At 41.5% G+C, this 487,587-nt stretch overlaps 1 protein-coding gene, 1 non-coding gene and 1 pseudogene across 12 annotated transcripts; 1 reads left to right on the forward strand and 2 right to left on the reverse strand.

The window, feature by feature from the left end:
- The first annotated feature begins 171,059 nt into the window (after positions 1-171,059).
- Positions 171,060-462,693, forward strand: RFX3 (regulatory factor X3). 11 transcript variants are annotated; one of them, XM_053907756.1, is made up of 19 exons: positions 171,060-171,324; positions 223,276-223,349; positions 300,819-300,943; positions 339,211-339,308; positions 347,861-347,899; positions 356,815-357,073; positions 375,130-375,204; positions 384,368-384,549; positions 388,004-388,123; positions 400,069-400,190; positions 401,962-402,074; positions 405,872-405,987; positions 406,425-406,579; positions 410,486-410,583; positions 413,649-413,798; positions 422,036-422,244; positions 433,048-433,201; positions 452,461-452,503; positions 455,586-462,693. In XM_053907756.1, the coding sequence occupies exons 2-19, from the start codon at positions 223,316-223,318 to the stop codon at positions 455,822-455,824; spliced, it is 2,331 nt and encodes a 776-aa protein (XP_053763731.1). In that variant the 5' UTR covers positions 171,060-171,324; positions 223,276-223,315; the 3' UTR covers positions 455,825-462,693. The 11 variants fall into 11 exon arrangements, with proteins under 11 accessions (XP_053763731.1, XP_053763741.1, XP_053763739.1 ...); XM_053907762.1 differs by lacking the exons at positions 171,060-171,324; positions 223,276-223,349 and adding exons at positions 171,603-171,706; positions 298,963-299,114; XM_053907757.1 differs by lacking the exon at positions 171,060-171,324 and adding an exon at positions 209,125-210,143.
- On the reverse strand, positions 362,164-362,248 carry TRNAP-UGG (transfer RNA proline (anticodon UGG)). The gene has a single exon. It is a non-coding gene; the product is annotated as a tRNA-Pro (tRNA).
- Positions 462,694-475,722: 13,029 nt separating the features above from the next.
- On the reverse strand, positions 475,723-476,442 carry LOC109275570 (succinate dehydrogenase cytochrome b560 subunit, mitochondrial-like; annotated as a pseudogene).
- Positions 476,443-487,587: the final 11,145 nt, after the last annotated feature.

Genomic DNA, 487,587 nt, shown 5'->3' on the forward strand with positions numbered 1-487,587 from the left:
CAGATTTTCAGAGTGATTTTAGGGCTTCTGTCTCACTAAGATGAGATAATGGGGACACAAACCATTACACCCCCTCCCCCAGCCCCTATTTAAGAGGTGAAAAAAAAAAGTTCTAGAACTTCTACGGATATTATTGGTTTGGGGACCTTCTGGCATTCCAATCCCTTTTCCTTTAATACTCTAGTGTAGGGGCGGGGCCCACGCTGTAACCCAGATCTTCCCTGTCCCTGCCCTGGCACCTCACCAGGCACGTGGCAGAGGAGACCCAATAGGACGCTCTGTTCTGGGACTTTGTATCTTGACTGTGACCCAGAGACAAGGAGACGAGAGAGATCTAGCTAATCCTGTTCATCCCTAATTCCTGTTCTCCCATTCTCTTTCTCTCTCCTTCTCCCTGGGTTTCTTTCATTTACCTTTTTTTTAAAAAAAATTATTTATTATGAAATTTAATTGGCGTGCAGGGCAGTGCGATATTCAAAGTTGAACCGAGTGTTTTTATTTATTTTATTGTTTATTTATTTATTTTTGAGAGAGAAAGCAAGCATGAGTGGGGGAGGGGCAGAGAGAGAGAGGGAGAGAGAGAGAATCCCAAGCAGGCTCCCCACTGTCAGCGCAGAGGCCACTGTGGGGCTCGAACCCACAAACTGTGGGATCATGACCTGAGCTGAGTCGAATGCTCCACCGACTGAGCCACCCAGGCGCGCCTAGCCAAGCATTTTTTAAATGAACACATATAACCACCATCCAAGTCAAGATGTAGCCCTTTGCCAGCAACTCAGGAGTTCCTGGTATACTCCCTCCCGACTGCAGTTGTCCCCTTCCTCAGGGTAACCATTTGCCTGACGTCGAAAGCAATTACTCTCTTGCTCATCTTTTAGTTTATCACCCAAAGATGAACAGTACAGGTTAGTTTTGCCGGGTTTTGAATTTGACCTAAATGAAATCCCACAGTATGGATTTATTTGTAACTGGCTCCTTTCGCTCAGCGTTTCACCCGTGTGGTTGGGTGAGACGGGGGGTCATGTATTTTTGTTGCAATGTCGCAGTTCGTTGCTCAGTTCATTCGTGGAACTGCCGAAGGCTGTCGGCGACGTTTGGGTTATCACAAACAGTGCAGCCCTGAACGGTCTTGTGTATTTTATCCCGATGCCCGTGAGCACAGATGTGTGTATGGTATCAGTGGCCGACAGTGAAATAGAAGGATCCTGAAGTGTATTCGTCTTCATCCGTACTGCGTGATGCCAAAGAATCTTCCAAGATGGTGGTTCCAACCCTACTACCTCCAGTAGCGAATGATGTTCCCATCATGGTTGTCCTCACCAGCGCTTGGGCGCATCAGGTTTTTAAAAAGGAACTTATCAAATGATTTTCACCGTTTGGGCTTCAATAAAAGAGAGCCAGGATATTTTCCTCAAAGTCTCCCGAGGGGCCGGGTAGTCGAGCGGTAGGAGTGCGGACTTTGGATTTCATCTGGGTTCAAGTCTCAGCTCCCAGCTTAGCTGTGTGACCATGTGAAAGTGACTTAACCTTTCTGCGGTTCATTCTTCACACCTACCGTTTGGGTGGTAAGAACGCTCAACCTCATCTCACATCATCGTGACGATTAAGTGACTTAATAGACATAAAGCATTCAGAGCAGTACGTGGCACATAATGAGTACTGTGTGTTTGTCACTGATATTAGGATAAAAGCAAAGACTCTCTGGGATCAGGAGTTGCGAAAGATTGGAATGCTTAGACCCATAAATACAGAGCACAAACTGGGGTTGCGGGAGGGAAGGAGGAAGGGGCAGGGGAGAGGGAGATCCAGGCTTCCCGTTAGGGAATGAATAACCCACCGGGATGAAAGGCACAGCATAGGGAATAGAGTCAGTGACCCTGTACGGTGACAGATGGCAGCCACACTTGCAGAGAGGCTCCACTTCTGGCGGACCCCCACCTGCTGCTGCTTGGGTTGGGGGCTCAGCCAGGTTTTCCACAGACCTCGCGTCCCTCTTCTTATGAAATTACAACCCTTTGGAGATTACGTACGGAAAGAAGAGAGGCCCTAGGGCGTATTCAGAACAGGTATCTTACATCGTTCAAGCTAAAGAAAAAGAACATATTACTCACTTGCGAAGGAGCTAAGACCTTCTGCCCGGAGATTTTGTAGTTTACACGGACAACAAGGAAAGGGCTCTGATCTCTGACCATCCTGACGTGCAGGTGAACAACACAGTAATTCAACGTTTGTACACGTTGTGAGGTGATCACCGTGACAAATGTAGGTCCCATCTGTCACCATACGAACTTGCTACGGATTACTAACCCTATTCCTTATGCTGTATATCGTGTCCCCAGATGAGTTACTGCTTGTGAGATACTTAGAACAGACAGACTGACCATTTTTGAATTCAATAAATGTAATCATTTATTACTATTGAATATATATATATGCTTAAAACTACTAAAAATAGAGTCCAGTCATCTAGAAATGTATGCACCTGTTACCTTAAAGTATTCTTACGGCAACAAAGACAGATGAAAACCCTCACTTATTTCTTGGTCGCTCACTATTGTCCAGACAGACGAAATTGTGCCTGTAGATTTGATATACCAACTAAAACTTTGGTGCTGGGAACTGGGAGCATATGGCTAGATTGTCAGCTATCATAATGGCATTATTTTTGTCTATAAAATGCGATGAAATGACACTGAGAAAAACTTAAATGCTTTCCCTTACTATCTGTTAAGATTAAAGTAATCTGTAAAGCTATTACCTGGCTTTTATCATCAGTGTCTTTCACAAAGGCCATTTCTCCACAAAGAAACAAAGTGTTAGCAATCACTTTAGACAAGGTACTGTGTGAAATAAAACTCTCCAGATTACTCTGTGTTAGAACTCTGGGGTACCTTGTAAACGCATTAGCAAGTCTCTTAACTAACGTCCCCAATTAATTAATACCCTCGGGTTCATCTGAAACTGTATTGACTGTCCAAGGCTCACTGAGCTGCGGCTAGGAGGCTCTCTAACAAGCTCTGTGTATTTTTTTCTCCCCCTAGTTAAGTTTTTTTGCTTATAGTTTGTGTATTTTCAAAACTGTGGCATTTGCACCTTTACTGTAATCATGCAGTTTAATTAGATGTCTTATAAACTTATGAAAAAGGATTTGTTTTTGCTTTTCAAAGTATACACTGGAGGCTTTAGAAAGATTTACTAAAAGCGAAGTTACTTTAGGGGCTCCTGGGCGGCTCCGTTGGTGAAGCCTCTAACTCTTGACTTTGGCTCAGTTCACGATCCCAGGATTGTGAGATCGAGCCCCTCATCAGGCTCTGCGCTGGACATAGAGCCTGTTTGAGATTCTCTCTCTCTTTCTCTCTCTCCCCCTACCCCTAGGCGCTCATGCTCGCTCGCGCTCTCAAAATAAATACATAAAATACATCTTAAAACCAGGAGACATGGTTTCTCCCCTCGATTTAAGGGAAAAGGTGGGTACCTGAACCAGGAACACCAGACACAACATGGGAGCTGCTATGATGGCTGATACACACACAGAGGAGGAAACTATTAGTTAGACCTGAGAAGGACAAGTTGGAGCTAAGCAGGCTCGGTGTTGGGTAGAAGCAGTTGAGATGGGCTTCACAGCCTGAGTAGGAGTTCGGCAAATAGAAATGTGGGACAAAGGACATTCCAGAAAGAGGTACAAGCCCCAGGAGAAAATGACAGAAGTGTGAGAGTCAAGAGGCCATTTGAAGGACTTAAGGTGGTGGAAGATACTGAGAATATTTTTTAAGGAAATTAAAAAGTGGCAGAAAATCAGATCACGGTCAGATTGCCAAGGGCCTTTAGGTAACGCTAAAATGTGTAGACTGTATTCTTCAGCTGACAGGGAGTCACTCTAGGCTTTGGCCAGAGGAGTGGCTGGAAATTTGTGATAGAGTCACAATAGGCTGTCCAGTAGGGATCAGCTGGGAAGGGGAAGAGGAAAACGCAGTATACAAGTCTGTTTCAGCCTCACCGGAGGACTGGGACTCAGTATCCCTTCTGGGGGCCGGTCCCACGTCAGACGAGGCTCTCCTGTGGTGGTGCGAAGGCCCATGGTTCTAGATGACCCATGCTCTTGTCTTCAAATCCTTGGAATTCCTCTCTCCCCACAGCTAAGCTGCTACTGGGGAAAGAAAAGAAAAGAAAAGAGGACAGACGACGGGTGGCACAAATTACCCATTTACAACGGGGCAGATCATCTAGGGGGCGGTCGGTCAGACCAGAAGTTGCAGAATAATCAAATGGAAAGAAAGGGATGGCTAGGAAGTGTGGTCGGGTTGGACAGCTGATGTGTCTTGCGGGGGATGAGGAGGGAGACAGGGGAGGCAGCTGGGATGATTTGGAAAGCGGGGAGGGGCTGAACATCTGGGAGGATGGTGATGTCCTTTACGGGATGAGAAACGCAGATGGAGGAACAGGTTTGGGGGCAGATGCGTTTTGTTGGGGACCCGTGGAGCTCGCAGTCCTGGCGATCTCTCTGTGAGGAAAGGTTGACCAGGCAGGTGGATGAGCTGGTCCGTGGGAGGCACAGTACCCTGCGCACAGCTTCCCCATAAATGTTTATTAAATACGAAATAAACAAAGCTGAAACCAGTTTCCATGTTAGCATTCCCACAGTGATACTTACTGGTTGGGTCCTTGCCGAAGGGAGGTTTGAGTGTATCCGACTTAAAAATAATTGCTTACCACTTCGAGCTCTCCCATATGTTTCTCCTTCCCGTTACTAGTACAATTAAAAAAATAAGAATAATTAAGATTTGGGGGGAGGGGCACCTGAGTGGCTCAGTCGCTTAAGCATCCCTCCGACTTCAGCTCAGGTCACGATCTCACGGTTCGTGCGTTCAAGCCCCGCACGCGTTGGGCTCCGTGCTGACAGCTCAGAGCCTGGAGCCTGCTTCGGATTCTGTGTCTCCCTCTCTCTGCCTCTCACCCACTCGTGCTCTATCTCCATCTCTCAAAAATAAATTAAAAACATTAAAAAAAATTTGTTTTCAAGATTTGGAGAAGAAAGCACCATCCAAACACGCTGTCATCCTTGCCCTAATAGCATTAATTATTAGAGAGCTAGGATTTATAAAAAGCATTTTCCAACTGTAGGCAGGAACACTCAGAGTGGCAAGGCTCCTGAACTTGGCTTTGAGGTGAACACTTGTTTCTGCCTCATTGTGCTGTGGCCACGTTAACCCTTGGTCTTATACTCAGTTCAGGCTGCTAAAAACAATAAATAAGTAAACAAAAAAAGGGACCATAGACTGGGTGGCCTATAAACAACAGAAACTTACTTCTCGCAGTTCTGGAGCCTGAAAGTTCTAGATCTGGGCACCAGTATGAGCCGGTTCTGGTGAGAACCCTCTTCTGAGCTGCAGACAGCTGGCTGACTTACTGTACCTTCACATGGCAGGAAGAGAGAGCCAGCTCTCTGGTCTTTTCTTATAAGGGCACGCGGTCCCAATTTCTGTGGGCTCCACCCTCCTGACTCCATTACCTCCCAAAGGCCCCACCTCCCAATACCATCCCACTGGGATTAAAGTTTCCACATATGGATTTGGGGAGGGGGGACATAAACATTCAGTCCTCGACACACACTTCAAAGATTCTGTCTTGTCAGAACGTGTTAGGTCACAGCGTCCCACTTTGGGCTCCAGAAATTACGGTAGAGGTGTGGCCGTCCAAAGACAAGAAGGGAGGTAGCCTGGGTTCCTTTCTCTGGCCCTCGAGTCACATTCCCGGGGTGGGATTTAAAAAGCATCCCCAACAAGGGCAGTGGGAGGCACAGACTTCCAGTTGCGGAGTGGGGAAGTCCTGGAATGAAAGGCCCAGCACAGGGAACTTAGCCGCTGGGATGGCAGTCGCATTGCGTGGTGACAGATGGCGATGAGCACAGCACGATGTACGGACTCGTCGAATCACTGTGTTGTACACCTGACACTGACATGACATCCTGGGTCAACTGTACTTCGGTTAGAAAAAGAAAAACACCTCCAGTGGAAAATCGCTCGCTTCGGTTTGGGAGCAATACAGGCTGGCAAGTGCCGTTCCCAAACAGGGTTCCACCAATCCGTGCCCCCTCCCGCACCCCCTCATTCCCTTCTTGCATTGCCGGTGTGCCGGTCCCTTCTGCGGAAGCCTCAGGGCCTCACAAGGCTGTCTGAGCTTGGCTCATCTGGGGCTCCCTCGCCCCGACTGAGTGCTTTGCACATGGTAGTGGCATTCCAAACACTTGTGGAATATGCTGGTAAAAACGACTCTTTATCTAGTGGGACCTGCGATGAGGTCATCACATCGAATGCTTATCTCGCGTCTGTTTGTCTCGTGTGGTGGGCCAGTGGCTTTGTCCAGACCAGTTAGAAGCCGAGGGGATTTACGGGATAGCGGAAAACAACATGATGCATTTTTCCAGAGTAATAGAACCGAAGTCTGGCTACGAATTGCTTTTTCTCAGTCGGACTCTGTTTGGAAGATTCTCTGCTAGCATTTCCTTTTACGTCGGTTAAGAGTTTCTCTTTCACCCCTAACCCTACTCAGCCCAGCCAGGTGCCCAGAACACCACCACGGGGGAATCTCTGACTCACCCTCGCAAAAGTGAAGCTGTATAATAGGATACGTTCTTCGCTGACTAATTTCTTCTCAACACATGTTGACTCATTAGAAACTGGGAGAAGAAATGTAGCAAAAGTCATTGGATTTTATAGCTTCCTTTGCAAAGATTTTTTTTCTTTATGACAAATTAATTGCATGCTCGGTACCGTATAATTCCACACCCGTTTCGAGAGTACCTACTTGAAAAAAAGGCACTGGAAAGTGCTTCCTTTGGAAGTCGTAAAAATTAAGAAACTAACGAGGGGGGAAAAATCTTCTTAGCGTGTTTTTATGGCTGCAAATAAAGTAACTTAGTAAGGCCGAGGGGGAATCTTTGAAGAGAAATACAGGACATATCTCAACACAGAGGAAGGCTTAAAAATGAACATGGAACCGGGGTGTGAAGGGTGGCAAGTGTTTCCCTCAACATATGTAGGGAATAAGGTCTTACCCCTCACTGGTCTCCTTCAGATTGATGCAGAAGGGAGGCATTCTTCATCTCAGAGGCAAAAGCTCTGGTCATTTCAGCCCTTTTCATGTACCTTTCCCTAACTTGTCATTCGTTGTGTTTTGTTTCCAAGATAGGACAGGTGCTCCGGGGGGGTCTGGGTGTATAGAAAGGTTCCCCTGAGGGTCTGCTCCTCCCTGCGAGGTTCAACCCAAATTCTACTTTGGTGAGCCCTTCTCGGAATCTCCCTGCAGTCTCTCCTGCTCTGCAAGTGTTCTGTGGTGTTTCTGTCTCTGATGCCTTTTTCTATAGAATGGACTGTCCCCAAAATGGTGGTTGAAAGCAAAACCTTTTCATTGCTCGTTATTCTGTCAGTCTGGACCTTTAGCAGGGCTCAGCAGGGACAGCTCATGTCTGCTGTGTGTGCTCTTCGATGGGGAGAGCCCGGAAGCTTCGTCCCATGTCTGGTACCATAGCTGGAGTGGCTGGGATATCTGGAGGACGGCCAAGTCTCACTTTCCAGAAGGGTAGTTGAACCTCTTTTCAGAGTAGCTCGGGGCTCCAAAGGAGGGAAAATGGAAGCTGCCAAGTGCCTGGAAACCTAGGGACTGAACTGACACAGTGGCACCTCCCCTGTATGCTCTCGGCCAAAACAAACCACAAGGGTGGCCTAGACTGAAGGGGAGGGGAGACGTACTTCCGTTCTTGGTGGAAGGGGAAGCATGAATTGATGGCAGCCATCTTTACAGAGAGCCAGCTACCGCCTTCTGCCATAAAGTACAGGGCTCAGAGATGAGTTGGATAAACACATGGATTGGGGAAGGCCAGGGACAGAGAGTAAGGAAATACCTTGGAAAGACCCATGTCAGCTTCGAAATCAGATGATGTGGGCTTGATTCCCAAATCTTGTCCTCATCGATGATCCCTAAATGTGCCCTTTCTTCCTTATTTCTATTTCCTCGAGCGTAAATGGAGGTGATAGTCCAGGGTCCGCAGAGTGGGCAAGCGTGAACAAGGTGTTGTTTGTGGAAGTGCCTCAGCCCACGGGCTGGAGCTGGGAAATGAGTCTCCTTCTTGACCTTTGTCAAGCAAAGTCTTCTTTGCTCTCCTCAAACATCTGGACACGTTTTGACACCCCTACTGACACATGTGAGGGGAGAAGTTTTCTCAGTAAGGAGTTCGAAGTAGAATCACATTTAAAACACAGCCCAGGATATAAGTGCGTTAGAATAAATGCCATAATTGGCACTTAGCCGGGCCGCCGACAAAGACACTCTGGCATTCTCGTTAAGCCCCCAGGCACAAATGCACACGTGGGTACCAAATTCAGGGTCCAGCTGTGCCAGCAGCCGTTCTTCGTGGGATCACCTCCCACCCCCACAGCTGACTTCTCTTTCAGGAAACTGTCTGTGGTCTGCCCAGAGATGACTCTAGCAAGCCATAGCTAATGGACACACAGTAGAGGACCCACGAAGCAAGCAGGGAGACGTCTAATATAACGGCCTTGACGTCACAGAGATCAGAGAACCATCTATCCCCAGCTCATCCTACTTCAGTCTGTCTCTTGCGCAAAACCGAGGACAAATAGCAATCATCCACAACTCTTGGTGTAGTGGCCCTCAACCCACTCGGTCCTGGCTCTGTCCTTATAAAGCACGTACTTTGCGTTGCCTTTTCACTATTCTGAAATTAAGTCCGTGGGTAAAAGAGCTTACCTACAAGCACTATTTCAAAGACATCAGTATAATGCTCAAACTTCGTGTAAAGGGCATGATGAGAGAAGTAATTTATAATGAAATAATATGTGGGGTTTTTTTAAATGTTTATTTATTTTTGAGAGAGAGTGTGAAAAAGGGGCAGAGAGAGAGGAGGAGAGAGGATCTGAAGCAGGCTCCACACTGACAGCAGAAAGCCTGTTGTGGGGCTTGAACTCACAAACCGTGAGATCATGACTGAGCCAAAGTCAGAGGTTTAATGGATTGAGCCACCCAGGTGCCCCAATATGTGTTTTGACATGTAAATACTTAGGTATGATAAGACTTAAGGGAATCACCTACACATACTTCAAATTCCAAGGTTTTTAGGGGTGCCCAGGGGGCTCAGTCTGTAAAAACGTCCGACTTCAGCTCAGGTCATGATGTCACAGTTCATCAGTTTGAGCCCCGTGTTGGGCTCTGTGCTGACAGCTCAGAGCTTGGAGCCTGTTTTGGAGTCTGTCTCCCTCTCTCTCTGCCCCTCCCTGGCTTGTACTCTCTCTCTCTCTCTCTCTCTCTCTCTCTCTCTCTCTCTTTCTCTGTCTCTCAAAAATAAATAAATGTTAAAAAAAAATTTCAAATCCTAACTTTGAAATTAAAATAATATTCAACTAGTACTGTCCTAGTTGAACTTTTTTCACTCAAAAAAAAATTTTTTTTACTGTTTATTTATTATTGAGAGACAGAGAGACAGGGTACGAACGGAGGGCGGGGGAGCACAGAGAGAGAGGGAGACACAGAATCTGAAGCAGGTTCCAGGCTCTTAATTTCAGCACAGAGCCTGACACAAGGCTTGAACTCAAGAGCTGTGAGATCATGACCTGAGCTGAAGTCAGACGCTTGACTGAGCCACCCAGGTGTCCCAAACTTTTTTCACATTAAAAAAAAATTTTTTTAACGTTTATTTATTTTTGAGAGACAGAGAGAGATGGAGTGCAAGCAGGGGAGAGGCAGAGACAGAGACACAGAATCGGAAGCAGGCTCCAGGCTCTGAGCCATCAGCACAGAGCCCAACGCAGGGCTCGAACTCATGATCAGTGAGATCATGACCTAAGCCAGAGTCAGACGCTTAACTGACTGAGCCACCCAGGTGCCCCACTTTTTTCACATTTTCAAATAAAGGTTATGTAAATACATATATGTGTGTATGTGTATATGTTTATATATATATTGATGCATATGTGTGTATATGCATGTATACATGTATATAAATCGCTGTGGATACTACAGTTACAGGCACAAACTAAAACACATGTGTGGTACTTGTGACTCAAAACCACAAGCAGCATCAGTGATATGAATTTCAAAATGGCCAGCAATCCTTGGAAACATTCTGAACAAGACTGAATTCTGTATTTCCTCAATTTACATGGTAATTTTCATCTGGAAAATTCAGTGTGCATTTCGACCGTGCAAAACTGGTTGGTGTTTATACGTTAACCCAAGTAGGGATCTACATTCCGATTATCATAAACAAGTTTTTCACTTACCCAAACGTCTGGCTTCTTGACTTGAAAAGTCTGTGACTAGAAAATCCAATGCAGGCAGGATAGTTCTTCACTGTATAAGACTGTCTGCAGCACATTGTGGGACGTGTAGCGTCTCTGATCCCCGTCGACTGCACGCTCCTCAAATCATAGGTGTCCAGACCCGTAATAAAACAAAGTTCCTCCAGATTTCCCAACCCACGCCTCGCGATGCTGCAGCTGTTGAATTCTTCCAGTTTTGTGCAGTAAGTTCCCAAGTGGCTCTTTCCAATGATAGCGTCTCATTAGATCATCACAATAAGGTATATTATTATTTTCATTTTTGCCCATAAGGAACTATGCCCATAGACGTTCAGTGATTCACATACATCACCATTAATGGTGTTGACCCGCTCTTCTTGTTCTTGGTTTAAGACCTTGCCCCCGTGCTCATGTTTATATCAAAATAAAGTGTGGTAGTTTTTCCAGGCTGTATTAAGGGGTGTTGGGTCAGCATGGCAGAAGGTAGGATGTGCTGACACACAGCATAGGGACGTAGCTTCCATGTCCCACTATGACTTCTGGTTTTTCCTCAGTTATCTTCATCTAGCCCCTTAGGTTTTGCTCACCTGCTAAGAGGGTTATGGCTGCTCTGACTTTACAAGGGCGGTTTAAGGGGGAAAAAACGATACTGGTTGCAAGATGCCCTGAGGTAGTCCAATGAATTACATGGTGTGATGCAGACGAAGTGCTTGGAAGAGCCCTTAAAGTTAGCTTCATAAATGTTAGCTATTTCTACTGAAACATTTGGGGGAAAACATGGGCTTATGATAACAACAGTGGAGGAAGGTGTAACTGCCTTCCGTAGGAGATCAACTTGTTTCGCCATCTTTGTTTTGACCACCTAATGCTTGGAAGGCTTTACACTAGGGCGTGCTTTAAGTAGGACACAGTCACTGCCCTGAAAGACCAAGAATTCTTAGTCCTGTTGGGGAGAGGAGTTGGGGAGAGGAAAAATGAACAATACATATATGAGATGTAGAAACATAAATGTCTTGAGAGGCAGAAACAAATTATTACAAGGCATTGGGACTTCCGTCTTCTGGTCGTAGCAGAGACTAAAACAAGGAGAAATGGCATCCATCTAGAAATCAAGAAGAAGTCGGGGTGAATGATGGTGACTGGACAGGAAAACTCGAGGAGGGGCCCAGAAGAGTTAAGGATCTTTTCAGGAATGTCCCGCATCACAAAACCACTGGGCATCTTGGGGAAATGTGTTCGCAGAGCTGCAACTCACACGGCAGCTTCCCCAAAGTTGAAAAAAAAAAGAAAAAAAGTGAGCGTCACCTGAGGAGCCTGAGAAAAGACGGATTCCTAAGACCCACCCAGCCCTACTGAGTGAGAACCTCCAACGGTATGTCTAGAGACTTGGGTTCTTTCGTAAACTTCTTTTTTTTTTTAAATTTTTTTAACGTTTATTTATTTTTGAGACAGAGAGAGACAGAGCATGAACAGGAGAGGGGCAGAGAGAGAGGGAGACACAGAATCGGAAGCAGGCTCTAGGCTCCGAGCCATCAGCCCAGAGTCCAAGGCGGGGCTCGAACCCACGGACCGCGAGAGCGTGACCTGAGCTGAAGTCGGACGCTTAACAAACTGAGCCACCCAGGCACCCCTCTTTCGTAAACTTCTTAAAGAAAGTCTGATGATCAGCCTGGTGTGGACCAGCTCAGTGGTTCTCAGAGCGTGGCCCACAGACCGGCACCACCTGTGACCACAGAAGAAATCTGGGTTCTCAGTCCTCCTGAGCCAGAATTGTAATAAGCCGTGTTGTAATAAGCCCTACGGGTGATGCTGAAGCACATTCAGGTAGAGTGCAGAGAAGAAAACTGCACCCAGCTGTCAATTTCTTTCTTTTGGTTTGTTTGTAGGGTGGGCGAGACCCAGCCCTTTCTGGATTTTTCTTGGAGGCATAGCATTTCAAGGTATGCTCTGACATAACCAGACTTGGCCTTTTTCCAGTTTTATTGAGATGCAGTTGACTTGTAACCTTGTATTAGCCTGAGGTGTCAATGTTTTGTTTTGTTTTTTTGGAGAGAGAAAGGGAGGGAGGGAGGGGCAGAGAGGGAGAGAGAGGGAGAGAATCTCAAGCAGGCTCCACGCTCAGTATGGAGCCCGACGCAGGGCTCAGTCTCACAACCCTGAGATCACGACCTGCTTCCAAGTCAAAAGCAGGGTGCTCAACCATCTGAGCCACCCGGGTGCCCCCAAGGTGTCAATGTTTGGACAGTAAGGGGTTAATGAATGAGTTGGGGGGCAAGAAAGTGGAGATATTGGCTCCACCTGTGTTGTGGTGGGTTTTGGGGGGTGGGGCGCAAGAATTTTAGTAGTGAAGACTAGGGAAAAGACAAGGCGGAATCCTTCCTCTTCCTTCAGATCATGATGGTGATGAGCAAAAAAGGCATCAACAATGCCAGCCACTTCTAACCTGTTGTTCTCAACGGCTCATAACATCATAAACCCCCAAAACCGGGGGCGGGGGGTGATATTATCTCCGGTCGACCCATGAGCAAACCCTCTCGGAGGTTTTAAATAGTTTGCCCCAGGTTACACAGTTAATAAGTAGCCGAGCTGAGATTTGAACCCAAGGTTTTCTCACACCACACCAAGCACACATTCCTCCCATCTCTCTCCAGTCACGACAGTAGGACTGGCAGGGGATTCAGAGACAACCCCCCCCCCCCACCTCGCCCTGCTTCCCTGCAGAGATCTAAAGCCCAGAAGCGTACCCTGCATCACCCTGAAGTAGCAGGCATGACAGGTTGGTGGCCCAGGTGGGGGTTAGGCGCCACAGAGAGCCAGCCCGGGGCCCTTTGCAACAGGAGGGTCCCCTTCCCAAGCGGCTGGGACACTCGTTACATAATGTTTAAATTTATGTAGGAATGTGACTAATCCACATTTTTTGGTATTTGATCAGATGTAGAATATAAATGAGGAAAGCGCTTAATTGAAAAACTCAAGGAATAGGAGGGCCGGGGAGGGCTGAGGTACAGAGCAGCAATGAAATGCAGGCTGTGCGGATTTTTCTAGACTGTCACGGGGAGGAACTCGTTTACTGCATCTGCTGGGATCGGTTCCATATTACAGCTAAACAACTGCAGAGCTTTGTGGCATTCACGTGGGATGGAGTGGAGGGTGTGGTAATTACTCACCTCCCCGACTGATAGCTTCATCTGGGGATCAAGCGAAGACGAAATGCTTGTTGTATTCCTACCTGCCTCCAAACAACTTCTTGGGTTGTTCAGCAAAGCACGGTGATCAAAGCGGTCTGCCCGTCATTTCAGATTCTCTCTTTTAAAGAGTCATTATTTAAAAATTATCCTTGCTATAGAAACGATAGCAATGAGTAGAATTTCCTTTCGCAAGAAACACCTGTCATTTGAAGAAGTTCAGAGACGGTAGAAGGAAAATACATATTTTAATCATAATTTGGTATCCTCTCCATTATAATTATCCCAGAGCTCTGGTATAAAAATATAAAACATTCAGCTAAAATAGGTGAAACAGATCTCTAAATGCTGTTACTAAAGGACTCTTTAGTTTAGTGTATGATTATGCCTAGCTGATTCTAAATGTCACCAAAACTTAAAAATGTGATCTCTAGGTTGATGTTTCTGACCTGAAATTTTAAAAGGCTAACAAATTAGGGGCTGGCTCAGTCAGACTGGGTGGCTCAGTCAGCAGACTGTCCAACTTCGGCTCAGGTCATGATCTTGTATTCATGGGTTGCAGCCCCACATGGGGCTCTGTGCTGCCAGCTCAAGGCCTGGAGCCTGCTTCGGATTCTGTGTCTCCCTCTCTCTCTGCCCCTCTCCTGCTCACATGCTATCTCTCTCTCTCTCTCTTACTCTCTCTCCCTCTCTCAAAAATAAATAAACATTAAAAAATTTTTTAAGAAAAAAATAAATAAAAATAAAAGGCTAACAAATTAGAATGATCACTATTGAAATAAATTTACAGAATCCAGGTTGAAGCCCTTACGTAGCTAAGAACTTGCTGCAGTGAGTTAACTGTGTTCATGACCGCAGCTGACTCTCTTGGAAGCCTGTGCAATATCTCTTCCCGTGCATTCTGCCTCCTCGTTCTGCTCTCCTCCTCCCTTCAGTAAGAACCTCATTTTTTATTCCAGAATGCTTCCCTCCTCGGTATGACCATAGTGCAGGGAGTGGGTCTTGATCGGGCTCACCCAATCGCGTTGGTCCCATTCAACTTGCCAGTGATGGGTTGAAGACTTAGTCGGGTGACAGAATTCTGGCCTTTGAAACTGGAGGGCAGGCCTGTTAGGAGGGCTTCTAGAAATGCCGTCTATCTCCGCTCTTTGAAAAAGACAAAGGAAGAGGTGGCTTACTTACTGCCTTTGGATGTTGTGGCCCTCAAGTGAGTCAGCCTGAGAAGGACAGAAGGAATAGCATCACAGAGAATCAGAACCCAGCCCCAATCCTGCTGTACCCGGAGATACTCTTTTCTGCGTACTTCCTGTTCAGTGAGACAATGCATTTCTCTGTGGTCTAAAACAATAATTCTTACCCTTGAACATTCAGCAGAATCACCTGGCAGGCTTGTTAAAACACAGATTGCTGGGTCCCCCGCCCTGGGGTTTGGATTCCGTGTACCCCGGGGGTAGAAGTGAGAATTTGCATTTCTAACAAGGTCCCAGGTTATACTGATCCTGTGGGTCCAGGGATCATATGTTGATCGTCACTGGCCTGAAAGTCAATCTCAGCAAGAGTTTCAATTATTTGCAGCTGAAAACATCCTACTCTACAGACATAGGTGGGTGAGAAATGCAGACAGGTATAAAGGCCTCCTGCCTTCCAAGAAGTTCCAAGCCTGATTTATGTTAAGCTGACCAGAAAGAAACATTCTATCCGGCCCACCCTTTCCATCAACAATGGCAGTCTTGAAAAGCAAGTTGATCAAAATCTTGAAGCATAACATTTCTAGACTAAAAAGCACAGGCTGGGGAGGCAGACAGTCCTGGACTTAAATTAGAGCTCCTCAGTGCTCTCTGCACTTAGAAATTACTCAGATTGTCTAAGTTTTCTGATTTGTAAATGGCAATTAAGACTTTATTCAATGGACTTGTGAGCATTACATGAGATAGCATGCAGAATGCTTCTAGCATAGCACCTGATACACAGTAGATTCTCTCTATAGATATCGATATTGATAGAAATGTAGATATAGATACAAATATGAATATAGATATACACACACATATATATGACTTCCTAACTGAACTATAACACACTGAGAAAAAAAAAAAGAAAGAAAGAAAGAAAGAAAAAAAGAAAGAAAGAAGAGAAATTCCTCATTATCCAAAACTCTGTTATTTAAAATCCTATATTCATCAGATTGTGGAAAAAGGAGTCTTCCTAATGTAAAAATATTCACCAATGAACTACTTAGCATATTGACGCTCACTCGACTGTCCCTCCCCACTAAAGAGGAATGTTTGTTTCTCTCCATCCATCCAAATATTTGTAGAAGACTTTCTACCAGATTGTGAATTGTGACTATACGGTCATAGAAGTCAGTAGTAAAAAGATGTAGAAATTGCAGACCTTGCAACTGGGACAAGATTTCACAAAGTTAACGGAAGTGATGTTGAAAAAGCAATCCTATCACACTCAAAGTCTCTGACAATTAAGAGTCTGGCTAGAAGCCAGCTAGTGAGAATTTCGAAGTGGACATCTGGAACTCTGATGCTAGGCTAGGCTCTTCAAGGGAATGGCTTGTCGGGCACCCGGGCAGCTCAGTCAGTTATGCATCAGACTCTTGGTCTCGACTCAGGTCGTGATCTCTCGGTTTTGAGCATTCAGGCCCCTCATCGGGCTCTGCGCTGGCAGCACAGAACCTGCTTGGGATTCTCTCTCTCTCTCTCTCTCTCTCTCTCTGCCCCTCCCCCACTTGCATTGTCTCTCTCTTTCTCAAAATCAATAAATAAACAAAATTAAAAAAGAGAGAGAGAGAGAGAGAGAATGATTTGAATATCAAAGGCCTAAGAGAAACTCTTAGTAAAGGTAACATATATTTTCACACAGAGATTCTCTCCATGATCATGTAGAAAAGACAAATGTAGGGAACGCCTAGGTGGCTCAGTCTGTTAAGCGTCTGACTTTGGCTCAGGTCATGATCTCTCAATTTGTGGGTTCAAGCCCCACGTCAGGCTCTGTGCTGACAGCTCAGAGCCTGGAGCCTGCTTTGGATTCCCTCTCTCTCTGCCTCTCCCCTACTGACCCTCTGTCTCTCTTTGTCTCTCAAAAATAACTAAACGTTTAAAAAACATTTTTTTTTAAAAAAAAGACAAATGGAAACAAAGAATGCTCTATTGTTAGGTCAAATTACTTTCTCATTAAAATGATATCAGATGAAATAATCAGCACTTCACTGCTGGAAAAAAAATTGACGAGCAATTGATATTATAATCTAGATCTTGTTAAACATAAAGATAAATATATTTTCAGAATTTTAGTATCCTTTTTCAAGGTAAAGTTGCACTTGAAACTTTTCTCTCACTATTTACCATGAAAACTTGGGCCTCTGCTTTAAGTGAATTCACTTTAAAATATTGAGGAAAACAGAAATCAAGACATTAGATAATACTATGTTGTTTTGTACAATACCTAAACTCTCTTCAGGAGGAGCTGATAGCTGCTTCCCGATAGCTGTTCTTTTCTTCTCCCATAGTAACAGAAGCCTGAGTTTTAGCTGGGCCTGTGCTGTCCAGATAAATACATTTTCCTGCCTTCTTTGAATCTATATCTGGTGGATGAGACAGAGTGAAAATGTTCTGTGAGAGTTCCAGTAAAGCTGCTTAAAAGGCAGGAGGTATGCTCTTCTGTCTCTTTCCTCCTTCCACCTGTCTGGGATGTGGGCAGGAGCTCCAGCAGCCATTTTGGGCAATGAGGTGAAGCCACATACTGATGATGGTGGGAAAGAAGGCTCGACATCTGGGTCCTTGGCATGACCATGGAGCTCCCATATCAGTCCCAAAATGTCTATTTTTGAATTTGTTTACGAGACAAATAATTATCCCATTAAAACTATTTTCTCTAGGGTTTTTCTGATATGTGCATCAAAATTCTATCTAATATACCCTCTAATATTAGCTGGAAATCTATTATTGAACCTTGAAGTACATTTTTACTCATTGCTTTAGACTGTGACGATACAGGGTGTGGATTAGCAATGTGTTGGTGGGGGGCAGGGAGGAAAAAAGTCCCAGGTTCAATATGAGGTAAAATTACAAAAAGCAAGACAGTCATATTTAGCCATATCCAATCTGAGTTACCTCTGAGTAGAAATATACTCAGTAGGTTGCTTTTGTAGATTATTCACATCTGATGTTATGTTGAGTCTACAACGTTAGCGTAGGAAGAGCCTTTGTAAGTATCTAATGTAACTCCTATTTATTTCTGGAGTCCCCTTTACAACATGGTCATCCAGCCTCTGCAAAAACGCTCTGGTAAAAGAGTACTGAAAGCATAACAGCCAGTGCAATTGTTGGGGGGGACTCCCTGTGTTAATTTTGAACCTGCCTATTCAAAACTTCCACCTACTGGGTTATGGTTCTACAGAGCCGAAATGCCTCTCAGTAGCCCTTTTGGTTATTAAGAAAGTGAATATGTTGCCTTAACGGCTTGTCAGTTTCAGGCTAACCAGCCCTGGTTCTTTCCATTACTTTTCTTTTGAGGTAGCTCCTAGCACCACCACCCCCCCCCCCCCCACCAGGCCGCTCCTTCCTGTTTGCTCATCGACGCATCCTGAATTGTCAGCTTTCTTTGCAAAAACCCATTTCATCATGCTGAGCCTTACAGGAAACAGAGGGTCATCATCTGCTATAATTATACTTTTTATAGTCAATGATTACAATGAGTGCCCTCTGCAGCCTTCTCCTCACAAAACAGAAGCTTACCGCGTTTTCATCATCTTGCCTCAAAGCCCCTTAAAAACCTTTAATCTCTATCCAATAAGAGGCATGGAAACACCCTCCAAAACAAAAACAAAGTAGCAAATAAACAATGACTTGGGTAGAGAGAGAGTAGACTCCTGAAAGGAGATAGACATGTGGGTTTTCAAAATAGATCACATTCCCCATAGTGTCTGTGACCTGTTGGGCTCACTAAAATACTTGTTGACTGACTGATAATTTTCTGGGGGTGGAGCGAGTGGGACATAACTGGTGTATCTGAGGACAAGAAAATCAACCACCATCAGAGGGAAGAATGGAGAAACAAAGAAGAAATATTGGACTATGCCAAGACTTTCTTACTCCTCCTGAAACACACACACACACACACACACACACACACACGCTAGTAAAGCCTTTGTGCTTAGGGTATTTTTCCATTGTCTAAATATAGGAAGCCATGAGCAGCTCCGGGCTCTCTTATCTTTTTCACAGATATCTGCCTCCCCTTGGTCCTTGAGATTAAATCCCTTGATCACTATCTTACCCCTCAGGCACTCAGTTCCCCACTGACGGTATAAATGTCACTTTGAAAGAAGTGTCCCTGCTATTTGGTTTGGGGATGCTTAGGAAAAGTAGTAGTTTTGCAGAAGTTGATGTTGGGTTCTATGATTCCACATAAAACAGCACAGGGCCAGGGAACAAGTCCTGCTTCTTAAGGGTTTTCTACCAAATGGCCTGAAGTGGTCTTCACCTGCTCTGAGGCTGGGTTTGCAAACTTGTGAGATAGGAGAAGATGGGATTAGGCTTTGAGGTCACTTCCAGCCCTCACATTCTACAGTCTGACTGTTGACTCTAATATTGCATTTAAAATGGAGCATAAAGGATACTCCCACTTGAATATCCAGGCTGGTTTTCTGCCTATTTGGGGGCAGGAGGAAGGGTCTTCGGAATCACCATTGAGTCTTAGGTAGGAGCTATGAAGCCTCAGGGAAGAATTCTATAAGCGGAATCCACTCTTCACTGTGGGCGAAGCATGCCTCACTTTTGAGCTTTTAAAAAAGATGGAATTTGGTTTATTCAGAGGGCACAGTAAGAAACAATCAAACTGGCTTCGTGCTAAAGACATTTAAGGGTGTTGTCGCAGAAACACTGAGATAAGTAGTTTGAGCTGCTCACAAGGAGGCGTTCAATCCAGACATTACCAGGGACACCGAGACCTGTGGGATCCTGGTCCCTTATACCAGCGCCAGAATCTTCTCTGAGGACTTCCATTATTTACCCGTTCACTGGGGCTGAAAAACTCTCGTAGCATAACGTTAGCGTGTTCTTCAGTTGACCTGTTCTGGCCCTCTAGGAACCTACTTACCAAGCAAAAATCTAACCAGTTGGGAGCCACGACTCATCACTTCCACACCCACAATTCAGTTCATGGATCTAGAAGACGGTAGTTTGGTGAGCCTTACCTTTTCCAACTTTGAAAACTGGAAGCAATGATATAAAAGAGAAAAAAGAAAAGAAGGAATGAGATACCATGTTTCTCCTCTCTCCTTTTTAAGAAGTGAGTTCCGTTGGAAAAAGCCATTAGCCTCACGCGTCTGCCTGACTTTCCTGCTATAGTATTTTGGTCGAGGTCTGTAAAGAGGAACAGTTCAGTGCTGGGTGGTGCGGGGAGGGGGGCGGGCTGCCGTGCTGGGAAGAAGGAACCGCGAGCCACGTTTCCTGATGCACAATTCTAACGAAGTCAGGGGTTCCGAGTGCACAGTGCACATAAGAATCAACAAGTAGACAAAGAAAATCCAGACCTTTGATGACCCCTGGTGAATAAACTAAGCACTGCATTGAAATGCAACTGGAACCACAGACATCCCTTCCTGGTGAACCCCCTGGATGGCTCCTCTCTCTCAAGCGGGGCAGAAGAATTTCCACCCCCACCCCCGCACCCAGTGCCCATTTCATTTACCTTACAGACGAGCATTAGGGACTTTCCGCGTCTGCATCCCTCCGACCGACCCTGAGACTGGCGATCCCTATTGATCTCTACTGATAGGTTTAAGAAATGGGATTGCATCCTTTTTAAGGTCTGTGCTCTGACCCCTTGGATGCACACGTCATTATTTAGGGGACACGAAGGAATTCATAAAGTAAGGTCTGTAACTTTCTTCCAGATTAGGTATCTCATTAGTGCTCTTGGATGGGAGAGCTCCGAAGAACAAAGCAACCTTCTTATGTAACCCAAATTTAAGATCAGAGTGGAGAGACCAGCGATTGCCGGCCTATCACTCCTGAATACCAGCTAAAATGCTCTCCTCTGCAGCGAAAAAAAAAGTCTGCATATTTGTTAGCAGCTGTGGGTGGCCAGCGTGTGGTATGTGTGAGCCAGAAAGCAGACTGCCTTTGCTCGGCTTGCAGGAGAGGAAAGAAATTTGTTACCGTAAGAGATAAGGAGGACGGGGAGAGGAGGCATTTTTAGTGTGCACCCAGGCATCCCGTTCTAACAGTGGTGATGGCGAGCAGCTATTTGTAACCCCGAAGGGAACATACCTGATAGTTACCATCAGGTGAAATATTAAACAATTTACACCTAATGAGAGTCAGCCTATCTTTCGTGGACCATATCCATTGGATCTTAAGTCTTTGTTGCCTGGGCCGGAGATACTATTTTCGTCTCTAAGATTGGTGTACAGGGTGTGGAATTGTTAAATTTATTTCCTCTTCCCTCTCCCTTTTGAACCGCCTCAAAGTAACGAAATACAAAATTTTAAATGCGAACTATTATATATTCCAAATGTCTGCCTCAAGCCTTGTGGGTAGCCAAGCTCATCTCTTCGCCGGGACGATAGGGGCCTCTGCAGAGACGAGCAGGCATGTGACAAAACCTTGAGGTCTTCAGTAGCACCCTCTGGGGTAGTCCTTATCTCCTGGAGGAGGCTCTGTACCCAGAGAATTTCCCCAACTTGCTAGGTGTCCAAAATTTCAGAGATGGAGACGACCTCAGAAGTTGCACAATGCGGTCCCCCCCGCCCCCGCAACCTGCTCTGTTTGCAAATGAGCAAGTTGAAACCTAGAAGTGGGTGACATTTCTGATGCTCAGCACCGGGATCTGTTGCCCCCCGGCCGGTCCATCCATCCTTCGTGTCACTTTGCCTTCCTTGGGGCATGCTGAATGCACCGGTCCCTGCAGAGAGGGACCACATCACCCTTGGGAACAGTGGGTAAACAGTGGAATCCAAAGTGAGTGTTGGCGGGGCGCCTGGGTGGCCCAGTCTGTTAAGCGTCCGACTTCGGCTCAGGTCATGATCTCACGGTGCATGGGTTCGAGCCCCACGTCGGGCTCTGTGCTGACAGCTCGGAACCTGGAGCCTGTTTCAGATTCTGTGTCTCCCTCTCTCTCTGCCCCTCCCCCACTTGCACTCTGTCTCTCTCTGTCTCAAAAATAAATAAACATTAAAAAAAAATTTAAAAAAAAAAACAAAGTGAGCGTTGGGGAAGGGATATAATGGAACATTATTAAGAACTTGAGAAGCAGCCCAATTGGGACATACATTTATTTTAGCATTCTTAAAGTATCTTTTTCACATTAGAGAAGGTATCTTCATCTCTTTTTTTTTTTTTTTAATTTTTTTTTAAAGTTTATTTGTTTTTGAGACAGAGAGAGACAGAGCATGAACGGGGGAGGGTCAGAGAGGGAGACACAGAATCCGAAACAGGCTCCAGGCTCCCAGCTGTCAGCACAGAGCCCGATGCGGGGCTTGAACTCACAGACCACGAGATCATGACCTGAGCTGAAGTTGGACGCTCAACCGACTGGGCCACCCAGGCGCCCCGAAAGTGTCTTCATCTCAAAACCCGTGTTTTGATGAAGAGCTCAATTATACATACGAAACATTATAATTTTGGAGGTTTGTCACAATATGGTTCTTGTTACGATTGTGGCATATGTTATGCTGTATGGATGAGGGACGAAAAATGGATATGCATGTATATCTTAGACGTGTCGATTGTTTAACGTGTTTTGTGAAGCTTTTTGTCCCAATGTGATGTACTCTAAAATCCTTATGGCATACTTACAGCTTGCTCATCCCTCATGTTTGTATGTTACCAAACTTTTAAGACACTTTTGTTAAAAAAAAAGTTTATTTTGAGAGAGAGAGAGAGAGTGGCAGAGGGGCAGCGAGAGAGGGAGAGACAGAGAGAATCCCTAGCAGGCTCCTCACTGTCAGCACAGAGCCCAACACCAGGCTTGATCTCATGACCTAAGCCCAAACTAAGAGTCAGACACTTAACCAACCAAGACACCCAGGTGCCCCTGAAGTTTGTATCGATCGAACAAATGTTGCATTAAAAAGGCTCCCCTTGGGGCACCTGGGTGGCTCAGTGGGTTAAGCATCCGACTTTGGCTCAGGTCATGATCTTGCGGGTTCATGGGTTCGAGGCCCGCATTGGGCTTTGTACTGACAGCTCAGAGCCTGGATGCTTCAGATACTCTCTCTCTCTCTCTCTCTCTCTCTCTCAAAAATAAGTAAACATTAAAATTTTTTACAACAAAGACCTGTTAGACATGATCTGATGTTCTTAGTGATCAAGTGTCGATACTCCCGGAGGCTCAGGTACCTCATAAAACCCCTTATAGGTATTCAGCTCATGTCCCAGTTCTAAATCCCATTTTCTTACTGGAGGCAGCAGAGCTTAATGGGGAAAGCATTGGGAACCTAGAGATTTGACTTTGCACCCAAGGTCTGTCCTCTCTTGCTGTGCAACCTGGGGCAGATGATTTAGCCCAATGAGCTCGACATGGGGGCTAAGGAAGGTTGATCCTGTCATAGTTGTGGCTACAACCTGCGGTCGTTCTGGGCCCGGTTACAGGGCAGTGATGTGGGGAGCCCCAGCCCAGGAATGTGAGCTAGAGCTCGCCATGGAGCTCACTATAGTGTCCAAGCAAGAGCATCTCCATGGGGGTGACCAAGAATCCCCTGGACCGAGCGGGACCGGGATTCAGTGGCATGGTTATAGCACTGGCTATAGCCTGGCACCTAGATACGGAAGGACCTTCGAGTCTTTGTCTAGAAAAGTCTTTGCGGCACTTGGACGTTATGTATGGGTGTGTGGCGGGCCAAGGGGGGTGGGCGGGCATCAAATGACTGATCCTAGATTTTCTTCTTAAAAGGGCAGGTTTGGGGGTAAAGGCATTGATGTGAAAACGTAATGCTGACCTAAGCAGATTAGCAGAGGCTTAGATTTCTTGCATCTTGTACTGCTAATTGAAAATTAATCATGTAACTGACAGCCCAACAAATTTTGAAAACAAACTCTTCTCACGTTAAAACAAACACCCAAACAAGCCAAAGCTCACTTCTGAAGCTCGCTTTCTAGAAAGATGATATGAGTTACGTTGCTCTTCCTTCGAGGACGGACTCCGAATCTCCTGGGTTTGGAGGCTCCCTTTCCTACTTCATGCCTGTCACATGTCCCTTCCCCTCCTAGAATAACTGCTTAGTTTCATGTCAGTGTTTGCTCGTGGATGTGGGGTCATGTGAATGCACTGGAGCCAGAAAAGAAATTGCAAAATTTGGGTTCAATCACAAAGGCAAGTAGATGAAAGGATATATGATTCATGATGTGGTATAACATTCTAGAACCACACAAATGGGAGAAAAATTCATCGGGTACCCCACAAATATTTATTCAGTGTTACCTTAAACTTCCTCACAGTAATGTCTGCTTGGTATGGTATCTAAGACCTTCTGTAATCTTCCTGACATCTACTGGTCTGCTGGATCTCCTTCCACCGGTCACCTGAGCTCTGATAATTTGGAATTACTGATCTTTGCTTTATGCTGTTTCATACACGTACTCCTTGACCGATGGTTTGACTTTTCTGGATTGTCTTTCTCCTTTAGTGAACTCCTATTCATCCTTAAAGACCCGACTCAAATGCCCTTTGTCACCTGCCTTTGCCCTGAGGAGGCATGATTAATCGCCATGTTTCTGGCATATGCCATGTTGCATTCTAATGATTTGTTAACAGATGTTTATAACCATCCAGGCCATAAACTCCAAAGGGCAATCACTGTTATTCATTGTTCAATGCCAGTTCCTGGAACACAATAGGTTTTTAAGCCATTTTTTTTAAATGAATGAACACCCGCTTGCATGAATCCTAAGCACTGTGTCAAAGGGGTGGTAGATTGAGCTACAAACAGGAAGACACGGTCTTTATCCTCAAGGAGATTATCATCATGGGGAGGAAACAGACATGTTAACCTTACCTCCCCTCTAAGACAGATTTCTAAGGAATGTACCAGAGATATGAAATACATGGCATCATATATACCTAGCAGTAAAACTTTTATTGAAAGAATAATGAAGGCAATAAATATTTAGTGAATAAATAAAAAAAGAAAGAACAATGATGAGATAGTTATTTTAAGAGCTAGAACAAGTCTGGTGGAGGAGATACTTCTTAAGCTAGAGTTTTTTGTGTGTTTTTTTTTTAACGTTTATCTATCTTTTGAGAAAGAGAGAGACAGAGTGTGAATGGGGGGAGGGGCAGAAAGAGAGAGAGAGGGAGACATGGAATCCGAAGCAGGCTCCAGGTTCCAAGCTGCCAGCACAGAGCCCGATACGGGGCTTGAACTCATGAACTGCGAGATCGTGATCTGAGCCTTAGTCCCGGGCTTAACCAACTGAGCCACCCAGGCGCCCCTCAAGTTAGAGTTTAAAAGGCGAGCAGTGGTAGAGATGGAAAAGGCTGAGTGGTAACATGGGTGAAAACAGAGCCACGAACACATGATGTGTTAGGGAAATGATGGGCGATCCAGTCGGGTTGGAACATAGTGAATGCAGGAAAGGATGGGAGGAAATCTGGCGATCTGCATGGGGAACAACTCATGAAAGACTTGGATTTTATGGGGGAAGTAATGGGGAGCTGTTGAAGGTTTCGGAGCAGTGGCGAAGTGGTATCAGTGCACGAGTCACGTGAGGATCGAATGAGACGACGTACAGAACGTCCTTGGAACAGTGACTGGTAAACATTCAACACTCAGCAAATGTTAGTTATTATAGTGGGACATTTTCTGGAAGCAGACATAAGGTAGAAAGCGGTCGAAGTCAAGGCAAAAATTAAGCTACAGCAATTGTTTAGATAAAAGATAATAAAGCCCTAAATTTAGAAACAAGCTACAGGCATGAAAAGGATCATATTCAAATGACAGTTTAGAGGTAAGATGGAAATAATTTCACCACCAGTTGGTGGGCCAAGAGGAAAGAATAAGAAGCTACTAGCCTTGTGGTCCAGAGGAAGAGTAATGTTACCGAAATAATGAAACTAGACGATCGGGGGCTGGAAGGCAGGTGACGGTGTGTGTTGCCCGTGCTGAGTTTGCTGGATCCCTGGGACTCAGAGATGCCCGCCAACCTATTAGCTAGGTGGGTTTGAAGTCTAATAGGGAGGTGTGGACAGGAGATGTGAATTTGTGGATCATCAGCACAGAGGTGACGGTTGTCACCATGCAAACGACAAGGTGTAGAGAAGGAAGCATCATGAGGACAGAACATTTGTAACTGCAGATTTGGGGGCGGGGGCGGCTTTCACTTACTGCCTAATAAATTGGAGCCCTTCAGTGCCTCTTCCTTCCTCACCAGGCATGCTATTTTTGAGCGCCAATGGCCGTTGAGAACAGGAAAAGCAGAACGCAGGCAACGACAACATAAATATGTGTAAACTGAGACGACATAACCCATAGCAACCTTCTAATCACACACATAAAAAAACTACAGGTGCTTTAAAAGGGCAAAACAAGGATGCTGAGATTCCACCACCGCGCTCCTTAGCGTCCTACCGAGCTCGTCGTTGACATACTTCAAATTAGGAAAAGTGCTTCTCCATGACGAGTGAGCTTTAGCTTCACCTTGGACTGCGGGCCTCGGCTTTCGCTCCGTGACGGTCTGTTTTGCGAGGAAACCACCTGGTCATACATCACAGTTATACAGCTCTTTGCAGCGCCCAGAACTCTGATCGAAAACCTCTGCGCCCCTGGGGTTTTATGAGCTGGGGTGGGACTACGGGCTTCGGAATGGTCACATCCCTCAGTCGAGGGGCACGTATGTTGCCCTTTTAGTTTATTCGTCTATTCTGCATTCCCCATCCTCCGTTTCCAGTCCTTTTATTATCACAAAATACCTCCTCTCATGTATATTGGGCATAACGTTGAGTGAAAAAAAGTAAGAAATGGAAAGAGATGTATGGAAGAATAACATGTATATTCATTTTTAATAGAGTCATAGAAAAATTCTATGGATGAGTTCATATGCATGTGGGATAGGGGGAGGAGCAAAAATATAAAAACCCTTTTCTTTCTAGGAAGCTCCTGGGAATTTGACTTTCCAGAACAGAAATCTTAAGGTACAGAGCACACGGGCTGTCAGACTTCAGCATGAGTCAGAAGCTCCTGAGGGCTTGTGAAAACAGAGATCTCTGGGTCCCACCCTGGAGTTTCTGATTAAATAAGCCTAGAATGGGCCATTTCTAACAAGTTCCCAGGTGCTGCTGAGGCTGCTGGCCTGGCACCACAGTTGCAGGGAAAGGGGAAAGACCAGGGCGGGGGGTGGGGGGGGTGGGCAAGGAATCAGTGGGGTGGTTTCACTGTAACCACCCCCAGCCAGACTTTTCATCAGCCCCCCAGGCCCATTTCTATTTCAAGTACCTTTCTGGCTTTCTTACCACCTCCTCCTCCTCCTCCTCCTCCTTCTTCTTCTTCTTCTTCTTCTTCTTCTTCTTCTCTTTATTGTCAATCTATTTCCTTCAGCTGATTTTTTCTTCCAGCTCTGCCTGTTGTTTGGTGATGTGGACGGAGAGGAAGGAACGATAGTCCAATAAATCTGTATAGAGCCCTGGCTCTACCGGTAACTGATTAAAGTCTGGGCACGTTATACAATTCCTAGTGCATTAGTATGCTCATATCTAAGGACAAGAAAAACACCGCTGAATTATCTTGCACTTTATTCAATCATTTTGTCGTTTATAGTAACATTGGGATTGCAACTTGGAGCTGTTTTGTAAATATGATAGGCTAAAGGAAGTAATTTATTAAGAGTCCAGATGTTGTGGGGCACCTGGATGGCTCAGTCAGTTCAGCAGCACTCTTGATTTCAGCTCAGGTCGTGATTTCACGGTTCATGAAATTGAGCTCCGAGTTGAGCTCTGCACTGACAGCACGGAGCCTGCTTGGGATTCTCTGTCTCCCTCTCTTTCCGCCTCTCTCTCTCTCTCTCTCTCTCAAAAATAAGTAAATAAACATTCAAGAAAAATTTTTAAAAAGAGTCAAGATTGGGCGCCTGGGTGGCTCAGTCAGTTAAGCGGCCGACTTCGGCTCAGGTCATGATCTCGCGGTCCCTGAGTTCGAGCCCCGCATCGGGCTCTGTGCTGACTGCTCAGAGCCTGGAGCCTGTTTCAGATTCTGTGTCTCCCTCTCTCTCTGACCCTCCCCCGTTCATGCTCTGTCTCTCTCTGTCTCAAAAATAAATAAACGTTAAAAAAAATTAAAAAAAAAAAGAGTCAAGATGTTCTAAATAAGAGATAACAGGTATAAAATCATGCAATATAAGCAAAAATGCTAGACTGTCAAATGAGAATAAAAAATGTCATTATTAATCCATGTTATTTTATTTTTTTAATGTTTTATATACTTATTTTTGAGAGAGAGAGAGAGAGAGAGATAAAGTATGGAGGGGCAGAGAGAGAGGGAGGGAGACAGAATCCCAAGCAGGCTCTTCGCTGTCAGCATGGAGCCCCAGGTGGGACTTGAACCCACAAACCACGAAATCATAACCTGAGCCAAAAACCAAGAGTCAGATGCTTAACTGACTGAGCCACCCAGGTGCCCCAAATCCATGTACTTTAAAAAATACATGTTCTTGATCGGACCACTGAAAGGACCTAGATTAGAAGCAATGACATCACAGTAGTAATAAACATCCCCAGTGCTCAGATTTTGGTTTCTAAAAACTATTTCGTACTCAAAGGAATCAGAGCTCCTTTGAGAAGCACGTGATTTCTGGCATGTGGCAATGATTAAATAGGGAGAGCCTCAAAGCTACAAAGTATTTAAAGACTTAACGGGTTCATGTCAAAAGGCATCAGATTTAAGGGGCTCCCCTCGGCCAAATTTGGGATAATTTGAACATCAAAAGGAATAATAATCCATGGTCAATTAGAGATAAATTTTGGATTAGATGTTAGAGAACTATATTTTTAGGCGTGATAACGGTCTCAGGTTATGTGGGGAATTTAGTATTGGATGCTAAAATATTTATGGGTGCTGTGTTATGATGTCTATAATTTTTTAATGCCTCAGCCAAAAGTTATCTGGAAAGATAAAACAAATATGGCCAAATTGTTAAAAATTGTGACTATGGATCGTGGGTTTCTGGATGTTCATATTTCTAATTTTCTGAATATTTGAGATTTTTTATAATGTAAAAAATTTGGAACTTAGTTTGTGTTATAGATGAGACATATATTTTAGTGTGTGTATGTGTGTGTGTGTGTGTGTGTGTGCGTGCACAGCACCTGTCACAATGTGTAGATCTTTAAAAATATTAGCTCCCTTCCTTACACTATAAAAAGAAGAAACTAAAACAACCCTATCCTTGGCTGAGCTTAAATTCTTTTTTTAGAACGAAGTGAAGTTTAAACAAACACACACACAAATAAATAAACAAACAAGGAAACTTCTCATGCCACACTCCCCCACCACCCAGTTCCTCTAATTGATTTCCTTGGCTTCCCTATGTTGTAACAACAGAGAGAGCCTTGAGCTTTTCATTCACTCTGGATAGTGCCAAAGATTTTTTGCACTTATTCACATCATAAGGTCAGAGAGAGAGAGAAAGTGGGAGAGAGAGCACGCTAGGGAAAGACAGATGGAGTGGGGAGGAGGTATGAGACAGATGGACCCCTCTCGGAACAAGCCATGTAGCCATAATAATAAAAAATAAAACTAAACACAATTCAAGGAGGATGGTTAAAGACTAAGAGCTTGACTGCCCAGCTTGCTAGAGATGCAACCAGAGGTGACCTCTGTTTACCCTAACCTCTGCCTAAAATCAGAACTGAGGTTCTGTCCTCCTAATGGAAAGCCACCTCGGCCTATGTACCTGTAGGCAGGCCAAGGTCATTCAAGTATTAATGCATGTCTGAGGTCAAGGAATGCATCATCAGTCATTCGTGCAACAGATATCGATTAAGCATCCACCACATGCCAAGGCTCTTTTCTAGCAGCTTGGGATGTATTTGAGGATGAAACACCCCCGAATCCCTGCCCTTATGGACAGACAATAAACAACAAATAAACTGAATGAGGCATGGGTCGTAACTTAAAATAGGAAGGTCAGGAGGGACCTCACTGAGACGGCACCATTTGAGCAATGACTTCGAGAAGGTGGAGGAGTCAGTTGTGCTGCAGACTGTGGGAAGAGCTTTTCTGGCAAAAGAAAAAGCAAGTGCAAAGGTCCCGTGGCAGCAATGTACCTGGTAAGTCCCAGGAATGGAGCAGAGGCCAGGGGAGCCGAAAAGAGTGAGAACAAGCAAAGTGGCAGGACAGGAGATCAGAGGTAACAACGAACAGGTTATGAAGGGCCCTGAATACACTGAAGAATTTGGATTTTACTGCAATTGGAATAGGAGCCAAGGCAAGGCTGTGAGTAGAAGACTGACTCGACCTAGCTTTTATCTTTGAAGGATGGCTCTGGTCGCTGCGTCGCACACAGACTGCGGGGGACGAAAGTGGAAGCCGAGAGACTCACTGAGGAGCTGTTGCGGTAATCAGGTGAAAGGTTCAGGTGGTTTGGATCAAGTTCAAAGCCATGGGAATGATCTCTGTAGCATCCCAAACAATAAGGCTAACAAGCAGAAATTGGGGGCGAGGGGGAAGCTGTTGGTGTGACAGTTTCGCCGAGGTACAATGGACATCCAACAAACCACAGACGTGTGCATATTGAAAAGCTTTGCCGTACGTATAAGCCACAGTCAAGACAATGAACAGATCCGTCGTCCCCCAAAGTTCCCCTTTCTGATCCCTTCTTTCCTGCTATTCCTTCGTCTGGTCTCCTGAATACCTTTGCTTTGGATGTTTTGTCTGTCTGTCTGTCTATGTCAGGTGGGAAATAACAGTCCCTGTGACTCCATTTTGGCCAGAGGCAGAAATCACTGTTGACGTTTTGAAGTAGATGAATTCCATTAACACGGCCAAAAGGAGATCCGAGAGTTAGAGATTCTGTGCTGTTCTAGAGCTTGCCCTGTGTATTTTTGCCCTTGGCCTGGAGTTTGGCTGCAGCAACACCAGTGGTCAGGGGTACCATGTAATTTCTTTATTTGATATTACAAGTTGGAATTAAAGCACTTAGGCTCGGCTGATGGGAGTCACCTCTTCTAAAATGCAAGTACCCTTGGGATTAATGTCTACTAACCTGCTCCTAACAACTTCCTAGCTAACGGTTATTGGGAGCGTATCGCGAAGTGCCAGGCACTTGGCTGGACCACTTTACATCCGTTAATTCATTTAACCCCCCTGGTGATCCGCCGAGGTACCGTTGAGCTTAAGCAGACTGGCAGAAGCTGAGAAGCTCACCCGGGTCCCAGAGCCCTTGAGAGGATTAGAATCCAGATTTGGATGACAGCACACCTCTTATTATTCAAAGTATGACCCATGGCCTGGCAGCGTTAGAAGAATCTCAGGCCCTACCCCAGACCCACCGCATCCAAACCTGCATTACAAGGTCCCCCTGTGATTTGCACGGACACCAATTTATTAGGGGCAGAATTGTAATGGTGACCTCAGGCAGTGTGGCACCAGCGCGTAAGCTCTAGATCATTCCTCCCTGCTGAGAGAATATCATGAGCCAGGGCAGAGGGTGGAAGGATAGACAAGGAACAGGGAAGAGGAGGAGAGGTCCAAGGCCGGAGCTCTCGCTGTCTTGCCAGAGGCAAAGCTGTGCGTGGTAATAGAACCCCAGGGTGTGCTGGGACCTTTGCAATATCTAAAGCCTATTTCTTATGCATATCTGGGATTCAAAGTGTTTTATCTGCAGGTGAAGCATAATTAAACGGTGCTGAAGATTTCTTGTCTGTTAAAGGAAATGATGAAGGAAGAGAGAGTGATAGTTTTGGATGTACAGTTGTCTGCTAATTCTGTGGTGTGCAGAGAGAAAACAACATACTCAGGCTATTTCTGTGTAGTGTAAAGCAAAAGAGATAAAAATATGAGAGCCCGCTGGCCTTCATTAAAAGGATAAAGGGTTGCTGATTGGTATTTCCTTTTAGGCTTTATGGACGCTTTAAATTTAAAAGGACATTGCAGCTTGGTGACATTGGTGAGGCTTTTCGCCTTCTGTCGAGTAGCTTAATTGTGCTCGTGCTTACTTGTGAGGTTTCCTGAGATATATTTAGATATAATCTATAGGCCCTCCTTCTGGAACAAAAAACCACAGAAGCACAAGTCAGCGGGCTCCGGGGGCACAATTCAAGGCCCGTGTCTTTTATTGTGCACTGCCTCCGTTAATTAGCTTTCTAATTATGATTTATTTACAATTGTTATTTTTAAATCCATTCATAGACGGTGTTGAGGTGACATATTACTTTAGAAATAATAGAGATTTGCCTTTAGCTCTGAGAGTTACGCTGTTCAGAAAAGCATTATTCCTGTGCCACAGAACGTGCCAGCGGCCTCCAATTCTTTTTTTTTTTTTTTTATGTTTATTTACTTTTGAGAGTGAGAGAGACAGAGAGTGAACAGGGCAGGGGCAGAGAGAGAGGGAGACACAGAATCCAAAGCAGGCTCCAGGCTCCGAGCTGTCAGCACAGAGCCCAATGCGGGGCTCGAATGGCTCAAACTCATGAACTGTGAGATCACGACCTGAGCCGAAGCTGGATGCTTAACCAACCGAGCCACCCAGGTGCCCTTCTCCCAATTCCTTTACTTGGTTTTTTGCTCTTAAAAAACACAAAAACAAAAACAACTGAACTTTTCCCTTTCAGACTTGCGGTTCAGTATGCTTTGATCCAAGGATGCTTGGAGTCCTACAGCACGCCAGCCTTGACCTAGCCCTCTGGTGCCTCCTGATCTTACCATGGATTAGACCCTTTCTCACTGATAGCCCCATGTGAGCCAAACCCTGCAACTAACCCGCTGGACAGGTGCCCTGGTGGGATGCATTGCGAGCCCACAGATGAGAGAGAGAAAGCTCCATCCCTCGACCCTGCCAAGTCTGGGCAAATTGCAGTGAGAACAGGCTCACTTTCTGCGGCTAATATCCTCTCTTGAATTCATCCTCTCTTTGTGCTTTTTCTGTCTTGTATCTAGAAACTTTAACGTTGTCATGCACCTTTATTTTCTTCAGAACTGTTCTGATCTGAGTCCCCTTCTCAGTGATTTCCTCGTTACCAGATGACAGATATCTGGTCCAATATACCTGAGCATAGATTTCCTTAAAAGATCCCGGTGGAGGGTGCCTGGGTGGCTCATTCGGTTAAGCATCCGGCTCTTGGTTTAGGCTCAGGTCATGATCTCACAGTTTGTGAGTTTGAGCCCCACATTGGGCTCCGTGCTGACGGTGTGGAGCCTGCTTGGGATTCTCCCCCTCCCTCTCTCTCTCTGCCTCTCTCCTGCTGTCTCCTCTCTGTCTCTCTCTCTCAAAATAAATAAATAATAATAAAAAAAGATCTTAGTGGTGCTTCCTCACTTGACAATATTAGCTGAGTCTTAATAAGTCATCTGAATGAGATCTTTTTTTTTTTTTTTTCCTCATCTGAATGAGATCTAACTCACATACCGAAGGTGTCTTAGTACCTTCCTGGAACAAGGCAGGCTATAAGTAAATACAATAGAAAACAAAAGAAAGGACAAGAACAGTAAGCGGCACGTGCTGTGACTATCTGCAGGTTGTCCTCCGGATCCCTTTCTCCCGGGAGCAAAGCCGCTGGCTGCAGACTGCATTTCTCAGCACGTGCTGTAGTTAACACGTGATCATACGACTAAGTTTGGAACAGCAGAATATTTGAGGATATGTTGTGTTCAACTCCCGTGTCACTTGCAAATTAAGACACGCCTCTGTCTCTGGACTTTGTTTCTGTCTGTCCCATCCTCTGGCCAGAATTTGAATAGGACGGCAACCTAGCTTTGACTACCCAGATGCACACACCACCCAAGGAGGTGGCCGGGGGCCAAAATGGAAAGAACTCGGCTCCCTGAATGATTTCGTTAGAGAGGAACTGCCCCACCAGCCTATACGGGCTAGACTGTTACGTAAGAAATATCTTTCTATCTTGTTTAAGCCACTGTCTCTGATTTCTTTTGTTATAGCAGTCTAGTATGTGCCCTGACTAACACATGAAACTAGAGGGGGGTGGGGAGTGTCTAAATCATTACTGTGAGAAACTTAGGGCTTGCAGGCCTGTGTTGTAGATATTTGGCATTTTGGAAGAGTTCTAAGTCTCCATTTTCCCTAGGAAGATAAACCGATTTGTGACTGGGAGCTCCTTCTACCTTAAAACTTTGGTTTGCTGGGGTTTTGTGTGTGTGTGTGTGTGTGTGTGTGTGTGTGTTCTTCAGAATCACTTGGAGGGTTTCTGAAAACACAGATTGCTGGGTAACACTCCCTGAGTTTCTGATTCAGGACTTCTGGTGGGGAGGAACCCAAGAATGTGCATTTCTAACAAGCTCCCAAGTGATGCTGTTGGGCTAGTCTGGGGACCACCCTGAGGTCCCCTGAGTCCTCATCAGCCTGATCTCTAACAATATTTTGAAGAAATCTATAACCAACACTAGTTTAATGACGCACTGTTGAGGCACTGTTTGAGGTCCTACCATAACCCACGTCCTGACTCAGTTCTCCTGTAGCTCCAGGGCACAGCTACTGTGCAAGCCGACAGCTTCCAACTCAAGTCCACTGACCTCACTGGTGCCCAAAGGCTTTCTCCAGCTCAGGGAGTCCCTCTCAGCCCGCCTGTGGGGCAGCCCAGAAGTGTTGGGGATTTGTTGCTTCCTTGACCAACAAGGAATGCTTCTGGTAGATAAATACCCACGCCTCCCCAGTCCTGAGCAGGACAATTCTGATGTAGGTTCTTTGTGATGCCGTCAGGGGATCCAGGGAGGATCAATTGCCGATGACAAACCTAATGCTCCCTTTCTTGACTTGTCCTCCTTCCTGGCCTCACTTTCCCTGCTCCCTCACTTCCCCCTCCCAAAACCACCTCCAAATAAACTACATGCACTCAAATCTTGCAAACAGGGTCCGACTGGAAGAATCCAACCAAAGTCATCTCTCTACTTATCGTGTTGTCTGGGCACCCTTTTATCTCGGTAAAACTCTAGGTCAGATGGAGAGTCTCATGGTGGGACCGGCCATCACTACAGGAGGAGTGTTTCTTATTACCGGAGAGCCCGGACCCCATTCAGCAGGAACAAATGAGGGGCAGTGAGGTGCAGACCTTCACAGCGTGAGCTCTGGAGCCACCCTGCCTGATTCAAACCTCATATTTGCCCCTTGCTGGCTGAGATGTTGGGCAAATTAATGAGTCATTATGCCCTAGTTTCTTTATCTATAAAACCAGAATAATGATAGTTCCCACCATATAGGATTTGGGGGATGAGTAAATGAGTTAACACATTAAAAAGTTCTTAGAACACTGCATACACATAGTAAGCTCAACAAATGTTAGCTTTTTATCACATTTCTGGGGCTGGGACTCCAGAATAATGAGAGGAGTCTTCTTATCCTCTCCAACCCTGATGTACCTTCTCTTCATGTCGGGAACAGAACAGCCATCTCTCTGCCACTCTTGCAAGAGCAGACAGCTGGCAGAGAGCTCTGTGTTCTCTCATTGTTTAGTGCTTTCTGAACAGTGAAATGACTCTCTCTTGTCCTTCTGTTAGCCTGTTTTCCTTGTTGATTTTGGGAAACCACCAGTTGAAAAAAGTTTTTAAAAAGGTTGGATACAATAAAGGACAGCTTTTATGATTCAAAGTCATTAGTAATGGAAGCTTTCTAATGTAGTTTCTGCTGGTAACAATCCACAGCATATGATAAAGGATAGTAAAAATGCTGTTTAAAAAAATACTCTTAATACAAACAACGCATCCTCTCCAGAAAAAAAATTTGGGAAAAAAAGATATAAAGATTACCCATAATAATTATATTGACCCTTATGTTTTATATATTGCCTTACATGGCTTTCCTTACGTTTGTGTATGAAGGAAAGATGATAGATAGATAGATAGATAGATAGATAGATAGATATAAAAATGAGATTGTACAATACATGTTGCTTTATAACATTTCCCACTGAATATAGCATAAGCAGCATTCTGTGTCTTAAAATATTCTTCCACAACATTATTGATTTTCTCTAATTTTATTCTCAGAAGATGACTTATCTTGAGATCAAAAGGGTACCTTACTATCTAAATAATGTCTTTGAAAAGAGAGATAAATAAGAGATAAAGAAAGAAATCTATAGATAAATGTCTGTACAAAGCTTTAAAGGATTAGCTGAAAACAGCCAACAGGGAAATGCTTCCCACATAAGTTTTTTGGAGTAGAGCTGGGATCACTAAACCTTTTCCCAAAATGCAAAAAGATAGCATCCAAAGGTGTTTTTTTTTTCTTTTTTTATTTTTTAAAATTTTTTGTTCTCTCTTGGCTCCAATCCCCCATGGGAAGAGTTACCAGAGATGAGTTAAGAAAGATGTTTTTTAATGTTTATTCATTTTTGAGACAGAGAGAGACAGAGTATGAATGGGGGAGGGGCAGAGAGAGAGGGAGACACAGGATCGGAAGCAGGCTCCAGGCTCTGAGCCATCAGCCCAGAGCCCGACGCGGGGCTCGAACTCACGAACCGCGAGATCGTGACCTGAGCCGAAGTCGGGCGCTCAACCGACTGAGCCACCCAGGCGCCCCAAGAAAGACATTTTATCAGCATTAGCTAGGAGAGTTATCAAGTAGATTAGATGGAGGATGAACTGAGCTGTAAGCTTTGAAATCATTTTAATTTCAATTGTGAGAAACAGGGAGGAAACAAAAAGTAGAGAATGAGCCAATAGTTTGTTCCTTAATTTTCAAGTTCACCGATGTGAGCTAATTACACAGGGGACTTCCTTTGTGGAACTACAGAGAGGAGGGGCTATTTTTGACTGTTTTGCATACACGATGCAGTGGACACAAGAAATTTACAGACTCCCCTTCAACTCCTGAAGACAGGAACACGGTGCTCCACCTCCCTCCCCAAGACAGGGAAGCCACCTGTATCCTTCTTTCGTGTTCTGTGGAAAATCCAATGGCAACATACTACCAGCCCCAAGCAGCATAACCCAAAATTGATTTCTAACATTTATAATTAGTTCCTAAGTCAAGAAAATGTACTGAGTCTGCTAACATATTATACAACGGCTTTAATGGAAAAGAATTAGGGATAAAAATAGATTAAAGGCTTCTAAGGCTATCTTTGAGTGATGGCTGCCACTAAACTAATTCAAAACTTATTTAACCATAAGTAGTTCTTTGAAGAATTTGGAAATAATGAGAGGCCCCATTCACGTAAAATCCTTTTCATAGCATTCCAGTTGGCAAGTAAGCAAGAATGCATACCAAGAGAGGTCAAGGTGATTTGGAGGGAATCATGTCCCCCCTCCCAGTCCAGGGAAGCACTCTGGTTCCGGAAATGGAAAGGGGGAACGAAGGCAGACGGAGGGACTTGGGGCCAGGTGGGGGAGGAGAACTTCGAGACACAATTTGACTTGCATGTAGAAACACTTGAAGATGGCCCTGGTATCTTTAAAAAATGATGACCCAATCCAAGCGGTAGTGTTACGGAACCAGGCTGGAACGCTGGCGGAAAAACCAACGGGCACTCGAAGATCTTGGTGGATCAGAGATTTATTTAACACCGGAGGGCTCCGAGGAGACCATTTCTCCAAAGATCTGAGACCCGAATGCGAGAGGGAAGGGTAATTTATAGTTATCAGTCTCCATATTTTTTTTTTGGGGGGGGGGGGGAGTTCGTGCACGCAGCAAACAAAGGAAAAAGAACGTTAAAGGAAGAAGAAGTCTAAGCTAGAGACCAGAGTTTGTTTTAGCCCCATCAGCCATCTTTGGGGTACTTTATCCACTTCTCCAACAGTAGGAAAGATGGGAAATCTTGTTTCACCATGCTTTGATTGTATAGGATGTTGAAGCAGAATGTGAGTGGAGTCGATGAAAGAACTCGACATGCTTGTTGATAAGTGGGAAATGTACCTGCGGGCAGAGGAGGGAGGGAAAAAGTACTGTAGTTAGACACAAAAACAAGGCCCTGCCCTTGCTAAGGATCCAAATACACGAACTCAGCAACAGAAGGTAAAAGACTGTGTTAAACATCTTTGATTTGCTTAACATTTCCTTAAGAGGAGAGTAAGAAAAGGTGCCAGACTTTCAGTAAGCTGGAGCCCTCAAGTCAAAGTCATTGTGTTGGTAGACATCGAACTCACCACTAAAGAGATAGACAAAAATACGTATACGGAGCTTTATCCTGGGAAAAGCAGAGACACAGAGGAAAGCAGAGACGCAAACATCTTTAATTTCCTCCTTTTCACACATACACAAAAAAAGAGGAGAAGGGAGGGAGAACTGGAGTCTTTAACTGAAGCTCAAACATCAGACGATGTCCGTCCTGGGAGGATAGGAGTCAGGTTGTGAATTGGATGCGTTCACACATCTTTTGTCCAAGCAACTAACAGGTGGTGAACGGACATTCCATCCGGAAGTGGACTTTAGTAAAAGCACGTATCTTTGCATTTTACAAGTGTCTGAATTTCTCACTTCTAAACTTTTGCCTCAGAGAGACACATTTGCCAAACCCTTTCATGTGCTAACATCTGAAAACAAAGTAAGCCTTAAAAAGGCAAACAAAAGCTTTGCTTAGGCAAAATAGCAAGAACAGCCTTGGAAACAGTCACAAGAACAGAACCTAGAGTATTAATTTAGGCTTTTTTTTTTCTTTTCTGTTATTTGATGTGCACATAAACAATAGCGCACAACGCATCCAATCCTGTGTCTGGCCCATAAAAGCAATTTCCTTTTGATATATCTGTTTATTTTTTTTTCCTAGAGGAAGTAAAGTCTTATTGTTCCTGACAAGATGTAAATGGAAGCCATTTTCAAGTCTATAAATCACTATATGATTGCCTCACACCTGCACTGGAGTCTTTTGAAGCCAGCACTGGGCTTCTAGCAGTCCTGGCATGAGGAGTTACCCTAGGAAACGGGACAAACCACCTTTAAAAATTATTATTCACTCTTCACAATGATAATAAAATTATCATTAATTCACTCTTATGTAGAGGGATATGCTCGTAAGGCCATCGCACCGTAATATCACCGCTAAGATCACAACTACCTTTCATGGAAGGACCATTAGCTAGATGGCATTGATTATTTACTTTGACCAACGATTGAAAAGCTTGGATTGGATCCACTTAACTGCTCTGAATTGAGCACTCAATTGAGATAGAACAATTGAATTAAATTCGAAATGCAGACAATTGACCACATCATTTAAAAGGGATTCTTTAAGCAGAATTGAATTGACAGCTGGTTTGCTGGAATTATCGAAAATGGATCATATGGGGTGATGCCTCATAGCTTATTACAACTTCAGAGAGTGTCTGACTTGGCTGAGCGGAGGCTGGCATTTCTCTCTGCTCTGTGACGCGAGTCACAGGCAGGGAGACACCGAGCTGAGATTTGAGTGCAGTGGGGAGGGTGACCGTGTGGGTATGGAAGGCCTGGAGGTGGTTGTACAGATCCAGAACAATGAGAAAGGGGCTGGTCTGGGAAAGACAGGAAGAAATGAGGCAGTAGTTTCCTTTGCCAAGAATGCCCACCTCTCTGCCTCTCACCTTCCCTTCTCTGTCCACCTGATCCCCACTATTTGCTTAATATTCAGTGAATATTAAGATGATATACCTAGAGAGGTAATGGATATCTTTAGTTACATGTCCCAGCCCTAGATCACAGCACCCTGGCCTACCTTCACCAGGCCATGTTCGTTTATGACCGTTGTCTTTCCGTTCTGCCTGTTCGACTCAACTGTTTGTCTTTTCAGTCGTTCTGTAAACTCATAACGCGAGTCTCTAATAAGGTCTAAGTGTGGTTCCCGGTGCGGGGCTTACATTAGCAAAAAAACCCATGTTCATGAAGCTTACAGTTCTAGTGGAAGAGAGAGAATAAGGTGAGAAAACAATAAAAGAATTGCACACTGCAGTGATGTATTTTGGAAACCGCCATGATGTATTTTGGATCAGGGAGCCAGGTAAAGGCAGCCCAGGATCTGGCAACGAAGCTGAGAGCTGGAACTTGCAAAGGAGGGTGGGCGGGTGGAAGCTGGACAGAGGACAGAAAGTGGACGGGGGTGTGCTGGAGTATTCCAGGGTGTGGGAAGAGTAAAAGAGCTAAGGTGGGGAAGACTGGATGTTGTTTCACCCATTCCTTCACTCTACAAATATCTGGGAATGGGAAGTAACGGTTGATTCCTAGGATGCTGCGCAGGAATCACACCTGTCTTCCCCAGGTGTGGCGGATGCTGGGTGTGCCTCTCAGAACCCCCTACAGAACTGTAGCCTTCATTCCCCCAGCGGCAGGGAACGTGAGCACTGAGGCCTCACAACTTTATTGCTCTCTGGACCTTGCCTTCACCCAGAATAACACCCCTCTTCAGGCACAATCCATAGCCAGTGACTAGTTAACGCAGGGCTACACATGCCCAGCCCTCTTATCTCAAGGAGCTACATCTCTGTAGACCCCTCTCAGCTCTGGAGTCCCCTATGCAAATCTTCGCTTCCGAGTCTGTTCCTCTGGAAAGCCGACCTAAGGCAGCTAGAGAGGATCAGGTTTGTGGTGGGAAATCAGGAGTTCCCTTTTAGAGATATCAAATTTGAGTCATCCAAGTTGGTATTCAGGTATGCAATTCAGAACTCAGAGGACGTGTCCAGCTAAAAATGTCAGAGCCATTGGCCAATGAGGCATTTGAAGCCATGAAACACGAGTTCCATTCCACAACAGGAGTGCCACTATCCAATATGGTAGCCACCAGCCACATGTGGTTATTAAGCGCTTGGTTTTCTCAAATGAGGAGCTCAACATTTAGTTTTCAGTCATTTAAATACAAAAGCTGATGCTTGGTTCAACTATTGGCATCTTCTAAAAAAGGTTGGCATTGACTTGGGTATGTGAATCTACTTTTTCTGCTGTAAATTTTGTGAAATCTAAATACACACCAAGTATTTCCAATAAAAATTTAGCATCTAAGTGAGGAAGTACAAAGTATAAAATACTCCTCAAAGGAGTTTGAGGACTTATACAAAAACTGTAAAGTATGTCACTGATAATTTTTATATTGATAACATGTTGGATAATGTTTTGGTTATATTGGGTCAGATAAAGTTGTTGGGATTGATTTCACATTTTTCTTTTCCATTTTTTTAAAGTTTATTTTTGAGACAGGGAGAGAGAGAGAGAGAGAGAGAGAAGATCACAAGCAGGATGTACCCTGTCAGCATGGAGTCCAATGTGGGGCTCGAGCTCATGAACCGTGAGATCATGACCTGAGCCAGATTCAAGAGTTGGATGCTTAACTGATTGAGCCACCCATGCGCCCCTCAATTTATTTTTAATATGTCTGCTAAGAAATCTAAAACCACGAACAGGGTTCGCATTATATTTCCGTTGGACAGCCCTGCACTAGAGCATATAAACAGAGATGAGAAAATGGCCGGGCTAAGATTGGATAGAGGACAAAATGATAGCAACAGGAGCAGGAGGTGGCTGGTGAGAGAGAAGGGAAACCAGAAGGGTGCGGTGCTCAGGGGTGATGTGAAGAGTGACCCCAGGAGGGCACGTGTGGCCAGCCACTGAGAACACACAGCACCTGTCGGGTTAGCTGGGAGGAGAACCTGGTATATATCTGAATTGCCAGTACTTGGCCTATAAAAAACATTCAGGAAAGGCTTGTTTCCTGAATTCTTGAATCACTTGATGAGGTGAGATGTAAGGGGCTGATTCACAGTTTCCAATTTGGAAAGACAACAGCAAGCATAAAAGTCCAAACGTTTACTTCCCCCATCTTTTCTGCACAAGACAGCTCTTTAAACTGTTCATCTCAGGGGCACTTGGGTGGCGCTCAGTTGATTAAGTGTCCGACTCATCATTTCAGCTCAGGTCATGATCTCACGGTTCGTGGGTTGGAGCCCCGTGTTGGGCTCCGCGCTGACAGGGTGGAGCCTGCTTGGGATTCTCTCCCTCCCTCTCTCTCTACCCCTCCCCGCTCATGCTCTCTAAATAAACAAATAAGCTGTTCAATTCAAAAAATCGTGTACATGGAAGAAAACCCTGTCATGATGTGTTGGGATGTTAACTAAATGAATTGTGGTGATCATTTCACTACAGATGTATCCTCATGAGACTGGACACCTTAAACCAACACAACACTCTATGTCAACTACATCTTAATAAAACTAGAAAACGATTGCCAAAACCGTCTTCTGGGAAATAGCTCCGTGAAGGAATTTATGAGGATACTTTGAGCAAAAGGACGAGCTCAGTCAAGTTATTAACCCTTTGGAGCTCTAGTCCCCTTCTCTCTGAAGTTGGGGGCTAACGTCTATAACGTGGAATGCTTGTGAAGAATGAATTATTTAATGATGGCAAAGTACCTATGGGGACGCCTAGGACAGAGCAAATGCTCAGCAGATGTAGCTTCTGCTATTGTCATTGTAAGTATTATCATTCTGGTGTCACATTCAAGTTTGGTTCCCAGATGGAGGAGTTAATTTTACTCTATAGGCTTAGCCTAAGAGTGAAAGCCATTTCACAATGCTTGTGAATGAGCACAGCAGCAGGGGGACAGAGGAAAAAAATAGGCAGAGATCGCAAATAAATGGCTCGGGTGGCCCGCGCTCACTTCTCCTAACACAGGGCAGACATAAGTAATCGATTGCGGTGCTCTTTCCAACTGACCCTCAGCACATGCAGCCTCAGAATCTTTCCCAACGCTCTTTTCCAGGCAGCTCCCAGCCCAGGGATTTCGGGTGAGCCCTTGCAATGAAACCTACTTGGTAAAATAGGGTTAGCTCAAGTTATAATAGCACTTAGGGGGAAAAGTGAGCAGAAGTATATTATTATGTTTTTCAAAGATAAAACAATGGTGCAGAAGAAAAAAATGAGTTGATTAGTGCAATGAGCCAAGAGTGATCTGACAGGAGATTCAAATACTCTCGCAATGTCCTCTTTTCAAAAGCATCATTTTGTCACAGTAAAGGAAAATGTTGAAAGTAGTTTAGGAAAAAAGACAACTTAGCAACCCATGTGCTGAACACAGTGTTTTCAGTTACAGCACTGAATAATCAGGAAGGCATCGTGTCTTGCCTCTGAGTTCAAAGCCCTTCACCTCGCTCCTCTAAACGGAAACACAAGTGCTGGGGGATATCTGAAGCATGACAAACATTTAGGAGGGCTGATTTAAAGCCCTGTAAAGAATTTCCATGGCTGATCATGCAACAGATGGCTCCCAACAAGAATCATTTTAATATTAAATAGATAATTCAGGCCTCTGAAACATTCTGCCATTAAATCTGTAACTGAAAATATTTTTAAAAATCCATTCAAGAGAGACTGTAAATGTTTACAATAGCCGATAGATTTTTACAAGGACCTTCTTGTGCATTTTGGAACCTATGTCAAAATAGGGATGTCCTTTTGTTTTTTAAAGAGGGGATTTAGGATCAAATGTAAGGTCTGTAGGTTTTTTAGAAAAGGTCTTATAGAGAAAGAAGGAGGGTGTGTGCGTTACTTAATTGATCTTCTCGTCTGCTCGTTCTCACTGAGTGCCTTCTGCACCTCCACCTGACCCACAGGCTAAGTGGTTTCCCCGGAGTCCATCAACCCCCTGTGGGTCCCCAAGGCTTCTTAACCAGTGTGGACCCCAAGGGCAACCACTCTTGATCTCACTCTTTCTGGGTCTCTCGACCCTCTGGACCCTCTTGCTCTCCCACAATTCCTGCAACTCCAGCAAGGGACCCTGAAGGTCAAGGTTTATAGAGACTCAACCCTTCCCGAGGCCCTCATGTTGTTGCCGCTGAGATTTTTTAGTTCAATCATTAGACACGACTTAGCCCAGCTGTATTTTTGTTGTTGCTATTTATCTGTCCTTGACCCAATACCTGCCACAGACTCTTAGCCCTGAGTGAGCTCTCACCCCGCCATTTGCCCATCTGCCTTCTTCACGGAGAAAAGGGAGAAGTGACCTGCCCAATCTCCCACTCCAAGGCGGTGACTGTCACTAGGCGGTGACACCTAGTCCCCCAGCCCCTTCATCCCTTTCAGATGCTTCTAGCTCCTCTCTTCAGGGTACCAGGTAGCTGCATTAACCTCTGTAAATTCGAGCTTCTCATAGAGCAGAAGCCCCATACTTTAACAGGAGATCATTTTAGGAGGCATATGGACAAACTTTAAAAAAACCTTTAAATATCTGCATAGTTATCTTAATATAATTTTTAGAGAAAAAACATTAACTCATCAAAACCACAGTTACATGGGTTCTTCATTGTGGAGGAGAAGGCGGAGGTAAAACAGAATCCATTTAAAGTTCATTTTGAAGACCCAAGGTAAAGGGAGGAGACAAGAAATGAGGACGTTAGATGCCAACCCGAGGCCGACTGTGTGGAATCAAAGGGGAATTGATGGGTCAAATAGAGAAAGATTAAGGCAATCATCTGTGCTCCACATGCACAGGTAATCAGTAAATGTAAGATTTCCTCTCTCTCTCTCTCTCTCTCTCTCTCTCTCTCTCTTAATCCTTCTTTCTCTCAATTTCTCTCTGTCTCTGTCTCTTGCTTTCACGGGCCATGGACTCTGTCTTCTTCTCCGTCTAGACATGGTAGGACACAACGTTGCCAGATTCCACACTGTAGATGTGGGCAGCCTTCTCCTGCACCGTGATATCAACAAAATCACTTAGGAGTATTTTTTTAATGTTTACTTATTTTTGAGAGAGAGAGAGAGAGAGAGACAGAGCATGAGAAGGGGAGGGGCAGAGAAAGAAGGAGACATAGAAACTGAAGCAGGCTCCAGGCTCCGAGCTATCAGCATTCAGCCCAATGTGGGGCTCGAACTCACGAACCATGAGATCATGATCTGAGCCGAAGTCCGACATTTAACCAACTGAGCCACCCAAGGCGCCCCTGGCATCACTTAAGAGTTTATGAGTCAACTGGCTTGGTCTTCCCTGTGATACTCTAGCCCTTCACAGAATGGCAATTAGGATTGTGGTTTTGTTGTTGATGATAGCTTCCTTTTTGTTTTTGTTTTGTTTTTTTAATTTTTTAAAGTTTATTTATTTATTTTGACAGAGAGAATGAGCGAGTATGAGTAGGGTAGGGGCTGAGAGAGGGAGAGAGAATCCCAAGCAGGCTCCATACTGTCAGCGCAGAGCCCCGTGCGGGGCTCGAACCCACAAACCATGAGATCATGAGCTGAGTGGAGATCAAGAGTGGGAGGCTTAACCGACTGAACCTCCCAGGTGCCCTGACTTCCTTTTTGTTTAATAACAACAGGATACATCAATGCAGATGGGGAGTGGTCAGCCCCAAGGTATCTTCTGCTTCCCCTAAAGAAAGTCCTTAGTTCCTGTCCGTTAACATCTTAGGAGACTCCCAAATCGACCCAGACAGCCTCTGGACATAAATGGTTCCTTCTGGAAAAGGTTAATAGTTCCATAGACCTGAACAGGAGAAGAGAGCTCACATAATAAAGCCTCCATAAAGTTTACTTGAACAAACACTTGACATAGTGCTTACCCTATGGCAAGATCTTTCCAGGCACTTCCCAAATATATGAACTCATTTATTTTACCCATAATTCCACAGCTAGGTATGTATCCCCATTTTGCAGATTGGGAAGCTGAGGCTCAAAAGAAATAAGTAGTGTATCCATGACCCCAAACCCAGCGAATGGAAACTTGAACTAGAGTTCACATGTTCTTCACCAATATTTTAGATTAAAATCTGTTATTAAAAAAAAAAAAAAAGGCCCTCATATGCAGATCTATCTGAACCCTAATACAATGAGGTGGGAGAATAAAGAACAATATCTTTATACCACGCATTCCTCAACAAAACACACGTGCGTGCACACACACACACACTCAATATGTATATGTGTTAGGCATTGGGGGGTCCCTACCCTATTCATTACTTAGGAGCAAAATTGTGGGGGTTTAGTGGTGTATCCCAGATAATTCACCAGATGATTAGAGTAAACAGATGGAGAAAGGGTACTGAATCTAGAAACTACTTGTGTGTGAAACACAACTGAACATCTTTGACAGTGAGCAACCAGCCCTATACGGGGGGCAAATCAGCTTATTTTTTTTTTTATTGAATTAATTTTTAAAATTTACATCCAAGTTAGTTAGCATTTAGTGCAACAATGATTTCAGGAGTAGATTCCTTAATGCTCCTTACCCGTTTAGCCCATCCCCCCCTCCCACAAACCCCTCCAGTAACTCTCTGTTCTCCATATTTAAGAGTCTCTTGTGTTTTGTCCCCCTCCCTGTTTTTATATTATTTTTGCTTCCCTTCCCTTACGTTCATCTGTTCTGTGTCTTAAAGTCCTCATATGAGTGAAGTCATATGATATTTGTCTTTCATTGACTAATTTCACTTAGCATAATACCCTCCAGTTCCATCCACATAGTTGCAAATGGCAAGATTTCATTCTTTTTGATTGCCGCATACTACTCTATTATATATACATATATCACATCTTCTTTATCCATTCATCCATCAATGGACATTGGGCTCTTTCCATACTTTGGCTATTGTTGATAGTGCTGCTATCAACATTGGGGTGCACATGCCCCTTTGAAACAGCATACCTGTATCCCTTGGATAAATACCTAGTAGTCTAATTGCTGGGTCTAGGGTAGTTCTATTTGTAATTTTTTGAGGAACCTCCATGCTGTTTCCCAGAGTGGCACCAGTTTGCATTCCCACCAACAGTGCAAAAGAGATCCTGAAAATCTGCTTATTTTATACCCCAAACAGCGTCACCAGCATACCTTGAGAGTAGCTGGCGGCAAAAATATTCCATGGTGAGGTCACAAAGTTTAACTCATTGCACTGCTGAAGATAGGCTAGTTCTTCTATTTTGTCTATGGTTACCTGTGCCTCCTGAAGATCAGTATAAACTACCTTGTTAGTAGGCCTATGAATTAATCTGATGTAGATTCAGTTTTGGCCAATCCAATAATTTAAATGGTGCTTTTGTAAGAAATAAGTCCATTGATCCCATCAAAGGAGAGATACCAGACTCACGCGCCATGAAGTCAGGCTTTAATCAACGTTTGGCAAGACCAGGTGTGGATGGACAGGCACACGGGGGGGGGGGGGGGGGGGGGGGGCAGTTATAGCAGGCAATTTATCTCCTAGCGTGAAGCCCCTCCCCTCGTTCCTCATTGGGTGAGGACTACAGAGGTTACAGCCTTACCGGGAAGTGGTCTCTGCCCACCAAAGGCCGAAAGGTAGTCTGACCCGAACATGTGTACATTCCTTGAGGTGTCGCGGGGACTGCAGTTCTTTGGCGCATGCTCATTGGCAAAAAATAGGCCCCGGAAATGGAGAGGGGAAGAAGAACCAGGAAGTGAAGTGTCTAAGGGTTTGGGACTCGGTTGTGGGTAGGGGGTTTGTACATATTTCCAATAGGGTTTAAACCTATTGTTAACTAGACAGCACAGTTTTATTTGGAATTTCTGAAAATGAGTCATTTCCCTTCTCACAACCTTGCAGTAAAATTAAATCTCTCTAGGGGAAAAAAAAATGTCCTCAAAAAGCCTACCTTTCTTCCTGTTCCTTTTTCTAAAGTTACACCCACGTGTTTAGGGGCCAGGTGGCCGGTGTGCCTCTCTGGGGTGCGAGGTCGGTTAGGGAAGAGACACATGCTGTTCCTTGGTGTGAACTGGCTGGGATCCACTGGGGCTCTGGGAGGACGTCCTTTGCCCACACACGTGACCCTTGCATGACTATCTCAAACGCTATTAGGATCCCTTCTTTTGACTCAGGTGACGCTCTGTGGTGTTTCAGTACCTCCTCACTGGGATCCTGCAGCTCCAGAGCCCGCTGAGCCCCGAGCTGTGTCATCTGGCTTGTCCTTTGGCTTGGCGGGTGACCTCCGGCACCTCACCCAGCCACAGGGGACCTCTTGGAATGCCCTCTGGCTTCAACTCCGTATCTGTCCCATGTATAGACTAAGCACAGCTTGGAAACGCTAACCGCGGGTGCTCCTCTCTCTGGCCCTGTTTGTCATGTTTCTGTGCTCGTGCCTCAGGTTCACCTTCAGACCTGTCATGGCTGATACAGTGCACGTCCCTCGCCTTTCAGCCTAAGCCTAGCGAGGACGAAAGCAGGCATTCAGGTCTGGTCACAACACCCCCTCTCCCTGTCTCCTTTCCTTCCCTGTCTTCCTACTGTTTTCAGGGACCAGGTGGGTGGGTTTCTCAATGAATTTCGTGTCATATCATTTTTCTTTCTGATGGCAGATCAAACCCAAGGCTGGGTTTGGTCTTGATATGCTAAATGGGGCATGCAGGAATTGGGAAAAATTCTTTGTCAGGAAAACAACCTGGCTCACAGGGCATTGTGTTGTTGCACCATCCGATTTCTGATGTCAGGAGCTGAATATTACCTCCTCCTTCCCTTTGCATACTTTCTGCTTTAATTTCTAATCTCTTCTCAGACAGATGGATACCTGGGGGTAGATTAGGGTGAAGGTCTTATATTCAGAAAGGCAAAAGAGAAAACCACATGAATGTTCAAAATTATTTCTTAGGGAAAAACTGCATTCTTCATGACTCACTCTGCTCGGGGAGTATACGAGGACTGGGGTCTCTTGTTAAAATGTGGGTCTTTCTCCCTGGCAAAATGAGGCTGGCGTTGGGTCCATAGCTTCCACTTGTCTTCACTAGCTGACTCTTGTATATGCTTCCAGTGGGATCAAACTATAACACGGTCTGAATGCCACTGACTGTACCTATAGTACACTTACAAAACTTGGTACCGATTGTATTGCTTGGGAATTATATTTGGTTATAAGAGAAATCCAAAATTGATGGCCTTAAACAAATCAGATGTTTTATTTTTCTTAAAATTTTTTTAATGTTTATTTATTTTTGAGAGAGCGAGGGAGAGAGAGCAGAAGAGGGGCCGAGAGAGAGGGAGACACAGAATCCAAAGCAGGCTCCAGACTCTCTGAGCCTGACATGGGGCTCAAACTCACGAACCATGAGAGCATGACCTGAGCCAAGGTCTGATGCCCAACTGACTGAGGCGCCCAGGCACACCTTGATGTTTTATTTTTCTCAATTAAGGAAGGTACCCTCCTACCCTCTCCTGCAGTTAGACAGAAACATATGAATAATTCTGACCAATTGGCTGGATGCAGAATTGAAGTGGTTCATTTCCGGGCTGAATCATAGAAAAGTAGTCATGTCGCCTGAGGAGCCTGCGTGTTCCAGGTCGTACAGTTCCAAGATGGCAGAGTCACTGCATCTGGGTCTCTGAGTGATAAGTGGATCAGAGCTGCCCCAGAAGCCTGCAGCGGCCGTGAAGTGAAAAATTAACTTTTGTCGTGTTAGCCTCTGATATTTGGCGACTAAAGTGTTACTGGAGCATTATCTAGCCTAACCTGTCTAGTATCAATGGCAAGGGCAAGGGACAAAAGGCACAGGTCAGCTTCCTCCTGCCCACTTGTAAGGAGATTTTATGATCTCATTCAATGTCATCCACTCGCAACTTATTAGCTAGAAGGATAAAGCCACCCCATCCACATGGAAGAGTCAGAAATGCCATTTCTTGACATATGCTTCATTTAATAAAATCAGATTTTGTTAGGAGGGGAAAATAGAAGGATAGCTATCTGGCAGGTGACCGTCTACTACAGTCTGTCCCTCTTGTTACCCATCATTCAGATGGTGTGGAAACTTCCAGTGGTGTGGAAGTAAGACTTGTACCACTTCACAGAAACCGGTTGTTAAGTTTCGGGAATCTTGTGATTTCGGGATTAGATACAGTCATTGTTAAGAGTGAAATTATATAGACTTGCAATTAAATTAATTATACTGAAAACGAAGGTATTATGTACGCAAAATTCCTCACTTCCCAATTGTTTTTCTACGTTTTACCATTATCTGTGCTCTTGAGGTATACATCTCTCTTATCTATAGGGTGGCGATGTTTTAAAATGGTATGAGATTGCACACGTTCCCAACTCTGCCCTCAGTAACGTCACCTCGTCATCTCAAAATCAGCCACAGTGGGAATATTTACACCATGGACATCAGCAAATACTATACAGGAAGGCTTGATTTATTGTTGTGTTGATGTTCTAGACTTAAGAATGATGAAGAGAATGTTACTCATACAAATTAAACCTAAAGTGTTTTGTGATCATAGCCTTCACATTGCAATTAGAGATTATAGTCAGCTCTGAATCATTAAAAAAAAAATTGAAAACCAGTAGCATAAACATAGTAACGATTTCATTTTCCCCGTGAAATGAGAAGCTTAGATGTAGATAATAAGGGGCTAATAGGACTGCTTCAGCTCTGCCTCGTGGCCCGCCGCATTCAACATTTTACCCATCATCCAGGAGTGAGAAGCAGAGGACAGAGGACTGATCTAGTCCCCTTGGAGGAGCTTTACTAAAAGCCCCTTGTTCAAAATAATAGTAGTAATAATAACAGATAGTAACAAATAATAATTTCTGGCAGAATGGATCAAGATCTCACCACAAACGGAAATCTGACAAAGCCACCCTTAGACACATTAAGTTCAAATTTTTCTTTCTTTTTTTTTTTAATTTTTTTAAATGTTTATTTATTTTTGAGACAGAGAGAGACAGAGCATGAATGGGGGAGGGTCAGAGAGAGAGGAAGACACAGCATCCGCAGCAGGCTCCAGGCTCCCAGTGGTCAGCACAGAGCCCGACGTGGGGCTCAAACTCACGGACCGCGAGATCATGACCCCAGCCCAAGTCGGACGCCCAACCGACTGAGCCGCCCAGATGCCCCAAAAATGCTTTCAAATATTGTTAAAGATCCCTGTCTGAGATTCTGAATGAGCAGAGTTTTTTTAGAATGCTGCCTTAACATTTTTATCTTTTAAATTTTTTTTCTGCCTTCACACTGTTTAATGTTTATTTCTTTTTGAGAGAGAAAGTGTGCGTGGGGGAGGGGCAGAGAGAGAGGGAGACACAGAATCGGAAGCAGGCTCCGAGCTGTCAGCACAAAGCCTGACGCGGGGCTCGAACTCACGGACCGCGAGATCATGACCCGAGCCTAAGTCGGACGCCCAACCGACTGAGCCGCCCAGGCACCCCAAATGTTTCTACAACTATAATCATCTTTTTACACTAGCTGGAATAATTTCCAGAGAAGCTCTTGGATTCAGTTGTCAAGGGTAACACTAATGTTAAATTTGGACACTGGTAACCGCAGTGGAACTTTTGTAAGAAGGATCATAAAAAACAAAACTATCTATTGATGATTGGATAAGAGATCTGCCTCAACTTTCCAGTCCTCTGGCAATATCTGCACTTTATAAATTCAAAAGGACTTCCCAGCTGGGATGCAGTAATTTCATTTTCTCTAAAATATCAGCGTAATCACATAAAAAGGAAAAAAGGCCCCAGGAGAAGTTCTCTTGCTATTAGCAGTAACATATATAAAGCTCTTCTCAGAAAAGGGCTGTTAATCACGTAGTTGGAAAGGGCCCTATGAAATCATTTATGCCATCTCGGACAGATAAACGAGCATCCTAACCTTAAAAATACATCTAAGGAAGAAGATTTAAACTCTTCCTTTGTTGGCTTAATTCTTATGGGCACTGCCTTTGAGCCATGTGAAAAAGCACTCGTGATTCTCATTCTCCAACAGGTATTTATTGAGCATTTACTGTGCCCATAACACTGGAGGAGAAACAAACAACTACGCAATACGGTCTTTGGCTGCAACGAGATGAGAATCTACTTGTAGAGATAAAAACACGGAGGTGCAAGAATTTGCCATGGTGTGCAATGGCTTTAAAAGGATTTCTGGAGGAGGGGACTCTGTGGGGCTTTGATAATAGAGAATGTTCCCCTATACTTGTTTTTTTTTATCCAGTTCCCCCTGTTCTTCATTCCACTCTCTCCCCTCTGTTGCCTCGGTTCAAGCTTTCATCATTTTGCACCTACGCTATTATAACAGACTTTGATCTCATAGTTCGTGGGTTCGAGCCCCGCGCCGGGCTCTGTGCTGACAGCTCAGAGCCTGGGGCCTGCTTCCGATTCTGTGTCTCCCTCTCTCTCTCTCCCCCTCCCCTCCCCCAAAATAAACATTTAAAAATAATAACTAAAAAAGTAAAATTACTGACAAGTTGAATAGTAGGTATATTAAAACTCGTATTATTTTAAGTTTAAATAGTTTAACTACACTCACAACAGAATCTACACAAACTTGCCATTTCAACAATTTTTTCAACATCTATTTCCTGCCTCAGTGCCTTTGAGCCTATTACTGTTTCCGTGTAGAATGCCCTTGTCCGAATGGATACCAGGTAAAATGGTTATAGATTTTCCAGAAGCCCACTTTCTCTGAACCACCTGCTCTTACTGCCTATCCTCAGGCAGAATTGACCACTCTTCCTTTGTGGTTTTCGCTGCAGCCAGTGCATACCTCTGTCAACCTGTACCATCTCCGTTGTATGCGTTTCACTTTTTGTCTTCCGCTGGAATAGAGCAAGGATTGCTCCTATCCATCGTTGGATTCTCAGTGTCTACTACAACGTCTGGGACTCTGTAGGTACTTAATAATATTTGTTGGGGCACCTGGGTGCCCCGCCTGGTTAAGCGTCCGACTTCAGCTCGGGTCATGATCTCATGGTTCATGAGTTTCAAGCCCCGCATCAGGCTCTGTGCTGACAGTTCGGAGCCCGGAGCCTGCTTCGGATTCTGCGTCTCCCTCTCTCTCGTTCCCTTCCCCGCTCACGCTCTGTCTCTCTCTCAAAAACAAACATTAGGAAATTTTTTAAAAATAATGTTTGCTGAATGACTGAGTTAATGAACAAACAACAGCAAAAATGTGCTAAACGTATTCCAAGGAAAGTCAATAGAAAAGCTTCGTTGGAAAGTTACAAGATATTTTAGAGAAAGCCGAACATTTATGTTTCAATAGCAAAAATGCACAGCACCTTACTACAAACCATCCAAGCCATTCAATTTAATTGATCAATTGGTTTGTGTAATTGAAGCATACTTGATGATTGGGCTGAGTGTCATCTAAGCAAGTCTACCTTGTTGGCCCTCTGTGGATGGAGGGAAGAACTTCGGGCGGGGAGAGCAAATAAAGTGTCTTGTAACTGTTGTGATGCGACAGACCTTTAAGAGGTGGGGGGAAAAGAAAAGGAAAGTGGAGCCTGGATGGAAAAGTTATAAAGAAGTACTTCCCTTGCATCTGACAACTAGAATGTGGATGCCATGTGAGGAATGCATATCCCGGTGCAGCTTCTCTGAAACTTGGCAGAACTAAAGTTTCAGACATCGCTCAAGCCCAAGGTCCTTGTCAGCATCCAGGCCCATTATAGCCATCAAGCATGAAGGTGCCGAGCCCAGGTCAGTGAGTTTTCCGAGGGCCTATAAAAATGTTTGAGACATACGTTACCCTCCCCGACAAAAAAAAAAAAAAAGCACTCCGAAACAAGAAAAGATTATGGCATATAAAATTAGCAAATGTTTACTTAAAGCTCTATAACAATGTTTGAAATATAAACAGTATTTTATCTGTTCCCCAATATGCAAGGACGATTACAGTAGTGAAATGAACAAGTGTTTCATTAAATACCTCAAAATTGTGGCATTAGGTCACCAGCTGAAGGCAACTCAACCCAGTTCTTATATATATACACACACATACGTATATATGAGCAATGAAAACAACTTCATCTATGTGCTCAGTTATAATTCACATCATGCTGACCATTATCCCTGCACCTCTCAGGTGAATTCTGAAGGGTGAATCCAGGTCTAGAGGATGTGGTTGTAATTGCAATGGTTTCTAAGCATCTGAGCCTGAACTGAACCTTAAATGAGAGCTTGTCGTGAAACACTACATTCTTTACTTAATCTATCTTTTCAGTTAACATGGTGTTCGTTTTTTAAAAAAAAGGAATTTTAAAGAACATATTTCTTATTTTTAGAGTTTATTTATTTATTTTGAGTTAGAGAGAACACGAGCAGGGGAAGGGCAGAGAGAGAGAGGGAGAGAGAAAGAGAGAATCCCAAGGAGGCTCTCTGCTGTCAGTGCGGAGTCGGACACGGGGCTCAAACTCATGAACTGTTGAGATCATGACCTGAGCCGAAATCAGGAGTTGGACACTCAACAGACTGAGCCGTGCAGGCGCCCCTAAAAAATCATATTTCAATTAAAAAAGGCTCGGGGCACCTGGGTGGCTCAGTCGGTTAAAGCGTCCGACTTCAGCTCAGGTCACGATCTCGCGGTCCGTGAGTTCGAGCCCCGTGTCGGGCTCTGGGCTGATAGCTCAGAGCCTGGAGCCTGCTTCCGATTCTGTGTCTCCCTCTCTCTCTGCCCCTGCCCTGTTCATGCTCTGTCTCTCTCTGTCTCAGAAATAAATAAAACGTTAAAAAAAATTAAAAAAAAAAAAGGCTGTTGATGGTATATAGTCACATAGTAGTCAATGTTTCTCCGTAGTTGGGGTTATCAGTATAAGATAATGACCTGATTATGTCTATAAATGCTTATGAAATGTACTTTGCTTTTACCCCAGTGTGAAAGGGGAACTTCTTCTGGATGCAAGGCTTGCTAGTACACCTAGGTCGAAGTTAGTCACTGAATAATAGAAAGGTCTGTGGGATCAACTAAGAACATCAGTTCTAGCAACCATCTTGCAAGTACCGTTCCACTATGGGTCGTTCTTTCAACTCTCCATAAACTGCGACATTTGTGCCCTCTGTAAAATCCTGTTCTTAGGGACTCCATTTTTCACCATGGAGTGAGTGAATTTGCCGAGCATTGGTTTGGTCCAAGCATGGTCCATTTCTCACAATGGCAGTAGAGGGCACAGGTGGTAGGGTACCAGTGGGAGCCACAGGGTCTCACCTGTGAGCGGGCTGGGTCGTACTGGCATTTACCTTAGCAGGTGCAATTGTTGCCTGGAGAAGGCCGAAGGGTGACTTCCATTATAATTCTATTGCTGTGGACCAATGTCTGCAGAGACCAGAGGCACGTCTGGAAATGACTACTCACCTGCCATTTTCCAGATGAGTAAATTGTCTTTCAGTAACTCTATCTGGCCAGTGAGGAAAATGGAAGTTTAATTCGTACAAGAGAGAGAATGTGGTCTTTACTGTTACCCTGCCGTATGGTAGATTCAAGGGGGTTCAGCTCTGGAAAGAACACGATTTGGAATCTGAACCATTCAATTCTGGTTTTTCTCTGCTTAGTCCATTGAACCAAGTTATACCCAGACAGGAAATCACTGGGAATACTCATTTGCTTGGTCTATTGGATGCTGCCCTACAGAAAGCTTACATTTCCCTAAAATTCCTACTAATGGTTGTTTGAAAGAGATTATCCACATCCATAAACCCGTGAATTCTGCTAAATATAAGCTTTTTTCCCCTCTCCCTCTTTCAGATCAAATAATCAGGGTCACACGTTTCTTGGGTGCTCAAGTTTTCATGAGATGTTGTATTTCACATTTCTGTCCATAGGAGTTTTTTCCCACCCAGGTCTCAATGTACCCTTGGCTATTTCTCCTGTTACTTAATTCAAATTCTGAAAAGGCCAGATAGAACTGCTAATGTTCACAATTCAACAAAAACATCTGTTATAGGCAGTTGCTGACTGACTAGTAATATTCATCTTCTCTGCCAGATCTAAATTGGACCTGAGAGAATTTCCACATTTGCTGGTAAACTGTTAAAGGCTCCATACTGGAACATTTTCCTGAGAGAAGAAATAGCTCGCATATCTCTCCTTAACACCTATGAAGAAAATTGCCCCCAAATGGTAAACCGTGACTTCTGGTGGGAGGGAAAGAGTAGAATCTCTCTTGCTTTGTCTACGAAGCACACTCCTGTTCCCACCACCAGATCTAGCAACTGGGTACACCCGTCTCCACATCGTCTGCCTCCTCTCACTGCGATGGGTGAACCGAACTCATGCGCGTGTAACGTCAGCCAGTCCAATTGCACACAGAATCCATCCTTGTCCTCCTGTTTCCAGAAGCTGCTTCTGCTACTCCTTTCCCTTGCATTGCCAAGCTTTTCCTCTGTCCTAGATCCCTCGCATTAGCATACACAGATGCTATGAGATCTCCCATAAAACAAAACCAAGCAAAACAAAAAAAACCTGGGGTGCCTGGGTGACTCCGTCAGTCGAGCATCCGACTTCGGCTCAGGTCATGATCTCGTGGTTCGTGAGTTCCCGCCCCACGTTGGGCTCTGTGCTGACAGCTCAGAGCCTGGAGCCTGGAGCCTGCTTCGGATTCTGTGCCTCCCTCTCTCTCTTCCCCTCCCCTGCTCATGCTCTCTCTCTCTCTTTCTCAAAAATAAACATTAAAAAAAAAAACCCAGCCACCCCTTTCCTTGATTTCATATCCCTCTAGCCATGTCCCATTTTTCCGCTGGCTTCTTTATTGTGAAATTTCTCGAAAGGGTTGCCTGGGGTTCCTGTTTTCATTTCTTCACCCTTGGTCTCTCCAGAGCCCACACCAACCAGACTGCCATCACTACTACTCCACTGAAACCAGTCTCATGGAGGTCACAGTGGCCACGATGACCATATGTTCTTGTTTGCCCAGGAGAGTCCCAGTTTGCACGTGTTGTGTTGGCAGAATTATTAATAGCTCACAAAAAAACCCCACGGTTTGGACTATAAATTACATGGGCTATAAATCATCCTACCAATGACCTCCATCTTGCAAACTTTCCCAGTCACTTCTTGGTACCATATTTCTCAACAACCCAGAAGTGCTTCTCATTGACCTCTAAACGTTGGCACAATGCCTGGCTCTCACATCACCTATCTTCTCTCCTCTTGTCACTTCTTGCCCCATATTCTCTCCGTAAGTCATTTTGTCCAGTCCCACAGCTTGGAACACTATCTATATTTTGGTGGTTCCCACATCTCTACCTCTGTCTTGGATAGTCTCCCCTGAACTCTAAACTCACCTTTACTGGCTCTGTGGTAGTTCTAGCTGTGTGTCTAATAGGCAGCCCAAATTTAAAACGGCACAAACAGAACTCTTAATTTCCTTCCATCCTTTACCTGTTCTTCCCTCAAAAGGCTCTTGGAGTCACATCACCATTCTCCACCTGTAGTTCCCTCCACCTGGGAAGCTCTTCCTCTGCGCTTCTTCGTGGCTTTACTCCCTCACTTCATCGAGTCTGACACCCCAACTAAGGTAGCACCCCATCATCTCTATCCCCTTACACTGCTTCATTTTTCTTTCTGGCACTTACCACTACACAGAATTGTAGTGCCTTTGTGTATGCCTATGTCCTATCCCCTCCATCCTACTATGAGTTCAGAAAACAGGACAAAGATGTTGTGTGTCTTGTCCATCCCTAAATCCATGGTATCTCATTTAGTACCACCATGTAGGAGATACTCAGTAAATCTGTGCTGAAGAAATGAATGAAACACAGTTTTCAACTGAGTCAAATTCAGAATTCTGAACATTCCTCATTTAATCAACTGTTTGTCTCTGTACCTGTTGAATATTGGTTCTGTTACCTGCATTTTTAAAGATCCGTCTAGGGGTGCCTGGGTGGCTCAGTCGGCTGAGCATCCGCCTCTTGATTTTGGCTCAGGCCATGATCTCATGGTTGAGGGGTCAAGCCCTGCATTGGGCTCTGTGCTGACAGCATGGAACCTGCTTGGGATCTCATCTCTCTCTCTCTTTCTCTCTTTCAAAATAAATAAATAAACATTAAAAAAAAAAAAGATCTGTCTGGTTGAGGGATACTCCCGTGGCCTGTAAACTCCCAAAAGGCAGTCATTGAGGAGCTAATTGATATAATTTAGCCTTCAAAGAGCTGCACATCAGAGTGCCTAAATTTCTTGTGTTCCTTTTAGACATGCAGACATATCCATGTTGAACTATAAAGTAACTTGGATTTTCCAACTCTAAGTAGCCCTAGTAACAAGCCCTCTTCCTTGTTAGTTTCTTACTCAATCTCCAGATACATTTTTTAAGGGTTTTTATTTATTTTCAAGAGAGAAAGAGAGTTGGGGAGGGGCAGAGAAGGGGGGGAAGAGAGGATCTGTTCAAGCAGGGAGCCTGATGTAGCATTCGAACCCACGAACCATGAAATCATGACCGGAACCTAATTCGGACGCTTAACCAACTGAGCCACACAGGCACCCCTCTCCAGGTATATTTTAATTTGACTTCACATCTCACTCCAAGCCTACCTTTGAGGGAAGGTTGGGGTGAACGAGAGCTCAAGAAATACATAGATAATTCTCCCAATTCCCAAGAGAAATGAAAACATATTCGAACTGTCAGAAGAAAGATAGAAAAGTCAGAAGTATATAAGTCAGTTATTTATGCAAAATGAGAAAAAATGGAAATTACAGTCTTTTACCAGTAGCAGCATCTATCATAACTACATCTAAGCCGTCAGTGCCTCTTTCGCTTCTTCAGTGTTTGTCACTTGACTCTGTCCCCCGCGACTGTAGGTGCTCAGTTCCTCCCTTGTGAACTTTCATTCTCCAGTGCTTATTGGTCTCTTTGTTGTCTACATCAGCACGTTCTCATTGGAAAAGCCCCAGCCCCACCAAGGGCCAGGTAGCTGACATTTCAGCTGGGACAAATGAAGCCCTTTGTTGACGGTGGGGAGGGATCTGGGCACAGGTGGAGTTTTAAAGTGCCCTATACTGTGGTAAATACTGCAAGCCAAGAGCTGTCTAAATTGCAGCATAAATAAGGTTTGTGATGACAAAATGTTTTGGCATAAAGATATCAATTCAACTGAAGAAGTCAGAGGTATCAGAACTCCCCATGACCTGGATGAAATATCCCTCAAGACTGCCAACACTGGCTCTGATTCTACGTTCCTTGAAAGAACTTCTATTCATTTGACTTCCCACGTTATTCTGATACCAGAAGAAAAGTGTCTTCGTTGGGTACTCCCCCAGAGTAAGTTAATAACGTACCATTTGATCTTAGCCTTTCAAATATTAATGTCTTGTAATTCAGTAATTTTGTTTTATTTCCTATGGAAATAGCAATATAACCAAAAAAAAAACTTCGTATAAATACGCTTATGATAACATTATTTACAGTGGTGAAAATTTTGGAGTTACAAGTATTATATGTTTAAGAGTGGTCTGGTTGAAAAAAATGGACTGCTAAATGGTGTAGCCACTGTGGAAAACAGTATGGAGTTTCCTCAAAAAAGAAAAAAATAGAACCAGCCTACAATCTAGTTAATTGCACTCCTGGGTATTTAGCCCAAAAATACAAAAAACACTAATTCAAAGGGATACATGCACCCCGATGTTTATTGCAGCATTATTTACCACAGCCAAGATATGGAAGCAACCCGTGTCCGTCCATAGATGAATAGATAAAGAACGTGAGGTATATACACACAGTGGAATATTACTCAGCCATAAAAAGAATGAAATCTTGCCATTTGCAACAACATGAATGGATCTAGAGAGTACAATGCTAAGCAAAATGTCAGTCAAAGAAAGACAAAAACCATATGACCTCACTCCTACATAGAATTTAAGAAAGAAAACAAACAAGCAAAGGAACAAAAAAGAGAGAGAGAGAGAGAAAGGGGCAAACCAAGAAACAGACTCTTAACTAGAGAAAAGAAACTGATGGTTACCAGAGGGTAGGTGGGGGTGGGGGTGGGGATTGGGTTAAATAGGTGATGGGGATCATGATGAAAAATAAAATAATTAAAAAAAAAAAGAAAAAAAAGGAGAGGGGTCTGATAAAATACTTAATGATAAATTCGTGTGTATGCCATCATTAAAAAACATTTTAATGTCTACTTCATGGTATTTGGAAGGACTCACAATCTGAAAAAGTTCGTTATAAAGCCCTACTTAGTATGATCCATTGTGTGTATGAGTGTGAGAGGTAAAACACCGCAAAGGAAGATGCCCAAATGCTAACGGTTGCATCAAATGATAATTTAAAAGATGGCTTTTATTCTACTTTATATGCTTTTTTTCATTTTATATGTTTTTTGTAATTTCTAAATTCTGCATGAGTATGTAATACTTTTTAAATCAGAAAACTCTACATAAATTTACATCTGTTTATGTGGTATTTCGGTCACACATGATTTTTTTTCCCCCTGAGATGTATATCCACATTTTTTCTACACATCTTTCCCGAAAGAACAAGCTTATTCCGCAGAGGTCACTGAGGTCTCAATCAGTTATATGAATCATTAACAATGGGGTCCCTAAAAATATGCAATTTAAACAATGCAATACAACAAAAGATATAAGTGCCATGGAGTGGGAAATGGTAGGAATTTTCATCCTTAAATGTGATCACAGCAGTGAAATGATACAAGGGAAATTCTTATTCAAAATCCACATGCCCAGGTGCCTGTTACTCATCAGGTGCTTGAGGAGTTAATTTCCAGAAAAATGAGTAAGTCATACAAACTGTGACATATCTGTTCTCCTACCTCCCCATCTCTGAAAATATCCCGAATGTGCTTTAAGAGCCATGTAAAAATGGCAAACCCCCATCCAGATAAAAGATCAAGGGAACAAATGGGAGACGAAACAGCGGACGAGATAACAGACAGGATAATTACAGAGCTTTAAAAGCCTGGGATTTATTTTTAAGATGTAAGAGCTCTATTTAGAAAAGCCCATAGCTAACTTTATGTGAATCCTGAATGAATTGTTCTGAAACATGTGAAGAGTAATGAAATGAAGGAAAGGAAAGTCTGCTTTGTTTTCCGCACAGCGTCTACCCTGGCTAGCCCCAGACCCGAGGTGGCCCAGCGACATTCTGTCCTTTGCGCACAGAGTTAATGCCGCTGACCTCCCCGGTGGTAGATCAGGGCCTGGGGTTTGGTGGGACCAGCTCTTTCTCTGTCTTACTCTCTGATTTTCCATCGTGGCCCACACAATAAAAACGCTGTCTTTGCAGAAGAAGTAGGAAGCTTCTTTCTGCCTCCCTCTCACTACTTCCCAAGAGAGCAAAAGTAACTTATGTCAGTCGTGAGGGGGAGAACAGACTGACACTTTTATTTCTGAGCTGGCCTGTTCTCAGGAAGGATTTGCTCCTCTCTCTGGAATCACTCGTTGGCCACATGCAGTGCTCTATCCATGGCCATGCTCTGGCTCACAGCTGGGAGTCCTTCAGTCGTCTGTTTGCACTAGGAGGTTCGATGGGCAACCCATGGTCTAGATAGAAGGTCTACCAAATATTAAAAGATGATCTTTTGATCTGTATCTGACTCCATTGTGGTTCCAAATTCTGAGGGGCAGTGCGGGGGGGTGGGGGGAAGGGGTTGGTGGCTGCTTCAAAGAACCCCAAAAAGCTGCATTTCCTTGAGTGATCTTACATGTATGCTTACCTGTCCACATGATGTCGGCACGGATCTCTCGTATAAGCAACAATATGAGGCTGAATATTGCCAATATTGTCAATCAGGAGAAAGGCTGAGATTTAGGCCGCAGAACATACCCTAATTCGTACATTCCGACTGATGAAATCTACAGGTAGGATTTATGCGAGAGTGGAGCCCTAGGAAACCAAGTCTCAGCGTTCTTAGGAAGAATGGATTGATTGTCAATGACTTTTGGCTTAGAGGAAGCATTGTGACTTTTGGGATAAGAGAATAAATTAGGAATTTATTTTGGAACATCAATTATAAGGCATTTTAATCTGGTTCAATTCAGGATCCAAATCTATGGGTGTGGCAAGATCAGGCTCAAAATGTAATACATCCTTTCCAGGCAGAAAACTATTTGAGAGCCATCTTTGGGAAGATGTCTTTCCTTTAAAAAAAAAAAAAAATTAACATTTATTTATATTTGAGAGTGAGAGAGTGTGTGAGTGGGGGAGGGGCAGAGAGAGAGGGAGACCCAGAATCCGAAGCAGGCTCCAGGCTCTGAGCTGTCAGCACAGAGCACGACTCGGGCCTCGAACCCCAGAGCAGTGAGATCATGACCTGAGCCAGTCGGACGCTTAACTGACTGAGCCACCCAGGCGCCCTGCGGGGATGTATTTCCTTAAGCGTAGGTGACATCACCTACCTTTGAAACTAAACAGTATGTTATATCCGTCCTGGTCCTCCAAGAAGCAGATGCCAAGCCAGGATTAAAATAGGCAAAGGTTTCCTCAGGGGAACTGTCTGTGTGAGAGAAAACGGGGAAGGAGCTGGAAAAGTTCTGTGTCTTCAGGCCCGGTGCTAGTCTGACTCTGAGTGGAGGAGAGAAAAAGGACTGAAGCAGCGAGGGTGTCAGGAGTCCTGGAGCTGTGAAAAGACCCCCAGGTCTCCCAGGCGTGGGCCTCACCCAGTTCCCTGCCCCCCTGAGCTCCTGGCTAAGAGCAGCGTGGGAAGTGTGGCCTCAGCACCAAGCCCAGATGTGGCGGTGGTGGGGGGGGTGGTGGGGTGGGGAGGGGTCCAGAGGGTACCAGCTGGGGGCCCTTGTGGGTTCGCTCCCCACAGTCGGGGGTCCGTGTGGCCCGTTCCCATGGCCACCAGACGCAGGGTTTGGCAACCGAGAGGAACAAGACTAGATTGTTCGCGAAGCCGTATTCTCACCGTAAGTTGCTAAGAGGGTCCCACCAGCAGGATGGTGGGTTCACTTACCTGTAGGGAAGAACCGATTAAGAAATTCTGTTTTTAGTACGGCATGCACACGACTGAAACATTCAGAGGAAAACCATCGAGCCAACGAGCAAGACAAGCTCGAGGGGGTATTCAGAATTTGGCAAGAACCATTCGCTTGTGACCCAGCCCCCCCACCCCCTCCAGGGTGAGGTACTGCGTGCCGCGTCCCACACTGTTCTTCCATCAAGGAACATGTTTACTCTGAACTCCGAGGTCCCTGTTACCTGCTAAATGTCTGAATTCCCAATGTGTGGTGTGCGTGTTAGTGTGTGTGAGAGAGAGAAAGAGAGACGCATGGTCTTGAGCTGAGGAGAGAAGCAGAGAGCAAAGCTGAGGTCCCTGGAGCCCAAACACATGTCAGTAATCAGTCAGTAACTAGCTGGCACATGTGGAGGTACATTTTAACATATGTTTTTGGTTTAAAAAAACCTTGTTCTGACTGCCAAAGGAAGAGAGGATCTTGCATTTTTCTTTTAACCATCCTGAATTTATAATAGGGTGGTCTTACGAAGCAAAACACAATAAAATGCATTTATCGGAAACACATTTACGCTTGTACCAGAGGAATAGGGTCATAATAATTTATCTCAAAGTTTTATGGTAGGTTATGCTGGGCATTTATTTTCCCAAGCTTTTGCATATTTCACATAGGCCTGTGTAATGTAATTTTTACAACAGGTTCCTCAGATGAATCATGTTTACTGTCCCCGAGACCTTTTGTCTTCTGAGTACGCGGGGTTTTTTGCAAAACTTAATTGTGCAATTTAATAACAAAATAGACCAGGGCTTAAGTCAACTAGAATACGTTTCCTCAAGTAAACGATGGAAGAGTGAACATTTAGGTTCAAACACATACAGGTTTCACGAGAGATAATAACGAAAACATTTTAAATAATCTGCCCAGGGAAGATGTGCCATTGGGTTCATGAGCTTCAAAGCAAAAATTACTGTTCTGGTAGAGAAAATACCTGGCTACTTATTCCCTACTTCGCTAGTAGAGAAAACAATGAAAGTTCTTTCTAGCAAATAAACCAATCTTCTCTTCTCTTCTCTTCTCCTCCGTACCAGTTCCCAAGAATTCCTTCTTGAATTTATGCACGGGGAGTTTCTTAAGTTGATCTTTACGAAGACTGTTTCTTCTAGCTCTGTGTCTATCCCGGACAAATTTTGTGATCATGAAAATGACGATCAAGATGAGACAGATCCCCACTATGATAAGGAAGGGGATTAGATAGTATTCCAGAGGAAGACTAGATTCTGGAACTAAGACAATGTGGCCGCCTTTTTCATATGTGATTTCCTCTTTCAGGGAATTAGCTGATGATTCCCCAATAAAGACAGATGGAATGTCAATTCCACCACCAAGACAAAGACAGAGCGTAGGGTTGACTTTCAAAACTCTTGACATTCATGCAGCAGCTGCCTCTGAGCAGTGCTCCAGCCTTATGCTCTTGACTTCAGTCGATGGGAGTTTTGGAAAAGTGGCTATGTGACTGATATGTGTTGCTTCATACGGCAGGGAAATTCTTGAGGCCACTGTCCATTACATTCAACGATCCCTTCCTTCCGGGGGAATCTCCTACTTGTCTTAATTCTGGGAAAGATTGTGTTTCTCCGAGGCACCTGATAAGTGGCACTGTAAATATTGATTCTTTTTTTTTTTTTGTAAGTTTATTTATGTTGAAGGAAAGAGAGTGGGGAAGGGGCAGCAAGAGAGGGAGAGAGAATCTCAAGCAGGCTCTACACCGTCACAGTTAGCCCGAGATGGGGCTTGATCTCACGAACGCTTGACTGGAGGCTTAACTGCCTGAGCCACCCAGGCCCCCCTGTGAATCTCGATTCTTATCAGGCTGTCCTCCTTGCGTTAGCTACTAAGAAGCTCAGAGGCAGATTCCCAGTTGGTCTTTAAGCATCATGCAGACCTCAGTGTACCTTACTTTCGTTTTTTTATTGAGGCGTAACTGACATATAACATTGTATTAGTTTCAGGTGTACAACATAATGATTTTAAATTACCTTTACTTTCTTGTTATTTGGTTGTATTGGTGTCTTGTTTTGTTTTTGTTTTTCTGCTTTTTGTTTTTGTTTTTGTTTTTGTTTTTGTTTTTTTTTGTATCCTACCGCAATTAGCTTTTGGGTGAAAATGTGGTGTAAGTAAAAAAAAAAAAAAAAATACATAAACTTCCTGGAGTTCTACAGCGAACCTAAAATCTGATCCAATTCATTCCAGATCCGCAGGAATCTTTCTTCACTTTTTCTGATGATCTCTAGGGCAGCAAACGGAATGTAGCTCATTCCCTACAAGGAGGCAGCATCCTGACGGAGAAGACATTTCTGGTTTATGGAAATGTTAGCTGCTCCTGACAATAGAAATTTTTGCATTCTGGGAGGGCATGCTTCTATGTGCGTGTGCGTGCATATGTGCGTGCGTGTGTGTGTGTGTGTGTGTGCGTGTGTGTGTGTGTGTGTGTGTGGCAGTAGCAGAGATGGTTTCCAGATCCATCAGGAGATAAACAAAGAAAATGGGAACATTGTCACCTGGTTGTCTCTCTCTCCATCTTTATTGGTCCTTGCAGAGCTGACTCACACTGACAAGTTCAATTCTCTGTAAAAGCACATCTCTCACCCTTGCATGGCCGCTCAGTCAGGTACCTGAACTCTGTCCTTTGTGTGGCACACGCTTTTACTTCTGAACCGTAACCCTCTTCTTCATTGCCCTTCCCAGTTTGGCTTTGCTTCCTGTTTTCTGCTGTTCTTACCAGCCTTCAACACTGAGCAAAGAAACGTCTGATGCTCTTGTTACATGGCTTTTTTTTTTTTTGAGGGACCATTACAAATTTACAGAGATAAAAATAACAATATGAGTGATGTATTGTGCAAATCTTTTAAAAAGCCTACAAAAACAGCAGAAAGAAATCAATTAGAATTGCCATGGCAACCACCAACAATTTTTATATGCAAGAATGAAATAAAACAAGAAAAGTAACAACATAGAAAAAGCATAAACTGAATGAAGTACCACAAAGTGTTTATGAAGTAAGTACTATAGAGTGAAGCCTCAGGAAAATAGATTTCATTAAAGTAAATGAAATAGAGTTTAACTCTTCATTACTCGTGAGCTGGGTGTGCGTATAGTGAAATAAACTATTATTGAGGGACCCTTGATGTAATTTTTCAGTGAAAAGCGTTTTTGGAAAACAAGTTTAGACAGATTGGGAAAGTGCATTAAAATGTATAAAATGCCATTTTAAATAATATTTTTTTTCCTGGGGGAAGATTTCTTTACTGCTGAGAGTATTTAAAGCCCACACATTACATTTGATGGTTTGCGGTAAATTAGAAAAGTGGTACTTGATATCTAACGGAACTGATAGAAGTCAGGAAAGAACCCAGGATTCTAGGACATATGTGATCTGGGTTTCTGTCCTCACCCACTGGAGTTAGGAGGGCAAGTCCCAGTTCCTGAGTCAGTGGTTCCCGGCCCCACCCGCACATAACCATCACCTGGGTCATATTACCATGTCTGAAACCCATTCTGTTAAATTAGAACAGGTGAGAGTGGGGGCGCCTGAGTGGCTCAGTCACTTAAGCACCCGACTCTTGATTTTGGCTCAGGTCACGATCTCACGGGTCGTGGGATCAAGGCCCGAGTCTTCCTCTGTGCTGACGTGTGGAGCCTGCTTGGAATTCTCTCCCTCCCGCTCTCTCTCTCTGCCCCTCCCCTGCTTGCAAGCTCTCTCTCTCCCTTGCTCTCAAAATAAATAAATAAACATTAAAAAACACTTGAGGGTGTAGCGGGGGGCGATTGCATTTTTTCACGCTTCCACGTGAAAGCCAGTATTGAGAACGAGGGTCGGTTCCATTCAATCCTCAGCTAGCTGGTGCTCCTTCTCCCAGAATGCATTACGGGGACATTCAGTACGTCCTTGTTGGAGTTCCTGTGTGTGGATAGGCAGAACAGTGCCCCTTCCCCACAGAGGCCTGACTTCTAATCCCTGGAGCCCGTGAACATGTTAGGTTAACGGCCCAGGGGAATTAAGGTTGCAAATAGAATTAAGATAGCTCATCAGCTGACTTCAAGATGAGGAAGCTCCCCGGGTGAGCCCAGTATAATCGCAGAGGTCCTTACACGGGGAAAAGGGAGGCAGAACCAAGAAAGCCAAAGAGACGCCAGTGCCAGAAGGACTCAGTGTGAGGCATTAGAGCGAACGAGTTACCAGCCAAGGGACATGGGCAGGTTCTAGATGCTGGGACATACGAGGAAATGGATTCTGCCCTGGAAGATCCAGAAAGGAGGGAGCTCTGAAACACCTTGATTTTAGCCCAGTGAGACACCCCCTTTGGACTCCAAACCTCCAGAACGGTAAGGCCATCAATTCGTGTTGTTTTAAGCCACTGGATCTGTGGTAATTGGTTATGGCAGCGATAGAAAGCTAATGCATCCCGTTTCCATAAATTGTAACATAATGATAATGATAATAATCCTCAGCCTTACATAGACCAACAGAAGTCAGTACAACTTCTACACCTGAGGTGAGTCTCGCTCTTCCGCCCTGTTGCTGTGGTGAATTTGCCCTTCACACTCCCACATGAGATGGCGGTTCCCTCCGAGATGCTGCCTGAGCGTCCACATTCCTGTCCAGCTTCTGTGGTCCTTGAAGAAATACAGCTCTTTCCATTTTGGTCTTGGCCAAAAGTTCCCTATAGTCATCCCCCCACCCCCAGACCCCCGGTTGCTTTATTCACGATCAGCTTTTCCACTGATAACTTTGCCTTTCAGGAATCTATACCCTCAGGGTTTAGATAACTGTCCCTTTTCTAACCTGAAAACATCCTCTGCCCGATTAAACCTTTCGGGGGACAAAAGACTCATCTTACCCTTTTCTCCACACAAAAAAAGGATGCCTTGCCCTTGCCCCACCCTCTACTTCATCGATTCCAGGACTTTGTCTTCTCTCTCCCTGGACGTGAGTTCCAAAGTCAGTTTTCGGGCATGCTCCTTTGCCATAGAAGAGTAAGAAACACAAATTAATTCACCTCCAGCAGGACATTCTGTCATATGGCATCTCCCACCGCAACCTCAGGATCTCGGAGACTCACAATGCAATGCAGCTGAGGGTCAACTTCTTTGGGGTTTTCATAAGATCTTTCAGACACTAAAGCAACGTTTACGTACCTGACGACAGTTTGGAATGAGTTAGAGGGTTGGCATGTGAAGTCCTCGCTTGGACAGAATAGGCTCATGTGTGTGATGTCAGTCTCGCCTTTTAGTCACTGGCCTGGGATCTGTCTCCATCCATGCCACCATTCAAATGCTATGAGGGAAAAACTGGGTACTGAGTGTTAATGGTGATGGGAAAAATCATAGCTCAGAAATCTACCCCTCCTGCCAATTTATTTCTCTCTGAAAAGAAAGCATCAGGTGTAATTGTAGTTCTGCCCTAACACAGCGATGATTGCGTTTTCAAGGATAATGATGCTATTCTATGGTTGTTCCTACTTGGCATAAAGCATAATTGGTATGGAATCCTTGAACGCTCCCATGTGAAAATACCAGGGCTGCTGTGTTCAATATAGCCTGTACAGAGCAGTAAAGAATGGGCCAGTGGGAAAGAAAAATGGGGAAGAGGGAGTGAGCAAAATTATAAGGGAGGCTGGTTGAGCGTAAATTGGTGAAAGCATGAAATTTATGTTCGTGTTATTTGCCTTTCAAGTTTCAGAGTTACAGATTTTGTTATGGGGAGAATCACTACAGGGCTCTGGTATGTAAATTATATCTCAATAGAGCTGTTAATTAGAAAAAGGCATGGGGTCCCTGCCTCAGCTTTAGATCCAGTGTCTCCTGTAGGTTAAGAGGTGTCCCGGAATCTCCGCGATACAATCTCAGGAGCTTCGGTGGGAGTGGAGAAGTGGATACAATCTATTCTTTATTCCTGTCACTCCAGGCAAGTGACACGCACTGTTGTTTGATTTCCCTCTCACCTAGGACAGGCAAAGCTTATTTCACTTCCTGCAAAGTGTTTACCAAAGCAAGAATCCACTATAATGTGATTATTTTAAAGTCCCTGACGGGCTTCACTTAGATCTAGAGGTTAAAAAGGAAAGCATTTTATTTTGATTTTTCTCTTCAACGTTGAGGGGGTTAATATAAAAGCAAATGTTGTGGTGTAAAGATAAATTAGAATCCCGAGTTTCTTTGTGAGGCCAACCGAAAACATGGAATCCTTGTGGGAAAAATGACAGAAGTAGCTTATAAGCTCCAGAGTGCTCTCAATGGATAAATGGTGCGCTGGGAGTATGTATACACATAGACGTGCTGGAAGGTTCAACATATGTTCTGTATAATAACTGGCAAATATAGGAGTCTGACAACAACAACAAAATAATTCAAAGAGAAGCGATATGCGTGTGCTTTACTGGAGTTGGCCGATTACAAACATAAGGTTTAATTTTTCTTTTTCATGGTTTTAACTTTATGTTGACATAAAGGAAATGCACCGCGGGGATTTGGTGTAAAAATCTGGGTTTGTGGCTTCGTTCTACCATGAACCGGGTTTTTCGGCGTTTGGACCGTGGGCAACCTACTTTGCTTTTGCTGCGAGATGAATGTGGTTACCTATGTTTGGGTACTAGTATGTTTTGTTTCTGGTGAGCCACAATATTAAGTCGAAGGGCAAACACGGAATCATACTTAATGTGTGTGGGTGAAACTTTGTAAATCAAAGGAGACACTTGAGAAATCTCCCCTTTTTTATAGATTGAAAGGAAATAATATAAATATAGATAATAGAAATATGAAATTTATTTTTCCTCAGGAAAAAAGTAAAAGCTTCTTTTTAAAACATAAAAGAACAAAAATACCTTGAGCGATTGACGGGAAGAAATAATGGACCTTAGACATAGTCGATGCTCATTAAATGTTAGTCTCCTCTCCTACTTTCAATAGCCTCTTATGCCTAATATCAGCTGAAAATTAGTCTTTGGAAAATAAGAAAAGAAGGAAATAGAGAATAATAAAAGTTGAACGGGCAGGAAATATAAAAGATGGTAAGAGTTTCCTTGTTGCATTTATTTACATGACAGGTCAATGAACCAACCCGATTACAAACTCCTTTTTCTGAATATTCTTCTACCTTAGCTAACATTTATCTCTGGAGACACAGATCCCAGGGATGGGAACAGACCAAATTAAGTGCACTTAGAACTAACATGAGGTGGCTTTTCACTCAAAAGAAGCAAAATGAGTAAAATCCAGAAGCAGTGGCTTTTGAAGTGTGAAACATAAAATCAATATAATGGTCTCACACAGCATTTAAAAAGATCAGAGTAAAATGGAACATTTCTGAGTGTATAAAATACAGTAAGGGTAAGTTTTATTCCATAAAAACTTTTATTTCAAACTGATACACGTGCACACACACACACACACACACACACACAATGTGTACGTATCAGGTCACAATGTAAAATATATTTCTTACTGTGGGTTCAGGTTTAAAAGCTACTGCTCCAAAGGGAAAGAAATAGCTATGTTCCTTTTCAATAAATTAGATTCTCTCTTGGCCTTGTTCGAAGACAGCATCATTGATTCTAGGGAAGGTAGACTTTTATCTAAATATCCTTGTCCTCGGGTCCTGTCCAAACTATTCCTATATGATTTCAGATCACCATGTACCTTTATCAATACTTCGATACATTTCGTCAGGAGAGAGCTGTAAAAAACACTGTCACCTTGAAAAGAAAAAACTATGAAAGGAAATGATATTTTTATTTCCTTCCAGTCCCTGGTAGTTCCTTTGAAAGATAGTACCACAAATATTAAGAGCTGAGGAGTACAAAATGGACTGACTCATGCTGGTTTTTTTTTCTAAAGAATCTTTTCTTACATAATCCAAAAGCCATAGGCAGACGTAGGTTTTTAAACGTATCAATAGATAGATGTAAGGTACTATGAAGGAATTGGCTCTGAGGGAGATTGGTCTTGGTGGGAAAATTAAAAAATGAAACCCTGGGGGTGCCTGGGTGGCTCAGTTGGTTAAGCGTCCGACTCTTGGTTTTGGCTCAGGTCATCATCTCACAGTTCATGGGATTGAGCCCCGTGTCTGGCTGTGTGTTGATAGCTCAGAGCCCGCTTGGGATTCTCTCTTTCTCTGTCTCTCTCTCTCTCTCTCTGTCTCTCAAAAATAAATAAATAAATAAAATTTAAAAAAAAATGAAACCCTGGCAATATGAGAGCTAAAAATGAACTCTCACTCTGGGTCCAACAGTCCACCAGGTGTCTTAACAGATATTCTCCTTTGATCCTTAAACAAATGCAGGTCGTGTATATTCCCATTTTACAGCCAAGAAAAACGAGGCTCTGACTGGTTAAGTCACTAGTCCAATGCAGCCACAGTGCTAACCCAGATCTGTCGGTTTAACCCCAAACCTGAACTACATCCGTCCCTCCCTTTTCTTGGGCACCTGTTCCTCCAGTTTCGCTTCTTGCTTCTCTGCCTCTGCCTCCCCTCATGTTAGTGTTTCCTGTTTTTGCTTCACCAAGACCTATTCTCTGCAGTAAGTCATTTATACCAACATGCCGGTAACCGTGGCTTTCCTCGTGTTGTAATCAGGATCAAAGCATTCACGACAGAAATTCCTCCAAGGTGGAATTTCAGACATGTTGGGAAAGGTCAGAGAAACTTTAGGGGCGAGTAAAGGGAGACAGGTGCTTTGTGATGCTGTTGTACCTTTCCAGGAAGATGCTGTCCAATATGGCTTATCTTCGATAGCTAGTTCTTTGGAGATGATGGAGAGTTGCCTGACCTGCGATCCCCCTCAGGACCCCACCTGACTCGTGCCTTCCATCTCTAAGCCCCGTTTGCTTACACGCTGAAGCTTTTCTTGTCTCAAACTCAGGGAGATCACAGCTAACTGAGCCACCAAGAAAATTTTTTTTTGACTGTCACTTTGGCAGAGAGCAAAGTCTTTTTACTTCCATCCCTTTTTCTTCTCTTAATTCCATACCTTCCCCCTAAGCCACGTCCAAAAAATTGACACCTAACATTCAGAATGGGTGGAAACAATTAACCGTGGTCTGTCCTCTAACGGCGCATGGTTTCTTGCCAAGTTCATGTCTGATTCTCACGTTCTCAGACTCGGGTACTTCAAGAAACCCAGTTCTGGGGCACCTGGGTGGCTCACGTTGGTGAAGCATCCAACTTCAGCTCAGCTCATGATCTCGCGGATCTCTCTGTGCCCCTCCCCTGCTTGCACTCTCTCTCTCAAAAGTAAATAACCATTAAAGAATTTTTTTTTTAAAAAAAGAAGAAGCCTAGTCCTATCTATAAATAAAGGTGCAGGGGGCTCTCCCCCATTCTACCAGGTGCCATGGGGTCCCCTGCAGCGGTAGTGATCCTGGCTCAGCACAGCAAGGAAGCATCCTCACGTGGAAACTACAGACAGGATATTGTCCCCTAAAGTCGGCAAGGGTTTGAGCACAGACGGAGCCAATCTCCACTCACCTACAGGTTGTATGGGTGTCGGCACAGACTCGGGGTGCAGTGTGTGATGTTTATGCTAATGCGGAGTCATGGAGATATTCTCCGGTCGTATCATCTATGAGGGTTACTGTCTTGCCTTTCACATTGAAACTCTACAACCCATCTATGACTGATTTAGCTACGCTCTGCCATAGGGGTACAATTTCATTCTTTTTTTCCCATTTAAATATCTAATGACGTGAGTTCCATCCATCAAAAAGCCCATCTTTTCCCTCTTTCCTGCATTGCTGCCTTTGTTGGAAGTTTACCGCCCAAACGCGTGTGTGGCTCGTTCTTTGTTGGTTAATGAAATTGGATAAACTGAGTCTGATTTTATTTTGAAATGCAGAAAGCTGGGGCATCTGGGTGGCTCAGTCAGTAAAGCCTCCGACTTCGGCTCAGGTCACGGTCTCGTGGTTTGTGAGTTCGAGCCCCGCGTCAGGCTCTGTGCTGACAGCTCAGAGCCTGGAGCCTGTTTTGGAGTCTGTGTCTCCCTCTCTCCCTGCCCCTCCCCTGCTTGTGCTCTCTCTATGTCTCAAAAATAAATAAACATGAGGGGCGCCTGGGTGGCGCAGTCGGTTGGGCGTCCGACTTCAGCCAGGTCACGATCTCGCAGTCCGTGAGTTCGAGCCCCGCGTCAGGCTCTGGGCTGATGGCTCAGAGCCTGGAGCCTGTTTCCGATTCTGTGTCTCCCTCTCTCTCTGCCCCTCCCCCGTTCATGCTCTGTCTCTCTCTGTCCCAAAAATAAATAAATGTTGAAAAATAAATAAATAAATAAATAAATAAATAAACATGAAAAAAAAAAAAAAAGAAATGTGAAAAGCTAAAAAAAGCCAAGATACTCTTAAAGATGAGGAGCAAGCTGAAAGGACTTGTACCCCCGATACCAAGTGAGTGTGGTTGCAGTGTAAGGGTGGACACATAGACCCAGAGCAGGGCAGAGAGGACCGTCCCTTGGGATTTTGACTGAGATACACTGACTGTATATATCAATTTGGAGAAATTACAGTTTTTACTGCATTCAGCTTCCAATCTGTGTTCATAGGGTAACTCTCCATTTTGTTGGTCTTCCTAAATGTCTTTTTTTTTTTTTTAACATTTTTATTCATTTTTGAGAGAGAGAGAGAGACAGAGACAGAGCATGAGTGGGGAAGAAGCAGAGAGAGAGAGTGGGAGACACAGAATCTGAAGCAGGCTCCAGGCTCCAAGCTGTCAGCAAAGAGCCCTATGCGGGGCTCGAACCCACGAACCATGAGATGATGACCTGAGCCGAAGTTGGACGCTTAACGGATTGAGCCGGACTGAGCCACCCAGGCGCCCCCTAAGTGTCTTTCTTTTTTTTTTTTCTAAGTGCTCTTAATATGTTTTTATGGTTCTTTCTGGAAGGGCCTTAGACATTTTTTATTTGGATTTATTCCTGTCTGTATAGTATTTTGATGTCATTTAATATTGAACCTTTAAAATATTTCATTCTGTTATTGATGATGTATAGAAAACACTGATTTTCGTGTACTGGATTTTAGCCTACAGAGTTACAAACTCGCTCATGAATTTGAGTAATTCATAGTTATATTGTTTTTTTTCTGCATATACAATTCTATATTCTTTAAATAATGACAGCTTGCCCGCTCCTTTCCCAACCCTTTATTTCCTTTTCTTGCCTTGCTCAACCCGTCAGTAATGTTAAAAGGCATGATGTTGAAACACAGTATGTCTCTCCTGTTACCCTGTTCCGATCTTAGAGGAAAACTTTCAACCTTTTTAAGAATGTTTGTTAAAAGATTTCTTTTCTCTGTAGATGTCTTCTAACAGCCTAAGAAAGTTCCCTTTTTAACTTTTTTATACGTCTTTATTGTAAATGGATGCTGAATTCAACGACCTTAGGCTTTGTATTCCTGGGAAAATATCACTTGTTCATATGTTTGCTTCTATTTTATGCAGATTTTTGCATCTGTATTCATGAGTGACAAGGCTGGAAGCTTTCCCTTTCTCTGACTGTAGTGTCAGGTTTTGGTAGCAAAATCATGTCAGTCTCATAAAGTAAATTTTGGGACTACACCCTGTTTTTTATTTTCTGGAAGAGTTATTTAAGCATGTTATAATTTCTTCCTTAAGTGTTTGGTAGAACTCACCATTGAAACAATGTGGGTAGGCCTAGAGTTTTATTTGTGGGAAAGATTTTATTATTTTATTTTATTAAAAAAATTTTATGTTGGGGCGCCTGGGTGGCTCCGTCGGTTAAACCTCCAACTTCAGCTCAGGTCATGATCTCACGGTTCATGAGGTCAAGCCCTGCATCAGGCTCTGTGGTGATGGCTCAGAGCCTGGAGCCTACTTTGGATTCTGTGTCTCCCTCTCTCTCTGCCCCTCGTCCACTCACACACACTTGCTCTCTCTCTCTCTTAAAAATAAATAAAACATTAAAAAAATTTTTAAGAATTTTTTAAATGTTTTATTTATTTTTGAGAGAGCAAGCACAAGCAGGGGAGGGGCAGAGAAAGGGGGGGACAGAGGACCTGAAGCAGGCTCTGCACTGACAGCCACTAGCCCGATGTGGGGCGTGAACTCACCAACTGCAAGATTGTGGCCTGAACCAATCGGATGCTCAACCCACAGAGCCACCCAGGCGCTCTGTGGAAATGGCTTTAATTGGTGACTCTTATACGACTTTATATGACTCTTCAGTCTCTATTTCTTAAACAGTAAGTTAAATTTGCCTAGGAATTTCTCCATTTCATATAAAAAATTTAATGTATTGACATAAAGTGGCTCATAGCATCCTCTGACAATCTGTGTAATGTCTGTAGAATCTCTGGCGGTATCCCTGTTTTATTTATTATTATTATTTTTATTTATTTATATAATAATAAATAAATAGTAATATTTATTTTAAAACGTTTTTGATGTGTATTTGCTTTTGAGATAGAGTGCAGGCGGGGAGGGGCAGAGGGAGAGGGAGACACAGAATCTGTCAGAATCAGGCTCCAGGCTCTGAGCTGTCAGCACAGAGCCCGACGTGGGGCTCGAACTCACCAACCGTGAGATCATGACCTGAGCCGAAGTCAGATGCTTAACCAACGGAGCCACCCAGGTGCCCCAAGTGAAAATGATTTTTACTCTCCATTGTGATTTCTTCTTAGACCCATTAATTATTCAGCAGACTGTTTCTTAATTTCCAAACTTATGGGAATGCTCTACTGATTTTTATTCACACTACTTTAATTTCCTCTTATTGGGAAATAAAATCTCTATTGAGAATGTTATGGCTGTGTGTACTTGAGAATTATGTATACTCTGAGGTTGTGTCGTTGAGGTCTATTTTGTTAATCATGTTATTTAAATTTTATATACTCTTTCTTTTGCTTTGTTCTTTCAGTTATGGAGATGTACTAAATTTTTCTCACTTTTGTCTATTTTTGGTTTTAGTTAGGTCAATACTGCTTCATATATTTTTAGGCCATGTCAGTAGGTACATTCAAATTTTAAATGCTTTCTTCATAGTGAGCAGGACATTTTCTCATTAAGTAGAAACCATTTCTCTGTAAAGACTAGGCTGATGCTTTTCATCTTCAAGACTACTCTGGTATTAGTATAGTTACAGTTATTTCTTTAAGTTAGTATTGAAATGATTTTTCTTCCTTTTACTCTCAAGCTTTTTGTATCCTTCTATTTTAAATATATAAAAAATCTTTATAAAACAGTGTATAATTGACTTTCCTTTTGTTTTAAATGCAATCTGAACATCCCTTATTCAAATTGAATATCTGGTTCTTTTATGTTCAATGTAATGACTGATATGTTTGAATTCAATCTGTGGTCTTATTTGCTGTGACTTTTCCCAACTGTTTTATTTTCATTACCCTTTGTAACAATCCAATTTTTTTTGTCTCTATTAGTTTCCAAGTTGTACTCTTGCTGCACTTTTTGGAGTGGTCTAGCTATAAATAACAATTTATTTTCTTAACAGAGCAAACTTTAACATTAAAATTAAAATTATTCTGTTTTCTCTGCTTCCTTTGTTACTGCAGAGAAGTTAGTGCTTAATCTAACTGCCCTTCTTTTGAAATGTTTCTTTTCTTTTTCATGCTGTTTTACAGATTTTATTTTTTATTTATTTTTTATTTTTTTATTAAAATTTTTTTTTAACGTTTATTTATTTTTGAGACAGAGACAGAGCATGAACGGGGGAGGGGCAGAGAGAAAGGGAGACACAGAATCGGAAGCAGGCTCCAGGCTCCGAGCCATCAGCCCAGAACCCGACGCTGGGCTCGAACTCACGGACTGCGAGATCATGACCTGAGTCAAAGTCCGACGCTTAACCGACTGAGCCACCCAGGCGCCCCTACAGATTTTATTTTTTGTCTGTGTGTCCAGGTACAGGTTTATTTTTATTTAACCTACATAGGGTTCATGGGGATTCTTGGGATCATGTGCGGATGGCTTTATTGCTTTTGAAAAAGACAGAGCTGGGTCGCCTGGGTGGCTCAGTCGGTTAAGCTTCCAACTTCAGCTCGGGTCATGATATCACGGTTTGTAGGGTTTTAAGTTCCAGCCCTGTGTCCGGCTCTATGCTGAAAGCTCAGAGCCTGGAGCCTGCTTCAGATTCTGTGTCTCCCTCTCTCTCTGGCCCTCCCCTGCTTATGCTCTGTCTCTCTCTGTCTTAAAAACAAATAATAAACATTAAAAAAAAAAAAAAAGGAAAAGAGAGAGCTATCATTTCTTCAAATTTTACCTCCTTCCCATTCCCTCCACCTTTTTTTAAAAGATTTTTTTATTTGTTTGTCTGTTTGTTTATTTATTTTTGAGAGAGAGAGAGAGAGAGACAGAGCATGAGTGGGGGAGGGGGAGGGAGGGGCAGAGAGGGAGGGAGACACAGGATCCCAAGAGGTTCCAGGCTCTGAGCTGTCAGCATAGAGCCCTGCGTGGGGCTCGAACACACAAACTGTGAGATCGTGACCTGAGCCAAAGTTGGAGGCTTAACCAACTGAGCCACCCATGCACCCCTCTACCTTTTATAGGCTAGAACTTCTCACTGATCCCCTATACCTCTTACCCTCTCTTTTTGTAATGTTCTTCCTTTGTCTCTTTGTGCTACATTCCGGATGTTTTCTTCTTTGTGTTTTTAATCTTGGGTTTTTTTTTTTTTTTTAAGGCTCAACATTGCATTTTAGAGTTTCCAGTTCGCTTCTGATATGGTGAGACCGTCTATTTATGAAATAAATGTAGCAAGCATGGTTACTGTATGAACCATGTCTGAAAATTCTGATAACTCAAGTTTGGGGGTTCTCTTTCCATTGTTTAAGTTTCTTCTGTTACTCAGCATTGCATCCTGTTGTCTTACAAGCCTGGTTATTTTTCATTGCATGTTCGATAGTATATTTTACAAATTATTTGGAGGCAAATTTGAGGCCTTGGGATGGTGACGTCTTCCTCCTGGGGAGCTATGCATTTGCTTGTGCAAATAGGAGTAGGTGTTACTGCTCTATGAAGGTCTTCCCGGAACCCCTTAATAGAACATCAACGTTAGAGTTGCTTGAGCTATTTTTTTTTAATTTTTTTTAATGTTGATTTATTTTTGGGAGACAGACAGAGTGCAAGCAGGGGAGGGGCAGAGAAAGAGGGAGACACAGAATCCAAAGTAGGCTCCTGACTCTGAGCTGTCGGCATAGAGCCTGACGCGGGGCTTGAACCCACGAATCATGTGATCATGACCTGAGCCAAAGTCAGACGCTCAACTGACTGAGCCAATCCCCGAGATGTCACCAGAAGGGTGCTAGCTTTGCAGCCACTTCCCCAGCTTTGGCAAAAGCCCTCTGGTCAAAAAGCATGTCGAGGGCTGGGTCTCTCTCTCTCCCTCTAGTTTGCCCTCTTCTTTTACATCTTAACCCCAAGTCTCCTTAGCGTCTTGCAGGTCTTTGCTGCTTTCAAGGAGGTGCTTTGTGCAGCTCCTCCATCTTCTTTAGCTGTCCACAGCATGAGGACAAAATACCTAGTGAGGCATTACAGGAAATCAATGAGGTGTTATGTAGAGATACGTGATTTTGATAGATGGTTTAGAGTCTATACGGTATTACGTAGGGATAAGCTCGGTCATCAAAATAGCTAAAAGGCACAGCGTTGGATTTCACTAGTGGTTTCCTTTGGGCAGTGGTGTTGAAGATGAGAGGGTAGGAAGGTGTCTGTGACTTTCCTAATACACCCCTCCCTTCTAGCTGAGCTTTTTAATCATATGTATCTGTGGCATGGGCCACTCACTGTCCCCAGTATTTATTCTGCCTCCTTCTTTTAGTAAGAGGGGGCCACCCAGCTACAGACCACATCATCCAGACACTTGGAAAGGTGGTGGTCCAGCCAAGTGCTGACTCAGTTTGGGCCAGTGGATGTGAGTATCAACGATATGTGAGACTTCCTTAAGGTCACTTCTGTAAAGATGAAACCACTCATCCCGAACTTTGCCCTTTCCTTTCTTCTGGCATTTAGACGTCAAGGTGAAATAGCTTCAAGCACGCAGATGAGGCCAACACCACAGGAGAGAGTAGAATAAGGCAGAAAGAACCCAGGGTCCTGGACGACTTGTGGTTTGTGTGCCTGGACCACACACAGTCCTCTGGGCTGTTACATGGGAGAAAAAACACACTTCTATCCCATTTAAGCCATTGGATTTGGGGTCCCTTTGGTACAGCAGTTTCACTATATTCTAACTAAAATCATATGAAAAAATATTTGCGCAAAAATTTTAAAATAGGGTATTTTCTAAAAAGAATAATAGTGCCAGGAACTGTAGGTCCGATCTCTGAGCAATGGCAATTTTAAGGGAAAACAGTTTATATGACAGAATTCCTCATGGGAATCTGGGAGAATATAAAACTGTAGGCATTCACCTAAAAACAAAGGGATAGCCTTTGTAGCCATATAGAGAACAGATTGGGCAGGGTCGAAGGTCACCAGGCTGTGTTGAGCATCCCAGCAAAATGTGCAACTGTGATGGGAAACCCCTGGCTAATGACAAAACTCCCATCAATAGACATCAGTCATCATGAGCGATGAAAGCCCGTGACCTTCTTATTTTGTATGCAATTTACCCAGATCCTAACCTGTAGACAGATCATTGATAGGGTACACTCCAACAACAGCTGATGGCGCTGAGCAGTTACTGTGTCCCAAATAGTGTGCTGCATGTGTATTTCATGTGTGTGTGTGTATTTCATGTGTATTCCATCTAATCCCCCCAACACTCCCATGTAGGTACCACTGTTGTTCCCCACTTACAAAGGCTTGGAAGGGTCACTGATCGGCCCATGATCACACGCCTGGCAGGTGACATAGCTGACATTCAAACTCAGGATGCTGGGCAAAGTCCTTAGGCTCAACAACTATGCGGGACGGTCACAGTTGAATAGTTCTGGGGATTCTAAAAAGCTAAGAATATGCTAAGTGGATATGAGGTGATACTCACATCCATTGGCCCAAACTGAGCCAGTACCTAAGCTGGACCACCTTTCCAGGTGGCTGGACGACACGGTCTGTAGCTAGGTGGCCCTCTATTACTAAAAGAAGGTAGAATATTCTTCCCCTGAGGAAAGCATTAAAGAGAAAGGGCAGAGTGCCAGAGTGTGGTCCTGGAGTAGAACCTGGTAGTAAGTGTGCCTGCAGAACACAGGAGAGTTTCCACCCGTGTTCTGAGCCCATATTAGCAGCCATCCACCACACCTAACTGGGGATTGAGGACCAGTGGTCAGAATTTCCACCGTAAATGGTGGTGCTTACACTCAAAATGGCAGCGGAGCACAGCAGCGGCGATAGCAATGGCGGCAGGAAGTAAGTGACGGGATGGTTAAGACTTCGGGGAGAATGAGGAACAACGTAAAGGCCAGAGAAAGAAATGGGCCGGAGGCTGGATGGAAGGCACTTTAGGGAACAGTGGGAAGAGGGGGTCTGAGGAGGGCCGAGCAGGTTGGCAGCATTCTGCTCCCCTCAGAGAAACATAAATAACGACAGCAATGAAAACAGCAGCTGGCAGAGGGATGGAGAGGCAGCCGGGGAGAGTGAAGAAGGCTTGGCAGGAACTTGGCATTTTACCTACCTGGGGAAGCTCTGTGTGTCTTCTTTTTTCTCTCGCGGGGCTCAAGGAAATGATCAGACTGTCCCCAGATCCTTTGGCTTGGGTTTCTGTCACTTGGACTTTGGTTCTCCTCGGTATGCAGTATACGGATAGAGGCAGAAGTGAAGTCCTCCCAGGGTGTTACCTTGTTATTATTATTATCATTATTATTATTTTACCAGTGGGTGGGGGATGCCTCGTTACAAATATGACTTGCGCACACACCTAATTTTTCACTTGATGCAATGAAACGCTACATCCTATGCAGGGTTATGGTTATGATTTACCATTAAGATACTTGGAGAAGGTCTGAAAGAATGGAGCCCGTGGCCAGGGTCCACCCCTGACATGTTCTGTGACTTGAAGCAGTTTCCTTATCTCTGAGACAAAAATATTGGGCTAGATTTCTAAGATCCCCTCGGTTTTCCAATTTTGTTTTATGCCCCACTGAGAGGGCTCCTGCAGGGGACTGCTTGGAGCACTTATTTAGATAATGGATCAGATTTCACAAGCCCCCACAGAGACACATGGACACAAATACTGACTGCCTATACACCGTGCTCTTTGCCAGTGATCTACTTGCTAATGATTTGAATGTTTCCCAACCTTTCACATACTATAGTAGACAGGAAATGACAATTGTATCGCCACTACTAAAGCCAAGGGACGTTTTATCTCCACGAACCTATAACCCAGTCCTGTCCTGCCATTGGGAACTGATCTCCCCCATTAGACAGGCTCGCACTTGTGGCTATACCTTAGAAACACCAGGAGAGCTTTAAAAAGATAACAGTATCCAGACCTCCCCTCAGAGCAAGTGAATCCAAATAGCTATAGTTCCTGGCCTCAAACCTTTTAAATTCTCAGAATATTCTAATTGTGATAGTTTGAGAACCATTGCGTGAGTGTCAGTCATAAAAGCAGGGGCTATGTCTTGGGAACCCAAGTGTAGTGCTTAATAACCAACCACCCAGTAAATAACCAATCACCGAATAAGTATGTGCTGAATTGATTAATTACTACATGCCTTGGATAACATAGCCAAGGGCAGTCCTCAACCAGGGTGAAAAGCTGAGCTGGTTTAATTTTATTGGTCCTTCCTTCCAGGATGGCCATGCCCGTATCCTAAGTGGTGCTTTGTCTTTTTCTTTCTTTCCTTCCCTTACCCTAGGTTTATGCCACGTCCCAACTTTCAACTAAAGCCATTACAAGTTGTTAACCACTAAGGAATATTTTCACTTACCAGATTCCACTAAAATCCCCCCCCACACACACCCAATACAGGGAGGCCATTAGAGGCCAAGAGGGCTCTGGAGTCTGAGAGCCAGTTTTGGAACACCCCAGATCAGTCATTTATAAGTGCTGTGCTATCCCCTACCCTTAAATTTTGTCATCTGTCAGATGAAGATAATACCTCTCTCTGAACACAATAGTGATGAGAAATGAGCAAGGTCTGTACACACCTAATTTACACACACACACACACACACACACACACACACACACACACAATTGGTATTATTATGCTTGCAACAGGAAAAATCTAGTTGGGTTACCTTCAAACTTAGTCCGCTGGAAATAGTCCAAGGAGAAAACTCTGGGTGAACCCAAAGACATTTCTCAAACTTTCTCACCAGTATATAAATTTCTCATGATTTCTTCGTTCCTGGTCTCATCCTAGCATCCTATATTTCTTTTTCTGTCTTCCTTCCAAACCATGGTTCAGTGTTTGGAAATCCTGCCTAAGAAAATCTACTTCACAGAGAGGGCTTTGAGGCATAAAGATAGTTCGTTGGGTCAGGGTCTTTCTTTTCCATTTCTGTGTAAGGTTAGGTGTTGGCCCCATAGTCAGAAAGGTAGGAAGAAGCCGGAGAGCACAGTTCTCTGTCTTCCCCTCCCCTGATTAGCCTTGAGTTCTTTAATCAGAAGTTCAAGGCTGACAAGAACCTCTCCCATGGGAGCAATGACGAGGTGGTGGCTAGAATATTTCATTATTTCTTTGCAGGACAAATATGTTCAGGGGTACCTGCCTCCATTCCTCCCCTTCATCAACCATTTTCTAGGTAATAAATGAAGATTTGAGATTCTTTATTTTGAAGTTTCTGGTCACTACCATACACACACATACTGTCTTCTCTCATCTCAAACTTTTCCTCCGCCATCAACACTGACAAGAAGAAGTTATAAATTTTCAAATTTGTAGTAAGCTAAACTTAATAAAACATTTTAAAGAAAAAAAACCATATCTATATATACCTATGTATACATGTTCTCATAGACCCCAAAATAACAGTTTGAGTCCTTTGTAGGAACGTTATTTAATTACTTAAGAGAACATGAGCTAGCTCCCATTCATTGAGACTTCACACCTTCTGGGATATTTTTATTGTATAGAAAAAATTTCTGAATTCATTGCTCTGTTCTATTCTTTGGCATCTGTGGAGGTGATGTTTCTGGGAAGTTACACAACATTCAAGGCCGGACAGGGCAATTCTCACAGAATATTGCTGGTTTGCCTACACGATAAAAGCAGTAACTCTGCTCATAGATCCATGCCAAAATTACAGTTTTCAGAAACTTCTGCAAAAAGGATTTAAACAGTTTTGTGCCTTGCCACCAAAATGTGTGTTCATCTCTCTACACCTCCACACCTGGCAGTGTTTCAGCCCAACATTTGCTACAGTATTTTGAGTTCATCTTGTTTATTTTCTGCTTTATTTTTTTCTCCTGATGTACATTTCATGTGCAAAGCCAAGGCTACCATTTCTCATGTGCACTGCTACTCTTCAGTCTTGCTTTTATTGTTTTTAACTTTTTCATATTAAATATAATTTATTTTCAGACCGGTTTCCATACAACACCCAGTGCTCATCCCAACAGGTGCCCTCCTCAATGCCCATCACCCACTTTCTCCTCTCCCCCACCCCCCATCAACTCTCAGTTTGTTCTCAGTTTTTAAGAGTCTCTTATGCTTTGCCTCCTTCCCTCTCTGTAACTTCTTTCCCCCTTCCCCTCCCCCATGGTCTTCTGTTGAGTTTCTCAGGATCCACATATGAGTGAAAACATATGGTAACTCTCTTTCTCTGCCTGACTTATTTCACTTAGTATAATACCCTCCAGTTCCATCCACGTTGCTACAAAGGGCCATATTTCGTTCTTTCTCATTGCCTTGTAGTACTCCATTGTGTATATAAACCACAATTTCTTTATCCATTCATCAGTTGATGGACATTTAGGCTCTTTCCATAATTTGGTTGCTGTTGAAAGTCCTGCTATAAATGTTGGGGTACAAGTGCCCCTATGCATCAGCACTCCTGTATCCCTTGGGTCAATTCCTAGCAGTGCTATTGCTGGGTCACAGGGTAGATCTATTTTTAATTTTTTAAGGAACCTCCACACTGTTTTCCAGAGAGGCTGCACCAGTTTGCATTCCCACCAACAGTGCAAGAGGGTTCCCGTTTCTCCACATCCTCTTTAGCATCTATAGTCTCCTGATTTGTTCATTTTAGCCACTCTGACTGGCATGAGGTAGTATCTCAGTGTGGTTTTGATTTGTATTTCCCTGATGAGGAGTGACGTTGAGCATCTTTTCATGTGCCTGTTGGCCATCTGGATGTCTTCTTTAGAGAAGTGTCTATTCATGTCTTCTTCCCATTTCTTCACTGGATTATTTGTTTCTCGGGTGTGGAGTTTGGTGAGTTCTTTATAGATTTTGGATACTAGCCCTTTGTTCAGTATGTCATTTGCAAATATCTTTTCCCATTCCGTCGGTTGCCTTTTAGTTTTGTTGATTGTTTCCTTGCAGTGCAGAAGCTTTTTATCTTGATGAGGTCCCAATAGTTTATTTTTGCTTTTAATTCCTTTGGCTTTGGAGACATGTTGAGTAAGAAGTTGCTGCGGCTGAGGTCAGAGAGGTTTTTTCCTGCTTTCTCCTCTAGGGTTTTGATGGTTTCCTGTCTCACATTCAGGTCCTTTATCCATTTTGAGTTTATTTTTGTGAATGGTATAAGAAAGTGGTCTAGTTTCATTCTTCTGAATGTTGCCGTCCAGTTCTCCCAGCACCATTTGTTAAAGAGGCTGTCTTTTTTCCATTAGATGTTCTTTCCTGCTTTGTCAAAGAGTAGTTGGCCATACTTTTGTGGGTCCAATTCTGGAGTCTCTGTTCTATTCCAGTGGTCTCTGTGTCTGTTTTTGTGCCAATACCATGCTGTCTTGATGATGACAGCTTTGTAGTAGAGGCTAAAGTCTGGGATGGTGATGCCTCCCGCTTTGGTTTTCTTCTTCAGTATTACATTGGCTCTTCGGGGTCTTTTGTGGTTCCGTACAAACCTTAGGATGGCTTCTTCTAGCTTTGAGAAGAATGCTGGTGCGATCAGCCTTGCTTTTAAACTGCACGTTTCTTAATTAAAGTACACTGAAAAAGCAATGCAGACTTCATAGTTTAGAACATTTGCTTCCAACATCGGCTTAGGTAGCTCCTGTCCAGAATAGCTTTCGTCACATTTCAGATCCGTAGTACAAAATTGCAGAGGTATGCTAAAAGTGCATATTTGATAGGAAATCCTCTTTCTTAGAAAATCGTATTTCGGAATATTGACAGTATGTCAGTAGTGCAGTGGGACAGGGAACGAACACTTCTTGGTGCGCTGGTGAAAGCATGCGCTGTGACAATGCACAAGACATCCTGAATTCGAAGTGAGTTGGCCTAGGTTAGTGGTTCCCTCAAAGCAGAATCGCCGGGTCAGGACCATCAGCCTCACCTGGAAACTTGTTAGAAATGCAGAGTCTTGGGCTTTTCACCAGACTTCGCGAATCAGGGACTCGGGGCTAGATGAGCAGTCTGTACAAGTCTCACACCCCGTGCTTCTGACGCGTGTTCACACTGTGAACCTCAGTGGTTTGTCTGGAGACCGCAGCTCAGCCGCTGCCTGGGCTTGTGGCCTCGGAGAGTAACCTCTCTGGCCATCCGTTTCCCACTCCACTTTTTCTCTCCATTGCCCTTTTCCTGTGCTCCGTTTAGACTCAGGCAGCCCGGTGAAACGGATGTCCGCCTAGGCCTGGGTACGCCAGCCATCACTTCTTACGGATGCCCCTCTGTTCACAAGGGATGCTCTTGGCTCTCCCTGGATCTGGGGTTCATTGTGGGGATTGTCCAAACTGGCTCTCTTCCCGGTAAACCTGTAAAGTGAGGGGCCGGGCCCCCAAACCGGGAGTCTTCGGAATATAGAACGTAAACCCACCTCGGGATCCTCTGTTCTCGGCTGTGGGCCTTCACTCTAATTCCAGAACCACAGCCAAAGCTTCCACTTGCCACTCTGTTCTGTTTATAAATGTGTATAATTACACACCGTCCTCTCTCCATGTCACAGAATTACCGCGAGGGTCAAATGAGAAAATGGCTATGGAAGTACTTTGAAGACCGTCTGTAGAGCACTACACAAATGCTGGGTCGTGTTGTTACCTGCTACTCTCGAGAAGTGTCTCCGCTCCTCTTTGTCCATCCTTTGTGATTCTAGTTGCAAAACAGAGGAAACGCGGCCTCTTCACTCCCCCGCAAGTATCTAATTGTCTTTCGGTTGTGAACCACAGAAACCCAACACAGAGTCAGGTGATCCAGAGACAGGATTCACGGGGAGACCCCAGAGTAGCCCCCAGAAACAAAGGAAGTGGCTGGAGGAACCAGGGCCTCGGGGACAGGAACAAGAGCTGACCCTGCTGAGGTATTTCTCTCCTGCTCTGCCTCTCATCTTTGTCAGCCTTGAGTTAGCTTTGAGGCTTCTTTTTCCCCACGTCAGCCATGTTGTCACCACGCGGGAGAGAACATGGCCTCCTACAGCCACAGCTTAGCAACTCCTGAGAAAGGAGGTAGCCTCTCCCTCCCACTGTCCATGTGTTAATCCCAGGGAAGATCTCTGACTGGACCAGGATGTTGAGGCCAGGCCTGCGTCATGTGACTAACCCTAAAGAAGTGGGGATGTGTCGTAGCTCATGAGGTACTTAGTGTGTCACCAGTGGAAGAGTTATGGGGAAGACCAAAAAAACCCATTAGCTAACACCTCCATAAGCATCACTGGGCTGGGGGGACGCTCGAGTATATACACTTTTGTCCCTTAGAGTGGCTCACAGGAGTACAGAAAAGAATACAGAAACATACTCATAATTAAGAATAATGTAAAGCAGGGGCACCTGGGTGGCTCAGTCGGTTAAACTTCCAAGTTTGGCTCAAGTCATGATCTCATGGCTTACGGGTTCAAGCCCCGCATTGGGCTCTGTGCTGACAGCTTAGAGCCCCGAGTCTGCTTCGGATTCTGTGTGTGTCTCTCTCTGTCCCTCCCCCACTCATGCTTGTCTCTCTCTCTCTCTCAAAAATAAATAAACGTTAAAAAAATTAACAAACAGACACATAATGTAAAGCTGTCTTCCCAAGCACAAAACCCAGGCCATAAATACAGGGTCCATTGTTTCGTTGAATCCAACAGGTAATTAGCTTATCATTTGTCAGTGAATGAAATCGCGATGAGAATGAAACCCACCACATGGAGATTGTAGGGAGATGTGCCTGCCCTCAAGGATCCCACTGTCCAAGCTGCTAAGTAACTAAGCACATGTGTAATGCATTCCATGCTCATTTTCACGGCAATTTTAACCAAGGAAAAGACAAGCAAATGGCTTAGAGTTTTACGTGGGTATTGTCTGGAAGCCAAGCTTCTCTCAGAAATGCGGGCAACAAATACTCAAATCGCATCTATGCTATTGAAAATACTAATGTTTTCACTAGGATTTCATCTCTATTCCTTAGATCGAAAATGCCTAGCATTGCTTCCAGACTATAACGAGGGACTGTGTAGCTTCTTAAAACAGCACACACTTGGACCAGCCGTGTAGTGTAAATTTATGGCTGAGAGACACGGTTTGAAAAGTCAAGTACTCCCTGAGAGCCACGGTGGCAACAATTTATGAATTTATATGTTGTTACAGATTAAAGTAATTACTTATGCTGGCTCAGGGAAGCCAGCTATAATCCCCACTCTTAGAAGAAGCTATAGATTGCAATTTCATCGTGAAAGCCCGAGTTCGCCTGGTGTATCTCATCGATAGTTTTGAAAACTATATTTCCATGGAGAAATTATAAAAGAAATAACTGCCATTCAATTTCTTTATGCTTTGCATTCTTTCGGAGTCGGCAAACATAAAAAAGTCAGCAGGTGGAGCCTCTATTCCCTTGGCAGGCCTGATAGAAGTCCTTCTCTTGAAAGAACATTCAATTACAGACTGTCTCTCTGGCAGCCCGTTCGAGGCTCCCTACAGACAGGTAACAGAATAATACATGAAAATGCGAGACTGTGAAACATGGCCATGCGCTGTCACAGGTCAGGAAGGAGAAGAGAGAAAGGAGAGCCAGAAATCTTTTATTTCTTATTAATTTTCTTTTTCGCCATTTCCCCCACTTTACATTTCTTTTCAATTAACAAAGGAAGTGCCATTCTTAGAGAATGAGACATGGCAGAACGGACTCATTCATTTGTTGCCTGGGACACTTTGTACCAGTTCTGTCTCTTGCTTCTGTTCTGGCGGCTTTCACAGAGTGGCACTTCTTGGCCACGGAGTTTAGCTTCCGATCAGTCCAGAGCAATGGTGGCAACAGGAGAAAGAAAAGACAAGGAAAAAAGGAAAAAAAATGAATGAAAAGGAAAAGGAAAAAAAGAAAATATGTATATATATATAATATGTATATATATATTATATATATACATATATGTGTACATCTATATAATATATATACATATATACATATATGTACACATATATGTATATACATGAGTATACATATATGTATATATGCATATATGTATATATATGTATATGTATTATATATATGTACATATATAATATGTATATATGTATATGTATTATATATATGTACATATATAATGTGTATATATATAATATATAATATAATATGTATTATATTATATAATATATAATTAAATTATATATTATATATCTCACATATACATATAACACACATATATAACATATATGCATATAAAACATATACATATAAAACATCTATAACATATATATTATATATGTATGTAATATATGTTTTATGTATGTATATGTGTATATATACACGTACGTGTGTATATATATATAGAACTACAAAATGGCCCAGACTCCCCTTGTACATTTCTTGGCAAGCAAATTCACACGCACAGAAAAATATCTATTCTGCTAGATGCTAAGTCCGATAACTTCTGTAAATTTTTCATAAGGGGGTGTGCTTGCCATTTGGCAGCCAGCAATTACAATAAAAAGTCTTTTTAATTCACTACATTTCATATGCACATAATTCCTGCCGTGGGAAGCCGCCGTAATGTCTTGTTCAGTTTGCCGTTTCTAAAGAAGGCATGAGAAACGGGGTGATCAAATACTTTTCTTATAAGGACCTGGCACAGGCTATCATGTGACAGCAGATGGCATGTGAAAGCCTTTGTGGGAAAGGGGGCCCCTGTTAGAGAGGCGATGGAGGTCTGTGAATGCACAAGGTGTTGTGTGCCCCCTCGAGGGTGTCATCCGGTCACCCCGGCATCTGCAGGGGAGTAAACGGCGCCCCGGTCGCTTTCATAGTGAACGCTAACGTGAGCGACCCCAGGAAAGTCATGGGGTGGCCGGCGCATGCGTTCGGTGGCCACGCGGTCAAATACACAGACCAGGGCGGACCGCTTCCGCTCTGCGGGGCCACCGGGCATGCGCAGGCCGGGGGCTTTTGGAATTTATCAGACCGTGTGGTCGGAAGCCAGGAACCACTGAGATCTCCAGGGTGGGGGCCGCGCAGACGCAGAGGCAGAAGGAACCTAAGGTTCCCGGTTCGGCGCCCAAATTCCTGTTTGTCTCTCCCACCGTGTCAGGGAGAGAAAACGAGAGGGAACTGTCACCAAGCAGAGGGGTCTCCTCCGCCAAGGACTTCCAGCGTTTTGCACGCTCTGAGAATTTCACGGCTCTTCTCTTGGTGCACACCGAGGAGGAGCTAAATTTTGCTCTGCAGTACACATCCAAGGCAGCATGCTAATGAGAATTATTATTAAGCAATGTAGACTTGGCACCAGCCTCTTGCAATCTGCTCAGTGGCAGAAGCAAGAAGGGCAGAGGCAGAGAGTCAGAAGAGCAGCTTTCCTGGGGGCTCTTCTGGCCCCGATTCGCTTTGGCCACTGGGAACGCCGGGCAGAGCCACGTGTGATGCTGAGGCTTCACAGGCGGGCCGTCCGGTTGCCCGCTGTGAAAGAGTCGTCTGGATGTTACTCGAGCTTTAAAAACAGCCCTGTCTTCAAGACCTGCAGAAATCCAGAATTCTGTGTATTCAGTAACCAGGGTACCAGAAAGACCCCTGGACCCTGGAGGTGAGGATTTTTTGTTGTTGATTTCAGCACCCCATCCAAACAGGCCATCTCACTCTCGGGATAGGAAATATGTCTTAGGACCTTTCCTGGCAGAACTTTTGGGGTAAGCTGTGACATTTTGGTCTGATGGGGGAGACCAGACCATCAATCGGGGTCAAACAGAGGGGCCTGAAATTAGAGCTGTTAGGAATGGCCCTCCGAGCAGTTAGACCAGACCCTCTTTGGGAAGCCAGAGCATGACACAAATGATGTGGAAATAGACCACGAGGCAAAAATGAGAGGACGTTCCACGCTTGCATTGATTCATCTTGGGCTGTGTTATTAAAGACTCTCTCAGGCAGGTTTTCACTGGAACATACTGATGTGAGGTGAGCTCACGACCAAGAGGTGACAGTTCTCCATGGCCCTGTCTCCCTTGAGTACTAGACCCACGGGCCCACAGAGCTAATGGCCATTTGGATGTATGTGCCTGTGGTACTACAAATACAGTCGATTGTAAATTGTATTCACCATCTCTGTAACGACCGTCAGTATGTCCTAGATGCCGTGTTCTTTTCCGTGTTCTAGATTCTGTATCCATCAAGAGACTTGGCAATCAGTCTTGGCTTCTCCGTTTCCCTCAACTCACCCAATCCTTCTGCCTGCTGCCTCCTCTCTTTCCCCTGCTGCAGTGGCCCCTGCTAAGGGTTGTTTGTTTTGTTTTGGTTTTTTTCCCCATTTCTGGTCTAGACTGTAGTGATGGCCCCTCGTTTCACACAACAAACTATTCTCCACATTGTCACCAAGGTGAACTTTCAAGCCCACGGTCCTGATGGTGTTACTTCTTGTCTTGAAGGTGGCTCGTGGCACCCCCTGATCCCTTGTCTTAGCCTGGCATTAAGCCTCTGTGTGATCTGGTGCCCACCCGTCCAGACTCGTTTCTAGGTGTGCCCCAGGGTTCACAGCTCTTTGCACCGGAGCCACACGGAGGTGCTGGCATTTCTACACAGAGGTCACGCTCACAAAATCAGGCTTTTGCTTGTATCTCTGCCTGTGTTCCAGGTGCTTCTTCGGTCCCAGCTACCTGGTCTTTCCTTCGTTAGCCTAGTACTCTCAACTCTCAGAAATGCTCTCGACCTTCATTTCTGCTATAAAGTCTTTTCAGATCCTCACCACCCCCTCCCCTGACCCCAGCTTTCCCCTTCTTGCTGGTTGCATGTGCGCGTGTCTATATATACAGGATATATGTTATGCATAATATAACTCCTTACGTTATATATACACATATATGTACATATACAGCCTTTTTTTACATGCCTGATAATTTATTAAAATACTGTCCTATATCCCACACCGCCCTCCATAATTTTCCTTCACCGTGTTCATACATTAGAACTGGATCCACACTCGTATATCTCATTTCCTTTGAAGCAACCTCCTCCGGAAGTCTCCCTGGATCCTCCAAGACTGGGCCAGGGGCCCCTCTGTGCAAGCAGTGCTGTTGGTATGGTATGTTGCAATCACCTATTGTATAGGCTTTCGTTTTCTTCAGCTGGAAACAATAAACACCCAAAATAACATTAGTTTAAAGAACATAGTTTTTTGTTTGTCTTTTACATACAAAAGTCCGGGGGAAAAAGGCAGGCAAGGGTTGGTATGGTGCCTCCTGTCCCTAGTGTCCTTAGAGATGTGACATCTATCTTGCTGCTCAATCATAAATTACCTAGTAAGCTATCGATGGACATTTACCACCTTTATTCTTAGGCCATCTTGGGGCACCTGGGTGGCTCAGTCAGTTAAGCAGCAAGCTTCACCTCAGATCATGATCTCGTGGTTCTTAAGTTCGAATCCCGCGTGGGGCTCTGTGCTGACAGCTTGGAGCCTGGAGCCTGCTTCGGATTCTTTGTCTCCCTCTCTCTCTGCCCCACCCCTGCTCTCGCTCTCATTCTCTCTCTCTTTCTCTAAAATAAATAAACATTAAAAAAGAATTTTTTTTAAATATTCTCAGGCCACCTTTTGAGAAACCAATTTTTTTGGAAAGCCCAGAGAATCTTTCACTGTCCGGGCAGATTTCACATTGAACATCAAGATAAGGCAAGATAAATTTGATCCATATTAAATAATAATAGTTGTCAATATTGAACATACTATCTACATGAATTATTTCATTTAATGCAACAATCCTCTGAGTTGTTATTATTCCCATTTTACACATGAAGAAACAGGGTTAGGGAGGTTAAGAAGTACACTCAAAACCCCCCAACACAGACCCAGAATTCGCATCCAAGTTTTTATAGTTTATTTTGCCTTCATAAAGAGAAATATGTTTCTCTGTTGTGGTAAGCACATGATTCCCATTTTGTTAAGCCCCCTTTACTTAATATCTTCATTTAAAGTTAAGTCATTTTCTTTACTTAAAAAGTTAAAAGAGGGGCGCCTGGGTGGCTCAATCGGTTAAGCGTCGGACTTCAGCTCAGGTCACGATCTCACGGTTCATGAGTTTGAGCCTCCCAACCGGGCTCTGTGCTGACAGCTCAGAGCCTGGAGCCTGCTCCGGATTCTGTGTCTCCCTTTCTCTCTGCCCCTCCCCTGCTCATGCTCTGTCTCTCTCTGTCTCACAAATAAATGAAAACATTAAAAACAATTAAAAGAAAACTTCGTGTCACTCCCACTAATAGAAATTTAGATCTGCGTGCCACAAATGCAAGGTGAGAATGAAACTACTCAAATTTAAAATCTTCAGAGGTACCGCTTAAAATGACCTCATGTATATATAAGATATGTATAGCACATTTTATGAAACACTGAATCACAGGGTAAAATCAATATCAAAACTCTAATTCTTAGTATATTCTACCTGAAGCCAAATATCGCGTAAGTATTGCGTTAGGATGCATGCTTATTAACTGTACTATTAATACACTGTGTAAAGACATTACTGTTTGACCAACCTAGGGATCAGATGAACGAATGGGTATAATGGCAAATAGCATCCATTTTATTCTTGACCACCCAGCACTTCCCCCGGCCGGTCCTCAAGGCTTCTCAGCCTTCTTGGCTTGGGTTGTAGAGAACTCGAGAGGGGGCTTGATGGGGGAAAAAAAAAATCAGGAATAATGCAAACATAGAAAGGAGATAGTAGTTTTGGAGAGGGAACTCCAGAAATAAGTTAAGCCTGGGGTTAGCAGTAGTATATGGAAGGTACAGGAAGAATGATCACGTTCTTGACTTCATAATCTTACTTTTAGAGATGTGGTCCTAGGGATGCCTGGGTGGCTCGGTCGGTTAAGCTTCTAACTCTTGATTTCAGCTCAGGTCATGATCTCACAGTTCGTGAGTTCAAGCCCCACACCAGGCTCTGTACTAATAGTGCTTGGGATTCCCTCTCTCCCTCTCTCTCTGCCTCTCTCTCTCTCAAAATAAATAAACTTAAAAAAAAAAAAAAGATGTGGCCCTGTGCTGGGCTTTGAGGGAGCCAACTATAGGTGAAGACAACCTAAACCGCCATGTCTTATGGTATTATTTGTCGTGGTCATTACCCTGGGTACCTACTGAAAATTGGGATTCCTGGCCCAACCCCAAGCGTTCTGAGTCAGAATATTTGTTGATAGCATCCAGAAATCAGTCTTCTGTGAAGCTGCCCCCAAAAGGCATCTGTGCACACTCAAGTTTGTCTATCATTTCCAGATAGAATCCACTTTAAGAATATCTGTTATTAGAACATAAATCCAGTTTCTGAAGCAGATAACATAGCACAATTCTTTTTTTAAATATTGTTGTTACTGCATTTGAATTATATTCCTTTTTATCTGCTCCTGACTTATCAGCCAAAATAAACATTAGGAAATTAGGTGCTCCTGGGTGGCTTAGTTAGTTGTGCCTCCAATTCTTGATTTTGGCTCAGGTCACGATCCCAAGGTCGTGGGATCAAGCCCCATGTTGTCCAGCTTGGCACTGGGCATGGAACCTGATTGAGATTCTCTCTCTCTCTCTCTCTCTCTCTCTCTCTCCCTCTCCCTGTCCCTCCCTGTCCCTCCCCCCTCCCCCTTCCCCTGCTCACACTCTCCCTCTCTCTAAAAAGGAAAGAAAGAAAGAAAGGAAAGGAAAGGAAAGGGAAAGGAAAGGAAAAATCACCTACTATGTTGTGTGTGGGGCATTGCACCACAGGGACTTTGCAGGATAGTGTGAACACTCTGCAGAAAGCTTAAGGTTATGGGGACCTGAAAACTCGGGAACGGTGACAATTTCCCTGTTGCACCTAGTATAGCTAAGTGCCTACATTCAGGCTAGTAAGATATCAGTAGAAGTGGTCTGTTTCATTTCTAGAAGTTTCTTAAGGGAAAGGGACATTCCCTTCTCCTTCCTTTTGCGCATTCCAGCTATTCCGCAGACAGGCTTGATGGCTTCAGACGTCTTGAATTTCAAGGCAGTCTTGGGAATAAAGGTTGTACAGAGCAGAGCAACAAAATGGGAGAAGCAAAAGAGAAGAAAAAGAAGTAACAAAATAGGAGCCACCGTCCCTGTAGAGCACATACCAGCCCTGAATCACTTACTTCCAGATTCTGAGAGGAAAGAGCTGCAAACTTGTTGGAACCAATATTTGGGGGGGGGGGGGGCGGGGGAGGGGGCTGTCACTTGTAGTTGAACTGAAGCTTACTTCTTTTTCATTTTTTTAAATGTTTATTTATTGAGAGAGAGTATGAGTATGAGTGGGGGAGGGGCAGAGCAGAAGAGAGACAGACAGACGGACAGAATCTGAAGCAGGTCCCAGGCTCTGAGCTGTCAGAACAGCCCAGATGTTGAGCCCAATGTTGGACTCAAATTCAGGGGCTGTAAGATCATGACCTGAGCTGACATTGGATGCTTAACCGAATGAGCCACCCAGGTGCCCCCTAACCAAAGCTTAATCAACAGAGATAGTATTTCTTCCGTTTGGAGGCAAAATGCTAGAGGCATGAATTTTATTGCAGATGAGCCTTCGTTTTTTAGTGAAATCTAGAGCTTAATATGAAGGCCCCCAAATACTGGTAGAGGGTAATTCATAACAGGTGTTAAGAATCATGGGCTGGAGGGAAGAATAATTACGTAATGTGTTAGAGGTGCTAAGAATCACTACAATGGCAATCACAGTGGAATATATAAATATGTCACCTTGACAAGTTGTACACCTTAAATTTACATAGTGTTACACGCCAGATCTATCCAATTAACAAAGAAGAAGAATAGTGGGTTGGACCACGAGTAGAGGCTGGAGTGCAGTGCTATGCCTACCCTATTTCTGATTGCAAGAAAAAGCATGATGGAGATAAGTGAGATGAGCCATGCTGGAAAGCAAGACCCACTGGGCCAACCATGTTCGGTTAAGAAATACAAGAATTTGGAGCACCTGGGTAGTTCCGTCCGTTAAGCGTCCAGCTCTTGATTTCGGCCCAGGTCATGATCTCCTGGTTCGTGGGTTTGAGCCCCAAGTTGGGATTCTCTGTCTCCCTCTCTCTCTGTCCCTCCCCTGCATGCTCTCTCTCTTTCTCTCTCTCTCTCTCTCTCTCTCTCTCGCTCGCTCAAAAATAAACATTAAAAAAAAAAGAAATACAAAAATTTGAATTGAAAGTTCAGGTAGATCTCAAGAGATGGGGCCACATGGCTGACTACATAATTTGTGGAGTCCGGTGCAAAACAGAACTGCAGGGCCCCTTGTGCAAAAAGCAGAAAAAGAACATCATTAATGGTATGAAAACTTACAGCTTTTTCTTTTCTTTTGAAAAGCTTTCTCAAATTGTCACGGCGTTTTCTTAATTCGCTCTTTAATGTTGTTCCAAGTAAAGATGAATCAAAATATTAATTATTAGCATGAATCGGGCCACTCTTTTTATTGTGCAAGACCAACTTGTAACACAAATAAAAGAGCAATGAACCTGTATGCCGGGTCACTGAACTTACACATTCCTGTCTCATAGCTCATATCTGCATACGAATTTTGTTCTCATTGCAACAGTGGAACCACGGCACAGAAGTATTGTTTTTAGTTCCTCTGTTGATCTGTGCACAACCTACCAACACGTCGTACCTTAAGTGATTGATGAGTAGGGAAGAACTGACTGACGTTCTTTTTAGCATAAGCAGTTAGCTAGTACAGGGATGTGAGACAAGTAGGCGGGGATAGGATACCAGGTAGTTGGTGTTTCTTACAACACCATTGCCTTCCTTCTGCATTTGAAGCAAACTCTGGTTCAAAGAGAAAGCCTGGCCATTGGCGGCTGTCGGAGCCTCTGCTTATTCAGACATGGGTGTAACAAGCTTACCACGTACTTGCTTTGAATCTCAGTAAATCCCCACTCGCTGTGGGTGCAGGGGAATGCTGTGCTCACGGGGCATCCTGAACATTAGACACGAATGGGATGGCAGACAATGGCGGCACACGTGCATGTTGCCATATTGCAAATATCTCCTCTGCTCACGCTCCCTTGTCACTTCGCTTACCAAACCCAAGTTCAAATTAAAAATCGAGCCTGTGCAGGCTGTGGATCCATGAAGCCAGCCTTCTAGGGCAATGAGGAAGACTGGAGGTCCTAGGAGTTCTCTCGGGCTCACTCCTTCTTGTACACAGCCTACTGGAAAGCTTCTCCAGATGTAAGCTTCAGGAGGAAAATGCTCCTCCTGTGTGCTTTCTCCCTCCCTATCTGACACACAGCCCCCTCTCTTCTCTCTCTTTATTCAAACCTCCCCGTAGGACTGTCTCAGTGTTCTTTACTGCCTCTAGCTCTCCTTCTGGGGAACATTGAAAGAAATGTGCCCCATTCTTTGCCAGAACTTAAGGCATCTCTTGTCTGTTCAAGCAACAGCATGGACAAGGCAAGGAGGAAGATAATAGATGCTCTAAGTTGAGCTCAGTTTCCCTGTCATAGCTGTGGTTACTTTCCTTGCCTGGTCACCCAGGAGAGGTTAGTGCATCAACAGGGCAAGCATTTTATTAGTTTCTGGGACAAGATTGTAGTCACGTTGAAGAAATGCGCTTCTATTTAATGGCTTTGAACTTACACCTTTTGAATAATAAACCCTTCTATTATTTTGTTAAGAAGTATTAGGCACTTCTTGACCCTGGATTGCTTTACTAGAAAAACCATAGTGGCTGAAAATGGCCCTCTTGCTATGAAAAGGCAGAGCTTATGTTGGGTCCTTCCTTCTCAGCCTTCCAGGCCCTTCTTCACCTCTGGCCACTTGACCCTGGACAACAAATACATTTCCCTTCTGATTGGGCATCTAAGAGTCAGTAAATTCATGCTGTCATTATCTGGTAATAGCTTAATGAATCCCCACTTCTAGAATTTGCATCTTAATAGGAGATTTTTCTGAGTACAAGAAGAGGGAGGAGGAGGAGGAGGAGGAAAATGGGTTCTAATACCCAGAATTTGGTATGTATCAGAGAGTGCAAAGGCAACAGATTACTCTGCTAGTTCTGAAGTTTGTGTATCTGGGGGAACAATTAACCTTATGAAAATGGAAAGAAAATTGAACTGAGGGTGGCATAATCCAGGGTAATAGTGGGGGCTTTGCTGATCTCCTTTGACACACACTTTACTAATTCACAGTTGTGTTTCCTTGACATAAGAAAGTTCCACAACTATTTTGGTTCGGTTGAGTAAGAGAAAGAATTTGGATTCAGTCAATATCCTAGCACCATACTAATCACGGTACAGTGGTAGTGAGGTTGGGAAGGTAGAAAATTCCAGGATAAACCAGGGACAGCTTCCTTCAGATTGTTTCAAATGTCGAAGATGAAATCCATAAGTGGAATTAAAGAAGGCTAGAATCCCATATTAGAAAAACACTGATGTTTCCATCTAACCCTTAAATAGCAACTTTCAATGAATCCTCGTCACCTACAGGAAGGAAAATCTCCCAGTGCCTCCTGGTTCCTGTTTCGTCTTTGCTTTTCTCACACTCTGCTTCATACTTGTTCCTCCAATAACATGAATAGCTTATAATTTCCCCTGGCATGAAGCTATGCTTTCACTTCATGCCTTTGACCACAGGGTCTTCTGTCACTGAATGTCCTCACCTCCCCTCCCATCTGTGTCTACCTGGCTAATGCCCACCCATCCTTCAGTATTGAGCACAAATATCATCATCTCCAAGAAAACTTGCCCTTGATTCATCTCTAGATTGAAGGTGACTTAGGCTACCTCTCCTAGGTAATTCCAAAATACCTCATTCCCATCTCCATTATTGGACTGAACACCTTCTAAAAATTCCTTTGTGCTAGATGTCCGTCGATGTCACTTTACTGTAAATTCCTTGAAAGCCAGGACCAAGTCTTTTTTTAATTTTTCTTCTTAAATTCCCAACCCTGGGGCGCCTGGGTGGCTCAGTAGACCAAGCGTCCAATTCTTGACCTCAGCTCAGGTTTTGGTCTCAGGGTTGTGAGTTCAAGGCTCACATTGGGCTCTGTGCTGAGGGTGAAGCCTACTTAAAACAAAACAGAACAAAAACTGAATTCCTAATGCTATGATCGGCAGTCAAACGTTTATTGAGTGAATGAATGAATGAATGAATGATTCATGGACTCTAGCAATCTGAGGAGAAAATGGTGATTCAGAGAGGCAAAAAGGCTTTTCTCCACATACAATAGCTTAGAAGTCCCGAATAATAAGAAAGTGATAGTTAATTTGGTTAAAAAAAAAAAAAAGAAAAATGAAAGCCAGAGAAAAGTACTGAGATGGAAGTAATTACGGCACATAGGTATGTTTTCAGTTTAAGAAAATTAAGAAGTGACTTGCTGAATTTAGATACCACTCTGCTCTTCAAGGATAAAATGATGAATTCATCATACTTGGTGCTAGATTTGCACTTGGTAAATTTATTTCTAAGATTAAAGATATAAACAAGCTCATTAAAGAGTGTCAAAAACTTGTCAAACATCAAATAGCTGTTACATAACAACGTTTTGAAGTCTAGATTATTATATACAGATTGCACCTCCATTTTAAAAAATCCCACGTTCTAAAAATTAAGAGAAAATTACCACGTAGGTAATAAAACTTAGGTTTTTCCAAACTACACACATTTTGAAAGTGTTCATAGCCATTTGGGAATTCTAAAACCTGGTGGAGATAGGATATATAACAATATTGCTATTCCCGCTCAGAATTACTATTGTCATTGCAGCAAAGGGGAAAACCAGATGGGAAAAGGTTTGGATTCTTTCCCTTCATAATTGTTTAAAAGCCAAGTTTTGTAAGAAAAACTAATTTTCTGGAAATAAAGTAATACCCCACTTCATCCAACTTCCTATATGCAAAAATTACTCCTTGTTGGTGACCTACTAAAAACACTGATTCTCCTCCTACCAAGAATCCCCCAGTTTTTGTTCATTCATCCACAGCTCCCTTAGAAGTAATCCCACCCCAGGGCACCTGGGTGGCTTAGTCAGTTGAGCATCTGACTTTGGTTCAGGTCATGATCTCAAGATTTGTGAGTTCAAGCCCCGCATCAGGCTCACTGCTGTCAGTGCAGAGCCCGCTTCAGATCCTCTGTCCCCTACCTCACTGCCCCTCCCCCGCTTGTGGTTGGTCTCTCTCTCTCTCTCTCTCTCTCTCTCTCAGAAGTAAATAAAACATTAAAAAAAAAAAAAGTAACCCCACCCCTTGTTAATGATTGGCTCAGGAATGGGGGCTAAGACACAGTACTGGCCAGGGAGGTCAAGGGGACCTTGTTGGAAATTTATGGAAAATGTTTTCTTACCTTTAAATGATAACATTGGAAGTGGTGATGAACAGGTTCTAGAACTGGGCCTGCCATTTCATGAAGGCAACAGAGAGAGGAGGACAGTGCCCCAAAGAACAACCTCTGGGACAGAATGCTAATACTGCCAGATGAAGCCAACCCTGAAATCTGCCCTACTCTCTACTTACCAGTTATGTGAATCAATACATTTCATTATTATTGAAATCACCTGAATTTCTGTAACTTGCAGTGGAAAGAATCCTAATTAATATAGCAAAATTAGCGATTTCATTTAAATCACTAAAGTAACGTCAAACTCCAAAAGAATGTTTTACTTTAAGGTAATCCGACTTCTCTATATTTTTCTGTTCTTGGGCTGCTTGTTTGGAATTTTCAGGGGATTGTTTTTATTTTTTTTAATTTATTTTTTAATTTATTTTTAATTATTATTTTTAAGTGTTTATTTACTTTTGATAGAGACAGAGTGTGAGATGGGCAGGGCAGGGGGTGGGCAAATGCAGAGAGAGAGGAAGACACAGAATCTGAAGCAGGCTCCAGGTTCCGAGTTATCAGCACAGAGACCAATGTGGGGCTTGAACCTGCAAACCATGATGAGATCATACCTGAGCCAAAGTCAGACGTTCAACCGACTGAGCCACCCGGGCGCCCTGGGGACTGTTTTTAAACTTAAGATTCTCTATCACTTTACCTACCTCTCACGCAGATGACCATGTATTTATTTCTGAATTTTAATGAATGCTCTCAAAAAATTCTGAGATTTTTGCCTCCTGTGTCTTGAGGTTTCATTGTTATCCTAGCTAATTGTGAGTATACCAACTCTATATAGAGCAAATTGTGTGGCATGGAAAAGTTCAGAGCATTCAATCATGCAGGTGACTCATGAAATTCTAAGTCTTCTCACAGAATGTCAGTCAGTGCACACAAAAGTCCCCTAAAGTGTTACCCTGAAGTCCAGGGGTTACTCCACTCAAGTGTGTGCTTTCTGGACCCCACTGGTCCTAACCATTCAAAGGTTCCGTTGTTGGTGAGTTAACGAAAGAATTCACAGTACAAGGAAAATAGAAATACAGTGGTATATTTATTGTCAAATGAAGAAAATTGCTTATTTGGTTACTTTTTTTATTAAAAGACATTTTCCCTAGGTAAAATGCACCACTTTTGATCAAAGTAATTTTGAAATATTAGAGGGAGTCTAAATGATACAACCTTCATGCTAAGAGTTTATAACCACAATAATAATTTTTTTACTAGGTCACATTTATTTATTACATGTTTTGAACCAGACACCATACTCAACTCCTTTGCTATGCTGTCTCATTTAGCCTCCATAATACTCCTGTGAAACAGGTTCTAGTGTTTCTTTGGATTTCTAGATGAGAAAACAGAGACTTAGTGAGATTAAATCATTTTTCCCAGACTTCCAGAGTCCATGTTCTTGACCTCTATTCTAAATAGTCAATTTATATTCTAAAATAGTCTATTCTAAATCATTAACTTGTGTTCTAAAGGGGCTACAGACTGTTTATACAGTCAACGGTGTGACTGAGTTTCCATAAAGGCAATGTAGTCTTCAGTTGCCTTAATAATAATGGTCAGATCAGAAGTTCCACTGTGTACCAGTAAGATTACATCTGAGGCGTGTTGCCAAATGATGGGAATCACATGTGAAAACAATAATAGCGAGGAGGCGTTCAGCCAGGGGACGATGACAAGTATGGCAGGATCTGGAAAAAATCTCATATGGAATCTCATCTGGAAAAAATCTCCTAAATCATCTAGCCAAGTTGGCCATAAATTTTTTTTAAATGCTTATTTATTTTTGAGAAAGAGAGCACGTGAGCAGGGGAGGGGCAAAGAGAGAGAGGGGACAGAGGATCTGAAGTGGGTTCTGTCCTGACTCAGCAATAAGGTAGTCATATACCATTTTTATCAGACTCCTCAGGGCTCCTCCTCCTCAGGGCTCCATTTTTATCAGAGCCCGATGTGTGGCTCGAACTCCAGAGCTGTGAGATCACGACCTGAGTCGAAGTCGGACGCTTAACCTACTGAACCACCGGGGTGCCCTGGCCATACATTTTTTAAGTGATGTTTTATTGTTATAGAAAGAATACACAATATTCATTGTAAAAAAAAAAAAAAGAAAGAAAGAAAAAGAAAAGAATGTCACATCCCACCACACTTTAGGGCATATCTTTGAAATATATACATATATCCCATAAGTCTCTTTTAATCTAGAATAGTTCCTTCAATAGTTGGGTTGAACCTTAAAGGCTAGTTGATCTCCAGAATATTCTACCTATTTGGGTTTATCTGGTTACAGCCTCTTTTAGTGTGTTTCCTGTGCAAGTGATTTTAAATGGATAGATTCAAGTGAAACACCATGGACAGAATACCATAGATGACGTTGTAGACGTCATGTTTTGTATCCCATCAGAAAACACATTACTTCTAGTTGATCTACCATTAATCTGCTAAAATTGACCTTCACTGGAATGATTGCACTCTGGACCCACTGTGTGCAACTTTACTTAACCTCTTGTGATTGGAAAGTATTCTATGTGGAATTAGTTTTGACACCAAATGAATGTCCAGGTTTCCATCAACCATTCGCCCAAGGATTTTAACCTTGATGCACTTTATCCAAATTGATGTTAACAGAAGTTTTTGAAATGATGTTTTCCTAATTCTCTCATTCATTCTACTTTCATTAATTGGCATTTAAAGTAGAGTTTTCCTTCATCAACTGCTCTGGGCCTCATTTACCTCCTTTTATTGACATGAAGTTACCTAGATGATGTCTATGAAATGTGACATCCTAGAAGTGTACCACAGAACACATAAAGTCATTGGATATGTTTATAATGCCTGAAGAGAAGAGTAGATAGCCGGCTTTATATATTTAAATCTGGCCCTCTGGAAAAGGAAGTACATCTGTTGTACATTGTTCTGGGGGGGAGTTGTGGAAAGTCACAACACACGGAATAGCTTTCTCATAATTACAGATGCCCCATTAACAGAAAGGTTTTCCTCACAAAGAAGTAAGGAAGTAGTTACCTCTGGAAGTAATCAGAGGGTGAACCTATCATGGCTGTTAGTCCTCGAGACCATCCTCCCCAGCTGAAATATTAGAGGAACACATAAAGATGATCAGCAGAATGGAAAACCCAGTAGAAACAGTGCCTAGTCTTGTACCGACACCCTGGAAACCATACTTGTCAATCAACAAAATCCTAATAAAGCTAAGTAACATGGCCAAATGTCAGAGTTACAAACCAAGTGGGTGCCCTTAGCTTCTCATTCTTCATTCTGAGGGGGACAGACCTAGCTTCCGGGGACACAGGGAAATGATCATGCGTGTAACTCTGAGGGAAGTGAGGATTTTAGGACGGCTCACTGAAGGGTGGACCTTACTTAGTTTCTTCCCTGCATCCAGGCACCACTTACACCCCGCCACTAAGTGCACTGAATCCTAGAACAGCACATTTAACAAAATCTTAGAGGAGTCTGATAAAAATGGTATATGACTACCTTATTGCTGAGTGTTCTCTGGGCTTCCCACATCCTGCTTTTCTATCCCTGTATGTATTGCCATTCCTTCAAGGATGCAGAAAATAATCCTAAATTGAAGACGACACATTCTTGGACATGGTTGGAAGACAAGCCACCTATCAAGTGCAGTGTATCAGAGCAAATAGAACGTCTGTCCTGAAAATCTTGCGGTCATGGTCCACACCCATTGCCACTGACCTTGTTCATTAACCACAGACAACTCTAGACCAGAACACACGTTCTAAGTGCAAATACTGGTAATATTGACAACTTGGCTCAGTCCGAAGTGACTTGCACTTTGTAAATTACCAAACCAGCAAAATTATAGGAGATCAAGTGCAAAATTATATGTGATGAAGAATGCAGGTGGGTAGACAGGGTTCTCTAATACCATCTGCTGTCTTTCACAGAAGACCCGTGTCTTTCACGGGTGATTACGATGGCCCAAAATGAAATATGCGATCTTCCCGGCTGGTGGACATAGACCCATTGGTTGTCTCGCGGACTCCTTGAGCTGGGTAGAAGGCACAGTATTTGCACATACGAGAATCTGTGCCAGAGCACATGCTTTCGTGTTGCGTCTCTTACCATATCATTGAACCTGCTTGAGTTCTTGGTAGAGTAGGTCTGGCATGGCCTCCTACACTTGGCCAAGAGAGAAAAGAGAACTCTACTTGGAGGAAGATGTAACTAGGTACACCAACACAAAGACTGGCTGTCATTACTAGTGGGCGGGTTGAGTGTAACTTAAAATGCATGGGCACAGGATATATGTCCTTTTACTCTGTACTTTTTGCTTGCTTTTCTCCAAATACCAAGGAGAGCCAGACAAGGCCACCTCCCTGGTCATCTGCTTCTCTCTCCTCCTCTTTCCAGGCAGCTATGTAGTTAGTGACCCAGTCACCCTGCACTTCCCTCAGATCTGCATTAGAATAACAGTTTGTTGTCTGTGGATTCCCATTTTCCTATCGATCTTCATTATTAGAGATGCATCTTGAGCCCTGTGGGGATGACAAGCAGGAAAGAGATAAGCATTCTAGAATCACAGCAAGAATGCCGTCCAACTAGCAACCAATGCCACCTTAATTCCTACATGTGTTTTTAATTCCTTGTCATTGTTGTGTATTTCAACTCCCTATAATATGCCATTCTATACTATGCTTTCTTAATTTGTCTTAGTCTATAATGAATCTGTGTTTATTTGCACAATATGTGGATGCCCAACCTTTTTTTTAATTAAAAGTCATGATGCCTACCTCCTACCTGGAAATCGGACCACAATTCACAGGAGAAAGGCACAGTCCTCCACGAGAATGCCCTCCCTTACACACCAGCCACCAGCCTGGGACTCCTCGGGCCATCCTCACTGCTAACCAGTTGGCCACACAGTCAAGGATTCCCGCTACCCGCCTTAATCTCGCTAATTTGCTAGAATGACTCAGAATTCAGGAAAGCGCTATACTTAGGGTTACAGTTTTACTACAGCAAAAACAAACAAACACAACAATAAAAAGCAAATCAAAGGCAGCCAAAGGGAGAGACGCATAGGGCAAGGTTTGGGAGGGTTCCAAACATGCAGCTTTCACCAGCCTCAGGGACACATCATCCTCTTGGCATATCCACGTGTGACAATATGCAGAGTATTGCCCAACAGGGAAGCCTCATCTGAGCTTTTGGCGTCCAGGGCTCTTATGGGGCTTGATCACATTCTGCCCATGTGGCTGGCCATTAGGTGTCAGCCACTCCTGGAGGTTCTGGTTAATACCTTGAATCTCTAGTTCTTCTAGAAGTTTGAACCGATACAGCAAATTCCGAAACACCTATCATACATCACATTGGTAGACTCTTCAGAGCAAAAGCTCCCAAGCAAACAAAACCACTCTTATCAGGCAAAATATTCCAGGGGCTAGAGATCTCCCAGCAGCCAAGGCAAAAGACAGAGCTCTCTTTGGGTAAAGCTGATTCTTTCTGCGACACACATCCCAATCCTGTTACAGAGTGTGCGTTTACAACTTGAGGTCTGCATTGAATTGAACGATATTTTCCCCTTAATCCTGCGTAGGGTATTTGAATTACTCCATGCTAAATAAGTGATTTTAAAGTTTTAGTGGTACAGGAATTGAAGTACGCATTTCTACGTGACAAAGAATATGCAGTTGTTTGATTTAGAAATAAATAAAGGAGGATTCCAGGCTGCTGCTGTGGGCAGTAAATCTCCCTGAATTATAATAAAACAGAGCAAATAGAATAACAAAAGGAAAAATCCAAGCACAACATTTACAATTAAATTAGGTAATAAAATATCCCCATGAGCCTAAAATATGAACAACTGGTGACAAATAAGTCATAGCTGTAGCTCCATCGACATCTGTGTGGTATGAAGGAGAAAGCTGAAGGAAGGCAAAAGGGTGTCCTGAGGATAGGGGAACCTCAAAATCACCAACAGGTACTTGCTAGAAGCTTCCAGGAGACAATCTGAGGACAGAATCTGAAACAGCCAATGTTAGAGTCCAATGCACTGGGATGAGTAAAGGAGTCACTGTATGCTCTGAAATTTTGGAATTGTATGGCCCCAGTAACTGGCAAAACCGGAAACCTATAGGGACAAAGTCACACTTAGGAGACGCTTCTTGGAATAGAATCTAAATTGAGCAAGACGGACACTGGGAAAGAGGAAAGAGAAAACCCAGATAAAAGTGGAAAGGAAGGTAAGAGGCAGCAGACTTTAAAAAGTAAATGGGGCAGTTAAAAAGGGGACATAAATACATAAAAATGAGCAAACCCAACCCAGCAAATTATAAAAGGGATAGCCACGACCAAATGGGACTTCTCCCCATATGCAAGACTGGTTTACCATGTCAATTTATCAGTGGTTTCTTCCATTAACGGAAAAAGGGGAAAAAAAGTATGTGATCATGTACATCAGATATTGGCAAGCTTGTTCTTAAAGAGCCAGACTCTTAATATTTTAAGCTTGAAGGACATATGGACCTCTGCTGCAACTACCCAACACTGCCATGGTAGTGCAAAAGAAGTTATAGACAGTACGTAAGAGAATGGGTATAACTGTGTTCCAACACAACGTTATAAGAAAGAGGCAATCGGCTTCTGGTTTGCTGACTCCTGATCTAGAGAGAAATATTTGTGATACAAGATTTAAAAAACACATCTCGGCAAACTGGGAATAGAAGAAACTTACTGCATTAATCACACTGAATGTGATTTTGAAATCTATAAAGACCTATAACTAATACGATACTCATGAAGGACTGACAACGTTTCCTGTGAAATTGGCAACGCAACAAGGATGCCTGCTATCACCATTTCTATCCAACTGGGAGCTCCTAGCCAGGCAAATGAACGGGGGCAAAGAAAATGTAAAAAGGATGGAAAGAAAGAAATCTATAATTATTTGCAGATAATGTGATTATCTAGAAAAATCTAGAAGCATCTAAATGATCAGTAAACTTAACAAGATTGCTGAGTTCAAGGACAACATTCAAATTTCAAGGAGTGCCTAGCTGGCTCAGTCGGTTAAGCATCCAACTCTTGATTTCGGCTCAGGTCATAATCTCACAGTCCCATCGGGCCCCACACTGGGTGTGGAGCCTGCTTGAGATTCTCTCTCTCTCTCTCTCTCTCTCTCTCTCCCTCCCTCCCTCTCCCTCTCCCTCTCCCTCTCCCTCTCCCTCTCCCTCTCCCTCCCCAGCTCGTGCTCTCTCTCAAAAAAAAAAAAAAAATCAAATTTCAATTGTTTTTCTGTATACCAGCCACATAAAGGGAGAGAGTAAAAAAATTTAAAGTATAAAATACTTTATACTTTAAGGAATAAATCTAACGAAGAAGTACAAAACAGCGACACTAAAAAATACAAAACAGTTTTAAAGAAGGTAAATAAGACCGAAGTAAATGATGATACTTAACATGTTCAAGAGTCAGAAGACTCTATCTTCTAAAGTGGCCCATTATCCTCAAATTAATCTCTGTACACAATTTGATCCAATAAAAATGACAGCAGGTTATTATTATTTTTTCAAACAATTACAAGGTAATTACGAAGTTGATATGGAAATGGTATGAACTAGAAAAAAACACCTTAGAATCTTTATTGTTTTTTAAGTTTATTTTATTTATTTTGAGAGAGATATAGAGAACAAGCAGGGGAGGCACAGAGAGGGAGAGAGAGAGGGAGTGAGAGAGAGAGAGAGAGAGAGAGAGAGAGAATCCCAAGCAGTCTCCCAGCTGTCAACACAGAGCCTGTCATGGGGCTTGCTCCCACAAACCTTGGGATCAGGACCTGAGCTGAAATCAAGAGTTGGAGACTTAACCGACTGAGCCACGCAGGTGCCCTGGGACAATCTTTAAAAGGGAGAAAGCTGGAGGACTTACACTGTAGATGCCAAAATCTATTATAAAGCTACGGTGACTTGAACTGTGATATTTCAGTAAGAACAAACCTACAGAAAAGAGGTGATTCCAGAAAGATCCACATGTACTCAACTGATTTATGACAAATAGGATATACTTTAATGCAGTGGAAAAATGAAAAAATTGTCAATAAATAGTGCTGGATCAATATCAAAATATTTAATAGTATATTATTATACATATTGCATATGTAACATATATCTTATATATATTATAGTATATATATATATATATATATATATACACACACACACACACACATATATATATACAATTATATACAATATAAGTCTTGGCCTCTACCTACCTCACATGATAAATGAAATTCGAGAAAGATTGAAGTTTTAAACATGAAAGGTAAAACAGTTTACCTGTAAACTTTACTGTAAAGAGTTTAGAATTAAACATAGGGGACCATATTTATGACTTGAGGTAGGTAAACATTTCTTATACAGCATATAGAAAACACCAGCCAAAATTTTTTTAACAAGTAATGGTACTATTTTAAAATTTAAAACTTCCATTCATGAAAAGATACTATTATGGGGCTGAAAAGGCAACCCAATTAATAGGAAGAGATATTGTCAATACATATATCTGAAAAGGGACTCATTCAAAACACAGGGAATTTCACCAAGTCCATAGGAAAATTGACAAAGGACTTGACCACACACTTCATAGAAGAAGCTATCCAAATGGCCAATACACATATGAAAAGGTGTTGAACTTCATTAGTCTACAGAGAAGTCCAAATTAAAACCATAATAAGAAACTACCTCAGTCCCACCAGAATGGCTAAAATGAAAGAAAAAAAAAAAGTGTTGTCGAGGATGTGGAATAATTGGGACTCCGATCTAGTGTGGTGGGAGTATGTATTAAGACAATAAACTTTGACAACTTTTTGAAAGAATGTACTGTAGCCAAACATATATACATACTCTATGACCCAGAAATTCCACTTCTAGGTACCCAACAAAAACACAAGCATATGGGGGCGCCTGGGTGGCTCAGTCGGTTAAGTGGGCAACTTTGGCTCAGGTCATGATCTCACAGTCCGTGAGTTCGAGCCCCGCATCGGGCTCTGTGCTGACAGCTCAGAGCCTGGAGCCTGTTTCAGATTCTATGTCTCCCTCTCTCTGACCCTCCCCCGTTCATGCTCTGTCTCTCTCTGTCTCAAAAATAAATAAACGTTAAAAAAAATAAAAAAAAAACCACAAGCATATGGACAGCAAAAGCGTGTTTAATACATTCAAAGCCATGCTATTGGAAATAGCTAAAAAGTTACTGAAACGCTCATCTACAGTGGGATAGCTAGCTCATAGCATACTTACACAATGTGACACCAAACAGGAATAAGAAAGAACAATGTGGGGTGCCTGGGTGGCTCAGTCGGTTGAGCGACCGACTTCAGCTCAGGTCATGATCTCACAGCTTGTGGGTTTGAGCCCCGCGTCGGGCTCTGTGCCGACAGCTCGGAGCCTGGAGCCTGCTTTGGATTCTGTGTCTCCCTCTCTCTCTGCCCCTAACATTCTGTCTCTGTCTCTCTCAAAAATAAACATTTGGAAAAAAAAAAGAAAGAAAGAAAGAACAATGTACATCAGACACCCAACAGGATGAATACCAGGAATACAGTATGGAGCGGAAGAAGTCAGAACAAACAAAGTCCATACTGTACGAATCCCTTTATGTGATGTACAAAAACAGAGGAACTGAATCTGTGCTGTTAGAAGGGTAGTTACTCTTGGGGGGTTGTCAACTGGAAAGAGGCCTGAGTGAGGGGCTCTAATGAGGGACTCTGGGGGTTGCTGATGCCCTGCCTGCTTCGTGATCTGGGTACTAGTTTTGTGGGTATGTTCCCTTTGAAAATGCAATGAGCAGCGCACTTTGACACTTGTACTTTTCTGTATCTATAGTCAGTGAAAAAAAGTGGAAAAATAATCCTGGAGAAAAGAACGAGATTTACATGCAAAAAGAATGGCTATAAGGTGACCATCGTTAAATTTGAATGATGGGTCCGTGAGGGCTAATTGTATTCTTTCTGTTACTGTTAAATATGTGGGAAATTTTCTGAAATGTAAGATAAAAATAATTTTTATTGAATAAAAGTAATTATTTAATTAATAATAAAATAATAGTTGAAGAAAAGGGGGAAATTTTTATTAATAAAATAATAATTGAGGAAAAGGGGACAAAATCAAGATAATATGCATATTATTTATAGACAGAGAGATGTATAAATATGGGAACAGTGTCCCTGGGGAGGAGGAGAGAGGTGAGGCATGGGGACACTGTGCTTGTTATAAAGTTTTAGGACTATTTGATGTCATAAATATGTGCCTGTATGACTTTAATAAATTTAAAAAAATGATTTAAATGTCAAAAAAATAAAAATAGTTGGAAGGAAAGAGATGAAGAAGTCCTGTGATTTTAATCTCAAATGATAATAAAACCATGTTTTGGATTCATATTACTTGAGGGAATTGGAATAAAGGAACATAAATTAGAGTAAAGGGACTTGACATGCTATAATTTCATATAAAGTGTAACGCTTATGAACTGAATGAACAGGGAAGAAAATAAAGTGCAGTAACTCTGTGCTGAGGAATACACCAGAAACAGGAATTTTGAGACAGAGAGAAATTACATATAACTTAATACTGTACACATATATTTTAACAAGGTAGTAAATCAATTCTAATTTTTCAAGCTCATTTGACCACATTGCATGGTGGTCAAATCAATAAGCTTGAGAGACATCCCACTAAGTCCTGGTCCAAGGAGAACACTTTGGGGAAATCTGAGCTAAAGACTCTTAATAAGCAAGGAAGGCACTTTGCATTTTATGGGATTAACCTAAAGCAGCAATCCCCTAGAACCCATTAGTTATTCCCACTCACTCTGCCCAGCCACATAGGATTCCTGGGCCTCACGGCAAACTCCTATAGCTGGGCTACTCAACTCATAACCAGTTACCTACTTCTTTAATTATTTTTTTAATGTTTTTATTGTATTTTTGAGAGAGAGAGAGAGAGAGAGAGGGAGAGACGGAATGCGAGCGGGGGAAGGGCAGAGAGAGAGGGAAACACAGAATCCAAAGCAGGCTCCAGGCTCTGAGCTGTCAGCACAGAGCCTGATACGGGGCTTGTAACCACGAATGTCCAGATCATGACCTGAGCCGAAGTCCAAAAGCTTAACCGACTGAGCCACCAGGCATCCCACCACTTGCCCACTTCTGCTTTAAGGTTGGAAAAGCAAAATATTTTCTATCCTAAGACTACTGTAGCTTGTGGTAGCCATGTGACTTGGTATTCACCAGAGACACAAAAGCAGAAGTCAACAGGGAAAGATTTTGCGTTCCTGATAACAGGGACAGATACTTTCAGAACCCAGGGAGGTTCAAAACAGATAAACATCGTCCTTAAAAAACAATCTTATTTTTTTAGACTAAAAAAAAAAATCTTCTTGAGGTTGATCCCTTTCAGTGTGATGTTGTTAGAGAACCCTAGTATGCATCAGGATCTGTCTTTAAAGCCAATATTTAAATCCATATATCCACTTTTAATGTTTGATTAAATTTAGTATAGAACTGCTCCCGATCCACAACGACAACAACAAATGTGCAAACACTTTTCCGTTTGGAAACTTGCTCAGGAAGCTGTTATACTCAGTTACAGCTAAAAGTATTCTAAAACTAAACTCAATGCGCAATTTACGTATAGTAGTATATTTAGAATAGCGTCTCTCTTCAATAACACACGATCTGAGTGATCTGATAGCATAATGGGTTCAATAATTATCCATTCAGCCACAGAAATGCTTGTCTAGGGAATTGAATCACCTCAATTATCCAGTATGGGGATTCATAATGAAATATCGAATAGGTTTTATCTAAATTTGTTTACTATTTTCTTCTTGCAAATGTGCCTGTAAATTATGTAATTTGTCTAGATGGTAAACGTGATTTAGTAGAAGCAGCATAATTTTGGGAGTCAGAACTAGTTTCCAGCCTTAGCTATGTCACTCACCAGATGTGGGATTTGGGTAAATTACTTAAACTCTCTGAGTCTTCCTCTCTCCATCTATGAAATGGGACATATGAACACTCCTTCTGTAATTAATCTAAGTAATCGACAGAGAATGTAATCAGTACATGTGGGTTCCTTTCCTGCTCTCATAAAATCCATCTCAAAGGTCGCTGTCATTGATTAAGATACTGAGGGTTCCAAAGCAGTAAGGAACACCACATCTTTCATTTTAGCCGTTTAAAGCAATCGTTAGAATTTTTTTTTTTTTTTTTTTCAAATCGCTCAGACAAAAACAACGTATCCGTTACAGTAGGGTTCTACTGGTAAGACCTCCGGCCACATTCAGGGGATGAACCATTTTACTTATGCCTTCTCACTGATGATGAACCTGGTAACACCAGAAGGGAAGCAAATGTTAAAAAAATGAAAGGCTCAGTTCGGGGATGGGTTGGGAGAGGGGAGTTTATACAGATGTGATTACAAACCGTTGGATGATACACTATCTTGTACCACAAGCCTCTGGGCGGGGGGGAGAGCATGTCCTACCCTGGCAAGAGGGGGAAGGAAAAGATACACATGTGCCATCCTTTGCCTTTGATTTTTCTGTTTGATAAAAAATAAATCATTTTCCCTTGGCCGAAAGAATATAGTGATGACCCAGGAGATTTTCAGGGCCTTCCCGGAGAATCACAATCAGTTTTTCTGCACGGGTTGGGTAGGTGTGCTTCCCCTGGCGATTTGATCAGAGCCTTCGCTGTGGCCATCATCATTCTCCTGCTCCTGCTCCCCTTGAGAACCCTGAGCGGCAGGGAGACAGAGCGGCTGAGGGGGGTTAAGTAAAGCAGAGGAAAAGAGTGGAGGTTCACGGAGAACCATTTCAGTGGAGTGTGGTGTAGTAAATCGATAGGGAACTTTACTGGCACCAGTCTGTAGGAATCTCCTTTGTTTTTTTTGGTTTTTTTTTTTTTTTTTTTTTCTGAAAACATTCTATAAATCTAACAATGAATAGTATATACCTCCTTTCGGTCAGAAACATGTACTACCAATGAGTAGGGGAAATATAACCTCTGCTTTGTAACGCCAGTGAAAAGCTCAGCGGGCAATAGTGATACTCAGAATAGATAACCCAGAAGGCCGATTCCCCGGAACCAATCAGCAGGAAGAAGCTGGGCTGAATGGGCGAAAGTCACCTGGGGAGGTTATTGAAAATACATCTTCCCAGACTGTAGCCCCATGGATTTTGGTTCTATAGGGCGATGAGGGGGCCCAGGAACATGTATTTTTGAAATGTTTCCAGGTAGATGAAACACTTCCGGTGCGTACATAAAATAATAGCAATGCATTTGCAATAAAGAATGAGGAACTTTAGGTACAGACACAGGCCAATGGTCAAGATACTTGGAGTGAAAGTAGCAAGAGTGTGTATCATTTGCTCCCAGTGCTGCTAAAAAGAAGGATGAATATACATATTTGCTTATATAGGTGTGAAGTATCTCTGGAAAGTTCTACAAAAAGACGATACTATGGGTTTTGCCTCTAGAGTAAAGAACTGGGTGGTTGGCAGATAGGAGTGGGAGAGAGCTTTTATCACAGCCTAACCGTTTGTATCTTCTGAAATTTGAGCCAAGAGTATTATGTATTCAGAAAGGACTGAAAAATAGTATTTCTGTAATGCCCATGACAAAATGTGGCTTATAAATAACTTTCCAAGTAAGTCTGATGTTCACCCAGGGCTTTCTCACATCCCCCAGAGGTTAAGGATTTCTCCTCCTATGAAGGTAGAACCCCCGAAAGCTAACCACAGGGTACTTACGTGAGTGTGAATGCTACATTCCTGGAAATATCACTTAATTCCAATCAGTGGAGTTCACAACTAACTGTCACTAGATCCAATAAAGGATGGCAGGTCTGTTGACCAGCTAATTTGCCACCTCTTGAAGAAAATAGCAAAAACACAGTTTATAATGTATTCAGCCAGTTGGCTTTGAATTATGCAATTTCTGATTATTTTTAATAATTGGAAGAGATATGAATTACTTCAAAATATATACATAGAGTCTTTATTAATGTTTTAGAAACTCCCCACCTCAAATTAGGGAAGTTCAACATCCCGTGAAACGTAGCCACGTTGTTCTTGATTAGCCTTCTCAAAAAAAAATCTTCACTGAAAATATATTTTGATGGGATTCATTTGGCTTTTATTTAGAGTTGCTCAAGGACACCCACTTGAAACTGTTTTTCTGCATTTTCTTTGAATCTGTTAAAGACGTGGTCATTGTGTTCCTCGATGCCACTTGAATAAATCATAATTTCCCCACTTAAAATTTTGCACCAGAAAAATGGTTTTAAGAACCGGATGCTTCCTGGGGCGCCTGAGTGGCTCAGTCGGTTAAGCATCTGACTTCGGCTGAGGTCATGATCTCACGGGTTGTGGGTTCGAGCCCTGCATCGAACCCTGCATCTGCGCTGACAGCTCAGACCCTGGAGCCTGATTCGGATTCTGTGTCTCCCTCTCTCTCTGCCCCTCCTCTGTTCATGCTCTGACTCTATCTCTCAAAAAATTAAATAAAAAAAAAAAAACCTTAAGAACCGTATGCTTCCTCTTACAAGGTGAGAACTTCTGCCAAGAACCTGGGGGTTGAACTTGATGTTCAATCATAGTCTATGGCAGATTTCCTAATTTTCCAAATTTTGGGATCATCCAGCCTTGGGAAAGGAGAAAAGAAAAGCAAATATACCCTGTTTATAAAATTTACGTAGCATAATTATTTATTATTTTTATTTTAGAGAGAGAACGTGCTCCTGTGTGAGCAAGGGACTGGCAGAGAGAGAAAGGGAGAGAGAGAATCCTAAGCAGGCTCCACACTCAGTGTGGAGCCCAACGCAGGGCTTGATCCCACAACCCTGGGATCATGACCTGAGCTGAAATTGAGAGATTGTCAACCAACTGAGCCACCCAGGCATCCCCATAGCATAATTTTTTAAAAGTAAGCAAAACAACCTTGCACTGGGTAACAATTTTCACAACTTCTGGTTTCAGTTAAAGTTTGGATCTCTATGCAAGGTAAAGCAATTGAGTGGACAATAATCAGGTTCTTTTCTTTGAGAGGATCTTGGGGATAAACAAGCCAATGAGAAAAGTTCACACTTTTAGGGGCACCTGGGTGGCTCAGTCGGTTGGGCGTCTGACTTCGGCTCAGATCATGGTCTCACAGCTCGTGGGTTCAAGCCCTGCATCAGGCTCTGTGCTGACAGCTCAGAGCCGGAAGCCTGCTTCGGATTCTGTGTCTCCCTTTCTCTGCTCCTACCCTGCTCACACTCTTGTCTCTGTCTCTCTTTCTCTCTCTCTCTCAAAAATAAACACTAAAAAAAAAAGTTCACACTTTTGATGTAGTGATCCTTTTTATTTTCTAGCTACTTTTTCTTTCTCTTTCAAATTTTTATTTAAATCCTAGTTAGTTAACATATAGTGTAATCATGGTTTCAGGAGTAGAACTCAGTGATTCATCACTTACATACAACACCCAGTGCTCATCACAAGCGCCCCCCTTAGGACCCATCACCCATCTAGCCCAGCCCCTACCCACCTCCCTCCATCAACCTTAAGTTTGTTCTCTCTCATGAAGAGTCTTTCATGGTTTGTTTCCTTCTCTCTTTTCCCCCCTTCCATATGTTCATCTGTTTTGTTTCTTAAATTCCACATGCGAGGGAAATCATACGCTATTTTTCTTTCCCTGACTGATTTATTTCCCTCAGCATAATACACTCTAGCTCCATCCATGTTGTTGCAAATGGCAAGATTTCATTCTTTTTGATGGCTGAGTAATATTCCATTGTATATTTATACCACTGATGTAGCGATTCTTGAGTGGGTTGGCTAATGAGCGCACACCTTAAATGGATGGACAGGAACAGTGAGGGAAATGCTCTAAAGGGTGAGTGTCCAACTTGAAGAAAAACTAATATGTTTAACTCATTGTCGCCATATGATGGTGCCTTGGGAACCAATCAAATTCTCCTGCTTTTCTCTAGTCTTTTCCTTGGTGTTAGGACCCATCTAAGAAAAATGACTAATCTGTATCTGGAAGAATATTCAGACCATAAAAGAAATCTGCTTGAACTAAGGGTATAAAAATAATGTGGCTTATAACTACTGACTGTAAAATGGTGCAGCCACTTTGGTAAACAGACGGACAGTTCCCCAAAAGGTTACAGATACAGTGACCGTGTGGCCCAGAAACTCCACTCCTAGGTGTTAGTTTCCTGTTTGTCCACCTTACCTGGTAACTTCAATTAGTCAGAAGATGCATTAGAGAAGAGAGATAAATTATTTCCCATTCTTAACTCAAGAGTCAACTGGAATAGATAATAATTATATTGGACTCTGTTTATTGCCTCTATTTCTTTCTGTTTTATACATGCATCTTTGTTTTTCTAGGTATATTGCATACTCAAAATTTTGCACTAAAATAATGCATTATCTGATTAAAAATAAACATACCTAGGGGCACCTAGGTGGCACAGTTGGTTAAGCGTCCAGTTCTTGATCTTGGCTCAAGTCATGATCTCTTGGTTTGTGGGATTGAGCCCCATGTGGGGGTCCATACTGTCAGCACCGAGCCTGCTTGGCATTCTCTCTCTCCCTCTGTCTCTGCCCCTCGTCCAGTTGCGTGCACTCTCTCTCTCAAAATAAAGAAATAAGCTTAAAAATAAAGATATCTAGTATTGATTATTAAAAATATAGAAAAACATCTTGAGCCTAGTACCCAAAGAAACTTCTGTTAATATTTTGCTACTTTATACTTCTTCTCTGGATGTATTTACATGTTTATACACATTTGTTTTATAAAAGTGGGAGCACATGTTTCACAACTGTCCTAAGCTAATTTTCCCAATTTCATGAAATTACCTACTACAATATAATCCTCATGATGAAAGATATTATCTCACATGGACCTACCATATGCTTTTTGAACTGCCTGTCCCTGAGAAACAGATTCTAAGAAAGATTTGTGTTGTGTGTAATAACTTCATTGGTGAGCACCCTTGGGATGAACCCTTCAATGGGATGGTAAAGGAAGTAAATTTGAGTCAAGGGGGGGAGTGGAACTACACTGAAGTTGCAATAAGGAATCTGGAAGCTATGGGGCACCTGGGTGGCTCAGTTGGTTGAGCATCCAACTCTTGGTTTGGGTTAAGGTCATGATCTCATAGTTTGTGAGTTCAAGCCCCGCTTCGGGCTCCGAGCTATCAGCAAGGAACCTGCTTGTGATTCTCTCTCTCTCTCTCTCTCTCTCTCTCTCTCTCTCTCTCTCTCTCTTTCTCTGCCCCTCCTCTACTAGCTCTCTCTGTCTCTCTCTCAAAATAAATAAACTTTAAAAAAAACAAGAGCCTGGAGCTCTGGAGCTAGGATGGCCCTTCAGAGTTGTCCCTCCTTAAGGCAAAGGGCCTGAGTCCTTGAACCCCTTTATCATCCAATAACTGAATGGGGACTGTGCCCCAGGAGTAGGTGTGGCCTTGGGCAAAGTACCTCTTTTAGGGCGATTCACAGCTACAAATTCAGCTGAAAGCCATTAGTTGTCAATATTACGAGCAACTCAGGTAATAAATTCCTCAGTCCTGAACAAGGAATCTAGATGACACATAACAGTACTTGCTGAAGTCTATTTCCTGTGCCACTTGAATTCACTTACGTATTTTATTAAGTTTTCATTGTGTCCTTACTCTACTGTTTATTGTAGATTTCACACAGACTTGGCCAACATTTCTGCCTGATCTAACCAGTGTATATGATGGGGTGACACACCCCCCCCCATGTCTTGTGGGTCCAAACCGCTGCACCATGAATTTTTCAATCCATGGGTGTTGGCACTTACCCAATCATTGTCAAAACCGGGCAGTATAGCATATCAAGAGATTCCCAACGGAACCACATGGGTACCATTCTTCCCTGCCCTCATCGTGAAGCAGTAGCCCTGCCTCCCCCTGATGCTCAGAGTCAGGCAGTCATGTCAGGATCGTGACTCCTTTTTCTCTGCACTACTTTCTTTGCTTTCTTCTCCTCATGAGGACCTTAAAGTGACAGTAGTAGTTTTAACTTAAAGTTTGATGGGACTGTTGTTGCATCTTTTGACAGAACATTTCCCCCTTTGGCAGGGGGCAGAACATCGAGACCTGCATTGTCTAGAATTGTAGCAACGGGAAGCACCAATTCTACAAGTTGGTCCCTTGGAGGGGTGGTGAGCAAGGATACTCACTACTTCCTGCTCTTGGGCACCAGACCCGTATATTCTACCTACCAGGGGACATGGCACCATATAGTAGTCATGGATCTAGGGTGTTACTAGGTCTTAGAGCATAAACCATAAGCCCTAAGCCCTAAGTTACTAGGTCTTAGAGCATAAGCTTATGCTTAGAGCATAAGCATAAGGCAATTGCCTCAGTTACACTTGCAAAAGGCTACTCTATCAGACTGGCAACCTATGGGTGGTGCAGTATGTCATCAAACCAGTGGGTCCCACAGTCATGTGTTTACTGCTATTATCTCCTTTGTTGTCCAGTGCATCCTTAATCCATTGCAATGTTGTGCAAGATCCCATGTCAGGGGATCAGATACTTTGTGAGCCCTTGAATTGTGGTGCTGTCTAAGGTCCTGTGGACCGCAAAGGCAAAACCAGACCTGGACTATCTGTTGATTCTAGCCAAGATGCATTGCAGAATGGAAGGGGTTTAGAGTGGTCAGTTTATTGCCACGAAGCTGGTTGGTGTCCTCGAAGATGATGCCATATCAGCACTTAGCACTGGTCTCTGTTGCTGGGAGGTGGGATATCTGGCACTGACAGTAGCAAGATTAACCTTGATGAATGACAGCCATTCTGGGTCTATGCACAGCCTCCGTCCCTGCCACTGTGACTTCTCTGTTCATGTGACCATTATGCCAGCCCCGGAATGGCTAATAACAGAGGCTAGCCACTAACAACTGGCCATGCCATTCTGTATGTTTCATTGTTTAGGGCCTCTTCTACAAAGAATGATGAAGGAGAAGAGGATGTTCTCCAGAAGGCATTTTTACACGTGATGCCAAGATCTTCACACGTGGGCTCATTCCCATTGGCCCACCCATGTAAATCTTCCCCAGGTGCCCTGGTCACCAGTCTGCTAATTTTTCTCTTTCCAGGTCCCTGAACAATGAGCTACACCATTTCCCTAGGTTCATGAACTGGTATAGAGAGTCATTTTGGTCCATCATTCTTTCCACGCGAGGCGGATGACCAGATGCATTGCCTGAAGCTCTGCCCATTGTGAGGATTTCCCTTCACACTTTTCTTTCAGAGACACTCTTGAGTGTAGCTAGTGCAACAGCAGCCCATTTTTAGCTTGCGCTCCATATCAGGATGACCCATCTGTGAACCATCTGTTGGGCTTCTCCCTCCCTGGTAAGCTAATCACCAGGGACCCGTCATGTGGCCATGGGTTTGTGTTGAAGGAAAGATGCCGATGCAACTTAATTGTGCCCTCTGTCCTGCCAATGCTTGGTTCTGGATTTACCTCTTCCATCTTATGGATTGCTGCTGAGTCTGCCCGACCCTATGACTTGACACTTCTCAGAGAAGGACTCGGCTGCGAGCCATCCGCTGTCACTACTCCAGCAGCTGGAGGAACGAATGCCTTAGCTCATTCCTGAAAAAAAAAAAAAAGAACTTCTGTTCTCTGAAGCTGAGAATTTGAGGTGCTCCTTGGTTTCTCATTTGCTTTTTTGTTTGTTTGTTTTTTGCTATTTGTAACACAACTTTCAAAGTTCCTATTGTAAGCAGATAGTTTATAAAAATCAGAGAGATAGAAACCAAAAATGGGCAAGTAATGAGATGATCAGAACCAAAATGAGGTGACTTGGGTTCTAGCCCTAGCTTTGCTATTATCTTTGAATTTTGTAGTTGACTGGTCATTTCACTTCTCAGAGCCTTAATTGCCTTATCTACATTATGAGACGGTTGAATGAGGCCAATTGTTCCCAGTCTAGAGTCTACTGTGAAGGTAATAAAAATTCAAGAGCTATTTCCAGTATTTTATAAAGTCTAATGAAAATAATTTATCTATCCCCAATAAGGTTGAGGAGGGATCAGGTGGGGGACACCGCACTGGCAATTTAGGCAAGCAAGAGAGCAGTATCAGATAAACCCTGGAGAATAAAAGAATCGTAGACCACCATTACATGATAGGTATTTCCAAGGTCATCTGGTCCAAATCAGTAACAGGTGCACAAATCCCCTCGTTATTGTTATGAACCATCCTCGGGGCGCCTGGGTGGCTCAGTTGGTTGAGTGTCTGGCTTCAGCTCAGGTCATGATCTCACAGTTCATGAGTTCGAGCCCTGTGTCTGGCTCTGTGCTGACAGCTCAGAGACTGGAGCCTGCTTCTGATTCTGTGTCTCCCTCTCTCTCTCTCTGCTCCTCTCCCGCTCATGCTCTGTCTCTCTCTGTCTCTCTCTGTCTCTCTCTCTCTCTCTCTCTCTCTCTCAAAAATAAATAAACATTAACAAATTTTTTTTTTAAATTATGAACCATTCTTTGAGCTCTTCCAGTATCATGAGGAGGCTGTTGCAGCTTAGAGGGCTCTACTAATTACATTGTCTAGATGTGCTATTAGTTGTTGGTCTCCTCTCCTCACCTCACATACTCTCCTCCAGTTTATTCCAGTTGAGCTTCAGAATGCACCATTCTATTGAAACTGCCAAATCCAGTGGTCTCTATTTTGTGTAGCAACGTTGGACTCAATTGACCCTTCCTTCCTTGAAATTATTTCTTCTCTTGGCCTCTTGGCTAGCATGTCTCCTGCCTTTCCTCCTAACTCACTGGTTGAGCCTTCTCAGTCTTGTATTCTGGCTCCTCCTTTTCTTCTACCTGATCTCTAAATATTGGAGTACCCATTGGCCTGGTAACTTGGCCCATCCTCTTAAGTGGTATAGCCTTTCTCATGGTTTCAGGTAGCTTAAGGCTTTCAAATCAATATCTTCCCTTTGTTACCTCTTCTCTGAAACTTAGATTCAAATATCCAAATTCATACTAGACAGTTCTTCTTGAATGGCTAATAGGCATTTAAACTTAATTTGTCTATAAGAGAAATTTTCGTCTTTCCCTACCCAAACCCATTCCTTCCCCAAACTCCCAAATATCTGAAAATGGCACCTTTCTATAGATTTCTAAGGCCAAAAGCTTAGAACACATCCATCATTCAGCTCTCTCTCTCTTTCACCAAAGAATTCCCAAGTTCCATCACTCTAACTCCAAAAGCTACCCCAAATCTGACTGTTTCTCTTTCTGTCCATTACCCTATCTCCTGCTAAGTCATCTCCATATCTTTGCCTGGACTACTGCTATAACCTTCCAATTCATCTCCTTGCTTGCTCTCTTGCTTTCTGTGATCTAATCTCCATGTAATACCAAGATGGGTGTATGCAAATACAATCAGATCAAATCACTCCTCTGCTTAAAATCTACCAAATGCCTGGCTTCTGATTGAAGCTACGGTCTCGATATCTTATCTTGTCCTACAATGCTGTAAATGAGCTGGACTCTGCATCTCTGAACTTCCCATAAACATTATCCACCCTAGCCACAGCCTTCCAGCCTAATTGGCCTTCTCTCTCACCTTAGAATCGTTGTACTAGATGCTGCCTTTCCTTAGAATGGTGAGCCTCCCAGTCCTGGACGCTTATCATCATTCGTGTCTTGGTGAGACGTGATGTTCCTTAGAGAGGCCTCCCCGGCCACTCAGTCCAAAGCAACCATCCAGAAAGTCCTACCTTTATGCCCTGTTCAGTTCTCTTCGAACGCTTTCTATACTTCCTGGCCTTCCTTTGCCTGTTTGCGTCTTCTCACTAGAATGTGAGTTATAGGAGAGCGGCGACACTGTCTGCCTTCTTTTTGTTCTTTTCTTGGGACTTGGGAGAGAGTTTAGCACACAGCTCACTAAAAATTTGCTACAGGGATAAAGGAATCAGGAGACTCTGGGACCCACAGAATCCAGCCTAACATTGGCAACGGCTCCCCAGCTCCTGTTTCTCAAATTTTGGGGAAGAAGATTTTGGGGAAGAAGATTTACAGCATTTACAGATTTACAGTCATTTTGGGGAAGAAGATTTACAGCAGTAAACACAGTAGACAAGAAATGTCAATTGGCCAACAGGCACATGAAAAGATGCTCAACGTCGCTCCTCATCAAGAAAATACAAATCAAAACCACACTCAGATATCACCTCACGCCAGTCAGAGTGGCCAAAATGAACAAATCAGGAGACTATAGATGCTGGAGAGCATGTGGAGAAATGGGAACACTCTTGCACTGTTGGTGGGAATGTAAATTGGTGCAGCCACTCTGGAAAACAGTGTGGAGGTTCCTCAAAAAACTAAAAATAGACCTACCCTATGACCCAGCAATAGCACTGCTAGGAATTTACCCAAGGGATACAGAAGTGCTGATGCATAGGGGCACTTGTACCCCAATGTTTATAGCAGCACTCTCAACAATAGCCAAATTATGGAAAGAGCCTAAATGTCCATCAACTGATGAATGGATAAAGAAACTGTGGTTTATATACACAATGGAATACTACTTGGCAATGAGAAAGAATGAAATATGGCCCTTTGTAGCAACATGGATGGAACTGGAGAGTGTTATGCTAAGTGAAACAAGCCATACAGAGAAAGACAGATACCGTATGTTTTCACTCTTATGTGGATCCTGACAAACTTAACAGGAACCCATGGGGGAGGGGAAGGAAGAAAAAAAAGAGGTTAGAGTGGGAGAGAGCCAAAGCATAAGAGACTCTTAAAAACTGAGAACAAACTGAGGGTTGATGGGGGGTGGGAGGGAAGGGAGGGTGGGTGATGGGTATTGAGGAGGGGACCTTTTGGGATGAGCACTGGGTGTTGTATGGAAACCAATTTGACAATAAATTTCATATATTGAAAAAAAAGAAAAAAAAAGAAATGTCAATTGGCCAGAGATGTAATAAAATTAACTTCGTGATAGAACTTGCTTCATGTGTATGTACACATTTTCCTTAGATCATCCATAGGACTGCAATTTATTCTGACGGGCCACCTCTGCTCAGAGTAAAGTGAGAGGTAACTTTCACAGTAATTTTTACAGAATACTCGCAGCAGGTTGTATTGTTTCATGCAAAGTCCAAGACGTTTGCCCAGGTCGGCTAGACCACTTCTCTTCTTGACAGTCCAGTTGTTAAAAATCAAATGGCAATGAGTTTGTGTTTGATCTTGCTGGGTTATGGGACGTCACTAGATATTTTTAAATACCCTAACTTGAGTAATTATAGAGCATTTTTCTGCAGCCAGATTTACTCCACGAGAAACACAAGCAAACTCTGATTCTCAAACCTGACCTGATCATTCCTTCCTTCCCCCTCATTCCCTTTCTGGATTGAACCACCACCAGAAGTCTAATCATCAGTTTGTCATCCAACAAGAGGAAAATTTCTGTTGTGCTTTATCGGTAACGACAATGTATTGAGTGCTTAACAGGTACCAGCCACCATTCTCTGTGTTTTACATAGCTTAATTCGTTTAATCCTAATGACACGTGTACTGTTATTTTGACCATATACAGATAGGAAAACTGTAGCACAGAGCAGTTAAGTAACTTGAGTAAGGTTAAACAGCTAGGAAGCAGTGAAGCTGGGCTGTATACCCAGGCCAGTCTAACGCTATAACCGCTACACTACTGTGTAAAGTGACAAAACTCTGATCTTTCCATTTGCTCTTATAATCTCCTATTCCTCCTGTCACTTCTACAGCGTGCTAAATAGGGACTAGTGTCTTATCCGGGAAAGACATCCCAATTTCTTTAAAAGTTGCTCATCTTACATGATTCCAAATCTCTCCATCACCCAGATCACCTGTGGAAATACAGGCATGTCTGTGCATCCTCTTAAAGGGTCAGAACTAAGCATTAGTCGAAGTGTGGGTTTAGCTGTATATAGAGAGAGATGATCAATTTCTTCTTCCTGGATACATAATTTAATTAATGTAGTATCAAATCATCTTAGGCTGTTTGGTGGCCACATCATACTCTGTACTTATATTTCTATGAAATACAATTTTCACAGGCTCCTTAGAGGTGCTATATGTACTTCCCCAAACACCCATCAGGAATCAAACAAAATGAAAGCTTCAGTATAGCAACAATAATCTGAAAGGGGATGGGGCATCCAGGTGGCTCAGTCAGTCAAGCGTCCGACCTTGGCTCAGGTCATGATGTCATGGCTCGTGAGTTCGAGCCCCATGTATGGCTCTGTGCGGACAGCTCAGAGCCTAGGGCCTGCTTTGATTCTGTGTCTCCCTCTCTCTCTGCCTTCCTCTGCTCACATTCTGTCTGTCTCTCTCTCTTTCAAAAATGAATAAATAAACATTAAAAAAGGTTGTTTTTTTAATCTGAAAAAGGATTTCCCTTAACATCAAGGGACACATGCATGTTCAAGCCTAAAATCCTTTAAAAGAGTATACACATGAAAAGATTTTAAAAACCCTAAAAGCATTTTAATTTTTTAAACATTAAAATGATGAAGTAAACCAAGAAACATTGTTCTCAAAGTTACTTTAAGGCCTACTTACAGTACAGGAAAGGAAAATAATAAAAGCCCGCAGCAATTAGAAGCCTTCTGCTATATACATTTAGAGGGAAAAGATAGTATAAAGAAAGAAAGAAAGAAAGAAAGAAAGAAAGAAAGAAAGAAAGAAAGAAAGAAGAAAGAAAAAAGGGGAAAAAGGAAAGAAAGAAAGAGAGAGAGAGAGAGAAAGGGAAAAAAGAAAGAAAAAAGGGGAAAAAGGAAAGAAAGAAAGAAAGAAAGAAAGAAAAGAAAAAGAAAGAGAAAGGGAAAAAAGAAAGAAATAAAAAAGGGGAAGAAAGAAAGAGAAAGAAAGAGAAAGGGAAAAAAGAAAGAAATAAAAAAGGGGAAGAAAGAAAGAAAGAGAAAGAAAGAAAGAGAAAGGGAAAAAAGAAAGAAAAAAGGGGAAAAAGGAAAGAAAGAGAGAGAGAGAAAGGGAAAAAAGAAAGAAAGAAAAAAGGGGAAAAAGAAAGAAAGAGAAAGAAAGAAAGAAAGAAAAAGAAAGAAAGAAAGAAAGAAAGAAAGAAAGAAAGAAAGAAAGGAGGGAGGGAGGGAGGGAGGAAGGAAGGAAGGAAGGAAGGAAGGAAGGAAGGAAGGAAGGAAGGAAGGAAGGAAGGAAAGAAAGTTTGATTTCACTGAAATCTTTCTCCGTCTCCTGCCGTAAAGCTGTACCATTGCTAAGTTTCCTGGCTGCTTGTTGTTTAGTATGTTCCCCTGCGTTACTCTCTGGATTCAGCTATTAGCACTATTTGTAATACCTGTGTGATCCTGGAGCCTTTCTGTAAAGAGTGAGTTCAATGATCTAGTCTAAAACTTCCTGATTTGACCTTTCTGCCTTGGTGAGGCGTTTGACCGTGGGGCTGTGACACTACAGAGTTGCCGTTGACCACTCATGAGCTGTTCATGAATTGTTGTTGGCTCGTCTTTTTTTTTCCCCCTATGTGATATTGGGTAGAGTTTGAAAAACCCAAGTGATAGATTTTTACATTTATTCCTAACCTACTGCTTCCTGGTTTATTCATCCTATGCTAAGATCTTTGGGGAAATCCATTACTAGCCAGCTAGGTTTCAGGTCACCCACATATTTGATAATATGCCATCTACTTACTTAGCCAGGTTGTTCATGAAAATGTTAACCAACAATTGGTTAAGGATGGGGCTCTGGGATGGGTGGGGATTTGTTTTTCAGGAAAACAATGACACATGAACCACCGCTCTTTGAAAATGGTCTTTCCATCATTTACGGGCCACCCCAAGCATACTATCAGCGGCTCCATCTCTTTCGATCTTGTGGCCATGGACGTAATTCAGGTGTGCCACTTGTGTATTTCTTGTTGTTGTTAATGTTTGTTCACTTTTGAGAGACAGAGCGTGAGTGGGGGAGGGGCAGAGAGCGAGGGAGACACAGAATCCAAAGCAGGCTCCAGGCTCTGAGCTGCCAGCACAGAGTCCGATGCGGGGCTCGAACCCACGAACCGCCAGATGATGGCCTGAGCCAAAGCTGGATGCTAAAACGATGGAGCCACTCAGGTGCCCCAGGTGTGCCATTTGAATAGCACTCTTGGGATATACCTGTACTCCTTGGGGGCATTATAGAGCAGAGGTTAAGACCGTGAATTCTGAAACGTGCCAACCTGTGCTTACATGCATGTTCCCCAGTTTTGGCATTGTGGTCTGGGGCCAGTTACTGCTCTCAACCCCTGTTACCTCGTCTCTAAAATAGAGGGAATAATACTTAAAATCACATGAGAAAATGCACATAAAGCATTTAACCTAGACGCTAACATCGACGAAGTGCTAAAGAGTATTAGCTCTTCTTAACAGTAGTCGTTAACCTACCCAAACAGAAAACGAGGTGAGTCGGGTACAGCTTAATCTTAATGAGTCCATGCTGGGTCTTAGTGATTATCACTTCCCTTTGTAAGAATTTACGGGCTCTCATTTTATACTGTTTGAAAACCCATCCATTTTAATAATCCGTTCCATAATTTTGCACAGGGATGAATGTCAGGCTCACTGCTTTATAATTGCAGAATTTCCTGTTCTCTCCCAGTGAAAATTTGCATGGCATTTCCTGCTCTCCACTTCTGTGACACTCTGCCCTTCTCCACCACTCTTCCGGGGGTTCGGAAGATTCACCCCCTCTTCTCTCCAACCCTCTCACGAAGTTCACCTCACCCAGGGCACTTGATGTTCTCTATCTTCCCACCTATCTTTGACATCAGTGCCTCTTAAACTAGTTTGTTCTCCCCCCTCCAGTCTGAAGATCATTGTCTCTGATGCAGAAGACAGGCAGAACAGGAACGGAGTGGCCCTGCTTTCTTGCTGTCATCTGTTGTCACCATCTGTCTCTAGCAGAGGGCCTACCCCTTCCTATTCTCTTGCTTGTTAGTATAACTTTCCAAATCCCCCTCTTTTTGCCTTATTATTTTATACAAACTTCGGTTATCTATTCCTCTTTTTGCTTTTTGTCTTTTCAAAATAGAAGCTCAGACATTTCCAGTCTCAAATGACATTTGAAGCCGTTTCTCCCTAACATGTTATTTTAAGACTCGAAGTAAAAGCAAACAGTCATACACAATATGTGCTTCTGGAGAAGTTTAAGGTACTACTGCTTTAAAATGACCTGATAGCCATGTCTCCGTTTCAAGTGGATTCAGAAAGTCAGTTAAGAAGCAAATGTGAGGCGAGTAGGCAATGCGGACTAAGGTGGTAGCTATGGAGATGTCCCGGAAATAGTGAAAACGCCACCAACGGCAGGCGCCAATGGATTGGGATATAGGCTGTGTTGTGAGCGGAAGAAGAATCAAGGGTTCCAAAAGCTGTAAGTTTTTATGTGTTCGCTTGAGCAGTTAGGTTGATGGCAGATCTGGCGAGAAGTGGAAGATTTTGGAGCAGCAAATCGGGAAGGGGTATTAATCATTCCGTTTGACTGCATTAAGTTTTCTATTAGACATCTAAATTCAAATGTCAAGTAGGATATAGGAGTTTGCAGTTCTGAAGAGAGGTCTAGGCTAGAGATATAAATTTGAGTTGTCTCAAAATACCCAATTAAGATGATTCGAAGAGAAAATGGGAGGTGAGATAGTGGAGGCAGTGAGCGTAAGACAATGCCCTATTTTTCTACAGAGGCAAAGAAAAATGGGCGTAGCTGGGACAGGGTGTGGAATCAATGGAAGTTTTTTGTTTGCTTGTTTTTGTGTGTGTGTATGTTTCAATGGGTTGTCTTAACGTATGCGTCAGTTTGGATGGGAAGGCTCCAGTGGAAAGTAATAATGGAGTAGGGAAAGAAAAACTGGCAGCAAAAATTCCTTTTTTGAAAAAAAAAGAAAAACAGGGAAGCGGAGAGGTTGAACTCAGATAGCAGCGGTGACTTTTTTATTGTAACTACAAGGGAGGCCAGTATGGATACAAATAGGTTGGTGGGCGATCTGGTTGAAAGACGAGGTAGGTAGTTCTTACTGGAATGGTATTATTTTTGTATAAAACATGCAGAGAGGTTATTAGCTTAGAACAAAGGGGGAGAGGATGTTGGAGATTTGAAATCATCTGCTGACTTAGTAGAAAAGTAGATACATCGGGGCACCTGGGTGGCTCAGTCGGTTAAGCGTCCGACTTCGGCTCAGGTCATGATCTCACAGTCTGTGAGTTCGAGCCCCGCGTCAGGCTCTGTGCTGACAGCTCAGAGCCTGGAGCCTGTTTCAGATTCTGTGTCTCCCTCTCTCTCTGCCCCTCCCCCCGTTCACGCTCTGTCTCTCTCTGTCTCAAAAATAAATAAACGTTAAAAAAATTAAAAAAAAAAAAAAAGAAAAGTAGATACATCAGAAAACTGGGATAATATCGGTCAAGTGACTCTCTGAGAGGTATGGTAATGGATTTGAAATGATTCTGGTCAATAGCGCTGTGATTTTCTCCAGTTACATTGAAATCTTGTTAACAAATGTGAAGACTTTTTTTTTTTTTTATGGCTAGGTACAAGCGTCAAGGAGATAGGCAAGTAATTAATGACAGCTGTACAGGAACAATTATAATGCTGGACAATGGACTATAGGCCTGGTGACAAGAGAAGTGAAGAAATTGGGAGTAGTCTATATATTCTCTTTGCTTGCTTTGGGCTTATTTTGCTCTTTTTTCTGATGAATTCTTGAGATAGGAATTTATACTATTGGTTTGAGACCTTTCGCCTTTTCTAATGAAAGAGCATTTAGTGCAATAAATATCCCTCTCAGCACTGCTTTAGCTGCATCTCACCTATTTTAATAAAGTGTATTTTCATTTTCATTTACTTCTGTGTATTTTAAAATTTCCTTTGAAACTTTCTCTTTGATACATTATTTAGAATTGCATTGTTAAATTTCCAAGTGTTTGGAGATTTCCTCTTGTGTTTCTCTTATTGGAGTCTAGTTTGATTTCATCGGGTCAGAGAATGTATTTTGTATGATTTCAGTTATTTTAACTATATTAACGTTTGTTTTATGGCCCAAGATGTGACCTATTTGGTAAATGTTCCATGGATGCTTAAAAAATGCCCATTCTGCTCTTGTTGGGTAGAGTGTTCTCTACATATCAATTTTTTGTTGGCTAATTGTGTTGTTCAGACCTTCTATGTGTATGTATTAATTATCTATTGCTGATTATCTATCAGTTCTATTGCTTGCTAAGAGGGAGTATTAAAGACCAAACAACAATTGTGAATTTGTCTGTTTCACATTTCAGCTCTATTGTCTTCTGCTTCATGTGTTTTGAGGTTCTGCTCTTTGGCGCATACACATTAGGATTGAAATGTCTTTCTGCTGGATCGATCCTCTTAACATTATGGAATGTGCCTCTTTGCCTCTAATAAGACTCCTTGTTCTGAAGTCTACTTTATCTAATATTAATAGCCACTCCTTTTTAAAAATTAATATTTGCATGGTGTACTTTTCCATCCTTTCACTTCTAGGCTATGTTGTTGAATTTTAAGTGAGTTTCTTGTAAACAGCATATAGCTGGCATGTGTTTTTTGATATACTTTTAATTTCTGTAGTTAACTCATTTACACTTAAAGGGAAATTACTGATGTATTAGAACTTCAGTCTTTTTATTAATTTCCTTGGGTTCCTGATCCTCTGTTTCTCTTTTCTTGCCTTCTTGCAGGTTATGTAAACATGTTTCAGCCTTCCATCTTGATTTATTTATAGTGTTTTTATCTAGTCTATCTGTTTGTATAGTTTTCATGGTGGTTGCTCTGGGTATTAAAAAATAGGAGGGCACCTGGGTGGCTCAGTCAGCTAAGCATTGGACTTTGGCTCAGGTCATGATCTCACAGCTTTTGAATTTGAGCTCAGAGTTGGGTTCTGTGCTAACAGCCCAGAGCCTGGAGCCTGCTTCAGGTTCTGTGTCTCCCTCTCTCTCTGCACTTCCCCCACTCATGCTGTCTCTCTGTCTTTCTCTGTCTCTGTCTCTCTCTCTGTCTCTCTCTCTCTGTAAAAAATAAATAAAAAACATTAAAAAAAATTTTTAATATGTATATTCCTGGGGCACCTGGGTAGCTCAGTTGGTTAAGTGTCTGACTTGGGCTCAGGTCATGATCTCAGGGTTTGTGGGTTCTAGCCCCGTGTTGGGCTCTGTGCCCGACAGCTCAGAACCTGGAGTCTGCTTCACATTCTGTATTTCCCTCTTTCTCTCTCTGCCATTCCCACACTCACATTCTTTCTCTCTGTCAGAAATAAATAAACATAAAAAATTTTTAAAAATATGTATATAACTTATACCATTTTACTGGTGTCAACATTTTATTACTTTGAGTAAAACGTGGAATCCTGGGGCGCCTGGGTGGCTCAGTCGGTTAAGCATCCGACTTCAGCTCAGGTCATGATCTCGCGGTCCGTGAGTTCGAGCCCCACGTCGGGCTCTGGGCTGATGGCTCAGAGCCTGGAGCCTGCTTCTGATTCTGTGTCTCCCTCTCTCTCTGCCCCTCCCCCGTTCATGCTCTGTCTCTCTCTCTGTCTCAAAAATAAATAAACGTTAAAAAAAAATTAAAAAAAAAAAAAAAAAAAACAAAAACAAAAACGTGGAATCCTTTCTTCCATTCAGTTCCCTTTGCATTCCCCACTTCTATGTAACATTGCCTTGAGTATAGGATAGGGTCACAGTCTGTTTTAATCATAGAATACGATTTACAAAACTCATGAGGAGAAGGATAGTCTTTTATATGTGCCCATATTTATGTTCTTACCATTGGCATTTCTTTTTAACCCCTGATGCTCAAAATGGATTCTTTCATTATTTTCTTTCTGTTTGAAGGAAGTTCTTTAGCAATATTGAAGAGTAAGTGTGCTACCAACAAATGCTTTTAGTTTTCCTTCATCTGAGGATGTTTTTATTTCCTCTTCGTTCCTAAGGGATAGTTTTGCCACATATAAAATTTGATATTGACAAGTATTTTCTTTCAGCGTTTGAAAAATGTGGTGGCACATCCTTCTGGCCACCATCATTTCAGATAAGAAATCCACTGACCTTCGCAGTGGTGGTCCCTGTAGCTAATGTGTTAGTTCTCTCTGTCTGCTTTCCAGATTTTTTCTATGTCCTTAGTTTTCAGAAGTATGATTTTATGTGTTTGCATGGAGTCCTTTGAGTTTATCATGTTTGGAGTTTGCTCAGTTTCTTAATTATACAGTCTCAGGGCTTTCCATGCCCCCTGGCCCCCTTTTTTTCTTTCTTTCTTTTTTTTTTTAACCAAGTGTAGAAAGTTCTCAACCACTATTCCTTCAGCCCACTCTCTTTCTTCTCTCCTTCTTAATGTATTTTTGTTTGTTTGTTATTACCTCCATTTGCTCAGGGACTCTGTTCAATTCTTTTTCAGTCTATTTTTTTCTCTACCGTTCAAACTTGGTAAATTTTGTTGATCTGTCCTCAAGTTCACTCATTCTGTATCTGCCATTTCAAATCTACTATTAAGCCATCAAGCAAATATTTAATTCTATTGTAGTTTCAGTTCTACATTTTCAGCATCGTTCTTTTAAAAACTGTTATTTCTCTTCTGTGATTTTCTATTGTTTACTTTGCTTCAACAGAATTTGTAATGGTTTACTGAAGTATTTTTAATATGGATGCTTTAACACCCCTGTTTGATAGCAGCACCTGGCTGGCTCAGTCAGCAGGGCATGTGATTCTTGATCTCCAGGTTGTGAATTCAAGCCCCATGCTGGGCATAGAGCTTACTTCTAAAAAAGTCCTTGTTGGGTAATGTATCTTGGTTATTGCACTTTTTCATTCCAGTTGTGATTTTTCTGGGTTCTTGGAATATAACGGGATTTTTAAAAATCATATCCTGGACATTTTGGTTATTATTTTAGAAGACACTGGGTCCTATTTAGAGCTTATATTTTAGCAATAAGTCACCCTATGGTGGTTCTAGTTACAAATTAATTTTCAGAGCTCTTGTGCTATTTTCATCTACTTGGTTCATCTCATGCTAGTAGGGTTTCCAAAGGTCCATAATGGTGCTGCCTGAAGGGGCAGGAAAAGTTTCCCAGGCAGGCTGCCTGGTGCCTCTACATTGAGGAAGGGAGTCTCTGACCCACAGGGAAAAAGCTTCGTAGGCCAGGCAACCCATCATGGAAGGATTCCCCTTCCCAGTGCTACCCAGCCACCTGGTTTTTTTAGGTAAATGCCATGAACCTCAACAAGGAGAGATGTCTTTACACAAGGGATTGGCTTGTGTTATTCTAGCCAGAAACCTAGAATCATATATGATTCTTCTGTCAAGCAGAAATGAATTTACTAAGAATTATAAAGCTTAAGTTTCAGTGTCCTTCATTTGCAGGAGCCTTTTCTAAGATATTGGGACCTAAATGTGTTTGTATATCATGTATTTTTTCTAAATTTGCAATAGTAGCACATTTTAACTGCAATTAATTAAAACTGTTTTTATCTCTGACTTACCGTTAATCATATTCCCTCATGCCACTGCCATAGACACTTTTGAGATGTGGCTACAAAGAAGTTGTGTTAGGAATATATTTAGATTGGATTTAGTGAGATAACATTGTTATCCACAGATACTCCTACATACAGTTAAGTTCTTACTAGGTATTCTAGCATGGGGGCACTTTAGAAAGTTCCTGACCACTCCCCATGCTGACTCACCTTGCTTTGTGACACTAAGGCTCAGGACCTATGGTTGTCTTGTATTATGAGTATGACCTATCTCACGGAGAGTTATTTTGTAGAGAGGAGAAGTAATATTTGAACTTTGGGGACCCAGAAGTTTGGTTGTAGAACATTCTTCCAGTCATCAGATGTGTAATATTTAATGTTTATTTAGCTAAATATTAGAGCATTTACTTAGCTAAATATTGGAACATTTGAAACATAAAGGTGCCTCGTCAAAACAGAAGTTCTCTCTTGCCACAAATACTCAATAATGAAACATATTAAATTGTAAAAAAAAAATTCATACTTTGGATGAAAATTGCATGAAATAGAATGTACCAGAATATTTTATATAGACTATAAGGTTGAGGCTGTACTACAAATAGGAAGTATATCTGTATGTGACGTCACGTGTTTCATGTATCCCACTTCTCAATCATAAAAAGACAGAAGTTGACCAACCAGGCTACAACAAAGATTGAATTAGTTTCCTTTTCTTTATCTACAAAATAATCTTACAAAATCATTGTCATATAAAAGGCGATACAAAGAGTTTACTGCCAAAACGTTTCTAGCAGTTGATTGATTAAAAATAGTATGTCTTTTTAATTTCTTTGGATTCAGTGGTGTTTATAGTATTTGGCAGCTTCTTAAATTTGTAATTTGTTGTGGCTTCTTTTCTCATTCTAAAGAAATACTCACTTTCGCATCTAATTTGGTGAGTAATTTTGTATTTCTTTTCTTAAAAATGATTTCACACAACTTTGATCTAATTTGACGTTTTTCCCCCACTTTCAAACCCACATCTGACCTTTTTGGAAATCTTGTTATTGCCACCTTACCACGGGAATGAAAACTTTTTCTCTCAAGTGCCACGGCCACCACCATTGTGACCACTCTTCCCTCCCATCTGGACAATGGCACTAGCTTCTCTTTCTTAATTTCGTGTAACCAAACCTACTGCTTTTTCTGTATGTTTTCAAGACTTGACTGTCTTGCTTTCTCTCCTTTCCAAGGTTTGAAAAAAAAAAAGTCTCTTAATTTTTCTTCTGATATTTTTGTCTTGTAAATTTTTTATACTTCTGTCTTTAGGCATTGTTGGGATACTTTTATATTCCTTCAGGTGACTGACTACGAATGCAAACATCATTTAACAGAGAAAAACTTTTTTTCTATGGAATCAAAATGTCAGCTTTATCATTTACTGTGTTCATTTTAGATTTCATTTTAATGCAGTTAACTGTTGTCTATTATTGTGCTAGTACCGAGTGTTTTGATTACAGAGTACTTTTAGTATCTGATAGAGTGAGTCCCCACTTGATGTCATTTAAAAAATTATTTTTCAATTTTTTTGGTAACATTTATTCGTTTTTTGAGAGACAGAGAGAGACAGAGTGTGAGTGGGGGAGAGGCAGAGAGAGACACACAGAGTCCGAAGCAGACTCCAGGCTCTGAGCTGTCAGCACAGAGCCCGACACGGACTCGAACTCACAAACCGGGAGATGGCGACCTGAGCGGAAGATGGATGAATAACCAACTGAACCACCCAGGTGCCCCCGATGTCATTTTTTAAAATGGAAAGTTGCTGCACATTCTTTTTCCATGTGAATTTTAAAACTTATTTTGACCAATTGGAAAGAAATATTATATTGAGATTCTAATTAGAACTGCAATAAATATAATGTATTAATATAGAAAGGACCGTCTCTCGAATTTTGGGTCTTGTTTTATGTCCTTCAATAGAATGTTATCATTTGCTGGGGCGCCTGGGTGGCTCAGTCGGTTGAGCAACTGACTTCGGCTTAGGTGGTGATCTCACAGTTCGTGGGTTTGAACCCCGAGTTGGGCTCTGTCCTGACAGCTTGGAGCCTGGAGCCTGCTTCAGATTCTGTTGTCACCCTCTCTCTGCCCCTCCCCCACTCATGCTCTGTCTCAGAAATAAATAAACATTAAAAAAATTTTTTAATGTTATTATTTGTTTCATTTAGATCAAATTCCTGTCTTCCTGGATTTATTTTGGATACTTCATTTTTCAATTGTGCTTATGAATGGATTATATCTTATTTTCATTTCTAATTACATAATATTGATAGAAAAGCTACTAATTTTGTATGTGGCCAGTCACATTAACAAATTCTCTTTTTAGTACTAAGAGATATTTAGCAGAATATCTTGTATTTTCTAAGCACATAATCATACCAACTGGAAATGAAGAGAGTATTATTTTTTCATTCATCATGTTACACTGTTTCTTTTATTCTCTAGCCTTATCCATCTTTAAAATGTGTTGAAGAATAGTGATAATAGAAGAAACCCCAGCCTTGTTACTGATTTTAATTTTAAAAATGCCCGTTGTATATAATGTAGTTGTTGGGTTTTGGTAGAGATTGTTTTTCTTAAGTCTTGCATCGGTGCCACTGTGGACTGAGTTATGCCACTCCCAAACTCATACGTTGAAGCCGTAGCTTGCTATGTGTTGTATACAGGGTCTTTAAGGAGGTGATCAAGGTTAAACGTGGTGATGGGAGTGGAGAACTGGTCTCCTTATGAGAAAAAGAAGAGACCCGAAAGCTCACACTGTCTCCACCACATGAGGACACAGCGAGAAGCTAGTTCTCTGCAAGCCAGAAAGAGATCTCACCAGAACCCAACTGTGCTGGTACTCTGATCTCAGACTTCCATCTTCCAAAAGCATGAGAAAATAAATTTCTCTTGCTTAAGCCACTCAGTCCACGGTATTTTGTTTTGTCAGCCCAAACTAATACAGATAGCTTTGCTTTTTGTCTCCCAAGTGAGAATTTACTGGTGTAGATGCAACAAAGCCATAAATTGTGACCAATACAGTCATACTGCTGTCCTCTAGCCTAGCAGTTCTTGACTGCAGTAATTTTGGCTTTCGGGGGACATTCAGGAGTGTCCAGAAATGTAACATTTCTGGATGTTACAACTGGGGGAGAGGGTTGCATGCTACGGGCATCACATGGATAAAGGCCAATGATGCTGCAAAGGTTTCTAGAATTGCTGGACAGCTCCCCACGACAAAGACTTACCTAGTCCAAAACGTCACCTAGCACCAAGGTCGTGAAACGCTGACTAGCCAAGCCCCCCAAAATCTCCTGTCTCCTAGAGGGAGGAAAAGGAAGAAGATATCCCAACAGTAGTTGTAAAGTGCCCCATCCCTGGTACCACTGCCCCATGCACGGGCTGGGCCAGGAGGACTGAAGGGCTGGTCCTCAGAGCACAGGTGTTTGGTGGAACGGGACTGCTCACTTGGAAGGCCCCTGGAACAGAGGTAGGTCATAGGTCTTGGTATTGGGTCACCTGCCACTGGTGCTGAAGGTGTCCATGCCAGTTGTCACTGGCAGGCGTCCTTGGAACACCGGCTGGGCAGGTAGAGAAACTGGCCCTTTTGTAGCAATGGGTACAGTTGTTTTTACTACCTGCTCCTCCGGCTGCCAAGACCTACCATGTGGCTTTCTGGTGTTCCTGTCTTACTTAGTTTTTCTTAGGAGTGAGTGGCTAATGCATTTTATCAAATGACTCTGTGAAAAGCATTGACAGAATCATGCATGGTTTTTCTCCTGCAATATTTGGTGTGTTGGGCTCTCTTGATGGATACCTTCCTTTCAAAAAGCAGCAAGTAGAAACTTCTTTTGTGTTACTTTCATCCGATTTGTTTTAAGTTTATTTATTTATTTGGAGAGAGAGAGAGAGAGAAGCACGAATAGGGGAGGGGCACAGAAAGAGGGAGAGAGAGAGAATCCCAGGCAGGCTCTGCATGGTCAGTACAGAGCCTGATGCAGGGCTCCAACCCACGAGCTGTGAGATCATGACCCGAGCAGAAGTCAGAAGCTTCACGGACTGAGCCACCCAGGTGACCCCGTCTGGTTTTTTATTAAAGCTATTCTAACTTTATTCAGAAAGTGTTCATGTTTTTCTACAGTCTAGAATGGATAGACTAAAAATAATTATATATTTATTGATGGTTAGAAAGAATTCAGCTCTGAAACCATCTGTGCCTGGTACTGCTTAAATTATCAATCTTTGGCACGCCTGGGGTGGCTCAGTTGGTGAAGCATCTGACTTCGGCTCAGGTCACGATCTCGCGGTCCGTGAGTTCGAGCCCCGCGTCGGGCTCTGTGCTGACTGCTCAGAGCCTGGAGCCTGCGTCGGATTCTGTGCCTCCCTCTCTCTCTGCCTCTCCCCCTCCCTCGCTCATGCTCTGTCTCTTTCTTTCTCAAAAATAAATAAACATTTCAAAATTTTTAAAAGTTATCAGTCTTTAACCTTTGTGATTTGTTCTATAGTTCTCTTCTTGAACCAGTTAGGTCATGTCTGTTTGTTTGTTTAAGATTTTATTTTTAAGTAATCTCCATATCCAACATGGGGCTCAAACTCACCACCCTGAGATCAAGAGTTATCTGCTCCCCTGAGCCAACCAGGTGCCCTGGTCATTTTTCTTTTCTTTTCTTTTCTTTTCTTTTCTTTTCTTTTCTTTTCTTTTCTTTTTTTTTTTTTATGTTTATGTGGGGGTTTTTTTGATAGATAGAGAAAAAGTGCAAACAGGAGGAGTAGAGAGAGAATTCCAACTGACATGGAATGGGGCTTGATCTCATGCACCCGTGGGATCATGACCAGAGCCAAAATCAAGAGTTGTACACTTAACAGACTGAGCCACCCAGGCACGCCAATTTCTGTTTTTTAATAGCTTCTTAATTAGTCTTGCCTCTTCTAGTTTATATTCTAGTGGTCACGGTAATCTTCTTAAAACTGAAGTTAAACCATATTACTGTTCTGCTTAAAACTCTACTCAATAAATAAATTAACATTTGAACTTTTTATTGTGCCCCTCGTGAGCCATCTTATCCATCATAATTCTTTCTCGTGGCATTCTTTTCCTTCCCGTTTCGTTTCAGACATGCTTAGGAACTGTGCATTCCTCAAACACAGGGACCTCTTTCCTCGGAGTCCTTTTTATGGGCCTTCCCCTTTGCCCAGAAAGTTCTCCATCACTTCCACATTTCACACCATTTGCTCCTTTTCTTGCTTCAGAATTCAGTTTTTAAATCTACCACTTAAGAGGCGTTCCCGGGCCACGCTATCCAGATAGATTTCCAATGACCCCAACACGCACCTGTTACCTACAGTAGGACAAGAGTTTCTTTTCTGGCATCACAAAGCTGACTGAGTTGTCAACAGCCATTCAAATACACTTTTCTCCTCAAGGAAAACTCAGAAAAATACTGGGTTCATTACTAGGAGAATTCTCTCTCCTCTCCCCTCCTTACTTTGGAAAAAGCTCATGGTTTTGGAACCCAAAGGTATAACAGAAATCCAAATTGATTTTCTAAAGAAAAATTCTTAATCCCTTTGAGACTGCATATAAATGCTAGGAATACTTTAGAATTGTTAGCTATACAGGAATTAATATGTAGCTAGGTAGGAATCAATACGTATAGAAGGAGACTAATGTTGGGGCGCCTGGGTGGCTCAGTCGGTTAAGCGGCCAACTTCAGCTCAGGTCACGATCTCGCAGTCCGTGAGTTCGAGCCCCACATCAGGCTCTGGGCTGATGGCTCAGAGCCTGGAGCCTGCTTCCGATTCTGTGTCTCCCTCTCTCTCTGCCCCTCCCCCTCCCCCGTTCATGCTCTGTCTCTGTCTCAAAAATAAATAAAACGTTAAAAAAAATTTTTAGAAGGAGACTAATGTTAAGAAAAGGGGGAAGGGAGAAATTATATTTTTGATCAAGGTATCAACTACTTTAAAAAAAAGTCTCTCCAAATGGCTTGCTGAGAAATACTATTTGGCAAGATAATTCTCAATCTGGCTTATGCTGCCTGTAGTAATTTTATTAAGCCCAGTATTTTAACATTTTTGAACATATTCCCAAAGATCTTTAATGATCGATACATCTTAAAAAAAAAATCAATAAAGTAAACATGTAGCAGAAATGGGCCACTGAAGGCATGCTAAAAATTGGATGAAAAAAGATAACGCTATGAACAATGAAGAAATAAACCCCTTCGTCCTTACTAACAAAGTATGACAATTCTTTGAAAAAGACTTCTTTTACCAATTTTAACATGTAAGTACTATCAAATGCCATGAATGTGCATGTCTCTCCCTTGAAACATTTTGAAAATAGAACCCACCTGAATATCAAAAATTTAAAGATAAATGTCGGGGCACCTAGATGGCTCAGTCAGTTGAGTGTCCGACTTTGGCTCAGGTCATGAGCTCACAGTTCGTGAGTTCGAGCCCCGCGTCGGGATCTGTGCTGACAGCTCGGAGCCTGGAGCCTGCGTCGGATTCTGTGTCTCCCTCTCTCTGTACCCCTCCCCCACTTATGCTCTGTCTCTCTCTCTCTCAAAAATAAATAAACGTGAAAAAAAAATTTTTTACAGGTAAATGTCAAGACCCAAATTAAGTAAGTGGGTATAATATAGACCCATTCAGGAGTCCTATTTATGGACATGCTTTCTTAGTATAAACAGTACTTATTGGTGTCTACCAATGAGATGTTAACGTGTTAAGGTTGTATGGGTGTGAGGGGTCAAGACTTTGAATCCAGAGTCCTTTTTTTTTTCTAATTTTTTAAAATGTTTATTTATTTTTGAGAAGGAGAAACAGAGCATGAGCGGGGGAGGGGCAGAGAGAGAGAGAGAGAGAGAGAGGGAGACACAGAATCCGAAGCGGGCTCCGGGCTCTGAGCTGTCGGCGCAGAGCCCGAGGTGGGGCTGGAACCCAGGAACCATGAGATCATGACCCCAGCCGGAGTCGGACGCTGAACCGACTGAGCCACCCAGGCATCCCTAAAGTCCTTTTACTGTCACCTCAGATCAGGCACTACTTTAGCTTTTGAAATGATGAAACTAGGTTCTGCGCGAACTTGACAAGAGGAAGGACCGGCCTGCAACAGATGCTCTCCCGCTAACTCAGAATCATTCATGGGAGTCGTCAAATTGTTCTTCCAAAAATATCAAGTAAGATGAGAAGAAAGCAAATGTTTTTGCTATCAAGGCATAGACATTTGGTCAGAGCAATAAAATAGCCTCCAGTGCCAAAAAATAATAAAGAAAAATGTGGAATGAGTAACTTCCAAAGTTAGGGAAATCATTTGACTGTGTCTTCCTACAGGATAAAAATTGACGTGAGTCTTAAGTAACCCACAGATGGAGGCAGTCGTGACAACGTGTTTGGGGCAGCGTGGTGATTGCAGGCCTTGTTATAATCATGGTGTCGCCAGGAATTTTGTCTGTTTCGAAACAGTTATGTGCATCTATAAAATGTGTATACATGTGTGCCTAATTCTCTAGTGGTGGTGATTAGTTCGCTTTAAGCCAGTACAAATTCTCTTATAGCAAATGTTACATATGTAAAAGATACTTAAAACAGTAGGGCCTTGAGTGGCATCCATGCGTCTCTTTCTAGTCTGTTCATACTTAACTGGCCTATCGGTGAAGGGATAAAACCCACATTGGAAGCTCAAGTAACATTATTTATCAAATAGACGTGCTCAATCTGCTTCTGCCACACGCGTTAACCCTTATTTTCTGTGGCTCAGAGAGGAAATTAGTACCGTTAAAGATGTGGATAGAAACCCCACAGAATAGAGATGTAATTTTTCTTTATATGCAACCTAATCAGTTTGAAAAGCATTGTGATGAACTGGTTTCGATAGGATTGGAAAAGCAAGGGAGAAAAAAAAGGGAAAAAAATGTCCGTAGCCTAATGCAATGTGACAGGAAGGTGGGGACTTCAGTCTGGCCGACATGGGTTTGAATCACCATCCCTGAATTCTGAGCTATCGACATTGAGCAAGTTCCTTAATCACTTGGGGTTTCCTGCTTTGGGAAATCAGGATAATGAAACATCACAAGGATATGATGAGAGTGTACAATGTAATGAATATAGAAGCTAATGCAGGGGCGCCTGGGTGGCTCAGTCGGTTAAGCGTCCAACTTCAGCACAGGTCATGGTCTCACATTTTGTGGGTTTGAGCCCCGCATCGGGGCTCTGTGCTGACAGCTCAGAGCCTGGAGCCTCTTGGGATTCTGTGTCTCCCTTTCTCTCTCTGCCCCTCCTCTGCTTGTGCTCTGTCTCTCTCTCTCAAAAATAAATAAACATTAAAAAAAGAATGCTAATTCAATGTGAGAACCCAGTAGACATTTAGTAAACGAGATGGATTATTTACTGAGCGCTTTCTACCTGCAAGGGGCTTTTTATATGTTGTCTCATTTCCTTAACCTGTGGCTCCCCAGCTTTGCTGGAAATTAGAATCACCAGGAGACACTTAGAAATTACTGATGTCTAGCTTCCACTCCCAACATTTTGAGGTGCTATCTGCAGTTGGGGGTATGAAAAAGCTCACCTGTTGATTCCATCATGAGGCAGTTTAGAAACCATGGCCTCACGACAATGCAGTGAGCTAAGGGTTTAGCATGCCTGTTTCGGAGGGAAGAAAATAGAATTGGGGGATTGAGTTACCCCCGATCACGTGGTTAATATTTAACTGGCTGGTTATGGGGAAAATGGTCTTGATGTATTATTTTAAAAAATTTTTTTAAATGTTTGTAGGTTTTTTTTTTGAGAAAGAGAGAGAGTGCAAGTGGGGGAGGAGCAAAGAGAGAGGGAGACACAGAATCCTAAGCGGGCTCCAGGCTCCGAACTGTCAGCACAGAGCGCGATGTGGGGCGGGGCTCAAACCCACAAACTGTGAGATCATGACTTGAGCTGAAGTCTGGCGCTGACCCGACTGAGCCACCCAGGCGTGTATCAGAATCGCCTTCCTTTTCAAGGCTGAATAATATTCCATTGCGTATGTACGTATATATACGTACTACCTTTTGTTCATCCGTTCATCTGTCAGTGGAGGATGGGGTTGCTCCCACCTTTTGGCCACTACGAATAATGCTGTTAGGAATACGATTGTACAAATATCTGCTGGAGTCCTGTTTCAACTCTTTTGGGTGTGCACCCGTGTGGTGATTGTAGTTTTAATTTTTTTGAGGACCCGCCATACTATTTTCCCGAGTGGCTATACCACTTTGCATTCCCACCAGCAGTGCACGAGCGTTCTCCCCACGTCCTCGCCAAGACTTGCCATTTTCTTTTTTGCTTTGGGTTTTGACAGTAGCCACCCTAATGGGTGCAAAGTCGATCTCTTGCACTTTGAGGATTTAAAACAGGAGTTACGAACTCAAACATCCACAGGGACCAAAGGGGTCACGAAGCACAAGCGAGGCAGACCCGTGAGGACGTTAAATAGCATCAGACACTCAGCCTCAGGGTCCAAGCAGCAGTGACGCAATGGTGATTTTCTCCGTTGCAGTCATCATGACACAGCCCCATTGCCTTAGCGCTCTGGCCGATCTTCATGAAATCTTCTGATCTGTAGGCGTTGAAAATGGATTTGAATTTAAAACCCTCTGCAAGCCAATATTCCGAGGCAACTAGGTTTGGATGAATATAGGATCTCTGGTATAAAAAGAGCCTCCACAACTACTTAGGTGAGAATCACACTGGGGGACAAGGGAGCAGGAATTCTGGGTCTGTGATGGAGCGTGTGCTGAAAATGGTGGCCAGTGTGGCAACTGAGAGCTGATGGCTACGAGCTCCAACACTTTGGCCTCTTGCTTGTTAGCTGCATCTGGAGAGGTCATGCTGGGAACCTGCCTTTCCCCCAAACCTTGAAAAGCATGCATTCACCTCATTTCTGTGCTTTAGACACAACTACCAGTGTAGACACAACTAACGGTCAAGGTTGCTTTCCCATTTTGCTGCGTTTGTCCTTCTGCACAAGTCAGCAGTAGGACACAGTGCCCAGGCAGACTGAAATTCTCTCTCAAGATATAAAGAAACATATGTGACCCTTGGAAACACATCAGAGAGGAGGTTGGGTAATGGGTGTGTATATGGGGACCATGAGAAGGTTCTCCAGCATTTGCCTTTGGAGAAGGACTGTATCCTATTAGGAACATCCAGAACTGTGTAGAGCAGGGGTCAGCAAACTTTCTGGAAAGGGCCAGATGGTAAATATCCTAGACTCTGGGGGCCACTTACAGACTCTGTCACATGTTCTTTGTTTTTGTCTTGTTTTGCTTTTTACAATCCCTTCAAAATACGAGCAACCTTTCTTAGCTTGCAGGCTGTGAGCCAGATTTGGCCCGCAGGGCTGCAGTTTGCCAGTCCCTTGGGTGAGAGGAACATTCCAGCTACCTTGTGTATACCTTGCCTTTCGAATAGATTGTTAGGAGCCATTCGGGGAAAGGATTCTTTGTATTTACCACACTTTCTAGCCTCGCGCCTAAGAAATAGTCAGGCTCAACACATACTGCAAGTAAATGAATTCGTGATTAAGAAGGGAGTTTTCAAATATTTTAGGCAAGATGCTGCTGTCATGAATCAGTTCTCATATCTCTTAAAGTTTTCTCTAAATACATAGTGTTAGTGGGGCACCTGGATGGCTCAGTCAGTTAAGTGTCTGACTTCAGCTCAGGTCATGGTCTCATGGTTCGTGAGTTCGAGCCCCGTGTCGGGCTCTGTGCTGACAGCTCAGAGCCTGGAGCCTGCTTTGGATTCTGTGTCTCCCTCTCTCTCTCTGCCCCTTCCCCGCTCTCTCTCTCTCTCTCCCTCTCTCTCTCTCTCAAAATTAGATACACATGTTTTTAAATGAGTAAACATTAAACAAAATTTAAAAAATACGTAAATAAATGCATAGTGTTAGTGATTCATCAGAGATACTAGGACCCACCATGGACACCCTGCCAGGCTGGGGAGAGAGTAGAAAGCCCGCCTTTCTGGATGAGAGCCAAAGGGAGCAGAGTGTGTTTTCTTATTCTCCACGTAAGAGGTGATGGTAATTGCATCTATATTTCATGGAAAGAACAATGATAAGCACGAAAGCCCTGTACGATCACCGCGGATTTGGGAGGTTTTAACGTCCCAAATTTAGGGCAGACACCATCACTGCACAAAGCTGACTTTTACCAGAATAAATACAATCTGTTCCCAATGAGCACATCATTGACACGCTCCCTTTGTGAAATGTCTATTCAAAGGGGATTTTATAGTGTTCTTTGGTTTCCAGCCTAAAATGTATATAACTCCAGTGAGGGTTGGAGGGCAGAATTTTATCTCTAGGTCAGTAAAATTGCTTCCAGTTGATCAATTTCCTTGTTTGGTTTACGCGTGCAGAGCTCCACGCCGCCCCTTGGCACTAGGTCAAATGGGGGTAAATTGACATTCTCAGGTGTCCCGGTGTTTTTACCGGCTTGACCAGGGTATACTATGTGTTGGCAGACTAGAAGCTCAGAGTATGATAGGAGGGGCTCCCAAAGAGTGTCTAACCTCAAAACATCTCATTATTAGCACTCAAGAGTGACATCAGAACTGTAAAAAAAAAAAAAAAAAAAAAAAAAATTATTCCTTTGGGATAGAGCGCAAAATCTACCAGAGTAGCCTGTTAAAATGGGACACCTTGGAAGAAGTAATGACACACTAATTAGCACATTATCACTAATTGCAGACCCAAGAGGGATCCATCTTCAGGCCACCAACCCTTCACTGGTCAGCAGACGGGAAGGATTGGGTAGTAAAAGAAGTGTGGAGCCCATGGCCTGCAGCAAAAAGGTCTGGGTAGGGCTGAGGACCGCAGGAAGTGAAGGGAGAGGAGTGTGGGGTAAGAATGGAAAAGGAAAATGCACCGAGAAACAAGGTGTAATGTGTCCACATCATAAGTGCTCTTCGTTCGTGAGGTTAACCAGACTCCCTAACACACTAGAAACTTCAGAAATTCTTAACAGAAACTAGCTTGTGTGAATCTAGACTCTTGAGGAAGGGCTAAAAGAGCCTCTCGTCAATTCTAGGTGTTCTTGAGCGGGTGGGGGGGAAGAAACAGATTTGCTGTGAACGTTTACTATGTGCTCACTCGTTATTTAGTTACCCCCTTGAATCCTTACGACTACGTGTGAAAGAGGTAGTAATTCCCTCATTTTACCGATGAAACATTTAAGGTCAAATACCCCGTATGACCTGTACCAAGTGGAAAGTTTAGAGCTTAATAACACTTGGTGTGAAGGACTATGCTGGAGATTTACATGCATCTTATTTAATCATCCTAGCAGCTCATGAAACAGACATTAGGAGTTGGGTTTTGTTTTATTTTGTTTTTTAATTTTATGGAGAAGGAATTGGATGCTCACAGGTTATTTAATTTGCTCAAGATAAGTGAGGGTGCTTGGGGTTTTCTCTCTCTCTCTCTCTCTCTCTCCCTTTCTCTCTCCACTCGCACTCTCCCCTTCCGCCTCAAAATACATACACGTTAAAAAAAAAGAAAAAGAATGCAAATGTAACAAGCTCCCTCCCTTGGATTGCCCGTTTCCCCCTTTGCCTTCTTTTTGTCCTCCTCCTTCTAAGGACCTAGACATCATTACAGGTATAGGACCTCATTTCCCATTAGGGGTGAGTGGCAAGAGATGAAAGGGAGAACGCCAAATCATGCAGATTAAGTCTCTTAAGATCCATTTCAGGGGAGTATTCCTTTAGAGCAAAGTTCAAATCCCTATAGGTCTCTTTCCTTTTTCTCTTCCCGTTTCCAAAGATGAAGTCTGTGTTCAAGACAGAAGCAACGGGGTCCTTGCGGTTCTTTGGTGATAAGAGGCATGAGAGGCTTAGGCAGGTGTTTCTGCCTGCCTTGTCTTTTGTCTTGGTTGGTCTCCACGATGACATTTGTCCCACTTGGCAATGAGGTACCAGATGGGCACCTCCCTTTAAAGTCTGAGAGCCGTTCTTGGCTCTGGCTTCATTTGGGTTCACCCAGGCTGCTTCCTGTCAACAGTGATGTACAGCAACTGATTCGATCATGGGGCCCATCTGATGGCCATCAGACACCCGCTGGGCACGTCTCGCCACAGCCGCCAGGCCTGAGGGATCTTTAAAGGTGCCATCCTATAGTTCCCTATGCCTGCTGGTTGCTTTCCCTAAAGTGTCTTCACGAGGTGCCCTTTCCCTGCTGGAAACTTTTTGGGTGAGGGTGGATAGGAGTGAGAGGTACCAGTGAGCTGGCCCTTGGAAATACTCTCTAGGTGGCCTTCTTAAGGCAAATGGGTATTCAGTAATCCCTGCCAAGGCAACACTGGCTTCAGTGAAAACCTGGGGAAGATTTCCAGATTGACTATGCCATCTGCCATTGCTAACTGGATGGGGGAGGAGGGGAAAGACATCACGCCCGAGGCCGTGTCTCTTCAAAAAGGCATGAAACATACCCATATGAGTTGAAAACTTTGGCCTATACAGAATCCTGCACACAAATGCTTATAGCAGCTTTATTAACAGTTGCCCAGTTGGAACCAACCAAGCGGTCCTTCGATAGGCGAATGGCTCACCAACTGTGGTACACTCCTACAATGAAATACTCTTCAGTGATTAAGAAAGAGCTATCAAGCCATGAGCAGACAGGAGGAATCTTAAGTGCAGATTGCTAAGTAAAAGAAGCCAGTCTGAAAAGGCTACCTAAGTGTAACATTCCAACTATATGGCATTCTGGAAAAGGCGAGAATATGGAGACAGTAAAAAGATCAGCAGTTTCCAGAGAATCAAGGGGATGGAGGGATGAAGGAGAAGATAGGATCCTAAGGGCGTTGAAACTATGCTGTCTGGTGTGGGAATGCTAGATACAAGTCATTAAACATTTGTCAAAACCTATAGAAAGTACAATCCAAAGAGCGAACCCTAGTGGACACAATGGACTTGAGTTAATATGTACCAATATTCGCTCATCAATGCACATTACACCTCTATTGTAATATATGTGCCATAACAGTGAAAGATGTTAATAACAGGGGAAATTGTAGGGGAGGGTAAGGAGGTATGAGAAATGTGTTTTCTGTTTTTCATAAATCTAAAACTGCTTTAAAAATTGATTAATTTTTATTTTAAAAAGGCTTGGAACAAACCTCCATTGAAGTGTATATTTTTGTTATTATTTTTTTAATGTTTATTCATTTTTTGAGCGAGAAATAAGAGTGCGAGCAGGGGAGGGGCAGAGAGAGAGAGGGAGACACAGAATCTGAAGCAGACTCCAGGCTCTGAGCTGTCAGCACAGAGCCCGACGCAGGCCTCGAACCCGTGAACCGTGAGATCATGACCTGAGCCAAAGTCGGATGCTTCACCGACTGAGCCACCCCGGCGCCCCTGTGGTTGATTTTTGAGTCAGATTTGGAGGACGGCGTGGATATGGATGGAAGGGAAGGAATGGAACAACTTTAGTGATGCAAAAATATCTATGTCTGGGGGAGAGAGAGAGAGAGAGAGAGAGAGAATGAATCTGAGCGAGGACATTGAGGGGCATAAGGTGTGAATTGACAACGGGCCTTAAGGTTTAGGCAGAGGAGTTGAGCTGCTATATAAAAAGACTAAGCAAGCCGCTGTGGATTTTGAACAGAAGAGTGAAATGTTTTTATAACAAGAAAATACATATTAGTTGTCATACTGAGATTCTTAATCTCTTTCCAAGTTGAGTCAATACAGTTATCAACACCCTCGCTGCTCACCACCTCCAGAGCAACATGCTGGAGAATATGAATAGATCACTGGAGCCTGATTCACCATTAATTAACAGTATTATTCTTGTTAGTGATTTATAAAAGACAAAGGAACAATTACTGTTTAACTATAAATCTGTGTAGATATGAGCGTCCCTGGTTTTCTAAGTTGATTCTGGCTCTAGTGTCTTCTGCAAAACCATCTGGATATGATTTAAGCTTTAAAATGATGGGCTAATTCCATTCAGGTGCATTGTAAAATTCATTGGAAAAGGCTTCCTTTCTTACCGCTCAAATGCTTCTGAGAGTATCACTTTTATATTTTTTAATCGTTTGAACCGTAAATGTCAGAAGTGCTCAACACGGAAACTTTGTCAGATGCTGCAACAAAGACTTCACGCTACGTTAATGAAATACGTTGAGACGTTGTTTAGTGTTGTTGGGGGGCGGGGTTCAGGACCCAAAGTCCAAACGCTCTTCAGAAAGTCAGGAACTTGTTCTTCCTCGTTCGTAAACAATCTGAGCTTTTAAAGGAATCTCCTGTTGTGATATTTAAGGAAAGTAACTTTTCTGTGATTCTGGCTGCCTGTGATTTCTCCTGTAACAACACGGGTTTGATGTGCTGTATTTTGGGACCACCTCAACATATGAAATGTCTTAATTTGAAGACAGATTTTTTTTTCCTGTAGTTTTTCATTTGTTTGTTTTTGTATTTTGCCATGGAATGTCATGATGAAAGTTTATTTGTGGCAGCACGTTCTCTCCTGGCTTTCTTTTTATGCTTCCATAATAATTTTGAGTGTGAAAGTTAATTTTCATTTACACATTTCACTTTTCTTTACCAATTAACTTTCATAATGTTTCCCGTAGGAAGATTAATTTCTCAGATGTATTTGTCTATCTCACTGAGTTTTGTTGCTAAATTTTGATAGCACTTGACCATACTGATAGCAGTAAAGTCAATTTGTATCCCACCAACATGTGTTACGTGGCAATTTGACCAGTGGCTACACTTGAGTTTAACTTTGAACTATGTACCTAAAATTGTAAATGATATTTCAATGGAAATGAAATCTACTTAAGACAACATATTTTTTTTTTTTTTTGCTACTGTAATATTACATTAATAATAGCCATTTATATGTTAGGGGCACCTGGGTGGCTCAATTGGTTAAGCCTCCAACTCTTGGTTTCAGCTCAGGTCATGATCTTACAACTTTGCAGGTTTGAGCCCCACTCTGGGCTCTGTGCTGGCAGCGTGGAGCCTACTAGGGATTCTCTGTCTCTGTCTCTGTCTCTTTCCTTCCCCCAACTGTACTGTCTCTCTCTCAAAATAAATAAATAAAACTTAAAAAAAATCATAGTCATTTATATTTTAAAAGATGCGTAAGGGTATACCAGATAAGATCTTGGTAAAAAAAAAAATACAATCTTCCTTAATAAAAATAAAACTTAAAGGAAACAACCCCTGGGGCACCTGGGTGGCTCAGTCCATTGAGCCTCTGACTTTAGCTCCGGGCATGATCTCATGGCTCGTGGGTTCGAGTCCCGCGTCGGGCTCTGTGCTGCCAGCTCAGAGCCTGGAGCCTGCTTCAGATTCTGTGTCTCCCTCTCTGTCTGCCCCTTCCCTGCTCTCTGTCTCCCTCTCTCTCTCTCTCAAAAATAAATAAACATTAATTTTTTTTTAAAAAAGGAACTCCCCCCCAAAACACACACAAAACATAAAAGCTAGAATTTCGAGTTGGAACTGGACTTTGTTCTTTGGAACAAAGATCTGGACCACATACATGGTCCTGCTCTGTCCCCCAGATTTGTCTCTTCATTGATGTGTATCACTAATTAATTCTGGACCACCAGAAATCTAGTCTGAGACATGAGCAGCTCTTCCTTAATAGTCTGGCCCCAAATGGACCTGTGGTCCTTCCTTTAATATCAGGAAACAGAGCCAGGACTGAGCCATTCAAAAAGTTTTTATTAAAGATTGAACAAAAACCCAGTGACCCAAGACAGCCTTCCCCCAGGTTTGCAGACCCACCCCAGTTCTGGGGAGACCTAGTTAGGTTAGGGTAGAGCCAGTTGATGGGTCAGATCAGCTATAACATCTCAGGAGTTTGACATAACAGGTGATCGTTTCTTGCTCAACCAAGTCTCTTTCCACTTGTCCCTCAGCTGTCTTGCACACATCTTCCAAGGTCTCAGTGTGTGGCTAGATCATGACGGATGAGGAAAAGATTTGGAGACTTAGCCCGTGTGCTGGGGGATCCAGAGGGAGTGACGAGCCACAGGACGGTTGCTCTGATGGAAAGCACCAGGACGAAGGCAGGGATCCAGGGCTGCCCTCTACTCTTGAAGGGAAATGAGGTCATGGTTGGAGGTGGCACCTCCTCCTCCAGCTTGCAAGGTGTCCTGGTGAAATCCATGGCCTTGACGGAACAACTCCTAATGTCTTTCTCTCCTTTATTCTAATAGAAGTGCTGTAATTAGCTCACAAAAATGTTAAACCTTTTTTTTTTTTTTTTGCTTTGTTTGTGTTTTGCTCTATGATATTGTTTGGGTGAGAATTCATTAAAAAAAATTTTTTTTAAATGTTTATTTATTTTTGAAAGAGACAGAGCATGAGCAGGGGAGGGCCAGAGAGAAAGGGAGACACAGAATCCGAAGCAGGCTCCAGGCTCCGAGCTGTCAGCACAGAGCTGGATGTGGGGCTCAAACCCACAGACCGCGAGATCATGACCTGAGCCAAAGTCAGATGCTTAACCGACTGAGTCACCCAGGTGCCCCTTTTTAAAAAGTTTTCAAAGTTTATTTATTTTGAAAGAGAGAGAGAGAGAGAACAAGGGAGGAGCAGAGAGAGAAGGAGAGAGAGAATCTCAATCAGACTCTGTCCTGTCAGCACAGAGCCCAATGCAGGGCTCGAACCCACAAACCATGAGATCATGCCCTGAGCCGAAACCAAGAGCTGGATGTTGAACCAACAGAGCCACCCGGGTGCCCCCTGGGTGAGCATTCCTATTCTGTCAGTCTGTACTTCCTGTTTAAAAAGGAAAAAAGAAAAGATGGACTGATGGGAGCAGGATTAAATCTGGAAACAAATGAGATGAAGCTTCTTCGTGTTCCTTCGGATCACTTTGTAAGCACAGGAACACCACTTGGCTGCGTCTCAGGGGGCGAGCGCAAGGGCAGGCAGGGTGTGGAAGACCTTACAAGCTGCTCTTCTTGCTTGTAGATCTGCTTCTTGCTTCATTCCTCTGGGGCTTGAGGCACCGGCCTGAACAAGACTAATGGCCAATTTCCTCAAGCCTGGTTGGGACTGGACAACGCATGTCCTTCCTGGTAGTATATTTTCAGGTTTACCCCCGCCTCCATTTTTCCTTCCCTTAAAAGCCTGGGAGGCACTTATTGGTGGACTGAAATAAAATCCTAAAATTTACAATTTGAAACAATTGGTTGAAAACATCTTAAAAAAATTTTTTTTAACATTTATTTATTTTTGAAAGACAGAGAGAGACAGAGCACTAGTGTGGGAGGGGCAGAGAGAGAGGGAGACACAGAATCCGAAGCAGGCTCCAGGCTCCAAGCTGTCGGCACAGAGCCCGACGCGGGGCTCGAACTCACAAACAAATAGCAAGATCATGATCTGAGCCAAAGTCAGATGCTTAACCGACTAAGCCACCCTTTTAGAAAAAGGAAAAAAACAGTCTAGTTCATGAAGGCCAAGCTGGATACAAAATGAGTTAGGAAAAACATTTTACTTAAATCTACTGTATATATAACAATTATCTTGAAAACTGTAGTATGATAATGATTACCTGAAGCAAACGGTTGATTGCATAAAGCATGAAGGCAAAGAAAATTGGTATTTTATCCATATCTAATACAGTCTAAGTGAGAGAATATTCTCATTCCTGTGGACTGAGCCCAGATTTTATTAAAGAAATATCCTCAAAGGACAGAAGAATAATACAACAGTCCGGATTTAGTTGACATGAATGTTTTTGGTTCAATACCCAAAGTCCTTAATTATGCACCCTAGTGACTTGATGGACAGTAATGATTAATTAATTAAACTAACGCTTATTGAAATTCTACTTTTGTCATAGGTATTTGACCCCTGATTTTTAGGAGTTTTTCAACCACTGGGAGAGACAGATGAATAAAAGATTATATTAGAGAGGGTTGGGGTCACAAGAGTGTAAACACACATGCACATGGGAGGCATCTCCTATCACCCTGGGGAATTGGTAAGGGCCAGCAGTGGTTAACAGGCTCAAACCTGAGGGCCAGACTGTCCGGGTTTAATTCTGTACCCTATAATGTAATTGTCGTGTGACCTTGTGCACACTGAGTCATCTCTCAAAACATCTGTTTTTTTTTTTAACTTGTTAAAGTTTATTTATTTATTTTGAGAGAGAGAGAGAGCAGGGGAGGGGCAGAGAGAGAGCGAGAGAGAGAGAGAGAGAGAATCCCAAACAGGCTCCGTGTTGTCAGCTCAGAGCCCAACATGGGGCTCGATCTCATGAACCGTAAGATCGTGACCTGAGCTGAAACCAAGAGTCAGATGCTTAACCGATTGAGCCACCCAGGTGCCCTTCAAAACATCAGTTTCTTAATCTGCAAAGTGAAGAAAACAGAGGCACCTTTCTTAATGAGGTTTAAGTGAGATGATGTATGAAAGCATTTGGTGGAGTGCCACTAAGATTGGAAATGCTCAATTTATGTTGGCTCTTAACTACTGACAGACGAGGTGATGCTTGACAGGCATTGTGTGGGGTGAGTCGGAGTTAGAGAAGAGGGAAATGGAAGGAAGACTTTTGGGGAAAAGCAATGACCTGGGTTAGCCACAGACACATGAAACACAGTAACATCCCTAGATAAACACATGTGGCTTCGACCTCCTCTGCTTTAATCCATTTTCATGAAGCCCAGCATGTCCTTGCAGTTGGCATGGAAATAACACAAAAAGTTGGCTACAAACATTTGTGATTCGCCTCAGGAATTCCTTGAGACGGACCTTCCTTCCAACCCTCCTGCATCCTTGATTTACTCAGTTTTTGAATTCAGTTTGGCACCAGAGTTCGTTCTCTGCTCTCAGCCTGGCTCTCAGGTTTGGGCTGTTATCGCAGACCTCACCATGCACTCCAGAAGACACAGCTCTTGGTATTTGCCCCCTGGCTCTATGAACGGCAGCCACAACTGAGATATACCTTAACGTTCCAGTCACCCTCCTGGGTACTCACTAGCTTAGCCTGAGAGGGATCCTGCGCCACCAGACAGGGAGGACGACCGGCCAATTTTCTAGAAAGATAGGCTTAGGCCAAATGGTAGTAAGTGTTGTGTGTTCAGCTTAGGAATCTGAACAATACCCTCAAAACTATGAAGAACCGGGGTGGCTCAGTCGGTTAAGCGTCCGACTTCAGCTCAGGTCATGATCTCACGGTTCGTGAGTTCAAGCCCCACGTCAGGCTCTGTGCTGACAGCTCGGAGCCTGGAGCCTGCTTTGGATTCTGTGTCTTCCTCTCTCTCTGCCCCTTCCCCGCTCTCTTTCTCCTTCTCTCTCTCTCAAAAATAAATAAACATTTAAAAAAAATTAAAAAAAAACTATGAAGAACCACTAAAGGAGTTTACATGGAGGAAAGACATCATCAGATTTCTATTTTAAGCTCATGCTAATAGCAGTTTCTAGATCAGATAAAAGAAAAACCATTGGGAATGTCTGCTCAGCTAATCCCGGGGAGATGGGACTGTTCTAAAACAGTGGCAGCGGGGAAGGAGGAAAAACAGTGAGCGTGAAAGAGATAAACGATTCAAGAGACAGAATGTTTTGGACTTGGTAACTCACTGGCTACAGGTGGTAAGTGGTAGGAGTCTAACATGACCACCAGATTTCTAGCTCAGGCAACTAGAATGGAGGTGATGCCATTCATCAGGAAAAGGAATAAAGGATAAAAAATTAAATTTTAGGATAAAAATAGTAAGGTCAAGTGTCGGATAGATATCCTGAATTGAAGGTGTTTGTGGGACTCTAGGTAGAGATGCCCATCAGCAGAGAAGTCTGGGCCTTCCTGAACATGCAGATTTTTAAATGACCATGTGGAAAGGGAGGAAGACGATGATTCTTATTTTCAGACTAGGTATATATCTTCTATCATAAACGAGAAGTTCTTCTGTTCTAAAAATCAGTGTCTGGTGATTTTGGAGGCATTATAGGATCCTAGAGTACCTGATTTTCATTAGATTAATGAATGAATCAGACCAAAAGGTTCAGCAATCACATACTTTACCTTTTGCTATCTTAATAGGCATATCTTTAAAAAAATTCTTTTAATGTTTATTTTGGAGGGGGGCGGGCAGAGACAGACTGTGAGCAGGGGAGGGGCAGCAAGAGAAGGAGACACAGAATCCGAAGCAGCTTCAGGCTCTGAGCTGTCAGCACTGAGCCCAACACAGGACTCGAACCAGGAACCATGAGATCATGCCCTGAGCTGAAGTCGGATGCTTAACTGACTGAGCCACCCAGGCGTCCCAATAGGCATATCTTTTAAAGCATTTTTGAAAGGTCTGCATTCATCATTAATTCAAGCTGGCCTACTCATTTATTTGGGGGGAAAAAAAAGGATTTGTGTTTAGTCAACCTATATAACTGTCCATACCTTGGAGGGGCACCAGAGTGAATTGTAGGCCCTCAGCTAGGTGTATGTATCCTGACTCTACAATGCTGCAAAAATTGTGACCTAGGAACAATTATTTAAGCTCTTCGGGCCTCATTTTCTCAATATCCAAAAGTGGGAATTACAATAGTACTCATTAGGGTTTTTGGAAGGATGAGTGGATGTACATTTCACTGACTGGCACAGGGAGAATCTTCAGTAGATGTTAGTTGTCATTATTATCCAGGATAACACAGGAAAATTCCACTGGAAAACATCTCTTCTCACTACTGCATTATTTAATTTCACTTCAGGTAAAATCATGTTCCTCCTGAACATGGGCATAAAACATTGCAGGGGGACCCTGATGTCTCAGTGGGTTAAACGTCCGACTCTTAATTTCAGCTCAGGTCATGATCTCACGGTTTGTGAGTTTAAGCCCCACATCAGGCTCTGCTGATGGCTCAGAGCCTGGAGTCTGTTTCGGATTCTGTGTCTCCCTCTCTCTCTGCCCCTCCCCCACTTGCACTCTGTCTCTCTCTAAAATAAATAAACATTAAAAAAAAATTTAAACCATATTTTTAAAAAATTGCAAATCTATATGCTGCATTGATTTTTTTAAATCATTATTTGTAACTACTATTAAGGGATGGATATATATATATATATATATATATATATATATACAGATTTATATCTCACATTAATAACAGTATACATGTTGAGAGATCAAACATAAAAGAAACATAGCGACAAGTGTGGTTAAAGTGAACACATGTTAAGAATATCTAAACAATACGTTGGATTTACATAGCACAAAGAGTCCAAAATATTTCCTAAATCTAAATTATTTTTCTAAATGGTTGAAAAATTCCAATGGTATTTCAAAATCTTTCCCACAGCTTTTAGGAGGTAGTTTGCCACACTTAACTTTACAGAAAAATATACGGACCATGCAAACACATGGTGTTTGCCATAGTGAAACACAATTACATTAATTAGATCCATAAAAGCCTATTAATAGGGATAAAATTTGCTTTCATGAATAGCTGTTTCATCAACATTTTACTATGTTAAATATTTTATACAAGGTTCAGTTAGTAAAAATTCAAATTCTAGTATGTCAATTGCAATATTCCTGTATTGAGTTTTACTAATAGAAAGTAGAATGTAGCATTTTAAACATCTGTGGGAATTATACAAATTCAAAAACTAAACTGCACTGAAATATGTATGTGTCAGGGCACCTGGGTGGCTCAGTCGGTGAAGCGTCCGACTTCGGCTCAGGTCATGATCTCACGGTTCGTGGGTTCGAGCCCCGCGTCGGGCTCTGTGCTGACAGCTCAGAGCCTGGAGCCTGCTTTGGATTCTCTCTCTCTCTCTCTCTCTCTCTCTCTCTCTCTTCCCCTTCCCTGCTCTTGTTCTGTCTCTCTCTCTCTCTGTCTCAAAAATAAATAAACATTAAAAAAAAATTTTAAATATGTATGTATCTATTCAAGAAGGAGCTCAAAACTGTGATACTGTTTCAGGTTGTTTCACCAAAAACCGGGTAACCATTTTAAATTATAAAGTTGCAGTGAAACCATTGCATTGCTCACACTTTTTAGGGCGATCAACTTTAAAGTGAGGTATTCCTTAAACTTTAAACATTGCTAATCCTTTTATAGATCATTATAGATCAAACACTGAAGCCCAGAGAGATGATGTGATTTCCTCAAAATAACACTGAAATAAAGCTAGTTCTAAAACCCAAATTGAAAATAAATTGAGTAAATTCTTGTGATGCTAGATCGCCAGGAGAAAGCTGACCAGATAATATGCACCTTTCTTAATAGGAAGTGCAATGTATTTTAAATCATTTTGGAGGCCATTGGTGAAAAGCTAAATGTAGGATGGTCTAACACTAGTAACACATTAATGTGAGAAGGAAGGTGTATTTGGATGAAGAGGGAAATGCCTCTTCTTCCTTTAAAAGTAACCATCTACAGCCTTCAGAACTGGAGAAGGGAGAAAAAGTGCCTAATTATATAGCCTCCAAGTTCATTTAAAATCCCACTTGAGGGGCGCCTGGGTGGCTCAGTAGGTTGAGCGTCCAACTTCAGCTCAGGTCACGATCTTGTAGTTGGTGGGTTCGAGCCCCGTGTCAGACTCTGGGCTGACAGCTCAGAGCCTGGAGCCTGCTTCGGATTCTGTGTCTCCCTCTCTCTCTGCCTGTCCCCTGCTCGTGTTCTGTCTCTCTGTCTCTCAAAAATGAATAAAAGTTAAAAAAAAACGTTAAAAAAATCCCACTTAGAATTCACAAAATTCCAAATTCGTGAAGGAGTAAAACTATAGCACAAACAGAAATTAGAAATTGAGAACCTTTTGGGGTGTCTGGCTGGCACAGTCAGTTAAGCATCCGACTCTTGATTTCAGGTCTGGTCATGATCTCAGGGTTTGTGAGTTCAAGCCCCGAGTTGGGCAGTGTGCTGATAGCCTGTTTGGGATTCTCTCTCTCTGCCCCTCCCCCACTTGCACACTCTGTCCCTCCCTCCCTCCCTCTCTCTCTCTCAAAATAAATAAAAACAAATTAAAAAAAAAGAAAAGAAATCAAGAAACTTTTCTATAGTCTGTGGAAGAAATTTATGGAATGAAAAATCAATTTGTGGGGAGTTAGGAGAGTACAAGAATTCCAAACTGTGAACCATTAAGGAACAATATTTCAGAGGAGCAAAGGATTGCATTTGGTGGGTTTTTAAAAAAAAACTGTAGCTCTAACTTTTCGTATTGTATTTTAATTTCTATAACTTTACTTCCTAGTTTTTGACACGTACTCACTATTGCTGATGTATTTGTCAAAGTGATACTTTTTTCATACAAACACAAATATAAGAAGTGAGATTTCAATTTTTTTTTAAGGAAACACAAAGCTTTCCGATATTTTTCTGCGTCTTAACATTTCAGATTAGCATCTAGCAAAGAGAAACAAAAATCAAAGAGTGGCATACTGATCACGTTAGCAAGCACAAAAACATTTTAACAACTAAATTCAAATTCATTTTCATCTGCTTTAAGCCCAAGACAGCCAGAGGTATTTACTGTATGTTGGCTGTCTGTGGATAAACTGAAGGTTGGGGCTGAGAGTAAGGTGAACCACCCTTCCTTCCTTCTTCTGTTCATAAATTCATCACTATCCAATAACCACAGGGAAAAAGGATTCAGAGACTAAGACGAACTGGAAAGTACAGAAAATATTAAAATGAAGCCACACTCATCAAAAATCACTGAAAATAATGATTACATAAATAAAAATGAAGGAGGTTTTAATGGACTCTGCAAAAGATTTTATATGGGAATCTCTTTTGTCCAAGGCCCCCGTGCCCTCTCTGTCTTCTTTGTCCTCTCTCTTGTGTGATTGTTTTCTTTTACCTAATTCACATTTTCATTGAGGGTGTAGCCTTGAGGTCTTGGCTTTGTGGAAGGATTTCAGATTATAATTCTCATCTCATGAGGTCCAAGGCTTTGTCTCCAGTCTCCAAGTGACCATTAAATCGAAATTCTAGCTTACTAAGGAATGGTATATTTCTCTTTTCAACACTGGTTTTACTTTTTTTGATTGGGGCTTTTGTTCTTTCCTAAGTCTAAGAATTTCCCCTACTTTCTTGCCAGCTCAGCAATGCATTTAATAAGCTGTTTTAAAATACTTCACCCAGAGTTCTTAGGCGTTCACTGAAGGGCGTTTATTCAGCTTACCTACCCCACTATATGATCAGAAATGGAAAGAAAAATTGTGATACATCTAGACAATGTAAAAGTATAATGTAATTTGAAAAATTGGAGTCAGGGAGAAAAGCAGGATGCAGGAAGGGGAAAATAGGGTAAATTTTGCATCTTTCATTGTCAAGTATCGATAGACGCTATTTCAATTTGAACTACCAGAGGAATTAGAACCAGAAATTGCTAACAGTGTTCATCTCTGAGACCTTAGTGGGGAGGGAGAATTAGGAGAGGAAGTCTTACTGTTTGCGAAGGTAGAAATAAAATGGTCTTGATTCACAGCCAACGTGATTCTCTACATAGACTATGTGACGGAATCGACACCCATAACTAAATGATACTTTTATGACGTATCAGGATGTAAGATCAATATAAACAATCAATTACATTTCTCTACACCAGCAACAAATAAAAGGAATTTAGAAACAATATCATCTACAATAGCATCAAAAATTATAATATACTTAGGGATAAGTATGTCAAAGATGTGTAAGACCTGTATACAAAAAATGAAAAAAAAAACCCATTACCAAGAGAAATGAAAGAATACCTAAATAATAGTAAAGATATGTCTTTTCCGTGGGTCAGAAGACTCTCTGCTATTAAGATGTCACTTCTCACTGGATTGATCTACAGACTCAATGCAATACCAACATGAATCCCAGCAAGTCTTTTTGTAGAAATTGACAGGTTGAGTCTAAAATTCACATGGAAATGCAAAGGACCTAGAGTGTCCCAACCAACTTTGAGAAAGGGCCTAAGTGGAGGGTTAATAGGACCAGATTTCAAAATTTATTATAAAGTTACAGTCATCGAGATAATGTGGTATGGGGGCAAAGGCAGACAAACATTACCAGTGGAACAGAACAGAATCCCAAGATAGACCCACACATGTCTGGGCCACTGATTTCAATAAAGGTAGAAAGGCAATTCAGTGGAAAAGGATAGTCTTTTTCACAAATGGTACAGGAACCGTTGGATATTGTGAACCTTAACCCTTACGCCACATCCTACACAAAAATTAATTCAAAATGTCTCATAGACCTAACTTTAAGAGCTAGAGTAATAAACTATTGTTTTTAAAAAAAAATTTTAATGTTTATTTTTGAGAGAGCAAGAGAGAGAGAGAGACAGAGCATGATCATGGGAGGGGCAGAGAGAGAGGGAGACACAGAATCTGAAGCAGGCTCCAGCCTCCAAGCTGTCAGCACAGAGCTGGACGCGGGGCTCGAACCCACAGACGGCTAGATCATGACCTGAGCCAAAGTCAGACACTTAACCGACTGAGCCACCCAGGCACCCCAATAAACTATTGTTAATAGGAGAAAAGTCAAATGACCTCGGGTTAGGCAAAGAATTCTTAGATAAAACAAAGGCGCAAACCATAAAATACAATATTGATGAATAAAACTTCATCAAAATTAAACTCTTTTGCTCTTTTTTAAAAAATGTTTTTATTAATTTTTGAGACAGAATGAGAGAGAGAGAGGCAGAGGGAGAAGGACACAGAGAATCCCTAGCAGGCCCTGCACGGTCAGCGCAGAGCCCGATGCAGGGGCTCCAACTCATGAGCTGTGAGATCACCACCTGAGCCAAATTCAAGAGTCAGATGCTTAACCAACCGAGCCACCCAGGCGCCCCAAACTCTTTTGCTCTTTGAAAGATAACTTTAAGGAAATGAAAAGGCATACTTCTTGCAAGTATTTTAGAAACAGGGATTTACATCCCAACTGTGTTAAGGACTCTTTCACTAGGAAAACAAGCGAGTCAACAATACACAAAACATAAACAGGCGTGTCACAAAGAGGATATACACATGGGCAGCAAGCATGTGAAAAAATGATCGCCATTACTAGCCATTAGGGGAACACAAATTAAAACCCCAATGAGATTATTACATTTGCATTAGAAGAACTATAATTGAAAAGGCATATTAGCCCTTGTCCAAAGGGTTGGCCAGGCTGTGGAGTAACTTTAGCCCCCTCACATATTTCTGCTGGGCGTACAAAACGATAAAGGCACTTAGGAAGCATTCTAGAAATTTCTTATAAAGTAAAAACATACACTTACCGTGACACAGGAATTTCACTCCTAGGTATCCACAGAAATGCAATGAAAACATCTGTCCATAAGAACACTTATACACAAACAATCATAGCGGCGTTATTTATAATAACAAAAGTCAGAAAACAAATTGTTATATTCTATACAATGGAACGCTACTCAGCAGTAAAAGGAATTACTGATACACACAACATATGGATAAATCTTAAAAATATCCTGACAAGTAAAAGAAGCCAGACCAAAAAAGAAAAAAGAAAAAAAAAAAAAAACTCCAAAACTTTCAATGTTGTATGTTTCCATTTATACAATATTCCAGTAAAGGGAAAATATAATGACAGCAGATCAAAGTTTTCCTGGGGCCACAGATAGGGGTGAGGTGTTAGGGGGGTGAGAGATGATTGACTACAAAGAACCCCAAGGAAACTTTAATGGTAAGAGCAATGTTGCATAGCTTGATTACGGTCATGGCCACATGACTGCATACCTTGCTAGAGTGTATCTAATTGTACGCTTAATATGGTTGGATTTTACTCTATGTGAATTACACCTCAATAAAGCTGTTTAAAAAAAAAAAAAAGGAATATGCATTTATTTATACCCCAGGATGGCATAATGCTGAGTGTGAATGTACTTTACAAATGCCTCTGTTAGCTGGAAAAATTGGTTGGAAGGAGTAGAAATTAAAAACCACAGTCGGTGCAGGGATACATTCGTTTCACAATCCCATCTTAATAAAGCCATTTGTAAGGATATGTGCTATCTGTAGCCTGAGAGCAAATTGTGTGAGAGACATCACACGTCCTTTGCCTTCTGTGTTCTGCCTTCAGAACTTCTTACTGCAAGTGGGTAAATGGGTCCCTTATTTATTGCATTATTTCTTTATGGAATTATAGTGACTTAATATCCTCCTAGTAGATCCAGTGGCCTTTCTGAAGCCTTTTATGTGGCCAGATGGGAAGGGACTGGAACAATCTCCACTGGTCCAGTTTTTTCCCTTTTTCCAAACATTAAAAAAAAAAAAATCAAGATGCCCTTAAATTCCTTTTTTCTCCAGTTTCTCTAAGAGAGGGGTTAACAAAGCCCAGGAACACTCTTAAAGGGTGTCCTGCTGCTAAACAGAGTACAACAGGGACTGTCACCATAAGGATGGACTCCTGACTGAGAGCTGAGTCTTTCTCAAGAGAAATCTGACAATTAAGTGCAGAAGTTGCCCCTGGATCGCACCAAAGATTATCCCAGCTGGGTTTCTGAGAAGGGTTCTGGCAGAATATGGCCAAGGGAAGCTCCTTTGTGGCTCAGATCTAAAACACCTTCTTGCCCTCTGGGGCTGATCAGAGGCGGATAAGTACAAAGAAGATGCATCTTACATTTTTTAGAGCTTCACAAGGGGCTCCAAAGTCAAGGTCTCAGAAATTAAGTTTAGAAAGAGACACACTGTGGGTAAACAAAACTGTGCCCATTTGAGGCTAAAAGAAGCAGCAGAATGAGACGATGGATGTGCAGAAGGCTTCGCCGAAGTGTTTCATTTCCTTTGCTTTCCCTCCTTGGGTAGACGGTGCAGCGCTGTTGCAAAATCAACTACGAATCTCTTCTTTCGGCTGTAACTTTCAAAAGTAACCGTATTCCCCATAAGGGGGACTGTTGGGTGTAAGATCAGTCTAGGGGAAGGCGGCTCAACATAGTGACCTGATTCTTAGTCTGGTTTAAATCCTAAACTCCACAGACGTGTTGTTTCGGGAAGTTTAATCTCTGTTTCCTTATGGAGGATCTTAATAGCACCTACGGAAAGAATTGTTAACCGGATTAATCGAAATAATACGTGTAAACAACGGAGAACAGTATCTAGCACGTAGAAAATGCTTGTGTTAATGAGGATTCATTTCAGCTAGGTGACAAGATGCCTGTCAGTGTTTTTTCTCCAGTAAACACAGATACTACAGGGCAGTATAGTGCTCTCACAATCTGTAGGGACTTAGTCTTCTATTCTGTTGCCCCACGTGCTCGGCTTGGTCCAAGTTTGTGGTATCCTTGTTCTAAGCAGCAGGATGGAGAAGGGGATCAAGGAGAAAAGGGCAAAGCAAGCAAAGTGGAGATTTCTTAGAAGGGGCCCCATCAATGTTTCTGAATACATCCTACTGAATACAACGTAACTACGTTCCCATCGTCTAGTGTTAGGGGCGACCGGAAAAGCAAGTCTGAAATGTTGCTTTGTGGAAAAGTTCCAGGAAACCCAGGGGGTAATTCTGTGATGATAGAGGAGGGGGAAAAATGACTAGCAATCCGTCAGAGTGCTTCACAGATGTTAGCTATTGTTGTCACTTTGGTACCTAGACGGCTCCCAGCTCAGTCTCCAGAGGGACGGTTCTTCGTAGCTCCTGTGGTTTCTGTAGGGGTGTCTTCACTCTACCGTGCCACCGAAATTAGCATTTATTCATAAAACTGTGCTCGTCCCCCTCCTCTTTTCCCCTTTCTAATGTTCTGCTCAAAGTGTAATACTACCCTTGTCTTATATTTATATTGTCCTCCTAACCTTCAGATTATTTTCTAATTTATTCCATGCCTTTCTCTTTCAACTAGTCTTTTATGTGCTGAATTGTCTACCCCCACCCCACAATTCATATATTGAAGCCCCGACTCCCACTACCTCAGAATGCAACTGTATTTGGGGATAGGCTCTGTAGTGAAAATGAGCTGATTAGGGTGAGCCCTGATCTAGTATGACTGGTGTCCTTATAAAGACAGGATTAGACAGGGGCGCCTGGATGGCTCAGTCGGTTAGGTGTCCGACTTTGGCCCAGATCATGATCTCATGGTTCGTGAGTTCGAGCCCCTCGTTGGGCTCTGGACTGGGATTCGGTCTCTCCTTCTTTCCCACTTGGGCATGCTCTCTCTGTCCTCTCTAAATAAATAAGTAGTCGTAAAAAGAGAGAGAGAAAGAGAGCACACATGAGAAAGAGGACAATTTGAGGAGACTTAAAGGACAGAGGAGCTGGTGGGTCTAAGGGAGCCAGACAGGATGGGGCATCGACCTAGGGAGCAGTGGGGCTGTTACTGTAACCGCCCCTAAACCCAAAGGCACATGGGGAAGGAGGCTTTATCAGAATCTTTAGTCAAGGGATACAGCTATTTTGAATCAACGTGGTAGGGAGGAAACCCAGATCTCACTCTCCTCCCTAACTGCAATCTGCCAGTGTTACCCACTGATGGAAACCAGAAAGCGTGGGACTCCAACAGGGTGGTCCATGACGGTCAGCCTTCTAGAAAGGAAGGTGGAGAATAGTGAATCTGGAGGAACAGATAAAAGATAGCTGGTATAGGGAGGAACTTCCACCTTTAAGTTCTTTTGTATCTTACTTTCTTCTTGCTCCCTACCTGCTCTCTTTCCCCTCCCCTCAATAACTCCTATAGCCTATGTAGGATGTCCTCAATAAATATCTGGGAACTGAGTGTTTTTCATGCTCAGTAACTTTCACATATTGTCAGTATTTCCTTCCTACTGGTTTTCAGAATGTGTCTCTCACTCGTGCTAGAGTGCTAATCCAAGTCTTAACTGTAGTTAAGTTTCTTGTTGGTTCATAGTTTCTTGTTGGTTCATTCTCCACAAATGAAAAAAAACAACAAACAAACAAAAAAACAAAAAAGCAGAGCAAATCAACCCACAAGCCACAATACTTGGAAAAAAAAAAAAAAGATCATAACCATCTCAGGTGACGATATTTTCTGGTTACATTTTTTTCCTTCTCTTACCTTTGTATTGCTTCATTATTGTTGGCATCAGATTAAGGATGTTTGCAGATATTTAAGTTTGTGTCAATTTCTTTTCCAAACATGTTATAACCCCCAGACTACCTTACCTGTTTCTGACAGGTAGGCATTGTATCTTTTGAAGTCTATGATAAACTTTTAGGATATTTCTTCCTCAAAGATGATTGCCAAATGTAGCACTTTTTCTTTTTCGTTCTTTCCTTTCTTTCTTTTTTTCTTTCTTTCTTTCTTTCTCTTTCTTTCTTTCCTTTCTTTCTTTCCAAGAAGCGCTAACAAGTTGTAATGTTATGATTATACAACAAAGTTAACTTAAAAACATTCTTCTAAGAATCACTCTTATTTATATTGGACACTTCCCTAGTTTGCCAAGGAAGTAAGAATGCCCACTCAGATGAAACTCCATTTTAGACCTTCTTATTTATGTGTCATTCAGTTCTCCGATCTCTGTAGCTGGTTCCTTAGAAGCCAATGTATTTTCTGGCTTCCAGAAACACAGTGCTTTGTGTTACATCGTTGGGTCACTGAATCAGCACTGACTTGAAAGAAAATGACATGGTTATTTTATGCGATTTTACTTTTTTATCTTTTTGATTTGATTTCAGGAAGAATTTAATCTTAAAAAAATTATTCCCTTTCAAAAATAGGCATATGTAATCCTGTGAAAAACCCCTTGTCAGACTTTTTATATATCACTTTAAATTATTCACATTCATGTTTCTTCTCTTTCATCAATCTTCGACCAAATTAGTGTTCTTTAAGGGTTACTTCTTCTAGGTGAAGCATGATATCACATTTAACAAGAAGTCTGTAATTATGGTGTCACACATTAGAAGCTACAAATAGGGTATCCTGGTAATGTAAATCCAATTGTGTAATTTGATAATGAAGTAAAGATTGTTGTGTCAAATTAGGGTACTGAGTTCAAATGCACTTAAGTCATCTTAGAAAACAAATAATCTATTTCTTGAGTATATTAGTTTTTTCTCACCTTTATGAAACTAGTATTCAAAGTTCACTGACATTTTGTTATCTCATTGGATTTCCATATTTTTTGGTTAATTAACACTCCCTCCACCGCCCCCCCCCCCCCCCAGGAAGAACAAAAAACAAATTAAGAGGCAAATTGTTTTAAATTTAGTTTTCCTGCTATATATTTCAGGGCCATTTTATTCATCAAGCACTATGTTCAGGACTTGCACATTTTTCAAGCTTCTCTGAAAATGTTGGTGATCCCCCCAAAAAAGTTGACTTCGAAATATGAAAAGAAAGCTGCAAATCAGGATGGACAAATAATTAGATGTCTACAAACTTACCATGTGTCATTTGTAACCCAATTCGTAGTTATCTATACTTTATGTGATATATGAGTGCATTTTAATATGTTTGATATGATGTGACTGGAGGTCTGCAAACCCACATTCTAATAAGTACTTTCACACATTAAGCCAGATCTATGAATCTTAAAAATGACTTTAATCTCTTAAAAACCATTTTTTTAAACGTTTATTTATTTTTGAGGGACAGAGAGCAAGCTGGGGAGAGGCAGAGAGAGAGAGGGAGACACAGAATCCAAAGTGGGCTCCAGGCTCTGAGCTGTCAGCATAGAGCCTGATGAGGGGCTTGAACCCATGAACTGTGAGATCATGACCTGAGCCAAAGTCCAATGCCCAACCCACTGAGCCACCCAGGTGCCCCACCTTTGATCTCTTTCATGGAAGAAAATTCTAGATGACGTTTCAAATAGTGCTTGGAGAGAAGTGTTTTAAACATTCCACTGTACAATGTATATTTTTGTGTTCCCTGTCCCTCAAAATAAAAATGTTTGTTAGCAGGGGCACCTGGCTGGCTCAGTTGGTTGAGTCCAGACCCTTGATTTCAGCTCAGGTCATGATCTCACGGTTTGTGATTTTGAGTCCTGTATTGGGCTCTGTGCTGACGGTGTGGAGCCTGCTTGGATTCTCTCTATCTCTCTCTGTCTGCCCCTCCCCTGTTCATGCTCTCTCTCTTAAAATAAATACATAAACTTAAAAAAATGTTTATGAGCAAAAAAAATTTTTTTTTTGGAAAAAACATTCCATGCACATAAATTCTCTTTTTTCAAAACATAACATCACTGAGAGACAAATTCATGTAATTTGAATCTGTGATTTATTTTTTCTTTAGTAGTGGCTGAGTTAAGTTGGTAAAAAAATATTTAAAAGGGTGAAAAAAATTCAGTCATATGCTTTAACTGTTGACATAAGTATTTAAAAAACTATTTAAATGTAGGCTTTATAATGTATTGTGATGTCGGTTGGGGGAAGGTGAGATATTTGACGTGTTCCAGTGGGAAGATACTTTTAGTATACTTAAAATAGGAATAATGGCCCTACAGGAACTTGGGAGATGTTTTTTTCCAGACTGTACAGTACATTAAAGGGGGGAAAAATAAAGGGAGAAACAGAACCAACTTAAAAAGCATTTCTTTCCCAGCTAAAGACTGGATTAAATCAAATCACATTCTTTATAAAGAACTTTTGGTAATAATTGAGTAAAAATAGAATACTTTCCAGCATGCATTATTGACATTAGTTGCTCATTAAGTTACAAGAATAATCTCCAATACAGTTCACGTTCATTATCTTGTAAAAAAATATGCCAGCGGTTCATAAAGTTAAGAAATGCTGGTGGAAATACCTATTAACTTTATTTATAGTTAAGTATTTACTCCACCAAAATTTTTCCTAAATTCACAAAGTATTACAAGATCGTGTATTTTTAGTATTTTAAACTGATTCACCTAGTGTGTCATGAAAATGCACAAAAAATAGAATCTTAGAATTGGGATCATTCAGTCCTTGATTTATGAACCTTTTCTTCCACCTCTAAAAGCATTGAGTCTTAACTGTTACTTAAAGAGTTTACATGGCTTCCTCAATCTGGTCATAGAATCAGCATATCTCTCAAATACTCCTAACGTTACCTCAGAATAAGATTATATGACATTCAACATGTTTAGGACATTTCCATTCCAGTAGGGAAATAGGAAAAAAAAAATCTCTTTATTCATCTAGCATTCATTCACTTACGCCCTCAAAAGCAATTCCTTTGGCTTCTAGATGCTTTCAGGATTGCAATGTGGCAGAACTCATTTCTTCGAGCGGCAAATCAACATTGTCTACCGTAGGGTCACATTGAACACATTTTTGAAAATTTGCCAAGGATAATTTTACTGTTACTTCTCGTTTTTTCTGCCGTGTTGAGTGAAATGTCAAAGGTGGGTTCAAATGGGTAGGTGATACGGTAATAAATAGGTCTAATGGTAATGTCTGGGGCTTGGGGGCAGCTATTATCAACATATAATGCATACACAGTGTTACTGTACACAATTTTGACAATGGCAACCACACATATAAATAGCACCTAAAACAAAATCTGGAACGGCACTCTCCAGTAGAAGTCCTGCAACAGAAATGGTCTGTGATTGTGTGAGCCAATTTGGTGGCCGCTAGCCATCTGCGGCTACCGAGTGAGTACCTAAAATGTTGCCAGTGCGACTGTAGAACTGAATTTAAATTTTTAATTGATCTACAATGAGATTTTAATTGCCGTACGAGGCTTGTGGTTACCAAGTTGGACAGCGCAGAAAATTTCCATCACTTTAGATAGTTGTCTTACGTGCTCTCCTGGTAAATCCCATCTCATCACCCCTGCCATCACCGAGAAACACTAAATACAGGTTAGTTTTCTCTGTTGTTGGACTTTTCACAAGTGGATTCATGTGGTATGTCCTCTTAGTGCCTGACTTCTTTTGCTGAACGTTGTTTTTGAGATTCATCTATGTTGTTTTATGTCTCACGAGTCAGTTCCTTTGAACTGCTCAATAGTATTCCATTGTGTGAATGTATCACAATTTGTTTTCCATCCTCTTACTGACAGACATTTGGGCTGTTTCCAGGTATTTGTTTTTAATGTTGCAATTACTATATTTGACATTCTGCATTAATTGAAGCAAAGAGCTGCATGTGTGTATTTTGGTCTCGAGAAAAGTTAGTCAACTTAGGATTCTATTACCATCTTTCCGTGCTGGGGTAAAAATTTCATTCCTGGTTATATATAAGGATGGACATACCTCAAAACTGCTGAGTAAACACCTGGCTTGTATTACTGAAAACACCATTAGAAAGGCCAATCTACCAGAAGAGAAAATACTGCAACGTTTGTTTTTTTTTTTAATGTTTACTTATTTTTAGAGAGAGAGAGAGAGAGAGAGAGAGCGCATTAGCATCAGCCTGGGAGGGACCTAGAGGGAGAGAGAATCCCAAGCAGGCTCTATGTGTCAATGCAGACCCTGACGTGGGGCTTGATCTCACAAACGGTGACATCATGCCCTGGGCCGAAATCAAGAGCCAGATACTTAACCGACTGAGCCACCCAGGCACCCCGCAATGTTTTTAAAACCAAAATATATTTTGGGTGGGGATGGGTAGATTTGGGAGTTCTCCAGAGAACAGCGGCAAATTATTTACAGTTTTGAATTACCTTGCCCTTTACCATTCTCTATTAGTACTGATAAGTCATATATACTCAGAATTTTAGAACTTGTAAAGGCAATTAGTAATCTAGTAGTCTAATTCCCCAGTGGTCTGCATATCATCAGTACTCAATAAATACAGGTTGAGATGAAACTATTCATTTCACATATGAGAATTAAGACTCTAGGCATCTCTTAATTGAAGAAAATTAGATATTATAATCAAGTGAAAGTTTAAAACAGGAGTGGTTTCTGCTTCACACAAAGATTCACCACAAATTCAGGGGTAAGCTGTCACAGACCAATATGTTAATTTTCAACACTCTCATACATACAATTTTTCAGAAGTAAACCTATCCCGTATCAGTATTTTATCTTTCCACATTCAGCTTTTCCTTTTATAAGCATTTATGTTTATTTCTTAGTTTTTCAATATGCAGCAGATACCAATAGGAGGAAATAACCTAAAAGACAATACTGAAAAGGAAATTCACCCTTAAGAGTGATTTATAAAGTGTTCATCCATACATAATCCAGGCTTCATGTTTTTCAAGTGGTGCAGATACAAATGCGTTAAATGATGTCTCTGCCAATCAGCCCAAGCTGAGAGCAAAAACAGTCCATGTTCCCAAGGCCACAACGTTTTAAATTCACAGATACTGACTCTGAGCACTTTATAGACAAGAACGATGTCTGGCCCATTTTAGATACTCAACAAATAGTGACTGCACTGGCACTTTACTGCATGTGTCAAGGAATGTGAAGTATTTTGGGGTTGGGTATCTTTTCTTATTAAGCCTCCTGACAGGTGATAAATGCTAGACACCGCTGGGTGTTTTCTGTGACTTCCATAATTTCTTTTTTAAAAATTCTTTATTTATTTTGAGAGAGACAGAATGAGAGGGGGAGGGGCATAGAGAAAGAAAGAAAGAGAGAGGAAGAGAGAGAGAGAATCCTAAGCAGACCTCACAGTGTCAGTGCAGAACGTGATGTGGGACTCGTACTCAGGAACCGTGGGATCATGACCTGAGCCTAAACCAAGAGTTAGACGTTCAACCGAGCCACCCAGGCGCCCCCATAATTTATTTCAGAAATATATGTACAACGTATGTCAAAGTGCAAGGATGCTTAACAATGACCAAAAGGATCCTATTAGAACTGACTACAGTGGGGGGCGCCTGGGTGGCTCAGCCGTTAAATGTCGGACTTCGGCTCAGGTCATGGATCTCATGGTTCGTGAGTTCAAGCCCCATGTGGGGCTTGTGCTGTCAGCTTGGAGCCTAGAGCCTCCTTCGGGTTCTGTGTCTCCCTCTCTCTCTGCTCCTCTCCCACTTGCACTTTCTCTCCCTCTCTCTCAAAAATAAATAAACATTTTAAAAAAAGGAAGAAAAAAAAAGAATTGGCTATAGGTAAAGGGATTTCTGGGTCCTTTCATAACTAGTTACAGCACAAAACAATACATCCAGGTATAATCCGGCATGTTTCTGAATCTAGAACTTGAACTGGTAGCTTGGTTATTTGATTCAGTTTGGCGGTAACATCGAAAATTTCATATTACAGAACCTCACTAGTGGTGTACAAGTCACATCATCAATTATCCTAAAACAGGAGAAAATATTCTAAATCCCAACTTTTAAAGAACTCACTTAAGTTTATTGATTCCTAACTGGCAAAGGCCACATCGAGTCGGTTAAAAAAAAAAAAGAAAAGAAAAAAGAAAAGAAAAAAAAAAAGTCTCTAAGCAGCTTAAACCTGATGTTACAACGTCCTCATGTAAAGGTCACACACTTTTGGGTTTTTTGTTTTGGTTTTTTTTTTTTTTAAGACTTCCTCAAAATACCTATTTATACTCTGGGGACACAGTTTTGCACAAGCTTCATTCTGCGGTTTTTCTGGCCTGCAGATCGAAAGCAGTCAATTAAAAGGGTGGGGAGGCCACTACCACTGCGTTCCCTTAGAGCAGTGAAGAAGCAAGAGCTGACGGCCAGGGGAGGGACAGGCGACCCGTAAGATTCGACTGCAACAGCAGAGGCCCTTCAGTGCCGTGCAGCGTGAGCAAAGTGCCCCGCACCCCATTACGAGCAGAGAGGTCTTGCACCTGTGAATGTACTAGAAACGAATATTCATAATGGTTACCAGTTTTCCTACGGCTGGAATGCGTACCTTATCTTCCACGTGGATGTCACAAATGTCACAATGATTCTTCTCAACCTGGAGGGTTTCAGTGCTGTCGGGCACCGCACTGTCCTTTGCCTCAGGCTCAAAGAAGGGTCTACCTCCCAAACCTTTGAGGTGTAGCCCCGAGCTCACCACCGTGCACTGTTGCATTAGAACACAGGAGCGTAAGCCTCTGTGGGGTCCTTACGAGATCACCTTACGGCAACATGACTTTATTCGGCCTATTGTTTAAAGAGTCGCTTCCTAAAATACCCTTATCTAATATTGCATGGCACGGATCGGTGACATAAAACCACTATGTATGAAGACTCTGGGCCTGCTTTCCCTAACACGAGAATATTTCGTACCTAATAGCGGTGCCGCGAGGATTAAATGAGATAATGTATATAAGACGCTAAGCACAATGTCTGGGGCAGTGTAAGAGCTCAGGAACGGTCGCTATTCTTATTTTAGCCCCGGGAATTTATGTCGGCCCCGAGCCCTTATTTTGCAGGTGCAAAAATTAAGCCTCAGGAGAGCGGACTTCCTTGGGCTCTAGTTCTAATGTTATTGTCTCGGATAAGCAGCTTAGCGGCCGTGCTGGAGGCCGGGGGCGCGGGCGAAGGTGCCTGCGGGACCCCCGAGCGCGGAGCAGCGGACCAGCCCCGGGGAGCCGTGGGCGCGGCGGGGCGCGGGCGGCATCCATCACTGCGGAAGCCACTGGCCGGAAACCCCAGGCCCTCAGCGCGGGTGGTCAGCAGGGCCGAGGGCGAGGCCAGCACTGGGACGGTGCGCTGAGCCCGGATCCCGGTTCGCTCGGCTTGAAAGCCGGGCGAGAGCGCCTTATCTCGGGGTGGGGGAGGTTAGAGACGAACGGGGCGCTCGGTCGGGCAGGTGGGAGTTACCCCACCCTCAACGCCTTCCGCCGAGGGGGGCCGCCTCTCCTCCGGCGAAGGCAGCGGCCGGCCCCGCAGGGAGCGAGGCGGGCACCTCGCCTCCGGCTCCGGCTCCGGCTCCGGCGCGGGGGCCGCGCGAGCTCGGACCCGGCCGTCCGCGCGCCAAGCCGCGGCGGGACAGCGGGAGGCGGCGCGCGGCCCACACGCGCCCCGGGCTCGCTGGCTCTAAGATGGCGGCGGAGGCGGCTCGCTCACGCCCCGCCGCCCGCGCTCCTCCGAGTCGCGAGCGGGCCGGAGCGCCGCGAGCAGGAGGGCGCGGGCGGCTCGGACCTTCCAGTCCGGCGCGGGCCCCGGAGCCTCGAAGCCTCCAGGCGCCGCCAGAAGCCGGGAGGCGGATGCAATTGGGCACACCACCGCCGGCGCCTCACAAACCAAGGGGCGGGGGGATGGGGGGGTGGGGGAGAAAAAAAAAAAAGAGGGGAAAAAAAAAAAAGGGCGAGCGAACGGCGGCACATCCGGGACCTTCCGTCCGCCCCGCCCCGGAAGTGACGTTTCAGGCCAGAAAAAAAAAAAGGGAGGAGCGCGCTCTTGAAAGTGGATTCTATTACGCCGTAGTTGGTCTCCCCACAAGAGTGTCTGGAATGGCCCTCGACACCCCCTCTCCCGGGTTAGTCGTTCCCCTCTCGCGGCTCTGGGGCTTCTCTGCACAAAGCCGGCTGCCGGAACTGGCAGCCTTCGTCACACAGAAAGTACCCCTCGCACCACCACGCCCCTGAAGTTCCCCCCCCCCCCTCCCCCCCGCTGCCTCGTCGGCGCGTGTAGCGAGCGCACCTCCGAGAGGACCCTGGGGTGACCTCAGCCCCTGCCAAAGCTAAGCGCAGCTCTTCGGGGCCCTGGCTCGGAACCCCGCCTCGCACTCCTCCCTCCGCCCCTCCCAACAGCGGCCCGGGGTCGGGGCTGTCCGTCACGGTGCTGAGCCCGCCCCTTCCGGCGGCTCGCCGGGCCCGCCTCCTCCCCTCTTCCCTCCCCGCCCCTCCCCGTGCGAGTGTCTCCCTCTCCCTCTCGCTCCCTCTCTCTCTCTCCCTCTCTCTCTCTTTTGTGAGTTATAGCAACCGTTGCCTTGTGAATCAAGCGCCATAGTCACCGTAGTCCTGGCGACTGTTACCCATCAACAACAACTACTCCTCTCCTCCTCCTCCTCCTCTTCCTCCTCCTCCTCCCCACCACCACCATCTCCATCACCCACCAACAACACCACAATAATCCACAGCCAAGGTGAATATTCTTCGGTCTGTACATGTGTGTGGGAGCGTGTGGCTGCGTGTGAACGCGTGTGTCCGTGCGCGCGTGTGTGTGTGTGTCCGTGCGCGCGAGCCGAGTGTGGCTGTGCGGGGGTCTCACTCCTGACACCGGGGGCTGCCGCTGCGGCGCCGCCGCCGCCGAGGGGCTCGGCGCCCCGGCGTGTTTACAATGGACCGAGCGCGCGGCGGCTGGCTCGGGGGTGTGGGCGCCGCGCCGCCCCGGCCCTCGGCGGCCGCGCGTCAGGGATGGAGCGGGAGCGCCGGGGGCTGCGGAGCCGGGCGGGAGCGGGAGCCCCGGGTCCCCGGCGCGGACGGCGGCGCTCTCCCCTAGGTCCGGCTCGGAGCAGGAGGGTCAGGTGAAGCGAGGAGGCTGGCTGGCTTTCTTTCTCTGATTTTTTTCCTGCTTTCCCCCGAGCTGCTCGTCTCCTGCTGATCTCAAAACCGAAATAGGCAGCAGCGTGCCGGGGGGGGACCCCAGAGGTGGTGTTTTGTTGTTGTTGTTGTTGTTCACTTGCGGGGCCTGGTTTACGGCTTTCGTTGTTTTTACCCTCGTACGACGGTGAACTTTTCCCACCGCCCCTTCCCTCCGTTCGTTGCCCCTCTTTGCCTTGTGCTAAAATGGGCTGCTCTCCTTGGGCCGTCATCAGCCGCACGGTTTCTTGTTTCTTGTTTCTTTTCTTTTTAAAACTGTGTTTTCTTTGTGCTGCAAACAGTCTTAATATCCATTCAGCACTCTTCCCTCCCCCCCCCCCCCCGCTTCTCCTCCTATCCGCCCCCCCCCCCCCCTCCCCGACCCTTTGCACACACATTGAAACCAGGGGCCTCTTCGCTGGGCTCTTTGCTGCCCTGGAAAAGAGATTTTTAAAACAAGTCTCTCCCCGCTCTCTTTCTTTTTTGGTGTGTGTGTGTGTGTGTGTGTGTGTGTGTGTGTGTGTGTGCGCGTGTGCGCGCGCGCTTGTGATTTAAACCAGATGCAGGGCATCTGTGATACTTGGGTTAGTAGTTATTGACAGTGCTTTATCCTTCCTGTGGGGGTGGGAGGGGTGGTCGTGAGGCTCCATTTCACTTCGATGCACCTCCCTCCCCGCAGTGGAGAGTGCTGACAATTTTCATTGTGGTTAGGAGACTTGGGGTGTGATAAATAGGGAAAGGACAGAAGGAAGCCTTGTGGGAACTCAGTTTGCGGTGTTATTTGTGACAGTTGTAGTACTTTAAAGAGTTTTTCTTTTCTTTTTTTTTTTTTTTTTTACCCCTTCTTCATCTTCTCTGTTCCTTTTCCTTTGAGAGTTGAAATTGAAGTCAAGTTGTTCATAAAGAATGTATGAAGCTTCTCAACTTGAAACGTGTGTATATTTCACTCTTTGTGGTTGTTAAGATCTAGGCATGTGTGTACTTAACATACTCTTTTTTGTTTACTCTTTTGGTTTTCTTTGGACAGTGACTTGGAACCTGCTGACGAGAGACAACTTTTTCCTTTTTAAGTCTTTCTTCTAAAAAAAAAAAAATCTATCTTTTCCCCTTCTGTAGCTTTGAATACTTACTAATCCTCAAGTAGTAGGCTCTTGGTTAGAGGGAGCCCAGTGTTACAGATCCTGTAAATTTGCTCATTTTTCAGCCTCACGTTTAATTGGGAGGTTATTGGGTAAAGGGTTTCATAATGAACGTGGGCTAAAACAGGTACGACGTATAATGTACTGTTCTGTTTGCACATATTGAAGTTTCTAATTTGGAATTTTAAAATAACGTGTTTAAACAGTCTTCTTTCTCACAGCAAATGCATATTGATTTACCTAACAGAGCAGCCTGTGAATAATGTGACAGTGTTAATTATTCTCGAGATTGTCAATGACCAGGTTGGGTAATTGTAACGCCATTAAGGCTAATATTTTGTAAAGTGGGAGTTGGGGTTAAAAAAAAAAAAAAAAGAAACAAACTCTTTGAATTCATTTCCTTGTGAAGAAGTCTTTCTCAGAGCGCTCCAATCTCTTTATATTTATTCCCCAACCTGGGTTTCATGCAAATTTCTAATACTAATTTGTTTTTGTTTTTGTTTTCTGTTCAGATGAGTGTCAAATGGCTGAACACTTTTGGGTGGTGAAGCTCCTGGGTCCCATAAACTCTCTCCAAAGTTAATAGGAGTTTTGCTGTCTTGAGACGGTTTCAGACTTTATGCCATTTACATAATAGGTTTTCAGCCAAGTTGATTATATGCTATAATATTACGGTTTAATATTTTTATTTGCAATGTCCAAGAACTTGTTCGAGGCATTTCACTTGTTACAGCCGTCTCAAGTTTTCTCTAATTGAGATTTTCCATTTACAAGTTGATTTGAGAGCAGAACTTAAATTGAGTTCTATTACCCGCTTTTAAAAGCACTTAGGTGGTATAAAAGTTGCTGTTAGAGATGCTTTGAGCTCAAGTATGTCAGCATTATTCATATGGATTGAGTAAATTGTCGCCAGAAGTACTAACATAGGGATAAATTTTTAAAGTTTAACACAAGGATGAATACTTAGCATTTAGTTTCTTCTCTCTGTGCTGGTTTTCCTTGGAAGTACTATAGTACGTATTGGCATTCTCCTATGTTCTCAGTTTTTTAGACTAAAATCTGTGGAAGTGACCATGCTATAAAACTAAAAGTGTTAAAATAGGTCTTAATTGTAACTTGTTTCTGGTAGCTAAATATCTGTGATCCATTGTGCGTCATAATGCCTCTCTACATCTTTTTGATTGTTTTGCCTATAAGTTGCATTAAATGGTGTGGGCATATTTATGTAGTACATTTACACGCATAATATCCTAAGCTAAAATGCACTTGTAAAGTGCATCATTCCACAGTATTTTCATTAGATGAGCTAGTTATGCCCAATTTAAAAAAATAATACATTGTTTCTCTAGTATTCAGGTAGTCTTGTACTCAGGGACTCACAGGGTTTATAATTTATTCATTTAACATCCTTTAACACTAAACAGGTATTTTTTACCCTAAACAAGTTCAATATGGTAAACTTTTTCCCATTAAAAAATTAACAGAAAATGAATGAACTGTTAGTCAAGATAGATTCAATGTATTTAAATGATGATATGTTACTTTTGGTAACATGTTTTATTCTTGAGGAAGTTGATGTGAGTGATTTTCTCTAAGCTTCCAACTGAAGAAATTGGTAGATGGAATGTGTGTGTGTGTGTGTGTGTGTGTGTGTGTGTGTGTGTGTGTGAGTGAGTGTTTAAAAGGAGGTATATAGCATCGTGTGTGAGAAGAGTTACATTTTTTTTTTTTTTTCCCTGACTGGGCTTATAGGAATGTTACTTTGTTCTTGCCATCTTTAGTGAGACTATGTTACAAGAAACAACAATAACCACAGAAGTAAGCTTTTAAATTGTGAAGAGTCTTCAAGGAAGTAAACCTTTAAATTATAAAGAGCCTGCTGGTTGTTTGTTTTTCTACTGAACATTGGGCAAAAATGCTCCACTTCCAGTTACTTAAAAACAACAACAACAACAACAACAAAGCCCCCCCCCCCCCCCCCCCCCAACTCAGTTTCCCTAATGAAATCATTTGCCTTTAACTGTTTGGTATAGATTCCCAGTGGCCGTGGCAGAACATTTTAAACTCCTCTCTGTTCACAGGTGCATAGTGTTCCCATATTTTAGAAATCCAAGATTAAGTGGATTTGACTAAATCCAGCTTGTTAGGGACAGATGGCTGCTTTAAACAGGTGTCATTTTCATTTCTAGCGCATTGTGTTGGGACTTGTAGTGGTTCACAAAGGGCTATCTGAAGCAGGTGGCATCCTTTGCTTTGTCCTTAGTGAAATATACTTTCGGAGTTAATTATTTTCCTAGGAAGTTTTTTTTTTTTAAGTAAAAGTTTTGAACTATTCAAGTTAAGATTCGTAATTTAATTAAAATGACTTTTATTTCTGATTATCATTCTATTTTCACACTGTATAAGTTGTAAATCCTTTCACAAAACAACTTAAAAATTCTTAAAAGTAATCGGATATTCACTTTGAATCCAGAAAAAAGTACTCTGGAACATTTTACCCCGTCAGTCAAGTTTATCTGAAACAAAAAGCCAAAGCTGATTTAAATAAAGTGAAATTTGGTTGACATGACAACTTTTGTGATGTCATATTTAAAGAATTTTTTTTGACAGCGTTATTTTAATGAGTGATAAATGTTGGAAACCAGTATTTTGTTTGTTCATTATTTTAAATCTTTTTAATTGAAAACATTTTCCAGTTGTTTCTATAACATTTTTAAGTGGCCTTTTTAAATGCAAATTGTTTTTAAGCATTAATGTTTAAAAATATGTACCAGAGTAAATAAAAGAGTATCAACCTATTGATTTCTAAGGTTCATTTTTACTTTGATTCTATCCCTTTTTTTGTGGTAATTTTATACATCTTATAACAGATGCACCAGGGGGTGCTATGCTGTTTGCAGCAATGAGATTATCATCACCACAAATGTGAACTGATTAGAACTTTTATTTAAAGAAAAAATTTTAATTATATATGCATTCAAGCATCTAATAGCCTTATTTTTATGGAGCTTAAATTTAATATACTATGTTAATTGGCAATTTTGTATCAGAGCCTCTTTCTGTTTGGCTAGGATAATATATATTAGCACAACATAAAATATCAAGACTGATCGGTTTGGCATAGTTTGAATGTCGGCATTAGTCCTTTAGGTACGGACATTGGTCCTGTTCCTACACAGGTGTATCTGTCTCTGTCTCAAAAATTTCGGTTAACTTGAGAATCACACTGTTTGGGCAGTATGGCTCTGGACTCTGTAGATTTGGTATTGTTGGCACACATCAACGTATTGTGTGTGTGTATATATATATATGTATATATATATATATATATTTTTTTTTTAATGTTTATGTATTTTTGAGAGAGACAGAACATGAGTGAGGGAGGGGCAGAGAGAGAGCGAGACACAAAATCCAAAGCAGGCTCCAGGCTCTGAGCTGTCGGCACAGGGACCGACAACGGGTCTCAAACCCATGAACTGTGAGATCATGACCTGAGCCGAAGTCGGACGCTTCACTGACTGAGCCACCTAGGCACCCCTACATATTGTATATTCTTAAAACATTTTTGTATGGCATAATTAATGCTATGCTTTTATTGTATGATTTTTAAAAAAACTACCTCAAACATGTGAGTGGTAGTAATAGTTGTCGGACTAATTGAATCAAGAACAGTAATAATATTAAAATTGTCTGGAGAATTCAGCCCCCACTTGATGCTATTGGAGTAGTCTTGTATGAAAATTTAATTTGGCTTTATTATCTAAGAACTTTTAGATTTTCTGACTTGCCCTGTGCCATATACTTCTAAACTAGAAGTGGTTGGGTATTGCTTTCTCTGCGTTTAGCGTGAGGTTTTTTTTTTTTTTTTTTTAATGTTGCATATTTATATTTGAGAGAGATAGAGACAGAGTGTGAGCTGGGGAGGGGCAGAGAGAGGGGGAGACACAGAATCGGAAGCAGGCTCCAGGCTCTGAGCTGTCAGCACGGAGCCAGATGTGGGGCTCGAACTCACGAACCACGAGACCATGACCTGAGCCGGAGTCAGACATTTCACTGACTGAGCCACCCAGATGCCCCTAGTGTAGCGAGAATTTTTAAGGGGAACTATAGAATCCAATCTTTGGGCCCTTCTAGCATCATTGACTTTCCTCTGTCAGCAGTATATACTCCAAAAGACAAACATGGAGACAGGGGTAGCCAGCGTCTTTCTCAAGTAAGCTTAGAAAGGTCTATCATATAAGCTTTTCTGTTCAGATAATAGATGTATGGGTTGATCTATACTATTATCCCACATTTAACTACAATCAGCAAAATGTGATATGTTTCAGAGTACCTTTATAAGAGGTAGTAAGTACTTCATGTGTTGGAATGTCAAAGAACCAGAAACATCAAGAGAGAATAACTGATTGATGGTGCACCCGAGAGCAGGGAACGGGCAGAGAGAGAGGGGGGAGAGAGAATCCCAAGCAGCGCTGTCAGCAGGGAGCTGGGGCTTGAACCCAGGAACAGTGAGATCATGACCTGAGCGAATGAACCACCCAGGTGCCCTGAGAGCAACTGTTTTTAAATACTAGTTTTGTTAAAATAGGTTAGGCATTTTTCTTTTACAGTGTGGTTTGACGGTTTACCAGTTAGTTTCTGCCGCTAAGATTTTTTTTTTTTTTTAATGTTTATTTATTTTTGAGAGAGAGAGAGAGAGACAGAGTGTGAGTGGGGGTGGGGCAGAGAGAGGGGAAGACACAGAATCTGAAGCAGGTTCCAGGCTCTGAACTGTCAGCACAGAGCCCCGCGGGGCTCCAGCTCACCAGCCATGAGGTCATGACCTGAGCTGGAGTTGCTTACCCGACTAAGCCACCCAGGCGCCCCAAGATTTTTAAAGTATATTTATGACGTTTTAAAACCTTTATTTTTCAAGTTTTATTTTTCATATCAAAGTATAGGATGCACTTAATGAAAACAAATCAGTTAAAAAAATTGAAATATATTTAGAGTATCAAATTGGTATGTATTTTGTTCTTAAAATAAATTGATGGGATAAGTAAATTGGTTAAGAACACAGGCTTTGGGGTCAGATTTCAGATGATCTTATTAGCTGTGAGGCCTTGGACAAGTTATTGAGCTTAACTTGCCTCAGTTTTCTCATCTGAAAAACAGGATCCCCCTTACCAGCCTTATGGGGTTTTGTGGAGATTAAAGATAATTCTTGTAAGATGCTTTGCTCAGTATTTGATACAGAATACATGATCAATATGCGTTGATTCTTACTATTAGAGAATACTGAGAAGATGCCCATTCAAATCTTTTTCCCACCTAAGAATTCTTTTAATATGTTCCTGATCACTTCAGTGGCCCCTAAGTTTTGAAAGATTTTGCCCTCATTAAATAATTATTCTCTCCTCCCCTACTTTTAAAAATAAAGACAAAAATCGATCACAGGTTTGGATTACTTTTTGATAACCAGTCTTCTTATTACACTGAATTAATAGGATGTTAGCCCAAAGTTGTATTTTAGTTCAACTCTGCAGCCTTACAACAATGGCATTCTTTTACTACATTTTTAAAAATGTTTTTACTTTATTTTTTGAGAGAGAGCATGTGCAAGTGGGGGATGGGCGGGGGGTGGGGGGGAGGACAGAGGATCCTAATCTTGCTCTGTGCTCACAGCAGTGAGCCTGATGCCGGGCTCAAACACACAAACCGTGTGAGATCATGACCTGAGCTGAAGTCGGACGCTCGACCGACAGAGCCACCCAGGCGCCCCTTCCTACATTTGGACAACTCTCCTGGTCCAGAGATCTCAGACTGAGAACTAATAATGCAGCATTTCATATACTCTTAGGATTCCCATTGCCCATTTCATTGCCCAATTTATATTTTGTTTTGCACATGTTATACATGAGTTCATTTGAGAACATTTTGTACTGTATTTATAGACTTTGTATAAAATGTCATTAATATATAATGGCAATAAATAGCTGTATAAAGATGAGTTCATCAAAGAATTATTCTATAATTTCATAATGCACTGCTTGGAATTGTTCTCTTACTAAGGGTAGAGAAATGTGTGAGGTCACCACTTGTGGACCTATAGCAATAAGTAATTTTGGAATAATTTGCCAGCCCTAATCTTGAGCTATAAAGTAACCTTGGAATGTTATGCAGTAAAACGTAATGTGAAATTATAGAGGAAAACATGTCATTTTGGCTCCCTTTCTTTGGCGATTAGAGATGTTTAAAGAAACATTTTAGTTGGCTATTTAGTAATTTGCTATGTATCTTTTTTTCTAAGCATTTTGACTGAGAATGATTTTTTCGTTTCGTTTTAGAGTGATCTAGATAGTCCTGATCTTTCTTGAACTGGAAATGTGAGTTATACATCCCAGTTAAAGTTTACTCAGTACTGCGTCTCATTTTTTTTTCCTGAAGCCTTTTTATAAATAGTGGGTTTTTGCCTGCCTCCCTTGTCTCACCTGTTCTCACTCTCCCCATTCCTGTTAAGTGTTTAATTATATGACTCCCTTTCCATTCTTTTTTATAGATAATTAGGCTAATAGATATAAGCAGACTCTCAGCTCAGCCATCTCCTCTGCTTCTTTTCTTCCAGTGAATTTCACACACATTTTAAAAGGAACTTATGGGGAAAAGGTAGGAAACGTGACTTAGGTGGCAAGGTTATACCGTCATTATTTTCTTACGAGTTCTGTCTGTCTGATTGCCCTCTTGAACAAATGCATCTCCTTGTTGCACTAATGATGTAACCTGAGCATGATTTTGCTCCGGGAGGCTCCCTTCCTCGTCTTGGCTATGCACTGGCCTCTGGCTAAGCCCTTTAGTTTAAATGTCTAGTCTAGCCCCAAAAGATTATGTTTGCACATCACATATGTCTGTCCATTGCTGACTCTTAATCCCTAGAAACTTCTTTCTCACGACTCTTAAGAGACGCTGTAATGCCCTCTCAGTACCGATTGCCTTTGCTTTGCCCAGTCGGGACGACCAGAGGATGTTGATGCTTCCTGTTGAGGCAGAAATGGGTAAGGGCTAATCGGAGCTGAGCCCAGGAAAACTAAGAGCGAGGCAGCTAGCCTGGAAGTAAAGGCGTACTAGCTGGTGATGGGAGACAGATCTGCTGAGAAGGAATGTGGAAGGAGAAAGAAGAGAGGGCGATGGATGGGGCTGGGAAATAAAGCCCTCAAAAGTGCCAGCCGAAGGAAGATAAAGAGGAGAAAGCAAGGTCTGTTCTGGTACTCAGGTTGCCACTAAGTGCCAGACCTTAGGCTAGTCACGTAAACCCTCTGGGTCTCAGTTTCTCCATCTGTAAAATGAAGCAGTAGGCCTATGTGATCCCTATAGCCCTCTGAGCAGTAGTCGGTGCTTCCGTGGTGAGATTGGCACCAAAGGGAAATGTTACCAATAACATAGAGCCGGGAATTGATACTTCCTTTCCCGATGGACTGAAAGGCTAGCATGTGCTTGCCCATTCTTTCTTTTGGTGAGAACAGCAGAGAAAGCAAATCCGGAGCCTGGGTCTAGCACGACGGCCACACCGCTGACCCAGTCTCAGAAGGTCCCACCATTTCGGTGGCCCCCGTGGGGAGCGGTGGCCAAGTGCCCTGGTTTCCTCACCCACATAGGAATTAGCTGTGTCTCACAGCCCAAGCTCCTGCCGAGCCGGCTCCTCTGTGTGTGTGTGTGCCAGACAAGAGTCTGACAGTTGGGGCTCCTGCCTGTTGCTCACCAATGAAATATTTAAAACAGGACATAATTTCCCAAGTCTGTGGACAGGCAGTTCGACGGAGGGAGAAAAAGGGAGGGAGGATAATGTGAGCTGTCCCATCAAAAGAAATAAAAATTTAGATTTCTGTTTATCTCATTTTTCAGCATTTCTTCCCCAGTTATTATAGCCTTGACTTTTTCTTCTCTTCATGCTATTCAGCTGCTTTTGAAAAGAACTGAAGTCCTGTCAAGGAGTCTGGGCGAGTGCCTTTGGATTACTTTGGGGCCCTGCTCAGGGGGGGCCTTCCCCCTCACTCATGCTCCTATTCTTTTTCTGTCTTTTCCATTGGTGATCCTACTGCTCTCCCTCCCTGCCCTGAATGTTGTTTATGTTTACATAACCATTTTTTAAAAATTCAGGTTTGATGGCAGGAAAAATATTGTGTCTTTTGGTCAAGAAGTGTGCATTTTCATAACATTTTACTTTAATGGTAATGTGGCAACCAGACTCAAGATTGTAGAGCATTGCAGAGCGTGGAAGGAAGCATTCTTTGCATGAGTTCAAGATAAGTCTTATGTTCTGCTGGATGTCCCCTCTTTTACCAATCTGATAAGCGTATGAGAGATTAAAAGATTGTAATTATTGTTGCTTTTAAGACTACTTTTGAATGATCATTTTTATTGATTTATAGAAACCTAGTTAAGTGTGTGAACTGCATCCAGATTCCAGCGGTTTTTAGTATTTTGTAATTTCAAATGTAATAACTATCATTCTTTTTTAATTTTTTTTTAATGGTTATTTATTTTTGAGAGAGACAGAGTGTGAGCAGGGGAGGGGCAGAGAGAGAGGGAGACACAGAATCTGAAACAGGCTCTAGGCTCCCAGCTGTCAACATAGAGCCCGACGCAGGGCTCAAACTCATGAGCCGTGAGATCACGACCTGAGCCGAAGTCAGATGCTCAACTGACTGAGCCACCCGGGCGCCCCTAACTATCATTCTTAAACATGTATCTGACCCTGTTTTGTCTCAGTCAGCATAGTTTGTTTTAATATGCACAACCATTTTAGAAAGTCCTTGCTTGTCACTAAGGTTTCTCTCTTCCTTGCTTTATTTGTGGGGAGGTAGATGAGGGAGAATACTGGAGAGAGGCAGGAAGAAGAGATACATTTACAAATCATATCCTGTTTGCATTGTTAAACACCTGTGCATTGCGTACTCTGTGCGGTTACTTTTCCTGGACTGTCAACCTTTGGTGGGGGTAGGGTGGGAATTGGAGGCGTGGGCAGGGGCAGCCAGAGGTGGCTCAGCTGATCCAGTGTTTCTTCCAGTTCTCTTTCCTTTTCTGCTGTAGTATTGTGCAGACTATATGTGCTTTTGTGAGGATAGGTGTCTTATTTATGTTTGTCGGTGATCCTTTCCTCCTAAAGACTGACTGTATCTATCTATGTCTATCCCTTAGTACTTTAGTGGATATGCAGTGATATCCTTCTATGGAGCCTGTATTGTGATTTGGTTGTGCACAGCTTTTTAGAAAGGTGGGAATAAAAGAAAGGAGTATTGACAAAATCTAGTCTGTGTGGCAGATAATGGAAATGATGCCTTACATCTACCTCTCTACATTTTGCTTTGGGTAGATTGTTTCCTGAAAGTATTTTTTGCAGTAGAAGCTCGGTTTTCCCCCTTGTGCCTATTTAGGCTGACATTTTAAAGAACCAAAGAGTATAATCTGTCACATCAGGCTTTTGCCGATTGGCATCTGATTATATCTGGTGACAGTCTTGGAGATGAGTTTTAATGAAGTGTCAGTGTAAAGGTCATTAATAAAAAACACACGAAGAGATACTATATTAGTGATCTTAATGCCACCTTTATCATTTTAAATGTACAATGTGTATTTTGACGAGCCACAGTGAAAACCCACTACACTGACACCACGTAAAGTTAGATTCTTTGTTTTATATCAGGATCGTATTGCATGGTTCTAAAGAATGTTTTAAAAACATTTTGTGTATAAAGTTACTTTATGTTTGTGGGGCGTACCTACGTTAAGAAAAATGAAATTTAGCTTATATATTGTGTTTTGTCTATATATGTGTTTGTGTGTAGAACTTTAGAAAGTCATTTTTATGTATGTTTTGTTTGGCATTTTGGAACTTGTATCAGTAGGACTATTGCCCACTAGCTTTTGCATTGCACGCATCTTGTAATGGTATTGGAACCACTCCACTGCTGTTTTCTCGAAGCAAGGAATATTGGGGGAAATATTTAACTTAAGTTCTTTGAATGACCATTGTGTGATTTGGGAAACAACTTTTTATAGTGCCTCACATTATGTGATGGTTTGTAGGGACTACCTTTAGTTAACAAAGGCCATGAATGCTGAAGTTGAATTAATTATAGTTAGAGACAAAAATTGTAATTCATTCCAATTATAGCAGATTAAGATATTATATGGCTGGATCAACATTTGATCTGTTCCTTTATTTTTAGAAGTCTGCTGAGTTTTGAAATTTAAAACCTTTTAAATAATGTTGAATGAGTAGAGCTCTATAATAGATGTGGATTTCTATTTCAGCATAGGTTTGAGAGCCATATGGCTTGGAAGTGAGGTAGAATTTTGTTTCTGAAATTGGAAGGTGATGCATTTTAATATTTTGATTGCATGAGACCTGCTTGGGCATTTATTAGTTTTGCTAGAAACACGGGTGACACAGACCGGAGATGTCGATCGGAGTATATGTGAGAGAGGGTCATCGTAGCGATCCTGAAATTTCACTCACCTCCAGTCCTGCTGCCCTTGATCAACTTTGCAGTAAAAGCTTCTTTTTTGGATAATATAGCTTTCTCTATTATACTGTATTTTTGTTAATTCACATTGCTGTCTGGAATTTCCCAATCCCACAGCGCAGTCTTGTGTGACGCATTTTACATGAGCTTTGGAAGTTCCAGTTTACCTTTTGGTTTACAAACCTTAGAAAGAATGCCAAGAGATGACACCCAATGCCCAGAACAACACCTTGATCTGAAGGAATGGGGTAAGAATGAGGGTAAATCGGGGCAGGATCATATAATTGGAAAAGGTAGAGTATGAACTAAATGATTAGTATGGTGTAGAGAAAAAGAAGGGTCATTTTAAGGGCTGTGTAAACCCCGTCTGCCATATTCAGCATATCTAACAATATTACCACCACTGCTGTTAACATTATTTCTGATATTTGATTCAAAAACATGCTAGGAGAGGCCTCAGAGAATTGGGTACTTTTGTCTGTAAGCTTGTAGTTCTCCACTGTTGCCCTTTAGCTTTATTTTTGGGTGAGGAATTCAAGAGTTTATATCAGTTTGTATTGAGGGCCAATACTGTTTTGGTTAATTTAGGAATCCTGAAGACTCAGATTTCCATTGGGTTTTAGGGAGCATTTTTTTAAATTTTTTTTTTTTAACGTTTATTTATTTTTCAGACAGAGAGAGACAGAGCATGAACGGGGGAGGGTCAGAGAGAGAGGGAGACACAGAATCTGAAACAGGCTCCAGGCTTTGAGCGGTTAGCACAGAGCCTGACGCGGGCTCGAACTCATGGACCGCGACATCATGACCTGAGCCGAAGTCGGACGCTTAACCGACTGAGCCACCCAGGCGCCCCTTAGGGAGCATTTTGAAAGAAGAGAGAGAAATAAAGTATTAGACCAAAATGACATATTCCCAGCTATGTGAACATATTTTTTCATGTTTGAAATTGTGGAAGTCTACAAAGATGACAAGAGCTGATATTTGGGGATCTTGAAGCACAAAAAAGGAAAGGTAGAAGAAGTTACTGAAAATGCAGTTAGATGAAATTAGTGGAGACTTTTAGAAGAGAGATTAAGATAAAGTGGATAAATCAAAGTATGAATGGTGACATAATTGGCTGGAGGAACAGTCATTGTTTTTGCCTTATTGTGATTTTAACTAATAGGAGACGCTTGTACTTTGTTGAAAGTATAATATTTTGATGAAAATATTTATCGTGAGTCTGTGGGACCTTTGTTACTGCTTGGGGTTGTACTTTTACTTCATGTTGTATATAGAAAAGCATGAAGTTGAGATGTGTCCATTTCCTCATGATTATTTTATTATTATGAAGTTATATGTGAAACATCCAAAATGAATATATTCAGCTGGGATTTCATTAGCATATCTGATATCTAAAGCACTTTCCATTTGGGAAGCCAATAGGTAGTGGAAAACTGTACACCATAAATGTATATATAATTAAAACTTTCTTATTTTGGGATTTTTAAAACATACTGAAGTAGAGAGAAAAGCATAATGAACCCCCTGTGCTCATCACACATATTTAATGATTAGTACCGTCTATTGTTCTTAAAGCTATACCATTTGAAATATTTGTTTATTGAAACAAACTTGAACCCCTCTTTATTCTGTGTTTCTCTGAAAAAAATTAAATTTGTTAACCAAGACTCAATGTAGGCTTGAAAAGATGCTTACATTATGTTGAAGACAAAATATTTAAGAGTGATTGATCTTCATCAATCTTCCTGTTATTTTTTTCTCAGCACAGCATTTCTAAATCAGGAAGTTTGTTCTCAGTTATTTGTCAGGTGTTTTGCTTAGTAATTCCAGGCTCTCCTACTTGAAATTTGACCTGTCGTTATAAAGGCGGCAAGCCCAAGGACAGCAGCTCATGTTTGCAGGACACAGGAAGACAGCTGTGTGAGACACACCCCTCAGAGGTGCAACGGTGTTTGTCTTTTGTACATCACTCTTTTGACTTGTGTGTAGGCAGATTGGATGAACTGTGACAAGCCACTTTGTAAGTTGCCAAGAGAAGAGACCAACCACTAAGATACTCCCTTCAGAGTTAGCTGCTCGGTTGTGGGACGTAATGGCCTATCTACAAAGAGAGAGCCATCCATTGGTGACAGTGGATGTCCTGATAACTTAGGACATCAGTCACAGCAGGTTAATGTTGACTGAAGTCAGGTGTGAAAGAAGCATATTTTCCAGTGCTAGAGTCTATAGCCAAAAAAAAAAAATCCATTATTCATGTTGGAAATTATTCTGTAATGAGCAGACTAATATGTATAACAAACAATGATTAATGGCATTTTAATAAACAGCACAAAATGTAGACCTAAATCTCGTTACTTGAAAGCTGAGTTTTCTTGTTGTTTAATTAGATGAATAAGGCACGAAGGAGTAAATTCATTACATTAAATAACGCCTGCATTTTTTGGTTATGTAACTTTAATTGCTAAACTTCTCTCTGATCCAGAAGGTTCCATAGAAATGTATATGACTTCATAAAATATTTTGGCAGTCTTTTAAAATATTTCTGCTACGGGGTTACTGCTAGCCAGACAGAGTGGTAAAGTGATACACTAATTAAATGATCTGATCCCATAGCTAAAATACCATTTCTTTTCTCCAAGGGTTGTAGTTAATTCCTTCTGGCATTAGGAAATATCTAAGTTATAGGTCCTAGTAACATCTAAATTATCAGATTCTCACATACTTAAGCTTTCCAAAAGCAGATAGAAGATGTGACGTATACAAGAGAATGCCACTATAAAGCTTAATTAGCCAGTGTTTGAACAAAACAGAAATGTAACCCTGCAAAACAAAAGATGATGGAATACGTGTTAATTTCATTAATATTTATAGAGGATTTTATTATGAACTTAATGCAACATCAGTGTAAACATTATTTGTAATAATGTTTTCTGTGGTTTTTATTATTTTACATTCAATACAGTGTCAATAAAAGCACTGGTAATTTAATTCTAGTGTTGAAAGGTTAAAAAAAATTGACTCCCGTTCCATTTATGTCACATGACGTCATTTAGAAACAAGCCATTTCCAATGTGAAAAGTGTAATCTTGGTCCGCTTACTCTGCATGGGAATAACTCCCCATTAGCAGACAACTTAATATTCTAATTTGGAAGAACACCAAAGAAGAGCTTCATTCAGGAATTGGTATTTCAGAACCCGACCCTGTTTTTGTGGAGCTGCTAGGCCTTTGGGTCTGGAGCTGGAACCTCAGACCCCCTAGGATAAGTGCCTTCGTCCCTCAGGGCCTCACCTCCAGCCTCTCTACCTGTTTCTGTTTAACTGCTCTACTGTCTTCCTCTTCAGCCCCCTTTCTTCGTCTGTCTCTGCACAGCTGACCCAGAGGGGCATCCAGGCTGCTCCGGGAGAGATTAAAGAGGTGACAAAGTCTGTCACTGGAGTTACACATGCTTCCAAATGGCACAAATATGTGGAATTCCAGTGGAGACATAATTAGGATGTTTTATTTTAGAATCCGAACTTTTAAGCTGGAACAGATTTTGGAGGTTATTTAGGCCAATCCCCTCCTCTGCCCACCCCCCACCCCCCTTATTTTATTTTTTTTCTAGAAAAAGCATTAAAATTTTAAAATTGTGTAAGGTTTGAGTAAATGTCTTAATTTTTTATTATTTCCAGCTGTAGGTTTTGGCATACTGGCCATTCCTTAATTGCTTTGTTTTAGAACGACATAGAAATAAAATTTTTCAATATTTTCCCAAATCACAAGTAGGCTATATATTAAGGGGAAATATATTTGCTAGATTTTTTTTTTAAAGGAATGTTATATTTTTATCCCTATCGTTGTATTTCTCCTTGCTGGTTGCTGCATGTTAGTGACCTGTGTCGTAATCAATGTATTCATGTAAATAATTCTCCCACTGGGCACGCACTTCTTTACTGTTTTGAGGGTAAGGGTGATTTTAATCATTCTAAAGATTGTTGTAAAAATCCGGTGGAGTATTAATTTTAAAAACTGAAACAGTGTTTCCTGTAGGTCATTCTTCCAGGACAAAAGTAAAATGCTGGCCACTGATGTCGGTGGTACAAGCTGAGACTTGCCCAGGCTGGGCGTTAAAGGTGTTGCAGCGCTCAGAGAGCCAGCGGAATGAGCCAGGGGCCTGCCCGGTGTTCCATAGCAACCAGAGGCAGCCCCAGCAGCCATGCTATTGTATGACTTCTTGTTTTCTTAATCTGGATTTTTGGAAGGATATGCTGTTTACTGATTAATAGTAGGAGACTGGCAGGAATAAGTAATTACCAAGATTTTGTCGTGTGTGTGTGTGTGTGTGTGTGTGTGTGTGTGTGTGTGTGTTATGTAAGTACATCTGTGAGGTCACACTTAGTTTTGGTATCCTGTTTTGTGAGAAAGGTGCCCACTTTGAGCATCAACCCTATTGGTTATTTGAAACAACCCATCGAAGACAGACCAAGAAAATAGCAAATAAATGAACTTTCTAGCAGTAATCTGATGCTCTTACCAGCCTCATTTGTGGTACCAGAGCTGAAAGGATACATTTATATAAAGCAGGAGTAGGTTTCCTATAGGGGAAAACCATTTGTCATTTGCTCTTAACAAGGTAAGTCCCCATGGACAGACCTTTCTTGTAAAACTGTTCCCTTTGGATTTATCTTCACCTTCAATAAAAACGGAGGTACGATAAACAAAGGTATGATGAAATATTAGTTAGCTCTTGCAGTTTTGCCTAGAAGTTCCTCATTCTTTGTCTTTAGGAGTTTTTAAAAATCTAATGCTGTTGTTTCATCTGAATTGAGAGACTGAGAATACAGTGCATTAAACTGAATTTTCTTTCTGTTAAATGAAGAAAAGGGTTTTTTTGTTTGTTTGTTTTGTTTTTTGGGAGGGGCTTGGGGAGATTCAAATCATTTCCTTTTAGAGTTAACTATATTCCTGATCTGCCAGTGAACCTACTGTCTGGAACGAAAAATACAAGTATTAAGAGTGTAATTCATATTAAGAGAGAGAGCGCTAGCTAGATCCTGGGAAGTCTTCAACTGAGATTTGAATACAGAGATTCAGTTACTGTAGTAACTAAATACTAGGCTGCTGTATTTGTTGGATGTAAAGAGGAAGAATCTAAAACATGGAATATATTCTAGTATCTTATGAAATTACAATCTGGTTAAAATTTTACTTAAAGTGTTTCTAAATATGGATTAATAAAATCCTCTAAAAAGAAGGTACTTTGGATGTTTTCAAATAGCCCAGAGTTTTAGGCTTCTTCAGCATCTTTTAGGGTTCCTCATTGCCTCCCCATCAAAATCATGTAAGAAATATGTATTGAGTGCTGTGAAACTACCATAGTGCTGCGAGGAGAAGCTTACAGTCTAGTGTACATTTTCAAGTTTGTATTTCACCACCTGCCCTGTAGATTCTCTTTTCTGGCCAGCCTGGCGTATGGTGGTGTGTGATTGGGTAAGAGCCTGACTTCAGAATGAACAGTCCTGGGTTTGAATTTCAGCTCTGCTACTGATTATTAGTTTACCCTTAGGCAGATTACTTGAACTCTGTGAAATAGGGCTAATATAATCGACCTTAAAAGATCGTTTCAAAGATCACATCGCAGGACACAGGCAAACAGCACTGTGTCTGACATTTCAGTGCTGAGTCCATGGCGATTGCTGTTACTCCCCTAGGGTCACTTGAATTCTGCCCTGTCCTTTCTCTTCTCCACAGTTCTCCTGCTTTAGTGTACTTAGGATATGTTTCCCACCCTAGTTAAATTCATCTTTCCTAAATTAGAGTGGTTCCTAACTTGATGAGTTCACTTCTGATGAAGGTCTTACCAACCCTGGCACTGATTGGGAATTGTGATTTAGATTTTTGTAAACATTGGATCTTTCCAAATTGTTTATAAGCTTCCTGAGGGCAGAAGATGGCACAATGGTTTCTTTAACTCAGCACAAAACCCAGTGTCCTTTCCTAGTAGAAGTAATCGATGAGTAATTACTAAATCTCAGATTATCTTCATCTCTAATCAAATTATAGAAAACAGATTTAATGGGGCGCCTGGGTGGCTCAGTCGGTTAAATGGCAGACTCGTGATTTCCGCTCAGGTCATGATCTCACAGTTTCTTGAGTTTGAGTTCTGCATCTGTGCTGACGGTGTGGAGCCTGCTTGGGATTTTCCCTCTCTCTCTTCCCCTTTCCCACTTGCACTCTGTCTCCCTCAAAACTAATAAATAAACTAAAAAAAACCCAAAACATTTAACCATTTTATGATTTTATCTAACCTTGATTTTATAATGACCATTAGAGCAATGCAGTTTTTTATTCCAAATGGATTTACTTCGTAGTATTTTTTTAAAAAGTGTATTTATTTTGAGAGAGAAAGGGGCAGAGGGTGGGGGGGTGGAGAGAATCGCAAACAGGCTTCGCACGGTCAGCCTGGAGCATCAGCCGATGCCGGGCTCGGTCTCCCAAACAACAAGATCATGAACTGAAATCAAGAGTTGGACGCCCAACCGACTGAGCCACCCAGGCACCTTTGTTTACTTCCTATTTTTAAAAACTGGACTTAATGTCATAAATTCATGAATTTTGTATATTTCTTCATATACAGCATCATATGGTAGTTTTGGGCTGGCCTTAGGTTTCTTTTCCTCTCACCATTCCAAATGACATTTTGTGAAGTAACTCTGTAGGTATACACGAATTTCATATCTGTGTGTGTGTGTGTGTGTGTGTGTGTGTGCATTTACATACCTATGTATGGGTGTGTGCATGAAATTTTAGGCTTGCCTGGGATTTTCCTTAGTGTCTAATAACACTAATTTCTTAGTTTCAAAAGTTGGTAAGTGACTTGTTAGGATCCAGTACCTTTTTCCTATTTTCTGGTTGTGGCAGGGTATGGGAATTCCTAATGCTGCTTGTTATGGGAGAAATGTGGGGGGCATTGTGAGAACTTTGCTTTTGGGGGGGCTGCTTCGAATACCCCAAACTCTTGAGTTTCACCTTTTGCTACCGATTGTCACTGTTCCTTTTGGGATGTCAAAAGTGTAGAGGGACAGGAGTTCCGAGCTTATCCCAAAGCAGCTGGTGGCATCAGCGTAGAATTATTACGATGGTTAGGTCTGTGTTTGCGTTTGATATTCCACTGAGGGTGGCACTGTTGTAAGGTAGGGTTATTTGCTTTGATGTCTACTGCAGAGACTTTCCCCTGGAAAAGCTTTGTTTTTAAATATGAACTGTCATCTATAGGTCCCTCCAGCTCAGCTCTCCTCTTAACCTGTGTGTTTTCATTGACTACCGTCTAGAGTTGATGAGACCCTCTTTTTAGACTCCAGGGGCTCCGTTCAGTTTTAGAATCCGTTCCAGTGGACAAGCTCATTTTCAGTTTGTGTATTCATCCACTTATTTCTTGACCAAATATTGGCACCCACCGTGTGGAGGAGATAGCAGTGCACAAAACTGGTCAGGTCCCCGCCCTTGGGGGGCTTGCATTCACAGAACTGGGGATGGGGGTTTGGCAACATGAATGAGTTTTATAATAGATGGTTGCAAATGCTCTGGAGAAACAGAAAGAAAGGAAGAGGGGTCATAGGATGGGTGATGAGGGGTTGCAATTTCAAATAGGAATTAGGAAGACCTGATAGAGAAGGTGACATTTGAGTAAAATCTGACAGAAGTAGATCTTGTGTATCTCTTCAAGTGTGGCTTTATAGATTTATAATATTGACACCCTAATTGATGCTAGCCTGTCTTCTCTACTGAAGAGTCCTAGTTGCTTATATTTGCCCTTACACGGTCCTTTTCTTTCTGCCTTTCCCTTTTTTGCCTTTTATTATTTTACATGCTTTGCCCTGAATATATAGCCTTTTTACTTATAGTTTACTTTGAGATATATTTGACTGAACCTTGTTTTCTAGAAGGAAACACGCAGAGTAAGAGACTCTTTCAAAAACGACTTTGAGTTTGGTTTAGTGTTTCTCTTGCGGAGGGAGCGGATATTAAAACGTTCAGGCCCACCCTCCCTGCTTCCAAGTGGGAGCCTTCTGAAACGCTCGTAACAAAATGTGTCCTAAAAATTTGGAAAGAATCGATACGTGAAATATTAAAAAAAGAAAACAATCACAATTAATGGGCAAATGGAAATTAGAATTAGCTAGATGGCAGTTTTGTTGGTTACACTCTCGGTTTGCCTGTGTGGGTAATTTAAACCGGAGAGAGAATCTGCGGATGACGGCTTCTGTGATCAAATGCTCTTCAGTGTCCCAGATGTGAAACCACAATGTCACGTTTGTGTAGCAGCGTGTTCTGCCATTATCTAGTCACCTTTAATCATGGATTTATGAATTGAATTTATTTGTAAAATTTGGTATATGCAGAAAGACATAAATGAGAGGTTATTTAGATAAATAAAAGTTACTAATGGAATCAAGTTGTCTAGAACTCTGTTATTTTGACAAATAGATTGTCATACTGATATTTTTAGAATGAGATTTTCAGTGTACTGATGTCAAAATCGTATTTTCCATTTCAGTTCAGTGTCACATATCCAGCATTATGTGCCTGTCATCCATTATGAAATGTACAGTTTGACAGTATTTGAGGCTATTGTAGCTGTATTGGAATACTTCAAAAATGGTACAAAATATATAATATAATATAATATAACATAATATAATATAATATAGTATAGTATGAGGTATTTTTAACATTTTTAAGTTAAGGAAGCAGGAACTGCTGTGGAATATTAAACAAACAAACAAAAACTACCTTTCTCTGTTTGAACTTCTATAATTATATGCATAATATTTATTTCTAATCCTACTTTACATCCTTAAAGGCTGGTTAAATGATTATACTTGCAGATATACCCAGGTGTTCGGGTCTGAAGGGAGTCCGATATGCCCACATTTTAGCAACCTGTAGGCCAGCGTTTCTTGAACTTGAGCGCCTGGTATATCTGCCATTAAAAATATAAATAAATAAAAAGTTAAAGAGGCTAAATTTAGTATTATCACTTGTCTGTACTGCCATCATGTTTACGAAAACACGTAGGAGCTCTAAAAGATTTTGAAGAGCAGGTCTACTGTCTTACCCAGCGCACCCCCACCCCCAACTTTTTTATGTTGGCAAAATGTAAACCTATGTAAAAATAGACTAGTTTGATGAACTAATGAAATGAATTCCCATTATCCATTACCCTGCTTTAATAGTTAACAGTTCCTGGTGAATCTTGTCTCAACTGTACCTACCTCTTCACACCCCCCTACCCCGTCAGTTTCCCTTGCTGACCTCTTCACTCCCCCCTACCCCCTCAGTTTCCCTTACCTACCTCTTCACTCCCCCCTACCCCGTCAGTTTCCCTTACCTACCTCTTCACTCCCCCCTACCCCATCACTGTTTCCCTTACTTACCTCTTCATTCCCCCCTACCCCGTCAGTTTCCCTTACTGACCTCTTCACTCCCCCCTACCCCGTCAGTTTCCCTTACTGACCTCTTCACTCCCCCTTACCCCATCACTGTTTCCCTTACTTACCTCTTCATTCCCCCTACCCCGTCAGTTTCCCTTACTGACCTCTTCACTCCCCCCTACCCCATCAGTTTCCCTTACTGACCTCTTCACTCCCCCCTACCCCGTCAGTTTCCCTTACTGACCTCTTCACTCCCCCCTACCCCATCACTGTTTCCCTTACTTACCTCTTCACTCCCCCCTAGCCCGTCAGTTTCCCTTACTTACCTCTTCACTCCCCCCTACCCCGTCAGTTTCCCTTACCTACCTCTTCACTCCCCCCTACCCCATCACTGTTTCCCTTACTTACCTCTTCACTCCCCCCTACCCCGTCACTGTTTCCCTTACTGACCTCTTCACTCCCCCCTACCCCGTCACTGTTTCCCTTACTTACCTCTTCACTCCCCCCTAGCCCGTCAGTTTCCCTTACTTACCTCTTCACTCCCCCCTACCCCGTCAGTTTCCCTTACCTACCTCTTCACTCCCCCCTACCCCATCACTGTTTCCCTTACTTACCTCTTCATTCCCCCCTACCCCGTCAGTTTCTTACTCACCTCTTCACTCCCCCCTACCCTGTCACGGTTTCCTTTACCTACCTCTTCACTCCCCCCTACCCTGTCATTGTTTCCCTTACCTACCTCTTCACTCCCCCCTACCCTGTCACTGTTTCCCTTACTTACCTCTTTACTCCCCCCTACCCTGTCAGTTTCCCTTACCTACCTCTTCACTCCCCCCTACCCCGTCAGTTTCCCTTACTTACCTCTTCACTCCCCCCTATCCCGTCACGGTTTCCTTTACCTGCCTCTTCACTCCCCCCTACCCCGTCACTGTTTCCCTTACCTACCTCTTCACTCCCCTCTACCCCATCACTGTTTCCCTTACTTGCGTCTTCGCTCCCCCTGACCCTGTCACTGTTTCCCTCACTTGTTACCTGTGGAAGGAGAACCAGTGTGGAAAGAGACTGATGCTTAGTGCTCAGATTACCAGTCTCTTCCTCTGCTCTGCCATGTTGTGTCACCCCCGCCTGCCCCCGGTCCCGTGGATGGAGGGATGGAGGGATGCACAAATAATCACAAAGAGAATAAAGGGGACTTTCTAGACAAATGTCACTTAAAATTCTAAAAAGTGACCTTTCATATTTATGGTCTCAGATTTTGAGTTGGAATTAAATCTAAAGCTTCCGGTTTAGTACAGGCTCCACAAAGACACTTCGCTAGTGTTCTGGTTTTTTTTTTTTTTTAATTAATTAATTTAATTTTTTTATATGAAATTTATTGTCAAATTGGTTTCCATACAACACCCAGTGCTCATCCCAACGGGTGCCCTCCTCAATACCCATTACCCACCCTCCCTTCCCTCCGACCCCCCATTAACCCTCAGTTTGTTCTCAGTTTTTAAGAGTCTCTTATGCTTTGGCTCTCTTCCACTCTAACCTCTTTTTTTTTTTTTTTCCTTCCCCTCCCCCATGGTCCTCTGTTAAGTTTCTCAGGATCCACATAAGAGTGAAAACATATGGTATCTGTCTTTCTCTGTATGGCTTATTTCACTTAGCATCACACTCTCCAGTTCCATCCACGTTGCTACAAAAGGCCATATTTCATTCTTTCTCATTGCCATGTAGTACTCCATTGTGTATATAAACCACAATTTCTTTATCCATTCATCAGTTGATGGACATTTGGGCTCTTTCCATAATTTGGCTATTGTTGAGAGTGCTGCTATAAACATTGGGGTACAAGCACCCCTATGCATCAGTACTCCTATATCCCTTGGGTAAATTCCTAGCAGTGCTACTGCTGGGTAATAGGGTAGGTCTATTTTTAATTTTTTGAGGAACCTCCACACTGTTTTCCAGAGCAGCTGCACCAGTTTGCATTCCCACCAACAGTGCAAGAAGGTTCCCGTTTCTCCACATCCTCGCCAGCATCTATAGTCTCCTGATTTGTTCATTTTGGCCACTCTGACTGGCGTGAGGTGATATGAGTGTGGTTTTGATTTGTATTTCCCTGATGAGGAGCGACGTTGAGCATCTTCTCATGTGCCTGTTGGCCATCTGGATGTCCTCTTCAGAGAAGTGTCTATTCATGTCTTCTGCCCATTTCTTCACTGGATTATTTGTTTTTTGGGTGTGGAGTTTAGTGAGCTCTTTATAGGTTTTGGATACTAGCCCTTTGTCTGATATGTCATTTGCAAATATCTTTTCCCATTCCATGGGTTGCCTTTTAGTTTTGTTGATTGTTTCCTTTGCTGTGCAGAATTTTGCTAGTGTTCTGTGAGAGAGTAACATTTATCCCTTTATGAAGATGGTTTGTTTCTATTTAAGTTTTCTAACGGTATTTTGTGTATCTGCTATCACAAAAAAAGTGTGAAATATGTATCTTTGATGTTTTTGGCATTTACAATGTGATGTAACTGAAACTGTCCCTCGGATTTATAGAATGTATTTTAAGGTACCTTTTTCAGTATGCCCGATTAGGCATTTCAGAAATTGATTGATCCAGTATTGTACCTTTTTTTTTTTTTTTTCGGTTGGCTTAATACCTTCTTTCAAATTTTTGAATGTATAAATGTGAGTAGCAATAGGTACAAAGTGAACGTGGTTTTTAAGAAGTTTTAAAATATGTTTTGGATTTCTAGTCAGATGTTTGTATCACATTCCTTTTATAAATTTTAATATTAAAAAACTGCTGGGGTGCCTGGGTGGCTCAGTCAGTTAAACAGTTAAACATCTGACTTCGGCTCAGGTCATGATCTCCTGGTTTGTGAGTTCGAACCCTGCGTAGGGCCTGCTTCGGATTCTGTGTCTCTCTGTCTCTGCCACTCCCCCACTTGTGCTCTGTCTCTCTCTCAAAAATGAATACAATAAAAATATTTAGGGGCGCCAGGGTGGCTCAGTCGGTTGAACGTCCGACTCTGGTCCAGGTCGTGATCTCACAGTTTGTGGGTTTGAGCCCCGTGTCAGGCTCTGTGCTGACAGCTCGGAGCCTGGAGCCTCCTTCAGATTCTGTGTCTCCTTCTCTCTCTGCCCCTCCCCTGCTTGTGCTCTGTCTCATTCTCTCAAAAATAAATGTAAAAAAAATTTTTTTTAAATACTTAAAAAATGAAAAAAACTGCTTCCTTTGTATATTGATATCCTTTTGACTTTGGCAAAGAAATTATAGAAATCATATAAAAATGTATCTTGGATGGGGCGCCTGGGTGGCTTGGTCGGTTAAGCGTCCGACTTCGGCTCAGGTCATGATCTCGCGGTCTGTGAGTTCGAGCCCCGCGTCAGGCTCTGTGCTGACAGCTCAGAGCCTGGAGCCTGCTTCAGATTCTGTGTCTCCCTCTCTCTCTGACCCTCCCCTGTTCATGCTCTGTCTCTCTCTGTCTCAAAAATAAATAAACGTTAAAAAATATTTTTAAAAAATGTATTTTGGTTAATCTGTCAGCAAGAAGGAGCAAAAATGTGATCTTTAATGGCTGTCATTGCGATTTCTTTTTATAATTGGTAAAATATGACACTGAAAAGAATTATAACCTGTAATTCATTGGTGACCTACCCTGATTATGTGATTTATCAGAGAAGCTACAATTTTTTGACAAAAAGTTTATGAAATTTAAAATTCAGAATTCAATAAATAGCCAACATTTATGAAGGATCTTTGATTTTTTTTTTGAAGGTGGGTATAGGGAGATGAATCAAATATGATAGCGTATTACAAATTGTAGAAAACTGCTGCGTGCAAAAACGAGGCTTAATTCCATGGATGAGTATGTTATTCTCTATAGTTACATACTCCTATGGTTGCTTTTAAGTATGCCACACTTTCTAATTATTGTGGCTTTGTGATTTTAAAGACGTGAGAAACCAGTAAGTACCAGAAGGCTCTTTCCAACAACACTTCTGCTATGGGATATCCATTCTCCTTTAAAAAATTTTTATTCCTTATTTTGCCCCATTGCATTTTAGTTAATAGTGCCTGACAGGATCCTAAGTGTTAATGTAGCCAGTTTAGAACTTGGATTCCTTCAGAGCAGATTTGTCCAGTATGGTTTAAATACTCTTGACTAGCAGCTGACCAACTCTTAAGTAACTGCTTTAAAAATGTACACATCTGTCCACATATACCCTGTGAACAGTAGAACTCCTGAGTAGAATCTGGCTTTAATAACCTCATTAAATTAAATACCCTGTGTGTGTGTGTGTGTGTGTGTGTGTGTGTGTGTGTGTGTGTGTGTGTTTTAAGGTTTTGTTCTTCTTGGGAAAAGTCCATTTTTGTTACTTTCAGAAACATTTTCGTAGATTAGGTCCTGCAGCTTTAGAATTAAGTTAAATTTTTCTTATCCTAAATGAGAATCCAAAGTGTTCAAATTCCTTCATTGTAAACGTGAGTCTTCAACTCCTCACTTGGCTTTTACATCATAAATGTTATTGATATCACTGCGTCTTTAAGAACGTTTTCTGAGTTGTTGCACGCATGCCCTCTTAAGAATTAAAGATGGATCAAGGAAAATGATGTTATTGAACATAAAACTTTCATATGTTTCTTTTTTCCACGTGTGAAATGAGTCCCCGTTTCTTTCTGCAGATTTTCTTTCACGTGCTCTCTTTCTAACACACTCTTGTCTCATCCTTTCTGCCCCTTTCCTCCCATTTGTTCTGTTCTGCTCTGCTTGGCTTTACATTTAGGCTGTTGCAGTTCTAAACCTTCTTAGCCAAGCCTTTATCTTCCTGCCTTGGTCTCTGTTCTTCCGTCAGATGCTGGCCTTCCCACCTCCTGGCCTGCATCAGCTCTCCTTTATTATTGGATTCTTTGTCTTTCTTTTTTGGATAGTGTTCTGCATTCCTCTGTTTGTTGTTTCTTGGTACTTTAGAAAAAATACTTAAATTCCTTTACTCTGCTTCCCAGAGTGTGTAATGAGAAGAAGAAATAGAAACAACTCTTGAAGGACAGGTATACAAGGCTCTTTAAAAAAGAATATGGTAGTGCAGCTGACACTATTTTAAAAAGCGTTCCCAGTTCAGAGTAGTTAGATAGAAGGAATAAATATTGCGATGGCTATAGGGAAGATATTGCCTGACTTTAACAAAAAAAATCTGTTTTTAACTTAAAGAGGTTGTAGGCAGTATTTGTATAGCCAAAATATCCTTAGAAAATGTTAGAAATATTTTTATAGTTAAGACGATTATTGTAAAGTTATATTATTTGTATTTATCTTTATGGTCTTTGGTATTTTATGGTAAACCAGCTTCATCTATTTGTCTTCGAATACTTTATGAAAAAGGCCTATCAAATATAAGTAAATAAAAGTCAAAAAATTTCTTCTTTTCAAGTAGCTAGAAGTCCTCTCTTACCCGCTGCCCACTTCTCAAATTCCTTTTTACACAATTTGTCAGCAGTGTTTTATTGATAGACTTTTTTCTTCTCATTTACATTCAAGTAATGCCATCTATTTGTAGTGAAATTCTGTGAATAACTTATTTGTTAATCTTTAAAGTTCTAGAATATGCCTGCGATAGGTTTAGAATTCATATAAAGTCATTACTGAGCAAAGGAGTGAAAAAAATTCTCTGTTTTTATAATAAAATGAAATTTGGAACTTCTTCATTTTCTCTATTTTTTTTGTTGTTATTTTCATTTTTTTTGTGGCCCTGGGGATGTGGGGAGAATGCTGTTTAGTTTTTTGCTAACTTAAGTACTTTTGGATTCCTAGGTTTAGTTTGTTTTTCCATTAATGGAATTTATATAAGTACGAGATACTTTTAAATCAAAGTTGAAGCTACTTAGTACTGCTTTTTTATCCCCCCTGAAACTTTCTCTGTTCATTTATGTCCATTATAACCTTTTAGGGGACTATATGGAAATAAAAGCTTGGGGATAGTAGGTGGTATAATTGAAATGTAGACCATAATCTGTTCTTTGTTTGTTTTACCAAATTAGTTAGGGATTCTGAGGATACATTTTGAATATTTGTGTATGTTTAGCGTTTTGTTCCTTTGTGAGAAATCTCTCAGTGTGACTTGTTTTTAGCAGGATGTGTCTTGAATTGTGGGCCGGTCACTCTTGAAAAGTGTTAAGCCCTTTAAGCACACTGGTCAGACTCCGAGAGGGAAGCCTACAGGTTTATCAGCACTCCTTAGCCTGACAGCACAGCATACCCTTCTACGTTGCACAGCAACAGCCTCCTAGCAACCATAATAGACTGAATTTCTAAGAGTGACCAGGCCGGATGTAATAATAAAGCGAGAGGTGCAAACAGTTGTCATGGTTTTCTTTTCACAGTGAGCTAGTCCGATTCAGGGAAGCCTACCCTTTCAAACCTGGGCAAACTTCATATAAAACCGCTACCGTTTGTGCCCAGGCCTTCTGACACTAAAGGAGTAAGACTGCTACCAAATTCAGAACGATACTGGTTAAAGAAACAGGATGCTCAAAATAAAAAGAGGAAAGGATTATCACGTAACGAAGTTTCCAGGGAATTATGTTCTCGAAGACTCTTTAACCATAAACTTAAAATGGAGCTGTGGTAAAACAGCTACAACGAATATGCTTTTTAAAAATCAGAATCAGAGTTGTGTTTTCTCTCTTTGAGATCTGCTGTATTAATTTTTGTAGCCAGCTCTCGGAGTTTTGTTTGTAGTTTAAGTGCACGTGCGCATAAACCTGATGCTCGTGAGAACTGAAAATTTACCTTATAAAGACGCCATTTGAACTATACATAAACAGTGTTTTTTGAAATTGTGAATTAATAGCTGACGGAGCAGAGGATTTACCGAAGAAGAATGAAGTGGCAACATGTACAGTCCCCCACAGTGACGGGAAAAGTGTCTGTGATATTCCTGAAGGCGTAATACTGTGCTATAACTTTGTCAGCATTTCTCCTGTGTATTCTTGAGTGTGCGCTTGCTTATGTAGCCATGAAAAAGAGATTAATTCAGATGCGTTCATAGCCTGGAACAGGATGCCTCCATCAAAAGAAACAGATCCTCATACAGCTTGCTGGAGTTGGGACTGGGGCCACACAGCCTTTGACAGCAAGAAGCTGTAAATATACACACACGCTAATACCCTTGATTTGTTCATCTTTTGTGGCAGCGTTTGGAAAAGATTGTTAAAGTGGCAGTTAGAGTAAAGACTGGCAATTACAGTAAAGAGCAGAAATTAGGTATTTGTGACCTATTATATTTCATTAAAAGACTTCCTTATTAAAATGGCACCGCTTACTCTCATTACTTGACAGCTGCCCTAAACAGATGAGAAAATACACAGCTTCAGCTAAAGGTAGAATCAACCTCTTAAGCGAGCGCATGGCGTGGAACCAAGCACGTCGTACACAAACTATTTCTTTTTTAAACAGTAAATTTGCTTTAGGTAGAGATGTTTATCAGTGGTTGAGTGTGGCGTGCTCTTTTGCATTTCTATAATAGTTTACCCGCATTGGCATTTTCCCATCAGGATATTTTAATGCCCCCACCTGACGTCGCACTAGCTTCCCAGTAGAGAGGATCTTCTTGTGAGGCATCAGAGATCCAGGGATCAGCTTGGAGGCTTTTTTCTGCTAACCGATGAATTATTATTCCAATCCAGTGTAAATACTACCTTTAGCAGGCAGGACCAAACTTTTGGAAGTTTTAGCACACGATTATTAATTTCTGAAATGCTACAAAAACTTTTTTAGTTTATGTTTATTTTTGAGAGAGAGAGAGAGAGAGAGAGAGAGAGAGCACGAGTGGGGAGGGGCAGAGAGAGAGAGGGAGGCAGAATCCGAAGCAGGCTCCAGGCTCCGAGCTGTCAGTACAGAGCCCAACATGGGGTTGGAACCCATGAACTGTGAGATCGTGACCTGAGCTGAAGTTGGACGCTTACGCAGCTTGAGCCACCCGGGCGCCCCTAATTTCTGAAATAGTTTTAATATTTTTACCCCTTAGTAAGCCAGTAGAGTCCCAGTGAGTTTAACACTAGAATTTAGGCATTACTTTCACAAGATGGAATTGTTTGTTTTTCTAGAGAAAACAATCACGATGTGGCCGTGGTTACCTTCCATGATATTTCTGAAGTTTTACTGCCACTTGACATTGTGGCATCCGTATTTTGCATAGCGACCGCATAGCACTTTCTAGAACCGTCCTCTCAGTGATTCTGAATTGTAGTTGAGCCTGCTACACCATCTGACCATTTGTAACTGTGTCCCTGTCTTTTGCATGGTGAAGCCTGCTGATGCCCTGTAGTTCCGTCTCTTGAGTGTGAGCTCACAGCTCACTCTTGAGGACACAAACACAGGTTCGTTGTGAAGCTGGCTTGTGGGAAGATCACCTGCCCCAGCTAATCTTGAATATGGAAGTTTGTGAGGACCGTCACAATATTAGGAGAAGGCTGTCGGAGTGCTTGCACGGAACTGTAAGATTTCCACAAAGACCCAAACTGTACCACGTGAGACAATCACATGCCTATTCTACACACACAAATATCCATGACTCCTTGCGTCCCTACCTTACAAAATGTAAATACCTGATGCGTATCGTGTGAGGACCGTCAGCTTGCAAAATTGTTAGGCAGAGGCGTGAGTCCTAGTCTTTTGGGTAGAAGAGACCTGAGTTCAAGTTCCCGTTTAGTCATTTGATAGGTAATTATCCTTAAACTTATCCCTTCACTACTTTGATCTCATATTTTTTAATGTAAGTATGGAGATATTGCCTATTCAGTTGGGTTGTAATGAAAAAGCGGAAGACAAAATGAGCTAAGTTAGCACGACAACCTGGAATTCGCAATCCCAGTGTGGATGGTCAGTAGCTCAGTCTCTGGTAGGGTATGAGGAAGGTTTTGCAGAAGAGGGTGGCTGCTGAAAATAGTAACATGGAACTGGATATAATTAGAAACAAAATTGTTTTCAAAGAGAGCTACGATGCGCTGTGTATTTTGCTAAGTCATTTCCAGTATTGGTCAGTAGAGAGGGTTTTTTAAAACTTTTATGGAGCGACCCCTTTTCACAGAGTCAGATCTGGGGACGTGACCTTTAAAGGTGGCAAGAGCAGCAACTGATAGGAACAGTATGTCCGTCCGGACAGATGAAATACTTATTCCCCGCACAAAAGGTAGAATTTAAAGAATAGAGCACGTTTCTTTATCTTGGTAAATATGTACAGCGATCGTTACATCCTGTAAACATTTAAGCCTCTCTTCAAGTTCTTCTTGCGTGTAAAGAACTGTAAGAGCACACACAAGTGCCCAAGCTTGTGTTAACACTTGACGTTGTTGTTCTAGGAGACCTGAAAATGAGTATCAGCTTCTGTTGAGAAGTAAGGCAACAGTGGAGTCCCATAAACACCCGATTACTCCTTTTTGGTCTAGCCCTAAAAAATGTTCAACGTGCTCCCCATTGATTTGTAAAATCGAGTTTAAGTTTTCACGTATACTGTTGTTGCTAAAGAGACCGTAAGGCATTTAATATAATGAGAAGATAGTATTTTCAGAAGAATAGAAGTGGCTTTGAAATATAATGGTTTGAAGTAGCTAGTGGGATTAAACTGGTTTAGGCAATGGCTATCCTATTTCAATTCTTTGAAGAAGGTAATTTCAGCCTTAGCTTAAGGAGAGGAGGCGGAACAGAACGTGCTTAATGCTTAATGTTGCCTTGATATTTTAAGAGGGAGAATACTGAGCGACTGTGATACTTAGAGGCAGGGGAAAATAGCACTTAAGGGTACATAGCTACAGTCTTTTTTAATTTTATTTTTTTTAAACGTTTATTTATTATCGAGAGACAGACACAGAGTGTGAGCACGGGAGGGGCCGAGAGTTGCAGAGACACAGAATCTGAAGCAGGCTGTCGGCACGGAGCCCGATGCGGGCTCAAACCCATGAACCGTGAGATCATGACCTGAGCTGAAGTTGGACACTTAACCGACTGAGGCACCCAGGCATCCCTACACAGCTACAGTCTTTTAGACAAAACCACCAGCTGTTACTGGTAGTTTGGTGATTTTAAAACAATGAATTTTTTTTTTCCTGAGCATGATTTATGTGCTTATATTGTTTTTTCTTTTGTTTTTTTTTTTAAGTTCTATTTCTTTTCAGAGACAGAGCAGAGAAGGGGCAGAGAGGGGGAGAGAGAATCCCGAGCAAGCTCCATGCTGTCAGTGCAGAGCCTGACACAAGGCTCGAACTCATGATACAGGGCTCGAACTCATGAGCCATGAGATCATCTTCAGGTTTTAAATTTCAGAGCCAAATGAAATACAATTCTGTTCTGACAGAAGCCGGTTTTTTGACATCCACGAATATGTAACTCTGACTTATCTTGTACATAAGGTACAATTGTCCACTTGTAAAAATGTAGAACATAATTGTACCTTTTATGTTTAATTGAATATTATGTCCAGCTCAGTGAAGATTCATACATTAGCTTCATAAATACTCTCTTTGCATAGAAGTTTTTCTCCTACAAATGAAGATGTTTTCACTTGCTCTTTTTCATGTTATCTTTTTTTCCCCTTGATATTCTTACTGCTTTGAGTTGTTGAATTGGGGAGCTATAGTATGTGTACGTACACATTTATATACATGTGTATGTAAATATACACACGTACGTATGGAATAACATACACTTGCTTTTCAGTACAGTCTCAAGTTAGAATTACTCATGTGGAGATAATTGCTAGGTGAGAAAAACTAAACTGCAAGACGAGTCTAAACTCTCACTACTGGTAAGGTCTTTTCACATGAACGTGTTTTATGCAAACTGTATACTGTACATAAATGGTGCTCTACATGTGAACAGAGGACGCCTAGGGTCACCAACCCCAGGAGGTCCTTCCTCTTAAAACCATGTGGATGTGAGGCTGCATTTTCTTAATATACTCAACCCAGACAGCAGATTGAGTAGAGAAGTCTACGTGAGAAGCCAATCGTCTTCTTGTTTAGTTTTTTAGTTTTTTATTTTAATGTTTTTATTTTTCAGAGAGAGAGAGAAAGAGAGAGTGTAAGCAGGGGAGGGGCAGAGATGGTGGGGGGGTGGGAGACGACAGAGGACCTGAAGCGGGCTCCATGTTGACAGCAGAGAGCCTGAGGCAGGGCTCAAACTCACAAACCATGAGATCATGACCTGACCCGCAGTCAGAGAGGTGCCCTGGGAAGCCAGTCGTCTTCTATTGAGCAAGACGTTAAAAGAAATTTATAAAAACAGAAAACAGGGGCGCCTGGGTGGCTCAGTCGGTTGAGCGTCCGACTTCAGCTCAGGTCACGATCTCACGGTTCGTGAGTTCGAGCCCCGCGTCAGGCTCTGGGCTGATGGCTCAGAGCCTGGAGCCTGCTTCCGATTCTGTGTCTCCCTCTCTCTCTGCCCCTCCCGCATTCATGCTCTGTCTCTCTCTGTCTCAAAAATAAACATTAAAAAAAAATTAAAAAAAAAACAAACCAGAAAACAATGCCACTGTTCTCATTAATGCATTAATGTTTTTTTTCTTTGGGAAAATTTAGGTATACTTCATAAACATATGTTTATGTTAAGATGTAATGGTTTTATTGTCATTTTCAAATTAATACTGCTTTTCTACTTTATTTTCTAATATACTGACTGGATAGACATAGCTGGTGACGTACCAAAGCTTATTATTACTAGCTGGAGAGAGTCAACATTGCCCATCTCCTCTTAACTCCGCATTCCACATTCAGATGTTACATTGCTAGCTTGAAATGAGTCATGTTGGGAGTATTTACACTATGGAAATGAGCAAAAGCTACAAATCTGGCTCTTTTGAGGGGTCGGAAGGGGAGCTGACAGACATTTATCGGTGCCCCACCAGACAGAACACACAGAAACAAAAGTTCTTTGGGGGTCTCAAAAAAAATTTAAGATCTAAGTGGGTTCCAGGACCAAAAAATCTGCTTACTATAAAAGAACTGGTTTTAATTACTTTACTTTGCAAGTTAACACCAACGTCCATGCTAATGTGTGATCAAAGCAGATTTTTAGCCAGGTGCTCTGCCTTTGGAGGCACTTCACCCGTCTCTCCTGTGCTGCCTTCCAACGAGAATAACTCCATGAAGCGATTTGAAGTCTATAAAGAGCCCTGTCCTTTGTGGTTCCCCCCATGACGAGCACACAGCTTAGTTACCTGTGGACTGATTCGAGACCATCAGTACTATGGTGACTCAGAAAAATGGAGACAAGGTTCCGGTCTGGAATAATTTTAGAGAAGTCTTCCGGAAGGAGGGTAGACATGAGATGGATCTTGAAGGGTGTATGGGTGTATTGCCGTGAGGAAGGAGTTAAGCACGTGCTAGAGGTAGAGGCAGATTATCTTGGTGTGAAGAATTTCTTGGGAAATAACGAAGCAGATAGAAGTGGAATGGAAAATCAGGCGAAGGATTTGGAACTTAACCGGACAGGGCATAACCAACCAGCGTTTACTTTTACCGTGGCTCAAACGTGAAGGTGAAAATGGTGCTTTAGGGAGATTAATCTGGCAGATGTGTGTGGATGAGCAGGGAGTGAGTCAAGCAAGGTAAACTTCTCTTGATCATCTGAAAGGAAGTAGATAGAGTGAAGAACCTGGCCTTTTAATTCCGAAAGACGTTGGTTAGAATCCTGCTGCTGCTCTGTGACTTTCAATTCATGGATAAAAATGTAAAACTATGCAGATGTAATAGCCAGTGGGGTTGTAAGTAACACGAAGAGCGTGGACGAGTTGAGTATCGATTAGATGCCAGTATGGTGCCAGGACTTTCAGTGAGAGATACTGTTTATGCTCCTTTTACTGTTACCACCTCCGCACTACTGGCATAATAATCCTTGTTTGATGCGTTATAATGAAGATTGGAGCTGGAGACCCGTTATTGGAAATGAGATGTGGAAACAGGCCCAGCCCTAACCCTTATGGGTATAAGAATACAAATGGAAGCTCACTCATTGTGTTTCTACATACTTAAATGCGGCGGATCCGCTGTTAGGTAAAATATGCTCTTACCTCATAATTTGACCGATACAACTTTATAAGGTGACGGATGACCATTTAGAATTCTCAGTTTTTTGGGGTGCCTGGGAGGCTCAGTCAGTTAAGCGTCTGACTTCGGCTCAGGTCATGACCTCACGGTTCAAGAGTTCGAGCCCTGCATCCCACTCTGTGCTGGCAGCTCGGAACTTGGAGCCTGCTTTGGATTCTGTGTCTCCCTCCTTCGCTGCCCCTTCCCTGCTCGCACTCTGTCTCTGTCTCTCTCTGTCTCAAAGATAAGTAAACATTAAAAATTAAAAAAAGAATTCTCAGGGGTGCCTGGATGGCTTAGTCGGTTAAGTGTTCAACTTCAGCTCAGGTCATGATCTCGCGGTTTGTGAGTTCGAGCCCCGTGTCGGGCTCTGTGCTGACAGCTTGGAGCCTGGAGCCTGCTTCGGATTCTATGTCTCTCTCTTGCTCTCTGCCCTTCCCCCACTCATGCTCTGTCTCTATCTCAAAAATAAACATTAAAAAATTAAAAAAAGAATTCTCAGATTTTTTGGTTTTGTTCTAGAATATAGTGGCAAAGGGAGGACTGGCCTTCTGTCACGTCGTCCCTGTCCTGCAGTCTGCCTCCTCCTCCCCGTCTCCTAGGCTCTTGGCTGTAACGTGTCCACGTGCCCTATTCCTTGCAAGCTATGTATTGACTACCTCTTGGGTCTGGAGGTGGGTATGCCCGCCTCTCCATCTGCCCTGGGGCCGATAGTCCAGGGCTCTGCGAGGGGATCCGACTCCTGGAAATTTGCCAAGGCAGAGTCCAGAGGAGTCAGAGAGCATGGACCTGGGCTGGGCAGATTTCTCATTTTATGGGGAAGATCCCAGGGAAGTGGCCCCTTTTGCCTGGGTAGTTATCCAGCGTGAATGAGATTAGCAGGATGTGCTTACTGATCAGTTGTGGGGTATGAGAAAATGAGAGTGTCAAAGGTGAAAGATCACTGGGTTGCAGGAGAGTTATAAAGCCACTGAGAAAGTTAGGACAGACGAGGAGGGCCCTGAGTAACTGTTTTGCTCACCATTGTATCCCGTGGCACCAAATCAGCTTCTAGCACGTTACCAAGTGCATGGTTGCGACTCAGTAAGTGTTGAAGGGCAAGATGAAGATACTTGAAAAGCTGTGCCAGTGGCGTGAGAAGAAAGGCATTCTAGAATAAAGAAGGAAAATAAGTTCTTGCGGGGCCAGTGTAAGAGCTTTGAGGGAGGAAGCATTTTGCTGTGCTTGGCGTGGTAGTGTGCGAGCTAGTTGTGTGTGGGGACTGTGCACATCTAATACTGGTACGGGTGGGACCTAGTGTGGTTGCCACTCTTTCTTAAACGAATAATTGAATAATGTTAAATGAGAACAGCTTTTAAGAAACGAATTGGATTTTAAGTTTAGAATGACCCGTGGCAAACACAAATTTGCACCATCAGTGAAGCGTGATGGTGGTCAAGGAACCTGAGATCGTTCCAGAAATGAAGAGATTCTGCGCAGTGGTGTTCGTATCAGATGGGGTGGTGAAAGGTGTTCAAGCCGGACGTTATGCTTGTAACCCGTTGGAGGAGGGTAGAGGACACTGATTAACTGTAGATTAGCCACCGAAAAAGTTAGGTATAAGGGAGGGTGGTTGGAGAAAAAAAAACTTGAAGGAGCTGGGAGGGTTATCTTAGAAACATCTAATTGTGGCTGTGTAACACTCCTAGTTCTTTTGTTCAAAATTGTGTTTCCAAGTATGGTCTAGTCACTTAGTTGACGATAACTATCCGATACCTCAGGTCAGAAAATATTCTGTATTTCATAATGACGATAAAGTCACAGGAAAGTCTGATAATAGCGTTAAAATTGCCAAGTTCTTTTTGAGAACTCTGGTGTGTTAATTAGTGTAGATGATTGCACTTTGGCTGTATCTGACTCGTAATCGACTAAATACACAGCAAACACCTGTGATTATTTTAGTGATCCTTGTCTCGTTTAAGTAACCCCAAATATGTGTATTTAGACTGTTGCCTGTTCATATAGACTCAGCTGTGCCTGTTTTCTGTGTTATTTTTCTAAGTTTAATGGGCCCACATAAAAATTTATGGTAACTGTCACTTAAAGTCATCTTTACCCTCAAAGAAAAAAAGAAAACAAACAAAACTAGATCACCCCAGGTAGCTCTGATGCTGTTTATAGTGACTAAGTGATCAGATATATTCTGTACTAAGTTGATCTCTGATCCCATGGGTCAAATTTAGGGCAAAAAAAGCATGAACATATATAATAAGCAAATGCACTTAAGTACATGTTTGTATTGCTAAAATTTATTAGCAAATAAAAATCATTAGTATAAAAGCGATCTTGCTTGTTCTCTGCTGAACCGAAGATTTCTTTTTAAAATTTTCATAAGACTGAATAATCATCCATTTCTTATTAATTTTTGTAGCTTTCTGATCTGCTTATGTATTGTTTTTGCTTGTTTATTTTTAAGAAACAAATGTTTAATTATTATTACTAAAATTTTTTAAAAATGTTTTTAATGTTTATTTTTTTTATTTTTTTTAATTAATTTTTTTTCAACGTTTTTTTTTTTTTTATTTATTTTTGGGACAGAGAGAGACAGAGCATGAACGGGGGAGGGGCAGAGAGAGAGGGAGACACAGAATCGGAAACAGGCTCCAGGCTCCGAGCCATCAGCCCAGAGCCTGACGCGGGGCTCGAACTCACTGGACCGCGAGATCGTGACCTGGCTGAAGTCGGGCACTTAACCGACTGCGCCACCCAGGCGCCCCTTAATGTTTATTTTTGAGAGAGAGACAAAGCGTGAGTGGCAGGCTGATGTCTCAAATTGTTTGGTCTCTTGTATTCACAATTTAAAAGAGCAGATTCTTTCAAAGAATCCTTCTCTCCATTATTTTTCCTCGCTTATATTTTCTTGATTATTAGAGTAATATGTTTATTCTTTGACAGAAGTTGTCTCTCCTTCCCTGTCAAGTCAAAAGAATTTCTTTTTCGACTACATAGGAAACCTAAACAGAGAGGCAGTCATGCAAAGAGATGCTTTGAAAATAATTCAGTTATATGGCAATTAATATTTATCCACAGATTCAGTAATATGAAACAACCACATAGCTTGTGTATGTCAAAGAGTTCATTTTTAATGTTAACCCGATTCTCTTTGCTTTTAATATCTTAGGCCACTTGGTCATTCTGGCATTTTATGGTAGAGAATACATTGAGTTTGGCTCATGGAAAGAATATGAGGTAATTGATCACATGTTCTCTATAAAGTATGAACTATAGGTACACAAAGCAGAGTATTGTAATGTATCTAATATATGGTCTCATGTACAAAATTTTTGGAGAGCTATTTTTATATATAAGATTTTGAGATAGGTTTTTTTCTCTCTTGATAGTTGGCAACGGTTAACATCGTGAGGAACTTTATTTTCTTTCACAGCTTGCATGTGTTTAAGACATGATAAACTCTTCTTCACATCGTTATGTGGTTAAAGTTATTTCGTATTTTAATTTTTTATTTTTGTAGTGAGCTCTGTGCCCAACATGGGGCTTGAACTCACGATCTCGAAATCAAGAGTTGCAGGCTCTACTGCCTGAGCCAGCCAGGTGCCCCTGGTTATAGTTATTTTTAAGTGTTTTGGATAGCTTAGCTTTCTGTGGGGCTCTGGAAACCACAGGAGAACCCCTCCCTCCCGCCTATCTCCCCAACATGCCCTAACTAGGATTAAAGGCATCCTGCACTGAAAATGTGTAAGACATTGTAAGAAAGACCATCAGAGCTCCTGTAATGTGAAATTCCGGGGGCTGCTCAGGGTGCTTTACGGAGAGCATAAATATGAGACTGTGGAGTTAGTCTTTTCCCACCTTTTGTACCCACGTGTCGCCCTGCGTGATGTCTGGGTGTGGCATTCCAAAATGACAGTCAGCTAAAATGCAACTGAATGCCACATGCATTTCTGTTGTTGTTTCACAGGTTGCCAAACGTGAAGCCCGTGTCACAGTAAATTCAAATTAAAGATAGTAAACTATAGCAGCTATTCTTACGAGATCCAGCCCGTGACATGGCGGCAGGTGGGTCAGTGGACGTGAACTATTCGGTAGAGTAATTGGCTAACGTGCTGCTGATGTCATAATTCTCCTACTCAATAATGGGCTGGTTATGCCGGAAAGCACAGCAGTTTGGTGTGGGGACTTCTGCTTCCAGTACAACAGCACTTGAAAGAGAGGCCTTCCATTGGTGTTCAGAAAGGAGCAAGGAGCAGGGGTAGGGGTCAGGTGAGTGGGGGGGGGGGGGCACCAGAGGGATAGGCGTAGAGCTGTTCCTCATTGTTGGTCTTTGAGGTTACGTGTGCACCCAAGTTACTTCCTTACTTTTCCACATAGTTGAAACGCAATTGCCAGCCCATTCAGTATGATAAAACATTGCTATTTTAGCATTTCTTCAATATTCAGCTTCTGTGGGAAGATAATCACACAATCTACTGGTTAAGAGACTTAACCAAGATTCAAGAAAAATAAGCTGGAGCTCTATCCTTCATCTCAAACCTGTGCGTTTATAAAAGTTTTCCACAGGGTGCACCAGAAATTCTCCTATATACTTTCCAATATTTTATTTATGGATATAAGGCTGCAAGAAAGAGACACTGAATAGTTTTGTGTCTAAGACCTTAGTAACATGATCTGTAGCAAAAAACCACGCATTTATGTATAGGAATTATAATTTAAGAGCTATTGTAATCTTTACACAGATAGTATATTTGAGAGAGTACCAACTCTGAAATAGCTTCTCTAGGAACTCTTACCACTTTATCATCTTTCTCAAACTGTGTGAGTTGTCTGTAGGAAACACGTGAATATGATACATTTTTTCCCTATTATGGACGTTCATGATTGAGTACATCTGATCGGAACGTTGATCTCACACCTACCAACTGCAAGGGCTAGCCTGGGTCTGGAGAACAGGTTTCCATAGCATACTGCTGCTAAAAGTGTTTACAGATAGTGTTTGTTAAAAACAGCTTAGAGGACATGTAAAGTAACCACTAGGTGTGTCGGTGGAGTCCTTCCCTTGGGCAAGGTAGTGGGAGATGAATTTACCTTGAGTTATCCTGAGAAGCAGTGGAGAACAATTCTTAATATGTCTGTTTGTCCCACTTCTTTCCTTTGAATCCAATTTTTGGACCTTCTTTCACTCAGATAACGCTGAGTGTCTTTGTTGTATGTGAAATAAGGAAATGGTCTTGGGAAGGGGAGTGGTAGGAAGGAAAAATGTTTGTTTTTACATTATAACATGGATTGTAAGACAGTAATTATAATATATGTTGTATAATAATATATAATAGTATATGTAATAATTATATATAGTATATAATATGCTTTACTTAGCAGATCACACCTTACAAACTTGTTTTGTGTGGTCAGCATCTTATTTAATTTATCTCAGCTTGTCCATTGTATGGGGTGGGGGTTGTCTCCTTGCTATGGGTGTGGAAACTAAGATTTATCGAGGTTAAGAAACACCTTTGAAGGTTCCAGAGCTAATAGATAGACAATCTGGAATTTGAACCCAGATCTTGTGACTCTTCCTCTATTGTTATCCACTGTGTTAGTAATTTTCACGTTATATTTTCTTGTCAGAAAGTTCTTCAGGAGCCATGCTTGGGAATGGTGGTGGCCTGAAAGGCAGGTTCGTTAGAAGATCGGGCTTTACAGCTACTGCTCTGCACTGGTTCCCTCTGGGCAAGGACTGTAAATTAGAACGACAAACTGTGCCTCTCGTGGATCGAGGTTACATACCTCTTTGCCTACTGGCATTGTGGAGACAGAAGCACAGATTAGCCTCTTGGCATTTTTCTTTACTTCTGTTTCTCCTTCACCAGTACTTACTGAATTAACACAGCACACAGGATACACTTTTTACCAGGGCCAATGAGAATTGGTTGTAAAATAGTAGGATAGTTTTGGGGGCGCCTGGGTGGCCCAGTCGGTTGAGCGTCCAACTTCAGACCAGGTCATGATCTCACGGTTTGTGGGTCTGAGCCCTGCTTCATGCTTTTACTGCTGTCAGTGCAGGGCCTGCTTGGGATCCCCTGTCCCCCTCCCTCCGCCCCTACCATACTCGCGTGCACTCTCTCTCAAAAATAAACATTAAAAAAAATAGAATAGGATAGTTTCAAAAATAGACAAATTTATTAAAAACTCAAATGCAGACTGTCCGTATTAATTATATCTTGTCCATAAAGTGACAGTGATAAGCGTTATCAGTTTTTATACAATTTAAAATATTGAATGTATTTCATAATCCCATGTCTGGCAGGTAAGTACAGTGGCTCTTAAGAGTGGTTTCCATTAGTTACTGTGTGTGTATAGAGCCTTGAAAATTCTAGGGTATAGTAGCATTTTTAGTAGTAACAGTGTTAATAGTATGAAAGCACGGTTCCTTCATCATATAGCATTCTAGAGTCTTTGACAATAATAGATTCCAAATACGTTTCCATCTTCCTCAAGTCTGCATTTAAACCTTACTGTAACAGCCTATGCAATTACCTATCTGCAAATAAAAAATAAATCCCCTCAGTGGTCCACCCAAGGCGTCATGAAATTTAATAACGGTTAAAAGTTAATCACACAAATTCAAGATGAGACTAATTGTTTAGACTCAAATCATAGCATTCCACAAATTGAAAATAGGTCAACAGTTTTGTACTTTTAAAAATGAGCGTGACTCTGGAGTATTTTTTTTTATAGCTTAAGTCATCGAGCTCTTAGTTTACCAAACTGAACACTTTAAACTAATAATGTTCCATTATTTTCCCCAAAGCTCATTAGGGACGCAGAACAATTGGAGAGATACTGGAAAGGGCAGCATGAATGGGCATTGACAGGAGGGAGGAAAGGTTCGAGTCACCGAAGTCACTTGTTTAGTTTACAGGAAGAAGGGGGAGAAAGACCTTGAAATCTGTCTTGAAATATATTTGTACTTTTTAATTTGTGCTGCAAACTTTCAGCTAAAAGTAAAATGACAGGTATGTTAGTGCCTTGAGTCGTCTCCTTGAAAGTCAGACCCAAGTAGAATGAGCTGAAATTCTAGAAAGGGTGATTCTGATTTGTCATAAAGAAGACCCTCTTGAAAAGATCATTAAATTCTAATGTGGCAATAGAAGGATATTTGGGAGGTCATACCCCATAAAAATCTTTATGACCAGAACGGTGATTCAACTAAATATATGTTTTATCCTTAAAATCTCTACCAAGCTGGAGGTTCTTTGATTATAATTATGCTGCTGATTGGAACCATGCAATACGTATGTAAATATGCTCTTAACACTAAAGACAGTGCCTGAAATTTATGGAGATCCCCTTAGTGTTTGAGAGACAAGATCAAATCGTAAGTACATTTTCAATTTGGGATCATAGAAAGAACGACAATGTCTTTACTCTGAGAGATCATATAAGTCCCACATTATTGCGTGCACTTCGAAAATATCTGGTAAAGAATACAAAGGAAGGCAAGAGTCAAGAAAGTGAGGATGCCGCTTTCTCCTTTGGTAAGGGGGGGGGGGGTCTAGTCCCAAGTAGCCTGGGGGGTTTTGAGTTAGTCTCACTTGAGTTTGAATCATGGTTTACCCACCTACCAATTCAATATTCTTATTAATATGAGGAGAGTGACGGTCGCCTTGTAATTGTGAAAATAAATCACCGATACATGGCACCAAGCGGTGCTTAACAAGTGATAGTTCCCTTCATTCTCTCTGTTGACTCTAACGTCTCTAGGAGTTTGGATCAGGAAAACCAAGAGAACAAGGAGGGGAGAAGGGGGTAAACTGAACTTCCCTCGTTTGGGAGGTGGGTTTAACATACTTCTTGCACTTACCTTTTAACTTCCCAAATTTTGCTATAATCCTGCCATGCTCGACAAGAACTTCACTGCGTTTTTAATTTTAATCTTTTACGCTAAGGAGAAACTGGGGTTTTTTTGGTCCTGCCTGAAGCAAAATCTTCAATATCAGACCCGCTTGTAGGAAGAACGCTGTTTAGAGTTGCAAGTAGGAAACCACATGTGAAGCAGAAATTATTAAGTATCTTCAGATCTTACCTCCTGGAGAAACTGCCTTTTATCAAAAGGAAGTAAATGTTTACTTAAGAGGTCAGTGTTACAGATGCATTATTTTCTTGCAATTTAGGGGCAGTAAATTGTCATTTTGTTTTATTTTAATTAGCGTAATTGTCTTCGGTTACCTCCTGACCTGTACTTACCCCTGTATCACCCCCCCCTCCCCTGCCCAGCCCGGCCCCCAGCTAACACAAGTCAGCCGAATCCCTTAAGCCACCTTGCATCACCTGGTATCTCATTTAGTAACTAGTTAACATTTTAGAGCAATGACCAATACGAAGTGCTACCTGTATGTCAGGCACTGGGGTAAGTAACTTCTGTGTATAATAACTTAATCCTCATGTTGTCTCTTCGAGGGAAGTAGGTACTACAGATCCGTGATCCCTAATACGCACTTCCGGATTTCCACAGGCTCTGAAAATCACCAGTTTCCCTAAGTTTGTGGGAAAGCTAATTTAGCTGCAGAACCTGAGCTGAAGGAGATAAGGCTCCTTAAGGGTCTTTATTTATCCCACAAATGGAACATTCATCTGTTTAGCGATGGAAACATTAATGTGTATGATTATATGTTGCTGCCCTAGACACACCTGGGGTGTTACATGTATATGATACTACTTTCCAAAGTTACAAAAAAGATTCCGAGTCATGTGACCTATCTGGCCCAGGGGCTTAGCATGGGGGGTTGTGAACCCGTTTCATTATGCCACTTTGCGAATTTTTTTTTTACTGTTTATTTCTGAGAGAGAGAGACAGACAGACAGAATGCAAGCTGGGGAAGGGCAGAGAGAGAGGGAAACACAGAATCCAAAGCAGGCTCCAGGCTCTGAGCTGTCAGCGCAGAGCCTGATGTGGGGCCCGAACCCATGAATCGTGAGATCATGACCTGAGCCGAAGTCGGACGCTTAACCAGCTGAGCCACCCAGGCGCCCCTTATTATGCCACTTTATAGATGAGAAGGCTGATCTTCGAAGATGTGAAGTAAACTGCCAAGGTTTGAATGGTATGTTAAGATGTGAAGTAAACTGCTCAGGTATGCGTGGCAAAACCACAGTTAAAGGCCACAGTCTTACTCTGAAGCCACATGCTTTTTGCCATCCGCTTGCCAAGGCAAGATTGAGCTCAGTTGGCACCCGTGTGTCTTGAGTTGACAGAATTGCTGATCTTTGCTCACAGAGGAAGACCTATATCTGGATATCTATGGTGGAAGATAATCCTCGTATCATCTGTATTTGGGTGTGGACTGTTAGGCTTTTCTGCATGTTTTGGGTACAGACGTGTCTCATCGTAGAATTTCCCTGAGTGTAATGGATCCTAGCCACAGAAGTCTGACTCAGGTCAAAGTGGGTCTGGCTTCTCCATTGTCACTCCTCGTTATTTTATATTATTTGTATCTCAGTGCTGGCAGTTGCTTGTTTTAGCTGTATTCGACAAATAATTATTTAATGCCTGCTGTGTAGGAGGCTAGAAATATAACATTGCGCAAGAAAATCATTGGTCCCTCAACAGGGACACTGTTGTCCTTGTCAACGGGACAGTTCTTGGTGGGGTACCCTGTGTTGCAGCATGTTTTGGCATCTGTGGGCCAAAATGGCATTAGAACCTCTCCTCCACCCCAGTCATGTGACAACCAAAACGGCCCCCAGAGTTTCCAAAGTTCCCTGGTAGAGGACAGGGTGGTGGTATACCTGGATGATACTCAGACTCTCAGCCCTGAGGATAGTGGCTGGCCACTTGCCCATCTACTGTCCAAGTCGAAGAATTGATTTTAAGCATTTCTTTTTTTCTAGAATCCTGGCTTCATGCAAAGTAAACAGAACAGAAATCTACAAAGCAAATAACTACACTGCTTCCACTTGGGCACAAGGGCTAAACTGAGAAGCAAGATTAGTTGTGGATAATCTTACCCGTGGCTAATTGAGACCTCTCATTATACCGTGTAAATCATGAGGATAAGTTATTAAGCTCCCAAGTTAATATACCAAGCGATGGTGTTCTTCTTTGAACTGTAGAATCAAATCAGCCCAGGACTTTACATAATGCAAGTTATTTATCAGACACATAATACAGTACACTTATGCTTGCTTCATTGCCGCTCCACTTTTCTCTTTTAAGTGACGTTTTAAAAGAAATTACAAATTCTAAATAATTTGCGAGTGGAAGCAGTCCAATGAAGGCTTTATGAGTCTTCATTTGTCATTTGAAAGAGGAATACGTGGAAATTTTCATTCAGTATCCACATCAACTGCTTTTTAATCAGTATTTTATCGTAAAAGTAATAATGGTTGAAAGTTAACAGAACCTCAAGCTAATGATAGTTGAGATTATTTTAAATGAAACTTATTTTATTGTGTTGTGGCTATAAAAATTATACATGCTTAATGAAAAACATTCAGAAAATACAGAAAGGTACAAAGAGGAAACTAAAAAAGAATCACCATTCTGTTCAAAGATGACATCCCATGTGCTCACAAGATTACTGTTCTGTCTTCTCAGGATTTGTCTCTTAGCGAGTGCATCTGGCATTCTTGGGTGTACTTCTCACACATGCGCGTGCCCTCTCTCCCTTCACACACAAAAATACATGCACTTCCTCTCAAAAATCGGGTCCTACAGTTTGTTTTTTAACTTGGACACTCCTATCAACAATTTTTTCGTGGTCAATAACATGTTGGTGCCGTTGTATGAATGTTATCGATTTAGTTAAGCGGTTCTCTAGTCGTTGAGGTGGTACCCTATAGTTTGGTGCTACGATGAATTGTTGTATATACATCTTTGTGCCATCCAGTTAATTCCTTTATATGAGTTGTGAGGGATGGAATTGCTGGGCAAAAGGCTGGGTGCGTATTGAATGGTGTTTGAACCACCAGCTTGCTCTCTAGAAAGCTCATGCCATTGTATACTCTCAAGAAGAGTGTTGTTGTTTTGTTTTTTTAAGAATAGTGTTTTAATGTTTTGTTTCTTTACATGCTCTCTACACGATGATTAATCTTTGTAATTTTTTTTTTTTGTATTTTTGTCAGTCCTGTAGTTGAAAAATGTCTCCCTTGGATTTGCATTCCTTTGATTACTAATGACAAAAAAAACCCCTTTTTTTAAGTATATTTGCTAGTCAGATCTTTTGTTGATGGCTCATTTGTATTGTTAGCCCATTTTCCTGCCGGGCATTGTCTTTTCTTCCTCTTTTAAATTTCAAGGTCTTTTCATAACTATAAGGATATAGATCTTTATTGGTCATACTGTACATATTTTGCCATTTAAAAACATTTGCTGTTTTGGTGGGGTTTGTTTTCGAGACATTTTGGTATGTAAATGTGTCACTTTTTTTTCCCATTTGGTACTCCCACATTATAATAAGGCCATTATTACTCATAATGTCTCAGTAGATGGATTAAAGATTAGAGCTTTAAAAAAATGAAGCTACTTTTCAGATGGGAAGCCACGTTGCAGACGAGGAAGGTGATCAGTTTTTTCTGTTAATTAGATGTGTTTGCTGTGATTACAATTTCAGTAGCTGTATGTAAAAATAGAGATTGTGAGAGGGAGATACTTTGATGTAGTTGAAAGACTTACTTGAAAGCCAGATAGCCCTAGCTTTGTTTTTAATTTAGACAGCAGGTATATATCATGTGCCTATTATACTTTAAACATTTATAATAGATTTTTCACGTGCTAGTTGGGTGACCATGGGCTTTTGTTTATTTGTAAAAGGGGAATAATAACCTACCTTGTTGTTATTTTAAGGGTCATAGTTCACCTAAGAGCACCTGACGTGTGATTAGATAACAATAAACCACAGTCAGTATGAGTGTTGTTACTCTTTATAAGTAACACAATATAACCTAATTTTAGCCCATTATGACGTGTTGTATCATTGCTGTGGTGGTAGTTTGGCATATGGGGTAATTAACTGTGATTATTATAATTTTATTAACAGAATGGAGCCTAGCTGGGGTGACAATACATAGGATCCTGTCATATGACATTCTGGTTTTTGACGTCCCTTCTCATTTCTCGTCTTATTTGTCCTCTCTAGTCTTACTGTAGGATGGGCAGGGCCCGTGTAATTTTTCATTTTACAGTTGAGGAGCTGAGGCTGTGAGAGAATGGTTGAGTTGTCCCAGGTTGTGTGGCTTGTAAGTGATTAATTAGGTTTCTATTTCCCTCCTACCCGTAATTAAGATTCTCAGTGAACCCAGATTGACCCTCAGTGTGGGGAGGAACAGAGAATGGAATCTAACTGCCCAGCCTTCATTTAGCTTCGCCATTTTCTAGTTTCTGTGGTCGCTCCTGTTCCAGCCGCCTGGAAGCGGCCGAAACGTTTCCAGTGTCTGTTGGGTCGATGGCGGTTACGGTGAACCACGCCTCTGGGTATTCCCACGCTTGGGAAGTCCTTTTCCTTTCAGTCCGGGCTGAACCGGTAGCTTGCTTTGACCAATAGAATGTGACAGAATGAAAGCTTTTCCGGGTCTGGACATAAGCCTTAAGAAGGCCAGGTAGCTTTTGTTTTTGGGTTTTTTGGGGCGCCTGAACCATCATGGAAGATTCTTGGTTACCTTCCTGGAGAGACTGTGTGGAAAAGAGGCCACGTGGGGGGAGAGAGGCCCTGAGACGACCTGGAGAGAGGAGTCTAGTCGTGCTGGTATTCTGGCCGAGCCCTGTTCGTACCCGCTGGTGGAAAGCAGCCGTGCAAGGGATCGCCGTGCAAGGGATCGCCGTGCAAGGGATCGCCGGCACGATTAGCTGGAGAGCTGCCTTGCCGAGCCCAACCCAGATTGCAGAATTAGGAGCAAATAAAATGTCTTTTTTGTTTGTTTGTTTGTTTGTTTGTTTGTTTTGAGCGGTAGGTTTTGGGGTAGTTGATTAAACAGCAGTAAGAAGGACAAAAGAAGGGGCACCTGGCTCAGTGGGTAGGGCGTATATGACTCTTGATCTTGGGGTTGCCAAGTTTGAGCCCCACGCTGAGTGTAGAGGTTACTTAAAAATAAAATCTTAAAGAAGAGCTAAGGAAAAAGAGGAAAAGAATGGTTGTGAAAATGAAAGTTTTTGCTAAAGGGTGTTTACTTTTTTGGGGCCTGTTTTGATGGTTTTGGACTTTCCCCGGCTTGCCAATATCAGGCCGTGTTAAAGGGAGATAATAGGAATGAACCACTCTTCCTTTCAAGAAGCTCGTCTTGCTGTGTCCTGACTACATGGGTCTGGCTGATACTTGGGTGATTCTGAGGTAAGCGGGATTTTTCTGTGCGGAGGTTCTCCAGAGAAACCTCAGGAGATAAGGTCACTTCCTGTGTGCAGGTCCCTGGTTTCTCTTCTGTGCTGCGTTTCCCGCTCCCACTCTCTGTGGCTCTTTTTATCCCTGTCGGAACTGAATTGGAATTGGCCTGGGTCAGCCAAGTAGGACCCGACAGAGTAGCCTTTTTCTTCCTCACGTGAACTTGTTCCTGTTCTCCAAAAAGAACCTGGGAGGCCTTTGGGGCCAAGAGAGGATAAGACCAGGGACCATCTTTATTTTCAGTCCTTGCATGTGTTACGAAACAGGAAAGATTCCGTACGGTGAGATATTGTCTGTGCAGTTTAATCCCTCTCAGATCAGTTTCTCTTCTCTTCTATTTGTTGTAATATAGATTTTTTTTTTCTTGAGTTTCCACCAGATAAAGAAATGGTGACCTAAAAAGGTATAATTTTTTAAACAACTTGTTTTGGTTAAAATGCTTTTTTGTCTTAAAAACTACGTGAAACTAGATTTAAAATATCACAGAGTTGATTGGCTTCCACATTGGTCGGAGTCAGGCCCTCCGTGCACGTGATCTCTGTCTACGACAGCAAAAACAGCCCAAATGAACTCCTGCAGAATTCTGGCAGTTAACCGCAGCCAGCGAATGCACCGCAGATCCTCCGTCCGAGAGAAGAATACTGAAACCTGGGAGGACACCGGGGTCCGTGACGTTTTAACTCGTGCTTCCTTCCATCTCTCCTCCTTCCCCAGCCTGGCAGCTGAGCAGAAGCAGGCAGCGTTGCACACGACGCAGAGATCTGGCCACTCCTGGAGACCCATTAAAAGCACCTTCCCCAGAGCGTGGTTCATATTTTGTCCAAACTTGCGGCGCCCTGGGAAAAGTCTATTCCCAGAGAGCGGTTGGCTATTCGATTTGACTCAGAGCTCTGCTCAGTTGGGGGGGGGGGGGGGGGCGGTGGGTTTTGCCGCAGCAACAGCAAATGTTGGCAGTGTCTCCACCGCTTAAGGCTTTTCTTTCCGTGGAGGCAAACCAGAGCCTGGCCAGGAATTCAGAAGGAAATCTGGGAGAATTAGCCAACTGTAGGGAACTCTGAAAAACTCCCGTCATATTCCTGGACATCTAAAAGGCTGCGCCATGTGCAAGGCTGTGCACGTGTCTGTGAAAGACCTAGGAAAGCGGAGGTTCCCCTCTGACCTTGAGGCTCTGCCTAAGCAGGAAGTGAAAACTAGGGCCGTGTTATCCCCTGACAGAAGTCTGAGAGTGTGAGTTCTCACAAAGATGCCTTTGGCAAAGGGTGGAGACACCCAGGCGAGGCATTTAAGGAAATCTGACCAACCAGTGGCTGGCCACTGAGTTAGACAGATACACGTGTGACTCTTTGGAAGCCAGGCTTAAAATGAAAGCAAGAACTTAAAATCTGGCGGAAAACTCCATGGCCACACACTACAGGGACTATAGAACCTACAGAATTAGTTCATCAAAGTGCCGAGAAAAGGACACCACCACCACCAGTGATAAAATATCTTGGAGCAGTGTGGAGGATTCTGGTACCACAGTTGTTAAAAGATATTATCTAAAATGACCAGTTTTTAATGAAAAACTGAGACATAACAAACGGGAAAGTGTGCCATACACACGGTGGGGGGTGGGGGGGGTGGCGGTGGATACGAAAAAGCAAAAACCAGCCAAGAGAAAGATGTCCCCGTGGGAGCCCAGATAGGGACTTCGTAGACACAGACTTTGAGCTGTTATAAATATGTTCAAAGAACTAAATGAAACCGCATCCGAAGAATTAAAGCCAAGTATGAGAATGGTATCTTACCAAAGGGAATATCCATAAACCTAGAAATTACCTAAAAAGAACCATAGCGAAATTCTGGAGTTTAAAAGTACGATACATGAACAATTCACTAGATTTGCTCAATAGCAGATAGGAGTTGGCAGAAGAAAGAATTAGTCAACTTAGAGGTCGCTCCATAGAGATGAACCAGTGTGAGGGGGAGAGTGACGATAAAAATGAACAGAGCTTCAGGAGTCCTGTGGGTCACCCACCATCAAGGGTCCCAACGTATGCAAAATGGGAGGCCTAGAAGGAGAAGAACAAAAGAGGCAGGGTATTTGAAGAAATGATGGCAGAAAACTTCCCAAACTTGCTAAAAAATATTAGTCTGCACATGAAAGAAACTCCGTGTACCCCAAACCCAAAGTGATCTTCACTTAGACCCGTCCTAGTTCAAATTTACAAAAGTGGGAGAGAAATCTTGAAAGCAGGAAGAGAAAAATCTCATAAAAGGGATCCTCAGTAAGATGAATGGCTGACTTCTTATGAGAAACCATGGAGGCTGGAAGACATTTTCAAAGTGTTGAAAGAAAAAAAAAAGACTCCCAGTTAGGAATTCTGTATCTGGCTAAAGTCTCCTTCAAAGATTCAGGAGAAATTAAGACATTTACCAAACGAGGGGCGCCTGGGTGGCTCAGGCGGTTGAGCATTTGACTCTTAATTTCAGCTCAGGTCATATCTCAGGGCTCGTGAGTTCGAGCCCCCCCATTGGGCTCTGTGCTGGCCTCTTGGAGCCTGCTTGCAACTTTCTCTCCCCGCCCCCCCGCCCCACCAAATAAATAAACATTAAAAAAAAAAGACATTTATCAAACCAAACCAGCCGCCAACAACAACCACAAAGTAACAACATACCAAATCAAACAAAAAACTGGAGAATTTGTTGTTAGCAGACTTGCCTGCAAGAAATAATTAAGGAGGGTTCCTTTCAGGTTGGAATGAAAGAATAAGCAGTAACTACAAAGGACTAGACAGTAAACTAACCCACGTGAAGAAATAAAGAGCAATGGTAAAGTAACTACATAGTTATGAGACATATGCAGAAAAATACTCACAAAAGCCTTTGTCTTCATAATGTCTTTCTCCTGTTTTAAAAGGCAACTGCATAAAGCAATAATAACAATTAAAAAAAAACCCTGTATTGACAGGCTTATAACATGTAAAAGTATAGTTTGCTCATCAACAACAGTAAAAAGGAATGGAATAAAATGGAAGTATATCTAAGGAAAGTTTTTGATTATTATTGAAATTAAGTTAATGTCAATCCAGACTAGAATGTTTAAGGTTAAAATACTCCTTGTAATTTCCAGGGCAGCCGCTAAGAAAATAACTCAGAAAGGAGAGTGAAAGACAGACCAAGGGAACGCAAAAGGCACACTGGAAATGTTGAAGACAAAAGAAGGCAGGAGTTGAGAAATAGATTTATGGAGCTCCGGTATACCTTTGTAGAAAAGAGATTATAACGTATAGCTTCCAGGTCAAGTAACCTATTCATGTTGTTCTTAAGGAAATGTTACCAATAGAGCATATTGGTTCACGGATCCTCTTACAGGGCTTAATTTTATAATACTGTCAGGTACTTTATATCCATAGATATTTAAAACGTGGTAGAAGGAAGATGCACCAAGGTGAACTCAGTGTGAAATGATTGCATTAACCCTTGGTTCTCAAGTTGTAGCTTTGTTTCCCTGGAGATGAAATGGCAAATATATGGAAATGAGAGATACCCTTTATTTTGTCACTGAAAGCTTGGGTATGGAAAATTCAGTTCTTTTCCTTCCTCTAAATGCGGAAAAGAAAAGATGAGCAATGTCTCTGGAGAGCAGAGTAGATCTTGGGAAGATGTATCTGGAGATAAATGTACATAGGAAGGTGCTGTTGACTGGAGAAATGTTCTGGGCAGAGTATTTCAGAAGCCTTGCGACGTATTTCTATCTGCATTTTCCATATATTGTTGATTCTGTTCTCCATGGGTGCTCAGCTCAGTGGAGAGCCAATCTCATCACAAGGACTGTTCATTGTCGTGTAGAGCTGCCACAATTATAATGTATTACATATGCCTTCAGAAAATAAAACCGATGTTTAGCTTTGTGGTACGAAGACAGTTTAATTATATCAAACAATACATGTAATTTCCTTATTCTGGGAAAAGTGATGAAATTGAATTTTCTTACTGTTGATTTAAACAATCACTTAAAAATGAAATTCTCAATCTGTTTTCAGTCCCAGCACAGTTGAAGAATATAGCACAGTTGCATCTGTAATGATGGCTCACTCAACTGGGAACATCTCTCTGGGTGAGAATAAGTAATATTTTTAACGACCTCCGAGTAATTCCAATGTGGCATACCTTCTTTCCACCACAGATAACACACTGAAGTCCCAGATGTCTAGAGTGTTACAGAAATTAGCGTTATTAAGAGGTTACAATGATTAAAACTGCATCTAATCTTGTGAGACTCTTGTTTTCTTAAGCAAGTTCTTATGAACATTTCTAATGCTTTTTTATCTGTCACTTTACTGGGGTATTCCAGGCATTTTTATTCCTAGTTTTTAAAACTCGTATTAACTGTTTTTAAGTATGCAGTGCTATCGTGTTAACTCTATGCACATTTTTGTACAACTGATCTCTAGAATTTTTCTTGTAAAACTGAAACTCTGTACCCATTGAAGAATGACTCCCCTTTAATTCTTCCCCTCAGCCCCTGACACCTACCAATCTACTTCCCGTTTCTTTGAGTTTGACAACTTTAGGTATCTCATACAAGTGGAATCATGCAGTGTCTGTGTTTTTGGTGACTGTCTTGTTTCATGTAGCCGAATGTCCTCAGGGTTTATCCATGTTGTAGCATGTGACAGGATTTCCTTCATTTTTAAGACTGTATAATGTTTCATTGTATGTGTATACCACATTTTCTTTATCCACACATCCATGGATGGGGATTTAGGTTGCCTCCACCTTTTGGCTATCGCGAATAATGCTGTAGTGAACATGGCTGTACAAGTTACCTCTTTGAGATCCTGTTTGCAGCTTTTTTGGGTGTATATCTGGTAGTGGGATTGCTTGATGATATATATGCTAATTCTATTTTTAATCTTTTGAGGAACCTCCATGCTGTTTTTCCTAATCACAGCACCATTTTACATTCCTACAAGTAGCGCACAAGCCTTTCAATTTTTCCACATCCTTGCCAACACTTGTTATTTTCTGTTTGTGTATTTTTTGTTTTGTTTTTAACAGCAGCCGTTCTCATCATTCCTAGGTGCTTGATTTACTGCTAGTCCTCTTTACTTCTGGAATTCATATGATACTACGTGAACACATTGCCACCTTATAAGACAGAGCTAAGCTGCCTTTTTTTTTTTTTTTTGAGGTGTTTTCCTCTAGTTTCTAAAATGAATAACTTGCTTTAAAGGCGTCGTCAAGTAGCGATTACTATGACTGGATTGGCTCTGCCCTTGTTTCCAAGAAGGCCCTAAATGTTACATCTTGTAGATGCGTTATTTCGTTGTGTACCTAATGTGCTTCTTTGTGTCTGAACATTGGTTGTCTCTATTTCGCTTGCCCTGCTGCATCTGCTTGTGAATCCTTCTGGCATCCATTCTCCACAGATTTCTTGCCTAAGTGGAGTTGTATTGCCAAAAATTTGGCCTCAGTGCTGGTAGACCAGCTACCTTCCAGTGCCCTGTATTTGGTGATCCTGTGCAGATTATAGATGATGTTTGATTATGTTCAAGACAACAGATGCAGTGCTTATAATCCACCTAGTGCACACTGCTGTGTCAGTTTGAGCATTTCATGTTTTACAGGTATTCAGAGTGATTGGGACTCCAGTGTTGTTTCTAACCTGCCTTGGACACTTGCAGAGATTATACTGCAATGTCGTAAAATTGGGGGGTGGGGGGAAACACATTGCATCTGGGGATAGATCCGTATTGAAGTCTTGAGGCTGCCCCTAGGCTGACTTGCACCTCTAGAGATGTTTCTTACCCTCCCTGCGTCGGAAATCTCATGTGTAAATTGGATAGTGGTACTTAACCTTTCATTTTATTTTTGTGGGTTTTTTAAATTTTTTTTTCAATATATGAAATTTATTGTCAAATCGGTTTCCATACAACACCCAGTGCTCATCCCAAAGGGTGCCCTCCTCTATACCCGTCACCCTTAAGCTTTCATTTTAAAGGCGTTAACCTTAAAAACCCAACCGCCAGTTCTTTACCGGCAAAAAATGGGTTTATTTGGGAAGAGCAGAGAATTGCAGTCTGGGAGCTACCAGCTGTCGTCAAACCATTGGCAAGTCTGGAGAACAAAGGGGAGATAGGGTCTTCTGTAGAGGCAAGGGGACTCTGGAGGGCTGTTAGAAACCAAAAGTCCCCTGCAATACACTGGGAGTCGCAAGTAGAGTGGCTTCTCAGTGGCTGGGTCATGACTCTCTCTCATTGGCTGGACTGTTGCCAGGGCAGAAAAAGCCTTCCTTCGGCTGGAATAGAGAGGTAGCTGCCTGCCAGGTCCGGTCTCTTCCTACTGTGGATTTGCAGTTGAAGAGGAGGGGCAGGGCCTGGGAGCTACCCCTGCTGACCTCCCAACTCCATCCTCAGTGAGCTTACCTTCCGTTAATTTTCATAAAGGACTCATTGATGCTGTGAGCTTGTGTTTTTAGGGACCAAGGAGGCTATCAAGTTAGAATTTTCTTCTTCCAGTGAAGGCGGGGGGGGGAATGGATTGTCATACCCCAGGGGTGTCTAAATGGCCCATATCTGACGGATGTCTTCTGATGAGTTTGATGTTCGTAGCTTGTCCATTAACTGAAAAAGTCATTTAAAACAGTCAGTCGTAAAAAATGATGCATACATCCCACTAACATTCTGTTTTATCTTAAATCACTCACATAACAGACTGTCTTCTGATTAGGACCCCGGCCTTTCCCTGTATCGTAGGTTTGCTGTGGGGAACCAGTCTCCCATTAATCTACATTCCTAACAAACCCTTTCCAGTTTACACTTTCTTTAATGTAGATTTTAAAATTTAGAGAATTGAAAAGCACTGATTCTCAGAGTGTGGGTCCCAGGCCAGCTGCTCTACATAACATGGGAATTTTTTTTTAATGTTTTTCATGTTTATTTTTGAGAGAGAGAGAGAGAGAGAGAGAGAGAGACAGAGACAGAGACAGAGACAGAGCAGGAGCAGGGCAGGGGCAGAGAGAGAGAAAGGGGGAGACATAGAATCTGAAGCAGGCTCCAGGCTCCAAGCTGTCAGCACAGAGTCCCACGTGGGGCTCGAACTCACGAACTGTGAGATCATGACCTGAGTGGAAGTCAGATGCTTAACTGACTGAACCACCCAGGTGCCCCAAGTTTTACTCGGGAATTTCTTAGCGTACAGATTTCTGGTTTCACCCCTTACCTCCTGATTCAGAAACCAAGGGACTGCGGCTAAGTTATCTGTTTTCACAAGGCCTCCACACTAAAATTTGAGAACCACCATTCTATATTTTAGATTTTGCCCATTTTTCTGTTTTTTACTTTTACCTATTTCAACAGCAAAGTGTGTAGTGACTTACCTTTAAGTCTTTCCTAAGCTTTTGATTTAGTTTCTAAAGACAGAACACTGTTGATTTTTGCTTTCATGGCTTATCTAATATTTAATTAGATTAGCTAATTACACTAACAATACCACCCCCCCATGAGGTTTTGGAACAAAATGGTGTTGGGGGTGCATACAACTCAGCTCTTGGTAGCAAACCTGTGAGGGGCGCCCCAGAGATGACTCTGCAGGCTGGGAGTTTTCAGCACGCCATGGGCATCTTTTACTATGGTTGGGGAGGAAGTGCAGGGTGTGGTGTCATACAGCTAAGTTGGGCAAATGAAGGTCGATCAAGAGAACTCCTACGTGTTTTTCCATCTAGGCTTATCGACTTCCCTGGTCTGTTTATCTTTGTAGCCCTTGACTCAGTGTGTATGTTTTAGATTTTTGTTGGTTTGCAAGTAGTCCACCTTTGCTAGATCTTGGAGCTTGAAGTTTGTCTTTCCTAACTGCCACCTGTCTTTGGTCAGTCTTCCGGAGTAAACAGAGAACTCACTCAGTGGTTCATAGGGAAGATGTGTGCCTGTTACTGTCGACACCAAACAGGAAACTGTAGCGGCTAATACTGGGTAGAAAACAGATGGATTTGTTCTTCCCAGCCTGATACTAGCCTTGCTCTAACTTAGAGTGCCTGCTGTGGTCTGGGGAAACCAGTCATATGTGGGAATAATTCGGTTCAACACGTCAGGACGGCCATTTGTGCCAACGTGTGAGGGAAATCTTTGCCCACCCTTGAGATGGTCAATGAGGGGTTAGATAAGTTGATCTGGAACCCGGCCTGCTGAATTGAAAACACTGCTTTTTGGCAACATTCTGGATGGAATTTTGATCGAGCTGCCTTGTTAGATGTAGGTTTTAATGACTTGCGTATTTTTAATCACATTGCCGGTCTCTTCTCACAAAGGGGCCAGGCCTAACGAGTCTGTCTACAAAAACTCTAGATCATCTTGTTCCCGCAGTAGTTGGGCCTCAGGATGCCCGTGAGACATTAATAGAAGACTACCTAATGCAAAGAAAATAACTATTGCATAACAGCATCAGGACACGATAACAGGTGTCCCGTAAGACGCAGTGCTCCCAGCCCACTGAGGATGTTCAGCTATGGGTTTGATGCTGGTTACTATTCACTGTTCGGCGACACAGCCACCTGGTCGTTCCCCCAAAAGAGTAATGGCTGCCACAGATTTGATTTTGGAAAGTAGTGAATATTGCTGAAACGCTTAAGATAGAATGAGGTTTTTGTGAGGATTAGTCTCTGAATCCACATATTTGACAGGCATAGCGTAAATTGTGAGTCTGTATTTAAATTCCACTTTGCCCTCTAGAGAAGCATTTATAAAAGCAATGGAAATTGTAGTTTCATACAAAACTGAAGAAAAAGGAGAACAAAACATTACACAGAAAATAACAATTATCGAATAGTTATTACATATAATAATTATTTTATATATAATATATTTAATATATATGATGATATAGTATAATATTTAATATATAGTAATTATTTTGAGTGGTAACCACAAGCTAGGAGTATCGATGTTGCATCATTTTACCATTATACAGCATCCCTCTAGAGTGTCACTCTCTAGGTTTTATGGATAGGAAAAATGGATTACGAAAGCTGGCGACTTGCCCAAGGTCATTGGACTGGTGGGTGGTGGGGCTGGGATTTGAACTGTAGTCTCTTTAACGCTAAAGCCCAGGCTTTTAAATACTACTTTACACCTTAATATCCGGTGCTTTAATATTCCTGGCCTGCTTTCAGAAACTTCTCTCTTCCTGTCAATTCCAGAGATAACATTCAATAACTTGACAACAGTGACCTTTCTAAACAAATAAAGAGTGTTACAGAACCAGATGGCCCAAGATTATATTTTATTTTTCTGGCTCAAAATAAATTGCTTGCTCTAAGACTGATAAAGTCCAAAAAAGACCCTCTGTGTCCCAAGACTTCATCAGGCCACATGGCCAGCCAGTGCCCTTTATCATGAGCCAGTCACAAGTACAGAGCCTTATGTCTTTATAGTATAATTTAGATTAGGGCCTAATGAAAGGGCACGAAGCTGCTTGGCTAAATGAGATCATTCTGGCCTTCAGTAATGGCAGTGCATTCGGGTAGAAAGAGTCTGAGGAATTAAAGACAGAGAGGCAGCACCACTGTCTGTCCTGTTAAGTGGATGTACACGAAGAGAAGGCTGATTTATAATTTAACAAGCTTCCAAATTAGGCCTCTTTTTTTCTGTTGGTTTTCAAGTCGGATCTTCCTGATAATTAGAAATCTTATTCTTGATCATTCAAAGTCCGGGTGGGGATCTTTTTGACTGGCATAGACAAATATGATTAGAAAATAGAATCTATATTGTGAACAGAAGTCACCGTATCACACATAAGCCATGCCTTCGTGAGCTCAGTTATACTCGGTGAAGTCAGGTTTAGAGAGACCAGGTTACACGGGGTAGGCACAGAGATGTCTCAAAGCTATGTTTCAAAGAGCCAACCGGTAACTGACAATGAAATATAACAACAGAAGAAACAGTGGGCTCTGGAGGCAGGAGGCCGGGGCTTCAGACTTGGCTTTGCCATCCTCTGTGAGGATCCTTGAGCAAGTGATATGAATTCTCTGAGTCTCCATTTTCTCATTTGTAAAATGGGGCCGGAATTGTATTACATCCCCAACGAGGGAGGATGTGACGAAGTAATGGTGACGGACAAATGAATGCTGTTGTTCTGGTAGCCTCTGGCACATGGTGGCAACTGTCCTGAGGTGTGACGAGGACAGACCTGCATTTGGAATTGCTCTGTTATTTATAGTTTGGGGATTCAGGCCAGGTCGCCACAATCTTCTTGAGCCTCATTTCCCTCACCTATATAAGATAATAATCCCTCTCACCAAGTTGTGAGAATGATGTTAGCAGGGATACTGTTTTTAAGTTTTTAGAAAACAGTGATCAAGTAGGAATTATAATGTTATCTTGAACAGATTTCGGAAAATTAGAAAAGAAATAGCCAGAGGCTTCTTACCTGTTCCCGAATATCTTAGCAAGATAAATAACCCAAAGAATATTAGCATGTTAGCGCTAGAAGGACCCGTGAAGACCATCTATCTTCCCCTCCTTATTTTAAGACAAAGGGCTACCCCCTAATCATATTTCTGTCATTTCTGCCATGTTTGCGTGCATGCAGAATAACACTGTCACCAGCATCATTAATTGTAAAGGATGTCAGCTGTCTCTCAATCTTGATAGATACAGATTTCTAGAAATGTGAAGCCAGAGAAGAATTCTGCTTGGAGGTAGTCTCATGTTGTGAAAAGAACCTGGGCTTTGTTGTCAAAAGTTGAGAGGGAGTCTTGATTCTGTCACTTGCTAGTTTTGGACAGTGAGAACTGTACTTAGTTTTTGGCAGGTTAGTTACTTAACTAAACTTCCTTACCTACACGATAGGCCATGTCTGTATACCTTAGCCATCTTCCTATGTGATTCTTGGGATTTGAGATAGTTTGCTTTTTATCTTCTTGATACTAATGGTTCTTGACTTTTTCTCCCTGTCTCCAATAGCGATTCCTTCAGATTTCAAGGAGGGGTTGTGGAACATCAGAATCTTGGAGTTGTGAGTCAGCCGTAGTTAGAAATAGTTTTCTGTTTAAGGCGGGTTTAGGGATTTATGTATGGAGCTATCATTTTTAAAACTATAATTGTGTGAGGCCATTTCTCAAATTTTTATCTTCCGTTATTGAGTGCGTTTCAATTTGTCTGTGTTTTGCATATATTAGGGGTTACATGTGTTTAAAAATGCATCAGAAAGCTAAATAGGCAGTTTTTAATATGTGAAATTGTAAACTACTCCTAAGTATACTTGTGTGAGAAGGACTCTTCTAAAGAAAATAGCAGAAAATAATGTTTATCACTGGAAAACTCTGAGAGCAAATGCAGGGGATATTTGCATTCCTCATCACGAATAATGATCTTTGCATACTTTTAGGAGCACATTGTTAAGAGATACCATAGTTTATGTACTAATGATAATAGGTTTATTTGTCTTTGACTTCTTAAGAATGTTCTTTTAGTTCATATTTGATAGTCTAGAAATATGCAAGTTGATCCTTAAATCTGAAAAGAGAAAATTCAAGACCAACTAGTTATTCCTTGTAGATTCTAATAGGACTGGACCGGAGAAAGGAAGCTTGGGAGCTAAAGACAATAACGTACAAACGAGAAGCCCACGAGCCTGTGTGAATTTTCTGTCACTTATCAGCATTTCTTTTTTTTTTAAGTTTTATTTATTCACTCATTTCGAGAGGGAGTGTATACACATTCAGAAGCACAAGTGCAGGGAAGCGACAGAGAGACAGAGAGAGAGAAAGAGAGAGGGAGAATCCCAAGCAGGCTCTGCATTGTCAATGTGGAGCCTGACCCTGGCTCGATGTCACTGTGAGATCATGACCTGAGTCGAAATCAAGAGTCGAACACTTAACCCACTGAGCCACCCAGGCACCCCATTTATCAGCATTTCAACTTTGGACTGTGTTTCTCTTTTTCTCTTTTGTTAATTAAATAAATGGACTTCTTCCTTGATCGTCAGTGACATAATTTCATTGTAACCAAGAAGTCTGTGGGCTTTCAGTTGAATTTTCTAAGTCTCATAGCTATTAATAGGAATTTGTGTGGTGAGGCTTTACATCTGTCTAAATTTTGGCCATACTAATTAGAGAATGGATATTACGGAGACCTGGCAGTTTTTTGAAATATTAAATTGGTTGCGAAAAGGGATACAGACGTGTAGTTTTACAGTTTTTCAACTTGTTTTTACATTGTCCTTCGGAATGTTTAATATTTTGTATGAAATTATGGGGTTTTTTTTGGTGCAAAAAAGAAAACAATCAGGCAAAAATATGAGAACCGTTTTCAGTTGTCCAAGGCTAATGTTGATTTAAATAGGTCTGGGTCTTCATGGTTGACAGCTACAGATAATTAGCTTTTTCTTCCCTAACAAAGAAAGCAAATGGAGCTGCAAGACATTCATTGCCTTTTCTGTCATCATAATAATAACGTATGTATTTAACTTCTGCAGTTCCTTAAATTGATTTAGTGCTGAGCTGCCTACGTTACATGTAAGAGCAGTGACAGGTGAGAGTTGCCGCGCGTATTTGCGAGGCGAACGCGAGCTGTGATTGACGGCAGAGTTCCCCTCCACACGAAATAGCAGTGTTTGGAGCGCAGAAAGGGCCAGATACATAATTCTTAAAATGGCAGAGCAGATTCACAAAGTGAATTTTAAAATGCGACCGCCACTCGGCGTGTTTGAGCCCTCCTGTTCCCGGCTGGGGGGGAGGGACCCAGACGGCCAGAATCCCACCTGACTGCTGACGAGGAGGAAAGTTCCTTCTAAGCATATTAATGTTTGTCATTTGAGACTGATACTTCCAAATTAGAGATCCAGTTATGGCCTCGCATCCAGTAACTGAACGTTTCCTCCAGCTGTAAAAGATTCACCTTAATTGAAGAAGCCAACTAATCCATCTATTCAGACGAGGGTTTAAAGACGATAAATCCGGGTATTCTAAGTGAGAATATCCACTTTCTCATGTCTGAGGGATCCTCTCTGGAAAGGTATTCCCATAAGGCTCGATGGTCTCCTTTGGTCAGAGAGCGGCTAAGTGTGATCAGCTTTGAAAAGTGCTCAAGATGCACTGCGATTCCTTTGTTCCTGTGACACATGCCCAGAAGCTATGGTTGAAAAGACTCTTGGTGATTGCTGTTGAATAATGCTCTGTGATGAGCTCCGAAAACGCTGGTCTTCCCATTATACCAGGGAAGTGCTTTATGTTTTGGCGACACCTCCTCCTGTGTCTGTGGGGTCGACTGGGAGCTCCTGTCCCTGTGCGTTGGCAGCCTCTACTGGCCGTTGCAAAGAGCAGCACTGACCTCTGCTCTGTTTGCTCCAGGCTGGATGGGATTTCATTGGGGCTCAGCTCTCCCTCCCTTGGTCCTAACTCTCTTCGTTATCCCCTTTTAAAGACTACTTGATGTGTGGGGTATCGACTTACAGCTCTTAAGGAGCTACTCGTCCAGTGTTCTTGTCCCTTAACTAATTATCATAGTTGAATGGAATTCTTGAGAATCTTGGGAGAATTTAAAAATGGAACCCTGCCCTGAGAAATAATTTCTAAGAGGTAAGATAGATTTTATCTTTTTATAGATTTTAAAATACTTTCTTAGTTGCACGCCTTTGGGCGTTTACTTGGGTTTGGCAGATAATCCCGATGCCCTGAAAGAAAGCCTCGACTCAATGATAGATTTAATTAAACAGGTAATATTTGCTAATTCTTTAGATTTAGGTGTACCAACTATTTTTAAAGGTTTCTAGACAGTGGGCATAAACTCTTACTGGGCTTTATAAATATGGATACCTCTGAGGGTTGGTGGAGGGTCTAGATTTTTTAAGTACAGACAGTTACGAATATCTGTAAATAAAATATCCAGTAGGGGTAAACTCTGGGTTATTTGTTTTAAGGGGGTTGAGACTCATAAAATGTTTGACCTAATATCTTGGTGTTTGGGCATCATTTGACAACAGTAACTAATTTCCTCTACAAAATGGATCTATTTATTGACATTTCAATTTTATTAGCGGCTCTCCTGGTCTTCTAGTTATCTTTTGAGTCTCTTGGCATTTTCAAACAAGTGAATCTTCTTAAACAGCCCATGAATGATAACTTTCATTCCTATTGTTCCCACCGTCTGTGGATTATTACTAGTACTACTAGTACTAGTAGAGTACTAGTTCCTCTCCATGCTTCTTTGTTCTTTGCCTTCTACTTCAACCCATACAGCCTGAGCATATGTATTTAACTAAAACATTGCTTTGATCACATCTCCCTTCCTCCCTCCCTCCCTCCCTCCCTCCCTCCCTTGATAATTTTTTATCTTAGAAAAAGAAGACTGCCACTGGGAGAAGGGCAGAGGGAAAGAGAGAGAGAGAATCCCAAGCAGGCTCCATACTTAGTGCAGAGCCCGATGCGGGGCTTGATCCCACAACCCTGGGATTATAACCTGAGCTGAAATCGAGAGTTGGACACTCAACTGACTGAGCCACCCAGGCGCCCCTATTTATTTTATTTAAAAATTTTTTAAAAGTGTATTTATTTTTAGAGAGAGGGTGGGGAGGGATAGAGAGAGGGAGGGAGGGAGGGAGAGAGAGAGAGAGAGAGAGAGAGAGAGAGAGAGAGAGAGAGAAAATCCCAAGCAGGCTCCCCACCAGCAGTGTGGAGCCCAATGCGGGGCCCAAACACATGAACTGTGACATCATGACCTGAGCGGAACCCAAGAATCAGACACTTAAGCAACTGAGCCACCCAAGTGCCCCTACTTTAAAATTTTTTTAAAGTGGGCTTCTTGCCCAATGTGGGGCTCGAACTCATAACCCTGAGATTAAGAGTCGCATGATCTACCACCTGAGCCAGCCCAGGCACCCCTCACAATCACACTTAAAAAACAAAAAGAGGTATTGTTTTCTTGGCTAGAGGAGCTGAGTGGTATAGAAGACAGAGAAAGAAAAGAGCACTGGGCTTTTTTGCCCTGGCTCTGGCTGTGTTACCTTAAGTGTAAGAATGTGCCTTCCTAGGCCTTTTGTTTCTCCATTCTATAAAATCATTTGTTGTGATGATTGGTTGAGATAATGAATGTGAAATTGCCATTACTTTACTACTACAGGGTAAAAAGACCAAAGTCCTAAATCTAGAATTTCTTTCCAAACAGCTCCATTTTTGTACTATACCTGGCATATAATAATAATTGAATCCTATCTTTCCAACCTTATCTTGTACTCGTCTCTAATCTTCCAGTTCCGGCAAGGAGTCTGTACTTTCTCCAGTGAAAATGTTGCTCGCATAGTCATTCATATCTCTGTCAGTCTCAGGCTCGTTCATTTTTTCAAACCCTTTGTTCAGGAATGGTCAAGTCTCTCCTATCTCATTCTGTCCCCTTTGGTTTCTTTTTAGCCATGGCAATCTTGGTGTCTTTACCGCTCACCCTTCTACTTGGGCATATACAGTATCTTGGTTCTTAATAGAAGTGTCCAGTGTGGAGGCCTTTTCTTCCCAGGTGTACTGTAAGCTCCTGGAATACAGGAATAATAGCTTTGATTTTGTAGTTACTCGTTAAGGATGTTTTAATGGGGCTTGTAATATATCCAAGTTGCCATATTGTTAAGTAATGGTTTATATTGTATTTGCCAGCAAATAAAGTTTAGAACAAGGATTGGCAGGTTGTTAAATGTGGGATACCATGATTCTGACAGATCACTGATAATCTGACTTACAGGGTAAAGTCTCCAGAGTATAAGGCCTTTGGGGAAGGTCTTCCTCTGGAAAGGAATGGCCTATGTATTATTATCAAAGAGTCTTTTATTTTAATAAAGCATCCTTTAAAATATATATACCTGGGAGCTTCATTGAGCATCTGACCCTTGATTTTGGCTCAGGTCATAATCCCAGGGTCATGGGATCGAGCCCTATGTTGGGCTCTGTGCTGAGTGTGGAGTCTGCTTGGGATTTTCCCTCCCTCCCTCTTTCTCTCTCTCTCTCTCTCTCTCTCTCTCTCTCTCTCTCTCTCTCTCTCTCCCCCTCTCTCCCCCTCCCCCCCTTCTCTCTCCTCTCCCCTTCTCCCTTCTCCTCTCCCTCTCCCTCTCCGTCTCCCTCTCCCTCTCCGTCTCCCTCTCTCTCCCATGCAGGTGCACACATACTCTCTTTAAAAAAAAATAAAAAATATATAGATACCTTAATTAGTAAGCAGGTCCTCATATTGTAATATAGTTTCCTTATGAGTATAAATGAAGTTAAAAAAAAAAAAACAAAGCCTAGAAATCTAGGGTTGGGCAAGAGACTCACTTTTCCACTGATACCCTTTGGGTTTTTGGTTGTTGTTGTCTAGCGCTGGCATTTTTACATACTCAAAGTGCCATTCTTTCTTGGATAGGTAAGCTGTCAGACATTGCCACCAATGTATATCTTCAATGTACGTTTGATTGCTACCTTTTTTAATTGGCTGTATTGATGTGCAGTTTGCATAGAGTATAATTCCCCAATGTGAAGTGTGCAGTGTGGCAAATTTTGACGAATGTGTTTAGTCATGTACGACTAGCACAGTCAAGAAGCAGAACGTTTTCATCACTGCCAAACATTTGTACCCAGCCTTTTGTCATTGATCCTCTACGGCATTCCCTGGCCTCTGGTGACCACAGATCTGCTTTATGTCTATTATTGTCTTTTTTCTAGAATTTCCTATCACAGCATATACATGATAGTATATGGTTTTTGTACCTGGCTCTCTTCAGATTGTACCTGAATTTAGATGGTGTGTGCATCACGTAGTTTGTTCCTTTCCACTGCTGCATGGTAGTTCACGGTATAGCCGCACTGCCCTTTGTTTATTCTGTTTACTAATCGGTGGGTACTTGGATTGTTTCTAGTTTTTGGCTCTTGTGAGTCAAGCAGTTACGTACATTTAGTACAAATGTTTGGGCATATGTGTTTATTTCACTCAGGTAAGTGAGTAGCAGAGAGATCGCTGAGTCATTATGAGAAGGGTAGGTTTAATTTCATAAGTAACCACCCAACTGTTTTGCAAAGTAGCTGTATCGTCTTGTATCCCTGTTGGTAGGGTACAAGAGTTCCAGTTGTCCCCGTCCTTGCCGTGCAAGGTATCGACAATGCTTTTAATTGTGGCTGTAGTTCCAGTGAAAATGTAGTGGTATCTCATTCTAGTCTTCATTTGTATTTCCCTAAAATGACTGTTGGTGTTGAGCATCTTTTCATAAGCTCATTGGCCATTTGCATATTGTTTTTGTTATTGTCCAGACCATTTACCTATTTTTTAAAAAATCATGTGTTGTTTTTTTTTTTGTCTCCTTCTTATTTAGCGCTTTTAAGATATTTACATCATTCTGGGTACAAATCCTTTATCAGAAATATGTTTTGCAAACTTTTTCCCCATGACTATGGGCTGGCACTTTCATTTTCTTAAATTTGCCCTTTCAGAGGACATAAGTCTCATTTGGATGAAGTTTTATTTATCAATTTTTTTTCTTGGAGTTTTTGTGAAATATGAAACATTTTTGTCTAATGTCACTTACATTGTCTCATGTTGTCTTCTAAGAGCTTGTAATCTTATTGTTAGGTCTATAATACATTCTGAGTTAGTTTTTCTATATGGTGTGACACAAGTGTCATATAATTCCATGTGAGTATCCAGTCGTTTCAGCACCATTTGTTGAAGAGACTGTAATTTCTCCATTGAGTTATCTTGACGTCTTTATTGAAAACCAGTTGACTGTATGTGTATGGATGTATTCTGTTCCATTTTTTTTTTATTACTTTATGTCCGTATCCTACTTTCTTGATTACTGTAGCTTTATAGTCTTAAAATTAGATAGTATGTAGTTTCTCCCACTTTGTCTTGTGTTTCAAAGTTGTGGTGGTTATTTTAGATCCTTTACATTTGCATATAAACTTTGGAATTAACTTGTCAAAATCCACAAGAAAAACCTTCCTGAAATTCTGGAATTTTGACTGCAGTTGTGTTGAGTCTATGGATTAATTTCACAAAAATTAATATTTTAGTTCTGTTGGGTGTTATAATCCGTAAACATGACATATCTATTTATTTAGGTCTTCTTTAATTTCTCTTATTATTTTCTGGTTTTCTAGTTTCTTGCATATATTTTTTGTTAATTTTATCACTAAGTGTGTCCTATATTTGACACTGTTGTAAATAATTTATACTATATATTTCAATAGTATTGAGATACAATATGGCCAGTATGGAAACATATTTGAATTTTTATATATTGACCTTATAACCTTGTAATGTCACTAAATGTACTTCCTATTCCTAATAGCATTTTTAAAAAATGCTTTAGGATGTTCTGCATAGATAATCATGTTGTCTGCAAATAAAGATTGTTTTACGTCTTCTTTTCTCATTTGTCTGCCTTTTATTCATTTTTCTTGCCCTATTGCATTGATTAGGATCTATGGTGTTGAATAGAAATAGTAAGGGAGGATAGCCTTGTCCTCCTCTCGATCTTAGAAATAAAACATTCCGTCTTTCACCATTAAATCTAATGTTAGCTGTAGGTTCTTTGTAGATGCCCTTAATCACGATGAGGAAGTTCCTTTCTAGTCCCAGTTTTCTGGGAGTTTTTATTTATGAGTGGATGTTAAATTGAGATGACCCAGTGCTTTTTCTCTGTTGGTCTGTTAACCTGGTAAATTACTATGATTGATAATTCTAATGATAAAGCAACTTTGAATTCTGGGGTAAATCCCATTTTGTCATGATTCATTACATTTTTTTTATACGTTTATTAGAGTTTTTTTTTTAAGTTTTATTTTTATTTATTTTGAGAGAGAGAGAGCGAGAGAGAGAGCAGTGAAGGGACAGAGAGAGGGGGAGAGAGAGAGAATCCCAAGCAGGCTCCACATTGTCTGTGCAGAGCCCCACATGGGGCTCGAACTCATGAACCATGAGATTGTGACCTGAGCCGAAGTCAGACACTTAACCCACTGAGCCACCCAGGAGCCCCAATATGTTACTAGGTTTGATTTGTTAGCATTTTATTCCAGACACTTTTGTGTCTGTTTTTCTGAGGACTATTGGTAGTAGTTAAATTTTCTTGTTTTTGTCATTAAAAAAAAAAAAAAAAAAAAGTCAGGGTAATCTTGGCCTCATAAAATGAATTGGGGAATGTTTCCCCATCTTTCATTTTTGGGAAGGGTAAACACCAACTGCTTTATGATTTGGAAAGTACAATCAGTTTTGTTACTCTGACAACTTAATTCTTCTTACTGAAATAAATATTTAGTCGAGGAGAAAGGGCATGTTCTTACTTTCAGAAATTCTCCAAATGGTTGTTTGTAGCTAAAACCGAAATAAAACAAAAACCAAAATAGCTTATGCCAGTATGTTCATACAGGTGTTTGTAAAACTGGATATGCAACTTTAATAACCTTGGGTGTGAATTTAATATCAATAAATCATATATATGATATATGATAGTATATTTCATGGAGATTTTAATTCTTGTATTTATTTTTGTTCATGAAACATTTTGTAAAGTCCCTTGTATGTGCTCATTAAGTCCTGCTTTGTGCGTACTTCAGCTTCTTAACAGGCTTGTCAGTGGTTAATTATTAGGTTACGGTAAATTTTTTAAAAAAACTTTGATCCAGGGCGCCTGGGTGGCTCGGTTGGTTGGGCGACTGACTTCAGCTCGGGTCATGATCTCACAGTTCCTGGGTTTGAGCCCCGCATGGGGCTCTGTGCTGACAGCTCAGCCTGCTTTCGATTCTGTGTCTCCCTCTCTCTGCACCTCCCCTGCTCGTGCTCTCTGACTCTCAAAAAATAAATAAATGTTAATAAAAAATTTTTTTTCAAAACTTTGATCTGGCAGAATATTCTATTTGTACTTCCTCCAAGGAAGAGCCTATTCCTTGAGAGTGCAATAGTTCTTAAGTTATACCTTTTTGAGATGAGAAGTCTGGGAGATGCGTTCCCGTTGCTTAGTCATCACTTTTATTGACTTTATCGAACGGATGTTACATGTTGGTGTTCAATCTATCTTCATCCAAAGCATATTCTGTGAAAGTGAGGATTGGGATGATGCCAAATGCTATTTACTGACCAGCACAGTATCTGTTAAAATTGTCTTCGAGGATTGGGAAACCGGATTAAGTGAATAAAAATGATGAACCATAATGTTTAATAAAGAAACACAATTCAATTTGTGTTTTCATGCCGTTCAAATAGTTTGCTATTCTCTTATGTTCTTTCAAGAATATTAGCATGTAAAGTTTACTGTAGGATTTAAATCATTTGCTACCTGTCTTGCTATCTAACTCAGACTGTAACCACCCCCCCCACCCGCCAAGAAACTCGATGCCCTTGTAAATCACCTAGCATATTCTTAACATTTCCTAGAATAATATTTCAAAACTACCAGAAAAGTTTAAATTATATGAGATAGAATCTCATAAGGTGCTTAAATAGATTGTTTTTTATTTTTCCTTTCATAACAATCATGAACTTGAAATTTCTCTCCTGTGTAAATTTGCAAAGTGCTTACCTTGCAGTAAATACCACCTACCTAATGACATAAGATATAAGAACCAGTAGCTATAAACTAAATCGTTAAGCATATTGTTGATACTATGCATGATTATATTTTATGCAACATCTTGCCTCATGAGCTGTATTTACATTTATTTCCTGTATGGAGGGACATAAAAAGCTGAGTTACAAATTACTGTTAAAGGCAGCAGTGGGACTGTTACTACAACCTATATTTGAAATGAATATTAGTGAAAGAATATAAGAAAAAAAAAAGAGATCTCAGGAATGGGTGTTAGAACTCACTGGAAAATGTTGGATTTTGTAGGTTACCATGACCCGTTGTCATTTTACAAGAGAAATCATCTGTGGGAACATTTAATACATCAGAGTGAGAATACATTAGAGAAATCATCTGTGGGAACATTTGATACATCAGGGTGAGAATACATTAGAAGCACTGGAAGGCGTTTGTAGTTTTCTGTTGCACATATAGTAAAAATATGTTGCTTGTTAGGAAATTAATTGGTTAAGTGATATCCAAGCATCATCCTTTCTCGCTGTAGAAACTGAAGTTTGTATATTTGGAAATGGCAAGAAAATAGCAATGTTTTAGCGCTTTTTTTGGTAGTGGACACATGTAGCTTTTCACTAGCTGCTATCCTCTCATGATGTAATTAGTGATACACTGAGGACTTTTTTTAGCCCCTAATAATCCTTTTAAGCTTGAGATGGGAGGTAAGGCACTAGCTAACTCTCTGAAATGCTGCTTTCAGTTAAATTGTGCAAAGTAGGGGTGAATATGTGACACCAATAAGGCTTTACAGCAACTTCAGTGTGTTAGTTTCAGGCTTAATGCTAAGAAAGGTAAAGCTGAATATTAAAAGTTAAACTGTTACGTTTTCAAATGTTTTAGATGTTTATCTTGATGCACGCATAACATAAAGGAAACCTGGGCAAATATGAGTGATAATTTTTTCATTAAACAAGGACTTTTTTTTCTAACAGTGTTAAATTTATTATGTTAGATAACATAATAGATAGATGGTTATTTTGTGCATGTGTCTATTGAGGTATAAGAGTATTTGTGTTTATTTGAAACCATTTAGTCTTGAGCATAAATTGCCGAGATGCCGATTCAGTGTGTCTCATCCTAAGAAAATTTGGCATATTCGTATAATATAATCTCATTTTTAGAGCCCCGACTAGATTCAGTGTCTTTTCTGAGTAGCTGATAGGTAATTTTAGATTTGCTCAGCCCCTGCCTTCCACTGTCCAGTCGGTCACAGATCCTAGGACAAAGCTCGTGTGTGTATTCACATCTAAGTTGGGCTGTAAGCCTGGGTAAAGACGGAAGGCAAGAGGGATATCCCAGACCCAGGTCCTTCGATATATAACCACCTTTTAAAAATGAGAATTTCTTGGGGCGCCTGGGTGGCTCAGTCAGGTTAAGCATCCAACTCTTGGTTTTGGCTCGGGTCATGATATCACGGTTCGTGAGTTCGAGCCCCTCATCAGGCTCTGCGTTGGCAGCCGAAGCCAGCTTGGGATTCTACCTCTCTACCCCTTCCCTGCTAACATGCACTTTGTCTCTCTCTCAATAAATAAACACTTTTAATTAAAAACATTAAAATGAGAACTTCTTATAATAAGGTCTTCCTAATCATGTCACTACATAGTCTTTTAAAATCTTTTTTTCTTGGGGGCACCTGGGTGGCTAAGTCGCTTAAGTGTTTGACTCTTGATTTCAGCTCAGGTCATGATCTCAGTTTGTAGGTTCGAGCCCCATGTCCGGCTCTCTGCTGACAGTGCAGAGCCTGCTTGGGATTCTCTCTCTGTCCCCCTCTCTCTGCCCCTCCCCTGCTCATACTCTCTCTCTCTTTCTCTCTCTCTCTCTCTCTAACTAACTAAACTTAAAAAATATTTTTCAATCTGTTTTTCTGGATTACAAAAGCAACACGTATTTTATATAGAGAAAGGGAACTAATACCCATATGTCACCACCCACAGAGAACATAGATTACCTTCTCTAGGTAATAATATTTTAAAAAGTAAAATTGTTTTAGGGTCATTATTGGAAGATTCTCTCTTTTAAAGATGTTCTTCTATCAAAATATTGCTGTCACGTGAATAGGTGAGCAGATGGAAGGATGGGATGTGGATAATTCAATAGGAGCCAGAGAGTCAGAGGGTAAAAACATCCCTGTCATGTTCCTGAAGCACAGACCACAAAGGGGGACATGAACGCCTGACCCTCGAGAGCACATCTGTGGAAACGGAAGGTTCTATCCATAGAGTATTGTTAACCATGGTACATACCGTTTGCACACGTCACTTAGGATATTAACAATATATTTGGATTCCGGTTACATTTTAGTCAACTGTTTGCATCCCAATGACAAACCACGTCCTCACCATAGAGGGAGGTCCCCTAAGGGTGCCGGTGCTGTGGCTGTTAAATTCTTCACTCTCAAAACTGAATCAGTAGGATCCTGTCCTGGAACTTCCCAGGTGTGTTTTTCACTCTTCGCAGATGCAACGGTTGGGCTAGAAATCATGCCTGTTCATCTGAATGCGAACCCTTTGGTGACATTCCTTTGAGTCTAAGATAAGTGGATGAAATGTGCTGCATAAATCATGTCACAGCAAACAATTGTCACCTGGCACTAGAGCTTGATGACATTTCAAAATGCTGGCTTACTGCTGGTAGTGTTCAGTTACAGTTGTGTAGAAAGTCTGTTTGTACAGCTGAAGCAGTTCTTGAGAAAGCAAGATTCCTCTCTCAAGCGATAGGGCTTGAATGAGTTTATAACAGGGATCCCTGTGCTGTGCTCCTGAGACAGAGTCGGCGAGGCTTTCTCGTAATTTCTCATTGCTCTCCCTCTGGCACACGCCCGAGAAAACAACAGACCTTCAGCTTGGTGAAATCCTCAGTATTTACTGAGTCCGGCATCGACCACAGTGCAGGAATGTTTAAAAAACACAAAATTCCTAGAAGATGGTAGCCCAAATTTGGGCCTTAAGATACAGCTTTTCTCTGTAGTGATCGACTCCCTGTCAAAGCTCGTCTTCACTTTGACCTGTTCCCGAAAGTTCTGCATCTGTCTTTACTTACCGTCAGTTTAGTCTGGTCAGTTTAGTCTGATACATTGCCTTTTCTCGCAGAATGATAAAAGCCTGCTCAGCACAGGCGGAAAAAGGGTAATGAACTTCTCTTCCTCGACTCCAGAAGAAACTATAGCTACAGAGCTTTTACTTCATGCGGGCCCGAATTTTCTTCCTAAAAACCACCCGCATTCGATTTTACCACATTCCTGAACTTGATAACTTCTGTCACTTCTAGGAAAACTATACGTTTTTGATGTCTTTGGACTTCAAACAGGTGCATACACATTTAAAAAGAAATCTGTTGGTTCTCCTTTCCCACCCCCATCATGTTCCGTCTCCATGGATAACTTTTCGTATTAAAAAAAAATTTTTTTAATCTTTATTTTTGAGAGACAGAGACAGAGACAGAGCGTGAGCAGGGGAGGGGCAGAGAGAGAGGGAGACACAGAATCGGAAGCAGGTTGCAGGCTCCGAGCTTTCAGCACAGAGCCAATGCGGGGCTCGAACTCACAGACTGTGAGATCACGATCTGAGACGAAGTCGGACGCTTAACCGACAGAGCCACTCAGGCGCGCCCACTATTTTCCTATTTTGGATCTGAATCCTGTTCTGTGTCCTGTTAAACATGTAGATTTATTGTGTGTTCACACAAAACATTGGATGCGTATGCGTTTTAATTTTGCATTGCTGGTATTGTGCTCTAGACACCATTTACTTTTTAAAGAGCTGCCAGACTTTTGGGAATACATCTCGATTTTGTTTTTCTACCTGCTGCCTAGTATTCTGCAGAAAGTATTTGCTTCATTTTGTTTATCTTACATTGGACACCTAGATTACACAGCCTTCTTGTAACTGACTCCATATTTTCAGGCTATATATCTTGTACTCCATGTAACTGAAATTCCAGCTACATGAAGTTCATCACTCTTGTATGAAAACAATGTGCTTTTTATATTGCCGTTTGTTTGCACATATTTCCAGTTTTTCAGTGACTACGTCCTTACTCTGCAAGACTCAATTCCTGTCATCTCCTTGGTGAAGACTTCAGCAGCCCCTTCCTTGAGCTAGCTGTTGTGTTCTGTGCTTGCTCAGCATTTGCTTTTATCTTGGTAACGTAGAAGCCTATATTTCTGCTGAAAAGTCTTTTTTCTCTCTGGATTTTTTGAAGGGAGGGACCAAATCTTAGGTATCTTTTTAATTTTTAAAAATGTTAATTTTTGGGAGAGAGACAGTGCAAACAGGGGAAGGGCAGAGAAGGAGGGAGACCCAGAATCCGAAGCAGGCTCTAGGCTCTGAGCCATCAGCACAGAGCCCGACGCGGGGCTGGAACCCATGAGCCATGAGGTCATGACCTGATCATGACCTGAGTCAGACGCTCAACCGACTGAGCCACCCAGGTGCCCCATCTTAGGTGTCTTTGTATCCTTCGCTGTAGTGTGGTGAACTGCGTATATTTGGCAAGCGGTACAACATGAATCGAATAAATGAAACGTGTAGGCTCTCTAGAATGGAATACTGACAATAGGAGCACAAATGATTCTCGTACGTAAGGATGGGTAGGAACACAAATACACAAGTAGTACTAAAGAGAGTAGCGTTCAGGAGGCTGAATCTCAAAATGAGGCTTGTGACGATGGAAAGGATCACAGCATATTGTGTTTAGATCGTGAAGGAAACCAAGAAGAAGCATAAACATCTTGGGACAGACGGCGTAATACTGGATGTCGGAACAAAGGCAGAATTGCAGAACTCCTCCTGGGTTGGTTTTAACTTCTCTATCCCAAGGAAACGAGCCTCGGGTTCCGCAAAGGAGACTCAGGATGGCAGCAAGGGCATTGAAGTCCAGGGAAGGCGAGGCAGCCGGGAGAACGCTCTTTGATGCTTCTGACCCCTTAACGCCTCAGGAATAAATCACCTGCAGAAATGAGCGGTTCAGTCATGGTTCAGCAGTGACGATCAGTACCAAAGGCGCCGAACGATCGTTATGCAGATACTGTCTTTATTTTCAAAAAAGAGGAGTAAATGTAGGATGTTATAACCGATGTAACCAGAAGTGGAATTTTGAAACCCGTGTTTCAGTTTCATGTCTGTGCTTGGGAAAATTCTTTTAATTAGTTATTAGATACTTGGTGCAGACTCAACCTAGGAAAGAAGCAGTCCTCCAGAGACTACCTAAGGTCGCTAGAAATGTGTGTCATGTTAAGCTTGTGTAACTTTTTTACCATACAGTTGGAGTAAGGTGATTTTGCAAGGCTTGGGACAAAGCGTCTCGTGGTAGTGTTCAGGAGATAGATGGCCAAATTAGGGGCTGTTTTATGAGGACGGGCACATTCCTAGGCGGTTGACAAAACGTGATGAATGAACTGATGTCAGCTTGGAGAGAGGAATTTCTAGTGACGTGATTCGGCTCTTTCTTTCACTTTGTCCTATTAATCATTTATATCACCAATTTCGATGAAACACGTCCATCACATTTACATATCACATAAAGCTGGGAGTGACAGCTAATGGTTGGAGTAAGGGAATCAGGACAAAAAAAAAAAAAAAAAAAAAAAGCCTTAGCCATCTGAAATGATTGGCTGAAACTGAAATCACAGTAGTCAAGAATATGAGGAAGACTTGGGAATTTGTGATCTACCTGTTACTCCTATGCCCCAGCCATAGACTTTTGTGTGTTTGTTTGTTTTTTAATTTATTTTTGAGAGGTGGGGGGGGGGGGCGGTGGGGAGTGGCGCAGAGAGAGAGAGAGTGAGAGAGGGAATATCCCAAGCAGGCACGATGCTGTCAGTGCACAGTCCAACACGGGGCTCAGTCTCCAGAAGAGTAAGGTCATGACCTGAGCCTAAATCAAGAGTCTGACTCCTAACCGACTGAACCACCCAGGTGCCCCTAGAGAGTTTTATTGCAAATACAGGGTGTGGAATGGAAAAGGTACAGCCTCTACGTACGAGAAAAAACCAATATGTTCATTTATACTTCCAGGTTTTAAGAAGTATCTGGGAACTTTGTCATATAAGGAATATTTCCAAGGATCAGAGTGGTATCCTTATTAAAACTTAACTTTTGAGGGGGCGCCTGGGTGGCTCAGTTGAGCGACCGACTTTGGCTCAGGTCATGATCTCGCGGTTCGTGGGTTCGAGCCCCGCGTTGGGCTCTGAGCCTGGAGCCTGCTTCCGATTCTGTGTCTCCCTCTCTCTCCTCCCCTCCCCCACTAGAACTCCATCTCTCTCTAAAAATAAATAAACCTTAAAAAATTAAAAAAACAAACAAAACTTTTGTGTGTATGTGTGTTGAGTGAGGAATCGTCAGAATAGTAGTTATTTTCAAATATTTGAAGACTGAAAAAGGAATTTGCCTAGTTCTTTATTTGTTTAGCTTTAGAAAAAAGTATCACGTACTTCCTGTGGGGCTGGAAATTGGGCCAGGCAGTGGGGATATAGTAGTGACTGAGCCCAAAAAGTGACCTCATCTTTACCCTTTGTGTCACTGACAGTCTGGGGAGGAAAGTCAGACATTAACCAGACAATTCCATGAGTAAATGTGACGTGCAGCTATGATCACACCAGTGAAGTCGAGGTCCATGGCACCCTGAGAGTGGATTAGTCGGGACCCTTGGTTTGGTTAGTGAGATTGCTGCTTGCTTGAGGCAGTGAGGCTGGAGGTGAGGAAGAGTGTACCTTAACTAGGTGACAGGAGGGAAGGGACCCAGTGTGAAGGAACCTTTCCAGGGCACGGAGGACACTCTCTAAACCTGAAAAAGAAGACGGGTTCAGGACCATCAGCCTCTGAAGACTTGGGTAAGAAGTTTATTCTGTGTTGAGGAAAAGTGAACCGCATTTGCTGGACTTATCTAGAAGGCTGATTTAAATTTGGGACGGTGTCACTGCTGAGTTGACCGGCCCCAGGCCAAGGGAGGACTGCAGACCATGGATGAAGAGGTGGGGGTGGGGGGATGGAGGGATGAGGGGATGGGCAGATGGGGTGTTGTGCCCCGGGAATCAGGACCTGTCATAGAAGAGGAAGGAATTCAGCTGTGGGATGGGGGAGAGAGCACTCTATTTGGGGACAGAGGATGTAGGTACAAATCCCAGTCTTGCCACTTACTAGTTTGGTGGCCTTCTGTCCCTGAAGTGACTGCCCAACTTTTGGCTCACGTGTTTTGTCAGGATTAGATGGTTCTTGCGAATGACCTACAAATTGTGAAGTGTAACATAAAATGGAAGAACTGAGAAAAAAAAAAAATTTGTCCACAATGGCCATTATTGGACAGGGTGACTTAGTAATGGAATGGAGCTTCCTCAGTGGTCTCCAGCCTAAGTGTTTGGAACTGTGAAAGAGTTTTATCATTGTAGCTTCAGATCCCATTCTTCCCTGACAGGCGCAGCCTGAAAATCACTCGTCCACTTGGCTCGTAGCAGCCCTCAAGTTGCTCAGCGGGACTTTAAATCAGATACACATGAGCTGTTTCTGTCGTCGGTGACCTCAAAAGCAAGAAGCAGCTTTAATGAATCTTACAGCAAAGCCCTAAAGCCAAAACATTAGAAAGTATGAAAAATTGTCAAATACATCTTTAGTACTTTTGTATCTTAAATTATATCCAGGCACATAGAGATGTATGTATATTTTTGCTCTAGATATATATGCATGTATATTTTTGCCTGGATTTATGTTGTTGTGTGTGTATCCATGCAAATCCACACGAAAGACCCTGTGAGTGGAAATATACCATTCGTTTTTGAAGTGTTTTCCATTTAAAACCCACAATAAAATGGAAATCACGGTAAAATACATAGCTATTTTTTTGGAGACAGGAACGGAATAATATTTCTAATGACTCACCGAACGGAGTATGCATTCATAACATGGTATTTATTCACGTATTGATGCACACAAAGTCCACTCGACAAATACTCATTAAAGGACCTAAGATGTTTATATGTATTGCTCTACCCTGCATTTTTATTAAGGTTATTTACATGTATCACTACGAATCTCCACAATCTGTGTCTTGGTAAAATATGACAAGCCCTTTTGCATTAAACTAAGGCAAAGGCCAGGATGCGAAGGTAATCTAAACATTTAAACTTATGCAATCTTCCAGCATAATCCCAAAGACAACTTCAACTGGAGCATTCTGCCCATTTAATCAGGTGTTAAATGTTACTGTCCTTGAATATTTTGTTGCTTTGATGGTTTTAAGAATTCCTCAACTCTATTACCAATAGCGTGTGACTCGTGTGTTGAAATGCTGTTCATTCTAGTTATTTCACACATATTCTTTAGGAGACTGGAACAATAATTGCCGAAAACCGATTGCATCTTAGGGGTGTTGAATCTTGGAAGTTGCTTCTGGATCCATAGCTGAGTGGAAAAGACATCTGAGTGAGAAATCAGATCTCCCACAGACTTCCATTTATACCTACAATGACAGTAATAGATGGACCAGGCCCTGTGCTAAGGATTTTACATCTACTTTATTTAATCTTTCCACCAGCTCTATAAAGTGTGGGTATTGCTATTCCAGGGTTATTGATGAAGAAGCTGGGCTTTTGGGGAGGTTCGGTAAGGAGGCCTGGGTTCCATCCCAAGTCACTTCTGATTCCAAGACTGCTATGCTGTTTTGAAACAGCTGATTTGCTACACAAGAAGTTGATTGAAATCATTTTAGACTAGTCTCCTGGAGCCACGCTTCTTGCCTTTGCGATGGATGGTGCTATATCAAAAGGAGATAACACACAGATTGCAGATACAAAGGTAGAAATAAGAAAATGATAGCAATCCTTGAGTAATAATGGATTTCTTGTTGTTGCTTTTGTCATAAGTTTTTAAAATGGCTAATGCTTACCTGTAGTAGGAAAGAACTCAGATAGCCCGAGAGCATATACAATGCAAATCATGGCTCCCTTCTGCTCTGGCCGCCCGTTCTCCCACGAAGAGGCAAGCACTGTGTCCAATTTCCAGTTATTCTTCCAGAGAGAGAGTTCACATGAATTGATTTTTGGGGAAAAAAAAGTAACATTTGAGCATCCTGTCTACAGAACCCAACTGGAAGCAGCCAGGTCTGGCCACTGCTTGACATCTGAGTGGGGCCAAGCGGGAGAGAGTGGAACTGGATGTAGAAGAGACGTTGTGCAGTGGAAATGCAGCCAGGCCATCGCATTAGCCCTCTCCGCCCAGGAGTCCTTAACCCCTCCAAGCACGTTTGCCCCATTGTATAGATGAAGAAACTGGTTCTTTGAGTCCCCCGACTAGCCGTACGGAGAGCAACACTCCCACGCAGGGCTCTGCCTCTCATCTTTCCATCCAAGGCAGTGCTGGCGACCGCTGGGTTTGAGAGTGCTCTCGAGAATTGGACAGTCGAAGTGCTCTAGAACTGACTAGAGTTTCTGCCGGTCAGCCGGGTAGCAAGCTGCAGAAAGCCCAAAGGCAATAGCGGATTTTTTTTTTTTTCTAACTTTTAGAACACATTGTTAAATTTTACAATAGGTTCCGATTTACGAAAGCTTGTGAAGATAGTACAGAGAGTTCCTATATATCTCACACCCAGTTTCCCATATCATCAGCGGCTGTCCTCACTGTAAGGTTACTCTTTACTCCCCCTTTTCAGACTTTCCCCCTTTGGAAGGAAAGCACTGTGTGTGGCCCCCACTTAAGGAGCGGGGTGTCCTGTTCCACTCCCGCAAGAGTGGGGTGTCTTCGTAAATTACTTGGAATACTTCTGCATGAGATTTGTCTCTACCCCCGTTTGTGTATGTATTTAATCAGTCATTTATTTATGTAAGTATGGATTCGTGGATGTTTTTTTAACTTATTTTTTTAAGTTTGTTTGTTTGGAGGGAGACTGAGACAGCGCTAGTGGGGACAGGCAGAGAAAGAGGGAGACAGACTCCCAGGCAAGCTTTGTGCTGCCAGTGCAGAGCCTGACGCAGGGCTTGAACTCAAGAAACCTCGAGATCACAACCTGAGCCGAAACCAAGAGCCAGACGCTGAACCGACGGGACCGCCCAGGTGCCCCTTGTGGATACTTATTTTATACTTTGGATTATAATGCAACACCATATTATTATTCAGATTGGCTCAGCTTTGGTCATTGGGAGCTTTGTAAATGACCCCTGTGTCCCTTGTCCCTCTGATATGACCTCATCATTGAGTTTTATTTTTTGTTTTGAGTACTTTTTTAGTGTCTGGGACTATAGGATGCATTAGATTCACCCTTATATTTTCTACTCCACTCTTAGGATCATTTCTGCCAAGAGCCCTGGTTCCTTTTATGGGAAAATGGTGCTAGAATCCACGATCTGGGTGTCAGGTGTAGTAGCTCTTTGCAAACCAAATGCTTAGTGGAAAAGAAAGTTTTTGCCATTGTTTCAGGTAGTGATGAACTGGGTTATTGACATAATTTTTATGTTAATACTGCTGGATCGAAATTTTACCTGAGTGAGTTGAGTAGAATCATCACAAGAATTTCTAAGTAAAATTCTAAGAAGTAATTATTTTATTACTCTTTTCTATTACTTTAAAGAAAGCCGCCTGCCCATGATGGCACTTTATCCTTGACCAGAACCTGAGGCAGAGAACTTCAAAACATGGTAATTTGAAGCAGGTTGGGATTAATTTGAGGATATTGGAAAGACTTGATACTCCATTAGGAAAATTAACAAGCATGGAGTACGGAAAGACATGTAAGTCATATTCATGTAAAGAATAATACTTTCTTTTGCATCACTAAGCATTTTAAATTTGTGTACCCAACAGAGGATTGGGAGAGAATGGGAAAGGGAAAAAAAAAAGAACAAAAAAGTAAAAAAGAACAAAAAAAAATGACTGTTGAGTATCGTGAAAATATCTGGACAGTGGTCCTAACTGATTTACGTTATTTCAGAAAAATATTCTTTATTAGAGATCTGGCCTTTTTAACTCTAGAATTAGATTTTCTTATTCTGAGATATTTGAAGATAGATTAGACAACGACTTTGGGGGGTTTGAAAAGGATTTGTATGTACGTATTTGCAATCGTAGTGGTGCTGGTGAACATTTCTTGAAAGCTTCTTTATCTTTTACCCTGCCTTTTGTCCCCTTTCACTCTTCAGCGTCTGCGTACCATTTCAATAAGAGAGCGGAATTGTTACCGCCCATCAAGCAACCAGGTCAGAAGAATCACAAGATCTGATAGGCGAATGCGTAAAATGTGTGTTGATTGTAAAAACAAAAGAAAACAAAACTCATTTTCTAAGAATTAACCATATGTTTTTTTCCCAGGGCCTACTTGTCCTCACCTATTGTATTTTAATTTTCTTGCAGCTTAACTGTAAAGAATAGTCTTCTAAATCAGTGTAAATAGAAAAACTTCGATTTAAATGGATTGCATGCAATTGCAATTAGTAGGCAGCAGAAGCACTAATGAGGAAGAGAGCCAGGCAGGTGAAAAACTGAAGGCAAGGTAAATGAAGCAGTCTCTGATGAATAAGCAAACGTTAACTCAGGGCACCGGAAAACAGAGTGAGTTGGAGATGCCCAGGGAGCCCTCAAATGAAAATAGCTGGAAAGCCTCCAGAGGGACGGAGCTGAGTATAGAGACGGGCAGATCATAAGAGTGAGCTTCTGGGGAAGGGTTGCTCTTGCGTCTGAAGCCTGGCACAGATTGCCAGGGAGCACGTGAGATGCCCAGTGTCTCCTTCAGAGTTCAGCGGAAGCCATCAAGCCCATGCTGGAAGAGCCTGGAAACACTAATCTAGGACACAATGGAGGGAAACTTGAGTGTATGAAGGGTGTACCATGTGCTGGGTGAACTATGTCATTTAATTTTTATACCCGCCCTTTCCCTTCTCATGGCATTTAATTCTTACACCAACCCTCTGAAGGAGAGTATTACTACAGTGTTACAGGTGGAGGAAATGGGGCACAGAGCTGCTTGAGAATAGCTTGCAAATCACACAGCCACTAATCGGAGGTAAACTCAGACCAGGGTTTAAAAAGTGGAAGTTTTCATTTCAAGCAGTTTGGGGCAATCAAGATAGACTGAAACCAATTCGGTGTTGCGTAGGTGCAGACTCTTAGCCCCTGGGGCGATTAACGATACTTTTTTGGGGGGGGGGGGTTCTGGGTTGAACTGGTTAAGAGAAAGGAGTTTAAAATGGTGGCTGTGATGTTCAGATGGTTTAGAGCTGCTGAAAAATGAGGGTTCTGGTAGGCTGCTCTATCTGGAGAGCCTTAGAATGGGCTGAAAACTCCTGGACATAGCTGGTTAAGCAAGTGGGCTTGGGGATTGGCTGAAGGGTGGGTTCTTTTAATTATCATTTGACATTCCCTTTGACCTTCTCAGGATTCCTGTAGACGGGAGAGAGTGCTTTTTGGCTCTTCCGGGGAGAATAAATTTTAGTGGGGGCTATTCTTCGATTCTGGCCAACTGGTCGCTCCAATGCACGTTAGGCCGTTTGTGAATGAGAGAGGAGAATCACGAAAACTGCTGTGAACTGCGAGGATGTAATATGTTAAACATGGTGTGTTTATGTTTACAAAATAAATCTCAAGAGCAAATTAATTGTATGTCTGTAGTTCTTGAAGTGAAGTAGGCTAAGTGGGGGAAAAGCATGATTTAATCTTGCTTTATTGCTGGCCAAATCTCTAGGCTGGCCTTTTTTTTCCTTTTAATAAAAATGCTTGTGGTTCCTTGTCTTCCCATTAGCTCATAGTTGAGAGCTCTGTTAAGTTGTCTGTGAGACGGCGTGTATTAGGCTTGCCTGATTAAAATTGTTCATGAGAGATCAAGCAGACAAGGGACTTTTAGCATAATTAAAAAAGCACTGCTCGCCTTTAAAGATGAGATTTCAGAGATTTTCAAATTTATATCCACCTGTAGGGAAGTGTGTTTATGTAATTAGATTCCGGTTCTCTCATGAACCCTTCTTAACTCAATTCACACATGGTGTCCTTTCCTTTTATAGACTGTCATCTTCTCATGCAGGAGACGAGAGATGTTGAGAGGAGACAGAATTTGAATGAACTGAAACGTTTCCCTTGAAAGATCACAATGTGATAAGTTACACAATCAGTTACCTCCTTATGTTAACCTGTTTATTTGTGAAAGGAAATGCAGGAGCAAAGTTGAAGATAGTCAAGGGAAAAATCAAAACAAATGGCCTATCCTGTGTTCTCAGGCTAATCCGAGAAAAATTACAGCAGCTTTTGGACTCCTTGTGTTTAATGGACATCTTAGTCCAAGGTTGTTTTTTCAAAATTTTGTCTTTGCATATTGCAGTCCCAAACTTTCCATTGCTGCGCTCTGAAATCATTCAGTTCTTATTCTCATTTTACTATCATGTTTCAGAGGGAAAAAAGATGATTACACTTAATGTGGTTTAAAATGGCTTCTTTTGTCCTTTTAAAGCAAAGTCCACTGCTATGGACTTGTTTAGTACTTTATAGAGCACATTTCAGGTTTTGTTTTTTTTTTTTTTTTAAGTGTGTTTCTAAAATACATTTTAGTTCTTTGGAAAGAAACCCTTTCTAGCGTAAATCAAAATGTTATTGCTATAATGAGGCAGCATTTTAGAAGAAAATTACCAAGGTGTGAACTTTTTTTTTTTTTTTTTTTTTTTTACCTACATGTATAAGGCATTAATTTCATAGACGAAGCGCTTCCGAACCTGGGAACATTTTCTTCAGGGAAAGCATTTTCCTCAACGAATAAGTAATGCTTTGTTTTCACCCAGAAGATTGCTTTAGAACATTTCTCATGTAATTAAAATAATTTTTCCATTAGCTGAGAGTAGTTCTCAAAGCTTCTTGACTTTTTTTTTTTTCACTTCTGTCTTATTCTGCATTTTTAAAAAAGAATTCGTTCTAGCCTGATTTTAACATTAAACAGCAGTGTGCAGAAGGTACCCAAATTATGTTTATGTGAACTCTGGGCAAGAGAAAAAGATGATAAAAGAACCTCCCCAAACCAGAAGGTACCATAAATTATCCCAGTTATATACTGAGATTAAATTTTAGGAACCTAATGAAACATATATTGGCCAGGCATAAAAATACTTCAAAACCATAAACAATCGACGAAGAAAGGAGCCTGAAATTTTAAATGGTGGGATTTTTTTTTTAATGTCTCATGTTATCTGCAGGAGGAGAGCACTAAACAAGGTTACATCTTGAAATGGTAAAATCTGTGAATAGTTTTGTTTGTGGGAGGAGGGTCACAAAAAGGTTATTCTTCTGGCTTTCTTCTTCTTGACAAGTAATCAGAGTAGTTCACAGATTTCCTGGTTTCCAACCATTTTATAGTCTGGAAAATTAATGCTTGCATCAAATTATATAGTACCTTACTTTTGATTAAATAAAGTGTTTTAACAGGACCCCACAATCAAGTAAGCTAGATAATAGCCGCTTTAATTAAGACCTAATTTAGGTTGAAAACATATAGAATTAACAAGGTGTACTATATGTTATAATTGTAGCAACCGGTATATTTCTGCCTTAGGCATTATGATTTCCTTTATATTCCACAGAAAGGAAAACCCTTATGTTCTCTTTATTCTTGTTCAATTTCACACACTGGTTTTCATATCCATTTAATTGCTTATTCATCCACCTGTCTGTCGTTCATCCATTTATTCAGTAAGCACTTATGGAACCTTTCCTGTTGGGCTTGGGTACCTGTGATACAGAGATCAGTAACTCTTTGAGGATATCTTTGTGTGTGTGTGTGTGTGTGTGTGTGTGTGTGTGTGTGTGTATGTATATTGCGTGCCACAAATTCACAAAGAATTACCAGTACGAATAGAGTGATGTGCATGTAAAAGAAGGTACATCTAATTGTTTCTGGAATGTCAGAGAAAACTTCAGCAGAGGAGACAGTGTTTAAACTGAGTCGGGAAGGTCCTTCACTGAGCTGAAAATCAGAGGAAGGGCACACAGAAAAGTGAGAAGAGCAAGTAAAAAATGCATTGCGATTTTAGAAGACGTGTAAATATTTTGGTATGTCTGGAATATCCAGGAGAAATCATTGGAAATGATACTGTGGAAGTAGGCAGGTAGATCTCTCACCTGGCCATCTCGATGAGTTCAGACTTTACTTGTAAGGCAGTGAAGGAAATGAAGCTGAGTGAATAACAGGAGAAAATTTGCATTTTGGAAAAATAAATTGGGCAGGATTACAGAAAATGTTTACAGAGGGCAACAAGGGACCACATGCAGTATTCATCAGATGGCTCCTGTTTCTTCAGTGAACTGGGAGGCAATCTTGTATCCTTGGGTTTTAGGGTCAGACAGACTTCATTACAGATCCTGAATCTCAAGAGCCCCTTAACTTCCCTCAGCCTAGGATTTTTCATCTGTAAAATGGGAATAATAGTGGTCTTGCAGTATTGTAGAGTTTACGTGTTCGAAATGCTTTGCTTGGATTTCTAGGCCAATTCTAATCCATCTTTCACTTGCCACACTGTCGGCCATTTGCCAAAAGCCATCGTGGCTTTCTTCAGGCTTCTCATTTCCAGGCTTGGTGCATTCTCAGATGTTCCAGGTTTTGGGGTGGTGGTTACAAAACAAAACAAAACAAAACAAATGGTTTTGTTGAAGTATATCTGACATACAGTAAACCGCACATAATTAAAGAGTACGATTTGGATATTTGGATATGTCCGTGAGATCATCACTGCAGTCAAGGTGCTGAATATACTGTCACTCCAGTGGTTTCCTTGTGTTTTCTTGCGTTTTCTTCCCCTTCTCCCTGCCCCTTCATCTCCGAGCCCACCGCCCCCACCCATCCCTGCGATCCCTTACATACTTTCAGTCACTGTAAATTAGTTTACATTTCCTAGAAGTTGAGATAAATGACATCATACAGTAGGTATTCTTTTTTTGTCTAGCTTCTTTCACGGGACACGATTACTTGGTCATTCGTCCACACTGTTGCATGTAACAAGCGTTCATTTCTTTTGATTGTTGACTGGTATCCCATCGTGTGGGATACGGACATATTCACCTTTCGCTGGACAAATGAGTTATGTCCAGTTATCGAGTATTATGATTAAGGCAGCTATGACCGTTAGCCTTCAAGACTTTGTATGGACCTACGCTTTCTTTGTTGGGGGTGGGTGGCTGGGTGGTAAATAACTTAGGAATAGCATGGCTGGGTCATATGGGAGGTATATGTTCAAAGTTTTAAGGAACGTCCACAAACTTTTTTACACCGCTTGTACCATTTGACATTCCCCACCAGCATCGTGTGAGAGTTCCGGATCCCCTGCATCCCAACCCACACTTGACATGGTCAGTCTTTTAAATGTTCATCATTCTGATGTGTGTAGTTGTTTCTCTTGGTGGCATTTATTTGCGTCTTCTCAGGTTAATGATTTGGGGCATCTTTTCGTTTGCTTATTTACCATCTTTTGTCTTCTCTGGTTTCCGTTCACATCTTTTGCCCACTTTTATTATTATTATTATTATTATTATTATTACTGAGTTTTGAGAATTTATTATGGGTACAGGTCCTCTGTCAGATGTTTGCTTTGCAGATATTTTCTCCTAGTCCGCTTGTCTTTTTATCCCAGCAAGGGTGTCGTAAACAGCAGAAGTTTTTAATTTTGACAGAGTCCCATTTACCAATTTTATCTTCTATGGATTGCGCTCTTGGCCTCCTCGGTGAAAAACTTGGCCTACTGAAGGTCCAAAATATTTTTCTCATATATTTCTTTTCAAGGAGCTTTATGTTCTTTTACATTTAAGTCTGTAACCCAATTTTGCAATAAACTTTTACCTTTGGGAAATTTTACACTTTTGGGAAGGTTGCAAAGGTAGTACAGAGAGTTCCTGTGCACCCCTCATCTACTTTCTCCTATTATTAACATCTTACATAACCGCAGATTTGTCAGAGCTAAGAAACCAGCTTAGTACGTTACTATTCACTTCACTTCAGACTTGATTTGGATTTTATCAGTTTTTCTAATACTTGTTTTCTGTTCTGGAATTCAATCCATGATTCCCCATTTGTGTGTCGTCCTCATGTTTCTTTAGTTTTCTCTGATCCTTGACAGTTTCTTAGTCTCTCTCTCTCTCTCTCTCTCTCTCTCTCTTTCTCTTTCTCTTATGGCCTTGACAGTTTTGAGCAGTACTGGTCATTTTGTAGAATGTCCTGTAATTTGGGTTTGTCTGATTTTTCTTTTCTTTGGATGGTGCTGAGATACAACTTCTTGATTGTAAAAAGTGCAGGAGATCAAGGAATGAGTTAAACCCACAATTGGGAAACCACTGAATCGAGCATGTAGCTCATTCTACACCACAACCGACTGGCCTAGTCTCTTCAGTGTCATAAAAAACTAAGGGGGGAAAAGGGAGGAGACTGTTTTAAAGCAAAAGTAAAGAAGATTTAACTACCGAATCCAATGAGGGGGCCTTGACTAGATCCTGATTTGGCGGGGGGGGGGGGGGGAAGCCAGCTGCAAAAGACATTATGGGGACAATTGGGAAAAATTGAGTGTGAATTTGATATTAGAGGGCACTGCTGCTTCTGTATAGAGTCTCCCTGATTTTGTACATAGAAGATCATGTTTGTGAATAAAGGAAGTTTTACTTTTTCCTTTAAAATCTGGATACATTTAATTTCTTTTTCTTGCCCAATTATACCGGCTAGATCGTCTAGCACGATGTTGAATAGAAGTGGTGACAGCTGCCATTTCTGTTTTGTTCTTTAATTTTTTTTTTGACGTTTATTTATTTTTGAGACAGAGACAGAGCATGAACGGGGGAGGGTCAGAGAGAGGGAGACACAGAATCCGAAACAGGCTCCAGGCTCTGAGCTGTCAGCACAGAACCCGATGCGGGGCTTGAACTCACAGACCGCGAGATTATGACCTGAGCCGAAGTTGGACGCTTAACCGACTAAGCCACCCAAGCACCCCTATTTTGTTCTTGATCATAAGGAAGGAACATTCAGACTTTCACCATTAAGTATGATGTCAACTGTAGGACTAAGCCACCCAAGCACCCCTATTTTGTTCTTGATCATAAGGGAGGAACATTCAGACTTTCACCATTAAGTATGATGTCAACTGTAGGTTTTTTTAAAGACATTCTTTATCTGGCTGAAGAAATTCTACTTTGTTGAGAATTCTTGTTGGAAATGGATGTTGGATTTTGTCTAATACTTTTTTTTGGTGTCTATTTAGATAATTATGAGGTTTTCCTGTCTTAGTTTCTTAATATGGTGAATTACATTTAAGCCAGCCTTGAAACCCTAAACTGGTTTAGGGTTGAAATCCAGAGATTGAACCCACTTAGTCTCGATGTGCTATTCTTTTTGTTTGTTTTGTTTTGTTTTGTTTTAATATGAAATTTATTGTCAAATTGGTTTCCATACAACACCCAGTGCTCATCCCAAAAGGTGCCCTCCTCAATAACCATCACCCACCCTCCCCTCCCTCCCACCCCCCATCAACCCTCAGTTTGTTCTCAGTTTTTAAGAGTCTCTATGTGTTTTGGCTCCCTCCCTCTCTAACCTCTTTTTTTTTTCCTTCCCCTCCCCCATGGTCCTCTGTTAAGTTTCTCAGGATCCACATAAGAGTGAAAACATATGGTATCTGTCTTTCTCTGTATGTCTTATTTCACTTAGCATAACTAACTTTCCAGTTCCATCCACGTTGCTACAAAAGGCCATATTTCATTCTTTCTCATTGCCACGTAGTATTCCATTGTGTATATAAACCACAGTTTCTTTATCCATTCATCCGTTGCTGGACATTTAGGCTCTTTCCTTAATTTGGCTGTTGTTGAAAGTGCTGCTATAAACATTGCGGTATAAGTGCCCCTATGCATCAGCCCTCCTGTATCCCTTGGGTAGATTCCTAGCAGTGCTATTTCTGGGTCATAGGGTAGGTCTATTTTTAATTTTTTGAGGAGCCTCCACACTGTTTTCCAGAGCGGCTGCACCAGTTTGCATTCCCACCAATAGTGCAAGAGGGTTCCCGTTTGTCCACATCCTCGCCAGCATCTGTAGTCTCCTGATTTGTTCATTTTAGCCACTCTGACTGGCGTGAGGTGGTATCTGAGTATGGTTTTGATGTGCTATTCTTTATGGATCTTGTTGGGTTCAACATTTTAGAATACTCATTATGTCTTTGCATTTAATTTCTGATCAGCCTATTTAGAGGTTTATCAATTTTACTGACCACTTCAAATAATGAGCTTTTGCTTTCATTGAGTTTTCCCATTTTTCTGTTTTCTGTGTTATTTAAATTTTTTTGAATGTTTATTTATTTATTTATTTTAAATATGAAATTTATTGTCAAATTGGTTTCCATACAATACCCAGTGCTCATCCCAACAGGCACCTTCCTCAATACCCATCACCCACCCTCTCCTCCCTCCCTCCCCACATCAACCCTTAGTTTGTTCTCAGTTTTTAAGAGTCTCTTATGTTTTGGCTCCCTCCCTCTCTAACCTTTTTTTTTTTTTTCCTTCCTCTCCCCCATGGTCTTCTGTTAAATTTCTCAGGATCCACATAAGAGTGAAACCATATGGTATCTGTCTTTCTCTGTATGACTTATTTCACTTAGCATAACACTCTCCAGTTCCGTCCACATTGCTACAGAAGGCCATATTTCCTCAAAAAATTAAAAATAGATCTATCCTATGACCCAGCAATAGCACTGCTAGGAATTTACCCAAGGGATTACAGGAGTGCTGATGCATAGGGACACTTGTACCCCAGTGTTAATAGCAGCACTTTCAACAATAGCCAAATTATGGAAAGAGCCTAAATTTGTCCATCAACGGATGAATGGATAAAGAAACTGGGGTTTATATACACAATGGAATACTACGTGGCAATGAGAAAAAAATGAATGTTTATTTATTTTTGAGAGAGAGATAGAGGACAAGCTGTGAGGTGCAGAGAGACAGGAAGACACAGATTTGGAAGCAGGCTCCAGGCTCTGAGCTGTCAGCACAGAGCCTGACGTGGGGCTCAAACCCACAGACCATGAGATCATGACCTGAGCCGAAGTCGGACGCTTAACCGACTGAGCCACCCAGGTGCCCCAGTTTTCTGTGTTATTGAATTCTGCTATGATCTTTTTAAAAAATTGTTCAACAGTTCTCTATATTACTGAGTGCTTATTACAGTAAGTGTATCTTAATCCCCTTTATCTGTTTTACCCATTCACGCACCCTCCTCCCTTCTGGCAACCACCAGTTTGTTCTCTGTTTAAGAGTGGTTTTGCTTGTTTTTGGCTCTGTTTTCTTTTTTCATTTGTTTTCTTGCTTAAATTCCACACGTGAGTGAAGTCCTATGGTATCTGTCTTTGTCTGACTTATCTTAACATTATACTCACTAGGTCCATCTATATTGTTGCAAATGGCAAATCTCATTCTTTTTATGTCTGAATCATATTCCCTTGTCTATATATACCATATCTTCTTCACTCATTCATCTATCGAAGGACACTTGGGTTGCTTTCATACCTTTGCTATTGTAAATAATGTTAGGATAAGCGTAGGGCTGCATATATCTTTTCAAATTAGTGTTTTTATATTCTTTGCGTAAATACCCAGGAGTGGAATTACTGGGTGAGATGGGAATTCTATTTTTTGTCTTTTCGAGGAACCTCCATACTGCTCTCCACAGTGGCTGCACGAATTTGTCTTTCCACCAACATTGCGTAAGGATTCCTTTCTCTCCACTTCCTCACCGACACTTGTTATTTCTCATCTTTTTCATTCTAGTCACTCTGACAGGAATGAGGTATATCTCACTGTGGCTTGGATTTGCATTTCCCTGTTGATTAGTGATGTTGAACCTCTTTTCATGTGTCTGTTGGCCATCTCTATGTCTCCTTTGGAAAAATATCTATTCAGGTCCTCTGCTTATTTTTAATCAGATTACTTGTGTGTGGGGGTGGGGGTTGGTGTTGAGCCCACAAGTTTTTTAGATATTTTGGATATTAAGTTCTTATCAGATATTTGATTTGCAAACATCTTCTCCCATTTAGTAGGTTGCCTTGTTTTGTTGATAGTCTCCTTTGCTGTACGAGGTGTAGTCCCAGTAGTTTATTTTTGCTTTGGTTTCCCTTGCCTGAGGAGACATGTCTAAAAAAATGTTGCTAAGGTCCACGTCTAAGAAATTACTGCCTAGGTTTTCTTCCAGGAGTTTTATGGTTTCAGGTGTCGCATTTAGGTCTTCAATCCATTTCAAAGTTATTTGTGTATGTGGTGTAGGAAAGTGGTTCAGTTTCTTTGGCATGGAGCTGTCCAGTTTTTCCAGCATCAAGTATCGAGGAGACCATCTTTTCCCTCACTGCGTATTCTTGCCTCCTTTGTCATAGATTAGTTGACTACATAAGCATGGGGTTATTTCTGGGCTCTTTTCTTTTTTACTGACCTGTGTGCCTGTGTTTGTGCCGGGACCATACAGTTTTGAGTGCTACAGCTTTGTGTAGCGTATCTTGAAATCTGAGATGGTGGTGCCTCCCAGCTTTGTTCTTCTCGCTCAAGATTGCTTTGGTTGTCCGGGGCCTCTTGTGATGCCATGCAAATTTTAGGATCATGTGTTGCAGTTACATGGAAAATGCTGTTGGTATTTTGATAGAGGTTGCGTTAAATCTGTAGATTGCTTTGGATGGTATGGATCTTTAAAAACAGTATTGGTTCTTTTAGTCCATGAGCATAGAATGTCTTTACATTTTTGTCATCTTCATTTTCTTTCCTGAATGTTTTATAGTCTTTGGAGTACAGGTCCTTCATCTCCTTGGTTAAGTTTATTCCTAGATATTTTATTTTGTTATTTTGGATGCAGTTATAAATGGGATCATTTTCTGAATTTCCCTTTCTGCTACTTCACTGTTAGTGTCTAGAGATGCAGCAGATTTCTGTATGTTAATTTTGTGCCTTATAATATTACTGAATTCATTTGTCAGTTCTAGTAGTTTTTTGGTGGAGTCTTTAGGATTTTCTCTGTATAGTGTCATGTCACGTGTAAATAGTGAAAGATCAGGAATACGACAGATAGGTCTACTTTCATCACTTTTATTTGACACAGTTCTAGAAGTCTTAGCTGCAGCAGTCAGACAAGAAAAAAAACAAAGTTATCCACATTGATAAGGAAGTGGTAAAACTTTCATTATTTGAATTGTGTTATGATCTTTATTATTTCCTCTCTTCTACCTTGGACAAAACTTACTTGTTTTTCTGGTTTCATGGGGTAAAAGCAGAGATCATTAGGTTGAGATTTGTCTTCTTTTCTACTACAGATGTTTGTTTTACTATAGATTTCCCTCTAAGGACTGCTTTAGTAGCATCGGAAAAATTTTGACATGGTATATTTTTATTTTCATTCAGTTTTAAATACTTTTTAACCCCACTTTTGGTATCTTCTTTGATTCTTTGGTTATTTAGAAGTGTCTTATTTTGTTCTAAAACATCTTGGAACTTTCCAGAGATCTTTGCTATTATTTCCTAATTTAGTTCAGTTGTGGGCAGAAAACATAGAACAAATCTTGACTCCTTTTACATTTGAGACTTGTTTTATGGCCAGGATATTGTATACCTTTGCTTTCTTTCAGTTTTTACTTCATGTATTTTGAAGCTCATTTATTAGGTACATAAACATTTAAGAATATTGCATTCTTTTGATGAATTAACCTCCATATCATGAAATTATCCTCTGTGTCCCTGGCAATAGTTCTATTCTGAACTAAATTTCTTTTTCTATTAGTATAGCCACCCTGGGTATTTTTAACTAGTTGTTATGATATGCCTTTTGGTCCTTTTGTTTAAACTATTTACATCTATATTTAAGTTACATTTCTCAAAAGCAGCATATTGTTGGATCTTGCTTTTTTAGGAGTCTGATAATATCTGCCTTTTAATTGGAGTGTTTAGATCATTTACATTTACTGTGATTACTGATCCAGTTTGTAAGTCTGTCATCTTGCTGTTCTCTTTGTCTTACCCATTCTTTGTTCCCTTTTTATCCTTTTTTTTTTAACCTTCTTTTGTTGGTTTATTTATATACTGTTTCATGGTTTCTAAACTCTAAGCATTCTCATTATTGTCTGGGTTAGCATCAATTTATTTAAAAGTAAATATAGGGGTTCCTGGGTGACTCGGTTGGTTAAACGGCTGAGTGTTGATTTTGGGTCAGGTCATGATTCGCAGTTCTTGAGATCGAGCCCCATGTTGGACTTTGTGATAACAGTGCGGAGCCTGCTTAGGATTCTCTCTTCCTGCCCCTCTCTCCCCACCCTCAAAATAAATTTAAAAAAACCTAAAAAAAAAAAGTGTGTGTGTATATATATATATATGTATATATATATAATATATATATGTATATGTATATATATATAATATATATGTATATATATATATACACCTATACATATATATATGTATATATATACACACCTATACTATATATATGTATATATATGTATATATATATACACACACCTATACATACATATATATATACACATACACACACACACACACACACATATATATACTTATTATGTCAGTTTCTCAAAGTCTGATTTTATAATATCTTCTAAGAGTTTTTCAGTAGAGATTTATAAGGGTTATTTTGCTGTCCTAAAAAATTGCTTGCTAGTTTTAAATTTGCCATAGTACTTAAATGTTAATATAGTTAAAATTATAATTGGTGCTAAATGACCTTTTTAAGAATCAACTGCTGGCTTCTGTGCTCTTTCCATTCCTTTGTGGAAGACTCTGTGTGAGAAGGTGCCAGGCTCCCAGAAAGCCTAGGGGTGCTTACTTCTAAGGACCATATGGAGAGCATCTTGAGAAGGCAGCTTGCATTCCTAGGTTTACCAGTATTTATCTACCTTGATTTGGATTGTTTTCTTCCATTTTATTTAGGGAGAAAGGAAAAAGAAGAGAGATAAATCATTAGTTATTTTTCTATCTGCATCTCTCCTCTACCCATTCTTTTGACAGGGATGGCATTGAATATGTAGATTGCATTGGGTAGTGTTGACGTTTTAACAGTATTGGTTCTTCCTATCCAGGAGCATGAAATCTTTTTTCCATTTTTTTGTGTCTTCTTCAGTTTCTTTCATAAGCTTTCTGTAGTTTTCAGCGTATAGATTTTTCACCTCTTTGGTTGGATGTATTCCTAGGTATTTTATGGTTTTTTGTGCAACTGTAAATGGGATCCATTCCTTGATTTCTCTTTCTGTCGCTTCATTGTTGGTGTATAGGAATGCAACCGATTTATGTGCGTTGATTTTATATCCTGCAACTTTGCTGAATTCATGAATCAACTCTAGCAGTTTTTTGGTGGAATCTTTTGGTTTTTCCATATAGACTATCACGTCATCTGCGAAGACTGAAAGTTTGCCCTCCTCCTGGCCGATTTGGATGCCTTTTATTTCTTTGTGTTGTCTGATTGCAGAGGCTAAGACTTCCAATACTAGGTTGAATAACAGTGGTGAGAGTGGACATCCCTGTCTTGTTCCCTACCTTAGGGGGAAAGCTGTCAGTTTTTCCTCATTGAGGATGATATTAGCGTTGGGTCGTTCATCTCCTCTACCCATTCTTCACCAAAGAAACGGCTTGGTGGATTATGTTTTTCAAAAAGCCAAGAAACATGTTCCTCTTCAGTTTTAAAGAAGCGTACTCAGTGCGTCATCCACACGGAAAGAGGGTATTCCAGGCTTTATAATTTCTGTAAAGAAAGGAACGGCATGAAGATGGGAGAAAGAAAAGATGTGGTTAGGCTTGACTAATGCTATGATTATTTTATCACATTTGGAAATAGGTAAAATCAGTATTCATCTATCTTGAATCCTAGGAAATGGTGAGATAAGAGCTCTCTGTGTGGACTCCCATGAGGCCCATACTTGGAATAGCTCCGTTCACCCTGTCCTTAGCACTGAGGAAAAAGAACTCCTGATTCCTCCTTTCCTGAAGTTGCCTTGTTCCTAGAGGATTTCCTTGGAGTAGCTTTGTCGCTAGAGGATTTTTGTTGAAGTAGTTCTAATTTCTAGAAGCTATGTAAATCAGGGTATTCTTGTTCATTCCCCGTTCTATGTCTAGCTCTTAAAATTTCAAAGAAGCAGAATGTGGTACATCCCTATTAAATGCAGGTGCTTTCTGCCCTGTTTACTTCAGACAGTTGAGTGTCTATAGTGGTTCTGACTGATGGTTTGTAAGCTGATGAACGGATGCCAAAAACTAAATGTCTCTTGAGTACAGTGGAGCCTATAGTCTAGTCTCCGTGAATATTAGGGCATTGTGCCAACTTGAGCTGGCTTAATTCCGCAAGCAGGAGCCCTTTGCAGAAGGATTCATGGTAATTAACCAATTCAAAGTGCAATATTTTCCTTTCATTAATTTGGCAGAAAACAACTAAATATCTACAGCAAGAATGTTTTTGACATTTTCATTTGCTGCTTGGAAAATAATGGCTACTTTGAATCGTGCTGTAAAAGCAAACTGCTAGGATTTTGTCATTTCCATTTTAACTTCCTAACAGACGTGAGGATTGCTCAATTAGAAATTATTTTTTAAAAAATTAAGTGAGGGGTGGGGAGGTGGGTTAAATAGGTGATGGGGTTTAAGGAGTGTACTTGTTATGAACAGCCGGTGATATATGGAGTTGTTGAATTTCCGTATCATATGCCTGAAACTGATACTATCCTGAATGTTAACTAACTGGAATCAACGTAAAAAATTAAGTAGGAATAGTTGGCTGCAGGGGTAAGCAGAATTGATTCATATTTTGAGGTGATTGTTTGCAGGAGGTTCTTAGGGAGTTTGTTGGCTCAAGCGCATTGGCTTTTACATCTTCTTCCCTGAATGTCTGAGTAATAGAATTCCACTTGGATGTGATAATTTCCTACCCTTTCTCCCTTCTAAAGTTCATTTCTGTTCCAAATATTGCTTAGAATTTTTCTCTTTCCTTTTTCTTTTGGGTTAAAGAAATATTTGTCATCTTAATCGGCTCTTTCCAATATTTGTTAATGTTTTACTTTGTGAAGTGTAGTTAGCATCAGTCCCCTGGAATGAAGTATTTTGAAAAATCTTGGAACCAAAGGCTCCATGAGGGAAACTTTTTCCCTGGAAGAATTATAGAAGTATTTATTTCTTATAGGATATGTTAGTGTTCACGTCGATACTGTTATCTGTTGATAACATTTATCCTTTCACTAAAAATAGAATGTTTAATAGTACTCAGACCTTTGATTACTAGGTTCTGGTTATAAAAACCTTGATTCCTCAATTTAACATTTTCCCCTTTTGCAATTTTGACACGTTTTCTGTGTATATTTTTTTTTGTATAGTCTTTAACTGGATATATTCAGTTAGAAAGACACTATTGTATTTTTAATATACTTTTACTAGTTTTAAGTATCAGAAACCTACTTCAGTCTACCTAAAAACAGAAGTGTGGAAGGTTATTAGGATAACTCCTGCAATCCAAAAGAACGGCGTGGACTTGTGAGGAACTGGATGGGATCTGCCATTAGTAAAGCCATTAGGAACCTAGGTAGTGTACTCCTCCCCTTTTACGTTTGTTTCTATCTGTGTATCTCTCCCTCTTCGTACTCCATAAATTTAATTTCAGATGCACATGACCAAATATGTCTCCCACCACCACCATTTGGTTAATCAGTTGGAGTGACCAGCCCAGATGGAGACACATCCGTGTAAATGATGAAAATGTGGGAAGCACATTTGGAGCAGGTGGGGAGTGGGGAAGTGTCTTGGGGCGTAAGGACATTTCCTCTTTGCCCTGTTTTCCAAAGAGAAGACTTTTATGTTTCTACTTGATGGATTGGGGGAGGGTGTTTCTAACAGGGAAACTCTTACGTATAAAAGCATTGAAGTATAAGGAGTGTTGAATTCTTAAGAAAAGGTGACTGTTGTGGACGAAATATAGAAGACTTTGGAATGAATTTGTAACAACTAGCTGTTGTACCGTCCACATGCACCAAAAGTGTGATTTAGCTCAGTTACATTTATTGGAAAATCTACCACGTTAAAGAGACTGTTTGATTTGGTAGGCTTAAAAGCTAGGATGAACATAAGGAAGATTCGGTGACACACAGCCACGATATAAGGCAGAGCGTGACATTCTGTTAGAAGCTTATTCTTTGTTTATTCATTTGTGCCTTAAATATTTGCTTTATTATGCGTCAGGTACTGTTCTGGGTACTGAGGCTACACAGTAGTTAGATGGATCCCTTCTTCTCATGGAGCTTATCAGAATGTTGCTACTCAAAAAATAGGATGCCTTGGCCAGCATCATCATCACTGAACTAGGAGAATGTTAGGAATCTGGAGTCTCAGACTCTACACAGACCTACTGACTCAGAATCTGCATTTGGATCCCATGTTACTAGAATATATAGTAAAGATTGAGAAGGACAGTTCTAGAGCAGAATTGGCAAACTGCAGCCTCTAGGCCAAAGGCAGCTGGTTTGTGTAAATCACGTTTCTTTGGGAAACCAACGTCTATTTGTTTGTGTATTGTCTGTGGCTGCTTGCATACTGCATTGACATATTTGAGGAGTCGTGACAGGGACTTGATGGGCCCACAAAGCCTCAACTGCGTTTTGACCCTTTAGAGACTGAATGTGCTGCCCTATTATCTACAGTATAAACAAATGGCTTGGAATGCACAACAGAGATTAAATTGTACTTGTTTGTGAAAAGTTTATGGAATAGGTCGTATTTGAATTCTTCTGAAAAACAGTGGTTCAACACATGATAAGCCTGTCATCTGTAATGCAAATGACACACGCTGAAGCCTGATATGTAAAGAATATTTAAAAATCCAAAGACTGATCAAACTTTGTGACGGATCCCCTCTTGAAGAATGGAGAGCAGGCCTAGGAGATTTAAGAATGTTGGTGGCAGGGTGACGTAGTAAAAGTAATAGGTTTACTTCGTTTTTTAAAAAAATATAATAAATATAAGTTTACTTAGTTTTTAAAAAAAAAAAAATTTACCAAGTGTTTTTTGAGGCACAAATTGTTTCTTTGACGCTAATGGTATTTCAGGCATCGCCAAGACGTCTGTTTATAGGTCTACCTGATGTATAAGAAAACTGATGCTGCTCAAGAAAGTCAGGTGTTTAGCCAGTGAGTAGTGTTTAGCATCAGTAGTGGGGCTGGAACCCTGGATCTAAGTCTTCTGATGAACTACTTGAACTTCCCTGAAACAAAGGGATCTAAGGAGATTCAGTGTTTAGCTCCTTGGATGCCGTCCACCTCTCATGTCAAGCTTCAATCCATAGCACTCTGCTTTTAGGTATCCTGAGTGTTAGATTGCTTGTTAGGTTTCTCTTGAACATTATTGAAAACATCATTTTGTTTTCTTAAAATGCCTTTTTCTCATCGAAAACCAAGGTGGTCACTGTGGACAGATAGGTTATTTCTTTGCTTTCTTAACATTTATCTATTTTTGAGAGAGAGAGAGAGCGCGAGCGAGCGTGGAGGAAGGGGAGGGGTAGAGAGAGAGAGAGGGAGACACAGAATCAGAGACAGGCTCCAGCCTCTGAGCTGTGAGCACAGAGCCTAACGCGGGGCTCAAACTCACGAACCGCCAGATCGTCTGACCTGAGCCGAAGTCAGACGCCTAACCGACTGAGCCACCCAGGCGTCCCCAGAGAGACTCTTTCTATTGTTAACAATACAGTCATGATTTGAATACAAAGCATCGCTGGCTCGAGCACCCATGAGTGATCACATAGGAGAACCTGGAGAAGTGAGTGAAACTGGTAACCTAAGTCAGTTTCATTTTGGGACTTGATGGGTTCTCAGCGTGATTGATATCTTGGCTTTGCAGACGGGCTCTGGGTTGACAGGACTGCTTAGACAGTAACTGGTGACTTTTTGGGGTGCTCCAAAGAGCTTGAGGGCTCTGAAATAGGAAGAGACACCAAGTCCAGGTAGAAAGCAAATGTAAACCGGATGTGAAGCAGCCAGGAAGATACACAGTAACTTAAAAGAGACCCTGGAGGTATCCAGCTACCCAGAGTACTATCTACCCCAAATTATCCCATCACTTTACAAGTGAATTCAATTCAGGCAAACTAGAAAGATCAGAGGCAAATGGTTTAAGGGTGAGATGAGCACCTCCACCTTAAACGGAAGAATGCTGGGGAGCCTCGTATTCTAAAATCAGACGAGTCAGGTTCTGTGGAGAAATTGAGGTTCCCAGCAGATCTGAAAACAGTTGCCAATTGATGTCCTTCCCCCGCCAACCCCCCCCCTCCCCCGCACACATGTACACACACAATTGTAGCAATATTTTATGACTGTGGGTTTAAAGACAAATATATTAAGAAATGCTAAACATTTTCTTTGTTCTAAATTTTTAGTTCTTCTTTTGATTGATTTTAAAAGAAATTCAAAACTTGCTGTGGGCCCCTGAAAGTAAAGTGTTATGGGCCGTAGGCACTGTGCCTGATGGATAAGTCAGCTCTATCTTCAAGCGTTTGTTTGTGTTAGCATATCAAGGATCTAAATAAGTTGAGAAACTCATGCTTGGTGTAAAAAAAAAAAAAAATTCTTCATTTGTGTGACTAACCATTTCATATAATTGTTTTACATTTTTTTAAAAAAATTATTGTGTTTGATTTCTCATTTGACTCTCTTACTTGGGGAACAGGTAGCTTTTTCCACAGTCTTTAAATTCAGCTAGGAAGACCTTTATACTTTGTTAAGGTTGAGATTGGCACAACTTGAGAAACTGGGAAATGAAGATAATTCTGATAATTTGAAGTTTTTCTGTTCTTTTTATTTTGCCTTAAAAGGAAATGAGGAAATATACTTCCACAAAGGAAATACGAAATGTGAAAGGCAGTGTGGTAGCATGGTGTTTCTGGGGTTTTGATTGCACTCTTCATATTCATGAAAAAAAAAAATAAGTATGGGAGGAAAGGCCTTTAAAATTACACTTAAAACATTTTTGCTTAAACTTTGGAAACTCTGCAGAACTTAGGGTCACGTTAAGATTTTCAAAGTGTTCCATCATCCAATTACGAGGCCTTGAAGTCATAAGATACTGTATCAGAATTATTTATCACTGTAGGTGCATCTAGCTCAGGACCATAAATTATGGAAATTGAGGGTGGGAAGAGAAGAAGACAAATAAAGATGAAGAGAATGAGAGGAAACAAGAATTCATTAAAAATAACGTGGACAAGAGCTCCTGTTAACTGGCCTTGATAAAGTAGCTAGTCCTGGTCTAACTCTCCTTCCATGAGCAGTGATAAAACTGAAGAAAATATATGAGACAGCTGGTCTTACGCAGAGACAACAGGCAGTGCAGGACTGTGATTATCGAGAAAAAAAGAAGGCAAGCTCAGATGAGGAGATCCGGGGCTCCTGGGTGGCTCAGTCGGTTGAGCGTCCGACGTCAGCTCAGGTCATGATCTCGGGGTCTGTGGGTTCGAGCCCCGCATCGGGCTCTGTGCTCACAGCTCGGAGCCTGGAGCCCACTTCAGATTCTGTGCCTCCCACTCTCACTGGCCCTCCCCTGCTCATGTTCTCTCTGTTTCAAAACTATGTAAAAACATTAAATTTTTTTTTTTTTTTAAATAAGAAGAGATCCACGTTTGCCCTGGTTTTCTGCCGACAGTTTCCTGTCTATGTCACAGGGATACAGAGTGTAGGCAGCAACAGGGATGCCTTGAACTGAGAAGGCAGAGATCAGAGTCTCTCAGGCTCTTGGTGCCGCTGGGATCTGGAGCAGAGCACCAGAAAGGAGAAAGTTGTACGGGAATGGGAGTCCCTAATTCTAAATGTGGTCGAACCGAAGCGTCCACACCTTAGGAGTAGGCAACGGTGTCGTGGCGTAAGGCTTACTGCATCTACATCCGCCCTAACAAGTTGAGACTAGACCTCACAGGGAAGACGAGGGTAGAGGTTTGATCCTGCCGAACTAGAGGGCTTTGCAACCCCCCTCAGGCTTTCCTGAAAGTCCTCCCCGTAGGACAAAAACAAATTCAGGGTGTTCAGCCAGTAATACTGTTGTTTGAGAGCAGAAGTCACCACTCTTCAGAGGCACACAGCAGAATCAGAATCCAGGTTGCCTGTCTTAGAGTTTTATATACCTGGAAGTCACCAGGGCTCAGTGACTTCGATTTCTTCTTCATTGTTGCTCCCTGGTGTTGGTTGCATCCTGGTATTCCTGTCTCAGTTCTGAGACAGCTTCTAGGATAGCTCCTCAGTTTTATTGTTCCCATATTTACCTCCCCCGGGGAAAAGAATATATGTCTCCGTATTTCTGACAAAAATCCTGTTAGTTTATTTTGATTCAACCAGTGTACGTCATACCTCCTCCTCAGAACGAGTCACTGTGGCTGTGATGGTGGAAAGTCCCAACTGCTGTATGATGGATTGTGTGTTGCATCCCTGGAGTGAAGGGTGGATGGAGTTAACTTCTTGGGGACCTGGGGGATCCCCGGAGGTTCTGAGAAAAGAAAAGCAGAGAGTAGATGTGAAGGGAGGTGATTAATGTCCATCACACGTGCCATTATCCACTGTAAGTCTGAACTTTTCTCTCGATCCTACCATTAGGGAACTCTTCCCCCGACAGCAGGAAACAACACAATTTTCCTGGCCGGTCATATTAATGTCTGTGGGACACATACCTTGTTATCTTTTCCTGTGTCAGCAGATTGTTTTGTGGGGGGTAGGGGGGTGAGGGGGATTGTCAGTAATACTTGAAATTTTATCTGAAAGTGAATCATTCTAAAGTATATTTTATTTTCCCATTGGATATGCTAGGGATGAATAGCAGTGTATTTTTAAAAGCAAAGCAAAATTTAATTTGAGAAATCTTTATTAACACCCAAATGTGAAAGGCATGGTCCGAGTAACACCTATAAAGGTGAGCCATTTGAAATCGTGAAAATTTACTTCGTTTTGTAAAGGGAACACAATACACTCCAGAAAGATTCCTAAAGGGCATCCGGTCCGCCATGCTCTCTCCTGCCCTCTCCAGTATGCCCTCCAGGAAGAGCTCAGTGATAAGAACTCAGCAACTACTTTCTGAGAAGGTTCACATGCCCTTGTATCTGGGATACAGTAAATGCGCAAGAAGTGAGGTTTGATTTTTAGTGTGAATTTTAATTAGAGTAATAATTGGCTTCTCTATACATGGAGGACAGAATCTGTGTGTGTATATCTTCCGCCCAGTACGAGTCTATTTCCTCCCCTTAGAAGGTGGCACTTCCTACTTAGGAGGGAGGTTATATGTCCCTATTTCATCGTCCTGTCACCAGCGTAAACACTCAAATCACTGCCCACCTATGACAGCGTTGCCAGATACACTCACCATTGAACTTCCCTTCCTCTTAAACTTCTTTAATTTTCACTTGTCTTTAACATGTTCATAGAAGTAGACAGCATACCCTTAACGTGACCTGAACGGTACAGTTATTGTAATGGGAATATTTACTTCCCTCTTCGGAATATGTGACTTCCACGTTTTGGTTCTTGTTATGTTGGTTCACCTTAATTGAAGTACACGTATTATATACAATACCCACACGAAATACAGCCTCTAACACTGTCGAGTTTTTAAGATGTAGAACATTTTCATACCCTACGAAGCTTCCTTGCACCCCTACTCAATGTCATGCCCACCTATGATCCATAGCTCTGGGCAAACAGTGATCTGCTTTCTAGAATTCCACATAAATGGAATCATGGTATGCACTCTTATGTGTGTCTTTTTTTTTTTCTTTTTTTGCTTAGCATAGCGTTGCTGAGATTCCTCTCCATGATGTTGCATCAACAGTTCTTTTCTTTTTATTGCTGATACTGCTGATTAGTCTTTTTATGAATTTTATGAATTTACCACACTTTGTTCATTCTGTTACTGATGGACGTGTAGCTGTTCTCAGTTTTTGCCTATTATGAACAAAGCTGCTGTGAACATTTGTGTTCAAGCCTTTATTCAGACAAGTGTGTTTATTGTTTTCTTTTTGGGTAAATACCTATGAGTGGAAATGCTGGGTGATTCGTGTCTGTTTAACTTTAGAAGAAACTTACCAAGTACTTTCTGGAGTGGTTGTACCATTTCACATTCCCACTGCAGCGTGTGATAATGACTCTAGCTTATGCACATCCACTCGCTTTTTTTTGTTGTTGTTGTGTTTTTGTTTGGTTTGGTTTTGTTTTTTTAAAGCTGAAGAGAATTCTTAGCATATGTTGAGATGGAGTCAAACTGATGTCAGGAAAGCAGTCTCTAGTCATCCAGAGGGTATGTTTGCCTGTTCTGGAGTATGGTCCTACAAGAAGGAAAGAACTTCTGTTTTCATTTTTTATCCTCTCAGAGTTATTATGCTGCTTGTGGATTTAGAGCTTTCTGACAAGAGTACTATTTTTGCAGAGCTTTTTTTTCTTTTCTTTTTTTTTTGTACGTGTGTTTGTTTTTAATGCATTTCCATTGTAACAGTTCGGTCAGGCAACATCCTGAAATCATGTACAAATCACATTTCTGAAATATGTTTCTCCTTTTGAAGCTATTCATTTTTGTAAAACCATTTGCCTCTTAATGTGTCATATATAACAGGTCCTTACAAATAGCAGGTGCTCAGTTAGTGTCTCTTGGTTTCTCGAATATCATATTTTCACTCTATAATATGTGCTATTTGCTTCCTAAGCAAGTAAATAAATCTGATTTATTATGGAGCTGTCTTAACTAGCATGATGGATGATTCGAGTTGTTGAATTTGATCTGTAAATCTCTTAGAAGATCTTTTATTCCCGCTAGCATCAAGGAGTAGAGAAGAGGTTGCTTCTGATAAGATGTTACAGGGTTTTTCCTTCACTGACTAGCAATTCAAAATGCACTTATTCTGTAAACTCAGAATCCTGGAAGGTTGGACAGATCCACTCCATGCCGGGGCAGGATAGTCACTGTGTTTTTGCCTTAGACTTCAGGACATCTTTTTTTAAAAAATACAAACACACATACATGTGCCTTTCCTGCCACCACCGCCACCACCGAAAACCCAAGTTGATTTCAGGACCAGTTCAGCAATGTAGAGAAAAGTCAACTGGGCTGAAGCAAGACCCGTCTTCTTCTCGGGGGAGGGGTACATATGCCGGGATGGTCTCCCTGAACCTGTTTCACCTGGAGTAAATCCCATGAACTGACTGCTCTTCTTCAACCTCCCGTGTCTCTGGTTCTTTCTGTAGCTGCTTCTGCCCGTTCTTAGGCATCTTTTCTATTCCAAAGAATAAATCAGGTTTCCTTCGATAAATTCTTCCTTTCTTTTCTTTATTTTCTCTCCAGAAATAAAGCACAGGTTTTTTGTTTTTGTTTTTGTTTTTTTGTTTTTGGCTTTTGGAGTGAATAGTTCCCGTCAACAGGACCATATATCTTGTTGATGGGCCCAGGTCATCTGTTGGAGTTGACCTTGCGACAGGCTCTCGTGTGCGCGGTGCAGGCACTAGAAGAGTAGAGAGGCAGAGACAGAGAAAATGTAGTAGAAGGAAATGTGTGAAAAAGACAAACGGACTCTCTCAGGGTTAGTTTCTGTATTTCATTTGGGTCCTATAGCCCCTCTACAACTAGAGTGAACAAGTTCCATGCCTTGGTTTCCCCATCTGTGAAATAGGGGTAATAGTACTTAGGTCATTGGGTTAGTGGGGTGATTAAATGACTTCCCACTGGAGAAAGACTTGGAATGCTAAGAGTTTCAATCCATTGCTTTTCGGTACAGTACCAAGCACTAGATATTGCTTTAAAAATGCATACTCCTGGGGCGCCTAGGTGGCTCAGTCGGTTAAGCGGCCGACTTCGGCTCAGGTCATGATCTCGCGGTCCGTGAGTTCGAGCCCTGCATCTGGCTCTGTGCTGACAGCTCAGAGCCTGGAACCTGTTTCAGATTCTGTGTCTCCCTCTCTCTGACCCTCCCCTGTTCATGCTCTGTCTCTCTCTGTCTCAAAAACAAATAAACATTAAAAAAAAATGCATACTCCTTCTGTCCTATATTTTCATAAAATAGACTAGAAAATGTTAACAGTGGTTATGTCTATGGAGTTGGATGTCTGGCTCTTTACATGTCTCCCCCCCACCCCACCTTTTTTTTTTCTATATTGAAGTTTATTTTAAGTCTTAAGTGAAAGGAGGATCTTAAGCTCTGAAGCAAAAGCAGTACTCTCTAAGCAAGTGCATTTGATCCGTTGGGGGTTTCATCTCCATTGTTTTTGCTAGCATCTTCCACATAGTGGGTTTTGACGTACTCCACCAGACAACGTAATCCCTGAGTTCAGAACGCAACCGGGGGCAGTCAGGCCAGATGCAGGAGACCTTATATCCATTATCCAAAAGCAGGTCTGCCTGCTTTTTATGCACATAGGATGAATATATACCTCTGATTTCCACAGATTTCTTTACTCCTTAGGCCAGTTTCTGATATAGCCCCAAGACTTCATAAAAGGAGGATCTACATTTGCTGGTTTCAGGGTTGGCTCTGGGGTATCTTTGGTTGCACAGATCAGGATCTAAGGGATTTAAATGGAAAAAATGATTTCTGATGTCTTGGGTTGTCTGAAGAGAAGAACCAGGAATGAAAGAGGCTGGGGAAGTTAGGGAAGGGATGGGACTGATGGTTACAGGCAATTAGGGAAAAATACAGTGGTTTGCAGGGATAGTTGCTGAATCTGTCCACTGTGGGATCGGCCTCCTTTCAGTGCAACTCTCCGCCTTCCTCTATATGTGATACAGCAAAGTGACGGAATAACTCTGGAATCTGCCGTTAGTTTGGAGGAAAATATAAGTCAAGTTCTTGTTCACTTACTGGTTAAAGTGACCTTAGACAAGTCTTTCAAGCTTCTTGATTCAGTTTCTTCACCCACGAAATATATAGTTTTCCATAAAAAATATCTATGCCCCGGCTTCCTAGGACTGTTGTGAGAATCAAATAAAACAATTTAAGTAAAAATTCCGTAAATGGTCCAGCTTACCTCAGTATTTGAAAATGATGATAAATGATGACCACACTCAGCCTTCAGAATCATCTTAGCTTTCTTCTTGTGCTCTGGGCTGCTGTTTTCAGGTTTCTGCCCCGTCCTCTCCGTAGGCATTGGGCTTAGTGAACCGCAGAATGTCCCATTAGTAGTGTGCCTGTGCACGAGTGTTTTCCTGGCCTTGAGCCTTCTTCCACTGGGGAAAGCTACTGGTCAGTATGGTTCACTGTTAAAAAAAACCTCAAAGGAGGCGCCATGCATGTGGAGAGAACTTTAATTCAGTACTGGTGACTGAGGATGAAGGGAGACAGAGAGGCAGCTTAGAGGAACAGGTGTCTTTGGCCCCCCTCATACTTACTGCCTCGTCCTGGTAGTCTCACTCATGGTCTACGTGTGCCGTCATGGCAAACCTTCCTTATAAGTGCGTGTAAGGGATGAGAAGAGGAAGATGGTCTTACAAACACTAAGGTTGTAGGTGAAGTTTTATGTCTGTTATTAAAGGTGTAGAACATCTACCCACCTACTTCTCAACACAGTAGACTAAAGTCAGGCCTATTTGGTATTTTATTACCATATTGATTCAGGCTCATTCGCATTCAGCCCAGCTGAGGCAGCTGCGGTGTCATTGTCAAAAACTGAGCATGTGTTACAAATAATAGTTTTTATTGAAATAGAAAATTTTGGAGATACTTAGTAAAAACATACTTGTTTTACCTTATTCTGCAGAGCACATAAGACGTACGAGATTATTTTAATTAAGAAAAGAGCTTGTCCTTTTGAATTTGGAAGAAATTATAAAGTATAATTATATGAATTTGGTATCCTTTATAATTTGATAGTACAGCATCTATTTTTGTGCTTTTAGTAATATATGCAGCGTTGAAAGCATTGAAGTTGCATAAAATAAAAAATGTGAAATGTGTTCCACATTTATTTTGTTGTTTTCTTGTACCAAATGGAATCCATTCAAATGATACACTGCTGAATGCTGCCTTTTATCTATTTAAAAACAAATTTAGAAATAAATGTTTTGTCTTCTAAAAATTATAATATTCAAATCCATAAATTCTGGTTGAATGGAACACACTTAGAAGAAATAGTTGAAGGCGGCAGGATAGGCCTAACTTCAATATCATCTCACATGTGATAGTATTAAACTTGTTGGTTGATCCAAAAATACTTCACATCATAGATCAGTTTTCATTGGATCATTGTCTCTTGCCTTGAAAAGAAATTGCCCCAGCTTTGTTTTGACACCGGCTTTCAAATAATTTCTAAGCTTCTCTTTCTCTCTCTCTTTCTCTCTCTCTCTTTTTTAACAGTTATGAACTGGAAGCAACCCATTTTTCTGTGCTGATATCCTATTTTAATTGATGTCACCTAATTAAAAAAAATTAGAGTCATTGTCTTGACTAATAAGCTTCCAGTAGTTATAAAACAATGGTGTGTAATATAGTTGTCGTGTTTTGCATTCTTGCTCTCTATCAGGTGCTGTTGTGAGCCCACAAAAGGCATTAAGTTGTTTGGTCCTCAGAAACACTTCAGGAGGTGTTCTCACTTTATGGTTTATTTCTGTCTTGCAGTGGAGGAACCTGAGGCATTGGCAGTTAAATAGCTTGCCCAAAGTCATGGCCACCAGTTGGGGTAAAGCCAGAGTATGAATTTGGGCCAGGTGGACTGAGAATTCAGTACTCTGAAACGTCATATGCTCTGTGTTCAAATACAGAGAACTGACAGATTGCTCGCAGTAGTCAGGCACAGGCCAACAGATGTGCACATCTGTTTTCACAAAACCTTTTTCTGCTTTTATTAGGTGACAATGGGCCTTTAAAGAACACAGATATCTGGATAGTGTAGCTCCAAGCAAAGGCTGCTCATTTTTAAATATTTACAATTATAAATCCTATTAAGCAAATCATATGTTCTTCCTGGAACAGTTTCTTCTGTAAATTTTGTGAGTTTACACATTTTAGAAAGATTTCTAGGATTCTTCCAGATCTAATATTTTATGAATTCATGATCCTTTCTCTTATTCTTAATTTCTCATCTTGCTTACTTGAAACTCTGTTGGTCGATTAAATCACTGACTCCTCTTTTTTCCTTCCCTTCCCTCCCCTCGTATGTATTGGGGTGGTAAGGCATCTCATAAATGATCACATGTTGTATTATAATGTAGTTAAAATATTTTCTACTTGTTTATTTTTTCTTGCGCCCATGGGTTATTGAGAAGTCAGTTATTCAGTTTCTAAGTATTGGGTGATTTTCCCAATATTTTTCTGTTGTTGATTCGAATTTAATTCTGTTGTGATCAAATTGCTTGATAACATTTGAATTCTTTGACTTATTTGGTGGTCAGAATATGATCTGTCCTGGTAAATGTTCTGTGTATAGTTGAGAAGGGTACGTGTTCTGTGATTGTTGGGTGTAATGTTCCATAAATGTTAATTAGGTCAGGTTGGTTGTGATGCGCAAGTTTTCTATATCCTTACTGATTCTCTGTCTACTTGTTTTATCAATTACTGAAAGATGAGTGTTAAAAATCTCCATCGATGATAGTGCATTTTGCCATCTCTCCTTTTCGGTTCAGTCAGGTTTTGTTTTATGCATTTTGAAGTTCTGCTAACAGGTGCGTAAACATTTGGGGCTGTAGATTCTCTGGATGGATTGGCTCTTATATCATTATGAAATGGCTTTTCTTATTCCTGGTAATATTTGCTGCTTTGAAATTTATTTTGTTTGGTATTAAAATGTAGCATGGTATATCTTTTTAAATCCTCTTACCCTTTTTTTTTTACCCTTGATCTTAGCCAAAAGGCCGAGAAGTGATACCCTTTTTCTTTTTTTTAAGGTTTATTTATTTATTTTTGAGGGGGAGAGAGAGAGAGAGAGAGAGAGAGAGAGAGAGAGAGAGAGAGAGAGAGAACACACTCACGCAAGCGAAGGAGGGGCAGAGAGAGAGGGGGAGAGGGAGAATCCTGAACAGGCTCTGTGCTGTCAGCAGGAGCCCAACTCGAGGCTCGATTTCACAGACTGTGAGATCATGACTTGAGCCAAAATCAAGAGCTGGATGCTTAACCAGTTGAGCCACCCAGGTGCCCCTCATTTCCTCATACTTTTAGCCTGTGACGTTATATTTAATGTTTATTTTTATTTTTATTTTTGAGAGACAGAGAGACAGCATGAGTGGGAGAGGGGCAGAGAGACAGAGAGAGAGACCCAGAATATGAAGCAGGCTCCAGGCTCTGAGCTGTCATCACAGATCCTGATGCGGGGCTTGAACTCACAAGCCGTGAGATCATGACTTGAGCTGAAGTCAGACGCTCAACTGACTGAGCCACCCAGGTGCCCCGACATTATATTTAAGTTGGATTTCTTATAAACAACATTTAGTTTGGTCTTTGTTTTCTAATTTGATCATCTCTGCCTTTTCATTGGTTTATTTAAACTACATTTTATGTGATTATTGATATGGGTAGGTTTGAATCAACCATGTTGCTGTTTGTTTTCTTATCTGTCCCACCTATTCTTTGGTTCTCTTTGCTCTTTTCTTTCAGATTCCTTGAGTAATTTTATGGTTTCATCTTTTCTCCTTTATTGGCTTATTGTGATACCTCTTTGTTTTCTTCTTTCAGTGGTTACTCTGTGATTTTACAGTATGCTTCTTTAACTTAACACAGTCTCCTTTCATATAATGTTATACCCTTTCATGTGTAGTATAAGAAAAGCCAGTGATCCTTAGCAGCAGTTGGGGTGATGGGACAGAGGACCATACTGGAATCATGGTTAGCGCATATGTGGGAACTTGGAAAAATGCCTCGCTTCGGATGCTGTCCTACTGGCTTGTTATTCCTCCTATAGGAGCACTGATAACATCCTTTCTTTTTCTGGATCAGAAAACTGAGGCTCAGGTTAAAGTGACTTCAGTAAATGGCAGAAACAGGCCCAACATAGCATCATGTGAGAGACCCTGGTCTGGAAGTCAGCTAGACTTTGATTCGAATTAGCACAGTTGCTTGCTAGATGTGTGATGCTGGACAAGTTATTTAACCATCTTGTTTTATGCCTACAATGTGGGTAGCAATCATCACCTGTTGTTCTGTCTATTCATACAGCATTTGTTTTCCATGTCAGCTGTGAAAATTATACAGGGTAGTATTCATAAAGCACCTGGTTAGGTTGTTGGGCAATTGTTGGACTTCAGAAACACTTGCCATGTAAGGATTATGGAAGTTACTGCCCAACTCCTCAGTAAGTGCTTTTAGTTTATTTTCACAGCCAATTAACTCTGGAAATGTAAACATCCTTTAGACCTAGAAATGTTTGTATCTATGTAGGGAAGACATTGTTGATATAGATGAGCTTACTGTGAATGAGTCTGAGAATTAAACCAAATAGGTTCAGAGTTTAGAGGAGACCTAGACAGTGAAGAAAGTTCCATGAAGACTAGAGGCTGGGACAGTCAGAGATATCACCCACTATCTTCTAGGAATTGACAAAGAGAGAGAGGTCGAGGGGTCAGAGAGGTCAAGCGGGTGGGTATGAGTGCGAATGTCACAGATCTCATTGTGTTGCATTTGCAAAGAGACGGCTTATATGATGGGATCAGAATTTAGGTCATTGAGAAGTAGGGGCTGGGAGAATAGATTTGCAAATCATCATAAATAGATTTGCATATGTCACTTGTGTACAAGTGAACATTGAAACTGCAAAATATCATTTGAGGGACAGTGTGTGCAGAGTGAAACACAGCAGGACAAGGATGTGTCTTAAGGGAATAAGTCTTTGTAAGGGAAAGATAAAAGATGAGGCGGTCAGGGAATTTAATGATTTCCTCATCTTGCCGTCTTTTCTAGCATCTAACGTTAGTGGCAGTTAGCAAATGAATATTTATTGAATTTGGGTTGGACGTAAGTGGTGAGAATAATTTATTAGTTTTGTTCTTAAATAGATTGGGAACTGTTCTTGAACCCATTAAAATCCTATCTCCTATAATGTGCTCTTTTGGAAAGATGGCAAATATATCTTTGAGTCTTACAAACTGGCATGTGTAATGAATACTAAAGAAGTCCATGTTGTTTGTAAATGTCTCGCTGACATTGTAGGGCATGATTTTAGTCTTAAGAGTGTCATTTCAGGGCGCCTGGGTGGCTCAGTTGGTTAAGCGTCCGACTTCGGCTCAGGTCATGATTTTACGGTTCGTGGGTTCGAGCCCCGCGTTGGGCTCTGTGCTGATGGCTCAGAGTCTGGAGCCTGCTTCGGATTCTGTGTCTCCCTCTCTCTGCCCCTCCCCCACTCATGCATTGTCTGTCTCTCTCCTTCAAAAATAAATAAAAACATTAAAAAAAAATTTTTTTTAAAAGAGTGCCATTTCATCCCAGTGGTAGCTTTCAAATTTGAAACTCAGATTTGTTTCCATTAACGTGGAAGCATGGGAAACACAAGCTTGTAAGTGGAAGGGGGTATGGCAAGAGCGTAGATTTTAGAGTCAGATGGAGTTTCCATGTGGATCCTGGTGGTGTCTTTTACAAGTCGTGGAACTTTAAAATACTTGGGTCTCAGAGGACCTCAGTGTCCATTTTTACAAAGTTGAGAGCAACACACATTTTACAAGGTTGTTGAGAATTAAAGTATTAAATTTAGTTGTAGGCATTCCATAAATGGTCACTTAAAAAAGAAATGGATGTGAGTAAGGGCCCCAAACACCAGCCTTACCTTTCTTCATTTTATCTAGGTGGAGGATATACATTTTTTTTTCTGTTTCTGAATTTATTACTTAGTATTCATCCTCCCACACTGAGATACTAGGCAGAAAAGCATAAAAGGGTTTTCACTTGCAGCCTTCCTCACAGTTGCTGGCAGAACTGCTCTCCAGCTCTGCAGAACTTAGCTTATATTTGTTCCAACTCTCTTGACTCCGAAGGTGTTAAAGCAGTGAACTGTTAGGTGACATCCATATTCAGGAAGTATTTGTTCCTTGTCTTCAAAGCAAGAAGAAAGGGAAGCAGTGGATGAATTCCTCAAAGAAATTGTGTCCCAGGATCTTCCATACCTTTTAGCTAATTTTCTGCATTGAGATTTTTTTTTCCCTCAAGTTAAACCTGTTCATGAAAAAGAGTATAATCTAAATTCCGAATGAAAAGAACAATTCAAATCCAAAGAGTTCACTCCTGAGCAGCTCCCATCACAAGCTATAATGTGATATCCCTAAAATATAAATTTAACTCCCAGGCAAAAAATAATCTGATGATCTGCTCTTGGGAAGGAACATTAATCACTTAAATTATGAATTATTAGTTATTGTTCAGTCTTATTCATACTTTTCAACAAAATAATTTATTGGGTAAATTGCGCTTAAGAAGTTCTGCTTGGTGTGTGTTATATGATGCTTTAACAAGTATTTTAAGAACATTCTTCTAAGATACAGATGTTTCATTCTGGGCAAGTTCTTTTTAGAAGAGGTTGTAACCGAAAAAAATTGGATGTTGCTATACAGTGACAGATTTTGTAGAACTTTGTGTATTTTCTGTATTTCCCAAGGAAAGGGTCTTTTGGGTTTTGGGGTTTTTCCTGTTAAACCGAGATGAATTTTCATATATGTAAAGCCCATGCTTTGAGAACCAGCGTAAGAAGTACCATTTTTAGATTCATCAATATAAAACACGTTAGAATTTTATGTTTAAAAAATTGCCCTATTCTTTCTCCCTCTATTGATTTCTATTCAACTCGCATGAAATAATAAACACAGGTTTTCAGCCTTGATGGTGGCTTTATTAATATTCAGTTTGAAAGAAAAATGAATTTTACAGTAGAGTTGCCAGCAACAATAATTTAATAAGTGAGAAATTTGTAGGTTTTTTTTTTTCTGGAAGTTCAAAGATAGCCATAAATTTCCCTCTCTTTCTAAAGATAACTCTGTAATGGGGTTGGCATGCCTAAAAAAATGGATGGCCTCTTACGTTTCCGAGCCAGGCGATAGCTTTTGTTGCAAGAGCATTGCGTTTCTAGAAGCCACCTCCAGGACTCATTGATTCCACTGGCCTGCTTGCATTTGGAGCAACCACTGTTGAGCTTCTGAAATGCCAGCTCCGCCCTATGTACCATTTTTCACTCCATATATTTATCTCTGGAAAATGGTATTTTGATTTAGAGAAAGCTCAAAAAAGAAAGATGACAAAATGAATTAATAAATCTGTCCTTATTAAGTTGTTCGCTTCTTTCGCCTTTCTCTTGCTCATTACTATTTATGTTCGTCAAAATAAGTAGAGTTACCTTGGGGTCGTGCTAAGAGCACGACTCTGCAGTGCATAATATCCCTGGTCAGGTGGTGTGGTAAGTGCTTTATTATAGTGTTTCAAGCAGATAGATCATGGCCCAGTCAATGGCTCAAGGTCCTTACCTTGAAGGGTGTGTCCTAACTTAGAGTCTCTGAACCTAAGTTGCTCTGAACACAGCCACATAAAGGAAAGTAATGCATCATGACTAGGGTTAACCTTTAGTGGTCTCATGATGACGTGGTTCTGTCATCGGACAAGTACGAGCCAGGAACATTCAGCCCTGGTGATCTGATTTCACAAGAAGCTTTGTTTTGATATACCAAATACTTCGGCCATGTGGCTTATCTATAAGAAGTGAAGAGTAGTGTAGTTGTTACTGTTGGTGTCTGTGTTGAAGCGCGGTAACTAAGGTCAAGCCTACGGTTAATGTCAAAATTAGTTGTTAAGTGGCCCAAAAATAATCTCAAAGAAAAAAAATGATTGGTATCATGAAGCTATATTGCTGACTCAGCTTAGATACTGAGTGCAGTTTGGAGAGGCTGTTGTATGGCTCCTCTTTAAATGTGGGCCTCACTAGATTCTCACTTCTAGGAAGGTGGAACAGAGTGGGGAAAATGGGAGGTAGGGGAGAGAGGGAGAGAAGACAGAGAAAGGGACAGGGAGAGAGGGAAAGAGAGAGTGAGGAAGAATGATTTTTTTTTTTTTAGCCTACATTTTTAAAACATTGTACTGTTATCTTAATTGAAAAGGATCTATCATTCAAGGTCAAGGAACCTTGTAAGGAAAAGGAACGGAGTTTTCGCACGTAAATAGCCTTTCAGTTGCATTCAGAAAACACCATCCTTATAAATCTGGTTTGTGTGAAAATTGAGCCATGAGATGTTGATTACATATTTGTATATGGTTTTGAATACAATACGTAACTGTTAGCTTACTATTTTGGTACAACAGGAAAATCATTTATATGACCTTCATAGGAACGGTTACATGAAGGCGTCATTTTTGAGTAGGTTATATCAGGAGGTCGTTAGCTCCTACCTTGCTTTAATATCCTCTGATATTACAGAAGTACCACTTCTATGTAAACCAGCTGTGGACAACTTGTGAGTTAATAAAAACCAACAGTATGCATCGAGTGAGTAAAGAAGTCAAGCAATAGGTTGGTTTTGGAGTTGCATTTGTACAAAACGGCTTTAAAATCTTTTTAAAAGAAAGCGTGAACAGAATACGGAACGAGGTAATTGCGAAACATTTTAACATGGATAAAGGGTGCACGTCGCGGAAAGCTTGTAAACCTGCCATCCAACACTGATTACCCTCATGAGCATTTTATGCTGTTTGATGGTGAAAAGTGCACCTTATAAAAGCTGTTACACAAACCATTGCATTTAAAAGGTTTCTGTCTCACACCCAGAAATTACACTTATTTGCTGCAAGTGAAAACTCAGAGTTTGCTCCCTGTTTATTTTAGTGGCAATTACCGTGGTGTTGGATCTTGCTTTCACCCCTTCTTCCCGGCAAACTAGAAATGAGTCTTTCTGGCATCTTTATCTCGGTGTAAACACAGTGAGTTTGTGTATTGTACGTTACATGCAGAGATGAGGTAATAAGAAAACTGGGAGCCAGAAACACTCAGACGCTCCAAGTAGTAATAGAATACTGAACCTCTATCACTAGGATGCTCCACGTAGCCGAGAAAAAAATCCCAATTTTACAAGATGACCCAGAGTTTCTGCAGAATATAAAATCCGGGGAACCATTTCAGTTGATATCTCCACACGCACACAAAGTTTGACTTACTGGAAATCTTGTTAAACACCCCCAAACAGTGCCTTATTCATTTATGTGAGAAAGAAACTTGGAAACGTCTAAGAGACCCTCTTATTCTAGGATTTCATTCTCCGTGTTATGAGCATTTCTCTCATTGTATAATAAGCACTTTGAGATTCTGGCAGGCCTTGCTACTTCTTTTTGAGTGCCTTCCTTTTTTCTTCTCTTATAAACCGTAGTCTGTTAGAAAGAGCTGTTGACTGGGAATCGGGAGTTCTGAGTTCTAACGCCAGCTCTGATACTCACAGGCCCGTTTGGTTTATTGGTCTCGGGTTCCCTGTGAAAAGGGGGCCCGAACTGGATGATCTCTGGATATTCTTTGAGTTTAAATTGCTGTGATGCTGGGAGGTAAGCCAGTTATCTGAAAACCTGTCACACCTTACCTCTCCACCCGGAATGTACTGAGTGATCAATTGACTGAAGGAATAATTCTCCTAAAGGCAGTTTCCTAAAACGCAGACTGAATGGCAGTTTTGTTATCCTTACCAAGTACTCTAATTTATCAATTTGCCTAAGATGCAATTTTCCAAATTATCAACTGCCCGAAATATGTTTGTGTTAACTACATATAAAGTTTATCACACATCACACTGCATAGAATAGTTGCAAAAGCTTTTGAAATTTTTGGTGGGAAGCATTAATTAGTTTTAATTTGTTTTTAATTTTTCTATAGCAATTTCACTGCAGACACTTGGCAACAGAAATATTTATCAGTCCAATTCAGCTGAGTGCCAAATTTATCAGTGATATTTCATATCCTGAATGCCTTTCAGTTGCTTAAAACAGAAGCAACATATTTATCTGCTTAAACTGGTTAGCAAATTTGTGAATGAAGAGAAGTACAGAAATGCACTTAATGGGTGAAAAACGTGTTGCGGAAAATAAACCATCCCTATCATCTTTTGTCAACTCCCTGGTATTCAAGACACGCTCGACCCTTTGATTTAAAATAAATGGCTCTTATTCTCAAAAGTTACGGGCTCAGAAAGTGGCAAAATTCCAGAATATAGGTAAAAGTAGGCTGTGGCACTGGCTTGCAGCAGAATTCCCGACAAATTCAAACCTTGACTTCATCAACAGGAGCACCAAAGAAATCTTCCAAAGGCCTTTTTAAAACCATACAAATTATGTCAACAGTTTCACTGGTTAAAAGATACAAGTCTTAAGTGAATTGGTCAATTTGGCAAATTCCTAGCAAGTTGGTTTTTGGCAAAACAGACCTACTCCACCGTCCTGTGATCCTCGTGTCTGCCAGGGTTAGGGGACAGTGAAGCTATCATGAAAGAGTACTACTGTCTTTCGAAGCAGAGTATTTGGGGGATGTCTGGGTGGCTTGGGGTTGAGTGTCCGACTCCAGATTTCGGCTCAGGTCATGATCTCACGGTTTGTGGGATCGAGCCCCTAGTTGGGCTCTGTGCTGACAGCGTGGAGCCTGCTTGGGATTCTCTCTCTCCCCCCGCCCCCTCTCTGCCCCTCCCCTTCCCTCTCTCTCTCTCTCTCTCTCTCTCAAAATAAACAGACATTAAAAAATTATAAACAGAAAAAAGGAAAACAAAAAACAGGGGAAAAAAAGGGCACAGAGCCCGACGCGGGGCTCGAACTCACCGACCGCGAGATCATGACTTGAGCCCAGGTCGGACGCTCAACCGACTGAGCCACCCAGGCGCCCCTTTTCTCTGCTCTTCTGATCACTGTGGCAAAACATGTCCTATGTGACTACTTGAAGCAATGAAATAGGTCAAATGATTTGACACGTGTCAAGGAAAGGTGGTCCCGTGTTCAGACAGGAATGGAGACGGTGGTTGCACTAGAAGCCTTTCCTAGGCTTCATTGCTTAGGTGCTTGGTTTCCCTGAGCGCTGCCTTGGGCCAGTAACATTCCTTAGAGTTCTGTCTGCTTCCCAGATGTTGCGCCTAATTGCAGTGTGATGCCATTAGGTCGTAGAGTTGGATAGATTTTTCTTGAAGTTACTGAAGGCAATTTGTGTCTCTGTGTAAAGGTCAGGGAGCAACAGTTCCTGGCACTTGTGCCAAAGACCCCTTGGTTTCACCAAAAATCAATTTTTTGGTGAATTAACTGATCAAGACTGTCCCTTCTTTTGGCATCTGAGAAGCTGCACCCAGTCCTAACTGTTCTTTTCGAGGTGGCATTGATGGCAGACCCCAAAGAACTCCACTACAAGATTTTAGAAAGGAAAGATCATGTCCTTTATTTTTTTTGTTAACACTTTCTGACCCGTGATTCAAATTCCAAAAAGCCTGTGTGTATTGCCACCTCAGCAGAGCAAGTGTTAGAACCCACGTGATTCAGTATTTTTATTAGTTCTGGCCATTTGTACAGAATAAAACAGACCACCATCGTGTCGTTTACTCTGCGTTGCGGGAAGTGAAATTAAGATTATGTCAGAGGCTAACCTATCCTGGAAAATTAGTAACTGGGTGAAAAAAATTACAGCGTGTCCAATTCCTGTAATGTAGAAGTTTTAAAATGTGGAAGAGACTGCTACTTCAGACGGGACGACATAATCGCTGATCTGTAGAACATTTAAGGTGTCGCGTTATAAGCCTGTTACGGCATATGGCTGGGTTCAAAAAACAAAACAAAACAAAAGAAGAAAACAGAAGAAGAAATTCCACATTTTTCTCCTGGAACCTAGTAGATGGTATAATACATTCAAGCCCTCACTCTGGCCAATTGTAGCTGTGTGACCTCGGGGCTTATAGAGTCATTTCAGCTTTGAGCCAAAGTTTGCTCATCAATAAAAATGAGAAAATAGGGGCGCCTGGGTGGCTCAGTCGGTTACGCGTCTGACTTTGACTCAGGTCACGATCTCGCGGTCCGTGAGTTCGAGCCCCGCGTCGGGCTCTGGGCTGATGGCTCAGAGTCTGGAGCCTGCTTCCGATTCTGTGTCTCCCTCTCTCTCTGCCCCTCCCCCGTTCATGCTGTGTCTCTCTCTGTCTCAAAAATAAATAAACGTTAAAAAAAATTTTAAAAAAATGAGAAAATAGTAGTACCTACCTCATGGGATTTCTGGACAGATGAAGTAATGCATGTGGAATCCTTACATAAATGTGTTAACTAGGGGTGCCTGGGTGGCTCATTTGGTCAAGTGTCCACGTCTTGATTTTGGCTCATGTCATGATCTCACGGTTCATGGGTTCAAGCCTCTTGGGATTCTGTCTCTCCCTCTGTCTGCCCCTCCCCCACTCACATGTGCTCTCTCTCTCTCTCTCTCTCAAAATAAATACATAAACTTAAAAAAAAATGTGTTAGGGGGCGCCTGGGTGGTTCAGTCGGTTGAGCGTACGACTTCGGCTCAGGTCATGATCTCTCGGTCTGTGAGTTCGAGCCCCGCGTCGGGCTCTGTGCTGACAGCTTTGAGCCTAGAGCCTGGAGCCTGCTTTGGATTCTGTCTCCCTCTCTCTGTGCCCCTCCCCCGCTCATGCTCGCTCTCTCTCTCTCTCTCTCTCTCTGTCAAAAATAAACATTTAAAAAAATTAAAAAAAATTTTTAACTAGTTTGTAACTAGAGGCATCTTGAAATACCTTGTTCTGTGAAAAGTTTCAATGATTGTTAAGAGACCATAGAAGAATGTCAGTTGAATGTTGCCAAGCTCAAATAAATTTCAAGTGCTTAATTAATGATGAAGTTAGAACAATTACTGTTAAGGCTAATTACTTATTCTTAGCCTTTCAGCTATGAAAATTAAAGATCTCTGAGTGCTTCTGTCTTATAAAAACAAAGGAAGCATACCAGGCCACCTTTTCGAAGATGACGTGATTAGAGCATTGGGTTTGAATCCACAATTCAGTGAATCAGGCGTACTTATTAAAACAAACTAAATGATGTGTCAGGAGGTTCAGAGCTATAACTGAAGACTTAATTTGCTCATTTGAGTTTATTTAATCCCTATCTTTTTTCTTTCTTTCTTTCTTTTTAAATTAAACACAAAATCAGTTGAGGCTTACACATCTTGGAGTATGGGAGTTGTTATAAAATTCTGCCATAATGAGAATTGAAAGCAAAGTCATATTGGAAAATTAAGAGAAGACATTCTTAATGAATAACTTGATTGAAAACGGTGCTAATAGAAAATTGTATTTATTACAGAATTTGCCTCTGATACTACCTACTCTAGGGTGTCAGTAGGGTCTTTAACGCATCCCTTTTTTATTCACCTCTTCATTCAACAAATTGAAGATCTGTGTGTTAGGGCACTCTTGCATATTTGCAGGTGAGAAAGAGGCATAGTCTAGGTGTCCCTGGTGTTCATAATCTGGTTGGAGAGATAGTTACCCTACAGTATGATACTTGCTGTGCACGGAGTAGAAATAAGGTGCGGTAGAAGCACCCAGGGGAACCCCAGTCCCAGATTTGCCAAGAAGAAGGGAGGAGAGTGGTGGTGGTTTGGAAGGCTCTCTGGGGGAAGTGGAGTTTATCCTGAGATCTGAAAGCTGGAGCGAAGATGAGAGAACGTAGGAAGGAAGCATGCTTTGAATTGGAGGGATCTCCTCATTCAGAGGCTCTAGGTTTGGGGCACTGAGAGTAGTCCACAAGCAGAACACGTTTGGATTGTACGTAGTCTTTGGAAGATGGTAGGCGAGAGGTGTGTGCTCGCGAGCCTTAGAAGCCCTGTTAGGGGATTTGCAGTTTATCCCGACGGCACTGGCGACCTCTTGCTGGGAGTGACCTGAGCTCCGGAGACAGGAAGGTATGTGAATAGAATTTTAAGAGATATGAGGAAGCAGAATCTTTGGACTGATTAGGTTGGGGAGGTGATTAGGTTGGGGAGGTGAGAGGGAAACATGGTGAGAAAGGAAGTGATTGGGATAGGACAGTTACTATTAATGTATTTTCAGGAACAAAGAAGGATTCCCTTCCTTTTTTTTTTTTTTTTTTTTTTTTTGAAAGAGAGGGAGAGAGCCCCTGTGGGAGTGTGAGCGGGGGAGGGGCCAAGAGAGAGGGAGAGACAGAATCCCAAGCAGGTTCCACGCTGTCAGTGCAGAGCCTGACGTGGGGCTCCATCCCACATTCCCATGAGCCCTGAGATCATGACTTGAGCTGAAATCAAGAGTCAGATGCTCAACCAACTGAGCCACCCAGGTGCCCCTCCCGTACCCTTTTTTTTAGCCCCCGGGGAACACCATCAAAGTGTAAGAGGAGGAGGGAGGACAGAAAATAACTCCTTATGTGAAATTTCACACTTGCATAAAACATTACATAATGACAGTTGCTTTTAAACATAAAGAATGCATAGTTGATTTTAAACAGATTAATAACACCAGTTAGGGGTGTTAACCCTAGATTTGTGAGATAGCCTAAGATAACCCACTGTAGAAGAAATTATTGTTTTTGGAGCCAAGAAAATGCTTTAGACTGAGTTGGAGGGACAGCCATACACGGAGCGCATCACCAGTTCCTGTAAAAGAAGCTCCAGGGGGGCAGGGTCTTTAATTCAGTGTGATTGACTTATTTCAATAATTACTGATTTTTAGAGATAAACAATTTTTTTCTGTTAAGTTTGTGAACGTACAGAGTTGGCTGGAATCTTCAACTGGTTTACTTGTCATCCTTTGTCCAAGCCTTTATTCCAAGTGTTTACACATGTGTTTTACAGTGAAAATCAATATAAAAATTTCATTTGATGAGAGCATGTTTTACAGCAAGTGTTTCCAGGATTTATATGTGTGTGAATATATAGATTTTTTTCCCCCCTGAGTCCACCCACACCCCTGTTCATGACATTTGCTAAAAAATGGAAGTAATGAGAGTTCAGTTCCTTAAGATACTGTACATTTAAAGTGGGGTATATTATTTCCATTATTAGTAGTAGTATTATACGGTATTATTTTCCCCTTTTAGATGTGTTGATCTCTCTGAGCCTGTCATTAGGATAGTTAGGAACTGCAAAAGGCTCTATTTTCCATTTTTATAAAAAGAAAAAGAAATGAGAGAAAAAAATAGATGACTTTCTTGTGTAGGCAAGAGAATCCAAGAGTTGTTACTGGAGCCTTCTCTGGTGTGAAGAAAATTAAGCATTCCTGTTCTTGCCTTCACTCCCTGTCAAACCCAAAGGAAATCCTCCTGTTTAGGGGTGACACTACCTGCTTGTTTTCTCTGGTGGTTCTTTAAATAATACCGCCTTTTAGCCTCATTTTACCTTCCCTTTGTTTGCATCCCATCTAGTAGAGTGAGACCATTGGGAAGCTCTCGTTGGCAAGCCTTTTCCTGTTTATCAATCCCAAAACATAAGCTGGAATGGGTACTTACACGTGTGTGGATGTAGCCATCCTAGTGAGCGTGTGACGTATGTAGAGTTACGTATATAAAGTTTAGGCTATGTAGTAAGAAGGAACAGAAGAGATAAAGCTAGTTTAAAAAGGGGGAATACTTGTTGGCCTGGTAGGACTAAACATCTAGATTTTGCACCTACACATCCCCTTTTCTTTTTTTTTTCTTTTTAATTATTTTTTTTTACCGTTTATTTATTTTTGAGGGAGAGCGACACAGGGTATGAGTGGGGGGAGGGGCAGAGGAAAGTAAGAGAGAGGGAGATGCAGGATCCTAAACAGGCTGCAGGCTCTGAGCTGTGAGCACGGAGCCCGACATGGGGCTCGAACTCACAAGCCACGAGATCCTGACCTGAGCCGAAGTCAGATGCTTAACCTACTGAGCCACCCAGGCACCCCTATCCTCTTTTCAATTTGAAATCTTTGGAAGAAGCACCATGGCTCTTATCAGTTTGTGTACAAGGGAGAAGAATTAAAATTCATGCCTCGATTCTGGATTGGACAGTAGGTACTGGAGAGTATCATGAGAAAGGGATCCTGTTTGACATTTGGGAATGTACGTTACCAGGTTTCTTTCCTTCAACAGAAAATGACATAGGTCATGGAACTAGCAACGAATGGATCTGTAGATATAATCTCCAGTTATATTTTTTAAATAGGCTATTCCAGCAGAAACATTGAAGTGTTTTTTTGTTTTTTGTTTTTTTTTTATAGCTCCTTTAGAGTTCTGAGCCACTTAGTAGGAAGAGAGACAGAGCTCTTGCCCCACAAGTGAACAGATCAAAATCTATTTTTGCAACTATGTTTGAGATTATAAGGCCTATTTTCGGTTACAGAATCTAAGACTGATTTTTTGGGATGGCCCCAGGCTAAACTGGAGCCCATATTGCTTTTGGGCAGCAAGTTCAAGGTTAGCTTGAGACCCCCCCCCAAAGTATATGGTCGTTGGTTTGATAAGATCCGTATTTCAGGAGCTAGAAGCTGCATGAATGTTATTCTATTTCCCCAAGCATTTTTCCAAAGCAATTGAGTATCTGTTAAGAAGAGTGCATTGTGGGCTGCATATTATTTGACAACCTGCTTTTTATACTTAAAATAGGAATATCTTCCATGTTGGCTTTTATAGATGTATGTAGTACTCCACTATAGGGATACAGAATAGAACAATTTATAAGTATCCCAATTATGGATATTTTGGTGGCTTATTATTGGCTATCATATGCAGTATTTGAGTGAATATCCTTGTGTTTATGTAGAATGTTATATATACATACACATTCATTTCACTGGGCCCTTGTTTGCTTTTAAGGATAAATTCTGGAATGCAAATGAGTGTATATTATAACCTCTTTCATCTATAAAATATTTTGTGAACACAAGGTCAGTGTATGACTCTTTTAATCCATGGTATGCTTTTCCAGTATAAAAATTACAGGTTTGATGGCTTCATAAAAGTGTATTGCTTATATACTAGGTATAGTACCTATTTGCCATTTATGGGATTTTTTTTTTGTGTCTCTTCAAATTTAGAATTCTTTCTCAGTGCCCAAAGTCTTCATAGACTATTTTATCTCTTTTAAAGTTGATTTCACTAAAATAGCCTCAGTGCTGCTGCCGTCACTGTGGCCACCTAGGGTCCAATGACAGCGTGCTGTTATTGGAGTCAGACAAGCCTGGGCTTGAATCCTGACTTCATCTCTTAATAGCTTCATGGCCCTGGGCAAGTTAATCTCTAAATGTTACTTTCCTCTGCCATAAAATGGGAATGTCTACGTTATGGGTGAAATTAGGGTTGAATCTGTCCAAAGCATCCATCACATACTAAGTGCTCAGCTATTCTTATTAGTATCTCTAACAATGAAGATGATAGATTTATAATAAAGTGCTCATTGCTCATCATCTGTCAGTTCTGGGGGTTAATATCATTAAATGCTCCATCCATTAGGTTCTGGTCACTCAGGATTGGATGGACCAATAGGGAGAAACATTTATAGCTTTGTCTCATGTATTTTGGTTAGAATCTTTCTGTATATTACATCATGGTGTTCTCAGGCTCTCTTTCCAGTAGGAAAGAGTGTAGGATGCTTAGATGTTTTTGTTTGGTTGGTTTTCTTTCCTTTTTCTTTCAGCCGATGTCTGAGCACTGTCATTTTTTTGCGTACGTCATGTAGGTAAGACCTGATTTGCCTGTTCACGACCACGAGTGGCAGAAAATGCTGGAAAGGCACTAGCAATAGACTGGACAAGCACTTGGGTCTCTTTTCCCAAAAATTACCTCTGTGCCTGATGACAGCTTCTCTTGACGACTAGAAACGAATAACAAATAATAAAATAGCTCTTACATTATTTTACTAGTTTGGCTTTACTAGTATGTTAGTAGATGGTTTTATTTTGTCATTGGTCCTTTAAGATAAAAACTGCTAAAGTAATTTGATTTTTCTTCTCTAAAGAAACAGTTTTTCATACTCGATTCTGAGTCAAGGGAAGAATTAGTTAAGCGAAAACCTTTGTTTGAAAAGTGAAAAAAGTTACCCAGGCAACCTGTATATGTTACCAGTGTGCTGATTAATCGTCGCCAACATTAATCACTGTCATCAGCTATCACAGAAAGATGACTGCCTAACAGTCTACACTATTATCATTCCATCATTTTCTACAGATCAATTTAGTGCAAAAGATTAATTGTACACAGTCATGAGGATTACAACATTAAACCTAAATACACAGGCAGAGCTTTTATAATATAAAAAATCATAAGTCCTTTCAGTTACTTGATATATTGATTTGATAAAGCCCTGTGTTTTACAACGAATAAACTTTCAGAGGTGTATTTTAAATTAAAAAGGCTGACTGCAGTCTGTAGCTTTATCAGTTTCTAGCATTTGTACTGGATAAAGTGGGGGAAGAAAGCAAAGTCACAGTGTTCTTACAGTTGTAGCTAAATTAATCAGCTCAGTCTGTTTTTGTCAGTTTCAAAAAGTTAAACTTAGGACTATTTACCTATGTATATAACCTTTCTAATATGCTCTGTTTTATATTGTTGTTTTTAAAAGTTGCTTAATATCCTTAGGGCTTTTTTTTAATAGAATTGAAATAATCGTAATGTTTTCACCATCTACTCCAGAAGAGTCAGAAATGTATACATTTCATATTTAATTTTATGTTAAGGAAAGTAAGTAATGTCAACTCCCCCCCGCAATAGCACAGCTCTTTTCAGTCATCTAATTTTAATAGAGATTTTAATTGCTCTGGGCATTATGTATGTATGTATGTATGTATGTATGTATGTATGTTAAGGAAAGTAAGTAATGTCAACCCCCCCCTCCCCCCCGCAATAGCGCAGCTCTTTTCAGTCATCTAATTTTAATAGAGATTTTAATTGCTCTGGGCATTATGTATACTAATATTTATGTTTTTTCTCACATTTATTCAACAATGCTGATGCTTAATCAGAATATTAGTAATAAAAATTGCATGTCACAAAACATCAATTATGATTTGGGGTTTTTCTGTGTAAAGGCATACCAACGTTAACGTTTTTGTTCTGTATTTTAAAAACAGTAATTCAAATTATGCCAATTTTTTTTTTGTAAATTCCCATGCTCTTATGTTGAACCAGGTTTTCCAGTAAATAATTTATAGTTGAATGTCACATTGTAGATGTGATTTATTTTTATTACACCCATTAAGTGACTATTGTAATATTAACTTTGGTTAATTTGGTTCAATTAGGAATTAGAAGGAACATCTTTTGTTTTTCCATACTAAGGAAAAAGGAAGGAAATTCTCTGTCGCACTTGAAAATTAAATTACAAGTCTTTATTTTCTATACTGAATTGGAACCTGTTACATTCCTCAGTGTAAAACACACACACACACACACACACACACACACACACACACACACACACACACAAAACAATATCGTCAGTGTAGTCGAGCCAAACTTTGCAGACTTTGCTTCTTTAGAAAGCAAATTATTTCAGGCTGAAAAACCCCAATAAAAATTAGATGGATACTACCTATTTTTAAGCTATCCCAGTTAGATAGTTCTGTTTGAAAAGTAATTGATTAGGTCAGACTATTAAACCATTTAATTTGGCGTGTATATTGTGTGTGATAAAAGGAATCCAACTGTGAATTTGAGTGTATTAAATAATCTTCAGGAAGTTCCATAAAGAACGTTTGAACGCCTTGAAACTTGCAAATAATGCATGTTTGTTCCAAACACGTTTGCTTTGCCTGGGTTTTGCCCGTCAGGTTGAAGAAATGCTAATCTTGTCGCTTTCAGCAGCTGGGTTTTTGCAATATTCTTTTCCTTCTCCTAGGGGTTAATTAGCCTTCTTTCAAAATGTGGCCTATTTAGCTGTAGATTCGCATGATTCAGCCAGAGTTGGCTGTGCAAAACAGAACCGTTAACAGGCGGGTGTGTCCAACTGCTTAATTAGCCAGAATAAAAAGGTCCTTTGTCAAACAAGCATCGGTTGCTCCTGACACACCTGACTGCCACATTAGGCAAGGAAGACGAAACTGAAATCGCGCATGTCTCTCCTGCAAGAATATACAACTCATTTACATATGGGCTGCGTCATGGACCAGCTGCAGGGGTTTATTTAGCTTATCAGAATGGATTAATGTGACTGCATTTGTGGCTGATAAACAAATATCACTTGAAAGGGGGCTGTGAAGGAACTAAACTAACCACATTACTCCCAAACATAAACAGAGCACAGAAACCACTGCTGGATGAATAGGAACACCTCCAATGTACACATAAACCTTATGTTGGGTCTAAAACAAAACCTCCAAATGAAGCCTGCTCAGACACTACCCTCCGTGATGATTCTTGCTTTGCTGAAATGTTGGAAAGCTACCAGAATACTCTGAATGCGTCGGTGGGTTTAAATGATCTGTTTAGCAAAATTTGGCAGGAGGGTTATACTCCTCGAACATGCTTTAACATTCTAATTGATCTGCTGTTAAGTCAGGTCTTCAGAATTAATCCGTTAAAATGCCTCTGGAAAAATACTTACTAGTTAGGTTTTATTATGGCCTCAGCAGAAAGAGAGAGAATACTTCCTAATTTCGATGTCAGAGAGAGAAGGGATGTCTGTCCGTTGTTATTGGAAGTGTAGATGGAATACAGTGGGTTGAGAATCCCAAAGACTTTGCTGTTCAGATCAATAATAGTCTCTAGCTTTTCATTTGGAAGCCTTATCATCATGATATTGCAAAGTACTATCCGGAGTGACATCGCAGGCTTTGGAGTGCGATAAACCTAGGGTTGAATTCAGGCTCTTCCCCTTACTAGCTCTGTGGCTTTCAGCAAGTTATTGAGTACATTTGTGCCTCAGTTGCCTTATTTTTAAAGTGGAAATAAGAACGCTTCCATTATGGGAGTCCTACGAGGATTAAATGAGAAGTATTTCAAGCAGTTAGCATAATGTGTGGCACCTGGGAGATACTTGTTAGCCGAGAGACCTAATTATGGTCATGAGTTTTTGAGCCAGTCTCTGCCACGGATGTGACTGAGACCCTCTCAAGCCATGAGGCTTTGGCAAAGAAAGCCTCTTCCTCAAAACCGAGGAAGACAATGCCATTAAAGGAGAATGAAGTTGTGTCTTTCAAGGAAAGATGGAGAAACTAAGTTCTTATCAGTAGGCATGACCCTTTATGATCCAAGAGCCGGTGAGACAGGATGGGGATCAGCCACTCGGGAGTAAACAGATGATGTTCTGGGGCAACTGTTTGTTGTCCGGGATGGGACTTTATGTGCCGGTTTTGACGTGGCATATGCGTAGAGCCAGAGGCCAGATGGAAAGCTCGTCGTGACTTTCTAACCCGAGGTTATAAAGCCATCATTTTCTATCCATCTCTTTTCCCCAGTCTGTTCTGCAAAGGTTGCTCCTATAAAGTAGTTGGGACCTTTTCCTTCTTTCTCATTCTGAAAATCTCCCCAGTTTGCATTATTTTCTTTTACTCCCTTCTGTCTGTGCGATGTCTGCTCTGAAATTCAGGACTCCCCACTTGGTCTAGTCGTCTCGTGTGTGAACTTCAGTGGGAGGTCCAAACCCTCCTTTCCTACCTCCAGCTGCTTGACCTTGGTTAAGTGACTTAACGTCTGTGAGTCTCCCGTTGACTCGTCTTTAAATGGGGAAAATATTAGTTCCAATCGTCTGGTCACGCATTTCTGTTGGTAAAGTGGTCAAACCTGGGTATTTCTGTTCTGTATAAAAGAAGTGAATGAGTTTAAATGTTATTAAGATGGTCTCAAACCCAAAAAATTATTCTCCATTTTCAATCTGGATTGGTAAGACTGAATTTCTGGTTACCCCAAAAAGTGTCATGAACTCAAATGCCTATAGAGGCCAGGCAAGTGAAGGAGTATTTCCATTTAAGTAATTTGCCTATAAAACATACACTGTGCGCTCACCTTTTCTAAAGCTTCACATTTTTTTGTATCTGGAAATTTGGTTTTTACCACAGATTTCTGATATTTAAATATTGGCAATTAAGAATTTTAATTTGTAGTTACTCTGAACCAAAGCCTGTCTGTGGAGTCTAATATAATATAGTCTTGAGAAGCCAGTTTTCAGATCTATGCCCTTTATCTTCTGATAAGCTTTCTCATGTGGTTTATGGAGAATTCTTAGGAATTGCTTTAAAAATATATTTAATTTTTAAAGAGATCTTTCTTTTTATTGTTGCATATGTTAGGTCTAAAATAGTCGATGTCAAGGTTGGGTCGTAGCCTAAAATGGGTGTGTAGGCTGGTCTGCATTACAACGTATGGGCACAGGAGAAAGCCTCGAGAACATTCCCAGCCAGCAGTGGGAGAAATAGGAGGGAGTTTTAGGTGAGTGACTACACTCTAAGAAACAGCCACCTTTGATTGGACATAATTGGCAACTCTGTTTTCTTCATTTGTATACTAAACGACGGACCGAGGCCTCCACCTAGGTTGGCATTAGTTAGAGAGGCTAAGGAAACCTCACTAAAGATGCGGTAAGCAACATCTGGTTCCTTCCTCATTCTCTGCAGAAAGATATTCCCCCTCACTCACAGCCCTTCTACTGTAGCACAAAAGGGATTGATGGTCTATAAGCATGTAGTGAGTCAAAGGACATTGACTTTTGCTTTCCTTTTTGGGAGGGCATTTTTTTTTCCCCCTCTGTGATGGAATAAAGGAAGAGATACAGATAGGATTCCTCATGTGTATCCCTTCCCCAAATTTTGACGACCAAGGGTCCTCCAGTCATCTTACTTAGGCAAGAACTTTGTGTGGTGAATACTGTCATTCTCAATTTCAGGCATATCCATGGTCTTAATGGTAGCCCAGAGGGATGTGTGGATGTGTGTGTGGGTGTGTGTGTTTGCTTGGAGATTAATGCTAATTTTTTTTTTTTTAAATGAGCCACCATTTGGAAGATTTCACATAAAAATCTGAACTTCCAGCTTTTTTCTCTTGGATAATTGGGAGACTTCCCACAAATTCTCAACGTCTTGGAGCTGAGCGTGAAGAGCCGACCCAAGTAAATGACGGGGTAGCCACAGTCTGTATCACTTTCCCTTTGTTTTTTAAGCTCCTACCCACCTTCCCTCTGTATGTCCGAGGTCCCTCATCTGTATTTGGAGATTATAATCCTACCAGTCACACCTGGGTGTTACATGGATTAATTTACTTATAAATTAACACGTAGAGCATTTGGAAGAGTCCTTAGCATAGGTTGAACATGTAATCGGTGTTAGCTGTCGTTGCTGTATCTGTTGCAGTGGTAAGGTTTATTGTGCCGCTTGAGGGCCTGGACTAACAAAAGAGTAAGCAAATCACCTAAAGAGATGCCAATGTCAAGGTCTAGAAAAGAAAAATAAGCGTGGATTCAAAGCAAAAAGGCCTCGCCTCACATCTGTTCCTGTCCCCTTGAGTGAGTCTCTTAACCTCTCTGGGTTTCAGTTTCCTCATTTATCAAATGAGAAGAGTAGATTAGATGTCTTCAGAGGTCCATTTCTAAAATTGAATGAGATGATAGAAAAGGTTTGGGGGAAACATGGGAAGAGAGGGGACGCGTTGACAAAAGATGGTAAGGGGCTTAATTTTCTTTCTTTTTTCTATTTAATTTTTAAAAATGTTTATTTATTTTTGAGAGGGAGACAGAGTGCAGGCAGGGCAGGGGCAGGGAGAGAGGGAGACAGAGAATCTGAAGCAGCTCCAGGTTCTGAGCTGTCAGCACAGAGCCCGATGCAGGGCTCGAACTCTCGAACCATGAGATCATGACCTGAGCCGAAGTCGGACGCTTAACCGACTGAGCCACCCAGGCACCCCTGGGGCTTAATTTTCTACTTGAAAGAACTGGATGCTCTTTTTGAATTTTCTTGGGGAAAATTAATGTTCACCCTGCTGTTCACAGATTTAAACCACAGTGTGGTATTTTTCTTAAATTACCAATTAAATATTGTTCCCCCAGCCCCCCAGGAAAGAATATTAGAATTCTGGTCCCTGCTCGGTAACAGATTAATATTTATTCCATTAACTCTATAAGTAGCAAAAGGGAATGTTGAGACCAGGAGGTCTTAGAAACCATACCTGTTACATTACACACTGCAAAATTTAACCTGTGTAGCTAGATCAGGAACATACGAACTTTAAAAATGTGCCATGCTGAACTGTGAATGAGAGAAGCTAAAATTTCGTGTCTTGCTTACCAGCCTCATTTACATAATAGTGGTCCTCCCCATGTTCAAAATAATAAACGTTGTTGATGTTTGGCTACCTCTGGGTAAAATCAAGCTTGATTTTAGTACAGTATACCACAGTCACAGCAAATTAGTGAGCTTGATCCTTTGGTTAAGTTTTGGATATACATTATTATTATTAATTTTTTAGATCACTGCATAGTAAGTTTGAAAGTTGGAAAGGATGTTAGGAATAATGTATTCTGAATTGTACACCTTTGGGGGACACGCTAATGGCCTCTAAAAGTGTCTAGAAAATAAAATTTTATGACATACTTGCATCCAGCTAGGGTTTGTGTTCTGAAAATTGAGAATCTTAAAATAATTTTGGTCTACAGTTTATAATATGATTGAAACTTTTATTAACAGATGAGACCTAAGGAAGTTAGATTTCAATGAAGTTCAACTTTTATAGCCTCAAAATAAGAAGTGTAAATGGGGATTTTTTTTTTTTAATGTGAATTGGTAATTTTCTGTGTAGACTTAAAAAGTGAACAGAATGACTATAAAGCTGCCTGGAATATCATGGCAGTATGTTGGGGTAAGAAATATTCTGAGAGTTGAAAGTTACTCTAAGTATAGGTTTTTTCCCTCATGTTTATTTATTTTTAAGAGAGAGAGAGAGAGAGAGAGACAGACAGAACATGAGTAGGGGAGGGACAGAGGGAGAGGGAGACACAGGTTCTGAAGCAGGCTCCAGGCTCTGAGCGGTCAGCACAGAGCCCGAGGCGGGGCTCGAACTCACAGACCGCGAGATCACGACTTGAGCCAAAGTCGGACCCTCATCCAACTGAGCCATCCAGGCGCCCCTAAGTATAGGAATTTTAGAACAAATGTAATGTAGCTAATCATGCAGGGAGAACACTTAAAACTTTATTTCTGATACTGTATTTCAGAGACCATCATGCAGACATCAGAGACCGGGTCGGACACAGGTTCGACAGTGACTTTACAGACATCTGTGGCTAGTCAAGCAGCGGTACCTACCCAGGTGGTGCAGCAGGTACCGGTACAACAACAGGTAAGGAGCTGCTGTTCGCAGAGAAATGCTGTGCCTCTCCTTGTGTTGACTCTCCCACGCAGCTGTGTCCAAAGGGGATTTAGACTACACTTGCTAGTCCTGTGGGTGCTAACATTGGTTTGGTTCCGTTCTTAGGTTAATGAAGCAAATGTTTCTTGAGCCTTTCCTGGATGTGGCAAATTCTCTCCGTGTAGGGCTATCGGGATACAAAGAAAAGGAGCCCAACTGTATAAATCCCTCTTCTGAAAGAGTCTCTCTCTTAACTCCTAAAGAAAACACTGCTTTCTGACTTGACCATCCTCCCTCTCTTCTCCCCTCTCTTATTCTTTATCACAACACCCTATTTCTCTCTTACCGAAATATCAGCGATCACAGTTTCATATAATTGGCTCCCAGTAAGTGGTACTTAATGGAGGGGTTGTGCGTACCTTACAGGCAAGGATTTCACCTTTGTGATGTTTTGGGAAAGGTCTGAATATTACGGCGACTGAAAAAATAGTGTTGAATGAAAATTAAATGATCTTAAAGGTCTGGAGATCTGACTCATCCCACGTAAAGAATTGGGAATGAATTCATCATCACACGTTTACTACAGAGCTTATTCAAACCCAGGACACTCGGTCTGTTTCGGGAAGATACTGACGACGTAAATGCTCTTCATGCCGGATAATAGTTCTGTCAGGTGGATGGTGAACACCTTGGCCTGTCATTTCTTCCAAAGAGTAGTGAGAAATTAAATGAGAAAGATCGTATCAAGCATTCTCTTGAGACTTGAGATTTGCCTGTAATTTCTTAGTATCAAGGAGAAACTTTAGCAAATGTTGCTCTTACAATTACCAAAAAAGTAACTAGGGAAAGGGATGTATTTTCCTAAATGACAGACAGATTAAGGTAGAATTCTTTTCAGGAGGTAGAAGTGTGATGGACAGGGAGAGTGCTGTCACCAAGAAGAAGCTTTTGAAAAATTTTCCCGGGGGCTCCTGGGTAGCTCAGTCACTTAAGCGTGTGACCTTGGCTCAGGTCATGATCTGGTGGTCTGTGAGTTTGAGCCCTGCATTAGGCTCTGGGCTGATAGCTCAGAGCCTGGAGCCTGCTTCAGATTCTGTGTCTCCCTCTCTCTGCCCTTCCCCCACTCGCGCTCTGTCTCTTTCTTTCTCAAAAACAAATAAACATTAAAAAAGAAATTTAAAAAAAGAAAATGTTAAAAAAATTTTTTTCCTCTATGTTCCTTTTTTATTTTTTTTAAATGTCTATTTATTATTGAAAGAGATAGAGTTGAGTGGTGGAGGGGTAGAGAGACAGAGACACAGAATCTGAAAGCAGGCTCCAGGGTCTGAGCTGTCAGCACAGAGCCCAACATGGGGCTTGAACCCACGAACCATGAGATCATGACCCGAGCCGAGTTGGACGCCCAACCAACTGAGCCATCCAGGCACCCCATCTGTATGTTCCTTTTTATAACATCATGTTGTATTTCCTGATTTATGGTATCTTTTTTTTTCTCTGAAATTACTAATTTTTTAAAAATTGTTGGAAGTTTTTCCTTTAGAATCCATTTCCTTCACACTACTTTGTTTTTTGTTTTGTGAGTTTTTTTTTTTTAATCTTTTATTTTTGAGGCTTTTCTCAGATGTCTGCTAATCTTTGGGTGTTTATCCATATTTAAAAGCATGAGGGTAAACAGCTGATTTGAATGCATGAGTGGGTCTTGTTAACTTCAATACAGGGTCATTTGACTGGGCTTTTTAACTGGGGACCGTCTGATGTTCTTTGTTTTTCCTCTTGGGTTGTCATTTTTTTTTTTTTTTCTTTTCGGGTTGTCATATTTTTAAAGAAGACTTCTCCAGCTTCCTCCCTGGAGCATAAACTTGGCTTCCTGAAAGCTGAGTAGGGGAAGAGAGTTGGGTATTTCTTGCCCCGATTCACTTAATCCTTCTTTTTTTCACATGGTATCACCCGTGGTTGGTCTTCCTTAGTGTAGAGATTAGGCCAAAGAATAAATCTCCGAACTTTCACCAAAGTTAGGGAAAGCAGTCACCCACCTCACTGCTTGCAGTTCGTGGAGGGCCTCTGATTGGTGCTTAAGTAGAATCACTTTTTATATGAAATACCTACCTTACAAAACAAACATTGCGGAGTTCCTGGGTGGCTCAGTCAGTTAAGCGTCCGACTCGGTTTCAGCTCAGGTCATGATCTTCGGGCTCGTGAGATTGATCCCCGTGTCGGGCCCCCACGCTGACATTGCAGAGCCTGCTTGGGATTCTCTCTCTCCCTCTCTCTGTGTCCCCTCACCTGCTCTCTCTCTCTCTCTCTCTCTCAAAATAAATAAACTTAAAAAAAAAAATTGCTACCAGAAATGGAAAATCAGTATCACCAGCCGTAAATAGAAGATCATATGTACGCACACATTAACTTGTCCATGTCCTCGTAGAAAATAATGTCATGTACACGTGGACCACACTTTGGAAAACATTGTGCTAGGCCATATGGCTCATTTTTAGCAGGCATATTTTTCAGTGCCTCAAGTTAGCTCTTTCCTCTAGGACATTCCAGGCAGGTGATAGTTTACACCCCCTTACACCAAGCAAAGAAGGTGAGAACTCTTTGTTTTCTTTTTGTCAACAAAGTGTTTTATTTCACATAGTGGGTTAGTGTGATATTTGCCCAGAGTTACCTGTGATGTAGTCCTTCCAGGCTTATTTGGAAGGAATTTTTTCTCCTCTGTCATTTTGTTCTTTTCTTTTTTTTTCTTCCTTTTTTTTTTTTTGAAACTAGAAACGTGTCACGTTTTTAAAAAGATTTTTTAATGTTTATTTTTGAGAAGGAGAGAGAGAGAGAGAGCGAGCAGGGGAGGGACAGAGAAGAGAGGGAGACACAGAATCCAAAGCAGGCTCCAGGCTCCACGCTGTCAGCACAGAGTCCAAAGTGGGGCCAGAACTCACAAACCGCGAGATCGTGACCTGAGCCGAAGTCGGACACTTAGCCATCTGAGCCACCCAGGCACCCCTGGAAAAGTGTCACGTTTGACACTGCCTAGTGCATTCTAACAGTGTCCCTGGGGATATATTTTCTATAACTGATTAGATCACTGCTGCAGTAATTTCCTACTGCTCTTAACTTGTGTGTAACCTTTGTATTGTTAATGTGCTGATGTCATTCTTGAGTTTTCAAACCGTGGTGGGACACCTTTAAAAGCTTCTCACCTTTGTCACCGACCCATGACGGATATTGAAATTATAGCATTGATGTCAAAAGTAGTTACTTCTATTGTTTCAACTTTATTTATTTATCCATTTATTTATTTGAGAGAAAGAGTGCGTGAGCAGGGGAGGGACAGAGGGAGTGGGAGAGAGACTCTTAAGCAGGCTCCATGCTGAGAGTAGAGCCCAACTCAGAGCTTGATCCTATGACCCTGGGATCATGACCTGAGTCAAAATCAAAAGTTGGATGCTCAACTGACTGAGCCATCCAGGGTGCTCCACATTGATTGAACTTTTATTGTGTCTTTGCTTTGGTCACTTTGATGTGAAGACAAGGTGTATAGCTCAAAATTTTTTAAGGTTGAGGCATGTGATGCTGTATTTTTTAGAAAGTTGAGAGACCAGACAATTTTAAGATCTAATGTATATAGTTCTGTTTCTTCAAAGCACCAAGGTTTTAATCTCACTGTGTAATAAGTACCAAGTAAAATGTTGATTCTAAAATTATTTCTGTGGTTTCTCATTTATTCTGTATGATCTCAAGAATCAACTTTCCACCTTTCCTTAGACAGTCTGGTTCAGGAATAGAGAATTCTGAGCAATGACTACATGGTCTTGTTATATAATACTTTGTCAAATTTCCTGTCTTTTATAATTTTTCATCATTTCACAAAACACCATAGAGTCTCAAGCTTCCAAATAAGGACATTGTTGCCCAATTCAATAGAATCTCTAAAAATATTCAAATTCACTATCTCGATTAGTTACTAAACTTTTGATATTACTCATCCTATCATCTCTATAAGAAGACTTCTTAGACTGTATAGACCATGGCTAGAAATGAGTTGTTCCCCCCTGCCTTCCCCTGCCTTCAGTGATTTGTTACAGTTTCTTGTAGGTTATTCTTCCATTTGGCCAATAGATGGCTAAATCTGAGAGGTCTTTGACCCTACTTGCTCTAGAACTGAATGATAAGTCCAGGAGAGGGAAGAAGGAAAATGTCCTCCACTCTTCAGTTCTCTCTCACAGCCAGCCAGTTGAGATGCTTTTCAAAGCAGAACCTAGACAGAAGTCCGAACATACACTCCTTGTTTTCATTTTGGGCTTCAGGTGTTCCATAATGGCGCTGACACAGAAGAGAATTCCTAATCCACCCTGAACCAGGGCCCCGGGACTTTTTCTCCCTTTCATGTTTCCCAGTGTTAACTGCCCCTCCGACTACAGCTCTTACTCTGCCTACGGTCTCTGCCCATCTTCCTCTTAGAAGAAAGCCCACATGTTTTCTGTCAAAGTGGATCCGAGTGTTGCCCCTGTACCGCTTCTTGTAAACATAACATCCCAGGTTCAGTGGAGCCCTGGGGTCGAGGGGCTTCTGTTTGAATTCAGAGAAAAAACTCTTGTGTCACATTAGCTGTCAACATTGTTTAAGTTCTTGTATTATTCAGAGATTGTGTCTTTACCGTTTCCTGCCCGGGGACTCTGTTTCTTTCTAGCGGGTCTTTGGTATGTAACTGGGACATTGAAACCTTTTTTTATGTGATGGAGGAAAACTCATTTCAAGATCATGTTCAGGTAAGAATCTCTGTTTTTATATAAGTCATCTCTCTGGGCAGTGACTCTTCTCTATAATTTGAGTTATCAGAATGAATAGAATAGCCGTATTCTGGGAGTATTGTTGCTTTTGTAGCCGTATTGTTTCTTTTTGGTGAGTGTCAATCTGTCACATATTTAGCATTGCCACATAAGTTGTGGTACATCCTGGCAAGTGAGCATTTCCTCCCTGTGGTCAAAGGGATAAATGACATTTTGTTTGAGAAACAAGCTTCAGTCAGGATTGCCAGTTAGTTAGGTTCTAGGCGAAGGGCAGTCTTCAAGAAGGGTAGATTTTAAATGAATCCCGGTAGATCTATTTATTACGGGTATCTTTAACACGAAGCCTCAAATTTTAGCAAGTAGATTTTAGGAAAGGAATTTTGATACAAATACTCCTGAGATCCTCACATGAGACCACACCTTCAACAAGGGGTCATTTTTATGCTCACTTGTGTTTGCCATGTTCCCTCTGTGTAGTATATATCGTCACAACCCGAGAAACTGTGATTAGCAGCATGCCCGTGAGAAAGTTCTTGTGATGGAAGCAATGAACAGTGATTAAGGGGAACAAAAGGTTGTCGGTAGTATATTAAATCTATAACAGAATATTGTATTGGCTCAGAATCTGATCAGTAATATCTCGAATGGCTCCCTTTGCTAGTTTGGAGAGCTAAGTCTGAGGTAGTGCCCTCGATCAGTCCTGTCTTTTTCTTTTCTGTTCAGGGTCAAGAGAGAGTTGCTTTCTGTGCATTCTAGCTTTGATGGACAGAAATAGAATTCTTTTCATTTGAGACCTTTATCTCATCTAATCAGTAGAAACAAAGACATTTTTCGTTGGTTTGCTCTTATTTGGGATTTGATTCCCATTGGCTTGGTTACCTAAGGGGACAGTGTTCTCCTAATTAAGACTGTGACAGACATCCTAAAAGATGGGGCTACGTTTTAAAATGAATTCCAGTTGAATGTCTTTTTGTAGGAAAACAAAAGACAGTGATTTTATCTCTTGAAGAGCATATTTATTTTATTTTTCAGAGCCAGAACTGCTTATTTTTAGGATCTAATATAAAAAGGTGTTTCAAGGGAACATGCTGATTTACAATTGAAATAAATTTCATTGTGCCAATCGAATATGAAGGCCTTTTAGTTGAACATCTCTGCTGAGTACTATTTAAATAGTGCAGTAATCATATGCAATGGTTCTCTGTTAAGTGACTTTAAACATACTTTCTCGTCTGGAGTTCGATCATTATGATCATTTTAGGATATTGTAGTTTCAGAGGACTATGCCCGGCACTGTGTTAAACGTGCCTCATTTCTTCACTCATTTCTTCAGCTGAGATAAGACACTTAGCATGAGTTAGAATCAACAGATCAGCTTCAAATAATGTTAAAAATGATTGGCGTATGATTTTCAGCTGGAGGAAGTGACACATGAAGGCAAAACACCTCTCCCCTTTGGTTCTATCTCAGGATCTTGTCTCGAGGTCTTGGTTGTATCTGTCTCTAATTCCGTGGCAGCTTAGGATCCGATAGTTACAGCCACATCATCTGTAGTGAGTAGAAGCCATGTTGTTGAACCCATGCTTGACTTCCATGCCTGCTTCCATGGCCACTGGGTTCATCGGCCCTTTCGGCAACGACTGGAATGGCCAAGCAAAGAGATTTACTGGCATCCACATGAGGTGTCTCAGAGGTGATTTGACACGGTACCTGACTGTAGGAAGCTAACTTTTGAGGGAGACAGCTGTTGTTACAAAATTGGATACTGATCGCCTCAGGGGGAAACCGTGGAGATTGTTCTTGGGAGTAAAGATCAGTAATATCTTCACCATGGATGTGACCTTTGAGCCACGTGCTGAAGGAAAAGTTGGAGGGCGTAAGAAAAACAAACCGGAGGAGAGCGTTTCTGGTAGAGTCAGGCATGGAAGAGCCCAAGGGAAATCGGGGAGTCTGACGGGTTGGTGACAGAGCTAGGAAGTGAGGAATGTGGGAGTGTGTTTCCCAAGAACTTCTTGCGGGAGGTTGAGTCAGATGACGTATTTGTGGTGTTTTTACATGTGCTCCCTCCCCAGTGTTTTCGTTCTTTTCCCTCTTCAGTTGACGTATTTCATTCTCTGTTTCCCCACTGCCGGTTTTCTCGACAATCTGTACTTGTCTAGTACATTTCCCTTTTGTCCAACCACTTCTTAATCCTGTGAAATTTGGATGCTACTCATGCAACTGTGGATACTGTGCACTTTTGATGGAGCCAAACCCAAAAATATTCTCTAGGATTTTTCTGGATTTTTCCTTGACACTTAAAAACTGTTGACTGTCCTCATCGCTCTTATTCTGTGGCTTTTGGGCTTCCCGTTTTATTTCTTGAGGGCTACTTCGTCCAGGAAGAAGCAGGTTTTGTAGAGGTGAAGAGACTGAGATTCAGAGTTAGAAGTTGTGGGTTCAAATCCTGTTGCTAGCTCTTTCTAGTTATATGATCTTGGGCAAATTATTAACCTTACCTGAGACTTAATTTCCTCATGTAAAAGAGGGATAATAATATCTGGCGTATACTTGGCCGCAAATATTAAATAATCTATTTCCTAAATCGTTTAAGGTAGTACCTGGTATATAATAAGCCTCCAGTAAGAAAATTTTTTTTTTCCTGTTGGTCTTTTCCTTGTTATTAGTAGTATTATCTGATTCCTCTAATTTGGAGGGTTTTTTGACCCCCTTTACCATAAGGTTTGGCCTTGGGTCTTCCCTTTTGCCCTCACTCTCAAGTAACTCTTGTTCTGCAGCTCTTTTAGTCTTAAAACCAGTTGCTTTCATTTTCTCTACTAAGCATAAAACTGTGGTCCTTCTGTGTATTGCTCTGGCTTTCGAGTTAGGGAGGCACAGGCTCTAGATCAGAATGGGCGCCAACTTGGTCTGACCTGCAGGGGCAGCATTGGGATTCTCTCTCCTGGATCGGAACCCAGTGCGGTCACCAGAGTGATTAGAGAAAACGCCAGAGGATTTCTCAGTCAGTATCCAGAATACCTCCAGAATTTTATTCACTTCATGAAATGTAATAATTTTGGATCATGTGTGGGGTTGTGGTAGGATATAAGAGTTTGGGAAATGAAAGCAAGAATATTATATTAATATCTTAGCCAGACTGATTGGAATTTGGGCTTCCAGTTAGAAGAGACTTGAATTATTCATTTAGTGCAACTATCCCAAAAGACCTTCCAGTGTTGAATTGTGGAAAATTTTCTTCTTCAATAATCCTCTTAGTTGTATAGACTTATTTTAGGTGATTCCATTATTTTGGAATTAGAGGTATGTAATATTTCCTATGAAAATCTAATTTGCTTATCAAACCATCAATTTCAACATCAGGACTTTTTTTTGTTGTTGTTGCTTGGAAAATCCAATGTGTCCTATAAAATTGTTTTACAGGAGTAGAAAGTAGAAAAGTTTAAGATAACTAGCACCTCAGTTTACGTATACTTTGAATAAGGTGACACAAAATTTAAACAGAGCACTCTGGCCCTCTTTGCGAAAGCAAATCAGAGGAATTCTTTATCTGTACTAAAGATCCATTTCCAGTATAATAGATCTCAGTACAACTCAGCCTGTTCATTGTCAGTATCTGAAAGGAAGAGAAATTTTAAGGTCCAAATAAAAATTATGTATAGTCTGAGCTAGTCAAGGAAGTCTTTCCGGAGGAAGTGACTTTTAAGCTAAGATTAAAGAGTAGAAGTAACCAGTGAGGGAATGAAAGTGTTTTCTGTGGGGTCAAAATGGCGGAGGAGAGAGGGGAACAAAGGGTGAACGATGAGATGGGGTCTTAGGTGACTCCTGGTCTGACAATATAAGCTATTGGAGTTTTCAGTAATAACTCATTTTGAAGTTGACCACCGTTCAACTTTGTCAGAAATCCAGTGGAAACAGGGAATCAAATAGTAGTAGCTGCCATGGGCGCCTGGGTGGTTCAGTTGGTTGAGCATCCGACTTCCACTCGGGTCATGATCTCATAGTTCGTGAGTTCAAACCCCCATGTTGGGCTTTGCACTGACATCGTGGAGCCTGCTTCGGATTCTCTGTCTCCCTCACTCTCTGCCCCTTCCCTGCTCTTTCTGTCGCTCAAAAATAAACAGACATTAAAAATAATAAAAACAATAGTAACTGCCATTTACTGAGCACCTGTTGTCTGCCATTCCCTGTGCCTGATGATCAGTCCGTCATTTCTAAAACTTGTCACAACCATGTCCACTTCGGGTTTTCTTGCCCCTGATAGCAGTTCCCGAGATGCTCTTGTGGAAGCTGTCAGGATACTGGAACACAGTAGGTGAGTCATCTGCTCTCCCGGACACTTTTACAACCAGGCGAATTGCTCATCACAATTCTTCAGTCTCACCACCTGTACTAAAGCAGCACGTCAGAAGGTTAATTCTGTGGAACACTTAACGCCCATCTTTTCTGTCCACGAGAAGTGATCATTTTGCCCTTTCCTCCAGGGCTGATTTTAGAAATAGACACACATGGGATGCCCCTTTACTTTCTTTAAAAATTTGTGTTGACGTCAGTCAAGGCCATGTGTGCGGAGACTCCCATGCTTTGTTTTCCTCGCACACAGCCCTCGCGAACTGATAGACTTCCCGTTTAAAGCAGATCAGAGCCACCCTCTTTGTCCCGGCTGCCTCATTGCTCAGTGCGACGTTCTAAACCTGGTGTTTAAAACTAATCTACCTTCCTTCAGTCAGGATCTTTTTAGCCGGGAGTCATAGCCAAGTGGTCTGACTGTACAGCCCAAGCACCTAAGCGTACTCAGAGATAAAGCACTCAGATGAGCTCTATCAAGATCAGCTGTTAAATGGTATAAGCTCACTGACATACCAGTGCTAAACACGGCGGTCCCACGGCAAGGAACATAATATACTTTATGTCAAGAAGGATTGGTTTTAGCTTTGTGAATCAGTGCAGTTTTGAGAAATCCCGCAGGCAAAGCGAGTGAGAGCGACTGAGGTATAAGGAGCTATTCAAGCAAAATAACTAACAAGTTAAAAAAAAAAAAAAAAAAAAAAATTACAAACCCTGAACTTCCTAAAGCCTTTTCTAAACTCAGATCGTAAGGATGAGCATCAGTAAATATAGAATCTTGGGGGAAAAAGAGAAGGAAAAAATGATAAAAATCAATGTAGTAAAAATGTTACTATTCAGATAATCTGGGGAGAGGAGAGCTGGGAATATTGTGTATAATTCTTGCAACTCTTCCAGAAGTCTGAAATCCTATCAAAAGAAAAAGCGTTTAAAGATCAATACCAATCGAAGTTTGTTAAGTTTGAGCTCCTAGTAAGGAAAGGAAAAACATCTAGAGGAAAATCGGTTTTGAGATTTTTATTGCACTCTCTTCACATTCCTCATCAACTGTCCAGTTTTGAGAAGTACTATAAAGAAAATTCATACGTACGTACATACATACATATGCAAGCAAGCCAGATTGATCAACACATAAAGCAAAAGATCAATTAAAAACTGGTGATATTTTTAAGACTCTTAGGAACACAAATGTGTATAATGAGTTGGTGGTACAGTTGAGGACTGCCTAAAATTCTGGTTGCTAGAAAATGCAAACTAAATTACTCTCCAGAAAAAAAGACAAAAAAAAAAAAAAAAAAAGCATTAGAAGTTAGAAATTAGGTCTTAAACTCAACAAAAATGACTGGCCTGTTTGTGGCTTTGACTTTTGTCGTAATTAGTGCCAGTGTATATCCCAAGTGTAGAAAGGCCCAGACGACTCCCATCTCAGCTCTGAGGAAAACCGGGCTCATCAAATCATTCGATTAGCAAGCTTTTAAAAAGTCATCCAACTTCATATTATAATCGACATTAACTATTGAATGGGGAAGCAGGTAGCATAAGTTTTTTCATTTATTTATTTTGAGAGAGAGTGAGAGAGAGAACAGGGGAGGGGCAGAGAGCGAGGGAGAGAGAGAGAATCCCAAGCAGGCCTCACACTGTCAGCCCAGAGCCCGATATGGGGCTCAAACCCACGAACTGTGAAATCATGACCTGAGCCCAAATCAAGAGTCAGATGCTTAACCAGCTGAGCCACTCAGGCATCCCTATGATCCTGATTTTTAAAGGTTGCTTTCAGGGGTTATCTTTTATTTCTATAAGGTATCATTTTAATGGGTGACAAAAAAAGATAGGCCTCAAAACTGAAAATAGAAATATATAGGACTTTTATTTCTGGTTTGTGAGTTGGTCAAGCTGTTTCTCGTAAATCTATATCACTATCCAAAGCCATGATTTTTTTTTTCTTTCTCCCTTTACTACTTGGTGTTTCTGGTGTATTAAGTCTTGGTAGCTTGGGATTCTCTTAAATCTGTGCTTTCTTGTTATTAGCAATGTTAGCTTTTTAAAAGTACTAGGATTAAAGAAGAAAAGTGAAATAAAAATAAATAAGAAAAGATAGCACTTGAAATAGAAGAAGAAAGGTAATTCTTTTTTTTTTTTTAATGTTTATTTCTGAGAGGGAGAATGAGTGACAGAGAATAAGAGTAGGGGCGGGGCAGAGAGAGGGAGACAGAGAATCCCATACAGGCTCTGTGCTGTCAGAGCAAAGCCCAACATGGGGTTCGAACGCACAACTCCTGAGATCATAACCTGAGCTGAAATCAAGACTTGGATGCTTAACCGACTGAGCCACACAGTGCCCCAGAAGAAAGGTAATTCTTAAATGAAAATGCTTATTAATAAAATTAGGTTCAAAAGGCACTGTGTCCCATTTGTGGATCTCAGGCTAACTTTGCATGTCATCACTAGCAGAATTAAACCGTAATATACGTGGACATGAGTTGTTTTTGTTTTGTAAGTGAAACCGTACCTGTATGTTGAAATAATAGGGCAAACTTATTTCTGAAGTTTTTGGAAAGTGATACTAATTTTACTTTGAATGAACCTAAGCTTTCATTCCCAGTGGTAATAATTTTTCTGAGTTTCTTATGAAACTGACCAGGCCATTGATTACAGTCCCATTTATGACCCCTGATAACATACTCTGTGCAAACAAAGCCTTTTTACCAATGATTTCTCCTTTGTGTCATTGTGCTTGTTTTTGAGGCTTTGCCTTAACACTGAGGTTCACGAATGTGTCTGTTGCCTGTGGTTCATTGATCTGGTAGATGGTTATACATTTAAAACTTGTGATTACTCTTAATTTTTCTCAGCAATCTCATAAATACATTTCACAGACATTGAGCATTTCTTCAGGCACTTATTTTAAATAGATGTTTTAAAATAACAAAGCAAAACCCCATCAGAGAAGTTGAGGAACCGGATCTAGGGGGAAAATGGCCCGGAGAAGCTGGTGTAATAAACAAAACCCATCACCTTTAAGTAGTCGGTATAAAAATAGTGCTGCCTTGCTAACAGATCTTGGGAGACAGTTTAGGTCACACATGGGAGGTGTTTTTGATGTTTGAACTTTTTTCATGTCTCTGTTTTGGGTGGTGCTCCCTGTGAAGCACTGGTACAGTCACCCGAAAATATTAGAAACGTGGGCTACAGGAGCAGTGGCTTGACTTTGATCTCAGGAGGCGTTGAGTGAGTGGACGCCCCGTGTGTCACTTGCACGCCATGTGGGATCAAGCAGGTTACTTCAACCTGCCTGCCCTTCAGCTGCCACAGCTGTGTTCCAGAGCTCCATTTGGTGATAGCACACCTGTTAGGTGGCAGGAACTGTACCTGCTCTGGGGACACGAGGAACCTGAAGGTTAGGGCACAGAGACGGGCAGGTAAACAGAAATGGCACAGAGAGTGCCGGTGCGTGAGGCATGCACTGCATAAGGACGTAGAGGAACAGAGAAGAAGCAGAGTATGGTTTGGAAGGGGAGTCAGTTGGCCGGAGGAGGCAATTGTGGGGGGACTTCCTGGATGAGCACCACCCAGTCTTTGTTTCTTTATCCTTGATGCCGACGATGTACCCGGAACTGTTAGTAGAATCAAACGAGAAAAATCTTTGTAATGGTGCTTTGTAAAGTGCACAGCATTTTGCAAGTCTGAGGACAGAATTATTGGTTCACTGTATCAGACACTCTGCTAGGACCTGGAGGGAAGAAAATGATGGCAAACAGCAGTGTTTCTCAGAATGTGGCAAAGAGATACAGATATCTCTTCAGGAATCATGTGTGTGTGTGTGTGTGTGTGTGTGTGTGTGTGTGTTTATAGATAATCCTTACAGTGAAACTGTGAACTTGTTCTAGATTATCCGAATTACTGCGTTATAACTGAGAGCGCTGTTCAGTTTCATTGTGTTCTCATATATGTTTATGACCTTATGGGTGTTAGTTTGAATTGCTGTAATTGTCTTGGGCCAATGAGGTAGAATGGAGGCAGCCTTGATATGAAAGTGATCAAGGCTGATTGATGACCACAGATAGACTGAACACAAAAGAAGTTTCATCATACTAGTTGGCCCCACAAGTATCATTATTTATACCTCGGTTTATGTTGGCACATGTTTAATAATATTTTATTGAACACTAGAGGTCAGCAGTCATGGTACCAGAGAGGCATGGCTGATCCCCACACTAGGCTGAGTCTTTCTGTCATACATTGCTCGAGCCACATGTCCCTTTCCCTCACAGTCTGTTTTGTCATTGTGACTTTAATTGGTTTATGTGATTAATGTCTTTCTCCAGAACTTTATCATAAATTGATGATCCACAGACCAAGTCTTCTTTTGCTCCTACCATAGTACAGCCGAAATACACATGACCTGTCTGGCACATAATAGGTGCTCAGTAAGTAATCAATTTATTGAATTGATGAGTGAACTAGCTAATAACTGGAGTGTCTAAATTAATAGTGATTGAAAATACTTAATGACATGTTTAGTGTTAAATATGCACACGCACACGTGCCGTTTTTTAAATTCTATAATTCTGAATAGTGTAAATTTATCACTATGGGATGTCTCCAAAGTAGAATACCTACTCCTAGGTTTGTGCAAGAAGATTAGAAGAAGAGGAAGAAATGTTAGAATGTCTGTTATTTTACTTTTGCCTAAAAATAAGAAACACAGCTAAAATGTAAGAAACTATGTATATCACATGGTAATGGAGGCATCCCGAGGAAGAGAAGTTGATGACAGCCTTCTCATTTGTTTGTTACATTTTTTATGTTTCCGACAAGGTGGATTAATGGAGTCTGTACTCTAGTTTTGATTAAACTAACTTCATAATATGGACAGGCCAGGCAACTTAAGAAAATTCCCACATATACACTGCAGATTGAAGATAGCACACGTAATTGCAGAAACAACGAAGGTAGCAGAATGAACGCTTCCCTAATTCTCTGATAGTCACAGAGCAGATATGTGTTTAGACAGCTCAGAGTTGTCTCCACAAGTTGCTAGTACTAAGATTTTCGACGTACATCTTCAGTGATGAACCTCTCACCTAAGTATGTATTATGCCATGAGATTAACCACTGAAGTTGCCTCAATTAACAGGACACTTCAATATTTGATCTTTAGCGTTTTATTGTATAATTTCCATTTTTCTGTTATGTTTTACTAAATGTATCCTTCTAATACAATAGAATATGTGATTTATAAATAAATCGTTTTTAAGAGTGAAAAATGATGGGGCACCTGGGTGGCTCTGTCAGTTGAGCGTCCGACTTCAGCTCAGGTCACGATCTCACGGTTCGTGAGTTCGAGCCCCGCGTCAGGCTCTGGGCTGATGGCTCAGAGCCTGGAGCCTGCCTCCGATTCTGTGTCTCCCTCTCTCTCCGCCCCTCCCCCATTCATGCTCTGTCTCTCTCTGTCTCAAAAATAAATAAACATTAAAAAAAAATTTAAAAAAAAAAGAGTGAAAAATGATTTAAAAGCTTGGAAACTTCCCAACTAAAATCTTGCCACCATAGCTATAACTTTCCAGGAAGATGTCGTTTACGTGTGATAAGATTCACCATTTCAGTGCACAGATTGGTGGTTTTTGACAAATACTTGTATACTTGTGTAGACATCATCACAATCAAAATATAGAACATTTTCATCACCCCAAAGGGCTCCCTTGTGCCTCTCTTTGTGCTCACTCGCTCCCCTCCCCCACTCCTCTCTCCAGTAAAATACTGATCTTCTGTCATTTAGATTGTTTTTTTCTTTACTAGTTTTTCTAATACATGAGATCATAAAACATCTACTCCTTTGTGTCTGATCTCTTTCATTCAGCATAATGCTTTGGAGATTCAATCCATGTTCTTGTGTCTGTTAGTGGCTTATTCCTTCCTACCGATGAATAACTGTCCATTATAACAATGTATCACAGCTTGCTCATCCTTTCACCTGTTGTTGAACATTTGGTTTGTTTCCTGTTTTGAACATTCATAGATTAAGTCTTTACGTGGACATATGTTTTTATTTCTCTTGGGTAAAGACCTAGAGGTAGAGTTGTTGGGTCACACAGTAGGTGTTTAACATTGTGAGAGCTGGCCATACTGTGTTCCAGAGTGGTTACACCATTTGATATTTCTACCAAAACTCTCCAAAGAGTTCTGGTTGCTTGACGTTCTTATAAAACTTGGAATTGTTAATGTTTTTAATATTAGCCATGCTAGTGAGTTATGTAGTGGTATCTTACTGTGCTTGCAATTTGCATTTATCACATGACTAATGATGTTGAGAATCTTATGTGCCTCTTCGCCAGCTATATATATATTAATACTTCTAATATTTTAATACTCTACTGGTGGTTTATTATTCTTCCATTTCTACTTTCATTTAAACCCACAAATATAAAATTTGCCTCCAATTAAATGGATTTCTAAAATAAACTTAGATGAGTTCAAATTTTTTTAAAAAAATTTTAAGTTAAAACCCAGGGGAATAAGAAAAGAGAAAATCTAATGATAAATTAACTCATTATTCTAATGATAAATTAGGTCAGGTTATACATTTTCAGTAAGAAATAACCAGAATTATACAATAAAATGACATGGAATGACTTCTTTAACTTTAGAAAAACTCTCATCAGCTTGTATTGAGAAACTTGAGAATTTATGAGTAGATGGTATGCTAATCCAAATCCATTTAAGAAACATGGGGTGACTGCAGTGTATCATGGGCAGAGGTAGACAAGATAAATGGACTACAGCATGATGAGGTCCTCCTCACTGGGATATAGAATCAAGGTAGAGTAGCGGACACGTACTGCTCATCCTGACACAGGCGTGACCGTGAGAGGGTCACGGTGTTATTCTGCCCTTCATTCTGACCGGGAATTAACGGCCTTCAAAGTGGAGATGACAGCCTTGCAGAGAGAGTAATGGTAATCTTCAATCTGCAGAACTTTGTATTCGGCCTCGAATTTTCCAACATGTAGGTAATAGTTTAGGGAATCTCTGTAGTATCATGTAGAATCATGAGTAAGTTTTAGCCACTGAAGCTCGTTCCTTGCATCATAGAGATTAATGGTTGTAATACACCTCCTGCAATTATTGGGTGTAACATTTATGGGATAAATAACTTTTTGTTCTAATTTTGTTCATGACCCTTGTATCACGACCATGATAAATTACATAATTGTGATTAATCCTCATTCAGAGACTGTGGACCCGAAAGCGATCTGGAAAGGCCTCTAGTCCTGTGGGGTTTTTTAACCTGTAATTTTTAAACTTTCATTTGCAGAAAAACAAGCATAACTTAAAAACTAGCATCTTAACCATTTTTAAGTGTACAGTTCAATGTTGCTAAGTTACCTTCATATTATTGTGTCTCAACTCATCTTGCAAAACTGAAGTTCAGTACCCATTAAACAACTCCCCATTTCCGCTGGTAACCCCTATTCTATGTCCCTATGAATTTGACTCTTCTAGACACCCAAATAAGGGGAGTCATATAGCATTTGTCTCTTTGTGATTGGTTTATTTCCCTTAGCATAATGTCCTCAAGGTGACCCATGTTGGAGCATTGTCAGAATTTCCTGTCCCTTTAAGGTTGAATAATACTCCTCTGCATGCATATACCACATTTCGTTTATCCATTCATCTGTCAAAAGACACTTGGAATCGAGTGTGAATCAAAGTTCACTATTCACTAGTGTGAATAGTGCTGTTATGAACATGGGTGTGCAAGGATCTCTTTGAGACCCTGCTTCGGTTCTTTTCAGCATATACCCACAAGCGGAATCATTGGGGATGCCTGGCTGGCTCTGTCAGGGGAACTTGGGGCTCTTGATCTTGGGGTCATAATTTTGAGCCCCACATGGGGGGGGGTAGAGATTCGCTAAATAAATAAAACTTAAAAAAAGGAAGCGGAATTGTTGGATCATATGGTATATTCTATTTTTAATTTTTTTAGGAGCTGCTGTACTGTTTTCCTTGGTGGCTATACCATTTTACACCCCTACCAACAGTACACGAGGATTTTCCAGTTTCTCCACATCCTTATCAACGTGTGTTTTCTCACCGTGTTTTGAGAGTACCCATGCCAATAAGTGCAAGATGGTACCCATAGTTTTTGGAAGTCAGTTTTTATTACCTTTTTTATTTTTACTTTTTTTATTTTGAAGAGACAGCGCGAGAGCAAGCATGAGTAGGGAAGGGGGACAGAAGGAGGAGGAAAAGAGAGAGAGAGAGACTCCATGCTGAGTGTGGAGCCCAAAATGGGGCTAGATCCCACGACCCTGGGATCATGACCTGAGCCGAAATCAGAAGTCGGGCACTCAACTGACTGAGCTATCCAGGTGCCCCTTGAAGTCCATTTGTAAATTTTTCTTTCTTTTCTAGTCTGTTTCCTGCCCTTTCCCTTCCTTCTTTCCTCTCTACCTATTTCCCTCTCTTGCTACCATGTCTGTCTGTCCCTCCTCCTCTTCCATCTAGCAAACCCATCGATATGTAAGATGGATCTTTCTAGAACTGCTTTGAAGGAATCGGACTGGGAATCTTACGGCTTCCCTTTTGCTCACCCCATTTATTCCTGCAGTGGCCAGAAGGAGAAGAGAAGAAAAACAGATTTCCATTTTGACTTTCTTTTTTTAATTTTTGTTTATTACATTTCTTTATTTTTGAGAGGCAGAGAGAGACAGAGCGTGAGTGGGGGAGGGGCAGAGAGAGAGGGAAACACAGAATCCAAAGCAGGCTCCAGGCTCTGAGCTGTCAGCACAGAGCTTGATGCGAGGCTCAAACTCATGAACCGTGAGATCATGACTTGAGCTGAAGTCAGACGCTCAACTGACCTAGCCACCCCAGCACCCCATTTTTTTTTTTAATTTTCTTTTCTTTTTTTTTTTTTTTTTTAAATTGTGACTTTCTTATTTTAAGGTTCAGGAAACTGAGGTCCAGAAAAATGAAGTGACTTGCCCACCACCACACAGATAATGAAGACTACAATTCCTTACTCTTAATTTAAGTTTCTGAAATTATATAGGGGCCAGAGAAATCTTGAGAGATCTCTGATAAATTTCTCCGAGTAAGATTGTGAATGAGCTCTCTCAATGTTATCTATTCCGTAGCTTAATAGTTTCTGAAGTGTGCAATGTATCTTTCCATTGGGATATGAAGTGATATTATGTGGTCTGAGACGGTAAGATAGACTGTGGGTCGTTCTGCAAAAGAGATTTAAAAAAACATTGAATCAGAATGAGGAAATTGTTCCCCCTTTACATTTTCTGTCGCTCACTCGAAGTAATCAACAAGGTGAGTTTGGTCAGTATATCTGTAATATCTCACAAATATTTGCTAACATTCCCCTACTCCCACAGTCACACATAAAAAAACAACAAAAGTCGGGGCGCCTGGGTGGCTCAGTCGGTTAAGCGTCCGACTTCGGCTCAGGTCATGATCTCATGGTTTGTGAGTTCGAGCCCCGCGTCAGGCTCTGTGCTGACAGCTCAGAGCCTGGAGCCTGCTTCGGATTCTGTGTCTCCCTCTCTCTCTGCCCCTCCCCTGCTCATGCTCTGTCTCTCTCTGTCTCTCAATAATAAATAAATGTTAAAAATTAAAAAAAAAAAACATACAACAAAAGAGCAGGATTCTGACTCTGTGATATCAGGCAACAGAACCTGGCTAGTATTAAATGACTATTTGGATATTATTTATTTTGAGTGTATTATAATAATAAAAATTGGAAGAGAGAAGTTTTCCGTTTCTTTTTGTGCTGTAAAAGTTTTTCAAGAAATTTAAAAATTAAGGAACCACTTAAACTATTAACTATATTTTTAAAAAAATGGGTGGTACATTGAAACAACATATACGTGGCCTTAGTTTGGGTTCAAGAGAAGCAAACTCCGTTACAAAAATTTCAGTGCTAGTCGTTTATTCGGGAGATGATTCCTGGAAATGCCAGTAGGATATTGGGAAAGTGAACCAGGGAAGGAATTGATCCAATACAGATTTTACTATTATACGTGTCCCAACTGCAGATGGCTGGAAACGGGTCACAGCAAGGCAGTCTGGGAGCCAGTGTTTTGCCACTTCTGAGAGTGATTCCGCCCGTGGGAAGAGAAGCCTGGAGTTTAGGATATAGTTTTTCTATCCTAAAAAAGTTAAGGAGAACTTCCTTAACTCCCCACAGCAGGTGTTAGTAGCCTGACATTTCCGGCTGAGTGCCGGGGGGCCAGAGAGGATACTAAGGGTCTGAGAAATCTCTCTCGGGCAAAGAGAGGCTGTAGTGTAAAGTTAGACTACGGTGCATCGAATTGGTAAGGGTGAGCACCTGTGAACACGGGGTACGCGACACTTGCCACATAGGCTACGCGTGGATTACAAAAAGGACTACCTTTGGTAATTTCCGTTGTGGCTGAACATTTTCAGAGTTTTGGACTTCACAGCCATATTTGTTAGTAGGCTCAAAGGTTCTGAAACCGCAAGGGAAGTTTTTCTTGGGACCTAACCATAGCTCTCCTAGTTGCTGCTTGGTTTTATCTTCTTAGCTCCTTTTCTTCCTGGGCAGAGAGCACTGAAGGTCTGTGTGCAGAGTCCCGCTTCAGCTAGATGAATAAAGGCTGTTATTAATTCCCACCCCAGCCTTCTGTTCCCTACAAGCCCAAATTATTTTAGGCTTTCTTTGTGAAGTCATTTTCCAATCACTTAGTAATTTATATTATTCGTTCCTGGACTTTCTCCAACTTCTCTTCATCTTGCTTAAGTTGATGAGCCTATTTTCCCTAACTGCTTTTTCAAGATAATACATTTATTGAAGTCTTATATAATTTAAGTTTCTGGCCACATGTAAAACTGCATAGTTTATTAATCATTTACCCTCTCTTGAATGGTAATTTAAATGATTTTAGTTATACAAATTACTGAAATTATCCCCAAAGTCACAGCATATCTGTATCAATTATTTGATAGTTATTATGATGTATTTTAGAGTTGTGTTAGTGGAAACACTGATTTAATCCTAAGTACTTTGCTCTAATAGAAGTTAAAATTAAACAACTGGAATTAACTGCGATGCTGAAGAAATTGAATTGGTTACATTATTTGTAAGTATCTAAATTTATTTGCTTTGTCTCATTAACTCCATTGGCCAAAAAAAAAAAAAAAAAAGGACTGTGTTGCTGGCGTTACAAGAGAAACATCTGACAAAACGAAAGCTACTATAGATTGTGAACAGGAACTCTGATGTTTGGAGAACTCATCCCTGGTAACAGCTAGAAATACCCCGTTTCAGTGTTGTATATGCTGTAACAACGACTGGAATGACTTCGCCTCTAATCGGTTTCTTCCTTAAGCTGAGTAAAATAATTCAGTAATTATTTTGCTTCGCTAAAAATAGAATTCATTTTATGTTAAAACATAATAATTTGAAGAATCTTTGTTTAATTAGATTCTTGGTCATTATTCCCACAGATGTTTTACAGTATTGTTGTGACCACATATCATTATGAGAAACTTGATAAATTATTGTTTCACTTTTCTGGGGAAAACACTCTTCCCCCTAAATACACACACACACACACACACACACACGCATGCATGGACGCCAGAATTACTTATCTGGACATTGTAAAATAAAGCCTCTATTCTCAGTTTGCAATTAATTGCATTCTATAAGTGTATTTCATATCTAATAGAGAGCAGTAGTATTTTATATACATATGTTTTTTGTCTTTGAGTTTTTAGTGAGCTACAGTGTATTTACAGTGAGATACACAGACCTTAAGACACAGGTCCGTGTCTATGAGAAGTGATTGTATCCATCCGACCTACACTTTGATCAAGGTATAGGACATTTTTATCATCCCACGAGATTTCCTGGCCTGTCCCCAGTATGTCTCTGTCTTACTCTACCCTCCCCCACCCCAGTCCAAGAAGCAAGCACTGTTCTAATTCATAGATTACCCATTAATAAGTTTTGTTTCATTTCTTAAAAATTAGGTACCTCATAAAAGAAACTGACAGTTTATTTGAAGAAATAAAATTTATTATTTACTTATTTATTTGAAGAAATTGAAGACTTGAACTACTGATTAGGTAAAAGCTGAACATTGATTTCATGATTCTAAAAAGCTGTCATTAAAAATATATGGTAATTCCTGGGACGCCTGGGTGGCTCATCGGTTAAGCGTCCAACTTCGGCTCAGGTCATGATCTCACAGTCTGTGGGTTTGAGCCCCGCGTCGGGCTCTGTGCTGACAGCTCAGAGCCTGGAGCCTGCTTCCGATTCTGTGTCTCCCTCTCTCTCTGGCCCTCCCCTGCTCATGTTCTGTCTCTCTCTGTCGCAAAAATAAAAAACAAAAAACAAAAAACAAAACATTAAAAAAAATATATGGTAATTCCTAACGTTCTTTACTTTTTGACTTTTTAAATGTTTCGTAATTTGGATTAACATTGAATTGACTCCTACATTCAGCCTACACACACACTCACTAACTTTCTGGGGATCACTTAATATGTTTTTGACCATTTCAAATGCCCTAACTGGCCATTAAAACCAAAACAAAACAAAACAAAACAAAACAAAACAAAACAAAACGCCAACTTGTCCATAAACCTAACTGCTCATGGATTCAGCCCCAAATTATTCATCATCTGTTTCTGTGATCCATATCTTTAGTGATTTGTTCTTGAGGTCAAGTGTTTTTGCCTCTCTGCTCCTGTAAACGTGGTAGGGAATCTAATGGGCCGTCAGTACTCCCAGGGACCCACCTTTTTACTGGTATGGGAGCAGCCCTTTCATGCTAGAATTTTATTGTATTTTTTCTCCCATTCCAATGAATTCCTTAAAATAGCATAGGGATGGAGCTATTAACTGAGAAAGTCAGGAAGGAAGGAAAATGAAACCCCTTTCGTTAGGAGTAGTAAGAGAACTTGATTGTTCTGCTCCCTTCTCTACCGTCTTCCCTTTGTTTTCCTCCCCACTTGCCTGTGGGACTTTTCGTCCTGGTTGTTGCTTGGTAGCTCAGAGCTGTTTGGTGAATTTCAGTTTGTGCCTGTCTCCTTTCCTCCAACGAATGCTTACTGGGAATTTACGGTGTACCGGGCATTGTGACAGGTGATACAGAAGGCAACAGACATCGTTCCTGTCTTCGTGGGCTTTCCTTAGGCCATAAAATCTCCCCTCTCTTCTCTACGTCAGAACCAGCATTGTTTTTGCAGGGAATTGAGTTGTATAAGAAGTAAATGGATGACAAAGCATGAGATTTAAATTGTAAACTACAGTGCCTGAGGAGCTGGGAAAAGTAATAGCTCAAAACAGTCATTGTCCCTCTTGAGGTTCCAGGCAGTTTGACTGGCAAGTGGGAGATAGATTTTAGCGTGGTTGGCTTTCCTGAGGATGGTCAAGTCAACTACAGACCTGTTCTACCAAAACGCAGGGACACCTTGGTAGTTAGATCAACAATACTTTTTGTTTACTGAGTTTGAAAACCATCAAAACAAATCAGTTCAGTAAACAAGATCCTTGTCTATCCTGCTGATAAGACCATCTGTCAGAGCTCCAAGAAAGATACTGCTTCCTAAGTATATCACTACAATTCTCTTCCTTCTGTTTCAAAAAAAATTAGGATTTTGAGAAGAGCAATAGCAGACAAGTCAATAATTTTAAAAACCTATTTTGACTAAGAGAATCAACTTCCAGTTCTCACAAGTAGCTCGTCGTTATTCCGTATTAGAACCTTTTTTCATTTTTAAGTATTTCTTTCTGTGTTTACTTTTCTTATTATTTTTTTTTCATTCTAAAACTTACTGTGTTGTTATCAATTCTCTGGAAATTGAAATCATCATTTTTCGTATTCACTGTTACCTTTTTTTTTTTTTGCTTTACCTTATTCATTCCTTTGTCTGAAACGTTTTACATGAGCGCTACACACAACCCGTTTCATTGAAGAGGACTGGAATAGAATAGGAGCCTGCAGACAGAAGTAGGGAAGCTTACCTTATTTTCAGTCTGGCCGTGGGGGACCATTGTAAATTTTCTTTCAAGGTATCTTTTTAAAAATTATATAACTCAGGGGCGCCTGGGTGGCTCAGTCGGTTAAGCGTCCGACTTCAGCTCAGGTCATGATCTCGCGGTCCGTGAGTTTGAGCCCCGCGTCGGGCTCTGTGCTGACAGCTCAGAGCCTGGAGCCTGTTTCAGATTCTGTGTCTCCCTCTCTCTGACCCTCCCTCGTTCACACTCTGTCTCTCTCTGTCTCAAAAATAAATAAACGTTAAAAAAATTTTATTTTTAATTACATAATTCAGCTTTCTATCAGTTCAGATTTCTCTAAGCCAATTCCGGTATTTCTTAAGAGTATGGAGAGTTTTAGAAATTTAATGTATTATGTGAAAACTTGCATTTTCACTTAAGAACAAAAGATAAACAATGTTGATATGAGTTTATATGAGTTCTATATAATGAGTTATATGAGTTTATAAGAGTGGAATTGAGATTGTTATCAATCACCATTTTACCAAAATGTATTTTTCTTTAAACATTATGGTCAGCACATATTTGGAGATAAATACTGAAATAACCCTAGTTATTGTACATATCCTGACCTTTCATGAAGTAGATTTGGGATCCTAGGGTTTGATAATACTTATTATTTTCCTAAAATTTTATTTTGCGCTTTACCCGATAATTTTTTTGCCCTTTGATATTTTTGGTTTTGATTAACTCTGTATCTTAAATATTCGAAGGTTTTGAGGAAGAACTAGGCTTTAATTTCCCCAAAGCCTTAAAATTCAGAGGAAATTAGAGATTTAGGTTGAAATATATGTTGGTCTTATTTAGGGAATAACATGACACTATAAGCCAGGAAAGGGGAAGTGCTTCTGAGTGTATTTCGTATCTTCCTGGGAATCCTGAAAACTCATGGAGGTGAATGACGGTGGTAACAATTGCCTTGAAGTCTATCTGGACTCTATTAGTTTTCTCTTGCTGTGTCACGAATTACACATTTAGTGGCTTAAAGCACTTCCGCTTACGATCTCATGATTTTCTGTAGGTCGGAAGTCTGAGTGGATTCGACTAGGTTCTCCGTTCTCGGTCTTACGGGACTGAAGTTAAGGTGTCTGTCACATTGGGCTTTTATCTAGAGGTCTCGGGGAAGAATTGGCTTCCACACCCATTCAGGTTGTCGGCAGAATTTATTTCCTTACTTTGAGCTGTGGGACTGAGGTCTCTGGTTTCCTGCCGGCTGTCACCTGGGGTCCGCTCTCCCTTCCCAGAGGTTGCCTGCATTGCTGCTCTCCTTACATCTGCACAGCAACAGTCACATGGCCAGGCCATCCCTGCGTTGACTTTCTGAGTTTCCTCTTCGGCCATCAGCCAGGGAAGCCCTCCACTTACTTTAAGGGCTCCTGAGGCCAGATGAGTTCTACTTTATTTTGAGCTCAACGGTGCCATATAACATAACATAATCACAGGAGAGATGCCTCACCATATTCATGGGCTCCAGGGATGTGGGACTGGAATCTGAGGGTGGGAACGTTTTTGGAACCTTGCCGGCCACCGCACTCTGCATTAGTCTTCATAGGAGCTCACGCGTAACCAGCCAGCTGGGGTGAAGCATGTAGCTCACATGTGAAGGGCCATTAACATGAAGACCTCCGTTCTCTAATGAGATACAATTCAGTATAATCCAGCTGAAACACAGAGCAGGGTTTTTCCTGAAATGTGAAAATCTGATTATAAAGCTAATGGAAAAGAATATACACGAGACTAGCCCAGAAAATTTGGCAAAAAGGAAAGCACTGGAGAAAGAATTTGTTCTACCTGATCTCAGAAAGCTGTCACAGAGCTGTAGTAATAAAAACTGAGTGGTGACAGATGAGGAGTACATAGGCAGATCTATGTATAAATGAGAACTTTGTTCCTGATAAATATATTATTTCAAATAATAAATGGATTGTGCCATAAATGGTGTTGAGGAAAATTGGGTATCTGGAAAAAAAAACACAACAAAGTCCTACCTCTATCTTAATATCCAAAATAGATTGTAGAACTAATCAGTTTGAAAATGACAAAGCCGATACAACCAAAAACAGGAAGTATTTTTTCATAATCTTCGAAAGGGGAAGATCATCTCATGTGGAACATAAAACATCACAAGGCTTCTATGAGAAAGGTTGATTTTGCCCAGTTAATAAACACCATTAAACAAGTTTAAGGGAAAAAAGATGAGAAATACAGGCAAATAAAAATGTCATTTTTTTGTAAGACTTTATTTTTAAGCACTCTCTATACCCAATGTGGGGCTGGAACTCACAACCCTGAGATCAAGAGTCACATGCTCTCCCTACTGAGCCAGCCAGGCGCCCCCCCAAACTCCATAATCTTTAACGAGTCCTGTAAATCATTATGGGAAGACAAACAATGCAGTAGATAAATGAGCAAAGAGTATCAATAGGCTGTTCACAAAACATGGAAAACAATGGCCAGTAAACATATGGAGAGATCCACCCCACAGAATGTTTGACAAAAACCAGGTGCAGTCTTTCTTTATAGTGCTTTTTCATGTTAGGAAAAAAAAGTTACCTAAATGGTCATCACTAGTCGAGTGATTAAATCAGTTGAGCTCTATCTATACTATGGTGTACTTGTGAAACTCATAAAAATAGTTGTGCCTGCGTGTGTATTCAGACACGCATACACACACACACTTGGGAAGAGCTCCAAGATGTATTGTTAAGTGAAGAAAAGCCAGTAGCTGGAAAACACATCATATCTCACCTGCTTCGTATATGTATTCTCCAACCAAAATATCCCATGTCAGAGACAAAATGTTCAGGTAGCTATTTCCCCTTATATTCAGGTTGGACCCTGTGCATATTCTGAGTATTGAATTGTCAGCAAAAGTGACATGTACTCTTTGTGAGGCAAGACATTTAGGAGCTGTGATTCCCCCTCTGTGATCTCTCACCTCCTGCAAGGCTGTATCAGGATGATAAAAGGACACAAGGAGAGAACTTGGGTTAACCGAGGTCTCTCAATGACCTTGGGAGCCACGCCTCTTCTGCCCTCTGCTGGCTGGGTAACTTAGGAGTTAAAGCGCTTAGATTTAGGTATTGTCTGTTGGTACAGTTAGTGTTAACTGTCCTGGTCAGGACAGAGACATGTCTACACATGAGGTGTATTTAGGGTCCGAGGATTGGAGGGATGCATGCTGTCCCATGGTTGGTCATGATCTCCTGGAAGGGGACTGGCAGGAAATGAGTGTGGGCATAAAACAGAAGGCGATCACATTTTACCGTGATGATTTCTTTATTGTATGACCCTTAGGAAATTGTTGTTATTTACAACTTTTATTATAAAAATATTGGGATAGGGTCGCCTGGGTGGCTCAATCGGTTGAGCATCTGACTCTCCTTTTAGGCTCAGGTCATGATCCCAAGGTTGTGGGATTGAGCCCCCTATGGGGCTCCATGCTGAGCATGATTCTTTCCCTGTGTCCCTCTGCCCTTCTCCCTGGCTTGTGCTCTCTCTCTCAAAATTTTTTTTTAAATAAATGCACGCATACATATATACATACGTACATACACAAATTGGATTAACTAAAATGTGATATTGCCAAAAAGTAGATGATGTACCCACCACTTGCCTCAACAGTAACTTGACCCCTGCTATGGCAGAATTATGACTGGTACTCATTCTGTTTAGGGATGTAGGTAACTAATAAGTTGATACAATGGAGTAACTATTTGTTTTAATTCATGTATGAAATGTAAATCTCTCTAAAGTGGAAAGTCCTTTGGTATTACTGCCTTTATTAAGAGTATGATTTATAGTGTGCACTTGTTTTGTCTTTTGCAAACTGCCTCAGGGTTTTGCTCCATCCCGAGTCTGATATACATATATATATATATACATTTTTTTAACGTTTATTTATTATTGAGAGACAGAGAGAGACAGACCGTGAGCAAGGGAGGGGCAGAGAGAGAGGGAGACACAGAATCTGAAGCAGCCTCCAGGCTCTGAGCTGTCAGCACAGAGACCGACGTGGGGCTCGAACTCACGAACCGCAAGATCGTGACCTGAGCCGAAGTCGGACGCTTAACTGACTGAGCCACCCAGGCGCCCCTATGTATATATTTTTTACTTCCTAGTTTTCTATAAAATTACTTAAATGAATTCATTTAAAAAGAAACTCTTACATTTCTGTGTAAAATGAAAAAGTAGTATCTCTTGACGTAAATGGAATGAAGTAAATATGAAATAGCATCATATGATTGGACTGGCTGCTCTTGTTTGACAGTAACCAACACCAAAGCTCACTGTCCTTTAAAAAGAGTGAGATTAAGTGTCACAAGTGGTAGAGACTGAGACGTTTTCCTTATCAGTGATTTAAAGATCATTGAAAATGGAGTAAGCTCTTAGTGGGTATGGTTCATAATTATTTAATGCCTTGCCTCTGTACCACCAGGGTCATTAAACCCGAGGGAAACACAAATGTGAGGAAAGAATTCAAGGATTGGAGTCACAAGACGTGGAGTCACTGCTGCCTGTCATTGATCACGTCTTCGGGTTATCACCATGTCTTTGTATTTATGGTACCATTTATAAAACGGGGATAAAAATGCCTGTGACCTTTATTTCATCTCAGGAGTTTGGTGAGGATCCAGTGAAATGCTGTGCATATCACTATTAATGGTCTCAGCACCAGCTTAACAACCATCTATAACTAAGAAGTTCTGTTAACTCAGGTCACACTGCTTCGGCTCGCAACACTTAAGAACTCATTCTCCTAATTCCCAGCACTCCCTCCCAGGGGAGCGAGCATCCCTACTCCTGGAAAGATGCATCATTATCATAGGCACTCAGAGCAAGTATGAATCTGTATCTTTCTGTTTGCACCAGAAAATACATTTAAAGTGCATATTCTAAACTTGATTTCAGTGGAAGTAGATCTTCTGATGGTGCTGCTTACGTTTACTGGTATTTTATGTTTCTGTAGTTTCATTTATTACAAGAAAGACTGGAGGATCTTTCTGGTTCAAAGACCTCTCCTAATGCTGCCGTAAATTCAGTAAATTTGGTGTCCTTAGCTCATTTGCTCTTTCTGGTCACCAGCCTATTATTTAGTAAATCCCTCCCCCCACCCCCGGAAATTATTACTTTGTTTAGTAGAATCTTAGTATCGGTGAGGCCTGCTGGGCCCCAAGGGAAATAATGTTTAAGACAGCGTTGTAATCATAATAAAAAAGTGTTCCTCAAGCAAAAACAAACTCATAAATACGGAGAACTGGTGGTTGCCAGAGGCAAGGGGGCGGGGGATGGGCAAAATGGGGGAAGGGGAGAGAGAGATACAGGTTTCCGGTACTTATGGAATAAGTGAGTCACGGGGATGAAAGGCACAGCACAGGGAATATAGTCAATGATATGGTGATAGGATTGTACCGTATCAGGTGGTAATTGCACTTTCGGTGAGCCTAGCATCACTGTAGACTTGTCGAATCTCTACGTCGTATACCTGAAACTAACATAACATTGCGCGTCAACTCTGCTTTGAGAAAAATTAGTTAATAATTAATTAATTAAATTGAAAAAGAAAGTGCCCTCTACCCGTAAGAAGTAGTTGTTACATTCTTCCTTTTGACTCACAAAAACAGGTTGATATGTTGCATGTAAGATCCATCGAGTATGTCGTTGAGAAATGGTTCTAAAGTAAATTTGTTCTGAGTCGCCTCCCTCCTCCCAGAAACACTCTCCGGCCTTTGGAAACTTGCTTTACCCTTCTCCGGTAGCTTCTGCTCTTTGCTACTAGTCAGATACGTGATCGTTTGGGAGATACATCCTAGACAGTCGGGGATGATTGAACTAATTCACTCCAAATTGAGTCCCCTATTGTCATATCATCAGAAGTGCGGGCAGGACTGTATTTACCACTACTTGAGTGTTCATATGATTCTACTTGAAGTCCAAGTATAACAATAATTCTTACATTTTCCTAACAACTTCTAGTTGCCCATAGCAACCATGCAGTTTGGTAAAAATTCCTATAAAGCTAAAGTTTCACGTTGAACCCTAGCCCTGTTGAAGAAGTAGGCTCTGTGATGTTTATTGTATTCAAATGTGCTCGATCATTTATTTACTGTAAGCGTACTACGAGAGAAAACGAGATCCCAAAATCTGAGTGTTTCTGAAAAACAAAAGAAGCTACACAGTTTATAAGTGAGAGAGTCAAGTAACACAGGGCCAGTGAGTGAGTTTACAATGTAACTGAACAGATTCCATTTTCTGGGTCAAATGAATTCTGTCATGTAAATTACTACCACCCTGTTTTCCAGTAGTTCAGGTTTACTGCATTCTTTGGTGTGGAAGGGCTTCCTTTCCTAGAAGATCTGTGGTCCTCATTGACTATCGCAGAAGAACTTGGTGAACAAATGTTAAAGATCTAGGGAAACTTCTTGTTTTTCTCAGTAAACCCAATGAGAGAGATTTAAGTGGCATTTTTCCCCCCAGTCTGTCCTGTCACTTAACCATGTTCACTGTGATCCTGTTATAAACCTCTTTTACTTGCAAATCATTTTGAACATTCACGATATTTGTAGGGTTCTTTCTTGCAAGATGTAGTAAATAGCCCTGTTGACATCTCCTTTAGTTTACTTTTAACCAAGACTAAAGAAAATGGTTTCAGGTTCCTGATTTCTGTTTTCCTTACCTGTGTGTGTTAAGGAAATTAGTTTTTCCCTTACACTCTTTCTTTCCTTGAGCCTTCCCGTCTAGCATACCCACACCGTGCTCTCTCAACTTTATGACTTATCTTTTCTCAGTCCCTTCAATTCCCGACAGTTTTACGGATCCAGAAATACCGAATGAGTTCTGTTACTTCTCTTTCCTCACAAGGTTGCTTTTCTAATTGATTCTCTGCCGCTACTCTGGATGTCTTACTCTTCCCTACTGTCCTTTTATTAATAGCTGTTCCGATGTGGATTCTTTTCCTTCTGTTTCACCTTGGTCACTCACATAGCATCCTGTAACGTCGCTACTCTAATATCCCATGTTTTTAATCCGCTAAGAGCTCTTGCACATCTCTTGTGGGTCTTTTAAAGACATCTTAATGCGGTTTTTGACAGTTCTCGTATAGATCTTCCCTGACTTACGATGGGGTTACATGCACGTAAAACGCATCATAAGTCGAAAATATCCTAAGTCAGATATGAGTTTAAGACACCTAACCTACCAGACATCGTTAGCCCAGCCTGCCTTAAATATACTCAGAGCACTTACATGAGCCTACAATTGAACAAAGTCTAACACGAAACCTGCTTTATAATAAAGTGTTGACTGCTTTATCATGTAGCATATTGAGTGCACTGGAATTGAAAAGTAGGGGGACGCTTGGGTGGCTCAGTTGTTTAAGCATCCGACTTCGGCTCAGGTCATGATCTCGCGGTTTGTGAGCGCCAGCCCCACATCTGGCTCTGTGCTGACAGGTCAGAACCTGGAGCCTGCTTCGGATTCTATATCTCCCTCTTTCTCTGCTCCTCCCCTGCCCATTCATTCTCTCTCTCTCTCTCTCTCAAAATAAATAAGTAAATAAACATTAAAAATTTTTTTTTAAAAAGAAAAGCAGAATAGGTGTTGGGTATGGAGTGGCGAATGTATCAGTTTACCCCCATGATCGTGTGGCCGACAGGACTGCAGCCACCCTGCCCAGAGTCACGAGAAAGCATGGTAGCACTTATCTTGAGCCCAGGAGAAGACTGAAATTGAAAATTCAAAGTATGGTTTCTACTGAGTGCCTATTGCCTATTGGATCGTCATAAGTCTAGGAGGACCGTCTGTGCTAAGGTTTGCAATGTTTGGTCCCAACCAAGTGTATAAGGAATGCCCTTAGAAAGGCAGTGAACATCTTGACAGAACAAAGACATGTTTACGAAGAAATTACTGTTATTCTTAGCTGACCAATAAGCTTAACAATTAAAAATGATTTCATTTACTATCGAAAAGGATTTGTTTTGAAGTGGGATTCATTTTATTATTTTTTTTTTTGAAGCACATCCAAAGCAACATCTTGTATAAATGTGTCCGCAAAATATACCAACTGATTCTGTCGAAATTTTCCTGTGGTGTGTACTTTGTTTTGGTACTCACTTCTTGATAAATAATAAGAATTATAAAAATGTACAAAAATAAGCAAGTTCGTGTGTGAATAGTAATGAGGTGCTTCCATTTAAATGTGTATCAGTAGGATACAGGGGTAAGTTGCTTAATTCATGTAGTGTCTATGAATGTAAATCTATTGTTGCATATATTTATATTTTAGGGGAGTTTTTCTCCCTTCATTTGATAGAGAATGTTTAAATTTCTGGTAGAGAATGCTGTAGTTAGACCTCATTACCGCCAACATTCTGGTGTACTAGGTAACCTTTCAGAAATTAGCTCAAGGTCAATTCTATTCATTGAACAGTTCACTATAGAAATAGTTCATTGTTCCTACTGATTCTACCTTGTCCCTCTCTTTGCAGTTCACATTTTCACCTTTTTGTTGTTTATTACAATTCGAAAGTGGTGAAAAACATTTGTCTTTGGAAATGCAACTGAATTTCTTTGGAGAAAGACAGTGAAGTTAAAAGAAAATTAATTTCCTGTAGAATTTATTTGATCACCTTTTTCCTTGCCCCAAGAACTTTGATAGGGTAGGCAGTAAAAGGTGACATTTAATAGACTTCACCAAGATGAATGGAAAATACTCTTACTGGGAATGGTGATGAAATGCTTGTAGGATGCTGGTTTCCCCATCTTTTTTATTTTTTTATTTTTTTTAATGTTTATATTTATTTTTGAGACAGAGAGAGACAGACTCTGAGTGGGGGCGGGGGCGCAGAGAGAGGGAGACACAAGAATCCGAAGCAGGCTCCAGGCTCTGAGCTGTCGGCACAGAGCCCGTCGCGGGGCTCGAACTCAGGAGTTTGTGAGATTACGACCCGAGCTGACGTTCAACCCACTGAGCCACCCAGTCACCCTGGTATTTTGTCTTTAAAGGACTTTCTCGATTTAATCCAAGTAGTTGAATTTGTTGACATTAAGTTGTCTTTATTATCCATTTTTCTTTTTGTCTTTCGGGTGCATTTCCTCTTTCATTCCTAGTATTCATAGTTTGTCTTCTTTACTTTTCTCCTAAAACTACTTTCATGTTTAAAATTTCATTGATTTTTTTTTTCTACTGTTTTTCAGGTGTCTGTTTTATTGATTGTTTGCCCTTTATTTCCTTTCTCCTCCTTACTGAAGTTTAATTTGTTCTTTATTTTCTAGCGTCTTCAAGTTGAAACTTTAGATCTATTACATTGGAGATTTTTTTCCCCTAATAAAAATATGTAAAACTAAAAATTTCCCTTGACACCTAGCTGTACCTGCACTCCACAGCTTTCCATGGATTGTATTTTCATCGTCATTCAACTGCAGATAGTTTTAAATTTCTCTCGTGAGTTTTCTCTCTGTGACTCTGTAGGCTAAAGTGTATTTTTTGTTCTTCATATACATCTTTTGAGTGTTTTCCACATACCTTTCCATCGTTGACTTCAAATTGAATTCTTCTTTTGCTCAAAGAATTTACTCTCTTGCTTTAATTCTTTTAGATTTGTTAGGGTTTGTTTTCTTTTTCAGCATTTCAGCTTTCATGCTTCCTACTCACATACACTAGCAAGCGTGAGTATCTCGCTGCTATTCTGCGGATGCCCATGTGAAAGCCATTAGGTCAGGTCGGTTGATAACTTGAGTGTCCTTCCTGATTTTCTGTCTTTCTTGTCAACTGTGGAGAGAAGGATGTTGAAATCTCCAGTTGTGACTGTGGGTTGCCTATTTCTTCTTTCAATTCTCTCTGGTTTTGCTTCATGTATTTTGAAACTCTGTTCTTAGATACAAACACAGGATATTTCTTCTTGAGAATTTTATGGATGAAATAGTCCTCTTTATCTTCAGTTATTTTCTTTGTCTGGAAATCTACCTTGGCTGATACTAATAGAACTGCTCCATTTTTCTTATGATTGCTCTTTGCAAAGTTTATCTTTTCTGTATTCTTTTGGTTTTTTTTTTTTTTTAACCTTTCTGTCTCTGTATGTCTAAAGTGTGTTCTGATGGAGAGCATATAGTTGGGTTTCACACGTCTACCTATTCTGACAATCGACATTCAAAAGTGGAATATTGACTATGATTATCAATATGGTTGCATTTAATTCTAGCATCTTGTTATTTTTTTTCCTATTTGTTCCATTTGTTCTTCCATTTCCTCTGCTTCTGCCTTCTCTTGGATGCATTAAATGTTTTTCACTATTACATTTCATCTCCACTGTTGGCTCTACTATTTTTTAAATTTAATATTTGTTCCAGGATTTTTGGTACTTACCGTAGTTTGTCATAACCTGTGTTCATGTAACGTTATACCACTTAACATAAAGAATATTACGAAAGCCTATTTTCGTTTCCCTCTTCCGTCCTTTGTGCTATTTTAATGATACGTACATTTCACTTCTACATCTGTGGCGAACTCCATTACACGTTGTTATTATATTTACATAGTCAGTTATATTTTATAGAAATTAAAAGATGAGGAAACAAAAGAGAAACACTTTAATTTGCCTGCAAACCTGTTAAATCTAGTGACCCTCATTTCCTTTGTATAGACCCCAGTTTCCATCTGTTTTATTTTTCTTCAGCTCTAAAAACTTCCTTTGTCATTAGCTCCACTGGTCGTCGGTCTGCTGGAGAGGAATTTGCTCAGCTTTTGTCTGAAAAAAGATTTCCGCTTCATTTTGGTGGGACACCTCCTTGGCTATGGAAGTCTAGGTTGAGATTTTTTTCTCCTCACGCCTTTAAAGATATCATTTGGCTTGTGCATGCGTTATTTCTAACTGGGGATCTTCCACTCCTTCTCATATGTGATGTGCTGTTTACAGTGTGTCCTTTTCCTGCCTGCTTAAAAATTTGTCTCCTTACAATTGATTTCTAGCACTTTTATTATTTATTTAAAGTATTTTTTTTAATGCTTATTTACTTGAGAGAGAGAGAGAGAGCAGAGTGCAAGCAGGGGAGGGGGACAGAGAGAGAGAAAGAGAGGGAGACACAGAATCCAAAGCAGGTTCCAGGCTCCGAGCTGTCAGCACAGAGCCTGACGCGGGGCTTGAACTCACAAACCGCGAGATCATCACCCGAACCAGAGTTGGACGCTCAATTGACCGAGCCACCCAGGCGCCCCTATTTCTAACACTTTTAGTGGTGATATACTTTGATGTGGTTTTCTTTGTCTATATATTTGTGTATAGTGAGCTTAGATCTGCGTGTTTACAGTTTTAATCAAATATGGAAACGTTTCTGCTGCTCTTTCTTCAACTTACGTTTTCTGTTCTTCTTCTGTGACTCCAATTGCAGTATGTTTGACCATTTCATGTTGTCCCATTGTTCACTGATTCTCTGTTCCTCATTTCTTTTTTTGTCTCTTCTTCATGGAAGATAGTTTTTATTGCTAGATTTTCAAATTGGTCTTTGCCTCTGCATTATATAGTCTGCTCTTAAACCCAGTGAGTGAATTTTTCTCTTCAGATATTATGTTTTCAACTTGTACTTTTCAGTATTCTACTTGGTTCCGCATAGCTTCTTTCTTTTTTTCTCATCATATTTGTGCTTTCCTTTAAATCTTTTCTATTTATAACTATCTTAAAGTCTCTGCCCCTTCCTCTCTTTCATTTCTATATCTGTTTCTTTCTTTTTAAAAAAAATTTTTTTAATGTTTATTTATTTTTTGAGACAGAGAGAGACAGAGCATGAACGGGGGAGGGTCACAGAGAGAGGGAGACGTAGAAACCGAAGCAGGCTCCAGGCCCTGAGCGGTCAGTACAGTGCCCGATGCGGGGCTCGAACTCACGGACCGTGAGATCATGACCTGAGCCGAAGTCAGACGCTTAACCGACTGAGCCGTCCAGGCGCCCCTCTATATCTGTTTCTATTGATTGATTTTTTTTTCTCCTATTTGTAGGTCACATTTTCCTGCTCCTTCCCATGTCTAGTCATTTTTTATTGGGTACTAGACATTTTGATTCTTATAGTTTTGTATGTCTGGATTTTGCTGTCTTCCTTTTAAAGCTTTAAACTTTGTTTTGTATAGGCAGTTAAGTGAATCACCTGGATCTTTTCAAGGCTTATTTCTCGGTTTTATTAAGATGGCCCTGAAGTAGTCTTACTCTAGAGCTAGTTAAGCCCGACTACTAGGGCTTTGCTCTTCTGGTGTTTCTACAGAATGCCCTGGATGTTCAATAAGGTCACCTCACTCTGTCTGGTTAGAACCTGAATATCTCTGTGCCCTACACGTGTGCAGTTTCATATTCAGCATCAGACTTGAGGCGATCGCTTTCAGTATTTCTGGATCTCTTTCTCTGCTTAATGTGCTGTCTGCTGGTGCTCCCAAATTTCAGCTGCCCCAACCTCCCCAGTTCTGATAGCTGTCTCCTCCCCTTAGTGAGATCACAGTGCTCTACTTGGTTCCTCCCTTCCCGCTCAGCAGTCTGGGAAATGCCTCGATTTCAAAAGCTGGGATCGTTAAAGGGTGACCTTGTTTGTTTCTCTACTTTTGAAGGATCACACTGTTATGATGTCTTTTCTCAAATGACTGAAAACATTGTTTTACATATTGTGTCCAGCTTCCTTCTTGTTTGGTGTGGGGAGGGCATTTCTAATAGTATTTATTTCATCATAGCCAGAATTGGAAGTCCTTCTTCCACATATTGATTGATGTATTTTATATATTATGTATGAAACATAGGAATTCATTTTCATTTTACAATTTGCAAGAGTAATATAAATATGCAGAATAAAAGACGCTAGTTACCTCTCCCGTCTCATTTTATGTCACTCAACAGAGTAACCATTTTTGGGAGTTTGATGTGAATCCTTGCTGTTTTCCTTTACATACTTGTATACATTTATATATGCATGTCCACACAAATTAGATATATGCATATTTTTAAACATAAAGAAATCCTGCAAGCTTTGTTTTGCAGTGTACTTTTTTTACGTGATAACATGTTAGAGCTCTTACATATCAGTTTGAATCCAGTTTTGTTTTTTAACATTAGCCATATAGTCTACAGAAGGGTTTTCTTCTAATTTATTTAATCACTCTGCTTTTCAGACATTGAGGTTTTCCCTTCTAACTTTTTCCTCTTATAAACAGTATCTTTTAATAATACTGTCCAGCAACTTTTCCGTGGGTAAATAGACATAGAAATAGACGAAATCACAGAGTTTGCAAATGGTTTGTCTGTTTGTAAATTGCCTTCCTAAGCAGTTTTTACGTATTTACGTTACTCCTAACTACTAGGAGCCAGGCTGTTGGAAGAGATGGTTGCTTCTAGATCTAGGACAGAAAATGTAAGAGATAAGTCTAGAATATCTTATCACAGCAGAAAGCAAGGGAGGTAAGAAAGATTACTGTGATCATGTCACGAGATCCAGAATCTGGTTTGAAGGGACTACCATGGGTCAAGAGAAGGGACAATTTACCACCCCCCCTCCCCCCACACCAAAACCCTGGTGTGATTGAAAAACATCAGATATGCTTAACAGCCAAGAATCATGAAGCTACAGACCAAACCGCCCCCAAACCACATTGCTTACCTTGGAAGGGAGCGATAAATCCTTATTCTGAGTACTGCTAAGAAGAAGAATCGAGTATTTATCTTCTTCCTACACGAACCTTCTTTCAAAGCAACCAGATAATTAATGAGGGGAATTTCTTTATGGAAGTCTACTAATACATGAAGAAGGAATAATAGAATCAGACTACCATAGTTATAGCCTTTATGAATTGCAAAACTAGCCCTAGAAAACGATCGTCAGTGGCTACTAATATTGTCAGGTAGAACATGAAGAGGATGAGTGGATGTAGCTGACTACACCTGACCCCACTGAGTATATGTCACACTGCGGAAGGAGAGACAGCCAGTTGTCATATGGCACCTGATGTGACGTGATAAGTAGTACATAGCTTTTCAAATATTGAACCCGTGCAAGGCCCTCAGTCTAACTACCAGTTTATAGGACATACGAGAGATAGAGGAATTTATTAAATGACACCTCAGCGATGCTATCAGCCAAGTCTTGAATTCTAGAAATTCTACAAGACAAATAATCCAGTTTCTTCAATAAGTAATAGTCAAGGATAAGAAGGATGGGAGATTGTTAGAGATTAGAGGAGAACGATAGGAAATATAAACCAAATATAATATGCAGACCTTGTTTGGATCCTGACTTGAGCAAACCCAAGTGAAATTTTAAAATGAAAATGAATTTCTATGTTACATACATAATATACAAAATACAGTTTATACATTACAGTTGGGTTTGCTCAAGTTGGAATAGTTAGAATCTAACAATGACTGGATTTTAGATGATATCCTAGAATTGTTAATGTTTTATATGTAATACTAGCATTGTGTTCGTGTTAAAAATAGCCCTTCTCTCTCAGAGGCCAAATGAAATCTTTCCCAGTGAAGTGATAAGAATCTCTGCACTTGCTTTTCAATAATCCTATAAGGGGTTAAAAGGGGAGGGCTGGTAGCAGTTATTTATCTTGATGAGCCCAGGGGGTTTATGGCAGTATTTTTTCTACATTTGAGTGTATGAAATTTGCCGTCGTGAATTATTTCATTTTATCTTTTAATTTTTTGGAAGTCATCTCTATGCCCAACCCGGCGCTCCAACCCATGACCCCGAGATCAAGAGTCGCATGCTCTGCCGACTAAGCCAGCCAGGTGTCCCGTGAATCTTTTAAATTGAAAAATGAACTTAGCTTTAGCAGACCGACTGAAGAGAACTTCACAAATCATCAAAATAAGTGAGGAGCTTCCAGATTTTTTCACCCTAAATATTTGGAGTACGTACGTCCGCAACCTACACCTGCAGAAATGGTATAAAATGTATCCGACATAATTGCTTCGGTTGATTTGGACCCAACGTGCACTTACGTTGAATCTCCTAGGTTTTAACACCCCAGAGAAATCCTTGAGGCAAATCTAACGCCGTGGCTGTGTGTTCTGTTGTATCTGCTTCTTACGGTGCTCCTAATATTTGTTTTCCAGGTACAGCAGGTCCAGACCGTACAGCAGGTACAACATGTGTACCCAGCCCAGGTGCAGTATGTGGAAGGAAGCGATACTGTCTATACCAATGGAGCAATGTAAGTTTGCGTGGGGGAGTATTTTCAATTCTCCCGCTTGGTTAGAGAGAAATGGTACTCTTTGACACATCCCACTATTCCCAAATGGTTCCCTTGTTTTCACAGTATTTTTTTTTTTTACCAGAACAGAGTTATTGAGATTAGACTGATGTTTAGAGATTAGTCTGTGTCTGTTAAGAGTGTGTGTTGATTTTCCTTCTCACTTCATCTCAGTGGAATATTTCAAATTATGACAAGTGTTAGGCCTTTGAATGGTTTTCAACAGGATGACAAAACTGTATACTCCTTGTTGGTGATTTCCGTATCTTCTTACTACCTTGTAAAACCTATACTTGTTTTTATAAGTAAGGTGGATTTGTGTATGTTTTTGTCCGTAAGCCAATACACAGCGAGGACCTTAGTTTTTGGGGGGCATTTATTAAACTCCATAAGAATACCTGATACTCAAATCTGTTTTTCCTGTCTGAACTTGTCCTTGCCCCCTTCCTGTCCACCCCCTCCTCCCCCTCGAACTCATCACCTTTGCAGCAACAATAATGTACATTTGTAAATTTATACCAATTGTGTTTTTCAGCCACTTGGATTAAGATTCAAGATGTTATAGGTAAAGAGACTAAGAACTATTACAGGTCACCAGTATTGTTTTTATTTACCACTTGAGTGTTTATCTGGAATCTGTTGAATCTCTGCGTGTCCCTGAAATGAATTCAAGTTCTCTCATTCTCTTCTGCCCGCCTCCCTTCTATGTTGGTGTGCCCCAAGTTGAAAACCTATGCTTTCTTTCTTCTTGCTGCACCTCCTGGTTTTGTGGGTTTCCAGGACATCAACCTATAACCTCTACAAGGGCAGGGATTTTTGTCCCTCTCTTCTTTTTTTTTCCCACCGCAACAAATCGAACACCAGAACAGTGCATGACGTGTGGCGAGAGTTCGGTTAATGTTACCTCTTGCTGTTGTAACAAAACAACTTAGAACCCTAGTTTAACTCTGTACGAGTTTTATAGTCATGACTAAGTCATGACTTTTTATTCTTCTTCCCTGGAAGGTGGGAGGATGGTAATCTCACCCTACTAAGAGTTGTCGTGGGGATTTAAGGAAATACAGTTACAGCAACTGACACAAGGCCTGGTAGACAATAGCTGATGGAAAACTGAAAGCTCTTCAGTGATCTTGACTCATTTCTCTGTTCTCATCGCTTTTAGCCACATTCCCACTGCCTTAACCCCTCCATTACCTATGAAATAAAATTCATCTCTCCCCCTTATCATTCACCCCATTCCTTCGTGTCCAGCTTCCTGTCCCACCTGTCCTGGGAACAACCAGCTCTGTGCATCTTTCCCCAGATACTACCCTTATGAGCCTGTTTCTGGACATGCGGTTTTCTCTGCCTTCTATCCAGTCCCCCAACGCGGAGCCTCGTGTGATCTTTATCGACTGATTCATCATCTCCCCCGCCTTGTGACACGGACCCTCACTCTCCACTTCAGTTAGTTTGTCCTCTCCCTTTAGGGTATGGACAACACTGTACCCCGACTTTCACTTCCAGCACCGAGCCGGGAAGAAATCTTTCCGAATGGGAACTGTTGTCATTTTGTTGTTTTCTTTACATCTGTTGAGGTGATTGGCACCTAATAAAGGGTCCGTGAATTTCTCTGGTCCAGCGAATCTGTAACTCTTTACATATTGTAGACACTGGCTGTTTCTTACTGTTCGTTGTGTGGGACCAGGGCCTCCTGGATGGAGCCTGCTTTTAGAATCTCTACCATACACCCACAGGACTGTTGGCATTTTCACCAAAAAAATAGATACACCTGCGTCTATTGGACTTATATTCTACCAGGGAAAATGTTAGGGGTTTCTAGACACTGCTGGAGGTCACTCAGTTGTATTGTCATTTCATTCGTGCCTGTGGTTTATCTGTCACGAGAGCCCCAGAGTAAAGGCATCCTAGGCAAAGCCTTAACAAACCACCTCCCCTGCAGTGGAGGGCTAAGTTACTGCTCTACTGTCTTATTTCGGTAGCATTTTATCGTACATATATTACAGCATTCTGTCAGCAGAGAATCCCAGCAAATCCGACAAATAGAAGTCTGAAAATATCAGGGCTTTTATTTTTGTCAGGTCATAAGAAGTCCAAAGGTAGCATATTGTGCAAATCATGAGCACGACACGGTGCAAATACAAAGGCTTATTGGAGAAAACCTTACAAGCTGACAGATAGCCGAGGGAGCATAACTGGACCCGGCTACCCCATGGGAATTGCTCTGGTAGATGTCTGGCCTCACAGAGTGAGGTATTTCCAGGGAGCAGGGGTAGTGAGTATGTAGTAGGGACAGATGGCTTTCTTAGGGGGGATTGGTGCCTGTGAAACGCTCTGCCATCAGCCTTGTCTTCCAACATGATTAACAGATCTGCTGAGCCAATCTAGAGGTAAGCTACCAAAAGACCACAGGAGATGATCCTCTAGAAACATCCAGAACTGTGCTTCCTTTAGTCTATTGCTGACATCAGTTTCGCAGCAATCAGGGCCACAGCAGAATATCAGGGCCACAATTTTCTGGTATGTCTGTGAGATGTCTGCTTCAGTTGCGATCATCATATCTACATTTCAGACAGGAAAAAGAGGATGTGTGTGTGTGTGTGTGTGTGTGTATTTATATATTTTTATGTGTATATATGTCACGCACAAGCACATGGAGGCTTTCCCAGAAACGTCCAGCTCTCTTTTGCTTCTGTCCCTTGCCTTGTATCTTAATCGTGTCACAAAGTGGTGGTTAGCTGCAAGGGAGTCTGGGAAGACTGGCCTGTAGCTTCCGTGTGTATGGTAGAAGGCAGCAGGGGAAAAGGGGCAATTGGAATGGGTATTGAGACGGTGTCTAGCACAGTTTTTCATCACTGGTCCAAGGTAAGGCGGAGAGATTACTGGTATGTGGCTTCGTGAAAGTTGCACAACCCGCCTCACTGTTTTCATCTATGAAATGCAGATAGTTCTTTTTTCAAAAGCGCTTCGTGTCGCATTGTTATAAATAGGAAACAGTAAACTTCAGTTATTGCTGTAAGATTAAGCACTGTGGTTATTCTTTTTATGTTTTCCACTCGTGTTTTTGACCCTGAATTCTGCCTCTTGCCTTGTACATTTTTAAAACTACCCCACCACTGCCGTTAGGGTCATCCACACCGTAGGTAGATGCGAGATCGGTGAATTCATTCATTCACAGACCTTTGGAAAAACAACATGTCTAAAGTTGACTTCCTAAAACTACAAAGCCCATTTAGATACAGAAATGATTCCAAGTAAATACCTCATGTCAACATGAATTTTCTATGGCTCACAGACTCAGTTGGTTAGATCATGACTAATGAGGTCTGGGTCGTGAGTTCATTTGCCACAAAGTCCGATTAGCTTCCACCCGGTCTGTGTGGGCTCAGATTGTATACGCATCTCTCGCCAGTCACATCACAGAGTGCATGAACCCTTGCTGTAGAGAGAGAAGATGCATCTTTAAAAATCCTTCCGTTAAAATTTCAACTTCAGTGCAATTTTTGACCAAGATCCTGTAGCATCATTTTCATATTTACTAAAGACACATTGTCTCGTCAGGAATTCTACTCAAAATTTTAGTAGCTAGGGGACTATGAATATTTATTTCTCAAATATAACAAACTTTTTTTTTTCTCAGCTTAAGCTATTTCAGTCTTTCCATTACTTTGTATGCTGTTATTTGACTATGTACGGTGTTTGTCTCTAAAGTTCATTTTAGAGTCTTGGTATTCCCTCTTTTATTTGCTACACTTGCGTGCATGTTAGGAAAGAGTCCCCCGTATTCTTCCGTTCTACGACACTGAGTTAATAGCTAGGTAGCGTTTGACCCCCAACTTGGGCCCCAGTCAGATTCCTATGCCTAGTTTCAGCCAAGGACTTGAGACCACGTTCCAGTGCTGGCTGTTAGAGAATAGTTTTTTATGAAAGGAGGAGGCAGCTTAATTTGCTTTTCCTTCTAATAGTTTTCCCATGAATATTTTTCCAAAGCCTGGATCATAGTCTTGTCTTTTTGTACGGATTCTTAGAATTTACGATCGCTAATAATTTAGAACACTGTAATTAACCCAGCTGGAGAACATTACATACCATGTGGACACGGCCCAGTGCAATTGCTGTTTCTTCACATAGCTAATAAATCCATTTTTTTTTTAATGGAATGATTGTTTTTTCTCTCCCTACTCTCTTTTTTGACTCCTGTCCCCCCTCCTCCACCAGTGACTCCTTCATCGTGTTAGTCAAAATGGAAATAAAGACATCATACTATATCATGGCCAAGTTAAGAGTCTTTTTTGAAAAATGTTTTTAATTTTCAAGGATTTTCATGTATCACCCACTCTTTGAAGCTTGTCCACTGTTTAGAGAAGATCAGTGTTCTGAAATGACAGTGTCTTTATTGTATGCATATCTGTTGCAGTAAGAAAAGACTGGAGGAGGCCTTCTCTTAATCTTCCTGTTTAGATTATAGATTTCTCATCAACCCCGATACAGAATTTTATAAACTGTGTTTCACAGAATGTTATTCCTATAAAGTGTTCCGTGCTTTTCATAAGCAGGAAAACACTGCAAAGGTCTTTCTTTTGAGAACTCTAAATTTCTTTCTTTCTTTTTTTTTTTTTTTTTTGAAAACTCTAAATTTCTTTTTTTTTTGAGAACTCTAAATTTCTTTCTTTCTTTCTTTCTTTCTTTCTTTCTTTCTTTCTTTCTTTTAGGAACTCTAAATTTCTATTAGTCTTCTGAAGGCTCTGAGAAGTCCTCTGAGAAGAAAGGCAGTGTATTAAAAACTGAACCTCAGAATTCTTTTACCTTGAATAACATGCAGTCATATCACATGGTATACTTTGAGAGGTTGTACATTAATATATTGACACTGAGCAGATTTATTTAAAATCCCTAAGCATGCGTAGAGGACTAAATTTTAAAAAGTCACTTCTTGAAAATCTTACAGTTGGTGCATTTTCCAAAGCCACTTAAACTCTTCTTTTCATGTACTTTTAAAATGATTAATAAGAAACCTTAAAAGGGATACTCTTCAAGTTCCTTCTTTGTCTCTTGGTTCCAGGTAAGATTTTGCTTTCTTAGGAACATTTAAATGCTTCCTACTCTGAAGAACTGGGGTGTGGAATTTCTGTAATTGAGATTGAGAGGGTGTTTTCTTCATGTATGCTTCTCCTGATATGCACATGCAAACTGCTCTAGGATCTGGTTTGCCATTTGGGTTTCAGGAAGTATATCGCTGATAACTTAGGAAGTTCTTGGAGAGAGAACTGCCTCCCTGAGGCCTCTCTCCAGTTAGAGATGGGCCCATTTCATAAATAACATAAAAATTCCCCTCTTTTCAAATAAAGCAGACTTTCAAATATGGCTTCCAAAATGTCAGCAGTGGGAAGGTCATGGAGATCATTTATTCTAACCCTTACACCTTACAGATGAGTAAACAGAGGCCCTGACAGGTTGCCCAGCTAGTGTCTAGGGTTCCTATTTTCTGACCTTCAGTGCATGGTTGGTCCTTTCCAATGATCTGTAAGTAAAGGTCTTTTGATCCTGAGTCATTTGGGAGATTGGAGGGAAGGCCAGTTACATGATTGTGTGTCTTACTGTAGATAGATGGTTGAACTTATGATACTTTTATTCTTTAAAACTTAGAATCTGTTGTTATTCATATGAAAATCTTTTTGTGTTTATTTAAAAAATTGTCTTACACTTTTACAGTTACATTTATTTCATACATTTATAATGTTATTTGGTTATTCATAAAATGTATAGAAAAGTCCATACTTAATGATTTTTCAACATCAAATACTTTAGTTAAATAGTTTGCAAGACAAAGGCTATTATCTGGCTGTCCTGCCTATATCCCTTTTTGTTATTTTTCATTAGTAGAAATGAGATGATGCACATTAAGGGTAATTTGCTCTGTGATATTTTATATCCACTAGATTGATGTCCAGAATAGTTCTAGACCATAACACTTGGAAGAGTGTAGACACTTAAGTTTTCTCCTCCTCTCCTCTTCCCTCCTTTTATTAAAAAAGGAAAACATGAAAGAAATCCAGCTGCCCTTTTTTAGGTGTAGAACCAAATTGTGTTACCAGTTTTCTTAATGGAACTGCAGATACCCACGTTCTAAGATTTCTCCTACTGGCTACATTGTAACCTCAGACAAACAGCATTTGTGTGGCCAGATTTCCTAATCTGTGGAATGGAATTAATAATAAAAATCGTTGCTTAATAACCAGGTCAGGTACGGGAATGGGAGGGAGTAATGAGGGAAATGGGATATGGGATAATTAGTATTGTCTGAAAAAAATATATTCGCTTTTCGTATAGGCACTCTACTCTTATAGAACTAACTGCAAAAGTAAAACTTGATAAAAAAAATCTCTACTTAAACTGTATCTGGAAGCTGGAGTGAGAAATCTTTGTTGAAGGCGTATGTTTGTAAAGGGTATGTATTTGGGAATCATGGTGTTGTGTCTTACAGGGAGGCTAATTAATGTCTTTTATTATATGAGTATAATCCCTTGGCTATCAAAAGTCTGAGAGTGGTTCACAAAGGCTGAGCTGTAATGACCAGAAAGAAGGTTCTAGAAAGGACAGCACCAACACATCTTAGTCCGGCCCTCAGCAGTAGTCAGGCTAATAGACCTGCCTCCCACAGAGTGCTCGGAAGCCCTGGACTGCCTTCAGTTCCACAGCAGGCCTGACTCAGGGTACGGAGCACCGCCTGTCTGCCTCGACTTAGCGCTCTGGCCTCAACAACACACGTACCTGCTTTAACTCCTTTTGTCCATGTTTCAGAGTGTTCCATCTCTGACAAATGCCTGGTCTCTCTCTTCTTCTTCATACTAAAACCTCTCAGGATTGGCCACATTTTCTTCAGGCTGGCTTTCTTCTCCACATTACCATGAAATTGCACTTGTCAAAGTCATCGGTGACCTCCAGCTGTTAAGTCTAATAGACATTCTTCTAGATGAAATTTCCTTCATCTCAAACAGCCAACCCCACCACCTATTCTCTCCTTGAATCACTATCTCCTTTTGGCTTTTCTATATTTTTTTTTCTTAATTTATTTTTTTAATGTTTATTTATTTTTGAGAGAGAGACAAAGAGAATGCGAGCAGGGGAGGGGCAGAGAGAGAGGGACACACAGAATGTGAAGCAGGGTCCAGGCTCTGAGGTGTCAGCACAGAGCCCGACACGGGGCTCGAACCCACGGACTGTGAGATCATGACCTGAGCCGAAGTCGGACGCTTAACCAGCTGAGCCGCCCAGATGCTCCTCCTTTTGGCTTTTCTGACTGTATTGTTCTGTTTTCTTCCTGTCTTGTTGGGTCTTCTTCATTCTTATTATGGGCCAAGTAATTTTTCTATGGCCTGAGTTCTGTGTACTTTCCCCCACTGGGGGAAAGTGGTCTCAATAGTCTCATGTTTGCTTTTGTTTCCTTTGCCTGAGGAGACCTATCTAGCAAAGGCCAAGGCCAATGTGAAAGAAATTACTACCTCTGTTTTCTCATAGGAGTTTTATGGTGTCAGTTCTTACATTTAGGTCTTTAATCCATTTTGAGTGTATTTTCATGTATGGGGTGGGGACCAGCATTTATTGAAGACATTGTCTTTTCTGCCTTGTTTATTCTTACTTCCTTTGTCATAGATTAATTGATCATATAAATGTGCCTACATTATAGGCTTATTTCTGGGCTATTCTGTTCATTGATCTATATGTCTGTTTCTGTGCCCGTATCATACAGTTTTGATTCCTACAGCTTTGTGTAGTATATCTTGAAATCTGGGATTGGGATACCTCCAGCTTGTTTTTTCTCAAGATTGCTCTGGGTCTTTTGTGGTTCCAGACAATTTTAGGATTATTTGTCCTAGTTCTATAAGAAACACTGCTGGTATTTTGAGAGAGGTTGCATTGAGTTTGTAAACTGCTTAGGGGGTAGGATGGACATTTTAACAATATTAATTCCTTCAACCCATGAGCATGGAAGGTCTCACCATTTGTTTGTGTCTTCAGTTTCTTTCATCAGTGTTTTATAGGTTTCACAGTACAGGTCTTTCACATCCTTGGTTGAATGTATTCCTAACTATTTTATTCTCTTTGGTGCAATTGTAAATGGAATTGTTAATTTCTCTTTCTGCTAATTTGTTATTAGTGTATAGAAACACAACTGATTTCTGCGTATTAATTTTATATCCTGCAGCTTTACTGAAATGTTACTTGGTTGTTTTAAATACATCAGGGAAAATGATCGGAACTAAATGGAAATGCTGTTAACATGGTATTCACACAGCTTTCTTGGGGGCGGGGGGAGGGTCTTTTTTTTCCTTTGCAAAACATTTTTGGGCTTACGTGCATGTATGTGGTTGCTCAGTTTTTGTTTTTGCTTTCAAGTGCGCAAGACGGTATTATTAGCCATCATTACAGTGCCGTACATTAGACCCCCCCCAGAACTTACTCTTTAACTGAAAAGTTTATGTTTTTTGATCATCATCTCCCATTTCTCCCAGCTCCAGCCCCTGGCAACCACCATTCTACTCCCTGTTCTTGTAAGTTAAACTTTTTTATTCCACATATAAGGGAGATTATATAGTACTTATCTTTCTCTACCTGACTTATTAGTATTATGTCTTCAAAGTTTATCTATGTTTTTGCAACGGCTGAATGATACTCCATTGTTTATATGTATACCACATTTTCTGTATCCATTCGTTCATCTGTTGATGAACAAGTTAGGTTGTCCGCACGCCTTGGCTATTACGAACAATGCTGCTGTGAACGTCCAAGGGCAGACACCTCTTTGAGACACTCATTTCATTTCGTTCAGATGTGCACCCAGAGTGGCATCGCCACATTATATGGTAGCTCTGAAACAGAATGGAGCGTCCAGAAACAGCCCATAAATTCAAGCATGTACCGTCAACCAATCCTTGACAAAGGCACAAGAATACACGATAGGAAAAGGGTAATCTCTTCAGTAAATGGTGTTAAGAAAAGCTGGGTATCCACATGCAAAAGAATGAAATTGGACCGCTATGTTACAGCACTCAAAAAAATTGAAGTAGATTAAAGACTTAAGTATAAGACCTGAAACTACAAAACCCCTAAAAGAAAACATAGGGTGTAACCTCCTTGACATCAGTCTTGGCAGTGATGTTTGAGATCTGATACCAAAAGCACAGGCAACAGAAACAAAAATAAACAAAGTATACTCATTAAACTAAAAGGCTTGTCTGCACAGAAAGGAAACCATCAGCAAAATGAAAAGGCAGCCTACCAAATGGGAGAAAATATCTATAAACCGTATATCTGAAAGAAGTTGCTATCTAAAATACATAAGAGACTCGCACGACTCAAAAGCCAAAAAAAAAAAAAAAAAAAAGAGAAAAAGAAAAAAAGAAAAAAAAAAAAAACGGCAAATAATCCAATTAGAGAATGGGCTAAGGACCTGAATAGACATTTTTTCAAAGAAGACATACACACAGCCCACAGGTACATGAAAAAGTTCTCAGCACCACTAATCATCAGGGAAATGCTATTATCAAAAAGACAAGAAATAACAAGTGTTGATGAGGATGTGGAGAAAAGGAATCCTTGTGCACTGTTGGTGGGAACATAAATTGGTACAGCCATTATGGAAAACAGTATGAAGTTTCCTCAAAAAGTTAAAAATAGAACTACCCTTTGATCCAGCTCAGTTTTTCTTATTTATAAATTTAGACCAGGGACTCTGGATCAAAATCTTTTATGATCCGTTTCAACCACAGTTGTTTTGAGTGCACATGCACTTTCCTGACTTACGTTGTCAGGACAAATGTACTTACTACGTGAACCTTTTTTGCTGTGCTTAAAAAACCACTTGGGAGCAATGGAAATTTTAGTAATGCTCCTCTGGGTTAGCTGCAATTGACTAGAAAACTCCTTTATAACAGCCAACTTGAGACTTTTGAAAAAACTCAGACTAAAGGAGCTAATAGTTGTGACACAGTACTTTTTTTCCTTCATACCTGTGAGATAGGGGTTGTACATTTTTAACATCCTTCAGTCCAGTGGTTCTCAGAGTTCCACAGACCAGCAGCACTGACCATCACCTGAGAACTTGTTAGAAGCGCCAGCCTGGTTCTATAGGATCAGGAGTTTTGGGAGCGGGGTCTAATAATCTGTGTTTCAGCAAGCCCTCCTGGTGATTCTGATGGATGCTCAAGTGTGAGAACCACATTCCTTTATTATAGAAAAAAAGAATTTAAATACAAAGTATAAACAGCCAGTTATCTGCATGTAATGGTAATAGGATGATATAAATTTGAAGTTTCAATTCCAATACCTTGTACATTATCAACACGTATAGTAATGAAAATCCTACGGATGAATGAGAAAGTTCAATTAGTTGTTGCCAGAAAGCTTAACATTCATTCTTTCATTTCCTCCCTAGTTGTTGTGGCAACAAATCAATAAATGCATTTAGTTTTTACTTACTTGAAATAAGCTTGCCTTCTGAATGGAAATCAAGCCAAGTGTTTTGTTAGTGATTCTGAGTAGTATTTCTTACTTTATATTTTAATCTGTTGTTTTTTATTCTTGGGTAATAATAAGAGGTTAAGTGTCGTGTCACGTGAATTCCTTTCTGAACTACTGTTTTCCCCCTGGTGTCTTTCACAAAATGGAAATGTCACCACTCCTCTGTTGCATCCTCTGGCTTCAGTCTGACTTGAAGCATTCAAGAGGAGATCTGTTTGGAAACTCAAATAAATCATACATACCGGCCAGCCAGAGATTATATACTGTATGAACGCAGTTTGTGGAAGGTTCCAAATAATGTGGCTCCTTCCATGCGGGGCATTTGTGATGCACATAAAACCTTCATAATGGAAAACTGTTGAAGGCAAGGCTCTTGATTTCAAGCAACAGAAACCAACTCTGGCTTCTTTAAGCAAAACACAGGATTTATTGAAAGGTATTTGTGACTGAAGAAGTCTGCAGAGTATGACTGAAAAAGGTTAGGCAGCACCCAGACCATAGATAAAACCCCGTCCAAGAAGTCCAAGGTGCCTCTACTACCACTAAATTCTGCTCATGACTATGTAAAAGGGGTAGCAGTTCTCTTTTTTAAAAAATATTTATTTATTTATTTATTTATTTATTTTTGAAAGAGAGCATTGTGGAGAGAGAGAGAGAGAGAGAGAGAGAGAGACAGAGAATCCCAAAGGGGCTCCACGCTGTCAGCACAGAGCCCAACACGGGGCTTGAACTCCCAAACCATTAGATCATGACCTGAGCCAAAACCAAAGTCGGACACTTAACCCACTGAGCCACCCAGGTGCCCCAACAATTCCTCACCCACGTGATTCACCTAATGCCGATTAAGTGAGATAATATATCTTCCATATTTAAAAATAATTCCTCCTAGTTCCCAAATTTTCCAAGTTCTCCGTGGTGCTCTCAAAGTTTTAGAAAATATTTAAAAGACATCCTGGCTACTTTCAGTTACCTATTTCCTCAATCTACTCCAATAAATCAAATATTGCTATCAGGACACTGAAACACTTTGGAATAAGATCACCTCCTATCATGTCTGATGAACATGTTCCAGAATCATGTCACATGACCCACTTGCAGCACTGGGACCCATTTGCCACTCCCTTTTCTCTCCAGCTACCTCCCTGGCTTCAGGCTTTTTTTTTTTTTTCCAGGTTATTTCTCTGGCTGGAACATTCCTTCACCTTTCCGGACCCAAGCCTCCTTACCCCTGCCCCACTTTAGTACTAAATTCAGATTTCTTGCCAGAGTTCATAACAGTGTTTTTCAAACTTGTAAACTACCATCCACAGTTAGATGTACATTTTATACTCAGGTCAATGCACACGTGAGCATATGCATACACACACCATGTATTTATATGATAGAAACAAACGTTCCTCAAAATAACCCTTCCCCTCACTAGGTATAATATGCTAGAATGTCGGCTGGCTATGCTAGTCTCTTTTTGTAATGCTGTTGTGACCTGTTAAAACTGTAAATGTGACCGACAGTTTAAAAAATTATTTAAGCTATTTGCATGTTTAATTTTTACCTACGTTTTAAACCTCATTTCTTTCTAATATCCTTCTCATTTCTAATTTCTTCCTAAATATCAGGATCTTCGTTGTGTTGTGACTTTGCACATGCTGTGCTCTCTTCCCGATAGGTTTTTCTTTCCGCTTTCCATAGAGAGGACTCCTTTTCCTTTTTTAGTTTTAAGCTACATATCTCTTCTTTGGGGTTACATTACTTGACTACTCTAATATGCTCCCTTCCATTTATTATCTTTCATATTCAATTTTTATTTCATGAACTTAGGAAAATTCCTAATTATCTTATTTCATATATTTGTGATCACCTACTCCTCATATCATATAGCCCTTAATGACAGTAGATGTCATGTCTGTTTTGTTCCTTTTATTCTGGGTGCTAGAATAGATGCCCAGTAAATATTTGTTAAAAGAATGTGTACAGAGTAGCCAGTGAAGAATAAAACATTATACGAATGTAAGATATTATAATGATCCACATTACCATATTCTGTCTTCATAATAAATTTTATGTAATAAAACTTGCAAGATATTTTATTTCCTTAATTTACCATTTTCGTGCCATTGCTTAATTTTATAGTTGCCTGGCTTATTGGTGGGAGGATATTCAAAACCTGGGTAAAACACAAAGCACGTAGTTTGCAGATATTATATAGCTGGACTTGTGGATAAGACACTTGACGCTAAAGAAAATAGAAAATAGGTTATAGCTAAGGTAAATTGACATAATCATTCTAGTAAATAAGCGGGCTGGGACTATTCAGGGTCATGCTTAGCCAGAGTGTATGCTGAGGCATGATGGGATACAAACAGCACTAATTTCCCGAATTCACTGGATCAGTCCTGACATTCACACAGAACCTTATAAAAGAGTCAGCTACGAAGAAGCTTCTGTTCGCAAGCATGCACATACCTATGTATTTACCTCCATTACTGGATACACAGGCAGAACAATGGAAAGTGTTCTCTTCTGCTGTAGAAATAATATGACACATTATTTTTGTAACAGTCTTTGGCAATCAATAAAGAACGAGCAAAGGGAACACAGTAGCATTTTTCAAATGTGCACAGAACTGCCTGGGAATTTTAGCTGTTTCCGAAATGTGTGGTCCAGAAATAGTGAGCTGCTTTCATCCTGATATGCCAAATATTGAGTAATTTTCTGGAACGTATGTGTTGGAAATTTGGGGGGGGGGGGTTGGGAAATAGTGTGCAAGCCATAACTCACATGTATTCATGATACGTTATGAAAGATAGGCTGATCTCAGGTATCAGAATTAAAGAGTCGTTGCTTCTACTACGTAAGAAAGAACTGTTTTGGCTGTTGTCTGCCTTTTTTTTTTTTTTTTTTACATACATTTTTCAGTATTTATCCAGGAGTTTAGAACATGCAGACATGGCAGAGAACTTTAGAAGTTATCTGTGCATGGCTCTGGCTCCAGCTCCAGGCAGAAATCCAGCACTGGGTTAATGCTTATCTTCTTAACCTTTGAAGGACAGGACTAAGGATATTGTGGTCTGCCTCTATGACCCAGTTTAAGAGTCTCCTCTCTTCCCACTGTAAGTGTTGATTTGTCAGAGACAAATTCAGAAACCATTCACGACACTTCATTTCGTGATAAAATGTGTTCTTCCCTGCCCCTCCCCCCCCCAGCTGAAATTGTCAGTCTTTACCCCAATATGTGTTTGTGCAGTAGCCAAGACTTTTCCCCCCACGTGATGGCAAATATGGATGAGGCACATTCTTCAGTGACTTTTCTCCTCCTCGCGTTCTTTTCTCACTTTCTAGCTCACGAATCATCTCTAACTACTAGAAGGATGTATGAAAATAAAAGTCGATTGCCATATTTTCATACTGATTTGCGGGCTATAGAGATTTTGTATACCTACGGTGCATTTGTTTGTATTACCCTTGTTCACTGAGTACTTAGTATATCGAGGAGGCATGTCCAACAGATGGAGTGATTCAGATCCCTCGGAGTGTTTCTCTTATGATAGAGTGGCGATCTACTCTACTCTACTCTTGGTTCTTCCATGATCATAGACTCTCTAAACTCCCACCCCTTGAGGTGGTTAAGTATCCTCTGAAACAACCCTGCCCTGTCCATCTCTCCTTGTTGATCACTGTGCGTCCGTCTTCTGCGATTGTGGTGCTAGGAGACAGTGAGCTCAGGTGTAAGGAAATCCCCGGTAGCCACAGGAAGTTCATACATTCCCTGGACCACCTTGTAGAGATTTCTTCCCATGGTCGTTCACAAATATTTTTGACATGCATAAAAAGTTATTTCTTTGTGATGAAATGGTTGAAAGCATCGGCTAAGTGCAGACTCCAAATCTTTTTTTTTTTTTTTTTTTTTACTAGCTGTTTGCTTTGGGCAAGGCTATGTAATCTATCTAACCTTTTCTAAACAATTACTCACCTTGTCTGTGAAATAGAAATTAGAATAGTACCCATCTCATAGAGTTGTAATGAGGATTAAATGAGTTAACATCTGAAAACCACGTAAAATAGTGCCCTTTGCATCAGAACTGGTCAGTAAATATTCTCTATTATTAGCTATTAGGTGTTTCATTTGTGAAATCAAGTTAGTGCTAGGAGCGCACGTAATCATTTTGTTTGGACCATGAAAAGGAAGGCCAGCAGCATACCCACCTTTGTGGAAATATTTATTGTCACCTATTTATTTCTACACTTTACTTGGCTTTACTTAAATAGCAACAAAAGACCTGTTATTTTCAGCGCAATGAAATAGGGTCATTGTCATATTTGGATAAATTAAAGTGACCGCATTTCTCTTTTTTACCTAAATTTGAAATCAACATGGCTATTCTTTGAAATATAAATGGACTTCCAGTTGGGAAATAGAACCATGATGTATATGTATTTTAAATGGCATCTTTCTATGTGTAAAAAAGCGTTCTCTGTGGAGTTATTTCAATCATCACCCCAAACTAAATTTTGTACTTGGATCTGTGCTCTTTCAGGAAAGCAGTAACTTTACCGAGTGGAGAATACTTTTGGAACATCTTTATTATTTTACTAGAATATACATTATAAATTATATTACAAGTATCCATTGTAATGGGTTTAAATGACCTGCTTTCAGCGACACCAAAACATCTCGAAATAGTTTACGTAACTTCTCATGTGTTCACAAAACAAAGAAGGATTTATGTTTTAGAAATTGATGAAAGTGGCTATTATGTCAAATATACTTTTAAATAGAATCGTATTTTTATTTGTTGACTAGTGTGCCTGCTGGATACCAGCAGGTGCGTTAAGTGTTGAGGGCACAGATGGGAATAAAATGTGATTTCACAGGAGTACGGAGACATGAGGAAATTAGCAGTAAGTGCATTAAGAGCTGTTTCAGGTTTGCACAGGGTGTCGGGAGACGACAGGGAACAAAACGCAACAGCCCTACTGGGAGTGGCCATAGAGGGCAAGGGGTGCAGAAAAATAGTTCTGGGAGGAACCAGTGAAAAGATCAGCGTGGTGTGAGTGAGGAAAGCGTTTGAGGACATGGCTAGTCCCACGTCCAGAGAGCACAGGGGGCACCGGCCCTCGCAGCTTCCTGTAAGGCAGATCAAGGGTTTAGAATTTCTTCTGGAGGCCAGGGAGAATCATGGAGAGGTTTTTAAGAAAACTTTTATTTTCGGATTTGAATTTTAGAAAAGTTAGTTCCCCTGGCAGCAAATCTGAAGATAGATTGGAAGAGAACCAAGTTAGAGGAAAGAAAGCCAGCGAGAGGGCAATTATAATAGAGAATATTGTGAGTGAAGGCAATGCGTATGAAAATGGAAAGGAGAATTGAAAAATTAGTTAGAAGGTAAAATTAGGAAGACTTAGTGACTGATGTCGGGCTGGACGAGGAAAGAGTCAGTAATAATTTCCAAAGCTGACGATGGTGGTGCTGCCCTCCGCCCGGAAGTGGGGGGACGATGCGAAAAGGAGCAAGAGAGATGGAGAATTTCTTTCTAGTCGTATGTTAAATCTTACACAGGGGACTTCCCATGTATCGTGGGGTTTCCTGGTAGAGATACCCAGGTGGCTGTTAGAAACCAGATTTCAAATTCTTAAAGATAGAATCACAGTAGAGAGAGAGATTAATTTAGGTAAGGTCATTTACTATGAGCATGGTAAAAAGAGGTGATCTGAATAAAAAGGAGAAAAAAAAAAAAAACCTAAAAATGGAGACCTCAGAAACTCTTAGTATTTAAGATCCCAGAAAGCTGGAGCTTCCAAAAGGTTCTTGAAAGGTAATGGTGGAAAAAAGTGGAGAAGAAATGCTATAGAAACTTAAGAAATGAGAGAGGTTAGGACCGAGTTACTTTATGTATACGTAGAGGAGAGCTGAGAACATAGACACCAAACTATCAGGAGTGGCTAGCTCTGGAGTGTGGCAGGTTGAAGAGAATGATGATAGAACCGGGAATTTTAATATTTGAGTTTTCGATATTTGAATTTTTTTAAGTAAAAGTATTTTATACCTCTCCGTCCTACTTTTGCAACTTGTGGTGAGCTTCTAATTATTTCAGAATGAGAAGTGAAAAGCCAAAGTCAGGTTAAAATTTGAGTTCGAGTCCATTGGAAATGGAAAATACATCAGGCAAATAAGCTACTTAATCAGAACAGGAGAAGGAAGGAAAGGGCGCCACGGAGCGGTCAACAACGTTATGCTACAGACTGGTCAAAAAAGATAAGGATTGACTGCAGCCTTTTAGCTTGGTATTTAGATTTGGTCACAAGTGACCGTATTAAAAGCAAGTGCAATGAGAAGCCAAGGGCAGAAGCTTAACTCCACTTGTTGCCAAGTGGAAAGTGAGGACATGCAACGATGGCACAGTCTTCTCCTCCAACAGAAACCTGAGTGTGAAGGAAGAGAAGGGGTTAGAGAGCGGGACTGAGGGTCCAGGGTGAGTGAACACTTTGCTCAAGGTCCTTACGGTGGCCAGAAAGAGATCCAAGCCCGCTCCCTTGGTCATGAAAGCTGCTTGCCGGCCATCCAAGAATGGGGAGTAGCAGGGTGAATTGACTCATCAGCCCCCTTCCTAAAACTGGGATCCGCAGGAAGTGTTCTAAGGAATCGGACAAGTTGTTCAGCAAGATTTCTTATGTGGACGAGACCTGAACTTATCTATACACTGGAGGTAGGCACTGGCTGAGGGCAAAAAAGCTCTCAAGTACAGAGGAGTGTTGAGGTACTCTCATTTGGGAAGTCAACCCAACTATGTCCGGAGTCAAGTTTCATGCAAAAATGCCAAACTTGCCTTGTTCCAAAGGCTAATAAGCTAACTGATGTCATTTAAACATATATTCACACTAGAAAAAAAAAATCATTCAGATGATAGAAATAAGCTACTAAATTGCTTCCTTTTTCCTTCTTCTTCTAAAGCCGAACAACAACTTACCCTTACACAGAAACGCAGATGTACAGCCAAAACACTGGAGGGAATTACTTTGATACTCAAGGGAGTTCTGCGCAGGTGACTACCGTGGTTTCGTCCCACAGCATGGTGGGCACCGGTGGGATTCAGATGGGCGTCACCGGAGGACAACTCATCAGCAGCTCTGGAGGAACCTATCTTATCGGCAATTCTATGGAGAACTCTGGTCACTCAGTGACACACACTACTCGGGCCTCCCCAGCGACAGTAAGTATCTCAGTTTTGACTTGTTCCATTTAGCTTCTTGCTAGCGCCTACGGTACATTTTCCTCTCTGGAGGGGAGAAAACAACACAGACTGGGCTGGGCAAGACTGTGTCGAGCAGTTTGAGTACTGTGGCATTACCCAGGGTGTGGTACATGTGGTATTATTGTGCAGAACAATATTGATGTTGTGCCCCACAATTAGGTGAATTGGGAAGTTGTTATTAATAATGGAAAGATGGGTGTGTCTTACTCATTAATGCTGATTTTCATAGGCTTCCTTCAGTCATATTCAGTAAAATTAATTTCTGTGGAAAGAAATTACTTTCATATTATGTGGATTGACACTGCTTTAGGAGATAAAAGCCAGGAAGTAATAGAGTAAAATACAACTTAGTTTGGAATTTTCACGAACAGTGATATTTATGTTAACTCATCACTGGAGAAGTTACCATACGTAGAATAGCATTTCCCAAACCTTACATATTTAGTTTGGCCATATTCACACCACCTCTACTGTTATTTACTTAACGTATTTTTAAAATTGATTCACTTCTAAAACCGTGTGTCCTTTTTTTTCTAAAGTCCATGAAAACCCATACTTAAATAGTGAAAACAAAAGTGTTTACCCAGGTGCCATATTGTAAAGTCAGTTTGCATTCTGCCACAGAGACGCTTGGGAAAGCACTGATCTAGGTGATTCCAGCGAAAAAGCATCCACGTTGGCTCTGATGATAGGCATGAGGAAGCCGAACACACCTACATATTTGAATTTTCACGCTTTTAAAGTTTAAGAAAAATACTTATTTTGACACAAGAAATTGTCATGTGTTGAAAGGCCGTCATAGAAGTAGGAATAGAAAGCTGTGCAGAATTTGATATCATCAAACTCTATCCCAAGGTTTCCCTGCTCACCGCAGCTAAGTGTTAAGGAGAATATTCACTGAGAACCGCCTGGCAGAAGTGGCAATGGAATTGATCTCATAGGTGCCTCATGTAAAGGGGAGCTGGGGATTTGAATTCAGTGCATTTCGTGATCTTACCGTATGTTTTGTTCTTACAACGAAACAGAGGTAGAAACACATTTGGTAGAAAATAATTACGAGAGGCTTTATAGCTCTCATTTTATGGATTTTCCTCGAGATATAATATGTACTTGGTAAGTATTTTGTACGTAATTTTTTGGTTGGTAATCAATACACGTGTTCATACTTTTCATCATTTAGTACCTTTTCCCTACTCCATTTCTTAAAGCCCATTATATTTAATTTACCGCTTCCTGCTAACATCAGAACAAGATGACCTAGCCATTCTGAGGGAGAGCTCTTTTTTGTACTTTTTTTCTTTGTGTTGTGAAGCATTTCTTATGTGTGTTCGTCTCTTGCTTTTAATAACACTAAATGTGGCATTCCCAAACTTTTTTTGTCACTCCAGGATATTTATGTAGATTAGGGACGCAATCATGGCTTCTCTGGACCTCAGTTCCCCTCACAGCAAAACAAGGGCTTAGTTAAACCGAGTGATTTCCTAATTTCCTCCCAGCTTTAAAAATCATAATATTTACAAAGGAATTGTAAAATGTTATAGATGTAAAAGTAACTCCACCTTGACCATTAAAGGAAAAGAGGTAGATTAGGTTTCGGTACTTTATAGCGTGCCTGATAAGGGCCCCCCAGAAAAGTCATTTTCAGTGGAAAGAGAAACACTTGTCATTTATCAAGGCCTTAGGAAGACTGACGAATGGGGAGAAAGAGTTCTTTCCCACTTTGCTTTCATCACCCTCTCCCATGCTGGCGTACCATCTGTCCATCCCCAATCCTTCTCCTGGCTCTCCTGCTTGCCTTCACACTGAAGGCAGCCTCGCTGTTAAACATCTTCATCCACTCGATGGGGGTTTACTAAATGTACGAGCGTTATCGCTGAGTTAATGAAATTGAATATTCTGGGTCGTGGCGATACAGGTGCAAACGTCACGAAGGAAGTTTTATAGGTTTTGTTTGGTTTGGTTCTCTACGTAGACCGTGAGAAGTGGCATTGCTCCTTAAGCTATCCATCACACAGATTTGGTGTGTGATTTTTATTATCTTAATTGGTAAATTAAAGTAACACTTAAAATAACTGAATTATAATCACCGGGAATAGTGGAAACCTCTTTAAAAAAATAGTCAATTCATAGTGTTAATTGTATATATTAATTTATTCTCACCAAATTAATGTTTAAGGGTAATATTTAAGGATGTTCTTTGGTAGCTTGTTTTCTTCTTTTACAAGAAAATTTCCTTTTTAGCAAAAGGAGTAAAAAAGTGAAATAAAAAGATGGCTTTTGCACGGAAAACTCATAAGGTGCCTCCTCAAAGCACATGTCACAGTGTCCTGTGATGGATACATACTGTCTAAATATACATCTGCTAGTGTTTATTGTATTATCTTACATTTATGACCAAGATTTATATTTGATTTAGACCCCCCCCCCCGATAGCCCTGAATATCTTCATCTCCATCATTCACAGCTGTGTGCACAGTTTCACATCTGTTACTGTAGTAAAGCTAACAAAGTTGAAGGGCCGTGAAACCTATTTAAGATTTTCTACCATTCTCCTTTTGCCAAACGTTAGAAAATTTGTGGCTTCTGATTGTTTAGACTCCTAGAACTCAAGATTTTTTGAGAGAGCCCATGTCCTTAAAGGGAATTTACTGATTTTCACGTAGCTTTTTCATTCTCTGCACACCCAAACAAAGAATGTGCGTGAGCACAATCTCTAACAACTTGTTGGCCAAGACTCAAGGCATTTCTTTCAAACATTGAGCAGGGCTGTGCCATTGAAGTTTCTTTCTCTGGCTGTTCTATAGAGTTCAGCCTATCACCTGTGGCATGCCCAACACAGCTGACCAGGTAGCAGTAGCCTCTGCTGTGGTCAGAATTCCCTCCTGGGAAATAGTCAGTTGGGCTGTTCCTTAAGAGGCTATAATAAGTGGAATATGTAGTCAGTTAATTTGGTTGATGCGGAGCTAGTTTGAGCTCTTGGGAACAACACAAACCTTTACTCGGTTTATGGGTAGCAAGGTTTCCTGCTCCAGGTCTCAGAATCATTGCCTTCACTCTCTTATATCTGGCCTCAGTCTATACAGAAATACTTCTATCTGAATTTAGTAGGAATAACTGCTGAATCAAAGGAAGGTTTACTCCAATGTGCAAACCAGTTCCTAGGATATGCCAGTGGGAACGAAAAGATCATTTTAAATTGACGCCGTTACTAAGAAAAATAAAGAAATAGCACTTGAAATATTTTCTGACCTAGTCTCAGTATACAACCATCTGTCTTATACTAGAAGGCTCTCTGAATCATTAACAGAGAATTTGCTTTTGAGCATATGATTTCTTTTAGTTTCATACCTTTAAGTGAAAAAATATTTTATATAACATGTTTTCATATTTGATCCCTGCATTGTAAAAATGTCCAGATTTCAAGTTAAATAGAAATATCAGAATTTTCTAAAAGATTATGATAGTAACAAATATAGTTTTATTTTATGAATGTATTATGCTATAAACTACTGATATTCAGATTTGGCCAAAATGCTACTCCTTTTACTTACTGTATTTTTTTTCACTTGGTCAGTGGAGTCCATGTGTATAAACTTTATATAATAGGTATATATGTTTTTACTTACACAAACATGTGTATACACACATTTAATAGGCATTTCCTACTGCTAGTATTAAATAAGTGTCAAAACGATGAGCATTTTTATTGGAACATCACTGGATGTGAGTTCAGCTAAGGTGCTACCTGAATAAATGGTTTACATTTTATAAAACTAATAATTCCAGGGATCTATTTATTGTTAATATGTCAGTGCACATGGACATTATGGCAGAAGACTTAGCTTCAGTCACGGCTCTAGCTCGTCATATACTTTGACCTTTCTCCTAACCGCATCACCATGATGTTTTCTTGTATGTCTTTATCCATTTAAAACTGTGATTTTTCTTCATTGTTTTTCTGTATAACCATACCATTTGTAGAATTTTTAGAATTTTGGAACCTGAGCCCAATTTGCATTTGAGGCTCAGAAGCTTGTGATTGTAGTTAGTGATATTTTTGTGCTCATCACAACATAGTTATCCCAGACTTTATAATAATTAGCAATTTAAGAAGCTTTATTTACTCACTTCTCTATAAAATAACATTTGTGTTCTTATAATTAGATGGTTATTTATGGAGGGTTTTTTTTTCTCTTCTTGTTAACTAAATAAGATTACATTAATCATTTTTTAGACTGTGATATGAAAGCTAATTTTTATACCTTTCTATATATACATTTAGTAATTATATATGTTAAATGGCTCTTGCTAAAAGTAGATCCCACCAAAAGGCACAAGGAAAATGTATTGAAACTAATATTGTTCATACCTCTCCTTCTTTTGATTAATGTAAAATATCCTAATTTCTTTGATTTATCTGGAAGAAAATTTGAATGTCCATCTGATGCTATATAAACAAAAGTCTGGTCTAGCTTATATAATTTATAGAAAGTTAAGAATTTGCTTAAGGGTTATACATGCTTTTTTCCTTTATTTTTGGGCTTACATGTTTATGGATTTTATGTAAGGGAATTTTTTTTTTCTAAAAAGATGAATGAATGGGGTGACTGGCTGGCTCAGTTAGTAGAGCAACTAACTATCTTGGGGTTGTAAGTTTGAGCCCCATGTTGGGCACAGTGATGACTTAAAGACGAATGAATATGTTTAGTGTCTCCAGAAAATGCTTTTGCCCTTCTTGTTCCTTTGGTTTTTATTAATTTTGTATATGTATTAGCTACATATTTTTAAGTAGCACAGCTCAAAAGATCTAGGAGTGTGCATGATGAGGTGGTCTCCTGATGCTGTTCTGCAGGGTTTTTCCTTGGAGACAACGAGTGCATCAAGTTCTTTGAGTATTCATTTTAATTTTAAGGTTTTTTTTTAAAATTTTTTTTTAACATTTATTTATTTTTGAGACAGAGAGAGACAGAGCATGAACGGGGGAGGGGCAGAGAGAGAGGGAGACACAGAATCAGAAGCAGGCTCCAGGCTCCGAGCCATCAGCCCAGAGCCTGACGCGGGGCTCGAACCCACGGACCGCGAGATCGTGACCTGAGCCCAAGTCGGACGCTCAACCGACTGAGCCACCCAGGCGCCCCTTAAGTTTTTTAACGTTTATTTATTTTTGAGAGACAGAGACAGAGTGTGAGTGGGGGAGGGGCAGAGAGAGAGGGAGACAGAATCCGAAGCAGGCTCCAAGCTCTGAGCTGTCAGCACAGAGCCCGACGTGGGGCTCAAGAAATTTGAGAAAGATAAATACCATATGATTTCACTCAGATATGGAATTTAAGACAAAAAACAAGCAAAGGGGGAAAAAGAGAGAAGCAAATCAAGAAACAGACTCTTAACTATAGAGAACAAACTGATAGGGCTCTGGGGCTCTCTGGACTGCTAGATCACGACCTGAGCCAAAGTCAGACGCTTCACCAGCTGAGCCACCCAGGTGCCCCAAGTTTAATTGTCATATATAAAGATATGCTTGGAAGAAAAATCTTTTAATTTAAAAGCGTGCATAAATTATGCATGCATCAGTTATTTTATGTATCATATTTCATATATTACAGACATAATAATTTCTATTTTAAATGATTTTTTTAGTCTTCCAGGCAATCCCAATGACAAAAACACAGAAAGAAAGCACTCCACTTACTTGGTAGAAGCCTGTATGTCCATTATGATCATAGCATTTTCTGTTTTCCTGTGCCGTGTTTTCTCTAGGCCAACTTGAACCCCCACGTGAACCTCCTCAAAGAGAGTACCGTAAATCTTCCGCTTCCTGTACTAAATCCTAAATTGACTGAAGGTTCTGGGACCTCATTTTCGAAGCACTTAATAAAATGGGACTTTGAGTGACTGGTGGTCTCCATCGCTTCATCTAAATTCCATTCAGCCGTCAGTCAGTTCCACTCCACTCCAGCCTTGAGGCTGATAAGATCTGGAGGCAGTAATTTTACGGTTAAGGCTGTAAGACATTCCACTCCTAGAAATCTTGATAAACTAGAAGGTTAAGACAAACAGAATGACAGGGGCCTTCAGCCTCTCCTGAGCCTAGCTGATGGATTCCCTTCCATTTCTAAAGCACAAATATAATGAATTATTTTTATTTTTAGCTATTTCCTAGAGAAACAGCATTTCAGAACACAGGTCTGTTAACATAACCTGTGAGAGATGGCTAGATTCTATTTCATGTGAAATCAAGATTAGGAAGGTTTTTTTTAAAAAAAAAATGAATTTATTTATTTTGCGAGAGAAAGGGAGAGCATGAGCAGGAAAGGGGTGGAGAGAGAGAGGGAGAGAGAGGATCCCAAGCAGGCTCTGTGCTGTTAGCACAGAGCCCGATGTAGGGCTCAATCTCACAACTGTGAGATTAGGAAGGTTTAATGATATTTGTAAATTCTTATAAATAGAGGAATAAGTAACTTTTGCTTTACCCTTGTATTTATAAGTGAAATTTCAAATTAATTTATTAGTTCGAAACTACTCTAGAGTTTGAAGGGGAAAAAAAAAAAACATGTTTTACTCCTGAAGACCAGGCAATCCAGATAAAATATGAAACGTGTTGGTGGTAATTAAAGTACACTGTAGTCTGTGAGTTACATATGAATCATGAGACCCATAAAGTTTTTTTTATTAAGTTTTAATTTTAATTCCAGTATAGTTAACCTACAATATCATATTAGTTTCACGTATACAATATGGTGATTCTCCAGTTCCATACATCTGACGCTTATCACAGCAGGTGCCCTCCTTAATCCCCATCACCTATTTCACCCCTCCCCCACCCACCTCCCCTCTGGTGACCATCACTTTGTTCTCTATAGTTAAGAGTCTGTTTCTTGGTTTGTTTCTCTTTTTTTCCCCCTTTGCTTGTTTTTTGTCTTAAATTCCACATCTGAGTGAAATCATATGGTATTTGTCTTTCTCAGTCTGACTTCTTTCGCTTATACTCTCGAGCTCCATCCATGTTGTTGCCCATGGCAAGATTTTGTCCCTTTTTGTGGTTGAGTAATATTCCATTGCTTATCCCTACCACATCTTTTTAATCCATTCATCTATCAGTGGACACGTGGGCTGCTTCCATATCTTGGCTATCGTAGATAATGGCGCAATAAACATAGGGGTGCGTGTATCTCTTTGAATTAGTGTTTTGTTTTGTTTTGTTGTATTTTCTGGTAAATATCCAGTATTGCAGTGTAGGGTAGTTAGACCCATAAAATTTTCACACTTCCTCTTCCACTGGCCCTAGTCTTTTCGTTTAATGAGGGAAATTACAACACAATACGTATGACCAATTACCAGTTTTCAAATGAGAGAGAATTTCTCCATGTTCCCATGTTTATCAATTTATCCTACCAAAGCATGCGATTTGATTACCACTTTCTCAGCATGCATAACTGTAGTTGTTTTTATTGGCCACAGAATTATATGGTTTCTTTTAAAATCTAGCTACTGCGTTTGGTTATAATTGTCGGTACCCATAAATTTCACGGGCTAGGAGTTTTGTAATCTAACTGTAGAAAGTTAGAAATAATTGTACACATTTATTTTAAATTTACTCATTATAAGTTTCAGTACCTTTCCCATCTGCCTTGTAGGAAAGGAAGATGGGAGTTTTTTAACCGTGCTTTCAAAATTACAAGAAAGATGTAGTTAGAGAAGAAAAAGAAAATATGAAAATTCAAAGGAGATAAGGAGGTTAGCATTGCAGATGATATGATTGTATACCTGCTAAAAACCCTAGAGACCAAATGAAAAACTATAATAAGAGAATTTAGTAAAATTCATATTCAATGAGATCAGTATGGTTTCTAGATACAAATAACAGCAATTAGAAAATATTATGAAAGCAAAGATCTCATTTATAATAAGTTTAAAATATACCAGGCAGTAAACGAACAATATTTGTATAAGATCCAGCTTAATATGGGGCGCGTGGGTGGCTCAGTCGGTTGAGTGTCTGACTTCGGCTCAGGTCATGATCTCATGGTCAGTGAGTTCGAGCCCCACGTCCGGCTCTGTGCTGATGGCTCAGAGCGTGGAGCCTGCTTCAGATTCTGTGTCTCCCTCTCTCTGCCCCTCCCCCCTCGTGCTCTCTCTCTCTCTCTCTCTCTGTCAAAAATAAATAAACATTAAAAAAATTAAAAAAAAAAAAAGATCCAGCTTAATAAAACTCTCTATGTTCCTGAGGGGCACAAAAAGAAGTTTGAATAATTAAAAAGAAGTTTCAGCATCAAACATTTTGAATCCTGTTAATTTTAATATTTCAGTATGATCCCAATCAAAATACCAATAGGTTCTTTTCTGTTTATGAGAAAGACTTGCTTATATAAATAAACATGTAAGCATAGCGAAGGGAATTTTGTAAGAAGAGAAATACTGGAGAATAATGTTAATAGCCCTACAGTTGGATTCAAACATATTATAAAATTATAATAATTAAGGCAGAATGGTCAGCACATGACTAGATCGGTCTAGCCCAGTGCTGGACTAAAGCCCATAAACAGGTAAAATGTATGGACGAATATAGTATATGATAAAGGTCACACTGCCTGTCAGTGGAGAAATGATGGATTATCAATAAATGATATTTGGGACAACTGGATAACTAGGAGAGAAGATTGGGTTGGTTCCGTACCTTAACTCCTTATGCAAAAATTAATTGCGCTTGGATGGAAGAACGCATCTTATTATTATCCTTTTGTAGTAGTGAAGCCGATGTGAAATTCAGAAGCTACAAAGAGTATCTCGATACAATCTGCTACATAAAAGTGAAAACATTCCACGTGCCCGAAACCACAGTAAACAAAGGCAACGGGGCAAGAACAACTGGGCATAAAGTTCAGAGACATTACATCTGAAGAACTGATCTGTTTCATATACAGACCACTCTTATAAACCCCTCAGGAAAAGAAAAAGACCAAGGAATGGGGAGAGTATATGAACGAGCAGTCCCCCTAGAAGGAGATGGAAAATAACCCCCCAAAAGAGACTGTCGTTTATGTTTCACGCAGGTAGAGCCAGGAGCGTCAGTAAGCCTTACCGCGGGTGGAGAGAACCCGGACCTCTCGCGCCCTACTGGTAGGAATCTAGACTGGCACAGGATTGGAAAGCAGTGTGGACATTTGTATAAAAGTTGACAACACACATGTCCTTTAACCCCCAGAGTGTACTGTGAACTTCCAGTAATTTATCCTATCTGTGATACTCTTCCATACATAAAATGCATAAACAGCTGTATTCCACTGAAGGTTCTTTATAATAGAAAAATTGGGAAAAGGCTTAACTAACCCATCAGCAGGGAGCTAGGTAAATATGTTTTGGTGCCTTTTTCTTCCTTCAGTGGGATTTTCTACAGCCAGTCAAGAATGAGGAAGTAAGTGTATGTACTTACATGAATAGGGAGAAACATACATAGATTTAGATATAGAGAGATGAAAAGATCTCTGTATTATAAAAGGAAAAAAGCAAGAGGTTACGTGTGTTTAAATAGAAACCTGTATTTGCATATGCTTATATAAGCACAAAGATATCTCCAGAAGAATGCATGAAGAAAAAAATACACATGGAGGCATGTGAATACATTATCCATTAAAAAAAAAGGGATTTATGATTTGCAAAAATTTCACGCAAGCCCTTGATGATTAAGCGTATCTATTTGGTCATGTCCCCCAAATACGTGTAACCGACACAACCCTTTCTTCATGTGTCCCGTGTAAAGATTGTCCATGAGGTGTCACAACTCAAATTAAACCTTGTTCCTAGGCTTCAGAAAAAGTCATCCGTTATTAAGACTGTTGGAAATTCGCAAAATGGCAACTGTCATTGCATTTAGTAAAGAATCTTGGATCTATTCTTACACGGGATTTTGGAGCGAAAGTAAATGTATTGTGTTTCTATTCGTGTCTTGATTATTTTCTTTAATCACTCACTTACCCATTTATTGAGCTCTCCCTGTGGACCAGGCTCTCTGCTTCTACAGGACGGGTACTGGAGCCACTTCTGGTCTACCAGAAAGCTACTTAATCCTCAAAGGCAAAAATGGAAATCCACAAACATCTTTTCAGTGAGGACTTTTATCTTCTCTCTCACCACATTATTTTTTAAATCACAAAATCGTTGATGTGTTTTAAATTGATTCATTTTAGATTCACCAAAATTCTGATTACCTTCTGATTCTGTTGCTAATATAAATTGCAAAACTGCCTAAAGGTTGGGTTGGATTGTATTGGGTAGGAAGAGAACGAAGAGAGAAGCAAAACTCCAAATAATACTTAGACTTCAAAGTCACTCTTTAATAGGGTTAACCAGCACCATTGTAGGGATGCCCATCACCTTGCTGCTTACTGCAGTCTGACCCTGGTAAAGAAAAAAATTTGGGGGGGGGGGAATATTTTAGTGCAGTGTTCCTCCAACTTGAAAGTGCATTCTCTAGAGCATTTGTTAAAGACATCACTGGAACCCTTCCCCAGGGCTTTTGACTCCATGTGGGGAAGGGCCCACGATTTGCATTTTTTACCGGTGCTCAGGTGATTCAGATCCAGGACCACACTTTGAGAAATCCTCTGTTTTAGTGATCATATAGGCTAAATACAATGTAAAAAACGTTCTTAATACCGAGAATAGTCTGCAAAGGGCAGATTGGAAATCTCATTTATACATTTGCAAATATAAACTTGGCCTTGAATCCTATCCCCGAATTCTAACCCAGCAGGTTCCGGAAGGGTAATTCTAGCCCTGAGTGTTTATGGAATAGATGTCTTAGAAAATAGTTTTATTGTCAGGCACTGATAATGCCAGTCTTTTGGGTCCTGGTGAGGGTGGAGGGATGTGGGCTGTACAGAATGATCAGAGGAACCAAAGCAACAGTCTTGGTCTCAATCCACCAACTTAAATATTCTCAGAACACATTCAATTTATGCATTTTTTTTTTATCCAAATGTGTTTTTTTCTCATAAATATTTCAGAACAGCTTCAGGTGGTACAAAACTGCCAGAACTTCATGTTGAAAGCGTAACAATTTAAAATTGTTCTCTCAATGTCATAAAATTATGTGGATAGAGAAGAGTTTTGAGACATTTACAAGACTTGGAACCTCTTGGCGCTAAACGCTCAGTGTGTACGACTGAGGTTTCATCTTGAGCCACTTTCTGGTTTAGGAGGAGATGCAAACCAAAGCTGGCTAGGAGTGTCGTCTGGGCATTTTTGATTTTTTTTAAGCCTTAAAAGAACAACATGTCCTGACTCTGTCAGAGTGAAGCTTCTTGTGAACGTTGCTTTGGTGTGACATATTTACATGTTGATTTCTGTACCGCCTAAATATACAGCTAAGGGAGCGGTATTTTAGTCAGAGCATTACTGTCTAACTTGCCAGGCCTCCTGGGCCCAAGAGACATCTCTAGATGCGTAGAAGAAGGGATCCAGTGACCCGCAGGGAACTGATTCACCTGGTTAGTGCAGAGCATTCAAAGTTTTGGGATCACAACCCACAATAAGAAATACTGTTATACTGTGGCCCAGTGCTCACACACATATACATTCCTGAGTACACATCTGTATGTGCACACATATATTACGTATGTGCACATATCATTCGTAGACAAGTGACTGAAACCAAAGTTCCACAAAACGGTTCTTACCCATGCTCTGGGCAGGGACTCCTGATTAGTTCCTACTCTCTTAGATTTCATTAATTTTCGAAAACTGCTGACCAGGACGCACATATTTGACATCATAACCCGCTGGTGGATTGCACCTTACATTCCGCAAAGCACAGCTTTGGGCAAATTGAAGAGGAGAGCAGAGCCGTGGCAGTACCTGTATGAGAGACCTGGCCGCAGTCTCCGTTGTTTTGTGTTCAGGTGTGGTGTTGTTGTTGTGCATTTCTAACCGGTGTCCAGGGCCACACTTTGAAAACCCCTGTGTTGGAGTGATCGTATAGACTAAATACCAAGTGAAAGTGTTCTTTCCTTTGATTCTGCTGGCTGAAGTGCTTCCTGTAGGAAACCGCCCGTCCCCCCACCACCCTACCTGTATACAGCAGGAGGATGTCATTTCCAACAGGCGTGAAGGTGGTGGCTTTGTGTCATGTTAGCAGTCACACATACCTTTTCTGGACAAAAGCCACCAAGTAGAAATATTTCTGCCTTACTTAATCTCAGATGCAAACAAAATGTGAAGTCTTAGAGTTCAGGGGAGGAATTACCCCAAAGGAAATCTCCAGTCTTGATTTTTTTATTTATTTTTGAGAGACAGAGCCAGACAGCATGAGCAGGGGAGGAGCAGGGAGAGAGCTCCAGGCTCCAGGCTTTCAGCTGTCAGCGCAGAGCCCGGCACAGGGCTGGAACCCACGAATTGTGAGATCCTGACCTGAGCCGAAGTCAGACGCTTAACCGACTGAGCCACCCAGATGCCCCTGGAAATTTCCAGGCTTCAGTGTGCTCCTCATTGGGTTTCTCTAGAGAATTTACCAATCTCTGACACAGAAACAAAAATGCTATTTCTCTAAGTGTTGATTGGTGAGGTTAACAGAGTAAGCTATATTGACAAAAAAATACAATTATTATACATGCAAGACAACTACGTTTATGATGATTAAAATGTAACCATCCATTTAAAACTTGTTGCCTTTAACTTGGTCATTTTGAAATCATTTTCAAGTAATACTTCTCAATCATATTTAAACCCTTTTCCTTTTAGAAAGTCAGTCTTGTTTGTTAGCAGTAAACCATTTAGCAAATTTTAATTTTACAGGCTACTCTGCAGAAGATAGCTTCATTTGATACCTTTGATATTTTGATTTAATTCCCACATGATTTATATTTATGTTATATTTAAATGGAAAGGATAAATAAAATGGAAAGGATGGTGAATTTAGAGGAATGAGTCTTGTATTCCAGTCTCCTACTTAAGACCTAAGTAATTGCAAGACAGTCCCTCAATCCCAGAGAGCCTCAGTGTTCTAATCTGTGAAAAGGAGATGATACTCCTTGCCTTTCTGGTTTCACAAAGTTGCTATGAAGATCAGACGAGAATTAATGTAAAAAAAAAGTTTTATAAACCAGAAAGCATTATAATATTACTTCTATTTTTAAATCCCTTTCTTTCATAGTTCTAGAAAGGAAATAGTTTCTACCAAGAGACCAATTTTAATTATAGTGGCGGTTGAATATATCAATCTTGACCTTTAGTCTCTAAAATAGATTAAAAAGCCATTTCAGAGTCAAGAGAATGTGCCTTGACCTATAAAGACAATGAATAAGGTGACAGAATTATTCTTTTTCCTTCAGCTTTATTAGCATGTAATGGAATGACTGACTGGTTGATATTTACATTAGGAGAAAGTCCTAATTGTCCACATATGTGATACTCTGTTTGACCCATTGCATATGCATTCGTAAATGGGTATAAAAATCACATGTCCGGGGAGCCTCTCTCTAGCCCCGTGTAACTCATGCAAAAGACTCATTTCTTCTCATTTGGCTGCATTTCGAACGGCGGTTTATACCTTTTTGACATTATCACCCGCCCCTAAGTGGACCCTGTGCTCCAGCCAGCCTTGATTACTTGTACCCACAGTACCTGCGAGTGGCCTAGATTTTACTGAAGACTTTTAGGGGCAGAAGCTGAGGATTTAGCACCACGCTCTCCAGAGCACAGTCACGCGAAGCCTCTTTGCACCACCTTGCCCTCCACAGTCGGCCCATTCTTCCTGCATGTGAGGTGAACGTTGACCTCCGTCTTCCCAGGTCCCCATCTTCTGTAAATCTCTTGACGCTTGAGGCTGGGAGCAACTTTGCAAAACAAGGGGCAATCCTATAATAGTAAGGGGCCATCCATAATAGAGTATCACGGGAAATTATAAATACCAATTGTAAGTAATAATGGGGAATTATAAATAACGGATAAAATGTGTGTTTTTTTTTCCCGATTTCAATTTTATCTTTATAAGTATTTGCTGCCTTAGGGAAAAACAGTACAATATTGATCCCTTCTTGGAGCTTGGGAAAAAAGGATACAAACAAACTATCTCCTGGACCTCCAGATACTCTCTGACCCCTCTTCCCTCTCCCATTCTCCTTTCCTAAGGGCTTGGGTGGGACTTTCCTCTGAAGTCCTTTTTGGGGACACTGATTCTTGGCTGGGTATGGCACAAGCCTCAAGGTATCCCCGGCTGGTTGGAGACTCTGCACCTGTCCTTGATTCCAACAAGGACATTAGCACTAAAGTGACTGGAAAAGAGTTTGCCGCCTGGGCTTAAGGCCACACGTCTCTCATACTGTGTATCTATCCCCCCATCAGGTAACAGGTGTCCTTCTTAGAGGGTTTGCTCTCTTTTTGTAGGAGCGCCAATGAGGTTTTGTTGGTTTGTTGGTTTGTTTTCCTCTCCTGGATATGAAACACAGCACCTCTCTGGCCTCTTCCGAATTTCTGATCCTGATTCCTGAGAAATCAGGAAAGATTTCCTTCTCTGGCACAGACTGCCACAGATTGTGCATATTTGCTATACTCTCTAAATAATAGGGGTGTCCCCTCCCTTACAGAGTCCACATTTGTTTTTCCTTCTTAAATCCATCACACAAGAATTAAAGTCTGTTTCCTGCCCTGTGGTCATGCCACTTTCTATACCAGAAGGAAAGTAGTTGGTATAGTCTCTAACTAGCACTCCGGACCTAGGGTGGAGAGCCATGTGCCCAAGTGAAGGGACCCCACTTACTCCGTTCCCTGGGATTCCGTCTTTTGAGAATTCAACGTTTGGTTGGGGAAGCTGAGTGTTATACCTCTATTCACTTTACTTTTCCAGTTCCTAAATGGGAATGTGACACAATCCCAAATGATTTTTTTTTTTATAGCAGCTAGTGTCCCTTTCCTCTTTCTTCACCCAAATTCAGCTTCACTGACAGCAAAACTCATGGAAGTCCCTGTCGCTCTCTGATGAAGTCTGATTTCTCTGAATAGGCTTCACTGGAAATGACTCTCTCGGCAAGTTGTTCCAAGCGGGTCTGATTTTTCACGCTACGCTCCATAATACCTTGTCACATGACACAATGGAAAGAGGTCTCTGTATCTTCCAGCTAACGTGTGGTCAGAAAGCAACCTGGCATGTGGGAGTAGGAAGTTCTCGTTACCTGAGCTGTGACTCTTGGGACTTGGCCAGGCATTCTGTCTCTGGGCTGCATCTGAGGCTTTGGGACCACATATGATTCCCAGGGCTGGACAGCGCCTCGTTGATTTTTCTGGCTTTTCCACACCAGAAGCCTGCCATCCCTCTGATGTTTCAGCAGCCTGTCTAAACACGGTGCACAGTCCTCTTCTCCCATTTCTGAAAGTATGTCTGCAGTTGAACTGGACCAGAGTTTCCTATCTCTGGCCGAGAACCACCCCCAGAGTACATTCCCACTCTCACGGGAGTCCTGTTTTAGCTGCTGAAGCCGGCGGGTCTGAAATAGTCCCTAGTATGTTGATAAGGATCTTCTTTGTCTTCCAGACTTTTTAGGGAGTCACATGCCCAGACTGGCTGTGTTGGACAGCAGTTTCTTACCTGCTCTTTCCCACAGGGAGTTTCTTGGCCTCATTCACCCCACTAATCTCACTTAAAGCTCTGAGGGCCTGTCTTTCCAGGCTGGATGTCTCTTCTCGGACGGAGCGTGCCGCCACTTGATCTCAGAAGAGTTGCCATAGTCTCTTATCTGATTATGAGACAGTAGTCCCGTGTCACCTAGCATTAGATAACTACAGAGAGGCGAGGTACTCGCGACTCACCTTAAGGATGGTCGTTCAGGAAGAGCTGCAACAGGGCACCTTTCGAACCTTCGTTCAGAGAACTGACTTTTCAAAAAATAACCTCATGCATAATCGCAGTCTAAAGCTTAACCGGCTTAAGGAAGAAATGGCAAGTGTTTGTTTACCATGCGCCCTTTTTAATGATAAAAAACAGCAACCTCCAATCCTTTCAGTCCTAAAGAAATTAAAATTGCTGATTAATAAAACAAATGCAGACGTGGGTTTCTCCACCAGTATGACAGCTACATTCCTGATAATTTTTACCTTTCATCTAAACGTGTAAAACCACACGACACAGGTCATTTCATTTTTATTTACTAGACTGAAATCTAATCTTGAATTTTCCACACTCAAGCTTGAAAGGAAATGTAGGCAGTTTAGCAAATTGGAGTTTTGAGCGAATTCTTCATATAAGTGATCTAATGTCACATGAGGATTAGGCTTTTCAGCTGTTTTTTTTTTTTTTCTTAATGTATGCATGTGTTTTCTTTGAAAACAAGAACACTTACTGATGCCCTTGTAAGAGAGGCAATACTGAGGTCCTTTATAGTTTTTCAGGTTCACATTTTAGTAAACTGGTTACTCATTACATTTACATTGCTGTTTCTGTCATGTGTCTTTTTTCACTTGTACAATATCACCTTCTTCAGTTTATTTCCAAGTATGCTGGTAAACTCTACGAATAGAACATTCCACCTGGCAGGGAAAACGCTTTAGAAGCCAAGTTACTTAATTTTGTGTTCTTAAAAAAAAAAAAAAAAATTAGCAGTGAAACAAATTGTATTACATCATCTTAGGAAGCATTCTATCTATTTTAAAAATATTTTTTTCTATAGTTTCTGACCTAACATTTTTGTCAGTATTCTATTTTATTAACTCTCAGGAGGAAGAACCAGTAACTTGTGGAAATAGCATAAAATAAAATTAAAGCTATTAAATTCCCAAGTTGTTTGGGAGAAAATTAGATTTAATGTTGATATAAATGAGACTGAACATTCTGTGGATAAAGTTCCACCAGAAAGAAATTGGCAAATTGATGGGGGAAAAAAGACTTTGCTATGGACATTGCTATCCGTTGTTTTTGTGCTGGTCGGGGCGGGGTGAAGGGGGATGTTGTGTGTTAGAATTTCAAAGCATCATTAATTTCCATAGCCGCTGTAAAGTATGAGTCAGTTTACATTTGAAAGCACTAAATATTTTTTATAGCTGCTTATACTAAATTGTTGATTTGATCAGATGGTAGAAATAAAAATAATGTAATCGGTTTTCTTTCTCACATGTGATTTTTTAAAATTTAATTTCAGTTAACACCGCTGGCATAACCCAGTAGCCAAATACAGGGTAGGGTGTTCCGAACCTAAATTTACAGTATGTGTTTTGGGGCTAGGAGCCGAGCGATAGAGATCCTTGAATATGAAGTTATCAAGAGCACATCTCGTTTGTTATTGGCACCTGCTACTTAATGAGGGTGTTCTGATGGATCATGGTATGCTAAGATTACATGGAATCAAACTGTTTCTGTCCCTTTTCTTTGTCGACTCTGAATTCTTCTCTCTTCTATGTTCCATTTCTGCTGTCATTTCTAATAGCTCTGCCTGACCACCACTTCCTAAAATATAATGCAGGGACCATGATTACATTTTAGTGTTTATTCATGCTAATGACCCTCCACGTCCAAATTTTAATACAGGGTTAAGAGAGGAATGGATAGATGTAGTAGCTTTTGAACACTAATGAGGGTGTCTTTGTACATTTGCATTAAAATACTAATGCATGTTAAACACAAGATCTGCAGTGTAATTTTTCTTTGATGACAAAATAGAGCAAATATTAAATACTGTTTAGAGAGTGGTGACTACTCCACCTCTCGAAATCTGAAAGTCAAGACTGTTTCCTCATAGCTAGAAACTAGAGTCCACTGGGGTTCCTCCTCTTCAGGCCTCCATTCTGATTATAATTACAGAATGTTCAAAAAAGGTTTACTTTTGTGATCAGACTTATTATTAGTGTGCATATTTTTATTTTATTCTCTGGGGGTGGTGGGAAGATGGGGGAAATACACATTTAATTGAGAGCTATTCATTAGCCACCATTGAAGGAGAAATTGAACTTTAAAGAATCTATCAAAAATTCTCTGGTGAGCCGTTTATTACTATCTTGTCTTGAGCCCTTTTTTTAATGACATCTATTATCAGATTGAAATGGCGATTGAGACGCTGCAAAAGTCTGACGGTCTGTCCACTCACAGAAGCTCTCTTCTCAACAGCCATGTAAGTTGCCTCTTCTTCACGTAAACTAATCTCTTGCTTGTTCCGCATGTGTTGCTTGCTTCTAAATGCTTGTTTTATTTATTTACTTATTTATTTTGCTTCTTAACCTTCCTTTCTCAGCCCCTTATGATCTCTGTATCACTTAATGGCTCTTTTGTATAGTGGGATATCTAAAAATAATAGAGCCCCCAATATACTGCTTTACTAGGCTTTTGTACTGTTCTGGTACAGATATAACATTTCCAAGTTAATAACAAGCTGCCATTTACCTGTGGAAATTAATTAATGGGGATTTTAAGTATTTAAAGTGTTCTAGTTTGATATTAATTTACCTCAGAGCAAAGGCTTGTAATCCGCATCTTCTGGTCTGAAGCAAAGAAACAGTCCTGTCTACTTGTAAGACCAGTAACATTCTTTAAGTGGAAAAAGATTATTAATGCCAAACCCAATAGTAAACTGTCTGAAAATGATTTATTTACCGGTAAGGCCGTATAAGGTGGGAGGACACAGGGACCTAGATGAGCTCAGGTCCTGCGACCTACAGAGAAATGAAACTGGGCCAAGAGAAGAAGTGAGACTCTAGCTAAGCCATACATTTCTAATAATTGATATTAAACAGGATTATTGTTACTATGCCTTGAAGCCTTTGTTATCAGATGCAGCCATCACTTTAACACTGGTAAGTCTGACAAGAGCAATGACAGTTTTGTGAAACTGTAAAACTGGGGGAACCGATGGAAATGTCGAATAAAAATTAGTTTTGTTTTCGTATTTCTGAATATATGGGGGAAAGTGAATAGACCTATGACTTCCATCTGTTTTAGACAAAGCTGTTAAATTAATATCAATGTACAATAGTACAGTAAGAGAGTCTTCCCTCCCATCTGACAACGTATTCTTAAATTTACAGATAAGTTGTTAGGATTTTTAAATTCTTCCCCATATTTTGTGACTGAAAAGTCCAAAATTGGATCACCCAATAAATCTGAAAACCTTAACTCACAGAAAATGTTTTCACTATGCTTTTTAAATCATTGCCTCTCCAAATGTTTAAATTTTTATATTCCAACATGACACTAAGTACTTTCCTTGTGTTTTACACATTTGTTTTTAGATGCCTATTGTGTGTTCTTTCTTTTTCAAGGGGAAGTATCATGGCAAATAAAAACAGGTTAGCCAATTTGGAGAATGCCTGCAATTTTGGTAAAAATTTTAGGTTGTAAATTTCAAAATAATATATACTTTGGCCTTTCTTTTTGAAACCATTTAAGGAATGTGATTTTCCCCCCGCCTGAAAATTCGTATGCAATGTGTCACTCTTCTATGTGTTTCATAAGTATATCCCTGCTGTGTTAGCATGACTCTGTAGTTGTGTATAAAGGCTGATGTACTGTGTGTTAGTAGGATGTATGTTTTTGGGGGGTGGGTAATGACTAACTGGTGTTTGTGTTTTGAAAATGGCAATTAAAAATACTGTTCACTTTTAGTCAAAAATGTACAGGGACATAAGAAGAAGAAGAAAAAAACACCTGAAGTTTTTTGAACTGTCAGGCTTCTAAGAAGCTGTGTTTTGTGATTCAGTTCATACCTCGTTTTCACTTGAATTGTATAGTTTAGTAAAATATGTGATGTTTAATTTTTACCTAAATTACCTCTATTTATTAATTAGTGTTTCATGACCAGTAACGTAGGTATAAAAACGTGGGGGGTTTTTGGTATATTTTTATTTTTGGATTTGTTTGAAACTTTTCAGATGTGTTGGGGTTTTTTGAAATTACCATTCTCTTGTAACTCATGAAATGATATTTAATGACCGGGCTCCTGGGTGGCTCGGTCGGTTAAGCGTCCGAGTTCGGCTCAGGTCATGATCTCACGGCTTGTGAGTTCGAGCCCCTCATCAGGCTCTAACTTCCGGAGACATTTCAGGATATACAGTGGGCTTAAATGTTGCTAATGCAGTGATAATCTTTCACTAGATGTCCTGATTCATTTTTATTACACGTCTGAGGTAGTTAAATTCGTCTAAAGCTCATATATAGTCAAGTCTTTTGAAACACAAATGATTCTGCAGATGGCATAGAAACAGTAAAGAAAGGATCACGTTTCTGCTGACCAGTCAGGTTTCTCCCTGAACACGTAACAGGACCCTGTTGTTTTTCTGTCCTTGGAAATCTAGTGATGCTCCTAATTTTTGTTAGATTGATCCAAAAGCTGAAATAAGCTACTGCATGTGTTCTAGCTGATCACCACCTGCTAAGGGCATTTTAAGTTCTGTTAAGTTAATTTGTGGTGTTCAGTTGCAAAGAAGAATTCTGGTGGAAACGATTCTTTTATGTTTATTTTTTCTTAATTTACATCCAAGTAAGTTTGCATACCATGCAACAATGATTCCAGGAGTAGATTCCTTAGTGCCTCTTACCCCTTTAGCCCATCCCCCCTCCCCCACCCCCTCCAGTAACCCTCTGTTTGTTCTCCATATTTAAGAGTCTCTTATGGTTTTGTCCCCCTCCCTGTTTTTGTATTATTTTTGCTTCCCTTCCCTTAGGTGCATCTGTTTTGTATCTTAAAGTCCTCATATGAGTGAAGGCATATGATATTTGTCTTTCTCTGACTGACGAATTTTGCTTAACATAGTACCCTCCGGTTCCATCCACGTAGCTGCAAATGGCAAGATTTCATTCTTTTTGATTGCCGAGTAATACTCCATCGTATATATAGACCACATCTTCTTTATCCATTCATCCATCGATGGACATGTGGGCCCTTTCTATACTTGGGCTATTGTCGATAGTGCTGCTATAAACATTGGGGTGCACGTGCCCCTTTGAAACAGCACACCTGTATCCTTCAGATAAATACCTAGTAGTGCAGTTGCTGGGTCGTAGGGTAGTTGTATTTTGAATTTTTTGAGGAACCTCCATAATGTTTCCCAGAGTGGCTGCACCAACTTAATGGAAATGTTTCTTAAAAATATGCTGTTCATATTTTAAATGTCAACAAACTATAAGTTTATCCTTTATCCCTCACTGTATAGGACATGATATGGAATTCTTTAAAGTGAACATGAATCCAACTTTGTGATGACAGTTTCCCGACTTACCAGTTTCTACCGAGGATCAGTTTCATGAGGCAAACAATTAGGAGAAGGGATCAATAATTTGTGCCCCATATTTACTAGTTTCTTTTTTTTTTTCAATTTTTTTAAGTGTTTATTTTTGAGAGAGAGACACAGAACATGATCGGGGGGAGGGGCAGAGAGAGAGGGAGACACAGAATCCGAAGCATCCTGACTCGGGGCTCAAACTCACAAACTGCGAGATCATGACCTGAGCCGAAGTTAGATGCTTAACCGATTGAGCCACCCAGGTGCCCCTGCTAGTTTCTAAAGAGGCATCTGAATCATGATTTTGGAGCTGAATGTCTATTCTCATTGTATTTTGGAATATGGAATTGAATGGGTTTCTTATTTTCTCTTTAGACACTTGATGGCTTACAGTAATTCAGAAAATTCTTCTTAGGGTCAAAGCAAATAATCTCCTGTTATTAGAATCCAACTCAATCACTTTGCTTTTCACCTTTCAACACATTAGAAGATGGAGCGGGGTGGAATGGGGTGTTGAATTTTGTGTCTCTTTTTTAGCGTATTCTTAAGAATACTTAGTACTACTGGTCTGTTTTTATCATTATCTTGCTACTATTCTCCAGCTTGAAATGCATGTATAACTTCTCAATTTCAAACCCTGTATGGCGCCCCACTTGTAAACTGAGTATGGTTACACCGAGGGCCGTTTTTTTTTTTTCCTATCATTGTCAATATTGACATATATTGTTAGTATTCACATAATGGCAATTATTTCAGTAGTAACACCACGCAGGCAGATAGTAAATATATATTGACAAGTTAAAGTCCCAAGAGAGTGAGGACTTTATACGTTTTGTCCCCTGACGCATCCCCGGTGCCTAGAACAGTGCCTGATACGTGGGAGAAATTTCCTCAATATTTGTCAAATGGACGAACATAAGAAACAATAGAAGGGAACAGACCTTATCTTACCTTCCGTATTCTAAGTACCTTTGCCAGTCGTGTGTGCATTTATTTGGGGACTCCTGCATGCATTGTGTTATTATCACGCACGCCTCGGTCGGTTGGTGTGTGAACATTGTTGGTAGAAAGTGGCTTTCTCCCTGCATACCACGTGAGTGAAAGAACATATTATCGCTCTACATTTCCCCAGGGGCAACCTTCAGTGTAAGAGTGGACAACTTTTCCCCCCCCTCCAAATAATTTAACCCCGCAAAAAAATATGAGCCAAGGATGCTCTCATTTATCTCCTTGTCTTTAGACTGGTGCTTTTGATTTAGCTTTATGGAATTCAGTCTGTTGCTATCATAATTTTTATTTAAATATTTCTGTTTCTTAATATTTTGCATGTGAAGATGCTGTGGGGGTAAATGCTGTGTATAGTCTGTCTCATGCACCAGAGTGTCACTGCAGACTCAAGGTTTACTTTATCCTCCTTCTCAATTGTAATTGATATAAATTGGCATTTAGTGATTATTTTGTATCCAATGTGAGATATTTTAGATGGTAAATATGAGTGCAGAAATGTCCTTAAGTTAATTGTTCCCAGTTCCCACATAACGTTCTAGAACATGTACATTTTTTTAAATTCCATTTAGAGTATATAAAAAGCATTAGGCATTTATTTTACATACTTTTTACAACCTAGTAAACAGTTGTTTTATGATTTTTGCCGGGTTTAGCTACTGAAATGTATTCAGCTCAAAGCAAACCCTAGTTTTATACTCACTTCCCTTCAACTCTGCTGTATTGTAAATATAAGTTATGACAGAAATAAGCCCTGTCAAAATGCATATCATCAGTGAACTGAACTTAAAATGAATCCTAATGGATAATAATCCATCTGGGAAAAAATGCCAAATGTTACATTTAGATGTTAATTGGGGAATGCAATATGTATTTTTTTTTTAAATTTGTCAATCAGTATTTCCCTTTGGGAAAAATAGGAACTGTTCATCTTCCTTAATCTACCCTGATTAATATAGATTAAATGCAAAGGTTGAAAGATGCAATTATCATGCCTTCCACTCTTACGTGAATTTATGTTGGTTCATTAGTAGAATAATCAAGTTTTAAAGATAAAGGTTAAAAGTTCCTGTGGTATTTTATGGGCTTTTAAAACCATAAATGTAAACAAATATCTTACAACGTTTTATAAAGAGTAAAAAAAAAAATTGTAATAGTTTAGATCTCAACTACTAAATGTTAAGGGTATTGAATTTTAGCTTCTGACAAAACCCAAGCAAACTGTATCTTGTAACAGGCATGAACTTCCCTTGGGCAACACAAGAAGTGTATGCCTTTAGGTTACACTCAACAACCAACTTGCTCGTACGATAAAATTAATCCTTTCTTATGCTGTGTTTCAGACTCCAATATCTGATTTACAGTGCGATCACTGTGTCCAAACTGGAAGGTTAAATCCCGGCATGTAAAACGCACATTATAGTCCCCTGCTCAATCTCAAAATCTTATCTGGTAGCTCCAGTCTCTACTTCCATCACGAGCTCCTAGGAGCACCACCCTTAGGTGACACGGGGCACTACCCTTAGGTGACACGGTTGTTAACAGGCTTCCTAGCTGGAAGAGTTACGGCCGCAGCAGTAGCCATCTCCCTCCTTCAGGGCTTTTTGCCTCCGTTCGACCTCCTTCTGCTCTTCCAAAGTGATCTCCAGCCTTCTGGCAACTTCCTGCGAATAAGAGGCAGGGAACAAAATGCACCTTTGCTTCCGTCAGAGTGGTAGGCGTCAGCACACCCACTCTTAGGGAGGTTTTCACACCCACTAATGATTATTTTATGTGTGTAAGCGTGTGGTGTGTGTAATAACATTATATACATAAAAATACATATGCCCACAAATGCACGCGCAGACACGCATACTCACACATATTACAAAGGAACTCAGGTTTTTGAAAAACTGGTTTAGAAATGAAGAATCCGTATGAATGTGAAACTGTCCAAAAAGAACAGTAAGTTTGCAAAGCGGTCCGTCCAGGTTATTTGACTTGCTTAGCTTTTCAGGGGACCATACCGCCAATCCAGTAAAAACTTCATCTTCTCTAAATTGTTCTTTTGGGCCTTGAGTAATATTATTTAGGCTTCCGAGTGTTTTAAGCCCGCTTTCGCTAGAATTATCTATTTCTGTGGTAAGTTTTCTTTGACAAAGAATTGTCTGATTAACTCTTTTATATATGTAAACATACCTTTGGACCCAAAATATTTTATGTTTAACTTTAATATTTGCACTACTTTTCATTTCTATGAAAGGCACCTTAAGACCATACCCTACACATATTTTATTATTAGATTTGTTTTTTTCAGATTCTTTTATCTATAAGACAGTGGTCTTCATCATGAAACATTAGTAAACTCTCATTTTTTTCAGATACCTGTCTTTACTTTTAATTTATGAAATATTGCAAGAAAACTAGTAAATAGTCAAGGCAGTTTACAGAAATTTTCCATTTGTATCTCATTAATTAAACAAATTGTTTTATTTGCTTTATATCTTTATTCGCTTCCTGTATAGGTGTATGTTCTGTTCATTCGTAAAGGAGGGAATATTTGATTTTTAGTATTTTTTTTTGCTACAAAATCATACTGTTTGGCTTTGACAACATGTATTATTGTATGAGGAAGCATAGATAATATATACAGACATACCTTTGGCATTTTTAACTTTGTTCCATGCTTGTGGATATGGGCGCTTTGTTAACTCATTTGCAAAATACTTGTTTTCCACAAAATATTTAGAGTTTTTATACGTTTCCCTTTCTGAGGATTATTTTTGGTGTTTCCTTTCTATTCCTTCATCTCCAGAAACTGAATTTCTCAAAGAATATTACTTTCTCTGTTTTATATTTCTATATTCTTTATATATTTAGAGTACCAGTGGAAGGCCCTAACTAGTATATGCACACAAAGCCAGAGTTAGCACTTTTGGGCAATATGGTTCCCTAGAACTTCTCCGACACCGTTCAAGTGAGGTAACAATGCTTTCAGATTCCCGTCATCTTACTGAGGCACGTGGATGAAATCTATGAGGCAGGTTTGTATGGCCATATTTTGTGCGTCATCACCCTGCTTGTGTTCCTAAGCTACAGAATCTTAAAATTTAAAAAGAAAGGCTAGAGACATCTTGACACCCCCCCCCCCCCCCCCCGTTGTAGGCAGAATACTACTCTGAGCCATAGTCCCTGGATTTCCCAAGCTTTTTGCCCCTTCCTCTTTCATACCAAATGAATATGGGTAAGTGAACTTTTTCATGTGTTGTTTAGAATACTTAGAAATCATTGCCTCTGGAAAACTTCTTTACTGACAGGTTACAGATGACTCATCTCTAAAGAATTCTTTTTGACCTTTAATTTTTTGTCATTATGTAAATGAACATTTATTTTGTGTAACCTTTTGAAGAGGGAGCGTTGTATACATTATAGAGGCAACAGGTATGTTTAAATGTACATATTCATTATGCCTAAGTGGTTCGCAGAGAACTTCAAGTCTCCCTGACGGGAACATGAACTTTATTTTTAAAAGTACTCTGCTCTGTCTTGTAGGCTTGGTGGCCATATTTTCTAAGCCAACATCAGTATGAGTTTAATGACATGATTTTAATTAAACATAAGCATCATGTAGGAATATTTGAAATTAAAATGGTTCTGGACAATTCAGTTGTCAGAGTTAAAGGCAGTAATTCTGAAAATGTTTTTAATACCAGGAGTCTGAAGGTTCAGGTTCTGAGTTTGTTCACAGATCTTAAAATAAGTAAGCAAAATGGAGAAATGTTTTAATATATTTGAGTGTCCATATTATCTTTTTTGGACTGTGGTCATAAATTCCTGAGGACAGGGGTGCGATCACATTCATTTCTGCATCCCTAGGTGCCTACCACATTGCCCGGCTCATAACTGATGCACAGTAAAGAAATTCTTAGGCTTCCATAACTTACGTTTAATTTACATTGCACGTAAAATATCACTTCTTGATCACATCTCTTATATATGGTATGGAAATTTTGTTGAGACAAATACTGTGAAGTATTTTGTTGCTTTGTGGAAACAACAGCTGGTATTCAAGTTATCAGAAAATATGTGTTGGGAACCAGATCGCACTCTGAGACAATGTGACCTTCAGAAAGTCATTTAAATGTTCTTCAGTTCTCCTTTTGTCAAGAAATAAATGAACGAGTTAATAACTTAATTTTCCTAATGTTGAAATTTAATAATATAGACCTAGTTTATACTTTCTGAAGTATCTTTGCACTTTCTATACTTTAAAGAAATACACGTAGGACAACATAAGCTTTTCAAATGTAGACTATAAACTGAGAAAATGTTACTTTACCAACTACCATTGTAGCGTATCTTCCAAAATTATGAAACAGAAACAAGAACACAGCGCTCAGGTAGGAAAACTCAAATGACTGTAATAAATGATTCCTTTTTATTACATAATTTTTTAAAAAATCAATGTCTAGTGAGTTTCTTTCCTTCTGGGGAAGAAATGACTGAATTTGTTTTTTTCCTTTCTGCTTGCAGCATCCTACCCAGTAGATAATAGTGTTGTACTGACCTGTGTGAGTAAATTAGATAAGTAAATTAGAATTCTAGGGAAGTGAATAGAAACTTCATACAAAAACTCATACAAGGCACCCTGCTGTTCATAACATACCAACACTAGAGACATATTCTGTGCCAGGCTGCCAGGCTTGGTAATCTGTCTTGTTCTGTAGCAATTACAAATTTTACATCTGACCGGTTAATGGGACTATTTGAATTCCCCGAAGAGGTGTTTGTCTACAAAATGGCAGTCAATCCAGGGAAAAAGAGTATTTTTTACGTGCGCTTGACTGTTTGAGGAATGGACATGGTCCGAGGTCATAAACTACATTCAGCTATTTATTTACGTTTCTGAGAGTTTTCAAGGTCTGGTTACGGCAGCCTTTGACTTACAACAGTTTAGCCTCTTACAAGGTTTGATGAATATCTAAGTATTTCTGTCCATTGTTATCTGTAGGGTCTTGTAGACATTCTGGTAAATGATATGGTTTCTCTGTGTTTACCCTGTCTTCTTTACACTAGCTCCAGTGGCTGTTGGACAATTACGAGACCGCAGAAGGAGTGAGCCTTCCTAGAAGCACGCTGTATAACCACTACCTACGACATTGTCAGGAACACAAACTGGACCCAGTCAATGCTGCTTCTTTTGGAAAACTAATAAGGTCAATTTTTATGGGGCTCCGAACCAGGAGATTGGGAACTAGGTTAGTACGAAAAAATAAGATCCTAAATGAATTCCTCTTTTTCACACTAACGCAGTTCAGGACAGCGCGTGAGCAGAAGTGCTTGATTACAGAGGACATATAAAGAAAAAATGAGGAAATAGCTCAGTTTATACAGTCTCTTGAGAAAAGGAAAGGTCGTTATTCAGTGAATGCTGCAAAAGGGGATGATGCATTGTCTTACACATCAGCTGACCAAAGCTTTGAGAACTGATTCTCACCTCATACAGAAATCAGCAAGCCAAACTGTTAACGTAAGATTTACACACGGTGCCTTAAAAATTAACGTATCTCCCTGTTTTCTCTTTTGAAAACTAATCATACCAGAAGTGATGAGTAAGTGACATAGTAAATGGAAAACTATGTTATTTCTTGACTCTTGCAAAATTATACTGAAATGTCTTTATAAATAACTCTTCTATTTGAATAGAGTACGAAATTAAAGCTGAGTTTTTCATTTCATTTTTGGAGATCAACAAAAAATCATTTGTTGAACTTGAAAAGCTGGGGTGTTGGAAGCCCTGGGTAATGACATGGTTCTGTTTAACCTCTTATTAGCCTTCTTTAGAATCTTGGCTACGCAACCATACGTGTATAGAAGCAAAAAGATAGCGTACTTCCGTAACATGGAAACCAGTAACGTGAAGAAGATTCTTGGCTTCTCGTTTCCTTCCTTTGGAAAGAGAAAGGAGTGTTTTTCCTAATCAAAATATGATGAAAATAATAGTTGGAACTGTAGAGATTCATTTTTGTGCCTTTCTATAGTTTTTACAAATTATCATAACATGAATATTTTGAGAAGCTGGGCAGAAGGATATGGATGTTTTTTATTTCCTAAAGCTTATAGAAATCCCTAATAAAAAGTGTAAAAATAAAGATGCCACACCGTATAACGTTCGACGTTCTTCCTTTAATTGGTTTTAAGTCACAGCTTCATAGTATTCTAGTACAGACTATTAAATAAAGAGACCCTTACTAATTGACTTCATTGTAGGCTTATGCTAAGAAAAAGGGAGTGTCAGTTTTATGTCATTTACAAGGTCTCTAAGTATCCTAAGCGTGAGTCATTCCATTCTGTTGTATTTCAAGTGACCGTCCAGCTTTCAGATTGCTAGAGGTTCAGCTCTCTCATAAATATGTTTTCTTCTTCCTATACTTGAAAAGATAGTATATTTTAAACGGGAGAATATGATTGTCTTTTCAGGCTAAAGGAAGTAAAGCTTTCAGTCCCTTGAAAAAAGCTCTTTGTTTCTCTCCTGTTTCTTTTGCCAGAACCACAAAAATCATTATTTGGGGATCTAACCTCTTATCCGCTAGCGGAAGGCTCAGGCTCAGTAGTTATGCATACCATGCCAATATTTTGAGACTCTGGGCTTTATTCAACATTCTAATAGCAGTATTGTTGTGCTCCTTTTGTTGTCGAAAGGGATTTCAATGGGTCCTATTTTGAGGCTCCATTCAGACCTTGAAACACATCTTTAAAATAGAAAGGACCAAAATTGGGGTTGTTTGGGTTTGTGAATGAGTAGAATCTATACTCCACAAGTACATTTCGCAATATCACAGCTTTTACTTTCTGATGTTCTTTTTTGCCCTCTCACTAAGTAACAATTGTGTCTCCTGTTCCTTTTAAAATTATATGTGGTCTTTTCAAAGAGAGATGGAAAGTAAAGCCTTAGAGAAATGAGGAGAAAAGAAATCCAATGGGGAAAGTTTAAACAAATACTGTGTTATGAAGGCAGCAGAACTCTAAGGTAGAAACACTGCCGATGGTGAGGGAGATCCTTTCTACCATGGAAAGTGGTTTAGCACTCATTTACTCCTCCTAACCCAGGGAACAGAAAGAAAATCAGTATAAATCATGAGGCAGAACTGGGCCATTTCTTGAGGTTTTAGAGCTAGGTAAAAACCAAGTTTCTAAACAAAGGCAAATCAAAAGGTGTCTTTTGTTCAAATCCATCTGCAAATTAAGTTTAAGCAAAGAAGACCGTGAGACGTGCTGATCTCCCCCAACCGGCTCCCCACCAACCCAACAAAAATGCTCATTTGCAGGAAACAGAGAAGAAACTAGACACTTCATCTGTTTCCGTCTACAAGGGAGACCCCATTTTACTCTGTAGTTGTCATTGGCTACATCCCCTGGGGACTGTCGCCTGCTTCCCCTTCTTCTCCCCACTCCACTACTTACCCTACTCCAGTTTGTAAGGGAGAACACTACTAATTGAGTTTTGTTTTCGTGTTTTTGCTCTATTTTGCAGTGAATTTTGGAGACAAGATCTATCTCTGCAAGTGGAATGCATTTAAGTTTCCATACTGTTACATACTTTGCTGAAACTATATAGATATTCAGACGCCCTACTTTTTTTTTAAAACTAGCAATATTATTTATGTAATAAGAGTGTAATGCTTTTGAATATATAGGCTTCATTTAATCTATGTTCTTTAATCTTGGAAGTAAAATTCTGTTCTATTTTTATATAAAATATTTAATCCACACTTTTGCATTTCTTTTTTGTAAATGAAAGAAAAAAATGGAAAAGCAGCTGATGTCTTGCTATATATAGACTTGTGAAAAGCTATTTTCCCTTTGCAAAAATTTACATATTTAAAATGTTATTTTTGCAAGAATTTGCAAATTTCATTCAGAGCAAAACTTTGTCATCTCTAATAACAAACACGGTCTTTCTCATGAAGATGGGGAAATTGTGACAGTTTTTATCCAGGTGGAAATTTGCCATTTTCACAGAGAAACTTCCCCATGTCTGTTGTGACACATCGTATTCAGCCTGCAAACTGATAAGAATTCGTTAAAACAGAGACTAATAAAATATGTTTCAAAATCAATGGATTAAATGCCTGCCTCCTTTTAGGTTTCAGAATAACACATGATAGACTTTACCGCAACATTCTGTATCAGTCAAGTTACCTCCCCCATCCTGTAGTAATAGACGTCGCACAGATGTGGACCTAACTTATCCAAGACCACAGAATTAGATTTCTTTTCTTTGTTTTGTGTAACTACTTTATAGTAAATTCCCCTCTAGTGTATAGCCCTTTATCCTCTTAATGGATTTTTCTTGGCCAGGTGTGTTTTCCACCTTTACCCCTTCTAAATGAAATCTAAAACGCAAATTTGAAACTCAAAGTGTAACTTCAATGGAATAAGTGAGCTATTGTACTGGTATCTAAGTTTATAAGGAGAGAGTTTTCACAGGGCCCTGCGCTGATCGATTCGAAATCTTGTTTTGATTCTGTAGATGTAGCCACCATAAAAATGGACAGGTATAATCTGGAACAGGCAGATCGTAAGTCTGTAACGCGAATATGCTGCTTTTACCTAATCTTTCCAGATGTGAAGTGAGGTAGACATCCTGTCTGATTGATATTGGTTTAACTGACTTTTTGTGTCTCTAATGTTTGTTGTTCTTTTATGAAGAGGAAACTCCAAGTACCATTACTATGGGATCCGTGTCAAGCCAGATTCCCCTCTTAATCGTCTGCAAGAAGACATGCAGTATATGGCTATGAGACAGCAACCCATGCAACAGAAACAAAGGTAGACTCCGGAATTATCGCTGACCTGTCAAAGCCACATATTTCTTTAGATGTTCAGTCTCCTTTTTCCCCTGAGCAAATAGAGCAGATACCAAAGCGTACGTGAATGTGACTGTTGCCGGCCTGCTTTTACACACGGACCGTTCTCAAATATGATTTAGTAGGATTTCATTCACCCTGTCGGTTTTCCAAATCTTTCGCGATTCCTTATTTGATTTTGGCCTGTTTGGCCCCTTTTTAAGTTTCACTGTGACCTCCCAAACTTTTCGGCCAACGAGACCAAACCCAAAACGTAAGGAGTGAACCCAAGCAAACACCACCTGGAGAAACTTGTTTCGGTGTTGGTGAGTTCCTCGCTTGCAGTCTTGCACCTCCCTCAGTCGTTCTTTTTGACATAACATGCGTGCTGGCAAACTGTTTAGGACTTGTTGCATTTTCTTTGAATCCAGCTTTCATAGATGGAGAATTGTAGATATTAGAGCTGTGAGAGATCTCCAGCATTCATGGACGGATGGATGGATGGGTGGATGGATGGATGGATGGATGGCCAGACGGATGGGTGGGTGGGTGGGTGGATGGATGGGTGGGTGGGATCATAGAGCTTAGAACTGAAAAAAATACCTCTGTCTAGTCTGGTCCCTCAGCCCTGTGACAATCAAAGCCTTCATAGCTCTGTTTTTCACTTCAGTCCCAGAGAGGCTAAATGATTTGCACAAGTCATAATACTGTTATATAGCCAAGGGCCTTCTAGTCTCATGTGGCTTATATCACAGTTTAGAGTAAATAAAAGAAAAATCTCTCCCTTTTTACCAGTATAGCTCAGCCATAATAGTGGTTATAATTTTTCTTTTAAAAAACTTTTTTAATAAAAAACGTTCATTTATTTTTGAGAGACCGAGAGAAATAGAGCATGAGCTGTCAGCACAGAGCCCAACATGGGGCTTGAACCCACAAACCGTGAGATCATGACCTCAGCCAAAGTCGGACGCTTAACCGACTGAGCCAACCAGGCGCCTCGTAATTTTTCTTTTCAGTTGAACATGCAGAGTTAGGTAGGAGGAAGGAGGGCTGAACACAGTCGGATGATCTGCCTCACTTTACTCGTTTTATTGATCTGGGATGGTTGGCCAGATCTCCTTCACATCCATACTAGCTTAGTCGGAAGCATTAGCCCCAAGTCACTGCCAGAGAAACAATATATCCTGCGATGGTCCGTCCTTTCTTTAGTCTGCAAGCACTGATTACGTCTCTGCTACCTGCTAGACCCCGTGGGCCCAGAGAAGACGCAGTCTCTAACTTTGAGGAATTCAGAAATTAGAAGGAAAGGCACGTGAAACATTTTTCTTAAGTAACGCAGTGTGTGAAGTGCTGAAGTAAAGCTTTGATCCAGGAACTGTTGAAATACAGAGGAATTTTAAGCAAACCCTGAGAGAGGAGGATTGAGAAGTGTCATAGAGGAAGTGCTGTTTGAGAAGGACGTGGGTAAACAGGGGTGCAGTCCAGGATGTCCTTGGTAAGGACTGTGTGATTTGGGGAGGCTGACGTGGCAGGGGCAGAACCAAGAAGAAGATTGGCTCAGCGGGAGAGGAGATTTAAAACATACTTTGGGTCATGGCTTAGGGGACTTGGTTGTATACGAAGCTAGCAAGTTTGTTCTCTGTGCGCTTGGAAGCTGTGTACGGCTTTGGAGCAGAACGGTGAAACCTTTAGATTTTTTTTCTGGAGAGATAACTTTTTTATTTTGGGTAAGACATTTAATGGGAGCGGGCTGGAGGTAAAGATGCCTGTTGAATAGTTTAACACCATCATAATTTCCGGTGCGAGTGTCCCAGACTGAAGAGTCAGTTCAGGATTGGCTGCTAAGTAAAGGTTATCTCCAGGTTTTTAGCTTTTTAATTCACGGTTTCTCGACCTTTTTTTTTTTAAATTGCTGATTTCTGGTTTTTGGGGTGTATAGCCCAGGAGATACATTAAAGGGGCTTAGAAAAATACAGTAAGATAAATCACAGAACAGTCCCTTATATGGAGATGGAGTTTGTGTGGATTGTAATAAATTGCTGTTGTACATCGTGCACAGTGGAGCTGATGGGGAGACTGAAACCAAAAACAGAGAAGTTTGATTCAAAACTAACATCTATTCCAACTTAAATGTGAACAACCACTTGATAAGTTGCACTCGAGACAGCTGGATTTAACCTGCAAGGAATCCCAGCACGTTCTCACGGAAATGGTAGCCTTTGAGGGACATTCTTTGTAAAAAAAAAAAAAAGCCTGGGTTAGGGAAGCAAGTCCTAGAACTCAGAAGGGTCTCCTTCTGAAACGGATTCCAAAGCTCTAAAGGTTAATAAGCCATGAAAACCCTGCCATCTCAGTCTAATTGTAGTTGCTTTTAGAATAAGACATAATGTGGATGTATGCATAAAATTCTCAGTGATATTCGTAAATTGTACCAACTTTAGTTTCTTGTGGTGTTCGCTCTCTTGTGACATAAGGATGTTAGAGGAGCAAAGAAACACCGCTGACCCTTGAGCAACTTGGGGGTTAGGGGCACTGACCCCCACCCGGTCCAAAACCTGGGTATGACTTCTGACTCCCGGAAAAACTTAACTGATAGCCTACTATTGACCGGAAGCCGTTACCGATCACGGTCAGTTAATGCAAATTTTGTATGTTATATGTATGATATTGTGTATACTTACAGTAAAGTGACAGGAAGAAGAAAATGTTATTAAGAAACTCATAAGGAAAATACATTTACAGTACTGAGTTTATCGAGAAAAGTTTGCGTGTATGTGGATCTGCACATTTCAAATCTGTGTTAAGGGCACACTGTGCCGACATTTCTTTGTTTGTTTTTAATGACACAAGTTGTGGCTTGTGGACGGGGGGGGGGGGGGGGGGGGGGGCTCTTGTGATGGTGTCTTGCTAACTGATTGCGGTTAGTGTGATCAACCTCACAGCCCCCTCGTGGGGACCAGCAGGACAGAGGGAGGCTTCTGTTCTCTCTCTGAAGGATCCTACCAACTGGCCGCATTCATAGGCTTTAACTGAAGACACCTACTCCGTTGCACAGAAGCCACTGAGGCAGTCTTTCTCGCCCCAAGTCTGGATGTAGGGGTTAAGAGTATTTGTTGAAAGACCATGGAAAAAGAAAGTATTATAGCATTCATTTTGTGGCTTATAAAACTCAAATGATTCTATCGAAGATACTAAATTGTATGTGAGAAGAGCCTGCCATTCTTGTTAAAATTCAAGTGACATGTGAAAGGTTTCAGATATTTTATAGCAGCTCTTGTGTTTGATATTTTAGAATATTCAAATGGTTTAAACGCCTCAAGCGTTAGTTCGTGCATCTAAAGACGCACATCTTCCGTAGTATAAATTTACATGTCTTATGTGTTCATAGGGGACGAAAATTCAAGCGTATGCGGTGATCATTGTATCAGCGAGGAGTGAAGTTTTTGTACACTTTTCTCTTAAGGCTGGAATCATAGTAGTTGTAGAAGTACTAATGATTATTGTTCTGTGTAACTTTATAATTTTTAGAATCTCTTTACATATGGTGTCTCATTTGAAGATTTGCTAGGGTAGTAGGGGAAATTTTCACTTGTCTCCAAATCCGATTCCCAGCAACACCACCATATGGAACATAGCCATGAGTCTGGAAATAAATGGAAACAGCTTCTGATTGGAAAAAAAAAACAGATGTCACAGAACCCATAGTTGAGCTTAATTGAAAAGAGGAAGCCATCCTCAAGCCATGTCCCTAAAGGAGCAGATTAGAGCCCCCTTCATTCCTAGGTATTCATGAGGTATAACAGCTGGCAAGAGGAAATAGAAGTGATGAGGTGACAAGGGTCTTCTGTTCACTCTTGGGCTATCCAACAGGACAGCGTGTGCACATTCAGTGGAGGGCCAAGGAGACGTAGGTAGTCCAGAAGCCCTTCGAGTATCATCAGTCGAGGGACTAGAATCTAGTCTAACACGGTGTAATGACTTTGGCATATTGGTGACCTTCTAGGTAATCGAGAAGAGCTGAAGTGTCCTGGTCAAGAAAGCAAGAGAATGTGTACTAGCTTCTTTTAATATCTTCGGTTGAAAATATTTCCTATGAAAATAACTTCTGCACTTAAATGTGATCTTCTGTTTTTCAAGGCAATTTACTCATGGATAATTGGCTTGCCCTCATTCAGATAATAAATAAGTTAGGTTATCATAGAGCCCAAAGATCAGTAATCTTCAGCTGTGGACACCAGGTAAAAATGCTTGCTGCAGTTTATTTTTAATATTTCAGAGACGTACCTAAAGAGCGTTGGCATACCTATCTTAGTTATGTTTCCAAATCCTTGTAGCAGAAGTGGTGGGACAGAGAGCCCAGTGCTGTTGACCGTGGGCTGGGCGGGGTTTGATCTCAGTTTGATCTGTTCTCAAACTATTAAAGCGCATTCCTCCAGCCAGCACATAGCAACCAGCAGCTGCGTAGAGAATATGTCCATCACCTCCAACAGAGATACCACAGAATCATAGAATGTTCAGCTGGAAGGAAGAGGTCACCCAGTCCAACTCATCCTCTTAATGAGAAAACTGAAGCCCGTACAGGTTAAATAACCTGCCCACAATCATGTAGCAACCAGGGCAGGAACCTAGTCCGCTTGTCCTTATAAGATTGCTGCCTTGGGGCGCCTGGGTGGCTCAGTTGGTTGAGTGTCCGACTTCGGCTCAGGTCACGATCTCGCGGTTTCTGAGTTCGAGCCCCGCGTCGGGCTCTGTGCTGACAGCTCGGAGCCTGGGGCCTGCTTTGGATTCTGTCTCCCTCTCTCTCTGCCATTCTCCCACTCATGCTCTGTCTCTCTTGCTCCCAAAAATAAATAAATATGAAAAAAATTTTAAAAAAAGAAAAAGAATGCCACCTTTAAAGAGGGAAGATAACCCAAACAGAAACATACACATGTGATAAATTTTTGCATATGAAAGAAAAGGAGGGGGCGCCTGGGTGCCTCAGCCATTTAAGCTCTTGATTTCCGCCCAGGTCATGATCTTGAGATTCGTGAGTTCGAGCCCCCCGTGTGCTGTCAGTACAGAGCCTGCTTGGGATTCTCTTTCTCCCTCTCTCTTTCTTCCCCCAACCTCTCAAAGTAAATAAACTTAAAAAAAAAAAAGAAAAAGGAAATACAACACGTTAGTGAGTATGTCCATACTAGTGAGGGAATGTGTCATCCCCTGCCTCTTTGAGTGGTCCCTTCACAGGAAGTGGATTCTGTGAAAGAAGGAAACTTTGTGGCACTCAGAGGAGGGGAAACTGAGGCCAGGTGGAAAGATGATAGAGCAAGGCTACTTTTGCTCTTCTGTAGACTAGTGTGGAAGCACGCATGTTCCGAAGGAGTGACGGAGGACAAGAACCCTTGTCATTAGAAGACCTTCCTTAGTCTGGACTTCACAGACTAGTGGAAAGAACTCCATATTTAAAATTGGGAAATGAGAGTCAGAGTATAGGCTGCTTTGGCATTTCTGCAGTGTGTGTAACTGAACTTCACCGAACCTTGGTTTCTCCATCTGCAAAATAAAAATGTATAGAGTAGACCACCTCACAGATTGTTTTGAAGTTCAGGTGGAAAAAAGTATATAAGTGTTTTTTTTAATAGCTGGAAATATTCAAGGGTTAGGTAATCTATTATTCTGTACTATTATACTATGTGTACCAGAGAAAAATATTTCTTTAAGAATAAGGCTGTTTCAGAGGAGAATGAACCCAAGCAGTTGGGCAACTTTGGGTTCCATTTCTTTCTTTCCATTCTTTCCCATTCTTCCATCCCTCCCTTCCTTCCTTCCTTCCTTTTTCTTCCCCAGTGGTTTTCAGCTTTGATTGATGTTAATAGTGTATTATCCCTTTCCTAGAACGTGAACCCCCTGGGGTCATTACAGAGCTTAGCATCTAGACCTGGCAGGTTGGTCTGAGAGAGCAAAAGGTAGCAGGAATCTTTAGTGGGAAGTTGATCAGGTGCTCTGCCTTTGGCTTTTGGAAACATAAGGAATCTCGGGCCCTGAAATATTTAATGTTCGCTAGGCCACTGCTGTATGTAGTCCCTGATGTCAAGACGGTTTCCCCTGACGATAAGAGAATCACAGATAATCACAGTTCAGTAATTATTAACTATGGTAATTCGTGTAAAGTTTGTTAAGGGTAACAGCTACCACTCCCCCTTCTGACAGACATTTATTGACCATTTAAAATGTCCTTCAGTAAGCTCTTTCCATGCAAGATCTCATTTGGCAATTACATGGGCTATTTACCGATAAGGAAATCGAGACCCATTTAGTTTTGCCGTATGCAGGAAGGTCACTAACGTGTTGCTTCTTAGAGCCTCGGGTTGTTCTCTCCTGTGGTTGTTGCCATCTTGGCGTCAGGTGGCGTCGGGTTGTTATTTTCCAAATACAGGAGGAAGGGGGACATCCCTCTAGAATGGGTGTAACTGAAAGGGCCACTGGGAGGACCCACTGGAGAAACTCGTGAGATGAGAATAGCGTCTGCCTCTTTCAACATTATAGCCTCAGCACCTCAAGAGGGCCCTTGGCTCATTTGTCCACGCTCCGTACCTACTTGTCAAGTGAACGAATGATCCGGGCTTTCATTTTAGCCAACAGCTTACCTCGTCCTTTCCGCATGAACCCCGCTGCAATTAAGACAACTACCCCCATCTGAATTTAATTGTCCCCTCTTCTCCTTGCCCCACGGTAGATGTCGAGCTAGTGAAGAGACAGGTACTTCCCGAGCCGCCCACAAGAATGGAAGAGACGGAGCCACTGTCATTAACCAGCAGGGTTGATGTTCGAAGTCGTGGAGATACAGACGTGCTGAGTGGGACACCAGGGAGTCAGTATTCTCAAAGAAAGGCGTTCTCGGCCCTCCCGGTTTTCCTCTGACCTGTTCACGTTTTATATTATTCCAGGCCTCGAGCCACCTAAAGATTTTCCGAGGTGGTTGTTCTAAAGGGAATCTCAAGATTCCGATAGACAACTTGAGCCTCTGTCCCTGATTCTGAGCTCAACATTTCGATTTGTTCTTGCATATCAGACGACTGTGTCCTTCCCAGAATGGTGAAGGCTCTCTTGGCCCGTGCAGTTGAGAGTTTGCATTTTTCCTGTGCGTTTTTCACCTGCTTCAGAGGGACTTTTCCAAATGTTGCACTCAGTCCACTGAAAATCCCGGTACTGCTAAATATAAGAGAGTCAATATAATAAATATAGGCCACTCTTTGCCTTTCACTGGATTCCTTCAGTGTCTGCACATGTGAGATTATTGACAGAATTAGATATTATTTTACAGTAGAGTTCCAGCTGTCCAAGTTCTAAATCACAGGTATGACTAACCCCATGGGGGAAGATTCCTAACAATTTACCGTGTTTTCCATGTTAGCAACAGGTTTCATGCACACGCTCCGCTATTAAAGCATTAGACTTTCTTTGATTTCTTAATCATTAACAACTTTAGCTTTGATTGCCCATGGAGCTGCAAGCTGTTAAAATTATCATTTGCCTCTTACTAATTTTGAAACCAAGAGCTGTTTCTTCATTTGATGTAGCACAGGTCTTTCTCAGAGCACATATACTCAGGAGCACTAAGAATCTCCTGGAAGAAAATGTAATCTAAAGCTATTGGATTTCTAAAATAGATGGGATAGAGAAAATAGTCTTTTTTTAAATTTTTTTCTTTTTTTTTTTTAAGTTTATTGTTGCAGAGAGAGACAGAGAGAGAGAGAGAGAGAGAGACAGCATGCACATGAGTGGGGGAGAGGCAGAGAGAGAGGGAGACACAGAATCCGAAACAGGCTTCGGGCTCTGAGCTGTCAGCACAGAGCCCGACGCGGGGCTTGAACTCACAGACAGCAAGATCATGACCTGAGCCGAAGTCGGACGCTCAACTGACTGAGCCATCCAGCTGCCCTGAGAAGATACTCTTAAATACTAAAAAGTGCAGCTTTTTAAAAGATTCAACAAAGAATTTATTTTTTTCAGGAGAAAAGTGTCTCTGGATTTTCGGTTTAGTGTGTGAATAGTGGGTATTTTATGAAGAAGCTAAGGAGGCAGGAAATTTGAAAACTGTGTTGCAACGCTAAAAGGTCAGTTGAAATTCACCCAGGGTTAACATAGTGTTGGGTTATCATGAAAGCCAACAGAATGTAAAAAAACTCCTGGAAAGATTTTGTTTGTACATAGCCTTTTCAAAACCACGCCCCTAAAGTCTTTAACCCATAGTAAATGCTCAATAAATATTTGTTAAATTGATTTGATACATGTTAAGACCAATTGGTAGTATGATCAAATGAAATATGTGACCTTGAGCATTCATTCATTCATTCATTCATTCATTTATTATCCACTCATTGGTAGTTATGTCCCAAACGTTGTTTATTGGGAACAAATTGAAAATTGGTGACTCAGTGTACAAAAAATGACTTTTCTCTGATGTTATGGGTATACGTGGACAGCCCTGGGCTGAAGGAATTTATATCGGGCCAAGAGGCTCCTGCCGACTAGTTCTGTGCAGGTTACTCAAGACATATCTGGGAGGCAGGTTAACATGGCCAATTCCTAAGCCCTATTTTTAAAAATTTTGCTGGCTAGACCTAGGGTGAGCCTAGCTCTTGAATTTTTTGGAAAGCTACCTGGTTACGGATACACGTTTAGGTTACAAAACCCAATGTAAGATCATATCATCTATGACTGTTTCTTCCGGGAGGAATCAGTTACCACAGATAGTTGGTCAGCCTGTTTGTAATGGGACTATTCTTGACTTCCTGTTGGAGTGGTGGAGACTCAACTCGGAGGTGATGGTAGCGAGAAGATGTTCTCCTTCGATCATCAGGAAGATCAACATGTAGCTTTCCTCCGTCCAGTGTTTGTGATTTCTGGGGGTTCTTTCTACATGCCAGTCCCGTGCAGGGCAGTACCCTGAGCATAAGCCCCTACGTGACTTATTGCTTAAAACGAAGCACGCAAATCAGCATTACCTTGGAGCTCTCTCATACTTGGAGGCTCCTGAAGATACTGCTCTCGTCTGCGAGCCATATTGCTGCCATTTATGGCACCCACCGCTCCCAGACTCCCCCCCCAACCCTTCTCTGAGGAGATACAACCTCAGGTTCTGGCTTCCAGAGGTCCCGTTGACAAGGCAACCGGAGTGTATCCATTCAATCCCCCGTTCACCTTGCTATTCTTACGGTTAGAATAAGTCCCCTCTTTTCTTTTTTTTTTTTTTTTTCTTTACCTATCCTATATGAGATTTGTTGTTAAGTACTGGCCTGCACGGTCTCTTCAGGATTCACCAACTTCCTTCCTTTTTATCTACAGGCTACTCTTGATGTGTTTTCCATCTCCTGTGTAATAGAGCATACCTCTAATCAGCCCCTCCCACTCAATATCATTATTAGGAAGCATAATCGTGCATTAGTTATAATGTACTCTGATTTTGGATGCTCATTTAAAATACCATACGTGTTCCTTCCCCTTATGAATTTCCTCTGTGTCCGTCTTTCTGAGGAAGCAGATCGTTCTGCCTGCGGGCTTCAGGCTTGACAAGTACTGTGTGCAAGTAGATGGCGACACAGCGTCGTCTGTCCTCTGAAAACTTACGGTCCCACAGGAATATACATCATTTCTTTCTTTTTTTTTTTAATGTTTATTTTTGTGAGAGACAGCACGAGCGAGCGTGAGCAGGGGAAGGGCAGGGAGAGAGAGGGAGACAGGATCTAAAGCGGACTCTGCACTGACGGCAGAGAGCCCAATGCGGGGCTCGAACTCACAAATCGTGAGATCACGACCTGAGCCGAAGTCAGACGCTTCACCGGCTGAGCCACCCAGGCGCCCCAACATCATTTCCTTTTATATTTATCCTTGACATTTGTGCCTACACAACATCCGTGGTGTACTAGGTGCTGTGCAGGACAAAGCTTGATAAAGCATAGCCAGGCAAACTCTCCTAATTACTCTCCAATCCTCTGTTAAGTTTAATGTAGTTGAAATTGATAGGAAATATTTCCATTTTCTCTTCTGCAGGGGAAATAATTCAAATCCTTTTAACCTCTTGTCTGTTAACTCCCTGCATCCCAAACTCCATTAACTTAAAGGAAGAAACACGGTTCAACAGTTTTTGCCTATTGTATTAGTGGCATAAAATTTCGTAGCTCTAAAAGCGGGGGCTAAAATCAAAGGAAACCTGGAATGGATTAAAGAGGATGAGAAACTTCCCTAAGGATAAAATCATTCACATCTTCCAGAACAGAATGGTTGGCAACTGCTTTCCCACACAAGTACTCAAAGTACTTGCCGCACAAAGTCTTTTTTTTTCTTTTTTTTTTTTTTTTTTTGCCTCTCCACGATAATTTTTTAAGGAGGAAAAAAAATCAAAACATTCCATTTTTTTCATAAGTGACACTTCTAACACATTTTCCCCAACGCAAAAGTACTTTGAGTTCTTTTTTTTTCTCCCGGTAAATAAAAGGATAGGTTTGAGTTGTTTGATGTCCTTACAGAATAACAATCCACATTTTGGTGGCCCAGGGCCAACACGGATGAAGTCAGTTGTCCTCTTTTCCTACCCTGTTCGTCTTCTGACTTTGTTTGCTTTTCGTAGTTCTCTGTGAGAGACTGTCACCTAAGAAATGAACGCAAATGTCATTAGGAGGGATTACAGTTTGTTTCTGGGAAGGTGTGTTTATCTAAGTTCTCATTAATAACATTCAAGATGGAATCATTTCCTAACACTGCCCGACCCTTGGTTTGCGTGATGTCTGTTCATTTCGTATCTGTCACCCAGTGCCAGTGCCTGAGCGTATATCTTGTTCATGTACCGGGGACATTGTTATTCACAGTAATTCCATACCAGTGGTACAGTTGACTTATAAGGGTGAAGTGTCTGGGTGGAGAGAACATTAGGTGGTTTTGTTTAGAAATATAATCAGAAATGGGGAAAATGGGAGAAGAAACATAAAGTGAATGTTATCTCTAGGTAATAAGCTTATTGTCGATTTTCATTTTTTGTCTTAGGGTTATCTGTTTTTCTGAATTTCTAAATGAAGGAAAACGATTGAAATCTTAGAAAAAGAAGAAATTACAGTTGTTGCTTCTTTTCTTATTTTGTATTTGCCCGTCTTAAGAGACTCACCCGGGCTGATTTTCATATGTGCTGTTTCTCTCCCGAGGAGTTTTTCCTTCTCTCCCATGCAGGAGCCTGTTTGCTGTGTCTTAGCAAGAGAGTTCATGAGTTTGTATAAAAGTAGGACCTGAACATAAATGCATAACTGTAGCAGACTTTGATTCTTTTTATTTATTTATTTTAATTTGCTAACCTACTTTGTAGATGGAATCTTGATGTATTTTGCTACAAGCCGATGCTTACGGTCTTTGCATTTGCAGACGAGGATAGGGGTTGTTGGGGATGAATGTCTTGAGATGCATGGGAGGCTTTAGGAAATATGAAAACGAGTATGGTAGAGTTTGTAGGCTGAATCATGTTTGAGAGATACTTTTAATCGAAAGCCATTCGTTAACGTTTCTCAGGCCCCAGCTCCTCGATCTTATTTCAGATTAAAGTCCCAACGTATTTAAAATGTTTTCGCCTTGATCCATTGGCCATTAAGAGTCATGTTCAGACTGCACTTAACCGTGGGCACCTTTGCTACTGCTGTCCAGGGAAATGCCTCGTAACTCTTTTGTTCTTCAATTTCTGAATTTTCAAAAACTGGTCCCTCTCCTAAGCCCCCTCCCTTCTCCTTTTCTTTTCACAATTGAAAAAAATTTCTTCATCCTAACTTTTTGAGAATTCATCCGACAACTATCATGAGACATTACAGAAGATAGAATAAAATTGAATGCCGTGGGAGTTTTGTGTAGTACATAACCAACAAGGAATAATTTGGTCTATTTGTTTTTTCCCATCTAATATTTTAGGTACAAGCCTATGCAGAAAGTGGATGGGGTTGCAGATGGTTTCACAGGAAGTGGTCAACAGACAGGCACATCTGTTGAGCAAACTGTAATTGCCCAAAGTCAACATCATCAACAGTTTTTAGGTATGTTAAGGTGTAATGCGTATTAGTTGCTATTAGCATGTTGAAAAGAAGAGAACAATACTAGTGTTTTCTCCAAGTGCTGTGTCTATTACAGATGTTAATTACACAGAAAGATTTGTGTGTCTCCGTGTGTATCCTACAATAGTTGTAGATCATTTCTACTTTCTCATGTTCCCGAGAGCTTTTAAAAAATCTCAAGCTGCGTAGGACCTCTAAGTGCATGTGAATGAAAGGCTCATAGCCGTGACCTCGTCTTGCAGAATTTGTATTCATGGGGTTTTTGTGATGAAAATTGCGTTGTGTCCATTTTCAGTAGTTTACTTCAAGTACCAACAAGAATTCTCATTGCCTGCCGATAACGTTGCAAAACGCATAGGCTCAGATTAGAAAAAAAAAAAATTGCTAGAAACTTTGGAAAAGTAAGCTGTTCATTCAAACTAATCACAGTCTGTCCTATTCTTGTAATTTTGTAGATGGTGTCCGTGTGTCTTATTACTTAAAGAGTTAGGAATTGGAACATTCCGCATATTCCTGTGATAGCTAGACGTGCAAAAAATGGCACTTTAACTGACAACTCTTGTCGAGATGAAAACACATAGTGTCCGTGCAGCAGATCAAGACAGACAGAAGCCAGCAAAGAGTTTGCGTGTGTGTGAGTCTGTGGCGTGTGTATACTTGTCGATGTGGACTTTCTGACAAACAATGCACCAGGCCTCTCAGGGCAGAGTAGATACTGATGTTGAAAGCGTTACGGCAGCGTTTCTCAAACTGGAGTCGTCACGTGTATTCTGGAGAGCCTGAGCTCTCAACGAGAATTTTGATTTTTTTTTTACTTTGTTTTTATTTCAATTAGAATCTGTAAAAAAAAAAAAATTATAATAGGAGCGTCTTCTGGATCATCTAGAAGAGTAGAACGAAAACCGTTGTGCGGTTTTCGTTTACGCATCTGGATTTGAATTTAGGATAAAGCAGGCACCGAAGTGCATTGCACGAATTGTCCAGAGCTAATGAGAAAAGAACAGGGAGAGACTTACTAGGTAAATTACATAAATTATGTAATTCGTCCCAAGGGAAGGCTAAATGACGTCCCAGTGCTTTGTGGAGGAAGGTTCCACAGCTTTGAATACAGGATAATAACGGGAGAATCAGCCCTACCAAGGACATGTTGGTATAGGCCTGTCAAACTCAAAAGTTCTAGGCCACAGCAGTCAATACCGTATTCATGTTGCGAGCGGGAATTTAGTGATAGGACAGCAGTCTCGTCCATCATATCAAATTAATGTTGTTAAGTTTAATGTTATTTTTGTAGTTTTATGTGTGTTCATTTCGTAGCTCTTTTAGTTTATGATGTTGTAAGAAGTATGAGCCTACAGAGTTTAAAGCTACGTTTAGTTTTTTATATTCCTAAGTAACACAACACAATAATAACTAAAACCAATACTGACCAGCTCGAGATATTTTTCTCTTAGTAGAGGCCCTAGGTTGAGAGACATTATGGTATGTTATTTCTAGTATAATCGTAGTGAAAATTTAGTTCCTCCGCAGTTTTTCAGTGCCTCCTCAATTCCCCTCTACTGATGCTGTTGCTACATTTTGTTTGAAACGTACTACTATGAGAAGTTCTTCCATCGTTGGACCTCTGGCCTTTATGGGTTTTTTTTTTTTTTCCTTTTTTTAGTCTTCTTAAATTTTCTCTCATTAATCTGTAATTGGCACAATCCATGAGAGGTTTTTTGTTTTTTTTTTTTCTGTTGTGTTGTCATGGCAACAGATGCATCTCGAGCACTTCCAGAGTTTGGAGAAGTTGAAATCTCTTCTCTGCCAGATGGTACTACCTTTGAGGATATCAAGTCACTGCAGAGTCTTTATCGAGAGCACTGTGAGGTAAGTTTTTTCAAACGCAGTATGAACGCACACTAAAATTTTTGCCAGACAACTTGCTAAACTAAAATAATCAAGCTTATTCCTAGAGGACAGGTAAAGTTAGTTCATGTATCTTTGAACACTGAGAAATTCATCTTTCTTCCGGTCTCCGCCTGAAGAAATGATGGACGCAAGAAAACGAGAATACGTTCTACTCTCAGTCTCCTTAGCCTTTCCTAGTCTGAATCCTTAGACGTGGCAATTCCACCACCTCTAGGTACTCACCCGACAAAGTATGCCACCTGGGTGAAGACATGAGTGTACAAGGAACTCGTTGCATTACGGCTTTTAGCGCAAAAGATTGGTTGGAGCGTCCACATCTACAAGGGAACTGAATAAAACACGGTACATACGGTCTCTTGAGCAGAATTCTGTGCCGCCATTAAAAAGAACAGACACTTCTAAGTGTACTAATGAAGAATAAGTTCCAGGATGTGGAACATGTGACTCTTCCAGGAACACGTGACTCTTGATCTCAGGGGCGTGAGTTCGAGCCCCGTGTTGGGTGTAGACATGACTTAAATAAATACATAAACTTTAAAAAAAAAAAAAAAGAGTATTTTCTAGAAATGCTTAGTGAAGCGCGTTAGGTGTTCCTTCCAAGGATTAATGAGGCTCTAGTTTTGTTTTGTTTTTGTGGTTACTTAACATTTCTCTTGGTATTTTCCATCCCTGCTTCTCCTCCTTTTGGCAGTGTGCCCCATTGCACCTGGCTCGTTGTCTCCAGGACAGCGGGTTAATGTACCTGTAGCTCACCTGGTGGAAAGGGCATAAGGGATCGCCGTAAGAATCGTCTTAAGTGCCTCTCTTTTTGAAAGAGGAGTCTGTTTAGAACTTAAGTAGCTTCATTCCAGGGCTATTTGTGATCTGCTCAGGAGTAGAAGATGTTCCCTTGCCTTTCCTGGACAGCCCTCCCGACTGCGGACAAGGCAGTATGCAGTGAGAAGTCTCAGCTCACAGCGTTCACAGATTTCTTTCCCACTCCAGAAATACCAACTGCTTGAGCGAATCCGAGTGCTTGTCAAGGGTGCTGGATCATTAACAACCAAGGGCAAGTTCTCTCTTTGTTCCCAACATTTGTTGGCATGATAAAGACGCTTCGTATCCATCCGACTACACTCGAAAGAATTCTCCCAACCTGAAAGAATTCCTGGAGGAGCCTTATGTGTCTAGAAAAAAATTCTTTCTTTGTACATAAATATCACATATATTCACTCAAGATTTTTATGTGAAGATTCTCTAAGCAACTTCTCACTTCTCTGTGTTCAGGTGAATCCTTCTTAAAGCAACCCAACCCTCACAAATATAATTTAGATTCTTTTGAAGTTTCTCTTTGTTCAAACTACAAGTTGGAGCACCATCCTTTGTATTACTAAGGAGTGTACGGTAAGCTTATTCCAAGTGAAAAGCTCCACCAATAAGGTGAGAGACGAAAGTATCTTCAGGATCACAAAAATTTCATTAACATACCAGCATCCGGGAATAGTCTCTATGAAGAGAGATGGGTGGGTATGGTAATCAGCATATGTGGGGAATGGCGGTCCATAGAATGATCCCCATGTTTTCACAGAGTTACAAACGTTCACGCCATTTCTCGGGAGACATGGCGGCAGGTATGGAAAAGAAGAATCGTGATTATTTTTTCATGTCAGACTTCCAGACTTTTGAAGTACAGGTGTCTCAGTCTCGTCTCCTCTCCTGTAAATAGTCACCTGCCCGAAACCAGTACAATAAGGATTATTTAAAAATACATCTGCCTGTATATTTCAGTCGGAACGTATTTGAAAGTGGGTGGACAAATGATAAAATGTTTTATTCACTTGTAAAAATGTCCCAAGTGAGGCTGATGGGAATGTCCTTTTCAAAAGAATCATTTGAAATTATTTAATTTGGAGAGGTTGCATTTCAGATGCACTGAATTCTTTACTTGCCTCATTTTTTCATATTCTGTACAGTTTATGTTTTTTAAAAATTTTTTTCAAGGTGTATTTATTTTTGAGAGACAGAGAGAGACAAAGCATGAGGAGGGGAGGGGCAGAGAGAGAGGGAGACACAGAATCCGAAGCAGGCTCCAGGCTCCGAGCTGTCCGCACAGAGCCCGACATGCGGCTCGAGCTCCCGAACTGTGAGATCATGACCTGAGCCGAAGTCGGATGCTTAACCGACTGAGCCACCCAGGCGCCCCTAAAATTTAGTGTTCTCATAGATAGAGATACCTAGGTATTATATATGATGTTAGTAGTTGTTTTGTTAGTAGATATCTCTTAGACTATGCCCACGGTACAGTTGGGAGAGCAGTTTAATAATTTGCCTCTTGAGAACTTTTTTGCCTGGGAAGAGGGACATCTATCTGTCTTTCACTGTCAAGGCTTATACTTGCATCTTAATTGTTCTTAGTATCATAGGGTGAGGAGTGTGTTCATTCATTCATTCCCTTCCCTCCGTCTTCATTATGCAATGACGTGTAACATTCCCTACTGCTCACCAGAACATGCCCTCAAACGTATTTTGCTTCACATTTGAACTGGTCTCAGTGTGTTTATATAGAAGGACAGTTATTCTCCGTATCCTATGTAGGGCCAGATCGACACAGGTGGCGGAGACTATAGAATTGTGGTTACAGTTTCCTCTGTTTGCCCCAAATACCTGGATGGACTCTCCTGATTGCCCCCTGTTGTCTCTCTGCTTCTGTGAACTCTAGATCTCGATGGGCCTGTTTTACCTGTCCTGGTTCTCAGTACTGCCAGCATCAAACACATTTTGCTGATGACTTCTGTCTTTTATGCTCAAAATAATCACAGAATCACATGTTCTTTGCACAAACAAGTGATTCTTTGGTTTTGTGACTGCTTTTATCTGAAGATGAATTTATAAACTAATTGCCATGGCAGGGTGAAATTAAACCTGATTATCAAAATTTAATGAAGGGGGCAAATTTTAGCATCATCAAAAAAAAAAAAAAGCATCTTTGATGCAGCTGGGAAATGGTTCTGGGAGATAAAATGAAGGAGAAGGAGGATGCGGCTCCTGCCCCCAAGGTCAGAAAGGGGGATGGTCTTAAAGCTCCTCTCCGAAGGGAGTAAGCCGAGGGAGGATTGAGATGGAGGTGTGGCTTGACCACAGAGGTACCCTTATTCTGCCCAGACAGGTGCTGTCCTCTGAAGGCCATTGTCATTGTAGTTCCTGGTCCAGACTCTGGTTGCCTGGGAACACTCCGGAATCCTAGTCAGCTGCCCTAGACAGGCCCATTTAGCCTTGACTCTGTCCACCAGGCCCAAGCAGCTCCACACCCTTTGCTTCCGCCATCTTTGACGGCCGGGAACACACCCAACCCTCTGGGGACTGGTGTGAATCACACCTTTGTTGTGTGCCCGTTGGGTCTGAGAATAGGAAGAGTGGCAGCGGCCATGGAAGCCGAAGGAAGCCATGTGTGAAGGAATGAAAGAAAAGCAAGAGAAGAAAATGGAGAGGAAGGGGAGTTAAGGAGAACAAAGAGAGGTAAAGCGAGGCTGGGATACAATACGAGGCCACTATTGGAGGAATACACGCCATCCCGTCAGTCTTTCTAGACGTTATGTTCTCCCTGCCTGAGCTCTTCTGTTTGCCTTCCGTTGGCAAAATTTACTCCACGTTCACCGTATAGCTTACGAACCCACAGGTGTCTTCACCACTGCCAGCCCGACACGTAACGCGCTCTTCGCACGTCCCCTTGAGAAGCATCGTAAGGTAACGCGGATATAACCGTTTTCTTTTTTTAGGCAATATTGGACGTTGTCGTGAATCTTCAGTTTAGCCTGATAGAAAAACTGTGGCAAACGTTCTGGCGCTATTCTCCCTCTACTCCAACCGACGGCACTACCATCACCGAATCAAGGTCAGAATCAATATGCTTTTCCAATTCATTTTCATGGCCGAGTAGATGTCACAGCTAATAAACGAGAGATATGTATACCAGTTGTGAACCTTACGTGATAACATTAAATGAATGGATAGAAATGAACCACAAAGTGCTCTCTGGAGGTTTCGGTGTGTGTGTGGTAGCTCCCATTTTTATTGATTTGGGGGACTGCGGTAGAGCTGTTTCATCCTCATGGAATTAGTATCATACCTGCCTCTCATGCCGTCAGAAAGCATTAACGTGCACAGGCAGCTCTGGGGGCGTGTTATATGTATCCAGCCGTACGGAAGCAGTGCAATGGTGGTATAGTGCTAACCTCAGTAATATTTGATAAACTAAAACTATTTTTAAAGTCCATTTTCTTTTTTATCCTCATTTGCCATCTGTTCATTTGCTACATTTATTCACACCAGCAATCTGAGTGAAATAGAAAGTCGACTTCCGAAAGCAAAGCTGATAACTCTGTGCAAACATGAGTCTATCCTGAAATGGATGTGTAACTGTGACCATGGGATGTACCAGGCTTTGGTGGAGATTCTCATCCCCGACGTGCTTAGACCTATTCCTAGTAAGTTAAATGCAGACAAGTACGGATGCTTTTATTCTCATACATTCCACCCAAGAAGTTTGGGGAAGCGACGTCGCGATCTAGGGTGATTCTAACCTCATTTCGATTTGCCAAATAAAAGAAAAAAACACAAAAACAGAAAACCATGCAACACAAAAGAATATTGAATGAAAGCAGCTTAGAGCAAAACTGTAGTTAAACGGGGAAAAAAAAAACACGATCTGTTTTCCAATCTTTCATTTTCTTTTCAATAGAAAAGATAACCTAAAGATGTGACAGCCATCGGTGACTAATTATTATCAGAACACTCCCAAGCCAGGCAACCTTGTAAAAATTATTCTCCCCAAGGACACAGTTCCCTTCAGAAAGCCAAAAGTTTATGAAATCTGTAATTGTGGGGCCAGCCTCCTTCCTTCGTGGTTGCTTTTGATTTGAAATGAATTCATCTTGGTTTCCACTAAAGTTGAATTCCTGTACAAAAGCATTGACTTTGTCAGCCTCCATCACGTTGAGAACCACAAATGCAGTTTCCATTAACAGTAATGGTTAACTGGCATTTGGAGAGAAAAATCTCTCTCTCTCTCTCTCTCTATATATATATATTACTACGTGAGCATTCCCACCATGAAGCAAGTAGATATTACGTAGATAAATTAGGTTTCCTTTTTTAAGGGATGGTGCATATTTGGAACAAACAAAGTCCTTTTCTGCACGTGTCAATATAAATGCTACCGTGGATACTTGTGGGAGAGGTAGGCAGTTGAAATGATTTTATGCGAACACCTTTACGAGCACATACTAGTGACCTTAACTTTTCAAGAAGTGGGACAGAATTTCCACTCTGCAATGACATGAATAAAGTAAAAGCAGAGTCTTTTAGCTTGTGAAATTGGCAACCCTGTACTTCAAGTGCACTGTTCACAGTTGATTGATGTTAAATCCTAACAAAGTATTGAAGGAGGGATTTTGTAGAAGACAAGGTGAAGATATCAGCATGTGTATGTTTATATTTTCTTTTTTTTTTCTAAATATGACAAACAGTGGAAGATCGTGCTTTCCACCTGTTTCCCGCCATCTTAAAATAGATGCTTAGATACTCATTTACATATACTATCAACGAACACACATAAGTTTGTATAGAAATAAGTTTAGGAAAAAGAAATCCAACTGTCATTGTCTCACATTTTTGTCAATTGCTGGTATTTTCCACTCTATCTGCAGCAAGCTTCCTGACTGACAATTGATTAAAAATGACGCTGTCATGGAAAATTGCAGTGTGTAAATTCTCTACTGATTTATGTTCCAGAATCTTGATTTTCCTTGTTTTTGTCTTGCTCCCTGTGCTCTGAGTGATAATCTTAAACAGTTCTGAAGCCTTTTGCTTCTGTTAGCACCAGAAGACTTGTGAAGTCAACAGTTTCCTAAACTAAACCATGTATCAATTTTAATTGACTCTACACCTCATCATTTTAAGTGCACAGTACACTTGACCTTTGTTTTGTGCAAATTTTGATTCGAAAACCCATTTCTTCTGCCCAGAAGTTTGTCTCTACATTTAGCGGACAACTCAACTTCAGGAATTTTCACCTGACGTTAGTTTGATAGCTTCTGTGAAGTTACCAGGGACATTAATGTGCTACCCTCCAAAGTACACTTAGAGATTTAATTCTGATTCTGCAACAAGACTTAAGAAAATACAACTTAAATTACAGCTTAAGTAGCTATCTTCCGATCATGTGCCTTTTAATATCAATTGCAAGCAGGTTGAGACAAGTTAGCTTTGGAATCGTTTTCATTTGTAAACCATCCATTCATGAGAAAAAGTTGTCAGAGTCAGAATGCACAATTTGATCTGACATGAATCCCTAGAGAGAGAGCAAACTTAATTTTATTTTTAAAAATTATACTTTCCTGGCTACAAGTACTTCACTCTACCGTTTACTGTCCAGATGGGATTCCTTTTTTTAGCCAAAAAATGTCTGCATATCACACTAATTTGAAGTCAGCTTGAAGCTACTATATTCTAAAATACATTTATCTGAAAATGAAAAAACAGTGAAGTGTAAGAATTGCATAAGAACTCAACCAGTAACATTTATGTACAATTTTGAGCGTATGTAAAGGTGGCCCCCGATGTCATGTAGTACAAGAAAGCAAAAACTTATAGTCACTTGATATACAAAACATCTTTTTCTCTAATAATCTTCCCTAGCATGAAATTTGTCCAGATGAAACAAGACCCATGCTAAATATTTTTTTAAAGTAACTTTTCTTGCTTCTTGGTTTTTTTTATGCTGATCAAGTAATGCGTTCTATGTTAACAGTAGAAAACATGCAAATGCAGATAGCCAAGGTGAATTTTGAACAAAATTTTACTGAGTTTCAAAAAGGGTCGTTAATTTTTTTTCACTCTTTTTTCATTTCCATTCATGCCTGCCCTCCATGGTTCTAATACATAAGACAGCAGAAAAATATTTTTCTTTCTTTTTCTTTTTTTGGCTCAAGTGGGAAGCTCTGGAAATTTCACAAGATTCATTCTCTAGAAATTTCCAAGTCCGTGTTTCCAGTAGATGATTGTCATGTTTAAGAGTCGATACTTCTTGAGTGTTTTTCCTGATCAAAATTGAGTCATTTGAACCTCTGTTCTATCATTTGACCAGTGAAAGAAATGATTTAAAAAAAAAAAAAACAGTTGTTTTTATGATTGGGATAGTGAAATTTGTATCTTTCGCAAGCAACTTGAGCAAGCTAAATTATTTCTAACCCTGCTTTACCAAAAATGATAGAGAGAAGCATGTCAGACTCATTTGAGCACAGGAAGAAAAAGCAAGGAATTTAATCCCAGCATTAACATTAATATCCTTGGTAGCCTTAGAGAAAAACATAGCTTCTGTGTGTCTTAGAGTAGACTACAAATTCGAATGCCTACCACATTATTGAGAACCCACAGAGGTTAATTTCATGTTGTGGGTGTTTCAGACACTTATCTGTTAAATGTCTGAAACTGTCCCCTACACTGAGGAGCGTTGGGTACAGATGAAGTAAAATGCTATTGACTGAATTACTTTGTTGAACAAGAGAAGAAGTCTTTTTTTTTATTATACGACAGTCCCTTCTTGTAAAATAATTGTAGTCATTACTGATAACTGATGATGCTTCCAGTCATTTTATGACCACTATAAAAACTACTCTCATGGGACCCAGCCCTCTTTCAGGTCTTAACAGATTCATCAAGAACACGGAACGGACTATTTTAGGAATATCTTAAGAATACCGGTCTCTGTGACAGCAATTTTATCACATTGATCTTTTATCTCTACCTGCCAAGTGAAATGGAGAATAGTTATCCAAAATTTTCAAGTCAGGCAATTTTAATTTTTTCCTTACTTTTCAACAAGAGTAACAGATAACTAATATGATATGTTCTAGCATGAATAGATATGTAGAGGAAGGGAGAAAGCTGTGCAATGTTGTCTTTTTAACTGAAGAAAGGAAAATTGATTAAGAGCTTAACAAATCAAGATGAAGAATTTATAAAGAAAATACTTAGCCTTTGAGCATAAAGCTGTTAACGAAAGAATGTCTCGTTTAAGATAGAAAATTCCATAAGTATATTCACAACTGGTATATGTCGCTATAAGCAGAAACGTTTGAATGTTTTCATTTCCCAACAAAGTGTCATAAATATCTGGGAAAAAAATAGCTTTAAAAGAAAAAAAAAAACCCAAAATACAATTCTTGGATGCTTTCAAAGTTAGAAATAATGTTAAAAAAGTCTTGTCAATGAGGGCAATATAAGTTCTGTGTTATTTGAAATGTCATATACACATTTTTTCTCTTCTCCTGGAATAAAGATTAATGTTCTTTGGTGTCTTTTTCGTTCTGCTTTTATTCTTTAACATTTAGGTGCCTTGACCCAAGCCATTCGAAATTTTGCAAAAAGCCTTGAAGGTTGGCTTTCCAATGCCATGAACAATATCCCACAGAGAATGATACAAACCAAGGTAAGTTTTTATGTTTTTGCTTTTTCCTCTGTATTTAGAAAATTGTTCTGTCTTATGTACAATGTAGAAAATTATTCTGTATTATGTTGGTATTGTCATATATTGAACTTTTCAAACCGATTTTTTATTTTTGCTTTATCACCATGTAATAAAGAACTTTCACAGGAGATGTTGTTTGATAATGCTCCTTTCAAAGAAACTAGAGTATCATTTCAAGTGTGGTGTATTTATAAGCTCTTTTTCCAAAGTATATATTCCAGATTGCTTAATTTCAAAAATTAAAGAGGATCACCTAGAATGTTAAGTAGTTTCCATTTGAGTGAGTTTTAGCTTTTTGAAGTCCCCAACTATACTCATTATATTGCGAAACGTTCATGTAAATTGATACTCTTTTGATTTTCAGCATGTTTTATTTTTTTCAACACTGGAGAATGCTTTTGTGAATAGGTAGTCATTTCTTAAAGTGAGCAACTGTCTCATAATTGATCAGTGTTTATAAGGAATGTGGATTGTTTAGCTAGAGAAATGAATCCTGATCTCCACTTTGTCTCCTCCTAACCTTACTACTTTAGGCTAATCTGTGAACATATCCTCTGGCAAGATGGGACTGATTTTGTCTAAACTTTGTACCCAAAATTACATTCGTGGCTTTTTCTCAATAACTGTATCCACTGTCAGACTTCAGCCACACACCTTGTCTTTCAATTTGGGGGCATAGTTGAGAGATTGAAGTTCTTGTACCTGGCAAGTCTCGTTGGTAGCACGAGTAGCTCCCAGTTCTTTCTGCTTTGAGTTAAGATTTGCAATAACACTTTCTAAAGCGTGCATGAAAAAAAAAAAAAAAAAAACACAGCTAAGCAAAAAAATAAAACACACTGAAGGAACATTTCATCAGTATTCCCACCTTAGATTACTGCTCTAGAGCTATGCTGTTAATGCATGCATTACGGATAGCCACATTGACTTCTTAAATTTGAATTTTACCTTTAAATTAAACTAAAATTTGAGTTCTTCAGTCACACTAGCTATGTTTCCAGTGGGCCATAGCCCCACGTGACCAGTGGCTACCATAGTTGGCAGTATTTACATAGAGCATTTCCATCATTGCTGAAAGTTCTAGAGTGCCACATTGAGGTGGACAAAGACAAGAGGTGCCGTTTGATTATGATGGTTACCGGAACGCTTTCCCATTTGCGAAGTCAGTCATATTCACAACAATACTTCAAGCAGTTAAAAACACCTCCCTTCCCAGTATTACCAAAGCGAATGTGGTAGCAATCTGCCATATTGGCCATTTCATCGGTCCCCAGAGTCGACTTGGATGACCTGCCTTGGTGGAGGGTATCTTCTGCTTTTCTGCTGTCACTGACGTGTAGCCTTTTTTTTAGCTGAGCACTCCCTCAGTGAAGATAATCTACCGTGACAGAGGAAAGAGCATAATTAGGTTACGACTGGCCATTGTTATCAAACATACTCCATCACTGTAACTTAGTTTCTGTGTAACCTTGAGCAAGCTACAGAATCCCTTTAGGTCACAACATGTGTCTAATATAATAGTTCTAAGAATTAAACAAGGTAATATATGTGAGGCACTTACCGTGGTTTCTGGCACATAGGATGTACTCAGTTAATATAAATCACGGAAATGGAAAAAAAGTGTTAAGACTTATTTTTTGAGAGAATGTGACTCCTCCCATGTTCCACATAGTCCTGAAACGTCTATCAGAACACAGCATCCTTTGACCTGGGAACACCAGTATGGACTATTTAATCAGTTGCTGCTTACATGCCCATCGTGATTTAATGGCTTACCATACGCTCCTATCAATATGGTAAAATGCTCATTAGGTTTCCTCTGCATGTGATCAGTTTCCAGGAGATCGTGAGATTTAGATATTTACTGAGACTTTTTTTTTTGACATTATTTTTGATATCTTTCAATGTACCTGTTTTATTCAAGGTCTCAGCAGGAAGCAAATGGTATATCCAAAGGGAGATTAATTGAAAAAAATTTAAGAAGGGTCTGTTTCCAAAGGTGTAAACAGAGTTAAGAAAACCCGGAGGAATGGTGAAGCACCCCAGGACTAACACTAGTGAGAAGTCCTGAGCATCCCTAGGTCTGAAGGGGAAAGAGGTAAAAGCTATGGCCTTAGGAGATCATCTCCTTCCCCGCCCACCCCACCCCCCCCATCCCCTGCCCCAGGACTCTGGTCTTAGACCAGGAAAGCTGGCTTTGCCAAAACGGAGAGAGCAGAGGTTGTAGGGGAATGTATACTTTGAACTCAACTCTCTTTTTTCCTATCCTTGTGTCCCCTCCCAGTGTCTATCATTGGCCGAACCCAACTGGAAGCCAGAGTTTAAGGAAAGTGGTTAATGTAGTCCATTCAGAGTAGTCTTCCTGGGCACAGAGCGAAATGAAGAAGGATAGAAGGTAGATGAGGGGCAAATGGAGAAATCCTGCATAGCCTTTGCACATAGATTGAGATTTTTGCTTTATGTCTGATCAGTTTATCGGCTATGTATTTGCTGATAGAAGCTATGAACACTCTTGTTTCACCTGAAAAATTCCCAGGTTTCTACAAAGTAAAGGCGATAAGAGTGAATCTGAATGACATTGCTCTGAAGAGTCTATTTTTTTAATCCATTTAAAAAAGTGAGGCTATATAGTTTGGTTTTCTAAAAAAAAAAGAAAAATATTGTATTTACAGAGTTTGTCGTTGAGGGTCCTACAGAGAGTAAAAAAGAAACGAAAGGCAACATTTTTCCTGCTTCCCTAGACAAAGTCATTTCCTGCAAGACTGGTTTAATTAGTGCTGCACCCAGATGTCGAAGAACATGGGAGTTTGTTTTAGTGTTGACCTCTACCTACTCAAAAGGAAAATAATACTTGGGTTTAGAGATTTAAATGCTATAATTTACAAGTAAGCTCTCGCACGAAATGAACTTGAACTAAGTATCAGAAGGAAGCATTTAAAATTGGGCAGGGCAATAAAGATTTGAAGATTACAGTGGTTTCTTTTTCCGGAGAAAAACAACTACCCGATTTTGATGGGATTTCTTTACAGGTCGCCGCTGTAAGTGCCTTTGCCCAGACTCTGCGAAGATACACGTCGCTCAATCACCTGGCCCAGGCAGCTCGCGCAGTGCTTCAGAACACTTCTCAGATCAACCAGATGCTCAATGACCTCAACCGCGTTGACTTTGCCAATGTCCAGGTACTCTGTTTCCTTTCAAAATGGGTCTTTTGAGGAAAGACGCCTCATTCTTCTTCATGAGGATCGTCGTATTTGTTTCCATAGTCGCATCCGCGCACAGACGGCATCTATGTCCACATTGTCCTGCAAGATGAGAGTTTGACTTGGCCAAGACTTCACTGCTCCTCTGTTTTGTGGTTAAAGTCTGATAAGATTTATAGTACTAGATGGGAACAGATGTCAGCAGGGTTTGCTAGATAGTTAATGGAGCAGGGACGCTCACAGTCCTTCAAATCAGGTAGGCAAGAGATTACACTCTTTTAGCTACTAGTTGTGGGACGGTGGGCAAGTTATTTAACTGCTCTGGGCTTTCCCTTCCACACCTTATAATACCTATCTTAGATTATTGTTGACATACGTAGGAATACATGAAGTCCTTTGCACCATAACATACAAGAGGTATATGTTTTTAATAGTGCCCCACCTTGAGGGGCACCTGGGTGGTTCATTTCAGCGTCCAACTTTGGCTCAGGTCATGATCTCACAGTTCATGTGTTTGAGGCTTGTGTCGGGCTCTCTGCTGTCAGCTCAGAGCCTGCTTTGGATCCTCTGTCCCCCTGTCTCTCTGCACCTCCCCCTCTTGTGCTCTCTCTCTCTCTCTCTCTCTCTCTCTCTCAAAAATGAACATTAAAAAAAAATAGTCCCCCACCTTGAAAGAACTAGGAAGAATTAGAAATTCTATTTCAGAGTGCCTGGTAAATATTTGTTCCTTTGAAAGGAATTAGGTGCAAGATGTTTGACTGTTTTCTTCGTCCAAATGAAGAAAAAAATGTACTTGAACATTGTGATCAAACTATTCACTTGTACTTTAAGGTACACTTAAAAAGACAGCTAATTTAGGAATATTGTGAAATCCCACAAATAGTTTATTTCAGATACTAAGGTGATGGAACTAGTTGTTACCATGTAAAAATAGTACATTGCTCACTCAAAGTACAAGCAAAAAAAAGAAAGAAATGCAGAAACTGAACGTAATCAAAAACTTCTGTGCTTCAAGAGACCAGCAAAAAAAGTGAAACAACAACTGATAAGAATTGATGAAATTTTCTACTCCTGAAATCATTATTACATAGAAATACCTACATACCTACATACATACATACATTTGAAAAAAGAATTGAGAAGGTTTTTACAAATTGTATATCTGATAAAAAAAAATTGTATCTGGAATATGTAAAGAGCTATTACAACCCAATAATAAAAAGATGGCCCAGGTAGAAAATGGGTGGTGACCTCCATAGCCATTTCTCCAAAGAAGATATACCAATGGCCAACAAGGACCTGAAACGATACTTAACGTAATTAGCCACCACAGAAATGCAAGTCAAAACCACAGGAGATACTATTTCCCACACGCTAAAATGGCTATCATGAGACCGGTAATCACAAAAGAATGAAGGGAGTTAAGGGTGGACTATGCTACCCTAGGAAAGAGATTACCAATGAAAACAAATAGTGCGAGAAGTCAGATGGAGGGCAAGACGAAGGGCACGCTTCTGTGGTCATGGTGAAAAATCGGAGCCCTCACGCACTACTGATTAGAACGTACGATGAGCCCTTTTGGAAAACGGTCTGGCAATTTCTCAAAAGGTTAAACATGGAGTTTTACCAGATGACTTAGCAACTTCACCCATAGGTACCTACGGAGAGAAATGAAATTGTGTCCACATAAAACTTGTCTGTGGACATTCTGTGGCAGCTTTATTCACGTTTGCTGCATAAAAGTGGCAACAACCCACTGCCTGTTTACTCCTGAGAGTGTAAACAAAGTGGGGCATATCCACCCAATGGAATATCATTAACAATAATAAGAAATGAAGTTCTGACGGCTGCTACAGTGTGAATGAACCTTGGAAATATTATGCTAAGGGAAAGAATCCAGACACAAAGGACCACGTAGTGGATGATTCCATTTATATGGAATGTGCAGAATAAACAAATCTGTAAGAGACAGAAAGATCCATGACTGCCTGGATTTGGGGGACCGGGAATTGAAGGGTGACATAGGACACAAGGAGTGTGGGGTTTCTCTTGGGGGAAATGAAAACGTCTTAAAATTGTGACGGGTACACAGTTCTGTGAATGTACTATGGGAAGCCATTGAATGCTATACTGTACACAAGTGAATTATATGATACATGAGTTATATCTCGATAAAACTTAAATCAATACCTTGGGGTGCTGGTGGCACCCTGGTACCTGGTACCTGGGTGGCTCAGTCGGTTAAGCATCCAACTCTTCATTTCAGCTCATGATCTCATGGTTAGGGATTTTGAGCCTTTGGATTCTTTGTCTGCCCTCCCCGCCGCCCCACCCCAGAATAAATAGATAAACTTACAAAAAATACTTTGGCTTAAAAAGAAACCATTAATGACTCCCATTTCTTAGAAATTTTAATCCATAGTTCTGGTCTATTTTCGTTACTTAAATATATCAAAAAGTAGTATTTGGGCTTGATTCATTCTAAGGCATAGTAATTAGTTAAGTTCATTCTGACTTTCATGGATTGAGCTCAAACTCCTAGTTATGGGGAAAATATTTTTTAAGATGTATCTTTCTATATATCTATGTATGAACACATATAAATGCACACATGCAAACATAAAACGTTCATAAGAGCAAACTGTCTCAGGTTTGCAAAGCCATTGACTTTACATAGTTCATTGAAATTTACATCAACTGATTTTCATGAGAATAAGTTCATATTCCCTTAAAATTTATCCTACAATGTTTCTTTCAAATCTTCATTCAGAAAAGATACTTTAAAAAGTATCTTTAAAAAAAGTTGAATAAGGTAACTTGTAGTTTCAAAAAGTAATGTAAGTTCAATAGCAGAAAATATATTTAAGAATGATTCCCCAGGAAAAATAAGATAAAAACAGGGAGGGAGACAAACCATAAGAGACTCTTAAATACAGAGAACAAACTGAGGGGTGCTGGAGGGGAGGTGGGTGGGGGGATGGGTTAAATAGGTGACGGGCATTAAGGAGGGCCCTTGTTGGGATGAACCCTGAGTGTCCTATGTAATTGATGAGAATCCCTGGGTTCTACCCCCAAAGTCAAGACTACCCTGTATGTTAACTAACTTGAGTTTAAATAAATAAATTTAAAGGGAAAATAAGTAAAATAACATGCTTTTTACATATCATTAAAAAAAAAAAGAATACTTCCCAATAATAAACAGCTGAGAAGGGTTTTCTGTAATATTTGTGCATCTGTAACCCTATGAAGTATTTATGCAAGTGAGTTCTTCTGGGTTATAACTGCCAACCTTGAGACTGTCTTTGCATATACATGGTGGGTTATACCTCCTCTCTTCTCATCCTCTGCCCACCAATTGAGGCTACGTTTTTCCCTTCCTCTGCTTTCAGCTCCCAAGTTTTCCCGGGTCTGCGTGACAGTTATTAGTGCTGGGACGTGTATGCTCTACCCTCTACCCTCTATCCTCTTTCCTTTCCTCGGGGGACCAGGAACAACAGTGGCATGCCCTTCATGTCCCCCTACACCTTACTTCGCACCCTCGTTTTAATCAGTTATCTCCTTCTTAGGGTGCTACATTCCGTCTCTACTCCCTTCTGGCTTTCCTTTTCTGTTTGGAGGTTTGCTGGGTTTTCCTAGAGTCCCCTGGAGTTCTCCTTCTTCTTCCGTTTCTCATTCCGATCTTATCACCCTCTCCTGTTCACCTGGAAGTTGTCCCTGCCCCTCCAAGATTGACCTCAGTAGCATGGACGCCTGTGGGGGTGATGGCTCTTGCATCAAGGAGACTTTAATGTAAAACAATGAGGTTACAGTTCAGTGTAAATATCATAATGCTCTGAAGAGCTCGAAAGTTCTCACAGGTTTCCTTCAGGATATCCATAAATCTTCATCACCGTTGCATTCCCGCCTAATTAAATCTTCTTTTCCTCATGCGTTCAAGATGAGTTTTCTACTGCCACATTATTGATTTTCCGTTTCATTGAATCGATAGCATTACAATGGCGCCATTTTTATGTGTAAGTTTTCCATCTGCATTACGGGCAAGTAGGTTTGGTAGGTCGACCTGATGCGGCATCATCGCATACGCTTGTGGTTGTTTATTTAAAAGACATTCTGATTGTGAAGCTACCGACTCCTCATCATTTTGGATATAATTTATTTGTAAGTTGAGAACCTCTCTAATGGTCACCCTTAGCTTTGGCCGTTTACAGAGTTGAAATGTCCAGATTGTTTCACAAGGGAATATTTACAGCATACTCTGTTATCAGTATGTTTTCAATCTCCAGAGTAGTAAAATGGCGTATAATGTCATTTGAAAAGCCAGACAATGTCCTGTGGTTTTATTTGTCTGAGTTAGGTTTCAGTTCCCCATCATCCTGTCTTTTCTTACAGCTAACTTCCAAGTAGATAGTGAGCTTGAATTTATGGTAAGAAATGAAATGAAATTCCTCCAAAGATACCAGTGCGATATCCTCCCCTATTCTCAGGGCACAAACAAACAGAAAACACCCCCTCCTACATTGAGTATAGAGTTTCAGTTTTGCAAGATGAAAAAGTTCTGCAGATCGATTGCATAATAAAAAGCAGATGGTTGACACTCCTAGACTGCACTCTTAAAAAATGGGTAAGATGATATGTGTTATGTTCTGTGTTTTTCACCACAATTTTTAAAGTGCTTGGACATTAATGCAAAGAACAAAAACAAACTTCCCGGTCCTTTCCTTGATGCCTAAATTCTTCCCTGGGTACTCTCCAAGACTCTTGATATAAAATTTCCGAGTCATTTGACAGGGTGTGTTGAAGGAGCTTAGCTGTTCTTATGTAATTCTATCATAAAGGAGTAAGTGCAGAATTTGCAAAGGTAATAGTTTCAAGAGAGATGGTTCCGTCGTTCCTCCTAATAGTAAAAAACTGGAACCGATGGACTTGGTTCTGTAAATAATGGCATATTCATGCCTTACAGCAAATTCAGTCGTTCAACAATAAATATAGCTCTACATTTGCCTACATGGAAATTCAGTTATCATATGGAGGTTAAGTGAAACTAAGCAGGATCTCTACTAGAATGTATAATAGGATCCTTTTTTTACCCCAAGTATTTATATATGCATCAGCACATATCATATGTGCAAAGTTTGAAAGGTTTACACATCAGCATGTTTTAGTTAGCTCTTAGCGTTGACATCTTAGATACCGTTAATATTTTTTTCCTTTGTGCTTGTTTGTATTTTCAGGTTTTTCTATAATTCCATTTTAGTGTACTTAAAGCATTTGAAAGTGATACTTAGGAGGTAATTCTGAAAGACTTTATGGCTAATAATTAGGTAAGAGAAGGATAGGGGATGGTGTCATCTGTTGAGAATTTAGAAGAAACTGGAGGTCTCCCTGGGGAAATAAAATAAATTCAGTTTGGGCATTTTGTATTTGAAATGCCTCCCGGTTGAAATGTCTCTTGAATAGGTAATGTCTATACGATCAGAAGAGACGCTGGAACCAGAGAATGAAGATTAGGGGTTTATTCAGCCGAAACTATCTATGCGAATGAACTTGTCCTCTGAGAGCTCGGAGAATGGAAGCTATAAACACCCTTTGCAGAAAAATACACACATAATCACAATGTTTTAGGTGTAGAATTAGGACCTTCACAGACACCCCTCCACGGGAGCTTATCTCGAAAACATTATCTGCATGCAGTGAACCCGGCTTAAAAGTTCCTGTCACATTTCATTTCTCTATTATATGCCGGGAACACGAGGCCCACATAGATTACGTGGGTTACTTGAGGTCAGTTTAGTTGATTTGCGCCCTGTATTAAGATCCACGTCCTCTGATTCTCCGCCAAACGTTATATTACCAAATGATTATATTTCGACATTGAGAGTATATACTTTTTAATGTTAAAATACAGTATAGCCCTGGAAACGTCCTAAAACTTAGAGCAACTACTGAAACGTAGCTTTAAAAGTTCTTGTTCCCACAGCTGTTACCAACCATGAAACTTCCCAGTCAGAGCCAGAAGGAAAACAGTAGTGATCGAAATCCGTGGCAGGTAGATGTCTACATTTTCTCAAAAGTAGTTTTGTTTTTGCTACTGTTGTATCTCAGTTGTGTGGTTCCCAAAGCCTAAACCTCATACAGCATGTGTTTCCACCCAGTACCATTGAGTTCATCCGCCCGACTTACCCTAAATCTTCTCGAATGGATTGACTTTATTTTATTTTTTTTAATATATGAAATTTACTGTCAAATTGGTTTCCATACAACACCCAGTGCTCATCCCAAAAGGTGCCCTCCTCAATACCCATCCCCCACCATCCTCTCCCTCCCACCCCCCATCAACCCTCAGTTTGTTCTCAGTTTTTAACAGTCTCTTATGCTTTGGCTCTCTCCCACTCTAACCTCTTTTTTTTTTTTTTCTTCTTCCCCTCCCCCATGGGTTTCTGTTACGTTTCTCAGGATCCACATAAGAGTAAAACCATATGGTATCTGTCTTTCTCTGTATGGCTTATTTCACTTAGCATCACACTCTCCAGTTCCATCCATGTTGCTACAAAAGGCCATATTTCATTTTTTCTCATTGCCACGTAGTATTCCATTGTAAACCACAGTTTCTTTATCCATTCATCAGTTGATGGACATTTAGGCTCTTTCCATAATTTGGCTATTGTTGAGAGTGCTGCTCTAAACATTGGGGTACAAGTGCCCCTATGCATCAGTACTCCTGTATCCCTTGGATAAATTCCTAGCAGTGCTATTGCTGGGTCGTAGGGTAGGTCTATTTTTAATTTTCTGAGGAACCTCCACACTGTTTTCCAGAGCGGCTGCACCAATTTACATTCCCACCAACAGTGCAAGAGGGTTCCCGTTTCTCCACATCCTCTCCAGCATCTATAGTCTCCTGATTTGTTCATTTTGGCCACTCTGACTGGCGTGAGGTGATATCTGAGTGTGGTTTTGATTTGTATTTCCCTGATAAGGAGCAACGTTGAACATCTTTTCATGCGCCTGTTGGCCATCCGGATGTCTTCTTTAGAGAAGTGTCTATTCATGTTTTCTGCCCATTTCTTCACTGGGTTGTTTTTCGGGTGTGGAGTTTGGTGAGCTCTTTATAGATTTTGGATACTAGCCCTTTGTCCGATATGTCATTTGCAAATATCTTTTCCCATTCCGTTGGTTGCCTTTTAATTTTGTTGGTTGTTTCCTTTGCTGTGCAGGAGTTTTTTATCTTCATAAGGTCCCAGTAATTCACTTTTGCTTTTAATTCCCTTGCCTTTGGGGATGTGTCAAGTAAGAGATTGCTACGGCTGAGGTCAGAGAGGTCTTTTCCTGCTTTCTCCTCTAAGGTTTTGATGGTTTCCTGTCTCACATTCAGGTCCTTTATCCATTTTGAGTTTATTTTTGTGAATGGTGTGAGAAAGTGGTCTAGTTTCAACCTTCTGCATGTTGCTGTCCAGTTCTCCCAGCACCATTTGTTAAAGAGACTGTCTTTTTTCCATTGGATGTTCGAATGGATTGACTTTAAAGTTTTATCTGATTGGGTTGTGGGGGCTGGGCAGGGGGGGGGGGGCGGCGGTGAGGAAGAGAGAACTTTTGAAGGCAGTATAAAAACAATAGAAGGAAAGACTGCAGACTGTTGGCTCAGATTCTCTTTTTCGTGGGTGATCATGTATTTTATTTTTATTTTTAATTTTTTTAATGTGTATTTATTTTGAGAGAGAGAAAGCAAGCTGGGAAGGGGCAGAGAGAGAGGGAGAGAGAGCATCCCAAGCAGGCTCCACACCATTTTAATGTTTATTTATTTTGAGAGAGAGAAAGTGAGCTGGGAAAGGGACAGAGGGAGAATCCCAAACAGGCTCTGCACCATCAGCGCAGAGCCCGATGCGGGGTTCGGTTCGATCCCACGTACTGTGAGATCGTGACCTGAGCCTAGATGAAGAGTCAGGGGTAACCGACTGAGCCCGCCAGGCGCCCCCGGAGATCGCGTATTTTGATCCTTCACGCAGACCAGCTGACGTGGAAAAACCCAAGTCATGCTGTTTCGTGCACCCAGGCGGTGTTCATTTCCTTGACAGCTGACAAGTGGTTGTTCACCTTCCCAGTTCCTTCAGTGGCTTGAAGCCTTCATGCTAATTTCCCGCCGTGCCCCGGGTTTGCGGGCTGCCGTTGGAGGAAAAGGTGTGGGGCTGAACTTTTCCTCTGCTTTCTGTGTACCGTCCCAGGAGCAGGCCTCCTGGGTGTGCCAGTGTGACGACAGCATGGTTCAGAGACTGGAGACGGACTTCAAGATGACCCTCCAGCAGCAGAGCACCCTGGAGCAGTGGGCCGCGTGGCTGGACAACGTGATGATGCAGGCGCTGAAGCCCTACGAGGGGAGGCCCAGTTTCCCTAAAGCTGCCAGGCAGTTCCTGCTAAAATGGTCTTTCTACAGGTATCGTGCTCACTTTCCCCCAAGCTTTATTCTTCACGCGCTGCGGATACGCGCGTGCGCGCGCGTGTGTGTGTGTGTGTGTGTGTGCGCGTGTGTGCGTGTACCTGCTTCTCAGACAACAGACAAGACACGAGTGACGGCTTGGGGTGCAGACTCCCCGTGGTGATTACCCTCTGCCCACCCCCGGTGATGCCAGCATCATGGGATCGCTCCAGGAGCTATATGGGAATAATCTGTCAGGAGGAGGAAACCTCTTGCTCCCAGCCCTGGAGTTCTCAGCTGGGGACGTCTCATAGCTGCCATGTGCAGCGACAGAAAAGGGCCGGTGTCGTCCTCTCTGCTGCAGACAGGCATTATTTGGGCTTCTTTCCGGAACACTTATCACCACTCGCTTGATTCTCTAGTGAGGTGATTTGCAAGCTGTGGTCCCTAGACCAGGAGCATCAGGAGACGTATTCGAAAAGCGAATTCTCAGGCCCCGCCCCCCAAACCGTTAGGATCAGAAACGGCAGAGCCAATCAGATGGGGAGCAACAATCTGTGCTTTTATTTTTTCGTAACATAATTTATTGTCAAATTGGCTTCCATACAACACCCAGTGCTCGTCCCAACAAGTGCCCTCCTCCGTGCCCATCACCCGCTTTCCCCCCCAGCGCCCCACCAACCCTCAGTTTGTTCTGTGCTTTTAAAAAAGTCATTTAGGTGATTGTGATGTATGCTCACATCCATCTAGTTAATTTCTTAATTTTATCAGGTACAACTGTTTTCAAACCTGGCTGCGTGTTAGCATTAGTGTAAAATAAACAAAAATCGTAGGTACCTCCCCAAACCCTCCTGAATGAATCAAAATCTGGGCGGGTGGGTAATAGTGATTAGGGATAGAGGTGATGCAAAAATGCCTTCAGAAATCTTCCTCTTGGTGATTCTGATGCATAGCCGGTTTAGGAACCAATAATCTAGTAGACGCTAAGTACAATACGAGTCACTTAATGGCCAAAATAATATAAATATAAACGTATGGTTTTATCAACCTGGAACCCCGGAAGAGAAAGCCCTTCGGATTACATGATGTATGACATCAAATGTTGGGATGAGTCGTTGACCATGTGTCTCCTGCAAGGGCTAAAAGCAGAGCCTTGTACATAGGCTTATACACCAGAAACACAGGGATGAATGGAGGGATAGACTTGCATTTCGTAACATGAATTAGTTAAGTTATAGTTCTGACCCTGGGATTTTTTTTCTACTGGTAGGAGTTTAGTGGGTTTTTTTGCTTCTTTGGATGGAGATGCCCCCGCTGCCTCGGGCGTGACGGCCATATCTACCTTGAGGTTTAGGTGGTTCCTGATTTAGATTCTGTCCTCCCATGTCTGTGTCAGAAAGTCGTGACCACAGGACATACCAGACTGGCTGCGGGCACACTGGGGTCGTCATGGTGATGAGTGAGTCCAGGGGTGAGTCCAGAGCTAGCTTTGCAGGGAGAAGGTATATAAATAAGCAACAGAGTTTAGGAACTGGTATACCTGTTAACCCGGAAGCCCACCCCCTTCATGAAGATGCCAGGCATCTTTGAATTATGTCGGCAGCTGCTTCGGCTCTTACTGGAAGCGATTTCTTTCTTTCAGCTGATTTTACTTGATTTCATCCAACTCTTACTTCTTAAGCTCAAGTAGTACCATAGATCCTTTATAGATGCTTAATTACAAGTTAGCTTACTCTTACACCCTGAAAATGGTCTCATGTTTAGCCCAGGGTCCAACTCAGTAAAAGGAAGCCTGCCGGTTTTCTATTATTGTTGTCTTGTTTTTGGAATGGCGTAATTCCACAGCTCGGTGCCTCCTACATTTAATAATACCTTTAACCCATGTGATTTGAGAAGCGCTTTATTAAGATGTTGCCTGACTCCGTGACCCCCTGGCACGGTGCAGTAAAACCAGTATTAGCTTAGATCTGGGTGTGAATGAGAAAAATGTTGATGAGGACTGTTGAAGTTTGCCCCGCTACGTGGAGAAGATTTGGAAAGCATTGTCACAGTGTCTCCAAGAAGATACAGCAATAGTCATAGTAATAGTAGAATTCCAAATTTTAATTTGAGAACATTTCTTAAGAAGGCTTCAGGTATTTTCCCATTTGCTTGTGACTTGACTTTTTTTATTCAAACATTTTCTTCTCAGAAAGTCATACAGATGGTATATGTATTTCATGAATGATGGATGAAACCAGTTATACAAGCCAGTTATTCTAAAACCTATATGGCCAAAAGCCGGGTGCATTCTCTAGATCAGAAAAAAGCAAGGTGTTTTTTTTTCCCTTCCTAACTGCTTTCTTATGTTGTTATGTCAGACTTGCACTTACTCCTTCCTGTGGGTTTTTTTTTTTTCTATATTTAGTTGATATCGTTTTAGAAATATACCCCTGGAGCCTTCGTCTCCACAGAGATCCGTTGCAAGTATCTTGAAAGGAGAGAAAATTACTTACTTGTATTTCTTGTTCTCTGCAGAAATACAAACCCAGTAGACCATCACTTGTCTGCCCTCTGTCCTCCCTGAGTTGGGGATAATTGGCTTGTTATTATTAGACACTATTATGGGTATTATTTTCATTTCAAAAAGACTCAAAGGCGTAGAGTTCAGGACCACAGAAGGAAAGGCATATTCAGACAGATGCATACCTCCTGCTTATAGGCAAAGTCCACAGCTTAGAAACGAAGAGCCCTTAAATCCGAACTGTTTTTTAGCGGGGCGTAATAACATACTGAGTAATGAAAACTGCATTCACAAACTATCAGAGAAGCGGAATTATAGAGGTTTTTTTTTCTTCTTCACAGTTTTGGCCTTGTAATAAGAGTTTGGCAGTCACACACACAGACCCTTGGTGTTCTGAAGTCAGTTAATCTGATAATTTCTCAAGGTCTCTGTATCTATTTACATGCATACGAATGGGGAAATGGGCTGGCAGAGAACTGTGACGGCAGCAGGTTGAAGCCTTGCTACAGACACCCTCTGCTCCACATGGGGGTCTCTCCTTGCTTGCTAACCTGGCTTGGAAGGAATACTGTTGGCTCCCCAGGAGGCGGGAAAAAAATATTACCACCTCTCCTGGGCAGAAATGGAGAAGTTATGTGGGCCATTTCTCAGCTTGTGTGTTTTGTGGTTAACAGAACAGAACATTCCTCAGAGCTACCCTGAGAGTCATCCAAATATCCCATTTTTAAAGAACAAAATTTATAGCTCTGATACGGTGACTCGAAAGGGGGGACAGGGAATGTAGTTGGCTTACAACTGGACAATTTCTAAATCTTCCAAAAAGTAATATTCTTTCGGAATCAACTGTAAGCACTGTTTTAAAAGAGAGTTTGCATGGGGGTCACAGGAGGGATGTTCTCCCTTTTCTTCTGAGGAAGGGTGTGATAGCTCCCCCAATACACAAAGAGGATCACTTGTTAGGGTCTGTGTTTCAGCGCCCAGACCATAAGTCTCTCATCCATGACAAAATAATTAACTCGATAAGTCTGAGTGTACAAGAAGTTGAATTCATGGTAACTTAGCAACATGGAATTCACTTAGTCAGTTTTTGCAACATATCTTACAGAAGTCCGAGTCAGACAAAAAGTTTCCAACTAAACTGTTAAATGTGTCATTTAATACTTGGCCTGTAGGGCAAAGGCCCAACATAGAGGGGATACTAAAGTAGCATCGATAACATGATTCAACTGATTCTTTTCTAAACATGGGACAATAATTTCATGCTTATTGGGGCGCCTGGGTGGCTCAGTCGGTTAAGCATCCGACTTCGGCTCAGGTCATGATCTCTCGGTCCTTGAGTTTGAGCCCCGTGTCGGGCTCTGTGCTGACAGCTCAGAGCCTGGAGCCTGCTTCTGATTCTGTGTCCCCCTGTCTCTCTGACCCTCCCCCGTTCATGCTCTGTCTCTCTCTGTCTCAAAAATAAATAAACGTTAAAAAAATTTAAAAAAATAATTTCATGCTTATCAGCATTTTCTAAAAATCACTAGGTATTATAACTGAAGGTCAGCGGATTGTTTTTAATTTTCCACCAGATTTCAGGATTATATGTGTATTTCATGCTGAAATAAGGTGACTGCCTAACTGTGCAAGATTTACAAAATACTCCGAATAAAATCCAAGGCTCTGTCCCGGAGACCCGACACGGACCAGGAGGTAGTGCCCCCAGACCCATTGTATGTTCTCTCTTTGCTGACTTTCTTCCAGCCACACTAGCCTCCTGGCTGTTCTTTGAACACATCAAGCCTGGGTCTGCCTCAGAGTCTTTTCATTTGTTCTCGTTTCTGCCAGGAAAGTTCACATGTTCTCGCTTGGCTCACTTCATTCCACTTTCTGCTCAGTGATATCACCTTTTCAGAAAGAGTCTTACTGACAACCTAACTGAAATGCTTGTCCCCATGATTCTGTATTTTTTTAGAGGATTTATTTTTTTTTCCCGATTTATGTTTTTTCCCTGATCTACTGTGTCCATAGGATTTACCTACCTTTATATTTTGTATCTGCTTGGGTTTCCTCAACTGTTTTCTCTTAGCAGAAGGTGAGTTCTGCTAAAACCAAAATTTTGCCTAACTGGTTCTAGAATAAGACCATGGCACAGAGTAGGAATGCAGTAAACATCTATTGAGTGGATGGAGGTAAATTCTCTTGGAAAAAATCAGTGGACTTTGCATATTAGAGTATTATCAGAAAGCTACTTAGTGTGAATATTTTCCTTAGTCATTAACATGATTTCAGGGTTTTTCTATCTTAAGGGAATAAAGGCCTAAAATTTGAACTTAGAAATATATATTATATATAATTCATTCTCTATCTGTGATATTTATCCCTGCAAAGATTTATTGACATTCAACTAACTCAGAGTTGGTTTTTTATATTTATAAAGTCATCTTTTAAAATGAACATTTTTAAAGTTTATTTCATTCATTTTGAGAGCTAGAAAGAGCATGAGCAGGGGAGGGGCAGAGACAGAGACAGACCGAGAGAATCCCAAGCAGGCCCTGAGCTGCCAGTGTGGAGCCCGACATGGGGCTCGAACCCAGAAACCATGAGATCATGACCCAAGCTGAAATCAAGAGCCAGACGCCCAACGAACTGAGCCACCCAGGCGCCCCATAAAAGAAACATTAAAAAAATTTTTTTTTAACCTTTATTTATTTTTGAGAGAGAGAGACAGAGTGCAAGTAGGGGAGGAACAGAAAGAGAGGGAAAATAAACATTTTTAAATGAAATCAAGGGGCGCCTGGGCGGCTCAGTCGGTTAAGCGTTTGGCTTCGGCTCAGGTCATGATCTCGCAGTTCGTGAGTTTGAGCCCCACATCGGGCTCTCTGCTGACAGCCTGGGGCCTGGAGCCTACTTCAGATTTCCCCCCCTCTCTCTCTTCCCTTCCCTCTCTGCCCCTCTGCCACTTGCACTCTCTCTCTCTCAAAAATAAACATTTAAAAAAAATGAAATCAAGATGCACTCGCTTTAGAAAATATTTGAAATACTAAAAATAACAAGCACAGGTGCCTGGCTGACTCACTCAGTAGACCCAACGACTCTTGATCTAGGAGATGTAAGTTCGAGCCCCACGTTGGGTGTAGAGATTACTTAAAATCTTTTTTTAAAGAGGCATGTGGGTGGCTCGGTCATTTAAGCGTCCGGCTCTTGGTTTCAGCTCCTGCAATGATCTTGTGGCTTGTGAGTTTGAGCCCCACATCAGGCTCTGTACTGACAGCATGGAGCCTGCTTGGGATTCTCTCTCTCTCTCTCTCTCTCTCTCTCTCTCTCTCTGCCCCTCCCCTGCTGGTGTGCACTCTCTCTCTCTCTCTCTCTCTCTCTCTCTCTCAAACAGATAAACTTTTAAAAAAAATCTTTGAAAAAATAATGAGGAATAAACTTACATCATAATTTCAATACCCCGAAATAACCACTGGTAAATTGTTGGGTTTTTTTAGTGTTCTATAAAATTGGAATCTAGTTATTTACCATGGTTTATTATCTGTATCTTTCCCTAAGCATTTTCATTTAACATTATATCTTAAGCATTTCTCATCATTAAACATCTTCAAACACATAACTTTTAATGTCCTCACAATATTCAATATTATTATGTGTATGTGTCATGTGTTATTCAAACATTACCTTTTCCCCTCATTCTGAAGCATTTTGGTGGTTTTTGGCATTATGATACAATTATATCATATATACATGTTCATATATACAATTGTTATATTAAAATGACTCCCACACATTTTACTTCTTTAACTTGACATTATATCATAGTTTATATCATACTTTTATATCATTATATCATACTTTTCCATGTTACTACCTTTATGTCCAATCTCCCTCATTTCTTTAAACGATTGCATACAATTGATATATGAATGAGCCATCATTTATTTAACCACCATCAACTAATGGATATTTAGTGTTCCCTCCTAGTCTCTCACCAGTATAAATACTGCTACAGTTAAAATTATCTTTGTTCATTTGTGTGAATTTATGGAATTGGAATTGGTAAGTCAACGTTTTCTGCCTTTTTAGTTTTGAGACATAGTGCCAAATTTCCCTTCACCACAAAAGTTTTGTGAATGTATACTCGCAAAAACAGTAAACGAGAGTTGTTTTCCCATCTTTTTCGGCAGCACTGGACCTTTTCATCTCTTACAGTACGATAGATGACATGTGGTGTTTAATTTGTAATTTTGAGTAAGGTTAGTGAAATTTTGTATGTTTGTTAGCTTTTTGTCTTCTCTGGGATATATTATGAATATTTTCTGTCTTTAACAAGAGATGCAATTAGCAAATATTCTGCTTCAATTCGAAATTATTTACTCCAGCTGGTCAAGTTTGGATCCGTTTAGGTAAAAATGTTATACAACATTTTACTGTTACTTTTGTGTTGTGTTTGCTTTTGCTTTTTTAAGTAGAGGGATTTCTCTGCCTTTTAAGATTTTTCCATAGGAAAACAAATGTTTAATTTCAAATAGGTATTGTGTTTATATTTATTATTTTTACAAATGGGTTATGTGTCATTAAATTTTAGGAAAGGCGTGCGTAGAATTATAAACATAATTTTTTATCTGTGGCATAGGAATGAACGAATTAATCTATTTTTAGTAGCTCACTTACTGAGTTCTAAACTTAAGGTATTCACTAAGGTATTTGAGTCTAAGGAATTATTCACTAGAACTACGGTTTATGACAATGAATGTATTATTAACTCTAATATATGTAGTACTGTGGTAACGAGTAGTTTTCCTTTTTTTTCAATTCCAGTATAATTAACATACAGTGTGATGGTAGTTTCAGGTGCACAATATAGTGATTCAACAGTTCTATACGTTCCTCAGTGCTCAACATGCATGATAAGTGTGCTCTTAATCCCCATCCCTATTTCACCCGTCCTCCCACCCACCTCCCCCCTGGTAACTATTAGTTTGTTCTCTGTAGTTAAGAGTCTTTCTTGGTTTGTCTGTCATTCTTTTTCTTTTGCTCATTTGTGGCTTAAATTCCACATAGGAGTGAAATCACACAGTATCTGTCTTTCCCTGACTTATTTTGTTTAGCATTATACACTCTAGCCCCATCCATGCTGTTGCAAATGGCAAGATTTCATTATTTTTTATGGCTGAGTAATATTCCATTGAATATATACACCACTTCTTTGTCCATTCACCTCTCAGTGGACATTTGAGCTGCTTGCGTAATTTGGTTACTGTTGCTGCAATAAACAGAGGGGTGCATGTATTCCTTTGAATTAGTGTTTCTATATATGTGGGTAAATACCCAGTAGTGCAACTAATGGATCATAAGATAGTTCTGCTTTTAACTTTGAGGAACTTCCATACTGGTTTCCACAGTGGCTACACCAGTTTGCATCTCTGCCAATAGCACACCAGGGTTCCTTTTTCTCCACAGCCTCACCAGCACTTCTTGTGTCTTGTGTTTTTTAGTTTTAGCCATGCTGACAGGTGTGAGGTGACATCTCATTGTGGCTTTGATTTGCATTTCCCTGATGATGAGTGAGATCGAGCATCTTTTCATGTTTCTGTTGGCTATCTGGATTTCTTTGGAGAAATGTCTGCTTGTGTCTTCTGCCTGTGTGTTTTTGGATTGGGGTGTGTGTGTGTGTGTGTGTGTGTGTGTGTGTGTTGAATTATACAAGTTCTTTATATATTTTGGATACTAACCCCCTATCAGATAGAGTCATTTGCAAATATCTTCTCCCATTCCTCAGGTTGTCTTCTGGTTTTGTTGATTATTTCCTTCACTGTGCAGAAAATTTTTATTTTCACGTAGTCCCAATAGTTTATTTTTGCTTTTGTTTCCCTTGCTTTAGGAGACATACCTAGAAAAATGTTGCTACAACCAATGTCAGAGAAATTAGTAATGGAGTTTTCTTTTTTTTTAATTTTTAATGTTTATGCGTGAGAGACAGAGAGAGACAGAGAGAGAAAGAGCATGAGCAGGGGATTGGCAGAGAAAGAGGGAGACACAGAATCTGAAGCAGGCTCCAGGCTCCGAGCTGTCAGCACAGAGCCTGATGCAGGGGTCGAACCCTTTAATTGTGAGATCATGACCTGAGCCAAAGTTGGATCCTTAACTAATTGAGCCACTCAGGTGCCCCATAATGGGTAGTTCTCTGAAGATCTCCTATCCATTATTTCATTTGACCCTCAGACTAACCTTGAACCTTAAAATGTTGAATGACATGCTTACACTTAAAATCACATACTGGTTAACATGACTCTGCCTCACTCCAAATTCCTGCTTTTTCTTTTCTTTTTAATAAGTAAATCCACCAATAAGAGGTCCCCTGCCATCATCATAAAATAACCTTCTGTTCCTGCTGCTATAACCAACTGAGTTTGAGAAACTCAGCTTCTCCTGTATATTATAATTGTAACCACTTCTATTTAAGTAGTGATCTGTTCATTCATAAGTTTATTTCACATCCTCGAAATAATCATATAAGTTAGGTAAGACCAAAAATGTGGCTTTTATTTTTACCCAAGAAGAAAACCAATCTCAGGGAAATGGTTTGTGTGAAGTTGACAGTGAATTAATGAAGAGCCAGATTCAGAATGTAGGGCTTAGAGTTTCAGATGTACCCTGGTGATCTGCCACTTGCCAAATTAAATGTATAGAATTTGATATATTAATAGCCCCTACATAAATAAAGTTGACAATGAAACAGAAAACAGAAGCACAGTCTTTTTCCATCTGCCTGACATTTTACATTTCTTCGTTGCAAAACAGGCCATAGGAATATCAGCCTGTACATTTATGAGATTTCATTTATAGATTCCATCTATCCGAGAATATAATGGCTGTTTGAGTTTTCCTGGGCCAAAAATCTCTAAAAAAGACCACAAAATGAAAGTGATAAGAAACACACGTGCGCACGCGCATGCACACACACACACACACACACACACACACACACACAGCCACCGCTGACTCTAAGATAGAAATATTAAGGAGGTTTGAAGTGCATGGACAAGCTCCAAGACTGACACATCTTCAGCGAGGCCAGGATCGTTTAGGACTGTTTTCTGTTTTAATTATAATAGAGAAGACGCACCTAGGTGGCTCAGTCAGTTAAGCATCTGACTGTTAATTTCAGCTCAGCTCATGATCCCAGGGTCTTTGGATCAAGCCCCGCACTGGGCTCCATGCAGAGCCTAGAGCCAGCTGAGATTGTCTCTCTCTCTCCCTCTGCTCCTCTGCTCGTGCACCTGTGCATGCACTCTCTCTCTCTCTCTCTCTCTTTCTAAGTAGATATATTTATTTTTTACATTTATATATACAATATATATTTATAATAGAATATATTGTTAGTGTTAATATTCACATTTTGGTATCATATTTTATAAATTAAACGTTCACTTTTTTTCAAACATATGCATTTCTTAATTAACTGTATTATACTTACTTCTAATGGAAAATCACCATAATTTAAATGGAAATCAGTCAGAAGTTGAAATCACTTAATAAATTTGCCTTCTGACAGGATTCGCAGGGGTCCCTGTACATACCTCCGTTCCAGATTGCCACATCTGGAAGCATTACTTAGTATATTTCACAACCTTTGTATGGCACAGATACCTATTTCTTCCCAAGTGTGCGTCCAGAGTTGTTATCGCTGAGAGGTGGTGATGTGTTGTTTGCCCGTCAGTAAGGCTTCCCTCAAAGTTGCTTTTCCTTATGGTGGTGATGAGTTGTCAGTCTTTCAAAAATCTTTTTTGTTCAGTTCTGATCCATCTGCGAGAGTAATGCAATCAGAAGGCTCGCCCGTGACAATGAAATGGTTTTTCCCAGTGATGAGCTGTCTAGGTCTGATAAGGATCTAACGAAACCCACTAAGGGCTACCTCTTTCCCACCCTGTTTATTCTTTTTTTTTAATTTTGTTAAACATTTTTTCATTTTTGAGAGACAGTCACGGCCAGAGGAGGGGCAGAGAGAGAGGGAGAAGCAGGCTCCAGGCTCTGAGCTGTCAGCACAGAGCCCGAGGTGGGGCTCGAACCACAGACCAGGAGATCATGACCTCAGCTGAAGTCGGTCGCTTAACCAACTGAGACCGCGCCCCCCCCCCCCCCACACCCGTCCCCGGCGTCGCTCTCAGCCTGTTGAAAAGAGTTGAGCCAACTGCTTTCAGTAATGAAATTATTGCGTGGCAGGTTGTGTGCTGCACCGGCCTCTTAGACCCTCTCGCTTAACTTCGTCTGGGAAGAAAAGTAGGTTGAACTGGTCGCTAACATTGGCTGCATATATGTCTTCTCTCTTGAAACAGCTCAATGGTTATTCGGGACTTAACCTTACGCAGTGCTGCTAGCTTTGGCTCCTTCCACCTGATCCGTCTCCTCTACGACGAGTACATGTTCTACTTAGTAGAGCATCGCGTTGCTCAGGCAACAGGAGAAACACCCATTGCAGTCATGGGCGAGGTAAGAGAGGCCGCAAGAGCCGTGACTCACGGGGCTTTGAGAAAAGAAACTGAATTTCATTTTAACTTAAATATATTATTTATTGATGAAAGCAATTATTTCTGACCATGGAGGAAGATCCTGAGGGGCTGTAGAGTTATTGAAAGGGGGGGGGGGGGTCCTTAAATCCCTCTTATATTTACTTTCTTAATGAAAAGATTTCTAAAATTATAAATTATATCACGTGAAAAGTTCGCGGGCTGTTTCAATATGTTGTAAAGGTGTCTATGGAAAGGAAAAGTTTGAGAATCACCGGCCTGAACAGTGATTGAACAGAAAATAAGTGATTGAACCTCCATTGAACAGAAAATAAGAAATATTGATGTTTCTGGTAAGGCGCAGGGCTACAAACCCAGAGGGCAGAATTAAATATGTATTTTGTAGACCCTTCCTCCAAGTGCCCAGGAACAGAAGAAATGATCCAATTTCAGAAGGCTAGTAATAGTGATGGTGGTGAGGATAGCTAACATTTGGGGATACTTACTATGTGTCAGGCACAGTTTGAAGACCTTTATAGGTGACAGAGGATTGGACACTTAGCTTTTTGAGGTAGGTACCACGTTATCCTATTTTACAGTGCATTTCTGAGGTTGATGTGGAAAGCTAAGGACACAGATGAAATGGTTACGTGGCTGATGCGTGGTGGAGACCTGTTTCAAATACTCAGACTCTGATTTTCGAACCCCGGCTTCTAATTGCTAAAGATAGAAAGAAAAAAAGAGTAACTCCAGAATTTTTAAATTTTTTTTTTAACGTTTATCTATTTTTGAGACAGAGAGAGACAGAGCATGAACGGGGGAGGGGCAGAGAGACAGGGAGACACAGAATCGGAAGCAGGCTCCAGGCTCTGAGCTGTCAGCACAGAGCCCGACGCGGGGCTCGAACTCACGGACCGTGAGATCGTGACCTGAGCCGAAGTCGGATGCCCAACCGACTGAGCCACCCAGGCGCCCCATCTTCAGAATTTTTAGATAGAAAATAAAAATATCTTATTTTCAGCGAGCGTCAAAAAGCTGATGCTCTGATGTAAATTGACACAAGGATTGGTTAATATGATGAGGAATAGATACAAATTCTCCAGTAATTCTGCACCAGTGTATTTTGTTGTACTGAATCGGGGGTCCTTCCGACGTTCCTAGATTATGCACCAAATTTGGGCATATTACAAATTACCCAAAGCAGTAAAGAAGACATGTGCCTTTTAAAGCTGTGTGTATGTGCTTGTTTAAATTTAAAGTCAAAATAATTATGAGACCATTCTCCTAGCTTAAGAAATAGGATAATAAAGGTATAAATTAAAAATACATTAAAATACCTCAAGGACCTTTATAAGTGCTCTAATACAAATAAAATACATGTCAGACTTATTCAGAATGTTCTTGAAAAGATTCCTTTGTCCCTCTTTAAAATCTCTCGCTGTGCGCTGATGTGTTATGTGTTTGTAAGACGCTCAATGGTGCTTTTGCTTTAATGATGCCAACGATGTATGTATGTGTGTGAGATTTAGTAAGAATCGCTCAGATAGGCGGGACCTCATGGAACCAAAACCATCTGGCCTTTTCTTAGATTTGACCTCCCCTTAGTGCCTTTTTCAGTAGTTGTCTTACAGATACCTGGTTGCCAAATGCCCAGTTGGTGCGTAGATTAAGTACCGTAAATTTTCTCAAGTCAGGGTCCAACACCTTGGACACAGACATGCCTCTTGGTCTGTTTAACACGTTTGCCAACCACCTCGTATGTTCTGGGGACTTCTTTAAGAAGATGGTCGGGATAATGGTAACAGGGATTCTAATTAATACCATGTGACTAATCCTGATGTGTGGTCTTTGCTTCCGTCACATCTCGAGGGAAGAAGGGCAGTGGGCGGGCGCCAGTCACACAGTGTGAAGACTGAGCAACCCCCTCACAGGCTTGTGTGGGTGTTGCTGGCTCAGCAGGGTTAAAACAGTCTTACGTACTCAATGCTGCCAATTAACCATCCCCATAGGCATTCTGTTTTCTTTTTCTTTTTTTTTTTTTTACTATATGTAAACAATGTAGATGAATATGACAGATTCCCCCATGAGGTAAAGATATAATATGAGTAAAGATCTAGATCAGAAAATATGGTATAAGACACTTGTGTGAGATCCACAATCTAATACACACACCTCTTGATTTCTTTGCCTACTCTCTCCCTTACCCGATTTATAGGACAATCCTTTGAGCTGTCTTTACTCATCCATTATTCAGCCCAAGCCAATTAAGCATAGTTTTCTAGGTTTGTTCTCCCCATACAACGCTGATGGACTCAGAACGTCTGTTGGCCATAATAGACCCGTAGATCATAGTCATATTAGCGTCTCTGAAATTTCTTGATTCTTGAAAGGAGGAGAAGGAAATTCAAGAAAAAGGAAATGCTGTTTTCTCATGTGTCCCTCCCATGTTATCCCGTGCCTACACTAGAAATCAGATTGGAGGTTAAAAAATAAATAAAAAGGGCTTCTGCATGTTGAGGCTCAGTTGCATTAGCCCCTTAGGTGGTTGCCCTTTTCAAACACCAAGTCCAGAAGTGCCTGTGGGGGCAACACCTCGGGCCCAAATCCACTGAAATCCATAAAAGTCACCCTTACCCTCAATTGCAGCAATTGGTTTTCAATCATCAGTCACAACAGCAACCACAAACCCAATAATAGTTCTCACTATTTATTGAGAGCTCATTACATACTTAATGAAATCAGACTCTTGATCTGTCTACCAATGGCTCTTTCCCAGTAAATGGTACCACGATTCTCCCAGTTGATCATGCTGGACACCTGGGCATCATCTTTTACATGTCTTTCTGTCTGGACCCCTATGTCCACCCTGTTACTAAATCTGTTCTTTCCCAAACCTCCCCTAGTACAGTCAGTATTATCTTATGAAAGGGCCAAGGTGGTTGTGTTATCCCTACTTAAAACCCATCATTGGTATTCTCTTCTGTTAGGTAAGGAACAAAATTCTTTCCTTGGTGCACGAGGTGGTACATGATCTGGCCCTGCCTCTCCGATTAACCTCAACCTCCCTCCTCCTATTCCTTTTGTTGTAATCACAGTGGTCTTTGCTCTGTTCTTATTCACCAAGCTGTTCTCATCATTGGCCCACTGTGTCAATGGTTCTTTCTACCAGGAATCTTCTGCCCAACTCCCCCTTGCTCATGCTAAGTCCTACGTCACGTCTTAAACATCAGTTCCTCAGGGGAGCCCAGTTTCCCCCCCCCCCTCCGACTACCTTAGACACCCCGTTCTCTCTGATCTATACATTTACTTTTCATTCTAGAACCTACACCACACTAATTGCATGGTTCTTTGTATGATGTGTGTAATCAAAGATTTAATTCCCTGGAAAAAAATGAGCACTTTGAGTCCAGAGAACTGAATTCTCCTGATGGTTCTGACATTTATAGTGGTATAATCTTGGACAAATCTTGTTCACCAATGTTGACTCTCAGACTTACCTCTGAAATTAATTTGTTCATCTGTTTAATACATATTTTTTATATAAAAAGCAATTTTTTAATGTTTATTTATTCTAGAGAGAGAAAGAGACAGAGCATGAGCGGGGAGGGGCGGGGGCAGAGAGAGTGGGAGAATCCGAAGCAGGCTCCAGGCTCTGAGCTGTCAGCACAGAGCCCGATGTGGGGCTCAAACCCATGAACTGTGAGATCATGACCTGAGCCAAAGTTGGATGCTTAACTGACTGAGCTGCCCAGGTGCCTCTGTTTAGCAGATATTTCTTACATACCTACTCTAGACCAAATGCTGTAATGATTAGGTTATAATGATGAACAAAAGAGATTTTGACCTCGCATTCAAGAAGCTTACATTTTAGTTTTTGAATTTATATTTACTAAATATTCACATAACTGTAGAGCTACAAAATTAAAGAGAAATAGGAATGCTCGAAGCATGAGGCCTTCATCTAGCCTGGGAGGGCCAGGGAAGGCCCCCCCCTGCCCTTCAGAAATGATGTTTGAAGTGAGATCTAAAGGGCAAAAAGAGTTCATAACTGTGTGAAGCTGGTGAGAATTGGGGGGTAAGGGGTGGAGACCACCGCAGGCACACAGAGACATGCACACAGGTCCTACCTGAAATGGAAGGGAGCATGGCCAAGGGGAAGCTTTCGTGGAAAATCTGAAGGTCAGACACCAGCAAGACCCAATATATACCATCAAATTCAGTCAACAAGAAGTCGAATTGGATCAGGAAAGAAACCCAAAAATTTCAAGTGATGTGCATACTACTTATGTGCCGGGCCCTGTTCTAAGTGCTTTGTGGCTATTAACTTAATTATACCTGTTTAAAAAGTTTTTTTAATGTTTATTTTTGGGGGGGGGGGGGCAGGGGCAGAGAGAGGGGGACACAGAATCCCAAGCAGGCTCCAGGCTCTGAGCTGTCAACGCAGAGCCTGACGCGGGGCTCAAACCCACGAACCATGAGATCATGACCTGAGCCGAAGTCGGACGCTTAACCGACCGAGCCACCCAGGCGCCCCTTATTATACCTGTTTTACAGATGATGACATGAGACACAGAGCCGTCAAGTAGCTCGCCTAAGGTCACCCAACCCCTAAGTGGTGAGATCAGGCTCCAAAACCAAGCAGTCTGGCCCCCAAGTTCTTGCTGTTAATCCACCATGCTCGTCGCCTGCTGCACGAATGGGGGTGGGGCGAGCAAGAACGCTGCAGGATGGGGGACGGGAGCGAGAACAGTTGGGAAGTCAGCGAGAAGAAGCCTGGGAAGTAGTCACAAACTTGGCTGGACCGTCGGTTTTTGCCTTGCGCGCACATTATTTGGCGGACAGCCAGCTAGATCCAGAAGCAAGGGGGAGAGGTTGTCCTTGAAAGCAACTTAGGGACAGTTAATGTATCTTCATTAATGAGAATTCAACAGGTACATTTGAGGATTAACAATTGTTTACATGCTTTGAGCAGGCAGGAGAGACCGATACCCGTTGTACACACAAGCACGGTACACGGGAGTACAAAACTACTGTTATTTGCATCCCCATTAACACTACCATTTCGGTTGCCGTGCAGGCCACCATGCAATGGCGCCCCCAGAGGAAACAGATAGAGCATCACAGCCCAACACGTTTTCTTCTAAATGTCAGTCAGCTGCCACAGTAATGCTGACTAGTAAGTTATTTAAAGCATGTGCAATTTCAGAGCTTCAGGATTATATTTTTTGCCTGGGTGGTAAAAAGGAAACAGAACTTATTTACTGCTAAAATTATATACCTTTTTGAACTTTAATATTATAAATATACCCATAGACTCTCTGGGAGTGGTGCAATTTTAGGAGCAGGAATAAAACAAAATAAGCAAGTTGCAGCTGTTTGCACACCTGTTAAATAAAAAAATTTTTAAACTCAGGGCTTTCTGCGCAGCTCTGAGCGGAAAACTATCCTTTTATTTGAATTTTATGACTATTTGGAATCTATTTGGGAGTTTATGGTATGTGTGCTTTTTTTCCTCAAAATAGACATAGTCCATTAATACATTCTCTGAATCTATAAATTTTGGTTGCTTCATAAAATGATTTTCTGTGGTAAATGTTGTTACCTTTAATTTATTAAACATATTTCAATTCTCTTTGTCGTAATCTCATTATACTTACTTAATATTACATCTAAGCCACCCATATAACCAATTTTTTGAAATAAAAAGTAGAAACCAAAAGATGCTTCACTTATTCAGATATGAATGTCAACATAAAAAAAGATGATACTTTAGTAATATTTTTAGGGGAAAAAATGGAAGATCCCTTAAGAATATACCATCCAAAGAAAAATGTGAATTTATCAAAGTTGATGTACTCAAAGTAGACGAGAAAAAAATCTTCAAAATGTAAAAATTGGAGAAGAGCAATAATAATTCCACAGGCAAGCTTTTAGGATGAAAGTTGGGTGAAAAAGTTCCATTTGGTAGAAGGATAATCGTGATAAATAAGCATGGATTCTTAAGGCAAAATCAATCTAATGAAAGATAAATTTCAGTGACTTTACTCCAGTGCAACTAGGGAATACACAGAAAACGTACCTGTGGAATAATAGATGTGCTCTAGAATATTTTAAAATGAATGAATTGCACCACAAGTTACAATCATTTGCAGCAAAAAGCTGTCTTGGAACGGCAGGAGCTTAAAAAATGTAATGAATACTTGTCGAAAGTGATATCACTTATTCTTTATAATAAAGTTTATTCGTACGTACTAATTTTTTCTAATTAATTAATATAGGAACTGCCTCGTGATAATCACTGTGCTAAATGTTTTACATTCTTATTTAATATTCTCCAGAACCTTGCAAAAGATGGGAAAACAGGTTGAAAGTTTCCCCAAAGCAGGGCCAGCGTGCGGCAGAAAGCAGGACCGTATCATTCCAAATCGCCACACGTGGGCTCCGTGCCGTTCACGTGAGATTGTAGTATCTCACCGTACAATTTTTTTGCAGACGGATTCAAACTTACTTCCGTCTGTGCTGTTCAGCTCCCCCAAAGACGCACACATTCACCGCCACACACGCACCAGATGCCTAGTGTGGAAGCTTTCATTGTTTTGTCCCAGGGTTTCTTCTCTGCATTCCAGGATGCACCCTGATGGTCCCACCACCCTTTCCCTCCCTACTGTTTGTTCGTAGATGTCTAGAATATGCAAACTCACTGGAATATTAGCCTAAGCAAATTGTAACTGGGAAGCTTAGTCTGCTGGAAAACAGTAGCAACGATAAATTACACCCTTCAGCTCCTCTGCGCCCACCCACAGACCGGACCTAAGTCAAAATCATCATTTTGGAATTTGGAGTTTGCTTTTACTGTAAATGTGCTCCTTTACATGAGCACGATTCTGACAGCTTGACAATAAATCATCAAAGTGACCTCCCAGAGCAGAGGCACGGGAGGCTTTTCTTCTACACCTTCCTAAGAATTCGCTTTGTAGAAGCTCTCCCATTCTTCCTCCTCTTTCCTGGTTTGTCGTTCTGTTCCTTCCTTTCTCTGAGTGTGCGAAAAGCACCTGTTGACTCAGCCGCCCAGGGCCACAGCCCTTTCCTTTGGGACTCCTGCTCATTAGCAACCTGGACTTGATTTCCTTCCTGCTTGCTCTGGGCTGTAACCCCTTTTCTTAGGCTCTTCGAAGAATGGACTTTCGCTTATAACTGTGGTCGAAACACAATCTTCCAATAGGTGCTCAAAAGACATTCAACAAAGGAGGTATAGGGGCTCTTGGATGGTGCAGTCAGTTGAGCGTCTGACTCTTGGTTTAGGCTCAAGTCATGATCTCATGGTTTGTGAGATAGAGCCCGGAAAGTGCTTGGGATTCCCTCCCCACTGCTCTCTCTGCCCGTCCCCTGCCCTCACTCTCTCTGTCTCTCGAAATAAATAAACATTAAAAAAAAAAAAAAAAGGAAGTACAAAAGAATGATGGAAAGACAGATTGCCAATGTGTAGGACTTCTCACTCGATTTCATGATTTACCTACTGGATTCTTTTATCAGGAGAAAAAAACTTCTAGACCAAGAAGTGCTCCTTCTCCCTAAGATGTGTCTGTCAACATTTCAGAGACCCTCTGTACCAAGCCGGGCATTCATAAGTGCTCTCAACTAGAGATTAGTTCCCTTAAAGCGTTCAAAAGTGGGAAAAGAAGATAAAATAGTTCAAGAATTCTTCATGTACTTCAAGAACTAAAATGGTCATTGGACACATCAGGAAAGAAATCTCGGCACCCTGTTCTCTTCAGCAAAGTCCACCCCTGGGCTATTTTGCTTAGGAAAGAGTGAGCCTGGGATCCCCAACCGACCGACCGCAGAGCCAGCAAGGCGTGGGAGATCCTGCGGCACAGATTAGGCATGACAGCTCCCTCTGCTGGCCACTGCAACACTCTGTTATCCCCTGCCCTGTCCAGGTGGCTCTGGCCTTGCCATTGTCTTTCTGGTAGTTTTGCTCACAAACAGGTGACGAGGGTGCTTACTGGTCCTTCGATAAAGAAACGGATCTCGTTTGAGATCACAAGTGCCTCAATTCACAGGAGTCGTTTTTGACTTTTCACCATCACTGTATAAAATACACTTTCGTAAATACGATTTTCTCCAAGTGTGTAGGCCAGATGTTTTGATACTTAGAAGCACTTCAAACCTGACTCAGGCTACTTGGCACAAAGAGGACATGTTTGCATGCCCCAGCCAGCCTCCACTGTCTGTCCGGTTAATAATTTCTGCAAAAGTGGGCATCTGGGTAGCTTAGTCACTTAAGCGTCCGACTTTGGCTCGGGTCATGGTCTTGCGATTTGTGAGTTCGAGCCCCATGTCGGGCTCTGTGCTGACAGCTCAGAACCTGAAGCCTGCTTCCTTTTCTGTGTCTGCCTCTCTCTGCCCTTCCCCCTCCCTCTCCCTCCCTCCCTCCCTACTTCTGTCTCTCTCATTCTCTCTCAAAAATAAACATCAAAGAAAAAAATTAAAATAATTTCTGCAAAAGAGGGGTGGTAGAATTAAAATTAAGAAATATCTCCCCTCAGGTAATAAACTGATGCCAAGGTTTCCTCTTAGACGATGAAGGTAGCCTCACATGAAGCCTGTCTTAAGTTAGGTTCTTTCTTTGGAACCCATGGTTTTATTTCCATAAAGCATATGCTTCTCAGCTCAGCCCCTAACATTTGCGGAGCCTAAGGTACCCTATGTCTTAACATTTCAAAAGTTATGAGTCGAACTCTAAGTAAAATCTATTCCGTCCAGCTGGGTTGATAAATATGCCCTGATAACAACTTAGAAGGCTATGTTTAAATGTAAGATTCTCAGGCTCCCCGTGGATCCATGCCAGAAGATAATGACATAGACCTAGGCAGCCCCTGACCCAGCGTCCAGCCCCAGACCACTTCTCTTAGGCATCACTCCCGATCCCGTGCTGTGAATACCTCTGAACAACTCACGCCAACGTTCAGGTTGTGTCCAGCCTTGGCAAACCTCTGCCCCTCGTTGGCTCTCCCTTTTTTCTTCTGAAGAGTGCACTTGGAGAAGAAATCTGCACGAAGGGAACTCAAGGCCTTTACATAGGGAGTTCCAAGGTCTTAGATAACACAAGTATGGTCTGAGGGGTGGGAGGGACAGACAGCCACCAAGAGGACACCTCTACTTGGCCCAATGATTTCCCTACACCGTGGAGAGGGCCACTGCCACAGGAAAGCCAAGGCGGGGCTCTTTATAACATGGGTCTCAGGACAGAGGCCCTTCTTGGTTTGGCCTAACGATCCTTATCGTTCAGTGTTCCTGTTGTTGAAAATAGTTCCTGTTGTTTCTTCAAAAGGCACTAAGGCTTCTATTCTTCCTTCACGAATGCTTCTTAGAGATTTGGAAACAGGGTAAAGGTACATGTGTCACTGGGTTCCCAGGGGGTGGAGGGGAACAAAAAATGACTGAACGGTTAGACCCGGGATGAAAATATGCTACCTGTGTACAGGGCGACCCATAGCACGTGTTGCCAGTATAGCTGGCTAGTCCGAAGGAGCAGGACCAACAGCAATTGTAGGGCCCCTTTGGCTTCGGTTTGAAGCAAACTGGCAGAAATCTCGGCCATTGACAACACCATTTGGAAATACATTGGAAAAGACACTCACAGAAAGAAAAGTCACCAAAGGAACATGGGATTTTACCAAATGTAGCATAAGCATTCCTTGCACATTTTATAAAATTGGAAATCACTGTAAAATCAGAGGCTATTTTCCTCCATTGTGAAACCCTGTGCCGATGCTAAATGTAAAATGCTTTGATTGATTTGGTTCTCATTTGGAAGACATTTCAAGAAAATAATAATGCTCCCAAATCCCCCCAAAATCCCAAAATCTTAATCGTAAGATTAAAATCCCAAGACCTCTCTCGCCACCACCCATTATGTCCAGAATAGTTGCCACTAGCTAATCCTTTTGTGATAAGTTCTATGAACTTCAGGCAGCAGAACTAAAATCCGAGATTGCCCAGCTCCATTGGAGCTGTAAAGTTAACAACTTGATAAAGTTGTAAAAACTCAACTTGTACAGTTCAGAACTTCACAAAGTTCGAGTTAAGTGTGGAATGTTGAAAGATTAGAGTTGGGTCAGGAAGTTCCAAACCTGCCTGTGAACTATCTTGTTGCTTCTATAGGGAAGGAAAGCTTTAAAGCTCTCAATTCCTTTGTTGACTTCTCAGAAGACCAGAGAGAGAGAGAGAGAGAGAGAGAGAGAGAGAGAGAGAGAGAGTCAACTGGTTGGGCCAGGATTTACATGCTGATATTCATCTGAGTTCATCAGCAATTTCTCATGATGTGATCATCTCCATTCTGCCAAACATAAACACACACACACACACACACACACACACACATACACACACACACACACATCCCATCCATGTTTAGGACACCCTTCTCATGGTATTTGCTTGAATCATTAAAGCCTTGGTCAGCACATAAGCCATCTTCAACTGCAGCCCTTGATTGAGTTCATAGTGTCAGACTCTCAAGTCAAGGTCTAAGGACACTTCCCTTCTCAGGCAACACATCTTGTGGTCCCACTCAGCTACCGCCATTTTATTTGAAGTCACCATCTTTATAGCCTTACGATTGCATGGAATTCTGAGAGTTTGTCGCTAGTATTGGAAAGTTGAGTTTTGAAGACAGTAGACCCTGTCTGTTTCACAAAAAGGAAATCTAAGGATCAAAGAGTAACATGTCTGGAATCCCATAGCTGATAGGGGTAGACTTGTGATTCAAAGCCGGGTCAGGCTGGCTCTAGACCCCATGTTGTTCTTCTCTACCCATGCTGCTGCCTGTTTTCCATTTAATGCCTTTGCAACCTGGGCAAGATATATCCTTGCTTTAGTCCTAGTTTTCTCATCAACAAAATAAGCATGAGGAATTTCTTCCCAAGCCTGTTGTGAGGGTAAAATTAATTACCAGTTAGGCACAGGTAAGTAGGGGTAGGTAGATGGATGGAGTGGATGGTCGGGGGGCAGATTGGCACATATTAGGTACCTAATTTTTTTTCTAGTTCCATTTCCTTTCCATAAGCATGGATAGATAGATAGATAGATAGATCGTTGATAGATACATACATACATACATGCATACATACACACACATAGATCTGAAGCTATGTGTATTACTCAGAGAGGACTGTATTTTGATTGTCTTCGACTCCAGGGCAGATTTTTCAGTATTGATTCTATGCTGATCATGTACACCATTAGACCTTCATGTTTTCAACCATATAAAGATGAGCTTAGAAGTTGAAATTCATGAAACATCATATAAAGGCATGTGGAGGCTTTAATAAAATTATGTTGCAAGGGGAAAAATAGCCTGTAGACAAATTGAATGTTGAGACAAATGATTCGTGGAATTATGAAGACTCCAACAGCATTCTTTGGGTTGGAGCCAAAGTGGTAATCAGAGGCAAAGTAATTCAATGCTCTGGAAAACAGAGCCAACCAAATAGAATGTAGAAATAAGTCATTTAGAAAAAAAAAATGGCAATATTAGGGAAGATGTATAATCATAATTAGACAATCATAGCTAGAGTTGTATCAAATTTGAACTAGTAGGAATGAATGAAAGGTCTTGTGAAATGGGGAGAAAGTGTTATATATACAGTTACTATCTCTGTGTAATTTATTCAAGTTAAAGGGTAAAAGGAAGTTCCAAAGAGACATCTTATTCCAACTAGGAGATAGAAACCACTTCAGAGAATTTTACAGTTCTCTATTCTTAGTGCCTATGACAGCTTAAAGATCTTCTTTCCTAGAGCAAGCAGTTCATTGGCAGAAACTGGAAAAATGTACAGTTACACACACGCGTACGTAATTTCTTCCCTACACGCGTGTATCAAAGGTCACCGCTGTGGCAGAACTGGGGAGCGGGATGAGATCGAAGCATCACTTTATCTGAATAGATTTTGTGATTCTATGTAGCGACTGACCCTGTGAGTAGCTGAGGCCCTCATATGAGCTGTCTTTTCTAGTGAAAACTTTCAACTCTTTGGCGTATCAGCTGCTAATGACCTTGGCCCCCAGGTCAGCAGGCATGCCCAGGGTCACGTGGTCAAGTTCACTGCGGATTCTGCTGCATATGCTCCCTGTGGTCACTTCCTTCAGCAGCTAAGCACCTGCCAGCACGCTGGCATCTGGCTGCTGGTCTGTATGGCGTAGATCCCTGCAGAACCATCAGGTTGTGCCGATACACGGGGGCTCTCTGGGGTCCTGGTAAACTTTTTGCATGCACGTATGATTTCAGCCAGCGTGCTGTAAAAAATTTCAGACGGATAGGAAGCTGTATATAAAATTCAAAGTCTGTCAATGAAAACTGAAGCACATGCGCCCCCCCCCCGCCCCCAGTGACAAATCTGTCTTAGAAGACGAATTCGTGGCCACGTACTATCCCACCTCACCCCCAGTGAAGACTACAGAAGACAGAACTGAGGAAAAATATCAGTGTGTTCTGAACGGCTTAACCCGGAGGCTGTGCTTCCCCTAATAATAGGGGGCGGGGGGGGGGGGGGGGAAGTAAAGTTAAATGGTTTCTATTCAGGCAGATGTGGCAGGTTTTACAAAATATCTTAGATATGAATGGCAGGCAGTATCAGGGGCGCCCAAAGATGTCTGCATCCCAATCCCTGGGACCTGTGAATGTGTAGGTACAGACGCAATTAAGGTTACTAATTAATTGACGTTAAAATGAGATTATCATGGATTATCTGGGTGGGCCCAGTGTGATCACAAAGGGTCCTTAAAAGTGGAAGGCAGGGCGGGGGGCGCCTGGGTGGTTCAGTCGGTTAAGTGTCCGACTTGTGATTTCAGCTCAGGTCATGATCTCACCGTTCGTGAGTTCGAGCCCTGTCAGTCTCCATGCTGACAGCACAGAGCCTGCTTGGGATTCTGTCTCCCTCTCTCTCTGCCCCTCCCCTACCCCCCCCCCCAAAGAAATAAACTGTGGCTGGCTCTCAGAATGGAAGGGGGGCATACCACATGCCACGGGTTGTAAGCAGCCTCAGGAAGCCGGAAAAGGGGGGAAAAAAACCTAAAACACCTCTCCCTTAGAATCTGCAGAAATAAATACAATGCAGCCAACAGCTTGATTTCAGCTCAGGGAGACCCATTTTGGCATTCTGACCTCCCGCGTTAGAAAATAATAAACCTGTGCTGTTTTAGCCACTGAGTTTGTGGCATTTTGTGACAGCAGCCATAGGAAATTACTACCGTAGAAAGCTATATTCTGAGTGAAATCAGTCATGACTTAGGGGTTCTAGGCCCTTCCTTCAGTATATTATTTATTCTTACTTCCTCCTCTCCTCAACATATGTACGTCATTTCTCCGTTGATGACTCCACCCTGGAAATCGTCCTCACCGGGAACTAGTCTCCATTGGCTTTCACCAGTGGAGAACGTGACGTTGTCAGACTATCTCCTCACACCTTCACCTACTGTCCAAATTGGGACAAGCTTCCCGTTAGGGAGACTCCCCCCACCCCATCTGAACTACTAACACGTGTCACCTTTGCCCACATCCCTTTCCTTGCGACCCTTCCCCTGTAATATTTTCTCATGTCCCAGACATATTCCCTTTTCCCCCACTAATTCCCACAATTAAACACCACCTTGGTCCATCTCTGTTTCTCCGTGCAAGCCTCCAGAGAAAAAAGAGGAAAATTAGTCCTTTGACAGACTTCCATCCTTAAAAGTCGACCTCAGTGTCTTTCCTTGTGACCTGTTGATGCCCATGTGCCTGAGCTGTGCTAGCTCTTCCTGGTTCCATATCCTTCCCTGTGACCAACGTCTTCACACCTTCCTTAAAGATAAAACCTTCCATTCCTTCACTGTTTGTAACCTGGGGACCTTAAGTGGTTTGCGGGCTCTTCTTCCGGCCAGGGCTCAGGCCATCATCCATTTTGGTAACTAGCGCTTTACTGGAACACAGTCCCACCCTTTCACGTACCTATTGTCTGTGGCTGTGTTTGCCCTAGAGTGGCAGAGTTGAGTAGTTGCGACAGAGCCACAAAGCCTGAGGTACTTCCTGTCTGACCTTCCACTGAAAAAAAAAGTTTGCCAACCGTTGTTCTAGATCCTATATTTTCATAATCCGATGCCACCCAGAAAATCAGTTAGGCTCTTTTGGGCGTAGTAGCTTAGTTAACAGGGTGGTTTTAGACGTGGACAGCTGATATAGACGTGGACAGCTGATATCTCAATGAGCGAATAGAACATGTTTGTGTGAGATTGTGTCTGTCTACCTGTAAGTCTGGACATACTGATGGATTTTCTAGGAAGACGAGGGTTCCTAGAGGGGATGCTTACCTGCCTGCCCAAGAGGATGTGGTTATGATGACTCCCTAATCCTCTCTCCCCAGGATGGGGGGGAAACTCTTCCAGCAGGGAACGTGTTCCCAACGGGTGAAGTCCTCATCTCAAAGCTTTCCTTCTGTCCTTGACTCCTGTCCCCCGTCTCTGCTTTGTGGCCCTGCCAGGGCTCCTGCCTGTTGGCCGTCTGCACCCTGACCTCCACCGCCTTGCTTCAGTTTCCAAGTGTTAGCACACACGCCTTACCCCCCTCCCTCTGGAAAGTTGCCAGCTGCTGGATCTAACGGGTAGTGGGCTCTTCGGGGCCCGTGTGGGCTGCGTCTCCCGAGCTGTGCCCGGTTCCGGTCATGGTGCCCGTGTCCCAGGACAGGCGGCAGACCCGCTGGTCCCGTGATGAACCACTCTTCAGCCGATGGGCCGCAAGTCAGGGTCGCACCCGGGCCCTCCCTCAAGGTCCTGCCTGTGTGTCGCCCACCTTATGCTTCCCAGCCATTACCAGCCTCCTCATGAAGTTGTGGTCTCGCCCTCCCACCAGAGTGGTCAGTCGGCTCTTGTCCAGGAGGGTGTCTGTCATTAGGACCCTTGTCAGGACCCGGAGGAGGTGGTTTCTGGGATAGGAGGCTTTTCTTCCTGAAACACCAGATATCAGTCCTGTGTGTTCTATTTGGTTTCTCCTTCCCTATTTGTCACTCTGCTGGCAGGATTTTTTTCCTGTGTACATCAAAGGCCAGATGCTTGCTAACCCCAGAGTTCATTTTAAACCCCTTAATTTATATTCCTTCCAACATGTATGGATCATACACACTCTCTCTCTTTTTTCTCTCTCTCTCTCTCCCCCTTTTTCTCCCCCTCCTCCCCCTTTACCCTCTCCCGTTATGTCTCAGATTCCTAAAGTGAGGGCTGGAATATGTGGTCTCCTATCCCCCACCACCACGTTTCCCTACAAACATTCCACAAATCAGTTTCCTTGTTTTTAATAGCGGTAAGATTCAACCTAAGCTCTCTACTGTGCCAAATTCGTCAGTTTTCTCTGAGGCCGCACTGAAGAAGCAAATTCATTTATTTGGTATGTAGTCCACCTTTGATATCTATCAGGTGCCGAGGTAGATCCTGGGGACCCATTGATGCAGAGGACAAACAACAAGGCCCCTGCCCTCACGGCCCCGGCACTCGGGTTGGGAAGTCAGATGTTAGAAGAGGGAGAAATGTAAGTGTTGGATGTTGTAGATGCTTGGGAGGAAAGCGATTCAACCCGACAGGGAAGGAGACGCTCAGATAGACCTGTCAGGAAAAGCCTCTCTGAGGAAACCATCTTGAGGAAGTGATATGGAGGTCATGATATTTGAAAGAAAGCCTATCATACACGGAGCCGTGAAAGTACTTTATAAGCTCTGAGATGTCACCTTGCCAGGCAGTGGCCCCTCCAGTGCCCTGTGCAGCAAGGGAACTTGGCAAGCTCCGTATTTTCCCCAATTGCTGGAGCTAAACCTCGATGGTAACCTCCGTACTTTTCTGGCGAACCTCCATTTTGTTCATCCAGATCCTTTCGTGTCTTCCTTCTCTTCTGTTTCTGGTTTGTGCCGGTCTAGTCTCGGCGCCTGTCATCTGTCCCCCATCTGTGACACTGTCTTCCTTAAGCCGACTCCCAGTCTTCTCTGCCATCATCGTTCATGTTCTGCCGTCCAGCCGCCCTGACCCTGCGGCCCACCCCCAACCCCCCACCGCTGACTTCCCTTTCTGAGATGCCCATGCTTCTAAAACCATCTCAGCTGTCCTAGGCTGCTTCCTTTCGTTGACTAAACCACCTGCCCTTCCTGATATAAACAGCTTCTGACCCTCACCTCCAGAAAGAGGGGATAGACTGGAACTGGCTGGCACAGTGCTTAGCACGTAGGAAGCTTCCAGGAAATGTTCGTTGACTAACGCGGTGAATGCACCGATGCCGGAAATCGCGGCCTGTCTCGTGGTTTTTTCCTTAATCGCGTGTGAATTCTTTCCTCACATGGGAAATGCATGTTAAAAAGCTTCCCCTTCTTCTGTATCGGGTACCAAAATCCTACCTCTCCTGACAAGATTTTTATTTTGAACCCACTCTCCGTTTGCCATCACGTGCAACTTTGTTACTGATCCCAGAGACACGAGAGGCGCCAACGGTGTCCCTGAGATTACTTGTACCGTGTTCAGCACCCTGCAGGGGCACAAGTCCAGAGTATTTAGTTGGCACATGTTTATTTACGAAGGACCACAGCAGTCGTGGAAATACTGGTTGCGGTGGTGATTTTTAGCATCCTGAATAACCGAATGCATTCACTCGGGTTAAGCAGAAACTTTCAGAGGGAAACCTTTACATGAAGGAAGTTGCTGTGCTTCCAGCTAAACAGCAACTTAAAAGCAGTTTCCTTGGAAGAAAAATTCCAGATGCGTCCAGAGTTTGGTGTCAGCCCACTTTGTGTGATACTGTTAATTACTAATGGCAATAATAATTTAGTGTCAGGCAGCCTTTGAGATTTTTTGGAAAACAAATGGAATATTCACATTTCATTCGTTTGTTTACTTATTTATTTTTAAATATAGTTTATTGTCAAGTTAGCTAACATACAGAGCACGCTGTGCGCTCTGGGCTTCGGGAGTAAATTCCCATGATTCATCGCGTACGTACAACACCCAGGGCTCACCCTACCAAGTGCCCTCCTCAGTGCCCATCACTCATTTTCCCCTCTTCTCCTGCCCTCAGTTTATCCTCTGTATTTAAGAGTTTTCTGGGGCGCCTGGGTGGCTCAGTCGGTTGGGTGTCCGACTTCGGCCCGGGTCACGATCTCGTGGTTCGTGGGGTTCGAGCCCCACATCAGGCTCTGGACTGACAGCTCGGAGCCTGGAGCCTGCTTCACATTCTGTGTCTCCCTCTCGCTCTCTGCCCCTCCCCCACTTGTGCTCTGTCTCTCTCTCTCAAAAATAAATAAACATAAAAAAATTTTTAAGAGTTTCTTACGGTTTGCCTCCTTCTCTGTTTGAAACTATTTTTCCCCCCTTCCGTTCCCCCTTGGTCTTCTGTTAAGTTTCTCAAGTTCCACATATGAGTGGAAACATATGATATCTGTCTTTTTCTGCCTGATTTATTTCACTTAGCATAATACCCTCCAGTTCCATCCACGTTGCTACAAAATGGCCAGATTTCATTCTTTCTCGTTGCCAGGTAGTATTCCATTGTGTATATGAACCACATCTTCTTTATCAATTATCAGTTGATGGACATTTGGGCTCTTTCCACAATTTGGCTATTGTTGCATGTGCCCCTAGGAATATTCACATTTTAGAGGTTATAGAGGTATGTTTAAGACTCATACCTGCAACATATTTCCAGAATTGGATCTTAAGTGTCATTAAGCATTCATTTAAAAGATGTATAAACCTTACTGTGTTGCATCAGTTAGAAATAACTTATAAAGGATCCTTCAGCTTCGGGCATTCTGTTTTTAGTTCTAAAATATTTAAAATAACACCAAAAATAGATGAAGAGGCCCATTGATTTTGTTTTTGTTGCTTAGATTCTTTAATTCAAGACATTTTACATAATCTAGACTGTGATTTTTATTTAGACTACCAAGTGATCAGGAACAACTCCCAAACCACAGTTCGGTATTGATCATTTTATATCTGTCGCCCAACGGGATGTAACCATAAAGTAATGGGACGCTTTTCCCAAAGACAGATTCTCGGAGTTATGGATCCAGGAGGCCCTTGTCCCCTTCAAAGCAGTCACCTAGAAGGCTACACGTTTGTGCCAATAATGCTGCCGTAGCTCCACATGCTGTGGAATGCCTCTTTTTAAAACCGTCCCTGAACTGCTAAGGAATAACAGTAACAGGACATATTATTTTGAATATCCTGAATTGTGACAGAGGTGAATTTGCTTTTTAGTGAGTAGTCAGAAATCATCCCAGGACCTCTGGCAATCACTACAATTTGGAGCGTTATCTGCAGTCACAATTGGATGTAAAATCACAAGATGGGGCTTTCTTGAACGATGCATAAACTAACTCTAGAACTCGATCGTGAAAGGAATTCCAGAGCCTTGGACCTCGGAATAAATGTAAACGCTCCCACGATAGCTACTATGAAGAATAATACATGTGTAGGTTAAGGGGGAAAAATGTGTGTGTATGTTTGCAAAATAAGGTCAGTTATATTACTTTCGTTAAGCTTTCGAACCAAGACAGAAAATAAAATCTCAGCTGAAGGTTTTTAATGGTGCCATATTGTTTTAAGGTCTTTCTTGTTGCATTGGTAACAAACACATCCTCTCTTTCTAAAGATGGGGCCCTGCTATCAAACATCAAGTTACAAGAGAAGTCTCTGAGATTTTTTTAAAAAATGAACACTTTACACTTTGGGGTTCCCACTATGCTTTTTATTTCTATTAATGAAAGCTTTAAAGAAAGAGTTCAGCCAAGCAGCTGGACCAAGTTTCTGTCATGTCGCCTCCCCGGGGAACTTTTGGACTGCCCATGGGGGTGGAGCTGATCTGCCCTCCGTCACCAAATTTCCAAATTTATCCCACCACATCCGTCATCTGCAGGCCAGCCAGGCCCCTATTTCTTCACTGCTAAGCTGAAATAATAATGAAAAGTAAAACGAAGCACAGAAGGCAGAGAGAAATTGTCATCCTTTGCAAAGAGGCCAAGGCAGACAGCTAAATTGTGACACAGTTGAAAACTGTTCAAATTCGACAAGTTTGATTGGAAAATTAGGTGACCTGTGTAGTTAGAGATCAAAATGGTCACTGGTTTACAGTTTTAAAAAGTCCTACCGTGGCGTTTTTGCCTCAGAGTGATAGAAGGTTATTTTATTCTACCCGTTAATAACTGTTGCCCACATGACTATTGTTTGCAGTTTGGTGATTTAAATGCTGTATCTCCTGGAAATCTGGATAAAGGTAAGAAGTGAAAATAATGTCAAGGACTTTTTTTGACTGGGAAATTCTCAGAGAAAAATGTGGTGTGTGTGGAAACGACACATAACCCTAGATGAATATGACGGCCATGTCTTTTGGAATCTGCGGTCTTTCTCCATTTCTATACCTTCTTTATGTCGGGGATATTAAGTGCCGGAATTGAATGTAAATGCAGTCACAAACTCTTCTTGACTTTGGCCTGCCGTTCAGCACAGGTAGCGAGAAATTATTTCTGACCGTTGCCAGAGTCCTGGAGAAACGTGATAAAATTTTATTCAAGGGCCCACTCAGCAGGAGAAAAGATTTCTCAGCCCGCCCCTTCTCACCAGTTCATACCTTTCACTGGAAAAAACAAGTCAGAGACAGCAGTCATGTTTACGGTAAAAAGCGAGATCAGTAGTGGGGCAGAGGAAAGGGTTCAGATGCGTAGTCTTTAGATTTTAAAAACCACCTTCGCTACTCAACCGAGACAACATTGCAACTCAGCTATGTATTCCTGAAGAAACTTGGGACCTTCCAAACCGCACAGAAAAAAGGAATAGGGCTCAGGGAAAATGAGGTTGGGATAGTTAGAGCCCATGCAAGCAAAAGCCATCCTAATAAAAATACCAGCTCAGGGGCGCCAGGAGGGCTCAGTTGGTTAAGCGGCTGACTCTTGATCTCGGCTCCGGTCATGATCTCACGGTTGGTGGGTTCGAGCCCCGCACCCGGCTCTGTGCTGATGGCGCGGAGCCTGCTTGGGATTCTGCCTCTCCTTCTCTCTACCCCTCCCCTGCTTGTACACGCACTTGCCCTCTCTCAAAAATATACTAGCTCAGTTAAAAAAAAAAACAAAACAAAACTCTAAAATGTTTACTAAATAAACACAGCAGAAAATACAGTCCTTTCTTCAATAAAACAAAAACAAAAAGTGAAGGTATCCTGAGGTTTCCAGGAACTGAGTTCTGGAGGCAAGGACAAAATGCACAGGCAGGGGGATACTGAACAATAGCCCTTCCAGGACAGAGCCAGAGCTGGTGGGGAAACTGAGGCAAGAGGCAGGGCTCGGGGAATCCGTACGCGAAGGACAGCACTATTCTCTGGAGCGTTCTGCACCAGGGTCTTTGTGGGTCTGGGCTTCCTCCGCCCAGGCGGGAGTTGAAACCCGTGTCCGACCTGAGGCAACCCTGAGGATGCCCCGAGCCAGGTCTTGTGACCCACGCGCGAGCGTTTTTGTCGCCGGTGCAGAAGCGTGGACGGTGTTCCTCCTCGGCCACTAAATGGCCGCCAGCCTTCTCTGTCAAGCGCTGAACTGAGACAAAGTCCTCACTGAACTTCAGTAGTCCCTAACGTTAGTTTCTGTGCACCAAACTCCTGTAACCTTGAGTGTGTTTCTAGGACGTGTCTTTGAGTCTGTACAAGGGTAGAGAATGGCTACGGAATTGCCTCCATTTGCCCTCACAATTGGAGAAAGGGCTTGCTTTTTGTGGACCGCCTTGTGGCGTTTCCCTGGGAACCCCGTCGCCCACAAGTGGGCCTAGAGAGAAATGGCCTCGGAGACTTAGGGGAGTTCAGGCCATTATCCCATCGTCGGTTCCGTGCCCCACGTGGCCGATGAAAGGGCCTTCTCCACTCTCTTTGCTCCCCTACCAGCTCAAAATGACTTCTTTCCTTTCAGTGCTGCCTCTTTTATTATCCCGATACTATTTCTCAGGCAGAGAAAAGTTGGTGGAGAGGGAGCCGGGAAGCAGTGTGATTTATCCTCACCTTGGGGTGGCCCCGGTGGTCCCATCCACCCCCGGACCCCGTGCTTCTTGGAATCTGGCCACACTGGCATGAGTCGGGGCCTGGGTTTCGAATGTGATTTTGTGGCCTTTTTCCACAATTTTTTTTTCCCTGATAACAAAAGTAATTCTCGCTCTGTATAAAAATTTCAAATAATACGGAGATGTAGGAACTATAAAAAGTGAATCTTCGTGGTCACAACCCTGAAAGACCAGTAAGAACTGAGTGTGAGTATCCTTCGAGATATTTTTTTTGTTTGTTTATATATAAGCAAGTACAAAACCAAAACGCAAATGTGTCGTACAAATGTGTTTCAATGATACCCTCTTCAGGAAGCAACTGCCTACCAAACGCATCCCTTTCCCTGCAGCCCACTAGCCCTTTGAAGGTGCTTGTTCTGACAAATTCTGTTATTATCGAATCCATTTCCCAGAGGCACAAAGAGAGCGGGAAAAAGTAGACGAACCAAGACAACCCGGGTCTCATCTGAGAGCACTTCTGTGTTTACCTCTTAACGATGCGTTACGTCCTGTCTAGTCAGTAAATCTCATCTCAGTCTTTATATATATAGATATATAGATATATAGATATACTCATTTTAATCTTTTTGAGAGAGAGAAAGAGAGAGCGCATGTGCATGAGCCAGGGAAGGGCAGAGGGAGAGAGAGAGAGAGAATAGAGAATCCCAAGCGGGCTCCATGCCTGACAAGGGGCTCGATCTCACGACTGTGATCATCACCTTGGCCAAAATCAAGAGTTGGACATTCAACCGACTGAGCCACCCGGGCGCCCCAGTCATTATATTCTTTTGCAAATCAGCAGAGGTCTCACCTATGTTCACATGCACCCAGATGAAATTTACCCCTAGTGTAGATTTCAGAGGAGACTGAGAGTGTTGTGCCTTCCGACCTTTCTTCAGTTAGCATTTCTCAGCTGGATAGATTCCCCCAAAGCCAGCATAGTGTACCGAAGTGACTACTTTAGGGTCACTCAGGTGAGGCCAACTACTTAGCACAAAGACTTCAGGAAATCCTGGAGGTCTTCCTGAAAGAACTCTTAAAGGTACCAACCACAAACCAGCCAAAAGTAAGTTACTTCTGCTGTGTGTGAAAGAACAGTGGATGCCCTAAGAGAGTGTGGATACAAATGAAATCCGCTGGCCGCAAACCTACCGGCCCCGGCCCCTGAGAATCGCCCACCAGTTGCTCTCCTCACATGCCGTGGAGGAATTTCCAAAGCCCGTGTTGATTGCTGTTTCCCGGTTTGTCTTCCGGTAACGGTCTTGGTGTTGTTTGTGCAGATGAAGGCAGCGAAGTGGAAAGTGAAATGGACGAAGAACTGGACGACTCTTCGGAGCCCCAAGCCAAAAGGGAGAAAACCGAGCTGAACCAGGCGTTTCAAGTGGGTTGTATGCAGCCCGTTCTCGAGAGCGGCGTGCAGCCCAGTCTCCTGAATCCAATTCACAGCGAGCACATCGTCACAAGTAGTCAGACTATCAGACAGTGCAGCGCCACAGGAAACACCTACACTGCGGTCTAAAGAATGTTAAAGCGTATTTTTCCAGCTAACATTACCCCTGTTGATATATCGGGCTTAAGGTGAAATTTTAATAAGCCTGAAGGTCGACTGTTGTCAAATTCTATCTGTGCTGAACATTACCTTTTTGGAGTTGTGAAATGGAATGGATGTATGTATTTTGCCAGGTGTCTTTTTTGTTGTTGTTGTTCTTGTTTTTTTTAACGTAAAAAAAAAATCATTTGCCTCTTAATAATAAGTTGTTCTTTTTTTTTTTCCTTTAGTTTCAGGTGTCAAGAAGGATTTTTACCACACTTAATGCCAATGTGTTCGTTTTCTTATAATTAAAAAGTAATTTACATTTTTTTGTAGCTTAAAATATTTGATTGTTGATTGTTAGTCTTGGTGTATGATTTCATGTGTGAGTTTTTAATTAGATGCACTTCTGTGAAATATCAAAAGAAATGAATTCCTTTGATTTACACTGGAGGCATGCCCATTTGGCAGCAGATGCATTGAATTTGCTTTTGAAAGGTGCTTTTCATTGGACGGAACCACAAGACACGATTTCGGTAACTCTTTGGTACGGAGAGAGAATACAGAGCATTTTTATCATGGCGCTAGAGGGTTGGGAAGGTCATCTGTTTTTCTCCGGAGAAAAAAACCGGAGCTAGTGCATTTATCTGTTCAGAGTAAATGACAGACCTGCAAGAGATTATGCTAATATGTACATAATTTGTGTACATAATTATTAAACCCTATTAACGCAAGCTTCCGTTAAACATTGCATTTTAACCGTTATTTGCATACCGATTCCTCTGTTTAAAGACTACTGATTCTGTATTTGGGACCACTGCACAGACGCATTCTGCTGTTGAGCGGGGCTGTTATAGTTAGATACTGAAGCCGAAAAAAAAATGACTTGACTTTTTTTGTGTTTCGTTTTGTTTCGTTTTGTTTTTAAGTGTACATGCTACTTATGCTGAACTGGACATACAGGAAACCATTCCATTTGGATGACTTTCTTTTATTCCAGGTCTTTTTCCTAATAGTAGTTCCCTCTGCTGCTATTATAAAAGAAAATTTATAGAACGCAAGGAATGTAGCAACCTGCATATCGTTATTTCCTTCAAAACTATTTCCTGGTTTCTAAAGTGTGTGGATTTTAAATTGTAAACACAACCTGAGGGCAGTATAGCTGGCTCACCACACTGTTGCTTTATCCCCATTTCTGTAGGATTTGGATAGGTGGCTGGATGGACCAGTGCCATTGAAGAATGTACATCAGGGATCATCGTACCTCGGCTATTACATGGTGCCTTAAAACAGAACTGAAGTTAAGGTTTTAGTAAGGCTTATTTTGTTCATGTGAATTCCTCCGCAATCCATTTGACAAGGTGTGCCTGTCCCTTTCCGATTCCCGAAGTGAGGACAGGTTACGCGCTCTGCAAAGGAAATGTAGGGCGAACAAAGCAAAGCAAAAAGACGAAAACTCAATTCCCCTCTTGGAGTGACCGCGGACGTACTTTTTGTTCGTAGAGCTGACTATGACTCGATTACCCATCAGATTGCTTAAGGGCGTGGAACAGCGGACTAGTTTTTAATTACCAACTTGTCACGTACCATCACATGTGTTTCAGACCGTCTGTATCTAGTTCTCATGTAAGAAAGTTGACGAAATAAGCAGGGACTTATCGAAGTGCATCTTGTCAGTCTAAATGTTTGTGTCTGCGTCTTGGTGCCTGTGTGTCCACGGCATACACACGTGCCCGCGGGCGGGAGTCAGCTGCAAAGTCAGGTGAGGTCCTAGACGGGACCCACCCCCCATCCATCCTTATGTTAATTTACATGAAAGCCAAGGTTCTTTTAAACACTCGAGTTATTAACAACCGCCACACACAAAAAAGCAAAATCAGGCACAACCATTCATTTTAATCGTTTTTAGAAAGCTGATCAGCAAAAATAATACATAAACACATAAAGCCCCCTCCCCCCCCCCCCAAAAAAAAAAGGGAAAGCACACATGATTTACAGATTGTTAATGAGGCCTGTCTCAAACTCAAGATGTTTGTCTTTCCGGTTTTCCTGGGGTGGGCGAGAGGGCTTGGAAAGAGGGGGATGAGCCAGTCTGTAAAGTGAAAAATACCAAATGGCGTATCGGGTACCACGCGGTGTGTTTTCCCTCCGGTGGCCCGATTGCCTCACACTATTCACGTAACAAAGATCAACAGAGTTTCTGAAGTCAACTTGAAACGTTTCAGATGTAATTTTGTATGACTCAACTCACACATCTCTTTGGAAAGTCTTCACGAGCATTCGACCATCACCTCACCCGAGTATCACTTGAGTGGCCCTCCCCCTCATTCTTCTCCCCAAAAGAGGTGATGGGTTGGTACCATCACACCCACAAAAAAGGCAAACACACAGAACACCTTCACCACGAAAACCCCGCACGTCTAGCTCCTCGTGCGTTGGGGAACGTTTACAGGTGGAATTAGTTCGAACCACAAGACGAAAAAGAACCCCCCTCATTTCAACTCTCCTTTCTGAGACGCTTCTTCGCTTTCCTCTACCCCGCCCACCAGCCCCAGAACTGTGTTCCATCTGTATCGGACCAAACGTTTTTGCTGCTTTCGTCTTGTTTCTTGGACGATTTTAAATGTATCTATTATCACTGTTTAACGTTGGGTATGTTTGTATCATTAGAGGGATCTGATCATAATGGGCAAAGTTCGATGGATGAAAGGTAGGGATTGGGGAGCCTCCAGGATTCAACATTTCTTCCAGGTGTTCGTGGTTTGCATGAACCATTCTCACATTTCAGCCTGACTCGCTAAACACGTTCTGGGCTCCTTTGTGAACACGGGAGCATTCATCTGTGACAAGGGCAGATGGTTTTGACCAACAGACAAAAGCGCGTCTTCATTCTTTGCTACTTCTGGCGATCTGTCGTCCACAGTAAGACAGGACACACCCCTAGTCAGACACAGACATCTCAGCCAATCTTGACTTGGCCTTGTGAGGTATATTAGAAAACTCAGACCTCACCCTTTGTACGTCTGAGGAGAGTCGAACGATCCCAAGTATTGCTTTGATTTGACATTTCATTTTCTTTTCTCTCATTCATTGAAACTGTGACTTTTCTACGTAACCGTGACACTAAGACTCTCAGAGTAGATGTATTGACAAGTGACAAGTCTACACTTTAAGGACTTCTTGACATTTCTTGACGTTGTAATCAAACCACTAGTCATGGAAACTATCTACACAGACCAAGTGCTACACTTTCAGCGACGAAAACGTAAGGAAGGCATGTTGGCTGTTTTTAAGTTTTAGAAAAGATACTTCCGTGTAAGAGGATTGCGTCTCGTGGGTATGGTTTGACCTTCACATACATACTTTGAGAACCATACCTAGAAGATTTGCGTTTCATGAAGCCAGTGAACAATGGGGTGAAATGGGGGGACCATCTCCTCGGAACACAGGGCCCAACTTTAAAATTTTTCTTTGGATATCAAATGGCTGGTCACTTTTTCAGGATTCTCATCCAGACCATGTTTGGACTGACTACTTTAAGTCTTACTGCCTTTTCAGAAATCTGCTTTCCTTTTTGTGCTTTTTCTTGTACTGTATAGGACGGTTCACGCACCTCTCTTTAGATGGTGTACTTTAAAAAAACAAAAGCAAATTTGAGAAAATGGTTTGAACACTGCATACCTAAAATTAGTCGCGTGCAACGTTGACTGCCTTTGATTTGTAGTGGGTGAGTAAAAATGAACACGTTTCTTGTGGAATAACGCTGTCAGAGTCATCCGGGAATGACTACGGTTTCATTACTGTAATCATGAACCTTTTTACATGAATGCACTCTCTCGGAGTGCTAAACGTGATGCATTTTCAAATTGGAAAAAATTCTTCAGATGATATATTTGAGATGTCTAAAACGATGCTGTGCTTGAGACATTAGCGTAAAAGGGGGGAAAAAAATGAATGTCACTGTGATGTTGGCCCCGCCTGGGTGGACACAAGTAGAAAGTAAACAACTTTGGCAAATCGCCTTCCTGTACGATTTGAGGCAGTGGTTACATACAGCAAATTGACCTTCGTTATAACCTCCTCTCCCCCAAATTCTTGGTGAGAAAACCACTCGTAAAAAAATCGAAATCCGAACTGACGATCTCTATGAATCACAGCAGAACGTGGGGGAGAGGGGTTGACATGCAGTGCTATGAAAATTGGGCTTGTCACTCGATCAGATCAACCTCCATGTATATGGTTAGAACAAATCAATGAATGGAATCCTAGTATTTCTGCAAGTTTGGTGATTTAAAAAAAAAAAAACTGGAATAGAAGCATTAATTCAGTGCTTAGTTCTAGTGTTAGAAAACCCCTTTGATGTAATGCCTTGTATTAACCCTTTGAGCATTGTAAGATATACAATGGGGGACAAAAGCCTTTCAGATCATTTATTTAGAGTTAGACCGGTAAAATATACTCTATATCCAAATGTCTAATTATGCTGTTTTTTTAAAGGGGGGGAGGGGGAGGAAGAGAAAGTGTTTCCATGCTGAACACTTGCATTTTATATACAACTCTTAATTTTCTTCTTCAAGAGGGCTTGATATATTTATTCCCAAATATTCACTGCCATCTAAGTAAGTGTACTGTTTACAGAAAAAAAAAAAAAATCAACTTTTCTAGCATCACATCATGACTCTAGAAAAGGAGAACAGATACATGGGCCTGTAGACCTATGTCCTAACTGATCTCTGCACATCGAAAGTACCTAGATTGCCTTTAAAAGGTATGATAAAGAAAGGGTTACATTTCTTTTCTTTTTTGTTTTTTTCTTTCCCAAAACAAAACAAAAAGACCGCGTTAATTTAGCTTTAGGAAGTACAATTGTTAAGCGAAGCCTTAGGAAGAAATGAGTTCGAGTGGGTGAAGCAAAGCTGAACTCTTCGGGGGCAGGTAAGCTATTTGGAGTTAGAGCTCTCATAAAACAGCATTTGGGACTTTCACACAGGGCCTATCTTTATCTGTGCTCCAAAACCTTTAACGCTTTGTCAAAAACAGTAGACATAGATAGAATGGAGAGCAAAGCACTTGTTTTTCAGCTCCTCTGTCGGGAGGGGCCGTGGCGACTGCTTCCGAGATCTGTAAATGCCAGTCTGCCTCTAGAGTTGCCGACTTCGTTCACGGGCCACTCTGCGTGCACTCGGTCCCCCCTTGTCCCCTGCGCGACGGAGCCTGAGAGCAGCGCCGTCTGCAGATGCGCGCGGCTGCCCCGGCCGGGCGCACGGCAGAGTGTGACCTATTCCGATGTCTGGTGAAGGGACATCCGTAGCTTAGTGCAAGTCTGCCGTGAACATTGCTTTTTTTAGACGGCGTAGGAAGTCAAACCATGCAAATTACTCATGTGTTAACATGCAATACTCAAAGGGTTTTAATTTAACTCTCTTCTTTTGGATTCTTCATGATGATTTACTGTAAATGCTTCTCAGTTTGCATGCTCTGATCATTGCTGCTAGTGATTTTATGTGCCAGTAGACCTGAGTTTAGTTTACCAATTTTACTTAAATAGTAAAAGCCACTTACAAAGTGACTGCCTAGGATTTCTTTTTTTCCTTTGTTTGGAGTAATCGGTAATCCGTCTTATTTTCAGAACTGTGTTTTGTCTCTTACTTGGTTCTGGTGTTTGATTCTTTTCACCCCCCTCCCTTCTTTCCTTTGTTTTTTAAATAAATTACGACGTTGGGATTGGAAGCCCTGAGTAATGAAATCTTTGGTAAGAATTGTTGCGTAGGCTCAATAATGAGAACGACAAATCACTGTTAGAAGAATTTTGATTCCGGGGGAGGAAGGAAAAAAACGAAAACTCCCACTGACTGTTGATAACTGAGTAAAATTTTCCTTCAACGAATTAATAGTTTTGAACGAACGATTGCCTTGTTTTAACCTGCTAAACACAATTTTAAATGACCCAATAAAGGAGGTATTGAATTTTATTCGTTTGAAAAGTATCTTTTGTACCAAAGCAAATTTTTTTCTCTACTCATCTCCATCATCAATTGGGACCCTATGGTGGTGACCAACGCGTTGGTTACAGAAACTTTAAGTGAGTGCCTTGAGAAAACTTGGAAATTTGTGCCTGGGGTGGTAAACTTTTAATTAGGTTAATTGTAGTGCTTACCAATTAGTAATTCTACTATCACTCAGGGCTTTCGTACCTTCTAGGTAAAACTTCTTTCATTGTGTTTTTTTTTAAAATACCGTATTTTTTTTAAGTGCCATCATTTAAATTTCACTTAGTAAGTGGCAGATTACATTATTCAGTCCCACAAGCACAGAAACATAGTAACACTAGGAGATATTTGAACATTTATTTTACAATCGACTGAATATATTATGTAAATGAGGTAAGCAACTTTTGTAGAGATTGTATGTGTGAGATAATGTAATGTTCTTTTCCAGTTTTTGGACTACAGTTGAATAAACTTTTTAATTATTTAAAAACATCTTTACCGAATAACATGTGATGGTTTTTTGTATAATGTATTTGATTTTGTAAATACGTATTTCCTGATGTGATTTTTGTGAGAAATGCTAAATCTTTTAGTATATAATGTCCTCTCAAAATTGGCAGGAGCTAAATAATAGTTTGTGGGCGATTTGTATTGTGTACTGTACAATAACTGGGGAACTTTTATAATTATAAAAATATATATTAACTTTTAGTGTGTTGTTTAAACAAATGACTGGAACATACTAAAGATATTAGTAGGATTTTTCTGAATATTTCAGACTTGAACTCAGGCTAGCTTTCTTGTGTTTTTCAAAACAAAATGGTGTCTTGTCTTTTAAAATCAATAAATTTGTTTCCTTGTTACAAATACATTTGAAATGCCTTGATTTCCACCCCACTCCCCCACCCCCACCGCGCCCGCAAATGATTGCCAGGAAGCTTGCCTGCCTGCCTCATCTAGAAGGTAGCCTCTGTGTCATCGACTAGCTTAGAAACAAAATTAAGTTGTTTGCCGTTTTTGTGTCAAATGAAATTAGCAATATTTACACATGAACAGCACAAAAAGAGAAAACAGAATTATAAGCCCAGCAGGGTACAAATCTTACCCTCAAAGAAAATTAGTGATTGAGTGCCATTTAATTTCAGAAGCTGTCAACATTTCCATTGTAAGTCCAGATTTTTGGATGTTCATAATGTGTTTGTTTTATGTCACTTCACATGGATATTTGGCACCCAAGTTCCTTGCTTAGATTGAAATGGCTTATCAAAATGCATCATAATACACTTATAAACAGATGCCCCAGCCCCATTTTGTTCTCCTTTGGATTACACGGTTACATACAGAAAGATTTATTCTTTTTAGGGTACGTTACTGTGAGTGTTGACAGAGACAGGCATGTAACTACCACCACAATCAAGTTTAAAACATTTTTTTTTCTCCCCTTGCAAACATTTTTTTAACCAGAGCGTGTGTGTGGATAGGGTCCCCTCCTGGAATATGAAATGGCCAATTTGTTTTGACTTTTTTTTTTTTAATTTTTTTTTTTTAACGTTTATTTTTGAGACAGAGAGAGACAGAGCATGAACGGGGGAGGGGCAGAGAGAGAGGGAGACACAGAATCCGAAGCAGGCTTCAGGCTCTGAGCTGTCAGCACAGAGCCCTACGCGGGGCTCGAACTCACGGACCGCGAGATCGTGACCTGAGCTGAAGTCGGACGCTCAACCGACTGAGCCACCCAGGCGCCCCATTGATTTTTTTTTTTTAAAGATAGACATACAAGGGCCGCCCGAGGGGCTCGGTCAGTTGAGCATCTGACTCTTGAATTCAGCTCTCAGGTCACGATCCCAGGGTCATAAGATCAAGCTCCGCACGGAGCCTCAGCATGGAGCCTGCTTAAGATTCTCTCTCCCTCTTTCTTTCCCTGCCTTTCTTTCTTTCTCTGTCTCTCTCTCTCAAAAAAAAAAAAAAAAAAAAAAAAAAAAAAAAAGAGAGAGAAAGAAATGCAAGACACAAAACACCCTTTGGGAAATCAGCGTGCTGTTTTCAAGTCATAGTACAAAGTTACTTCTAAGCCAAAAATATTGACATCTTAGCCCACAGAAGCACCAAAATCATTCTGATATGGACATTTAATCCAGTAACACAGAAATGTACCAAATGACATTACTTAAGCACATGAGAGAAAGGCAGACAGAAATGTAGCCCGTGTTCGAGACACCGCTACGCTAGGAAGAAAATGGATCTGACCCCTTTGGGCCTTTTTGTGTTGCATAAACACTTGTGAAATATTGGGCACTTTTGTGCTAAAAGGAGAGCTCCCCGTTTCTAGCCTTATTTTTGTACTTGGCTTCTCTCAAAACTCTGAGGTCTTTCAAATATATCGTGTAATTACTGCACGTACTTTGGTTACAATATTCTTCCCACCAGAGGTCTTTTAATAGTTCTTCCTTCTCTTTTGGAACTTGGACATTTCAAGACTTGAACTCAGCCTGAGAAACATCACTGGTTTTCATTAGCGGATTCAATTCAGCCCACCCAATATTTTCCTTCCATTATGGTCTAAAAGTAATGTGTGTAGAAATTTGCCATTCATCATTTGGCTGAAGCACAGATTATTTTTCATGGAACACCAGGATGAGTAACATGGCTGCCATATTGCGGAGGATAATATTTGAAATCAGGGGAAGGGAGGAGGAGGACACTCTTGATTCTGGCCTGCTTCTTTCTGAAGCAACCTCTGGACCAGGAGGAGGAGTCTGCTTCCCCTTACAGGGACTGGATGTCCCAGCACTTAGACCGATGGACCTTGCACATAGCTGAGACGTAGCTTCCCACTCCTGATGAGACCTGGTTTTCATTGCTTCCTGCTGGCCCTAAGATTGAAAAGTATCCCATGTGTGCCCGGGCAGATGGGAAGCTGTGTCCAAGTTGTCTGAACACAAATATATTTGGAATTAAAGTAAATATGAGTTCACTGTTAGTGCAATTAAAAGGAAAAGGTTGTCAACCAGGATTCTTTTAAAGAGAACAGATCTCTTATACTGTGTACAAGAAAAAGGGCTCCCAGAGGTTGAAAGCAAAAAGAGGGAAAGAAAGAAAATGGAAACACTATGGAATAATTAGTAATAAATCTGATAGAAGAGGTGAAACACATGTACACTAAAAACTACAAAACATCTCTCAGGGGATCTCAAGACTTAAATAAATGAGAGATACACTGTGTTCAAGAAGCAGAAGACCCAATGTTGCTGAGATGTTCATTCTCCCCAGTTTAATGTATAGAGTCAACACAATCCAATCAGAATGCCAGCAAGCTTCTCATAGACCATGACAAGCTGATTTTATAATTCATATGGGAATGCAAAGGATGGAGTATAAGCTAAAACAGCTTTGAAAAAGAAGAACCAAGTTGGAGAACTACCCACGCCCGAACTCAAGGCTCTTCTTCACTGTGCGCATCAAGATAGTGCGATGTTGGACTTGAAGCCGATCAATACGCTCTATCACATAGATCAATGGAAAAGAATCTTGAGTGTGGAAATGGAGCCACACATTTAGGGACCACTGGGTTTTGACAAATGTACATAGGCAATTTGATGGAGAATCTTTCAAAAAGATACCATCGGTTTAAAAAAAAAAAGTTTGATCACACCATATACAAAAATGAACTCAAAAGGACCACAAACCTAAAGATAAAACCTAAAACTATAAACCTTTTAGAAGGTAACATCAGGAAACTCTTTGAGATCTTGGGTCAGGCAGGGCTATCTTAGCCATGACTCCAAGGATGATGCATACAAAAATCAAACTGATACATTAGACTTTAACAAAAATAAATTTTCTGCTCTTCAAAAGAGGCAGCTTAAGAGAGTGAAAAAAATAATTCCGGGGAAGAGGTTTTCCTCGGGTCTCTCATGTTTCGGCATGTGTTTGGAGCAAACGCATTAACCACTTTTGTTCTGGACTGTTTTTTCAAGGATATATCTAGCAAAAAGCGAGAAAGGCTCCCTCCGGGGCAGAGGGCACATTTGCTTCCTGACAGTGTAATAAAGAGTATCTTCTCCAGAGCAAAGTTTGGGCGGCCTTGCTACCAGCCCTCTTTAAAAGACTGGGGTTTCCTAAGCTTGGGTTTTCTCAGGTACAACACAAACCCACCGTGTGCACGGCACGTACCTGCCCGGGTCTTTCCACAACCCTCCTGGGTCCTGGGGGTAGAGGGCTGGGAGCTAAGGAAACAGGCAAATATGAGGCTCCAAAGTCCTTTCTCTCCAACCCCGGAGGCTTATGTGTCCTGCTAATATCTTGGAAATCTGGGAAGGCTAATATCTTGCACATCTTAGAAGGCTCACATGTTACTTTGCCGGCAGGAAAAAACATCAGACCCTTCACAGCCCCTGACGCCACAGACTTGGGAGAAAATATTTACAAAGCATACATCTGGTAAAGGACTTGTATCCAAAAGATGTAAAGAGCTCTCCAAACTCAAGGTGTTGAACCCGTGTGTGTAGAGCACTCACCACTTTTAACACTAACTACATATTTGGAAGGATATTTACTTAATGTCTGTCTCCCTTGATAATCCCAAACTTCATCATTTCGGGGGCCTCTCTGTCTTTAATGCGATGCCTGCCTCTCTTGCTGTGCCCTGGGGGTGGTGGCTGTCTTTCTCTACTGGTTACAGTCCTGGGGGACTCTTGAGCCTCTGCCCTGCTGGCCGCCAGATCCGTGGCACTTCGAGGTGCCCTGGTAGCAACCTTAAAATTCAGGGTTGCCAGGCAAGGGTACAGGCTCCCTCCTGGGTGACAGTGGCCAGCTGCAGCACCCCCCCCCACAGGACCCCCAAGGAGTGTCCCAAACCAGAGGCGTGCCCCTCAGGCCAGAGCTCCTGGACAAGCAAATGAGCTTCTCTCCCCAAACGACTGGGGTGTGTGTTAGTCCGCTGTCGCATGCAGTGCCCTGGGGGGAGGGACGGCTGCCAAGAACTGTCTCTCTGATTGTCACAGTCCCACAGACCTAGGAATGCAAACCCTTCCCAACCTGCTGAGCCAGGATTGAGGGCATCACCCCTTGGGCAGCAGCTTCAGGCGCTGAGGCACCAGACCGGGAGAGAAAGCTCCCTCCGGGGGAGGGCGTGAGGCTGGCACCTGCTGGCAGAAGGACCACACGACCTACCGTGGTAGAAACAAAGATGGCGGCCTCCAGTCCCGTCCCTGCAGGTGCAGAGAGCGCCCCGGCCTGAGACGTGCGTGGTCAACCCGATGGCTCCGCAGGCCGACACGCTTTACTAGAAGCAGAGGAGCCTTTCTCACATCAAGCCTGGAAGGGATGGGGGCCGCTGCGCTGAGCCCCGGGCTGGTAAGTCCACTGGCCAGTCCTTAAGGAGCAGGTCTCTAAGACATGAGCCCCCTATGGGTTTCCAAATGTTTTAGCTATCTGGGGGGAGGGGGGGCTCACCTCTCAGGTGCAGGTGGTTAAAGTCGGGGTTCCCGATGTGGGGTATGACCCCCTGGCTCCCCAGGGACAAGGGCTGGGTTTCCACTTCCCGCCTGGTGCTCCTCCCTGAGCCAGGGGTGAGGCTCACGGCCAGGCGGTGGCCCAGGTTCTCCTCCCTGCTTCCATGTGGCGTCCCTCTCGGCGGGTGGAGCCGTAGGAGTTGCTCAGCCAGGCTTTAGGGGTTTTCTTCCCCCCGACCTGCCAGAAGAAGCTTCCTTAAGGAGCTGACGTTCCCCTGTGTCTGTGGGAGGGAGGTGAGCTCAGAATCTTCCCAGCTGCCATCTTGGCCCTGAACCCCAGAGACCTTTCGGTCCGGATCACTACAGAATTCCCATGAGCTCGGCCCTTTGCACACCATTCCGTCAACAAATATTTGTGGCATGAATTAAGAAACCGGTAGTAAGGTTATGCCTAATGATTATACGATTTAAGGCTGATATTGTTTCCGCTCTTACGAATAATTCTTGATGCACCTTGAACATGGGCATTTATTTTGATTTTCCCATACACATATATTCTCTACACACGTTTCTAGAAGCCAAGTTTGGGGGCTCATACGTTGCAAAAATGTTTCGGAGCACCTTGCAAAACTCTACTGTGGATGCTCAAACCAGTTTCTAATTCCTTTAGTAGCTCTGAATCCAATCGCTAGAAAACAATTAACTGGGGGAAAAAAAGTTGTAGAAGGGATGCAGGCAGGTGGAGTCTGGAGTCAGAGGACCCAGAGGGGCTCCCACAGATTCAGCCTGGAGGGTCCTTGGCTTCATGCAGGATGGGAATCGAACGTGAGCCATCAGGAGGTGAGAGCAGAGTTTATCGAAAATATATAAAGAGCAACACAGCATCTGGGACACTTGGAAGGGAAAAAGATAGGGTTCTGTCTTTATTCGGGGTCTGGGGTTTTTACTGACAGTTGTGGTGTGACGGACGTGTCCTCTCAGGCATCCAGGAACCGGTCAGAACAACAAGGTCCAGGTGTCGATCATAAGTCACTTATTCCCTGACCCGGAGTCTCAGTGTCAAGATGTCCAGCACCTGTGGTCTGGAATACACGTGTGATCGTGGCCTCCCTTCATTCTCACCTGGTCCTTCATTAGATGTTATCTGTTCTGGAGAATTCCTTGTCCCTTACAAGGAGGTTCCACACTATCTGCGTTCTGAGGCACCTGTCGGGTGGGGCAGGGTGCAGGTCCTAGCAAGGATAGAAGCCGGTTAAGAAGCAAAGGAAAAAGCAACAAAAAAAACCAAAACAGCTTTTTCTCTCATGGGGTCCCTTCAGTTCCCCTGTCTCAAAAGCAATTTAATGCTTATTTATTTTTGAGAGAGAGAGAGACAGAGCGTGAGCAGGGGAGGGGCAGAGAGAGGGAGGGAGACGCAGAATCTGAAGCAGGCTCCAGGCTCTGAGCTGGCAGCACAGGGCCCCATGCGGGGCTTGAGCTCTCTAACCACGAGATCGTGACCTGAGCCGAGGTCGGACGCTTAACCGACTGAGCCACCCAGGTGCCCCTCAAAAGCAATTTATATTTGACCTGGGACCGCTTGTCATTTTACAGGCAGAGAAATGAACACTTGAAAATAGCCTCAATAATCTGGCAAAACGATTACTCAGCAAAATGATAATTGATTATTAGGAACATTCTTGAACAATTGCTGTATTAATTGTATAGGCACTTTGGTATTATGTCCCAAGCAATTATTCTTAAATTAACCGTGGAATATGACTTGGAAATACAATGCTAAGCAGTTACATTACCATATTATTGCAACTCTGTCATTTTAATTGTAGCCCATTAAACATACCTACATATTCTCAGAACAGTTCATTATGTCTGTTAAGGGGACTGTTCCTTAAAGTATGAAAAAAAATGTTTTTAAGTCCTCTGCTGCGAAAGATGACTCATAATCTCACCAAACTGAAAACAACCCGTTTCCTTCAAATGAAAGAAGAAGGAAATTACAGGCTACTCGTATAACGAAAAACCACGCATTAGTCAATTAAAGCAAATACAAGCCACAACACGGTAAACCTCACAAACGCGACATGCGCGAAAGAAGCCAAATGTGGAGGAAAATATGTTACATTTTTTCTGTTTAAGTTCAAAAGCAGGAAGAAGCATATTGTAATATATTGTTTACCTTTGGGGAGGAGAAAACATTCGCAATTGAGAAAAAGCCCAAGGCTTTTGGAGGCTAACAACATTCGCTTTCTTGATCCGTGTAGTGGTTATCTGCACATTTGTTTGAGAGAATTTACAGAGGTGATGAAAACACACACACACACACACACACACACACCCGTTAAAACTAGTCTGGGTCTAGATCAACTGGTGAGCAGAGCATCGTGACTTAAAATCTCAAATCGCCCCAACGGTTTTCTAAACCTCCTGGGAAGCACTTGACTTCTTCTTTAACGATGTCTTAACTTACGCATTCGTATCGAAAGGCACCCCAAATGCAGCTATACTTTTAACCCCATTATTTAATGATGTCTTGAACCAGCAGCAGCCATGAAACGTTCGGGCTTCAGTGCTCACAAGTGAATACTGCCAACCTGATTTCTTCTATCTTATCACTAAAGGATCTATTTGCTGCGGTTGATCTGAGCGAACAAAGCAATCCCAAGAATCTTCTTTTTTAAAACTCTCTGAGTGCCTGGTCAGTTAACGGTAAAGGATACCGCCTGTGACAGGAAATTTTGGAAAGTCTCCCAGATTTACAAGCGGTCCCTATGCGGTGGAAGTGTTTCTCACTGGTCTGGGGGGGTCCAATGGTTTTGCCCTTTGCCCGAATGGCCATGCAGACCATTAGCATCCACAGACAGGTGCTGTGTGTGAGATGAGCAGCCGGGCGAGCTTTAGAATTCAGAGGCCTTGGCGTCATGTCTTGTCTCGACAGCAAACGAAGACCACAGAGTATGTCCAGGGGAAGCCCTGAAATCAGCAGATGTTTTGGGCAGGAAATCACCCCGTTTGCCCCGCAGAAATAGAATGGCTTACCTGCTGGGTAGGTATGCTCTCACTGCGCGATGCCCTATCCCGGACAGTTAAACTTGGGATGCCGTGTGGCCGTCCTGGATGGTTCACAGAATTCCAAAGGCCGCACAGCTCAGGACCAGTGAAACAGCGACAGTCACACTCTCGCCTAGAAGCGCTTTGCTCAGCAGTGTCATGCGCATGAAGAGAGCTAGAGAGGGACTCTCCCAGGGCTTGTCCACCCCACTCCTCTAGGTGTCCCTGACCTTGCTGGTTCTCAGTGACGGGGCCCCTGGGGGTGTCCATACTGACTGTCTGCCCTCCCTTTTGATCCCACTGCTCAACTTCTAGCTTTTATTCAACTGTGTATTCTGGCACTAGAACGTTTCTATATATATATAAATTTTTTTTTAATGTGTATTTATTATTGAGAGAGAGAGAGAGGCAGAGTATGAGTGGGAGAGGGACAGAGAGAGAGCAAGACACAGAATCGGAAGCAGGCTCCAGGATCTGAGCTGTCAACACAGAGCCCGATACGGGGCTCAAAACCACGAACCACAAGATCATGACCTCAGCCAAGGTCGGATGCTTAACTGACTGAGCCACCCAGGCGCCCCCATATATGTTTTAGGGGCCCAATTTCTTGATAATACTCTGTAGATATTTCAGTCCTAACATCTGCTTTTACAGGGTGGCTTCTGGGGGAGAATATACCTGTGAGTCATGCTCTGCTGCGAGAACCTAGAATATTCTAGAGCACCACCATCCATCATCTGCTTTTCTGTGGAGTAATGGAGCTCACCTGGGTGTGGTCCAAGGAGGATTCATTAGGAGTTAGGGAAACTGGACCCTTTTTCATAAAATAGCAAAGCAAAATCCAACGGATGTGTATGAAGTAAAAACAGCCCTTCCTCCCAAACGAATTCTCCTTTCAAATGGTAACAGCCATTGAGTTGACAGCCAACCACAGAAGGGGAGCTGGAAATGGAGACTTTAAAAAATACTTTGGGGACAGAGTTGAGTTTCTGGGTCATGTGTGCCCGACGCGAAAACTCCTAGGTCCGAGCGGTGAGTCGATGCTCCTGGCCCCGGCACATCCTCTCTCTCAAATTCAGCACATTCCAAAATTTTCATTCTTTTTAGTTCGGAGCTCGGATTTACCGGGAGCTGAATCCATTACATTGTTTTGTCTGTGGCTTCCAGTCCAGTACGTGTCAGGCGCCCTGGCCCCCTGGGCCCTCTGATGTTCTCGCTCAGGACTGAAGGACCCACAGGAGGTGCTGGCAGGGAGGGGCCCCGGTGACCCTAGTGCCCTGGCCTGTCCGTGCTCCCTGGGAGCAGCTGGGTCGTGGGCTTACGAGCAGGTTGCTCTTTACATTTGACTTCACAATTCTTGTCTTTCAAGCTAAGAATGGATTTGAAAACACAGATTCAGGGGAACCAACCTCTGTTTTAAAACCTCACCACACGCAAGCAGAAGATAAAAATAGGAAATGTGTGGAAAGCAGGACTCACGGTCCCTTGGACGTGGTTTTACACACCGGACTGATTCGTGCAGCAAAATCCCCGAGGAATCAAAGTGCCGAAGCCGGTAGCTCTCAGGGGAGGGTAGTGGGTCTGGATGGGAAATTTACTCCAGAAGGCACCTGGCAGCTCCTTAGCTCTGGGTGACGAAGCCAGAGCCAAGAGCCCTGGGGAGAAGTGTACGCTCGGTAATTGAATTGAATTGATCAACCTCCGGCACTCCTTCAGAGGCGGGATGTTTCTGCTCTGAAAGGAGCAAACACCGTGAAATCTGGGTGTTCTTCGTGACGGGTGGCCAGTGCCCCTCGGCATGGAAGACGCAGGCGGGGCTGGACAGACGGACACCGCATGCGATGCAGACAATAGAGACCAAGAAGCCTCGGAACCCGGCTGGCCGTGATAGAATGGTCCGAGAGTCTTGTGAAGACGCTGCCCGTGTGTTTCGCGGTGGGTGACATACATTGACTCGTCGAGTGATCCCCAGGCCCCTGTAGGATCGTTGCCATGACTGAGCCCTGTTTTATGGAGATAATAAATATTTGTCGAGTGAAATTGCAAACGCCTGTTCCGTGTAACCGCTGGCCACCTGAGGCCGCACGAGGGCACGCGCCTCGTCGTGTGGGCATTCTGTCAACGGCTCTCCAAGGTCCATCCTCGCACCATGTGCTGCTCTGGTCTGTCTGTGCCCAGGACGGGGGGTGCCGTGGGCAGGCAAACACCCCCGACAGATCTCGCTGGGAGGCTGAGCGCCGTCGGATTATCGTTGCGGAAGAGTGAAGGGTTTGAGTTTCCCAGCGGCCTGCCTGTCTTCCGTCCCGGCCACGCCGTCTGCTAACTATGTGACCAGGAAGGTCACTTTTCTGAAGGGCAGTTTCATCATTTGTAAAATCAAGCTACGAACGGGACCCACAGCACAGTGGTGTGTGAGGATTAAATGAGCTAACACACGAGTTCAGGGCCCCCCCAGTGAACTCTGTCGGAGGCCGGGCGTGAGGGGACACGCCTGTGGGGGGTCTGCAGCCCTCTCCCACTGTCCCCGTGGCAGCTCAGGGGGATAGGCTTGGTCGGTCCTGGCTATAATTACGCTGGAGGGGAATGATTTTTCCCTGGGATTCCAGTCTTGCCTTCTGGACTGCTAGGAAAGCAAATAAGGAACTCTTTTGAAGGGCCTCTCAGGTGCGGCACAGGAACTCATATACTAACTTCTGTCTTTCTTCTCTGTACATATTTCCCAGATATGTTTTCTTTTAGTAATGCTGCTCCATCATTCCCCCTATCTTGTTTTTTAAATTTGTTTCTGGAATGCTTGGTAGACTTAACCAACGAAGCCGCCTGGACCTAGAGTTTCCTTTTAAGGAAGATTTTATTTTATTTTTTTATTTTTCTTATTTTTTAAAGTTTATTAACTTATTTTAGAGAGAGAGAGAGAGAGAACGAGAGAGAGAGCACACACGTGGAAGGGGCATAGAGAGGGAGGGAGAGAGAGAATCCCAAGCAGGCTCTGCACCATCAGCGTGGAACCCGATGTGGGGCTCAAACTCATGAACTGTGAGATCATGACCGGGTGCTTAACTGACTGAGCCACCCAGATGCCCCCATTCTTTTGGGGGAGATTTTAAATGACTGGCTCGATTTATTTAATGGTTATGTGATGACTCAGGGTTTTAATTCTTTTGTAAATCGGTTTTGGTAAGTTTTTTGTTTTTGTTTTTTTTTAAGGAAATTTTCCATTTTGTCTAAGTCTTTCACTCTCTTGGCATAAAGATATTCCGGGACATTTTGATATGTGTGTGTAGTCATTCCTTTCTAAACATTGTTTAGTTTATGATCATTTCCTGATTAACCCATGGACACCTTGGAAGTCTGCGTCATATTTTCCCCAGGTACGAGCTTTTTCTGGTTGTCATGTTGCGATTGCTTTTCCCTTCACTACATTGCTGTCAGTGAATAATTCTGTAGGATTTCCATCTTTCGAGACTTGCGTAGGTTTACTTTGTGACCTGGTACGTAGTCGGTTTCCCCCAGTAGCGTGCATGCCGTCAAAAATGGGTGGTAGTCAGCAATGCACACGGATTTTGCTCAAGTTGGTAGCTGATCGTTTGTGTTTTCAGTATCCGTCCTGGCACGTTTTGTCTGCTGGTTCTGTAAGGGACTCAAGTGAATTTTCATCCCTCCCTCCGATTGTCAATTTCCCCTTACAGTTATTCTATGATTATTTAATGAATTAATTTATAGGCAATGTTGTTCTGAGCGCAACCATTTGCAATTATTTTCTCCGCTTTGGGGACGGGGTCTTTCACCGTCACGAAGTGACCGCGCATCTTCCGTGCGCCATTTTGCTCGGGAATCTTTCTGGTCTGAAATTGATCTAGATGCACCAGTGTTTTGGGGCTTACCCTTTTTTCATCATTTTACCTCCTACTTTTACATATTTTAATGTTTTCGATGTTTTTCTCGTAAATAGATTAAAGTTGGAGTTTTTGGACACCGTGTTTTTCCTGCTGTCTGGAGCGTGGGGACTGTTTACAGTTGGTACAATTGCTGACATCATTAGGTTTCCTCCACCATCTTATTTGACCCTTTATTTGCCCTCCCCATCCTGTTTTTTTTCCCTTGGTTTGTCCCTTCAGTTGGACTGGCTAATTTCTATCATTCCATTTTCCTTTCTGCTGGTTAAGAAAGTTATGTACTCTTTTGCTATTCTTTTATTGGTTCTTGAAAGAAATAGTATGTATTATAGCACATGATATGATATGTAATATACGTTATTTGGTGTTTTAAATTTACGTATTTATTTTGAGAGAAGAGAGAGAGAAAGCAGGGGAGGGGCAGAGAGGGGGGGGGAGGGAGGACCCCAAGCAGGGTACGCACTGTCAGCACAGAGCCTGACGTGGGGCTTGATCCCATGAACCACGAGATCATGACCTGAGTGGAAATCAAGAGACAGACACTTAACCAACTGAGCCACTGAGGCACTTTTATATATTATTATTATTATATACATAGAGTCAAGATTTAAAAAGTGTTAATACTTGTACTTGCTTCCTAGATAACACATGGGCCTTAGGACAATTTAACTCCACTCGTTACCTTCAAAACTATATGTTACAATTGATATATTAGTGTATTGTAATTTTGCTTGTAAAAGAAAACCATGATTCGTAATTATTACTATATCATTCAGGAAATGTTTGTTCAAATTTATCCCTTATATGTACTTTCTTTGTTTTTTCCAAAGTCATAGTTTACCTCTCTCGACGATTCCAGAATCGTTCTCCACCTATACAACATAGTCAACTTCAGAGAAAAACTTCAGAGAAAAACTCTACATATGTTTACTATCAAACACCCAGGTCAAGGGTAGAGAAGCATGAAGCTGATTCCTGGACTATATGTGTCATGGGAGGAACAAAAACCCATTTCTAACAGGTGGTTTCCTTAGATATAATGAGTATCAAATCTACAGGGTTAGTGTGGTGGGATAAAGAAGAAAATGTTTGCCAGCATGCCTGGCAAGATGGCGGCCAAATGTCAAGTCATGGCCCTCCGCCTGCCATTTGCATGTTATATATACTGGGCAAGCTTCTGCCTTCCTATCTTCCTCACCAGTAGTGAGGGCTGTTTCTCACATTTCTTCAGCTGAAAATACTCAGTATGTCAAGGTACCTTATTTTGGCACAGTCTGGACCCCATCACCATCTTTAGAAGCAAGGGGAAAACTGGGCCCTACTCCACCACTGTGGCTTCTAGAAGGCACTCTCCCGATGCTGAGCCTCAAGGGGATCTGCAAGCACAAAAGGTCTACGCAGACCAGGAGAGCTCTGCCCTAGCTGCAGATGAGAGGGACAGGCAGGAGACAGGTCGGTGCCATAATCTGTAGGGAGGAGATGTTAGAATCTTCAGCTCTTTACATAGCGGCCGGTCCTACAGAGCATAACACGGTCATCGAGACGACCGTTCTGGGGCCGGCTGGGTGGCTCAGTCCGTTGGGTGTCTGACTCCAGCTCAGGTCATGAGCTCATGGTTTGTGCATTCAAGCCCCAAACTGGGCTCTGCGCTGACAGCACAGAGACTGCTTGAGATTCTCTCTCTCCCCCTCTCTCTCTCTCCTTTCCCTGCTCTCTCTCTCTCACAAAAATAAATAAACATTAAAATAATGTTTAAAAAAGATAGCGGTTCCAGACTTGTATAATTGGGGTACCTTTAGGTCTTTTTCTGGGTCCCACATCGGGTGTCTGATCTCATTCCAGGTGTGATGCATAAGAGGGAAAATGGATGCGAACTTGGCCGTGTGTATTAGTGCTTCCCCAGACACAGGGACCTCACAAGTTCCAAATGATACTCATATCAGCAAAAGAGCTGATAAGCCAAAGAGAGACCCCTGCAAACAAGGCCATTCTCCTGGCCGCTGTGGCAGTAAGGCATCACCATGGGAAGAGACCAGCTGGGGAAAGTGATATGGGGAGACAAAGGACCGTTTGATCCTGTGCTCTTATTCCAGAACCACTCCATCTATTTTTTTTTTGGCTGTGGTTTCCAAAGGAACAGCATTTCTGATACAGAGTCAAGGACTAAAGTAGGCACGGAAGCAATGATCGCCATTGTTTCTCAACAAGAGTGTGGCCATCTTGGGTTCTGGCCTGAACAGAAGCTGTAAAGGCTGTTTTTCACCTGCCTCTTTCATTTAGCAATATAACTTGGCTATTTCTCTCTTGCCCTCTAACATTCTTCTTTAAAACTTCTTTTACAAAATAATGTAAACATTAAAGACTTGTGTGAGGGTTCTCTTAGTTACTGGCCAATATTTTTTAGCAAGCTAGGTGGTGGGTGTTTCAACGTCTGTTTTATTTTAGTATTATTTAAACTTTACTCATATGTAGGAAATGTGTATGTGTACTCTTAGGGTCTTTTTAAAAAAGTTCTATTAACTTTTGAGAGAGAGAAAGTGTAAGCGGGGGAGGGGCAGAGAGGGGGGAAAGAATCCCAAGGAGGCTCCACCCTGTCAGCACAGAGCCTGACATGGGGCTCAAACTCACCAACTGTGAGATCATGACCTGAGCCAAAATCAGGAGTCGGACGCTTAACCAACTGAGCCACCCAGGCGCCCCTCTTCTTAGTGTCTTTTAAATTATAAGCGCTAATCCTGTGGACGTTAAGATTTGTCATGGAACCTATTCCCCTGATACTGTCTGGGACACTGTGACTGTCACCCACCTTCAGTCTCCGCTCAGATGTCATCAGAGAAGCCATCTAGTGTTACTGGCATTCCCCATCTCCCTCACCCTGTTTCATTTATCCCATAGTACTTCGTACATCCATATTCTGTATTGTTTGTTTATTGACTACTTCCTCCACTGTAAGCATCGGCAGGTCAAGGAATTTGGACTTGTTCTTTAGAGAGGGTGAAGGAGAGCACACACACGTGAGCAGGGGAGGGGCAGAGGAATAGGGAGAAGGAGACTCTTAAGCAGGTTCCACATCCAGCGCGGAGCCTGACACGGGGCTCAATCTTAAGACTTTGAGATCGTGACTTGAGTAGAAATCAAGAGTCGGACGCTTGACCGACTGAGCCACCAGGTGCCCAAGTAATTTGGCCTTTCGTAAAGGCCCATATATCACTGCAGAACAGTGAGTGAATGCGTGAACGATCTGAGTAGTCATGAAACCTAGCTGGTCTTAGAGTTAGTAACAATTCAATTTTTTTTTTTTTTTTTTTTTTTTACCTCTGGTCAATCACTTATGAGGTTATAAACTCATGGTGGACCCTCTCTATTGTACAGGGGACGCTGGCCCTGGCTGTCCGCTTGCTGCCCCCTATACTGGGGGTGGGTGGTAAAAGCGTTTCTGACACGTTCGCCTAAACACGGTGGGAAGATGGTTTCTCTTCAATCCAGTGATTGTGGCAGCATTGCGGGGTTAAAAAGAACCCTGGCTGTGATTTGGTCTCACTCCCTTTCTTCATCATCGTAGAATGATGATGAAACTGAGGTCCCGGTAGACTCAACACTTAGCGGAAAAGATGGAGGAAGTCAGTGAACCAATTGCGGCCACGCTAAGTGCTAAGCTCCCTTTTAGAGACGAGGAAACCCAATTAGTGGTTCCTAATTTCTTTCATGTCATGACGCGCATAGATAATTGTTGTGCCGGGCTCTGTTGGGACAGTCCCTAGACAGCAGATAAGAGATGAGGTTGGGATTTGCATTCGGCTGACTGGGAACCGGAGCTCTTCACCGTGGTGGTAACACCCCAAACCCTTGTTCAGCACCCAGCATGTCCCCAGGTGCTGAGGGGCTTGTAGAAAATAAAGGCATCGCTTCTATTTTACGGCCTTACACAGCTGCTTCTCCCTGACCATGACAGGTGGGAAGAACCCCCTCCAATTTTGTGAGGAGCTTTATGTCCGCTCTCAGAGCATAATCTCCCTTATCCGGGCAAGGCCCCCGGACAGGTTAACATTACCCCCCCAAGGGCTAGTCAGTCTTAAATGCCACCATCAGGCGGGCATCCGGGCTTTTCTGGACTGGAGGTCTGTGTCCTTTGCCCAGTATGGCTGTATGTGGAGATGGGGCCTCTAAGGAAGTCATTCAGGTTAAATGAAGTCCTAAGAGTGGGGCCCTCCTCTGATAGGATTAATGCCCTTGTAAGAAAAGATACAGCTGCAGAGCAGGGGTGCAAGAACATCCGGCTCTGGGTGGGTGGGGGAGGGGCCCAAACAGACCAGATTTGGCCACCTGCTGCTGACCAAATCCAAAGGCGAGGCCGGCCCCGGGGAAGACCGGGGACTCACCTGTCAAAGACTGTCTTTCCAGAATGCCGAAGATACTTCCAGGTTTGTATAAGGAACATGTGGGACAGAGGTGGGCAGGTCGGGTGCAAGCAGGTAGGCAGCGAAGGTCAAATCGATGCTTGCCGTGCAGTCAGTCGGGGCTGGTGTTGCTGGCTCAGGGCAGTCCTCATCGCTTGACAGGTTCCTGTTGGTTCTTCCGCCTGGGGCAGGTGACACTCTGGAGAGAAGAACCCAGCTAAAAAGTTTCAGGTCAAAATGGAGACAGCCAAAGTCTTCTTTCAAAGATACCAAGCGAGCTCCCTTGCTGTCTCTGCCCACGTGCATACACTGAAGAAAAAGCCATGTGAGGACGTGGCCCCAAGGAGGTGGCCATCTCTGAGCCAGGAGGAGAGTCCTCATCAGACATCACATCAGCTGGAACCTTGACCTTGGACTGCTAGCCTCCAGAACTGTGAGAAAATACATTTCCTTTGTCCGCCCAGCCTGTGGCGTTTTAGCACGGCAGCCTGAGCAGCCGAATCTAGCCACCGTTCAGACTGAAGCCTGATTTGGTAGGGCAAACTTCGCCTCTGCCTAGAATAATCGAACTGAAGCTACCACAGAATGTATAATGTTGAACTAGATGCCTGCCTCTCTCAAGTCCGTTTACAACACTGAAGGTAACTTCTCAGTCCGAAACAAAAACACGGTGGCTCTTGTTTTCATCTGGGTCACCAGAGGGCCTGCATGGATGATATTTTCAAGACCAAGGGAGTCTTCTTTGAAAAGCAATCAGATGCCACTTTCCAAAGCACACCTAGACTCCTGCCTACATTATAAACAGCTACAACAACAAAACTCCTCCATCAGAGGGCACCGTAAAAAGAGATTTCAAACTGGAATGGGTAAGCCTAGCTGAGAGAGCGTCTTCTAAAATAGGGTCTGCCCCGGGGCACCCGGGTGGCTCGGTTAGACATCCGACTCTTGATTTGGGGTCAGGTCACGATCTCACGGTTCATGGGTCCAATCCCTGCATCAGGCTCTGCGCTGATGGTGCAAAGCCTGCTTGGGATTCTCCTCTCCCTCTCCCCCGTCCCCTATTCCTCAAAATAAATAAATAAACTTGAAAAGTAAAGTAAAACAAGATAAGATAGGATCTGTAGGCCATAAGGGAGGAGACGCTTATGCATATCTTTATGGGAGGAACTATGAACTTTTTGAACTTCGCAGCTGGCCACAAGCCCTCAGCCTGGACTGAAGCCCCCGCCCCCGTCACCAAGGCACTTGGGGTCATCTGGGGTCTTCACTTCAAAAGCCTCTAATCCGGTTCAACAGGCTTCAAGCCAGCCTTTGCATATTGACCCAACCAATCCCAGTGCACCCAGTTTCAGTCTTCAGTGAATTCTTTCTTGGGTGAAAGCACCCGGCCACAGAGAAAGGATGTAACGAGGTAGCTAAATGCAGATGAGGGAGCCCCATGGTGGACCACACATCCGACACTGGGTGAGATGCACACAGTGAAGAAGTCTTTGCTACGATTAGGAACAAAATGACAAAAAGTCCTCAACCTTTATGATATACCACTGAATCCCATATAAATTAAAAAAGCAAATTTAGGGGCGCCTGGGTGGCTCAGTCGGTTAAGCATCCGACTTTGGCTCGGGGCACGATCTCTCGGTTTGTGGGTTCGAGCCCAACATCGAGCCCAACATGTGCTGACAGCTCGGAGCCCGGAGCCTGCTTCGGATTCTGTGTCTCCCCCTCTCCCAGCCCCTCCCCTGCTCCTGCTCTGTCTCTGTCTCTCAAAAATAAATACACGTTAAAAAAAAATGTAAAAAGATAAAAATAAAAGCAAATTTAAACGTCTGTAGCGGTAGAGAGAAAAATATCTAGAGTATGTGCCTCAAAATGTTAACAATAATTGTCCCCGGATGCACGGGCTTGCTGACTTGTACTTGCTTCATTTTACTTGTACGTAGTTTCTGCTTTTTCACAGCACCCGTGGAGTACCTGGGTCACTGTGGGGAGTCAGATAAAAATGTATAAATCTACCTACTTAATCCACCCACCCCCATCCGAGAGAGGAAACACACACAGCGGTGTGAATATTTTGTTCTTGTAGCACCTTCTTCCGGCTGCCTGTGGGCCGCAGGTCATGCTGGGAGCGCCACTCCTCACCTAGTGTGATCCCCTGGCAGGACAGTTTGGCCTCAGGATGAGCCCTAGGTAGGCTGGTCGCCCAGGCTTGCCAAACCTTGAACAAACCATCGAACAAAGCAAATAGTTAGGAATGAATAGAGAAGAGGGGGATTCGGGCTGACGGTGTTATGTGATGCGTCCTTAAAGACACTTTATGGACTGCGTTGGGGGTGCCCTTCTGCGAGCAGTCTGAACCATGAGGTGCAGGACAGGAGATTGGTGGGCCACGTGGAAAGAGAATGGGATTTGGAGCCCAAAATTTCTCGCTTTTGAATGCTGACTTTCTAATGAAAGGGTCTCTATTCTTCCCACCCAAGGGCTCCGGGTTTCTCTCTCCTGTGGCAAATACTCTTTATCAGTTTCTTTCTTCCCCTTCCAGAGAGTTCTGTGTCTATAGTAAACACCTGTCACAGACTTTGCTTTTTCTTCACTCACTACCACATCGTGGAGATTGTTGGGCATCAGTACATCTAGCTTCCTTCCTTAAAAACAGTTATGTTGGGGCGCCTGGGTGGCTCAGTCGGTTAAGCATCCAACTTCGGCTCAGGTCGTGATCTCACAGTCTGTGAGTTCGAGCCCGGCGTCGGGCTCTGTGCTGACAGCTCGGAGCCTGGAGCCTGCTTCCGATTCTGGGTCTCCCTCTCTCTCTGCCCCTCCCCCACTCACGCTCTGTCTCTCTCCTCCAAAAATAAATAAACATTAAAAAAAAAAAAAACCAGTTATGTTGTACTCCACAGGAAGAATTACCAAATTATGTAATCACCTCGTTCCAGTTGTTTACAGAGAATATCCTTGTCTACACATCTGCACTTGCGTGATTATGAAATGGAGTTGCAGCAAAGGGCATTTGTGTGAGCTCAACTAGTAATGAAAAAACTGCCACAAATTTTGGAAAAGGCGGATTGCCCTGCAGCCACGATAATGAGGAGCCATCGGAACTCATTTTAAACCAAAGGATCCACCTTGTGAACGTGTTTTTACAAGCCAAGCAATCAACCTGGCCTTCTGGAAGCCAGCCAATCAGGGACAAGACTCAGGCCAATAGACTCGCCTCAGTATCCAACCGACAAACCGTCCCATCGACCCATCAAGTGGCCAGGCTAGCACCGCTGAAATCCGGTCTGCTCACACCCGTGAAAAGCCCCAAGCCCGGAACTCCGTGCTTTCCAACACAAACAACAAAAACGACCCAAGGAAGCTCGGCAATCTGCTGTTAGGCAGAGGCAATGTGCTTGTGCATAATTCCCCTTTGTTTATTTTACTACAATCCTCAAGAAGCTCAGCTTTGTCTTTTTAACGCAGATAGAGTGACCGGTCTCATCATCCTTTGTTGCTGAAAATACCGTAAAATTATTGGGGCGCCTGGGTGGCTCAGTCGGTTAAGCGTCCGACTTCAGCTCAGGTCACGATCTCGCAGTCTGTGGGTTCGAGCCCCGCGTCGGGCTCTGTGCTGACGGCTCAGAGCCTGGAGCCCGTTTCAGATTCTGTGTCTCCCTCTCTCTCTGACCCTCCCCCATTCATGCTGTGTCTCTCTCTGTCTCAAAAATAAATAAACATTAAAAACAAAAATACTGTAAAGTTACATTTTACATATGTATCTCTAACATTTACATATTTCTTATATGCAGATTATAATCGAACTCCAGAGGGTAGGCTGTACTTAAGGGGTATGGAAGGGATTTCAGAGGAAATTTGTAAAGATTGCTTAGATTTTGACCTTAAAAATCGGGCTTCCTCATGAGCTTTCAGTCTGTAGTCCATTTTTAGAAGTGGAATTGATGAGTAATGAGATAGATAGTTTGATAGATGCTATCCTCCAAAGAAACTTCCCAATGTACCGAACCATCATCAACGAGCAGAATGCTTACCCATCACAACTTTTAAAATCTTTTGTGATTCTACAAAGCGCAAAAAAAGATTCTCTTTAGATTTTTATTTCACATTTTCCAAATCGAACTTGAACATCTGACCTTAAGTCTAAAAAGCATTTGTATTTCCTTTGTTTTTGGTGACTTGGTGGCTTCTAGCTTGTGCACTAAGGGATATTTGCAAATTGAAAAATCAAATTATCCTCAAGGCTAAGGATTTCTCTCCATTGTAGTACTATGCCTAAAAAACTAGGAAAGTAATTATTCATTTATATGTATAATTGGTTTACCAATTAAATGTGCTATCTGGCCACTTCATTTCTGATGTTCAGAGAAACAGGTTCTTACTTGAAGAAAAAACCAGATTGTTTCAAGATACGGAGGAGGAAAAATCCGAATGTACTAAGGTCGAGGTAGTTCTCTGTCCCCATTTGTGTTAAGCCTACACAAGTTAAAGTGGTTTTCTATTTTTAAAGAGCAAGATTGCAGCTACTCTAGAGCGCAGCCCCTCTTAGCTGGTACCCGGGGGAGATAATTGGCAGGTACTCCTGAAGGTCAATGCAAAGTGCTGAACATCGCCCACTCGGAAAGGGCTAAGGAGGCGTGGGCAGAGCAAACCTGTGGGCGGCTCGGGCTCTCAGGTGACCGTTTGGGGCTGTTTCTGCCAATGGCCAGCCTCCTTGTGCCTTCCTTCCTTGTGAAGGTATATAGAATAACATTAATAAAATTCTTGGTGGAGTTCTTAGTATTACTAGGCACATTTGCATATATTATTCCTATTGCCAGACCTCATGCGTATGCTATGGAACTATGGCTATTGGGGAATGGAAATAAATTTTATTTTTATTTTTCTTAAGTTTGTTTATTTTTGACAGAGAGAGACCGAGACAGAGAGAGAGAGAGAGAGAGAGAGAGAGAGTGAGAGCAGGGGACGGGCAGAGAGAGAGAGAGAGAGAGAGAATCCCAAGCAGGCTCCACACTGCCCGCCCGGAGCCCCAGGCAGAGCTTGAACCCATGAATTGTGAGATCATGACCTGAACTGAAATCAAGAGTGGGACGCTCAACTGACTGAGCCACTCAGGCACTCAGAACACGATTCTTAAATCAGTGCAAGCAGGGGCGACTGGGTGGCTCAGTCGGTTGGGTGTCCGACTTGGGCTCAGGTCATGATCTCGCAGTCTGTGAGTTTGAGACCCGCGTCGGGCTCTGTGCTCACAGTTCAGAGCCTGGAGCCTGCTTCTGATTCTGGGTCTCCCTCTCTCTCTGACCCTCCCCTGCTCATGCTCTGTGTCTCTCTCTCAAGAATAAACATTGAAAAAAAAAATTAAATAAGTAAAAGCTTTAAAAAAATAAATCAGCGCAAGTAAATAAAGATTAAGAAGATAACCCTGGCCGTTACTTTCCGAGGTTAGCTTTGTTATATCCCCCTCTTGTAAGGGGGGGGGCAATTGGGGCATAGAGAGGTTAACAGGTGTGAGAGTAGGGCCACATGTGCTGACCTGGACCCCTGTCTCTGCACCATAGTAAACCGAAAACTACACGCATACACATCCAGAGATCTTACCTCTGCAGCCTTTTCTTCATAACTTCCCAAGTATAACACTTAATGGCAGAAGGAGAGTAGACCCTTCGTGCGAAATACAGAGGATCTGGCTTTATTTTGAAAGCTTTCCAAGCTAACGCGGTATTCGACAAGCAGGGCAAGCGCTGCCGGTTTAGATCTGACAGCAAAGCTTGGGAGAGCTGTCTAAAATGGCCTACTTTGCATTTATGCGTATATAAAAAAAATTGTCTGAAGATGTATTTTTATTGTCTGCAATTAGTTTGTATACGTTGGCTCCTTGTCCCACTTCCGCCTCAGGGACTCAGCTGTGTATTTCTCTTTCTTCCCAGAAAACACTCGCTCGGTGGCCCTCGACGAAGAGCTCAATGATAGAGTGTCTCTGTCCTATTAGGCAAGTCCTACTTTTAACTTGCACAGTAACGCTGTCACACTAATAATGTCCTCATACCAAAAATTAATTTGGATCCTTGAAAGGTAAAAATGTGTAGGCTTTCTGGGTGTCAGTGTTCTTGGCAACCTAATTGAGCACTTCCCCGCCCCTCCCCAGACCATCATTATAAATTTGCCAAATCTGGCACACCCACAGGAGCTATTTGAGCTGCAAATCCGCATTGTGCTTGTAAATGCTAAGGTTCCTTGCTTATCACTGATTTAAATTTCCCATTAGGAAGGAGAACTCAGAAGCAACAGGCAATTCATTTGCAGGAATCAGAGACGAAGTAGATTCTTAAACAAACAGGGAGGACCCAAGAGACCAGCGGCTCAGCCATTTTTCACTAGGAAGTAAAGACCCAGCTCTGACGCACAAGCGTTGACAGTCTTGGCTTTGGTTGCCGCGACAAACCTCAGAGTCCCCTGCAAATGCCGTGTTCACTTTGTAGCCAGTTCTGGTGTCCGATTCAGATTCCTAATTATTAAGGATGCCTCCCTCCTCTGCACGTCTCATTCCGATTGCACCGAATATTGCGTATATATCCATGTTGTAAATCGACATTCACTGAACTTTTACCATGGGCCAAATGCAGTCATTCACTGAATAAATATTTTCTGAGTGTCCGCTAAGAACCAGGAGCTGGGTTCGGCATCGTGGATTCGAACAGTGAGCGGAACTGGTGCTTGTGGGGTTTCCAGTAGGGTCGGGGAGAGAGACGATTAAATCCTCACGCGCACAGCCCCCCTACGTATACAGTTATAATCTCCGGTGAGTGTTCTGAAAGAAAAGAGGTGCCCGCAGAGAATGGGGGGGCAGGTGGTCAGGGGTGACTTGCCCGGGCTGGACCCTTGCTTTTATATGCAAGTTCCCACCCTCACTTTGCAGAGGAGGACTTCAAAGAGCTGGGGAGGAGGTGAAAGGAAGGGCTTCTCATACCCTCCTTCAGATGCCCATGCAGCCATTGCATAGGGATCAAAGGGAGGGGCTGATTGGTTGGCTTACAAGCATGGAGTTAGGGCTCTTGAAGACAATACCCCTCTTCCTCATCTGACCCCTCTGGAAATTTTGTGTCAACATCCCGGCCCCCCCCCCCCTCCGCCCCGCCCCGGCCCCGAAAAGACAAACAAGCTGTTATTACAGCTTCGGAAGGATGTGGAAACAGTTTAAAATGTCTGTGGCAAATCCCATTCACTTGCGACTGAATGCGACAGTGACACCCCCCCCCCCATCATTTGCATGTGGTTTGTCAGCTTCCTCCGCAGCTGCTGCACGTTTTAACCTGCAGCCTGCCTTTGGCCGCAACGCCTCCCAAGGTGAGAAGCGAGATACCGTGAGCGTGGACCACGGGCAGCCTGGGCATCACCGGAGATCTTGGGAGAAATCGAATGATGATGCTGGATGAAGGTTGGCCAGCACTGCCCTTCAGAATGTGGACTGGTGCTAATACCAGCCTAAAGGTAAATCTGCAAGTATGTGATATGTACAAATGAGGGTGCGTGTGGAGCCATGAATAAATATCAGCTATTATTCGGAATCTACAGACACTGTGGCCCCTGGATGGGAGCATTGATGTGAGCTGGGGCCGCGACTTCCTTCTAGGTGTGCGAGGAGTGAAGAGTGTGGGTGTGTTACTGAAACATACACTGATGCACTTTTGGGCATCATCCCTTTTATTCCTTCTGCAGCATTCTCTAATAAACCAGATGAACAAGTGTATTCTGGCTTCTGGTGAGTTTCTAAGAGAATGAGAGGTGGGTCAGTAAGCTTACTAGTCCGCCTTGTAATTACTGGTTGGAGTTCAAGAAAAGAACCTCGTGAGAAATCACACGTAGATCTCGTACAAACACATCATCTGTCTGGGGAGGACTCCAAGCTGATGATCAGCAAAGTAATTTCTTTGTAACTGACAACTGCGGGGTGGGGCGGGGGGGGGGGGGGTGGTGGTGGGCAGGTCTGACCTTGGATTTAAGTGTGGATTGGCAGATTAATAATAATTATGTTAGTTTTTCAAAGTGCCCCTCCCACTCTCCAGTCCCCTTCTCAATCCAGCTTGTTTTCCCTAATCTTTTTTTTTTTTAATGTTTGCTTTCACCTTCATACAAACGGATCTGGAATATAGCTGTTTATTTGGTAGTTTACAAAACATGCCAATGTGCCTCTGGGCATGAGTACAATATAAATCACAAGCCATAAATAAATGACAGAACAACAAAAACAAAAATACGTACAAGCTGCAACTCACATGGCTTGTAACTAATAAGTCTTTTTTTTTTTTTTTTTCCTCTTATTGGGGGAAAATGGAGTCAGTCCTAAGGATATTCACACTATTTTTTTTCTCTTTCGATAAAAAAAAAAAGTTGACTTAATGCCAAGATTAGCTAATAGAAAAAAAAATGTTAGAGATAACTCTTCTAAAATAAACCCAAAGGTTGCCCTCAGGTGAGGGAATATGGTTTATTTCAGCTTTTGTCTTTTTACGTTTCCTTTTTTATGTTTCCTTCCACGGGTCATGGTAGTAATATTAGTCACTGCATGTCCAGGGCTTGCTCTACAGTGTCATTTCATTTCACAGTCAGCCTGTCGGGTTACTCTGGGTTTACTGTGAAAGCTTCCATAAATTCAGGGCATCTGAGGAGTTTGCCTGAGTGGTTCAGGTAGTAAGGAATGCACCTGGGATCGGCCCCAAACCTGCTTCCTTCCTTTGCTTCCTCCCTTTGCCTTCCCCTCAGCACAACTATTCCTTCTTTGCATTCCCAAAGCTATGGGGGTCCCTCTCCCTTCTTGCTAGTAACTACCAGTAACTCTGGCACAGTTGTTTTTTTTTTTTTTTTTTTTTTTTTTTTGTTTTTTTTTCTTTAAAGCAATCTCTGTGCTCAATGTGGGGCTTGAACTTGCGACCCCGAGATCAGTAGTTGCATGCTCCATGACTGAGCCAGCCAGGT

The sequence above is a fragment of the Panthera pardus genome, unplaced genomic scaffold (assembly GCF_024362965.1).
Source record: "Panthera pardus isolate Hobbes unplaced genomic scaffold, ASM2436296v1 HiC_scaffold_20, whole genome shotgun sequence".
Lineage (NCBI taxonomy): Eukaryota > Metazoa > Chordata > Mammalia > Carnivora > Felidae > Panthera > Panthera pardus.

Bases quoted from the DNA above. Each gene is read 5' to 3' on its own strand.
- RFX3 (XM_053907756.1), top strand. From the start codon at position 223,316: ATGATGGCTCACTCAACTGGGAACATCTCTCTGG. The intron at 375,205-384,367 runs GTAAGTTGCCTC...TCTTTACACTAG, and splicing joins GCTCTCTTCTCAACAGCCAT to CTCCAGTGGCTGTTGGACAA. The intron at 413,799-422,035 runs GTACTCTGTTTC...GTACCGTCCCAG, and splicing joins TTGACTTTGCCAATGTCCAG to GAGCAGGCCTCCTGGGTGTG.